The sequence below is a fragment of the Centropristis striata genome, chromosome 20 (genome assembly GCF_030273125.1).
Source record: "Centropristis striata isolate RG_2023a ecotype Rhode Island chromosome 20, C.striata_1.0, whole genome shotgun sequence".
NCBI lineage: Eukaryota > Metazoa > Chordata > Actinopteri > Perciformes > Serranidae > Centropristis > Centropristis striata.
The window spans coordinates 24,506,033-24,996,571 of record NC_081536.1 but is presented as its reverse complement, the minus strand read 5'-3'; the positions used below and the strand labels follow the sequence as shown (position 1 = coordinate 24,996,571).

At 39.6% G+C, this 490,539-nt stretch overlaps 11 protein-coding genes and 3 long non-coding RNA genes across 23 annotated transcripts; 8 read left to right on the top strand and 6 right to left on the bottom strand.

Annotated features, from left to right (window-relative positions):
* Positions 1–9,216: 9,216 nt before the first annotated feature.
* On the bottom strand, positions 9,217–65,052 carry itsn1 (intersectin 1 (SH3 domain protein)). Of its 7 annotated transcripts, none has more exons than XM_059323925.1 (47): positions 64,893–65,052; positions 56,717–56,775; positions 55,381–55,473; positions 54,460–54,523; positions 54,111–54,271; positions 53,289–53,483; positions 52,737–52,815; positions 52,351–52,451; positions 52,088–52,151; positions 51,847–51,984; positions 51,666–51,760; positions 51,203–51,342; positions 50,789–50,911; positions 50,319–50,468; positions 49,913–50,053; positions 49,589–49,676; positions 49,180–49,319; positions 42,180–42,316; positions 41,782–42,062; positions 40,644–40,801; positions 40,320–40,334; positions 38,382–38,623; positions 37,430–37,604; positions 35,622–35,708; positions 35,286–35,434; positions 35,109–35,159; positions 34,771–34,850; positions 34,511–34,683; positions 34,374–34,419; positions 34,053–34,174; positions 33,565–33,688; positions 32,857–33,051; positions 24,874–24,995; positions 23,853–23,959; positions 22,065–22,166; positions 21,889–21,970; positions 21,693–21,791; positions 20,953–21,036; positions 20,305–20,388; positions 19,740–19,871; positions 18,327–18,407; positions 17,033–17,154; positions 16,793–16,875; positions 16,601–16,684; positions 15,542–15,606; positions 14,874–14,982; positions 9,217–13,437 (listed from the first exon to the last, which is right to left on the bottom strand). In XM_059323925.1, the coding sequence occupies exons 2-47, from the start codon at positions 56,742–56,744 to the stop codon at positions 13,289–13,291; spliced, it is 5,340 nt and encodes a 1,779-aa protein (XP_059179908.1). In that variant the 5' UTR covers positions 56,745–56,775; positions 64,893–65,052; the 3' UTR covers positions 9,217–13,288. The 7 variants fall into 7 exon arrangements, with proteins under 7 accessions (XP_059179908.1, XP_059179909.1, XP_059179912.1 ...); XM_059323926.1 differs by having other exon boundaries at positions 32,857–33,048; XM_059323929.1 differs by lacking the exon at positions 35,109–35,159.
* A 1,793-nt stretch (positions 65,053–66,845) lies between these two features.
* On the top strand, positions 66,846–78,333 carry cryzl1 (crystallin, zeta (quinone reductase)-like 1). 3 transcript variants are annotated; one of them, XM_059323791.1, is made up of 14 exons: positions 66,846–67,074; positions 67,438–67,515; positions 69,840–69,912; positions 70,030–70,074; positions 70,604–70,672; positions 74,696–74,829; positions 75,024–75,135; positions 75,418–75,438; positions 75,877–75,975; positions 76,106–76,218; positions 76,387–76,492; positions 77,206–77,251; positions 77,595–77,708; positions 77,789–78,333. In XM_059323791.1, the coding sequence occupies exons 1-13, from the start codon at positions 67,009–67,011 to the stop codon at positions 77,689–77,691; spliced, it is 1,059 nt and encodes a 352-aa protein (XP_059179774.1). In that variant the 5' UTR covers positions 66,846–67,008; the 3' UTR covers positions 77,692–77,708; positions 77,789–78,333. The 3 variants fall into 3 exon arrangements, with proteins under 3 accessions (XP_059179774.1, XP_059179773.1, XP_059179775.1); XM_059323790.1 differs by having other exon boundaries at positions 66,851–67,074; positions 77,819–78,333; XM_059323792.1 differs by lacking the exon at positions 75,418–75,438 and having other exon boundaries at positions 66,851–67,074; positions 77,819–78,333.
* A 4,055-nt stretch (positions 78,334–82,388) lies between these two features.
* On the top strand, positions 82,389–86,505 carry calhm3 (calcium homeostasis modulator 3). The gene is made up of 4 exons (XM_059359697.1): positions 82,389–82,837; positions 83,802–83,929; positions 84,045–84,172; positions 85,973–86,505. The coding sequence occupies exons 1-4, from the start codon at positions 82,551–82,553 to the stop codon at positions 86,420–86,422; spliced, it is 993 nt and encodes a 330-aa protein (XP_059215680.1). The 5' UTR covers positions 82,389–82,550; the 3' UTR covers positions 86,423–86,505.
* Positions 86,506–98,624: 12,119 nt separating this feature from the next.
* On the top strand, positions 98,625–111,788 carry LOC131993699 (uncharacterized). The gene is made up of 3 exons (XR_009396343.1): positions 98,625–98,771; positions 110,782–110,865; positions 111,338–111,788. It is a non-coding gene; the product is annotated as an uncharacterized LOC131993699 (long non-coding RNA).
* Positions 111,789–111,958: 170 nt separating this feature from the next.
* Positions 111,959–127,334, top strand: LOC131993697 (calcium homeostasis modulator protein 2-like). The gene is made up of 5 exons (XM_059359696.1): positions 111,959–112,014; positions 124,567–124,594; positions 124,705–124,790; positions 124,987–125,606; positions 126,465–127,334. Exons 4-5 carry the CDS (start codon positions 125,055–125,057, stop codon positions 126,876–126,878), a joined length of 966 nt encoding a protein of 321 aa, XP_059215679.1. The 5' UTR covers positions 111,959–112,014; positions 124,567–124,594; positions 124,705–124,790; positions 124,987–125,054; the 3' UTR covers positions 126,879–127,334.
* Positions 127,335–128,903: 1,569 nt separating this feature from the next.
* ncapd3 (non-SMC condensin II complex, subunit D3) lies at positions 128,904–164,995 on the top strand. The gene is made up of 35 exons (XM_059359762.1): positions 128,904–129,040; positions 130,529–130,701; positions 133,431–133,593; positions 134,530–134,696; positions 135,553–135,714; positions 136,978–137,039; positions 137,121–137,208; positions 137,837–137,970; positions 139,067–139,139; positions 139,219–139,344; positions 139,462–139,708; positions 139,890–139,928; positions 140,727–140,813; positions 140,925–140,998; positions 141,148–141,282; positions 141,741–141,955; positions 143,570–143,761; positions 143,866–143,963; positions 144,258–144,367; positions 144,878–144,985; positions 146,182–146,293; positions 147,552–147,647; positions 147,783–148,021; positions 149,117–149,196; positions 149,953–150,090; positions 152,260–152,393; positions 152,657–152,859; positions 158,066–158,176; positions 158,475–158,666; positions 159,949–160,040; positions 160,459–160,523; positions 161,119–161,166; positions 163,341–163,403; positions 163,583–163,631; positions 164,781–164,995. Exons 1-35 carry the CDS (start codon positions 128,989–128,991, stop codon positions 164,842–164,844), a joined length of 4,191 nt encoding a protein of 1,396 aa, XP_059215745.1. The 5' UTR covers positions 128,904–128,988; the 3' UTR covers positions 164,845–164,995.
* A 9,108-nt stretch (positions 164,996–174,103) lies between these two features.
* On the top strand, positions 174,104–185,842 carry LOC131958707 (zinc finger protein ZIC 3-like). Its single transcript, XM_059323875.1, has 2 exons — positions 174,104–174,842; positions 184,083–185,842. Exons 1-2 carry the CDS (start codon positions 174,329–174,331, stop codon positions 184,706–184,708), a joined length of 1,140 nt encoding a protein of 379 aa, XP_059179858.1. The 5' UTR covers positions 174,104–174,328; the 3' UTR covers positions 184,709–185,842.
* A 14,378-nt stretch (positions 185,843–200,220) lies between these two features.
* vps8 (VPS8 subunit of CORVET complex) lies at positions 200,221–279,745 on the top strand. Of its 2 annotated transcripts, none has more exons than XM_059358964.1 (45): positions 200,221–200,326; positions 202,948–203,016; positions 207,882–208,012; positions 209,090–209,186; positions 210,448–210,480; positions 211,193–211,247; positions 224,986–225,110; positions 226,613–226,699; positions 228,382–228,449; positions 230,519–230,672; positions 230,785–230,844; positions 232,024–232,131; positions 232,855–232,935; positions 234,536–234,706; positions 236,279–236,353; positions 237,575–237,610; positions 237,881–237,971; positions 254,519–254,565; positions 254,652–254,741; positions 255,219–255,265; positions 255,973–256,195; positions 256,998–257,087; positions 258,302–258,353; positions 258,476–258,518; positions 260,570–260,642; positions 261,586–261,705; positions 262,508–262,579; positions 263,443–263,562; positions 264,308–264,364; positions 264,995–265,077; positions 265,712–265,796; positions 266,061–266,159; positions 267,367–267,456; positions 268,187–268,233; positions 268,351–268,495; positions 269,248–269,337; positions 270,532–270,714; positions 272,059–272,140; positions 272,405–272,487; positions 273,978–274,058; positions 274,244–274,413; positions 275,041–275,209; positions 275,695–275,748; positions 276,141–276,221; positions 279,096–279,745. In XM_059358964.1, exons 1-45 carry the CDS (start codon positions 200,255–200,257, stop codon positions 279,219–279,221), a joined length of 4,215 nt encoding a protein of 1,404 aa, XP_059214947.1. In that variant the 5' UTR covers positions 200,221–200,254; the 3' UTR covers positions 279,222–279,745. The 2 variants fall into 2 exon arrangements, with proteins under 2 accessions (XP_059214947.1, XP_059214948.1); XM_059358965.1 differs by lacking the exon at positions 279,096–279,745 and adding an exon at positions 278,294–279,072.
* LOC131993179 (DELTA-stichotoxin-Hmg2b-like) lies at positions 213,803–215,876 on the bottom strand. Its single transcript, XM_059358966.1, has 2 exons — positions 215,369–215,876; positions 213,803–214,367 (listed from the first exon to the last, which is right to left on the bottom strand). Exons 1-2 carry the CDS (start codon positions 215,434–215,436, stop codon positions 213,941–213,943), a joined length of 495 nt encoding a protein of 164 aa, XP_059214949.1. The 5' UTR covers positions 215,437–215,876; the 3' UTR covers positions 213,803–213,940.
* On the top strand, positions 240,953–241,576 carry LOC131993181 (uncharacterized). Its single transcript, XR_009396288.1, has 3 exons — positions 240,953–241,007; positions 241,130–241,206; positions 241,368–241,576. It is a non-coding gene; the product is annotated as an uncharacterized LOC131993181 (long non-coding RNA).
* Positions 244,347–245,000, bottom strand: LOC131993180 (uncharacterized). Its single transcript, XR_009396287.1, has 3 exons — positions 244,946–245,000; positions 244,747–244,823; positions 244,347–244,555 (listed from the first exon to the last, which is right to left on the bottom strand). It is a non-coding gene; the product is annotated as an uncharacterized LOC131993180 (long non-coding RNA).
* A 3,437-nt stretch (positions 279,746–283,182) lies between the features above and the next one.
* Positions 283,183–393,736, bottom strand: ltbp1 (latent transforming growth factor beta binding protein 1). Its single transcript, XM_059359052.1, has 27 exons — positions 392,903–393,736; positions 385,900–385,970; positions 376,006–376,342; positions 372,176–372,315; positions 369,069–369,233; positions 366,564–366,770; positions 363,052–363,353; positions 354,768–354,867; positions 353,741–353,800; positions 351,495–351,617; positions 345,391–345,558; positions 339,226–339,399; positions 332,200–332,277; positions 329,349–329,474; positions 328,917–329,042; positions 328,305–328,430; positions 328,037–328,165; positions 324,607–324,735; positions 324,069–324,206; positions 321,422–321,583; positions 318,991–319,080; positions 317,748–317,888; positions 314,701–314,841; positions 314,041–314,217; positions 287,091–287,243; positions 285,797–285,946; positions 283,183–285,694 (listed from the first exon to the last, which is right to left on the bottom strand). Exons 1-27 carry the CDS (start codon positions 393,256–393,258, stop codon positions 285,507–285,509), a joined length of 4,257 nt encoding a protein of 1,418 aa, XP_059215035.1. The 5' UTR covers positions 393,259–393,736; the 3' UTR covers positions 283,183–285,506.
* Positions 393,737–399,903: 6,167 nt separating this feature from the next.
* On the bottom strand, positions 399,904–467,233 carry ttc27 (tetratricopeptide repeat domain 27). Its single transcript, XM_059359053.1, has 20 exons — positions 466,944–467,233; positions 464,642–464,825; positions 462,851–462,974; positions 460,240–460,380; positions 456,505–456,607; positions 449,792–449,950; positions 449,488–449,627; positions 446,513–446,625; positions 437,174–437,240; positions 431,038–431,151; positions 427,594–427,689; positions 425,092–425,214; positions 419,315–419,542; positions 414,126–414,224; positions 411,923–411,975; positions 410,354–410,519; positions 407,665–407,862; positions 406,697–406,808; positions 401,612–401,712; positions 399,904–400,235 (listed from the first exon to the last, which is right to left on the bottom strand). The coding sequence occupies exons 1-20, from the start codon at positions 467,032–467,034 to the stop codon at positions 400,110–400,112; spliced, it is 2,538 nt and encodes an 845-aa protein (XP_059215036.1). The 5' UTR covers positions 467,035–467,233; the 3' UTR covers positions 399,904–400,109.
* Positions 467,234–468,032: 799 nt separating this feature from the next.
* On the bottom strand, positions 468,033–472,245 carry LOC131993254 (alpha-2,8-sialyltransferase 8F-like). Its single transcript, XM_059359067.1, has 7 exons — positions 472,163–472,245; positions 471,291–471,326; positions 471,074–471,148; positions 470,543–470,687; positions 468,990–469,102; positions 468,812–468,904; positions 468,033–468,735 (listed from the first exon to the last, which is right to left on the bottom strand). The coding sequence occupies exons 1-7, from the start codon at positions 472,174–472,176 to the stop codon at positions 468,273–468,275; spliced, it is 939 nt and encodes a 312-aa protein (XP_059215050.1). The 5' UTR covers positions 472,177–472,245; the 3' UTR covers positions 468,033–468,272.
* Between the last annotated feature and the right edge of the window lie 18,294 nt (positions 472,246–490,539).

Below are 490,539 nucleotides of genomic sequence, written 5' to 3'. Positions count from 1 at the left end.
GAACTCAGCAGTGGTTCCTACTTTGTAATGAAGCCAAAGTCCAGCATAGAGCGGCTGAGTGAACGTGGTCTGGACTCTGCGGAGGAGGGTCATGGTTTCAGAGACGCTGTAGAAGGACAGAATACCTGCTCTGTGATCCAGGTACACTCCCACTCTGGAGGACCGAGGACCTGAGACGGGAGTTTGGATCTTGTTGTAGCGAAATGTATATTTGTTGTTGTGACATATTAATGCCCAAGACTTGTCATTCTGTCCAAATAAAGAGTCATCCGACCCTCTGCTGATGTTCTTGTATGAAGCTGCTACATCAACTCTAACCCCTCTCCACTCCACCTCCCAGTAACATCGTCCAGTCAGACTCTCTCTACTCAGGACCTGAATATATCTAGTGAATCTGTCTGGGTGATTTGGATAGGACTGTTCATTACTCATGCATGTTGCTTTTCTGTTCCCCTTAGATAATAACAGCTCTGTGTTTGCTGTGTTTGGATCCAGTGTGATCTCACATGTATATTTTAAGAACTCAGCTCTGGTGGTGGGCTCTGCTGGTGAATCTGACAGTAAAACATCCACTTCAGTCAGTGAGACGTCTGTCCATTTGTCTCTCAGGACGTCCTGCAGTTTGTCTCTGACTTGTGACACGGCCGCTGTCACGTGGTCAAAGCGGCGGCGAGGACGGATCTGGATGCTGGATGTAGACGGGCTGAGTGCTGACAGTGAGGGGTAGCTGTGGAGAAACTGGTTGTGGTCCTCTGTGTTTGAGAGCTTCTTCTGTTCAGCGTCTTTCCTCTTCAGCTCTCTGATCTCCTGCTGCAGCTTCTCCTCCACCTCTTTGACTCCACTCACTGCAGTTTCCTGCTAGGATCTGACCTGCCGCTTCACCTCAGAGCTTCTTTTCTGCATGAGACGGATCAGCTCAGTGAACATCTTCTCACTGTCCTCCACTGCTTTATCAGCAGAGAGATTGATGGCCTCCAGCTCCTGTTGAAGCAGCTTCACATCTTTCTCTCTGTCCTGGATTCTCTGCTGGATGTTTTGTCGACTCACCTCCAGCTCTTTCTGCCTCTCGCTCCTTTCTGCTGCAGCTGAGACCGTGTCGTGGCCTTCATGTTGGTCCACAGAGCAGAGATGACAGATAGACTGCCGATCGGTCCGGCAGAACATCTTCATCACCTCATCGTGCTGAGAGCAGATGTTCTCCTGCAGCTTCTCGGAGGGCTCCACCAGCTTGTGTTTCTTTAATGGAGGTGATTCATAATGAGGCTGGAGGTGTTGCTCACAGTAAGAGGCCGAACAGGTGAGACAGGACTTGAAGGCTTCAGTTTTCTCCCAGTGCAGACATCACAGGCCACATCTCCAGGTCCAGCATAGCAGTGGTCAGCAGGAGCAGCTTGGAGTCCAGTCTTCTTCAGCTGCTCCACTAAATCTGCTAACATGGTGTTTTTCTTCAGCTTTGGCCTCTTTCTGAAGGCCTTCCTGCATTGAGGGCAGCTGTAGACCAGTTTCTGATCCTCTCCATCCCAGTGGCTGTTAATACACTTCATGCAGTATTTGTGTCCACAGGAAAGACTCACCGGATCCTTCAGTAGATCCAGACAGATGGAACAAGAGAAACTCTCCCGGTCCAGCTGAACTCCTTTCTTCACCATTTCACCTCTCAGTCACAACGACTGTCTGAAGTTAACTTCCTCATGAGTGAAACCGGTTTGAGCACTGATCTGAACAATGTGTGTGTGTGTGTGTGTGTGTGTGTGTGTGTGTGTGTGTGTGTGCGTATGTGTGTGTGTGTGTGTGTGTGTGTGTGTGTGTGTGTGCGTGCAGTGAGTCACCACCATGTTGGTAACACCCATTTTCTAACTAGTAGATGTGAAGGGGAGGGAACCAGGAAACAGGAGGACAGAGTGGAGCTGGCTGTTTGAGAGCATGAGAAGAGGGAGGGGTTGCTGTAACAAATCATTAGAGGATGATGTCATTGTGTGTGATACCTATCCTGTGTGTTTCACTTTAAGGAAAGTGCTTTTCTGACTCAACAATATTATTTCAGACCAAATGTCATGCATGATTTCTTCAGGGGCAGACAGTGATAGGGAGAGAGAGATCAGGAAGGAAAGGCCTCAAAACACTGAGACATTTTTCATGATAAAGAGAAAAAAAAGTCTGCAGATAACGATGATGAAGGTATCAGTCACTCCATCCTGAATCAGTCACACTCAGACTCACTACTGCCACACAACAATCAAGAACTATTAAATACATTCTGTCTTATTACTTTATGTGTATTTCAATAGTCTTTATTGTTGATGAATGGACGTGTGGTTGTTGTTTATATAATCTTATGGACAGTTATCAAATAGAAAGGAATAGGCGAGTAGTATATATATATATATATATATATATATATATATATATATACAGTTGAAACAAGAAGTTTACATACAGTATATAAAAAGACACATATGCTTTTTTTCTCACTGTCTGACATGAAATCAGAGAATCACTTTTCCTGTTTTAGGTCCGTTAGGATTACCAAAATTATTTCTATTTGCTAAATGCCAGAATAATGAGAGAAGGATTTTTTTAGACATTTTTTTTATTTATTTCTTCAAAGTCAGAAGTTTACATACACTAACATTATTATGCCTTGAAACCATTTGGGAAAGCCCAGATGATGATGTCATGTCTTGGAAGCTTCTGATAGGTTTATTGACAACATTTGAGTTAATTAGAGACACACCTGTGGATTTATTTTAAGGCACACCTGAAACACACTGCTTCTTTGTGTAACAACATGGGAAAGTCAAAAGAAATCAGCCAAGATATCAGGAAGAGAATTGTGGACTTGCACAAGTCTGGTTCATCCTTGGGTGATATTTCCAGATGGCTGAAGGTTCCACATTCATCTGTTCTAATAATTATACCCAAGTATAAACACCATGGGAATGTCCAGCCATCATAGCGCTCAGGAAGGAGACGGGCTCTGTGTCCCAGAGATGAACGTGCTTTGGTCCAAAATGTGCATATCAACCCAAGAACAAAAGCAAAAGACCTTGTGAAGATGCTGGCTGAAGCTGGTAAAAGTGTGTCATTATCCAGTGAAACGAGTCCTGAGACATGGACTGAAAGGCCACTCTACCAGGAAGAAGACATTACTGCAAAAGAAACAGAAAACAGACAGATTTAGTTTAGTTTTTATTAGTTGTAGTTTAGTTTTTATTAGTTATAGTTTAGTTTTCATTAGTTGTAGTTGTTTTGTAATGGGGTATTTGTTGGGTGCCAGATTCAATAATGTCACAATAAATGTTTACTTTATTTCCTTTGTCTGATCCATCTCAGCCCAAATAAGTTTATTAAGTCTTAAAACCAGATAGATGAAAGAGATTTCATATCAACCAAAAAGGTTTACGGATGAAAAAAGTTGACAAAGACGAAAACGAAGGACATTTTCACTATAATTTTAGTTAGTTTAGATAGTTTTGGAACCACAAAATACAGTTTCAGTTAGTTATCGTTTTTAAAAACGCGTTTTTATTTTTATTTCAGTTAACAAAAATGTTCTTTCACTTCTAGTTTTTGTTATTTCCTTCACTGTTGATAGAAGTTTGAGGTAGGCCAGTAAAAAGTATAAAAGTATATAAAAAAATCTAATTCTCAAGTAGCATAAATCAAGATACTGAAATAATCACAGTAGTCTAATTATGAGCCCACAGAGGTTTTAACTCTCCTGGTAATAATAATATTCACTGTACTGCATGTACTAACAACCTTGTTGGACTAGAGGGCAGCAGAGTATCAACACAGAGACGTTTCTCTCATTGATCCTGAATGTTTTAAAAACATTATGTGAGGTTTTCTTTGATTCCAGTGAAAGTATTCTGTTAATACATGAGCAGAAACAGTATTCAGACCTTTTACTACACTGAAAGTAGCCGTGATTTAATGTAAAAACATTCTGTTACAAGTGAAAGTCTGCAATTAAAATCTCACTTCGCTGAAAGTAGAAAAATAAAAGTACTCATTATGTACAATGGCCCCTTTCACAATCCTATATACTGTTATATTATAGTATAAAATACTAGTAATAATGTGAAAGCAATACATTTGGAGCCATATTTAACAGTTCAGACGTGTGCATCACTGTTAAGTGTCTGCTTGTGTTTTGTGTATTTGCATGTGTTTCCTCTAGTTGCAGCGATGTGAGCTTTTTTGTCTTTTTTTGGTAATTTTGTGTCTTTTTAAAATTTTGTCTCTTTTGTCATTTTGTGTCTTTTTTTTAAGTAATTTTGTGTATTTTGTTCGTAATTTTGTGTCTTATTTAAATAATTTTGTTAAAATATGAATCATAGTGATCATTTTATGAAAGGGGGCGTGGATATGATTTATGAAATATTGTTATTTAGAAGTGTTAAGGGCTGGACTCTGATGAAGCATGAGAATTTTGGACCAGATTGGACAAAGTATTGAAAAGTTATAACGATCTTGTGTTTTATGGCGAGATGCCATATTTTGCCGCCATGCCACGCCCACATAGTGTGACCGTCGGTAAAGATTTGGATGACTTTTGATCCCAAAGGCCTTGTGATGGTACTACCCAAGTTTGAAGTAAATCGGGTGCAATCTGTAGGAGGAGTTCGTTAAAGTATGCAACGTGGAAAAGCCGAAAAACGTTGTATTTGATTAAAGATGGCCGACTTCCTGTTGGGTTTGAGGTATGGGTCCAAGAGGCTTTTTGGTGCGTCTCCACATGGTTAATATGTGTAGCAAATTTCGTGTCTCTACGTGTAACCTGCTGCCTGGGCTAGGTGTAAAACATGTTACTTCCTATAGCCAGCGGGGGGCGCTATGACTGTTTGTCAATATTGACATATGGGTGTGTTCAAGACTGGCCCCTCATCACGTGTGTGAAATTTGGGACAGATTGGACAATGTATGGTCAAGTTATCCAGTCTGGTGTTAGATGGCGAGACGCCATATTTTGGCGCCCTGCCACGCCCACATAGTGTGACTGTCGGTAAAGATTTGGATAACTTTTGATCCCAAAGGCCTTGTGATGGTACTGACCAAGTTTGAAGTAAATCGGGTGCAATCTGTAGGAGGAGTTCGTTAAAGTATGCAACGTGGAAAAGCCGAAAAACGCTGTATTTGATTACAGATGGCCGACTTCCTGTTGGGTTTCAGGTATGGGTCCAAGAGGCTTTTTGGTGCGTCGCCACATGGTTAATATGTGTAGCAAATTTCGTGTCTCTACGTGCAACCTGCTGCTTGGGCTAGGTGTAAAACATGTTACTTCCTGTAGCCAGCGGGGGGCGCTATGACTGTTTGTCAATATTGACATGTGGGTGTGTTCAGGGGTGGACCCTCATCACGTGTAAGAAATTAGGGACAGATTGGACAATGTATGGCCAAGTTATCCAGTCTGGTGTTAGATGGCGAGACGCCATATTTTGCGGCCATGCCACGCCCACATAGTGTGACCGTCGGTAAAGATTTATACAACATTTGATCCCAGAGGCCTTGTGATGCTACTGACCAAGTTTGAAGTAAATCGGGTGAAATCTGTAGGAGGAGTTCGTTAAAGTATGCGACATGGAAATGGCCAAAAACAATGAATGCTGCGATTTTCAAACCAAGATGGCGGACTTCCGGTTTGGTTTGAGGTATGGGTCCAAGAGGCTTTTTGGTGCGTCTCCACATGAAGCACGTGTGTACCAAATTTCGTGTCTGTACAAGAAACCTGCTGCTGGGGCTAGGCATAAAAGTTGTTACTTCCTGTTCAGAGGTGGACCCTCATCACGTGTGAGAAATTAGGGACAGATTGGACAATGTATAGTCAAGTTATACAGTCTCGTGTTTTCATATTTTGCCGCCATGCCACGCCCATATAGTGTGACGGTCAGTAAAGATTTTGAGTATGTTTCATCCCAAAGGCCTCATGATGACACTGACCAAGTTAGAAGTGGATAGGGTTTAATGGGTAGGAGTAATGCCTTCACGGTAGAAAAGTTTGTAGGGGGCTCTGGTGAGCCATTGTACCACGCCCATTCCCAGGAACACTAGAATACGTAAATTTCACAAGAGATTTATGTACATTCCAAATATCAGGAGTTTTTGAATATGATAAAGGCCCCAAAAAGGCGATTCATTTGGGAGATGAATAATAATAATAATCCCTTCAATTACAATAGGGTCCTCGCACCGTTAGTGCTCGGTCCCTAATAATAGACGGACCAATTACAATAGGGTCCTTGCACCGTTAGTGCTCGGTCCCTAATAAACGGACCAATTTCAATAGGGTCCTCGCACCGTTAGTGCTCGGTCCCTAACAAGCAGGACTGAATGGGACCGAGCAGAGTGGAGCCGTCAGAGGAGGCCACGTCGGGCGTGGCGCTATGATTGTGTGTCAATAATGACATGTGGGTGTGGTCAGGGCTGGACCCTCATCAGGTGTGGGAAATTTGGGACAGATAGGACAAGGATATGGTCAAGTTACAGAGTCTGATGTATTATGGCGAGATGCCATATTTTGCCGGCATGCCACGCCCACATATTCGAAGGTCAGTAAAGGTGTTGATAAGTTATGTTCCCAAAGGGCTTGTAATGGTATTGACCAACTTAGAAGTCAATGGGATTAAATTTGTAGGCAGAGTTTGGTAAAGTATGCAACGTGGTCATTTTATGACCACGTTGACCTGTTGACCTGTTGACCTGTTGCCAGTCAATCAGTTTAAATCTGTAGGAGGAGTTCATTAAAATATGAATTGTGGTCATTTAATGAAAGGGGGCGTGGATATAGCATAAGGGGCGGGGCTTTATGAAATATTATGATTTAGAAGTGTTAAGGGCTGGACTCTGGTGAAGCATGAGAAGTTTGGAGTAGATCGGACAAAGAATGGAGAAGTTATAACGATCTCGTGTTTTATGGCAAGACGCCATATTTTGGCGCCATGCCACGCCCACATAGTGTGACTGTCGGTAAAGATTTGAATAACTTTTGATCCCAAAGGCCTTGTGATGGTACTGACCAACTTTAAAGTCAATCAGGTTAAATCTGTAGGAGGAGTTCATTAAAATATGAAATGTGGTCATTTAATGAAAGGGGGCGTGGATATAGCATAAGGGGCGGGGCTGTACGAAATATTATGATTTAGAAGTGTTAAGGGCTGGACTCTGATGAAGCATGAGAAGTTTGGAGCAGATCGGACAAAGAATGGAGAAGTTATAACGATCTCGTGTTTTATGGCGAGACGCCATATTTTGGCGCCATGCCACGCCCACATAATGTGACTGTCAGTAAAGATTTGAATAACTTTTGATCCCAAAGGCCTTGTGATGGTACTGACCAACTTTAAAGTCAATCAGGTTAAATCTGTAGGAGGAGTTCATTAAAATATGAAATGTGGTCATTTAATGAAAGGGGGCGTGGATATAGCATAAGGGGCGGGGCTGTATGAAATATTATGATTTAGAAGTGTTAAGGGCTGGACTCTGATGAAGCATGAGAAGTTTGGAGCAGATCGGACAAAGAATGGAGAAGTTATAACGATCTTGTGTTTTATGGCGAGATGCCATATTTTGGTAGCCTGGCTAACACCAGACCAAATCTCATTGGAGATTAGGTCTGGACACCTTCAATGCATTTCTCCGTAGAGGAGGTGTGGTTTACGATCCTCCGGAGCCGTTTATTGGACGCTTAGAATGTCTATCAAAGCGTCTGTAGGTAGCTCTTAGCCAATCAGATCAGTTATACCAGATGACGTAGTAGAGCAACAGAGATGGATGTTTGTTGTGTGTGTGTCTGTGAGAGAGTGTTGCTGCTGCTTTGCTTCTCCAGTTCTCGCTTTCTGCAAGATTATTTATTTTCACGCTTTATTCCCCCTCATGTCATTCAGCCACACACATCCACTGATTTTATGGGCAATAAACAAGCTGCTGCGGGTCTCTGGGGGCTCCGCTGTCCCCCGATTCGGAGCGAGATCACCGGCGGTGACCGGCGGTCTCACCGGCTCGGCGCAACGAGCCGCAGAAACCGCCCGTGCGGCGCTAATAGCCCCGCTACCGGTGATCTCGCTACGAGCCGGGGGACAGCGGAGCTGCCGAGAGACCTTTCGCCTTTCAACTTTCGCTCTAAACTATTTAAAACACCATCTACAGCTAAAGAGAGTTTCGCGTCCGCAGCAGCCATGTTGGATCCGGAAAGCTTCCAAGTGCCGAGTAGTACGCGTCATCGTCTCACCGTCCCTCCCCGCTCTGTGATTGGATCCCTAAAACAGGGCTAAGATAATCGCCTCGTTTCCAGACTGCCTGGAGGTTCGAAATCAAATTCGAGCGCGCAAGGCAGTCTGGGTATACCCAGGCTAATATTTTGGCGCCATAGTGTGACTGTCGGTAAAGATTTGAATAACTTTTGACCCCAAAGGCCTTTTGATGGTACTGACCAACTTTGAAGTCAATCAGGTTAAATCTGTAGGAGGAGTTCATTAAAATATGAAATGTGGTCATTTAATGAAAGGGGGCGTGGATATAGCATAGGTTATTTAGAAGTGTTAAGGCCTGGATGAAGTTTGGAGCAGATGGGACAAAGTCTGTAAAAGTTATAAAGATCTGTTGTTTTATGGCGAGACGCCATATTTTGCCGCCAAAGAACCGCCAAATCTCCAATTATTGTTCTTTTTCGCACATTTTTTGTCGGCCGTCCCATTCATTTCAATGCAAAATTTTGGGCAGTTTTTCGCGAAGTAGAGAAAAGTAATAGCACACCGATCCCGATCAAACCGCACGTTTATATATATAATTTGTCCTGCAATTCTTCAAGTTGTAGGACTAGTAGCGGGACAAAATTGCGTCCGGAAGAGGAAGAAGAAAAAATCCACAGTATAACAGTAGTGATTCGCCCCGAGCACTGGTCCCTACAGCTATTGCTGTATGGGACCAGTGCTAGGTGCAATTGCCTCGAGGCCCTAATAATAAAAAAGTGTTTAAAAAGTGTTGTTTTTCTGTTTGACCCAATAGTTTTATAGTCCAGTCCAGTTTTTATGTCCAAAAAATTAAGACAAAATACAACATAATCATCTTTTGGAGACATAAGTCTAGTTTTCTCTCTTATTCCTGTAATGTATAGCACCACAGATGTGACCTGTTTTTGTGTGTGACTATGCTGTCTAAAACCAAATTTGACCAGATTTGCTCAAAGAAATACACAAAACTCAGACAGCTGCAGTCTTGGTCCAACTGAAGTTTATTCTGAACATTGAAAGACAACAACTTACATCATCTTCTACAGTGATAATTAACAGCAGGCCGTCTCTTTCGCCCCCCATAGCACTCATATATTAACTCTCAGATAGCAGTAGTATTATACACAACCTGGAAGGTAGACAGTAAGAACGGGTTCAAACTGGATTAGTTTCAGTACAGTGTGGAGCGGAGGAGGGGGAGAGGGGTGTGAGACAAATTCATCATCACTCATCATCATCATCTTCTTCTTCTTCAGTCTGAGGAAACAAACATTAGTCCACAGTCGAGCTACTGACTGGCTGAGCCTCGCTGACTTCTGATTGGACAGTGGCTGGTCACGAAGGTAACTATTGGTTGTCTCAGTGGTAATTCAGTAACGTGGCATTGAATCAGAATCACTTACTAAATGTACTAACTGGTCAAGTAGCTAGCTAACTAACATATCTACAATTCAGCCGAACAAACGAACCGGCAGCGGTATCTAATGCAGCGGCCATTTTGAATACTCGTGGTGGGAAAGATTAACGCTGCCTGCAAATGAACTCCTGAGTTTGTGTTTTTAGCAACAAAGGAAATTAAGTGAATGATATGCTTCAAAGTTAGGTGGTTAAATTAGCTTATAACACCTTGTTGCCCTTTAAAAAACAGTGAATAGTTGTTTTTTATGTCAAAGAACAAGAAAATAAAAGGTGGCAATTCTGTAGAAGCCAATTTCCACCAATGAGATAAAAATTTAAAAACGAGTCATTATAATGAGAAACTTGCTCAACACAATGATGAATAATGTCTTGGTATCTTTTTCAGCAAGTTTGTCATTATTTTAAGATATTAAGCCATTATTTTGGTGGTAAAATATGTTATTAAAAAACAATCCATAGTTGTTTTTTAAGTCAAACAACAAGAAAATAACAATTGTATGAAAAAAGAAAATGAAAACGTGTAACTGGTAATGAAAAATAAGATCCTGTAAGTCATTTTAATGTGAAACTTGCTCAAAATAATGACAAAATCTTAAAATACTAAAAAAGTCTTTATTCTGAGATTTATTTTGAGAAATGTTCTTAATGCTTTGCCCTACCAAGCAATAAGTCTTTATTTTTACAGTTCACAAGTGTTATAATGACTCGCAGGATTATATTTTTCATCACAGATATTTTTATTTTACTGGTGGAAATCATCTTCCATACAATTTATTCCCCTCCACTATTAAAAAAAGACGTCAGTGTTCATCGCAACTTGTGCAGCCTTTTCATTTGGCACATTCTCACCAACACAGCCTCATGTGAAGGCACTGGAAGTACTCAGCAGCTAGGAGAACAATAAAAGCACGTTAAATACTCCAGCTTTCCAAACAAATAACCACAGAAACTGAAAACAATAAAGGCTGTAGCCAACTAGCTAGCCATTTGTTCCCCCTGCCAATTTTAAGCAGCCATTATAGCTTTTATTGTCAAAATTGGTAGATAATTGAACATGTCTTTAAACCCATATGACCACAAAAGTCGAGTGTTTCTACTGTCTATACGACCCACAGGAGCATTTCCTAAGTTACTGGTGGCAGCAGATCACGTCCTCATACTCATACATACTGAGTACATTTGCTCAAGTACTTAAATACAATTTTGAGGTACTTGTATTTCCATTTTAAGTAACTTTGTACTTCTACTTTGTTTGATTTCAGGTCAAGTTTTAACATTAAAAACAGGATAAATGTAAATGGATTAACCATTTTTTATTAAATCAAACCACACTACAGTACATTAAGTAGTTAGAATGAGGTGGGGTTTACGTTATGAGGTTGTTATTTGGTTACGTTTTGGCACCAAACCTACTTGGATATTTTTAGGAAAAGATTTGTTTATGTTCAAATAGATGGGCTACTACTACTTAAGTTACTTAAGTAACATACATCAGTTAAAATAACTTAATATTTACTTTTGCTTTCGGGATATAAAAATGTAAAAATGGGAAATAAAAAGCGATTATCTGACACATATCCTGTATTTGTTGACCCATTTATTCACCTTGCCGTTTGTCCCCCGCGGACTTTGTCGCTCTTTATACAACATCAACACCTCCTCTACTCCCGCCATAATCACTACAGCCACTAGAGCTCGCTGCCTGACAATAAACATAAATACGGGTCATAATAAGATAATGACAAAACAACTTATGGGGAGGAAAGATTTATGTGATGAAGCAAAAACTTTAACTTTAATGGCTGACATTTTGTTCGGTTTTCTTCCTCTGTGCCAGAGAGCTCCAAAATACCATTAAAAACACATTAACGAGCCCCCCTGTTGCACTGTGTGACATTTTCCTCCATGTCCTTAAACATACATGTCTTTTATTGTGACTCAATCCCACATACACCATCCTGCTGCACCAAATGCTCACTAGAGCACCGAATGTGGATTAATCCGCCACTGAAAGCAAATGCACTATTAACTCCTGTTTCAGAAAGAATTGCTCTAAATTACAGTACCCATAAACAATTTAAAAAAGATATTCCAGACCCAGTTAAATGTTATGACTATTCAAAATGGCCGCTTTTTTAGTCGAGTCCGCTCTAATATCAGCGACAGTGTGCGTTTTAAAAGTGCTGGGAGTGCCGACGCACAGTAACTTTATTCTTTTTTTACACTGAGCTTCCTCAGGGTTAAGAGTTTTGAAATGGTCTAAAAGGCTGCTCCTATAAAATCTGCATGTGCATGTGTATCTGCTGTAGCATGTGTCGAGGGGCCCTCTATCCAGCTTTGGGGCCCCTCTGATTCTTTCAGGGTTTTTTCCTCCCCTGCATAGTGACGCCCACTGTGACAGCTCCACACAGCAGCAACAGCAGTAGCTTACAGTAACAGAGGTTAGAGATGTGTGACATGAATCACCTAAAACTACGACCCCCGTGTGCGCCCAACATCACAGAAATAAAAAAAATTAAGACATTCTTCTTTACAGTAAATTATCTGTCACACCTGTTCCCTGTAATAGCATTATCAGCATCATTATAAAGGGACATCTTGATATTTATTTTACACTGGACACTTGTCATACACCGGGTGAAAATCTGTCTATATTTTCAGCTTATTAGCATCATTAGTATTTCTCATTAAACCTGTACATATTTAGCTTTTTCTGAGATAACATGGCAAGTGTCCAGTGAAGGTCAAAACAGACCCCAAATTAGAATGTCCCTTTACATGCAGTACCTTTACAGCTGAAGACTCTGAGAGAGATGTAAGACCTGACGTAAAAAAACAAAAAAACAAGATTAAAACCTTTAATTAGCCTGTCCACCTTAACACTTGTACAGTCGCTCTCGCTCTCTCTCTCTCTCTCTCTCTCTCTCTCTCACACACACACACACACACACACACACACACACACACACACACACTGGGGGTTTGGGTTTGTTGGGACTAAGAAGGAGGGCTGGGATTGTCTGATCTCCAAGAGGACTGGATTCAAACTGAAACCAGACCACTAAGTACTGAGCTGGACCAGACTGAAGGAGAACAGATGTAGACTGGACTGGAATAATAACACAATAACTTGGATTCTCATTCCATGGTGGTTCGACAATAGTACAGCCCATTATAAGGGCTTCTTATTCTCCATTTACAGAACAAATCTGCAGACGAGACATTCTTCCAGCCGTTAACCATCCCAGACTGTCTGTATGTCAGTCAGTTTGTGATTATTTGATGAAATTGTATTTTTTTTAAGGAAAATGCATCAAATTGAGAACAAATTAAAGTAAAATAATCAAGGGCTACAACTCAGTTTTGACACAAAACAGAGCTACAACATGGTGTAACAGTGCAGGAACCAGTTTATAATGTGTGATAGTGGTGCAGGTTTCCAAATTAATCAAATTATTAAAAAAACAACTGACATACAGTGAACCCAGTCCTTTTTTTCGTTTAATTTCCCCCCTGCTGAATGTGCTGTATCCAGTCCTCCAGTCCAGTCCAATCTGGCCCTACCGTCTGGTCCAGATCATCAGATCTCTCTCCGATCCGGTCCAGTCCAGTATGATCCTGTTCAGGTATTTTTTGTTTCACGGTTCTTCAAACAGCTGGAGGTCCAGCCTGACAACGATCTCTCCCGTCGGGACCTCGTGGAGCAGCAACCGCTTCGTGATTGGTCCTTTAGAGCCCTGGTCCTTCTTTATCTCAGCCAACCGGATTTCTGTCCTGCCCAGGAAGTCTGCAGGGAGAAAGTGTGAGATGAAAATGTAAAACTAGGCCTGCAAGCAGGACTGAACGGGACCGAGCAGAGTGGAGCCGTCGGGGTAGGGCACGTCGGGCGCGGCGATGTGGGCTCAGTCCCTATGCGTCCCAAATGGCGTGCTGTGGCGACATGGCGTCACGTGATGACCCTAATCACGTGTGTGAAATTTGGGACGGATTGGACAATATATTGTCAAGTTATCCAGTCTGGTGTTAGATGGCGAGACGCCATATTTTGCCGGCATGCCACGCCCACATAGTGTGACCATCGGTAAAGCTTTCAATAACTTTTGATCGCAAAGGTCTTGTGATGCTACTGACCAAGTTTGAAGTCAATGGGGTGAAATCTGTAGGAGGAGTTCGTTAAAGTATGCGACGTGGAAATGGCCCAAAACAGCAGGAAATGGCATTTTCAAATCAAAATGGCCGACTTCCTGTATGTTTTAGGGTATGGGTTCTTGAGACTTTTTGGTGCGTCTCCACATGATTCATATGTGTACCAAATTTCGTGGCTCTGCATCCAACCTATTGCTGGGGCTAGGTGTAAAACATGGTACTTCCTGTTGCCAGCGGGGGGCGCTATGACTGTGTGTCTATATTGACATGTGGGTTCGTTCAGGGCTGCACCCTCATCACATATGAGAAATTTGGGACAGATAGGACAATGTATGGTCGAGTTATACAATCTCGTGTGTTGTGGCGAGATGGTATAATTTGCCGCCATGCCACGCCAACATAGTGTGACAATCAGTAAAGCTTTTGATAACTTTTGATCCCAAAGGCCTTGTGATGGTACTGTCCAACTTTGAAGTCAATCAGGTTAACTCTGTAGGAGGAGTTCGTTAAAATATGAATTGTGTTCATTTAATGACAGGGGGCGTGGATATAGCATAAGGGGCTTTATGAAATATATTGATTTAGAAGTGTTAAGGTCTGGACTCTGATGAAGCATGAGAAATTTGGGCCAGATCAGAATGCGACGTGGAAATGGCGAAAACTTCATATTCAATCCAAGATGGCCGACTTCCTGTACATTTTAGGGTATGGCTTCTTGAGACTTTTTGGTGCGTCTTCCCATGATACACGTATGTACCAAATTTCGTGTCTCTATGACAGACCTGTGTGAGGGGCTGCATTCTAGGGGGCGCTAGTAGGTCATTTTGCCACACCCATTTCTGAAACCAATAAAATACGTAAATTTTCGACACGATTGAATTTTGGTGCGTTTGGTGAGTTTTTGAATATGATAAAGGCGTCAAAAAGGCGATTAATTTGTCGAAATAATAATAATAGACGGACCAATTACAATAGGGTCCTCGCACCTTCAGTGCTCGGTCCCTAATTACAATAATTGATGATGAAGCTTTTTATCTCGGCTGGAGTACATCTGTTTAAAACCAGAGTTTTACTGACCGTCAGGTGAGAACTGATCTCGTTCAAACACAGTGACACAGAGGACGTCCTGTTCCAGGTCCTTTATAAAAAACTGACAATTGGAGTTCCACTTCGGATTCAACGTGTCCTACAGAGAGCAAGAAGGTACACACACTGAAGTCATTTACAAGTTATAACACACACATCTCTTTTTGTGAGAGTCAGCCTATGATGTGGATATTTATTCTTAGTTAATAATAAAACATTTTATACACTTGGACAAAAACTAAACTTGATTAAAGACTAAAAACAATGTTTCAATCCATTCAAAGTTGAATTTGATTGTCAATCAGTATATTTTCTACAGTTTTAATTTTGACATTAGACCTATTGCACTTGTAAGTACATTTTTAAATATCAAACATGTTACTCTCTACGACTTTATATGCATAAAATGTTTATCTAACTCAAGACTTTGTATGAAACATCTTTTTTTTTCTCAAAACTTAAAAAACAAAACTACAAAAAGAGAAAGCCATTCATGTTGAACTTTCACACAGTTTTCCTCTTATTAGTCTCTAAAAGAGGATCACTGAGTAAGTGATGGCGGAGAAACAATAATAAACTCTTGCAAATGTCTCTTATTCTTGCATCAGCAATATAATAATACAAGATAAAAAACATAAATATGTTGTAAACAGTCATACCTGTAATGTTTTTGTGATATGGCACTGTGAACCCATGGTTACCTCACAGTATGGGTTACTTTTTCCTGAAAACACACAAACAGGCATTTTTATTATTTATTTAATTTCAATTGTAAAATCTCTTTTTCTTTCACCTGTAGACCACAAACAGTTACTACTTCAGACACAAGATACATTTAAAGAGAGCTTCAACTCAATAAGAGCTCTTAGTTGGTCATGTAAATGGTAAATGGACCTGCACTTATATAGCGCTTTTCTAGTCGCTTTGCATTCACCCTTTCACACACACATTCATACTGGTGGCAGAGGTTACCCTAAACAGTCCCACCTGCCACCATTGGGAATTCATTCACACACCGATGAACACAGCATCGGGAGCAATTTGGGGTTCAGTATCTTGCTCAAGGATACTTCGACATGTACGCTGCGATTGTCAGGGATCGAACCACCAACCCTTCGGTTGGGGGCCAACCAACTCTCCCAACTGAGCCACAGCCGCCCACAGCCACAGTCTGGTCATGTTGGATTATTATAATCACATATAACATATATAATATTTTTAACCAAATTTACAGTAGCAGAATGTGGATTTGCAGCTTTTTATTTTACGACTACACTTCTATTTTCTCAACAGAATATGTGTTTGCAAAGAGAAGCTTACAGCACTAATAAGAAATCATCTAAACGTGCATCTCAATACATTAGAATATGATGGAAAAGTCCATTTCCAGTAGTTCAAGTCAAATAGTCCCAACCAAGTATTGAGTCATATAGATGGACAGAGACTTTAAAATTGGTCTTTTGTAACATTATACATTTTTGAGACATTAAATTTTAGGTCTTCATTAAATGTAAGCCATAATCATTATAATTAGAAGAAATGTGTTATTAATAATGTGTTATTTCCACTTTTTTAATTGAATTACTGACATAAATACACGTTTCTATGATTTTATAATGTATTGAGATGCGCCTGTAAAACCATGTAAAGAGAGTGACTGTACATAATTACAAACAGTTAAACCTTTTTAAACCTTTTTAAAAGGAGAGTGTACGTACCATGGGAGCGACAGGGTTTGAGCTCGATTCCCTCCACAATGTTGACCATCAGTCGCCCAATTCCTGTCGCCCTCTGAGAGCGAACTGAGAAAGAGAATTACTTATTATTTAGTATTATGAAATCTATTTAAATGTTCTTTCTTTTGCCCTTCAACAAAACCTTCAGGATGCATGAAAGAAAAGGAGGGATACCTAGATACGCCTTCTCTCTCTTCTTCTTCTCCGTCTCAATGAAGAGTTCTGAAGCTGCTTTAATTTTCTGAACCCACGCCGTCCTGCAGAAGCACAAACACACAAACAAACAAAACACACATGATTTTTAGAGTAATTCCAGATATGTTGAGCCCAGAGACAGTACATCAAGCAGCACTAAAAATATTTATATTTTTCACTAAAGAAATGTGGATCATATACTTCATGTGTTCCTGTTACCTCTCATTGATGCTCTCAGCTCTGAGTGTGTAAACTCTGTCTATGTGAGAGATGTGGAACAGAGGTTCGTCTCCTGACGGGTCTGTTGGCAACTTCACTAACACTTCATTCAGGAAGATCGGCTGAAAGACACAAGAAAAACTCTGTTATTAGGAGTTAAAGTATGCCATGTAGAAGGTGTAGATACATTTATTGCAGGTCAGTAAAATACATTCTACTTCACTTTCAATCAAGGTTATTATAGTTAACGAAAACTAACAAAATAAAATACACTAGAATTGAAAAAACATTTTCATTAACTGAAATAAAAATAAAAACAAGAGTTTTTAAAAAAACGATAACTAACTGAAACGGTATTATGTGGTTACAAAACTAACTAAAATTATAGTGAATATGTCCTTCGTTTTCATCTTTGTCAACTTTTTTCATACATAAACTTTTTTGGTTGATATGAAATCTATTTCATCAATCTGGTTTTATGACTTAATAAACTTATTGGGGCTGAGATGAATAAGACAAAGGAAATAAAGGCAACATTTATTGTGACTTTTTTTAAATCTTGCACCCAACAAATACCCCATTACAAAAAAACTAAAACTAACACTAAAACTAATAAAAACCAAACTAAAAATAAGCATTTTCAAAAAAAATTAAAACGAATTAAAACTGGCAAACTCACTCTAAAAAACAATTAAAACTAACTGAATCTGAAAATAAAAAATCACAATGAAATTAAAACTAACACTAATGAAAAATCCAAAACTATCATAACCTTGCTTTCAATACAAACCTTCATCAAGTTACAATATCTGCAGGTTTAAAAAGCATTTACACTTTGCAACTGCTAGCCAAAAAAGAGCAAAAGACTAAAGGCTAAACCGAACAAGAGCACAACAGAATTATGGTAAAATTAAGACAATAAGACAAAGATACACAAACAAAAAATGCAAATAAAAAGGTAGAAATATAGACAATAGCAGTAAAAAGATGATTAGAAAAGAGTCATCACATAAAATCAAGCCTATAAAAGTAATACAATTATGACGGATGAAAGAGCATTTACTGTCAAACGGCATTATGCTTAAATATGTTCAGTAAAAAATAAAGGATGAGAAAAAAAACAAGTTTATATGGTCCAATAACACTCTTTCTCTCATCTCGTGAATATCAAATACATATTAGACCGAAAAAGTTTACTCTGGAAGTTAAGATGCTGTTGATGTGCCTGTCCTCTGCAGCAGAGTGTATGAGTGTGTGAGTGTGTGAGTGTGTGTGTGAGTGTGTGTCGTCTCACCGTCTTGTACATGCGGTACTGCAGGTGTGTTTTCGAGGAGAAGACTTTGTCCGAGCCTGACGAGCCCAGAGGTTTAGTCACCTGTGAGACGCACAAAGACGTATTGAGTAGCAGGAAATATATTTCTGTGATGTTGGGAGCCAGCTAGTGGTGAAAGAAGTATTCTGAAGTAAAACTACAACAATCTCAAGCTACTGAATCCTGAGTAAAAGTTCTGCAGTCAAGATTTCACTTGAGTGGGAGTTCAGAAGTTGTGCTGGAAAAAAATCAAACTAAAAGTGCTTTTTTTTTTTGCAGAAAATTACTCCAATCAGTGATTATGTTATTATATTTGACATTATTAGATTGTTTAATATGATGCTCTTGTAGCTGCTTCAGGTGCTAACAACTTAATATCATAAACAGTAAGGTACTTTAAATGTATTTGTTATTTGTTCACAAATCTGAAACATGACAAGGGACCAAAAAGTCTGGTTTAATTTTTTACAGTGTGTTGTATTTCATGTCTTAATCATCTTAACCCATAAGAACCCATGGTGACACCCGTGTAAAAAACACTTTAAAACTTCTTTAATCTCCCATATTCAGCTTTATGCTTCACCTTAACTCATTAAATCCCTAAGTGAGGTATACTCAACGCCCTGGTGTAGTGGTCATGTGACTTTGACAAGACCTGACTTCTCCAAAATATGTGTGTGGCTGGAAACAGAAATGTGAAAAAGTAGCTAATTTCAAAAAGCGTATTTTTTGTTACTAGGCTAAGTTTAAACCCATTTAACAATTCTAATCTGTTAATGTATTGCATTTGACTTGTTCTGACCATATTCCCTGAACAAATTAAAATAAAACACAAATATTGCTGTGACGTTTGTGACGTTGACATCGTGACGTTGATGTCACATCAGGCTTTTAACCTAAAAATCGTCATGGAAAACCTGATGGTAAAAATGGTAATAGGCCACTCAATTATTTCGCTGTTTAAATTATTTTAAATGAATATATTCTGCTGTTCAATTTAAAATACATTTAACCAAATATAAACCAAAAAAAATCCTATCCTATCCTGTCACAATTTTAATATATGTTGTGAGATGGAAAGAAAAAGGCAAATTTGTGTTTCTGTAAGCAGAAAAGGTGTCTAGTTTATTTAGTTTAAAATAAGAAATATTATAAACATAAATTCCATAAACTCTCAATGTAACGTATATGTCACATCACAGATCTTTGACATTTAGGGGTAGGAATTTTTTTTAAAAACATCATAAATGTGTTCTATGTGGTCCACTTGGTCTGTGGTATATCCCCCATAATTTTCCTTTGAGGATAACCGGGTCTGGGTTCTTATGGGTTAAACTTTAAAGTAACCAGTAGCTATATGTGTCACATAAAAGCAGTAGAGCACCAGTAGATCACCTGTGTCAGCAGCAGGAAGTCGTTGAACAGGAAGCCGTAGAGCTCCTTGCTGCTCTTGGCTTTAAACAGCTTCCCGCTGTGCAGGAACTTCCTGGGACCCAGACAGTTGGTGACGGAGTTAAACACCAGTTGCTGAGGAACAGAGAAGCAAAGGTGGTTGTTGTTTTAAAATGTTCAGTCTATAAAAGGTCAAACATAATAATAAAAAAGTCCAAAGTCATATCTTTAGATTGGTTATTTTGTCTGACCAACATTTTTTTATTCAGTTACATTATGAAAATGATTAAATGTTGTTTTAATAATGAGTAAATTCTTGTTATTATGTTGCTGTATTTCTATTAAACTCGGAGTTAAGGGTATGTATAAGAGCAGGTTTAATTACTCTGTCTACCATTCATAAATTAAAGTTCATATAAATAAAATGAGCTACTCTAGATTTCTCATATGATAATCTGTTGAAGTTGAATTTATTCACTCTGCAGGTGTTTGCATGTTTGTTTGTTTGTTTTTTTGTTTGTCACTGAGCTGTATAACAGCCAGAGACAGGTGTTTGCAGATCAGTTACCTCAGACAGGCCTTCACACTGGACGTGAGCCTGAATCCACTCCAGACGATCTGAGTTCTCCTTCTCTCTGACGCCCTCATTCACCTGAAACACATACGAGGACATTTAGGACATTGTACTGACTTCCATTTATTGTAGAGAGCCTAACTCAAACCCTTAGGCTAACCTTAACTCAAACCACATTCTAAACATTAACCAGGACTTCAGGATGATGATTTTCCACATTAGGAATAGGTTTTGGTCCCCATAAGGACTACTGGTCCCATCAAGTATATCAAAGCTATCGATGATATCTCTATATCATCGATAGCTTCTTTCAGGTTTGCCTGCTTTTTTTGAAAAATCGTGAATTGGATTTTATTTTTTTTAGTTTAGTTTAGTTTAGTTTAGTTAATTGGTCACTTGTTGTATTTTGGATTTGACCCTTATTGATATTTAATATTTTTTATATTTGGAGTTAAGTCAACCAATTCTAGACATGATAACTGAGAAAACAAATAGTAAAGAGAAATAAAATAAATAGCAAAATAAATATAAATAGCGTACATTTAATGTCAGTCAATTGCTTAATATTCAATTGGCTTTATTGTCATGACGTAACACTGTACATATTGCCTAATATTTGTATGTGTGTGTGTATGTGTTCACCTGTGAGCACAGCTCCTCTGCTTTCTCCAGAGCAGCTTTCAGATGACTGTGGTCCGGATGTGACTCTGGAGTGTTTTCTAAAATCTAAAATCAATAGCACCAGACAGGAAAATATTTGTGAATGTGAGCATTGTCACACGTGCGTGTGTGTGCTGTGATCATGCTGTATAAGCATTCTACTGTAAAGCCGAGCATGTTCAGCTGTGTAATAATGTCTCATTGATCTCTAATGGTACAGCTAACACCCCTGATGTTGTTGTTAATGAAAACACAGAGAGGTGTTCATTCATTGGGTTAAGTTCGTGTCCTAATGGACTCGAACTTAACCCACGGCACTTACTCTTGCTATGTTTCTTGACTTCATCCTTGCTTGTGTTGTATTACTCTCATTTGTACGTCGCTTTGGATAAAAGCGTCTGCTAAATGACATTGTAGAATTGTAGAATTCTGGAGGTCGGCTGTACCTTTGATTACAGCCTTGAAGAGGCCTCCCTAACCAAACTTTTTATCTGACCTGTAGCTCATCATATATGTAACTGTATTCAGCCTCCCAGGCACCTTAGAACTCACCGACTCCTATTGTCAACTGCACTGGCAGTATTTATGTCCCTTGTGCAAGAACCCTTGTACATTTTGTCTTATGTGGGCATGAATAAATATTTCAAGTGTGTGTGTGTGTGTGTGTGTGTGTGTGTGTGTGTGTGTGTGTATGTGTGTGTGTGTGTGTGTGTGTCACATACGTTCTTGATAATGAGCGGGTAGCGTGTGACTCTCTGCATGGGTTTGAGCAGGAAGCTGGACAGAGGCATGCCCTTACACCTGGGATCCATGGCTAACCTCTGTGAGAAACAATCAGAATAAAATCATCAGTTTGTAACTTAACTGGACTTTTCATACTCAATTTTACAACATTTACTGATTGTTAAAATAGTTGACCTTCAGGAAGTCTTTGATCTCAGGGTTGTCGTCAGTTTTTTGCTGAATCAGCGTGGCTCCGTTCAGCTGACATGAACAGAATCTGAACATTGATCACAGAATTAGAAAACGTTAAAGCTTGTGGGCTGTTTACAGACAGAATTATGAAGATGAGATTAAAAGATGGAAGACAGAACCTGATGTACGGCTGCATGTGCGGCAGCTGGTTGGTCAGGATGTCCCCGATCATCTTCACCGGCATCCGATCGCCCGACATCTTCTTCCTCACTCTCAGAGCCCTGCACGGGGAGAAAAAAGACTTCATGAGGAGTTTGGTCTGCTGTGTCATAACAGGAAGACCATGACTTTACTTTATTAACTGGTACTCTACGTATATTTAACTGTATGCTGCGTGTGTCTGAGGATCTGGAAACAGCCGTTGAAATCAGTGTTGAAATCTACAAAATTTAACTTTAAACCTATTCAACCAGGCTCTTGCATGGTTTATTTTTCTTTCTTTTTTTATGTCATTTTTTCAGTTACTTTAATGTAGTTTTATTTTATTTAAATTCTTTAATGGTTTAGATTTATACTTTTTCATTGTATATGATTTTATTATTATTTATATTATTATTGTATATTTTTCCTTCTCATTTATTTTATTTGTAACTTTTTTTTTCTTTTTTTGTTCTTTTTATCTTTCATTCTAGCTTTTATTTCATTGAATTATTATTATTACAGGTTTGGATTTTTTTTGGATTGTTTTTTCATTTTTCAATCTATCTTATCTAGTCATTTAATCTAGTATTTTTTTCACTATCACTAATACTACTTCAGACAGCCTGTACATCTTCCGCCGCAGGCTGAAGACCTATCTCTTCCAACAATACCTCGGTTAAGTCATGGTCACCTAACAGATATTTAAAAAAAAAAAAAAAAAAACTCTTATTATTTTCTCTTATTTTCTTCTTTAACATATAGCACTCCTTTAGCAATGACAGTTAGCTCTTAAAGTTATGTACTTACTCGATTCCTATGGTCTATGTCTAGTACCATCAGGTTGAATGCACTTACTGTAAGTCGCTTTGGACAAAAGCGTCTGCTAAATGACATGTAATGTAATGTAATGTACTACTGCATTAAAATCTATGTTATTAGTTTTTCATTTTTTTCATACATTTTTAGGGTCTTGTGTGCAAATTGTATTCTATTGTTTTTACAGTCGGCGCATGTTTTGTCTTATTCTCGGCTTGTCAGTCATCTGTGAAGCACTTTGAACTCCACTAACCTGTAAGCCAGGTCTGGCTTTCTGAGTGAAGCATTCGACTAATCGCGTCAAAAACCTGCAGTGAACTGGTCAGGTGTGTAAAGGTGCAGGCGGTTGTGGTGCAAGGTGCTCATGCAAGAAGGCACACTGGAATTGCAAAGATCTTTATAGTTGTAAATGTAACAAATAATACAAGTGAAGCTAATAAAGTTCAATCGAATTTATGCATGTTATTCATTTTGCAGAATACATGCACAGTATATGACCTATAATAATATACATCCGACCGCTTAGGAACCTTGAAATTATGTAAAAACATGGCGAAAATGAACATATCTATTTGATCAAATAATCATCTAGTGATATTCTAAATAGCTTTAAATTATTCCTTGACCCACCAAATGTATATTTTGACACCAAGATTGACCTTCTAAGTGGCTTGAAAGATATACTGGTTCTTATAGACTTTATACGGCTGCCATTTCCGATCCGCAAACTTGATGAAGTGGCTCTGACCCAAAATTTAAACCTATGGTGATAGAGAGCATGTGGAAATTATTTGGTGCTTTTGTCCGGCGTGTCCCCATTCTTCTCAAATCTGGTCCTAAGCCGCCTGACTAAAATCTTTCTGTAAACTTTTAAGCCAGTGATGCTTTGTCTGTGTACATGAGCGTGTATTACAGGTGTGTATATGTGTGTTTGGTGCATTTCTCTTTACTTGAGCAGTTTGATGTTGCACATGATGAGCTCCTTCCAGTTGACAAAGATCATGGCCACCTCCTTCTCTGTCAACAGCTCGCACTCCAACAGAGGCTTGTGAAAGATCTGAAGACGTACAAAGACACATGCAGAAGAGATACTATCAATTTCACCAACAATAAAGATCCCGTAGGTTGTTATTATGAGAAACGTTATCGAAATAAAGAGGAACTTTATCAAACGAATGTCTTATCTTGGAATAATGACGTAGTGTTTCAAAATAATAAAAAGCTTTACAAAAATAATTACTTAGTATCCCAAAATAATGACTCTCTCAAAAGACACTGATTATTTAGAACATTTCTGATTTTTAGATACAATTACATTACTTTGAGGTAATAAGCCACTGTTTTGAAAGTTTCACTATTTTGAAAAAAAACATTATTTTAAGATTTTAAGCCATTAACTTGAGAAAGTTTCTCATTATTTTGCAATACGAAGTCATTATTTTGCGGCAATATGGACTTATTTTGAGTGTCCCATTATTTATTATTATCATCATTAATAATAATAATAATAATAATAATAATAATAATAGCAATAGCAATAGCAATAATAACAATAATAAAACCCAGGCATTAGTAGATGTACATTTTTCACAGGTTGTATTTTATTTTAAAACAATTAGCTTTATGAAAATGATTAAAATTACAGATTTCTCGGGTTTAAAACTTGTTGGGAACATTTGGAGTAATGTCAGTACACAACTCAACAGAATATATAACATAGGTCTCATTCTGTTAGACCTTTTAATTAGGTAAAGTTACATATTATACTTTTAAAGCATTCTGTGACAGAAAAACATTCAACTATACTTATAAATCTTAATGATGTGTGCAAATTGTGCAAAAAACTCTTTGATACACGAGAAAATAAAAATATTTGCAATCAAAACAGATTCAAAGTTAATTGTCCAGCTGCCTAACTGGTAAATGTTTTTTGTTAAATATTGGACATAATGTATATTTATCTGTATTTACCTCTGTGACGAGCTGCAGGTCGTTGACGTAGTTCTCCTCAGTGACGATCAGCTCGTGGATATATCCCTGCCGCTTCCTCTCCATGGGACTCAGCATGTCCAGCAGGTGGAGGTCAGCACACCCTTAAACACACACACACACACAGAACTGTCAATCACATACCCTGAGAGTGAAAACAGATACACCTTTTTTACCTGCATTACTAACAAAATACATACCTGAGATCAACAAACAGAGTGGAACAGTCTGTAGGAATGTTTGAGTCAAAAGTCTGTCATATTTGTCTGCTTTGTGCTCAGTGAAACTGTAAATCTGTGAATCATCATTCAGATGTCCAGATATGTGTGCAAGTGTATAGATAGTACAGAGGAATGTCTGTTAAAAGTTTATATTTGACTTTTTTTTTTAAAGTTTACCTATTCAAGCTTCCTAATATGGCTTCTGTTTTGACTGCAGACTTTAGAGAAACGTTTTGCATATGGCACAAAATGGCACATATGCACTTAAATCACACTTAACAGTGTAATTTAGTTTTCTGAAGGTCAGAGTGAGTATTTGTGAAGATATTTCTGACTTTTGTTCCCTGAAATAGTTTTAAGCTGAGCAAAAAAAGAAAAAGAAAAAGAGGAAAAAAATGCAATAAAATCAGTTTTATTTTCTCATCACAAACATTAAAAAGATCAGATTTAATTGGGCTCTGCTGCACTTGTGTTATTATTAAGGCTAATTATACAATATACATACATAAATACATGTATATAGTATATATATATATATATATATATATATATATATATATATAATTTTATTGTGATTTTAAACAAGTGGTACAATACTGTATGATATATTTAGCAACATAGTATCTCGCCAAAAAAAACATTATGAAATTATATTTTCTTTTTTCAAATAAATAATACATAAACTATACAATTTTTTTAATTTTAAAATAAAACAAATATGCAAGGTAGATATAGCTGTATGAAGAGAGCATGGATAATTGACTTTTAACGAAACACAGATAATTGTTATTGTTATTTTTCTCTTTAATATATTTTTTTATTGAAATTGAATAAAGGGATTTAATATACAATGAAGTGAACATGTACAGATAACTTGTACATAAGAGGTCAGTGTGTGTGTGTGTGTGTGTGTGTGTGCGTGTGCGTGCGTGCGTGAGTGCGTGAGTGCATGAGAGAGAGTAACGAGGCCAGTCTGCAGTCTGTCTCAGAGCATTTAATCATCAGGACCAGTCAGATTCACCGCTTCATCAAAAGTCTCCACCAATAAAACCTCAGAACATTTTTCACTATCGACGCTAGATAACATTCTGTACATTTCATTCACTCGTTCATTCAAGTATCCTTTTCGTTCCTTTGTTTCCATCTGACCATTAAAGTTGTTCATTCATGCTTTATTTCACTCACACACACACACTCATTCACTCATCTGACACAGAGTGCAGTCAGGTTACATTTGGCTGTTAATCCATTCATCCTTTCACCAGAGTTGCTATTTATAATCCATAAGAAGCATCAACCATTACCATTCATTAGATTAACTATACAGAGCATTTATTTATTCATTTTTCAACAAACCAGACTAGACCAGAGTCACGCTTCAAAGTGTTCTGTTGAAATTAATAAATCTGAGTTTCAATCTTGAATTGAGGGCCGCTTCCACCTGCAGACTTCCCAAAATGATTTTTATTTAATGCTAAAAGGGACAAAACTGGCTGCAGATGGGAGAGTTAACATGTAGTAACAGGCGTTATTATAATGTAGGATATCGGTACAGCTCTGTGGAGCATGGCTCTGGTCTAGGCGGCTCTTTGTTCTAACCTAAAATACTCGATCGGACTGTGAGGAGTATGGAAGACCATTTCCGAAAGAAGAAGATGAAAAAATAAAAATCCCATAGGTTTTTATTATGAGAAACGTTATCAAAATAAAGAGGATCTTGGAATAATGATGTAGTGTTTCAAAATAATAAAAAGCTTTACGAAAATAATGACTTGGTATCCCAAAATAATGACGCTCTCAAAAGACACTGATTATATAGAATTTTTCTGATAATTTAGGAAAATGTTTTTGTATTCTGACAAAAGGTTCTTATATTTTTAGATAAAATGACATTACTTTGAGGAAATAAGCCACTGTTTTGAAAGTTTCACTATTTTGAAAAAAAATCATATTGTTTTAAGGCATGTCATTATTTTAACAAACAAAGTCATTAATTTGAGAGAAAATAATTATTTTTGAATGGCAAGTCATAAATTTGAGATCATAAGCCATTATTTTGGAAAAGTCTCATTATTTAGAATGAGTTTATTATTTTGAAAAGGTTCATCATTATTTTAAGACAAAGTAATTATTTTAAGATTTTAAGCCATTAACTTTCATTCTCATTATTTTGCAATAGGAAGTCATTATTTTGCAACAATACAGACTTATTTTGAGAATTATCAGTTATTTCAAGATACTATGTCATGCACTTGTGATTAAAAAACATAATTTTGGGAAAGTGTCCCATTTTTTAGAACAGGTTTCATTATTACAGGAAGTCATTATTATAAGATTATAAGCCATTATTTTGAAAAAGTTCATCATTTTTAAATAGGAAGTCATTCATGTAAGAAAACATGCGATTATTTTGAAAAGGTATCTCATCATTCTGGATACAAAGTCATTATTTTAAGAATGTTTCTCATAAGTCATTAGTTTGAGATCCCAACTTAACATTTTGAGAATGTTTCTCATTATAATGCCTTAAAAGATTTGTTGTTTTTTTTATCACATTGGCGGAAATCTGCTTCCAAGTCTCGACCATCGGTTGCCAAACTATGACATAAAATAACTTCTGAGCCTGAAAACCAGGATCTGATTAAAACCTGCTCATATTTCTGTCCACTGAGGACCCAAATTCAGTCCTCCAGCCTGAGTTTGTTTAACAGCCGATGGTCTTTGCCCCATCACCCAATCAGAGACCTTCACCTCCAATACTGACACACTGAGGAGCCAATGGGATCCAAGCAGGTTATTAATAATAATAATAATAATAATGATAACAACAATAATAACAACTCTATTGCTTGTTGTATAAAAAGTTGCAATATTCGTTTTCATTTTGTTGTTTTGTGTTTCTGAGGGTAAACATTAAAAATCACAATACTGTCATCTGGATAAACAAAAACAAAAACAATACAAATCTGATATGGCAACCGCTATAACACTAGTCTGCTGCTATGTGAACAAACGGAGGGTTCTGTAAAGGTAGAGTACGGTATATATATATTATTAGAAAGTGAGGTGATGCTGTCAGTTTGTTTCCACTGTCCCTCAACACAGAGCTGTTAATCAGTAATGTGATAAAATAAAATATAAGATATGACAAACTGTGTTAAACGTTTGGAGGAAACTGCAGTAGATGTAAATGTTTTTAGTGCGAGTTTAAAAATTTCACAGGTTTCACTGTCTCTGCCTTAAAGTCTCGTAGGGGTGAAAAGATTGTGCAGAGGGAAAGCAAATTTAAAATCAGCTTTTTTGTGCATGAAGTCTGGTGACAGTGAGCTGAAACACTCTCAAAAAGGTGCATCAGTGTTGAAAATCAAGACGATACAAATTACACGAGTTTGTGAATTTAAAAATTAACAGAGCTATTCAAAGGAATATGTTTGTAATTTTAGGGAATGTGCTTATTTGTTTCTTGTGTGAGAAGAGGAGATCAACAGTTTGTTCAGGGTTCTTACAGCACAATTGTGAAAAATAAAGTTTGCAGAATTCCTTTATACCCACAGCGATTAATAGACATTGTTGTTTTGTTTATTTGACCAGCTGCTCATGTCAACTTTTTTAATTTCCAAAGTAAAGGATCAACAGATGATTTATCTAGCTTTAAATTACGTGTAAACTTTAGAAAAAAACCTTTCTTGAGCAAACAAATATGACAATAGAATCATTTCCTATCAAGTATAAAAACATTTTTGGTTTCTATGAGTTATTGTGCAGATAAGTCACCAGATTTTGTTTAAAAATAAGCATTTTTCATGTATATTCAAGCACATTATTTTAGCAAACAAAGCCGTTAAAATTTAACCTTTTTTCTGACATTCAAGACTTTGTACGAACCGTTTGTTAAATCTATGCAAAAAACAGAAATGTAAAAAGTTTTACAGGGATTTATGTGCTTTGAAATTATTTGACGTGTATTATTTTTTTTAAAGTGATGTCAGTTTTAAGCTAAGTTAAGAAAAGTTAATTAACACCTGGTTGTAGCGTCACACTTCATTTTATCTTTTCAAGAAAGCATATAATTTCATTTTTCCCAAAATTCCCAAAATATTCCTTTAACTGGAATGATTCAAAGATCTGATGACGGCCACGAGCGAGGGTTTTTTCTTTTGATTTTTGCACAACAAATCGTTCCACCCCTACATGTTTAGTACCAAATCTGTCCATTATCCTGTTCTAACCCTCAACAGTGTGACAGCATCTTCGAGTCATCATAGCAACAGACAAAACGATAAAAACATGTAAACAAAAACAACAACAGAAACATAAAACAAATCAGTTAATACATATTCAGAATGTTAAACTACAACGGATAAAACCATTATCAATGTGTGCGCGTGTGTGTGTGTGTGTGTGTGTGTGCAATAGGTTCACACTGTTTCAGGTCATGTGCATAACTCTCTGTACCACTTTGCATTTTGTGTATGTGTTTGCGTGTGTGTGTGTGTGTGTAATTAGGTTAGCTCGTATGCTAAGCAGTTACAGCATGGCTTTCCATTTTAATGCCCTGAGCTGAAGGGCTGAGTCCCATTCCAGCTGCTCGCTCCCTTTTATGCCTCCTTCCCTACCAAAAAAGGAAGCGAGGAGAAAACTAACTGGAAAAACCATAAAAGGGAGCTGCATCCTGGGTTGAAACTTAGCGCTCAGCTGCTGTGGGACGCGTCTCAATACTGCCTCATTTCCTCTCCATCTTCTTTTTGTGTGAGAGGGGAAAAAGCAGAAGCAGAAGAAGAAGCAGAAGCAGAAGAAGAAGAAGAAGAAGAAGAAGAAGAAGAAGAAGAAGAAGAAGAAGGAGGGAAGGCGTCTTTGGTTTTGAGGAACAGAAAGATGAAGAAGAGGAGAGGAGACATTGAGACTTGTCCTCCAGCAGATAGTGGGTCTTTCTGTGAAGCTGTGGGAAGGGAGGAGGGGTTAGTGAGGGGTGGGGGGTGAGGGAGGGGTTGGAGCCAGCCAGCGATTTTAATTGACAGGTGAATGAAGCTGATGAACCAATGGGAGCAAGGTTAAAAATAAAAATAAAAAAATGTAAAAGAACAGGAGGGAGCGGGATGAGCTGAGCTACTGATTCTAATGGGAGAATCTCCCATAAAGCCACAAAATGACCCACTATCCACTGTACCACGCTACGATCGGGCTGTGTATGGATAAATGTTAACGTGTGTGTGTGTGTGTGTGTGTGTGTGTGTGTGTGTGTGTGCGTGTGCGTGTGCGTGTGTGTGTGTGTGTGATCCAGTCAAAAAAATCATCAGTCCAATCTGGGAGAAAGGAGCTCAATAGTCTCATCTCTTCTCCCTCCTCCTTTCCTCTTCTCCCTCCTTATCTAAAACATCTTAAGACTGATAAAACAGAAAGAGAAGAAGAAGAAGAAGAAGAAGAAGAAGAAGAAGAAGAAGAAGAAGAAGAAGATGACGAAGAAGAAGAAGAAGAAGCAGAAGGAGAAGGAAAGATGGAAAAGAGAAGAAGAAAGCTGGAGAGGAGAGGAGTCCTGACTATTGATCTCCCTCGTGTTGAACAATGCTGTTTGGAGCCAGAGATCTTAGATAAACAGAGTTTGGCCAAGTCCAGTCAGAGCCATGCATAGACAGAGTTCTCGCCACCACTGGGCGTTTTAACGTTACAGTCTGTCTGTTTGTCTGTCTGTCTGTCTCTCTCTGGCTTCTATTGGTGGAGAGTCGCCATTTCCAGGGTCATGTGACCTCTTGCTGCTGTCCCATTGGTTGAGTGGCCTAGTGGGCGTGGCCTAGTGGGTCTCTTTGAGGGCTTTGAGGAGAGGGGGGTTCTGGGTAATGATATGATCCTAGAGAGAGGACGACAACAACAACATCAACAAAAACAACTAAACAAAACAACAACAACAACAACATCAACAACAACCAATCGGGTGCTAGGTGGGTGGAGCGTGCAGCAAGACAGAGAAGTGTGGAGGTGTGCGCTAACCTAGCATAGAACTAGAGCATCTAGAGCGAGCAGCGAGCAGCGTGGCAGAGCTTTTTTCTGCAGACATAATAATTTGTAAATGGAAGAATGTCCACATGTCCACAGGTATTTTTGAAAACAAACAAATCAACAGAACACACAAAAAGACAACTGAAGTGCCGTCAAGAGAATATAACCTTTAACCTTAAGCCATGTTGACCAACTGAGCAAAGATGATGCTGGCTAATTAGAAGATTACTCGAAGGACGCAAATGTGCATCAAGAATGGAAGAAATCATACCTTTTATTTATTATGTAATTACATTCCCTAATGTAATGGAAGAGTAACTTTACATGTATGTGTGATGTGTAAAAATGTCCTGTTTGCAACCTCAGGAAAAGCACTAATTTGGCTCCTTCGTACAAAATGCCACCTCATTTGTAACTTTTGACAAAAGAGGTAACAGCACACGCTTGGATTCAAGTTTCAAGCCCTGTCTACACATCAACACTTATACAAGTTTCTGAAAATCTTCACTTTGGAAGGAGACGAGCAAAAGGTCAGTTGTCATCGACCTAAAATGCAGTTTGAGTGTGGATGAGAGGCCAAAATCTCTGAAATGTTTTATACATTTTAAAGGCCCTGAATGCAGTTTTTTATCTAAGCAATTCACTGTGGATGCTTTCCTTCCTTTCCACATTTAAAACTAATCTGCCAGCAGCAAAATGGCATGTGAGGATAAACTCAGACTTTGTAAAATCCACATAGATAAGTATGTTTATATTTGTATATTTATATAATATATATAATTTTTTATTTTTATTTTATTTTATTAAGAACTTTAAAATGTATGACATACCCAAATGACATGGGTTGTAGTCTGTGCTACTTATTTAATCAACACTTTCAATAAGGGGAAATGTGTTTGTATTATACAAGCTTGTAATGATAGATTCACAGCCCGTAAAGGAAAGGAAATACAATTTTTATAATTACATCGTTTCTGAAATATTTATATATATTTTCCACTGAATTGTACCTGTTCTACATTTAGTTATTTCAATCTTTTTTGTCACCTAACCTGGGATGTATTGCAGAGATATATCAATATTTTTATATAATAAGTGTTTTTTATACAACTCTGACATGTGTCTGCATTAGAATCTTGAAATTAAAAATATTTTTGATGATAGTGCAAATTTGCATTAAATTTTAATTAAAAAAATTCAAAAAATACCCACTTAAGCACTTCAGATGTCAGTCCAGGTTTACTGCCACTGTGTCTTTGCTCAGCTCTAGAACCTCTAAGTCTATGGTGGATCATGCTGAAGGGACACATGCAGGAAGAGGGGGAACACCTTTACACTGATGCGCGCACATATACACACACATGCATGCACATACACGCCACACAAACACACACAAACACCACCCAGAGGTGTTGCATGACTGGGAGGTTTTTTCAAAGAGGCCCAAAGGAGTGTCAGAGGTGAAAGGTCAGAGGTCAAACCAATCCGGGGTCAAACACTGAGAGAGGGACAGCATCTCCACACCTGGCTCTGGGGTGTGTGTGTGTGTGTGTGTGTGTGTGTGTGTGTGTGTGTGTGAGCATGTGTGTGTGTGTGTGTGTGTGTGTGTGAGCATGTGTGTGAGCATGTGTGTGTGTGAGGGAGAGAGAGTGTGTAAGTGTGGCTGTTTCCCATTGAGAGTATGTTGATATGTTAATTTTGTGTATGTGTGCAGGTGAGGTTATGCATGTGTGTGTTTGCGTCCACTCACACTGCGTGCTCGGGTCAGTGTCCGTGGTGAGTTTGACGTAGTTGCTTGGAAACAGACCCTCCCGCCCATTGAGCTCCCCCTTCCACCAATCACAGTCGTCCTTGTTGAGCACCGTGATCACCTGACCCTTCAGGAAGGCCAGCTCGTCGTCGTTCTGGGCCACATAGTCGTACATGCCGATCACCTGACACACTGCTTCAGGACCAGAGACACATGGGAAGTCAAACTTTTCAGCTTCATGGTCACATGTTACAGAAAGAGATACTATTCCCCCTTTTAATATGAAATTATAGTTTCCTTTTCTAGCATTTAAAAATATTTTAATCTGCACAGATTCATGTTGGTCTTACAAAGATAGTGCAGATGTGTTCACTAAAGTTGTAAAGGTAAACCAAAGTCACAGTTTGCAGAAAAAAGCAGCAGAAAAAACTGAATTGAAAAAGAGGGCAATTTTTTTTTATCATTTACTTTGAAAAGACAGTAATGAAGTAGTCAAAGAAAGACAAAGTGCTCATTATGAGATCTGAGGTAGTTTTTGCCATTTGGAAACTTTGGTAACTGTTTTTATTATTATAAGAATAATGAACATTTCAATCACTTCTGTATTACACTGTCATATATATATATATATATATATATATATGTAATTGTGTAGCTGCAGGATTTTATACTATACTTTAATTTATTTGAGTGTGTGAGTGTGAGTACCTGTGCTAGCAGGAGCCAGTTTCGGAGGGGTAGGCTCCGTGGGTGTCGTCTTGCTGGTGCTTGGACTGAGTAACTTCACATAATTGGCAGGAAACCAGCCTATCTGGCGCTTCTTCCCCCGAGCCTGAACCAATTAAAACACAGCATGTTAGTTGTAAATTACAACATTATGTAAAAAGCCTCATAATTCACAATTATATAATTATAATTAAATAATAATAATAATACACTAAATATAGGAAGATAATTTATGGCTTTATTGCCATATAGTCCAAAGAAAACTACAATTTAAGTGTTATTTGATAGAATGTAGAAAAAATGATTGTAGAATATTACATATATACATACTGCATGTATGTTGCAACTGATGTTAAGTGTAATTAAACAGGATTAGGGTTACTAGCCTTATGGAGTCTAGCTAGACTTTATCATTTATTTTCATGCTTAAAATGATGAACATTTATTTGCGTATATAGGAGGTTGTGTACCTGGAGTTCACCCTCCCACCAGCCCCCGGGGTTCTTTTTTCTAATGAGGATGAGCTGTCCTGGAGCTAACGTCAGCTGCTCTGCTCCTGTAGCACTGTACGGGGCGATCACCTGAGCGATCTCTGATGGAGACAGACAGAAAAGAAAATGAGATTAAGTAATTTCATCGCTTTCATTTTGAAATGGGTAGATATGTGAATTTGGTGTTGATATCAGGTCTGATGAACAAAAATTATTGATTTTAGCTCCAAATTTATATTGGATCAAAAAGGTGCAGAGAAGGCTACAGCAGCTGTTAATACAAAGTAACTGGGAGCTCACCTGGTTTCTTTCCCAGGCTTCCCGTCTTCCCTGCTGGTCCCAAAGACTGGAGACAAAGTTTAAATAACAACTGTTACTAACATTTCCCTTGTTGTGTATAAAAAAAGACACACTCACAGTTCTAATCCATATCTCACCTCTGAGGCCGAGTCTCGTGGTTTGACGTAGTTTGAAGGGAAGACTCCCGTCTTTCCCGCCACCATGCCTGTCCACCAATCCCCTTCTTTCCTAGTCACCATAACGATATCTCCCTGCTGAAAGCTCAGGTCCCCCTGTTCGCTGCTCTCGTAGGTGTACATAGCCACATACTCTGTAGACACACATATGGACACAAGGCATCAATGACAATTTCTCAGCTGATTTAAAAAACATAGATTTACATGTTTGTGTGTATTACCTTCTCCAGACTCAGAGGATTTTGTTGGGGAAGGGGAGGGGCGTTTCCCATTGGGCGGGCTCTCTGACACTCCAGACTCACTAAAAGGGACAAGGAAGAAGAAAACTGTTTAAACTGTAGATAAGACAAAAGATAGGTACACAGAAGTTTGCTATACAACAAATATAATCAACTACTGTTCTACTAGCACAAGAATCATGCTTGGTATGACACGTCTCTTCATGCACCTTCTTAAAAAGGTGATTTATGATCTGAGCCATTTATGATGATTATGATTTTTTTTGCTCAGATTAGCTCATTTACAAGCCTTACAACCATAATATCATTTGTTTAATCACCTTTGGTTATGTCTAGAAGGTGATGTCTCAGGGTCTGTAGCTGCACTCCCTCTATAAGGATTAAATGATGTGATATGCAGCAAGAGGTGAGAAGAGAACACAAAATCTTAAAAGTGAAGTTGTGTGGTGAGGCTGAAGTAGAAGTTCTGTCTTACTTGATACAACATTTTGACCCACCTTGTGTTTTTACTGCGTGCTGCAGCACCAGGGGGAGGAGGCATGGAGGCTGAGATGAGCTTAACGTAACTTTTAGGGAACCAGCCTCGCTGTCCGGTCTGCAGTTCACCTAACCACCACATGTCCTGCTGCTCCAACACTGTTATGATCTGCAGTAACAACAAAACTGTTAGTTCTATTCTGTTAAACAAAAAAATTAGCCCACTAAGAAAATTCATGAAAAGATTATAAGAAAAAGAAACATGCAACATAATAAAAGCAAAAACACACATATTCTGAATTAAAATAGAAGAGGGATAGTCCAATGTGAAGTTTCTATAAAGGTCAATCATCTACCTCATTTTTATTGAAGTTGAGGTGGTTGTCCTTCTTCGCTCTCCAGGGATACAAAGCCTGAGCCTGAAGACCCTCGACCTTCTCCCCCTGACAAACAGAAAAAGCCAATAGCACCAATCAGATAAGAATAATATGTAATCAGATGTTCATATACAAGCTGATTTTAGCGAAAAGAAGGACTTTACTTTCAAACTGAACCCAATGGGGGACCCAGTTTGACTTAGGGCGCTAGATTATGGCACAAATCTTGACCATGAGTATTTTGTTCAACACTGACATAAAAAATGGGGGGACATTTTTTTTTTAAAGTTAAAAAATCGCATACGAAACAGATTAAACAGGGGAGACACAACTGTTGCCACCGTCCCTAACTGTGCACAACGTCCGCTGCTGATCATAAACAAACCAGCATGGCTAATTATGCACAGCGTCTTTGCTAGATCATAAACATAGTGATCTTGAATTAACCGGCATCGCTAACTGTGCACAAAGTGTCAGGTGCTTGTTGTAAACAAACAGAGATCGCTAAGTGAACACCTCCTGCAGCAGAAGCACATACACACTGTACTGCTACAGAGCTAACTGTTAGCCGATTAGCACTGTGCTACTGCTCACCTCATTCCACGACGCCAGACTGCACCAAGAAAATTACGCCTTTGCGGGATCACCATGAACGCCCTAAAGCCTGATTTCCACCGGGCGCGTTACTGCAGCGTAACGTCAGCGTCGTGTATGACGTTGCAAATAGGTAACACTCTAATCAATGAGAGCATTTCCACCGGGCGCGTAGCGTAACGTTACTGCAGCGTCGCGTCAGCGTCTCTACGCGAGCATTAGGTAGGACTTCTATTTCTCCGCGAGACGCTGCCAAATCGCCTGAATCTCAACAGAGCAGATCGCACCAGACAGGAAGTCCGACTCAGAATCAGCGTAAAACACTTCCGCCCCTTTCAAAATAAAACACAATACGCAGTTCATGCAGCCTAAAACTACTTCACATCAACATTATGTTATGACCGGGGCACCAGATCGGCAATCAATCAATCAAAGGGTCTCAGAGGATCGGCGACACGGAAGACAAGAGACTGATTGTTGAAGTGGAACATCATACAATCATTTATGACATAACGTATTGTTTTTATAAGGATAGATGGTCAGATCAACATATCTTTCACCTCAGAGAAGCAAGGTAAGTTGGTTTTTGTTGTTGTTGTTTACTTTATACACACAGTTTATACATAAACTGTATAAATAGAGTTTAAAGTTTATCACGGGATCTTGCGGTCTCCCGTATGGTCAGGATTATCGCGTGATCTCGTTATCTCGCGTGTATACGGCCGGCTCGCTAAGCTGACGTGCTGCTGCTGTAACGCGCCCGGTGTGAATTGACAGACGCAGCAAAAACGCTGTGGAGACGCGCTGCTGCTGTAACGCGGCCGGTGGAAATCCCCAGTAAGGCGAAGAGCTGGCACAGATCTTTCCAGAAATATAGCGGGGATCTGCGGGACCACACTAAGAAAGGGGCTTGTGTTTATTGTCGCTTGTGACTACTTGCTACTTTGCTGGCTTTTACAAATGGCACGTGTTGTTGTGGCGTCGAGTACTACGTCACATCCTGCTTAGCCTTCTATCCAATCAGCAACCAGGCTTTTTTCAGGGGAGAAAAACGGCCCTTCCACAGGGCCAAAAAAAGTCTGGTCAAAAAACTGCTCAGGGCGGCTCATATTCAAATTAGGGGCGTTTCGGCAAGTGAGACCCGCCTCATTCCGGGTATTGGACTGTAATGGAAACACTGCTATTGTTCCTACCTGTCCCAGCACAGGAGAGGGGGAGGAGCCCGTCGTCATTGTAGCCGGTGTGAAGGCGGATCGCTGCCGTAGCTGCGCTGAGGGAACGCTGAGCGAAGGATTCTGACTGGCTGACGAGGTCGGCCATGCGTCCCATCCCTCGCTGTCTGATTGACTGGCTGGGTTGGAGGGCCAACTGAAAATATAAGCACACAGACAATCCATTTATTAAAAGTACTACACATACAAAGGATGTGTTTAAAAGAACACGTGAAGACTCAAAATTCAAACACTGCAACAATTAATTTTCCAAACCATTTTTTTGTTTTGACTGATATTTAAGTTTTCAAGTCTTTTTTTCATATTAAGATTTATTTGGAGGGAAAAAGTTATAATCAAAGTAATGTTTGTCAAACATGATTTCTATTTACAGCATTAATTTAAGTATCAACCCATGTGCATCACAGTGGACATTTTTTACTTTTTATTTATTGATTTTAAATATAATTTTGGTTAGTAAAATAGTTCCAAGTCAAAAAAATCCACATATATTTAAAAAATATATATTTATATTTCTTTTTTATATAAATCCCCTTAACATTTAGTATAATTTTTATTTATTATTCATATTTATTAATTTAATTCAATATTTATATTTAAACATAAAAATTGAATATTAAAATTTGGAGAAATAAGATAGATTTCATATTTTTATCAGAACAGACGGTTAAAGTGAAATTCAATGTTGTCAGTGAAAGTGAAATTTTATGTTTATTTATAGCATTTATGAAGTGGTTTAAGGAAGAGGACATTTTTGTCATCTATGGTATCACTATCGGGTTTTTTATTTTTAAATCTGATAGTGCAATTTTTTTTTTTTAAAAAGAGCATCAAAATTATTGTCATACCCCAGAATGTAATTTTTTTAAATCCTAGCATTAATTTTAATGGCAGTTTTTTTACGTGGACTTACGTGGTGCTGAAGTCGGCCCAGTTACTGTTGGCGGAGGACGCGGTGGAGGTGTGTCCAGGTGCTGGGGGAGGCGTGTTCATTGGCTGCTGGGCTGCGGTGGGCGTGGCTGTGGCTGTTGCACGCAGGCTGATCGGCGCTTCACTGTCAGGTATCCGTTCAGCATAATTGGCTGGAAACCAACCGGTACGACCCCGGAGCTCTCCACCCAGCCAACCGGGTTCACCCGTTTGGGATTCATCCACCTGTGACAGCAGAGGAGCGGAATTAAAATAAGGTTGATGCACACTAATATAGATGTGTGTGTGTTTAGATTAATGGCAGAATTGAGTGGTGGTGTAAACAACACAATGACCACAGCAGCAGAAGCAGCAGCTGTTGATTTCCAGGATTAATTACCAAATTAGTGGATCATCAAGTGAGACACACACCAGAAAATCTTAATAACTTGACATTTGTAGCTGTTAAACAATGAAGAGGGAACTTTGTCAATTATCTGTCCAACTAAACAATAATGTTGCTGTCCATAATTTGTGTGCGTGTTCTGAATGTAAACCCAGCTGTCTTATCTTGTGTTATTCATGTGGAAGTTTATTTATGAAGACATTGATGGTAGTAAAAACATACATTTTATGTATTTTTTGCAAGGTAGCCTAAAGTAAAGAAGCCTTTATTAGGGCCCTAGCAGGCAACGACCTGCGAGGTCCCTATTGTATTTTGAATGATTATTTATTATTAGGGCCCGAGCAGGCAACGACCTGCGAGGTCCCTATTGTATTTCAAATGATTATTTATTATTAGGGCCTGAGCAGGCAACGACCTGCGAGGTCCCTATTGTATTTCGAAGGCTTATTCTTTTTTTCCTCCTACCCAAATGATCGCATTTTTCACTGCCTGAACATACCCCAAAGCTCATACAAAAATGTTATAATCTATTTTCATCCTGAATTTCCACCACTAGGTGGCGCTATAATAAAGGAAAGTGCGTTTGGCTAATAACTCCCACATACTTCATCGCACATTCAAAAACCTTATATCCACGCGTTCACTGAGTTGTGCTGAATCTCGTGACATAGCCCTTTTTCGCCTACCTTTTGGGGTTTTTTCGCAAAATGTCGCAAACCTACTTTTTCGAACTCCTCCTAGGCAATTTCATCGTTTTGCACCAAACTTTGACCACAGCATCTATGGACCCTCATGACAAAAAGTTATTAAAATAATTTTGATAACCCAAAGAAAACTCAAGTTATTAAAAAACAACTTCCTGCAGGTGGCGCTATTATCAACACAAAACACAAAGTGTTGCATATCTCCACATTGGTGTGCCTGAATGACATGAATCTCAGGTAACTACTTCCCCATGAGCCCCTGAGGTTCTGTGCAAAATTTTGGGTGATGACCACTAGGTGGCACTCTTTACATTGAAGTATTTTATATCTCCAAATCGGTTAGTCGGATTAACACCAAATTTGGTATACTTATCGTCAATGCCCTCCTGAGGATAACCCTTGAAGGTTTTATTGATCGGCCCCTAGGTGGCGCTCTGGTGGCAGTTTAATTTAATAAGTGCCACTGTGCCCAGACCATAAGACTTAAGGCACACACCCCGACAGCAGCATGCCCCAAAACGCGTGTACTGCGACAGCCCGTTCAGTACTGCTTGCAGTCCTAGTTTATATTATATTGCATACTTTACAATCACAGTTAAGCACATTTATAACTTTTTTTTACATTAATTGTGAAAAAATAAATCAAGCATAACAACATTTACAGATCTGATTAGAATGATTTAGTTAAAAACAAAAGGCAAAGACATTCATCCACTGGTAAATGAATGAACATGGAGATGATAATGTGATGAACCAATGACAGCAAGAGTTCAAAATGAAAGCTGGCTCGTGATTGGTGGAGGCACAACACTGGGCGGGGGCAAGAACTTACCCATTCCCCCTTCACCTTCAGTTTGCACAGCAGAGGAGAGAGGAAACCGTTAATACACACACACACACACACACACACACACACCTCACACAAACACAACACAAAGACACTGACACAAACAGAAAAAGACACACACAGGAGGCTTTTATACAGACACACACCCATATAATACAAAATAAAACACATATATTACTATATGTCTGTAAGTCCTTGTGCTTATGTGCTTTGTGTCTTGTCTTCACTGATTGTGCACACATTTCCTTTGCACCATTCTCCTCCTGTGTTCATGTGTTTTTGCACTAAGTTTGAGTGCATACTACATACCATGATTACGTCTCCGGGGGCGATACTGATCTCATCGTGGCTGCGAGCATCAAATGGATAAAGAGCCCTGTAGTAGACCACCTTCACCGACTGCTGCTGGTCGAAGCTGGTAACTTGTCCCTTCTGGTCAAACAGATTAGGAACCGGAGCTTTCTCCACTGAAAACAAAGAGAATCCACCATTACTGTCTGCTGCTGGTTAAACTCTGAGACGACATTTACTTAGTGGTGGAATGTACCTGAAAACATTTACTCAGGTACCGTTCTTACGTAAACTTTAGTCATACTTGCACTGAATGGACTACGGTTCAGGGAGAAATAGTGTACTTTATACTTTTTATATTTAAAAAGGTATAATATGCAACTTTTCTACCCCTAAAATGTGTGTAAAATCTAGTAAAAATGACTAGACATATGCTATGCATTTGATTGACATTATCCCAAAGTTTCCTACAAAAGTCTAGAGAAATTCATCATTTTAATCAAGGTAATTGTCAGTCAAATATTTTTGACTTTTACCAGTTTTAATCATCAGATCAGTGATCGACCCTCCTTCTTTTTGGTGATAATACTTATGCACTTTTACTTTAGTAACATTTTGAATTCAGGACTACTTGTAACAAAGTATTTATAGACTCAGGTATTTCTACCTTTACCTAAGTAAAGGATCTGCGTACTTCTTCCCAAACTGAATAAACTATTTAGTGAAGCAGACTTTGGATCTAAAACCTCAAAGCTCCTCATGGAAAGGATATTGCACAACTTGTTCCTGCTACCATGTTCTTAGCAACTAAATTCTGAAATGAGTTCAGGTTTGGAGGACACTTTGCTTTCTACTATTATGGATTAAATATTTTTTCAACGTGTTGAAGAAGCTAAGTGAAGAAGCAGAAGCTTTACTTATAAAAATGTGCCAATAGCCTGCAGGTCGTTAATTCCTATTTAAAGTCTGCTACAAATGCCAAAAATTTAGTGCAGATACCACCTTAGGTCCGTACATAACTTAGTTCCATGTTATACTTGCTGCTGATGGCCTTGAACACAGATACCACCTCTCAACAATCCCTGCTTTCGATATGGATCTCATTTTTGGAACTTTGACTCCTTGTTATGGATGCACTTTAACAGCTGAAACACACCTGATGGAGCCCAGGGGTCGGTCGGCTGACTGAACAGCTTGCTCAGCTTCTCCTGCATGTCCTTCTTGCCTCGGACCTCATCCTCCTTCTCCTCTGCTGATCCTGCTCCCTTCTGGCCCTCTTTCTCCTCCTCCTCTATCCCTCTCCTTTTCCTCTCCTCCTCTTCCTGAGTCACTCTGTTTAGCCAGGCGTGGGGAGCAGACATGGAGGAGGGGCTGGGGGCGTTGGGGACAGAGGATGCGCCTTCATCCCTCCAGGGCACGCCCTCATCTGATGACAACCTATAGGATGAGAGGCATATGAAATATCATAAAGTATTTAAAAAACTTGCAGGGTTAATGGAATAACTCTGATATAATCCAAGAACTCTGCAGCTGTCAAGAACATTTCGTTCTCACCTGTTCTCCTGCAGTTCAGCAGAGTTCCTCTCAATCGGGGTGTGTATGTGAGGGTGTGTGTGTGTCAGTGTGTGTGTGTCTCCCTCCAGCTCCCTCTGCTTCTGCCTCTGCTGCCGGCTGTGGATCTCCCTCAGCTCCTGCAACGCATCATTGGATACAGGAAGGAACAGCGATGAGGAGGAAGTGGGATCAGAGGGCTGGCTGCTATGGGTTACCATCGACAACAAAGAACAACAACAACAACAGCAGCGGCGGCAGCGGCAGCAGTATGTATTAGTCAGGTGATCAAGGCAAGCTCCGCCCCTTCAACTGTGTCACTGAGGGGATAAAACAATCCTGCACCTGCTTAAGATCCCTGACTCCTACCTGCTGGTGGACAGGTCGGTTTTAAAAGGTTAAATATACTGTCTTTGTACAGGTTTCAAATTAATATCTTATAAAGGATTATGTTTTATTTACAACATCTTTTTTTTAGAATCATGGAATTAAATGCACTTCAGTTACCAACAGCTCAATCAAGAAACTCTTATTTTCACTGCTTGTGGCTATTAGTGATGAACTTTATGATTTTTTTAAATACAGGTATGTTGTGGGTGGTCCGTAGCGTAGTGGGTTACACAGGCGCCCCATGTATAGAGGGTACAGTCCTCGCTGCGGTGGAGCTGGGTTCGAATCCGGCCTGAGCTCCCTTAACCTCATGTCCTCCCCTCTGTCACCCCCTTTCTATCTGTCTCTCGCTTTCAATAAAAAAGCATGTAAAATGCCCAAAAAAAAAATATCTTTAAATACAGGTATGTGCAAGTAGCACAGGAGCACTGAGCTGCTATTTGCTTGGCAGCACTGTTAGGGGTATATTTCACACTTTAAGGGTGCTTTAGAAATCACGCACCTTTCTTGTTTTTTTATTTGTGCAGTTTAGAGGATGCAGGAACTGCACAATACTTTTTTGAATTCACCTGTGAGTCAGAAAACTCTGTACATACGTCTTTTCCGGAGGTTTCTTTCTTTTTGCCTTGTTAAAGGGATATTTATGAAAGTTTTTCTTTATCCAGAACAAGGGTCTAAGGACAGATGGCAATATAAACATATATATTTAAAAATTGAGTGAGTAAAAAGTAAGTACAAAAATAAACAAAAGAGAAAATCTAATTAGAACTTGTCCGGTTTTCCACTATAATTATTTGAATGCAACTTTAGAACACATACCTATTCACTGCCACCTAATACACCAGTTACCTGCAGTTGGTCAACACATTTACCAGCTGTGGGATGCAACTTGCAGCATTCTGGCTGGGTGGGTGTAGCAAAAATGGGTTTTTTTATTGCAAGGCAAATGTTTGAAGAGAAGCACTGTTGACTGCCTAACTTCAACAACTGGCTAAAAACATCTATATCTTCAAACTAGACTGTGGTTTTTTTCCAAGTTAGACTCTTGAGTGACTGAAGCTGGTGTTGACATTAGAAAAACATCCTAATGGCCGCAAAACCTACTTGGCAAACTTGAAAATAGTATGTTGAATGCATGCATGAATTGTATCTCCTATGTAGCAGAACTTGCATTTTTGCATTTAGCAAGTTTGACAGAGAAAAATGAACTCTTAGAAAGAAACTTAAAGTGGGAGGGGATGTTACTGGGTAACTAATGGAGGTTGGATCTGACCCGTCCCAAAACACAGGGCTCATGTGGTCATGGCGGCGGGGGCGGAGCTTGCACGAGGCACAGTACGTTTGTGGGAGGCGTTAGGTGTAAACAAAAAAGGGGGGAGGATGGGAGTCAGGGGATGCAGTGGGGCAGTTCTGTCTAGTCATGACAACCAACTGTGCCATTAGAAAACACTCTGTTACTAAAACAACACAAGGCAGCTGTCGTGTTTCAGCCAAACAACCAACGTGAGGAAACCTTCAAAAACAAGCAAACCAAAGCAAGAAAGAAGAGACTACAACTCTGAAAAGAGAGAGAACACCAAATCAATCTGGAACAGGAAGTGGAGGACAACAGAGCATGCCACGCATACACTCCCACACCCAGACTACACACACATACATTCACAAAGATAAAGACAAGCTTACCATCCTCAGATTCTCTTAAATGTCTACAAACTTCTACTTGTCTGGCTGAAACATCATCTGGTAGCACACAGGCAGTAGCATTACAGTACAGTGAAGTAATCTAGTAAAGTAGCCAAGAGCATAAAGTCACCTAATCTAGTACACCTGCTAACCCAGCAAGACCGCTAGTTTAGCATGACAACTGCAGACAGCATTAACTATGGGAGCATAGTTAGCCAGCTGGCTAAGTAGTGAGCTAACACCAGCCTGGCAATGGAAAGAGAAAGGGAAATAAAGAGAAAGATGATAAGGAGAAGAGAAGAAGGAGATTGTGGAGCCTCATTTCCACCAATAAAAGATGGAAGGTATGAGAGAATCTGGGAGTCATATAACAAGAAAATTTCACAATATAAAGAATTAGTATCTCAAAATAATGAGAAAAGTTCTCAAAAGATACAAACAATTTATTTTTAAGACACTGTAAGTCATTATTATGAGATACTTGCATGATCTTTTCTTTCACAATGGCAGAAATTGGCTTCCATAAGTGAAAAATAATGAGAAAGGGTTTAAGAAAATGAGGGGCACAGTTTGTATTATAAAGAAAATTCAAGCACTTTCAAAGTATGCTAAATATTTTCCAGGCTCTAAAAGCCTTTATTATGACATCTTAATTGTTACAGAGAGAGAATTAATTCATACACACAGCAATCAAATTGTATTGATGCTGTTAATTTTATCAGCTGTTCACATTAACTTTACTTGTGTGTCTTGATTATGATTATTGAACAAATTATTACATGAGTGGTTGTGTAGATGAAAACACCAGATTATGGCATTAGAAGTATATTACAATTCAAGCATATTCCAAACCAGCATTTTCCAGAAGATCAAATCAACTAAAGATGAACCAAAGACAAGGGGATTTGAGAAGGAGATGAAAGGATGAAGAAGAGATGTGAGGAGAAGAACAAGGGAGAAAGATAAAGGAAAGAGAAGGATGAAATGAGAGGAGTGAGCTGGGGAGCTGGTGGGGAGGGAAGGGGGAGGCTGGGTTGTTGTGTGGACCTGTATAATGTAGTCTAGCCGAGCCAGACACACCCTGACGGCTGACACACACTCCTGTAGCTGTCCCTGCTCCTGGCACTGAAACACACATACACATATATACATACACACACAGAGAATCAGCCATTCTGTAGACACGGACACACACTCACAGACAGTTAATGTGTCAGCACAAGTAATTTGGAACTAATAGAAGGAAGACTGGACCACTTTTGGTAATAATTCCATCTCATATATACAGTATATACTGTGTAAAATCACTTCATATATGGCTGTTTAAGTTATAATATTAGACACAGAAGTTAGGTTATGCTGGGTATGTATTTATTTATTATATGTATATTAATTTTAAATTAATTCAATTTACCTGACTAAATGTTTTAATCCCTGACATAAATCTGGTGATTTTCTGTCCGTGGAGATTAAGCAAGAAAGAGCGAGCACAACAAAGCCCTGACTCATGCAAGGAGAGGCTCCTGTGACTCACTGTGATGATTAATGTGCTGTTACTACTGTGAAATGTGGCCAGTGTTACAAAAACAGACTGAAGTTGGCAGCAGCTGTCAGTGTGCAATAAGCTTGAGCAGATTCTTTCACTGACCTGTCTGTGTTTGGTAGTAAACAACAGTTCAGTCAGTGTTTTAGGTGTTTACTGGGTTTTTACATTAGTTATAAGGCTGACATGACTACATTTATTCCACATTAAAACACACAAATCTGGTAAACAAATATCTCTGGCTGTACCGACAAAGGTTATTGTTCATGTTTAACACATATGTTTCCTTCCTTCCCGTTTTTAATGAGTTACAAATTCAGAGTTTTGCTTAAAATGTATTTATTTGCTCTGGATTTGTGTGTAGTGAGGTATTTCTGACTGTGACTTGTGAATAGATTAGAACAGACAACAGCAAACTGGATCAGTTCATAAGTATGGGAGTGCTTTTTAGTAGTGAAACCACCCGCAGCTTGACATTTACAGTCAAGCTTCAATGGGCTGCAATACATCTAGCCGCCTGGTGGGGGCATTGCAGTGCAGACCACATGTTAACCAGGAAACTTCTGCACAAACCGGGAATTGTTAAGTCTGGTTTGTTGGTGTTAAAGCCCTCTAAAGTGACCTGAATTGCTTGTAAGTTAGTAGTCTTTTCAAATAGTTCGTGCGGGTCCAAACCAAATACACAAACTGCTCTTTGCTCCATGTCTCTCATTAGAGGCAGTGTATTCATCATAAGACTTAATATATTTTAAAATTAGGTTCATTCTATACCAACTCATCAAGACCTTCCAGTTTATGTCATGGATGTTCTTTAAAAAAAATCATGTGAAAACCTCTATTTAATGAATGGGACATTACAAAGTCCTGCAGCTCTACTCCAAATACTTATTCAGCTGTGGAGCAATATCATAAACGTTTTTATATATCTGCAATGAATAAAAACACTTTCCCATAAAACTATTTCAAGGAAATTGAAATAATCCTTCTTGAGAAAATATAAAGCGGTTTTCAGCTTTGAAGCTATATTTAGAAAGATCAGTGGTACTTATTTAGATGCAGTAAAACTAATTTATTACAAAATAAAACCAAATTTGGTTGTGAGAAAGTGAAAATGAGCAGATGTAGTAATTTTAGAAACTTGATAATTCAATGATTCGTCTTCATTTGGTTTATTTTTATTAATTTGATTACTGTAAGCTATTCGGCAACAACTATTTACATGAATGCATGTTGCAAATTATCCTTTTGGATGTTCAGTCTAATTTCAACCCCATTCAGTGAAAAACAACCAAAAAATGACATTACTCTAAGGGCCAACCTTTAAAAATGAATTCCTAAAAAAGTTGGAGTAGTGCTACAGGTTCTTTCAAGGTCACATGCAGTTATTCAAAGTTTTATTTCATGATTTTCTCAAGGAAATCCACAACATGAACTGGGAGGTCTGTTGCTTTTGCATTGAATGACCCATTACAGAGTATATCCCAGCTGCAGTACTACCCCAGTCCAGCAGTGGCAGTGTGCTCTACCTGTCTCCCTCTCTGCTCCTCCTGAAGCTGGCGTCGCAGGGCTTCTATCCTGGCACAGTGGTTGCCATAGAACTCACACAGAGACTGCCATGGGCAAGGGAGCAAAAGGCCAGTGTGGGAGATAAATAAAGGAGTAGAAAATATACAAGGAAGGGTTTATTATGTCGATTAAACAAAGAATATGACAGGAAGAAAAAACGAAAGCAAGAGGCCGAAATATACAGGATGGAGAAGCAGGGAGGAAACACAGAGGAGGAGGACAGCAAGAAGATTCAGGGAGAAAAAAGGCAGAAGGACCATTGGGTCCCAGCGGGTACAGAGGAGGCACAGCAGCGCGAGAAGAGAAGATTTTGGGGAGAGGAAGTGGTGTAGAAAGGAAGGTGGACGGCAGTAGAGTCAAAAATTGTTTACATCTCAGTGGCAAAGAATCACACCACTGAGACATGACTACATCTCACTGTGGAGAAAACTGTCCAACTGCTGTTTAAAAGCACTTTCTCTAGTCACTGTGTTATGCTGAATAAGACTGAGGACCAACTTCATTAGATTAGTGATTAGCAAATCTGTTTATTGTGGCCTGTGTTTTCTCTCCTTTCCTGCCTCCCCCCTTTTCCTCCTTGTTGGACAGACGACAGGACTAATTCTTCTCTCTTTGACCTGACTGTGTTCTGGGGAAAAGAACAGGGACAAAAGGTGGCCTAGGAAACATAAACATACTGCTGTGCTCCAGCCCTTAAAGGATTGAAATCCTTCCATCTTCCTAACTCTGATGTAAATTGTTGGTGAAAGCTACCTGAAGCAGCTGTGTACAGCTAGCTCTCTCCAAAAACAAAGCAGCCAACATTAATACACACAGTAACACACACAGATACTGTGGTCAGATATGAATATTAAAAAATGTCAGTAAACACACTAAACATTGTGATTATAACAAACTGATGTGAGGATGGGGTTATGAGGGACGGGACAGGACATTGTTTAAAGCTACAGTCACAACAACAATCCAATGTTTTCAACATGTAAAATGTTTCATCAGGTAAAACATTTACTGGGTTAAAGAGCAAGTTATTTGGCTGATTAGTTAAAAAGATTTATTAGAATTAAGGAATTAGGTATTATTAAACTGATTAGTACATGCCACTACTTTATTTTTATGTTACAGCTGCACTTTAACATAAAAAAAGTCTAAGAGGCAACGTTGTGTGTTGGAAGTGTCATATCGGATTTCTTTGTGCTTTTAGTTTCCATTTGCAAACATTTATAATCAATTCCCTCCAAAAGATTTCAGAGAGAATAAAAAACATGACTTAGTGGAATTAGTTCATTTAAGGGCCTATTTTCACAGGACATAAATAAATTTAAATATTAATAAATACATTTAAAGATACATTTAATTAAAATAAAAACAAATGTGCAAACACATAATATTTGGAATACATTAAAGAGAAAATTAAATTGATAAAAAAAAAAAAAATAAATAAAGAAGCTAATTAAAACAGGAATATCAATGGATTCATGATTACATTAATTTATTTATATATATTATATTTTTATGGCGTAACAATTGATTGATCAAGCCATTTATGTACATATATGTTTGTTTTGGAATCTTCCATCCTACATGTGTCAAAGTTTACTCTTGTACTGCATGAATTAGTATCCATCGTAAAGTTTTTCTCGCACATTTCTTTTGTAAATTTTTATCTGTATCTTGAGTGGCTAATGTTAATCAGCTGTACTCTGTTAAGTTAGTTTGTTGACTATTTAGTTAAATTGGGCAATAATGTAGTCACTTGACTGAATGTAAAATTGATATTCTGAAAGTGTAGACTAACTATGTGCTAATTAATGAGTTGTTTACCTTCAGCTGGGTGTTAAAAGCGTCTATTTCCAGCAGTTTGGCCCTCGTCTCTCTCTCCACAGCATCTAGCTGCTCTCTGAGCTGCTGTCTGCTGGTTTCCTTCTGCTCCACAGCCTTCTGCAGGGACGATAGGCTATCACCTAAATACACACAGATAGTGTAAGATCAGGTAAGGTTGATTAGATAACAGCATACTCAAATGTATTTTCTGAGTTAAAAGACATTGTGTTCACCAGATAGTCAGTTAACCTGCTTGGTCAGGATTTTCATACACAGGTGGAGCTCAACAGTATGAACTTAAAGAGTTTTCAGATATTACAACATGTTAACGTGGGTACATAAAATGCCCCCCCTCCCTTTTTATTATTGTTGCTGAGGAAACAAGGGTCAAACATATAGTAGTACTCACGATGCAGACTGTTCTGTTGAACCTGTTTTAGTTGGTCATTGAGACTCTGTTTATCAGGAATTAGCCTCCCCAACCACTGCTGGGAGTCCTGCAAACAAACATGAGGCCACATAAAAAAAACCTAAACATCACATATTCATACCAAATGCAATTTGTTACTACCAACAACTTTGTTTAAAATCCTTGATCATAATTGTCCTGCATGGACAGTTTCCAAGCATGTGTATGTTGTTTATGAATGTCTTCCAGTGATTAAAGTTGTAACAGAAATTAATGTGATCATTTTGTGTTTATTTGTTGACAGTTTACATTTGTTTTTCCGACCTGCAGCTGCTGTTGTAGCAAGGTGATTTCAGCAATGCGTGTTTCTCTGGTCTGATTGGTCTGTTCCACTTCTCTCCGCTGAGCTGACAGACGGAACCGAACATCCTTCAGTTTGCCCTCCAGCTGAGTCTTCTTATCATTCTAGAAGATGGGAACAAGAGATGGAAAGGGAATGCACTATTGAGTTTCTGCTGATGTGTCTGTCAATCCAAGGAGTAACTCTCTGCAACTGGAGCACACCTGCTGTCCGTCAGGTCCTGGTTTTATTGTACAAGCTGGCAGTGCTGCTGCTTATACCAATAAGACTCTAAGCAATTACCATACAGTTTATTATGCTGTCAGCTTTCCAAAACGTGAATGGCATTTATTCTCTTGTTTACTCCGTGTATACAGTATGTTTTATTACCAGAGCCTCCAGTTCAAACTCCAGGGTCTTCTTCCTGGCTTTGAGCAGCACTATACTCTCCTGCTCTCTGTTTCTTTGAGTCAGAAGCTCCTGGCGACGTTGACGCTCCCACTCCAGCTGACGCTGTCGCTCTAATTCACGCTTAGCAGCCTGAATGGACCAAACACACACACACACAACAAAAAGGTTAAATTGCAGCAATGACAACAAGACTACACAGTATTTGATAGTATATCACATCAAATTATCTTCAAATATTAAACACTTTATTATACACAAATAGCCATCTGCTGTAGAGATTTAAATAAGGCTCTTTACTGTAAGAGTTGAGACTTAAAGACGGCATTGAAGGGCCTCTAAGTTGTTTGCAGCAGCAGATATAATTACAAGTCTGCAGCAGTTAAACGCCAACTCAACCATAACTCTTCATTTAAATGCAGACACCTGGTAATCATTTTTCTCCTTCATACCTCTCTCCTCTCTATCTCTTTACGCCTCTCCTCTTCTCGCTGCCTCTCTATTTCTCTCTGTCTCTCCAGTTGTTTTTCTAGCTCATGTTGTCGTCTCCTCTCCTGCTCCAGACGCTCGCGCTCCTAAAAAACAAACACATGAAAATGAGCTGGCAGAACAAACGCTCCATTATTTGTTACGGGTCACCCCAATACATTTTCATTTCCTCCTAGTTTCAACACTTGTCGTAAAAGGTAAATCACTTATCAACAGAGATATGGGACATTGTGGCAGTTACAGCAAAAGCGAAAGCACTGTGGCTATTATAAATCCAAATGTTTTACAGCCTGATATGCAAGCCCTCAGCCGTGGCCAATTCAAATTTTGCAGGCACACAGTGTGGAAATGAGAAATCAATAGTGAATAGAGTCTACCTTTCTCTCCTGCTCCTCTCTCTCCAGTGCAGCCAGTCTCTCCTGCTCTTTCCTCTGCTGCTCCTGCAGAGCCTGACGTCTCTTCTCCAACTCCAGGTTTCCACGCTCAAAGTTCTCCCTCTTCTTATCCTCAAATGTCACTGTGGCGATACAAAGGGGGTCAATAAAAACAACGTACAGGAGCTATGATTTAACATTTTTAAGTAGGAGACTATGGTATATTATGAATGAAGTAATCTATCTATCTATCCATCTATCCATCCATCCATCCATCCATCGTGTCAAGTTCCTGGCCTTGCTTAGGCACTTGGAAGAGAAGATTGACATGATTCTGCTTTATTTAACTGCCAGCACCTGTCAAATAAACTTCAAGTTGATTAAAATCAAACTGGAGTGCCAGTTAACACAGCCAACATAGCTGAGGGTAGGTCTGATCCTGGTTTGACCAGCAATGTAATTTCACCTGGTAGTTTCTTGTCCTGGTTGCTCTCCAACTCCTCCTCTGCCTCCTCCTGGACGCTCTTCTGGTCCGACTGAACACTGTCACTTCGCACACGCCTGTAGGACACACACAAAACCAAACTATCAAAAGTCTGTATATACACTTTATTAGCTCTATTTCTGTTCACATATCACAACTTTACCTGAATGTGGGTGGGAGGTAATCTGGTGGTAACACAGGGGGCAGCGGTAACCCTGACATAGCCATATCTATGAGGTGCATGGCCAAGATAAACTCCTCAGCTGTTAGCTTTCCATCCTGGTCGATATCTGATAGACTCCTAAATAGAAATATAGATGGAACAAACTAAGTATTTAAACGACTCATGTCTTATAACTGTGCACTCCCATTTTGTGAAAGATTAAATGGTTAAATTAACTGACCATATCGTGGCCAGCTGGCCCTGAGGAAGACTGGACTGCATCAGGATAGTGCGAGCCTGGGGCCCTGAGAGAGAGAGAGAGAGAGAGAGAGAGAGAGAGAGAGAGAGAGAGAGAGAGACAGAGACAGAGACAGAGAGACAGACAGAGAGAGAGAGACAGAGACAGAGAGAGACAGACAGAGAGAGAAAACACATTTAATGCTGCAGCAATATGATGATAATCTAACCACAAATAATGACATGTTAGTGTTTATGTGTGAGTACCTGTGAGGTGTCCACTCATCATCTTGTCATGAGAGTTAAACAGCTGTCTGTACTTCAGCCTGGAGGACTGAGGAACAGCCCAATCAGGAGGAGGCTGACCACTGGTAGGGGTAACAGAAAATCAACAACAGAGTTTAGTGATATGACCTCCCAATAGAGCAAGTCAACAGGAAAAAGAAGCACAAAAAATGTAGGATGTACAGTCAAAACACTCCTTAGCTCCAAAAGTGATTTACAAAGACAAATTAAATGATGTAAAGAAGAAACAACAGGTTAAAAGTGACAGCTTGTCAAGATAAGAGGTGATTTTTTTTAACCACTAACTCATTTTAGTAGATCAATATCAGGATAAATACTATTAAAAAAATTCTACTAATGTGACCTACCTGGTAGCGTCCAAGGATGTTCCCTTTTGCAACTTGGTACTGGAACGATTAAATGAAGAAGACTTGTTGACAGAGGGAGCTGAGATGACAGAGAAGAGAGTTTTAATCTGAGGCTCTTTCAGCTTTTTTTATAGCCTATATCATGTCAACAATCAATTCAAACCTGCTACACCTTGCTTGCAGCAATATTTGTGACAACTGCTAAACATCTTACTTAATCAGTGACCTGCTACTTGATAACATAAATATCAATGAGTATATGATTATACAATTCAAGCACCTTTCAAATTGTTTCAAAAGGTACATATTTATATACAGTACATAAACTCCATAGTCAGTTTATCAGGTACACCTTTACAATCTTTTATTTATTTAGCATTAAGGTCATAATTAGGCAAGTTCAAGTGTTTTGAAGGATTTCCAGCGACCATATGAACCCTGTATTAGTAAATAGAAGCTTAGAATTGAGGCCCTTTGTCCACACCCACGATTGCTACAGAAGCAACATAAACATTTCAACACACCACTTTAACTGTTGTTGCAGTGTGTTACCTGGATGGGAGAAGCCTGAGATGGGCTGCATAATGCCTGTGGGGGGAGCTCCGTTGGCGATGGGTGGGGGGAGGGGAGGCGGGGCAGATGACACGAGTGGGGGAGATACTCCGACAGGGAGAGGCGGCAGGGGGAGTGGAGGCACACCTGACAGAGGGGCTGAGATGGGAGGCATGGGGGGCATTGGGGGCATGCCTGGAGAAAAACAGATGTACAGCACAGACATGATTATTTGAGATTAGAGAAAACAACAATCTATCTCTAGTGTTGAATCAGTCATTACATATTCATTCTACTTTAGTAAATGGGGTGTTAGAGCCACAGTGCAAGCTGTACAGGAACATTATGATTTCATATTGTGTTTGCATTATAACTTTATTGATCAGCCTCAAAAGTGCAACTGAGAGTGAGTGAGCATTTCCTGAATGACCTTTGGCAAAGAAAGGGAGACATCAACCTTATCAAATATATCTGCGGTGTTGTAACAGAAGAGTTTAACCATCGCCTTTTTTTGACCAACAAGACATCAAGAAACCTTGAAGAAAAGCAGTTCACATGAACTGACAGTAAAAGATTGTAATCTGTGTTATTACATTAAACTGTGCAGTGTTTGTTCTCTATAAACTTAACACAGCAGTGCACCACCACAGAAAATTACAGCGAGTGCAGAGGAAGAATTAAATTAAAATGATCACTGTCATTATAGTTACAATCAATCACGCCCTAAAATGTCATGTGAGGCAGATGCACTTCCAGCTGCCGTAAACATAAAACAATTATTAAACAGACACGGTAAATTGTGTGATTTACTCTGTGACTCACCAAAGCCGCTCTGTGGGGGTAAAGACAGCGGGGGTTGTATCATACTGGGAGGAAGCGAAGGGGGCAAAGGATGACCCTGGAGTTTCAGTTTGATGAGTTTCATGGCGATGGAGAACTCGTGGATGTCCATACGACCGTCGCTGTTCATGTCAGCCAGAGCCCTGAAAAGGTAAGAGGAGTAAAAAAACGTTAAAAGAATGATGCACTTCAAATCAGAAAAGGAGAAAGGGTTTGAGTAGTGCACAGAAGCTCATCATTACGTCATCTTTAAAATATGAATTAAATTATCTGGGTACTTAATATCTGTCAGGCTGTGAGCTGACAGAAACTTCCTGGCTAGGTGACTCACCAGATTTGGGCCAGGATGGGAGGGGGTAGGCCTGATTGGAGGAAGAAGTTCCTGGCTTGGTCGCCTTGACAGACAAACAGAAACAGGATGTGAGATCAAAGGACAAATGCAAAAAGAAAGACCACTTTGATCCCTTGGTGCAAAACACATAAACACTGGATCTTGTCTCCAAGTCTCAGGTAACTGGCAGAAAACATAAAATGTTTCTTTATTACACTGAGTCAATATAACAGTTTAAATGATAATGACTAAGCTTTACAACTAAAACAGTTCATTAACGGACAAAATAATTAATTAGTAATGGTTTTAATACACAATTAATCATTTAAGTGAAATGCAAAAACTTCACTAGTTATATACAACAGTTCATATCTATTCTGTCATGAAAGTAAAAAGAATATTGTTAGATTCCTTTTACATGTTTGTTAAACATTCAAGCAATGAAATATCTTAACTTGGGCTTGGGTCATTAGTTGCCATTTTCTCAAACGTCATAGACCAAAGAAGTATTGGATTGATTGAGATTTTAACTGTCAGTTTCAGGCCTACTTATCTTCACTTGTTCATAAACATATACCATAACATGTCAGCAGGGATTGTGTTTTAACACCTTAATGGATTTGTTCAGTGCCTGATCGCAAGCAATTGGATTTATAAGGCACACTGTGACATTTAAATAAATTTAACATTTTGCTGTATTTTAATTATTATTTATTTCAGGTTCTGTACTCTGCGCCTCATATTACAGCACTAAGGACCTTGAATGACACTGCCCTTGTTCATGTCCTCATCTCACCTTACACATACTCTATAAAGAGGTGTGTGTGTGTGTGTGTGTGTGTGTGTGTGTGTGTGTGTGTGTGTGTGTGTGTGTGTGTGTGTGTGTGTGTGTGTGTGTGGTGTGCAGAGAGAGACTGTTACCTGTGATGTAACCCCCGGCAGTGGGAGAGAGGCTGAGAAACTGCTGATCATGTTTGGCTCTCTCATCCACTGAGATCAGAAACACATCTGGACCTAACTCACAAAAAAAGAAAAAACACACACACACACACACACACAAAAGGCCAAGACAAAGCCAGACACAGGCAGAGGGAGAAAAGGGAGGTATGACAAGAATGTCTTAGTCATGAGTTTCAGTTCCTGTTAGAAGATTCCTTATTAGTGACACTTGAAGAAAGACACTTGAAGAAGAGTCAATGGCCATTGTCTTTCCTTGGAAAACTCAGTACATGCTAAGTCAGTGTTTGATCAAGTTTCAGAGTAACATGAGAGTTTAATAGACTCATTACAGGGATAATTCAGTGTGATTACTCAATAATTAGCTGGTATTTTTTGCCTCTCTGCTCCACTTATGACAAAGGTTCCCCATTTTTTTTAACAATTAAATGAGATTTCCACATCTGAGTTAGCCAGTAACGGATCAGAGCAGTGGTTCCCTTTAACTACATCCTGTGCCGTTTACTGGCAATATGCACGTTCAGTGAATCATGCTGACTAATTCTTAAATGCATCAGCTACAGTTTCTCCCTTTGTTAGCCACCTTTAAAAAGGGCGCTTATTCTTTACATATTTAGCGAAGATATTTGGTGTTAGTTCAGGGTTCAATTAATGCATAAAAAACATATAAAACAACTTTTATCAATTAACTTTTTATCGTGATCATATTTTGTGGATATAGTAATTGACTGAATAGAAATTTTGTGTTTACACGTCCAATACTATATACTGTCAGTATCATGATTTTTATATAAAACACAAGCAGTTTTGCTTTCATTCAGCTCAGTTGTTTCGGACTGAATTTCTCCCTTTATGCACCACTTATGCACCACGGTTTGAGTGGCTAGTCCTCATTCAGCACCGAGTCAAGTACGCAACAGTTACAAATGTGTTCATAGTCTGACAAATATCACAGTCTGCCTTTGTTTCTATCTATTTATCGTCCTCCGATGAGGTCTGTCTGTCTGTGTGCCTGAATTGCACTTTTTATGTTGCAATGTTGCAGTTATGACGTTATTCTTCCTCTTCCCTGAAGTAACTCTCTCCCGCTTTACAATCAGATTGATAATTAATCTTGGGGGGATTCTAAGATGTGGATGTAAAACTGGTTATGGAAAATTAAAGTGGGTTCATGAGAAGGTGTGGCTCTTCTGCTAATGCGCCCGTGCTCTTGACTCTTAGCCGTCAACCCTGAGAGGAAAATATAAACACCAAGTTCATTATAGCCATCTTTCATGCCAGTTTTAACACACTTACTGACCTGTGAATGTGGTGGGGAACTGTGCCATGGTTCACTCAGTCTTCTGCACTACACAACACCTGCAACAACACACAGAAAAACAGATTAAGTGTTTATCAATCTCCCTGCATATTTAAGTGTTCAATAAAGTAGCAATATAACAAACAATATAGGGGTATAACCACTTTAATGAACATTTCATTGGTGAGCCACAAGAATGCTTTCAAAGTGAAGAGGGGTAGTTTCTGTCACCAAGGTCAGCAATCTTACAAGATGCTTAACAGCGAATTAAAAAGACCACATAATGTCTGGTCACCTGCCAAAGGTGCTGATACAGTACAACAAACTCAGTCAGAGGAAACAAGTTTCCAGCACAAGTCTGGAGGTAATTTTCCACTCTGCTGTCTTTTGATGCTGAAGTAGTGGGTTTCTAGCTGCCCAGTGAGCCAGCATTGTTCCTGTGTCTTAAATAATTGTTATTTTGCAATATCTGATGTAACACAAGACAAATAAACGAAGAAATTCTCAATATGGGTAATAGCGTTTTTAAATCAATGTTTCAGATTAGTCTAAAATGCTAAAAGAGCTCTGCATCAATCTGCTGTTGTCATCTGGTATCCGGGCTAGTCCCAGTCCACAGGGGACTGGACCACATCAGCCATGCTTGTGAATGTCAACAGGGCAGCAGACCTTTATTTATGCAAGGCAGGCTGCCTGAGCATTCTTGCCTGTTTTCAAAACCACTCTGCTTCACACTCACTTATTTACACACAGTCTCACTGGGGAGCTGACCACAGTTAACACCAGTTTCATACAGTTGGCCTGTAAAAAAAGAAAGTCTTTTGTAAAGTCAGTGTTCCTTTCAGGCGATGCAAACTGGTAAGCTGATAACTTAAAAGATGGCAAACAAAGTCAAGGAATTGGTATTTGTCAAGCAAAAGTTACTCCAAACTCAGCAATGGAGCTGCAATAATAAATAAAGCCTTTTTAAGTTGTGACAGACAAATCTTTAGTTACCTTTCAATCACAAAACATGTGATTTATGGTTAATTTCTGAATTATATTTTTTTAAATCTGTGTCCTACACCCTGACAATAACACACCTATGCTTGTGTGTATGTGTGTTTGACATACTTCTGCCCTATTGAGGTATGTTAATCAGATCCAGACCTGCTTCCCTCCCCTGTATCCTTGTGGCCAGCAGACAAACCATGATACTAATCTGTCACACATTGCAACAGACGAGGACTTAGTGAGGGTGTGTGAGTGTACGCGTGGGCTGCTGCCGACTTTTTCCCCCAGTGTGATATAAATAAAAATCTGGTTTTCTCAATTTGATGAGAAATCCACTTCTTCTATTCCTACGACAATATAATGGAAGTGGATGGAATTTAGTCCATAGTCCTGCAAGGTCTTTTGCCAGAAACAGTTACCTCGGCACGGCTGTGGACATTTTCACTGAGACTATTTCTTCAGTAGAAAACTGTCCCTGGCCTTTTGAGGAGTGTGGTGGTGGTGTGTGTGTTTGTGTGTGTGTGTGTGTGTGTGTGTGTGTATGTGTATGTGTATGTGTATGTGTATGTGTATGTGTGTGTGTGTGTGTGTGTGTGTGTGTGTGTGTGTGTGTGTCCCATTATCATCAGAGTGGGAGGACAAAGTAACCAGCTTAACTAGGTCAGACGAACAAAGCCCACCCTACACAAACACACAGAGACACACACACTCACGGCTGCCACTGAGAAAATACTGAAGCAGTTGAGCAACTACAGTCAATTTAAAGTAGGGAAGTAGGGAGAACTACATTTAAATTTTAAAAAAAAATATTATTTTACTAAATTACCACACACTTCCTTGTTTCGTTTCAATTTCCTCAGATGAGATATTCAAACTCCAGAGGGAACAAAAAGCATCAGTTTAGTAAGAATATTATCTTAACTGAAAAAGTTCAAAAGTTGGAGGAATTGAAAGAACAATCACTTTTATTTCTCATGCTGCCAGAATCTATTAAGATGTCAGATAGCCAAAGCTCTAACAAGTAAGCTGCTAAAATGCATAAGGTATTGGTTAAATTTATTGTTAGGCCAAGTGGCGTTACCCCTTTGGGTTTCGTCTTGTTTGTTGTTTTACTAGTGTTGTGGTGGCCCTGGTCAGAGCATTTGTCTCAGGAGCACATCCATGGTCAAGGGTGGGTCGCCAGTTTCTGGTTGCTTCCCCTCGCCATTGGGCTTCAGTGCGTAAGTACCCACCGCTGGTCACCACATGAAGACTAGGGTTGAGATTAGTTAGACAGTAATGGTCAGGTAGTCAGCTAGAGGGGCACATTGTTTACTGTCTAGGCCATGGTGTTTGGCTGGTGGTGCACCACAGTGGCTGCACTGTTCATTGCATTGATTTTTGCACACACACAAGTATGACAAGTGTTGATGAGTTATTTTTTATTTATTTATTTATTTTTATTTTATTCTTTATTTTTTATTCTCTCTTTAGTGGAGTTTTTTGGCTTTCTGCACAAAAGAGCAGCTGCTAAAAATAGCACAACATTTTGGCCTAGACGTTGGTCAAAAATGTATAAAAGACAGAGTGAAACTTGTCTTAAAGGCCAGTTTAAATAATAATAATAATAATAATAATAATAATAATAAAATTATTTTATTGGGGGGGATTTGTCAGAAATCCCATCAGCTGTTTTCACAGTGTAATGTCTTGTCTGCTTGTTGTGGCAAACAGGTTGAACTTTTAAACAGCAGAGAGGGTTGCTTTAGATGCACACAGCTTCAGATGCATAGAGAGCATGTTTAAATTTAGTCAATTCATTATATTGCAAATATATATATAATGTTTATATAGCAAATTGCAGCCGTTTTAAATGCAGTCTATTTTACCCCATTGGTCAAAGTTATTTTATAATAGATTTTTGAAAAGGCTAAAAGCACTTTTTGAAATGGATATTTGACTCACAATCTGCCTGAATTTATATTCTTGCCCAACATTTCTTGCAATTTATTCTCCAATACTGATTCAGTTATTATCAGTGTACTGAGTGATTAATTTGGTTTCATTTACACTGAGTGTGCTTCACTATTCTACAGTAAATGCTTTGAAGGACCGGCCACTGTGGGTGAAAGGGGGGTGCCCCTGGATTTACCACAGTTGGATCATGTGTCCTTTTACTGTACATTAATTGCACTGGAAGCCTCCTGTCTACACAGGTCCAGGAGAGATGACAGCTCCAGACAGAGAAAGCTCGGGTAAGGGTGCAAGACCCTCCAAGTGGGTGTGGCTGAAGGTCATCAAACGGAAGTGGACGGAACCACGTTGGGCAGGTCCATATCAGGTTGAAACAGCAACAACATATGCTGTGAGAATCATATATTCATGAAAAAATCATATTCATATAATCAATTGTGTTTGACATTATATACTACAAAAAAATTTTTGGGATAAATCTTACAGAAAGATTACTTTGGATACGGCTGTGTTGCTCTGCTAGACATCTCTCGTTATAGTGCTCTCTGTTCGGTGTCACCTGGAGCCGAGGGGGGGAGAGTGGACCACCCACACCATGACACAGAGTACCATATGGTGGTAATATTATTATATTATTACTATATTATATATAGGAATTGACATAGTGACGACACAAGCATAGTGGTGTGTGTGTGTGTGTGTGTGTGTGTGTGTGTGTGTGTGTGTGTGTGTGTGTGTGTGTGTGTGTGTGTCTCTTGTATTTGCTCTGTCTGTGTCTGCCTCATCTCCATGGTCATAGAAGGTAAATCCCCTTCCCCTTATCAAATTACATTAATCCACTCTGAAATGCATGCTTTGCTGCTCACTGATATTGCTACTGTTGATAATTGTGACAATGTGGAAGACGAAAACATGTTTTAGTTAGCTGACCTAACCTGCAGAAAAATGGTGAGGATTTTCAGTTGGTGTCAGATTATTCAATTTTCAAAGTTTCCTCAAGCTATTTTTCTAACACTGCTTATGAATCAAAGTCACTTTTGTTTACGAGCACCAGTTTGCCACAACACAGCAGACCAAAATAAACAACTTACAGCGAGAATTATAATTTTTTAAACATTTAAATATATTTTGATATTATGCTACTAACTTTTTTTAACAATTAATCATTTAATTTTATGAATGTTTTGTTATTTCTTTAAATTTTGCATATACAGGTTTTACATTTTAAACAAACAAATATGTCTTTGGTCAGACAGAAAAGTGGGCAGAAAATATAAATCCAGCTGCAGAATTAATTCAAGTTTCAAGAAAAATCAACTGCCTAACATTTTTAATGGTTTGTTTTTGTGCATGTCATGCATTCATGTCCTTTGTTATGAATGCTTTGTTTTGGCAGCGTACATGTATTGTATTTGGGGGATTAGTCTGTATAATTAGAGCACTGGGGTGTTGGTCTGTTATCAAGGCTTGTGGCAGATGCCTGTTTAAGCCCCACACACATTAAAGGCAGCTTCAGGACAAGGTACAGATTAGGGTTCAGACTCCTCTTTCATTGTCCCTCCCCCTTATTTTCCTACTGAGCCCCTCCAACATTCCCCCTTTCTCTTCTTCTATGAATGAATGTGGGACAAACACACACCAACTGAAGCTTTGCTCCACTGGATGTCAAAATCCTGGATAGTTCAAGAAAATGCATGCCAATTAGTTGTACAGAATGGGATGCAATTTAAGTCAATATTAAATCCTGATGAGGCGTTCAATACAGGAAATTTCTCGTTAGGTAATGGGCAGAATGATTGACTCTCAGATCCATCACAGTTTCTCGTTAAAGATTTAACATCAGTACACACAATCTGCAAATACAGTGCTTTATAAATAACACTTTCCATTGACATAGAGGGAAAGAGAGACATACTGTCTACTGTGGAATTCAAAGATAAAATGTTACAACTATACAACAAGTATGCAAAATCCCAATGCACATGATTTTCAGCTTGAGTTCAAAGGTAAAAACAACTTTTTGATGCCAAACAGATAACCGTTAAGCAGAAGACAATAATAAAAAGTACATTTTCAGTAGGGGTGCACCAATTGCAATTTTCTGGCCAATCACTGATCTTTAAAAAGCCTGACCTGCCGATTCCGATTTTGGCAGATATCGATTTTTTTAATAACTCATAGCATACACCTTTATTGATTGAATCTTATTTTATTGAAAAATAAATAACAGTATTTTTCTTTAACAAATAAAGGAAATCACAAAGTATGAGGTAGTTAATAATAATCAAATACAAATTTGCTCTCCTTCTTTAACAGTGTAAAAGTTCCACACTGACGACATGATTGGTTGAGTGTGCTCAGTCATGCAGAACTACGCGTACGTGCAGACGCACTTTCAGACCTCTGCGGAGGTAGATAAGATCGCAAGACAAGATCGGTTTGACGTAAAAGAATTGGCCGATCGCCAATCCCGCACCCCTAATTTTCAGATGAGATACATCTAAGATTTATCCTGTCATCAATTCATATCACACTGGGTTCAGACTGAATCCAATCACAGAGATTTATTTGGAGATACAGCATACATTTTCAAAATGATACAAGATTACATATTTAAGGCTAAAGTTTCCACTCCTTTATCCACTGCTTTAACAGAGAAGAAAAATATTTCTGCCTCTTCTTACATCAGCCATGTCCTTTGTGGCCTTACATTACATAGCAGCATGACATCATGTCAATTGTGTTGGCCAAGTTGTCTACAGGAATAAGAAAATACCAACACCAACATCACAATCGGCCCAGAAATGCAGGACACATCACAAAATAACTGTGCTGCTGACTAAAACCCTCAATCCTTGGGCACCTTATCCCCCATTGTTTCAGTCTAAAGTAGAGCAGAAATGATCAGTCAGTAAATCAATTGGTTGATTGAGAGAAAATAAATTATCAACTGAATGAGAAAGTAAAATGTGAACTTTTCCATTGTGACAGTGAAACATAACCAGGTGACAAATTAAAGGAAAACACAACAAACTGTGTCAACTGTTAGTCATTAGCAACCTGTTTAACCTACATTTCAGGCTGTTTCAAGCACAAAATCTGAGGAAGCACCTGGATTAAATGGCTTGAACTGATAATTAAATTAAGAATTTGTTGACAGTATCTTTGGTGGATGATGGTTTTAATAACTGCAGCCTCTACAAATCAGCACATAAACACCACACATGCATTTGCATTCAAAACACACACACACACACACACACACAGTCTGCCCCTTTCTCACTCACACACTGACTCTTAACACACCCTCTGACACCGACCCTAAGCTCTGCCTCTCTCCCTCGAAACACATTCTTATCACACTGATGTCAAGTGGTGAGGCATGAGAGGTGGCAGTACACTCAGCCAACTCGACCTGTCCAACTCCATCCTTCCCTCCTTTCCTGGCTAGAGGCAGCTCTATCACAATGTAAAAACTGATAGCAGGACCAAAATGCCTTGGATAGTTACAAGCTAAACTGAAGCACAGCACTGCAAGGGTCACAAAACCATATTCTTGCTCCTTCAATACAATATAAATTCACTCTGTGACCTTTTGTTTTACCCTGTAGTAAAGCTCTATTCATGAATTAAATATAAAAACAAAAGGCACTTAAACCAAACAGTCAAGCAAGTTACAGTACCAAAACCTGCCTGACCACTTGATTATCCAAAAGATTGTTAGTAGTGCTGCAGACCTGCGATTCATCCTGACAATGCAAAATAAAACAGTGGATAATTGCATAATAAAGAATACTGCATCTCCTTTAAATTTGTACTCTTGTTAACAAACAGGTTAAGGAGTTCCTTTGCTGAGGCAAAATAAGAAAATAACATGAGCAAGGCTGTGAAGGTGCTTTAAGGTCATATTAGCCATATGACTCGTATAGTATTCCTTGCCAAACGGTAGGACTGGTTTTATATTAGAGGGATGTTTCTGTGTAATATCAATTAAAAAATATATCAGATGGGTTACGTAATCCATCTGGCGAGTTTATGCCTGTTTATAATGTTTTAACATTTTCTATTGCTGATTGATAATATTATGAATGTTGTCCTATGAAGTTGTGTCCTTGAGTGAAAGGAACCCTATCAACTTCTCAACCTCCTGAACCCGCCTGGTCTTGTTTAACAATGTTTGGAGCTCATGGTTCACATTTCAAAAAGGACTTTAGATCATAATGTTGACAATGTTGCTTTCCTTGAGTTTAAACTTTAAACTACAAATACTACCTCTAACTGAATTATATGGCAAAATGGAGAAAAGGTTTCAGTGGGGACACATCAATTTAACCAAAGTGATCCAAAAGTGAACCCAAGCATCATTAACTACCATCCTGATTAAAATGCAAAGACAAACTCTCTGGACAAGTGTCCCACCTTTAAGAGGAGCTGTCAGCATCTGCGTTACCATGGAAACAAGACCCAATTTATCGTGCTAAGGTAAGCAAAATCAAGGTCAATAAAAACGCTGACGTTTCACATCTGTATAATACAGAATGAGTGAGCCCACTTCTCTAGAAACAGCGTTTACTGTAACAGGAAAGGTTTCAGTTTGTCAATACATCTTGACTTCCTGCCTTATTTCCGAGGAATCGCCTGTGATCAGGCGCTGTTTACTCCAAACAAACCCCAAAGCATGTGCATGTCTGAAGCAGATAATATGATAGTGAAGAGGGTTATTTTGACCTGACAGGTTAGCCTGGTGGGAAGACCCCAACATCAGGTTTAAATTGAGCAAAATGCTAGGCTAAGTGAGAAAACCTCCACCCATATGACAGCCGCTGTCTGCCACCAACACTGTTAGGCAACCTTGTCGGTTCATCACCTCCCTCTCAGCCGACCCGGCTACTAAGCAAAGCTAAGGTTAAACCACAAGAAACACCGGTCACCGTTCACGGTTAAACAGTGCAGATGCAGTGATTTAACATTAGCATCCTGGCTAACTGGTAGTAGCAGCTGGATGGCATCGTCTTCCAATATGTGTCGCCCTGGTCTTATCATTTAACTCGATCTAGACAACTTGTAGACAGGTTAATATCACAATTAAAGGCTGACATTATAAAGCTACGGCGGATAAAATGACCGTACTAGCTGCGCTAACGTCTATATTCCTGCAGCTAGCCAGCAGGCTAACCAGTGAGAGCTAACGTCATTCTTCCACACCACACATACTACTCTCTGCCCTTACCTCATAGTTCAGTTTCCATGGTGAAATACAGGATAAAGTAGCTCGTTGTGTGTTTATGTGTCCATACAATGTGGTATCTCCTCCCAAAATGTGCTGTTTTATCACCAAAACCCTTTCCGGTGATTCTCCTGTGGTTCCAAAATCCCGACCGACTGAGGGACAGCTGGAAAATGGGGTAACGTTTCTGACATATCGCGATATGTCCTGGTGAATGGAATGATATTGCTCAAATCTCGCGAGAGTTTACGAGCCGTAGGTATGCCCCGAATCTCAGGGATTAGTTTCGCTCATTTATATACAGTCTATGGTTTCGCCCCTGCCGGCTGCTGTTTATTAGAGAGAAATCCTGTTTTCTTTTTATAAATTGAAAATATATCCAAAACCAACGTGTATGTAAGAAAAACAATAACATGAATATCTTTCAGAGTGCTTACACTTAAAAGATCAAGGTTTTATCCATGTCTTAATAAAAGTAACACAATTTGCCAAAGGATAGAAAAATTCCGTTTGATATTTAAATTTTGGGAATAATCTCTCTCTGAACCAACGTTATGAGGATCAGAATTGAGACGTTACGTAAAACAGAACTAGCTATAATCCACCATATAGTGAATATTGAGGATCAGGATTGAGACATTACATAAAACAGAACTAGGTATAATCCACCACATACTGAATATGAGTGTGTAGCCGCATAAAACAGCATCAACTCATGAAGTAAAAACATGGGCTACTTTAAAAAATGAATGAATTATTCTTAAATACATGTAAGAGTCTAAAAATTAGAAATTTAAGCAAGAACTTTTAAAACAATGCAGTAATTACAAAAACAGAAGGAAAGCTTTAACTATCTGCTACTAAGACCAAATTCACAAGGCAGTACCATACATGATGGTGTAGATAAAAGGCCTATAGCTGGAAAAAGACAAAGATCAGAATAAAAAGAAATGAAGACATTATTAAACAATGCTTTTGCAGACTATATGTGTGGGGTTTTGCACAGTGGGTATGGCATATAAACTGTGTGAGTGACATATAAACGATTGCCCATGATTGAAAATATAATAGTTCTATACAAAACTAAGTTTATGAAGGCCAAAAGTGTGAATGAAAGAAATTATAGTTAAGTATGTTTTTAAATATTTTCTGAGATGTTGTCATTTAAATCCTCCTCACTTCACATGCTAGTTGTAGACTTTTATTATAAATAAAACATTTTTTTTTAAAGGGTGACTTTTCTTTTCACTAATAGTTGTTTTATTGAACTTAACCCTCTGGAGTCCACGAAAGCGCCGAAGCATGACTTCTTCATGAAGTCATGACCTGCTGTCAGCTTCCCTCTAAAGTTTTGGCTTTTCCAGAATTTTCCATGTCCAATTTAGTGCGTCAACTCCATTTCAGCAAAGGCAAAAATCACCACGACCAAGATATTAATTTTTCAAATTTTGCAGTGTGCGTTTCAACATTTTTAATGCAATCTTTTGTGTTAACTGTTTCTCTGTGTGCTTTTTGGATATTTTTGTGTTTTTATCTGTGTTTTTTTTGTATTTATTTTTTCCTTTTTTGTGTTTTGCTTTGTTTTTTGTGTTTTTTTACTTTTTTATGTGTTTTTTGTATTTTTTTGTGTTTCTTGTGTGTTTCTTATGTATGATTTATATGTCTTTTTTATTTGAGTTTTTTGTAATCTTGTGTGTGTTTTTGTGTGTTTTTTTGTGTTTCAAAATGTTGATCCAGTAAGTCAAAATGACAAAATAATACAGGTGAGGTGAGGTTGAGCTGAAAAAGATGATATCAGCATGGCATGGTAATCATTATTTAAGTTGTATATACAGACAGAATGAAAAAGAGACAAAAACCAACAAAATAGCCCAAAGTCCAAAGGGTTAAAGATGTGTCACTCCATGACATCCAATAGAGGGTGGTGTTGTAGCGATTACTGCCAGCAAAAAATGTAAACAACGAAGAAGAAGAGGTCAGCTGACTGAAGCTAGTTGTCAGTTTAGCTGCAGGTGAGAAATAGAAATATCTCTTGCTGGAAGAAAGAAATAAGTACTGTTTGAAAGGTTTTATTGTCAAGCAGATTGCACATTGCTGCAGACATTAAAGGTATAAGAGCATGAAAGGTTTATACTGCCGAGCTGGAGTGAGTGATGCTGAGCCAAAGTTCGTTATCCAGGAAACGGTGAGCTTGTGTTTCATATTTCGGGGGTCTGAGTGTGCAAGTGGATGCTGTTTCTGTCATTATAAGCAACATTTTATGCATCAAATTAGAAGAAAGCAGAGGAAACTACCCTGAAACTGTATACATCACTATGGAGAAGAGATTAAAATGTGTCCAGCATCTTCATATAACTTCAAAAACCTCATCTTAGAGTACTACACTGGACATAAAATCACTTCTAACTCACTGTTTTAATCGTCATGATGCTTGTGTATTTCAGTGCAACTGATGTTAACCTGTGTGTGTCAAATTATAGTGTATCATTTTTTAAAGCACTGTTATATATGTCAGTTTCTCAGTTTGTATCTATTTGTTTCTCTCCAGAGTCTTCCAGAGGTTTTAGGCAGTCACCTGGTCAGAGTTCAGGTAAAGGCATGTGGACTCAGCCCACTGGATCTCAAGGTATTTAAATCAATGATTATGTAAAATTAATATGAGCAAGGCTTTCCCCTGATCAGATCACATATTGCATGCCATGCCCACACTGTCAGCGATCTGTTGTTACTTACATAAGATAAGATATTCCGTTATAAGTCCCACAATAGGGACATTTTCAGTGTTACAGCAGCGAAAGAGTATAGCACAAAAAGAAAGAAGCATCAATAAAATAACAGTAAATAGTAAACAGGCAATCTTAATAAGACATATATAAAAAAAATAGGAACAATATGGACGGATTCAACAGTTAAAGTTGCACCATTACAGATAGAAACATGTTTTATATTGCCCAGTGGATTGATAAAACACTTGACTAAAGTATTGAAAATACTTATTTTGCACAGTTTGTGTACATTTTAGTACAGTTATTGTGAGTTTTGGTGTGTATTGTCTACTGGGAGCAGTGCTGGCTGTAAAGTCTAACTGCTGCAGGAAGGAAGGACTTCTTATTTGGAATTATAGATATTTTGTGTCAGTCTTCACTCTTATTGTTTATGCCATTAAATAAAATTTAGTTGGCTCAGTAATCAATCCATTTATGGGTAACATTTTACAACTAGAAAATTTCCTCTGGGGAAATTCTGAAAGGGCCACGGGGGCTACTGCCGGTGTGTGTACACTATGATGATATTCTACAGAGATTTCACACTATGCCCTTTAACCTCAAAATGTGTGTGTGTGTGTGTGTAGCGAAAATCGCATAAAGTTACCTGTGTGTGTGTGTGTGTGTGTGTGTGTATGTATGTGTGTGTAATTAAAATCACATAAAGTTACCTGTGTGTGTGTGTGTGTGTGTGTTGTGTGTGTGTATCTGTAACTGTAATCACATCAAAGATCAAAAGCAATCAGATCAAAGCAATCAACAGAATTAACTGGCACCTGTTCCGGTATAGTGACATTAGAGGTAGACAAGCTGGAATTTCTGGCCTCGAACAGAAAGCATTTTTGGCAAAACCATAATACCCATCATTGATCTGACTTCACTTTGAGCTTCCTGAGTTCTTCCTGAACGTCTACACATGTTTTTTTTTTTCAGAAAAATGAAAAAATAACTTTGTTAGAGCGATCTAAAAAAACTGTTCCATATCCCTTTTTCAAATATCTTCCTGCGTTTTTTAATATGGGAGCCAATGAGGCTGTTGGTGTGTGTTGGTGGCGCATCTGTGCGTCCTACACCCAAACTATAATTCTGACAGCTTTACCAGAGGATTGTGAGTGACAAGACAAATTTTCCTACGTTTCTGTGTATAAATTATTTCTGTAGAGTGGAATTTGCGGCCTGGAGCACAGTTTTCAAATTTATTTTTTGACTATTTCTTCTCTCCCTCTACACTCTGGCGATGATGTCACACACTGTGACACGAACATTCCATGCAATACACACCCATTATAATCTCAGAATTTCTCCAAAAATGATCATGGTCATTGAACAGGGATTGATAAAAAACTATATGACCTATCGAAATGTGGATTTATACACCAATACACAAGACTTGTGTCTACTGTTTAAAGTTTAAATGGAGTCTCTAGGTGAAATTATGCCGAATTATTGTTCTTTTTCGCTCATTTTTTGTCGGCCGTCCCATTCATTTCAATGCAAAATTTTGGGCAGAAAAATTCGTATTCTGTAGAGAAAAGTAATAGCACACCGATCCCGATCAAACCGCACGTTTTGATATATAATTTGTCCTGCAACTCTTCAAGTTGTAGGACTAGTAGCGGGACGAAATTGCGTCCGGAAGAGGAAGAAGAAAAAATCCACAGTATAACAGTAGTGATCGGTGCGATTGCCCCGAGGCCCTAATAACCAACTAAGTGATGTTAATAGATGGTTTATAGACCAATTATTAACCATTTACAAAGTGCTATACATATTTAATCTTTAAATGTTTTCAACCAATTTCTTCAAGGTATATGAATCATTTCAAAATCATTAACATACTTAATATGGTGTTAAAAAAGGTTATAATGAGTTATAATGAGTGCTAACCCAACTAAAACTATTAATAAACTATTTATTATAATTTATTGGTTTGTTAATGGTAAAGTAACTATAAACTTACATTAATGTCCCATCTATTTGCCATTTATAAATTATTTAGTTAGTTAAAAATTAATAAAAATATGTATTTACCATTCTAATTGGCCTATTTATATGGTTTATAAATGATGATTAAACATTAATAAACTATCTGTTTACCATTTATAAATGGTGGTTATTGTAAAGTGTTACCCATTTATGAGCCCAGTGATCATATTCTTCTCTGCTCATCTGTCTTTTGCTCCAGCTGCTCGATGACTTGGGGATCCAGAGAGATTTAATTCCTGTTGGCAGAGAGGTGGCCGGGGTCGTCCAGCAAGGTTGCAAACACACTTTTCATTGGTGCTGCATGATCTTTCAAAAGAAATACAGGTGATTAGTAGTGAGCACCTTCAAAGACCTTATATGTTTAACATGTTTGTGTTTTTTTCTTGCAGTGGGCGACAAGGTCTCTTTCTTCCAGCCAGAGGACGAGGTTGTAGGTAGGATGTTATTTTAAATGATCTGACCCAGGAGAAAGGGGTGGCACAATTGTAATTCTTAATTTTTTAAAAATCGATCGAAATGAGCTTCCCTTTTCAAATGTCAAGCTCAAAAGAAAGACCTTTTGAAAATTTTGTTGATCTTTCCTTTTTTTAATTTTTTTTTATTTTGTTACAAATAAAGACTCAATAGTCTAATTTTTCAGCACTGAAGGCTTTGTCATTGTTATAGATTTAGTTGATCAGTTATATTTGTAATATCTAATAACTACTATTTCACAATTATCATGTATCACATCATAAATGTATTAATGCGAAAACATTTTCAAAAATCTACATATGTGATTGCCAGGTCTTACGTCTACAGTTTGTTAAATATATGTTCAACTTTACCAAATTCAGTAACATGAGTTTAAAAATTACATTTTAATTGTTATGTAATAGTTTTAATGGGATTAATTCCCCTTATTCCATAATATTTATTATACACTGTATATCCTTCTGTCTCTCATCCTCCTTCTATTTCCAGGTATTCTGCCTCTGGACTCTCCTTGCTCTGGACTCTGTGATGTCATTGACATAGACGAACACTATTTAGGTACTATTTAGCGTACTATTTGCACACACACATATACACACACAAATCTTCACTCACAGACATGCAGGTCACATAACTTGCACTTTGTTCCTTCAAAGAGCAGCTTCAATTATCTTCTAAACCAGGGGTCGGCAAGCTTTACTAACAAAAGAGCCATTGTTGGAAAAATAAAGAGAATTTTTTTTTGGGATGGAGCCGCAAACCTTATTTTGAGCCTTACAAGAAGGATAAAACATTTAATGTAATAAATTCCCGTTAATGTAATAAAAATCTGCACTTGAGTCCAGTGAAAATGTAATAAAACCTGATAATGTAATAACTTCCCAATAATGTAATAAAGTGCATTTCCCAATAATGTAATACACTTTTAACCAATAATGTAATAAAGTGTTACATTAATGGGAGGTTATTACATTATCAGGTTAGCCTTCATTTCGCAAGTCCTGATAATGTAATAACTACCCGATAATGTAATAAAGTGCAGCAGACCACCCATTACTTGAGTTCAAGTGATGATACTGTGTAGGCAACTCTAGCTCAAGAGCTCTAGCGCCACCAACAGGTCAAAGTTGAATGTTTATTAATTCTTGAAATCTAAAGGTGCTTGGCCATGACAACCAATCACACTTAATGGCTAGGTCGGCAAACAGGAAGTTAGCCAATTTCTCAGCAACCCTTTAACATATCTTAACCAAACTTGGTATATAGAGTCATGACGTCACCCTGGGAACACCTAAACAATTTGGTGACCTTTGACATTTAGGGGGTGGTGCAATATTGTAAATGTGTTTTAACTCCTATATCTTCACATAAATGGATTGCAAACTTATTTTTCAATGTCTGGTGATATTGCCAGACCTCTCCAAATAGCTCCAAAACTATTTTGCACATCAGAATTTGGCTGCCATTCTGATCTTTGAGCACCCTGGTGTTAAACTTTGAGTCTTATTGACATTTAACCGGCTTAGAACCTACGAAAAAAAACCTGGTCTCAACCAGCTTTGGTGCCATCCACTATACATGCCCCTTCATCATTGCTTGCAGCTTTTATACGTTTTTGGAATGGATTATTTTGTATTTCAAACTACACTACCGGTCAAAAGTTTTAGAACACCCCAATTTTTCCATTTTTTTATTGAAATTCAAGCAGTTCAAGTCAAATGAACAGCTTGAAAGGGTACGAAGGTAAGTGGTGAACTGCCAGAGGTAAATAAAAAAAGGTAAGGTTAACCAAAACTGAAAGATAATGTAGGCTACATTTCATATGGAGTCTTGGGCTATTTTGTCCATTTTTAAATTCTTTTCATGTCTTTGTAAGTCATTTTGTGTCTTTTGGTGTCTTTTTTTGTCATTTTGTGTCCTTTTTTTGGTCATTTTGTGTCTTTTTTTAGTCCTTTAGTTCAACATAAAATGTGATTTTGAATCTTTTTTTATTTTCAAAACACTATCATGCTCAATAAAGAATTTTAAATGTTGCAAATGTGCATTAATTTCAGAGTAGACTGAGACATTAAACTGCATCATTTTCAATTAAATTCTGGAAAAGTTGGTGTGTTCTAAAACTTTTGACCAGTAGTGTATATGTAACTACTTGTGCCTAGTGCTTTCAGAACATTTTCACATAATCAACAGCAATATTAGACTACAAAGCACTGCTCAAACAGTGCAGTAACACTTTACTTTTTACTAAGTACATAGGTTGGATACATTGTATTAGGGACCCTGTAAAATAAAGTGTTACCAACTGTGTTCTGAGCTCGTTAAATATCACTGGCAAATTGCAGTGGACTCCAAATGCAACAATTTTGTATTTGTTTATTTATTTAATTTCAACACACAACAAAAGTAACCTATATCCAGAAAAGCCAGTACTATATAGTGTTACCAACAGTGCTCTGAACTTTTTAAATATCACTGGCAAATGGCAGTGGACTCCAAATGCAACAATTTTGTATTTGTTCAGTTAATTTCAACACACAACAAAAGCAACCTATCCAGAAAAGCAACCTCATTTTAGAGCCACCATTTTAGAATTTCTTTATGGTTGATGTCTTCATCATGGCTATTTTGAACATGGATTTGAACTTTCTTTCGGCATCCATATACTGAACTGGTCTATAATCCATAAACCAATAGCAAATAGACAATGTATTATCGTTATTGAATGTGAATATTATATGAAATAACTTCACTAACCAAAGCCTCATTTGCCCTCCATGTTTTAGTAGATAGACTGATTGAAGTAAATATAGAATATAAAATACATTTATAATAAAACAAGCGACTTTATACACTGGACAGCTATCGATGAGCCTTTGGTACCAGCATGTAGTTAGAAAAACTATGTAGGTAATGCAATACTTGTAATGTAATACTATATTTTTGATTATTCATATTAGTAGTAATAATATATTACTGGAGATGATTAAAGACAATAATAGTAGCAATAATAATAACAACTAGAAACAACTAGAGTGGATGCAATATACTGGCTAAAATGTTGCAATGTTGCTGAGCTCACTGAGCTAGCTGCTTAATTTGAAACACGTGCATCAAGGACATATAAGGAGAGACCTTTGACCTTCATCATCAAATCAATTAATCTTTAAGTCCCTACAAACACTCATACCAAATTTGAAGCACTTGCACCAATGCATTCTAGAGATACTGCACTCAAGGTTATCATGGCTGTCAGAGAGCCAAATGGTTTTGAAATTGAAAAAGCTGTTTGACACATTTGTTCAACTTGGTCTGAAGATCATATGCCAAGTTTCATGAAGATTGGACAGAATATGTGGCCCCCTAGAGGTCAAAGGTCACCAGATGTTTTGGGTCATATGATGATGTCATGATGTCATATGTACCAACTTTGGTTAAGATTTGCTAAAGGGTTACTGAGAAATGGGCTTACTTCCTGTTTGGCGACCTCACCATCAAGTTTGATTGGCTGTCACAGCCAAGTGCCTTTGAATATCAAGAAGATGTTGAATGCATTTGTGTGTCATGGTCGGAAGATCATCTGGGCCAAGTTTAGAGAAGGTTAGACAACATTTGTGATAAGAGAGGCCTTTTAAAGGTTTTTGATCAAATCAAAGATGGCGGAAAATCCCCATTGAGGATGCATTGAGCTTGGATTGGCCCAAGGGTTCCAGTGATACATCCTTTGAGAAAAACGGATGAACGGGTCAAAAGTTAATAAACATTCAACTTTGACCTGTTGGTGGCACTAGAGCTCTTGAGCTAGAGTTGCCTACACAGTATCACCACTTGAACTCAAGTAATGGGTGGTCTGCTGCACTTTATTACATTATCGGGAAGTTATTACTTTATCAGGACTTGCGAAATGAAGGCTAACCTGATAATGTAATAACCTCCCATTAATGTAATACTTTATTACATTATTGGTTAAAAGTGTATTACATTATTGGGAAATGCACTTTATTACATTATTGGGAAGTTATTACATTATCAGGTTTTATTACATTTTCACTGGACTCAAGTGCAGATTTTTATTACATTAACGGGGTTATTACATTAACGGGAATTTATTACATTATCAGGTTCTACACAGCCTAAAACTGAGTATTAATTAGCCTACCAACATTACTGCTAGGTCATAATGAGCATTTATTAATATGTTTTTGTCAGAATGCAGCAAAGACTCAAGTGCAAATGAGGCTGTACACCGAAGAAATGTCTCAGATTTGAATTGAAAGCTAGCTAGGGAAACGGAAAACTAGACTTGAAGTTGCATTTTGATGTTGCGCTGGATCTTCTAGTTTCATATGATATGGTATCTCCTGTATATTCCTAAAAGTGAGCCCACTACGGCCTCAGGAACAGCGAAAGCGGTGGGCTGTCAAAACCAAGGTTGTTAAAAACTAAGACTAATAAAAAATCAAAACAATTTTAACCTTGGTCAGTACGCTAAATATCGCAATACTATGCTGTATCGATATTTTCCCCGACCTCAAATGTACAAATGATCCACTAGATGTGTGTGTCTCTGTTTCTGTTTCTCAGTTCAGAAGCCAGAGAAGCTCAGCTCGGTGTGTGTTGCTGGAGCGCTGCGGGACGGCCTCTGTGCCTACACCGCTCTACACACACAAGCTCGCATAGCAGCAGGACACACACTCCTGGTCATGGACGGAGCCAGCGTATGTAATATAATCATGAAGAATCTTCTGCTACTACTTGGTGACATCATGTAAAAACAACATTCACCCAGGACAGTTATGGCCCATCAGAGGATCTGTGTTGCAGCATGTTTCCAATCACTTTCTACTTTAAAAACTATCTAATAAAGACAAATTTAATAAGGAAAATGTTCCCATTTCCTCTCCCTCCTCAGTCTTTTGGCCTTATGTGCATCCAGTTGGCGTGTTATCACGGAGTGAAGGTTTTTACGACATCACACTCGCCACAAGAACACACATTCCTGAAGCAGCTTCGGCCCAGCGTAGGTACGTACAGAGAAACATTGTGATGTCTCAAGTTCACTTTCAAAAAGCTTTCCTAGCTTCTTAAGAGTCCTCTACAGTCATTTAACATTTTAAACCCAATCAATGCGTGTCAAATTATTTAAAATGCATTTTTCTATGAAATCACAACTATTTGGGGAATTAAGCTCCTTTTTTTCTGATCATTTCATGCTCTATTGCTTCTCTTTCACCCTTTAAAAAAATATTTGCTTCTTTTTCCTGTATCCTTCTGTCCTTTTCTCCTCTCCTTCGTATTTCCCTCAGGTGTTCAGGATCCTTTAGTCGGTGAGATCTTTTCTTTCTGTCTTTCTAACTGACTAACATGCTTGCTTCCTTGCTGATCTTCTCATTCTTACACTAAATAACAGTTGGATGAATCAATATGAGCTGTAGGTTTATTAGCTTGTGTGTCATTTGTCTTTTTAAAACCAGGACGATTCCAGTTTGCAGCACATTATACAGATATATTGTTTTGGTATTAACTCTTAACACATCATTTTAATTGGCTAAAATATGTGAAAGTTGAATGTTATGAATCTTGATCTGAAACCTGCTGCCACCGTGTGGAAAACCTCAAGATTGCAACCACTGCAGCCTAAATATGATATTTTGTGCAGATGGGAGGAGAATTGCAAACTGACATTGAGATTTAAAACAAAAATTAAATGTTTTATAAATCAGAATGACTTGTAATATCATCTTGCTCCATCTTTGTGTGTAAAGTTAAGGTTATTCCAGTTTATAATGGCTCATCAGACTTGCTGCCAGTGGTTTTGGAGGAGACAGGAGGACTGGGAGTGGATATCGTCATAGACTCTGGAGGTAAACACATTTTCTGTGTCTTATTCTCAATGTAAAACTGATGAGTGTGTGTAAAAATAGACCTCAGATTGGTCAGCATGCCCTCAGGCTGCTCAAACAACAGGACATTTTTCTGTGTTTGTGTGTGTAGTGCGTCTGCATGAGGAAGAGTCAGAGGAGGCGAAGCTCCTCCCACACAAACATGACATCATCAGTGTGCTGGGAGTGGGGGGACACTGGGTCACATCCCACAAAGACCTGCAGGTGAGCCAGCGCTGCATCACACAGTGATTACTTTATATTGTTTTTTTTAGAATCCCTCTGCTTCCAAGAACTCCAGTTAAAAAGACTAGAATACAAATTTCAATTCATCCTAATTGAATATAAATTCAAATGATGTCTTTTATTATAATGTATTTTGTATTTCTACAGATGGATCCTCCAGATTGCAGATTATTGTTCTTAAAATCGGCCTCTATATCTTTTCTCAACCATGAAGTGTGGACGGCTTCATCAGCTCAGCAAGGAAGATACTTGCGTATCCTCTGATCATGTGCAAACATTTTTAGTATTCCCGGGACTCGATTTAAAAAAAAAAAAATCAAATTAATTAGAGGCTTTGTAATTAATTAAGCGAAATTAATCGCATTTTAATCACATATAAATATTTGACCTGAGAACAGTGAGAAGTAATTTTTTTCACATGGATTGTTAGTATACCATTGAATAATGACTGAATACATAAGCTTAAGCAACAAAAATATTGTTTATTTTTGTTCAAGTCCAACAGACCAGTGCAATTTTTGCCATTAAGTGTAGCAATAGCACATTTAGAAATATAGTATATTTCAGAAATTCAAGTAGCCTATAGGTAGGTAGACCTTCTGTAAACTATAATATTTTGTTTTTTTTAAGTGAAACACAACACTTTGAAGTACGTTTTTTGTAACAAAATTTCCCATCCACGAGGCCAACCAAAGCGGTCTCATCATGTTCACTGTGGTTTGTTGTTGTCTGAACTCATGAACGCTAGTTGGTGCTCCAGTGTAATCAGTCCGCCTGAAACTCATCCAGTGAAAAACGTTCCACGGTGCAAAAAATGCGTGTGATTAAAATGCGTCAATTTTTTTAACACGTTAATTTTTGTGTACTTAATTAATCTTAATTAACACATTAAAGTCCCGGCCCTAGTTTTTAGATTTCACACTGTGAGCAGATACATAAACTCTCTCCTTAACAGACTTGTGTCAGATATTCTGAAGGACATCGTGGAGAAGATGTCAACTGGAGTACTCAGGTAACTCATCACACAAAAAAGTTGTATGGTCAGTCACATTAATGCTCCAGTAGGTAAGATTTTCTGTTTGTCCTTTCGGGCTGCACATTATAGTTTTTCCATCATTAGTGCGATGAAAACAGACATCACACTTTGAGCATTAAGTTAAGTTAGTTAGTGCCCCCAAATCTGATTTCTAAGACCTGACGCAGTTCATAAATAAGTTAAGAGATTTAAGGTTATTTAGACCAAAACAAGCACTAAATATGGAATTACAGCCCACTGTTCTGAAGACAGATACACTGTAGTGTAACTTAAATCAAATGTTCTCAGTTGGTATGTCTGGTTTTAATCTCTCGCCCAGACCTCAGCCTGAGGAGGCGTTCCCGCTCTATGAGGCCACTGTTGCCATGGAGACTGTTCAGCGTCACCAGAAGAAAAAAGCTGTAGTTCAACTCTGATCACATTCGTCTACGACGTAAGACAACACTTACAAATCACAGGAATCACTTTTCTCTGCTTTTTGAATTGTTTAATATAACAAATTAACAATTACAGTCTTTGTTTTTACTTGTGAAATGTTTTTAGGAACCTGAAACCTGCAGAATCATGCATCATGCAGACAGGCAGACATCATGAACCAGTTGCCAGTCTGAGTTAACACTGAGGACAAACACTCATTAACACCTGTGGTCAGAGTCTGCAGGTCATCTGACCTGATTGACTCAAAGCTGCAGGAAGAATCAATTTTCTTCAGGTTCTGAGGAAACACTTCCAACGAACAAGCCGCTGTGTTTCCTTCAAACACGGAAACCTTTGACCAAAATCTGAATATGTATGTGTTTAGGAGATTAGGATTATTTGTTACTACATATTTTCATGAGAATCCATTCACTTGACAAGTGAAAAGACAAGTGCAATTCCTGCTTTCTATGTTTTATGTTTTGCCTATAAATCATCCAAATTACAATATAAACAGGATCATGATTGTGGAACACTTCCATTTTTGTCTTTTTTTATTTGAGTCTCAAGTAAAACTCCTGAACAGAAATGATCAGGAACTGTACTGTAACTTTTAAACAGTAAATAAATAAGAAAGCATGTGTTGTTTTTCTGTCTCTGCTTCCTTAAAATTCTGTCTTCCATGAGTCCAGGGGGCAGATGTATAAAACTCACAAAGACCGAAACATATGCATTCTTTACCCTAGATTATTATATATAGTTTTTACCACACACACACCCATTATTTTTTTTTACAAATGTCAGCCATTGTTGAACTGTGTGCATGTGCTCTTGCCTTATCTCCACATCCACAGGTTGCCATAAATAGTTGTGGAAACACCCTTAAACTATTTGCATATCGGTACTTGTGGCCCGCTCCACTACTCCACTACTCCACTACTAGGACTTTGTTTGCTGCATTTCTCATGTCAATGATAATGCAATTTCACTGTTGCAGCAGTGACATTCTCCAACGTTGCCAGAGCAGCTCTTACACATTGCTGTGGCTAATTGCAGCATCCATACCACTAATGTATCATGTTCAGAACGCTTCAGCCTGCTAAATTAATAACACTAATGAGTGAAATTGTCAGTGAAACACCATCACTCAGCTAAAACTCTGTACGCCTGGTCTGAAGTATGCATGCGTTGTTCACACATTCTCGCACACATCGTTTTCACACCTGGCCCCATAAGGTAAGAAGACTAGATTTACAGTCATTTTAGTGCACTGTATCTTTGACTTTTCCTTCTCTGTTGTTGTTGAGAGCCTCACTGTGTTGCTCAGGGTCATTATAAAAGGTGCAGGCTGTCTTTAGGCATACCTGGAATAAGACCTGTGACCCTCTGGTTACAGGGCACCAGGCGATTCTGCTGCTGCTGTCAGCCGCACTGGTGGACAAGCAGCACAGGAACAGGGAGACTGTCCAGCATCACCAGTTCAGCCAATCACCTTGCTTGTTGTGACTGGCAGGCCAGGGCACCAATCAGCTGTCAGCTCACACAGTCAGCATCAGGCTGGCCTGATACCATAGACATATATAAATACTGATACCAGCTCGTCTCAGCGTGCCTTCCAGTGCCTCGAGACTGCTTCCCGGGATGCACCTCTCCTCCTGTCACAGTGACTTGACCACGTCTAGCTGCTCCCTGACCGACTGGTCACACTGCTGCAGGATATTGGAGATCTGAACACAGAAAAAAAGAACTAGGTCAGGTGTTGCATCACTGGAAAATAGTCTGATGCTTGGCTGTGTGTGCACAAACACACGCTTTATCCAGAGCTGTGTGTGTGTCCTCTAGTAGTCGGTGACAGAGAGTCCTGGCCGTCTGGATCCTCCGCTGCTCTCTCTCTTCACAAACCACCTGGCCCAGCAACACTGCCCTCCAGTGGTGACTTAAAAAAAAAATATCAACACACGTTGGAAAAAATCTGTTAAATCCACGTATACTATGAACTAGGGCAAAAACTGATTAAAAAAAGGCCCTGTGTAATTCCAAAAGTTGCAGCTCTTCTGTCTGAACTGACCAGTTCAAAGGACACAAAGTAGTAAGTGGAGATTCTCTATTACACAGATATTCACATATGACTCTGTGTGTGTGTGTGTGTGTGTCTGTGTGTGTGTGTGTGTGTGTGTGTGTGTGTGTGTTGTCTTACTACACTGTTTGTGGCAGTGACAGCAGTCTGAGAGCTGTCATCAGCCTTGTGGGGTCATATAAAGGAAAATTAAGACATTTGTATTTCCTTGTTACCCTTTTTCAGTTAATTGTCTTTTTTCTTTGGCAACGCAATATTGAAAACAAAAATTGACAGAAGCAAAAAATAAAATAATAGCCACAATGGACAAAAAAAAGACCCCAATCATTTAGACAGACATGCTACATGTTATACATGCATGTATGTCTAATACATGCTACACATAAGAAAAAAAGGAAAGGCATATATCATACAGTTAATAATTTAAATAACTTTATTGTCAACCATTCCCACTTTTTCCCCAGCCTGTCACTTTAAAAACAGCAACACATAATGGATTTTTGCCCAAAAACATTTGTCAGGGTGAGATGTGAACTTTTTCCAGGATGACATTTCTTTTTTATTAAGATTTTTTTTGGCCATTTTTCAGCTTTATATGATAGTGTGAGAGAGAGTGAAAGGGGGAGACAGAGGGGAAGACATGCGGGAAAGGGCTCCGAGTCGGACTCGAACCCAGGCCACCCGCTTGCGAGGTCAAAGCCTCTTTGGTACGCGCTCTACCAGGTGTGCTAACAGGGCGCCCCATCGAGCATGACATTTCATTAAATCTTTTGCCACAGTATTTCTCAGGATGAAACTGGAAGTCTACCATTTGGTCACAGTGTGGCAGCATGTACCTCTTGCACTTCAAAGATGAATTACATATCGTCACCCTGTTAAAATAATTGCCTAACTAATTTTTTCAAGTTTTGCAGGAAACACAAAAAACTTATGACATATGACATTTACTGATCATTTCACTCAAAAAAGATGTAACAAAGGATGACTATTGGCATAGTAATAACACTGTGTGTAAATGATGTAACTTAAGATAAATAAATGACTTAGGCAATTTTTTGAACATGCCTTTGTGACTTAAGCAGGATATGGTAACACTTTATTTTGAAGATGTCTACATAAGAGTCACACAAGCCTGTCAGAAACATGACATGACAAGTATCATGAGCATTAATGTTACTTCAAAGTGTCATTAATTTTCATGACACATCCCATGTCATGTTTATGACATGCTCATGTCACTCTTATGTAGACACCTTCAAAATAAAGTGTTACCATATCTTGCCTAAGTCCTGTTTTATTTTGACTTAGACATAATTAAGCTGCTTAAGTCACTAACTTGACATAGGCCATTATCTTAAAGGGGTAAAATCACACGATCTGATCAACTGAGGATGTAGGCGATGATTTAGGCAAAAAAAACAATTTTGACAAAAAAATTACTTAGGCCATTATTTTAACAGTGTGACGATATCAAGTGAGCAATGTCAGAAAAAATGAGTTGTACTGGCCTACACCTACTGTAGGTATTCCAGTGTGCAGACTCTGATTATTTAAACTTACACCCTTTACATAACAGTGACTTCTGGATGGATTTAGTGAGCATCTCTTGATTCTCCCAAAAACAATGACTAAAACTATTAGTTCAACTCAGTCATATCGCTTGCTACTTATAGATAACGAGTAATTGCTGAATATCCATAGCATGTTAAATATTATAAATCATATTTTGAATGCCAACTCAAAAACTGAAAATTAATTTTGCTGAATTAATTAATATCTTAAGCCAATGCTTTTAATTTTAAGAAGGGCTGGGGGAAAAAGCTTTTATTAACAGTTTAAAATATTTATTCCCACATTGTGGTGTTAATGAAACCTCCTTTTATTGGGAGTTACCCTGAAACAATTTCAAACTAAGCATGTAATATCTTATTCCCTAATGCTCAACCAAACTTGCAACCCACTACTTCTTTAAATAAATATTCCTGTTACTGGTTAAAAACAAATAAATATATGCATATATATATATATATATATATATATATATATATATATATATATATATATATATACTATTATAAGGGTAGATAGTTGAAGTGATTCAATAATAATTCAGAAATTATGGGAGATAAAACTGTGTAATTTATAGATAAACTTCCTGTTTGATCTTTTTCCTACTGTACTTACTGTGGTTTAGTACAAATGTTTCCTGTGCAATGACATATTATTAGTTACATTTCAGGCGATGGACCTCCAAATAAAGGTTTTGGAATGTTTTAATCTAACTGATTGTCTGACCACTCATAATGCTTCACCCACTGGATCAGAACCAAAACAAAAAAGTATGAACATTAGGGATTATTCTTTAATTTAAAAACGAAAGCTTTGTTGGTGAAGCCACAGCAGTGGAAGTTGATCTGCTGGACAGTCCTATCTGCTTTGAAGAGAGAACTACAGCTGCAGCTCCTTTTGTCTTTGTGAGCCTGTGATGTGGGGCAGGGTGTGGCTCACGGCTTTGTCGCCTGCTCAGGAATAATTCTACATTCTCAGACTCACCCTGGATCATTGCAGGACTCACTCCATAACTAATTTCTTTCCACAGAAGCTCACATTGTATACTGAGACTGCTAAATTGTGGATTTAAGACTTTTCTTCAAAAGAATTAGCTCATACTGTGAGGTAGGTGGACTGAAACATAATTTATAAATTTAATAATAAAAAACTATCAGCAGTTCTGGCTGTTTTGACTTCCACCCTGAACATTACCTTTAGTACATTAAAGCTATGGAGCGTCTGAAGTTAGTCTTGCAGTACTTTCAGTCCAACTCGGAGTCCATCTCCAACGGGATCTGCATCATCCTCGCCTTGGTCAGCGTCAAGCTTTACACCAGTTTTGACTTTAACTGCCCGTGCCTTCCTCAGTATAACAAACTGTATTCTCTTGGAGTGATGATTGTCCCGCCCATCATACTTTTCTTCTTGGGGGTCCTGGTCAACCGACACACAGGCGTCATGATGGATGAGTGGTTGAGACCCACCGGGAACAGATCCAAAAATCCTGCCGTAGTAAAGTGAGTCAACAAATTACTTCCTTCATTTAGTAAAACAGTGTTTTCACATGGAATTACTCAATGTAAACTAGTTCTAACATTTGAGTGCACAGTGATTTTAAAGTAATGATTCATTGGAATTGCAGGTAAAATCTGCAATTCATCTCCCTAATTCAATGTTATCCAGGTATTATGAAGATGGATTTAGACAATCTCTGCAGTTACTCTACAGTTTGCTGGTACTAGTTATTACCTCAGACCAGGGATGGGCAACTGGAGGCCCGGGGGCCGCATACGGCCCGCACCTTCACTTGAAGTGGCCCTCAGTACAACTACATGCATTTGAGCATGTCTTAAAAGTGCAGTGTAAAAATGCACAAAATTGCTTATTGCAATTGATGTTGGTCGGCTGTTATTGCACTGAAAAAAAAGAAAGTAATCACAGTAAGTGGTTATTTTTTATTTTCTTCAAACCCTTTTATTCCTATTTATACTGTAATACATGCATTTGAGCATAAAATATGTTAAGTTACTGCACTATAAACATATTTAAAATTGCACTTTCATTATATCTGGTTAAGTGCACAGTCCTATTTGTGGCCCTGTGGTAGTGTCGATGAAAAATTGTGGCCCCCTCCAGCATTTAAGTTGTCCATCCCTGCCTCAGACCATTTACCATATACATATATGCATAACTTCAGTACAGTGATCGATTACATTTTTTGGAACAAATTCTACCTAGGTAAAAGGGTTATTTTTACAGTATTATCAGCTTAATGTAGTGAAAGAGTCAGCAAAAGTATTATCAGCCTCATGCAGTTAATGTATCAGCAATAAAAATACACAAGTATTATCATCCCCATGTAATTAAAGTATCAACAGTAAAAGTACAAAGTAATATCAGAGCTCATAGTTAAAGTTGAGCAGAAAATGTGTTTAAATGTTTTAAATGTCAGTTGGAAATAGTCTTTATGTCCTCATGCAGGTACCTATTCTCAGCTATGGTCCAGAGGGCCCTACTGGCACCGATGGTGTGGATCCTGGTCACTTTGCTGGATGGAAAGATCTTCATCTGTGCCTTCAGTGTTAGTGTAGACCCTGCCATTTTCTCAGGTATCAGCAGATGGAACAATTGACATAGAGAAATATGTATGCAAATAGTATTCTTATCATAATGTATACTGTTAGTGCTGTCACGTGATTGGTGTGCATGAATATGTTTCCTCAGGTCTACCCAATAACACAGGGCTGGATGTGATCAAAATCATGGCCAAAGTACCCTGCAAGGAGGATGTTATCTTCAGGAACAGCTCATTCCGCAAAGCAGTCTCTCGTTACGTTCGCTGTTATTCACAAGTAACCTCTGCATGCATACACAAAAATGCACACAAACACATCTTTTATACTCATGGAGATAATCAATCAGCTGTTGTGTGAGATCAGGGTCAGGGTTCATTTACATTACATACTTGCTCTCATCATTGGTGTAAGCCTGGGGGTGTCCCAGGTCATCATTTTATAAAGACAGAGACGTACTGTATAAAAGGGCACTTCAGCATTCAGTGCAAGAAGAGTGGGGTTTTTCAATTCTACAATTCTACATTGTCATTAAGCATATGCTTTTATCCAAAGGGAGTTAATACAACACAAGCAAGGATGAAGTCAAGAAACAACACAAGAGTAAGTGCCATGGTAAATAGTTGGGTCTTTAGTCTCTTCTTAAAGATTGAGAAGGACTCAGCAGATCGGATGGAGTTTGGAAGTTGGGGCACTAGTTGGAGAAGAATCTGGTTTGAGACGTAAAGAGGCCTTCAGCGGCGGAGGAGCCAGACATCTTTGACTGGAAGAGGATAGTGGGCGGGAGGGTTTGTGGAGCCGAACAGTTAATATTTTATAGGCAAGAGACAGGATTTTGAATTTGATGTGGTCTACGACCTGGAGCCAGTGCAGAGAGATGAGTAGCTGAGTGACATGTGTTCTTTAGAGCTGGTTGAAGATCAGACGCATTGCCGCGTTCATCTGCAGAGGCTTGGAGGTGCATGCAGGGAGACCTGCTAGTAGAGAGTTGCAGTAGTCTAAGCATCTTTCACATTAAGTGCTGTGGAGTTAGCATTTGAGTCTTCATCATTAAATAATTGTTTTCATACTAGTCTGCTGAACTAGCCTGGGTATACCCAGACTGCCTTGCGCGCTCGAATTTAATTTCGAACCTCCAGACGGTCTGGCAACCAAGCCAGTTTCGTAGCCCTGTTTTAGGGATCCAATCACAGAGCGGGGAGGGACGGTGAGACGATGACGCGTACTACTCGGCACTTGGAAGCTTTCCGGATCCAACATGGCTGCTGCACACGCGAAACTCTCTATAGCTGCAGATGGTGTTTTAAATAGTTTAGAGCGAAAGTTGAAAGGCGAAAGGTCTCTTGGCGGCTCTGCTGAGATCACCAGCGTTATGGTAGCGGGGCTATTAGTGTCGCTAGCGGTTATTAGCGCCGCTAGCGGCTAATAGCTATTAGCGTTGCTAGCGGCTAATAGCCCCGCTACCGCGGACAGCGGAGCCGCCGAGAGGCCCGCAGCAGCTTGTTTATTGCCCATAAAATCAGTGGATGTGTGTGGCAGAATGACATGGGGGGGAATAAAGCGTGAAAATAAATAATCTTGCAGAAAGCGAGAACTGGAGAAGCAAAGCAGCAAACAACACTCTCTCACAGACACACACACAACAAACATCCATCTCTGTTGCTCTACTACGTCATCTGGTATAACTGATCTGATTGGCTAAGAGCTACCTACAGACGCTTTAATAGACATTCTAAGCGTCCAATAAACGGCTCTGGAGGATCGTAAACCACACCTCCTCTACGGAGAAATGAACAGCAGGTGTCCAGACCTAATCTCCAATGAGATTTGGTCTGGTGTTAGCCAGGCTACTGCTGAACAGGCTTTTGTTGTGTTTGCTGACACACACATGTCCACTAACACACACACCTACACACACCCTCAAAGAGACAAACACAAATACAAGCTCCAGATATGGGAGTATGATGAATAGTTGATGCCACTGACCGACGTCTCTTTGTGGCCTCATTACAGATACTACAGCTGATGAATAATAGCTTTTGTTGGCATTGTGTGGCTAACTTTCCTTGCCCTTTCTAGGCAGTTGGCTGGTCCATCCTCCTCTTCCTGATTGTACTGGGAGCACTGGGACGCCTCATTAAACCCTGTTTCGATGATCATGCCACCTCCCTGCAGACGCGCTACTGGAGCAACTACCTCGACGTGGAGCAGAAGCTCTTTGATGAAACCTGTGTCCTGCATGCTCGCGACTTCGCACGGAAATGTGTGGTGCAGTTTTTTGAGGACATAAGGGAGGACGCTGTACTCCGTCTTCCACTCCCACACTATAATGCGAACTTTCGAGAGGAGTGGGAGGATGAAGAGGAGGAGAGACTACATGGGGTATCAAAGCAGGAGCAAGTGGACCAGCTGCTTAACAAGTGGTACTACAGTAAACCTGAACTGGACGTCACCAGGATAGCCCACAGACCCAGGATGTGTGTAACCTGGGAGGACCGTGAAGGGAAAACTTTATACTCTGATGTCTAGGACACACTCAATGCTATAGAGCTGCAGCATCAATCAAGTCAGAGGGTCAGTTCACAAACATTAAGCTAGAGCAAAATGTTAGATGTACATTACATCAGTGTAGCAGAAAGCTTTGCTAAAGTCAAACTGATTTTGTCAAAGGTCTACTTACAAATGACTCAGAGCTGTCAACTACATCTCACACTCTTCATTCGGTAGATGGAGCTGACACAGATACACCTGACTTTGTAACTACATTTTGTTTGAAGATATGTTATCCTAGAAATAATTGTGATAAATAATTATTATTATTATTGCGATTTTAAGACCATTAAATGCCACTATATAATGACAATACAATAGTGTGTGTGTGTGTGTGTGTGTGTGTGAGAGAGAGAGAGAGAGAGAGCAATGTTTTCCATAGTCTGACACTATTCCACACAGACATTTATGGGCTTAATTAATGAACCAAATAATTGATTATTAAATTGCTGTTCTTAAAGCAGAGCCATCTCTAAGACGTATAGCAAACTTGGGCTGTCACTTTTCCCAAAAATGATGTTTGAACGTATTCAAAGTGATAACGGCAGCTGCAAGTTGTAAACTGTCGATGCGGTGATTCCTTAACTTCACTTGGGTGATGAGCTAACAGGTGACTCTGTCCATTGTTGGGTAGTTGCTTCTTACAAAGTCTGCCAAAGTAGAATCCAACATGCATCCACGCAATGCTACTCATATCGAATGGCAAGCAATAGTTACAACATGACTTAAAGTTGATTATAGTAGAGTATATTTACATACTTTGAGTCAAGTAATTTACATGTTTTGTTATCTTCCACAGTTTTTACAGTTTTTGGCATTGGTTTATAAATAATAACTTTGTTTATTTTAATTGAATAAGAATGAATTTGTTTCTGTAAAACAATATATTCATAGCATGATAGTGTCTTGATAAGGTAAACCTTACAGTGAATGTGTCAATAAATGAATTAAAAATAATAGATAAGGTCTAATGATTCTTAATTACAAAAGTTTTGATCACTCAGGGTATTATTTAAAACACACAACAAACCTTTACAATAATTCTCTTAATGTTTACACTCATTGAAATACACAGTGATTAGGGTCAGTGTATCCAATGGTTTAGTGGCATTAGAATGTGCGAGAGGCCTCCAAATTTGGGCTTTTAGAGCAACCACTTTCTCCAGGTGGGCATGCCCCCATAGCCCAGCCTGATACTTTTTTCCCCATTCGCTGGCTACTCCATGTCTATGCTGTTTGTTTGTATCACGATTGGGTTAGGGTTAGGGTTAGGGTTAGGGTTCGAGGCCATCCTGAAATACCCTGATCATCCGCTACTCAAAACCTTTATGGACCAAAAAAACAGCAGTGGACGGCTCCTCTCTCTGTTGCAGGATGGAGAGATACAAAAGATCCTTCTCTCCTACAACCATCAGGCTGTCTCAACCTTCAAGAGATTCTACCAGACTAACTGAATTTCCCCTTGGGGATGAATAAAGTAATTTTGATTTTGATTTTGATTTTGATTTGATTTGATTTGATTTGATTTTGATTTGATTGAGGTCTGGTAGTGCCGTGGTTACCGGATATGCCTCACAGTACTTTCGTGTGGAGTTTACATGTTCTCCCTGTGTCAGCGTGGCTTCTCTTCAGGTCCCCCCATGTCCCAAAGACATGCAGCTTAGGTCTAATTGGTGACTCTAAATTGTTTGTAGGTGTCAATGAGTGTGAGTGGTTGTCTCTCTCTATGTGTATTCCCTGTTATAGTCTGACAACCTGTGGTGATTCCTGCCTCTGTGCCAATGCTGTGCTCTGAGGACAATACCATGTTGTGAGGGTAATTTGACTATGTTCGAGTGTGGTCTGGCTGGTTTTGCATGCAGGTTGTTGACATGGAGCTCACACACACAGATTCATGGTAACATGCAAATGGACGTTTGGAACCAAATAACTTGACAGACTTACACAGAGAGGGCAGGCAATCTGGGCCTAGAGGTTAGGAATCGGGCTTGCAACCTGAGGGTCGCCTGTTCAAATTATCATTATCTAGTCAGATAGTTTTCTATTCGTATGTATAATTTCTTCAAATATGGCTAATTGGTCCACTTGGACTCAAGGATAAACTGATTCTTGGAGGTAACATTCAAAGGTTAACGTCACTGTGACATCGCATGTGTCCCATTCATGTCAACACGATATCTCAGAAAAGCTGTGAGAGAATTTCTTGAAATTTGTCTCAAACTGAAGTGGTTAGATTTTGTAGGTCAAAGTTTAAGGTCACTGTACTTTGACCCTGTGTCTTAAGCGTAACAGCTGTGATGTTTAAGTCATGCAACCGTGGTGTAGTTTGCATAAGCATAGCATAACATTAGCTTTTTACTTTCGTCGTCTGCATTAACGCTTTAAACATAATAATGATAGATCTTGAGGACTTCCGGTGAGCGTTTCAAAATGGCACATAGGGAGAAAGCTCTCCCGATCAATTTAATAGAAAAACCCACCAAACTATGAATATTACTATCACAAGAAACTAATATGACTTAGAATGAGAGGGACAAGAATCAAGAAAAAATTGCGGGGAAATAAAAAACAGGAAAACAATATTCAAGACAAGGAGAAGGGGAAAGAAACAACGAACAACACAGCTAGCACGGAGGAGAACCCCTCAACGACCAAAGCCATTCAAAACTTAAGCAAAGACATTCAAAACATTTATAAAGAATTCAAGCGAGATCTAATGGACTTCAAGAACAACATCAAGCAGGAGTTTAATAATTTCAGAGCGGAGACAAATCAAAAGATACAAAATGTTGTCAGCCATGTCCCCAACCACGGTACAAGACTAACTGAAGCGGAGCAGCGAGTAGGAGAAACGGAGACCACTAACACTGAGCAGAGGGATACTTTGCTTGATTCACTGAAACAGCAAAAACTGCTTCAAGATAAGGTAACGGACCTGGAAGGAAGATCAAGCCGTAATAACATTCGTATAAACGGCATTAAAGAGGGCACCGAAGGAAGCTCAATGCTAACGTTTATTGACAACTTTCTGAAGACGGAGCTAGTGCTGGACAGTGCAGCCCACCGGTCTATCGGCCCAAAGCCTCAGGATGAAGCAGTTTCCAGGTCTATCCTAGTCAACTTTCAGAGGTATGAAACAAAATACTGAAGATGGCTTGGTCAAAGAAAATCACTTGTGACGGGAAACCAGTCACATTTGCCCATGATTTCCCCACAGAAATTAACAACAGACTGCGGGAGTACAGGGATATAAAGTAGATACTTAAAGAAAAGCAGATACGTTTTCAGACTCCCTACCCTGCCTGGATGAAAATCCACTGGGATAACGGACTGCACCTCTACAATAACGCAGCAGAAGTATACGAGGACATGAGAAAGACAGGCTTTCAGCTTGACCTGCCGTGAAAAACTATCACCAACTGGAAGCAGAAACTCACCCAGGGCACATGCTGGAGTAGAAAGGACAGAGATCAATCCACATGCGTCTGGGAGAGGCTCAGAGATTTTCATCAGCAGTAACGCTAGAGCTTACATGGTCTTGTAGAACCTGATAATGTAATAAATTCCCGTTAATGTAATAACCCCGTTAATGTAATAAAAATATGCACTTGAGTCCATTGAAAATGTAATAAAACCTGATAATGTAATAACTTCCCGATAATGTAATAAAGTGCATTTCCCAATAATGTAATACACTTTTTACCAATAATGTAATAAAGTATTACATTAATGGGAGGTTATTACATTATCAGGTTAGCCTTCATTTCGCAAGTCCTGATAATATAATAATTCCCCAATATTGTAATAATTTAACAGCAGCCTACCCATTACTTGAGTTCAAGTGGTGATACTGTGTAGGCAACTCTAGCTCAAGAGCTCTAGTGCCACCAACAGGTCAAAGTTGAATGTTTATTAACTTTTGACCCGTTCATCCGTTTTTCTCAAAGGATGTATCACTGGAACCCTTGGGCCAATCCGAGCTCAATGCATCCTCAATGGGGTTTTTCGGCCATATTGGATTTTCCGCCATCTTTGATTTGATCAAAAACCTTTAAAAGGCCTCTCTTATCACAAATTTTGTCTAACTTTCTCTAAACTTGGCCCAGATGATCTTCCGACCATGACACACAAATGCATTTAACATCTTCTTGAAATTCAAAGGCACTTGGCTGTGACAGCCAATCAAACTTGATGGTGAGGTCGCCAAACAGGAAGTAAGCCCATTTCTCAGTAACCCTTTAGCAAATCTTAACCAAACTTGGTACATATGACATCATGACATCATCATATGACCCAAAACATCTGGTGACCTTTGACCTCTGGGGGGCCACATATTCTGTCCAATCTTCATGAAACTTGGCATATGATCTTCAGACCAAGTTGAACAAATGTGTCGAACAGCTTTTTCAAATTCAAAACCATTTGGCTCCCTGACAGCCATGATAATCTTGAGTACAGTATCTCTAGAATGCATTGGTGCAAGTGCTTCAAATTTGGTATGAGTGATGATACTGTGTAGGCAACTCTAGCTCAAGAGCTCTAGCGCCACCAACAGGTCAAAGTTGAATGTTTATTAACTTTTGACCCGTTCATCTGTTTTTCACAAACGAGGTATCCATTACACACGAATGCATTCAACAGCTTCTTGAAATCCAAAGGTGCTTGGCTGTGACAACCAATCACACTTAATGGCTAAGTCGCCAAACAGGAAGTTAGCCTATTTCTCAGAAACCCTTTAACATACACATACACATCTTAACCAAACTTGATATATAGAGTCATGACGTCATCCTGGGAACACCTAAACAATTTGGTGACCTTTGACATCTAGGCGGCGGTGCAATATCGTAAATGTGTTTTAACTCCTATATCTTCACATAAGTGGATTGCAAACTTATTTTTTAATGTCTGGTGATATTGCCAGACCTCTCCAAATAGCTCCAAAACTATTTTGCACATCAGAATTTGGCTGCCATTCTGATCTTTGAGCATCCTGGTGTTAAACTTTAACTCTTATTGACATTAAACCGGCTTAGAACCTAGGAAAAAAACCTGGTCTCAACCAGCCTTGGTGCCATCCACTATACATGCCCCTTCATCATTGCTTGCAGCTTTTATACGTTTTTGGAATGGATTATTTTGGATTTCAAACTATATGTAACTACTTGTGCCTAGTGCTTTCAGAACATTTTCACATAATCAACAGCAATATTAGGCTACAAAGCACTGCTAAAACAGTGCAGTAACACTTTACTTTTTACTAAGTACATAGGTTGGATACATTGTATTAGGGACCCTGTAAAATAAAGTGTTACCAACTGTGTTCTGAGCTCGTTAAATATCACTGGCAAATTGCAGTGGACGCCAAATGCAACAATTTTGTATTTGTTTATTCATTTAATTTCAACACACAACAAAAGCAACCTATATCCAGAAAAGCCATTACTATATAGTGTTATCAACAGTGCTCTGAACTTTTTAAATATCACTGGCAAATGGCAGTGGACTCCAAATGCAACAATTTTGTATTTGTTCAGTTAATAACACACAACAAAAAAGCAACCTATCCAGAAAAGCAACCTCATTTTGGAGCCACCATTTTAGAACTTCTTTATGGTTGATGTCTTCATCATGGCTATTTTGAACATGGATTTGAACTTTCTTTCGGCATCCATATACTGAACTGGTCTATAATCCATAAACCAATAGCAAATAGACAATGTATTATCGTTATTGAATGTGAATATTATATGAAATAACTTCACTAACCAAAGCCTCATTTGCCCTCCATGTTTTAGTAGATAGACTGATTGAAGTAAATATAGAATATAAAATACATTTATAATAAAACAAGGGACTTTATACACTGGACAGCTATCGATAAGCCTTTGGTACCAGCATGTAGTTAGAAAAACTATGTAGGTAATGCAATACTTGTAATGTAATACTATATTTTTGATTATTCATATTAGTAGTAATAATATATTACTGGAGATGATTAAAGACAATAATAGTAGTAATAATAATAACAACTAGAAACAACTAGAGTGGATGCAATATACTGGCTAAAATGTTGCAATGTTGCTGAGCTCACTGAGCTAGCTGCTTAATTTGAAACACGTGCATCAAGGACATATAAGGAGAGACCTTTGACCTTCATCATCAAATCAATTAATCTTTAAGTCCCTACAAACACTCATACCAAATTTGAAGCACTTGCACCAATGCATTCTAGAGGTATTACACTCAAGATTATAAGATTATAGTTACAATTTTAAATGTATTCACATCAAATAGTGACATAATAAGAGAGAAAAAACAATATCTCACCATAACCTCCTGGCTTGTTGAGGTGTCTAGTGCAGTAACTGTCCTGGTTACAAATATACTTCTTATCATTCTGAGTAAGACATAATCACACATAAACACACATTAAAATTGAATAAACAATGACAGTTTTTTCATCAATTGAATTATGGTGTGGAATGAGCCAGGGGAACTTAAAGTAGGAACCCACAGAGCATCATCACCCAACTCTGCAATTCCTTTCAGTCCCATGGAGATTGAAGAATCTTGATTTTAGTTATGGCCACAATTTTACTGTTAATGAGCTGTCCCCTCAACTATAGCATGTGACACAGAAATGCAGTGCCGCCCACCTTCCTACAAGTGCTGACTGCACTTAGATTTTATGAAAAGGCAGCTTTTTAAATAAATCAGACAACAGCATAAGTGTCCCTTACGGAAGCCCTCAATGGCCATGCATTCATATATATTTTTCCCCGAGATAACAAGATAATTATCTCGTTATTATCTCGTTATCTCGAGACAGTTGTTTTCCAGAGATAATGAGATCATTTTCTCGAGATCTGTAGTCCAGACGCGTAGCCAGTAATGGGCCTACTCACTGCTTACTCATGGGCCCACCCAGCCAAGTTTGATAAAAACATATTTCTTACAACGGCTGGCAGCTCAATCTTAAACAGTACAAGTTAACACTGGCGTGAGACAACTGAAAGTCTAAAGGCCGGTGTTGTGTCCTTACTGGTTTCGACACTAACTGGTTGCCGTAGGCTATGATCTGCGCATTTTCTGTTACGCATGAGCTGTACTGAAACCATTTGCCATTTGTTAATGTGAGAATTCTGTCTGATGCAGGCCTATGTTATACTGTGCGTTGACACCTTAACTACCGTTTAATACTGTAAGAAATAAAGCATGAAAATCATAAACATCTAAGTGCAATCAGCACTTGTAGGAAGGTGGGTGGCAATGTATTTCTGTGTCATGTGCTATAGTTGAGCCGCAAATATAACCACCACACAATAAAGGAGTGTAAATAAACATTTCCTTTGTAAAATGTAAAATCAAAAACTGTAATATTAATTAATAAATAAATGCAGGCTATTCAAAATGCACTTCATCTTAAAATGAAGCGTAGAAGAAGTTATCTTCTTCCATTTTTCCAACCTGTGTTATGATGACGGGTTGTTTAGCTCCACGCTCATTTAAACTTGCTGCAATTTTTGTTCAACGCAACTCAAAATATTATAACATTTTCCCCAACTTATGTGCTTTCTGCCTCTGATCCTGAGCCTGTCATCATCCTCTTTGCTCTTAAAAGTGTAAGCTTGCGCATAACTTTGTTGCATTATACTGAAACTGTGTTCAGGTTAATTCAAATGCGAGACCGCATTGTTGTGATGGTGATTATTTAATGATATATGTGTTTTCATTTGAGCATGATTAAACATGCCGCCTTTAATATGGCTATAAAAAAGCTTATTGCGGTTTTTTTTTTTTGAAGGTGTGGGGGATTGGGGGTGCGTCAACACGGTTGGGACATAGAAGGGGGTGCGCGGCTAAAAACGTTTGGGAACCGCTGAGTTAGAGTAAACTGTTTTCAGTTAAAATGTCTGTGTTGGAGGAGGGGGGGCTTTGGTAACTAAGCAACCAGGTGGCCAGGTGGAGTCGACCAATCAGAGCAGAGCAATCAACTGAAATTTACTGACGGTGGAGACAGTTCCGCCACACTGAGCTGCCAGAGGTCGACAAACTGGAAATTCTGGCCTCGAACAGAAAGCATTTTTGGCAAAACCATAATACCTATCATTGATCCGACTTCACTTTGAGTGTCCTGAGTTCTTCCTGAACGTCTACATATGTTGTTGTTTTTTTTAAGAAAAATGAAAAATGTTACATCCCCCCTTTTTCAGAAATTTTCCTACGTTTCTATGTATAAATTATTTCTGTAGAGTGGAATTTGCGGCCTGGAGAGCAGTTTTCAAATGTATATTTTTACAATTCTTTCTCTCCCTCTACACTCTGCGTGATGACCTCATCACTCTAGACTCTCCATAGGGTTACATAGGGGGGCTTTTTTGAACAGTTTTTGCCCAATAATTTGAAAACCGTTTGTCGAAACCCTTTGAAAAGTCATAGCACACTTGTCATGGGCAAGCCGGTCGTTTTCATAACTTTTTTGTGTATGTGCGGCCAAAACTCTGGGAGGAGTAGTCGACCGAATAAAGACCACGGAAGAAACGGAAGAATAACTAGAAAATTTCTAAAGAAATTTTGATTGTGTGCTTGCCTCTGGCCCATCATTCTCGTGGCTCAAATCAACAGTCAAACAGGGACTCTGTCCTGAGTTCACAGACACCTCATACAAGTCTGTAGGACAAACGGTTCACAAGTTAGTAAAAGGGGGCGTGGTCACTCAAAGGGGGCGTGGCTTGAATCAGCAGTTAAATAGGGACTCTGTCCTGAGTTCACAGACACCTCATACAAGTCTCTAGGACAAACGGTTCATTAGTTATGAAAGGGGGCGTGGCTAATCAAAAAGGGCGGGAATTTATGAAACATTATTATGTATAAGTGGTCAGTGATGAACCATCATCATGCTTGGCAAGTTTGAGGAAGATTGGACAATGTATGGTCAAGTTATAAGGTCTGTTTACTTAGAGTAAACTGACAGTTATCAGTTAGAATGTCTGTGTTGGAGGAGGGAGGGGGGAGGGGGGAGGCTTTGGTAGCTAAGCAACCACGTGGCCAGGTGGAGTCGACCAATAAGAGCAGAGCAATCAACTGAAATTAACTGCTGTTGGAGAAAGTTCCGCAGACAGAGGTGGACAAACTGAAAATTCTGGCCTCGAACAGAAAGCATTTTTGGCAAAACCATAATATCTATCATTGATCCGACTTCACTTTGAGCGTCCTGAGTTCTTCCTGAACATCTACATATGTTTTTTTTTAAGAAAAATGAAAAAATAGCTTTGTTAGAGCGATTTCAAAAAACTGTTAAATTTTTTTTTGGGAGAAATCTTCCTGCATTTTTAATATGGGAGCCGATGAGGCAGTTGCTGCGTTTTGTTTGTGCATCTGTGCGTCCTGCGCCCAAACTATAACTCTGACAGCTTTACCAGAGGATTGTGAGTAAGAGGACAAATTTTCCTACGTTTCTATGTATAAATTATTTCTGTAGAGTGAAATTTGCGGCCTGGAGCGCAGTTTTCAAATTTATTTTTTGACAATTCATTCTCTCCCTCTACACTCTGTTTGATGACATCACCACTCTAGACTCTCCATAGGGTTACATTGGGGGGATTTTTTGACGTGTTTTTGCCCAATAATTTGAAACCCGTTTGTCGAAAACCTTATAAAAGTCATAGCACACTTGTCATGGGGAAGCCGGTCGATTTGATACCTTTTTTGTGTATGTGCGACCAAAACTCTGGGAGGAGTAGTCGACCGAAAAATGACACGGAAGAAACGGAAGAATAATAAAAATAGTCCCGGTGAATAGTAGTTAGTGTGCTTTTGCAAGCACACAAAACTAGAAAATTTCTAAAGAAATTTTGATTGTGTGCTTGCCTCTGGACCGTGACTCTTGTGGCTTATCAAAGGGGGCAGGGATCAAACAGGGACTTTCTGCTGAGTACACTGACACCTCATACAAGTCTCTAGGACAAACGGTTCATCAGTTAGAAAACGGTGTGCCGCTAATCAAAGGGGCAGGGTTATCAATCACCAGTTAAACAGGGACTCTATGCCGAGTAATCTGACACCTTATACAAGTTTCTAGGACAAACGGTTCATTAGTTAGTAACAGGGGGCGTAGCCAAGCAACCAGGTGGCCAGGTGGAGTCGACCAATCAGAGCAGAGCAATCAACTGAAATTAACTGACAGTTCCGCCACACTGAGCAGCCAGAGGTCGACAAACTGAAAATTCTGGCCTCCAACAGAAAGCATTCAAAACCATAATACCTATCATTGATCCGACTTCACTTTGAGCGTCCTGAGTTCTTCCTCAACGTCTACATATATTTTTTTTTAAGAAAAATTAAAAAATAGCTTTGTTAGAGCGATCTAAAAAAACTCTTACATCTCCTTCTTTCAAAAATCCTCCTGCGTTTTTAATATGTGAGCCAATGAGGCAGTTTGTGCGTGTTGGTGGTGCATCTCTGCGTCTTACGCCCAAACTATAACTCTGACAGCTTTACCAGAGGATTGTGAGTGAGAGGACAAATTTTCCTACGTTTCTATGTATAAATTATTTCTGTAGAGTGAAATTTGCGGCCTGGAGCGCATTTTTCAAATTTATTTTTTGACAATTCTTTCTCTCCCTCTACACTCTGCTTGATGACATCACCACTCTAGAGTCTCCATAGGGTTACATTGGGGGGATTTTTTGACGTGTTTTTGCCCAATAATTTGAAAACCGTTTGTCGAGCCGGTGAATAGTAGTTAGTGTGCTTTTGCAAGCAAGCACACAAAACTACAAAATTTCTAAAGAAATTTTGATTGTGTGCTTGCCTCTGGACCATCATTCTCGTGGCTTAAATCAGCAGTTAAACAGGGACTCTGTCCTGAGTTCACAGACACCTCAAACAAGTATCTAGGACGAACGGTTCATTAGTTAATGAAGGGGGCGTGGTTAATCAAAAGGGGCGGGGCTTTATGAAATATTGTTATGTAGAACTGGTCAGTGATGAACCATCATCATGCATGACAAGTTTGAGGCAGATAGGACAATGTATGGTCAAGTTATAAGTTCTCATGTTTTATGAAAAAACGCCATGTCTGTTGAGTTAGAGCAGTATGGCGTCATGTTTGAGTCAAAAGTCGCGCCAGCGATAACACATCTGCACGCGCATTTATTTCGTGTCACGCGCGCAGATTTCAACTGCCGCGCGCACTTGTTTGATATTCGCGCACATATTCAGAAACTGAGTGAAGCAGATTCTCCTCCGTGCTCGCTCGCGGTGGAGCTCTGCTCGCGCGGAGCAAGGACTTTTTACACATTGGGGGCGGGGCCAAGGCTGACCCCAGGCCTCTTATGATTGGTCATTTTCCAGCCCTCCACGTGGGTGCCTTTTCAGTTTACTGCTGACAGCTGGTAGCGGCGGCATCATCTACAACAGCGGTTCCCAAACTTTTTTAGCCGTGCACCCCCTTCTACGTCCCAACTGGGTTGACGCACCCCCAATCCCTTATACCTTCAAAAAAACAAAATGCAATAAGATTTTTTATAACCATATTAAAGGTGGAGGATGATGACAGGCTCAGGATCAGAGGCAGACAGCAGATCAGTTGGGAAAATGTTATAATATTTTGAGCTGCGTTGAACAAAAATTGCAGCAAATTTAAATGAGCGTGGAGTGAACACAACCCTGTCATCATAACACAGGTTGGAAAAATGATACAAAAACAAGAAGATAACTTCTTCTACGCTTCATTATAAGATCAAAAACAACCAAAAATAGATGCAAAAATGACCAAAGATGACACAAAATTATCAAAATAGACACAAATTGACCAAAAATACATGTAAAAATGACCAAACAACCAAAAAATAGATGCAAAAATGACCAAAATAGATGCAAAAATGAACAAGAAATGACACAAAATTGAATAGCCTGTATTTATTAATTAATTAATAACACGTCTTTATTGTGTGGGGGGAAAAAATGTAATTGTGTCATTATCAGACCGCCATTATATTTTTCATCTCGTGCACCCCCTAGCAGCGGCTCACGCACCCCCAGGGGTCCACGCACCACACTTTGGGAATCCCTGATCTACAACAACAACGTTTGTTTCATGACGTGGAGCCGGAGCTCGTCTGGGGGGCGGAGCGGGTCGGCAGCACCTGGTGTCGGTGTGTTCTGAGTCTATCTGCTGTCAGGAGGCTGACCTGGACCATACCATGCGTGGTGAAGCATGTGTAACAAATGTTCGCACATTTGGAGTACTGTGCCGGGAAGAGGACGTGCTGTCCCTGAAGGATGTCCGAGCGGAGACACCGGAGCGTCCTGTCAACAGCAGGTAACTAGATCAAGCTAACTAACGTCAGTAATCGCCGGTGGTTTAACGTAAAACAGCGTAAAATAAGCGTACAGAGCACCAGGGACTGTCACCCTATAAATTAACCTTATATTAGCTTGTTGCACAACTACACACAACTATTTTATGAATGTAATCATTTGAGACAGCATGACTAGCAGTTCTGGAGTTGATATGTATGAATACATGTCGTAAAACTAAATCTAACCAATACATATTTTTATCAGTCTCTTTTGATTGACTGCATCCAGGCAGTTAACCCTTTGGGCCAGGGGGCATTTGGGGAAGAAGAACAGGATTCATTCATTCACCTTTATTTAACCAGGCAGGTCATTAAGAACAAATTCTTATTTACAATGGCGGCCTGACAAGTAGTGGAGCGGCTAAGTGATATAATCTTTCAGTTTATGATACAAGCGTGAAAATTGGCATGAACACTCTCCATGGGTCACTTGACAAGAAAATTGTCCGAGACATTTAAAATTTTAAGATGGCGGCCATTTTTCAAGATGGCCGACATCTAAGTGGAGCAGTTAAGTGATGTAATGGTTTATTTGGTGATACAAGCATACAAATTGGCATGAGCAGTCTCTGTTGGTCACTTGACAATAACCCACCCACAGTTACTTGAAATTCCAAGATGGCGGCCATTTTTCAAGATGGCCGACACCTTAGTGGAGCAATTGAATGATATAATCGTTTATTTGGTGCTACAAGCAAAAAAATTGGCATGAGCAGTCTCCATGGGTCACTTAACAAGAAAATTGTCCGAGACATTTGAAATTGTAAGATGGCGGCCATTTTTCAAGATGGCCGACACCATAGTGGCGCAATTAAATTATATAATGGTCTATTGGTGGTACAAGCATAAAAATTGGCATGAGCAGTATCTGTGGGTCACTTCACAATAACCCACCCACAGTTACTTGAAATTCCAAGATTTTGGCCATTTTTCAAGATGGCCGACACCTTAGTGGAGCAATTGAATGATATAATGGTTTATTTGGTGATACAAGTATAAAAATTGGCATGAGCAGTATCTGTAGGTCACTTGACAATAAGCAACGCACAGTTACTTGAAATTCCAAGAGAGCGGCCATTTTTCAAGATGGCCGACACCTTAGTGGAGCAGTTAAGTGATACAATGGTTTATTGGGTGATATACGCATAAAAACTGGCATGAGCAGTATCTGTGGGTCACTTGACAATAAGCCAGCAACAGCTACTTGAAATTTCAAGGCGGCAATTTTTTTTTTCAGGATGACTGCCGCCTGCCATGTGGACCTTTAAATTATGAATTTTCTCATAGAAATGTATTGGGTTCCTCAAGAGAGGTTGTTTGACTGTGCTTTGTCTGACTCCTTGCCCACGACCTGCCCAGTTTGGTAAAACCTGACAGGAGTTCCCTCCCACCGGCGTAGCTCTCCAGGTTCACCGAGGTACACAGGCTCCCTTACAATGAGGGCTTTTTAAAATACTTTTTTAAATGACTTTTTTTATAACTTACCATTACTACTGCTATTAAACATGCCAAATAAATACTAAGGGGTGGGGAAACAAAGTTGTGGTGCTGAACGGACAGTGCTCCAAAATAATAATTGAGCAATGGTTAATACTAAATGGCAATAATGACAGATCCAGAGGCAACAGCAGCTCTGGCTGACAAGGAACCATGACAAACAGTATCTGAAACTATACTAGGGAACTAAACTAAAAATGCAAAGCATGAATGAAAGCATTGTTACAAAGTGAAAACTGAACATGTCACAGTAATAGGCTGGTGACAAAATAGAACATAATGCGCCGATGTGGCGAGGGGAAGCCGAGCCATAGGCCTACACTTGAAAACACAAAGGACAACAAGGAATAACACTGGCAAAAGAAACAAGCAAATAAGTTCTAGCAGGGGCAACTGAGTCCATATCTGTAGCACTTACACTTTCCAGTACAAGCCTTGGTGCATCCACATTTTGTCAACTCCCAACAACTCTCCGCAATAGGTGGAAGTGGAGTCCAGAAGACTTTCTACTCCTTGTCCTGTTTAACCCATCCCCAGTCGGACGGGCTCGGCATTTGTGGATGTCTCTCTTCAATGCCTGTCCCCACACATATCCAGCCTCATAAGAAGTCTGGGATCTTCTTGACCTCTTGACATGGATATCTTTGGTATCTTTAGTGTCTTTAGCAGCAGTAGATGCCTTTTTTGTGCCCTTTCCAGCTGTGTGTTGTTGAACATAAGTTTACAGCTTGAATGATATTTTGCTCTGTTTCTTGTCAATGTGCTTTCTATGCCATCACCTTCATCTAGTCGGGTTGGACTACGTAAGATAGGCAGAGCATTTATTTTATGAAATAATGGAACATTTCTTGCAATGGTATCATAACCAGTATGATCTTGGTGTCCTGCTGTTTGTTTTCTCAACTGTTATGATGGCTTCTGCAATGTCTGCAGCAAATTCAAAGGCAGAGGCCGAGGGTCTAGCCTTTTACCACCTTTTAATAAGCACGTTGATGTATGGGATACAACTAAGTTCATGCCTTAACCCTACACTTAGTCCAATCGTTCATCCAATGCCATTTTTACCCTGTACAATCTGTACACCACCCAGTTAACTAAAACTACTCAGAGAGTTGTCGTCTCTTCTTTGACTAACTTTACAATTGGCTGACATTGAACCCCACTCTGAGTTTAACAGCAGTCATATATCACCAGTGTGCCCTGGTAGTGCAGATACTCACTCGTGTCTAATCTGTCCATGATCAACAAATCAACACAACTGTATTACGATGTGTTAAAACTTGTTTTCCAGAATAATCTAAAACCCAATACATTTCTATGAGAAAATTGATCTTTTGAGGATCCAGGGGGCAGCCATCTTGAAAATAGAAATTTCAAGTGGCTGGGAGTGTTTTTTTGTCAACCCAAGTAACTGTGGGTGACTTATTGTCAAGTGACCCATGGAGACTGCTCATGCCAATTTTTATGCTTGTATCACCAAATAAACCATTATATAATTTAATTGCTCCACTAAGGTGTCGGCCATCTTGAAAAACGGCCGCTATCTTTGAATTTCAAGTAACTGTGAGTGGGTTATGGTCAAGTGACCCACAGATACTGCTCATGCCAATTTGTATGCTTGTATCACCAAATAAACCATTATTTCACTTAACTGCTCCATTAAGGTGTCGGCCATCTTGAAAAATGGCCGCCATCTTGGAAATTCAAATAACTGTGGGTGGGTCATTGTCAAGTGACCAACAGAGACTGCTCATGCCAATTTGTATGCTTGTATCACCAAATAAACTATTATATCACTTAACTGCTCCATTAAGGTGTCGGCCACCTTGAAAAATGGCCGCCATTTTGGAAATTCAAATAACTGTGGGTGGGTCATTGTCAAGTGACCAACGGAGACTGCTCATGCCAATTTTTATGCTTGTATTACCAAATAAACCATTATATCACTTAACTGCTCCACTTAGGTGTCGGCCATCTTGAAAAATGGCTGCCATCTTAAAATTTCAAATGTCTCGGACAATTTTCTTGTTAAGTGACCCATGGAGAATGTTCATGCCAATTTTCACGCTTGTATCATAAACTGAAAGATTCTGGCAAAAATGAGCACTTAGCTGCTCCACTAAAGCGACAAGGGCCACTTGAGGGAAGGGGAGGTGGGCTAGGGAGTAAAACACAGTAAGGATCGCAAAAAAAAAAAAGGATCGTAATTCCAGCCTGTCATCCACTCCATCAGAGCTGTTTCCCCCTGGTATATCATGGATTTGAGTATGCTTATGATGATTTCTAAATGTTGCATGAAATTGATTGGCATTCTGAGGGATGTTGAACATAATGATATTAATGTCACATTTTTTAAGAAGCCAGGGTATTATTCTTCTGTGACTATCAAAAGTATCAATATGCAGTTACTTCTAACATTTATGGACAATCATGCACCTTACTATATGAGCAATAACCACCTGACTTCACTTATGTACAGTGTATAACATATTAACATAATTGTGCACTGTATACAGCACATAGTGTAGCATAGTTATGGTTATATCCCTATATCCAATTTTTTTTTTTCAAAACATTTTCCATTTGCATCAAGTACTGTATAATGTTTTATTAATGGTTTGTATTCTGCTCTTCACTTTGTTTGTTTTTTTACTAAGTGATGTAAAAGTTGCTAGTAATAGTTATAGAAATTGATTATGATAGAATCTCAAATACAAAAGCTGGACTAGGCTCAAATACTGAAAATTCGCCATTTTGATTAATATAATATACTTGGTATACTGGCGCTACTATTGGTTCATGTTGTTGAGCTGTCAGAGTCAGAGCCAATCAGAGGCAGGAGCGGGCGGGTCTTAACGGAACACGGGGTTCAAGGGTCAAAGGAACCCATGTGATCTAAGGTCAGCCTCAAGTGTTTTTTTTTAAGATAGCTACTGTCAATACTTATGTTGAGTAAAATATTGTTCCAAAAGTAAGTGATTGTGCATTGTTTTGGTTCGTGTTCGCGAAGACTTTTTTTTATTTTATTTTTTTTTAATCTGCCACTACACATGGAGACGCATTTGAAGCAGTTAGGCCAAGTAAAGGAATAGCGCATGCTAAACTGCACGCTTCACAAGAATATAGCCTGCAAGATGTGGTGAGGGAGGTCGCGGAATTTAGGATAACCTGACTGACGTGGAGAACGTGGAGTCACGGTAAGAAATAATAAGTAAAAATAATAATTTCTTTAGAGGTTTGCATCAGCTGTGATGAGCTCCTCTGGCCAAGGAATTAAATGATGTTGATGTGGAATTATTTGGGTTTTAAGACAGGTGTTTTTTCTAATATTATTGTGGTTACTTTTTAATTTTTGACAGTCATTTCAGACCAATCCTGAGCTGCAGATATGTTCATGTTTAGGCTCAGAGTGGTGAGGGTATTTATGAGGGCTGCTGTTTGAGGTGAAAGGTGTGTTTAATAAGAGGCTCACAGAGGGACAGAGTCGGACAGCTACGTTTCAATTATTGTGTTTGTGTATACGGTTTGTTTTGGAGTATGGACATAGTTGATGACTTAATACCTGCTGACTTAACTTGACCTGTCTCACTGCCTGTCTGTCACTGCGGTGGATTGATGCCGCTGTACTGTAGTGAGTGTTGTGCTCTCAGTCGAGCTCCGGTTATAACGGCGGTGAAATTAAAAACACTCCAGCGTCTGTACTTAGCATTTTCTGGAGGAAGATTTCATAGAGCAGAAGAGTTTTGAGTTTGGCAAGCTAGTGGCCCTTTGGCTCACCAGTCTCCATCGTTCCCTCTGTTATCCCTGGATACAGGGAGAATCTGATTGGCTCCTTGTGTTTTGGCTTGATGTAAATCCTGTCCGCTGGCGGGACTCTGCCTCTCTGGCTTTTCGTCTGAGGTAAGAAGACGTGTTTTACTAGCATACTACCTTGTAATCGTGCCTTACAATATTAGCATTTAAATATTTGAACTTTTAAACTACCGTCGAAAATTTTGTGATATGTAGTTGCAAGTTATTTGAGTTTCATTTGGACGATGTTTGTCATTTTATTTTGCTAATTTATTCGCGGCTACTGGTCTTAGGTCTGAGCTAGCGCTCTCTAGCGAGCTAGCTTTAGCATCATGTCGAAGCAATTTATAAATGGTCCGTCGAGGCAGAATATCTTTACAATTACTCCATGTTATAGTTACCATGATGCTAACAGTTGTTATAACAGTAGATGTGTCTGGTGTTAGCAAACACTATTGATTCTTAGAATGCATTGCATAGTTTTACTGGTTTGATGCCACTGACAGACAACTGAGGTCAAGTGAGCCGTCATTCGCTTCTCCGTAGTCAAGCCAGCCGTCCCTATATAATGTAGTGCGCCCGTATTGTGACATTTACGGTAAATTCACTGAAACTGCTCCAAGAGAGCTGACATGAAGTATAAACACTTTATTGTCATTCTTTATCACCTTTTTTTCTGTATAAAACTCTTACCAGCAGAGAGGAGATGAAGTATTAACGTTACATCAACAGTTACATGTACAGTAAAATATTACATTATATTTTTAAAAAATCATAAAATTTAAACTGTCTGTTTCCAGTCACTAATTTCACTGCAGGTTCATTCTATGGCACCTAAGGTATATTATCACAAAATTACAGCACTTTTCACTGTGGAAATTCATAATAAAATGCATTTGAATATTTACTGTACATTAAACATTTTACATTGCATTTTTAAAAATTCATAAAAATTAAACTATCTGTTTCCAGTCACTACTTTCACTGCAGGTTCATTCTATGGCACCTAAGGTATATTATCACAAAATTACAGCACTTTTCACTGTGGAAATTCATAATAAAATGCATTTGAATATTTACTGTACATTAAAATATTACATTGTAATTTTTAAAAATTCATAAAAATTAAACCTTCTGTTTCCAGTGACTAATTTCACTGCAGGTCCATTCTACAGGACTGCAGGTATATCCTCACACATTTACAGGATTTTTCACTGTGGAAATTCATAATAAAATGCATTTGAATATTTACTGTACATTAAACATTTTACATTGCATTTTTAAAAATTCATAAAAATTAAACTATCTGTTTCCAGTCACTACTTTCACTGCAGGTTCATTCTACGGCACCTAAGGTATATTATCACAAAATTACAGCACTTTTCACTGTGGAAATTCATGATTAAATGCATTTGAATATTTACTGTACATTAAACATTTTACATTGTAATTTTTAAAAATTCATAAAAATTAAACTATCTGTTTCCAGTCACTACTTTCACTGCAGGTCCATTCTACAGGACTGCAGGTATATCCTCATACATTTACAGGATTTTTCACTGTGGAAATTCATAATAAAATGCATTTGAATATTTACTGTACATTAAACATTTTACATTGCATTTTTTAAAATTCATAAAAATTAAACCTTCTGTTTCCAGTCACTAATTTCACTGCAGATTCATTCTACAGGACTTCAGGTATATCCTCGCACATTAACAGGACTTTTTACTGTGGAAATTCATAATAAAATGCATTTGAATACTTACTGTACATTAAAAATTTTACATTGTATTTTTAAAAATTCATAAAAATTAAACTATCTGTTTCCAGTCACTAATTTCACTGCAGGTTCATTCTATGGCACCTAAGGTATATTATCACACATTTACAGGAATTTCCACTGTAGAAATTCATAATAAAATGCACTTCAATATTTACTGTACATTAAAATTTTTACATAAAAAAAAAAATTAAAATTAAACTGTCTGTTTCCAGTGACTAATTTCACTGCAGGTCCATTCTACAGGACTTCAGGTATATCCTCACACATTTACAGGACTTTTCACTGTGGAAATTCATAATAAAATGCATTTGAATAATTACTGTACATTAAAATATTACATTGTAATTTTTAAAACTTCATAAAAATTAAAACTTCTGTTTCCAGTCACTAATTTCACTGCAGGTCCATTCTACAGGACTGCAGGTATATCCTCACACATTTACAGGATTTTTCACTGTGGAAATTCATAATAAAATGCATTTGAATATTTACTGTACATTAAAATATTACATTGTAATTTTTAAAAATTCATAAAAATTAAACCTTCTGTTTCCAGTCACTAATTTCACTGCAGGTTCATTCTATGGCACCTACGGTATATTATCACAAAATTACAGCACTTTTCACTGTGGAAATTCATAATAAAATCCACTTCAATATTTACTGTACATTAAAATTTTTACATAAAAAAAATAATTAAAATTAAACTGTCTGTTTCCAGTGACTAATTTCACTGCAGGTCCATTCTACAGGACTTCAGGTATATCCTCACACATTTACAGGACTTTTCACTGTGGAAATTCATAATAAAATGCATTTGAATAATTACTGTACATTAAAATATTACATTGTAATTTTTAAAATTTCATAAAAATTAAACCTCCTGTTTCCAGTCACTAATTTCACTGCAGGTTCATTCTATGGCACCTAAGGTATATTATCACAAAATTACAGCACTTTTCACTGTGGAAATTCATAATAAAATCCACTTCAATATTTACTGTACATTAAAAATATTACATTAAAAATTCATAAAAATGATACTATCTGTTTCCAGTCACTAATTTCACTGCAGGTTCATTCTACAGGACTTCAGCTATATACTCACACATTTACAGGACTTTTCACTGTGTAAATTCATAATAAAATGCATTTGAACATTTACTGTACATTGAAAATTTTACATAAAAAAATTAATTAAAATCAAACTGTCTGTTTCCAGTCACTAATTTCACTGCAGGTTCATTCTATAGGACTTCAGGTATATCCTCACACATTTACACGACTTTTCACTGTGGAAATTCAGAATAAAATGCACTTCAATATTACTATATTATTATTATATAATACTGTACAGTAAATATTCAAATGCATTTTATTATGAATTTCCACAGTGAAAATTCCTGTAAATTTGTGAGAATATAACTTAAGTCCTGTAGAATGAACCTGCAGTGGAATTAGTGACTGGAAACAGACAGTTTGATTTTAATTATTTTTTAAATACAATGTAATATATTATTGTACTGTAAATATTCAAATGCATTTTATTATGAATTTCCACAGTGAAAAGTGCTGTAATTTTGTGATAATATACCTTAGGTGCCATAGAATGAACCTGCAGTGAAAGTAGTGACTGGAAACAGATAGTTTAATTTTTATGAATTTTTAAAAATGCAATGTAAAATGTTTAATGTACAGTAAATATTCAAATGCATTTTATTATGAATTTCCACAGTGAAAAATCCTGTAAATGTGTGAGGATATACCTGCAGTCCTGTAGAATGGACCTGCAGTGAAATTAGTGACTGGAAACAGAAGGTTTAATTTTTATGAATTTTTAAAAATTACAATGTAATATTTTAATGTACAGTAAATATTCAAATGCATTTTATTATGAATTTCCACAGTGAAAAGTGCTGTAATTTTGTGATAATATACCTTAGGTGCCATAGAATGAACCTGCAGTGAAAGTAGTGACTGGAAACAGAAGGTTTAATTTTTATGAATTTTTAAAAATGCAATGTAAAATGTTTAATGTACAGTAAATATTCAAATGCATTTTATTATGAATTTCCACAGTGAAAACGGCTGTAATTTTGTGATAATATACCTTAGGTGCCGTAGAATAAACCTGCAGTGAAATTAGTGACTGGAAACAGAAGGTTTAATTTTTATGAATTTTTAAAAATGCAATGTAAAATGTTTAATGTACAGTAAATATTCAAATGCATTTTATTATGAATTTCCACAGTGAAAAGTGCTGTAATTTTGTGATAATATACCTTAGGTGCCATAGAATGAACCTGCAGTGAAAGTAGTGACTGGAAACAGATAGTTTAATTTTTATGAATTTTTAAAAATGCAATGTAAAATGTTTAATGTACAGTAAATATTCAAATGCATTTTATTATGAATTTCCACAGTGAAAAATCCTGTAAATGTGTGAGGATATACCTGCAGTCCTGTAGAATGGACCTGCAGTGAAATTAGTCACTGGAAACAGATAGTTTAATTTTTATGAATTTTTAATGTAAAATTGTTAATGTACAGTAAATATTCAAATGCATTTTATCATGAATTTCCACAGTGAAAAGTGCTGTAATTTTGTGATAATATACCTTAGGTGCCATAGAATGAACCTGCAGTGAAATTAGTGACTGGAAACAGACAGTTAACATTTTATGATTTTTTAAAAATATAATGTAATATTTTACTGTACATGTAACTGTTGATGTAACGTTAATACTTCATCTCCTCTCTGCTGGTAAGAGTTTTATACTGAAAAAAAGGTGATAAAGAATGACAATAAAGTGTTTATACTTCATGTCAGCTCTCTTGGAGCAGTTTCAGTGAATTTACCGTAAATGTCACAATACGGGCGCACTACATTATATAGGGACTGCTGGCTTGACTCCGGAGAAGCGAATGACGGCTCACTTGACCGCAGTGACAGACAGCCTATAATGCATTGTGGGTTGATAATCTAGGCCACAACAGTTTTATGATTGCTGTGTTTTGTCTTGTGTCTATATGGGAAGGTGACATTATCCTCATAATAATATAATAATGCTAAAAATTGCTAGCTTATGCTATTTTCCTTGATTAACGTTGTCTAAATGCCATTTTTAATGTAGGGTTTGTGTACAATGTTGGCCTGACGAATTTATTTTTAACTGTGAGGATGTTTTGGTATTCTTATGTAAGAAGGTGTAATAGTAATACCAATGTCATACTCATCAATGGCTAAATTTGAACATTCGGTGTATTTGGATAATATTAAACTGAAACTCATGTCACTTGGTAATGAGAGGTTAAAAAGAAAAGATAATCATGGGGATATACATTTAACCATGGAGTCAGGAGTCAGTCAAAATTTACTGTAATGATGAACTGGTAGTTTACTTCACCATTTAAGATTTACATTGTGTCAATGTCAATGTTACTCCAAACTATTACCATTTCTTTTTTCCAATTTTTCATGTCAACTGGTACCTGAAGTATGTGCTCCTGTGACTAATATTGATGTACTCTGTGTGTGTGTGTGTGTGTGTGTGTGTGTGTGAGAGAGAGAGAGAGAGAGAGAGAGATTTATTGGAAGTTGAAAATGTAGGCTTAAACAGCTTTGGATTCATTCATGTATGTGTGTGTGTGTGTTTGTGTGTGTGTCCTCAAGTGGTGCTGTGAAGCATTTTCGTTGTAGGCTTTAATCCTTTTTTCTTCTGATATTAATACTGCAGTATTATTTTGATAATAGAGGTTATTATGTAATGAGGTGTATTTGTAATACCAGAGTCATACCCATTAATGGCTTTAATTTAGTATAGGGTGCATTTGGGTACTATTACACTGAAAGCTTTTGAAAGTATTCTCCACTATTATCAGATTATTACCTAACTATTACCATGGTGTTACCGAGCTGTGGTGTCAATAGAATTATCAACTTATCCATTCATATTCATCTTCTTTGCAAGCTTTAATCCTGTTTTTCACCTCACAGATTTACAGCTTGACCATTTATTTACTGATGAGTGTTTGTCAAAGACTGTTATTAACATAAACTACTCTCATAAATGATGTATTATTTTTTTTTAAGCCTTCTGTGGCCTTCTGTGGTCGACTATATACCCATGGTCCTCAGGGGTCAAAAAGGATCCCATGACACAAGACTGTTTTTAGGACATGTAGAAAAAAAATATTGCCAACTTAAAAAAAGTAATAATAATTTTATCATTTAAGGCAACTCATGCCCCAAAAATGTATAGATTGATATATAATTTTCATAATTTTTTCTTTATTATTGGTCAATTTTAGTCAAATATTCAAAATAAGGCCTCATTTCAAGAGAGAAATTGGAGGATTGGAATGCACAGAGAAGGTCATGTCAACTTTTAGTGAAACTTATTTTTTGATATTTGTATATTTATATATAATAATAATAATAATAATATTGACCAAAAATAATGAAAAAAAAAGAAAATTAAATATAATTTTTTTGGTCATGAGTTACCTTAAAAAGTGAAAAAAAAGTTGGTAATATTTTTTTCTACATTTCCTAAAACCAGTCTAATGTCATGAGGTCCTTTTTGACCCCTGAGGACCATGGGTGCTATAAAAATGTATAAAACACGTAAAAATGTATGAAGAAAGTTAAAATTTAAATTATCAGAGGGGACAATCATGGATAATGGAGCATCATCATAATCATTAGAGGGGCATATATGCTGAAAATTTTGCTATGTGTCTAGAGGTGCTATGTGTGTATTTAATTCAAATGATTATATTCAGCTTCATACTGATTTTTATGAATAATAGATACATTAATTCAGTTATTTCAAACATTAATAACACAATATTGTTACATTGCTGCAATGCTCACGGTTGTCATCCTGTTCTAGATAAACACTACTTCACCTAAGAGACTTGAGTATCCAGTTCTTCGTTGACCTTCAGCATTCAGTTGTTTGTCTTCACCTTTTCAGGTAACCAATTTAAAAAAAATGCTTTTGTAATGTTGAGAAACACTGAAATTATTATTCATAAAGAACTTTCAACCACTGTTCTGTGATGTCATGTATAGTGATATACAAAAATTTCTGAAGGAACGGTGTATTTGGGATAATCAATATTATTAGTATTATTCATGTATTTATTTATTTTTAAATCAGAGAATGGGGGGGGGGGGGGGGGGGATAGATTATTACTACAAAAACTAGTAACTAGTAAAAAAAAATTTGTTACAATAATTTTCATTCATTAATTGACGCTTGGTCAAACTCTCATCCAATTAAGTATTGCTGTCTCACTAACATGTTGCATTTATTTATTTTGTAGGCTAAAACCTGAGAAGCCATCACCATGTTGTTGTTTGTTGTATTTCACATTATGCAGATTTTTCAGCATGTGGTCCTCAATATATAGTATAGAAGTCACTGCATTTTCTGACTTTTCCAGGTTTCCTGTGTCCAGCATCTTCAAGACAGACTAAGCTAACTTTTCATATTTTTTGCACATTTATATTTAGGTTAGGTTAGAAGTAGATTAGGTTTATAGCAGAGTCTTTAGTTTGTATAGTTTAGCTTTTTATGCTGGTCTTCGGACAGTTAAGTTAGCAAATTAATTTAGTTCAGATCACTTACAGTTGCATATTATTGTTACAATTGAGTTATTTTGTGAGTTATTGTTGTACAGGCTATTGTATATTGCAGGACCAAGTGAGACGAGGAAGACCACTGCTTCCAAGATGCCGCTCAGAAAGTGCGTTGGACAAGTCTCGACCTTGCAGATCCTGCCCCACTTAGCCCAACCACTTCTGACCATGGGGTACCTCAAAGACCTTCGTCAACCAGCCGGCTGTGGATGATGGATAACGCACCCACAGCTCCTTCTCCAGTCTACAAGGTATGGGTTTGTTTTTTTTTCCCATCACAGTGGACACAGACATGGCCTGATAATACAACATCTGCTGTCTTAACTACTTCCTTTGAATAATAAAATATTAATTCACAATTGAGTATTTATAATGTAGGAATAAATTTGGTATTGTGTGTCATCAGGTTCTGAAAATACAGACACCCCCACAGTCCAAGAACAGCTGGATGACTTCTGGACCCACTTGCCCCCGTTCACCGGTTGAAAAGATAGGCTTTTTAAAAAATTATTCAATTGTTAATCCTGCACAAAGTGATACATAAAACATTGTATGTATTCCATTTCAACAAACACAAACATGAAATGTATATTTAAATACATGACTTAATGCAAATCAATCATACTAAACATCATCTTTTTTTTTTTTAAACCAACCATTGCACACACTTCCATCCAAGGAGAAGTTACATCTTGATGGTAACTTTTTAGATTAACAAAACTTTTGTGAGATTTGTAATTGTTGTCTTTGGGGAGGGAGAAGAGAGGGTAAGTCTAAACATTGCATGCAAGAGACCAACACCGGTGTCTCAGGGGAAAGCTATCTGTATACACAACTACCAATCTACTTGGTTGCTTCAAAATTTTGGTCTCAGTGGCAGTCGCCGGTTCGCATGGTCTTAGTGGCAGAGTTACTGGTTCGCATGGTCTCAGTGACAAAGTTACTGGTTCACATGGTCTCAGCGGCAGAGTTACTGGTTCACATGGTCTCAGCGACAGAGTCACCGGTTCACATGGTCTCTCAGCGACAGAGTCGCCGGTTCGCATGGTCTCGGTGGCAGTCGCCGGTTCGCATGGTCTCAGTGGCAGCCGCAGGTTCGCATTGTCTCAGTGGCAGTCGCCGGTTCGCATGGTCTTAGAGGCAGAGTTACTGGTTTGCATGGTCTCAGAGGCAGAGTTACTGGTTCACATGGTCTCAGCGACAAAGTTACTGGTTCACATGGTCTCAGCGGCAGAGTTACTGGTTCACATGGTCTCAGCGACAGAGTCACCGGTTCACATGGTCTCTCAGCAACCGAGTCGCCGGTTCGCATGGTCTCGGTGGCAGTCACCGGTTCGCATGGTCTGAGTGGCAGTTGCAGGTTCGCATGGTCTCAGTGGCAGTTGCCGGTTCGCATGGTCTTAGCGGCAGAGTTACTGGTTTGCATGGTCTCAGAGGCAGAGTTACTGATTCACATGGTCTCAGCGACAAAGTTACTGGTTCACATGGTCTCAGCGGCAGAGTTACTGGTTCACATGGTCTCAGCGACAGAGTCACCGGTTCACATGGTCTCTCAGCAACCGAGTCGCCGGTTCGCATGGTCTCGGTGGCAGTCGCCGGTTCGCATGGTCTGAGTGGCAGTCGCAGGTTCGCATGGTCTCAGTGGCAGTCGCCGGTTCGCATGGTCTCAGTGGCAGTCGCCGGTTCGCATGGTCTTAGCGGCAGAGTTACTGGTTCACATGGTCTCAGCGACAAAGTTACTGGTTCACATGGTCTCAGCGGCAGAGTTACTGGTTCACATGGTCTCAGCGACAGAGTCACCGGTTCACATGGTCTCTCAGCGACCGAGTCGCCGGTTCGCATGGTCTCGGTGGCAGTCGCCGGCTCGCATGGTCTCAGTGGCAGTCGCAGGTTTGCATGGTCTCAGTGGCAGTCACGGGTTCGCATGGTCTTAGCGGCAGAGTTACTGGTTTGCATGGTCTCAGAGGCAGAGTTACTGGTTCACATGGTCTCAGCGACAAAGTTACTGGTTCACATGGTCTCAGCGGCAGAGTTACTGGTTCACATGGTCTCAGCGACAGAGTCACCGGTTCACATGGTCTCTCAGCGACCGAGTTGCCGGTTCGCATGGTCTCGGTGGCAGTCACCGGTTCGCATGGTCTCAGTGGCAGTCGCAGGTTTACATGGTCTCAGTGGCAGTCGCCGGTTCGCATGGTCTTAGCGGCAGAGTTACTGGTTTGCATGGTCTCAGAGGCAGAGTTACTGGTTCACATGGTCTCAGCGGCAGAGTTACTGGTTCACATGGTCTCAGCGGCAGAGTTACTGGTTCACATGGTCTCAGCGACAGAGTCACCGGTTCACATGGTCTCTCAGCGACCGAGTTGCCGGTTCGCATGGTCTCGGTGGCAGTCACCGGTTCGCATGGTCTCAGTGGCAGTCGCAGGTTTACATGGTCTCAGTGGCAGTCGCCGGTTCGCATGGTCTTAGCGGCAGAGTTACTGGTTTGCATGGTCTCAGAGGCAGAGTTACTGGTTTACATGTTCTCAGCGACAAAGTTACTGGTTCACATGGTCTCAGCGACAAAGTTACTGGTTCACATGGTCTCAGCGGCAGAGTTACTGGTTCACATGGTCTCAGCGACAAAGTTACTGGTTCACATGGTCTCAGCGGCAGAGTTACTGGTTCACATGGTCTCAGCGACAGAGTCACCGGTTCACATGGTCTCTCAGCGACCGAGTCACCGGTTCGCATGGTCTCGGTGGCAGTCGCCGGTTCGCATGGTCTCAGTGGCAGTCGCCGGTTCGCATGGTCTCAGTGGCAGTCGCAGGTTCGCATGGTCTCAGTGGCAGTCGCCGGTTCGCATGGTCTTAGCAGCAGAGTTACTGGTTTGCATGGTCTCAGAGGCAGAGTTACTGGTTCACATGGTCTCAGCGACAAAGTTACTGGTTCACATGGTCTCAGCGGCAGAGTTACTGGTTCACATGGTCTCAGCGACAGAGTCACCGGTTCACATGGTCTCTCAGCGACCGAGTCTCCGGTTCGCATGGTCTCGGTGGCAGTCGCCGGTTCGCATGGTCTCAGTGGCAGTCGCAGGTTCACATGGTCTCAGTGGCAGTCACCGGTTCGCATGGTCTCAGAGGCAGAGTTACTGGTTCACATGGTCTCAGCGGCAGAGTTACTGGTTCACATGGTCTCAGCGACAGAGTCACCGGTTCACATGGTCTCTCAGCGACCGAGTCGCCGGTTCGCATGGTCTCGGTGGCAGTCACCGGTTCGCATGGTCTCAGTGGCAGTTGCAGGTTCGCATGGTCTCAGTGGCAGTCGCCGGTTCGCATGGTCTTAGTGGCAGAGTTACTGGTTTGCATGGTCTCAGCGGCAGAGTTACTGGTTCACATGGTCTCAGCGACAGAGTCACTGGTTCACATGGTCTCTCAGCGACAGAGTCGCCGGTTCGCATGGTCTCGGTGGCAGTCACCGGTTCGCATGGTCTCAGTGGCAGTCGCAGGTTTACATGGTCTCAGTGGCAGTCGCCGGTTCGCATGGTCTTAGCGGCAGAGTTACTGGTTTGCATGGTCTCAGAGGCAGAGTTACTGGTTTACATGTTCTCAGCGACAAAGTTACTGGTTCACATGGTCTCAGCGACAAAGTTACTGGTTCACATGGTCTCAGCGGCAGAGTTACTGGTTCACATGGTCTCAGCGACAAAGTTACTGGTTCACATGGTCTCAGCGGCAGAGTTACTGGTTCACATGGTCTCAGCGACAGAGTCACCGGTTCACATGGTCTCTCAGCGACCGAGTCACCGGTTCGCATGGTCTCGGTGGCAGTCGCCGGTTCGCATGGTCTCAGTGGCAGTCGCCGGTTCGCATGGTCTCAGTGGCAGTCGCAGGTTCGCATGGTCTCAGTGGCAGTCGCCGGTTCGCATGGTCTTAGCAGCAGAGTTACTGGTTTGCATGGTCTCAGAGGCAGAGTTACTGGTTCACATGGTCTCAGCGACAAAGTTACTGGTTCACATGGTCTCAGCGGCAGAGTTACTGGTTCACATGGTCTCAGCGACAGAGTCACCGGTTCACATGGTCTCTCAGCGACCGAGTCTCCGGTTCGCATGGTCTCGGTGGCAGTCGCCGGTTCGCATGGTCTCAGTGGCAGTCGCAGGTTCACATGGTCTCAGTGGCAGTCACCGGTTCGCATGGTCTCAGAGGCAGAGTTACTGGTTCACATGGTCTCAGCGGCAGAGTTACTGGTTCACATGGTCTCAGCGACAGAGTCACCGGTTCACATGGTCTCTCAGCGACCGAGTCGCCGGTTCGCATGGTCTCGGTGGCAGTCACCGGTTCGCATGGTCTCAGTGGCAGTTGCAGGTTCGCATGGTCTCAGTGGCAGTCGCCGGTTCGCATGGTCTTAGTGGCAGAGTTACTGGTTTGCATGGTCTCAGCGGCAGAGTTACTGGTTCACATGGTCTCAGCGACAGAGTCACTGGTTCACATGGTCTCTCAGCGACAGAGTCGCCGGTTCGCATGGTCTCGGTGGCAGTCGCCGGTTCGCATGGTCTCGGTGGCAGTCGCCGGTTCGCATGGTCTCAGTGGCAGTCGCAGGTTCGCATGGTCTCAGTGGCAGTCACAGGTTCGCATTGTCTTAGCGGCAGAGTTACTGGTTTGCATGGTCTCAGAGGCAGAGTTACTGTTTCACATGGTTTCAGCGACAAAGTTACTGGTTCACACGGTCTCAGCGGCAGAGTTACTGGCTACATGGTCTCAGCGACAGAATCACCGGTTCACATGGTCTCTCAGCAACAGAGTCGCCGGTTCGCATGGTCTCGGTGGCAGTCGCCGGTTCGCATGGTCTCAGTGGCAGTCGCAGGTTCGCATGGTCTCAGTGGCAGTCGCCGGTTCGCATGGTCTTAGCGGCAGAGTTACTGGTTTGCATGGTCTCAGAGGCAGAGTTACTGGTTCACATGGTCTCAGCGACAAAGTTACTGGTTCAAATGGTCTCAGCGGCAGAGTTATTGGCTCACATGGTCTCAGCGACAGAGTCACCGGTTCACATGGTCTCTCAGCGACCGAGTCGCCGGTTCGCATGGTCTCGGTGGCAGTCGCCGGTTCGCATGGTCTCAGTGGCAGTCGCAGGTTCGCATGGTCTCAGTGGCAGTCGCCGGTTCGCATGGTCTTAGCGGCAGAGTTACTGGTTTGCATGGTCTCAGAGGCAGAGTTACTGGTTCACATGGTCTCAGCGACAAAGTTACTGGTTCACATGGTCTCAGCAGCAGAGTTACTGGTTCACATGGTCTCAGCGACAGAGTCACCGGTTCACATGGTCTCTCAGCGACCGAGTCGCCGGTTCGCATGGTCTTGGTGGCAGTCGCCGGTTCGCATGGTCTCAGTGGCAGTCGCAGGTTCGCATGGTCTCAGTGGCAGTCGCCGGTTCACATGGTCTTAGCGGCAGAGTTACTGGTTTGCATGGTCTCAGAGTAGGGCTGAACGATATATCGTTATCGTATCTTTATCGAGATATGAACATTCAAGATATTAATATCGGAAAAGCAGCGATATAAACGATATATTTCCCCCGCGCTCGCCCTGCATGTAAAGCTCTGGCAGTCACCATAAACATTACTTTTAAGATTGCCCTTGAACGCACCACTACGGCCAGCCAACCACAAAGCTTATTTCATGCTTGCTGTGGATCGACAGCTGAAGCCAACCAATGACAAACATAGGAGGGTGGGAGTGAGGGAGACGTAGACTGAGACGCACACAGCCACACACACAGGACATTCACAGCGGGGAAATCAAAACGAAAGAAACAAAAGAAAAGTGACATGAGTGCGGAAGATAATGCGGCCGGTGGCAGTGCAGAATCTAATTTTGTGCCAAAACATAAATCATCCTCCATTATTTGGAGGTATTTTGGATTTAGAAAGGATGATGTCGACCAGAGCGAGGTGTTGTGCAGGTCGTGCTTGGCGAAAAATGCGACGAAGCAAGGGAACACAACCAACTTGTTTCACCACTTGAAACAACACCACCGTGTGCTGCACTATGCACCGTATGTTGCACTTCAATGCACTTTCAATGTTTCACCTTCCACCAGCTGCTGCATTGGTTATTTATTGTCAAAGCGGAGCTGCAGTAAAATGTTAATTTTTTTAAATTTATTTATTATTGAGTGACTTTATGTTAATGTTGATGACTGGCAGTGAGTTCTAATCAATAAAACTGCACTCTTTTGTATTATGATGTTTTTATTTTTCTGAAAAATGCTTGGTTTTCACCGAAAGCCGTAGTCATATTGTATCATATCTATATCGAGATATCTGGCATGAATATCGAGATATGAAATTTTGTCCATATCGTTCAGCCCTATCTCAGAGGCAGAGTTACTGGTTCACATGGTCTCAGCGACAAAGTTACTGGTTCACATGGTCTCTCAGCGACAGAGTCACCGGTTCACATGGTCTCTCAGCGACCGAGTCGCCGGTTCACCTGGTCTCGGTGGCAGTCGCCGGTTCACATGGTCTCAGTGGCAGTCGCAGGTTCGCATGGTCTCAGTGGCAGTCGCCGGTTCGCATGGTCTTAGCGGCAGAGTTACTGGTTTGCATGGTCTCAGAGGCAGAGTTACTGGTTCACATGGTCTCAGAGGCAGAGTTACTGGTTCACATGGTCTCAGCGACAAAGTTACTGGTTCACATGGTCTCAGCGACAGAGTCACCGGTTCACATGGTCTCTCAGCGACAGAGTCACCGGTTCGCATGGTCTCGGTGGCAGTCGCCGGGTCGCATGGTCTCAGTAGCAGTCGCAGGTTCGCATGGTCTCAGTGGCAGTCGCAGGTTCGCATGGTCTCAGTGGCAGTCGCCGGTTCGCATGGTCTTAGCGGCAGAGTTACTGGTTTGCATGGTCTCAGAGGCAGAGTTACTGGTTCACATGGTCTCAGAGGCAGAGTTACTGGTTCACATGGTCTCAGCGACAAAGTTACTGGTTCACATGGTCTCAGCGACAGAGTCACCGGTTCACATGGTCTCTCAGCGACAGAGTCACCGGTTCGCATGGTCTCGGTGGCAGTCGCCGGGTCGCATGGTCTCAGTAGCAGTCGCAGGTTCGCATGGTCTCAGTGGCAGTCGCAGGTTCGCATGGTCTCAGTGGCAGTCGCAGGTTCGCATGGTCTCAGTGGCAGTCGCCGGTTCGCATGGTCTTAGCGGCAGAGTTACTGGTTCACATGGACTCAGCGACAAAGTTACTGGTTCACATGGTCTCAGCGGCAGAGTCACCGGTTCACATGGTCTCTCAGCGACAGAGTCGCCGGTTCGCATGGTCTCGGTGGCAGTCGCCGGTTCGCATGGTCTCAGTAGCAGTCGCAGGTTCGCATGGTCTCAGTGGCAGTCGCAGGTTCGCATGGCCTCAGTGGCAGTCGCAGGTTAGCATGGTCTTAGAGGCAGAGTTACTGGTTTGCATGGTCTCAGAGGCAGAGTTACTGGTTCACATGGTCTCAGCGACAAAGTTACTGGTTCACATGCAGGGTTTTCCCTGGGTTTTTAGAGGTCTGAAGCAGCGGGGTTAGCGTGCCTCGGCCATTTTTTCAAAAAGCTTTTTTTTTTACCAAAAACTGCAATTTCACATAATTTTGACCACTATCATTACTATGGGTAACTAAAAAACAGATTCAATTTGCTTTAGTTGTAATTTACACTTTATTTGCACAATTCACAGCCCCCTTTTGAACATTTAATTCTTCTGGCTGAATTGGTCCCGTAGAACCGCCGAACAAACTTCTCCATGGCAGGAGTTCCTGGCTGGGGGGGATTGAAAAGTCTTAGTACCTGCCAGGCCTCGAATTTCGTCATTTTAGAGGCAAGGCCACTTGGTCTTTTGTGTTGTCAATTTTTTGAGGGCACAAAGGCCAAAAGCCAGGGTATCAAGGCCATAAAATAAAACAATGATTTTAAGTCCACGTCCATATTGAATTTAATTTAAGGACTAGTAATGACGCTTCTGAGGAAGATTGGAGTCGAAACAGTCAAGCAGGTAAAGAACCATCTCCTTGTAAAGTAAAATGCATCAATCTTGTGCACTTTGAGAGCTAAATGAGAGCAAACACCTCACATAACATTTTTCACAGTCGGGAGATCCCGTATTATGAAATCTTTGTTATCCAATACTGTGTCATTTTTAATTGCTGTCAACATTCTTTCCACTAGGACATGGAGCAGCCAGCCAGTGTTTTTTTCCATAAAAGCCCAAATTTGGTGGCCCCCCACAGATCTAATTCCACTATTCCATCATATACACTGAACGTAATCATTGCCTATTTTAAGATTTATTTTTAAAGGAGAATAAGTGTTCTTGTATATTTTATTTAAGGCATCTTATTTTTACAGTCTTTTTGTAAATTCTGTGGTTAATTCTGTTAACACACTGCACTCTTATTTTGAAAGCGGCATGCGTTTAGCAACAGGAAGTTATTCAAAACAGTTAGTCACAGTTTAGTGTGTTTCAAATAACTTTAACTTTAACTAACTTTAGCTAATGTTAGCTCGCGGCTAACGAATGGCATATGCAACAGAGTATTCTGACCTCTGACCGCCTGGTAGGGTGGCCATCTCCTTTACATCAAAAAGGAGGACACTTTGCGGACAAGCAAGCAGATATTTGTTTGGTATGATCCGGTTTTAAGCAGAGCTATACTCCGATTAGCTCGATGCTTGTCAGTGCTAGCATGTCTCTCAATAGCTGCTTTGCCTTTGCTGCTTTTGTAGCAACTTTGTGTGAGCCGGTTGTGGCGAATCAACACATGGCTCATTTGAATATTCAAATGAGCCATGTGTTGATAGGTCAGGACACGAAAATGGTCGGCTGCGCCTGCAGCCGAACAGGGCATTTAAAAGCCAGACTGTCCGGCCTAAAGCCGGACGGATGGCCCCCCTACCCGTAGATATATACAAGAAAGGTGTTTATATATATATATATATATACCGTAATTTTCGGACTATAAGCCGCGCCTTTTTCCCCATTTTTCGATTCTGCGGCTTATATAACGGTGCGGCTAATCTATGGATTTTTACAGCTAACGGCCATTAGGTTACCTCCTAAATCTATGGATTTTACAGGTTACAGTCCACCAACTTTAACTCTATGGGCTCTATGACCGGTCTGCGAGGAGCGGCGGGCTCCAGCAGGAAAAGCTGGAGGCAGGTGTACGTACCAGATCGGCTCGGCTGCCAGATCGGCTCGGGGTCCTTCATATACTTTTAAGCTATTTTTCACTTCTCTGTGTGTATTTGTGTCGAAAGCTACTTAGTTTGTCGGAGTCGCCGTGCCGTAGCGTTTTGTGTTACGTAATCAGCGGCAGATGAAGGACCCCGGGCCAACCTGGCAGGGCGCTGGAAAAGAGTGAAACAGGTAGCGCGGAAAAGTAAAAGTGAAACCGAGAGTGGTACGAGAGACAGAACGAGAGCAAGACCGACATTACGAGAGCGAGATAGTTTGTGCAAAGGAAGTTTTCATGCACAAACCCTCATTATGGATCTGGCTGTAAAAGAAGCTTCCTCAAGCAGCCATCTCTTTCCCGACAATCCCCTCTGTGCACGAACCCTTACATATGGTAATTAAACATTAAAATACCTGCGGCTTATAGTCCAGTGCGGCTTATATATGTACACATCATTCAATTTAGCTGCTGCGGCTTATACTCCGGTGCGCCTTTATAGTGCGGAAAATACTGTATATATATATATATTTTTATATGACCCTACCGCCCGGACAGGTTGATTGGATTTAGTTCGGCGCGCGCACACACGCAGACGGTGAGACAAGGAGCGAGGCCGTGGCCTTTGTGGCCCTCGTGAAATTCCTGCTCTGGTACCTGCGCTACTCGCTTTAGAGTTCGGGAACAAGCTTGAACGCTCCCTTTTACGTTGATGTCCTAAGAGGGTCAGACAGGATTTGATGCGCTCGTTGATGACTCAAAACAAGTCTAAAATAACGTTGTGTGTTGTTGTGCTCACACAGTGCGAGAAGAAATCATTAGTGGTGCATTGATATTAATGATCATGTGAAATTTCACAGCGGTGCACGTAATTAATGCATTCAGCAGCGGCGGTGCGCCACTGCTGAATGAATGTAGGGGAAACACGTTTTTTTTTAAACAGAGAAGGTGAAATGTCCGTTTATGGAAATAGCCGGCAACGTATAAAGATCAATGGGACGCAATTCGGCTCTTATTTATTTTTGCTAACCTGCTCTATTTTTTCTCTTAGACGGGAGGCAAAAATGCTTGGGCGCCGCGCCTAAGCCGTATAATGGCAGGGAAAACCCTGACATGGTCTCAGCGGCAGAGTTACTGGTTCACATGGTCTCAGCGACAGAGTCACCGGTTCACATCATCAAATCAAACTTTATTTATATAGCGCTTTTCATACATAAAAATGCAACACAAAGTGCTTTACAAAAAAAAAAAAGAATAAAAACAAACAATAAAAATGACAAAACCCACCCCTCCCTCCCCCACATACACATCTGTAAGTATACATACACAAACATGCACACACGCATTTAGTCACGCACGCACACAAACACACTCAGACTCACACACAGCACATATTGATTGGTCTCAGCGACAAAGTTACCGGTTCACATGGTCTCTCAGCGGCAGAGTCGCCGGTTTGCATGGTCTCAGCGGCAAAGTTACTGGTTCACATGGTCTCAGCGTCAGTGTTACTGGTTCACATGGTCTAAGTGGCAGAGTTACTGGTTCACATGGTCTCAGCGACAGTCATCAGTTCAGAGCAACAAGGAGAGCGACTTCCAGTTCCCTCAGATATGTCAGACAAAGATGGGGAGGAGGATGGCACTAGGGGTGCAGAACCTTGGGAAAGAAAGGAGGAAACAGGCGAAATGGAAGAAAAGGATGGAACAGTCCAAATGGATACAGAGGAAAATACAGATACAAATGACTCTGTCCGGAGATCTGAGAGAAACCGTCAGCCGCCACGACAGCTTGATTATACTGTGTGGGAAATCCTCTGATCACAGTTGTGAAATCACTTTTTCAAGGGCTGTCCACAGCTTGGGCGGATGTCATAAGTGATGGTGAGGAGGCTGTTCAGCCCCCTGCTTTGACCCCTCGAGTAATTATCATTTAACTGTCTACCATGCACAGGGACGTGCATGAGTTCAGGAGGGGAGGGTGTAACCCAGGTGAAGAAACGCACTTGGGATTAGTAAAAGAAGAAAGTATTAAATTGTTATTGTGTTTGTTGTATCGGCAAAGTTTCAGAACTCCGATTGTATTCGAATGCACCATCCAGCTCTCAACCCTTAACTGGCTACTCAAACTCTAATTTTCTTGTCTGAATCATTATTGGTTGCTCAACATTGGCTCCTAGCGAATTTAGTTTACTTCTGATACTGGTCTCATTATTGGTTTAATCTATACTGTAATTCTATTTTAAATTCCTAAAATTGGTTACATAAGACTCCCCTTTATTCTATTGATTTCCCTTAACTGATGGCATTTGGTTAACTATTTGAAATGTTCATCCTATCTGTATGTTCTAATTTTTTATTACTAAGTCTTGTTTTGATTCTAAAGCACTTTGTAATCTTGTTTTTGAAAGGTGCTTGTTGGAGCTATTTATTTCTTGTTAGTATTTAGTTGTTTATCTAGTTTATTAATAACAATGAGTATCGTTTGATTAATCAAGACGTTTGTTTATTTTGATAGAAACATATATTATATTAATCATTATTGTTTCGCATATTTAGTTTACATAGTATTTTTGTGTTTTTTGGAATTTCGGTTGGCACCATGGGCGCCTGATGTTATAAAGGTAGGAGGGTAGGCAGAGGGCCAGCATGCACCTGGGTGGGCCTATGGTTTTTTACCAGCGTGAAGAGAGGTAGCAGGAGACATGATTTCTTTGTTCTCTTTGTTTGCTTGCTCGTAATGGATTAAATAAACCTTTGGAACTCACATCTGTGCATGGACTTCAGCTTCTTTGCCTGCATACACCACACGCCCATGGTGCATCAGTGGCATTTTGATTAAGTTTAATTTTGCTTTTTTTCGGACAAAATTGCCACGACAGTGCTATATAACAACCTGATTAGAAGAGCGAGCTCTGTCCTGAACTGTCCACTGGACTCCATAGAGGAGGTGGATGAGAGGAAGATGTTAGCCAAGCTGGCATCCATCATGGACAACCCCTCTCAGGCCCTGCAGGACACTGTGGGGCCTTTGAGCAGCTCCTTCAGCAGCAAACTGTTACATCCACCGTGTAAGAAGGAATGCTTCCACAGGTCATTCATTCCAGCTGCCATAAGACTGTACAACACCAGCACAACCTGAACGTGTTGTAGTTTTCTTTCTTTCTTTTCTGCACATTTTGCATATAATTTGCACTTTGCACATTCTTCACTTAATTTGCACTAAGTTGTATATAGTATATTTTATATTGTTAAATGTATTTTTCTATTTGATTGTTTATTTTTTATCTTTATCTAAAAGGGAAATAATTTTGTGTGCAATTTTTGTGGTCGGCTGTAGCAAAGAAATTTCCCCGCTGTGGGTCAAATCTAATCTAATCTATAAACTATTATAAATAGTATTAGTATTTTTTTACTGCAATGACATTGACATGTATTCAATCATCTTTTTATCTTCTGAACAGTCAGAGGAAAACCATTATATAATCTGAGAGAAAATCCTATAACAAGGAAGCCTAGTACGGAACCTTAAGATAAAAAAAGCTAGCAAGGCTTACAAATATGCCCATTAATGCACACAGGCATTGGTCTTACAAGTCACAATGTTAGGCGTCTCCCTTTTTATGTTTCTCCACTCATTTCACATGTCTCTCAATATTTAAATATAATTTAATATGATACAGCTTAGTCTGCATCAATCATTATCACCACACTCAGGCCAGTTTGTCTGTAACTATGATTTAATATGTGAATTATCCAGGCTCTCAATTCCTGGGATGTCCCACTTTTTTGCGCCATTTTGCTCTGTGATCAGCAACATGTGTTTCCATTTACAGACCACATTTTTTTTCCACTAGGGAGGAAACCGGGGGGCAGTTCCTGACTGTGAGTCATCACTGGTGCCCAGGCTGCTTACAGACTCAAAGTGGACTTCTCTTTTCAGTCCTACATGTATAAAGTTGATTTCATGTTTTAACGTCAACATACTTTTCCAGTTCTTCCTGAGATATCAGTCCACTGGATGTTGAAAATGGATTACTAAGGCTGAGTCACATGTCCCGCCTCAGGACACTGCCAGAGCGTGAGTTTGCTTGACTGCATTACATTGTGACTCTTTGTTTTCAATCCAGTTGCAGGATTTATATGTGGCTCTTATTTTCTGCAACTGAACTAATCCATTTATTACAAAACTTCCAACAACAGAAATCACTAAAACAGAAAATTATCTTAAACTTCTAGTTCTATTTGTATTTTGATTTGTCTTTCTGTCTCTCCAGCTTGACATTGCTGTAAACCAACTTACAGCTCTCCTGTGTTATTCTCAGTGAAGAGCCTACCTCCGATCATGGCTGCTGCTGCACTCGTCACAGAGAACTTTAAGTTTGTGTCTCTCTTCTTCAAAAGCAAAGATGTGATGATATTCAACGGTCTGATCGCTCTGGGCACTGTGGCAGGCCAAACTGCATATAATGTTTTTGCCTTTGAATGTCCATGTTCCTCTGGGAGGAACTACCGCTATGGCCTGGCTGTCATTGGTGTACCAGCACTGGCATTTTTCCTCATAGGAATAATGATGAACAAGAGCACCTGGGACCTGGTATCTGAGTGTCGGCTCAGAAAGTGCCGGAAGCTGTCAGGAGCAGCAGCCTTTGCTCTTCTGGGAACTGTCATTGGTCGAGCTGTGGTGGCTCCGCTGACGTGGGCAGTTATATCTCTGCTGCAGGGCCAGGCTTACATGTGTGCCCTCAGTGAGTTTGTTGATCCGAGCACTGTGGAGGGCTTCCCTGCAGATCAGGGGTCAGAGGTTATAGCCAAATTCCCTTGTCAACAAAGTGTTCCAACAGAGCTGCAAGGCTTCTGGTCTGAGATTGAGAGACGACTAAAATATGAATCACAGGTAGTGGACTACTTTATTTTGTTTTTGCAGTACCGTTTGAGTTTTATCCGTTATGTGTTTAATAGAAATGTAGCATGCGTAGTTAATGTGATCCCATTCACATCCTACCCCCCAGTACTTCTTGGTGCTTGTGCTCATGAGCACAAGCACCAGAAGCACTGAGTTTAAAGAGAACCTCAGCTTTCATTTTGTTTGCAAAACCAAGCACACTTGTAACGTTTCCTGGCTGGATCCTGCACAGTTGTGACACTATTACCGAAACAAAATCTGAACCCCATTTTGCCTCAATCACACACCAAGGTTATTAAATATATATATAAAGTTAACGAAAACTAGAATTGAAAAAACATTTTTGTTAACTGAAATAAAAGAGTTTTTGAAAAAAACGATAACTGAAGCTGTATTGTGTGGTTACAAAAGTAACTAAAACTAACTAAAATTATAGTGAAAATATTCTTAGTTTCCGTCTTTGTCAACTTTTTTTCATACATAAGCCAGTGTTTCTATTAGAAAGGATTCTGTTATTGAACATGCAGGAACACATGGTAAATATGTTTACTGAGACTGGGATGTCTATACTCGAACCAAAATTCAAATCACCTGGAACTGTAAGAGTTAATAACCTTATTGGGGCTGAGCTGGATAAACCAAAGGAAATAAAGGCAAAATTTATTATGACCTCTTTGAATCTTGCACCCAACACATAGCCCATTACAAAAAAACTAAAACTAAGCATTTTCAAAAAATAAAAACTAAATTAAAAACTAGCAAACTCACTCTAAAAATGAATTAAAACTAACTGAACCTTGTCACACACACACACACACACACCATTTAACTCTGTCTTTTCTTTCTCAGCTGTTCGGCTGGCTGCTGGTGGCAGGAATGTCTCTGACAGTGTTCCTGATGTTGTGTTTAAAGCGCTGCTGCTCTCCACTTGGCTACCAGCAGGAGAACTACTGGTCCCAGTATCGCTCCAATGAAAAAACCCTCTTTCAACGCACGGCAGCTGTCCATGCCCGCCTCCTGGCTGCAGAGAACGTTAAGAGCTTCTTTGGCTTTGTGGCACTGGAGAAGGACGAGAAGGAGGAGCTGGCTGAACACCAGAGTGTTAGTCCTGTCTGTAGCACTAACTGGAACAGAGTGACTGGTGTCTACCTCTACAGGGAGAAAAATGGACTGCCTCTGTACAGCAGGCTCAACAAATGGGCCATGTACAGCTTGGAGAATAATGTAGAGGCCATGGAGAAAGAGATGGACATGCTCAGCTGACAGTATTCTTCTGGAAGATCGTTCAATGACTGCAACCATAAAGACATCAGAATGCTTCAAGCAGAACGCTTGTTGGATCATTGAATAGCATCAACAGTACAACTCCATCCCCCACTCCTGTTTCTCTAAAGTAGTTATTTTCTGAAACAGATAATCTAACAATCACGCACAATTTTCTTTAACAAATATATTCTCAACCGGTTTGTAGAATCTCAGCATCTGCAGAAGAAGATGCAGAATCAATATTGTTATGTTGTCATGCATGCTGTATTTTCCTATTTTTCATGTGGTAAAAATAAAGTTTTGGAGGGAAATATTGACTTCAACAGGTGACAAGCATCAAAATATGATTTGTAGTATGTCATAGAAATATCTCACTTTCCTATGTTGTTTCGGCATTCATATTCTCTGAAGAAATAATTACCACATTTACCATTGACAATAAAATATATATACTTTTTTTAAATTCAAATGTATGGGGCAATAAGGTGGCAGGTCCATTCATGTAGAACTGTAACTAAGATGGACACATTAACCTGTAATATGTGTCTGCATATGTTGACCATGTTTGTTGACAAGCCTACCTGCTTTGCCCGTGTGACAAAGGGTACTAAGTGTTGGCATATGACAAACAATAATAATCTAACTGACCAAACAGTGCCACCATCAATGTGACAGCTCAGCTGTGAAAAAGTTCCTTTGAGGCTGAATTTCTCAAAAGTGATACAGTAAATAATATGCTTGATAGTGAGTGAACAGTCAGGATGATCCTGAGGACAACTGCATCAACCTTATTCAGAAATTATGGATCAAAGGGATTTTACAGTAGAGTAAATATAGAGCATAATGCCTTTTTTTCAATGCAGAAGAAGGAACTTTGAGGCTGAATTTCTCAAAAGTGATACAGTAAATATGCTTGATACTGAGTGAGTGAACAGTCAGGATGGTCCTGAGATCAAGTGTACAACCCTTTGTCACAAATTATGGATCAAAGTGATTTTACAGTATATAGGGCATAATGCCGTTTTTTAATTCAAAAGAAAGAATTTTGAGGCTGAATTTCTCTCAAATGATACATGCAAAATTAGTAGAGAGCATCAAGCATTTTCCTAAGAAAATATTTGCATTCTATATATGTATATGCCCCCCGGGAGAAAACATTTAAGAAGACATTTTTTGTCATGATTAATGCACTGGTCATCTCAAGCACATTTACTGCTCTCAGCTTGTGTTAAATGCATAAATGGCTGTTTGTACATTATTTATTAGGATTTACAGCTGATACCGCCGATAGTAGTGATCATACACGGAACAATCATCGTCATGTATAGACGATCTTTGGCTGAGAAATTCACCGCACAAAGCTCTCCTATTGGCTGTTAGCCCATCATATGACGGCGCACGGGTCTCCTATTGGACACACCGATGGGCTCAATGGAAAGCTTCAAGTGTCCCGGTTTTATTGAAAAAAAGAATTACTGCTAGATGGCGACGACCTCTTAATTAAATGGTTAATATGATGACAGAGTCGCATGTTAAATGAATAGTGAATCTGGCTAACTAGCTAAGACACAGCAGAGCAGAAAGTAGACTAACTTTTGTTCAGTTAACATTATTTGACTGGTGAGTGGAGGCACTGGAGCCCTAGCAGTAGCTACATCCTGTTGGGAAGAGATTTTCATCATTTTAACTAACCAACAACTTTTTATTGTTGTTTGGGCTTTGTTTTTCTCTCTTGCTGTCTTCATATCACCATGGATACAGACATGGGGAGACACTGGAGGCGAGATGCACGCTGAGGTCTGACGTGGGCGAAACCAAATCTCAGAGCGGGAGGGGGTGCAAACATGCCACATTTTTTTTTACTGCTAAACTGAGAAAAACACATTGTCGTATTTATAAAACAGTCATTACCAATAATTATGGTATCATATTGGGTGGGTTGTGGTGGCTCGTTTGGATTATTGGGTGGGTTGCAACCCCCCCATAAATTACGCCTATGCGCCTATGATAGTATAAATAAGCTCCTCGCTTAAAAAAAAATAAGCTCGCCGCTCGTCATCATTTGTCGCCGGATGTTGTCAGTTTAGTTCCGAGCGGCAAATTCAAGATGGATTTAATGAGGAGCCTCCAATTCCTAAAATTAAATCACATTCCACAAGGTAAAGTTTGAGTTTTGTGTCTGTTCTGAACGTCCTCTTCTATGGTGGGCTGACGGGCTGTAAATAAATGGAGATATTTTATGCCGCACTGGCTGTTTGCAAACAGATGAAGTTGACAGCGAACGTTAACTTTTCCCGGGTGATATGGCTTGTAAATATTTGATAACAAAGATAGCTGTACATAACATGTTGTTAGGTTAAGCTTACCTTGAGAGTGAGTTCATGTCAGAAAGGTACAAGCAATTTGTTAGTTAGCTGTTGATATATTCTATTTTAGTTAGCTAACTTCTTGGCTAAGTAGTTAGCTTAGCAAGCTACTTAGCCAAGAAGTTAACCCTTTGATGCACAACATGGGTCTAAAGTAACCCAACTAAGTTTTAATTTTCTACATTTTTGCAATCAATCAATCTCGTCATTCAGTATTCCAGGTTTTCCTCAGTCAACTTGTTTTTGATCATCATACATCCTAATTATATGTTTTCATTTCTTATTTTTTTTAATAAAAACTTTTTGTATCACTGTGTGTAAACTTGATGTAATAATACAAAAACTATTTTTCATCATAAAATATGAAAGGAAAAATGGATATAATCTTTTGTAATAAAAATGAAGATATTCAAACACACAAATGGCATGAAGTAGCATGGGAAATGAATGCGGGTGACCCATGTTGTGCATTAGAAGGTGTTTATATGTTGTGCATCGAAGGGTTAACACAAAACACAGCTACCACCACCCAGCCACAGAATGACACCAGACAGGAGGGCCAAGGGAAGAGGAAGAGGTGCACAATCTGCCCAGTTTCCAAAGACAGAAAATCCAGCAGCTGTTGTTCCCAGTGTACCAGGCCTGTGTGCAAGGAGCAAAAACATGTAGTGGTCATTTGTGAGGCATGTAAAAATTGAGATGGCAATTCGTGCTCCAGTGTTGTGATCAGTTGTATTTTATTTAGTTACATTTCACCAGTTTACAGTAGTTCCAGTTCAGCTGCAGTTCAGTTCAATAGCAGTGTTATCTGTTATCAGAGGTATGTGTGACAAAATGATAAATAAACATGTTGCAAATAGTAAAATGTATTCATGAGTAAGTGTTTGGCCCCCCTCACTGCTAAAGTAATTGTTTGAAATAAATAATTATTTTCATAGTATGAGGTCATTTCATTTTAAATCAAACTTGGATGAATGGGTCGTTTTTGACACGTGTAAACTCTATGTAATAATACTAAAATTTATTTTCTTAAAGTATAGTAGGAGAGGCAAAACGGAAATAATGATCAGTTGTTATCAAAAACAAGATATTTAAAGAATATTTGGGATGTTCAATCATAAAATAAGTTGATATCAAAAGATAAGAGAGAGCACAGAAACACATTAAATAACATGGGAAATGAATGCGGGTCATTTTTGACCAATGTTGTGCATTAGAAGGGGTGTCAATATGTTGTGCATCAAAGGATTAAGTTAATGTGATAACTGTTGTGATTTGCAGACTGGGTGGAGGACGTGTGGGACGCAGAGTTCACAGAGGGAAAACCACTGGACGACAGTATACAGGACGAGCTGACAGTCGGTGCAGACAAGGCTTTCAGAAGCTTGTTCCAGTGTTTATGGGTCCATGCTTCAGACCAGCAGCAGTCTGCAACCACAGATGATGTTTCACAGGTCAGACCATGTCCTCTGCTCCAGGGAACAGACAGAGACATAAAAATGAAGAAGACCATATAGGCAACAGTTTTTACTCCATTAACTTCATTTATATTTAATATTTTTGTTGCTCATTTCCATTGTAAATTCTGCTTTAAAGGCTTTACTTGGTTTCAGACTCAGCAGTGCATTTTAGATGTGTTGTGCTGATTGTGGCACACAGTTTAATCTTCACTAAATTTGTTCTTATTCTTCATCTTCCGCCACATTTGATGAAGTACTCATAGCTAGTACCTAGAGATTTGCCTTGCTATTTTCGTAAAAATGATCAGATTTACCATTGAAAATAATGGGAAATGGACATGAAAAGAACCCAGACACGCCTCATTTTGGGGCTGTGCCAATTCACTATACTTGAGTTTATGGCAGATATTCTACTTTGGAATCAATGGGACTTTCATATTTGTCTCAGTGAGACCGAATGTGACAGCAACTCCAACCAACTGTTAAAAAGAGACTAATGTTAACTGGGACCAGACATTTCTAGAAGAAACAGAAAAAGACTTACCTTATCTGCGATCTTGCTCACATTAAAATAAAAAAAAAATCACAAACATGAAACCTACAACGGCACGTTCAGCAGAGACTTTTCTTAAACAAGATTACAGTAGTCAAAGTTTTATTTGATGACCTTTCTCAACTGTCAATATTGTGTGCCACTCCCCTCTCCACCCTCTAATGCTGCCCTAATCACCATAGCAACTAGCATAGTCAGGATGAGCCAGGCTTTAAAAATAAAAGTTATGTTAACAGGTATCTTTGGATGGACCTAGTTGTTGTTTTTTCAGAAATGTGGATTTTATTGCACTTGTTTCAAAGCAATGTGTAGTTGTACTGGAAGCAAGGAGTACTGATTTAATGAGTATAGATTAGTAGAATAAAAGCCTGAGAGGTAACTGAAAAAAGCCTCGTCCTGGGTTTCATTTCATGTTAAGACAAAGTAAAAGCCCCACAAAGTAAGTCCATCTAAGTAGGAAATTAAGGATGGGGCTGTATTTCAAAACTCCAGCATTTTCTCTGCAGTCCTGTTGTTGTCTGTGCGTCTTCGGTTTGGTGGCTAATTCAAACCACTAGACTAGAGCAGACATTAGCCAGATGGATTGGTGGGAGTGTAGTTCCAAATGCCCGCTGTTGCAGTTTACCTGTCACTCCAGCTTGTTTTTTCCATTTGTGTCGTGATCCCATACTGGTGATCCAACTTGAACCTTTGCAAAACTTTCCAATTAGGGTAAAAAGTGATTCAATCAACCAATGCACTTGTGAAATCTTTAGAGTTCGTCTGTGGTGAATGTAAGTAAAGAAGGAGAAAAAATTCCATTTTGGAAATTCAACAAAACTCGAAAATTTCCTCTGGGGAAATTCTGAAAGGGCCACGGGGGCTACTTCCGGTGTTATGTTATGTGTGTGTGTATTTAAAATCACATAAAGTTACCTGTGTGTGTGTGTGTGTGTGTGTGTGTGTGTGTGTGTGTGCGCGCGCATGTGTGTTTGAAGCATATGTATGCATGTCTGAGGAGTGTGCGGGCTTACGCGCATGTGTGTGTGTATCTGTAACTGTAATCACATCAAAGATCAAAGGCAATCAGATCAAAGAAATCAACAGAATTTTTTCAGAAATCTTCCTGCGTTTTTAATATGGGAGCCAATGAGGCTGTTGGTGCGTGTTGGTGGTGCATCTGTGCGTCCTACACCCAAACTATAACTCTGACAGCTTTACCAGACGATTGTGAGTGAGAAGACAAATTTTCCTATGTTTCTATGTATAAATTATTTCTGTAGAGTGGAATTTGCGACCTGGAGCGCAGTTTTCAAATGTATTTTTTGACAATTTTTTTCTCTCCCTCTACACTCTGGCGATGATGTCACACACTGTGACACGAACATTCTGTGCAATAAACACCCATTATAATCTCAGAATTTCTCCAAAAATGATCATGGTAATTGAACAGGGATTGATAAAAAAAACGATATGACCTATCGAAATGTGGATTAATACACCGATACACAAGACTTGTGTCTACTGTTTAAAGTTTAAATGGAGTCTCTAGGTGAAATGATGCCGGAGAAGTAGACGTTTAAAAATCTCCAATTATTGTTCCTTTTCGCTCATTTTTTTTCCGGCCGTGCCATTTATTTCAATGCAAAATTTTGGGCAGTTTTTCGCGACTTATGTCGCAAAAAATTCGTATTCTGTAGAGAAAAGTAATGGCACACCGATCCCGATCAAACCGCACGTTTTGATATATAATTTGTCCGGCAACTCTTCAAGTTGTAGGACTAGTAGCGGGACGAAATTGCGTCCGGAAGAGGAAGAAGAAAAAATACACAGTATAACAGTAGTGTAGGGACACTGGTCCCTACAGCTATTGCTGTATGGATTGGTATTGCTCGGTGCGATTGCCCCGTGGCCCTAATGACACAAGAGCATAACACAAAGGCTGCCATCTTTAGCTTCTTACCTCTCCCACACATTTTTTGTTTCATTCAAATTAATGTAGATGTAAGTGTCTCTGACTATATCTTTTTGTAACCATTGCATTTTAATATGATAACAAGTCAATATTTTCTTTAAGAGTCGTACTGAAATGTTGGTAATTGATCTAAAAACTTGTTGATGCAAAATGTGAAGTTTTTCCCCTGTCTGGTACCATAACTAAGCACTGCCTATCTCCCATGTTGCATTGCAGAGTATCTGGATTATTCTTGGGAAGAATGAGGTGTCGATCAAGTCTCTGGTGGCCACGCTGTCCTTTTTTGTTCTGGCAGGAAAAGCCAAAACGGCCACCGTCCAGCAGAGGGTACTTGGTCTGAACGCCGCCTCAGTCTACCTGCTGCTTTTGGGAATCCCAGGTGAGGAAATCTCAGAAATATATACCTGAGGAGAAGGTTTGTGAATAAGTACCCATTGTATCATATGTTAACTGAGTAATGAAAATAGTGTCAGTGTATCATTTTTGCATGCGGTGCATTTCCAACATAGCTCTTTTTTTGGTAGTTGGGTATTATCGCTGTTAGTTCTGACAGTGTACTCATCAGGTGTATGGCAGATATCGGGGAACATGGTCGCATCACTTCGACAATGTTTGACAGGTTGACAGAAATAGCAGTTAGATGAGCACAATGGCATTTCAGTTGAGTTCTCTCTCAGTTTCACCTTCAGATAAAGTGGTTTCAATAATCTGGCTCAAGTGTTTTGTTTCAAACTTTCTGATCAAGTCAAGTAAGTAGAGTTAAGGTTAAAAAGCAGGAGGTGGTTCTGTAAATTCATTGTTTCCAATGGATAACTTGGATCAACATTGTGAACAGTGGACAGTCCGTGGCCTACTGGTACAGGTACTACTGTGTCGGCTTGGAACCAGAGGATCACTTGTTCCAACGGGTCACGGCCTGAAGTGCCATTGAGCAAGGCATCTAACCCCGCATGCATGTATGTCTTATCATACTGTTTAAATGCCCTCCAGGCATACATGTGCATGTTTGTGTGAGTGCATGAGAGGAACAAAATAAGGACCAACTCATTAATTCCGCTCCACTGGAGGTCAAAACTCCACAGCTTACCTTTAGATTCACAAGCTGTTTCTGTCACAAATCACTTCAAGACTTTCTACCCACACAGCAGTACCTCCCCACAGAGTCAGTCATATGATGATGATCATTTAGCTGTACTTTAATCATCTACATTTTCATATCAAACAACATCTTTCGTGTTGGTCTTGTCTTATTGTCTTCTTGCTTTTCTCTTGTGCCATAAGGTGAAATGGACACTAACATTTTTATTGCTTCCAGGGAGCATCGCCCACAAGGTTTTCCATGAGGTTTTGTTGGACACGTGTTTAGACTTGACCTGTCACTGCTGGCCTCAGGACTCAGGAAAGAAGCGTAAGAAGGGTGGTCTGAAGGCCTCTCAGGCAGGAGGCAAACGTGCCAAACCAAAGCGGAAAGATGCTCCAGAGGTAAAGTCGGGATCAGAAACCACATGGCCATCGTTAGTCATGATTGCACATTACTGAAGACGCACTTACTTTCATACTATGACTTCACTTCTACTGCCAATGGTGGAATTTTTGGTGCTTGTCTTAACCCGCTGGAGTCCATCTACTTATTGAAAATATGCATGTTTTATTTACAGTAATAACTTTATTTATATATGATGTGTAGACAAGCTGAGAAAGCCAGTTAGAGGTCAATCATAGGAGCTTTCAGAGTGTGACATTTATGTTTCTAGACCATTTTTAAAATGCAAATTTTCTTTCTACAATGAAAACGATTACTATTTTTAATTAACATGCAAATAGACTGTTTTGTAGTTTTATTATTTATTATTTTTTCTGCTGTTTTTTTGGTGTATAAATGGTTAAAAAAAGGTACATTTCCATAGAAACCTGTGTCTTTTGTTTGTATTTTGGGTTCCTGGCAGCTTTATACTTTGTTATTTAAAATAAAATGAAAAATCTGACTGATAGCCAAGTTTGTGTGCAGGAAAAGGAACCATGCATGTGATGTAAGGACGGACTGAAAGATGCTAAACAGAGACAGAAATTAATGCATAGGAAGTTGACAAATTTGAAGTCTCCTGGAGTTCAGAGGTTTAAAATCCTTTGAGAAGCTTTTGGTTGAAACTTGCAATGATAATGCATGATGATGGAATGGCTAGTATCAGCAGGTTTCTAGTCTGTAGCAGTTGATCATAAAAAGATCACTCCAATGTTTGACATTTACATGCTGTAACACAGACGGAGAAGTTTTAAAAATGGCCTAAGGAGGAAGGAGGTGTGTGGAAATTAAAGTGTCTTTCTCTTTCATTTTCAGATGGAAGTCGATGAGGATGAGGAGGAAGATGAGCTGAATTTCTCCGGACAGGACTTGATGAAGATCAGAGATGCGGTGGTTCTCCTGGTTCAAAGCCTGCTTAGACTCCTGCAAACATTTCCACTCAAACACAGACCAGAGACTGCCAGCAACTGCACGCAGGTCACTGATTCATTATGCACACACACACACACACACACACTCAGTGTAGAACAGCAGGTTGGTTATAACACCTGTGTTATTATGGCGGTCAGCATATACAGTCTCTGGATATTCCCTTAGGATCTTATGTTTGAACTGAATTCTTCCATTTTCTGATTTGATCTCCTCAGGGTACTCAAAAAACTGTTTGAGCAGCGTGTCCCTTACTACTGCTGTAGCTGCTGCTGTAGCTTCAGTGGCCATGTTGCTATAGCAACCAAGCAGCTTCCAAGGTAGTAGAGATTCTACTGTAGCTAGCTAGCAAAAACGATTTTTTAAAACAAAAATAAACATAAGAAAAATTAAAAAATACCTATAAAAATATAATTTCTTAGCTGGCAAGTAATAAACAAGTAAACTTCTCTGCCTTTCTTGTTGTTTAGTGATATTTTCCCACCTGGTTCCTTGTGGGAAGCTGAGGCTCACAGAGCAGTTGGCAGTTGACAGTTGGTAGTTTGTTAGGTAGCTGCTAGGTAGCTACGCTTGTCAGTTGGAAGGAATAAAATGAAAATAGACCTTCATTGAGGTTTCAAAGTCAAAAATTTGATAGAAAAATTTGTAGAAAAGTATATCGAAGGTATTCCTCTTGTTTTTGATGTTTGTATCTCTCTTGACAATCCAAAAGTCCAACATCAAATCAGGAGCTCCTCCTCAGCATGTCATCTCTCTCTCTCTCTCTCTCTCTCTCTCTCTCTCTCTCTCTCTCTCTCTCTCTCTCTCTCTCTCTCTCTCTCTCTCTCTCTCTCTCTCTCTCTCTCTCTCTCTCTCTCTCTCTCTCTCTCTCTCTGCGCAATGTTTTCATGTGTCTACAGTTGCACCCATGCTTCATAGAGCACAGTACTTGTACAGACTGTTAGAGGGGCGACTGCTGCACTTCTGCTGTTATTGATGAAAATGCCTGCACCAGAGTAGTGTGTATTGCAGACTAAAACTAAACAAATCATAGGCCTCAGTAACTGTATCACTTCCATAGCCTTATGTAATCTATATATATTAACTTAGCCATATTCCACACAATGTGAAACAGTTTGTATCACAGCTCTATACTGGGTCCCAAGAGGAAAAGCTCACCATCTGGTTTTGCCTGTGAATCACACACAGTGTGCTGCAGATGTGGCCAGTATAAGGATACTTGCCTTGGCTCATCTGCTTTATGAATGGTCTGCATGCGTTCTATGTTCAGTGCATCCTGGGTGTTGACCTGTCTTGATTTTTTTTCTGCAGATCTTCATTAAGCTGCTTTACACTGAGCCTGTCATTGGAGAGATCCGGTTTGCTGTTGAACAGTGAGTTTTCTTACTTCTCTCTGTCTTGTTGAGTGTATGCAGTTCTCAAAGAGCTGAGACTGTTGGATTCTTTCTGCACAGAGATATCACCGCGCTTAAGAGTGTTCCTGAGATGGCTTTCTACGGCATGCAGCTGCTGCTTTCACCAAAACATGGAGACCAGAAAGAAGTAAGATCCATTAATCCTGGTCCACAGTGATCCAACATGTCTCACTAAAACTTACCAGAGATTCTAAACATTTACTTTGCTTGTACGAGCGTGTCAAACGTAGAGACTACTTGTCCTTCCAAAAGACTTGAAGATAAATAGGCCTGTCACCATAACACATTTTTTAAGACTATATATTGTCCCAGAAACTATCAAGATGGTGTTGGTGATGGTGGCAACGATGGTGTTGTTGTCGTTTTAGGACCATTCTATTTCATCAATACAATATTGGAGCATAATTATTCAACTGAACTGAGAGGCAGGAGAAATTTCATACGTGGATATCCAAAACCCAAGTATCTGCCTGGCTACATGGCAGTAGTGCAGGACTTCCAAAGCACAGGACAAATGTACATGATTAACAAGACAGGAAATAAAAACACATTTCTACAGCATTTTTCCTGATGTTTGTTTAGTTTTTAAGTTTTATTGTCAAATACTGGAGAAGAGTTTAACCTCTTCAGGTCCTTAAAACTCTTCAAATGAAACCGTGTGAGAAGGGTTGAACTCCTTTCAACTCATGAGACGGGTTAAGCAGAAAAGTCTGACAGTGTTCTGTTTCTAATCTTAAGTAACGTGTGCTTTCCAGGCCCTGCGGAGCATTTTCCACCGGCTTCTCTATGTTATCCTGATGATGAATGAAGGCGATGGAAGCAATCCGTCCCTACTCGTACCCAGCCAAACCATCCTCTCCACCCGCAACCAGGCCATCCAATTTGTTTGGTAAACAGCTGTGTTTAAGATACTGCACAATCACGTTACAGCAGTTATGTAGAGATTTAAACCATTTTGAAGTGTAGAAGGTGACAATTCCAGTGACCTGGACTGTTGGGCCAACACATTTTCTGCATGAAACACTTGGTTTTATTGGAATTCAAATTCAGCAGTTTTTTTTTTATGTAATGCCTGCCCAGGGACTACAGATGGGTTTAGCGAGCAAAGAAATCTGGTACAATGCATCTCTTCTCCTCTATGTGAGATTAATGTTGTATATGGGCTTCGACAAATGCATGTCATAAACTAAACTGATATGTATATGGCATTAAAATAACAGCTATTTAATCTGACACTTTTTTTACTTTTTTATTTTTTTTACAAACTTCTTGATTGAAAAAAAATGAGGAGCCTGGTTAAAAGTGATTAAGTTCATAAGCTTTAATTATTGATGTCCGATGATATGAAAGATTAACAGAAGAATTGAGGTGGTGCGATCAGAGAAGACTTATCACCTTGCTAAAGGCCAATACTGATCCAATAAATCTGCCTGGATCTCTGCAACATATTTGGATCCCACCAGCATGTGTAGTGGTCATAGTGGGAAAACTGACTCAGGATCAGAAGTTAAAGGAAAACTTCAACAAAAGTCACAATCTCAAGAGACGGGACTGAAATATGTGTCACCGGTCAAGATGAGAATGAAAAGGCATTACTGATTAACAGTGTGAAAATGAAGCAAAATAGAATTGATTATTTATATATTTGATGGCAGTTGTACAGTTTGTTGCACTGGCTGGAGAATCCTGACTACCATCTGCTGGACATAAAGACAAAGTGTCGCTCACACATCAAAATCTATAGAAATGTATCATTGCTTGTATTATAAAAGCCACCAACTTTCTTAATTAATAATTGGGACAACTACATCTTCATTGAAACTGTTGAATTATGTGAAAATGGTGGCAACTAGCAACTTCATCTCCTTATTGTTCATTTATTTGTGTGGAGGAAAGGCTTCACATCACAATCACTTGTTTGTTAGGGGACATGTCTAGCCTATGAAGCATGACTTTGTACATAATTTATGTGTTTGTGATTTCAGTCATATTGTGGATGAGCTGAAAGAGCTTGGGCTGCCTTTTCTGCAAATCCTCCTTCAGCATATCTGTATCAAGGTGACTCCTCCAGACAACACTTATGAAAGTTCCTTCATCATTAACTGATGCTTTACCTAAGCTCTGCTCTAATGTTTAGATGGTGGAGAATAGTGAGTTTCGAAGCCATGGAGCCCAGGCTGTGGCCATGTTGACATCTCACATGGCCAGTCCAGACTATGCCTGCTTCATCAAGTGGCTGTATGACTACTCCAGACACAAAAAGGTAACACTAAAAAAAAACACTACATGTTGTTGTATCTTTCTCTTTTTTATGTTTGAGCTTTGTATATATATATATATCCCTGTGTCGTTTCACATCATTACTCATTGGCTCCTGTAGATGGTGTGTCGGTTGTTTTCTGTGGACGTTGTGATGGTTCTGCTGGAGCAGACAGAGAGGAGTTCAGATGAGTGTCAGGACCCGGAGCTCTCCTGCTTCCTGCCACACAAGTTCCTCATCCAGAACCTGCTGTTTGCTCGGCGGAAGGACATCTCACCCACTGTCCAAGGCCATGCCTTCAATTGCCTAGCCCAGTGTCTGGAGCTGCCTTCCCTCAACGTCACCAGAGCTGTCCACACCCTCTTCTGTAAGCACAATGAGTCAAATCCTGTTATGTCTTGTTTTTGCTCTGTAACATTAGTTAATGCAGATCTGAAAGTAAAAATGCACTTTGTAGAGTTGAAGTATGAAAACATGCAACACAAATGATTAGACAATGTAAGTGGAAACTGGGAAAAAAAAGTCTCTTGTCTGTCCTCTGTGTTTAGCTGGAACCCAGACAGTGCTGGAAGCTGAAATCACAGAAGGTATACTCTTCTTTTCTTTTTATTCCAGAGTTTATGGTTTGACTGCTATTATTATTATTATTATTATTATTATAATTATTAATAATTAATAGTCATCATCATCACCCTGTAGGGTGGGGTTGAATTCAACAAATGTCTTGGCTTAACTCATGCACAGCTTGAGAAGAATAAACTTCTACTGGCTCAGCTTTAAAAAGGATAAAAAACAATGTATATTTTCTTCCACTCTTACAGGATTATTTAAAGTGAAGTTGTCCAGTAAACTGTTTGACATTAAGAGACAATGCGGCCTCACTTTTACTTGAGCCGCAACTGAATAAAACAGGTTTTCATGATTTCACCTCAGTGGGCATGAGCCATTTCTTAAAGCGACAGTAACCTATATCACCTTTCTAACAAAAAGCTTGCACAGTTACCTTTTGCCAAATATTATTATTAACTATTATATATAACAATATTATTAACTATTGAGCACAAAATGTAATTCTTAAGTTAATTATCTGATTAGTTGCACTTTTACACACATTTTTTTTAATTAAGTAACTTGTCTCCCACACCTTGTATTCCGTTAAAAGGCCTTCAAACATGAGATTGCTTAAACTTGACAAAATCAACTATCTATACTATCTGTGAATGTATAGCACCAACTGATGAAATGTTTTGTAAACAAGGTTTATTATCTAAATGGAATATTCAGCACGTGACAGTATTTTTCCTTCTAAATGTAGTAAAGTTTAATTGCCAGGCCTGGTTCACTATGGTGCATGTGCAGGTGTTTGAAGTCACATTTTGTTTCAGGATGTTCCCAGCAGACTGGGACAACCTACCATGCTCTGCCATTCAGGACTGTGGAGATCAGCACCACTGATGGCTCAAACTGTGAGGGTGAGGGAAACCAACCTGTGCTACCATTCAAATGATTTTATTATGTGCATTGGGTGTTGGGTGGCATTTTGTAAATGGATATGCAAGATGTGTTTTGTATTTTCTATGCAGCAAAGGAGAACCTGGCTCTTCTTCTGCAGCGTGTATCAGACTCCAGTATTAACGTGAGAAAGGCTGCACTGCAGGTATCACAGTCTACTTGAGTTTGACAGCTTCATGTTGAGTATAATAACTGATCAGTTCATAGTACATGTGCTTCACTTCAGATCTCTGTGCACAATGATCTTGTTTAACAATGATGTATTCTACAGTATTCTTTGCTGTCCTTCCACAGGCCATGGTGGGTCTCCTTAAACACAACGTTATCCCAATGAGCTGGGAAATCCTGGATAAGGTGTCAGAGCGCAGCAGAGACCCAGCTCTGTCTGTGAAGAAGAAGGCCCTGCAGTGTGTAGGAGAGCTGCTCACTGTGAGTGTCATCAACAGGACAACATTTTACATGTTCATGACTTGTCCAAACAATCTAGTAGTAAAAAACCTTCTATCCTGATACAAGTCATTAATATCTAGATACTATATTTTACCAAATAGCTTGTTTTCTGATCATTAAATCAGTAAATAGTCTATATGGAATAGCCCAATGGTATCCTCCATACTCCATGTGAGCAGAACACAGCCTCTATGGTTGCTTTGGCTTCGGCCCTAAGTGAGAATCAGGTCGTACAGCGTTGTACAAATGACTAGTTGCTGTTATGCAGTTCAGCCGCTGGTATTTTGACATCACCATAGAAATTATACAGGCAAAAAACAATCTGATAGACATATTTGTGTGTTGGAAATCTACATTGTCATACGGCCAAGCTCTACAATCTAGTGAGGAGAGAAAAGGGAGAATCTGTTTGTTCAGTTCTTTCCTCTGTGCTCCAGGCTGCACCAGAGTGCAGTGTGGTGCAGAAGGCATGGCTGCATGGTGTGTTGCCTGCTGTGATGGACTCTGACGTGCAGGAGAAAGCCCTAGAAGCTCTGGACCTGGTGCTGCTCAGCCAGGTCAAACATTACTCTGCCAGCCGCCACCTGGATGCTAGTCAGAGGCTGACCTGGGACCTAGTAGGACAGCTGTGTCACGACTGCAAGAACCTCAGGTTGGTCCACTTTGTGTTTCATACAGCAGAAATGTTTGCATTTAGCAAATCAAGTCAAATTTATTTATATAGCATATTTTAAAAAAAACACAGTTGGCCAAAGTACGAGTAGATTGTCTAACATAAGTACGATAAAATGTGGCATACTCTAAACCTGACTGAAATGTTTCCATTATGCTGTTGCTATTTAAAAAGAGAGCTGAGAATTCACACCTTTTTTCAAGACTTTGGACAAAAATAGCACTTTTAGAGGCCAGAAATGATTTCTACTGCATGTTTAAAAGGAGAAGGAACAGAAGCATTAGTTAGACTGCTGTTTAGGATAAGTGAAATTGTAGGACCATGTATTGAACACTTCCTTCAACAGGCACGTGGAAACAATGGTAGTAGTAGTAGTAGTAGTCAACTTAGGCTATGAGACAATGTCCTTAATATAAGCAAGGGACACAGGCTCACAGCTACTGAGGACAGCAGAGGAAGGAAGGAGGACGTAGGGCTTGTAGGCAGGAGGAGAAATGCCACGTGGGATCTTATCTGTGATCAATTTCTAAACTTTTTCACAAGCTAAATTGATGAGTGGTTTGTACATGACAGGCAGTGGCAGCACAGTTTTGAACTTACTGTATTGATTGTGTCAAACTGTACTTGAGGAGAATGGTCATTTCTAGAAATATTAGCAAAGTAACTTGTCCTTGTTACTGTCCTTGATTTCTGATGATAAGCCAACTTCTCATCAATACATGTAAAACTGTCTTTTCCAATTTTTCTCTGCTCTCTTACATAATTGCCTAATAGCATAAGTGTCATTTTTGAGCAAGGGTTGAGGTTTGCTTCTATCTTTTCTGACTTTGAGCGGGCAGGGTCTGAGATGTCTACACAAGTTGAGGTGAACTGGTTAATTTAGTACTCTGCTCAGACAGGAGGTATTGGCTTCAATGTAGCAAGGTAGGGAGGAAGCCATATAAGCAGTAGAGAATTTGCTAGCTGTGGGAGGGTTTCAGACCTTTATTGAAGCATAAATCAAGAAATCTAACAAGCTGCACAAAGTTAAGAGTCCAAGAAACCATACCAAGAAATCCAGTGACTTCGACATTTGATGAAAGGTCAACATAAACATTTGAATAACCAGGAATATATATATAGTGTTTGTGTTATTCATAAGAATTAAAGATAAAAACTCTGAACTCTGTTGTTGTGTGTGGCTCCAGCCAGGCTGGATGCCACTTTCCTCAGAGAGAGCTAGAAAAATCATTGGCAGAAATAGGAGTGCATTTCTGCCTGTTAAGCCACTACCACGTCACAAGGCCAAGGAGAGCTCTAGTAGTTCTAGTAGGAGCTTCACTGTATTCACCAGATTTGTCATAAATAGATAAGATAATTTAAAATGAAATGCTTATTAGAGAGAGAGAGCTCACAATCAGAAGAGCTAAATTCTAGCTAGTGGCAGGTGAAGAGGAAGCATGGAGACTATTTTATGGTTGTTTTTGTTTACAGGATGTTTAAGGTTGTGCTAATATTCAGCATTATTATTCAGTGTCTGGACTATTTTCAAACATAAAGTATGAGCAGTGTAGTGATTCAGTCATTATTAAGTGTTGTGTTCTGGCTCTCCAGCCGATATTTCAGCATGGCTTTCACCATCTGGTCAAGACGGAACAAGCTCACACAGGAGCTCATGACCAACCTGATCTCACACACTGAAGCTGATCATAGTGCTGGGGCATGGCTGATGCTCTCCAAGGTTGTCGCTTCATCCCCTGGACTACCCTACGGGAAGATCCTAGACGCCTGGGAAGGCATGTTCAGGTGAGAGGGACACGGAGTATTGACATGAAGCTCATGTTTTTTTTTCAGCAGAGGATCCAGTGTTACTCAGATCATATTTTGATTAATTGTGTTTTTGCTTTTAGTTCAAAGGATGTATCTGTTTCAACCCGCTGTCACATCCTGTCTGTGATGGGAGACATTGCAGCACATTTGAATGAATTTACCAAAGACAGGATAGTTGGTAAGTGAATGTGATGTGCATTGATGGGGACATTTACAGGAAGAGTGGAAACTGCTGTAATCCCTTTGTCTCTGTGTCTTTCTGTGTGTCTATTTCTCTTTCTCTCTGTGTCTCTCTGTCTCTGCGTCTTTATCCACCTTTGTGACTTTCTGTGTCTCTCTGTCTCTGTGTGTCTCTCTCTATCCCTGTCTGTCTCGTCCATGAATTGATATGAAATATTCCCACACTATGCTGTACGGACTTTTTCCCCCCACCTCTAATATGTATCCCTGGCTGTCTTTCTCTTGTCTCTAGATGACCTGATGTCTCGATTGAAGACATTTACTTTGTCTCTGGAGGAGATCTCTGCAGCTCTTCAGGCTCTTTATCAATATGGCTGCAGTGAAAATGTCAAACAGACTCAGGTTGGACATCTTGCCTTTTCACTTTACAACTGCTGATCTAGAGGATCCAGTTAGCCTGTATATGGTTTCATGATGAGAAATGTTAGAAAGCTAAATACAAGCAGATGAGAAATGAAAAAAATGGGGTTCCAACTCAATCTGGATAACCCTGTGTATGTATAGACTTATCAAAAGCACAAGAAATGAATCCTACCCTTTGCCTTAAAAGAAACCAATGAATATTGTGGCATTGTGGTCTGGCTCATTACTATTGTCAATCTGATATTGGTGAGTTTTTTCTTTTCCTTTTTAATGATGGCTCAGTGTTTGTTGGGATTAAACAGATAATGTTTTCATTCCTCACCAAAATGTTGTTTTTTGGTCTACTTTCTATAAAATCTCCACTTGTAAAAATGTAGCACAGAGCAGTTACAGCTCATCAACCGATATGTGTTAAACATATTCTCCTCATATGATGTCATCAGGGTTATATCCAAATAAAAATGGCCTCTGATTCCCACCTCCTTTCAGGGTTTTCTGAACCGGCACTGTGGCGAGCTGGTGTCTGTGTGCGAGGCGTATTTAGCCGGCATCCTCCTGAAAGAACAGGGAACCCAGAACCTCAATGTGGAGCTGATGGTGAGATCCAAGCCTTCACTTGCTTTTCATTCTGAGCCCAACATCTTCTTTGGCGTGCAGGTTCAAAGTCAGCCCCAGTCCCAACCTGTTGCATGAAAGATGTTGCGTGGTTTATTTGAGATCGGCACATACTATGTCCTCAGATAGGAGAAGGGGAACAGATCTCCTTGCCAGTCTCAAAGGCAGATTTTTGGAATACAGCCCGAGCCACACAGTTAACTGGGTTTTTTAAAAACTGGAATTTAACTATTCTTTTTTCAAATAATACAGGGGCTGGGTCAGAACCGCTCGTATGCTTATTTTACAGTTCACTTCATACAGTTTATGGAACCTGTACAATAATGTAGTGCAGTTTGGTTTCTTTTATTTAATGTATGAAATGATAATTATCTAGCTATCATTTTTCATTCACTGTTCTGTAGCTGTAACAAGGAAACCAACTGAAATCACACGGGGTTCAACATATGTCAGGGCAGTAACACAATCAGCCTGTTATCTGGTTGGACCAGTGCTCAAAAAAGAGAATACCAAGATGATAATAATAATAATAATGGCATGTATTCAAATAATTAGAGACATTGCTTCACATTGAGTTCCATTACTACGTCTGCTGGAACTGCTGAAACTTTGCTCTGCTGTGTCTGTCTCAGTGGTCCAGAGATGTGAGGAGACACATCACTTTTTCACTTCATTGATCAAAGTGTAAAGATAAACAAAAAAGGGTTGTTGTCTTTCAGTGCATCTTGAAGAAAGCTCTAGTTGAGAATGATGACTGGTGTTAGAAGCTCATAGCTCAGTGTGTAGGCCAGTGTGTGCTTGACTCACTTAATGATTCCTTTTTAAACTGGTTTCAAATTATAAGCGCTTCAAAAATTCCAAAGCTCAACAATAGTAGATGCATGCACATATTGTGGAACCACAGTTTGAGTCAGTTGCAGTATGGTGAGTGCAAATGAGAACAGCTGTTTTAATAGAACTCCGTTCACTATTTCATTGTTCTCAGCTACAGATTTGTCTGTTTCTGTTGGCAGACACTTGGACAAGTAGGAAATAGTTATTATAACACGACATGTTAAGCAGTCATGCATCAAACTAGGAGGTGTTCAGTTTTTTATTTGTCAAAATCACAGAGCCAGCGTGCTGCACCATCAACAGGTCTGTACTTTGGATGTAAGTGAAAATCCTCTCTTTTGCAGGTCAAACACATCCACACTCTGGGAGTGGCTTCTCTCCATTGTCCTGCCAAGGTTGGCAAAAGGACAGTGTTGCTGGTGGAATCTCTCCTCACGGATTCTGTCAAACTGGCAGGTAGGAAGGATGGACATCATAGAAACAGACATACTGCTAGGCCTGGGACGATAACAAATTTTGCTGGACGATATATTGTCCCACAAATTATTGCCGATAAACGATATTATTGTCAACATGATAATATATCATAATAATGCACACCCTTTCAAATACAATACACTTTTATTTCTCAGTGTTTTTTACCATTATAATTGTAATTTTAAGAACGTTTAAATATCCTAAATAAATAAAACAAACATTTTTTTCTTTTAAAAGGGCAGCATTTATTTTGCGATGTAGCAAACTCCACTTTCTGTGAGCGCACACCGTTTATATTTACTTTGTCGACCAGTGTTGACTGTCGGGACGAAGGCTCTGCATCTCCAGGTGCAGTTTTTTTCCCCAGCTGGGAAAACTGGGTCGGGTGGTTCTGCTCTAGATGGGCATGCAAGTTTGTTGTGGTGGCTTTTTTTGTTGCCACCACTTTTGAACAAATTCGGCATACAGGCTCGTCCATGTGTTGATGGGCTCACCTTTTTCATTCGGTTTGAAACCGACATATTCCCACACCGGGGCTGTGGCATTTGGCTTTGCAATCATCTTTTTTCCTCGCGTTGCTCCGCACGAGGCTCACCTGCTGCACTCTGTGTGTAGCCAATGCTAGCGGCCCAGCCTTCCCCACAGAGACAAAGAGACTGGATGACTGACAGGAGGGTTCACTCCGCTCATTCTGCTATGGAACAAAAGCGCCCAGGTGCTGAGATCGAGCACAGAGTGAACCCTCTTGTCATCCAGCCTGCTTGGAGGCAACAGACGAGGAAAACAAACACGCATGCGCATGGCGATATATCGAGGCCGGCAAAATTATTGAGTTCATTTAATTTATCGTGCGATTAATTGATTTATTGATTATCGGCCCAGGCCAACATACTGCATTTTTCAAAAAGGGATTTTATGATGATGCTGATTAGTGATGGTATCCAATATATATAATGTATAGTTTCACAGCACAAGAGATACTTTCCCAAAAGGGAAAAGGTCTCAACAGGCTGTAAAGCTGAGAAGTGTTTGTCCAGTGTTCCAAGCATGTATGGTAGCTGTCAACCTGCCTTAACCCCCAATCTTCCTCAAACCCACCTACTGTATTTGCTACCTCTCCTTCAATTTAAACCAATGCTGAAAACAACTAGTATGAAGTGCTCAAACTGCTCCATATATATTTAGCATAGCTGATTTGTGAAGGAGCTACTTGTTTTTCTATGTTGGTTACTGACAGAGAACCAGGAGGAGCTACCAGCATCACTGCCTCTGTCCCAGTTCAAAGCAAACTGTCTACCCACCAAAGTCAGAGCCCACGGAGTCCTTGCTTTAGGTGAACTGTCCTTTTCTTAGTTTCCATCTGTCACCTTTGCTTGTCTTTCCTTAATGTCTGAGACATATTCTTCGTAGGCTTAACCGCCATACAGTTCTGCCATCTCATCCTACATTTATCTTCTGTCTGGCTCAGGTAAACTTTGTCTGCAGCATGAGGATCTGGCCCACAAGTACCTGCCAGTGTTTGCCAGGGAGCTGGAGGTTGGCACGGAGGTTGCCGTGCGCAACAACGTGATTGTGATTATGACTGATCTTTGTGTTCGATACACCAACCTGGCGGAACACTACATCCCCAACATGTCCAGTTGTCTGCGAGATAATGAAGCCATCGTCAGGGAGCAGACTCTCATCATGCTGACAAAGCTGCTGCAGGTGGGAGCTGTTCTACACACTTTCAAAGACATCTATTTAATTATTCAATGTAGTTTTTTTTTTTTTAAAAAGAGGCTAATTAAACCTGGCGATTTTGCTCCCTCAAATAACAGCTGATTTTTATTCTTCAGTTGACATGATATAACAACAAATGTTTAAATAGCTGTTTGACAAATATGGAATTGAACAGCATATTAGGGTAAGCATTAAAAAAAAACCCACAAATTATGGAAAAATGATTAAAATTTACAAGATGGGTTCACTTTCAAGGTTGATTGACCTCATCACACCATTAATGCCACACACGCATATTTAGGAATTGCAACAGTATAGATCATTACTGCATCTGGGAAGTTTAGAATGAAATTAATAAAATTAGTGGTGTTAGATAAGGTGAGAGATCTTTATTGTCCATGCACAAGTACAATGAAACGTCGTAGAAGTTCAATTATAGATGCATAGAAATATTTCTAATAAAGTGTATGGAAAAAATTCAAATGGAGCAGATTGACAAAATGTCACTCAGAGCAAGGGATGAGAAAGATGCACACTGTAAACAGCTGATTCTATGCGCTTCACTCCTTGGTTTTGAGCTATTCTTGTGAATGACCTGGTGTGCCTGAGCCACTGTGCATTTATGATGCATTCTGTGACTTTTTTTGTCCTCCCTGATCTGCTGCAACAGAATTCTCTGTGCTCCAGGAGCTCAGGATTTACAAATGAAGCACTGCCTTTGATGTGCTTTGAGATTAAGCAAAGAACGACTATCTAGTTATTTTGGGACCTGTGAGCTGGTTGTTGTTATAACGCGTGTTGTTTGATAAATTCTAACCTACTAACTTCATTTCATTTTTTTTTCTCTTCGAAATATATCACTTTATCTTGAACATTCAAGTTTTATCTGGTAAATTTTCAAGTTTAAAAAAAAAAAGAATATTGCCCGTCTAAGATTTAGCGGCCACTTCTCTGTAATTTTAAGCAAATCTTGGTTAACTGGGTGAAAGATTCTGCACTAATTTGCCCTTCATGCTGCTAGACTTTTCCCCTGGAGTAGCACTGTTTTTCTGTCATGATCTCTTGCCTTTTGTTTTCTAGGAGGATTTTGTGAAATGGAGGGGCTCCCTCTTCTTTCGCTTCATGATAGCACTGGTTGACCCAGTCCCTGCCATCGCCAGGTAAATCACACTGTGTATAGCTAGAAAGATTAATAATTAGATGGTGGATTATTTTCTATCCACTATCTTCTATCCAGATATCTGCGGGCACCAACGTTCTGGCAGAAGTGATGTACTGTTCTGCTCAAACAACCCAAAAAAAAATCAACTGCGTGTCAGATTGAAGTCCTGATTTCCTAAATGCACTTAAGTTGAATCATATAAACCTAATGCATAATCAGATAATGTTACAGGCAAAAATACAAATAACAACAGCATCTTCTAGTGATATATAGCCACATATTCAGACCCAAACACAGCAGACAGAAGCAACAGCATCAGAACAACCTGTTGCACCAATAATTCAAGACTTTCTCAAAATGTCATTAGAGTTTTATATATATTTATATCTGTTGATAATACCTACATGTTTAATGCAGTAAAATGTTTGTTCAATTATTTTTTTATTTATATAGTGCAGAAACACAAATAAGCCTTGAAGCGCTTTACAGACTGTACAGGGTAAGACACCCCCTGACCTCTGACCCTCACAGTGGACATGGAAAAAATTCTTAGAAACTCTTAAATGGGGGGTCTAGGTAGCATGTGTAACAAGCATACAGCGGAAAAAAAGATGATGGTATAAAATGTCACTATTATACAGCAGTTAATATGGTATGACTGAAAGCATAGACTGTTATCTTTGTCACTATAAGAGCATTGCAGGTAAACAAATGGCTCAGATGTAAATAAATACCCACTCGTTTTCTGTCCCAGTGTGTGCGAATACTGCCTGTTCCACCGGCTGCTGAAGAGCAACCCAGAAATGTTCAGCAAGCACTTCATTGAGTGTATCTTCCACTTCAACTCCTACGACAAACACAAGTCTTACAACCAGTTCCCTCAAAGTGACAGGTAGGAAACTCTATTATTTATGTCCAGTTCACATCCTCCTTTATTTTGCTTTGATTTGTTTCTAACTCCTTATCATTCTGCCCCCTTTTTTTGAGACTTGGGGTTGTGGGCAGTGGATTTTTAGGGGTACCTGAAAATTACTTTGTGAGATGCAGCTTAGCGCTGTTAGTTGTTATGGTGAAATCTCTAATGCACTTTAATAGGTTGATCGACTCAGTCATTTCTATAATAGGTCAGAACGTTAATGTTTGGCTTTCTGAAGTCCATTTCTGTTACTATGTCCTATAGGTTGTTGCAATTTTTGGCTTGCTACCATTAGTTACATCATTCTACCAAGACCTTTGGAACACCATAGAATCCATCCTATGATTTGATTTCAACAGATTTATTTATGAAGATTTCTGTTTTTTGGGCAAGCGTTCTGTAAACTGCTGAAAAACCCCCTTTTAAATATACCTAGGGAAGCTATACATCTTCTGAATGCTCTAGGTCTCTAGTTTGTAGTAAAGTTTCATGAGGCTGATTATCCTAGAGGTCACAACAGCTCATTTTATACAGTGAGGTCAACTTTCAAAAAATGCTCATTACAATGACTACTGAGGGGGCTAACATCCTCATACATGAAAAAGATTGGAATTATTAAATCCAAAAGACTATCAGCTTTCCAGTGAAACCCAATTTATGCAATTCAGAGGTGGTTTAGTGACCCCAGTATGTATAATGCATTAGAAAACTGTTTTTTTTGTCTTAAACTGCATTTTATCATAAAGCAGGCATGTATGTAAAGATCAGACTTGTGGCTACAGAGCACATTTTCATTCAAATATCTTGAATCCGCGCCAGCCTCTGAAAGGGGAAAAATTGCTATTCCTACCTGACAGGACGCTCATTCAGTATATCCTGGTGTGGACAGTTGTCAACTTTGCATCGCCTCAGCACAGGGGTCCCCCAGGGCTCAGTGCTGGGGCCCCTGCTATTCGCTATCTACACCATCTCACTGATCTACTCACATGGCTTTTCCTATCACTGCTATGCAGATGACAGCTCTATCTGTCATTTCCTTCTGAGGACCCATCGGTCTCTGCAAGGGTCTCTGACTGCCACTCAGACATCGCCACATGGATGAAGGCACATCACCTGTTCGTCCAAGGCAATCCCAACTCTTTGCATTTCTTGTTTTCCGTTGGTGGAACGCGCTACCAGTTCCTTCCAGAGCAGGAACATCCCCTTCTACCTTTTAAAAAAAAAAATAATAATAAAATTAAAATTAAATTAAAAATACTCCTGAAGACCCAGCTCTTCAGAGAGGACCTTCTCTCCTAGCACCACACCACAACTCTACTCCTTAAAGAATCCTCACTTGACCTCATTGCTGCACTAACAGCTCTTATTGGACTATATCTTGATTGTTTCCCCTTTTTTTTTTTCTTTAAGTCTAAGTAAGCATAACAGTAGTGACTTTCAAGTCATGCAACCGTGGTGTATTTCGCTAAAGGATAATGTCAGCATTTCACTTCTATCGGCTGCATTAACGCTTCAAACTTCATTAAAGTGGTGTTCATTTATGGAGATTATCTTGTTAAGCATCAGAAATGTGTGTTTGCCACATAGCTTATTTTCTGCAATGAACCAAAATCCAATGCAAAAATCCCATAGGCGAATTCTCAATAGACCCCATTGGGATGCTACTTCCTGGTTGGCCTACAATAATACATTGTTTCGTTTGCTCTCTGTAGTCTAAGTGCTGGGCTCAAAAGTGTGGTCCAGTGTTCTAGAAATCCTCTGCACGTGATGAAGGAATGCATAGTGCATGTAGGGGCGTGGCCTCAGTAGCCCTGCAGTTAGCAGTCTATGTTCATGTGATCGAAGAATAGCAGATATTCAAGTGTACTTGCATGAAATCTGGTGGTCAGTCAAGATTATGCTAAAATATATTTTCTCCAACTATATTTAAGTTCCTGTTAAGGGCCAACTTTACCATTTTGTAAATTCCCTGTTTATTTCTGTTAATTCCCATGGAAAGTTTCCAACTGTGAAACTTCCTGGAATTTTGCAACCCTAATTACAATACATACAATGATTATATGTTTAAGGTTATTTAAGTTAGTAAAATTGTTTTTTTTTTGGTCATTGCCTTTTTTTTTCTTTCTTTTTTTAAAATCTTTGCAGAGATAAGGTTCGCTTCTCCCTGAAAGGAGCTCAGCACCGTGAGAATCGCTTTCGGATCTACCGCCTCATGTTGGAGCACTTCACAGATGCCCATCGCTTCAACATCACGATCAAGATCAACCAGAACATTTTAGGTGAACACACGTCTGGATTAAGACATTAAACTAAAGCTAGAAAGTTTTTGTGCATAGAACTGCCAGGTTCTTTACAGCTCTGAGTGTTTTTTCTTGCTCTGGTGGTGAGTTGAATGACAAAATGACATGAATAGGCTACCTTCATTAAATCTTCTTTGTTTGCTTAAGAGTAAACAAACATGTGTGTTTTGTCAATTACTGTTATCAAGCACCATTTTTTTGCCTATAGCAGTATTAACCTGAAATATCTTTTCCTATCCCAGAATGCTTTGCAGATAAGGAGCTGCCTCTGGATGCAGATGGTGCTGAAATTCTGTCAGAGACCTTCAGCATCTTGAGTCTGAAAGAGATGAAGCTGCAGGCTATATCTGCTCCAACAGGAGGTGCTGCAGGGGAGGAACTAGAGAACAGGGCCACCATGGCTCAGGCTGTCATGCAGGCTACACAGAAGAAGCTGGCGTCACAGGTGAGCAGTGTTGGCCAAGTTACTTGTAATCAATTACACATAAAATCAAATAAAAAATACTCTACTGCAATTACTCATTAGCAGAAGTAGTGTTTTGTAGTAGTGCTTTTTACTTGACCTTCATTTGTCAGCTCAGCTTTATCAAAGGACCTCCTCCACAGCCACATCTCACATCTTATTTCTTTTATTTAAAGGTGCCATTTGTAAACTGCTGTAAAAAAAAATAGGGGACATTATTTCACTTTGTGCATCATTCATTAAACAGCAATGACACTGTTCAAGATTGTGCATAGTTAGGCATACAATACACCTGTAATGTCCAGAAAAATATATGGCGAACTTTCCAAACTAAAATGAAGATCTACACCTGAAATGACATTCTGCCTTGAAGAGACTGTTTCAATGAACGGGTCCAAGGAGCCTACCTCCATCAGTTAGAGATTACTCTCTCAGCAGAGGCACAGAGAGTCACAGGTCTGGAGCTGAACTCTCAGGGGACCCACCCATTGTAACAATCTCTTAAATGCACAGTGTGTAATCTTAATTTGAGTTGAAGGTGTTAACTTAAGCTTCTACCTGCTGTCCTGCTGACAGTGTCTCCTTCTTGGTCCTCTCTGACCGCAGACTGGATGCTACAGTGACTCACTACCCCCTTTCAAGGTAGTAATAGGCGGAAATGGTATTGCAAGACTGGAGCTAGTGCTGTGCTGGAGCTAGCTGGTTAGCAGGCTAATTTTTAGTAGATATCTGCAACACAGTATATAGATGTCAGTGTTTCCCACAGACCAGGTAGCAATGTGTGGTGCTCCAATGACACCGGTGGGTGAATCGAGTGTCACAGTGTGGTGCAGTCGGTCATCGGGTGGATGCAGCGGGCGGTGTTCAACACTTTCTGAAGCTGCCACATGAAAAAACCTGTTTCTATTGTTCTTCAGAGTCACCTGCTGAGACACTATAAAGCTACAGCATTTCAGCTCAATCTTACTTCTTGTAAGTTATTTAAGAGAAGACAACTAAAAACATTTTTACCAGAACCCTGCCTGGTTTCATTCCTCACCCCAACTAGTTCAATCTTTAGATTCTGTGACAGGAATGATTTGCACAAAACAACTTCAATTGGAGGTTTTTATTTCAAATAATTAACTTAAGACCTACCTCAACCAATAACCTGTTCTAACTGTTTTGGTAAAATAATGTAAAAAATAAAATATATTAACACAAATAAAATAAAGAAAATAAAGAAACTACCTAAGGAACAAAGCCTGATTCAGATTCTGTAGCCCTATTTAGTGCATAGCTTCATGTCCTATCAGAACACCTAATTTTTCTTGGCTTCCTGAAAAACAACTCAAGTGCTCTTCATAAGGGACCTCCTTGGGTTCAGGCCCATAGTCTTGCTTGAGAAACAGCAAAAAAACAGCCACAGACAAATCATTAATTAAATCATCAATTAAAATAGGCTACTTTCCCCACTCGTTTTTTTTTTTTTAATTTAAAGTCTAAACTTCTCTGTTTCCACCTCACCTGTTGTTTCAGCAGCTGCCTGTCTTATGCTGGGCTTACACCAAACGATTTTCCCAGTCCCAGACTAAAAACTAAAAGTCTTTAGTAAATCTAGGAGTCTTACTGGAGTCACAGCGCGCTCCCGTCATCCCGATCGTTAAGTGTAAGGTAGTAATCTGCGCTGTTTCATATCAGTCTTTTCCTAGTCTTTGGTTTGCGATCATATCAAACGTGTTTGATATTATCGCAAGTCGCAGTGACGGAACACAATCAACAACCAATAGATGAGCAGACCGGCCAGTAAAACCACTTCGACAGGAAAAAGTTACATCACAATAATGTTAGTAAGCTCAAGCCTAAATACAAATATAGAGATGTAATATATTTACGGCCACAAGCGGGATTTTGGGGGCGCTGTTTAGTAGTAGTAATAGTAAGCAGACCCAGTTAAAATGTATAAATAAATGTATACATAAATAAGTAATAAATAATTGATGATGAATGTGTGATTAACTAAATGAAAGTTGATAGAGCTGATAAGTATAATTATTCAATTAAACAAATAATTAAATAGGACATAAATGTATATCATGAATTCTTTTCTACAGTTTCCTTTCCTTTATTCTTCCTTATATCTATTTTACTGTAAAATAGTCACTTTTCATGTCAGAAAAACAGAAACCCCTTTTCAGCTTTGTGAGGGGGCATTTTGTGGCGTCTTCTCCTCTTCTTTTTGTTGTTTTTTTTTCCAACACAAACCACTGCACACACAAAAATTGCATGGTAGGTAAAAAATGCTAAAGGAAATCTAGTTGTAGTCTTGTAAATAGTGATCCTGCAAGATTCACAGTCTTTGTAGAATCTCAGTCTGAGACTAGGCTGGGACTAAAAACTCTCAACAGTTGTCTTTAGATGTGAGCAGGTGTGAGCTGATAGTTTTGCAGGAGTCTTTCCAAATCTTTTCAAAGTCTTCTGGTGTATAGGTAGCATTACAGGAGCATTTTGTCTGCTGTCCTCCTCTATTTCTCCCTGAGCACCACTGTTTTATGCCTATAGAACATTCAGATAAATTAACGATTACGAGCCATTTGACTGTTCAACTTTGTTTCAGACTGATACCTCCTCATGCTGCTCCTTGTCCTCTTGACGAGTCCGTTTTTGCCGTGAAAAAAAAACTACTGATAAATACAACAATAATAATATTCATAATAACTTAAAAAATGTAGTCTATTCTTTTTGATTTGACTGTGGGCATAGTAGTCTACTCTATCCCCTCAAATATTAGGGCTGTAAGTCCTAAATTCTTTAAATATATCACTTTATTATCATTTTAAACCCTTTTAGGTGAGAAAGTAGCCGTTTAGATCCCCAGTGCGTCGTTAATTTGTCTAAATACCAGCTGTTTACAATTTTGGTTGGACGAATTCGGCGCTACTCAAGGTAGCCGTCGTGAGCAACGCACTTCCGGTTACATTCACAAAAAATAAAACGCCGTTGCCCTTTATAACGTTAGAATTTGTGCTTTTACTTTGAAAACAGGAAGCGAACCTACCCTTGATGTAGCTAGCTTGAAGCAGCCGCTTTGACTGCTCTCGTCCCGTTAACGGCATTTAAGGAAACCATTAAATATGCCTTAACGTTACCGGAGAGTGTTGACAGCTCTGAGACCAGCCCGGTTCATTGTAAAACATTTATTTATTGATGTGAATGTGGTGTTTTCTGTGTGTTGGCTAACGTTACAGACGTTACAGGTTTTTTTTAATCCCCTAGAGAGGAAAAAAAAAACAGAATCATTTTGTGGCGGTCGGTCTCTATTCTGTGGCGGTGCGCCACAGAATGGTCTATGTGTGGGAAACACTGGATGTCTTGATTACATGATATCAACACCGTCACTTCTTAACACTTTATTTTTATTTTTTTCAACATTGTAAGAATTAACTAGAAAATTTCCTCTGGGGAAATTTTGAAAGGGCCACGGGGGCTACTGCCGGTGTGTGTACACTATGATGAGACTCTTCAGAGATTTCAAACTATGCCCTTTAACCTCAAAATGTGTGTGTGTGTGTGTGTGTGTGTGTGTGTAGGTGTAGGTGTAAGTAAAATCACATAAAGTTACCTGTGTGTGTGTATGTGTGTGTATGAAGCATGTGTATGCATGTGTGAGGAGTGTGCGCAATTTAGTGCATGTGTGTTGTGTGTGTGTATCTGTAACTGTAATCACATCAAAGATCAAAGGCAATCAGATCAAAGCAATCAACAGAATTAACTGCAGCTGTTGATGTTCCGAAAGAGTGACAGCAGAGGTGGACAGACTTGAATTTCTGGCCTCGAACAGAAAGCATTTTTGGCAAAACCATAATACCTATCATTGTTCCAACTTCACTTTGAGCGTCCCGAGTTCTTCCTAAACGTCTACATATGATTTTTTAAAAAGAAAAATTAAAAAATAGCTTTGTTAGAGCGATCTAAAAAAACTGTTCCATCTTCCTTTTTTTCGAAATCTTCCTGCGTTTTTAATATGGGACCCAATGAGGCTTTTGGTGGTGTTGGTGGATCATCTTTGCGTCGTACGCCCAAACTATAACTCTGACAGCTTTACCAGAGGATTGTGAGTGAGAAGACAAATTTTCCTACATTTCTATGTATAAATTATTTCTGTAGAGTGGAATTTGCGGCCTGGAGTGCAGTTTTCAAATTTATTTTTTGACAATTTTTTCCTCTCCCTCTACACTCTGAGCGATGACATCACACACTCTGACACGAACATTCCGTGCAATACACACCCATTATAATCTCAGAATTTCTACAAAAATGATCATGGTCATTGAACAGGGATTGATAACAAACTATATGGCCTATCGAAATGTGGAGTAATACACCAATACACAAGACTTGTGTCTATTGTTTAAAGTTTAAATGGAGTCTCTAGCTGAAATTATGCTGGAGAAGCAGACGTTTGAAAATCTTCAATTATTGTTCTTTTTCGCTCAGTGCTCGGGGCAAAGCCCCGAGGCCCTAACTAACATTATATCAACAGAATCTGGACATGTCTCATAGAGGAAATTTGTTCATATATCAATCCATTTTACTTTTATCAACGATATGTTCTTTTTTGTTGCTTGTTTCAGACTCGGAACAATAATATAGAAGTAAATGACAATAAACAATGTAAAGAGAGAGTGGAGTAATGGCGTCCTGACCAATGAATGAATGAATGACTCCCTCCATGCGTTTTAATCCCATCTTCACTTTACCGAACCGCACAGGTTCCATCTCAGGTTGGACTGTAGCAGCCCTGTCCCCCGTTTCCACTCTTAAGACTGCTTATGGTGCTAACACTGTCACTGTTGACCTTGTTGCCCGCTCAGCCACTACCATGTTAAAAGCCATGCACAGGCAATCAATTTGCTCTGAATTCAGTTTACAGCCACTTAAACATCATCAAATTCCACAGCGATCTGTCCAAGCCCAATATCTAACAAGCCAACAAACAAGCCCCAAACCTCCACATTTTAATAAGTATCTGTAATATATCTACTGAATATAGAATTGTAGCACCTTGTACTATTGACGACTAAAAAATGTAATCACGTTATTATAAGACGTTCCCAAGTAGTGCAGCACTACCTAACGCTGCAGGTGAGTGGGTGCAGGTACCAGAAGAGAAGGCAACATCACCTCTCATTCTTGTTTTGATCCACAGGTCCGGAAGAAGGCCTTCATAGAGAACACAGTTCCTATCATCATCAGCCTGAAGAACCTGCTGGAGCAGAAACGCTCCCCTGTCCTGAGAGACCTCATGACCTACCTTCAGGTCAGACCACTTGCTCTCTGCATATTCATTAAATTAATGAATCAGAGGGAATTGGTGTGCAGCATGATGACATGCATCATAAGAAAAAAAGATCTCCTAAGATCGAACCCTATGATCTCTATGTTTTACATAGGTAGTACTTATTACAGGACAACTGTATTGAATAGAATTAGATGTTACTGCCTGGAGAGCAAAATGCAATGGAGCAACAAGATAGGCTGAGTTACATTTGTACTTCCTTTAAGGATGCACCCATCCTTTGTATGACACTACTCCATGATGCTATTGTTCCCATTAGTTGACAATGCAGGACTACCGTGATGAGGTGAAGGACTTCTTCTCCAAAGATGAGCAGCTGGCGCTTGAGGTGGAATATCTTCTGAAGACGGCTGAAAGGGAAAAACAGATGGAAGAAGAGATGGAAAGAGAGATGGAAGAGCGGATGAAGACGTTCAGCTTGACAGGAGACACCAGGACTCCCACTGCACAGGTCAGAACTCACCACATACACAACCAACACTGAAGAATGCAACTGAAGCAATATGTAACGCGACTGCATCAGTAATCACTTTCCACCAGGTCCCTTTCTTTCACACGGGACACAATCAGTACGTTTACATGACACTTGAAAAAACAAATTATTGCCTTAACCTGACTATAACTGGACAACTGAAGGGCATGTAAACTTCTTAGTCCGACTAATGTCGGAGTTCTCCAACTCTGATAAAGACGCCCAGATAATGCGATTGGAATTGGATTTTTGCTGGCATGTATGACAAGACAACGCATGCTCCACCCCCCAGACCCCGCACTGCCGTATGACCCCGGAACAAAAACATTCAAGGAAACTGGTCGCAGTAGCCAGTCACATTAGCGACGTCACAAAGTGTCAAACTGAGGTCAACCAGAAAGGGGGCCTTATTAACCCAGTGTTGAGGAGGAGGACAGTTATTTGATTTTCTGTTTCATGTAAACGCACTGAAAATGAATCCACTAATGTAGACCGTTTCTTAGCGGGTGTTTGTGACCTGTATGTCTCGCAGAGAGCAACATTTCTCCCACTCGCCTCCAAGCCTCTCCTTGAGGTGCTGGAATAAGTTTGTCGCAACAGCTTTCTAACAAACTTTGCAATGGGTCGTGCTTTGTTCTCTGTTGGACGCTCATCCTGGCATGCTGCCATGTTTCCTTATCTGTGGAGAGGCAGGGGGGGAGGGGTCAGCGCACTCTGACCCACAGGAGCCCAAAGGGAGCGCCGGTGTTGTGGAAGTTCAAGAAAAAAACTATTTTAACTAAATATAAATCCTTTTTAACTACAAATTTGAATTAATCGATAGTCGATTTATCGCCCAGGCCTATGTTTAATATAAAGTTGGTTGTAAAATGTCTGTTCCACCAGGAAAGATAGACCTTGTGGTGCGTCTTGCATGTTATCACCAAAAACAACACTGCAACTATGCACAATTTAAGATTAGCATCGTAAAATCACCCAATCATACAGCCTGTCTTCTGACAGGTCTGCAGCTGCTCTTTTGTCTTTTGAAAATATGTTTGAAAAATTCTTTCAAGTTTAAATACAATTTTAGAAGAAATGTATTATAATACCATATGACAATTACTATTTTGATGTCACTTTTTTCCCGAAGCATAACTTTGTAATGTTCTGGAGTGCTTGATTCCTTGAAGTTCTTGTCATTAAAAGTGTTATTTTAGTCCATTAACAACTAGTGCTGGCCCATCAGTTAAGGTGTCATGTTATTGTGATCTGTCCTCAGCGTTCAGTCCAGGGCACTCCCGCCAGGTCGCCGGTTGGACATCAACTGCCACATCCAAACGTCTCGTCTAACAGACTGTCACACACTGACAGGTAGGCTTCTGTTGTCCCTAGAGTCTTGACTTGTTCATGAGACTGTCCCAGAGCTCAGCAGCTCTATGTGGCCGATGATCAGTACACATGAAGAAATGTAAATGCTTGAGTTTACCATAAGGTGGAGTAGCAAAGAAGTTATTCAAATGACTACACCAGGTTTTTATTATTATTTTTTTAAATTAAATGTGTTGAATAGTTCTTAGTGCAGCAACAGACAGAGGGGTAATGAGAACAGGGTGATACTGAATCATGACACTGAAGTTGTCTCCACTAGGTCACCAGGTTGCCCATTGTTTGATTTATTTATTGATTGATTGATTGATTTCCACTTTGTCCTAAAAACAAAAAAACAATCCTACAGTCTGCATGTACATGGAATCAGTGAGAAAATGTGTGTGTGTTTGTTTTGTATCAGGAGTGTGCACAGATCCAGGCAGGAGGAACATGTCCCCTCTCAGCCACTCGCTCTGGAAGAATCAGGTATGGCTATGCTTGAAGGAAAAACTACAATTTCCATGTTTAGGGTAAAGCAGCTGACCTACCACAGGATGCAGCAGATGGGGGGGTTCTCCAGGGTCAGGGGTCACAGCAGCCAGAAAAATGGAAAAGGAAAAAAACAATAATTGGAAATGAAAAATGAACGGAGAGCTTCCAGACTAATATGCATTTGCAAATGAGTCTGTAGAAGCGAAGACAATTAAACCGATCTTATTGTTATCCAGCTGAGATTTTCCATGAGGGTATTTCAGATTTAGAAACCACAGAATCTGAAATGTGTAATTTGTCATCTGGTTTGGAAGGTTGAATTTCTATTCAAAGTCTACAGACTGCTTCCACTTCCATCATTTTCTAAATTCATGTTTTTTCTGTCTTTCCAATTCATCAATTGAACTCTAACATACTCTCTAAGAAACAATTATATATATTTGACTAAAGATATAATTCGGTTGTTTAATAGAATTCCTAATCACATTATCATTATCATACAGCTTTTATATTTAATCCAATCAGACTGTTTTTGCAACATGAGTTTTTTATGAAGTACAGCATCCTGATTGGTTGTTTGTCTTTCCAGTGGCACCACGAAGAGCCGTGGGTAACAGAGTCATCAGCACACCGAAAGGTAAAAGCCCACACATCACACACATTAATCTTCCAGCACCAGTGTGTATTACTGCTATATATGCTGCCAGTTGGAATTGAACAGAAATCCATTGGCAGTGTTGGGTGCCATGGAGCTCAATGATCAGCTGGTTCCTAACTCCAACCCAAATCTATCCAAGTCCTTTTTCCAGATGCCAGACAGTGGCCCTCATTTATCAAACAAGCTTAGAAACCAGCACAGATCTGATCGTATATTTGGTCTTACGACAGGGTTCACGTGTGATTTATCAAACGGTCATATCTCTCCAATCACAGCGTGAGAATGATTGGCTGTTGATAAATGTGGCGGCTCGAAACAATTGTCATTTAAATGTCACGCCCTAATATATATATAATATGTACACGATTCTAATGGCTCGCCCCGAGAGATTACCCCATCGAAGGACACAATACGGCCAAAAAGAGTATTTTTTCCCTTTTAAGTCAGCTTTATTAGCAAAGTGCACCGTTACAAATAACAACAGGAGGAAATAGTCGCTGTGTATTTCTGTAAAATGTCTGAGGTTTATGAAATAAAAGTACTTATAGTTATAAACTAGAACAAATTCAGTGAATATTTTATATTTGAAGTACAGACTTAAAAGTTTTCACAGCTTTTTGGTTGCAGCCAGGAGGTAAACAATGTTTTAAAGTAAGTTTTAATTCCAAAAGAAGAAGAATCTCTGAGGCAGAAAGTGAAACACTGACGTCCAACAGCTGCAACAGAACAAACTGGTTTTGTTTGGCAGCATAAAAAGTGAAAAGGAAGGAAATCAGTGGTGCTGTCAGCAGAGTAGCAGTGGACCATTCAACTCCTGGTGAGGTTGGAATATTTCATTCATACATCGTGATATATATTATTCACTTCTTTACACTCCTGGTTCACCTGTGGTTCGTTCACAACAGCAACAGATGGAGAGTTGTGTGTAATATGAGGATGGTGTGACAGCAATTCTCCACTATTGTAGAGATATATTACAAGAATGGAAACACATTCAACAGTATCTTCCAGATATGTCAATCACCAGGGTGAGTAAAAAAACCGAGTCTGCCATTAAAGCTGAGCTGGGAAACAAAGTGTTTTGTGCTCATACAATAAAGACATACAGCTGAAACCAAAGACAAAACAGCTACGGGCCATTTAGCGTCACCAAGCTGGAAGAGCTCTCTTCCTGTGAGGCCAGAGTGCTAACCACTAGGGTTAAGTCTTCCATATTGGCATATGATGATGTCCATAGTGAAACGTCCTACTACAGGGGTTTTATACCATAAGGATAAAATTAAGTCTTTAATGAAATCATTCCCAGTGAATTAGAATGAAAATTTTTCTTCTGACAGATTTGTTGATGTGACAGTGTGTGGATTGGTGGTGGTTAAACTATGAAGTATATAATTCGCTGGTAAAGTGGATGTTTGATGTCAAATTATTCTTTGTTTGATGTTAGCTGTTGTCATAGTGACGGCCGGCATGAATAGACCTTTTGTGTCTGCTAGTAGTTTTGGTGTACAAACCAGAGGGGAGAAACTGTAGTAGCAGATTTGGATGCAAAAGTCAGTAAAGTGACTCAAAGTACGGACGGACAAAAGATATGACATTTGAGGAGCAAAGTTTAACAAACAGTCATATAAGTATAAAGTCTCCTCTGCCCCTATACAACTTGTAGCGGTAAGATTGCATGCATTCTGTGGTGAGTTTTTCCTCTTATTCTCATGCTAATATCGTGTTGTAAATATCAGCCTAAAAATGTGGATATACAAACCTCTTCCCAGGGGAACATGCCCCTTCAGAGTTGGGGTCATATCTTTGTCACTTTTTTCTCTCCTGAGGAATTTGCCAGCCTGAATTGCACATACCAACATTTACATTTACATTTACTTTAAAACTCACTGGTTGTCACGCTGTCTCTCATTTTGTTAATCTGTTCACAACACTAATGTACAAATGGAGACCTTATGGCTTCAGGAGGAGTTATGTGCTGGAGCTTGTTCTTTGATTTCAGGCTTAGGGTTCATTTAAGATCATTTTAGATTATATTTAGTGAATTAAACATTTTGGTCCAATCTTTGTGTTGTAGATTTAGTTATGTTTGTGTTGTGAACATTGTTGAGAGGAACTTGTATCTAACCCCATCTTTCCTCCTTCCTGTGATCCAGATGTCAGCATCTTCATGAGTTTTCATGAAGATATCAGCAGAATCGTCGGTGACCAAGACTCAAGTAAGCAATAGTGACTGTGTCTGTGTCACTAATGAGGAGTTCAGTTAATTAGCAGGAGAACCTCCTTTCTCTTCTGAACTTAACAACAAACCTGTCTAACTGTGAGCTTCACAGCTTGTACGTTTTTTGCTTTAGGTTCTTAAGGCTTTGATGAATCTCTGTCTGCTTTGTTCTCGCAGGTGTTGATGGAGAGTCCTCTCTCCTTCACATGCGTCCAGTTGAGCAGCAGTGAGTGCGCTACTTCTGTCATTACACCCACACAGTCTGTGTTTACACACAGGAACTCTGACATTATACATTGTTGGTTAGGGTCTTTTAATGTGATTCCACTAGTCTGTCCAGAGATAAATCTCAACGTGCAGATAGTTTTGGTTGCATTTGTCCAGGTTTGGAGATATCTTTCTAGGAGATTTCTGCCTCCCCACAGTACTGGGGACGACCATCGAATTTAATTTGTGGTGCTCACAACAATTTTCTATTTTTATTAGGGCCGGGACTCTATTTAAAAAAATTAATTTAATGAATTAGAGGCTTTTTAATTAATTAATCTAAATTAATCGCATTTTAATCGCATATAAATATCTGACCTGAGAACAGTGAGAAGTAATTTTTTTCACATGGATTTTTAGTATACCATTGAATAATGACTGAATGCATAAGCTTAAGCAACAAAAATATTCTTTATTTTTGTTCAAGTCCAACAGACCAGTGCAATTTTTGCCATTTAGTGTAGCAATAGCATATTTAGAAATATAGTACATCTCAGAAATTCAGGTAGCCTATAGGTAGGTAGACCTTCTGTAAACTATAATACTTTGGTTTTTTAAGTAAAACACAATCCAGACAAGCTACCACACTAGCCACTAGCTGCTATATGTTTTGCATTGAGGTGATACTTGAGGCTTGATGTGCTGTAGTGATATGTGAATTCCTTGTTGCATAGCTTGCACACAACCATGCTCTTATCGACGCTTCCATCCGTTCGTTTTTTGTAACAAAATGTCCCATCATCCACGGGGCCAACCAAGGCGCTCTCATTAGCTTCTTTGTTCATGTTCACTGTGGTTTGTTGTTGTCTGAACTCATGAACGCTAGTTGGTGCTGCAGTATAATCGGTCCGCTTGAAACTCATCCAGTGAGAAACGTTCCGCGATGCAAAAATAAGTGTGATTAAAATGCGTCAATTTTTTTAACGCGTTAATTTTTAATAATAAGTAATTAATTAATCTTAATTAACGCATTAAAGTCCCGGCCCTAATTTTTATTTCTTATTGTTTGGTCCCTTCTTGGAGAAGTGCCTCTGTTTCTAGTTGGGTGTGTCGAGGAGACATTTCTGCAGAGAAAATGTTTAAGACTGGGCTTTCTTGTGTGTTTCAGAACTCCTGGACGCCAGTGGAACGTGGAGTCTCCTCTCCGTCAAAAGAAAAGATCAAAACAGTAGTTAACATTGAGCTTCACTGATATGTTTGTGGCTGATAAATCTTCACCTTTTGTGGCAATATCTGTGGTGTCTTTTTTTCTATGTTCTGCTTTTTAACCAAGTTATTATTACTGTTGTATGGAAATAAAATGAAATGTATTCATATTTTAAATAGTGAGACATCACATCCTTATATCAGTTTATTTTTCAGAAATGATCTCTGTGTGGAGTACTGTGGAAATTGAAAATCACAAAATAGACTTAATAGTCCTGAGATCTAAGAGTACAGGTACACCTCAAAAAAATTAGAATATTGTGAAAAGGTTCAATATTTTATGTCAATTATTTCAGAAAGTGAAACTTGTACATTATATAGATTCATTACACATAGAGTGAAATATTTCAAGTGTTTTTCTTGTCATTTTGATGCTTATGGCTTAGAGATCATGAAAACCCAAAACTCAGTGTCTCAGAATTAGAATATTTATCAGAAGTTGAATATGATGGTCCTGGGTCAGTGGTGATTTGGGGCCATGTCCTCTGCTGGTGTTGGTCCACTGTGTTTTCTGACGTCCACAGTGATAGTGATGGCTAGTGAAATGTCATTTGGAACGGCTCCTAAAAGAAATCAACACAGATATGCAAAGGTGGTCACTGCTTTATCTTTGCTGGGCAAGGTTAATGCCATTAAGCTGAACTGTGCTCCCTAAATAAATGTTATTTTCTAGTCTCTTCCTCTGGATAGCCCTACCAAGTACTTTAAACAATTTAATGTACTTTTGGAACATTTTGGAACGACAGAAAGCCTAGAATCCATCTGAGAAAACTACAAAAAAAAAAAAAAAAAAAGAAAGAAGAGGGTGGTATGGGTTTTCCAAACATGTTTTATTACTATGTCTTTAGCCTGAGACACATGGCTCATTGGGTGCTTCACCCAGAAAGAGCTCCATGCTACTCATTAGAACAGTCCATCTGCACATCGTTTCCCCCATTGTCCTTGTCTGCCACAATGCTCTATATCACCCCATCATATCACAGCTACAGGAAATCTGGAGGAAACCAGCCCGTATTACTAAAATAAACCCGTATTTAACTATGTCGTCTGGGATTTGGGACAATCCTAAACTCTTAATCGGCTTTTGGCAACCTGGTTGAGCAGTTTGATCTGGCTAATAAACAATTCTGGAGATACTTTCAATCTAGACACCTTTTGGTTAGTATTTTTGGCTCACCACAAGCCTGCAGGGCCTGGACCTTTTGAATTCATTACAGAGGCAGGACATGAGGCTTCCCAATATCATTCAATGCTTGTAAACACTTTTGGCCAAAATATGACCACAGCTCTTAAAGCAACATGGGAAAAAGATCTGGCCATTTCTATTGAAGAACAGGACTGGGATAAAATGACTGGCATTACTAAACATGTCTCCAGAGACTTCAGAATAAGATGAATACTGTGAAGGAAATTTGGTGTTTCCTGCATGGTGGGACAGTTCCCACATGGTTGGAAGTAGGCGTCGACCTACTTGGTATTCAAGACACAAGGCATTGTGGGAACTGACTCTGTGAACTTAACAATTGTAACACCATGACTGAGAGGAATGTGTTGACCAGCGGGCTCTGTCCTGATGTGATGTTTAGGGCAGGAAGATAGGGCCGCATTGAGTCTTGTTGAAAAGCCAATGCTGAAAAGTGCAACAGTCATAAGTCGAGCGGTGTATGGGACTTTGTTGTATTGTAAAATAGCCATTCGGAATTGTGCGATGTATGGAATACGAATGTGCTAATAAATTGTGCTGAACAGAGTATTGAGTGCTTTGTTCTTGGCCAGCTCACCCACTAACTTAGTGCAATTGACCAGAATTGCCACGACAGTTTGGGGGCTCGTCCGGGATCACCACTTGAGTTGGACCAGGATAAATCTGCAGGTGAGGAACTGACCCTGAAACTCATTTACCTCCCCCCGGGGAAAAGCTTTTGGACGCCGAAGGGGGCGAGATGCATGAGTGCCTGCTGGATGACCTGGAACTACTCAATGCGTGATCGGACCGAAGGGTGAGCCAATACTCTATTCAACTAAAGCAATTTGATATATATATAGTTGGGAATTATGCATAGAAGAAGCTGTTGTTTCTATCAAGCCGCCGCAAATGACTCATAAAATATTGTAGTTGTGCTGACTTAGTGCATGGGAAAAACACCAGGGCGTTTATTTGGCTTTCATAGTTTATCTATTTATTTTTTTCATAATTCATGGTAGAGGGCTGGAGTGGAACTCATGATTAAGTTAAATACTCATGATTAAGTTAAAGTTAGCCACAATTGAATAAACTGTGACTCAATCATTGTCACCTTATACAATAGAACGAGGTGAAGCAGACTGGAAGGGAGGTGTCAACAGTTCACAATTGTTCTCAATCTTAGGTGTGAAAGCTGTTGCCATTGATCCTGTGTTCTCATCATTCCTTTTATTAGTGATACTTTGTTATTTCCTTTCCTTTAAGTTAACATTTATCCTTTTTAGTGAGTTTTAACTTAATACTTTATAAACATGGGTTGTGCATTGGCAAAAAAGACAACCCCATCACTTCCACTCACAAGACCGGTACAAATCATGATTGAAAAAAATGGTGAGCGGTCTTGTAAACAGCTAAACCTGTGGGAATATTTAGGATTTCCAACTGAAGGTAGTTTCAGCACCAATCAGCTGGCAATTCTAAAATTCCGACTACAAAAATATGAAAGGAAACATAAAAGGGCTAGAATTGACTGGGAGGCTTTTGAGTTGTGGGAAAATGAAGCAGAGATGAGGGATGAACAGAAAAAGAAAGAGAGAACATCTAATGTTGTCCAAGCTGTTACAGCTGTTCCAGTGACGACGAGCCTGGAGACAGACCTAGACCGTCTCCCAAGCAGTCATACAGCTGCAACCCCTGACCCAGAATGCCCGCCACCATACAACAGCCAGGCTGACCAGAAGGATGCGACCTCACCAAAATCTGTCCTACTGCGTGACCTCAACACACCTCCACCGACTGTACCAGCCCACAGCACCCGCAGCCACACACAAAAGGATTTATTTGCAACTCCCCCCACACCTACTCTTTGCTGTGAACCACTGTTGCCACAGGTACAAAACACACCCCTTGATGGATGCACTTCATGCGAGCAGCCTAATGACGACATGGGAATTACAGTACAAGCACCCATGGTACAGGTGCTGAACCATGAAGGCCAACCGGCATATGTATTCAGACCATGGAGTCCGGAAGAACGGCATGGAATTATTGCAGACCTCCCTGATCCAGCCAGAGAGGGGGGGCAAAAATTTTCAAAAGCCCTGCTCCAACTGGTTGAACAATACCGGCCCAATACCCAAGAATTAGAAACCATAATTCGAGGGAAACTGCACCTGAAATGGGGAATGATCAGGGGTGACTGGAGAGGTAACAAAGTGGAATACAACTGGACTGTTGGTCACCCCTACAGGATTGCCATCACTGAGCTGACAGATCGCATCTCTACCCATTTCCAAAAGAAAATGGATTGGGGAATAATCCACAGTACACGACAGCAACCAGATGAGAGTGTCAATGATTTTTCCATGAGGATGACTGAAATCTTCAGAGATCATAGTGGCCAAGAGGAACCGGATAACCAGAACGACTCTCCATACTGGCAACAGTTAAAAAATGCAATTGTGCAAGGACTAAGACTTGATGTAAAAACCAGAGTGAAAACACTGTGCATTGCTCTGGCCACAAACACCTTACAGGACATGATGATATATGCCAGACATGCTGAAAAATTGGCATGTGAGGACCAGGAGAATGAACGAAATAAAAACCAAAAACTTCAGGAACGCTTACAGATGGCTCAGCTACAGGCCTATTCAAGGAATAATTTCCACGAGAGAACAGCAAACAACTATAAAAGAAGAGTTTTTCGAGGTCGAGGTCAGACTTCAAACAGTAGAGGACATACAATAGACACATGTTTTGTCTGTGGACAACAAGGCCACTGGGCAAGAGACTGTCGCGATCCTGTTGGTGGCTGCCACACTTGTGAGACACCTGACCACTGGGCAGTCGACTGCCCAAATGAACAGCACCATGGACAATGGCAGGCCAGCTCGCACACTGCAGGATGGTCAAACAGCCCTCCTACTGGAGTAACTGTCAGGAACCCAAGAGGGAGGATCCAGGGGTCACAACAGCCTCATGAATTTTGACTCACGGAGGAGACAGGAACACCAGCCAGACCAGTCTCCTTTTTCAGAATTCAATGAAAACCAGCAATAAGCAAGGCCACAAGAGCGAGAACGCTGGCAACAGGACAAGTGTTCATAAAAGGAGGGGTTTGATATGGCCTGAATGTAAATATTTTACTGTGCTAAGTTAGCACATGGTATTGACCATGTGTCTAAAGGAGGGATGGTCAGTATGCTTCACAAACATTGGCATGATGCACTGTACACATTACATTCAGTATTCCCATACCTTATTGATAAATTTCATTGTGTTATTTAGAAGTGGTTTTTTTTTTCTTTAATGCATTTTTGAGATTTTCTTATGTACACTGTTTTTTGAATTTTATATTCTATGTTTTTGTCGCACAGTTTCCACTCAGTCATGTTGTAACCAGGTTAACAATCAGTGATATAGTTCTCCCTTGGCCTGCAACCAAATTTTTAGCTTTTGAAATTGACTATGTTAGTCAAAAGGAGGGAAGTGTGAAGGAAATTTGGTGTTTCCTGCATGGTGGGACAGTTCCCACATGGTTGGAAGTAGGCGTCGACCTACTTGGTATTCAAGACACAAGGCATTGTGGGAACTGACTCTGTGAACTTAACAATTGTAACACCATGACTGAGAGGAATGTGTTGACCAGTGGGCTCTGTCCTGATGTGATGTTTAGGGCAGGAAGATAGGGCCGCATTGAGTCTTGTTGAAAAGCCAATGCTGAAAAGTGCAACAGTCATAAGTCGAGCGGTGTATGGGACTTTGTTGTATTGTAAAATAGCCATTCGGAATTGTGTGATGTATGGAATACGAATGTGCTAATAAATTGTGCTGAACAGAGTATTGAGTGCTTTGTTCTTGGCCAGCTCACCCACTAACTTAGTGCAATTGACCAGAATTGCCACGACAATACACTTCAGCATCCTCCACCGATATTACTGGCACCCTAGCAGGTTATTTAGACGAGGGCTGAAAGACTTTTCAGAGTGCTGGAGATGTAACAGGCTGTTAGGGGGCCTGGTTCTACACTGGTAATGCCCAAAGGTACAGGCTTTTTGGACAAGCATTCTTAAATACTGTATATCTCAGAAATAGTGGGGGCAGACTACAAATTCTGTCCTGAACTCTGCATACTAGGAACCCTAGAAAATATACAGTCTGAAGAATGAGGTAGAATGAAAAATGGGGAAAGTTTTTGGTATTTCACTCAGTACATGCGACTAAATGGACTAGTTAGGAGACTATTAGGTTTTGGTTTTCCTACCTTACTGTTGTTTGTGTGTATATGTATATATATATATATATATATATAAAATTGTATTTATTTTAAATCATATTTTTTTAATGGACTCTAGAGGTTGGATGAAGGTGTTGAGGGCGCTTCAGAAGTAATCTCACCAACATAATATGGACACCACTCTATTATTTCAGGATTGTGATTCCTCGTGTGACAGTGAACATTGGACAAACTTCTATGCTGAAGTCTTGCCATTTGGCCTACTGTCTCTTTAATATGACTTCTGTTTGGAAGTTGTTTTTATTTGTATTGTAAATCAAAATAATAAAAATACAAGTCTCAAAAAAAAAAAGGGTTGGAGGAGTAGCTGCCTGCTCCACCTACTGGCAGATTAAGAAGATGATTAGCCCATTCAATGGCCAGGTTGTACAACCCATCACACACCAAAGGTGTGTCAGGCCAAGACCCCATGAAAACTTGAGCGGAAACGGACCTTTTATTTCTGGCACCATCAGCTGTAACCCTAAAACATCGCAGCTTTGTTGTACCCCCAAAATATGACATAATTTGACCCCATGTCTTCAACCCCTACACTCCTTGGGTTTCCTTTAAAACTACACCACAAAACTACTTCTCAAAGCTGTAGTTGCAAAAAAAAGTCCTGGTCACGCATTATAAAAGATAGTTTAAAAATGTTAAGTTAAGGGTTACAAGGATGTGGCGAGCACCAGAAGTGACATAGTTACGTAGGTCATGTAAAAGCATGACATAGTTTACTGATGTTGTTTAATCTAATAACATCATCTGCTTTTGTACTGACATGGGACACATGTTGTGCCCATTCAATGGGCTGATGTCTATCGACCTGGCCATCAGGTGGAGCATTCAGGCCTTAATCACCCATACCTAGGGGCCTAGAACCATGTCTAGTAATGTCTAATAACATTCAAATCGGCAAGGGACAATTTTAGTGGTATAGAGCTGTGGTGGAAATTGGTTATTTCCTTGTGGAGAAGTTAACAAATAGGTGATGATACAGCAAGCAGTTGTTTTTCTGTATATTTAATAAAGTGATAAAACATAATGATGGAATCAAATCTATTTCAGCTGAAAGGGCAGAGCTCATACACAAACTGCAGTGTATTGGATGGAGTTCAGATACAGTCTCATATTTGTGGTAACAACATATAGATACAAAAGAATGCTAGGTAAGCATCCAGCACATACACCAGCTTTGAGCTGACAAATTTAACGAGAAGGATCTTTTCCTCATCACCCACTGCAGCAAAGCAAGTTTTTCAAACACAAATGAAACCTTCGGAGGGCTTTGCTGAGCACAACCAAAGCATTGCACCAAACATCTCATATCAAATCCTCAAGCCTCGACCCACTCAGACCTCTGTGGAGCCATCTTCTCTCAGGAGTTTCAACAAGGTTATCTTAGTAACCTAGAGATAATTTATAATTCATTTTATTGGTCTTTTTTTCAAAACTGACATTTGGAAAATCTTTTAATTTGGTATCATACATTCAAAATTCCATGAGCACCAAAAAAAAGTTCCCATTTTGTATGGTGCCATATGGTAAACTTTCTGCCCTAACGGGTTTTCCAAAATTTGAGAAACAAATGTTGATGCAGGAAACACGTGAAGGTGGATTCATATGATGGCCAACATGGTTCTATTTGGTTTTCCTGTAAGTGTCTGAATTGAACTTCTTTCGCTGAGAGATATGAGAGATCTGCAATTTTGGCACTTCTATGTGTCATTTTTTCCAACAAACTCGGAGAAAACAACTTTCTGTATAGAAAACATGTAAAAGTGGATACATTTGAATGACAACATGGTTTTATTTGATTTTCTTCAGTACTTTGTTAATGGTATTGTGTGAATTTGAGCTTCTTTTGCTGAGGAGACTTAATTATGATACTTTTTTTTTTTTCACAAAAAGATGTATGGGTAAAAAAATCTTAGCAGGACACTTGTAAAAGTGTATAAATATAAAGGTCAACATAGTTTTATTTTGGTTTTCATTAAGAATTTGTGTATTTGTGGTAGTGTGTGAATTTCTCCTTCTTTCCCTGAGAGAAACTCAATTTTGACACTTCTATGGCTTATGTGTCATTTTTGCCCAGAAGCTTCTTTGTATAACTACTGGGCTGAGCTTTTTAATGCTCTGTTTGAGATAACTGTGACATCGATTGAACCTAATGCCATTACTGCTCTGTTAGGAGTTACACAGTTGCCATTGCCTTGGCACCAAGCAGATTTGATAGCTTTTGCATCTTTGTCGTCTAAGACGTCTAATTCTTCTGAAATGGAAAGCACCATCAGCACCAACTCACACCCTGTGTATCAAAGAAATGTTTTGATAATCTAAAGCTAGACAAAATATGTCACACATTGAAAGGCTCTTCCAACAAGTTTAAAAATATGTTGGGAACTTTCTTAACTTTTGCAAAGAGTCTTTCGTTCCCAGTTATCCCTAAATAAGATACATTTTGTATCAGTCAGTTCTTATTGTGATTATTAATGTTGTTGTTTTTTACTTTTATTTCTGAAGAGCATGGCTAATATTCCTGCTGTAATTTGTGAGGTATGACCAAGCTGACTATTTGTGTTGTGTTTTCCTTGCGGATGTTCTGTATGTTGTTTATTTTGTAACACTACTATAACACTGTCATTTACAAGGGCATTTACATTGTGCTCTATTTGTGCATGAAAAACCAATAAACACATTTCCTAAAAAAAAAAAAAAAGTTTGCCAAGAGGCTGTGGGGAACAAAATTTTATGTAGAAAACATGTAAAAGTGGATAAATATGGAGGCCAACATTCAGAACATTCCTTGCACTCTCCATGCCTGGGACTCCTCCACGAGCCCTTAATCTCCACTAAATCAATAGTTTACTCACTCTTTCAGTGCCAGAGACCATTTTGGTACTTGGCACTTTCATGCTCGGACCCTTAAAAAACCCTCACTGTCACTCAAATACAAGCGAATGGTCCTCAAATGTGTTTTTGGTCATTTTAAGACAATACTGGTGGGGTAATTTTATAGCAGGAAGGTTTATGCTACATCATCAAATGCTAATATCACTTGGCATTAAGCTGTGTATATCTGTTATAATATGTGTTATAATATGTCTGTTATAACATATCTCTATTTACTTCATATTTCTTATATATTTCATATTTCTATTTGTACATATCTTTATTTACTTAAGACTTGCATTGGTATTTAAATTGCTGTATATTTAGTGTTGGATGCCCCCCCCCCCCCCCGCCCCCTTAAAAACATAAACTAAAATCTTGGCGAATACCAATATCACTTTGCAAGTAAACTGTGTATATCTGTTGTAACATATATACATATTTGTACATATCTCTATTTACTTCATATTTATTACATATTTCTATTTGTACATATCTTTATTTACTTAAGACTTGCATTTGTATTTAATATTGTTGTATATTTAATGTAGGATGCCCCCCCCCATCTATATTTTAACGTTATTTACAGACTTACTTATTTCTATTTCTATTCTTATACAGCAACTGTAACAAAATAACAAATAAATATGCCTTGACTGACTTGACATATAGCCTTTTCATATTTTTGTCATTTCACACAAACTTAACTGTTATGTTAGTAAATAGTAGTAGACTCCCTTAACTTTTTGGATCTGTTAGTCAAGTTAAAAAAAAACAAGTAAGAAATCAAAAAAGGAAGCAAGGAAGGGAAGGAGTCGAGGACGCACCCAGGCAGTGTTGGGTCGTGGCCTGTTGTATATCTTCGACTCCATTCACCTCCATTCACACAGTAAATAAAAGCATGGAGGCTGTGACTCTCGGGATCTAATACCGAGCAGCAGGGGGTAAAGACGCTGCCCTTTCATCTGAACACACAGGGATCAAGCAGGACAGCGGGGAACGCTTTATCGGTTGGATTTTTACTCATTTGACGTGGAAGACAGGATTTTAGTTGGAGACAGGAGCGGGGCAGCCCGCCGTGCTGTGCAAGAAACGGATGGCTGTAGTGGCCAGGCACAATGGCCTCGTCTCTCCGCTGGGGAACAACAACTCCGGAGCTTCGAGCATCGTCTCACCACTACAGCCGAGAGCCGCTGGGAAATACGCCTCTGCTGACAGCGGTGCCGGCGGTGGGATGGACGGCCTGCTGGATTTCTCCAAAGGCCCCACTGTCAAAACAGAGCTGGTGTGTAAATGGACTGACCGAACTTCATCGAGACAGAGGCTTGGGCGGACGGCGACATCCGTCTGCGACCAAACTTTCAGCTCAATGCACGAACTGGTGGACCACGTCACCACCGAGCATGTAGCAGCTGGACTGGAGAGCCTCAGTCATGTCTGCATGTGGGACGAGTGTATGCGCGGCGGGAAGGCGTTCAAAGCCAAATATAAACTCATCAACCACATTCGTGTGCACACCGGGGAGAAGCCTTTTTTATGCGCATTTCCCAACTGCGGCAAGATGTTCGCACGCTCCGAGAACCTCAAGATCCACACACGCACGCATACTGGTATGGTTTTATGATTGTGTGAGTTGACACGGAGCTGTGATTCAGTCATTACAGGCTGTGGGTTCGGGTCAGCCATCCAGACAGCAGCCTCCTAACACAGACGGGAACACAGCAGCTAATCGAGGTTGTTCCGAGTCTGCTAGGAATCCCTCCATGTTTACGTAGCTCCAGTTCAGTAGCCTGCCCCTCTCACATCCGGCCTTCATGCACCCTTGCAGCTCAGGAGCTGAGGAATCATGAAGGTGACAGGAAGCAGGACAACACAGCTGAATTATGAGAGATGGAAAATAATGATTGATTCGCTATTCACAACAAAAATATGCGTTGCTATAGTTATAATTTAATTCCCAATTTGTAACATACTCAGTTACCCATAATCAGACAGTCACGTAGGCATTTTTATTTATTTATTTGTTTTAATGCTCTTTTTATTGGTGTTTCAATATTATAAGCACAAACAAAAACAATTCAGACAGCTAACCACAAAACAAAAGAAGTCCCATCCCAAACTAACTATATTTCTATTTTTGCATAAAATAAGTAAATAAATAAAAAGACAACAGGAGATAGGTAAGTGAAGAGCACATACATAAAATAAATGATAGGGCAGACCTCATCTTCCAGGGACAGATTAAGAGTTATAGCTTCTGTAAAAAGGAATGCAATGGTTCCCAGGTCCTCCTGAACTTGTCTGATTTGTGATTAGGGTCATGAGTCAACTTCTCCAGAGGAATAAGAGCAGAGATCTGTGATATCCACATGTTGACCGTAGGTATCTGGGAACTTGACCACCACAGCAAGATACATTTTTTAGCCAAAAACAAAAGATTTATCAACAGAGATTTGGTGTCCGTGCCTGAGAAATTGTCTGAAGCATGATTAAGTAGATAGAAAGAAGGAATCAACAAAAACGGTTTACCAGTGACCTCCTGGATTACAGAGTGAACCTTTTTTTGTTTTGTAATATTTTTATTGCATTTTCCAAGATAGACAAAATCAACAGACAACAACACACTGTGGCCACACAAAAAATATCAAACTACTTATTATTTAGTTCAGATAATACAATAAAAATGCTCTTTCCCATTACAATCGACAGTGATGTAGCAAATACACATGAGGAAAGAAGTGAAGAGTAGTAAAAAAAAAAAAAAATTTAAATAATCTAAATTTCCATTTTGAGAGAAAATGCTATTTTTTTTACAAAAAGGAAAATTAAAAATAATAATTATAAATTAATGAATGTCCTGCCTTATAACCCATCAGTTAGCCAGTTTCCCTCATTGCCATCTATCATCCCTTTTAATACAATAGTTGTGAGTCTTTTCCCAGCATATTTAAAGAAGGGTGCCAAGATCTTTAAAATCATTCATCTTACATTTAAATCTGTGTGTGTTAGATATTCCATTGGTATTAAATCAAATATCACTTTGTGCTGGCCCCAAATTGTTGGAGGTGCATTATCAATCCATCTGAGTAACATATTCTTTCGAGCAGCAAATATGAGAATACTGTGCAGCCTTTTTTGATGAGTCCCTTTAATATGTATACGTAGGCCTTTTTTATGATTGTGTGCAGTTTGGGGTGTAATTTTTTAAACAACTGACAGATGCGCTTAATCAATTTATGTCAATGACACCCTGCACTCATATGCACCCTTTAATTATAAGGTTTATAAGCTGTAATCAATAAGTAATCAGCTTATGATGCTTTATAGATCAATTATAAGCAATAAATAGGTTGTGAACAGTAATTAATGGTGGTGGGTTATTAGACAGTGTAAGAGGAGGAGCGATGATCTTCAATATAGGTCCAAAAATCGATTCCAACAATGTTGACATAGTGATGAAATGCACACTACTCTCAAGTAACTACACCGAAATAAAAAATGTACAACTATGGACGTTATGATATTAAGAACCCTACTAACTAACAGTTCAAATTGTAGATGACTTACTCACTTGAGATGATATTTTTTATTAGAAATTGAGATATCCAAAGTAACCAATAAAACAAAACAAAGTAAGGGCAAATTTAGAGGAGTGCAAATGGCACGGTGGTATTTTTGTTCCTGGCTTAAATCAAATCTCTGAAATAATACTTGATTTAATTAAGCAGGTAGTTTGTATAAACCAACTGAATGCGGCACCATTTTCCCTCATGTAAATGAAAAAAGATTAGAAACACTTTTCAGTAGAATGCAGTACCTTTCACATGACCACCAAACTACAGCCTCCAAAATGTCCATTTGCTTAAATCAAGTAGGCATGCATGATTTTGGATATTTTTGCTAGTATCCGATAAACCAATATTTTCAACTTATTTTGGTCGATTACTGATGCAGATATCAATATATGCACATATTTTCCCACTTATTTGCAGAGAACATCAAGTCTCTCCTGGTGGAATTTAATTATAAAACTCTGAGGTGTAAGCCTTTTTATTTATTTATTTATTTATTTTTACCATTTTTTGGTTTCCCTGTTGTCATTTTGTATTATAGCATGTATAACCTCAGCATAGTTATGAACAAGCATGTCGTTTATATATTTTTGTTTTCATCACAAATATTCTTATTACTTTACAACATTCACAATATCTATTCATAATTTTGATTGCGCACAGTTATGACACATACTGTATGCACAGTCAGAAACATGATCTCTGGTTTGTCGAGGGACACTTCAATGCATTATGGGAAACATCTTAGCCCCTGTATGCTACAGCTAATGGCAAAATCAGGTCCTTTACAACACAGATTTATAGATTATTTTTCACAGAAGATGATCCAGTCAGCCTTTAATAAGACACTGGGGTTGCATTATTGACTACAAAGCTTCTGACATGATCCCACTGAAGCACTTATTGGAAAGTTACAGCTGAGACGAAACAGACTCAATTTTAAATTAAGTTGTTTTTCAAATTGCACACTTTTGTTTTTTTCTTAGTATGAAGTCTTGTCCTTACAGAGTATGTATATTTGCATGCAGTAGGCATGGACCAAAAGTCATATCCCGATATATTTAGGCTGAATATCAATATACGACATATATCCTGATATTTTTATCTCAAAGTGAGAGCAAATGTTCAGTCAAAGTCAAATATGACATGTCACAAGTATTTTATTGATTATTTAAGTGAACATAAATACTGTATAACAACAGGAGAACCTTTTTTAAAAAAATCAAAGCTCCATAAAGTGCACATTTAAATAAAAAAAATATCTTAAATAAAAACAGCCTTTGAAATAGAATAGGCCAATGGTGGTACAGTTTGTCCAAAAGTAGCTGAAAAATACAATTATATATGGGTGGTCTGTGGCCTAGAGGTTAGGAAATTAGCTTGTTACCACAGGGGTCGCTGATTCGAATCCCAGGACTAATCGGTCAAGAACTATTTGTCATAAATAGCAACAAATTACCACATTATGGGATGTCCAAAAAGGACTCCAGCGTAAAAAAACCCCCTCATACTATATTATGTCTATTTTTGTCAAAAATTGTCAAATTTTAAAATGCCTATAAATGCTAAAAATGTGTCAGTTATAGTCTGTTGAAACATATTGCTGAGCATAATATGGCCAGAAATATTTATATTTATATGAGAAAAGAATAACGAACATTACAAAAGAACTAAATATAACAAACCCTAGTAAGGGCAGCATTTATATAAAAATATATATTTTTTTAACTATATCGATATATGGTCAAATTCCATATCACATTTAAAAAATATATATCAATATATTTTTTATATTGATACATCGCCCAGCCCTACAACTGGCACATACTACTTTAACATGGCACCTTTGACCCTCCGGCTCATATATATGCTGTTCAGAGGATTGTGCGTAAGAATAACAAGAAAAGCATGCTGGCTTGCATACTGCAAATTACAGCTGGATGTAGTAAGACATCCAGTTTCTTTTGGAATACCTCAATTGACATACTATGTATTGGGACATACTTAATGTTTTTCTGCCTTACTTAATAGTATGGTAGTATGGACATTGTAACACACTGTATTTCTCCACTGCCATGTTCCAGAGATGTTTTAAAATAGTAATAAGAATACATTGATGTCATGTTATTATGTAATCATGATGACACAGGCAGTTGCAGACATATATAACAATACTCAAAATGTAAACATTCACTGTATTGTTGCTACATCAGATTGGTCTGTTCGCTATCCAAAAATGTTAATTTCTCACCAGTGCTGATAATTAATTTAATGCCCTTATTTTTCTACACCAATGACATGCCAATATCATTGTGCATCCTCAGAATCAACACAATGCAAACACAACACAAAAAAATTGGACATAAGAACACTCTTGCAGGTTTAACTGCACCTGAATGCATCGTTTCCTGCCAGTGCCCAACTCAATCTTCATTAGACACTGTACAAAGTGATACATATGGACAAATTGAGATGGTGTGACGGCAGTAATAAAAACAGTGGACAGAAATACAATCCTCTAAACAAAAAACAGTAACCAGAACATAGAGACACAAAGCCTAACAGCACAACCCTTGTTAGCTGGTGGCTGCTTAAGGTGAAAGCAAGCACAGTACCGCAGATAACCTAGAATGTGTATGCTCTCTTCATCTTCTAATTCAAATGCAAAGCCAGTCGGCTGTCCATCATTTAGTGGATAGTAACACAAACAATCAAACAAAAGGAATGTAAATTAGGGGTGTGCCATATTGTATCGTTCACAATAATATCGGTATATTTTTTTATGGTTAAAAAAAATGCATATCATGATATTGGCTACGTTCTTACTTCTTGATGTAGTGGTTAAAGTTGTTTTAATCACAAAAAACTACTTACTCCCTGTCGCTAAACACATGCAGCTTTCAAAATAAGAGCACAGTTTGTTAAGAGAATCTACCACAGAATTTAATTTTTTTTAGACTGTTAAAATAAGATGCCTTAAATAAAACATACAAGAACCTTTATTCTCCTTTTACAAAATTTCATTAAAATATGCCCCCGGAACCCCTAAATGGTTATTTTTATTATTTGCTCATAATCAAGACTCAAGAATAATTTTTTTGTTGAGATTTGAACTTCAAACTACATTTTTGATTTTTAATTATTTATACAGACTAAAAAAAATCATATTTTCTATATCTTTTTAAGTATTTCCTAATATCGTCAAGAATTCGTTATTGCAAAATATCATCATGATATCATGATATTCTTTTAGGGCCATATCGCCCACCCCTAATGTAAATGCATTATTACCCAGCAGCACAATTGTGTCCTGGTGGCTGTACTGTGAAGTAGGGACACATGAAGGCAAATAAAAAACATAGCATGCATGCTTACTTTTGTGTCCTTCACTTTTTTCAAAAAAAAAAAAATTGCTGTACTTGTGCTGTTGTTTATTTGGTTTGTTGTGTGTTTGTCGCTATTTTAATGCTGCAGCTGCTCATCCGCAAAGTGGAGGGAGAGCAGATGACTGTTTTTTTATTTGAGAGGTTAAGTTTAAGGCATGTTATTGTGACTACATGACATTACATAAAGTTCTGAAGAAGCCGTGGCAGTTAACTTGTGGCTGCAGGCAGCCACCACAAAATGTATGTAGCCCAAAACACAGCTGTTATGTTGCATCATCATATCGGCGGAAATCATTTCTCGCCAATGCAGATGATGTACCAATATTATCATGCATCCCAACATACAACTAATTAACACCTATAGAGGAAAAACTAAACAAAGGATTTAACAAAGTATAATTAAAACAAAAAAGAAATGATTAAAAAGATATAGACTAGAGATCTCAGACTCAAACCCACAATTTGACCTGTAATTAATACTTCCTTACAAAAATGTCCCATTTTACATTCAAAGTTGTGGATGATATATTCCGTTATATTAGATTTCCCATCCCATAACAGTATCTGTTGAATTATCTGTCAGTTATAGCTCCTCTAGGCCCGAAGCACACACCATGGTTGAGATAAAGATCCTTTAATGTTCACAAATATTGGTGCTATCGCTGGATCTCTTGACTGAATATTTACTTTTTTTGTTCTCACAGAAATTTAGAAAAAAATAAGAAAATTCTACGTGGAATCCATGAAATATGTAGAATAGCCAAGTGTGTTCTTACCTATGAGAGAATGTTGATGAATTGCAGTTAATGCATGTATAAGGGAACACCCCAGTAAATCCATATAAGGTCAGCAGATTTAAGTGACGTATGCAAACCAACCATCCACTAAAATCTGACAGGTAACATTAACTCAAGACAGGAAAGTGTCAATGTAAAAATGTCACCAAACAGCAAGAAAAACCCTCAAAACACACAGAACATATCAGAGACTCTTTAGGATATGTAATGTAATTTGTCATAAATGAATGACACCCTAAGAAAATGATTTGAATATAAAAACAAAAAAGAAGAATGATAAAAACCCTATTATTAAAATCCCTTATATAGTATAGGATCAGGCAATTCAACAATGTAACAAATGTGATAATTTTTAAAAAGTAAAGTGAGTTGCTGCCTGGTTTCAATGTGGGTAGGGTGGGGGCACACTATGGCACAATGAAGTATTGTGCAGAACAAGGATTATAGTTAACAAAAACTAACGAAATAAAAAAAACTATAATTGAAAAAACATTTCCGTTAACTAAAAAACGATAACTAACTGAAACTGTATTTTTTGGTTACAAAACTAACTAAAATTATAGTGAAAATGTCCTTCGTTTTCGTCGTTGTCAACTTTTTTCATACATAAACCTTTTTGGTTGATGTGAAATCTATTTCATCTATCTGGTTTTATGACTTTATATACTTATTGGAGCTGAGATGGATCAGACAAAAGAAATAAAGGCAACATTTATTGTGACCTTATTGAATCTGGCACCCAACAAATACCCCATTACAAAAAAAAAAACTAAAACTAATAAAAAAAAAAACTAAAACGAAGTATTTCCAAAAAATTAAAACTAGCAAACTCACTCTAAAAACGAATTAAAACTAACTGAATTTGAAAACAAAAAATGACAATGAAATTAAAACTAATGAAAAGTCCAAAACTATTATAACCTTGGTGCAGAACACATTTTTCAGATCTTTATAACCTTGCCTGATCGCCATAATTGGAGCATTTTTCTTGAAAATGTCTTAAAATAAATTGCTTTTCATCATCATTATTAACATTTCACAGCACGAAATGTGAGTCTGCTTGTGTTCGTATAGGCCTATGGTCCTTTGCAATGCATTTTTATCTCACCTAAGAATAAACAGGAAGTAAGATTTTTGAATGAATGATACAGGAGTTCTAAAATTGCTCCTACACGCAGATTAAGATCGTACGAATGATTCATGCATGAGGCCCACTTGTAAAGTTTTCTGTTTGATGGTGGCCATGACCATGGACCAGACTTGCTAAATTATAATGCACTGGTGTATCGGCTGTAGAAATTTGGTAATGACACAGTCAAAATCCTAAATTAAGATGAACTTTTCTATGAAGTTATGCAAATAAGCCCAAAAAAATACATCACCGTACACTTTACTGTACAACGTGCTTTCTGATTTTTAAATTGAGTTGAAAATGTGTGTCACATTTCATTAAAATATGGATTTGCTGACCTTCCACACTTTGGCTGTCAATTATAACACCGCTCTAGGGCCAAGTGAGGAGATATTTTTTTTTATTTCTTTCTCTCATAGTTTATGTCTCTATTATCTTTCTACTTAACTAGCAGCATAAGACAACAAATAAAAAAAAAAAAAATCTTGCGTGTGAATGATGACAGCTGAAATGAAATGGCACGTGCATTGCTCTGCACTTCCCAAAAAAAATTCTTGAAGCTGAAATGTAAACTGGCAGAAGTAATATTTTTTTTTAGGTCATTCAGTTCAGCTAAGAGCTAAAAAAAACCTGATAGATTTGGACCTTAGTTATTATTAATATACTAATGTTTATACTACATCAAACATCTTTTGGCTGCAGGAATATGAGTTCCAAATAATAATATAGCGAGGCTTTTTTATGTACTATTCAGAGCTGCACTCATGTCACTGGTTGACAGTATTGGTATTGTTGTTTTTCTAGTAATACATCCAACTATTCCATATCTCCATAAGTATATGAATAGCAATAGACTGTGGCAGCCCCCTTTTAATTTTAATTTTGTCCCTACTTTACATTATGAATACACTTACTGCTCACCTTTTGTTTACTATTGGATTCATATGTGGGTGAGGCCCAGTTCTTCATGTGTATTCCAATATGAGTGATAGTAATAGTCATAATAATACAACAATAATATTTAATAATAATGTGAAGTTTTGGCTCTTGAAGCCAATAGTATTTTCTTGTATTCCCATACAGTACATCATATTGTTAAGAAGACAACAGTGTTATCACATTTTATTCCAGTTTTACATTTACGTTTACATTTAGTCATGCATTTGAGCATGAAATCTTAAAAGTGCAGTGTAAAAATGCACTTGCAATTAATGTTGGTCTGCTGTTATTGCACTGAAAAAAAAGAAATCACAGTAAGTGGTTATTTTTTATTTGCTTCAAACCTTTTGTATTCCTATTTATACTGTTATACATGCATTTGAGCATGTGGTAGTGTCGATGAAAAATTGTGGCCCCATCCAGCATTTAAGTTGCCCATCCCTGATCCAAAGCGACCTACAAAAAAAGGGAAGCAATCAAGGTATAGTGCAATAAGAGCCGTTAGTGCAGCAGTAACTGCTAGTGATGATTCTTTAAGGAGTGGAGTTGTGGTGTGGTAATATGTCTAAGGCAGTAAGGGTTAGGGTTATATACCAATACCCATCTGCACTCAGGGGCATTGAAGAAATAATTCATTCATTCATTCTCCTTAACCGCCTATTTGCACTCGTGTCTCGGGGGTCTGGAGCCGATCAGCTGACATTGGACGAGAGGCGGGGTACACCCTGGACAGAGCTGACACATAGAGACAGATAATCACGCTCCCATTCACTCCTACAGGCAATTTAGAGTCACCAGTTAAACCTAAGTGCATGTCTCAGGAAGAACATGCAAACTCCACACAGAAGAGCTGCAGGCTTGAGTCGAACCGGCGACACTCTTGCTGTGAGGCAACAGTGTTAACCACTTCTATATGTCTAAATATGTATGGAGGGTGAAGGATAGTAGCTGTCCCTTCAAGTGTACGAATAAATCAGGGGCCATTACAGAGTATGATAATGATGTTTAAATGCTTGTGTTGCAGGTGAGAAGCCATTCCAGTGTGAGTTTTGTGAGCGACGATTCGCCAACAGCAGCGATCGAAAGAAGCACTCACAGGTACACACAGCCTCAAAGCCCTACGACTGCAAGGCCCTGGGCTGCACCAAGTCCTACACCCATCCCAGCTCCCTGCGCAAACACATGAAGGTTCACGTCAAGTCATCACCTACCTCTGAACCCCAGGACATGTATGACTCCGTCCCTCATCAACTTCAACAACCTCATCAGGCTCTCCTCGAGCCCCTTGACCTTAAAATGAACTGCCTCTCATCACTTGCCAATAAAAACACTCATTTTCCTCTTCTGTCCAATCATGAATTCAATATCAGCTCAGCCGGCGAAGTTGACCATAAGCTACTACGAAGTTCGTCTCCCATGGCAATGCCACTGGATCTGTCTCTTTCAGGCCTAAAGAGTCAGCTGGCCCAGAAGCATCAGAGTGGTAGGACCCCGCGGAGGAGCCAACGTTCAGTCAACCCAGCCTTACCTCAGTTGTCTAACATTAAGGAGTGGTATGTCTGTACCAGGAGTACAGCACCAAACTTTCCTCTATTTCACCCAAACAACATTAAATCAGAACCTAGTGATGATGAGGAGTATGTCACATAGGATGGAGAGCCGGCAGCTTTTGGACTTGAAGAACATATATTGTCAGGCCAGAAGATGCTCTGTGGAATCCTAGTTGCTGTAAATTTACAGAACCAGCAGTTGTATGGTTAGACATCAGTGACCCTTCTAAAATGAAGAAGACTGTGATCAGATGGAGACTTTTTTAACATGTCTCTAAAACAAAACTCAATGGCTCAAATGTTGCAAGAATGGACAAGATAAAATCACATCATTACAGTTATCAAACTAAATGTTTCACAGAAAACTGTAAGTTATCCAATCAGTGTTAGGGAGCTAAACTGAATTAACAAAGGGTATGACATTGTATAAATGGACCAGGGGATGTTGGGTACTGCTCTGCTTGCTGTATATGAATTTCAAGGGCTACATTGACACTGACAGAAAGCAGTTATAGCTATCCTGAGCTTACATAGCATTGTACACATGGTAGTACAGCAGGTCCAAAGCAGCAGGCACACAGGCTGGTGGAGAGTGTGTGCTTTTTATGGCCCCAGTATGTTTTAAACAAACTAGTTTGTACATCAGATAGTTACAAAAATAGTTGTAAGCAGCTGATTGTGCTTTCCGAAAGGGAATCTGAGGTAGTGTTGAGGTGATCCCACAGGCAGTTTGTTTGAACCAAACTGAGGCCTTTACTTACAAATCATTGGTACTAACTTGTTCCAAAGTGTTTTCTGTGATCAGTCAGTCAATCAGTCGAATCCAACACAGTGGCAGGCGGTGAAGCTGCAGTTTGAAGACAGTTGGACTGAGCCTTCTTTGAACTGGTCAAGTGTCTCCTTAACCTCTTCAACTCCTTGAAGTTGGATGGACCTTTCATTGGGTAAACCCCTGCATCTGTTTACACTCCATGTACAATTTAATCAAGACTCCCAAGATTTCCAAAATGACCATAAAAGTCATACAAGTATTCCATTATCATGAAAGTTTGCATTAAATGATGCACAAGACATCTTGAATTTTCTATTTGATCAAGGTGCAGTCATAAAAAGTGGCAAGTGGAAACAAACAGAATGTATTGTATGAGATTGTGGTATAGCTTGGAAAAATGTGTCTTCTATGTTTGATATTACTATGTTGAGAATATTTTAAATCTTTAAATGGTTAGCCTAGCCTTTACCAATTCACAACCATACAGTATATATATATATGTATATTTATATGTGTGTATATACATATATATGTGTGTGTGTGTGTGTATATATATATATATATACATATATATATATATATATATATACACACATACATATATGTATATATATACATACATATATGTGTATATATATATACGCATATATGTATATATATACATATATGTATATATATATATATATACATATGTATATATATATATGCATATATGTATATATATACATATATGAATATATATATACACATATGTATATATATATATATATACATATGTATATATATATGTATATGTATATATATGTATATGTGTATATATATGTATGTATATATATATGTATATATATATATATATATATATATATATATATATATACATATATATATGTGTGTGTATGTAAAGTGCTGTGAAAAACTGTTGGCCCCCTTCCTGATTTCTTAATTTGTGACAATTAAATTACATTTCAGATCATCAAACAGATTTTAATATTAAACAAAGATAACACAATTAAACACAAAATGCAGTCTTGTGGAAAATAATTGCCCCCTAAACCTAATAACTGGTTGGGCCACACTTAGCAGCAACTACCGTAATCAAGCGATTGCGATAACTGGCAATGAGTCTTTTACAGCGCTGTGGAGGAATTTTGGCCCACTCATCTTTGAAGAATTGTTGTAATTTAGCCACATTGAAGGGTTTGAGCATGAACCGCCTTTTTAAGGTCATGCCACAGCATCTCAATCAGATTTAAGTACGGACTTTGACTAGGCCACTAGACTTGTTGGTGGGTTTTGGATCATTGTCCTTCTGCAGAACCCAAGTTTGCTATAGCTTGAGGCCACGAACAGATGGCCCCACATTTCTGGATTTTTTGGTAGACAGCAGAATACATGGTTCCATTTATCACAGCAAGTCTTCCAGGTCCTGAAGCAGCAAAACAGCCCCAGACCATCACTACTTGTTTTTATTAAATGCAGTGTTACTTTTTGCACCAGATGTACAAGATGCACACCTTCCAAAAAGTTTAACTTTTGTCTGTTTATCCACAGAATATTTTCCCAAAAGTCTTGGGATGTTTTTCGGCAAATGTTAGACAAACCTTCATGTTCTTTTTGGTCAGCAGTAGTTCTTTACCTTGGAACTCTGCCATGCAGGCCATTTTTGGCCAGTCTCTTTCGTACGGTGGAGTCATGAACACTGACCTTAACTGAGGCTAGTGAGGCCTGCAGGCTTTTGGATGTTGTGGGGTCATTTTTTGACCCCTTGGGTGAGTTGTCGCTGCGCTCTTGGGGTAATTTTGGTCAGCCTTTGGAAATGGCTGTATAACCTTTTCCAGACTTTCTTTGGATCTCAGCATGATGTCTAGCTTTTGAGGATCTTTTAGCCTACTTCATTTGGTCAGATGGGTTATATTTAAGTGATTTCTTGATGAGCAGTAATTAGCCTGGGTGTGGCTAGTAAAATTGAACTAAAAACGGTGGTTTATCACAGGTAATTCATGATTTTACAAGGAGGGACAATTAGTTTTTCACATATGGCCAGGTAGGTTTGGATAACTTTTTTCACTTGAAATCATCATTTTAAAACTGAATTTTGTCTTTGTTACTCTGGTTATCTTTGTCTAATAATAAAATGTGTTTGATGATCTGAAACATTTAAGTGTGACAACTTAGCCAAGAAATCAGGAAGGCAAAATACTTTTTCACAGCACTGTTTAAAACCTTTTTAACCACCTTGTTCCTAAGGTATTGACTTGATGCAAATTACAACCGCTTTTTGTGAAATTGGAAATGTTCCAACACAGAAGTGATTTGAGAATTGCAAGTCTCAGTTTTATTCAGGCTTACTAACAACAAAGCTATTATTGAGTGACTACTCACTCTGGAAATCAGAAGTGGAGAGGGTACATGGACCATTTTAAATGCAGAACAAAATTGGACAGACATAATTATGTTGAAGTTTTCATTCTCTAGTAATCTATATATGAGCAAGTAACTACTCGCACCCAGTTTCAGAGGTTTGTATTATTTACATGACCGTCAGCATGCAGTCGACTTTTACTGTTGGAGTGTACATCTTCTCTCCACGTCTTTGTGGGTTTTCCCACAATCCAAACACAGGTCTGAATGAATGAAAACAGAGTTACCTAGAGGTATAAATGTGAGTGTGGATGGTTGTTAGTCCATGTATGTTATTCTTTCATTATTGCTCAGTATCTCCACTATCCAGCTAATTAAACTACACAGTAGCCCATAAAGTTGGAATCATTTTGTTTTTCAGACACAATCCTCTGTTAATTGTGGATTCATTTTCATTGTGATATGTTTGGAAGAGATTAATAAAGTTTTGAGAAGATACACACTTTATCTGTCAATAACAAATCACATCACAGTCATTTCATGGAAAGAGGTAAAAAAATATTTTACTCCAACTTTATGAGGAACTGTGTAGTAACAACAGATTTTAAACTTGTGGATGCATGAAATCAGGTTGTTGCTTTCTTTTTTTATTTCTTTTTTTTTTTTACGACAAATCTGTCCCTGGGTCGCCTTGAATCTTGACACACAGATTGATTAAATTTCTCCTTTACACTATATTTTAGGGCAGACATCTCAGAATTCATAAATAGCACATCTTTGCGTTCATTTTCTGCAGTTGTATTGAGAAAGGCTGCTTTATGCAATATCACACCAGATCTCAAGTCATTGAAGGGTCCTGTTTAAACCAAGATACAGTCAGCTAAAATGAACCCCATTATGATCACCCTTTTCTTCTCTTCCCAGCCTGTGATTTCACAAAATGAGCTGATCCCAGTTGGCACTGGGCAAGAGGTGGGGTACATCCTGGACAGGTCACCAGTTAATTTATTAATTCAATATCCTTAACTGCTTATCCAAACTGGAGCCAATTCCAGCTTATAGTGGGTGAGAAGCAGGTACACCATGGACAAGTTACTAGACTATCACAGGGCTGACACACAGAGACAGACTGACAATCATTCATGCTCACATTCACACCTACAGGCAAGTTGGAGTCACAAACTAATCTCACCTAACTAAAACTACCTAAAACCCTAGGATATAGTAGTTTGAATAAAAAATTAAAATAAAAAAAGGAACCTCAGAGTCCACTTATTGGCTGCTCTTGGAGCTTTCAGTTGCATTCGTGCTGATTGATTTCATGCCATGAAAATGTCTGAAAGAAGCTATTAAGTGAGTGATGAAATAAAATGTATTTTATTATACTACTTTACCACTAGCTTACCGTTAACTTGTATAGCGCTTTTCTAATCTTTGCAACCATTCACTACTGTCATTCACCCATGCTGGTAGCCAAGACAACCCTAAATTGTGCCACCTGCCACCATCTGGAATTCATTCACAGCCCGATGAACGCAGCATCAGGAGCAATAGGGTTCAGTATATTGCCCAAGGTAATTGTACTTCAACATTTAGGTTGCCATGGTCAGGGATCGAACCACCGACCTTCTGATCAGTGGGCGACCGATCTACCAACTGAGCCACAGCTTGCTGACAATTGGACAGCTGATAATTGCCACATAATTTAGGCCAACCAATTCATTGTTATCCCAGTGCTAGGTTTAATTAGCCTGGAAAACAGATGAATCTTCCAGGGTCATTTTTTAATTGCTCTGGCAGTCTGTCTGGCTCCGATTCAGTCTGGCACTTACCAGGCCAAACAGTCAGAGGACTGATGACCGACATACAGGACAACTCATGAAACTCGGATCAAACTTGTTATAAGAATATTTTAGAGTGACCCTTCAAAAAAGACGATTGGATTCAGAGTGTCAAAGTTAAGTTGAATTTAATATCCTTGTACAAGAAGGAGCGCTTAACAGTGCAACACAGCAAGTGAGGTTACAGAGAAAAAGGCTCAATCTAAAGAGCCTGGACAGTCGGTTTATGTGCATCCTACAATGGGCGGTTTCTGACGTGACTCTAGATAATTTGATTAATCATAGATGCTGTCTTTCCCAATTTTCTAAGCTGTGTCATGGGGAAATACATTTGACCCATCTCTGACCCTTATTCTGGTATGTATGCTTCCCCTTTCTGTACATAAAGTTGACCCTTATCTGAACCATATCTGACCCCGCCAGCTTCAGGGGAGGCACTGGAGAATTTATCTCGAACATATGGCTACCAGGCACACATCTGATTAGTATCATCGAAAACTTCAGGATAATACAATATTTGTAACATTGAAAAACCTCCAGGTTAATATAATTTTTATAACAAAACTGTCAAATCAGGAAGCGCTGATCAAATATGAATCAAGATTATGTTACTGCATTGTTTATTTCTCTGAGCAAATGTTCTCAGAAACACATTTAATTGATTGTTTCCTTGTAATTTGAGAAAGTTCGTCTTGTTTGTCCTGCTTGAAAATGAACCAAACACCGCCCCAACCTACATGTCTCAGTCATCACTACGTCACATGCTTCATTGCTCTGATTGGTTGTAGGTCTATTCAGAAGCATTTTTGTCTGCACACATTAACCACAATAAGAAAATTTAAAAAATAAACAGACATTTCAAATTCATACAGATTTGCAGATTAGTTTGACAATGGCAGGCAAAGGTTGAGTATGATTTATGTCGAAGATATTTACCTCCTGCTTAGACTGCTACCAACTAAGTCGTCTGTAAAGTTAGCATATGCTGACACCCATTTTTCACAAAGGACCGATCTTCAATCTTCATATCATAGTGCAGGACATAAATCCTAGGTGTAAGATCCTTTTTAATTTTTTTGTTTACCAAATTTGATGACCTGTGTCCAAATGTTTGAATAGGTAAAAGCCATGGGAGACAATTCAGGCAATATGTTACATAAACTAGCAGTAAATGTCTATATGTGGTCAACAGTTTGAAAAGTAGCAGCCATTTTTGTCAGACGGACAGAAGGACATGGAACTTATATAGAAAGACAGACTCACAAACAAACAAAGAAACAAACTGAAAGAGGAGTAGAAATTAACAACTCTTTATTTATTTGTTGTTGAAGTTTTTTTTAGTTTTTTTTAATTATTGTTCTAAAAAATAATAATCTTGTAACTTTGTAGCCCAAATTCCTGGTTGAAGGCACTAGCAAGTTTGCTTACTAATGTTGAGAAAGAGCATGAGTCACATGGCAGTCTTCACAGAGCAATAGAAAATAATCTAATACTTTTTTATTGAATTGTTTTTCCAACAGACAAAATTTTAATTTGTTGAATAAATAATTCAAATCTTTATCACCTATTATACCGTAAGTCTTGTATTAAACACATACACTCACTGGCCACTACATTAGGAACTCTTGTTCAACTGCTTGTTAACAATATCTAATCAGCCAATCACATGGCAGCAACTCAATGCATTTGAGTGTTGGTGTAGTGCTTATTTACACACACACATATATATATTATTCAAATTTAAATTCCATAAAAATGTTTAATATAATTGAAGAAAATAAGAAAATTCAAATACCACTTATTCTTCACAAACCTTGTCAAGTTTGCTCTCTTTTCAGATTACTTTCTTGGCTAAGAACAAATGCCAAATAAGACAACAGTTATTTCTGACTAGAATTATTGATATTGTGACCTATTGTTTTTGTAGAAGTAATAATTATTAGGGCTGGCACTGATAGTGTGAGGAACCACTTGTTTTTGTAAAGATTATTGTCCCTATTAGGGCTTCAGCACCAACCAGGGGTCTCCATGAATATATTGAAATCAAAATGGTTATTATTGTTATTATAATTAGGGCCTGAACAACGGCAATGGGTGTGAGAGGACCCTGTTATGACACATACCTACACATACCGTTACAAAAACAGGCAGATGCATCCTAACAACGAATCACAATTTCATAACAACAAATAATAGTCACAAACAGACTGCTGGTAAACATAACATCATATAATAACACAGTCAGGAGGACGCTGCTCTGGCTGCTTCCTGTGTCCTCTGCTTGACGGTTGAGTTAGTGATGAAAGAGAATTCAAAGTATGCAGGAGCAGGGTGGTTAATTTACTTTTATTTACTGTTTAAATTTCAGTGGTTTTTATTTCATGAAGGTTGAAATACTGTTTCAGAAATGGTTTTTGCACTCCAGTAAAAAGAAAAAACAACCCAGTTATTTCCTTTTAAGAATTTGATGTGATGTAGAGAAAAAGGTGCAATACTTTAAGTTAATTTCACCTCAGCAGAAGTCTTGTTTAACTCACAGGTACACGTGGTGCAGGATCAGGTGGCTGGTGATGCAATGGACCAATCACAGGGAGGATGTGGTGACACCTGCTGGTCGTCTTGTGGTACAACAGTGCACGAAACCGGTTAAAGACAGTTAGTGGACACATCAATCCAGGGTGACTTGCAGTTATATACTCCTGGATATTTTACATTACAACCAGGTCCTTATAATGAGGTCACAAAGTTAAACCTCCAGTGACCAAACACAGCTGATTATAAAAGTTTTCAGCCTTGTTAAGAAATGTAGAGAATCGTTCTGAAAACTTGTAATGATGTCATACCTTGAGCTTGTAAGTTTCCTCAGTGGATAAAACTGTCTGCTTATTTTATTGCTCCATTCTCTAAAAAGGGTACATTTTCAGTTAAGCAGCAACTAATGAGTCCTTTCACACTAAATGGGCTGAAAATATTAAAATCATATTGAACTCCAGAGACATTTTGCAGTTATTTAGATGTCTTCCTTACGTCCGATCAGCAGCCATAAAAGCATTATTAATAATAATAACTAATAATTTTACAAAGCTCACAAAAGTAACCAATTAACCAAATTAGCAAATATTTGTTAAAAGACTAACAACAGACAAAATTGCTAGGTCGAGTAAATTTGAAGGCAGAGATTTCTGTTCAGATGAAAAAATGCAAAAGTTTCAACACAAACGAAACATCCCAGACACATTATTACACAATTAATTTTCCAAACATTCAACTTTTAAATAATAAAACAATGTTTGTCATGAATCTTCAGGCTGATACAACACTTTAACACATGAAGCTGCTGCTCTAGTAATGATTTTCAAACATGAATTGTTTGAAAATCGTTACTTGTATAAGTCTAGTACTCTAGGCTCTGAAATATGAGATATCATGCTTTGGATTTGATGTATTGTTAATGGCCAGACAACCAAATAACATATAAAATCATGGATCTTATAGTTCTGTCCATCATTTGTGCAGCTAAGGTCAGTCTTTTGAAAAAAACCCAACTTATTTTATTCTTTGTAGGACCGGGACAATGCCCTGTCTTCTCCTCCCAGCCCTTACTGAGAAGGGGGAGGATTTCAGAGCTGGAGGTCATGAAGGCCCTGATGGTGTTTCTGCCCCGAGTTTCTTTGTGGGCTCTAGAACGGTCCCTTCATACATGACCTTGTTCTTGATGCTGTCCTGGATCGTCCTCTGCTGCACACGAAGTTTGGCATTGTTCATCCTGCAGTAAAACCTGGAGGAGACACGGCAGGGTTTCTCTTTTATATTGATATCTGGCTTTGTAAAGGATAAAACTATTCGTAATGGTAGATATGTAAGCAAGAGTTTGTTCTGATCAGAAGGTGAAAAGCAGACAAGAAAGAGATGAAATGTCAGTCAACACAAAGGGCATAAAGCCTGCAAATCCCACATCAAAAGACCTCCTCACACGACCTGTGGACAACAGGACAGACTGCTGCTAAGACTTCAAAGACTACATTGATAAAATGTTCCCCTTTTGCCGCAACATACCACTTCTGGTGTCATTGTTAGAGAAGAGAGAGAGATCGGACACTTGTATGTGGTTCTAATGCAAACTCAACCTCTTTGTTATTAAAGTTTAAGTAAACTTGTAAGAATCAATACAATATCTCAAGACACACTACTGTGATACTTGAGTGTATTACATTTTGTTTAACACCCCTATAGTTCAGACTTCAATAGGACTTACTAGTGGCCAGAAAGTGTAGCAGACCAGCAGCTACTGAGCCTCCAGCTCCATGCAAGGCAGCGTCTCTGGCACATGGAGTGTTCTGGACATCGAGAATTCCCAAAAGCCTGAAACCCTGAAGGACAGACAGACAGGAAATAATATGAGACAGATTTAGAGCTTCTTTTCTAAACATTTATACAACAACAATTATATTAGAACCTACTTTAAATGCATCCTTAAACTTGTGTAACTGTTACAAACACTTGCATCATCTGTATCCACTGTTATTTTACAGATACTCTGATGTGACTGTTACTGTAAAATAAGTGCCTATGTCCATCTTATCTGTGTCCTGTGTATGTGTTAGTAGCAATGTGTAGTGTTTTATGAAACTATTTTATTTCTTTGAAATGGAATTGCATTGATAGCATTTTAATACACATGCAATTTAATATATCCCCATAGTTGAAGACTGGCTCAAAATGTGAGTCCATTCAGTAGAACAGTAACCTGTCTACACAGGCTTTGGTTTCAATTACACCTAGCAAAAAAACACCAATTCAGTGTAAATGTTTGCAAATGTACGGAGCCCCTAAAGGGACATGGTGAAAATAAATAAAAAACTTTGGTATCTCGTGAGCACGAGAAACATTTCTCGTGCTCACGAGATACTTTTCTCGTGAGCACGAGATGCATATTGCATGCGCGCATGGTGTCTGTAAGAACACCCTCTGCAGTTCAGCTTGTTTCTGTATGAAAATGACATTACAGGAGTTAGTTTGGCTATATTTTGACCTGGGGCTTCATTATAAGGACATTGCTGCTTAACTTGAAAAAGAACGACAGTTGTTTTCCCAAGATAACGATATAATTAATTCGAGATCTTGAGAAAACAAAACAATAGTGTAGTCCAGACGCGTAGCCAGTAATGTAATGTATTTGTAACCCGGCCCGTGTGGGATGAGCCTCTCCACACCCTGGGACTCTGCGTTGTGTTGTTTATGATGATGAAGGGCGGAGGAGGGACCAGTCGGACACGGGTGGTCGTTATATTGCGGCTCTGACCGCGTCGTGCTTTATTTCTCACAACGGCTGGCAGGTCAACCTTAAACAGTACAAGTAAACACTGGAGTGAGACAACAGAAAGATTAAAGGCTTGTGTTGTGTCCTTACTGGTTTCCACACTAACTGTGCCGTAGGCTACGATCTGCGCAGTTTCTGTTACGCGTGAGCTGTCCGTGGTACTGAAACAACAATCGCCGTTAATATGATAATTTTCTGTCTGATGCAGGTCTATGTTATGCTGTACGTTAACACTTTATCGAGCCTACTGATTGGGTACATCTGTAGTCGGCACTTGCAATAAAATGATTTATTGTGCCGTGCGATAGAGCCGATACGCATGTTTTGTCTTTACTGTTGTATTGTGTAGGCCTACAGCCTTTATAAAGCTCTGGTGGGAGAGCTTGTGTGAAATATTATTTCTGCCTTCGCCACTGGTAGTATACCCTCTGGGTCCAAAACGGATTGCACTACATACACAAAGTTTCTAGTGACCCGCAATCCTGCTGATCTGCATCTCTCAGTCATCATCTGGTATCCATGGAGACACCCGGTGGCGAAGGCAGAAATAATATTTCGGGTGGGCCAGCACAGAAGTGGATGGGCCATCTTTTCCCAGAAAAATGACTCGTAAAAATGTAGAACTATAAAAATGACAAATATAGACAAACTGGAAAAATAGTGACTATTTTACTTTGCAACATTATGCATTACAAAGGAAATGACAGCAAAACACTGCCTATAACACAAGCTCTCCCAACAGAGCTTTATAAAGGCTGTACACAATACAACAGGAAAGACAAAACATGCGTATCGGCTCTATCGCACGGCACAATGAATCATTTTATTGCACAAAGTGCCGACTACAGATGTACCCAATCAGTAGGCTCGATAAAGTGTTAACGTACAGCATAACATAGACCTGCATCAGACAGAAAATTATCACATTAAGGGCGATTGTTGTTTCAGTACCACGGACAGCTCATGCGTAACAGAAACTGCGCAGATCTACCGCAACCAGTTAGTGTGGAAACCAGTAAGGACACAAGTTGTGTCTAAAGGCTTGTGTTGTGTCACACAACACAAGCCTTTAGACTTTCTGTTGTCTCACTCCAGTGTTTACTTGTACTGTTTAAGGTTGAGCTGCCAGCCGTTGTGAGAAATAAAGCATGACGCGGTCCGAGCCGCAATATAACGACCACCCGTGTCCGACTGGTCCCTCCTCCGCCCTTCATCATCATAAACAACACAACGCAGAGTCCCAGGGTGTGGAGAGGCTCATCCCACACGGGCCGGGTTACAAATACATCACATTACTGGCTACGCGTCTGGACTACACTATTGTTTTGTTTTCTCAAGATCTCGAATTAATTATATCGTTATCTTGGGAAAACAACTGTCTTTTTTTTTTTTCCAAGTAAAGCAGCAATGTCCTTATAATGAAGCCCCAGGTCAAAATATAGCCGAACTAACTCCTGTAATGTCATTTTCATACAGAAACAAGCTGAAATGCAGAGGGTGTTCTTACAGACACCATGCGCGCATGCAACATGCATCTCGCGCTCACGAGAAAAGTGTCTCGTGCTCACGGGAAAATATCTCGTGCTCACGAGAAAAGTATCTCGTGCTCACGAGAAAATATCTCGTGCTCACGAGAAAGTATCTCTTTGATATCTCGTGCTCACGAGAAAATATCTCGTGCTCACGAGAAAGTATCTCTTTGATATCTCGTGAGCACGAGAAACATGTTTCTCGTGCTCACGAGATATCAAAGTTTTTTTTTATTTTCACCATGTCCCTTTAGGGGCTCCGTACAAATGGATAAGCAGTGGAGGCAGATTCATGTTTTCTTGCAAACCAGTGCTTTTTGGTGAATAATCTTCAAACGGAAAAGTTATACGGCAGCGTTTTATTATAGTGTTCACTAACTAATGCTGGGCTTACACCAAAAGATTTTCCCAGTCCCAGACTAAAAGCTGAAAGTCTTTAGTAAATCTAGGAGTTTTACTGGAGTCACAGCGCTCCCGTCATCTCCATCGTTAAGTTTAAGGTATTAATCTGCTCTGTTTCATATCAGTCTTTTCCTAGTCTTGGGTTTGGATCATATTAAACGTGTTTGATATTATCTCAAGTCTCAGTGACGTAACACAATCACCAACCAATAGATGAGCACAGGAAAAAGTAACATCACAATAATGCCAGTAAGCTCAGTCCTAAATAGAAAGAAAAAAGAGAACAATAAGGAGACCAAGTTAAAATGTATAAATAAATGTACACATAAATAAGTAATAAATAATCGATAATTAATGTATGATTAACTAAATGAAAGTTGATAGAGCTGATGCATATAATTATTCAATTAAACACATTATAATTAAACAGGACATAAATGTATATCATGAATTCATTTCTAAATGCTCCTTTCCTTTATTCTTCGTTATATCTATTTTTACTGTAAAATAGTCAACTTTTCATGTCAGAAAAACAGAAACCCTTTTTCAGCTTTGTGAGGGGGCACTTCATCTACTTCTCTTCTTTTTGTTTTTTGTTTTTCAACACAAACCACTGCACACACTTGAGCAACTAGAGCCAAAAGCTGCTTCTCCTCCAGTTTGTAAGTTTTTACTAAGAGCATGATGGGGAAAAATTGCATGGTTGGAAAAAAATGCTAAATGAATCTAGTTGTAGTCTTGTAAATAGTGAATCTGAAAGATCCACAGTCTGTCTAAAATCTCAGTGTTAGACTAGGCTGGGACTAAAAACTCTAAACACTTCTCTTTAGATGTGAGCTGATAGTTTTCCAGGAGTCTTTTCCAAATCTTTTTCAAAGTCTTCTGGTGTATAAGTAGCATTATTTATGCAACTTTTATAATGTTTCATCTCACCTCACAAAAGTCCATCACACTTTTCTAATTCTAAGTTCTTAAAAAAAGTGCAAAATCTAACCTTCAAATGTTAGAAGTGGAAAATGTCTTTAAACGTATAAAATTCAACAAAAAATGGTGGGTTAAAAATAATCAAGCACAGGATGTACAAAGGAAACCTCTCAGTGCAGTATCAGATGATGGTCTATTCTTGCCAAATAACAAAGCAGCTGCATGGATGTGGTCTCTATATTGGTATTTTGGTAGTGGCTTCAATATTCTCCTGTGGCCAGCCTAATAAAAGGAATATAGATAAAATTAGCTATACACCCATGCAGCCTTGCAATAGCCTCTATGTCATATGAAAACCAACTATACATTCAGTGATGACAGGCCATGTAGTATGCTGACATGACTGACCTTGTACTCATCTACTTGTCTGTCAGTAATGATAAATTAATGATAAAAACATTTAATTAATTGCAGAAATAAGTAATATGGGAACTTACATTCAATGGATGTTTAGGATTACCGAACAGTAAATGTGGGATTACTTTAAATTGTATTTAATTTGATAGATAAAAATAGATAAAACAGCCACACTCAGTTAATGAAGGGCAATAAATGTGAATATAACATTGTCCAGAACTGCTTCACACTCAGTAATGCACTTTAATTTACAGCCATTGACACTTTCAGTATGAGGGCCATATGACGTACTGTCACACATTTGTTCACATAATTTGTTATATTAATCAAAAAGAGAACAATATTGTTGATTCAATAATAATAACACCATTTCCCTATGAGTCTTTCCCTTCATGACAAAGAAGCCTATATATTTCTAGCTGTTTACCTTTGAAAACACTTATTGGATACATTTGACCTGCCTATTTTTATTGTTCACATGTGTCATCCTCACTGCCACTAAACAATTAATTTGATTTTTCATAATTCTTAGAGGATAGTTGTAATAATGGGAAGATGCAATCGATGAAGCATTTGAGCGGAAGAGACCTAGCAGCCAACCTAGCAGCGGAAGCAGAGGGACGGGGATGGAAAGTGAGCGTTTGTCCAGTGGAGGTGGGCTGCAGAGGCTTCGTAGCCAGCTCCACCACAAGGCTCCTGAAAGAAGTTGGGATCAGAGGGCAGGCCCAGCAGAGGACAATCAAAGAACTTGGCAATGTCGCAGAAAGGAGCAGTCACTGGCTGTGGCTGAAACGTAGGGATGCAACATGGGCTGCTAGATAAATGGTCACGAGGTGCCACCATGCGACACACACCCAGGTTTTGATCAGCCTGTGGTGGGCAAACCTTGGCAGAAGGTGTCTTGAGATAAGTGGCCGAAACACCTAATGAAGCTGGGGCACACAACTGACGATGTGTTGCACTGGGGGCACCCCGCGATCTTGGCCAAGTTCCTACCCACCCATGAGTACTCCAACCTAATTTGCTGTGCTGATAGTTAGGGACAGGTAACATCTAGTCCTAATAAGAATCCTTTCACCACCAGGTAGCCCGTACTCTGCTATCTGTATTAGATCTAAATATACAACACATACTGAGAACTTTACAGACTTTGTTAAGTCATTTTTTTGTTTCTGTGGCTTATCTAATTTTCTTTAAAATGTGATGCTTGCTGTGGTTTTCCTGAGAGCAGGTTCTACAAAAGGAGACGTGTGTCTGTCAGAGTCAGACAGGTTTAGTCTTTGAAGGGTTTCTGGACAGTCTCAGTATTCAGTGTCATCATGGCTGGACACCTGCTGCTGCTCATCCTCATGTGGGGGTAAAACCTCTTATCTTATTGATTCTTGTGTTAAATTATTTTTAAATGTTAGTCCTTAAATGTTAATAAAGACTGTATATTGTCATCTGAATGTTGTGGCATATTTGACACACTTTCCAATTTCATTCGAGTTATTGATAACAAATTGTTTTTATTTCTCTCATTTACACATTGTTTTTCCTGATACCTTTTATGAGATGAAAGCATACAGGCTTGAAATATTTCACTCTATGTGTAATGAATCTATATAAGAGTTTCACTTTCTGAAATAACTGACAAAAAATATTGAACTTTTTCCCGATATTCTAATTTTTTTTAGATGTACCTGTATATGACCCAATACAATACATCTTTATTATCCACCATGGTGGAAATTTGCCTTCGGCTCCACGTAAAGATACAGAATTTCATTAAAAACATACAGCAGTTGAGAATGCAGTTAAAACATAGAATAAGAAAAGAAAAAGACAAGTAAGAGCAGTTCAAAGTTAGTGCATCACTTGTATTGAGGAGGCGAGTAGCGTTGGGTTGGGGCTATTTGACTTGAACTACTGGAAATGGGCTTTTCACCATATTCTAATGTATTGAGATGAACCTGTATAGGCAGTTTTGCAAAAAAGAAAAAAAATGCTGTAGGTTTATGTGTTTAAGTACTTTATTTTGAAAATATTAAACCGGAAAATGTAATTTCTGAGTTCCTGCCAGAAGCGACGGGACGCAGAGATGTCGGAGTCTCCGGACGCCAGCAGCCTGCTCTCTGCCTCCTCACAGCTCAACCTGGTGGAGATGGACGCGGTGAGACACTGTCATTTATAATGTTATGACGACGGAAGACTTAAGAGAGAAATAACTGTTGCACCAGTCTGTTGTTCTCCCGTCGTCGACACAACATGAACGTCTTCCACAGCGGTTTCCTCTGTTATTGTTGACACTAGCAGCTGTTGACAGGTCCAGAAGAGCTCAGACACAAGTCCTGCATCTCTCTCAGAGATGGCCACTGTAAGGAAGGCTGCCTTACAGAGTTTTATACTCAAATGTCTGCAGTCACATAAAGAGAGAGAGAGAGAGAGCCGCGGCAACGGATGTTCAAAACGCTTCCTCGTCATGTGATTCACGTCCCCCGGTGCCTGTCTCAAACTATGCCCAACCATCTCTCCCCCCTTCACTGGAGGGTCCGCCATGTTGAGCACCATCCCAAACCAGTTAATCAAAGGGAAGTGAAAGTAGCATATACATTTAAATCCGCCCAACAGCGAGCTTGGACTACGTGCAACGCTCGTTGTGTTCGTCATGAAACACGCTACGCACAAATGTTCCGCGCGACTACCCGTCTTAATAATGCTGGGCTTCCACCAAAAGATGTCCCCAGTCCCGGGTGCTTCCCATGTCGTCTATTTCGCATTCCTGCGTCCCTCACTTGCGCCGTTCACTTGCGTCTTAGTCCCGCCCACCGGGGATGCATGGAGAGATATACAGAAATATACATCATAGACTGTATATTTTATACAGTCTATGATGGAGAGACGCAAGTGAGGGAAGCGAGGAGAGAGGAAACGATTCCCTCCGAAGCGTCACGTGAAGCGACGTCCGTTTCTAATGAAGGCGGCAGCAGATCACAGCTGGATCAGCTGTCAGTCACTTTAACAGCTGGAGACATGCACTAATAATAATAATAATAATAACAATAATAAGTGTTTTCTCTGTTTAACAAACACCTGCACATGAATAACAAGCTGCAATGTGTATTTATGCTGTGGACTGTGTCCAGCTCAGGGGCACAGGAATGCCTTTATATTATTTATTTATTATTATTTACTTCTGTATATATTAGGACGGCGTATTAGGGCCAAGTATGAAAAAAAAACGGACCCAGGGGAGGGGGGTAATACTGGTCCATGCCTCACTGGGTCCGTCCGGTGACACAAATGCAAGCACACACACACACACACACACTCACTCACTCACTCACTCACTCACACACACACACACACACACACACACACACACACACACACACACACACACACACACACACACACACACACACTTCTCACCCTGGCACGCGTAAAGACGCATCACATGAGAATGCCTGTGAGGAATGAAGGCTGGGAAAAATAAACCTGCTGCTGTGAAAAAAGTTTAGACGAACGTTACACACTGTAACTGTCAACAAGGAGCAGAGGATGTCTGAAAGACAGCGCTCTGTGTGAATGCGAGGAGGAGGGGAGCATCAGTCGGATCACTCATAAACAATCACTCTGATAAAACACCCAAAACAGAGCGAGTGATGGAGAAGCGGAGACATCCCGCGGGTAGAAATGAATGAAATGTGGTGATGTAGAACCATCACTTCTTGTTATGTGTTTTTAATCATGCCATGATGGCTGGGTCCCTCTCCCCTGGGTCCCTTATTATTTTTTCATACATGGCCCTAATACATCGTCATAGTAGACGATCCTGGTGATAAATTAATTATTTAATATCCCAGAACATGATTGTGTCCGCTGAACACCGGCCAATATTCTATTAGGTTAGATGATTAAGGTAAAATGTAAATTATGCCTCTCAGCAATGATCAGCCTCGCGTGGGACTGATGAAAATGACAAACAATGTAAAAGTGTTTCTTGCTGACGGACAGACTCTCATACTCTCTACTGTTTTTTTTTAAACTTTAATAATATCCATAATCTGTATGGTGGAAAAAACAGATCAGGAAAAGGAAAAAAAACTTCTTGAGAGATCTTTCTCTTCATTTATTATAAATGCAGAAATATGTTTGTGGTGTTTTTGTTGTTCAGAGTCACAATAAAACCGATTTTAACTACATGGTGAATCATATAAATAAAATATAAAACTTGTGGTGACACACATCCGTGATCTGTCTTCACTCCGGTATCAAACTACAGCGATGTTGCGATGTATAATATCATTCCGATCAGCTGCTGCGTCTATTCAATAAGTCAGGGGGCGGGGCCACCGCTAAAAGACTTCCACATAGGTTGCTCTCGTGTATCCTCGCTTGTGCCTCCTCCGATATGCCTCCTCTATCCTCTATCCTCCGAGCACAAATAAGAGCTTTGGGACGGTCGTAAAGAGGGTGCCCGCAAAAGAACTTCCGGTTCAAGCGAGGATAGAGGACGCGAAAATTAAAAGCTTTGGCATGTACCCCTAAGTCTTTAGTAAATCTAGGAGTTTTACTGGAGTCACGCCGCTCCCGTCATCTCCATCGTTAAGTCCAACCCTCTATCGTATCGTAGCCTCAGCCACCAGTATGAATGTGTGTGTGAACAGGTGAATGGGCGTAGTGTGTAGTGTAAAGCGCTTTGGATAAAAGCGCTATATGTGCTCTCCATTTTCCATTTAGATACTGCTCTCTAAACCTTTTGTGTTTTTTTTTCCATACTTCTGTTTCCAGATCGATGATAAGGAGTTTGACATTCCCCAAGTGGACACACCTCCCACACTGGAGAGCATCCTCAATGAGGTGAATACGTGTTCTTTGATTGCTAACACTGTGCTATACATGGTACACACACGGTCAACGTGTAACAACAAATTTTTCAAAGGAATCCACTTTTAGATGCTGCCCCACTTCTCTAAATCTCTCTCTCTCTTTCTAACTTCGATGCAATGGCTAAAAATGTATTGACATTCAATCCTATTTCAATACCACATTGAAAATTAAAAGAAAGATTACTTTAAAAGACAAATATAAGAAGGTTATAATGTGACAACAATGACTTTCCTTTTCTTGGCTAGTGGCATAGAACAGGAGAATCATGGTGGTAAACAATAACAATACTTCACCTTATGTACATTAATGAAAACAAGGATTCTCAAGGTACTGTACATGTTTCAAAGCCTCTGAGATTGTCACACATCCAAAAGGCATTAGTTGTAGATCTCTGCACTAGCTATCTGTTGTGTAAATCCACACTGGTAGTAGATGTTGTGCAGGAAGCATGGCAATGTAACCACAGTCTGTCATATGGAAAGTTGTTATGGAAAAGTCAGGAGACAAGTCGAAGTTGTTATGTGCAGTGGATGATGAAGACAAGCTAGGTCAAACAACAGAAATAATTGTAAAAATTACAAAATTTCCTCAGGGGAAATTCTGAAAGGGCCACGGGGGCTACTGCCGGTGTGTGTCCACTATGATGAGATGCCGAATGTTCCGGAACGGAGGTGGACAGATTGGAATTTCTGGCCTCAAACAGAAAGCATTTTTGGCAAAACCATAATACCTATCATTGATCCGACTTCACTCTGAGTGTCCTGGGTTTTTCCTGAACGTCTACATATGTTTGTTTTTTTAAGAAAAATGAAAAAATAGCTTTGTTAGAGCGATCTAAAAAAAACTGTTACATCTCCCTTTTTCAGAAATCTTCCTGCATTTTTAATATGGGAGCTGTTGATGTGTGTTGGTGGCGCAACTGTGCGTCCTACACCCAAACTATAACTCTGACAGCTTTACAAGAGGATTGTGAGTGAGAAGACAAATTTTCCTCCGTTTCTATGTATAAATTATTTCTGTAGAGTGGAATTTGCACCCTTGAGCGCAGTTTTCAAATGTATTTTTTGACAATTTTTTCTCTCCCTCTACACTCTTGCGATGATGTCACACACTGTGACACAAACATACTAGGAAAAACTAGGAAACAAATTGAGAAAAAAGTCTAGAAACATCTAGAAAAGCTTTAGAAAAATTTAGAGAAGGATCTAGAACAACCTAGAAGGTGATATTAAAAAAAATCTAGAGATCTAGAGCTTTTCTCGATTTTTCTTGATTATTTTCTCGATTTTTCTTAATCCTCTAGATTTTTCGAAAGCATTTCTAGATATGTCTAGATCTTTTTCTGGATTTTCTAGATATTTGTTTTCTAGATCATATTCTAGATTTAAAAAAAATCTTTTTCCTAGTTTTTACAAGAGCATTTATCTAGAAAAATCTAGAAAAGATTTTGAAAAATTAAAAGGATCTTGAAAAATCTAGAAAATGATCTAGAAATGCTCTTGTAAAAACTAGGAGAAAAATCTAGAAAATCTAGAAAATGATCTAGAAATGCTCTCATCATTTTCTAGATTTTTCTAGATTTTCGAGATTTTCTTCCTAGTTTTTACAAGAGCATTTCTAGATCATTTTCTAGATTTTTCAAGATCCTTTTAATTTTTCAAAATCTTTTCTAGATTTTTCTAGATTGTTCTTAATCTTTACTCTAGATTTTTCTAAAGCATTTCTAGATTCTAGAAAAAAAATCTAGAAAATCCAGAAAAAGATCTAGAAATATCTAGAAATGCTTTCAAAAATCTAGAGAAGGATCAAGAAAAATCGAGAAAATAATCAAGAAAAATCTAGAAAAGCTCTAGGAAAACTAGGAAACAAATTGAAAAAAAGTCTAGAAATAAATAGAAAAGCTTTAGAAAAATTTAGAGAAGGATCTAGAAAAGTCTAGAAAGTGATATTGAAAAAAACCCTAGATCTAGAGCTTTTCTAGATTTTTCTTGATTATTTTCTAGATTTTTCTTAATTCTCTAGATTTTTCAAAAGCATTTCTAGATATGTCTAGATCTTTTCCGGATTTTCTAGATATTTGATATAGACCATATTCTAGATTTTTTAAAATCTTTTTCTGGATTTTTTCCTAGTTTTTACAAGAGCATTTCTAGACCATTTTCTAGATTTTTCTAGATCCTTTTAATTTTTCGAAATCTTTTCTAGATGTTTCTAGATTTTTCTTGATCCTTCTCTAGATTTTTCTAAAGCATTTCTAGATTCTAGAAAAATAATCTATAAAATCTAGAGAAGGATCAAGAAAAATCTAAAAAAATAATCAATCTAGATTCTAGAAAAGCTCTCAGAAGAACTAGGGAAAAAAATCTAGAAACATTTTTTTTTTAGAAAAATTAAAAGGATCTCACAAAATCTAGAAGATGACCTATAAAAAATCTAGAAAATCCAGGAAAAGATCTAGAAATATCTAGAAATGCTTCAGAAAAAAATGAGAAGGGTATTAGATATTTTTTGTTTATTCTGGAAAGTCTTGACAAGCCAAATTTTAAATTAATTTAAACAAAACACAACATAAATCACCAATTGACAAACACAGTTAAAAAAAAAAGAAAAGAAAAAGAACAACAACAATAAAATCACAAAACCAACCTAAATAAGTAAATAAATAAATAAATAAAAACTTTAACGCATTAAACAACATTAAAACTAAACTAGTCACAAACAAACATCAAACATAACTAGAAAATTTCCTCTGGGGAAATTCTGAAAGGGCCACGGGGGCTACTGCCGGTGTGTATACAATATGATGAGATTCTTCAGAGAACTATGCCCTTTAAACTCAAAAAGTGTGTTTGTGTGTGTGTGTGTGTGTGTGTGTGTGTAATTAAAATCACATAAAGTTATGTGTGTGTGTGTGTGTGTGTGTGTGTGTGTGTGTAAGTGTGTAATTAAAATCACATAAAGTTACCTGTGTGTGTGTGTGTGTGTGGGTGCGCACGCACGTGTGCGTGTGCGTGTGTGTGAAGTATGTGTATGCATATGTGAGGAGTGTGCTCGCTTACACGCATGTGTGTATCTGTAACTGTAATCACATCAAAGATCAAAGGCAATCAGATCAAAGCAATCAACAGAATTAACTGACACCTGCCAATGTCCCGGAAGAGTGACAGCAGCCAGAGGTGGACAGAAAGCATTTTTGGCAAAACCATAATACCTATCATTGATCTGACTCCACTTTGAGCGCCCTGAGTTCTTCCTGAACGTCTACATATGTTTGTTTTTTTACGAAAAATGAAAAAATAGCTTTGTAAGAGCGATCTAAAAAAACTGTTACATCTCCCTTCTTCAGAAATCTTCCTGCGTTTTTAATATGGGAGCCAATGAGGCTGTTGGTGCATGTTGGTGGCGCATTTGTGCGTCGTACGCCCAAACTATAACTCTGACAGCTTTATCAGAGGATTGTGAGTGAGAAGACAAATTTTCCTACGTTTCTATGTATAAATTATTTCTGTAGAGTGGAATTTGCGGCCTGGAGCGCAGTTTTCGAATTTATTTTTTGACAATTTTTTCTCTCCCTCTATACTCTGAGCGATGACAACACATTCTGTGACACGAACATTCCATCAATGCACACCCATTATAATCTCAGAATTTCTCCAAAAATTATCATAGTCATTGAACAGGGATTGATAAAAACTATATGACCTATCGAAACGTGGATTAATACACTGATACACAAGACTTGTGTCTACTGTTTAAAGTTTAAATGGAGTCTCTAGGTGAAATTATGCCAGAGAAGTAGACGTTTAAAAATCTCCAATTATTGTTCTTTTTCGCTCATTTTTTTCGGCCATCCCATTCATTTCAATGCAAAATTTTGGGCAGTTTTCGTATTCTGTAGAGAAAAGTAATAGCACACCGATCCCGATCAAACCGCACGTTTTGATATATGATTTGTCCTGCAACTCTTCAAGTTGTAGGACTAGTAGCGGGACGAAATTGCGTCCGGAAGAGGAAGAAGAAAAAATCCACAGCTATTGCTGAATGGGACCAGTGCTCGGTGCGATTGCCCCGTGGCCCTTATAAAAAAACAGTTGTTAACATTGATTTCTGATAGTTAATAGGTAGGAGGAGGGTTATTGTGTGGCCATACATATATGCTGATAAGCAAATCAGCAGACAGACAGACAGACAGACAGACAGACAGTAAATGCTATAGATGGTTGTGTGTGTGTGAAAGTGTGTGTACTTTATATTTTTAAGTGCTTGTATATATGTGTGGATATTTCAGGGGGATAAAAGAGGTGTGTTGCAAAGTTCTGTGGAATTGGGATCAGGCATTTGTAGAGGTGAATGTTTTAATAAATGTAGACCAAGTTTTGTTGAATCGGGGTATATTGTGATTAATTGATGCTGACATTTTGAGAGATTTGGTCTATTAACAAATTCTTCCAGTGTGTGATGATCAGTTTTCTTCTTGTTTTCCAGTTTAAATAACATCATTTTTATTGAGCTGACACCATCACAAAACCTGCAAAATTTTCAACCTGAGCAAATGACAAGTGTCAAGGCAACTATGTGGGCATTGCAACAGTGGTCGTGTCCACTGCTGTTAGAGAGAATAAAGAGCAGAAAGTGCAGCTGGTACCTGTGTATTGATACTATTTTTGACACTTATACTGACAGTGGTTTGATATCTGGTTAACATAATTGTTCGTTGACTCCTCCAGTGTGGATGAAGGATAGCTTTCTAGCTGAGGTATATTTGCTTTATTTTTTGAGTGTCTTGCTAAGGTGTGTTTTTTTTTTGTTGTTGTTTTTTTGTGTGGTGACTACAGTTGGAGGATGAGGACGAACCATTTGTGTTGGAGGATACCTGTGTGTTAAACACAGACAACATGGACGCTCACTCCTGTGACACCTCGTCTCTGGCCAGCTCTGACAGTGGAGACCCAGCACACCTCAAACGGCAAGAACACACCCAACACACACACACACACACACACACACACACACACACACACACACACACTTATTGAAAATTTCAATTACAATACTTTAATGAAATACACACCAAAATACATGCCATACACACAAATATTTTAAATTTAAAATAGATTGGCATTTGTCATTTTAATGTTGAAGATGTAAGCTTAAGTTAGAAATATATTGTATTTAAAACCTTTGTGTATGAACAAAGACTAACTGCTTTAGTCTGTAACAATTGTGCTACTTGCTCAGTTCCGCCATTTTCTGTTTGCACACACGTCACTTTGGTCATGTCTGTACGGAGAGTTTAGATTTAGTTTTTTTAATCTTACAGTCTGGTTTAGAACTTTTTTCTCACAATGTGACGAGACATGAATTTACACATCTATTTCACTCAGTCTGTTGTTTAATTCATGCAACTTTTGTTTTGGAGGGAACCCTTTTATTGAAAGCTAAACATGTATAATTTAAGAAAAGTGTGCAAAAGTTTATCATACCTTTGTTCATTCATTTGTTCTACCTGTTAAGACAAAAAAAAAACACATTAAATGCAGTCTAAACCTTCTGCTGTGGTAAAATATATACTTGCATCATTATCTAGTTACTTTATCTCCAATTTAATTTTTAAAATTTTAGCTTTTTGTCTCCATATGGAGTTTTTGGTTTTCAGTTCCCATAAGCATATGACGCTTGTAGATGGAGACAACATCCTGTAAAAGAAAACGTGTCAAAGAGTAGCTGATTATGTAGTTGCCAGTTATTATTTAATTTCTCAGTTTCATCATTGCTTGCTGCAGTAGTTGTTCCAGCTGTGTCCTGGCTCTGTTAATGGAGCAGTATTGTCTGTTATTGTGACGTCACTTTATATTCTCCATAAAGCTCCAACAGCATCGTTTGCTCGGCCGGCGAGGAAATCCCACCCCTGATCTATATACACTCTTGCCTTTGCATGTACAAGGTCATTAAAATGGAAATTGGCTTCTTGTGTGTCTGTCTGATCCGGGTCCACGTTTACCTCTGTTTGTGTTTCTTTGTGTGCACATGTACATGTGTGAAGAAAGAGGAAGGCAGTGGATCTGAATGAGACGGTTCATGGGTCTGTTCTTCGACACAGCCTGCTGAAGGGCATCTCTGCACAGATTGTTTCTGCTGCGGTAAGAGAGAGAGACACACACACACACACACACACACACACACACACACACACACACACTGGACTATACCCATCTTGATGTTTTTGGCCACTAGTAAAAAAAAAAAACCCCACTAAAAACAAGGCAGTTGCAGCTGTACTGCAGTGTTGAGTACAAACTGGTTTACTAAAGCTTATGGTAACCTCTTGGCTAGAATAATTACAGTTGTGAGAAGAAGTATGTGAACCCTTTGAAATGGCCTAGTTTTCTGCATTAATTTGTGATCTGATCTGCATCTTAGTCCCAAGTATAGACAAGCACACTGCTTAACCTAATACCACACAAACAATTATAATACCAAATTTAGGATTGATCAAGTTAAATCCAGCATGTTGGGGATACTGGCGATACCTCGACTCTAATCCAGCATGTGAAAATTTGGGACAGATTGTATTATGTAAGTCAAGTTACAACAGCTTCCTGTGTAATAGCGAAACTTGCAAGTTGCCTGCCTCGCCACGTCAACATATTGAGATTCTGATGACCAAAGTTAAAATGAATTTGCTGAGTCCTCTACAAGGATTTTTAAAAAGTTCCAGACCTGTAAAGTGCCTACAATGACATGTTTACACATTAACTTTGACATCAGGTCTTTTTAGGTGTTGCTGCTAAAAAGGATTTTATTGTTAATGAAGTCTTTACTACAGTCCTTCTGGGGTCTCATGTATCAAAGTGTGTAGCTTTCATAATGAAAGATGGCGAACTCCCAAAACTAGAAAAGGACCTACACAAATTAACTTCTACATGTATCAGGCTGTGCAAAAATTGTGGAGATAGCAAATTATATAGACTTAAGAAAATGTACAATCTTAAAAAATATACAGATGTCAACATACTATTATTGCACAAGTTAGCAGCAGTACGCAGGTGAAATGTAAAATATAATAATAGATGATAAAAATCATCTATCCCCTTATATTTAAAACGGGTTATTGAGGGTGGGAAAAACAGCATTTTCCTCTAAAGAGCTATAGATTGTTAAAACAATGTAAGTTGGGCTTACTTTTAGTTTAGATATAAAACACATTTTAAATGGAGCATAAAGACACTAGTTTCTGCCAGGTTCACGTTTCATACATGTGGCGTGTGGGATAACAGCGTAAGCAAAGTTTTTGTACGTACGCAGCGTTGATACATGAGGCCCCTGATGTGTACATATGTTGCAGTAGAGTAATGCTTTATGTATGCAAGTATGATTAATGCATTTATATATTTTCCTTAGGACAAAGTGGATGCTGGACTGCCAACTGCTATAGTGAGTATGAGCTTATTGATGAATTCAACTGAATACAGATTGTGGTATTGTGTAAAGGAAAATCTGGTAATAAACTCTATCAATGTGACTCATGATGACAATCCCGATGCACCGCTCAAACGGGGAAGTTTAGCCGACAGCCTTGAAGCCAGTGGCTGTTGTTTGCGGAAGCCAGATAAGATTGGAATTTGGACTGCAGGCGAAAGTGGCAGCGATGTCCCTGCTGGTCTCTGGGTCGATCCAATCGCTTCTCCAGGGTCGTCACACGCTCCAAGATTTTATCCACGGTGCGGTTTGTGACCACAGTCTGAGTTATATTAGCAACCACTATTGTTATAAAGTACAACCACAGGCTCTTGGTTGTTATCGTAATCGCCTTGGAGCAGCTGTGGCTGAGTTGGTAGAGGGGTCGTCCACTGATCAAAAGGTTGCCATGTAGGCTGCCATGACCATGGCAGCCTACATGGCGATGCTGAACCCCAAATTTCTCCTGATGGTGAGTTCATGAATTCCCAATGGTGGCGTTTAGGGTTTCCTTGGCCACTGGTATGAATGGGTGAATGAGCGCAGTCTTTGAGTGGTTGCAAAGACTAGACAACGCCTTCACCAGCCGAGAATGTTTGATATTGTTTCATGGTGTTCGTCATGTACTGTACTGCTTTTCCTGACTTCCCCTGATCAATGCTAAGCTGTACATTTCTTCTGTGTTCAGACAGTGTCGGGTGTGATTGCTGTAGGCACGTCTCATGGTCTGGCTCTGGTTTTTGGTAAGTCTAAACTTGATAACGCTCCTTATATATACTGGTGTAAATTATATTTTCCCATTTTTTTTACATTTACATGGAATGCAAATATAACAGAGGCAGAGCATATAAAAGCTAATTAGGTGAAATTACTATCTATCCATTTCCATCCATCACTTTTCTTCTGCTTATTTGGGGCTGGGTGGTGGGGGCATCATGCTGAGCTAGGTACTTGATGTCCCTCTCCCCAGCATTGTTTTCCAGCTCTTCCTGGGTAACCCTGAGGTGTTCCCTGAACAGACAAGATTAATATTCTCTCCCGCGTGTTCTGGCCATAGACTGTATATAAATAATGGACGTCGTCACCGTGACGTCACCCATTGGTTTGTGGACTACCCGTTGGAAGCCTCGAGTTCAGCGTTACACTCATCGACATCTTGCGTCGCCATCTTGCATCGCCATCTTGTTTTTGATACGCGGAGCAAACCATATTTGGACTGTGGAGAAGCGCGAGGGATCTGACGACACTGACTACATGCCTCTCTACACCGGCAAGCCGACTGAGAGAAGCAATTGCTAATTCATGTTAGCATTAATTGGAGCATTAACTGGGATGTTAGTTTTGGCTAGCAAAAAAACAAAACAAAATGTATGTTACTTACCTCAGAAAACTGAGCAGCGACTCCTTGGAGTGTCTGTTAGTCCAACCAAACACTGAACAAGACATTTTACTTTTGTCATTAAGTGAAAATACAGTGTGAAAGGGTCAAAGTTATGGGACCAAACCGGTAAACGTCCTCTTTTCTATCTATATAACATTATATATAACTTTATTGACACGTTGCCATGGATACGCATTGCTTTGCTTCTCTCCTGATGACGGCTCGCCTTGTCAGTGACCTTTCAATCAAAGCTAGCCACGCCTCAAATCATACGATTCTTTATCTTCTATTTTCTTTTAAATGGGGCCATTATTAGAACTATTAACATCAAATTGTCTTGAAGATGATTTTTTACTAGCGATTGAGACCATAATGTTGTCCTGAAAAAAAATTCTGAGGTAATAAATCAAGTGTGAAGTTTTCAAATTTTGCACTGAAATGAATGGGCCCCTGCTGGAATTTTCGGTGGATTGCAGGCTTAAGACACTTCCTGGTTGGCCTCCCTGCTCAGACACGGAGATTGCCGCCTGGTTCTGGCTCTACCTCCTTGTTGGATGAGCCTAGAACACCTCTGGCAGGAAGCAACCAGGAGGCATTCTCATTAGATGCCTGAACCATCTCAGATGTATCCAGCCATTCTACAGAGGAAATTCATTTTCCAATTCTATCCCTGAAGTCATTCTCTTGGTCACTTCCTAAAGCTCATGACCATAGATGACGATCAGAATGTCGATGAATGTCTAAATCGGAAGCTTTGCCTTCCAGCCCAGCTTCCCCTTCATTACAACCATCTGGTACAATGCCCACATCATTGCTGATGGGACACCAAAACACCTTCCATCGAAAGCTTGGGGTTGGGTTCTGTTCACATTTAAACTGGTACCTTTACTCTATTTGTCATAACAAGATTGTAATTTGTAAAAATATGTACCTCTAGTCTGTCTGTCACCAGGTAAAAGCACCAGGTACTGCGTAAGAATGCGACGTGTGTATCAAAAAAGTGTACATATTACTACTTCTAGTTCGCTATCATATTATATTATTTTGTCCGAATTGTCTGCGAGTTTAAAGAAGTGCAACCAGACTTTGCCCTGACTCTCTGTGATTAGATCAAAACAAGCAGGAGCAAGGAGTCCCACACTATGTCATAGTGCTATCTCAATTTTTATCTTCTATTTTTAATAACTTTGATCATGATGGCCTACAGATTTCAGATTTTTTGCTTTGTGCCGAATGGTCTTGGAAAGGATGTTTTGTAATTTTGCATTAAGCACCACCTAGTGGATGATTTTAATGGAGCATTGGAAACAACTAATCCAAAAGATGTGAACCACTTTCTGTCACCTCTTGGGCATTTTTCATATGAGCACCTTCTCTCCTGTGTGTAGCGTGTAGGGGAGCGGGTGAGTGGATTGCTGTATTTTCTGTCTGGTTACACGTTATAATGAGTTGGATGAACTTTAATTAGAAAATAAAAGTTCATCTACTGTATTCATTTTTATCTCAGGGAATCTCTTTTGTTAGCGTATCAGATAAAGCAATCAGACCTGAAGTGACTTGTTGAGAAATGGCTGTGTATCAACTAGATCTTTATGTATCAATGAGAACACAGTACATTGTTTTTTTCATTTTATAACATTCATTTTATGATAGTCATTAGCTTTTTTTCTATCACACTTTTAGATCACACTTTTAGATCACACTTTAATTAACCAATATTGAATCATGTACTCATATTTTAAGTATATTAATTTATGAGAAAGACTTCAGCTCGTGACCCACTATTTCGTTTATTTATTCACATAAATGAGATCATTTTATTATAGTTAAAACTAGATGATTTAATGAACAACTTATTTTTTATTTGTATTTGGTCATCAACATTTTAAGATCACACTTGAAATAGCCAATATTTAGTCATGTCTACTCCTATTTGAAATATATTGGTTAATCAAAACCATTTTAGCTAGTTACCAACTTTGTTACTTGATTGAGGTTCACACATATTAGATTTTTTTTAATTACAATGACCAGTAGACTCTTTCTTGTTTTGACTTAATACATGCCAGTATCACTGATGTCCACCCTCAGGACGGCTTCACCTGAGTCTGACATGGAAGCACTGACAATAACATAATCACCTTCATAAGATATGCAGGAGCCATCAGCTTTTGCTCTTACAAAATTATCTTCATTTCCATTATACATAATATCATAAAGATTGTAGTCACAATTGTTTCCTCTTTCAAAGATGCCAACAGCAAACCAGTTGGAGTAGAGGTTCCGATCGTAGGGCACAGAGAACATGACAGCCATGACGTGGCTGTAGTCACCTATGCTGCCATTGAAAAGGTCATAGGTGAAGACGCCCACAGCGCCAGTGGCACTGCCAGTGATTTTGTTGAACAATGCGCTGCCAGCAGAGCAGGGTCCCACCATGGGGGGCAGAGGGACCTCACTGCAGCCGCTCTCAGTGAACACCCTGAACACAAAGAGACACAACATGTTAGACAAAGATCAGAAATCTTCTTTTCCAAAGACTTTACAGTCATGAGTAGGTTTTAGTGCTATTAACAATTCATGTTAATGCACCCACTTGGAGACAAGCTGTCTGTTGTCTCAACTGCCTAAAGAGGCAGTTGACGTATGCAATAATATCACATGATCATTATAAAATCACTGCATAGCCAAAAGTATGTGGACAGCTGCACTGCAAAAAAGAGGTGTCTAAAAACAAAACACTTAAAATAAGAAATTAACTCTTAAAACAAGATAAATTACTTTTAAATCAAAATTTTTTTTTTATCTTGGTAAGAATCATAATTTGCAGTGCACTCTGCTTGGGCCAGTTCATCGCTGCTTGCAGTTTTAATTTATCTTGTTTTAAGAGTTAATTTCTTATTTTTAGTGTACAACATGCTTATTTACAGATTTGTGTCCATGCAGCAATACTATTTCCCTCAGATTTAGTGTTTTTATCCTGTTTTAAGACACACCTTTTTTGCAGTGTACTTAATAGTTTTCATGTATGCTTCATGGGAAAAAATCATACATGTTTGTATAGATAAATTGATTCATTGATTTTATATGCCCACCCACTGGAGTGAGAAAGGGGAATCTGCATGTAGTGCAACAGGAACACAAACGGTCTTGATCAGTGAGTGTTGATGCAGTTCATAACTTCAAAATGCCTAAAAAAAAAAGACTTGACCCTTAAAAAACGCAGGATGTTTCCTTGAGATGTGCATCTTATGCCCTCAGTGAGGACTGACACATTTAATAGAATGGAATTCTATGTGATTCTGAAACACCAGAGTGACGGACGCCAAAAACGCTTCTGAACATGTCCAGTGGTGATTGGACTTTAGGGTGCAGTGAGTGTGTGGCAACAGTGTTTTTGTGTTTACAACCCATGGAACTTCTTGAGTTTAAATGTACTCGTAGTACCTACAGAAAAAGACAAGTACAAAAGAATTGCTTAACCTTGGGTTGGTGAGAGTGTAGCAGCCTGAGTTGTTGCTAATCTCAACAGAGCAGATGCGATGAGGCATTTTGATGAAGTGTGGAGTGGTGGGGAGAGCCTGGCTGTGAACAAGAGACAAGAAAGCATCATTCAAGATTATTTCAGAATCTATGAAGCAGAGTGTCAGTTTCCCAGACTCAGTTTCAGTATATGATTTGGTGATAAATGAAAGTAAAAAAATAAACTGCAGACATTGGATCTGCCTAAGTGCAGCTGAAAACTAAAGGCGATGGATCTTTTGCAGTGGCTGCCCCTAAGCTATGGAACAGTTTACCGCTGGATATCTGGTCCTCAGAGACTTTGGACATTTTTAAATCTTCTCTTAAAACTCACTTTTTCTCCCAGGCTTTCCTGTGTGAGAAGAAAGTTGTTTTGTGCGCTGTATTATATATCTGATGTCATATATTACTTGATGTAATTGTCTTTTTTAATTTTATCTTTGATTTTTTTGTCATTCATTTATGTATCTTTTGGATTTTTCTGTTGTTATTAATTTATGTAAAGCACTTTGGTCGACCCTGGTTGTGTATAAGGTGCTCTAGAAATAAACATGACCTTGATCTTGATTATTGTTAAAGCCCGGATGAATGAAAAACAAGTCAATTGCTTTTATTATTGATCAGCCAGATATTTAGACTCTCGGGACTTCACATGCAGAATATACTTTTATGATCTGTTAAATATGAATGAATTTAGTCTCTGACTACTAAACATCTCCATCTGGCACACAGATAACAGAGTAAACATTCAATTCAGACATATTAAATTAAATATTTTTTAAAAGTAAACCAATCAGCTGTTGGATCAGGTGAGAGTCAGGTGCTTCACATCATGCCGTTGATGTTACAGTCTGTGAGAGCAACTGCAGAGCCTGGCTCTATGAACTGGGCCGCCTCATTCTTGTGAGGTCGTCATTGTCCACGTATGTAACATCAGATCATTTCAGAGTCAAATACAGGTCAAGTTCAGGGTGGTAAGAACCAAGATTATAATAGTTTTGGATTTTTCATTAGTTTTAATTTCATTGCGATCTTTTGTTTTCAAATTCAGCTAGTTTTAATTTGTTTTTAGAGAGAGTTTACTAGTTTTAATTAGTTTTTAATTTTTGCAAAATGCTTAGTTTTAGTTTAGTTTTTATTAATTTAAGTGTTAGTTTTAGTTTTTTTTGTAATGGGGTATTTGTTGGGTATGAGATTCAAAAAAGTCCATCTCAGCCCCAATAAGTTTACTCAGTCATAAAACCAGATAGATTAAATAGATTTCATGTCAACCAAAAAGGTTTATGTATGAAAAAAGTTGACAAAAACTAAAACTAAGGACATTTTCACTATAATTATAGTTAGTTTTAGTTACTTTGTAACCACAAAATACAGTTTCAGTTAGTTATCGTTTTTTTTTTTTAACTCTTGTTTTTATTTTTATTTCAGTTAACGAAAATGTTTTTTCAATTCTAGTTTTCATTATTTTGTTAGTTTTCGTTAACTATAATAACCTTGATAAGAACTAACTAACTTCTGAAGCCCAGGCTCGTGTTATTCCTTGCCTGTGAGGATGTTTGATAATGTTTTGTCTATTTGCAGTACTCTCAGGGCGACTGTATACACAGTAAGCAGACATGCCCTTATGTACCAAGGTTACTCATAGAAACCAAATTACACATGAAACTGGAGAAGATGTTTTCATGCACAGCACTACAAATCTGCATACAGGAAGTAGATCGGTAATCAGATTTCTCCCTTACCCACAAACCTATTTTGGAACCATGGCTTTTTTATTTTTACTTTAGTAGTGTTGTGTTTGACCTGATTTTTTTTTTTTTTACCTTACTTTTGTTCCCCTTTTGGCTGTGTGTGTCTGTTAGAGCAGGACAGACAAACATACAGGCAGATAAGAGCTGAACTTTTCCTAACAGCGTGAAATTGTCTGAAATAATAAATGTCCATGGTGGAAGCCTTCGAGAACATGGTTTGTCTTATTTTGTAATTCAGTTGGACTTTGAACTTACAGCCTCTATATATTAGGGATTTCTAGCAAAAAAAACAAAACTTGGAACATACTGTACTTAAATCTAATTCAGTGATAATTAGACACACCAGCTGTAATTCTTTACAATACAAACTGGATAAAGTTAATCAGATAACATTATTAATATTTGCACTTTTTATATATTTATTTTTAGCTATTTGGTAGGTGCTGCTTCTGATAAAATGTATCTCAATAAACTTCAGCTAGCCCCAAATCAGGCTGCTCGACTTGTTCCCTACTGTAATAGTATTAATATCCATCAAACATTAATACATTCCTAGCTTATAACCACTGGTTTGCACATAGACAGCAATTAGTTCTCACTAGTGCCAGGACTAACTTCTTTAAACTTTGTGTGGAAACTTACATGTGTACTTTAATGAAGCTGTATTGTTATCATTTGTTGTCATCTTCCTATGCTTTGCACACTCTGCTTTATTTTGTGCATATTATATATGGCAATCAACCATTTATTGATGGTTTTGATCATTTTTTGTTGATATTAATGTGGTTGTATTAGGATCAGCTTTTTATTTTTCTGTTTTTAATCATTTAATTTGAACCATGTTGTCATGGTTGTATAAATGTTTTATATGGAAAAGGACATTTTTGGGACATCAGTCGAATTGGCAACTGGCAAAGCTAATGGGAAGCCACTGAAATAAACAAAAGTAAATGACTGGATTACTTAAACTACACTATAATGGGTTTAAAATATGTTACTAAAATATTAAGGACTATGATTAAATCTAAAAATAGATGACAAAATTGCCTATACTTTTGAGAAGTAGTGTCAAAGAATTGCATACAACTAATAATGAAAAAAATAGTATTTAAACAATACATGTCCATGTGAAAATAAGTCTCATGACACTTTAAACAATATTTGCAACATCAGACCACACACTGAGCTTGAATCCCTAATGTCTACTATTGAAACATCACATATGATGTGAATATAGGAGAACTTACCTTTTAAAAAGAAGGAGAAAAAAGTCAAAACCAGCTTTGTAGCTGACAGATGGTTTGTCAGGATGTCAGGCAGAATGTGGTGGTGGAGTCACATTGTACATGAGCGGATCACACAGCTGCTTTTATTAACTTGGGTAATCAGGACCTTAAAGCACCAGTTGACTCCCTCCTTATCTCCTGTCCAGTATCAGCTCCCTCCTCTGTTCCCGGACCTCACCACAACCTTATCACAATGAAAGGATTGGATCATAGTGATTACAGCAAGGTGTGCTTTTATTTGGACCTGCGTTTGTTTGAACCTTTTAAAAGCAGTATCATTATTTGTACAGGACATGCCCAGGAGGGTAAGGACTGCCATGTTCACAGGGTAACACAGCAAAACAGGGGAGAAATTTATCTGACCATGACTATGAATCATAACCACTATTAAGTTAACAGTATAATAATATTATAACATTCTATATATAATATAATATAACATTCTTTTTCTGAGCAATAATCAGGACAATTTTCAGTTGCTTTGTTTATAACTTAAGAAACTGAAAATATCATTACATGAAGGAAAGATACAACTTCAAAGCTATTTAGTAATAACAGTAGCAGTGAGTCATAGCAGGGACGAATAGTTTAGGTAGAAATAATAATGCAGATGTATGTTGATAATTTCAGCAAATCATTAGCTGTATTAGCAGTGTTCTTGTATACAGTATCGTTGTAGTCATGATAAAGTTTGCGGCAGTAGTACAAATTTAAATCACACACACACACACACACACACACACACATATATATATATATATATATATATATATATATATATGCATAGTTAAGCAAGTAAGTGAGTGAGTAAGAACTCACGGACAACCACTTGTATGAGTCTTCAAATAAAAAATGAAGGACAAAGGCTTATTTTTACTTGCATCTAAGCCATTTTTACTGGCCTTATTTTACATGAGATTAAGCAGCTGACTGTTTAGGTGGTGGGTGGGTAGCAAGGCACTGATTTCTATGGTGCCACCTCACCTTGAGAAAGGCAGATAAAGTATTCAGCTACTTGCTTCCGATGAGAATAAATGATTTCTGAAGATCTCAGTGTATGCTTAATTTTTTTCCACTTTAAGCAGAAAGATCCTGTAACCAGGCTTTAAATGAAACCAAGGGTTTTCCTATGTGCAGTTCAGAGACGAAACAGTTTAGACTGGGTCGCCGGGATTTCTAAGTGATTTCATATAGGGGCTGTACCAAAGATTGCCATTTTAGGGGATGGACACAGTTCGAGATCCTTGAAATTGTTTTAAAAATGAATGTCAGAAGCCAGATAGTTTAGGGCATGCCCAAAACATATGAGGGGGCTTGAGGGCTGTAGTTCTTTTGCCAGTAGGCCATATTTTTTATCACCGACTGACTCAATCTATGCCACTAGGAGGGGGTAGTTGAGGAAAGAGAGGGGAATGGGTCTTGGCAAAGTTGTGTAGCTGTAAGCGTCTGAAAAAATTGACTGAAAAAAGAGGCCTGCGTGAGAGTGGGCAGTTATCTCACAGAGTTTTAAAGGGGTGTCTAGTATCTGCTGATCACTAGATGAGATCTTGGTCAAGGTTTCTGTAAAAATGATTTGATCAAAAAGATCATGGTTGAATGGTCTGAAACTGTTATCAGGATGTAATGAGTGGGAACAATAGATGGGATTAGTAATTTGTTTACTGTCTTGATAGGTGTAGGAGAGAGTTTGGGCCATTCTGGAAGGCATTGTTGGTCTCATAAGCCCTTTCAAGCCGCAATATTTTCGCCTCTGTGACGCTTCGCAATCATAATGTCCCAGAGGATATAATGGGGGTACCAATTGATCCTGGCTCTGTACCGCCTTTGGAGGTACTAACAGAGGCGTTAAAGTGGTGATACTGTTCGAACCAGGATCAGTGTGTACTGTTGGAGCCGGAAAGGCGGAAAATATGTGATGTATGTTATTTGTGGAACCAACACCCGGGTAATAAGTAAAGGAAGTGGACCGTATCATCAGAAGTACACCTCCACCTCAGTCTAAAAGTAATCAAATCATGTTAAGCTAAATGCAGATCAAGTTTGCTTGAGTATGTAGAATCTCCACAGTGAGGAACAGCACAACACTCACTTCTTCTGCCATCATTGTTTTGAATGTATATTCGCCACTGCCATCGCTTATTGTAAACATACTGCCATTGCTTACTGTACACAAACTGCTGCTGCATACTGCACAGATACGATGCTACTTATTGTACACATACTGCAGCAGCACATACATACTGTATTGAGCAACTGTGCAGCCCATTAGCACTGTGCTTATGGGGTGCTGGATTGCAGTGTGAATGGACGCCAATATTATGCCGTTCAGAATCAGTATAAATGTCCGAAGGTGAAATGCCTCCAGAGCTTGTTACAGTACTTCCGTGGGACTTTTGTGTAAAGCAGTCTAAAGGGGTCATATCAGTCTGTCAGTATGTCCCCAGTCCCCTTGCAATAATAATAATAATAAATTATTATTATTATTATTATTATTATTATTATTATTGTTATTATATATACATACACGCATAAGACGAGACATACATGTACCAGGGCAGAAAACGGAATTGTTGGAATGCAATCACAGAGAGGTATGAGATGCTAGGGATGTGGGATCATTTAGATACTTCAAAACCCATCATCAAGGCTAACAAAGAAACAACTGTTAGCTCAGTGTGACTACTATCACAAATAGAGATCAATGAAATACAACAAAAATGGTCTGAACAAGGATGACAGGTCATTGGGGGAATGTCATCATCACCCCCACAATTCGAGATTGGGAACCAAGCCACAGAAGACACAGAGGGACTTAACACAAGGGCTGCTCACCTGAGAAGGAAGAAACCTGGAACCTCTAAAGATTACTGAAGCTATGTTGGCAACAGTAATCCTAGAGATGCTTGGGTACAAAATAGAAGCTCCGAAGATGCAGTACCCTCCATAGAAGAGACAGCTGGAGGCTAAGGGCAGCACGGAGAGAGGTTATTCCGTTAGCTGAGTTACAGAAAGGCAACATGGTGAAGAAAGGGGGAACCCAGCAAATACAACAAGCTGACCATACCTAAGGTACTCGAGACTGCCAAACAAAGGTTAGCAGCTTTGGCCACCCGACTGAAGAGATACAATAAAGAGTTAGAAGCCAGGAGAATAAACAGAATGTTCTGTTGAAGAGTGTACTCTCGGTGGCAGGGAAGTAACATCACCAGGTTAGATCCACCAAGAGCTGAGTTGGAAAAATACTGGAAGATCATATGGGAGAAAAGAGCATCACTTAACAGCAATGCTCAATGACAAGTGGACCTAATAGCTAACCACAAGACTATCTCAGAACAGGAACCAGTAACCATCTCAATGGCAGACATCCAAGAAAGAGTAAAAAAGATGAAGAGCTGAAGGAGCTAACCACACTTCATAAATGCCTAGCAGCACAGATGAACCAGCTACTAAGAGATGGGACTCACCTAGAATGGTTCAACCAGGGCAGGACAGTCCTAATCAGAAGGGAACCATCTCATTTGCCAATAACCTGTCTGTACACAACATGGAAGCTCATATCAGGCATCATAGTGGCAAAGATGTGCAGGCACATGTGTCAATACATGTGGGGTCACAGAAAGGAACTGGCAGTAACACCAGAGGAGCCAGGCACCAGATACTGGTTGACAGAGCAGTCAGTGCAAGAACAGAAAGACCAAACTGTGCACCGCCTGGATGGACTACAAGAGAGCCTATGGCTCAAAGCCACACACATGGATACTGGAATGCCTAGAACTGTATAACATCAACAGGACACTAAGGACTTTCATCAAGAACTTGATGGCACTGTGGAAGATGACCCTGGAGGCTAAGTCAAAGCCAATTGCACAAGTAAAAGTGTGGCATATACCAGGGAAAGGCTCTGTCCACACTGCTGTTCTGCATAGGCCTGAACCTCTCAGCCAGGTCATCACAAAGAGTGGCTACGGATACCGATTTCAAAATGGGACAACAATATGCTACCTGCTCTACATGGATGACATCAAACTGGATGCCGGTAACGAGATCACTGATCCACATCACCAGGATCTACAGCAACGAAAATGGGTTGCGATTTTATCCAAAGCGCTTTACACTACACACTACGCTCATTCACATTCACATTCATACTAGTGGCCGAGGCTACCAGGGCACACTGGTGCCACCTGCCACCATTGGGAATTCATTCACACACTGATGAACGCAGCATCGGGAGCAGTTCAGTATCTTGCTCAAGGATACTTCGGCCTGGTCGGGTATCGGACCACCAACCTTCCGGTTACTGGACAAAAGCTCTACCAACTGAGCCACAGCCTCCCCAGTAGAGGGTTTAGGGCAGCTATAGATATCTTGGGATCCCACAGACATCATGGGGAGGCTGCAAGGAAGTCAACCACAGCAAAATACCTCCAGAAGGTCTGGCAAGTACTGAAAAGTCAGCTGAATGGCAAGAACAAGATCTGTGCCATCGTCACTCCTCCTCCTCCTCACCATGCATGGAGGGTTTCAGCCCATGTCCATCACCCTGATACTATACATTAAGTGGAAAGACGGAGACCAAGGACTAGTGAGTGTCAGAGCCACTATCCAGGATGAGACATCAACGATCCTTGAATACATTGATGAAATGGCAAAAAGTCATGGCCGCACAGGAACAGGAGCCATAGAGGCCAGAGTCTACCAGAGTCTAGACCCAATGCTGTGCAAAGGCGCCCTGAGACAGTCCAGCACATAATAGCAGGGGGTAAGATACAAGCTGGAACAGCATACATGGAGAGGGATAACCAAGTAGCTGTGATAGTGTACAGGAACATCTGTATCCAGTATGGATTAGAAGTACCCAAATCCCAATGGGACAAACCCCCAAAGGTGGTTGAGAACAACAGGGCTATCCTGTGGGACTTCAGATTCCAGACTGACAAACAGTTGCTGGTTAACCAAGTGGACATTGTGTTGGTGGACAAACAACAGAAGAGGGCAGTAATAGTAGATGAGACAGCTGACAGCAACATCAGCGAGAAGGAACACAACAAGATGGAGAAGAAAACTGAAGTGATCCCCGTGGTGATAGGAGCGCTGGGGGCAGTGACCCCCAAACTGGGGGAGAGGCTCCAACAGATTCCAGGATCAACATCTGAAGCCTCAGTCCAGAAACGTACAGTCTTAGAAACACCTAAGATTCTGCACAGAACCCTCAAACTCCCAGGCCTTTATTAGAGGACCAGAGCTTGAGGTAGACAACACCACCCAGCCTAATGCATGACCAGATTCCATCACCACATCATCAGTTAAGATAATGTCCATCTGATAAATGATGAATTAGCTCTCCACTAATAGCAGGGGTGTCAAACTGATCCAAAGGACAGGTTTGGCTGCAGATTTTTATTTCAATCAAGCAGGAATAACAACTGACTCAACTCATTCAATCACCTGAAATGTCTTCACTTAATTGACTTGTTGTATCAGATGAGTTCTTCCTTGGTTGGAACAAAACCTGCAGCCACACGACCCTTTCATGGATCAGTTTCACACCCCTGCTTTAGAGAATGTTTTCACAATGTAGGCTGGGTCACAAACGTTCTTATATTACAAATATACAGTACACTAAAATAATATCTGAGAACATTTGAGGCAAGAAAAAGATAATTCATAATCAGAACCTTCATTAATGTTTGATCAGCGCTGCCTATATTTTAAAGTTTGAAAACAGGTATGATTGGTTACACTACGTGGTGACATGTTCAATAAATACGGTTTATAAATTATTTCCATAAATGTTATTTATTATATGCATATTGAAGCTGTTGTTCATTTTATATATATATATATATATATATATATATATATATATATATAAAATGGAGGCTCTGCCTTTTTTTACATGTTGCCATGGTGAATGGTAGTATCAGGTTCAACCGATTCAGCTCAACTCTGATTAGGTTCCAGAAGTTCTTGAACACAAACCTTTTGTGCCATCTCAGAGAATCAAGAGAATTGTTGACATAAAATATTTATGGCATATTTTTATGTCTTAAAGGATTATTTTTCTGGGGAAATTGTCTAATTCTGCCAAGAGCAGATACAGAGCAGACAGTTGTTTGGGTTTTTACTAGGGTTTAATTGGTATTGAGGTTTTAGCCGGGCTGACCAATATCTCTTTATATTGCTGACATAATGATGCCTGGGCAGGAAAAGGTATGAATGTCCCTGTTGGATGGGTCACTTATGCTTTATGTTGTTCATTTTGTATTCAATTTGACTGGCCCAAGACATCACTGCTCATGCCCATTTTGGTTTGGCTGAGCTACTTTAGTGCATGCTTTGTTCTTTGATTTGGTTATTTGCAATTGGCATTTTTGATTACATTTCCAGCTCTTCATTCAGTGTCAGTGTGTTGTATCTTGTATCAATGTGTGAAAACCTTGAATTTGTCTTTTCATATTAAATTTTCCATCCAAACCTTTTTTTATAAATCCACAACCCTGCTTCACCAGTTATATGTCATTCTCTTCTTCCTCTCCAGATACCAATCAGGCTCTCCGCCTCTGTCTGGGTACCAAAGCAACTGGGGCAGAGTTTGGAGCCGTGTCTGCCCTCAGCATCAACCATGATTGCTCAAGACTTCTCTGCGGGTTCGCCAAAGGACAGGTATATTATACACAGACACACATACATAGTTTCTATGTGAGTTCTGCATCGATTTGACTGCATAAAGGTTCTTGGAGGGCTGCATTCTTCAACAAACAACTTAAAGAAAACAGCAGAACGTTATCATATACTCTATATTACATTGCCAACAACATAACCTTTAGAAAAGTAGTCCCACACCTTATTGACCATTCTCTGTTTTTTCTGCCATCTTTGGCTGATAAATGAAGGAACATTTTAACTGTCCAGTGCTCTGCTGGACAAACTAGGTGATGATGTCACCATTATATTTAAAAATAAATGTTTTACTTCAATGCATATCGTAAAACATATTTACACCAATATTGATAGATACTGATATATATCCATGATAGGCCAATATTCAGGGTACCTGCAGATTCTTTAAAGTATTAAAGGCCTTACCAATATCACATTTCAGTTACAAAATATTTAATTTAGCTTCAAAGGTCTTCTTTTTGTCTTAAAAAAAAATACCATAAATGTTTTGTCTGTGTGCAAACTTACAATGTAGCTTACTCTGTTGCAACATGGACGATTTTGACTTTTTTTTCCAGCATTGAATGTAATGCCACTGTTGGTGTAATGCCACCATTTTTAAGAGATAAAGAGATTATTAGTTTTATACTCGGAATGACAACTGCCATTAAATTTTATGCCTTAAAAAGAGTACATGAAGGGGCGGCTGTGGCTCAGTTGGGAGAGTTGGTTGGCCCCCAACCGAAGGGTTGGTGGTTCGATCCCTGACCATCGCAGCCTACATGTCGAAGTATCCTTGAGCAAGATACTGAACCCCAAATTGCTCCCGATGTGCTGTGTTCATCGGTGTGTGAATGAATTCCCAATGGTGGCAGGTGGCACCGTTTAGGGTAGCCTCTGCCACCAGTATGAATGTGTGTGTGAATCATAGACTGTATAAATAAGGTGTGAATGAGCGCAGTCTGTAGTGTAAAGCGCTTTGAGTGGTCGCAAAGCGACTAGAAAATCGCTATACAAGTGCAGGTCCATCCATTACCATGATAAAAGGTGTGATATCACCTGCATATTTTGATGGAATGTACTAAGGTATATAAGTTTAAATAATTAATTGAAAAGGTCATTAAAATTAAAGCTGCAAGCAGTATTAAAGGGCCCTCACAGCTATCCACGTCAGGTTAGTAGTGGGATGCTGGTGGATGCAACTCTGCATTTCTGTGACTGTCGAACATTCCCTGCTTGCACTGCATGGTCCTGGAAACAACAGGAATGACACTCCTCAACACAAAAACCATCCCGACAGCGTCCAGTGTATCTCACCTGGAAAAGAAAGGGAGCCATGGGAGATTGCTGTTCAATGAGATCCTTGACTTCAACAGTATCATTTTAGTGACTAAAAATGGATTATTATTGATAGTAGAAAGACAGTACAAATAATTGTTTACCTCTTGTGCTTTAATCCTGTACGATCTTTCTTACTCAAGCTGTCTGTGTGTCTGTATGATTAGATCACAATGTGGGATCTAGCCAGTGGGAAGCTCCTGAGAACAGTCACTGATGCCCACCCTCCAGGGACAGCAATACTGCATGTGAAGGTACACGCACACAAACCCTACGGGGGTGGAAAAGGACGTGGAGGACAAGATGCATATGCTCGTGATTATTTACTTAGAGTCCAATGTGTGGATGTATGTGTGTCTGTGTGATTAGTTTAACTCAGGCATGCAAATGCATGTGTGACTCCTAACACACAGGCGTGCATGTGTACATGCGCCTGTGTGCACATCCTGCGACTGCATGTGACTCCCATGCTGCTGAAATTGCATACTATGAACTATATACTCAGTATGTGTACTATTGTTTAACATATTTCTGTGTTAAAAAAACATTGTGTGTATGAAGTGCAAAGTGTTCGACTGCACAGGACCTTGTGCCAATCTTTCATTCATTCATTATCCTTAACCGCTTATCCTCACTCTGGTCTCGGGGGCTGGAGCCGATCCCAGCTGGCATTGGGCAAGAGGCGGGTACACCCTGGACAGGTCTCAGACTATCACAGGGTTGACACATAGAGACAGTCATTCACGCTCTCATTCACTCGTATGGGCACATTAGAGACACCAACTAAACCTAGGTGCATGTCTCTGGACTGTGGGAGGAATACCGAGTACCTGGTGAGAACCCACGCTGACACGGGGAGAACATGTAAACTCCACACAGAAGAGCCGCAGGCTGGAGTCGAACCAGCGACCCTCTTGCCCTTGTGCCAATCAGTCAGACTTTATTTATTTAGCACTTTTCATACAAATAAATTGTATATTTAATAAATAAATAATAAGACACCTTCATGGTCATTTGACCCTCACAGTGGACAAGAAAAAACTCCTAAAATACTTGTCATTACACTGTCAAATGCTTTAAAATACCTTAACAAAAGCAATGAAAAAGTAACGTGTAAAAACATTTATATTTTTTTGTTATCTTACTGATTTAATCTTAATATTTTAGTATAAGAAATATTAATAATAAGTTTGGCAAATCTTAAACAGAGTGCTTTACACCTATGGTGCACATCAGCACAAGATTTGCCATACTTATTATTATTATTGTTTCTTTATCCTATGCCATAGGTTAATGTTACATGAAAATGTGCAGAATGATCCAGAACGGTGTGCGATGTCTTGTCTGAGATTTGCCTCGTCACTTGCCTCGAGATTGCAAAAAACTGCAAATACTCAACAACCTGAGTATTGAAGTAGTCATTGCAAAGCAATGAGCAGTTTAGTAGAATAAACTAAGAGAGCATCTTCTCTCCTAGCACACTACCACACCAACTCTACTCCTTAAAGAATCCTGACTAGACCTTATTGCTGCACTAACGGCTGTTATCACACTATACCTTGATTGTTTCCCTTTTTCTGTATGTCACTTTGGATAAAAGCGTCTGCTAAATGTAAATGTAAAAGCCTGATAGTGTTTTAAGGGAACCCAGGACAAGGCTTTTTTTTCAAAGTAAAAGCCCAACAAAGTAACAACATCTTAATAAGAAGTTGAGGATGTGGCTGTATTTTAAAACTCCGGCACACCGTCAAAATTTCTGCAAAGATGTTCTTAGTTGTAATTATTCTTCTGTCTGGCCCCCTCATGTTTCAAATATTCTGGGGATGAACCCAAGCTACAGGTGCTAGTTCTCTGTGTCATTAATCAAATCCTTTAAAAACATTAACATGAAACATTGCCAATTTGAGAATAAACTATCCTGCTTTTGTTTCACTAGTTCACAGATGACCCGACTCTTGCAGTGTGCAATGACAGTGGAGGATCCGTTTTTGAGCTGGCTTTCAGGTAAATTTCTTTATTTCTAAATTTAATTAGAATAACATTGTTGTTTTTACTAAATTATTTTATTAAAATGTATTTTGTAAAAGTGTAAAAATGTCAGAACATTATGGTAGGACTAAATGAAAACCATTCTCATGCTCAATTATCTCATAAGTTGTTGCTGCAACTTTTGGGATGATAACATTGGGTTAACACAGTGGGTGCACAGGGACCGAGCACTGAAGGTGCGAGGACCCTATTGTAATTGGTCCGTTTATTAGGGACCGAGCACTGAAGGTGCGATGACCCTATTGTAATTGGTCCGTTTCTTATTAGGGACCGAGCACTAACGGTGCGAGGACCCTATTGTTATTGTCCGTTTCTTATTAGGGACCGAGCACTGAAGGTGCGAGGACCCTATTGTAATTGGTCCGTTTATTATTTTTATTCATCCCAAAAACTAAGCTCTAATTTGGAACATTTATCATATTCAAAAACTCCTCATTTTTGGAATATACATACATCTTCGCTTAAATTTACATATTCTAGTGGTCCCGGGAATGGGCTTGGCAAAATGACTCAACAGCGCCCCCTTGAAAGTCAAGAAAATGAAGCTCCTCGCACAGGAATGTCGTAGAAACACGAAATTTGGTACATACATGTATCATGGAAAGACGCACCAAAAAGTCTCAAGAACCCATACCCTGGGCGTCCCGGTGGCTCACACCGGTAGAGCGCTTACCATGTAGGCTGAGTCCTTGCTGCGGCGGAGCCGGGTTCGAATCCGGCCTCAGCTCCCTTTGCCGCATGTCTTCCCCTCTATCACCCCCTTTCTATCTATCACTATCAATAAAGCTAAAAAATGCCAAAAAAAATAATCTTTAAAAAAAAAAAAAAGAACCCATACCCTCAAACGTACAGGAAGTCAATCATTTTGCATCAAAAATGCCGTTTCCTGCTGTTTTTGTCCATTTCCACCCCGCATACTTTAACAAACTCTTACAGATTTTACCCGATCACCAGTACCATCACAAGGCCTTTGGGATCAAAAGTTATCCAAAGCTTTACTGACGGTCACACTATGTGGGCGTGGCATGCCGCCAAAATATGGCGTCTCACCATAACACACGAGACTGTATAACTTGACCATACATTGTCCAATCTGTCCCAAATTTCACACACATGATTAGGGTCCAGCCCGCAACACACCCACGTGTCAATAGTGACACACAGTCATAGCACCCCCTGCTGGCAACAGCAGGTAACAATTTTTACACATACCCCGAGCACAGTGGTAGGAGACAGGCCGTTTGGTACGCATAGGGACTGAGCCCAGCGCCGCGCCCGTCGTGGCCTCCCCCGACGGCTCCACTCTGCTCGGTCCCGTTCAGTCATGCTTGCACAGGAATGTCGTAGAGACACGAAATTTGGTACATACATGTATCATGGGAAGACGCACCAAAAAGTCTCAAGAACCCATACCCGAAAATGTACAGGAAGTCGGCCATTTTGCATCGAAAATGCCATTTCCTGCTGTTTTTGCCCATTACAGTACCATCACAAGGCCTTTGGGATCAAAAGTTATCGAAATCTTTACCGACGGTCACACAATGTGGGCGTGGCATGGCTGCAAAATATGGCATCTCGCCATAAAACACAAGATCGTTATAACTTTTCAATACTTTGTCCCATCTGGTCCAAAATTCTCATGCTTCATCAGAGTCCAGCCCTTAACACTTCTAAATAACAATATTTCATAAAGCCCCGCCCCTTATGCTTTACCCCGCCCCCTTTCATAAAATGACCACGTTGCATACTTTACATAACTCCTCCTACAGATTCAATCCCATTGACTTCAAACTTGGTCAGTACCATCGCAAGGCCTTGGGGATCAAAAGTTATCATAACTCATGAATCAGTTGTATCAGACATGAGAAAGTGCTAAGAAATTTGCCGGTCATGCCGCAACCCCCGACACGCAGGAATGTGCGAGAGCCTGTTCATCTCTGCGAGCAGCTTTAGTTTTCATTTGATACTCCTTTCTCTTTTCTTCCTCGCTGTGTGTTTCTGTTAATGTTTCTCTTTATTTCCAGAAGGGTGATGGGGATGCGATCCTGTGACTCTCGGTGTCTCTTCAGTGGTTCTAAAGGGGAGGTCTGCTGTATTGAACCCTTGCGTGCTCCTCCAGACTTTAGAGACCATCCTATCACACACTACTCTCTGCTGGCTATGGCCTCCCTCACTAAGGTACACACACACACACACACACACACACACACACACAGACACACTGTTCCGTTCATTCTTATTTTTGGTTTATGATGTTTTTGGCTTTTGGTTTTTGGTTTTCTTTCACCAGATTCTAGTCATTGGGCTTAAACCCTCGCTGAAAGTCTGGATGACTTTTCCCTACAGCAAGGTCTGTAAATTTAATCTGCATGTTTATTCAGCTGTTAATGAGTGCATGTGTGCCCAGATTAATTCATAGAATATATATTTATATATATATATGTGTGTGTGTGTGTGTGTGTGTGATTCCAACACTGTCCCTAATATTTCCACATTCCACATTGGGGAATGTGGCTCAGTTGGTAGTACAGTTGCCCACTGATCAGAGGGTTGGTGGTTTGATCCCTGACCATGGCAGCCTACATGTTGAAGTATCCTTGAGCAAGTTACTGAACCCTAAATTGCCCCCGATGCTGTGTTCATCGGTGTGTGTGAATGAATTCCCACTGGTGGCAGTTGGCACCGTTTACGGTAGCCTCTGCCACCAATATGAATGTGTGTGTGAACGAGTGACGAAATACCATAAACACACCATCCTGCTGCAGGTTTGATATAGGTGTCAAAATCTGTTGTTCAGCACATTTGTAACTAAGCAAACTTCACAGTTAAATTAAGAATGTAGAATTTTCATTATCATTAACAATATGATCAACCCTACCTTTAAATCATAAATTAACTCTTAAAACAAGATACATTTCTTATTTTAAGCATTCAACATGCTTATTTCTAGATTTAACAATCTTAATTCAAGAAATCTTGTCAAGTGAAATTATCTGTCCATGCAGCAAGATCATTTCCCTCAGATTTAGTGTTTTTATCTTGTTTGAGACACCCCTTTTTTGCAGTGTGAAAGTTTTTAACCATCCCCCTGAGCACATCCACAGATGTCTGCAGTGGCTTGACTGAATGTTGAGTTAGAGTAGACAAGCTCCTTGTTTCTTCAGTTCAAGCTCCACCTGACTCTCTGAGGCATCTCTGTCAAGCTTCAGGGTTTTAGCTTCGTCAAGCAGCTCTACCATGAGTGACTGGGGTACCTTGTGCGTAGGTTGATTTTGGCTTAGAAAGACTCATATCACCACCAATGTAAAACTCAAGCTGTCTGTTATTCATAGCAGTACCAAGAAGAAAAAAGCTGGTTGAAAGGCTAAATTAGTAAATACGCATCATACTATATCGTCACAATGGGAAGTCTGTCACCTTATGACACCACAAATTTGGATTTGCTGTTTTCAGCCTGATTTATAACATTATGCATTTGGAACGTTACTTTAAGAGGTCAGTAACTGATGGGATGGTTCTCTTTCACCAGTCTGATCCGTCCAGTGTTCCTCAGCTGGCTTGGCAGTTTGTTCCTGTTCAGAAGATGGTCAACCCAATCCTGGCCTTCTGTAAAGGAGATACAATCCACTTCCTCCTGGTATCTGTTCTACTCTTTCTATACTTCAAAATAGAACATATTTTTTTTCCTTCTCGGGTCAAAATATTTTATTTTATTATAATACTGCTCTAAACATGGACATGTTTCAAGGGAATAGATGACTATTCTTTTGTACATTTAAACTAAGGGCTATAATCTGCTTCTACCACTTACAACCATGCTCAAAACACCTGTTTTTAGGTTTTATTTAAGACCTACAAAAACAGGTTTAATTGCTGTTTGTCTATTAGAATGAGACAACAGGTGATCCACTGTACATTCATTGTCATGTAGTGTGTTTGTTGGTCCCGGTATGGGTTTCAGCAACTCTGTATGGCTGTCTTTTTGGAAAGATTATAACTTTTGCAATACAGTTGCATGAAATAGAATAATATAATTTTGATTAAGATTTGTTTAGAAGAGAAGGGACACAGTGACTTCCTCAGCCAAGTGTAAAAATATAATATATCCTCCTTCACTGTTGTGTGTTATTGTTTAAATTAAAGTATTGCCCTGTCCTACATTCACCTCAGAATACTGACACATTGTCACAGAAATCCAGAAATGTACATAACATCTGAGTGTTTTCTCAATAATATATACACTCATACACTACCTCAATTTTACTGTTTTTTTAATGTAAAACTTCCCAGATGTCTTTATGCTAAAATACTTCCAACAATGTTTTCTGACATGTTCTTGCCTGCGCTACTGTTTGTTCAGGTAAAGAAGGAGGAGACAGGAACCATCCATGTCATCAAACAAAGACAACTCCACCTCACTTGTGACATCATTAGTCTGAGTGTAAGTACCTAAAGACACTGGGCCACTATGTGCAGGCAGGGCAGCCAGGTCTACGGCGTGGGAGGTTGGGAGGGCAACAGGTGGCATGCAGCACAGTACCTTCAAACATTGCCACTTTGGATGTTTTTATGTTTGGTCCTGATTGGCTCAAGATTTTGCTAAAGATAATATCTAATCAATAAAAATAATTTCACTTAGATTTGGCCAAAAACGAAAGTTATTTCCATGTAACAATGCAATATTTGATTATAACGTCTGCTGCAAGTGTAAAAGTTATATACTGTATGTGCAGCTGTCACATTTGAGATCTACGTTACGAGCACATTGGGTGGATATACTATATGACATTGTAAATTTACACTAGTCATTTTCCTAGTGTAGTTCCAACCTTCCTATCTTGCCTTATTTATAGCATTATATTTATTGAGTGTGCTTGAAAAAGCACACTATATACTATCCACCGGGCTTAATTTTATTATTCTTTCGTTTCTTCTGTGTTTTTTTTTTGGTCAACTACTCCTCCCAGAGTTTTGCTAGCACATACACTAAAAAAGGTATTAAATTGACCGGCTCGGCCATGACAAGTGTGCTATGACTTTTCTAAGGGCAAACGGTTTTCAAATTATGCGGCAAAAACACACCAAAAAATCCCCCCAATGTAACCCTATGGAGAGGCTAGAGTGAATGACATCATGCATCGAGTTTAGAGGGGAGAGAAATTTGGTAGGAAAAGTCATCTTCTAACTCACAATCCTCTGGTAAAGCTGTCAGAGTAATAGTTTGGGTGTAGGACGCACAGATGATCCGCCAACACCACCCACAGCCTCATAGACTGCCATGGTAAAAACGCAGGAACATTTCTGGAGGAAAGCAGGGGTACCAGTTTCTTCTGGTCGCTCGAAAAAACAATTTCTTCGTTTTTCATCACAAAACATGACTTCCTCCTCTTTTCCATTTTGAGAACAGTCGTAATCTAATTATGTGTGGGTGAGAGTCACGGGCCACAGTCAAGCTCACTCAAAATTTCTTTAGAAATTTTCTAGTTTATATTATTTGTTGCTTTTTTGTTGTAATAGTTTCATAGTCTGCGTAGTAGTCCTGGAACACTAAGAGCTTGAATAGTCTTACTGGCATGCCACTATGTGCCACTTCATTTAAAAAATCCTGTAATGGCCCTGGGGTTGCAAAAAGGAAGATAAAACATATCAGGAAACACAACAGAAAAAAAGGAAAAAAAAGTTCATCATTTCAACACAATGACAATTATTCCTCGTTTCTGACTGGATTCTCTGTCTGTCAGACTAGATGCTATTCAGCACATGCAGGTTGGGATGATAAGACAAAATACTACAATAAAACTTTATCCTGAGGAAATTGTTTTGTCAGCTACTGCTGAGAAACTCCCAAACAAACGTCTGATTATCATTTGCTTTTTATTTATTTATTAATGTCCTCAGAATCAGCAGCTTTGCAGAGAGGATATATTCAGCATATATGTCTATATATATGAAATGTTTAAGTATATTGACCTTCAGGGCCACCGTATTTGTGTCAATGACAAATAACATTTTTGTCCTCCTCCGTCTCTGTGTCTCTGCAGTGGATTAACAGTCGTACGCTGGTCCTGGTGGACAGCCACGAAAAGCTGCAGGTGGTGGATCGGCCAAGTCAGGAGGTTTTGGAGACTCTGGACTTGGAGCAGGTGCAACTGGTCTATAACAGCCGGCATTTCAAATCGCTGGCAACTGGAGGGAACGTCTCCCAGGCTCTGGTGAGGGATTAGCTGGGGAACATGATCAGAGGTTAAAGTGCACATCTGTTGGATCAAGTGTAGAGGTGAAATGTAACATAAATTGATGATTAGTGGTAATGAAGTGGACTTTAATGGAAAGAAGATATTAATCATGAATAAACTTACATTCAAAACTAATGCTAATATGTGACAGTAATGTGACAGGGCAGCTTAGAGGTTGTATTCAACCCTTTAGGCTTCAGTCCAATCTCCAAGTTTTTGCGCGCATCACTCACCTGTCTCACAGATAAAACAGGATTCATTCTAATCAATGTGTCAATCCCCGCTGAGACACGAGTCTCAGGGAGACCACCGCATTTTTTACACGTCAAGGCACTTTTTGTTGCGTTTAGTGATGCTTTTTTTTTGCATATACAGCTGTTTAAATCACACAAATATCCAGCTGTCTATATGTTTTGAACTTATTAACTACGTTCATTGATCAGCGCTGCGATCCTGTTGTGTGGGCTGAAATATGTGCCACCAGAAACTGAATTTGAATCACATAATTAGACTATTTTCATGATATTCATTTATGTCCTATTTAATTATAATGTGTTTAATTGAATAATTATATTTATCAGCTCTATCAACTTTCATTTAGTTAATCATACATTAATCATTGATTATCATTTATGTATACATTTACTTATACATTTTAACTGGGTCTCCTTACTGTTCTCTTTACTAAGAAACAGCGCCCCCAAAAATCTGAATACATGACATCACTATATTTTTTATTTAGGACTGAGGTCTTTGAAAAGCAAGAGGTTAAAAATACATTCCAAAGTTCAACTGATGCTAATAGGAGTCTTTGTTAGTGTGAGTTAGCCAATGATAACTTAAGAGAACTCTTGACTGGACCTGTGCACTGTAAAAAAAAAAACCCAAAAAAACTGTTGTTTTTACAGTAAAAAAAACGCAGCTGTGGTTGCCAGAACTTTACTGTAATAAATACGGTAGAACTTTTTTAAAATTACGGTAAAATTATATTAGTACTGTTGATTTTATGTTTAAGATTGCCATTTTACTCCATATTTTACTGTAAAAAAAAAAAAAAAATTACATCAAAAGAAATGCTGTTCTGCCATATGATTGACAAGAAAATACTTTATAAATGCTGCATAAATTAAAGATTTTACCATTAAATATTACAGTATATTTCTGTTAGAGATATGGTGTTTAGTACATTTAACAGTGAGAAAAAGTATTTTTACAAAACATAAATGCAAAAATGTTGGCTTGTATATATATTGCAGTATATTTTTGCTACAAACACGGTGCCAGTGTATTTTACGGTAATGTATTTTTAAATATTTTTTTTAAAGTAAAAATTACTGTTTTGGCTGATATATACATTTACGGTGTTAGATAGATAGATTACTTTATTCATCCCCGAAGGGAAATTCGGTGTTTCATTGTTACTGAAACTGAATTAACCCATTTATCATTTTACGGTCTTTTACTGTCATGGTTTAGCAGTTTTTCACCGTAAAATCTGCAGACATTTTTTACAGTGTGTATAAGTAACTGTGTGTGTGTGTGTTCTAGGCTTTGGTTGGAGAAAAGGCCTGCTACCAGTCAGTCTCAAGCTATGCAGGACAGATTGTCTATTTGGGTACCAAGGTACTGTGTTGCATGTGTGTACATTTGTTCTATTTGTTGTGTTTGTAGAATAGCCGTGCGCTGCAGATTCTGTTCACACTGGTTTACTGTAATTGCTGACAAACATTTTGAAAAAAAAAAAAAAGATTATTGAGTATTGCTGCAGTGGCAAAAGCAGGTAAAACCCTCAAAGTATATAGTAAAAAGTCATTACACAGAGTCAGATACGAGTTTAGCTCAATACTTAAAGTGGGGGAAATTGCTAGTCTAGCTCCAATTTAAAAAAAAATGCCTTGATTTAATTAATTAATTAATTAATTAATTATATTTTTTAAATATTTTTATACGGTATTTAAACTGTGTGCATAAGTTAGATGTTTTTTCTTCTGTGAAGTGTCGGAACTGGAAACGGCTCATGTAACATAACAAGTTTACAGTATGTAGTGCTTCCATATATCTGAGTATTCTGTCATGCTTTGCATTTTTGAATGTCCTCTTTAAAAATACATATTTTGTATGAAGTGGTTGTATTTACAAAAACATTGTTACTACATACAGTTAACAAAACAAGTAGAGTGAATTTTTGGAAGATCATTAAAAAAGATAGAGAAAAGTAATGGCCACTGATGGTAGAGATACAAATTGAACCAGAATATTGTCAGGTGAGAATCACCAATAGCAGTTCCTTAAGATGGAAATAATGGTCACTTATGTGGAAAGCCTTGGTTAATCTGTGATAATTATACTTTTAATTTGAATTTTGTCTAAGGAAAAGAATGGATCTCTAATTCCAAACTAGTTGTGGTGGTGTGAAAACCGATACTTACAACAGAATACAATTATTTGTGAGTCCTTTGTAACCTACATTCATTCATTGTTTTTTTAAAATATTGACGCTCTTTTTTAATTTGATGCATTTTATTAAGACTTTTATACAACTTTTCTGGAATGGTGGTTGTACATCAACGACAGTACATGGAGGAAAATACTTTGAGCTTTTCACAACGGTGGCAGTAGTAGTAGGAAACTGAATGATATTAATTTTCTTTTAACTGAAGTTAAAGCATCTCTACAAATTAAGTGATGTTACATCAGTTAATTATACTCGATGAAAAAGGTAAGCCTTACAGGCTTTCTGTACCTTTTATTTTGTTAAGATAAAACTCAAAATCCAAGTTTTGTCTAATGTTTTTGCTTTGTTTATTTATTGTTTATACAGTGTGATATTCTCTTGTCTTTCAGTCTGCTCACATTATGGCTCTAAGAAATTGGAGAGAGGTATGTATGATTTTGTTGTGTTATGGGCAGTGGGATTCTAAAATCTAGGGGCCTCATGTATCAACGCTGCGTACGCACAAAAACTTTGCTTACGCTGTTTTTCCCACACGCCACATGTATGAAAAGTGAACTTTCCAAGCTTTTAGTAAACTAGATTAAGGCTGTAATAAGGATACAATGGGATAATACTGCTTATTTGCTGAAAACTTAGTTTAAATCACTTGATTTACAACTGCTTGATTCATTGTCCTGCTTGTCCTGTGTGTCCAGCGTATAGACTGCCTGCTGAAGCAGGAGCATTTTGTTGAGGCTCTCTCTCTGGCCTGGTCCTTTCATGAGGGAACTGCTAAGGCTGTCGTTGGTGGGTATAACACATATCACACATATCACGTAGTAGGTTGTTATTTTTTCGTTTTTCGTGTTTGCTCCACTTCTATTTTCTGACTTTTTGCCTTGTCTAACTGAGTTTGTGGTGTTTTGATCAAGAAATGTGGTAATATGATTTGTTTTGGATTATACACCATCACACACGCTGAAATCAAGATTTTAAAATGATTTTGACACATGTTCTACAATAGAGCCACGTGATTGAGAGGGTTTCAGCACCTGTTATTGATTCAGTTGGTATTGTGCTTTAGTGGAACTTATGCTCAAATAAATGTGCAATTGACCATAAATGTTTATTTCTCGTAAAGGTAGTCAGTAGTTTGATTAAAAAAATACTGACTCAAGGTGAGAGGTTACCATCTCCTCCTGTAGTAACCATATGTGGCCCATCCCTTTTTACAGCTGTGGCCAGGGGGATTATATTTTCATCTTGTCCGTCCATTCTTCCACTCAGAAATACCTAAATTCCACAGTCATGTGATGCCACGTGTAGAGCTCGTTATCTTAAATCTTTCCCCCCTCCGTTTTATTGTCTGTCTTGTGCTGGGCTTACACCAAAAGATTTCCCCAGTCCCAGACTAAAAGCTGAAAGTCTTTAGTAAATCTAGGAGTTTTACTGGAATCACGGCGCTCCCGTCATCTCCATCGTTAAGTTTAAGGTAGTAATCCGCTCTGTTTCATATCAGTCTTTTCCTAGTCTTGGGTTTGGATCATATCAAACGTGTTTGATATTATCTCAAGTCTGAGTGATGTAACACAATCACCAACCAATAGATGAGCGGGGGAAAGGTCCCCGGTTCCAGACCGGCCAGTAAAACCACTTCCACAGGAAAAAGTAACATCACAATAATGCTGAGAGCTCAGTCCTTAATAAAAAATATAGTGATGTCATATATTTAGATTTTTGGGGGCGCTGTTTCTTAGTAAAGAGAACAGTAAGGAGACCCTGTTAAAATGTATAAATAAATGTATACATACATAACACTGGCGTAGCCAGAAAAAAGACATTGGGTGTGCACCAGCAATACTGGGTGTGCCAAATTTATTTTCAACAGAGTATTACACCTCCACAAGCATTCAAAAGAATGTGTCTCTGGAATACAACATTATTAACACAACAACAACATATCCACACATTCTCTTCAGTAATAGTCAACAGTTAGTTCACAGCAGGTCTAAACATTCACTTGTGACGTGCTCTCAAATAAATCGATAATGCTACCTATACAACAGAAAACTTTGAAAAGATTTGGAAAAGACTCCTGGAAGACTATCAGCTCACACCTGCTCACATCTAAAGACAAGTGTTTAGAGTTTTTAGTCACAGCTTAGTCTCACACTGAGATTCTACAAAGACTGTCAATCTTTCAGGGTCACTATTTTCAAGACTACAACTAGATTCTTTTAGCATTTTTTACCTACCATGCATTTTTTTTCCTCATCATGCTCTAAGTAAAAATTGACTAAATGGAGGAGAAGCAGCTTTTGGCTCCAGCTGCTCTAGTGTGTGCAGTGGTTTGTGTTGAAAAAAACAAAAACAATAAAAAGAAGAATAGACACCACAAAATGCCCCTCACAAAGCTGAAAAAGGGTTTCTGTTTTTCATGATATACATTTATGCCCTATTTAATTATGTGTTTAATTGAATATTTATATTTATCAACTCTTATTTAGTTAATCATACATTAATTATTTATTACTTATTTATGTATAGGCCTTATTCATACATTTTTACTGGGTCTCCTTACTGTTCTCTTTACTAAGAAACAGCGCCCCCAAAATCCCGCTTGTGGCCGTAAATATATGACATCACTATATTTGTATTTAGGACTGAGCTTACTATCATTATTGTGATGTTCCTTTTTCCTGTGGAAGTGGTTTTAATGGCCGGTCTGGAACCGGGGACCTTGTAACGCCCGCCAATGTAATAATGTCCGCAAACGTAATAAACCACAAACGTAATAAAAATCTGCAGCTTTTAATGTAATAATCCCACAAACGTAATACATTTTCCACAAACGTAATAACCGCTGCCTACTACAAACGTAACACGCGATTTCCCACAAATGTAATAACTATTACGTTTGCAGGGATTTATTACGTTTGTGGGGAAGTGAAAATCTTCAACTTTCAAGATTGTAATAACTTTCCACAAATGTAATAACGCAATGAATAATGGTCGTTGTGGTTGTTATGGGGTTTATTTTGATGCAACACACGTATTACCCAGGGGGCAAAGTAAAAAAACCGACACGGAATGTTGTAAAAGGTTTCACACCAGAAATGATATCTAGGACCTTCAAGGATCACAACCTGGGTGGACAACCCGGTCAACTAGCTACTGGAAAGCTACAGGGGGCCAAAAATCCCCCTTTTGGGGACATTTTCCTGGCGAAATTTTGTAAATGCAAATATTTAGGTACTACAAAGGCATAAATAGTCCTACAACTTTAAAATTTGGCAGAGAGTATCCTGACACATAGGGGAAAGCAGGAAAAAAAGATGCTGGGGTTTACTGCAACTCTAGTTTAAGATATCACCCTCAACATGCCAAAAAAGACAAAAAAAAGTACTGTTCGCCTGACAAATGCTCATGAAAATTCATATTTTTCAACACTTTATGTTGAGTATCTATACCTAACATATATATAGAAAACTTCCCTAATTCATAAGCTTCCATTTGAGTCCAAGATGGCCTTTCTACTAGCTACTGGAAAGCCATAGGGTGGGTCCAAACAATGCAACCCCTATTGTGAATAAAGAGTCAATTATGCGGATCAGACTCCATTCTATTTCTGAGTGGTTATTTGGAGATAGATTTGGAGAGATCATTCTATAAAAAACTGAGCCAACCTATCGAAAGAGCACAAAATACACTTTCAGATGATGCCTTGGTTAAGCAGCTTGGTTCCCACTAAAGCTACATGAGGGAACTGTGCATTTTGTGGTCTCCCCAAAATGAAAAAGCAGTGCACTTGTGGTCTTCTGGATTGCTTGCTGTTCAAAATAGGTAAATATGCTTAAAAAATTATTTCTTTATAAAATACTGAAGGATTTAAATTAATATTATATACAGAAGGACAGTATGTATGTTTGCCACCTATGCTAATTTTAGATTTTTTGATGTTTCAGAAACTGAGAACTGTTTCAGCTTGCTAGCAAGCTATTAAGCTAGCAGCTAACATTCAGCTAACATTCTGAAAGAAACTGTAAGTCCCTTGTACTGTATTTTTCATTTTATCAATATATATTATATATATATATATATATATATATATATATATATATATATATGTATATATATATATATATATATATGTTTATCACTGATTGAGAGTATTCCATGTGATGTACCAACCATTTGTTGCAGTGCTGTATGGGATTGATGCCACACCATGATGTACACGATGAAACATCTATACTGTATTTAGCACAAGTAAAGAATAGAGTGAGTATATTGAGACAGGCTGCACTACATATGCTTCAATATATTTTTATAGAACATTATATTCAGTGGTGGCTAGTGGTGAAATTGATTGGGTGGGTTAACAAATAAATTATAAAGTAAAAGTAACTCTCTCTCTCTCTCCCTCTCTCTCTCACACACACACACGCGCGCGCCGTGATCCACCTCATTCATGTTAGCGCCTGCCATTTTTCTTCTTCTTCTTCTTCTTTTTCTCTCCATTCTTGTCATTGGTCTGAAAACAGCAGTATTGGGCTAAATGAAATCAGCCCAAATGACAAGTAAATCACGGGGGAGTGAAACGACACCTGTCAATAAGTTACTGGCCACCAGCCTGCTTCTAATTGGTCAGAACCGATCGGCCTGTGGGCTGAATGAAAGTAGCCCAAATGGACAGCAAATGGAGAGGGCGGGACATGGACGGGCCTGTCAATCATTTACACCCGGAAAATAAATTAGAGCACCCATTTAGAGATATCCATGTTTTCCTTTTAACTATTTGGTGCTTTTGCCACTTTAGATTTGACTAAAACTACATTACATTACATTACATTACATTACATGTCATTTAGCAGACGCTTTTGTCCAAAGCGACTTACAATAAGTGCATTCAACCTGATGGTACTAGACATAGACCACAGGAATCAAGTAAGTACATAACTTTAAGAGCTAACTGTCATTGCTACAGGAGTGCTATATGTTAAAGAAGAAAAGAATAGAAAAGAAGAAGAAGAAGAGCAATTTTTTTTTTTTTTTTTTTAAATATATATATGTGTTAGGTGACCATGGCTTAACCGAGGTATTGTTGGAAGAGATAGGTCTTCAGCCTGCGGCGGAAGATGTCCAGGCTGTCTGAGGTCCTGATGTCGGTGGGGAGCTCGTTCCACCATTTGGGAGCCAAGATAGAGAAAAGTCTGGAAGTGGTTTTGAGGCGAGTTGACCCACGGAGGGTGGGAGTCGCCAGCTGTTTGGCTGATGCAGAGCGGAGAGGACGGGCAGGGGTGTAGAGTTTGACAAGGTCCTGGATGTAAGTAGGACCTGAACCGTTAGCAGCAGAGTACGCCAGAGCTAGAGTCTTGAAGCGTATCCGAGCAGCCACAGGTAGCCAGTGCAGGGAGCGGAGGAGGGGTGTTGTGTATGAAAATTTGGGAAGATTGAAGACCAATCGAGCAGCTGCATTCTGGATGAGTTGCAGAGGTCGAATGGCTTTGGCAGGCAGACCTGCCATGAGGGAGTTGCAGTAGTCCAGGCGTGAGATGACCAGTGCCTGGACCAGGGCCTGAGCTGCCTTCTGAGTGAGAAACGGACGGATTCTCCTGATGTTATGCAGCAAGAATCTGCAAGATCTGGTGGTGGCGGTGATGTTTGTGGAGAGGGACAGTTGGTTGTCAAGAGTCACGCCAAGGTTTTTGGCGGTTTCTGTGGAGACAACCACTGTGTTCTGGACAGTGATGTGGAGGTCAGAGGTCAGAGCCCTTCCCTGGGAGGTAGAGTAGCTCAGTCTTGCCCAGGTTGAGTTTGAGGTGGTGCGAGGACATCCACTGGGAGATGTCGGCCAGACATGCAGAGATACGTGCTGCTGCCTGTGTTTCAGACAAACTAAAACTAAACTTTAAACAACAATCTTTTGTATGTTATTTAGACAACTATAACTTTCTCATCTTTATTGCATAATATAGGGAGGGCTTAGCCCTGCTAGCCCATTTATACCAGCCATCACTGATTATATTGTAATTTTTCACAATTTAATCCACTACTTTAAATTTACAATTATATAATTTGAGTAATTTCTTTGTATGTTCCTTCTTGTAGCAAGATGACAAGCCAGCCAAAGAAACGTGGGAGATATTGCCATGCGGCTGAAACATGGTCTGGTGGCAAGGGTTGTGAAGACAAAAGCACTGACTACACAAAGTGTATCATATGTCAAGGACAGTCTGATACATACCTACACTTTATTACTCCCATAACGAAATCCAAGTTTAAAAAAGCCATTAATGCGCGTCAAGATGAAGTCTTCCAAAGACTGCACCATGATTCTGTGTCAGAAAAATGGTGGGAAGACAGTGCACCAAAGTGGCACCCAAAATGTCGGAATTGGTACATAAATGAGAGGAGCTACCAATACGCTGAGAAGAGACGTTCAGCTGATGTGAGTGCACAAGCATCAGATTTAGCTGATCCAGGATTCAGCTCCTCACACCATGATGTCAGGTTCACCAGGCGAAACACTGAAAAATTTAAATCCAAGAAGAGGTGTATAATTTGCAATAAGCAGTGGCTGCGAGGAAAGGAGCCAACCTCTTTGGTATCCTGTAGCAATGACAGTTAGCTCTTAAAGTTATGTACTTACTTGATTCCTGTGGTCTATGTCTAGTACCATCAGGTTGAATGCACTTATTGTAAGTCGCTTTGGACAAAAGCGTCTGCTAAATGACATGTAATGTAATGTAATGTAATGTAGTTTTAGTCAAATCTAAAGTGGCAAAAGCACCAAATAGTTAAAAGGAAAACATGGATATCTCTAAATGGGTGCTCTAATTTATTTTCCGGGTGTAAATGATTGACAGGCCCGTCCATGTCCCGCCCTCTCCATTTGCTGTCCATTTGGGCTACTTTCATTCAGCCCACAGGCCGATCGGTTCTGACCAATTAGAAGCAGGCTGGTGGCCGGTAACTTATTGACAGGTGTCGTTTCACTCCCCCGTGATTTACTTGTCATTTGGGCTGATTTCATTTAGCCCAATACTGCTGTTTTCAGACCAATGACAAGAATGGAGAGAAAAAGAAGAAGAAGAAGAAGAAAAATGGCAGGCGCTAACATGAATGAGGTGGATCACGGCGCGCGCGTGTGTGTGTGTGAGAGAGAGAGGGAGAGAGAGAGAGAGTTACTTTTACTTTATAATTTATTTGTTAACCCACCCAATCAATTTCACCACTAGCCACCACTGAATATAATGTTCTATAAAAATATATTGAAGCATATGTAGTGCAGCCTGTCTCAATATACTCACTCTATTCTTTACTTGTGCTAAATACAGTATAGATGTTTCATCGTGTACATCATGGTGTGGCATCAATCCCATACAGCACTGCAACAAATGGTTGGTACATCACATGGAATACTCTCAATCAGTGATAAACATATATATATATATATATATATATACATATATATATATATATATATATATATATATATATATATATATATATATATATATATATATATATATATATAATATATATTGATAAAATGAAAAATACAGTACAAGGGACTTACAGTTTCTTTCAGAATGTTAGCTGAATGTTAGCTGCTAGCTTAATAGCTTGCTAGCAAGCTGAAACAGTTCTCAGTTTCTGAAACATCAAAAAATCTAAAATTAGCATAGGTGGCAAACATACATACTGTCCTTCTGTATATAATATTAATTTAAATCCTTCAGTATTTTATAAAGAAATAATTTTTTAAGCATATTTACCTATTTTGAACAGCAAGCAATCCAGAAGACCACAAGTGCACTGCTTTTTCATTTTGGGGAGACCACAAAATGCACAGTTCCCTCATGTAGCTTTAGTGGGAACCAAGCTGCTTAACCAAGGCATCATCTGAAAGTGTATTTTGTGCTCTTTCGATAGGTTGGCTCAGTTTTTTATCGAATGATCTCTCCAAATCTATCTCCAAATAACCACTCAGAAATAGAATGGAGTCTGATCCGCATAATTGACTCTTTATTCACAATAGGGGTTGCATTGTTTGGACCCACCCTATGGCTTTCCAGTAGCTAGTAGAAAGGCCATCTTGGACTCAAATGGAAGCTTATGAATTAGGGAAGTTTTCTATATATATGTTAGGTATAGATACTCAACATAAAGTGTTGAAAAATATGAATTTTCATGAGCATTTGTCAGGCGAACAGTACTTTTTTTTGTCTTTTTTGGCATGTTGAGGGTGATATCTTAAACTAGAGTTGCAGTAAACCCCAGCATCTTTTTTTCCTGCTTTCCCCTATGTGTCAGGATACTCTCTGCCAAATTTTAAAGTTGTAGGACTATTTATGCCTTTGTAGTACCTAAATATTTGCATTTACAAAATTTCGCCAGGAAAATGTCCCCAAAAGGGGGATTTTGGCCCCCTGTAGCTTTCCAGTAGCTAGTTGACCGGGTTGTCCACCCAGGTTGTGATCCTTGAAGGTCCTAGATATCATTTCTGGTGTGAAACCTTTTACAACATTCCGTGTCAGTTTTCCAAAAAATATGGGTTTTGCCCCCTGGGTATATCTGGAAACACACTAGTAAAGCTGTAACAAGTGTCCTGTTAAACTGTAGCGACCGGACTTCCTCTGGACTACATTGGTCGCCATGACAACGGGACAAACCAGCAACTGTCACGCTATCAGGTTGCTACTGCCATCCGTGCGTAAAGAAGCAACTACTCTAGTCTGGTCTGAAATCAGGTGTGTCTACACAAGCAACACGAATAATCAGAAAAAATAAGGGGGGGTGGGGGGTGGTCCAGTTAATAACATAACACACACGCACGCACGCACGCACACACACACGGAACCGTATTGTGCTTTGGGAATATTGTTGTTGTGGCATTCATACCAATAAATTTGAATTGAACTGATTGTCAGATTATTGTCTATTTAGACTAAGTGTTGTGTATACAAACAAGCAATTAATCCAGATTTATTAATAATTTTATTACAAAACCAAGTGCAAAAAATGCAAATTTGAAAAGCAAAACAAGACACTGATTGTATCCCCTGTCAAACTCACTGAACTGAACCGTATGGGGGGAACTGTTTATAGCACCACTGTGTGTAGAACCACAGACAAACCCAACTGAGCTTCTACAGTAAAACAGTTTCTCAAGAGGTTGATGGTAATATATCAAATGAACTTGGTGAACTAAAACAATGCACAGTACAACAGGCCAGTAACAACTGGATATTTTTTATCCTCACTAAACACTATGGCCGCGTTTCCCAGATTCGCTCGTTCTTAAGGACTTAAGAAGGCTCTTAAGAAGGGTTCGGCTAAGAAGGAGCGCTAAGATAGGGGTGTTTCCCAGATGCGTTCTTTACTGCCTTCTTAAGATCCCGCCAAAGAAGCTTCTTAAGAAGCTCTTAGTGGGAGCTGTCCACCGCCGTGGTGCTGAAATATAAATCAATCGATGCCAGGCAAATCGATCACCCACCACTTTATCAGCGCTTAAGTCACCCCACACACCTGTGCAATAAGGCTACGTGTGTGTGTGTGTGTGTGTGTGTGTGTGTGTGTGTGTGTGTGTGTGTGTGTGTGTGTGATCACAGCTAACAGGTGTATCCGAGTAGTAATCAAGCCATTAACGCATATATACCCCACTGGCGGACCTCGTCCCGCGTGGTGGGCATCCTGATGTGTCTCCGGGCATGGCGCAGGAGGATCGGTGTCACGGCTGCCACACTCCGTGAAACCGGTGCCTTGCTGAGGCCGGTGCCGTCCCCCACCACCTCCAGGAAGCTCCCCACTGCGTAAAAACGCAGCGCGGCCAAGAGTTGCACCTCCGGGCTGAGGGCAAAATTGCAGCGGGTTGCCCTCTGGATGTGTGGTGACACGAGCGTGACGAGGCGGTGGATCTCCTCCAACGACTGGACAGCCCGGTCCGACAGCACGTCGAGTGGGGAGAAGTGCTGACGCACATAAGCGTTTATATAAACCGTCTGGCTTCGCGCACGGCGACTCTGTTGGTTCGCAGCGAGAATATGCTGTATTGCAGCCATGGTGTCTCACACGCGTGGACTTCGGCAACGCCTTTATATAGACTTGCAGGTGGAGACCCTCTTGATGAGCTGAGTTCAATTACACCTGTCAGTTTCCCTCATATCTGTGAAATACCACAGGGTTGTTGATGTTTTTATAGCTACTGTAAACTCATATGCAGATGCCGAATGTGTGTGAAAACGTAAAGAGTGATAGTAATGATGATTTATTTTATTTATGTAGCTACAGGAACACATGGGCAATTCTTTATTTTTATATCGTTATTTTTCTTCTTATGCTATTATTTTTCTTGCGTCAATGTTCTGCAGCTATGAGCGCACATTCATCATTACGCAGGGTTTTAGTATTCTTTTGTGTCCGATATAACTTTCCCTGATGCGGCGGCACTGAGCGTTTGGTCGCTAAGAAGGCTGTTAAGAGTGGGTCAGGGCGATCTTACACTTCCTTCTTAGTGAAAGATCTTCTTAAGCTAAGAACGACTCTGGGAAACACTTCCTTCTTTCACAGCGCTCTTAAGAGCGTCCCTAAGACGCTCTTAGCGCTTAAGAGCTTCTTAAGCGCTAAGAGCGAATCTGGGAAACGCGGCCAATAACGTTAGGCCGGACGGTTTTCCCCTACCTGTTTATTGACATGGCTGAAAAGAATTTATTGACAGAGACAGATTGTGGTTGACAGAGGGAGATAGCTTGATAAAAAATTATTTCCTTGAGAAAAGAGAGAGAGATTTAATTTCAAATTCCCGTTGGCAAAAAAATATGAAGAAATCTGGATTTATTGCTCGTTTGTAAACACAACACTCATCAGTCTAAATACGAACCTAAAGGTTTATTAATTCAATTCAATTCAAATTTGCTTTTAAATCGATAGATTTGACAGGTACCTACTGATGCGTGGGTCAGGGCTTCTTTGGTTCAGCACCGCAGACAGCGGTGTGTGTGTGTGTGTGTGTGTGTGTGTGTGTGAGAGAGAGAGAGAGAGAGAGAGAGAGAGATTGCATATGCAAAGAAAGAATTCTGTTTAAACATAAAATAATTTTGTGAACTGAAAAGGAGCGTGCTTGCGGGGGGTGGGGGGTGTTGTGTGATAGCGGAGCGGAGAGCCATCAACTGGATTTTGCACCCATGCTCAGTATTAGTATAGTGTGTATAGGCAAACAAACAAACAACAACAACCACGACCATTATTCATTGCGTTATTACATTTGTGGGAAGTTATTACAATCTTGAAAGTTGAAGATTTTCACTTCCCCACAAACGTAATAAATCCCTGCAAACGTAATAGTTATTACATTTGTGGGAAATCGCGTGTTACGTTTGTAGTAGGCAGCGGTTATTACGTTTGTGGAAAATGTATTACGTTTGTGGGATTATTACATTAAAAGCTGCAGATTTTTATTACGTTTGTGGTTTATTACGTTTGCGGACATTATTACATTGGCGGGCGTTACAGACCTTTTCCCCGCTCATATATTGGTTGTTGATTGTGTTACATCACTGAGAATTGCGATCGTATCTAGCACGTTTGATATGATCCGAACCCAAGACTAGGAAAAGACTGATATGAAACAGCAGATTACTACCCTAAATTTAACGATGGAGATGACGGGAGTGCCGTGACTCCAGTAAAACTCCTAGATTTACTAAAGACTTTCAGTTTTTAGTCTGGGACTGCGGAAATCGTTTGGTGTAAGCCCAGCATAACAAAATAATAGAAAAAGCACATCGCAAAAACACAACACACACAGACATTGCGTGCCCAATGAGATGGACATCGTGAAATATAACATTCATGCACATACTCATGCACGGAGCCAAAACGTATCCACATTACGTGTGATCAAAAACACTATTTAATCATCTGAACACATTGGGCTTAGCAGCAGAGTAAAGGACACAACGATATTGCGCTCACCTGTGCGCATTGCGCAGCTCTGAATTTACAGGGCGAGACGGCGTGGCTTGGCCTTGAACGCATTTATTATTTCATTAGAGTCCAGTTTCTCCGCGAGCTCTTTTTCAAACATGAGCAAAGAAATGCTGTTAAGTCTCTGCTGGTTGATTTAATCCTGTTCACAACTGAAAACAGGTGCTCCACAGAGCAACTTGTGACAGGCAGTGACAACAGAATACGTTCATGTTGGGAAAAACATCTTTGTTACATGAATCCAAGACTTCAATAAGGGACGAGAACTGATGTCCCCCGTCAACTTTACTCTTGATGAGTTGCCCAAACACAGTGGCCCTCATTTATCAAGCGAGCGTAGAAACCAGCGCAGATCTGAGTGTATATTTGGTCTTATGATAGGGTTCACGTGGGATTTATCAAAGGATCGTATCTCGCCAATCAAAAAAAAAAGATCGGCTGTTGATAAATGTGGCGGCTCGAAACGAGCATCATTTAAATGTCACGCCCTGATATATACCCGATTCAGAAGACTCGCCTTCAGAGTTTACGACAGCGAAGGACGCAATATGGCCAAAAAGAGGATGACAATTGACAATTTTTTCTCTCCCTCTACACTCTTGCGATGATGTCACACACTGTGACACGAACATACCAGGAAAAAACTAGGAAATAAATTGAGAAAAAAGTCTAGAAATATCTAGAAAAGCTTTAGAAAAATTTAGAGAAGGATCTAGAACAACCTAGGTGATATTGAAAAAAAATCTAGAGATCTAGAGCTTTTCTAGATTTTTCTTGATTATTTTCTAGATTTTTCTTAATCTTTCACTAGATTTTTCAAAAAGCATTTCTAGATATTTCTTGATCTTTTTCTGGATTTTCTAGATCATATTCTAGATTTAAAAAAAATCTTTTTCTGGATTTTTTCCCTAGTTTTTACAAGAGCATTTCTAGATCATTTTCTAGATTTTTCTAGATCCTTTTAATTTTTTGAAATCTTTTCTAGATTTTTCTTAATCCTTCTCTAGAGTTTTCGAAAGCATTTCTAGATATTTCTAGATCTTTTTCTGGATTTTCTGGATTTTTTTTTCTAGAATCTAGAAATGCTTTAGAAAAATCTAGAGAAAGATCAAGAAAAATCTAGAAAATTATCTAGAAATGCTCTTGTAAATTATGGATTTTCTAGATATTTGTTTTCTAGATCATATTCTAGATTTAAAAAGAAATCATTTTCTGGATTTTTTCCAAGTTTTACAAGAGCATTTCTAGATAATTTTCTAGATTTTTCTTGATCTTTCTCTAGATTTTTCTAAAGCATTTCTAGATTCTAGAAAAAAAAATCCAGAAAATCCAGAAAAAGATCTAGAAATATCTAGAAATGCTTTCAAAAAATCTAGAGAAGGATCAAGAAAAATCTAGAAAATAATCAAGAAAAATCTAGAAAAGCTTTAGAAAAACTTAGAGAAGGATCTAGAAAACTCTAGAAAGTGAGATTGAAAAAAACCTAGAGATCTAGAGCTTTTCTAGATTTTTCGTGATTATTTTCTAGATTTTTATTAATCCTTCTTGAGAAAGCATTTCTAGATATTTCTAGATCTTTTTCTGGATTTTCCCGATATTTGTTTTCTAGATCATATTCTAGATTTTTTAAAATCATTTTCTGATTTTTTCTTTTTCTAGGTTTTACAAGAGCATTTCTAGATCGTTTTCTAGATTTTTCTAGATCCTTTTAATTTTTCTAAATCTTTTCTAGATTTTTCTTGATCCTTCTCTAGATTCTTCTAAAGCATTTCTAGATTCTAGAAAAAATATCTAAAAAATCTAGAAAAAGATCTAGAAATATCTAGAAATACTTTAGAAAAATCTAGAGAAGGATCAAGAAAAATCTAATAAAATAATCAATCTAGAATCTAGAAAAGCTCTCAGAAGAACTAGGAATATCAATATCAATATCAATTTTTTTTTTTTAGAAAAATTAAAAGGATCTAGCAAAATCTAGAAGCTGACCTAGAAAAAATCTAGAAAATCCAGGAAAAGATCTAGAAATGCTTTAGAAAAAAATGAGAAGGATATTAGATATTTTTTACTTGTTTTGGAAAGTCTTGACAAGCCAAATTTTCTTGTTCCATTGGCAGATAATTTTGCTATTTTAAGCAAAATACACCTAATTTTTTTTTATTAATTTCAACAAAACACAACATAAATCATAAATTGACAAACACAGTAAAAAAAAGAAAAGAAAAAGAACAACAACAATAAAATCACAAAACCAACCTAAATAACTAAATAAATAAATAAAACAATAATAAATAAGAACTTTAACACATTAAATAACATTTAAACTAAAATAGTCACAAACAAACATCAAACATAACTAGAAAATTTCCTCTGGGGAAATTCTGAAAGGGCCTATTACCGGTGTGTGTACACTATGATGAGATTCTTGAGAGAACTATGCCCTTTAACCTCAAAAAGTGTGTGTGTGTCTGTGTGTGTGTAATTAAAATCACATAAAGTTACGTGTGTGTGTGTGTGTGTGTGTGTGTGCGTGTGTGTGTGCGTGTGTGTGCGTGCGTGCGTGCGTGCGTTTGAAGCATGTGTATACATATGTGAGGAGTGTGCGCGCTTACGTGCATGTGTGTGTGTGTGTGTGTGCGTGTATCTGTAACTGTAATCACATCAAAGATCAAAGCAATCAACAGAATTGACTGACATCTGCCAATGTCCCGGAAGAGTGACAGCAGCCTGAGGTGGAACAGAAAGCATTTTTGGCAAAACCATAATACATATCATTGATCCGACTTCACTTTGAGCGTCCTGAGTTCTTCCTGAATGTCTACATATGGTTTTTTTTTCAGAAAAATGAAAAAATAGCTTTGTTAGAGCGATCTAAAAAAAACTATTACATCTCCCTTCTTCAGAAATCTTCCTGCGTTTTTAATATGGGAGCCAATGAGGCTGTTGGTGCGTGTTGGTGGCGCATCTGTGCGTCCTACGCCCAAACTATAACTCTGACAGCTTTATCAGAGGATTGTGAGTGAGAAGACAAATTTTCCTACGTTTCTATGTATAAATAATTAATAAAGAATAAAGAGTGGAATTTGCTGCCTGGAGCGCAGTTTTCAAATTTATTTTTTGACAATTTTTTCTCTCCCTCTACACTCTGAGCGATGACATCACACACTGTGACACGAACATTCCGTGCAATACACACCCATTATAATCTCAGAATTTCTCCAAAAATGATCATAGTCATTGAACAGGGATTGATAAAAAACTATATGACCTATCGAAACGTGGATTAATACACAGATACGCAAGACTTGTGTCTACTGTTTAAAGTTTAAATGGAGTCTCTGGGTGAAATTATGCCGGAGAAGTAGACGTTTAAAAATATCCAATTATTGTTCTTTTTTGCTCATTTTTTTTCGGCCATCCCATTCATTTCAATGCAAAATTGCACACCGATCCCAATCAAACCGCACGTTTTGATATATAATTTGTCCTGCAACTCTTCAAGTTGTAGGACTAGTAGCGGGACGAAATTGCGTCCGGAAGAGGAAGAAGAAAAAATCCACAGTATAACAATAGTGCTCGGTGCGATTGCCCCGTGGCCCTAATTACAGAAATACGCAGCGACAGAGGTTTATGAAATAAAAGTACTTGTAGTTATAAACTCAAACAAGTTCAGTGAATATTTTACATTTGGAGCACGGACTTAGACGTTTTCACAGCTTTTTGGTTGAAGGAGGTAAACAATGTTAAAACATTGTAAGTTTGTTTTAATTCCAAAAGAAGAGTAATTTCTCAGAGTCAGAAAGTGAAACGCTGACGTCCAACAGCTGCAACATAACAAACTGGTTTTGTTTGGCAGCAAAAAAAGTGAAAAAGAAGGAAATCAGTGCTGCTGTCAGCAAAGTAGCGGACCATTAAACTCCCGGCAAAGTTTGAGTAATTACATCTTGATATATAAAGCCTAATAATCTATATAATATCCGAATATTGCTATTATTATGATGGAGATATATTATTCACCTCTTTACATTTACTAATAATGATGTCCTAGTCAGAGGAGTGTGTGGCAGCGCTGATTGGAAATGTTTCTATTCGGGCAGAACCGCTGGTGGAGGAGACGCTGGCGCTCCGGTGTCGGAGCTGGATAACAGTAAACAGCAGAAGACAACAAGATTAAATATCCTCGGCTGGTATTCTGTTTAAAGAATTTCACGATTGCAGGATGTATTTATTTTTGGAGCAATGCGTGGAGCAATACGCGCGCAATGCGTCCAGCTGGCAAATTGCGTCAGGCGCAGGCAGCAGTGAGGCAGCAGCCTTCATTATTCCATAAGAGTCACTCTGAAAGCGGTTGTTCAGTTTGACCAACTGTGTGTCAAGGATCATAATCCACAAGGAGCGCAAATCAGAATCACTCCTGATGGGTGCACACCTGCCCAGGTGTCGCAACGCATCATCTGACGGCAATTTTTTTGGATGTGCCAGCTGCCTCTGTGGGTGGCACCAGCACACCCTGACACACCCGTGGTTACGCCATTGATACATAAGTAATAAATAATGGATAATTAATGTATAATTAACGAAATGAAAGAAATGAAAACTATAACCATAGGAGCAAGAGAAGGAAAACACAACCAGATAAGAATGAAGAGTGTAATTAGTTCATAATCATTACTATGTGTAAGTACAAAGAAAGTGATGTAATCCTGTTTGGTGGATGCAAGTGGCAAGCAAAGCTAAATAAAGCTCAGAAATGTAAAAGGGAAGCAATATATAGTATTGTATAATGTATTATGTTTAATATTATCTTTATTTTCTCTTCATACAAACAGTTGATTTAATAACTAGTCCTTAAAACTTACCTGTTGGTCTTTTTACTTACTTTGGCTAATTCATGTTTAGGCTTACTGCTCATTTCTCCTGTGAGAAAACTTAGATTCTCTGGTGCATTGGTCCATATCATTAGTGATGTATAGGCCTAGATATAGAGATATGATTCTCTACCACAAAGTCTCTACTGTGGTAAGCGCGGGAGCATTTGTAATTAAAATTTGGGAACAGATCTGAAGGGGGTGGTTAAATTCTAGTTTTGTTAAATCATTATTCAAAAGTATTATAAAATGCAATAATAATAATTTTTCACAAACAATTCAGCATGTTGATATGCGTAAGTATGCTTTTGAGTATGTGTAGATTCTTACTGAAGAACAAATCCTCACCAGATCAGAAACTTGAACCTGGCTTTTAAGAAGAAATATCTTATTAGGAATGGCTGGTGAATGGCACAATGTCAATATGTATGCTTCAGCATGCAATCAAATTATTTTTTTAAATTCTTCATCAGAATAATATGGATATTTTTATTTTAGGCCTGTTCGGAGATCCGTTGAAAAGGAAGGGAGTGGTAGCTGACAAGGTAAGAACAGAAAACCACTGCCTGTTTTATTAAATCTACCTGCTGACCAGTCATTGTTTAACTTTTAACTCTCCCTGTGTGTGCAGATGGTGGAGATCCTTTTCCAGTTTGCAGAGCATGCTTTGAAGAAGTGTCCAGAACAAGGCAAGATCCAAGTAATGGAGCAACATTTCCAAGTAAGCCTACATGCCTTACAGTGTCCAGTCTGCCACAGAATCAGAGTTATGGAATCTAGGAGCTTGGCCAATGCAGTGAGAGTCTAGACAAAAAAAGGGGCTCCAGTGTCAGCACTAAACTATCATTGCCCATCTTGTCCGACAATTATAAAAACAAGCCAGAATTGTTAAAAGAATACTTGAAAATTTTTGGAAATATACGTATTCTGAAAGTGAGAAATAAATAGATTTTACATCTACATGATTTTTAGTTTTTTCAGGAAGAGCAGCATATCAAGATTGTCAGTCAGAAGCTGAGATCTCAGCATTCACAATGACCCCTGTTGGCTGTTAGCAAGCTAATGTTAGCTATACGTTAGCGAGCTAATGTTATCTGTGTTAGCGAGCTAATCTCTCTCTCTCTCTCTCTCTCTCTCTCTCTCTCTCTCTCTCTCTCTCTCTCCCTGGCCTCTATCTCCGTCTCTGTGGTGTGTTCAGGATGTGGTTCCAGTCCTGGTGGATTACTGCCTGCTGCTAAAGAGGGCGTAAGTGTATATCCATTCATTGGTGAAGTAAGACCATCATACCATAAGGGACTAATGGAATGATGGGAAGTAGTGTATTGTGACTTGTAAAAACAAGTAAAGGTTGACAAAATGGATGACAGGATCACACAATGGATAACCATAAACTCCTTTTTTTAAATTTCTGAAAAATCAATATTTATGTCGGTGAATATGTCAGTACCATCCAAATGACAAGTCTATAGGTTATTGTTTACAAATAAGTCAGCAATGCAGATTTTTTTGTGTGTCAGCACTTGGATGGACAAAAGGTGGAAATAAGCAAAACCAGTATTGTCTTGAGCTCTGTACTCATTTGAGTAGTTCCTCTATAAAAACTAAATGAAACTTAGCAAATAGACTGTTAAAGAGCCTTTGTGTTTTTGAACTAACTGTGTGTTACCTCAGTGTGGGCAGTGTGTATGGATGACCGGTTTAGCTTATCTCTGTGTCACCAATGTGTGAAGCCCCGTCATCATTGTCTGCTTGGTCACCATCCAGAAGATTTCAGGCCCTCTTATGACAGGGAGGGAAGCTCCATCTGTGCACACTGCCTGGTAACACACATTTGGTTCAAAAACAGAAAAGTTATTATTATCATAATCTGTTATTTCTTTGTGAGCCATTTTGTCCTGTTTTTTTATTTCTTATTTGTGTGTGTGTGTGCGTGTGTGCGTGCGTGCATGCAGCGACCTGATGTTCAACCAGCTGTATGCTCGGCTGGTTGAGAACATGGTTGCCAAAGGTGTCTTTCTGGAATCACTGGAGTCTTACATTGTTGCGGACCGCCTTGGCCACCTCACCACGCCCATCATGAGGGACCTCCTGGCCCATTACCACGGCAATGGTATGATGGACAGCTTGGAAAGGTGCATTGTCCATCTGGATGTGACCAGCCTAGACATACAGCAGGTACGTGTGTTAGAGGTGTGAATCACCCCTCAGTCCCAACGATCAATTTTATCCTGATACTTGAGTCACAATACAATATTACTGCGATTTTAAGCATTTGTGATATGGTGATTATTGCGATACAATATATTGCAATTTAACTGTTTAGCTGCATTTTGTGTCCACAAAATTAAATTCAATCAAGAATTGTTTTGTCCAAAAAGAGAAAACTTTCAGTCTATTCATTCACTTCAGTCTTTTTACTTCTCCACAATGAGAGTCAAACCCACAGACTGATCAACAAAGTATTCAGTGTGGACGACAACAACTGCAGCATTTTATCAAACTTTCAAAAACTTTAAGCTTCACTGCTCTGATTTTTAAAGGCATTTAAAAAAAAGCCTGGACAACTTCCCAACATGATAGCCTGACACACATGGTGCCTATAGATTCCTGAGATCTCCTAGTTTCATATGATACCAGTATATCCAGTATATTCCTAAAGTGAACCAGCTACAGCCCCCAGAAAAAACAAAAACAGCGAAAATACTGACGGCACCGGACCACTACAATATCGATACTTGGTTGCCATGAATCAATATAATATTGCCACGCAAAGTATTGTGACACTATGCTGTATTTTCTCCCACCTCTAGTGTGTGTGTGTGTGTGTGTGTGTGTGTGTGTGCGTGTGCGTGTGTCTGTCTGTGAGAGAGATAGTAAGTGTCTGCCTGTCTGTATCATGACCGTGTCGAGAGTAAATATTGCATTCATACATTTCACCTGGTATGATTTTTACAAGGGTTTGTGTTTGTATTTGAAGGTGGTTCAAGTGTGTTGGGAGAACCAACTCTATGATGCAATGATCTACGTTTTCAACAGCGGTATGAATGACTACATTACACCTATGGAGGTAAGTCCTCCGACAAAGGTTCTTATATCATGTTAGAGTTTTTATCAGTGGAATGTGTTTCATTTCAGTGGGACTTAACTTAAATAGCAAGATGTGAAAAAAAAGTACAAATCCATTTGAACAATGTTTTTGAACAATAGTCGAATATAAATCAAATAGTATAAAAATTAATTCTAATTGAATGTTAAAATAACTATTCAATTGTTCAGTTGCCACTCTGATATGAACTTACCATCCGCTCTTGACTCACTTACACCTTGTGTTCTCCTGCTTTCTACCTGCTCCTCTTTCTGAAATTGCAGCTGTGTTTAGTAAGTTTACTAGCGAGTTAGCTGGCTAGCATATGTTACAGCAAAACTTTTCTACATTATTATCAATCAACAAAGCAGGCTGACACTACACTGCAAAAAAGGTGTGTCTAAAAACAAGATAAAAACAATAAATCTGAGGGAAATGATCTTGCTACATGATAATTTCACCTGACAAGATTTATTAAATTAAGATTATTAAATCTAGAAATAAGCGCGTTGAACACTTAAAATAAGAAATTTTAAAACAAGCTAAATTATTTAACACTTCTAAATCTAAAGTTTTTTTTTATCTTGGTAGGAAACAAATAATTTGCAGTGCACTCTGCTCGGGCCAGTTCATCGCTGCTTGCAGTGTAGCTAGCTCAATTAATGAAATATGCACGTTAAGACACTTATGGTAAAAGCCATGCCAAACTATGACTCTTCTCAGACCACAGTCCTTGCTGGCACTAAAAATAATTGAATTAAGTCACACTAGGTTTATGAGAGTCATTTATAACTGGAGCTGCCTCAGTGGAGTGGAGAAAAATGTGATCAACAATTACACACATTTGTCAGAATTTGTTATTCTGACGAATTTTGACCATAGAGATTAAATTGACTGTTTTCTGAATGTTCACATTGTGCAATTAACATTTACTTCATAATGATAAGTTAACAGGTTATAGCCTATAGTGAATTGAACTACAACCACAGCCTCCCATTTCCTTTTTGATTGCTGACATAAAGTATTTAAATATTCTGTTAATTCATTCCTAAAAGAAGAATTGTTTTTTTGTTTTTTTTATGTTTACAGTTTTTTTGTCAACTAATACATCTTTTTAATAGGAACCTTACATCAGATTCCAAACAGTAATTGATAACATTCCCCTCCATGTTGTAAACTTGATGTCTATATTTCAGAAACTTTTTGCTGTGATTAGTCCACCACTACGAGCAGGGAGGAGCCTAACAGGTAAGGCTGGATACCACATTCTCCAGAGTTCACACCATCTGTTTTATGGCTCTCAGGAGTATTTTAAGTTTGAAAAAGCACATTTAAATATTTAACTCTGCTTTTTTTTCCTTCTTGAACAGATGAGGAAGTAGTGATGGGAAACAAACTCCTGGTCTACATAAGGTAAGTTCACACAGATATTATTTAATACCTCAATTTATTACTTCATGGCTTACATTATGTCATGTGGGTAACTGATGGACTATACTTCCAGGAGCGCTGCTTTTTTGACCCATCCTTCGCTGTCAGTCAGCATTGTACTTGTGTTTTTATGTTTCACAGGATTTGGTGTATCATGTTATATTTTGGAGCTGACTCTGTGTCATAGAAATTATGACTTTATCACCTTTTTTCTTGGATTGAGCTATCTGATTGCCTAAATTAATCTCCATAAGTGTGCCGTGCTACTGCTTTCTTCGTCCCTGTCACTACTGGCACTCTGCTCTGATGGTAGGCTAGTGCTGGTGAAAACATTTCACCTGTTTAATATGAAGCCATGCCAAGCTGGATTGGACCAGTATACCAAACTTTACCACTAGGTGTTTGACTTGACTCAGCAGCTGTTTGACTTAGAGTGTCGATTCCAATTGATGGTGGTGCAACTCAAAGCTGTTTTGCCAACCACCAATAAACAGACGAAGAAGAATGAGACTGACCTCTTGGCTGTATCCCAAACTCCTTCCTTCAGAGTGGGGTCCTCCAGACGTGAGGCCAGAGTCCTTCCTGTCACTGGTAGAACCACTAATGGAGCCTTCAGTGTGTAGCTGTGTGTCATTGTGTAATTGGACCTCCTGATTAAATTCAGAGCCGCAACTTCAGAACCAGTTGAGACATGATTTGGCTTTGGCATCAGCACTCTGACACATATTAGTGGAAATGGAAGAAGATTATTTGAAGTTGAATCTCCACGATTTATCAAGTAAAAGGCACAAAGTGGATTAAACCTGAATATTTGACTGATCCTGGCTGAATTTGGCTGCTACTCAGTTCATAAAAGCAGCGGCGCTTAACTCACCACGGAAATGTATTCTGTAATGTGTTTTTAATTTTACAGTACAAAACAATAATAGTTATTTATAAATAACAATAGTGCACTGCCTGTCCCTGTTAATAACACAATAAACAAATGTATAACTTTCTGAATGACATAGCTACATATACTTTGCACATAGTACATCATCATCTGACGTATATATATGAATCAACTATTAATAACTTTAGCAACTGAGAAGGCATCAATTAACTTAACTGGCAATCTATCAAGATGATGTTTATTTTCTTTAGCTAAATATTCAGGCATTTGTACTATATACTAAATACTTAAATATTTAAATTCATATTGCACCGCCGGTGTCGATGTTTCTTCGCTCGCCATTTTTAAACCTCCCGGTAGACCGGTGACCGCAAGGAGGGTACACACATGCATCCTTGGAATTTGGTCAACAGAAGGACTCTGTACTCCAGAGGATCCTGGACACTGGGACAGTCCTTCAGCTGTCGTTGACGTAGAATCCTTCATATACAGACGTTGGGGAATCCTTCCTTGACTTTAGGATACAGCCCTTGTGTCCAAATTGTTCCATATTGGACAAGTTTTAGTTATCTCAGACCAACACCCAAATGGGTCATTGACAAATACCAGTTTAGCCAGAGAAACAAAATTAAACTGGTTTAAGGTCATTCACTGGACTGATCTGCAAAACTGGAAATCGAATCAAAATAACAAATTATCGAGAATATAAATTGCTTTGGCTCTACACCAATGATGAATAAAAATTAAAACATAAACAAATAACCGTTTCATTTTGTATGAATGTTTTGGTCCCAGTCACAGGGACCCTGAACTGGAGTGAATGAGTGTGTGGTCTACAATGAGACATATACAAGAACCACAAAAAACAATCCTGCATACACTGAAAACACTGAAAACAAATTGTCAGTGATGGTAAAACTGAATGGTATGCCAACAGAGGATAGCACATTCACATCAATCATAAACTGTATAATCTGTGTTATAAGTGCTCAATGTGACAAGATCCATGAAAGATTAATAAGCTACTGTGTGTGTGTGTGTGTGTGTGTGTGTGTGTGTGTGTGTGTGTGTGTGTGTGTGTGTGTGTGTGTGTGTGTGTGTGTGTGTGTGTGTGTATGTGTGTGTGTGTGTGTGTGTGTAGCTGCTGTCTCGCAGGAAGGGCATATCCACTTGGAGACATCCCTGAAGACCTTGTGGTTCAAGTCAAGAACCAGGTATGTAGACACTATTTGTTGGCCCTCATTTATCAAACGAGCGTACGACAGAAAATGAGCGTAAAGTGGGTGTACGATCATTTCTACAAGCCATTTATCAGTCTGGATGTGAGCGGAGGATCAGATCTCAGTCTGCTCTCAGCTTGTGGTTGTAGGTTTGAGTCAGTTTGAAGTCCACACGTCTGAGAATTGATCTTGGACTATTGTATCGATGCCTGGAGCTGATAAAACTCTGGTTTATCACCATTAATAAAACCATGACAAAGCATGTTTAGACTACATCATTTATCACTAAATGTTGTTTATTAGCATGCAAATAAGTAACATGTTGGCTCTTAATTAGTCATTATTAAGTAGTCATTAATGCCTTATTCTGCATGGCCTTATTATATAACCAGTAAGCCATTAACTAAGAGTTTCCCTCAATAACATCAGAATTATTGCTTATTAAGTAGTAAGTAAGGAAGTTGTTGTATATGAGTTACGATCTTAATATGCTTTACTTTGAATGGATGCCAATGCCAATGTCTACCAGTGACCCACTTTGTAGAGTAATGATTGACATTACAATCTACCAATCCTCATCCAATCATCCAAAAGGAGCCACCAGTATGTAGAGACTTATAAAGTCCATAAAAAGTAAAAAAAGTTTTAACAAAACTAAAAAAGTCGCTCCATACAGTAACCCTGTTCAGGATTTAATGTGATAGACTGGGGGACCAACTGTCTATCTGCAGTCTTTAGCCACTGACATCACACAAGCCTTTCTGCATTATTACCATATGGGTTACACATGTACGTTTCAAAATAAGAGCACACTAGAATATTTACTGACCACAATGTGTAGTTCGTGTTTTCTTCCATGAGAGGAGTAATCCATCATTATAAGTAAGCTTTTGTTATATTCTAGTGGGCTAATGCTACATCTGTTTTTTTATGCCAGGTGTTTGAGTTCCTTATCCGTCTCCATTCAGCCGATTTGATAGAGGAGGAGGAGGTTTTCCCGTTCATTCGTACACTCCTTCACTTTGATACCCGGGAGTTCCTCAATGTCCTCGCCATGGTGAGATTTTTTTAATTTTGAATTTTGCACTGAGCGTTTTGAAAGTCTGTACAACTGTATCTTAAATATTTCAAAGTATGCCATGAATCCAAATCCATTCCATCTTAACACCACCCTTACCCTCAGTAGCAGCTTTAGTTAGCTTTTAATTTAATTGGACATGGAAAAAAGTGCTATTGAAATAAAAAAAATATTTGTCAAGCACAGCTTTCATCTTGATGCACTGGCCTGAATATTTCTATATTATTACCCACAATCCAGTTATTTGTCCATTGCATCACAGGGATGCTTATGTCTTACTAAAATAATATCATGAGCTCCCTAGTCCAGTAAGGGATAACAAAAGAGTGGAACATTTAGAAAATACTGCCTTACACCAAAAAGAGTGCCAAAGTGATGATCATCACAATAATTAAAATTTTCTCCTGCCAGAACAAAGGTTTAGTTTTATAAAAAAACAATATGTGCCAATGTGAAAGGGATATTATTACTCATGTAGTCAGCACAATGCTAGATTTACCCAGCCTGGTAAACATGGCTAATTTGTGCTGCTGTAACGGCTTGAGTCTTAAGGGAAAGTTGACATTAATCCAATTTTGGCCTTTTCATTAAGTGCAGATTTCACTAGCAACTTGTTATACTTACCACTCCACTTTCAGGTTGTGTTTTTGTTTTCCTTCTTCATTCAATTTAGTTGTCACCTTTGAATTATGAGATTGCCTCTGAGCAATTGCCTTTGAGCAATCTCACGAAAGGTCTGTTTTTTTCTGTCATTTAAGATTTGGTTCTTTCTGCATTCTAGAAATTTGAAGACTTCAAACATGATAAGCAGGCCCTTGAGTACCAGCAGAGGATAGTGGATATCTTACTTCAGGTAAAATCACAAAATCATTGTGTGTGCTGTTGTGTTTGTTTCACTTATTTTTTGATAGTGAAGAAAGCAAGAAACATAAAGAAATGCTCCATAATCTTGTCCTTTATGGAGCCGATCCTAGCTGACATTGGGCCAGAGGCGGGGTGCCTTACACATGGAGTGAGACCACAATCGATGCTCTGAATCTTAAAACCTAAGCTGCATGTCTTTGGACTGTGGGAGGAAGCCTGACACAGGGAGAACATACAAACTGGCAACCCTCTTGCTGTGGGTCAGAGTGGGCAAGAGTGCTAACCACTACACCACCATGCAGCCCCACATCCCTGTTTTGATTTTTCAAAATTTATCAGCACACCACAGGGTTTTTCCTGCCATTATCAGCCTTAGGTGTGGCCCCCAAGCCGTTTTGAGCACCACCTAAGCTGCTCCTGCCAAACGTGCAGCTAGGGGCGCCCCGGTGGCTCACCCCAGTGGCTCACCTGGTAGAGCGCATACCATAGAGGCACAGTCCTCGTGAGCGGGCGGCCTGGGTTCGAATCCGACTCGGAGCCCTTTCCCACCTGTCTTCCCCTCTGTCTCCCCCTTTCACTCTATTTCTCACTATCAATAAAGCCTTGAAAATGGCCAAAAAAATATCTTTAAAAAAAAACAAAAAAAAAACCATGTGCAGCTAGGTCTTTCAGAAACCTAGAAGAAACACTGCACCAGAATAGAACTTAAAACTCTTTAACATCTCTTAGCATAACAGAAGTAAAATATTTGCTATTAATATCATGAACTACTATAACAGTTTTGATTTGCTCTATTCTTTCTCTCAATCTTTTGTTTGCTTTGATCATAAATGTGGTTTTCTGGTTACCTAGGTGATGGTGGACAACCCAGACTTTACTCCATCCCAGGTGGGAGGGCTCTTCACATTTTTGGCTCGTCAGTTGGCCAAACCAGACAACACGCTTTTTGTGAACAGGAAGCTCTTTGATCAGGTAACCAATCAATCTTCAAATGTGTATATTGTCAGTGTGCATGTGGCAGCCACCGTGGTGTCTCCATTGTGCGCTGTGCGCCAAACTGCACAGTGTTCACTGCCATGATTTTACATACAAAAACTATATAAAAGTGTACTTGGTGATATATAAACAATAATCAAAGATATTTTTGAAAACTATTGATGCTCTGTTCTGCAGTTTTTAATGATGTTTGATGTGATTTCTGCAACTGATGATGATAAGTTTGTCTGTTAGCCTAGTTAATGTGATTGAAGTGAAAAGGGCTCAGTATATTTTAACATAATATTGGGGAAAGGCAAACAAGATGTTCTTGATCCTGCTGCATGCTGGCATCTTCACAGCATTTAATCAGCTGAATGCCCTCAACAGCTAACCACCAGTGTCAGTAGCATGCAGTCTGACTCTCCTCTGGAAAATTGGGAAAATGTTTAATTATAGACTCCTGATTTTAACATCCCTTAATCCATAGTACGTAAAACTAAAAAGATTTCCATTAATATTGTTGATTTTAGTCATTTCTTATATTTGTATCATGTCTATTTAATTAATTCTTATAGCTCACTTAATTTAACTGTCAGTTAAACTTTCTGAAGACAAAATGTGCGGTCCCCTGTACCTCCACTTGTTTTGTTACATCAGCAGGTCCCGTTACAAAGTATTTAAAGTAACAATCAACTTCCATTATTATTCATCTGCATTTTTTTTGTTACTGTCTTTCCAGGTTCTGGAATTTCTTTGTTGCCCAGACGATGACTCCCGACACACAGAGAGGCAGCAGGTTGGTGAAGAAACACAAAGCAGTGTCTGTCTGTCTCTCTCTCACACTGTCAATTAGGCCCAAATTTACTGTGTTGACCTGCTTGAATTATGTTTGGTAATCCTTGGGGAAAAAAAAAAAAAGCTGGTGATGCCTGTGCCTGTTCCTTACTAGGTAAAAGAAGACACCGTCGCTAACTGTGCACAGCGTCCACCACTTATTGTAAACAAACCTGCATCACTAACTGTGCACAGAGTGTCCTGTGCTTGTTGTAAACAAACGGAGGTCGCTAAGTGAACACATGCTGCTGCAGCACATAAACACTGTACTGCTACAGTGCTAACTGTGTAGCCTATTAGCACTGTGCTACTGTGCAGCACTGCTGCCGCTCTTCCTCCCACTATCTTCCACCTCGCTCCGCGACGCCAGACTGCGCTATGAAAGGTTAAGAATATCACGCCTTTGTGAACTATGAACGCCCTAAGGCAAAAAGCCGGCACAGATCTTTCAGGCAATATAGCGATACATTGGTGGGACCGCAGTATGAAAGGGTGATTACTACTCCTACTGAAATTCCTACTGAAAAAACACACAGACACACCTTAAAAATACAGGCATATATCACTGGTTTTTATTGTCTCTGGTTTGTAGGTTCTGCTGGAGCTGCTGCAGGTCGGCGGTGTGGTCCAGTTTAATGAAGAAAGGCTGTTGGCTTTGGCGGAGAAGGCCAAGTTGTGAGTAGCTGGCCAAAGACTTGAATTAAAACCACTTGCATTGAATATATATATATATATATATATATATATATATATAGATATAGATATAGATATAGATATATATAGATATATATAGATGATGTATAGATATCCATGCATTTTTTTGGAAAAGTTAATTGTTTTGTAATAGGATAATGAGTTTACACCTTGGTCCAGGTCAGATCATCAAGTGAGCAGGGTTGAGTGGACCAGGATGGTCTCCCAATATTGCTCCTTGCTTAACTCAGACTTAACTCAAGTGCTCAACAAACAGAAAAACCCTTTGTGATTCCACTGTAGAGTTTGCAACAAACAATGTATTGTGGCTAGGGTTAGGGTATGCTTTCAACTTTTTGCTCACATACTCGGGACCAGATTAGGCAACATAGAACATAGTTCACATATATCCCTGGATATTGCTTAAAAAAATTAAAAACAACTCGTCCTAGTTCTTTGATTGCAGTTTGGTTCTGTTTATTTTGAAAGTCACTTTCTGTCATGGTACTTGTGTCTGATTCTGAAGCTTTTCGAGGCTGCTTAAAGTTTTAATAGCTGTTGTTACTTTTCGTGATAACAATTACATGTCTTTGTGTGTCCCTGCCTTGCCGTACAGTTACCAAATCTGTGAATGTCTTTATGAAAAGAAACATCTGTATGACAGGATCATTGACTGCTATCTAAGAAACCCCCTCAGAAAGGTACATACATTTCAGATTGATCAAACTTTACATGTTTTTGTTTTATATGTGGTGAATATGTATGTGTATGTGTATGTGTATGTATGTTGCATGTTCCATGTCAGCTGGAACAGATAACCCTGCTGTGTGGTGCACGCTTTGCTTTCTTTACCTTTGAATATTGAAGAATGTAAATATTTGAGTCATGTTGACAATTGTAATTTTGCCACATATACAAATAAGGCATTTACAGTGTGTGTGTGTGTGTGTGTGTGTGTGTGTTAGGGGGAGATCTACAACTACATCCACAATCTGCTTTCCATGCCTGGCTATAGCCCTGAAGAGAAACAAACAGTCAAGGACAAAGTACTGCAACACATACAGGTCAGACATATGATTACCTCCTTCATTTCTGGCCAGTTCACATGTAGCTAATGTGTATTAGTGTGGCTCCTTTTTGAGTTTGAGTTTGTTGGATTTTTTTTATTTTCAAGGGGTGTTATTAATCAGTACAGTCAAATTGCCTCTTAATAGTACAATCAATCAGAGCAACAAAACGTGACCCCCAAGAAATTGAACTACGAAGCATGGGATGTAGTGTTGAATGGTACATGTAATTTGGGGCACTTCTGCATCCCTTGGAAAAAATGGCGTCAGGGTCAAAAATGTTCTAAATTTACAGGTGAAAAGTGCACTCAAATGTCTTTCTGAAACATTTGAGGTGTGACACAGGCAACACAGCAGCACACGCAGCCTGATTAATATTGTATCAGCCATTCTTAGTTTGACAGTTGTGCCCGAAGACATCCTACCAAACCCTCCTAACCAGTTGTGACTGGTCCGCTCAGATCCAGGCTGGATGGAAATCTTCCTCAGTGGAAGACCAGTTTCTTCTGCGCAGAGTAAATAAAAATTTGCTTAGCAGATTCATCTGGTTTCCAGGCTAGGTCACATGTATAGCAGGTAGGATAAGAGGAGACATGACCTCCAGGTATCCCCGGGCCTCCCGAGGTACCCCTAGGCTAGCTGGGACATGTAGCCTGTAGGCATCCAGGTCAGATACCTGAACCTAGATACTACTACACTGAGTTTTGTGTTTTCATTATCTCTAAGCCAGAATCATCAAAATTAAAATAAATACAGGCTTGAAATATTTCACTCTATGTGTAATGAATCTATATAATGTACAAGTTTCACTTTCTGAAATAATTGACAAAAAATATTGAACTTTTTCACAATATTCAGTTTTTTTTAGATGTACCTGTACATGTGGGCAGTCTGGCCAGTAATTATCACTAAAGGCTACTGCTTGAAATCAGCCTTTGTTCCTTGTCTTTTTGCATTTAATGAGTACAGTATTTCATTCACATAGCTGTGTAGCACATCACAGCCACTGAATCTTGAGCTGGTTAAAGGAGAATGTGGCACGGCTGGTTGGTCACAAAGTGAATAAACGAATTGATTGTTTTGTAAACTCTTTTTCAGTCCATTTTTACATTTAGATTAAGAAAACTTAAAAATGCACTACACAGATAAAGGGAGAGTGATATGTCTGTAGGTGATTGTATTTGCATCTGACATCTGTTCACAGGAGCTGGTGACCTTTGACCCCAGCAGATCGGCTGACCTAGTGATGTTTCACTTCACTAATGAGGTGCAGCAAATTATTTCTGAGCTTCAGGTAAGCTGCAGGTGTAATGTGGTCAACTAAAGGTATCAATACATGGGGCATGGAAGCGACATGTAAATGATGTGTGTAAACGGGTTAATGAGTGCTGTAGTGTTAGTGTAGTGTTAAGGCTCTTTGAGTGGTTGCAAAGACTAGAAAAGCACTATACCATTTGCAGGCCATTTATTGATGAATTTGTCAATATTAAAAAGCTCGATCAGCTTTCTCATTCATCTTATGTTCATTCATTTTATCTTATTCAGTTGTGTGGTGTTTTTTTAATCCTTCAGTTGGCCCACATTTTCATTTAAAATATATTTTAAAACATAATTGCAAAATGATTACAATAGTGAGTTTTAATACTATTATATATCATCCGCAGAAATTGTTAGTTTTAGATTTTGAAGAAATTGAACACATTTTTAAATTGTTTAATGTTATGAATTATTGTCTGGGACATGGGTGTTTTTTTACAGTGCATGTTAAAAAAAATTATTTATAGTTTAGTTTGTTATAGTTTATATTTTATTTTATTTTATATTAAATTGTTGTGTTTTTGTGTAAGAATTGCTATTTTTTGGTGGCGTGATTTGCCCCAATTCACAAAAGTGAGTCCCTCTCTCTTTCTCTCTTTCTCTCTCTCTCTCTTTCCCTCTCTCTCTCTCTCTCTCTCTCTCTCTCTCTCTCTCTCTCTCTCTCTCTCTTTTTCTCTCTCTCTCTTTTTCTCTCTCACTCTCTCCAGGATGACCAGCTACTTTTCCAGTTCCTCAGCTGTCTCCTGGAGCCACGGTATAGTGTGCATCCTGTTCTAGTGATTACTCTGCTACCTCACTTGTGCATTTCTTTAAAAGTTCTTCTCCTTTCTCTTTATCTTCCTTCTCGTGTTTCTTCTGCTCTGGTTTTCAGGGAGGGCCGTCCTTCAGAGAGCATGCTGCCTCTGGAACGTGACCTACATGAGCTTCTGCTGGACTTATTGTGCCGCTTTGCCCCCCAGCAGCTCCTGAGCTTCCTCCAGACTTCCCAGCACTACAGACTGGAAGAGGCCATACAAGTACATCTTATTATACTCTCATTATGTTCATTGCATGTGGTGAGTTAAATACCTGCACTGAGTTCATTTTTAAGTGTTTATAAGTTCATTACACAGGTCCCATTTGGTCAATCCCAATACCAAGGTACATGTAATCTTGAACAGAGTGTATGGGCCCACCATTGATAAAAGTAGGGTTGGATGATTGGAGCTTCCTAATTCAATGGACATTACCTTTGTTTTATTTTAGAAGTGTTAAGGATAAGGTTTGACCTCACACTAATTAAAGGAAATATTCAAGAGCTGGCCCATGCTTCTCCTCCCCATCAAGTAGGCGGCTCACCAAGTGCCGGTTAGGGATAATGCTAGTGCAGAAGTTGGTGTTGAAGATAAACAATAAATATGGTGAAACACATTCTTGGGGGGATCAAGTGGTCATTTTGTCAGTCCAGAGCAAATAAAAAAGCTTAGCATGAGGCTGTAGTTTGAGTGAGTCTTAATTGCATCTTACTTAAGAGAAGGTAAACACTCATATTCTAGTAAGATGTCTGACAGATTAAAGCAAACAACCACAATAACATCTGAATATTTATATAATTAAGGATTTCATGATAAAATTTAAATGTACCTGTTATTTGCCAACCGCCTCATACTACATGGTAATTATTTTATTATCTACTGTGGTACAGTTCCACAGATGGGACCAGCTTATTTAATTCCACGTCAAATTTTTTTTGTTTTTTTTGTCTTTCTGTTCATGTGTTTGTCTTTAGATAACAGAGAAGTACCACCACAATGAGGCTACAGCCTACCTGCTGGAGAAGAAGGGAGATGTTCATGGAGCCTTCGCTCTCTTGTTGGAGGTAGCCACAAAAAAACATTTAAAAAATGCTCACTTATTAGGTAAATGATTGAACCAATTATTTAGAATTTACCAATTGGGCACACATACAGGGGCTGTAACGCAGTCTTGACTCATACAATGACACAATGCAAGAAATAGCAAGTGTACCCCTTCTATTTCCCTTTATTTAAATATTTAATTTGGTCTGATATTCTTCACACTAACAGACAAGCATGTTTTCGTGTTTTTATTAAATAATTAGCATAAACTTTTAGAGTCGGGTTGGAAAAGAAAGTTTTTTTAGGGACTGGGTAAAAAAAGTATTCGCATTTTGCATTGGTAAAGCATTACCAGGATGTAAGAAGAGCTTTGAAATGCAAAAAGAATAAACAGGAGCAAGAGACAAAAAAATAGAGTTTTATAGAAGTTATTGAAAACTGCATTTAAACTCAAACTGTTTTGTTTAAGTTTAAGACCAAAACAGAACTTAAAGTGTCAAAAAAGGACTCAGTGTTCTTGTTTATTACTTCAAACATTCGTTTAGGCATCATGATGTGAGTGTTTCCAGGAGGCTGGTGGGAACGTTGCTCATTGTGGTGAAGATGGCTTCACAAAGAGCATCCACAGTCTGGAACTGAAATCTGTTTTTCCCTTCCCTTGCCATCCATCCCCAAACGTTCTCGATAGGATTATATCAGGGGAACATGCAAGATTTTGTTCAGGAGTGTATAGAGAAAGTACTCACAAAGTACCAGTAGCACTACAGTTCTCCACATTCAGGATGGCTGCCCAGAGGCAGTGCCTGACATTGAATATCTAATATAATATCTAATGCATGCAGAGGTCGAGTTGTGATATCAAAGTCATAACCTTGGGTCATCCGGCCAGGGTGTACCTTCCAGTGTCATCTACAAGATCATTCCCAAAGAACTTCTTGCAGGTTTGCAGTCAGATTTTGAATGACTGAGAATCCAGTCTTCCAGGATTAAATAGAACCATGTGTGTAACTTGTAGTGTTAAAGCACTTTGAGTGTATGTACTGTATATACACACACATTTCATTAACCATGTGACTTAATATATTGACCTTCACATGGGTGTCAGGCAAGCTAAAATAGGACTGTGTTTAAACACAGCAAGTGCATGTACTTACTACTTTCCACCAGTTTTATGCAGCTGTTTTCACAAAAGTGCTTTATTGCTCTCTCTGAAGATATTGAAAGAAAAACTGAATCTCCTTACTGCTGAGAGTGATCGAGTTGAAGAAGGAGATGGAACAATGGAGGAAGAGGAGAGAGACAGTGAATCAACACTGACAAAAGTAAAGGAATCACTGAATGACCTCATTGTCTTCTGTCATCGGAGCTCTGACAACCTTTACCAGCAACAAAGAGAGGTAGGTGTATGAGGGGTATTTTATGCCAGCACACCAGTGCTTTAAGTGGGCCGGTACTCTCCGGTACGGAGTACCGGGACTTCTCGATTTTAGCCTCTTGCGTACTGGGACTTCTTACGGCGTACCGGGACTTCTCATGAGCTCATAGTACCCTGTCCTGTTCTATTTCTCTTTGCGCCTGTCATCTATACTACATTACCCAGTGTGCACCGGGACGCGCTGCACGCCTCCCCAAGGTCTCGCGAGTCGAGTGTGTGGGAAACATAGGGCCGGAAAGGGTGTGACGAAGAGATCTCGCGGACGTTGAATGTCAACAGCGCGAGTCGAAACGGTCGAAACCCTCGGTAGTCAAAGCCAGTTCTGTGAGCCTACAGCTACAAGCCAACAAAACTGTCCTCTTTGCGTAAAAATGTTCTTTAGAACACAGAGATTCTAAGGCACACAAAAAAGCAGAAGAGATAGAAAAAATGTCATCACGCAACGAAATTCAAAAACACATGCCTGCAGAAGCCATAATCGCTGTCATCACTGAATATTAAGTAGCCATGCGGACCTATCCAATGAATATTCAGTAGCCATGTGGACAGCAGTCTCTTCACAATATGATTCCATCTGATTTTATCTACACTGTTTAACCCAATTCGGCACTTATGCACAGTCCCATTATGTTTTACAGACATTTGTAGTTACCTAATAAGGTAAACATTTTGTTTAAGCTGCATTTTGCTGACTTTCACTCCTAAAACAGGCTAATTAAGCCTCGGGTCTTGGCTGGAAAAAACGTTAAGTTTATCTGGTATGTACGAGATAGTCTTTCTCTTCATCTATAAGTTCTGCTTTCTTATAAACAATACCATATGAAGCTGAGACTCTGTGTAACAGCTGATCTGTGTATATATGCTGCAGAACATAGAAAATGAATAACTGCCAGGTCCTGATGATCCAGTGGACCTCGTGCGTAAATGCGCACAGCCTCTTCCTCAGTTTGTTCCTTATAGGCATACAAGCGTTATTGGCGTTAACACCATGCTTTAGACGCCTTAACGTGTGCATGTGTAGACTTGAAATAGCATAAACTGTCTCATCGGTCTCTCTTGGTAATATATGAACTGCTTTAATTATGAAGCGAAGCAGCTGTTAAACTTTAGACTAACAGACTTTATACACAGGCGACGCGTTTAAGGCGTTTAAGTATAGTGTGCTGGCATAAAATACCCGTCATGGTAGGTGTACTGTAGGTGTGTGTGTGTGTGTGTGTGTGTGTGTGTGTGTGTGTGTGTGAATGTTTGTGTGTGCTGGGGGCTGGGTGACACTGTCTCCTCATACATTACTTTTTCCTCACAGGTCCTGTGGTTTCCACTTCTGGAGACCATGATGGCTTCTCAAAAACTAGTGAAGGGACTCAATGCTGAACACACATTTGAGGGTATACATTAACACACAAACAGTCATTCATGTCCCAAGTTCTTTGGTGCTGATCTGGACCTCAGTTCCTCATGTTTTTTCAGTCAGCGCTGTCCATTTAAAAAAAAACAACAGGTCTGTGTTGGTCTCTCCTGGACAACATGGTGTTTAATAATGACATTAAATACCTGCACAAAACCATATAATGTATATTGTATTTCAAGTGATTTTTATATTGTATTCAGTGCTGTTGTTTAAGTTAAAATTAAGTTTTTCAATGTCTTAGTGCTGAAGGAACTCACAATGAAGGTTCTCAACTGTATGAGCAGCTTTATTTCTCTGCCTGCCATCATCCAACGAATACTGCAGGTGTGTATGTGTGTTTTGTGTGGCTTTTCTTAGTCTTCTTTATTCGAAAGGGAACTTTGTGAGCATCTAAAAAGGCTGTCTGTGGACCTGCAAGAACTGCAACTTGTGTCCACTTAATCTGCTGTTGATAACAGTGGTGTCCAGTGGTGTGAAGATTTAAAAAAATATTCATAAAAAACTTCTCAAACATCTATCAGCATGTTTCAACAAGACAAGGCTAAATACACTTGTTGAAGTTTGGAAGTTTATTAAATACAGCAAAAATGATTGCCAGAACTAACAGATCTACCATGAATTTCATTACAATCCATTATCCATCAGCTGCATGTCTTTGGACTGTGTGAAGAAGCTGGAGAACCTGAAGAGAACCCAAATAACCCAAGTTGGCAGATTTAAAAACCCTTTTGCTGTGAGGCAACAGTGCTAACCACTGCTTCCCAATGCAGTCCACTGACTGCGTAGACACAGTGGCGGACTCGGGAGGGGGGTGTGTGGGGCAAGAGTGATGACCCCCCTCCCTCTCCCTCATGCCTCCATGGTTGAAAAAGCGTGCTAAAGTGCCCTCTAGAGTGGTGAAAACGAGAGGAAGTGCCTTATTGGCTGCCCTTTACATGTGCAAAAAATTATTGGGTGCTCTAGGGTGCCCCTTCATATAATAAATTATGATGATGTGCCCTCTAGTGCAAAAAAATTGATAATGTGCCCTTCTGGTGCCCTTCTAGTGCTCTTCTGTTGCCATGGTGCCTCTCTTTGGTAGTCGACAAACAGGGAATGCGAAAGAGGCGTTGCTTTCATGTGGCATCGCTATGACGAACAGCTACATCGAGTGGTACTAAAATCCGTAATGGATAACGAAGCAAAAAGTGGATTAATAGTATGCCTATACTCGTAGTGGAAAAGCACAATTAGATGCCAAGTTAGACTTACAGTTAGTTTTCAGGTTTAAATGTGTTTGTCCATCTTCTTGGACAATTTGTAAATTCAGTTCTTTTTTTTTTTTTTACATAGTGCAATATCACAAATCTGCCTGACATGCTTTACTATCTGTACAGCATATGAGTCCTGGTCTTTTTACCATAACTTTAGACAACCCCATTATCAGGGGAAAAAATTAAGAGGTTGTATCATTCGAGCATTTTGAAGGTTTAAAACTGAATGCTTGTTGCGATAACGTTTTGCTTTAGTATCCAAATTTAGATGTCCCTATTTGACGCTTTTCAAATTTCTCTTTTTGTTTTTTGGACTTATACCATATATACATTATACCACCACCATCAGGCGATTATGATATTTTGTGAAGTATTTGCATCTACTTTCCAATTTGATAGTTCTTTAATATTTGATCTCCTTTGATCCACTTTGAAGAGAGAGCATTAATGGTGGATAGAAGGGCTATAATTTGTGAATTTAGAAATGAATGATGTGCCCTTCTATGTTATATATTGTGTACTCATGATATGGGATGCTGTTTGTATGCTTGTGTGTGTTAGGACCCAGTGTATGGGAAAGGAAAGCTTGCAGAGATCCAAGGCCTCATTCTGGGTATGCTGGACACTTTCAGCTATGAACAGGTAAAGCACTGTGTGTCTATTATATGTAAACAACCGAGCAACACCTGAATTTCCATTCAAATAATAGGGTTGTAATCTGTGTTGTTCCCTCATTGATTGTATTTTCTATTGCATTATGTGAATATATTTATAATTGACAAAATAATACTGACTGGCCTTTAATTATGCTGACTTTTCTGTTTTAGACTTTACTTGAAACAACGACTAGTCTGTTGAACCATGACCTCCACTGGTCCCTGGCTCACCTGCATGCTGCTGTCACAAAGGGACTCCACCCACGACAAGACTATTGTAACATCTGCCTCCAGCAGTACAAGAGGAGGCAGGACTCAGCTGATGGGATCATTGTGTTCAGGTAACACACACTGGAGGTGTTCAAATCATGGGGAACAGTCATGTGACAAATTATTGAGTACGAAAGGTTTGGCCAATATGTAGCTCACAAGTTTCACATGATTCTTGCTTCCATGTGGCTTGGATCCTAACAGTTAACTAACTAACTAGTGAATTAACCTCCCACCTGACCAGATTGCCTAACCCTACGGGTGGTGGCTCGTACGGTATTGGCTACATGTTGTTCTCACAGTCTGTGCCCAGCCAAGCACTATGGGTCAAGGCCCAGTCACCTTCTCCTTTAGGTGTTGCTCCAGATAGGGGCCACAGTTTTGCTCCTTTGTTGGGAATTCATATGGGGTTTGAGAATTGCTCTTAGTCTGGCCCCTCCCCCGGGACAACTTTGGGAGACCCTGCCAGGAGCTATGCCCCCAACAACAGTTTTTTTTTTTTTTGTCATGGGGACACGCAAACTCCTCCACCACTTAAGGCTTCAACGTCTCTGTGGCCCCCAGGAAGAGCATTTTTTTCCTCATTTATTATCATATTCAAGCGTGTGTGTGTGTGTGTGTGTGTGTGTGTGTGTGTGTGTGTGTGTGTGTGTGTGTGTGTGTGTGTGTGTGTGTGTGTGTGTGTGTGTGTGTGTCAGCTGTGGCCACCTGTACCACTTCCAGTGCCTGCAGCAGAAGGACTCTGGGTGGGGCTTAACTTCAGAGCTGCAGCAGCGGTGGAGCTGCTACAAGTGTTCTTCTAGCCAAGGAGGAAGGGCTGGGCACTCCACTGAACAAAAAAGAGGCCGAAGCACATCCCTGGCACAGGTATGTGTATTTGCTTGCACAAAAATGAAAAAGTTCTTTAAAGACATGAGTCAATAAATACATATTTAAATTGCTGTCAGCAAATCCCATGAAAAGATCCAAAGCAAAAGTTCTTTCTGACTTCCTACCATGTTTGTGACCGACTGCAGGAAGCACTATCAGCCAATACCAGTCATCGAGCATAGGTTCTATTTAAAGCCTTCTTTCTTTTTAGCATACAGCATTATGTTAATATTGCAGCATGAAGTTTATACATTTAACCTATCCACCTCCTTCTTTCAGAGGCTTTAGGTTATTTGATAGCAGTAGAGATATAGAGTGAAAGGGGGAGAAAGAGAAGACATGCAGGTAAGGTCTCCGAGCAGGATTCAGACCCGGCCCTCTGCATTGCAAGGACTAAGCCTTAATTGTTTGCAATCTACTAGGGCTGTGAACGATAAACCTTACAATCCTGACACAGCCCTGTTCTTCTCTCTCGCTCTCAGACACGTGTTACGTCAGTGCACCTTGACAAAGGAGCAGAGGCTCATGGGAAGAAGGTAAGCTTCTATTATTTCCCTAAATATTTTATGTACATATATTAGGACGTGGTATTTAAATGAAGCTTGTTTCCAGCCGCCACATTTATCAACAGCCGATCATTCTCATGCTGTGATTTGACAGATACGAACGTTTGATAAATCACTCGTGAACCCTGTCATAAGACCAAATATACACTCTGCACTGGTTTCTACGCTGGTTTGATAAATGAGGGCCACTGTCTGCTGGCAGGCAGTTTGGTTTTAAGAGATTAAATATATTGTATCTGTATAGTCCAAGCTTTTTGGGAATCGGGGTTGTATCAAAACTGCTTTCATAATGAGTTAGTTTTTAATATGTCTGGTTTGATTATACCTTGACTATATTCTTCTGGTTCTTTGTTGTGGCCCAGGTGTTTGTTGACGCAACGTTGGACCTTCAGCAGGAACAGTCCTGGGATCAGCTACGCTGTTTATACCGAGGACCCTCCAGGGTAGGGAGGCTGTTGATCTGTTGAACAGTTGAAGAGCCTCCCCTTTTACATAACTTGATACACAAATAAGCAAACACATGACAAAAGTGAAGGGGCAGAGTGGTGAGACTAGCAAAGTGTAGCAAAAGTAATGTGATACTTCATCTACATGATTACTTCCAACAGGGTGTGTTGGGAAAATCGTTTTTTTTTTTTTTTATGAATACAGTCAAAGACTATGTATAGTATTTCTATATTATAATAGAAATAAAATGTAGTACCTGAACAAAACAGTATAATATAACATAATAAAGTTAATATAGTATTCAATATTAAATATGATGAAATTAAGTAAATATAGTATAATATACTAGCCTCGCTAACACCAGACAAATCTCAAATGAGATGTGGTCTGGGAACCAGCCGTTTATTTCTCTGTAGAGGAGGTGTTGTTTACGATCCTCCAGAGCTGTTTATTGGGCACTTAGAATGTCAATCAAAAGCGTCTGTAGGTAGCTCTTAGCCAATCAGATCAGTTATACCAGATGACGTAGTAGAGCAACAGAACTGGATGGTTGTTGTGTGTGTGTATGTGAGAGAGTGTTGCTTGCTGCTTTGCTTCTCCAGTTCTCGCTTTCTGCAAGATTTATTTTCACGCTTTATTCCCCCTCATGTCATTCAGCCACACCATCCACTGATTTTATGGGCAGTAAACAAGCTGCTGCGGGTCTCTTGGCGGCTCCGCTCTCCCCCGGCTCGTACCCAGGTCACCGGCGAGACCGCCGGCTAATCACCGGTGAGACCACCGGCGCTACTGGTGATCTCGCTACGAGCCGGGGGACAGTGAAGCCGCCGAGAGACCTTTCGCCTTTCAACTTTCGCTCTAAACTATTTAAAACACCATCTACAGCTAAAGAGAGTTTCGCGCCTGCAGCAGCCATGTTGGATCCATAAGAAAACTACAAGCTTCTAAGTGCCGAGTAGTACGCGTCATCGTCTTGCCATCCCTCCCCGCTCTGTGATTGGATCCCTAAAACAGGGCTAAGAAAGCTTCCTGGTTGCCAGACTGGATGGAGGTTCGAAATTAAATTCAAGCGCGCAAGGCAGTATGGGTATACCCAGGCTAATAATATACTATACTACATATAAATATAATATAAATAATAATATAGAATTGTATTATATGGTATTTAGTAATAACTGTATTTATTAGGCACGCATTAGTGGCAAAGCACTCCAAGGAGAGTACTGTTAGTGTGGACTGTGGAAGGGGACAGAGCTGGGGGTCAGGTTTCATTTTTGTCTGCACCCATTGATAATGCCCCTCGGAAATAAAAAAAATAACTGAGAGGTTCCAAACTAATCTGCATTACCAAATTAGTCTGGTGATTGTAGGCTCCCATCAAGTCAATCAAGTCACACCAGATAACTTTTCCCTTATTGATAATTTGTGCTATAACAATTAAACATTTAATCTTAATTTTGAAAACACTACTAATATGAAACCATATACATTTAACAATGTCCAACAACAGCAAAGTAAGACAAACTAATTATAACAACTAATTATAACTAACTATACACTGTGTCATCGATGGTATTTAATATCAACATTTTAGGGGCTTATGGGGCAACGGCTTCCTTTTAACCTATGGGGGTTATATTGGCTTTCCCGAGGGATCTAGTGAAGGGACCATTTTCAAATGACTTTTTACTACTAAGGCCGTCAGTTGTATTCATTGAGTATGAATACATATAATGATTAAAGTAATATGGGATCAGTGAATTAATGTAAATTGAACTTTCATGCGACAGTAAAACACTGTTAAAAAAATACTAGGCTGTGATCAGAATTAAATAACACAGACATAGCAGACGGCATTATATTAATGATGAAAGAATAGTCTAGTCTAGCTTATTAGTCTCCTGCCATTTATGGCTGCACCACTGGTAGAAGTCGATAGACGTTTGTGGAACGTATTGTTATGTCTGAGCCTTTACACTGGGTTTAACCATCTAGGTTCGGGCATGCCCCCCCAGAAGGATTTTTTTGTACATTTTAAGTAAAATGCATAAATCTCCCCCTTTGACAGCTTTCCCCAAGGATATGGAGCTGAAAAACAGTGTTGAAAAACAGCTGGCTAGAGGGGCAAGAGGGGCACACCCCCCTGGAGACTTTTTTTCATAAAAGCCCAAATTTGGTACCTCCCACACATTCTAATGGCACTATTCCATCATGTACACTGATCTTATTGTTGCATATTTTAAGAATTATTTTAAAGGAGAATAAAGGTTCTTGTATGTTTTATTTAAGGCATCTCATTTTGACAGTCTTCTTGTAAATTATGTGGTGGATTCTGTTAACACTGTACTCTTATTTTGAAAGCTGCACGTGTTTAGCGACAGGAAGTAATAGTAGCTTTTTGTGATAAAAACAACTTTAATTGTTTGCTAATGTTAGCTCACGGCTAACGTACAGCTAATGCAATGTGTTTGGACCTCTGACGGCCCGGACAGGTTGATAGTATTTAGTTTGGCGCACGCAGACGGTGAGACACGGAGAGATGATGTGGGGACGGGACTGATATATCATCATGATATCATGAATAGTGTAGATATACTTTCAGTAGCTTGGAATGTGACATTAGTGCAGCACATGAGACTCTGGAGTATACATAATTAATGGGAAACCCTTACGTCACTACGTCAATAAGTAGCAATGTTGCCAATATCATGATATGCATTTTTTTTTCTGTCAGGAGAAAAAGTCAGTAATCCGATGGTCCTTATAGTTAACTAGCAATCTAGGATTCAGTTTGATCCAGGGAAAGCATGTGTGCCTGAATGATTGCAGTTTAATGTTTTCTAATTCTTCTCCATCTCTCTTTCTTCCAGTTGTCCATCCTTTCAGAACTCTCCCACTGCCATAGCAATGAAAAGACCGGGCTTCTATTCCCAGCTCAACCAGGAACAGAAAACTTTCAACTTAAACTCTCTCCTCCACCTTTACTGGAAGAGTAGCACCATGAAGGGGTTGATGTTTACTTTGTTTGTGAAGACTTGAGTCAAGTGGTTAAACACACAGGAAGTACTGCTTCTCATTGACTTAAAGACTACAAGATTACATCAGTGTAGGCTGTTTCCACTGATGGTTAGTTGTCCGACATTTGATATTGTGTAATGTACAAATGGTTTGATATTGAAAGTATTTAGTCTCTGATAATTCAACTAAGTGTGTCAATAATTGTATTCAATGTTTTCGTTCTACAACTGGCTTGATCATATTGATGGTTTTCATGTTGGTGCTGGGATGCCAAAAGGTTTATCGTCACAACTGCAAATAATGTTGTGGCATTTATTTTGGTGAGGGACATGGTACTGGATGTTTGGTTACAAGCAGCCAAAAGATGCAAGATACTTTTGCCTTTTTACTTTAATGATGTTAATATGAAACACACCTCTGTAATGTGAAAAGTTAATAGCATGATGGTTACACGATTAGTCATTTTCTTATTGATAAATGGCCTTTGTTGAATAAATCCTTGAGTAATCAATTTTTTTCACACCTTGTGTATTATTTTTTATATTTATGAAAAAAATAATGTGTATACAAAATTACAGGAATTACAGGAAAACGTTTTTTCCCCCAAGAAAACAAAATAAAGTTCTAAAGGGTTAACTACTTATCCACATTCGGGTCTTGGGGGGCTGGAGCTGATCCTCCTACATTGGGCGAGAGGCGGGGTACACCCCAGTCTCCAGACTATCACAGGGCTGACACATACAGACAGACAATCATGCTCTCATTCACTCCTACGGGCAATTTAGAGTCACCAGTTAAACCTAGCTGCATGTTTTTGGACTGTGGAAGGAAGCCGGAGAACCCAGAGAGAACCCACGCTGATATGAAACATGCAAACGCCAAACAGAAGAGCCACAGGTGAACCGGTGACCCTAATGCTGCTAATCACTACACCACATGTAGCCCTGAGAAAACATCCGTTCCATCCCTTACCATTCTGCCCCCTTGTATAGAGAATTGTGGGTGGGGGGACAGTGGATTTTTATGGGGAGATAGTAGGTCAATGGTAGTTAGAAGTTGTACCTCATTGAAAGATGGGAACCTGAAGATTAATTTGAGTGTCTAGGGAGACTAACATCACCACTCTAATAAAAAAAAAAAATCGATTAATTAAACCCACAAGTGTCTCCGCTTTCCAGTCTTACCCAGTTTATGCAATTCCACAACTGTTTAGAGGCCCTAGTGTGCAGAAATATTCTAATACAGTAAGCAAAAATTACATATTTGTGCTGAATAAGAATAACTTTCTTTTTTGGCCAAACGTGACTCATGGGAACCCATAGAACCCATTTTCATTTAGATATTCTAAGGTTCAAGGTCAAGGAACACCTTTGGAAATGGCCATGTCATTTTTTAAAGTTATAGCTTCAAACTGAACCCACTACCGCGGCTCAGCTACTTCTTCATCTGATGAAGCATGAGAAGTTTGGAGCAGATGGGACAAAGAATGGAAAAGTTATAACAATCTTGTGTTTTATGGCGAGACGCCATATTTTGGCGCCATGCCACACCCACATATTGTGAAGGTCAGTAAAGGTGTTGATAAGTTGTGTTCCCCAAAGCCTTGTGATGGTACTGACCAAGTTTGAAGTCAATGGGATTAAATCTGTTGGAGAAGTTATGTAAAGTATGCAACGTGGTCATTTTATGAAAGGGGCCGTGGATAAAGCATAAGGGGCGGGGCTTTATGAAAAAATTGTGATGTAGAAGTGTTAAGGGCTCTACTCTGATGAAGCATGAAAAATTTGGAGCAGATGGGACAAAGAATGGAAAAGTTATAATGATCTCGTGTTTTATGGCGAGACGCCATATTTTGGCGCCATGCCACGCCCACATAGTGTGACTATCGGTAAAGATTTAAATAACTTTTGATCCCAAAGGCCTTGTGATGGTACTGACCAACTTTGAAGTCAATCAGGTTAATTCTGTAGGAGGAGTTCATTAAAGTATGAAATGTGGTCATTTAATGAAAGGGGGCGTGGATATTGCATAAGGGGCGGGGCTGTATGAAATATTATGATTTAAAAGTGTTAAGGGCTGGACTCTGATGAAGCATGAGAAGTTTGGAGCAGATCGGACAAAGAATGGAGAAGTTATAACGATCTCGTGTTTTATGGCGAGATGCCATATTTTGGCGCCATAGTGTGACTATCGGTAAAGATTTGAATAACTTTTGATCCCAAAGGCCTTGTGATGGTACTGACCAACTTTGAAGTCAATCAGGTTAAATGTGTAGGAGGAGTTCATTAAAATATGAAATGTGGTCATTTAATGAAAGGGGCCGTGGATATAGCATAAGGGGCGGGGCTTTATGAAATATTATGATTCAGAAGTGTTAAGGGCTGGACTCTGATGAAGCATGAGAAGTTTGGAGCTGATCGGACAAAGAATGGAGAAGTTATAACGATCTCGTGTTTTATGGCGAGACGCCATATATTGGCGCCATGCCACGCCCACATAGTGTGACTATCGGTAAAGATTTGAATAAATTTTGATCCCATAGGCCTTGTGATGGTACTGACCAAGTTTGAAGTAAACTAACCTAGGGTTAGGGTTACGGTTGTGGCTAACCCTAACCCTAACCCTATGTGGGCGTGGCATGGCGGCAAAATATGGCGTCTTGCCACAAAACTACACATCCTTATAACTTTTACATACTTTGTCCCATCTGGTCCAAACTTCTCATGCTTCATCAGAGTCCAGCCCTTAACACTTCTAAATAACAATATTTAATAAAGCCACGCCCCTTATGCTTAATCCACACCCCCTTTCATAAAATGACCACGTTACATACTTAACCAAACTCTGCCTACAAATTTAATCCCATTGACTTCTAAGTTGGTCAATACCATTACAAGCCCTTTGGGAACATAACTTATCAACACCTTCGAATATGTGGGCGTGGCATGCCGGCAAAATATGGCATACACCAGACTCTATAACTTAACTCCAATACATTGTCCAATCTGTCCTGATCCTCATCAGGTGTGGGAAATTTGGGACAGACTGACCACACCCACATGTCATTATTGACACACAGTCATATCGCCCCCCGCTGGCTACAGGAAGTAACATGTTTTACACAGACACGCCATTTGGGACGCATAGGGACTGAGCCCACAGCGTGGGCCCGACGTGGCCTCCTCCAACAGCTCCACTCTGCTCGGTCCCATTCAGTCCTGCTTGCAGGCCTAGTTGAATATGAATTTATAACCACAGATCCGATGAGTCATCAGACAATGTTAGTAGAAAGGGGATTTTAACAAGATGGCAACCCAAAATTTATACTTATTGATGATTTACTCTAAATGAAGTCACTGATTAATAATCATAAATTCCTTATTCCATATTCAATAAAGGATTATATATAAATAAATATATTTATGTAATATTCTGAAGGTTATTTCGGACCACTTTTATCCATTGTCGATATGAATAAATTTGCATTATTGAGCACCAAATGTGTGTAGCAAATGGTATCAACCCAAAAATTGCTGCAACAATTTATGGGATATTTGAACATGGACTGGACTTTAGAAAGCGTACCCTTATGTTATGACCCTTTATACACCATATGTTTCAATATATCTATTGATCCATGAAGTCATTTTAATTAGATATTTTTGACCAGAACAACTTGACACACAGTGCTGAGCTACATCTCAAATTAATCTTCAGGTTCACAGCTTTCAGATGATGTTCACCAATTCCATGTGGCATTTATTGTTGACCCGCTCCCCTAAACATCCACAACCCAGCCCACAACCACCAAAAAGGTCTTAAAATGTATACTTACAACAGTAAGTTTGGACAAGTATCAATGAAGATTAAAAAGTTAGCATACAGTAAAACAGAGAGGTCAGCTAATACAAAAAACAAACAAACAGGTATTTGTGGTTCATCACCAAGTGGTTTAATGTACACTGTAATATGAATTGGTCAAGACAGCTATTTATTCATGTACATATTACAAATACATAAGCAGTTTTCTCCACTCTTTTGTTTAAATGTACACAAGTTTCTTCTCTCTCATCCCTGTCTCATAGCAGCTTTACAACCTGGTGAGACTTTGCAGTAAAACGCATATAAGAGAATTCCGAAAATTAAAAATACATTTCAGTGATGTCAACATACCCTCCATATGTGTATAATGAGTACCAGGAAACAAAAGTCTTTTAGGTTCTTTCAAGACACATGAAACCTATGTCCCAGAAAACAGTTAGGTTTATGGTTGCATTAAACCACTCTTACAAAACAAAGACAAAATCCCACATGAAGCCTATTACAAATTACATGACTTGGTGTAGTGTATAAACAAGCTTTGTAGCAGCCAGAGGGATTGCAATGGTGGACAAGAGGAAGCAGACAGTTGGCCTCTTTACAGAATTAAATATCCACAAACAGTTTGACGGGGTTAAAAATAATAACTGGATCCCCCAGCACAAGTCCAAAGGGTTTGTCGATTTGTTAAATGAGCAAAGACGCCTCTTATAACACACATAAAACATCATGTAAAAACAAAATAAGAAACGCACTTAGAAAAGCAACACACAAAACATACATTTTATACAATTTGTTTATCCCCCACATAGGCACCACATATAATCTCATCTCAAGTAAATGACTGTTTCATGTAATCTCATACAGTGCAGAATATATAAGCTTTGATTAAGTAAAGTGTGTGTTTTCGTATCCATGTGATTGTTGTATTTCTATACTTTTAAGGACCAAATGTCCACTCGTGAAATAATAAAGCTTTTGGAGACATGCTAGTTGATCCACACCTTATTGAGGTTGCCATCATCAAATGTATTAATACAATGTGGATGAGGTTGTTGTTTGGCTTCAGTTTAGCATTTACCATCCTCTTAATGTTTGCAACAGTGTAATAAAGACAAAGATATTTTTACCAAACACCATAGTTAAACATAACTTAAAATGACGCATCAGCGACTTCATCAAATATTAAGCTAAGTAAGAGAAAAAATACTGATGATAATTTATCCTCACAATAACATATCATTGGCCCATGCATACGATGTAGTTACTCAGGGAGAACAATAAACTTGTTGCTATACATTTCAAAAGGATTCTTTAAAGCAAAATTCATAGGTCAAGCTAGCAATGTAGGGTGCTCATTACTCTGGAACATTCTCAGCTATTAGATGGATTTCCTTGATTTTTGGTACAGACATTCATCATCCCCGGATGGTGAATTCTAATGACTTTGGTGATCCTCTGACTTTTCCTAAAGTGCAACCAACAGAATATTTGTCATTTTTAGTCAAATAATTTTGATGATTTTGTTTATCATTTGGACAAAATAGTCAAAACTTTGGTTTATGGCTAAATATCTCCAGAACTAGTGATGGTCGGTCAGCGCCAGCTGGATTTTGCATTTTGTGCCAATTAACAAATGGTGGTATGCAAACATAGATAGTTAACATTGCAAACATTGTACCTGCATGTGGCTGTATACTCTCACTATCCACAATCACTCGCTAATTAGTACCGCCACATTACATTTTCAATTCTCCATTTGTATTCGAGGGTGTGAATATAATGCATATTGCCTTCAAACCTTCCTATTGGAATGAAAATCTCTTCATGGCATGGCTTTCTGCTAAATATATTTGATGGATGAAATAACAGATCTAAGGAGGCGCTGCTGCGAATATTCTGGTAGTTTCTTCCAGTCTTTAGGGTAAGATATGCTTATTACCCCCTGGCTCTAGCTCCGTACATACAGCACAGACAATGTTTCCTCTCACTCTTGGAAAGAATGCAAGAAAGCACATCTTAAAATATCAAACTATTCATTTAACAAAATAAACCAGAGTAAGTTGTAATGTTAAGAATGCAGTCTGTAAAAGTGTAACATTTAAAAAAATTAAATTAAATAAAGTCTCAGCATTGGGATTACTTTATAGTATTTCAGAATGGTTTATTTAAAAATGTTCATATTGGAAAATATAAATATAAAAAGCAAGTAAACAAGTTCTGTAAAATGCAAAATGAGTGAAATACTTGACACTGATAAAATAAAACTCACTTTTGATGATCAGTTGTAAAATGTTTTGGGATTTGGGAGAGGTGTACTAGACCAGGCAGTACAATTGTAATGTAAGTTTTGATGATTTTGCAGTGGCTTAATGTCAGTGGACATCCTCACAAGTATAGCAATACAAGCTTATGTGTGTGGTTTTAGTGTCTCTTGTTGCCCCTTAGTGTTTGTCCATGCTTACTGTGTGTGTTGATGTTTGCTGTGTTGCTGTCTGCACACAATAGTTTGGTTTGTCAGAGGCAGTGAAGCCCGGCAGACACACACACTGATAGGAGCCCACTGTGTTGATGCACTTCGCATTTTTACACAACAACATCCGATTGTTTAGCTCTGAACACTCGTTCACATCTGTGGACAGAGGAGGACAGAAATAAATGAATAAAAAATGACAGATATTTAAAAGTTATGTTGACGTGTCTTCATTTTAGATGCGTGTGATTGCCCTCTTACCAACGCAGGCCATACGGGACAGGTCCAGGGTGTATCCATCAAAGCAGTCGCAGGTGTAACCCTCCTGAACCCGGACACACCGACCATTTTCACAACCATTCAGTATCCCACATTCCTCTGCTTGCAAACCCTCAAATGCATTGAATGGATCTGTAGCAAAAAAAAAAAAAAAAAAAAAAAAAAAAGAAACCAACTCCTAATCTCAGAATCATCACATTTTTAATTCTTCTTCAGTATCAGAGTGAACCAGTGATCCAGGTATTGATGTAACAGATGTATAAATTAGATGGTTTATGTTTCACAAAAAGTCAATTTTTTAAAATTTTCTGTTCACGTTTAGCTGTTAGTTTTCAGGAAAAAAAAATCCTGTTTCTGTATTTCTTTTGGGGAGCTTATATTTTGTTAGTTTTATTTTTTTATTGTATTGTGTTTCTGTTTTTCTGACATGAAAAGTTGACTATTTTACAGTAAAAATAGATATAAGGAAGAATAAAGGAAAGGAACATTTAGGAATGAATTCATGATATACATTTATGTCCTATTTAATAATAATGTGTTTAATTGAATAATTATATTTATCAGCTCTATCAACTTTAATTGAGTTAGTCATCGATTATTTAATACTTATTTATGTATACATTTATTTATACATTTTAACTGGGTTCCCTTACTGTTTCTCTTTACGATTTTTGGGGGCACTGTTTCTTAAGTAATTAAGAAACAGCGCCCCCAAAAATCTGAATATATTACATCACTATATTTGTATTAAGGATTGAGTTTACTAGCATTATTGTGATGTTCCTTTTTCCTGTGGAAGTGGTTTTACTGGCCCGTCTGGAACCGGGGACCTTTCCCCCGCTCATCTATTGGTTGGTGATTGTGTTACGTCACTGAGACTTGAGATAATATCAAACACGTTTAATATGATCCAAACCCAAGACTAGGAAAAGACTGATATGAAACAGAGCAGATTACTACCTTAAACTTATCGATGGAGATGACGGGAGCGCTGTGACTCCAGTAAAACTCCTAGATTTACTAAAGAATTTCAGTTTTTAGTCTGGGACTGGGAACATATTTTGGTGTAAGCCCAGCATTAGTTCCTACGGTTAAGATCTCTGCAGTGATTTCTAATGTCTATTAGAGACTCTCAACTGTAGTTCTGTGTTAAAGTTCTGTGTTGCACTGTTTTTTTTCCTGCCAGTGTAGGTTGCTGCAAGCATCAGTCATGCTGCCATGTAATTGTTGTTCTTTTCAAACCAATCAAATGCAGGATACAAATACAAATACTCACACTCCTCATTCTCATAAAAGGGCAGGACAGCCTGCTGCTCAGGTGATGGTGAATAGTCTGGGCTCACTTCATATTCATCGACTGGGCCGGCAACAAGGGCGTCACGACCATACGACCGCCGCCCACCCAGGTTACACATGGACGCAAAATCCTCTGAGGGAGAGAGACAGAGAAAGAGACAAGACAAAAATCATTCAAACGAGAAATACATACACACATACACATGCAACGGGGGTTGGTAGCAATCTGTTGAGTCCTAACTTCGCTGAAAATTAATGTTAAACATTATTATAGTGTACAGATGACAAGTGAAGGATAAGTGGCACTTCTTGCCAGCAAGACACGTGCCACTGGAAACGATACTAAAATTCAGAAGTAATTGTAACCTGGTCTGATATTATTCACAAGGAAATATCAGCAGCCTTTGTTGCAAACTTACAAACACTGGCTGATTTGATGGGAATGAGTCATTAGTCATTTGCTTCATGTACAAGGGACCGGCTCACACAGCTGCATATAAATACGAATGCAAATGAAGGTGGACCAGCTCGAGAATAGAGTGAAAAGAAAGAAGAGTTCTTGGTCTTGAGAACAACATGAAATCTGGTAATCCGACCATGTTAATTAACAATTGCCTGCATGCCAGACAAAGTGTCCTGGTGTATGACTGTGAAGATCAGAAGCTCAGAAGTGAAAAACACTGGTCGTCTGGACAACTGTGAGAGAAGCACCATTGACTCATAAAGGGAAAAATATCTATGCCATTATGAGCACCAAGCTGAGGACACAACGAGAGGATCCAATCTATGCAAATGGTCATTAGAAGTGGATTTATAGATCAGACAAAACTGATCTTGACTTTCCAAAGTGTTACCCACATATTAATTTCATGTTTATCTTCACCCACTTAATTTCTTTTAAACATACGCATCACATAATTCGGGTTATATTGTAGCCATTTCGGTTACACTCAAGTATAACATTAATTTTGTGTGCTTGCTTGCAAAAGCACACTAATTGTTATTCCGTGGGCTTATGTCTCTTTATTTTGTGTGCTTGCAAAAGCACACTAACTATTATTCACCGGGCTTATTTTGTGTGCTTGCTTGCAAAAGCACACTAACTACTATTCACCAGGCTTATTTTGTGTGCTTGCTTGCAAAAGCACACTAACTACTATTCACCGGGACTATTTTTATTATTATTTTGTGTGCTTGCTTGCAAAAGCACACTAACTACTATTCACCGGGTCTATTCTTATTTTTATTCTTCCGTTTCTTCCGTGTTTTTTTCGGTCGACTACTCCTCCCAGAGTTTTGCTCGCACATACACAAAAAAGGTATCAAATCGACCGGCTCGCCCATGACAGGTGTGCTATGACTTTTATAAGGGTTTCGACAAACGGTTTTCAAATTATTGGGCAAAAACACGTCAAAAAATCCCCCCAATGTAACCCTATGGAGAGTCTAGAGCGGTGATGTCATCAAACAGAGTGTAGAGGGAGAGAAGGAATTGTCAAAAAAATAATTTGAAAACTGTGCTCCAGGCCGCAAATTTCACTCTACAGAAATAATTTATACATAGAAACATAGGAAAATTTGTCCTCTCACTCACAATCCTCTGGTAAAGCTGTCAGAGTTATAGTTTAGGCGTGAGATGCAGAGATGCACCACCAAAACCCAAAAACAGCCTCATTGGCTCCCATATTAAAAACGCAGGATGATATCTCAAAAAAGGAGATGTAAGAGTTTTTTGAATTCGCTCTAACAAAGCTATTTTTTCATTTTTCTTAAAAAAAAAAAGATGTAGACGTTGAGGAAGAACTCAGGACGCTCAAAGTGAAGTCAGATCAATGATAGGTATTATGGTTTTGCCAAAAATGCTTTCTGTTCGAGGCCAGAATTTTCAGTTTGTCCACCTCTGTCTGTGGAATCTCTCCAACAGCAGTTAATTTCAGTTGATTGCTCTGCTCTTATTGGTCGACTCCACCTGGCCACGTGGTTGCTTAGCTACCAAAGCCCCCCCCCCTCCCTCCTCCAACACAGACATTCTAACTGATAACTGTCAGTTTACTCTAAGTAAACAGACCTTATAACTTGACCATACATTGTCCAATCTTCCTCAATCTTGCCAAGCATGATGATGGTTCATCACTGACCACTTATACATAACAATGTTTCATAAATTCCCGCCCTTTTTGATTAGCCACGCCCCTTTCATAACTAATGAACCGTTTCTCCTAGATACTTGTATGAGGTGTCTGTGAACTCAGGACAGAGTCCCTGTTTAACTGCTGATTCAAGCCACGCCCCCTTTGAGTGACCACGCCCCCTTTTACTAACTTGTGAACCGTTTGTCCTACAGACTTGTATGAGGTGTCTGTGAACTCAGGACAGAGTCCCAGTTTGACTGTTGATTTAAGCCACGAGAATGACGGTCCAGAGGCAAGCACACAATCAAAATTTCTTTAGAAATTTTCTAGTTAGTGCCACGGCTGAGCAGCGAGGCACTCATCTTCACTGCAAGCAGTGAGGATGAGTGCCTCGTGCGAAGCACGAGGCATCTCTTATTATTGCTCATGTTTATTATTAGTGCCACGGCTGAGCAGCGAGGCACTCATCTTCACTGCAAGCAGTGAGGATGAGTGCCTCGTGCGAAGCACGAGGCATCTCTTATTATTGCTCATGTTTATTATTTATTTATTTATTATAGATTATTCTTCCGTAAAAACTTTGGCGCGTAACTAGTCTCGCAGCTTTGAGAAATCGCGAAAAGTAAAAACGTCAAAAGTTGTGCCCTAATCGGGAATCGTGTGGAATGACTTTTATTAGCGATCGGAGCGCACGTTTTCGCACAACGTGCACAAACGTGCACTTTTTGGCCCATCCGGAACGCATTGCGCCAACTTTGGGGCCTCACCATTCGCAAACCGTTGCTCGTAAAATTCCGAACCGATTTAGAAAGTTGTAGGGCCTGAATTTAACTCTAGTCCTGTGAAATTTCAAAGCGATTGCACGTATAGTTTTCGCACGAAGTGCGAAAACATTTCCATTTTTCCAAACTAATGGGGAGGGCGATTTTCCCATGTGTGTGTATTGCGCGGAATGTTCAGACTCTAGAGCGGTGATGTCATCAAGCAGAGTGGAGAGGGAGAGAAGGAATTGTCAAAAAATAAATTTGAAAACTGCGCTCCAGGCCGCAAATTCCACTCTACAGAAATAATTTATACATAGAAACGGAGGAAAATTTGTCTTCTCACTCACAATCCTCTGGTAAAGCTGTCAGAGTTATAGTTTGGGCGCAGGACACAGAGAAGTGCCACCAAAACGCATCAACTGCCCCATTGAGTCCCATATTAAAAACACGTGAGGATTTTTGAAAAAATCAGATGTAAGAGTTTTTTTAAATCGCTCTAACAAAGCTATTTTTTCATTTTTCTTAAAAAAAAATATATGTAGACGTTCAGGAAGAACTCAGGACGCTCAAAGTGAAGTCAGATTAGTGATAGGTGTTATGGTTTTGCCAAAAATGCTTTCTGTTCGAGGCCAGAATTTTCAGTTTGTCCACCTCTGGCTGCTCACTTTAGCAAAGCATTGTAAGTGACAGTTAGTTTCTGTTGATTGCTCTGCTCTGATTGGTCGACTCCACCTGGCCACGTGGTTGCTTAGCTACCAAAGCTCCCCCCCCTCCCTCTCCCCTCCTCCAACACAGACATTTTAACTGAAAACAGTTAACTCTTTTAACTTGACCATACATTGTCCAATCTGCCTCAAACTTGTCATACATGATGATGGCTCATCACTGATTGTCTACATAACAATATTTCATAAATTCCCGCCCTTTTTGATTAGCCACGCCCCCTTTCTTAACTAATGAACCGTTTGTCCTAGAAATTTGTATGAGGTGTCAGATTACTCAGCATGGCGTCCCTGTCTAACTGTTGATTGATAACCCCGCCCCTTTTGATAAGCCACGCCCCTTTTACTAACTAGTGAACCGTTTGTCCTACAGACTTGTATGAGGTGTCTGTGAACTCAGGACAGAGTCCCAGTTTGACTGGTGATTGAAGCCACGCCCTCTTTGAGTAGCCACGCCCCTTTTTACTAACTAGTGAACCGTTTGTCCTACAGACTTGTATGAGGTGTCTGTGAACTCAGGACAGAGTCCCTGTTTGACTGGTGATTGAAGCCACGCCCCCTTTGAGTAGCCACGCCCCTTTTTACTAACTAGTGAACCGTTTGTCCTACAGACTTGTATGAGGTGTCTGTGAACTCAGGACAGAGTCCCGGTTTAACTGCTGATTTAATCCACGAGAATCATCCGGCAGTAGTCCCGTGGCACTCCAAAATTTCCCTGGAATTTTGTTTCTAGTTATTAGTGCCACGGCTGAGCAGCGAGGCACTCATCTTCACTGCAAGCAGTGAGGATGAGTGCCTCGTGCGAAGCACGAGGCATCTCTTATTATTGCTCATGTTTATTAGTGCCACGGCTGAGCAGCGAGGCACTCATCTTCACTGCAAGCAGTGAGGATGAGTGCCTCGTGCGAAGCACGAGGCATCTCTTATTATTGCTCATGTTTATTATTATATATTATAGATTATTCTTCCGTAAAAACTTTGGCGCGTAACTAGTCTCACAGCTTTGAGAAATCGCGAAAAGTAAAAACGTCAAAAGTTGCGCCCTAATCGGGAATCGTGTGGAATGACTTTTATTAGTGATCGGCGCGCACGTTTTCGCACAACGTGCACAAACGTGCACTTTTTGGCCCATCCGGAACGCATTGCGCCAACTTTGGGGCCTCGCCATTCGCAAACCATTGCTCGTAAAATCCCGAACCGATTTAGAAAGTTGTAGGGCCTGAATTTAACTCTAGCCCTCTGAAATTTCAGAGAGATTGCACGTATAGTTTTCGCACGAAGTGCGAAAACATTTCCATTTTCCCAAACTAATGGGGAGGCCGATTTTCCCATGTGTGTGTATTGCGCGGAATGTTCAGACTCTAGACTGGTGATGTCATCAAGCAGAGTGTAGAGGGAGAGAAGGAGTTGTCAAAAAACAAATTTGAAAACTGCGCTCCAGGCCGCAAATTTCAATCTACAGTAATAATTTGTACATAGAAACGTAGGAAAATTTGTAGTCTCACTCACAATCCTCTGGTAAAGCTGTCAGAGTTTTAGTTTGGGCGCAGGACACAGAGAAGTGCCACCAAAACGCAACAACTGCCCCATTGAGTCCCATATTAAAAACACACGAGGATTTTTGAAATAATCAGATTTTACCGTTTTTTTAGATCGCTCTAACAAAGCTATTTTTTCATTTTTCTTAAAAGAAAATATATGTAGACGTTCAGGAAGAACTCAGGACGCTCAAAGTGAAGTCGGATCAGTGATAGGTATTATGGTTTTGCCGAAAATGCTTTCTGTTCGAGGCCAGAATTTTCAGTTTGTCCACCTCTGGCTGCTCAGTGTGGCAGGACTGTCTCCACCTTCAGTTAATTTCAGTTGATTGCTCTGCTCTGATTGGTCGACTCCACCTGGCCACGTGGTTGCTTAGCTACCAAAGCCTCCCCCAACCTCCTACCCCCCCCCCCCTCCTCCAACACAGACATTCTCACTGAACAGACATGGCGTTCTTTCATTAAACACGAGACCTTATAACTTGACCATACATTGTCCAATCTGCTTCAAACTTGTCATGCATGATGATGGCTCATCACTGACCAGTTGTACATAACAATATTTCATAAATTCCCGCCCTTTTTGATTAGCCACGCCCCCTTTCTTAACTAATGAACCGTTTGTCCTAGAAACTTGTATGAGGTGTCTGATTACTCAGCATGGCGTCCCTGTCTAACTGTTGATTGATAACCCCGCCCCTTTTGATAAGCCACGCCCCTTTTACTAACTAGTGAACCGTTTGTCCTACAGACTTGTATGAGGTGTCTGTGAACTCAGGACAGAGTCCCTGTTTGACTGGTGATTGAAACCACGCCCCCTTTGAGTAGCCACGCCCCTTTTTACTAACTAGTGAACCGTTTGTCCTACAGACTTGTATGAGGTGTCTGTGAACTCAAGACAGGGTCCCTGTTTAACTGGTGATTGAAGCCACGCCCCTTTTTACTAACTAGTGAACCGTTTGTCCTACAGACTTGTATGAGGTGTCTGTGTACTCAGGACAGAGTCCCTGTTTAACTGGTGGTTGATCACACCGCCCCTTTTGAGTAGACACGCCCCTTTTGAGTAGCCACGCCCCTTTTGGTAAATAAAGAACCGTTTGCTCTACAGACTTGTATGAGGTGTCTGTGAACTCAGGACAGAGTCCCTGTTTAACTGCTGATTTAAACCACGAGAATCATCCGGCAATAGTCCCGTGGCACTCCAAAATTTCCCTGGAATTTTGTTTCTAGTTATTATTATTATTATAGATTATTCTTCCGTAAAAACTTTGGCGCGTAACTAGTCTCGCAGCTTTGAGAAATCGCGAAAAGTAAAAACGTCAAAAGTTGCGCCCTAATCGGGAATCGTGTGGAATGACTTTTATTAGCGATCGGAGCGCACGTTTTCGCACAACGTGCACAAACGTGCACTTTTTGGCCCATCCGGAACGCATTGCGCCAACTTTGGGGCCTCACCATTCGCAAACCGTTGCTCGTAAAATTCCGAACCGATTTAGAAAGTTGTAGGGCCTGAATTTAACTCTAGTCCTGTGAAATTTCAAAGTGATTGCACGTATAGTTTTCGCACGAAGTGCGAAAACATTTCCATTTTTCCAAACTAATGGGGAGGGCGATTTTCCCATGTGTGTGTATTGCGCGGAATGTTCAGACTCTAGAGCGGTGATGTCATCAAGCAGAGTGGAGAGGGAGAGAAGGAATTGTCAAAAAATAAATTTGAAAACTGCGCTCCAGGCCGCAAATTCCACTCTACAGAAATAATTTATACATAGAAACGGAGGAAAATTTGTCTTCTCACTCACAATCCTCTGGTAAAGCTGTCAGAGTTATAGTTTGGGCGCAGGACACAGAGAAGTGCCACCAAAACGCATCAACTGCCCCATTGAGTCCCATATTAAAAACACGTGAGGATTTTTGAAAAAATCAGATGTAAGAGTTTTTTTAAATCGCTCTAACAAAGCTATTTTTTCATTTTTCTTAAAAAAAAATATATGTAGACGTTCAGGAAGAACTCAGGACGCTCAAAGTGAAGTCAGATTAGTGATAGTTGTTATGGTTTTGCCAAAAATGCTTTCTGTTCGAGGCCAGAATTTTCAGTTTGGCCACCTCTGGCTGCTCACTTTAGCAAAGCATTGTCAGTGACAGTTAGTTTCTGTTGATTGCTTTGCTCTGATTGGTCGACTCCACCTGGCCACGTGGTTGCTTAGCTACCAAAGCTCCCCCCCCCTCCCTCTCCCCTCCTCCAACACAGACATTTTAACTGAAAACAGTTAACTCTTTTAACTTGACCATACATTGTCCAATCTGCCTCAAACTTGTCATACATGATGATGGCTCATCACTGATTGTCTACATAACAATATTTCATAAATTCCCGCCCTTTTTGATTAGCCACGCCCCCTTTCTTAACTAATGAACCGTTTGTCCTAGAAATTTGTGTGAGGTGTCAGATTACTCAGCATGGCGTCCCTGTCTAACTGTTGATTGATAACCCCGCCCCTTTTGATAAGCCACGCCCCTTTTACTAACTAGTGAACCGTTTGTCCTACAGACTTGTATGAGGTGTCTGTGGACTCAGGACAGAGTCCCTGTTTGACTGGTGATTGAAGCCACGCCCCCTTTGAGTAGCCACGCCCCTTTTTACTAACTAGTGAACCGTTTGTCCTACAGACTTGTATGAGGTGTCTGTGGACTCAGGACAGAGTCCCTGTTTGACTGGTGATTGAAGCCACGCCCCCTTTGAGTAGCCACGCCCCTTTTTACTAACTAGTGAACCGTTTGTCCTACAGACTTGTATGAGGTGTCTGTGAACTCAGGACAGAGTCCCTGTTTAACTGCTGATTTAAACCACGAGAATCATCCGGCAGTAGTCCCGTGGCACTCCAAAATTTCCCTGGAATTTTGTTTCTAGTTATTATTATTATTATATATAGATTATTCTTCCGTAAAAACTTTGGCGCGTAACTAGTCTCGCAGCTTTGAGAAATCGCGAAAAGTAAAAACGCCAAAAGTTGCGCCTTATTCGGGAATCGTGTGGAATGACTTTTTTTAGCGATCGGCGCGCACGTTTCCGCACAACGTGCACAAACGTGCACTTTTCGGCCCATCCGGAACGCATTGCGCAAACTTTGGGGCCTCACCATTCGCAAACCGTTGCTCGTAAAATTCTGAACCGATTTAGAAAGTTGTAGGGCCTGAATTTAACTCTAGTCCTGTGAAATTTCAAAGCGATTGCACGTATAGTTTTCGCACGAAGTGCGAAAACATTTCCATTTTTCCAAACTAATGGGGAGGGCGATTTTCCCATGTGTGTGTATTGCGCGGAATGTTCAGACTCTAGACTGGTGATGTCATCAAGCAGAGTGGAGAGGGAGAGAAGGAATTGTCAAAAAATAAATTTGTAAACTGCGCTCCAGGCCGCAAATTTCACTCTATAGAAATAATTTATACATAGAAACGGAGGAAAATTTGTGGTCTCACTCACAATCCTCTGGTAAAGCTGTCAGAGTTATAGTTTGGGCGCAGGACACAGAGAAGCGCCACCAAAACGCATCAACTGCCCCATTGAGTCCCATATTAAAAACACACGAGGAATTTAAAAAAAATCTGATTTAACAGTTTTTTTAGATCGCTCTAACAAAGCTATTTTTTCATTTTTCTTAAAAAAAAATATATGTAGACGTTCAGGAAGAACTCAGGACACTCAAAGTGAAGTCAGATTAGTGATAGGTGTTATGGTTTTGCCAAAAATGCTTTCTGTTCGAGGCCAGAATTTTCAGTTTGTCCACCTCTGGCTGCTCACTTTAGCAAAGCATTGTCAGTGACAGTTAGTTTCTGTTGATTGCTCTGCTCTGATTGGTCGACTCCACCTGGCCACGTGGTTGCTTAGCTACCAAAGCCTCCCCCAACCTCCTACTCCCCCCCCTCCAACACAGACATTCTCACTGAACAGACATGGCGTTCTTTCATTAAACACGAGACCTTATAACTTGACCATACATTGTCCAGTCTGCTTCAAACTTGTCATGCATGATGATGGCTCATCACTGACCAGTTGTACATAACAATATTTCATAAATTCCCGCCCTTTTTGATTAGCCACGCCCCCTTTCTTAACTAATGAACCGTTTGTCCTAGAAACTTGTATGAGGTGTCAGATTACTCAGCATAGTGTCCCTGTCTAACTGTTGATTGATAACCCCGCCCCTTTTGATTAGCCACGCCCCTTTTACTAACTAATGAACCGTTTGTCCTAGAGACTTGTATGAGGTGTCTGTGAACTCAGGACAGAGTCCCTGTTTGACTGGTTGTTGAAACCACGCCCCCTTTGAGTAGCCACGCCCCTTTTTACTAACTAGTGAACCGTTTGTCCTACAGACTTGTATGAGGTGTCTGTGAACTCAGGACAGAGTCCCTGTTTAACTGCTGATTTAAACCACGAGAATCATCCGGCAGTAGTCCCGTGGCACTCCAAAATTTCCCTGGAATTTTGTTTCTAGTTAGTGCCACGGCTGAGCAGCGAGGCACTCATCTTCACTGCAAGCAGTGAGGATGAGTGCCTCGAGCGAAGCTCGAGGCATCTCTTATTATTGCTCATGTTTATTATTATTAGTGCCACGGCTGAGCAGCGAGGCACTCATCTTCACTGCAAGCAGTGAGGATGAGTGCCTCGTGCGAAGCACGAGGCATCTCTTATTATTGCTCATGTTTATTATTATTCTTTATTATAGATTATTCTTCCGTAAAAACTTTGGCGCGTAACTAGTCTCACAGCTTTGAGAAATCGCGAAAAGTAAAAACGTCAAAAGTTGCGCCCTCATTGGGAATCGTGTGGAATGACTTTTATTAGCGATCGGCGCGCACGTTTTCGCACAACGTGCACAAACGTGCACTTTTTGGCCCATCCGGAACGCATTGCGCAAACTTTGGGGGCTCACCATTCGCAAACCGTTGCCCGTAAAATTCCGAACCGATTTAGAAAGTTGTAGGGCCTGAATTTAACTCTAGTCCTCTGAAATTTCAGAGCGATTGCACGTATAGTTTTCGCACGAAGTGCGAAAACATTTCCATTTTTCCAAACTAATGGGGACGGCGATTTTCCCATGTGTGTGTATTGCGCGGAATGTTCAGAATCTAGACTGGTGATGTCATCAAGCAGAGTGTAGAGGGAGAGAAGGAATTGTCAAAAAATAAATTTGAAAACTGCGCTCCAGGCCGCAAATTTCACTCTACAGAAATAATTTGTACATAGAAACGTAGGAAAATTTGTGGTCTCACTCACAATCCTCTGGTAAAGCTGTCAGAGTTTTAGTTTGGGCGCAGGACACAGAGAAGTGCCACCAAAACGCAACAACTGCCCCATTGAGTCCCATATTAAAAACACACGAGGATTTTTGAAATAATCAGATTTTACCGTTTTTTTAGATCGCTCTAACAAAGCTATTTTTTCATTTTTCTTAAAAAAAAATATATGTAGACGTTCAGGAAGAACTCAGGACGCTCAAAGTGAAGTCGGATCAGTGATAGGTATTATGGTTTTGCCGAAAATGCTTTCTGTTCGAGGCCAGAATTTTCAGTTTGTCCACCTCTGGCTGCTCACTTTAGCAAAGCATTGTCAGTGACAGTTAGTTTCTGTTGATTGCTCTGCTCTGATTGGTCCACTCCACCTGGCCACGTGGTTGCTTAGCTACCAAAGCCCCCCCCCCCTCCCTCTCCCCTCCTCCAACACAGACATTTTAACTGAAAACAGTTAACTCTTTTAACTTGACCATACATTGTCCAATCTGCCTCAAACTTGTAATACATGATGATGGCTCATCACTGATTGTCTACATAACAATATTTCATAAATTCCCGCCCCTTTTGATTAGCCACGCCCCCTTTCTTAACTAATGAACCGTTTGTCCTACAGACTTGTATGAGGTGTCTGTGAACTCAGGACAGAGTCCCTGTTTAACTGGTGATTGAAGCCACGCCCCCTTTGAGTAGCCACGCCCCTTTTTACTAACTAGTGAACCGTTTGTCCTACAGACTCGTATGAGGTGTCTGTGAACTCAGGACAGAGTCCCTGTTTAACTGGTGATTGAAGCCACGCCCCCTTTGAGTAGCCACGCCCCTTTTTACTAACTAGTGAACCGTTTGTCCTACAGACTTGTATGAGGTGTCTGTGAACTCAGGACAGAGCCCCTGTTTTACTGGTGATTGAAGCCACGCCCCCTTTGAGTAGCCACGCCCCTTTTTACTAACTAGTGAACCGTTTGTGCTACAGACTTGTATGAGGTGTCTGTGAACTCAGGACGGAGCCCCTGTTTTACTGGTGATTGAAGGCACGCCCCCTTGAGTAGCCACGCCCCTTTTTACTAACTTGTGAACCGTTTGTCGTACAGACTCGTATGAGGTGTCTGTGAACTCAGGACAGAGTCCCTGTGTGAATGGTGATTAAAGCCACGCCCCCTTTGAGTAGCCACGCCCCTTTTTACTAACTACTGAACCGTTTGTCCTACAGACTTGTATGAGGTGTCTGTGAACTCAGGACAGAGTCCCTGTTTAACTGCTGATTTAAACCACGAGAATCATCCGGCAGTAGTCCCGTGGCACTCCAAAATTTCCCTGGAATTTTGTTTCTAGTGTCTTATTATTATTCTTCCGTTTCTTCCGTGGTGTTTTTTCGGTCGACTACTCCTCCCAGAGTTTTGCTCGCACATACACAAAAAAGGTATCAAATCGACCGGCTCGCCCATGACAAGTGTGCTATGACTTTTATAAGGGTTCCGACAAACGGTTTTCAAATTATTGGGCAAAAACACGTCAAAAAATCCCCCCAATGTAACCCTATGGAGAGTCTAGAGTGGTGATGTCATCAAACAGAGTGTAGAGGGAGAGAACGAATTGTCAAAAAATAAATTTGAAAACTGCGCTCAAGGCCGCAAATTTCACTCTACAGAAATAATTTATACATAGAAACGTAGGAAAATTTGTCCTCTCACTCACAATCCTCTGGTAAAGCTGTCAGAGTTATAGTTTGGGCGCAGGACGTACAGATGCACAAACAAAACACATCAACTGCCTCATTGGCTCCCATATTAAAAATGCAGGAAGATTTCTCCCCAAATTTTTTTTTACAGTTTTTTAAAATCGCTCTAACAAAGCTATTTTTTCATCTTTCTTTAAAAAAAATATATGTAGACGTTCAGGAAGAACTCAGGACGCTCAAAGTGCAGTCGGATCAATGATGGTATTATGGTTTTGTCAAAAATGCTTTCTGTCCGAGGCCAGAAATTTCAGTTTTTCCACCTCTGGCCACTCTTCCGGAACATTCCGTTGATTGCTCTGCTCTGATTGGTCGACCCCACCTGGCCATCGGGTTGCTTAGCTACCAAAGCCTCCCCCAGCCCCCCCCCCCCTCCTCCAACACAGACATTTTAACTGAAAACAGTTAACTCTAACTGTCACAGACATGGCATTTTTGAGACCTTATAACTTGACCATACATTGTCCAATCTGCCTCAAACTTGTTATGCATGATGATGGTTCATCACTGACCATTTCTACATAACAATATTTCATAAAGTCCCGCCCTTTTGATTAGCCACGCCCCCTTTCATAACCAATGAACCGTTTGTCCTAGAGACTTGTATGAGGTGTCTGTGAACTCAGGACAGAGTCCCTGTTCAACTGCTGATTGAAGCCACGCCCCCTTGAGTAGCCACGCCCCCTTTTACTAACTTTTGAACCGTTTGGCCTACAGACTTGGATGAGGTGTCTGTGAACTCAGGACAGAGCCCCTGTTTTACTGGTGATTTAAGCAATGAGAGTCACGGTGCAGAGGCAAGCACACAATCAAAATTTCTTTAGAAATTTTCTAGTTTTGTGTGCTTGCAAAAGCACACTAACTACTCTTCACCGGGCTTATTTTGTGTGCTTTTCTTGCAAAAGCACACTAATTGTTATTCCGTGGGCTTATTAGTGCCACGGCTGAGCAGCGAGGCACTCATCTTCACTGCAAGCAGTGAGGATGAGTGCCTCGAGCGAAGCTCGAGGCATCTCTTATTATTGCTCATGTTTATTATTATATATTTATTTATTATAGATTATTCTTCCGTAAAAACTTTGGCGCGTAACTAGTCCCGCAGCTTTGAGAAATCGCGAAAAGTAAAAACGCCAAAAGTTGCGCCCTAATCGGGAATCGTGTGGAATGACTTTTATTAGCGATCGGCGCGCACGTTTTCGCACAACGTGCACAAACGTGCACTTTTCGGCCCATCCGGAACGCATTGCGCCAAATTTGGGGCCTCACCATTCGCAAACCGTTGCTCGTAAAATTCCGAACCGATTTAGAAAGTTGTAGGGCCTGAATTTAACTCTAGTCCTGTGAAATTTCAGAGCGATTGCACGTATAGTTTTCGCACGAAGTGCGAAAACATTTCCATTTTTCCAAACTAATGGGGACGGCGATTTTCCCATGTGTGTGTATTGCGCGGAATGTTCAGAAACTAGAGCGGTGATGTCATCACGCAGAGTGTAGAGGGAGAGAAGGAATTGTCAGAAAATAAATTTGAAAACTGCGCTCCAGGCCGCAAAATCCACCCTACAGAAATAATTTATACATAGAAACGTAGGAAAATTTGTCTTCTCATTCACAATCCTCTGGTAAAGCTGTCAGAGTTATAGTTTGGGCGCAGGACACAGAGAAGTGCCACCAAAATGCAACAACTGCCCCATTGAGTCCCATATTAAAAACACACAAGGATTTTTGAAATAATCAGATTTTACCGTTTTTTTAGATCGCTCTAACTAAGCTATTTTTTCATTTTTCTTAAAAAAAATATATGTAGACGTTCAAGAAGAACTCAGGACGCTCAAAGTGAAGTCGGATAAGTGATAGGTATTATGGTTTTGCCGAAAATGCTTTCTGTTCGAGGCCAGAATTTTCAGTTTGTCCACCTCTGGCTGCTCACTTTAGCAAAGCATTGTCAGTGACAGTTAGTTTCTGTTGATTGCTCTGCTCTGATTGGTCGACTCCACCTGGCCACGTGGTTGCTTAGCTACCAAAGCTCCCCCCCCTCCCTCCCTCTCCCCTCCTCCAACACAGACATTTTAACTGAAAACAGTTAACTCTTTTAACTTGACCATACATTGTCCAATCTGCCTCAAACTTGTCATACATGATGATGGCTCATCACTGATTGTCTTCATAACAATATTTCATAAATTCCCGCCCCTTTTGATTAGCCACGCCCCCTTTTACTAACTAATGAACCGTTTGTCCTACAGACTTGTATGAAGTGTCTGTGAACTCAGGACAGAGTCCCTGTTTAATTGCTGATTGAAGCCACGCCCCCATTGAGTAACCACGCCCCCTTTTACTAACTTGTGAACCGTTTGTCCTACAGACTTGTATGAGATGTCTGTGAACTCAGGACAGAGCCCCTGTTTTACTGGTGATTGAAGCCACGCCCCTTTTAGTAGCCACGCCCCTTTTTACTAACTAGTGAACCGTTTGTGCTACAGACTTGTATGAGGTGTCTGTGAACTCAGGACGGAGCCCCTGTTTTACTGGTGATTGAAGGCACGCCCCCTTGAGTAGCCACGCCCCTTTTTACTAACTTGTGAACCGTTTGTCGTACAGACTCGTATGAGGTGTCTGTGAACTCAGGACAGAGTCCCTGTGTGAATGGTGATTAAAGCCACGCCCCCTTTGAGTAGCCACGCCCCTTTTTACTAACTACTGAACCGTTTGTCCTACAAACTTGTATGAGGTGTCTGTGAACTCAGGACAGAGTTCCTGTTTAACTGCTGATTTAAACCACGAGAATCATCCGGCAGTAGTCCCGTGGCACTCCAAAATTTCCCTGGAATTTTGTTTCTAGTATATTTATTTATTATAGATTATTCTTCCGTAAAAACTTTGGCGCGTAACTAGTCTCACAGCTTTGAGAAATCACAAAAAGTAAAAACGTCAAAAGTTGCGCCCTAATCGGGAATCGTGTGGAATGACTTTTTTTAGCGATCGGCGCGCACGTTTTCGCACAACGTGCACAAACGTGCACTTTTCGGCCCATCCGGAACGCATTGCGCAAACTTTGGGGCCTCACCATTCGCAAACCGTTGCTCGTAAAATTCCGAACCGATTTAGAAAGTTGTAGGGCCTGAATTTAACTCTAGTCCTGTGAAATTTCAAAGCGATTGCACGTATAGTTTTCGCACGAAGTGCGAAAACATTTCCATTTTTCCAAACTAATGGGGAGGGCGATTTCCCCATGTGTGTGTATTGCGCGGAATGTTCAGACTCTAGACTGGTGATGTCATCAAGCAGAGTGGAGAGGGAGAGAAGGAATTGTCAAAAAATAAATTTGAAAACTGCGCTCCAGGCCGCAAATTTCACTCTACAGTAATAATTTGTACATAGAAATGTAGGAAAATTTGTGGTCTCACTCACAATCCTCTGGTCAAGCTGTCAGAGTTATAGTTTGGGCGCAGGACACAGAGAAGTGCCACCAAAACGCATCAACTGCCCCATTGAGTCCCATATTAAAAACACACGAGGATTTTTGAAATAATCAGATTTGACCGTTTTTTTAGATCGCTCTAACAAAGCTATTTTTTAATTTTTCTTAAAAAAAAATATATGTAGACGTTCAGGAAGAACTCAGGACGCTCAAAGTGAAGTCGGATCAGTGATAGGTATTATGGTTTTGCCGAAAATGCTTTCTGTTCGAGGCCAGAATTTTCAGTTGGTCCACCTCTGGCTGCTCAGTGTGGCAGAACTGTCTCCACCTTCAGTTAATTTCAGTTGATTGCTCTGCTCTGATTGGTCTACTCCACCTGGCCACGTGGTTGCTTAGCTACCAAAGCCTCCCCCAACCTCCTACTCCCCCCCCCCCCCCTCCTCCAACACAGACATTCTCACTGAACAGATATGGCGTTCTTTCATTAAACACGAGACCTTATAACTTGACCATACATTGTCCAATCTGCTTCAAACTTGTCATGCATGATGATGGCTCATCACTGACCAGTTGTACATAACAATATTTAATAAATTCCCGCCCTTTTTGATTAGCCACGCCCCCTTTCTTAACTAATGAACCGTTTGTCCTAGAAACTTGTATGAGGTGTCAGATTACTCAGCATAGCGTCCCTGTATAACTGTTGATTGATAACCCCGCCCCTTTTGATTAGCCACGCCCCTTTTACTAACTAATGAACCGTTTGTCCTAGAAACTTGTATGAGGTGTCTGTGGACTCAGGACAGAGTCCCTGTTTGACTGGTGATTGAAGCCACGCCCCCTTTGAGTAGCCACGCCCCTTTTACTAACTAGTGAACCGTTTGTCCTACAGACTTGTATGAGGTGTCTGTGAACTCAAGACAGAGTCCCGGTTTAACTGCTGATTTAATCCACGAGAATCAACCGGCAGTAGTCCCGTGGCACTCCAAAATTTCCCTGGAATTTTGTTTCTAGTTATTATATATTATAGATTATTCTTCCGTAAAAACTTTGGCGCGTAACTAGTCCCACAGCTTTGAGAAATCGCAAAAAGTAAAAACGTCAAAAGTTGCGCCCTAATCGGGAATCGTGTGGAATGACTTTTATTAGCGATCGGCGTGCACGTTTTCGCACAACGTGCACAAACGTGCACTTTTTGGCCCATCCGGAACGCATTGCGCAAACTTTGGGGCCTCACCATTCGCAAACCGTTGCTCGTAAAATTCCGAACCGATTTAGAAAGTTGTAGGGCCTGAATTTAACTCTAGTCCTGTGAAATTTCAGAGCGATTGCACGTATAGTTTTCGCACGAAGTGCGAAAACATTTCCATTTTTCCAAACTAATGGGGACGGTGATTTTCCCATGTGTGTGTATTGCGCGGAATGTTCAGAATCTAGACTGGTGATGTCATCAAGCAGAGTGTAGAGGCAGAGAAGGAGTTGTCACAAAATAAATTTGAAAACTGCGCTCCAGGCCGCAAATTTCACTCTACAGTAATAATTTATACATAGAAACGTAGGAAAATTTGTGGTCTCACTCACAATCCTCTGGTAAAGCTGTCAGAGTTTTAGTTTGGGCGCAGGACACAGAGAAGTGCCACCAAAACGCAACAACTGCCCCATTGAGTCCCATATTAAAAACACAGGAGGATTTTTGAAATAATCAGATTTTACCGTTTTTTTAGATCGCTCTAACAAAGCTATTTTTTCATTTTTCTTAAAAAAAAAAAATATGTAGACGTTCAGGAAGAACTCAGGACGCTCAAAGTGAAGTCGGATCAATGATAGGTATTATGGTTTTGCCGAAAATGCTTTCTGTTCGAGGCCAGAATTTTCAGTTTGTCCACCTCTGGCTGCTCACTTTAGCAAAGCATTGTCAGTGACAGTTAGTTTCTGTTGATTGCTCTGCTCTGATTGGTCGACTCCACCTGGCCACGTGGTTGCTTAGCTACCAAAGCTCCCCCCCCTCCCTCTCCCCTCCTCCAACACAGACATTTTAACTGAAAACAGTTAACTCTTTTAACTTGACCATACATTGTCCAATCTGCCTCAAACTTGTCATACATGATGATGGCTCATCACTGATTGTCTACATGACAATATTTCATAAATTCCCGCCCCTTTTGATTAGCCACGCCCCCTTTTACTAACTTGTGAACCGTTTGTCCTACAGACTTGTATGAGATGTCTGTGAACTCAGGACAGAGTCCCTGTGTGAATGGTGATTAAAGCCACGCCCACTTTGAGTAGCCACGCCCCTTTTTACTAACTACTGAACCGTTTGTCCTACAAACTTGTATGAGGTGTCTGTGAACTCAGGACAGAGTCCCTGTTTAACTGCTGATTTAAACCATGAGAATCATCCGGCAGTAGTCCCGTGGCACTCCAAAATTTCCCTGGAATTTTGTTTCTAGTTTTTAATCTTCCGTTTCTTCCGTGTCATTTTTCGGTCGACTACTCCTCCCAGAGTTTTGGCCGCACATACACAAAAAAGGTATCAAATCGACCGGCTCGCCCATGACAAGTGTGCTATGACTTTTCTAAGGGTTTCGACATACGGTTTTCAAATTATTGGGCAAAAACACGTCAAAAAATCCCCCCAATGTAACCCTATGGAGAGTCTAGAGTGGGGAAGTCATCAAACAGAGTGTAGAGGGAGAGAAAGAATTGTCAAAAAATAAATTTGAAAACTGCGCTCCAGGCCCCAAATTTCACTCTACAGAAATAATTTATACATAGAAACGTAGGAAAATTTGTCCTCTCACTCACAATCCTCTGGTAAAGCTGTCAGAATTATAGTTTGGGCGCAGGACGCACAGATGCTCAAACAAAATGCACCAACTGCCGCATCGGCTCCCATATTAAAAATGAAGGAAGATTTCTCAAAAAAAAAATTAAACAGTTTTTTAAAATCGCTCTAACAAAGCTATTTTTTCATTTTTCTTAAAAAAAAACATATGTAGATGTTCAGGAAGAACTCAGGACGCTCAAAGTGAAGTCGGATCAATGATAGGTATTATGGTTTTGCCGAAAATGCTTTCTGTTCGAGGCCAGAATTTCAAGTTTGTCGACCTCTGTCTGCTCACTTTGATGGAACTGTCTCCATCGTCAGTTAATTTCAGTTGATTGCCCTGCTCTGATTGGTCGACTCCACCTGGCCACGTGGTTGCTTGGCTACCAAAGCCCCTCCCCCCTCCCTCCTCCAACACAGACATTCTAACTGATAACTGTCAGTTTACTCTAAGTAAACAGACATGGCTTTCTTCATAAAACACGAGACCTTATAACTTGACCATACATTGTCCAATCTGCCTCAAACTTGTCATGCATGATGATGGTTCATCACTTTTCAGTTCTACATAACAATAATTCATAAATTCCCGCCCTTTTTATTAGCCACGCCCCCTTTTACTTACTATTGAACCGTTTGTCCTAGAAACTTGTATAAGATGTCAGATTACTCAGCATAGAGTCCCTGTTTAACTGGTGATTGATAACCCCGCCCCTTTTGATAAGCCACGCCCATTTTACTAACTAGTGAACCATTTGTCCTAGAGACTTGTATGAGGTGTCAGTGCACTCAGCAGAAAGTCCCTGTTTAATCCCTGCCCCTTTTGATAAGCCACGAGAGTCACGGTCCAGAGGCAAGCACACAATCAAAATTTCTTTAGGAATTTTCTAGTTCTTATTCTTACGTTTCTTCCGTGTCATTTTTCGGTCGACTACTCCTCCCAGAGTTTTGGCCGCACATACACAAAAAAGGTATCAAACCGACCGGCTCGCCCATGACAAGTGTGCTATGACTTTTCTAAGGGTTTCGACATACGGTTTTCAAATTATTGGGCAAAAACACGTCAAAAAATCCCCCCAATGTAACCCTATGGAGAGTCTAGAGTGGGGAAGTCATCAAACAGAGTGTAGAGGGAGAGAAAGAATTGTCAAAAAATAAATTTGAAAACTGCGCTCCAGGCCACAAATTTCACTCTACAGAAATAATTTATACATAGAAACGTAGGAAAATTTGTCCTCTCACTCACAATCCTCTGGTAAAGCTGTCAGAGTTATAGTTTAGGCGCAGGACGCACAGATGCTCAAACAAAATGCACCAACTGCCGCATCGGCTCCCATATTAAAAATGAAGGAAGATTTCTCAAAAAAAAAAAATTAACAGTTTTTTTAAATCGCTCTAACAAAGCTATTTTTTCATCTTTCTTAAAAAAAAACATATGTAGATGTTGAGGAAGAACTCAGGACGCTCAAAGTGAAGTCGGATCAATGATAGGTATTATGGTTTTGCCAAAAATGCTTTCTGTTCGAGGCCAGAATTTTCAGTTTGTCCACCTCTGTCTGCGGAACCTTCTCCAACAGCAGTTAATTTCAGTTGATTGCTCTGCTCTTATTGGTCGACTCCACCTGGCCACGTGGTTGCTTAGCTACCAAAGCCCCCCCCCCCCCTCCCTCCCCTCCTTCAACACAGACATTCTAACTAATAACTGTCAGTTTACTCTAAGTAAACAGACTTCATAAAACATGAGACCTTATAACTTGACCATACATTGTCCAATCTTCCTCAAACTTGCCAAGCATGATGATGGTTCATCACTGACCACTTATACATAACAATATTTCATAAATTCCCGCCCTTTTTGATTAGCCACGCCCCCTTTCATAACTAATGAACCATTTGTCCTAGAAACTTGTATAAGGTGTCAGATTACTCGGCATGAAGTCCCTGTTTAACTGGTGGTTGATAACCCCGCCCCTTTTGATTAGCCACGTCCCCTTTCATAACTAATGAACCGTTTCTCCTAGAAACTTGTATGAGGTGTCTGTGAACTCAGGACAGAGTCCCTTTTTAACTGCTGATTCAAGCCACGCCCCCTTTGAGTGACCACGCCCCCTTTTACTAACTTGTGAACCGTTTGTCCTACAGACTTGTATGAGGTGTCTGTGAACTCAGGACAGAGTCCCAGTTTGACTGTTGATTTGAGCCACGAGAATGACGGTTCAGAGGCAAGCACACAATCAAAATTTCTTTAGAAATTTTCTAGTTTTGTGTGCTTGCAAAAGCACACTAATTGTTATTCCGTGGGCTTATTTTGTGTGCTTGCTTGCAAAAGCACACTAACTACTCTTCACCGGGCTTATTTTGTGTGCTTGCTTGCAAAAGCACACTAACTACTATTCACCGGGCTTATTCTACTTCTTTTTATTTTGTGTGCTTGCTTGCAAAAGCACACTAACTACTATTCACCGGGACTATTTTTATTATTTTGTGTGCTTGCTTGCAAAAGCACACTAACTACTATTCACCGGGACTATTTTTATTATTCTTCCGTTTCTTCCGTGTCATTTTTCGGTCGACTACTCCTCCCAGAGTTTTGGCCGCACATACACAAAAAAGGTATCAAATCGACCGGCTCGCCTATGACAAGTGTGCTATGACTTTTATAAGGGTTTCGACAAACGGTTTTCAAATTATTGTGCAAAAACACGTAAAAAAATCCCCCCAATGTAACCCTATGGAGAGTCTAGAGTGGGGAAGTCATCAAACAGAGTGTAGAGGGAGAGAACGAATTGTCAAAAAATACATTTGAAAACTGTGCTCCAGGCCGCAAATTTCACTCTACAGAAATAATTTATACATAGAAACGTAGGAAAATTTGTCCTCTCACTCACAATCCTCTGGTAAAGCTGTCAGAGTTATAGTTTTGGCGCAGGACGCACAGATGCACAAACAAAACACATCAACTGCCTCATTGGCTCCCATATTAAAAATGCAGGAAGATTTCTCCCCAAAATTTTTTTTACAGTTTTTTAAAATCGCTCTAACAAAGCTATTTTTTCCTCTTTCTTTAAAAAAAATATATGTAGACGTTCAGGAAGAACTCAGGACGCTCAAAGTGAAGTCGGATCAATGATAGGTATTATGGTTTTAACAAAAATGCTTTCTGTTCGAGGCCAGAATTTTCAGTTTGTCGACCTCTGTCTGCTCACTGTGATGGAACTGTCAGTTAATTTCAGTTGATTGCTCTGCTCTTATTGGTCGACTCCACCTGGCCACCTGGTTGCTTAGCTACCAAAGCCTCCCCCCTCCCCCCTCCCACACAGACATTTTAACTGATAACTGTCAGTTTACTCTAAGTGAACAGACCTAATAACTTGACCATACATTGTCCAATCTTCCTCAAACTTGCCAAGCATGATGATGGTTCATCACTGACCACTTATACATAATAATGTTTCATAAATTCCCGCCCTTTTTGATTAGCCACGCCCCCTTTCATAACTAATGAACCGTTTGTCCTAGAAACTTGTATGAGGTGTCAGATTACTCGGCATGAAGTCTCTGTTTAACTGGTGATTGATAACCCCGCCCCTTTTTGATTAGCCACGCCCCCTTTCGTAACTAATGAACCGTTTGTCCTAGAGACTTGTATGAGGTGTCTGTGAACTCAGGACAGAGTCCCTGTTTAACTGCTGATTCAAGCAACGCCCCCTTTGAGGGACCACGCCCCCTTTTACTAACTTGTGAACCGTTTGTCCTACAGACTTGTATGAGGTGTCTGTGAACTCAGGACAGAGTCCCAGTTTGACTGTTGATTTGAGCCACAAGAATGATGGTCCAGAGGCAAGCACACAATCAAAATTTCTTTAGAAATTTTCTAGTTATTTTTAATCTTCCGTTTCTTCCGTGTCATTTTTCGGTCGACTACTCCTCCCAGAGTTTTGGTCGCACATTCACAAAAAAGGTATCAAATCGACCGGCTCGGCCATGACAAGTGTGCTATGACTTTTCTAAGGGTTTCGACAAACGGTTTTCAAATTATTGGGCAAAAACACGTCAAAAAATCCCCCCAATGTAACCCTATGGAGAGTCTAGAGCGGTGATGTCATCAAACAGAGTGTAGAGGGAGAGAACGAATTGTCAAAAAATTAATTTGAAAACTGCACTCCAGGCCGCAAATTTCACTCTACAGAAATAATTTATACATAGAAACGTAGGAAAATTTGTCCTCTCACTCACAATCCTCTGGTGAAGCTGTCAGAGTTATAGTTTGGGCGCAGGATGCACAGATGCACAAACAAAACGCACCAACTGCCTCATTGGCTCCAATATTAAAAATGCAGGAAGATTTCTCCCCAAAAAAAATGTAACCGTTTTTTTAAATCGCTCTAACAAAGCTATTTTTTCATCTTTCTTAGAAAAAAACATATGTAGATGTTCAGGAAGAACTCAGGACGCTCAAAGTGAAGTCGGATCAATGATAGGTATTATGGTTTTGCCAAAAATGCTTTCTGTTCGAGGCCAGAATTTTCAGTTTGTCCACCTCTGTCTGCGGAACTTTCTCCAACAGCAGTTAATTTCAGTTGATTGCTCTGCTCTTATTGGTCGACTCCACCTGGCCACGTGGTTGCTTAGCTACCAAAGCCTCCCCCCTCCCCCCTCCCCTCCTCCAACACAGACATTCTAACTGATAACTGTCAGTTTACTCTAAGTAAACAGACATGTTGTTCTTCATAAAACATGAGACCTTATAACTTGACCATACATTGTCCAATCTTCCTCAAACTTGTCAAGCATGATGATGGTTCATCACTGACCACTTATACATAACAATATTTCATAAATTCCCGCCCTTTTTGATTAGCCACGCCCCCTTTCATAACCAATGAACCGTTTGTCCTAGAGACTTGTATGAGGTGTGAGTGTACTCAGCAGAAAGTCCCTGTTTAATCCCTGCCCCTTTTGATAAGCCACGAGAGTCACGGTCCAGAGGCAAGCACACAATCAAAATTTCTTTAGAAATTTTCTAGTTAGTGCCACGGCTGAGCAGCGAGGCACTCATCTTCACTGCAAGCAGTGAGGATGAGTGCCTCGAGCAAAGCTCGAGGCATCTCTTATTATTGCTCATGTTTATTATTATAGATTATTCTTCCGTAAAAACTTTGGCGCGTAACTAGTCTCACAGCTTTGAGAAATCGCGAAAAGTAAAAACGTCAAAAGTTGCGCCCTAATCGGGAATCGTGTGGAATGACTTTTATTAGCGATCGGCGCGCACGTTTTCGCACAACGTGCACAAACGTGCACTTTTTGGCCCATCCGGAACGCATTGCGCCAACTTTGGGGCCTCACCATTTGCAAACCGTTGCTCGTAAAATTCCGAAGCGATTTAGAAAGTTGTAGGGCCTGAATTTAACTCTAGTCCTGTGAAATTTCAAAGCGATTGCACGTATAGTTTTCGCACGAAGTGCGAAAACATTTCCATTTTTCCAAACTAATGGGGAGGGCGATTTTCCCATGTGTGTGTATTGCGCGGAATGTTCAGACTCTAGAGCGGTGATGTCATCAAGCAGAGTGGAGAGGGAGAGAAGGAATTGTCAAAAAATAAATTTGAAAACTGCGCTCCAGGCCGCAAATTCCACTTTACAGAAATAATTTATACATAGAAACGGAGGAAAATTTGTCTTCTCACTCACAATCCTCTGGTAAAGCTGTCAGAGTTTTAGTTTGGGCGCAGGACACAGAGAAGTGCCACCAAAACGCAACAACTGCCCCATTGAGTCCCATATTAAAAACACACGAGGATTTTTGAAATAATCAGATTTTACCGTTTTTTTAGATCGCTCTAACAAAGCTATTTTTTCATTTTTCTTAAAAAAAAATATATGTAGACGTTCAGGAAGAACTCAGGACGCTCAAAGTGAAGTCGGATCAATGATAGGTATTATGGTTTTGCCGAAAATGCTTTCTGTTCGAGGCCAGAATTTTTAGTTTGTCCACCTCTGGCTGCTCAGTGTGGCAGAACTGTCTCCACCTTCAGTTAATTTCAGTTGATTGCTCTGCTCTGATTGGTCGACTCCACCTGGCCACCTGGTTGCTTCAAACTTGTCATGCATGATGATGGCTCATCACTGACCAGTTGTACATAACAATATTTCATAAATTCCCGCCCTTTTTGATTAGCCACGCCCCCTTTCTTAACTAATGAACCGTTTGTCCTAGAAACTTGTATGAGGTGTCAGATTACTCAGCATAGCGTCCCTGTCTAACTGTTGATTGATAACCCCGCCCCTTTTGATTAGCCACGCCCCTTTTACTAACTAATGAACCGTTTGTCCTAGAAACTTGTATGAGGTGTCCGCTAACTCAGGACAGAACCCCTGTTTTACTGGTGATTGAAGCCACGCCCCCTTTGAGTAGCCACGCCCCTTTTTACTAACTAGTGAACCGTTTGTCCTACAGACTTGTATGAGGTGTCTGTGGACTCAGGACAGAGTCCCTGTTTGACTGGTGATTGAAGCCACGCCCCCTTTGCGTGGCCACGCCCCTTTATACGAACTAGTGAACCGTTTGTCCTACAGACTTGTATGAGGTGTCTGTGAACTCAGGACACGGTCCCTGTTTAACTGCTGATTTAAACCACGAGAATCATCCGGCAGTAGTCCCGTGGCACTCCAAAATTTCCCTGGAATTTTGTTTCTAGTTATTCTTCCGTTTCTTCCGTGGTGTTTTTTCGGTCGACTACTCCTCCCAGAGTTTTGGTCACACATATACAAAAAAGGTATCAAATCGACCGGCTCGCCCATGACAAGTGTGCTATGACTTTTATAAGGGTTTCGACAAACGGTTTTCAAATTATTGGGCAAAAACACGTCAAAAAATCCCCCCAATGTAACCCTATGGAGACTCTAGAGTGGTGATGTAATCAAACAGAGTGGAGAGGGAGAGAACGAATTGTCAAAAAATAAATTTGAAAACTGCGCTCCAGGCCGCAAATTTCACTCTACAGAAATAATTTATACATAGAAATGTAGGAAAATTTGTCCTCTCACTCACAATCCTCTGGTAAAGCTGTCAGAGTTATAGTTTTGGCGCAGGACACACAGATGCACAAACAAAACGCACCAACTGCCTCATTGGCTCCCATATTAAAAACGCAGGAAAATTTCATGAAAAAGTAGATGTAAGTGTTTTTTTAAATCGCTCTAACAAAGCTATTTTTTCATTTTTCTTAAAAAAAAATATATGTAGACGTTGAGGAAGAACTCAGGACGCTCAAAGTGAAGTCAGATCAATGATAGGTATTATGGTTTTGCCAAAAATGCTTTCTGTTCGAGGCCAGAATTTTCAGTTTGTCCACCTCTGACTGCCCCGGTGGCGGAACTGTCAGTTAATTTCAGTTGATTGCTCTGCTCTTATTGGTCGACTCCACCGGGCACCTGGTTGCTTAGCTACCAAAGCCCCCCCCCCCTCCTCCTCCAACACAGACATTCTAACTGATAACTGTCAGTTTACTCTAAGTGAACAAACATGGCGTTTTCTTCATAAAACATGAGACCTTATAACTTGACCATACATTGTCCAATCTGCCTCAAACTTGTCATGCATGATGATGGTTCATCACTTATCAGTTCTACGTAACAATAATTAATAAATTCCCGCCCTTTTTGATTAGCCACGCCCCCTTTCATAACCAATGAACCGTTTGTCCTAGAAACTTGTATAAGGTGTCAGATTACTCGGCATAGAGTTCCTGTTTAACTGGTGATTGATTACCCCGCCCCTTTTTATTAGCCACGCCCCATTTTACTAACTAGTGAACCGTTTGTCCTAGAGACTTGTATGAGGTGTCAGTGCACTCAGCAGAAAGTCCCTGTTTAATCCCTGCCCCTTTTGATAAGCCACGAGAGTCACGGTCCAGAGGCAAGCACACAATCAAAATTTCTTTAGAAATTTTCTAGTTATTTGTGAAGTTTTCATTTCAATGTTCACAGTAATAATGTAATGTAATAAAGTGAGATTTTAAAATCTAAACTATAAATTTGTCTTAAATTATATGCAGTCAAATGGCACTTTAAAATAATTGTTTTAACAAATTTTTAATTTGTTTGTTTTTGATAGGTATTGAACTTCCATAAAAACACTATTTTGTAGTTCTCTAGCTTAGCCTCTGAATTATTTGGACAGCATATGAGTGCAGCACAGATGTCCTATATCCCAATGTTAACAAAAAATTAAAAATATTTTGTATATCTGAAAGGGTTCTTCCATGGCCTATGCTACTCCCTTCAACAGAGATTCATAAAAATCAGGCCAGTAGATTTGCTGTAATCCTGTTGACAGAAAACTTCTGCTCTAACGCTAAACAGTCGGATTACAGAGTTTGCTTGTGTCAGTGCTGGAAAACAGTTGATACAACAGAATGTGTAAGACACAGAAACATTATGGTGTATCTGAGCTTGCCCTAACACTAGAAAAGTAAGTGTTTTGTTGTGTAGTGTGTACCTGTGTTTCTGTGTGGACACAGAGCACATTCCATGCCCCAGGCCTCTCCATAGAGACAGCAGCACTCCGTGTACGTGGTCTTCCTGTTGGGACCTAGTGGCCGCGTGCACGTCATGGTCTCTGTAACTTTCTGCCAGCAGATACCCTGGTAGTCTATCTGCTCCGCCTCATGTTGGTCTGCAAACATACATACAGCATTACTACATGACACAGTGTTGTGTGTTGGGACTGAAACATTACAGACAGGTAGGTGCTTGTTTTGAAGCACAGTGGGAGGGCAGCTCGGTATATTCAGTGCGTGTGGGTATTCACCCACACGCACTGAATATACCGAGCTGCCCTCCGAGCTGCCCTCGGAGGAGGACGGTGGGTCTGGGTTTTGACTGACTGACAGGTGACAGACAATCTGAGCAGACACAACACAAAACAACTTTATATTATGAATAGAGTAGATATACTTTCAGTAGCTTGAAATGTGACATTAGCGCAGCACATGAGACTCTGGCAGGCCGCCACAGTCCAGATAATTAATAGGAAATCCTTACAGCACTACCTCAATAAGTAGGAATGTTACCAATATCACGATATGCATTTTTTTTCCCATAAAAAAAATATACCGTTAGAATCTTGAACGACACGATATGGCACACCCCTACTTACCAGCCACCTCCGGAATTAAGACACAGCGGTTACTGCTGGGGTCCAAAACCATGGGAGGTCTACAGTAACACATGTATGAGCCATCTGTGTTCAAACATTGTCCATTAATACACAGCGACTCATCCAGACACTCGTTGATGTCTGCGGGAGAGGGGAAAAAGACGGAAACATTTAGAGGACTAATTTTAAGTCAAAATTTCTTCATGGCAGCTGAACTTTAATGCCCCATATTGCCATGGATTAACACTTGTATTATCTTCACTTTTGGGACCCTCGGTCCCAGATCAAATTGGCCCAAGACTTTTTGGGTTTTTTAAAACATTTCTGAAATGAAATTTTACTTCATAAACCATTAAAATATATTGACTTTATCTCAATTTCAAACAATTGAGATAACATATATGCAGGCGGACACATGACAGACGGTGAAGAGTGCAGGAAAGTAGGAGCAAACAGCTTATCTGTGCTTAGATTATAATAATGTAACATTATCTGTGTGTGTGTGTGTGCGTGCGTGCATTTGCATGCGGGCGCGGTCCCACGAAGGATGTGGGGTATAGCATGTATACATTTTTTTTTTATTGTCACAGAAAAATAGGTAAGGCCATTGAGTTTCAGATAGAAAAAATGTATACCATTTTTCAATTACACCCGAATACCCTAATCACAAACACACAACCTACTCAGCTACAAATAACGCTTATGCCCAAACCCACTTTTGCCCCTCAACTCCGCTCCTAGAAAAGCTTGTTATAGAATAAACAACCATGATTAGGATTAAGATTCAGTTTTGCGCACACACACACACACACACACACACACACACACACACACACACACACACACACACACACACTATGAGGGGTATTTTATGCCAGCACACTATACTTAAACGCCTAGAATGCGTCGCCTGTGCCAGCATAAAGTCTGATTAATAGGCGTGCTTACAGACACGCGTATTGCGAGTACACCAGATGACATGGGTGACGGGTGAAAAGTGCCACGAGCGAACGTAGTGGACGCCTGTGTGTGTGTGTAATGCGTGTACGTTAACAGTGTGTTACTCTGTGTAACAGTTCAGCTGTTACACAGAGTCTCAGCTTCATATGGTATTGTTTATAAGAAAGCACAACTTACAGATGAACTCCAAGCCCCCACAGAGCTGTCAGGATATTTCTATTATTTTCAGGCCAGTTTTTATTTTCTTGTTAACGAAATCTCTCTCTCTCTCTCTCTCTCTCTCTCTCTCTCTCTAGGTTTGAATGATATCGAATTGATATTTAATGATAGCAAGGGTGAAAGGGATAATTAAAATAATTTCAGCTACTTAAAAATAGTAGGCTAATAGTAAAGTGCAACGCTCACAGCCAGTTCCCAGCTTCGCGCGCGGACACACAGTTCATTACGCACCAGCTGTAATTAGGTAGGTTTACCTGCCTGCAGAAGCCGTAATCGCTGTCACCCCTGAATATTAAGTAGCCATGCGGACCTATCTAATGAATATTCAGTAGCCATGTGGACAGCAGTCCGTTCACAATATGATTCCATCGGACCTTATATCTACACTGTTTAACCCAATTCGGCACTTATGCACAGTCCCATTATGTTTTACAGACATTCCTAGTTAACTAATGAGGTAAAACATTTTGTTTAAGCTGCATTTTGCTGACTTTCACTCCTAAAACAGGCTAATTAAGCCTCCGGTTTTGGCCGGAAAAACGTTAAGTTTATCTGGTACATACGAGATAGTCTTTCTCTTCATCTATAAGTTATGCTTTCTTATAAACAATACCATATGAAGCTGAGACTCTGTGTAACAGCTGAACTGTTATAGGCTTACACGCCTTACACACACACACAGGCGTCCACTACGTTCGCTAGTGGCACTTTTCACCCGTCACCCATGTTATCTGGTGTACTCGCAATACGCGTGTCTGTATGCCTATGTAGAATTGTACTTAACAGTCACGCGGGTCTTCATGTCACGTATTTGAGGCGTAGTTCACCCGTCACGCAGCCGTCACGTAGGCGTATGTGCAACAACGCGTGTACAGCGTCTGCGTGACGCCTACGTGACGCCTGTCTGTCCATTGAAAGTGAATGGAATTTACACGCGCACGTTAGACGTTTGATGTCATCGCATAGGCGCTGTACACGCGTTTTAGTATAGTGTGCTGGCATAAAATGCCCCTCATACACACACACACACACACACACACACACACACACACACACACACACACACACACACACACACACACACACACACACACACACACTGAAGCACAAAGGCTATATCTGGGATTGTGTTTAAAAAAAAAAAAAAAAAGTAAAACCTTCTCACCATTTTCATTTTTCAAGTTGAGGATTACAAAAAGATACATCTGTTCGACTATTGCTGCTATCTGTGAATGGTAACAGCAATGAAATTACTGTTGAATCAGTTTTTAACATGAAGTTAAAAACTGATTCAACCCCCCCAACTCCTGCAGAGCCCTGACCCTAGTTGAAGTGTATGCTATTTTAAGAATATACTCACTGCCTCATCAAAGCCATTATACTCCTTTGACAAAAACAGTAATTTTACCTTGCAGAACACGGGAGATGCTGGTCTACCACTGCCTCAATCGTGTTACTTTGGTGTTGAAAAGGCTTAGCAACGTCACACAATAGCACAACTAAAGGATTGAGGCAGTGGTAAACCAGCAGCTGGGTCTTTGATAGTGGAAGTACAAGCAATGAATATAATAGCTTCTAAATACCAGCAGTAATATGAGTTATAGTAGCAGCAATAATAAAGAAGCATGACTAATATTTAACATTATTGATAACTTTAAGTCGTGCATTGTAAAAAAGTATTCCTAAAGTGTTTCTGTCACCAAATTTCTGGGTCAGATTAAAGCCCGATTTTGATCGATTTGCAGCAAAAATGTGAACCTGTAATTCAAACTTGTTACTAAAAGTGGATGTACAGTAATGAACATATGATTATGCACATATGCATACACAGACAAATACACACAACTTTTCTGATTGCTGTGTGTCACCTCTGCATTCCAGTTTGGCAGAGTCATAGTCCTGTCCAGTCTTGCAGTAACACTCGTAGCTGCCCACGGTGTCCAAACAGAAGCCTCCTTTGCACACCTCCTGACCAAACAGTGTACATTCATCTGCATTTGCATCTGCATCTGCAAACAGGTAGAGGGTAATATGTTTAATGTTCATAGAATTCATGTTGACTAGAACCGTACTGTGTGGAAGTACAAAAGTGCAAATGGACAAGCCCTATAAGTCACCATCATTTTCTATCATTAGATGTAGGGTTGCGTAACTGTATTTTTCAAATTCATCCAGCTGCAGCTGTAGTAAAGGAAGCTGAAGGAAAATTAACTTCCAAATATGGTTGGTTGGCTGGTGGTTAAGACACCAACGCCCAAAACACTATGTAATCAGAGATGAAGTGACCAAGGAACTGAAGAATGGACACCAGGACAGAGCCATAGGGGTATATGGAAGGATGACCAGCTTTTTGTCTGTTTGCAGCTGGAGCGGCTGGGTCAGCCAATATCAAAAGCTGCCAAGCCTATGTGGGTATATTGTGGGTATATTACAATCACACCTCATCGGATCTTTGGTTTATGTTTTGATAACTGATAACTTTGTTAAATAAATAATTTGTTGATCTGTTAATTTGCCCTTTGCCTGCATCTCCCAGTCTTTTGTCATGGCTTTAGAGCCAGGTCCTCCGTGGCTCACAGAACAGCACACACATCATTATACATAAACGTGCAGTCTGCAGTAAAAAGGCTGCAGCTTTGGTGAACTTAAGCTACAAAACCAATGACCTAGTTTTAGGGCATAAAAACTTCCTAGTTAGGCGTTATAAAATGCAGTAGTTACAAGGTTGACGTTAGCCACTAAAATTACATAAAAGTATGTAATAGTTAAGTTAAAAAAAACATGGTTCACAAACTATTTGTTTGACCCAACCCTCCCTGAGTGTGGCATCTACCATTTAAACTCAATAACTACTAATACATCAGCAAGATGGAGGCGGGGGACAGTCTACAACGTAAATATGAGTTGTATTTCGCTGCCTGTACAAACCCTAAAAAGTTGTTTTTGATGGGGAGACGAATCTTGAATTATGACAGTACTGTTTGACAACAACTATAATCATACATCAAACATGTAAAAAAAACGTTTGGAGGTAATTAAAATGTTCTATAAAACACTGGATTCAGCTGTGTGACTTGTGTGTTAGGTTCTGTAGAGGTATCTTATTCTTACCTTTATAGGTGTCAGCTGTGGGTACTCCATATAGCAAGTCTCCATTGGGAATAAAACCTCTTCCAGATGGACACATCTGATTGAACTGGTCTGAAAGGATACCGACATGGAGGTTTGGAGTTAAGAGTTCATCAGGCACTGGTTATGTGTAAACCTTACAGTGTGTCCTGTAAGGACACTTTATTAAGTAAAAATGTCTGTATAGGCTGTAATATGCTGATTTTAGGCCACTCTATGTTGTGCCATGGTAGGCACGTTGTTACTTGAATGCCTGTTCACCAATAATGAGAGAAAATTACCAGTCCGACAAAATGTTGCATTTACTAAAGTTCAGATTAAATGGGAAGATGAGTGGTGTGCAAGTCTCTGAAAACCAACCAAGGACAGCAACAGTTGGTGTGATATGCTCAAGCATTCATGCAGCTGAAGCCAATAAAGGAAACCTAACTGAGGCTGGTGAATGATAAACTGCAATAGTCTAGTCCAGATGACACAAAGGGTGTTACTGTTTGAGCCATTTTATTATTAGTATCAATATATATGTATGTATATATGTGTATACCGTGTATATTGGCACGGTTCACCACTGGTGCCTTCGCTGTCATCAGCAAAGGCACCAGTGGTGAACCATGCCAATTGGAGCTGGGCCTTCAGCTTAGTGACCAGCACCAAAAAAGCATCAACAGGCAGAACATTTTGCAAGGTAAAAAAATAGTCAATTTTGACTATATTTTAACATTACTGTTAATCTTCTTCTTACTCTCATCTTGTGTTAAAACTTCCCATTCCTGTTTAATCGCCTTAAGTGCAATTACATTAAGTATTCTATCTATGGAATTTCTAGAGGATGTAGGCATCTATGGTATATTGTATGTGAATGACCATAGCTTTTGAAAACTCAACAGCAGGGGTCCATGGTGTGAACAAGTAAATTGCCATTTACTCTGTGAATGTTACCATCAGTTTGGATAATGCTATGTTCTGGGCCTTAAGCCTCAGTTTCCAAATGTTCTCTGGCGTTTTCCCTAACCCTCATGTCTCTGTCTTCCCATGTCTGTGTGTGTGGCAGGATCCTCCAACGGCTGAATTTGAAGGATACTATGTCATCGACAGCTGAAGGACTGTCCCAGTGTCCAGGATCCTCCAGAGGACAGAGTCCTTCTGTTGACCAAATTCCAAGGATGATTGTGTGTATCCTACGTGTGCCTCCATAAAGCCTTGCACACACCGGTCTACTGGGAGATTTAAAAATGGCGAGCAAAGAAACGGCGACTCCGGCGGCACAATATGAATTTAAATATTTAAGTATTTTCAGTTTACACTGAATATTTGTAATATAACTTACAGAGCTTGTGTTCAAAATCAAGCAAATCATGCATAAACAAATGCCAGAATATTTATCTAAAAGATAATAAACATCATCTTGATACATTGCCAGTTAAGTTAATTGATGCCGTCTAAGTCGCTAATAAGTTATTAATTGTTAATTCAGATGTATGCGTCAGATGATGATGTACTATGTGCAAAGTATATGTAGCTATGCCATTCAGAATTTGTTTATTGTGTTAACAGGGACCGACAGTCTGCTATTATCCGTTATTGTTATTTATAAATAACTGTTATTGTTCTGTACTGTAAAATTAAAAACAGGACACATCTCTATGGTGAGTTATGCGCCGCTGCTTTTATGAAACTAAGTAGCGGGTAAATTCAGCCAGGACCAGTGAAATATTCAGGTTTAATTCACTTTGTGTCTTTTACTTGCTAAATCGTGGAGATTCGACTTGAAAGCATATTCTTCCATTTCCACTAATATGTGTCAGAGTGCTGATGCCAAAGCCAAATCATGTCTCAACTGGAAGGACTCGCTTCTGGAGGACCCCACTCTGAAGGAAGGATCCTACCAAGGAAGGACCTCACCCTACTGTCCTATGGTCGCAAGGACATTGGGACTGTGTGTGTGTGTGTGTGTGTGTGTATGATGCAGGCGTGGCCTCCTTTCTCCTACTCTTCACTGTGTGTCACAAATGAGGGCAAACTCATTGGCATAACCAACACTGTTGGACTTTCAACAACCAACCCTGCAGATTGTTGTTTTAAGGCCATTATACACATTGCAACTTAAAAAGCACAGGACATCACACACCCAATCAATCAATCACAACCTCACCCTACTGTCCTATGGTCGCAGGTACAGGGCACTGTGGTGCAGTGGGGCTGTCATGCGCTGCTATCTAATATGTATGGTGCTATGGGAAATAATTTCCCCTCTGAGTCAATAAAGTCTAAAATCAAAAGGTACCAAAATTATGCTTTTAAAATAATTTTCTTTACTGTGTTAATGAAATATAGCCAAATGTATGTATGGTAAAGATCCTGGGTGGTATTGTCCAGCTACTTTTCTGCTCTTCCTATACCTCCCCTAACTCACCTGTGCCATTGACAGGACAGGGATGCACCTCACAGTTATCACCCCATCCAGCTCCCAGTGTGCAGCAGCACTCCTGCAGGGTAACATGGCTGGTCAGCACACTCTCACACAGATTCTCATCATTCAGATTGTAGTAGCACTCCTTACGCTCCACCGATGACACTGAAAGACGAATAAAGGAAGAGAGTAATGTTCAGACAGCAGGTGGCAGGGTGTGCAAACAGCATCTGGTAGACCTGACCTCATGAATAAATAAAGGACACAATACTTGGCTCAAGTCCAGCCAATCCTGTCGGATAAATTCTACAGTAGGAGTTGAAAAGTTATCCAACCATTCTATACTGTACATGTTTACTTGTTTGTTCCTTATGTGTAATACTGCCACAGAGAACTTTCTACAGCTGCAAGAGTTTTGAATGCACCAGTCAGTCAATACATTTCTCTGTAGCATCAGAGATTGCACTTAATTGCAAGTAAAATCACGGGCACCCAGTCAAAACAGGAAATAAATCAAATCAAATCAAATCAAAATAGATAAATCAAATGAAACAAGAATGATTAGCCTTTGATATATTGACCTCTGTCCTCTGCTCATAAGAAGCATACAGACAATTGCTTGAGGATAAATGAAGACATTTTTAGGGTTTAGAGACATACAAAACACTGTTGATTCTGGAAAAGGAGAACAAAGTGACTTTTCATTGCAAAATTAAATGTCTTTTCACTTGCTTTTCTGTTCAGCTAAAATCATGCTAATTTGAAAACACAATCCATATGTGCTGATTTGCAAAATGAGAAATAGGAAATCCATATTTTGTATTTTTAGTTTCGTAGTATAGTATTGTATATTCCATAGTTTCTTCAAGAATTGAGACTAAATTAATAAATGAACTATCCTGTTTCCTGTTATGGGTGGTGCCCAAGGTGGATTAAACTCAAGTTATATTTGAAAAAATACATTTATAATATATATACATATAACTCTCTCTCTCTCTCTCTCTATTTATATATACATATATACATATATATATATACATATATATATATACATATATATTAGAGGTGGGAATCACCAGAGGCCCCACGATACGATTTTATCGCGATACTTGAGTCACGATACGATATTATTGCGATTTTAAGCATTTCACGATATGGTGAGTATTGCGATACAATATATTGCGATTTTAAGCATTTCACGATATGGTGAGTATTGCGATACAATATATTGCGATTTTACTGTTTAAAATTACTTATTTAACGGCATTTTGTGTCCACAAAATTAAATTAAATCAATAATTGTTTTGTCAAATAAGACAGTCTTTTTATTTCTCCACAATGAGAGTCAAACCCACAGACTGACCAACAAAGTATTCAGTCAAACTGAACTGAACTGATATCAAACATGCAGTGCAACGTTTGATCCGGTGTGACTTTCATGTTCTGCTCGAGTCTTAAGAACGTGAGACAGACGCTTCCAGTCATCTGTCACACAATGAGCCGTTATAGTCACATATGAATCTACTGCCCGCGACGTCCACGCAACACAAGTTATCGCAAGTATATCTGCTGTTCCCAAACTTTCCTCAACTTCAAGCTTTACTGCTGTGTATAGCTTTGATACGGCTGTGTCCGTGAAATAACGTTGCGACGGAGTCACATACCTGGTTCCAGTGTCTTTACCATTTAGCTAAAACCATCGTTTCCACAACGTTGTATGGCCTCAAGTCTTTGCACATGAAGAAAGCAATGGATTGTGTTATTTCCTTTGCGCGTTCTGAATTGAGAGGCAGTTTTGTCGGCTGGTTTCTCGGTAGCGCTGATGTAGCGTTAGCTTTGGCGTCATCAGTTAATGCGATCTCAGGATGGTGGAGTGAGATGAGCCCGCAAGTCCGTTGTATTCCCCGAGTATTTTATTTTCAAGCGGCACTCCTTGCAAACTCCATGTGTCATTTCTATCTCATTCGTCCCTTCCTTGTTAAAAAAAATCCAAAATAAATCCACACGCTTAACATTAACTCGGACGGGGCTCTCCTTATTTATTATCGCCGGTGCCGCCATCTTTGTTGTACCAACTTCTTCTGTCACGCTGACCATCACCTCTACTGACCTCACCAGAATAATACTCAACAGCACCATCTAGTGGATCAAAAAAGCAATTGATTTCATTTTAAGTACCAAAGAATTCACTTCATTTTTTCCATTAATTATGACAAAAAGTATCGATACTTGGCGGCCATGAATCGATATTATATCGCCATGCAAAATATCGCGATACTACGCTGTATCGATTTCTCCCCCCACCTCTAATATATATATATATATACATATATATATATATAAAAATAGAGAGAGAGAGAGAGAGAGAGAGAGAGAGAGAGTTATATGTATATATATTATACATTTATTTTTTGTGATATCCAAAGTTATGGGCTATTTAATCTCTGCTAACAGTGCATATCCTTGTGGCATTAATTCTCACAAAATATTAAGGGACCATTTAATACTTTTATGCTGACTAGTCTACTATATGAAGTTTGTGTACCTCAATTTATTAACTGTGAATTAATCAGAGTGTCATGAAAGCAGTTATACACCCTGATGTCTTCAGAGTCCTTGCTAATTTGTACAAAAGCTGTAGGCTGGTCACCTGTAGGAACTGGCTCACACTTGGCAGTCATAAAATTATAGTCCATGCTGCTGGGACACACACAACGGAAGGAACCATCAGTGTTCACACACGTTGCTTCTCCACACACACTGCTCAGCAGGTCACACTCATTTACATCTGTAGAGTAAGAACAGAAGAACATGTTGATAAATTATATTCTGAATTCGTCTGGTCATTAGCCTGACTATCGAACAATCGAGACATGATACGGTAGTGAGCCTGCATTAGCCATTAATCCATTATAGCCTGTTATCTTTATATTCACTTTGCACATCTAGAATTTTCTAGTGACACATAGGCAGAGCTGTCTCTAGAGAGATGTTTCACTGATAAAGAAATGTCTGGATCAACACATCATTCCGGTATAGTGAAAAAAACCTGCTCTTTCTTGTTTGTATATCTTTAAACCAATCACAATTGCTTTGTGTAGTTTCTGTGAGGTTTCTGTAAGCTGTGTGGGCTGTGTGTATGCGTGACTGGGCATGTGTTAGCCTCTCTGTTCGCATACCAAACTTACCCAAACAGCCTTGGCCATCCTGGGATTCCTGGTAGCCCTCTTCACAGAGGCATCGGAAGGAACCCATTCTGTTTTCACAAAAGCCATGAGGGCCACAGAGTGTCTCATTGAGCCCACACTCATCAATATCTGCAGAACAAACAAAGCCAAAAAATGTCAAATGCTTTTTTTCTTTGATAGATTTTTTGTTTCATCCTAACACTCATTACAGCCCTCTGCATTATCTCTTGCTCTAACATTGTTTTCATTCTGGTTATTTTGCACTATGCAAAATAATTGCACTATGGTGTATGAACACACACACACACACACACACACACACACTTAAAGGCACGCACAGAAGCACGCTATGAGGGGCATTTAATGTCAGCGAAACATGTGTACAGCGCCTATGCGATGACATCAAACCTCTAACTTGCGCATGTAAATTCTTTCAATGGACAGACAAGCGTCATGCAGACACTGCACACGCGTTGTTGCTAATATGCCTATGTGACGGGTAAACAACGCCTTAAATATGTGACATGAAGACCAGCATGACTGTTAAGTACAAGTCTACATGAGCGTACAGACACGCTATGTGATGTTTGTGGAAATCAAATAGTGAGGGGTGATTCGTGCCTTGCCGATCTGTGTAGATCTGCTGCAGAACATAGAAAATGAATAACTGTCAGGTCCTGATGATCCAGTGGACCTCACAGCCTCTTCCTCAGTTTGGCGCCTGAGCAATGGTCCAGTCCTGATATACTGTTACAGGCGTACACGCATTACAGGCATTAACGCGCGTGTTATTGTCCTAAAGCCAACGCTTCAGACGCCTTAACGTGTGCACGTGTAGACTGAAATAGCCTAAACTGTCTAATCGGTCTCTCTTAGTAATACAGGGACTGCTTGAATTGTGAAGCAGCTGTTAAACTCAAAATTCATCATCATAAAGTAAATAATTATTTGTACATTGAGACGAGCGTGCGCACAAGCGTCCGCTATGTTCGCTCGTGGCACGACACTTTTCACCCGTCACTCCTTTATTATCTAGTGTACTGGCTTGTACGCACGCCTATTATAAGTCTCTATGCAGGTGCAGGTGACACGGTTAAGGTGTTTTAGTATAGTTCGCTGGCATAAAATGCCCCTCACACAATCAGCCAAACACTATGTGCTGGAGATATACTTGCTTGTTCACTTACTTGCCTGTGTACAACGTGTGTTACTGGAGGATTTCAACAGAGAGAACACAAGAGAAATCAGACTGTATAGAACTACCAGAGCTGCAGGATGTAAATAACAAACATGGCAACACTCCAGGAGTACTGTATAATTTGTAGATCACGGCAAAAAAAAAGTGACAGCAGGACCAGTCGTGGATGATATGTAAGGCCCTTACATCAAGCATGTCGTGAAGATTGTGCGTTCTACTTCGACACAGCCCAGCCAATGTGTGTATCGCATCTTGCAAACACGTTAATTTCTGGCAACATGCACAACTGACGCCCCAAACAGAACACAGTTATGCGCAGCAGCAATCATGTGCACACTAGAGACCTATCTTCGGTCTCACTGTCCCCTGTGTTTTACTTTATTTCTTCCATAAAGATTAGATAAATTACATGAAAGGTGAAAATTGAATGCAGTGGATTAAAGTCAAGTCAAGTCAAAGTTTATTTATAGAGCACATTTAAAAACAACCTCAGTTGACCAAAGTGCTGTACAGTTATTAAAATAGAATAAATCACACACAAAAGGTGTGTAGGTATAAATAAAAACAATGAAACAATAAAATACTAAAAACAGTAAAACAATAAAATAATAAAATAGTACTAAAAACTCAATCCAAAACAGAGTTAGGGATAAAAAAAAGACAAATAAAAGGGTAAAAAAGTAAAAAGAAAGCGAAGGACTCTTGCCTAGCTGGGACTGAACGCCAAGGAGAATAAATAGGTTTTTAATAATGTTTTAAAGTGCTCAACAGACTATGCAGCTCTGACCTGGAGAGTTAGGCTGTTCCACAGCTTTGGGGCCGCCATAGAGAAGGCTCTGTCCCCACGAGTACAGAGTCTGGACCGCGGTACAAAATAATACTTGTGCAATTGAAACAGCTGGTGTGAAAAGTTGTGAAAAAGACATGGATTAAATGTGTTCCTTATCACAGACACATAGTAACACTTGAGTAACACTCTCAGTCCCTGTATACATCAGGTGGAGAACAACAAATAATGTCCACATATTAAATACAAGACTGAAAGGCTGAGGATGTTTAAGCTAAATTTTAACAAAGCATTCCAACATGATCACAATGATAAAACAAATAGCTCTTTCAGACACAAACTGTTTTGAGGTGCAACAGGCACTGGGTTCAGCACACGTCTGACATTAAAGCAAGTTGTGACTGTAACCTTGTTTGTGTTTTATTTCTATTTGATTAGTTATTAATTAATTATTTAAATCAAAGCAGTAAGTAGTTAAGTAGTATATCACATATCACCCAGATATAATAAAACTACTAAATACTTTAAAAATAACACTGGAGAAATAAAAATTAAATATTATTTCATATAAGAGTGTAATTTTAAGAACTAAATTTGGAGTAAAATGTGTAAATTTTTACACATTTCATTGTTAAATTTGACACTGAATTGAGTAGATTTAACTCTATAAGAGTTAAATTGACACTTTGTTTTTTAATGTGTACTGTAGCAATGGCAACACAAGCAGCATACTTCACAAGCCATTGGCAGTAATGGGTTTCAGAGTGCTGTGGTGCCATTGTAGAGTTGTGTCTGTAAGGGCCTGAACATGCTGATGTTTAGCAGTTACATTTTTTTTCATGTTCACCATCTTCGTTAAGTATGGTAACTTTAAGCACTAAACACAAAATAGAGAAGAGGCAGATTGGAATGGCATTATTTTTCATGCATTTGCTTATAAACTCAACTATATGATAAAATGCAATTTTGATAAGATGATGGCACTGCAAAAAAAGTGTGTGTGCCTGAGTGTGATTGTGTGTGTACCAAACTGTATAGCAATCCATCCAACACACACTAGACATTCACACATTGCCAGCATGCTGATAATTTCACAATGCTAAAGGGGCTTTATCCAAAATATGCTTCCACAAAATAAAAAAAAGTCATATCAGTCACGTACACGGTCTCCCATGAAGTTGGATTAATTTTATTTTCAGAATCAATCCTCTGTTAATTGTGGTTTAATTTTCATTGTGATATGTTTGGAAGAGATTGAGCAATAAAGTTTTGAGGAGATATAAAATGTATCTGTCAAGAATAAATTACATTGTCACAATCTTTTCATGGAAATAAGTTAAAAAAATGTATTTCAACTTTTTAGGCAACCGTGTATACAAACATAACAGAAGTAAATTCTAATAAAAATAAATCTGGACCATGTGTGTGTGTTTCTTTTCTTTTACCATCACAGGAGGGCGTGCTAAGGTTGGCGGTGAATCCACTCTCACACAAACAGAGATAGGATCCCTCTGTGTTGATACATGCAGCATGGGAGGGACAGAGCTCTTGTTCATCCACACACTCATCAACATCTGGGAGGAAAGAGACATAAATCCACTGAGAGCTGTGTTTTTTTTATCCATTCAAGCAGTAGTACATACTGTAACATCTAAATCCCAGATCAGAAACTCATGTGGTGGTGAGAGGATGTATCCCAGCTCCAGAGCTCACCTCTGCAGCTGGTGCTGTTGATCTGTCGGTATCCCTGGGGGCAGGTACAGGTGTAAGAACCTATGTTGTTAACACACTCCCCCACATTCTCACAGGGCCTGGGTTCTTCTAAACACTCGTCCACATCTGAAACATACCAGTCTTATGACACTTTTTTGGATGGAAAGAGGAATATAAAGAAACAAAAGAAAATGGGCGTATTGACAAACGACCTATTCTGTCCTGTAGGTTGAAGATCTTGTTGTTCTTTTTACTTTTTACAGTTGTGACAAGTTGGCCGTCATTACTCACTTTGATCAATGCCGTTACTCATTCAGTAACTCAGTGACTCAGTGATAGACTTTTCAAATCATAAAGCTGGCTCTGGCATTCACTGGCTCCTGCCAAAATTATAATGAAACTTTTGTTTTCTCAAGAATATTTAGCAATCATTCTTAGAAGGGAAGAGATAGATAGATAGATAGATGAGTATCACCTTCCCAAGGACTAATTATATCAGTTCCTACTGCAACTGTTGGGTGTGTATGAAATACACTACAGCATGTTAAGAGTGTTTTTGTCTGCAAATTAATATGCTTTAGCGGTGAGTTGGCATGAGTTGTGGGTACGTACCAACACAACTGGTTCCCTCTCCATCGATAAGGAATCCCTGTGAACACACGCACAGAAAACTGCCTTCTGTGTTCGTGCAGCGACCACCAAAGCATAAAGATGGACTTTCCAAACACTCATCTGCATCTGGACACACACATCAGAGCAAACATAAGTATACAATGGATTGTAAACTCTGCTCATGTTGTACACATGAATGGTATATAAACAAGTCAGAAAAAAATGAATTCATCATTTAAAAGACATTGGTTTTGTACTTATTTTGATAATGGAAATTTCTTTCAGGACTAGTGGGCTTTATGTGATCTTGAAATTCTCCTTGTGCACTGCATACAAAGCTTGTTATTATTTAGGCCAAACTACGAACATGAACATTCACAAGATGGCATTGAGTTCAAAAACTGTCTTTGACCGCTGGACTGGAATCCTCACCTACACAGGTGGTTTGGGCGACATCCAGGTGGTATCCCTCATCACAGTGGCAGGTGTAACCCATGGCTGTGTTGTAACAAATCCCTTGACCACAAATATACGGGTTGATCTGGCACTCATCCACCACTGGCACAGGAGAGAGTGAGAAGAGTATTAATAATGCAGTAGTTTTAAAACTAATAACTGGTCTCCAAAAAACTATAAAGAGCCTTGACAAAGCTCAACATACTATTATTGTACAATAAGACACGTGTTTGATAGAGATAGCGGTCTTTTTCTCACTGCCAAAGCACAGCTTAGTTAACCTGGCAACTCATACAGAGAATCTGGAAAACCGAATAACTTGTATTTAATTATTTTTTTTATCTGTTTTTGATATTATTCAAGCTTTCCATACTTAAAGATCAGCTGGTCACATTTAACTATCCTTATATTCTTCCCTACCCAGAGTCTAAAGGACTGCTTACATCACATTTAAAGGCTATGTATTCTTAATTTAGCTTATTGTCTTGTTAGCAATCAAGCTACTTAGCTTACTAGATAACAAGTTAGCGAGCCAGCCAGGAAGAATGGCAACTTTGACTATTGCTTGTATGCTTACTTGATCCCAGAGCTCAATGAAGTATTTCTGATTCTGATTCTGAACAAAGTTTTCTTATGAAGAGCACAAATGGTTATTGTTAAGTATGGAAAACTGGTTCACTAGGGTTTTTATGCTGTTTAATGGCAAATTCAGAGGTGTTCACATTTTCACAGTTGAAAGGGAAGCAGACTCCTATTAGTCTATCGGTTGTGTAAAGTAGTAGTTCCTGCATGCTCATCGGGGGTTAAAGATGAGGTTAGGACAAATATTTAAGTTTCTTTTGAACGTGAAGGTGTCACTAAGGACATCTGCTGTTGTTTTGCTTGGGACTTTTTCTTTTTTTTTGTATATCTTTGGTAGAGGAGTGCTCTTTTTTTCTTTTGACTCTTACGATGGCACTGTATATGTTGTTGCTTGTTTGCATTCTATTACTAAACTGACCTGGCTAAGGCACCATCCCATCAGAGCAACACAAAACTTTATATCTTGGCGCTGATTCTATGACAGAAATGAGCCAGAGAGACATGCTACGAACCATCAGGCTCACGAGCTGGAATGTCAGGGGACTTGGTGGACCTATTAAATGGACAAAAGTAAACATTGCGTTTCTACAAGAAACTCATCTTCATCTGTGTGATCATACCAGACTACGCAAACCCTGGGTTGGTCAAGTTTTTCACTTGAACTTCAATAGTCGATCAAGAGGCACAGCTATTTTACTGCACAAGCGAGTACAGTTTTCACCAGAACAGGTTATATCCGATCCCGATGGTCGTTATATTATTGTTGTTGGTGTGTTGTTCCACAATCTCATTTATTTCGATTTTTTCAAGCCAGAGATTTTGTCCGTTGTAATTTTCCCAATTTTCCCCACAAACCACCTCATGCTCTTATTGATGTGATACTTTCTCTTCCTGCGGTCCGTGGATTCATTTCAATTGTGGTAAAATGAATCATGTCATCACTATCATCCCCACTGGCAACTAGGAATTCATGGGAAAAGGAGCTAGGTTATACCTTGTCAGACGAATGGTGGCAAAGGGCCCTTGACAGGGTTAACTTCACCTCATCTTGTGCCAGTCTGACATTAATTCAATTCAAGGTCCTACACAGGATACATTTTTCTAAAGCTAAACTTAAACTTTTTAATACAAGCGATACATGTGACAGATGTTCTCTGTCACCAGCTAGCCATACACACGTTTTTTTCCTGTCCGAGACTAAGCTCATTCTGGTCGTCTTTCTACAATACTTTTTCAAAAGCTTTAAACAAACCGATACCTTCCAGCCCTTTAACCTCCATCTTTGGAGTGCCTAAAGAATTCACACACTTCACCAACAGGGAAAACAACTCAATTGCTTTTGCATCTCTGGTAACCCGCAGACGTATCTTACTTCATTGGAAGGATAAGAATCCTCCCTCCCCTAACTCTTGGCTAAAGGATCTAATGTCATTTCTACACTTAGAAAAAATCAAGTACAGTATTAGGGGGTGCTCGGACAACTTTTGTAAAACTTGGAATCCCATTCTTTCCCTAATTGAGTCCATTTCATCGTTAGATGATTAACATAGATGGTTCTAATTAAGATAAATTGATATAACTTTTAAATGGCCAGTAATTGTTTTTAGTATACTGATTTGGTGGTCAAACTCAAGGCACAACATATACAAATTGTTATAGCTATTTTTTTGTTTGTTTTTCCAAGCATTCTGTATATCTCCTCTAAATTTCCCTTTTTATTTTATTTATTTATTAAGTATTATTATTATTTGTTTGGTTTTATGTGTATGTATATGTATGTATGTATGTATGTATGTATGTATGTATATATACATGTATATGTATGTGTGTGAGTATGTATGTATGTGTGTGAGTATGTATATATGTGTGTGTGTATATATATATATATATATGTATGTATATTTTATTTTTTTATTATTGTTTATTTGGCTACTGTTCACCCCTCCTGTTTTTCTTTGAGGGGGAGAGAGTTGTATTTTCTCATTATTATTACTATTTATTGTTTTTTTGCTTATTTTATGTGAATGTGACTCTCTGGTTCGGGGGGCGGGGGGTTGTTCTAAAAGGAGGAAAAATGGGTGAATTGTACCTTTTCTGATTGAATATGTATTATGTCCTGACAACACAATAAAGATATATATGGAAAAAAAAACCAAAAAAAAAACAGACGAATAATAATAACAGAAGAATATATTACAACAGAAGAGAAAATACAAGTAAAAAGAAAAGAATGTCTTTGTCATACCAGCTGACTGGGTGGGAGCGATGTCTTGGCCTGCATTAGATGGGAGGATCTCCACTGGTGCAGGCTTCACAATAACCTCTACCAAACAAAACAAGAAAACACAGTCATATACATTAATTCCATACAATATATGTTTAATTAAGTAAATGGTGAATGGACTGCACTAATATAGCACTTTTTTAGTCTCTAGACACACCAGACAGCACTCGCTCACAAATCACCTTAAATGCCACCTGCCACCATCAGGAATTCATTCATACACAGATGAACACAGTATCTGGAGTAATTTGGGGTTCAATATCTTGCCCAAAGATACTTCAGCATTTAGGTTGCCATGCTCAGGGATCCAACCACTGATCTTCCGATCAGTTGGTGGCCAATCTATCAAATGAGCTCTAGTTCAAATGTGTTTCCAGCTTTTAATTTTTTACTTTATAAAATCATTATTATGTATTATTTTTATTATCATGGTTATTTTATAGGTCAAGTGAAAGTCTCAACAGAAGATGTATAAAGTGTCCGCTGCTTAAAAAAAAAAAAGTATTTTCAACATCACTTTTGCACACCTTATAGTCTCAACAACCATGAAAAGGCAGATACCTGGTTATTATGTATAAATGCATTACTTTATTTTCCTTTGTCTGTTAATGTATTTTTTTGTATTGATTATTCTCGCTGTGACATTTTCAATCTCAACACATTGATCAGATCTCACAACTCTAAAAAGCATGTAAGATGTGGCTTTTTTGGACAGATGAATGATGCCATTGCCCAACTATTTCTGACTGAATGTGATGAACCAAAGGTCAGGCAGGGGCATCACCAAGTTATTCTGTATACGCTGAGCCCTGTATAAAAATCTTGAGCAGACAGAAACATGGCAGAAAAATTATATAATTAGCAGCAGTTTTGTGAAGGAAATTGCACAGTTAATAACATCAGTCAAAGGAGAAGGGCCCAGACCCCTACACAGGAAGACTACATGTATGTAAACAACAGTACTGGTAATGTGCAGAAGAATGTGCACCTTGTTGAACCTCAAAGTAGTGAAGAAGACCTCTGTACCGCCCCTAGCAGATATCAAGACCAAGGTAAGGCTTCAGTGGGCAGAAAATCACCCAAACTAAAACTTTGAAAACAGTGAAAGAGTAAAAACATAACCTGGTCCAGCATAACTGGAGTTATGCTAATAAGAGGGCTAGTATTTGGCATAAAAACCATGAATGCAAGATTAGGGTTAGGATCAAATTGGTTTGTGTAAAGGGAGTTATTTTTGTTGTTTGTTATACAGAGGTCTTTAATATCAGCTAATAATTATTTTATTGGCACAGCATACCTAAGCATTGTTGCTGACCAGGTGCATACTTCCAGAAGGATAACATGCCATTTCACAACCAAGCATTCATTACCTCAACATGGTTCTACATCCGGTCCAATGACCTTATCTAACTCCACATGCTAATCTGCCAAGGGAGCAACTGGATGTTCTGAGACAAACAGGGATTGTGTTTGGTAGCAGGCAGCCTAATGAGTGTTTAACACATTATAATATCTGATGTAACTACTTGCAAAAAACTAAAACAAAATCATAACCATTGTCTGTTCTGAGATGTTGCTGAATGCCACCTTTAGGTTTTTATTTTTTAATTTGTTTGACGTTTTATTTTGAAAGTTTCTTTTCTCATTTGTGTCAATATGTCATATCTGACTTCTTTTCACCCTCATCTGTCCCTCTTATGTTCCTTTCTCGATGTGATTTTGTGTATATGCACCCTGTGTGTTCTTTGTCAGTTCGTCTTTTTGGTTTTCGTGCTGTTTGGACTTTAGTTTCCCCGCCTGCCTACAGCAGTAGCCAAGTACAGTACAGTAGTTACATATTTGAGAGCAATAAAGAATTTCTGAGCGCTTTACTGGGTTAGTCTGTATTTTATTCAATATCTAGACCTTGAATTATATATTTATTATAGCACAAGGGGTCTCAACCAACGCCAAGCCAGTTTCTTCCCCAGGAGGCCCAGCTGACACCAAGCTAGTTCCTGTAGAGCAGAAGGTCCCAGTAGGTGCCAAGATCCATCCAGATCCATCCTAAGAGCGTCCCAGCAGATCCCAAGCCTGTTCCAGCACCAAGTTCAAGTTCCTTGAGTGGGGATCCATCTCCATGGCTTTGCTTTAGTGGGCTCTTGCCTCCGTGGTCATCCTCCCCTGGGGTCCCATCTCTGTGGCTGTCCTCTACAGGGGCCCCATCAGCAAATTTGTCCTTCTTTTACCATCTCCACAAAGTTTAAAGGGTAGGGATGCAGACCATAGTAGGCTGCCTCAGTCTTAACACTGGATGCCCCCTTAGATAGCTGGGGCAGACCTGCTACCTGCTGACCTGTTACTAACTATAGGATCTACCAGCTTCTTCAATGGCAAGACACAAACAATAAAAAATGGACATGGTCAACAGATTACCGTTTGCATTTATTTCAGTCCAGTATTTCAGCTTTGCACACGGCTTCTATCATGCAAAACAGACGTTGTGCTATGAAGCAGAGTAGCATTGAGCTTGCATGGCAACTGACTGCAGTTTAAAAACGAGGCAAAAGTAACAGATCTTCGAGCAAGCCAGAGAACAATACCTGCCATTTCCACATAGATGTTTTGCTAGATCTATTTTTGGTACTTACAATGTACATGTAAACACATTTAAGGTTTACCATTGCTCAGTGTTGACCAGCTCAAGGTCATGCAGCAACTTTGCAGACTCCATGCAAAGGTAATTCTGCAACTCCTCAGTGGCTGAGAGGAGTGTCTTTGTGCATGCAAATATCTACATTTAACTCTTTAAGGCACAAAACCTACCTGATCTGGTGTTGTTGCTGGTACTGACACAGAAAAAAAGAAACAACATTTTTTTTAATGTGAGTGTGTGGTATAATGTAATGTATGTAACTTTCTTGCGTAGTTGGGTTTCAAATTTAATGACAGATGTTTATATTATTTGTCCACCCCATCTAAATCAATGATTTTTGAATGACAGAAGCACCTCTCTGTATACAACACAAATCAGTTCAACAGCATAACAAATGACACCTCTCAATAACATCTTCAACAACAACTGAACATTAAAACCTTCATTAAGGAGGGATTTATTGTTTATTGTTGTTTATTGTTAATAGACTTTTGTAATACACTGTATTGGTTTTATCTTAAGTGAACATTTTGTTTGCTTCTTAAGACTCATTTGAAACCATTGCATATGCAAAAAAGGGTCTTGAAATGTGCATGAATTATTTTCAAATCTGAAAATAGTGGCACCCTGGTAGCTTACCTGGTAATGTGCGCCCCATGTACAAAGAGTCCTTGCCACAGTGGTTACAGGTTCATCTCCGACCTGCAGCCTTTGTTGCATGTTTTTCCCTATCTCTCCACCTCCATTCCTGTTTATCTTCAGCTGTCCAAAAAATAAAATTTGGAACCATTGCATTCTGCTGGCTCACTTGGAGAGTGAGTCCTATTTCTAAAGGAAATGTTCCCACAACAACTGAAACTAGTGCATGTGGCACATGACCATGTTTGTAATTGAACATTTGTGCTTCTGCTTCAGCTTCCAAACATTGCTCAGGAAGTACAAAGAAGACTTTGTTTTACATTTAGGGCGGACACTGATGCTCACATCAGTGCTAATTCCCTTCAGTTTACCCAGGAGGTGGGAAGCAAGAAACGGGAACTACTGGGTTCCTCTCGGTGCCCATGCTAAGTAACTGGGCTGTTCAGACAAGTTTACAATCTGCACTGTCTATATTCTCTGCAAATGCATCTGACAAGAAAACACAGGAACAATCTTTTAGGATTAAAACAAATGATTTGACAATATGCATCATGCTTGCCAACCTTTTTGATTTCTCCTGCACTTTTCCCTGCTGTTCTCTTTACCCCTGAAATAAAGAAATTTCAAAATCTGCACATCCACTATATTTATTAGGAAAAGCCTTTTACGTTTGTGTGTTTGTGATTGTGTGTTCATTACGCTTCTTTGTCAATTGTGTAGGTCCACCATTATGCCTGCTTTGCTTTTGTACACTGAATCAAACAATATTATGCCAGCATCCCGGAAGCAAACGAGAGGTGATGTGTAACACAACAGCCTTAGCGTCTTATGTGTGTGAGCCAATCTGCACAAACTAACCTGCAAAAATATGTGTTAGTCATCCATCTGCTACTAGCAGACTCCCAAATTTAAGCATTAGAGTAGCACACCCACAGGAGGGGAGAGAAGGAATGAGAGGACTGAGCACCACTGGACTGTTCAAGGGGTCTGTGAGTGTAGCCTATGTGTGTGTGAGAGAGACAGACAGAGGAGAAAATAAAGTGATATTGCATGCAATATTAATTATAAATAACTTAACTAACTAACTAACTAACTAACCTGCCTGTTGGTCAACCTACACATCATTAGACTGAGTGTAGTAGAGTGTAGGGATGGGTACCTTTCACATTTGAACCGATACCAGGTACCGATACCCAGGTACCGATACCCGGTACCTGGGAATCGTTAGTGGCCGCGGTGAGCAGACAGGACCAGACGAGGAGGTAAATAAAAAAATAAAAAATAGTGCGATCGGCAGCACGCTTGTTAATCAAAGACGTCAAATGAAAACAGGTTGAACTCAGTGATCAGTTTAAAGTTAACGCCGTTTAGGTACCGAAACATGGTACCGTTTGATTTTACATTAATCGGTACTCGGTAGTACCGGCGGAATTCGGTCGGTACCTATAAAAGTACCGAATTCGGTACCCATCCCTAGTAGTGTAGTTTGCCATGCTGAGAGTCCCTTTTACACAGGCAAAGGCCAGCTGCTGTTGTGCCTCTGTTACTACCTCTGCTGCCTATTCAGAGACTGGACAAATCTGTCCCAAAGGGGAGGCGGAATAAAGGGGCACTATTCGCACCATGAACAGGCTGTGAAAAAAGTGTCTAGAGACAGACAGAGAGAGGGAGGAGTTGGTTGAGTGACAGAGGAGAGAACAAAGTAGACAGGAAGAATCACTTGTTGACCAGCGTGGGAAAAATATGCTTCTGCTGTAAACAGCCAGGGTATTGCTTGTGCAAAACCTGACACAAAGTGCCAGTTCCAAAAATTAGTGAAAAAAAAACTGAAGGGAAGGTCTTTCACAAAACTATATTGTTACATGCCCATACACATTTTAGTGGATATACAGCGGGTGGATATGGATACCAGAGCCCCCAACAGTTTTGTTAATTTAAAGTAAATTAAGTCATATCATTTAATATAATTAATAATTATTTGAGATAAATATTAATAATTCTGATTAACACACTTTTGAACCGGAACACTCGGGGATGAATTCACAAAGAATGTATTGTGGCCACCATGAACTGCAACAGCCACTATTATTTGCAACTGCTTCCTGCCCCATCTGGTCTTTTGACATAAAAACATAAAAATCACACATTGGGGAGGTGAGAGGAGAATCCTGTCACTGAATCACAACAAAAAGGAGTTTGAGTGGACATCCCTTATAAATTTGCTTAGTTACCATGAGCTCTCTGAAGAAGCTAATGATTTCTAACAGCTTGGTAAATAGCCCTGGTCTTTGTGAATCTGATGTTTCTGTAATGAGGCTTATTACAAAGAAAAGGGGCCAACTTAGCTCCAAACGTATGCACATCATTCAATTTAAATATGTCCAAATAGCACAGGAGAACCAAGACACTGTTTGCTTGGCAGCACAGTTAGAGGTGCATTTCAACCTTTGAGGGTACTTTTAGAATAAAACAATTATTTTTCGTCTTATTTACTCATGTTTCACCACATGACCCTTTTATTAATTTCGCCCTCAGTCTTTCTATTGGCAGCTTACTGCTAATAGTATTGATGGTAAAATTTTGATTGTAAAATTATCTCTGATGACAGCAATTGCAGTTTGGTCCTATAATTCAGGCCTATATGAAATAATTTACAAGACAATGTCTGACAATTTGAGCAGTTCAGGTATTTTGTGATCTTATTCACAAGTCATAAAATAGTCTGTGAGATTGACTGCCAGTTTGCAGTTTCAGCTGCCGTGATACAAGTTATATATTGGACCATGAGGTTGATAACACAAGATATTTCGGTAACACTTTACTTGAAGGTATCGTCAAAAAGTGACATGATACTGTCATAACTGTGAAATGACACAGTCATGAACGTGTCAAACATTATGTCAATGTCATAAACGTTTATGACTGCTGTCATTAAGTGTCATTCGGTTTTTGTCATGACCAGTTGACATTGTTTGGGTTATCTTGATTATGACAACTGGACATTAATCTAAGTGACATTACCAAAAAATGTCTTTGTCATGAAAACTTGACATTAAATTTGTTTGGAATGTCCTTATTATGACAACTTGAAATTAATCAAAGGGACATTACCAGAAAATGTCTTTGCCATGGCAACTTGACATAAACAAAATATGCATCTATTTTTGTGTTTATGGCAAGATGACATAATGATTATTATAATTAGATGTGGAAGGTTACAGACGATTCCTTCAAGTAAAGTGTTACTGATATTTCTTTGCAGGATGGGCTGGTGTTGCCCAACATGATTACAAATGAGGACTTCAATAATTTGGTTCTTCTTCCTGGCCACCTCCTTTGTGTGTTTTGGGCATGGCAGACTTATGGCAGAGACCATGGTGCACACTGAAAGTTTCCCAGCTGTACTACGAATATGGAGGAAGTTGAACATGAAGACGTTTGGACTGCTTGTCTCACTCTGTTGTCAGTGCAACCCTTACTTGGACAGGTGTCAAAAATGGATATACAGATTCTGCCATTATTTTAATATTATTAAACGCCACCAAAGTTATTATTTGTCATATGAATTTGATGTCATTAACCTGTATTTTAAACAACAAACAAAAGACACACAAGCATCTGGTCCGTTCTAATCTTATTATGTGGGCTAAACATATCAAATTAAACTAAAACTAATAACCATGCATTGATAACATTACATAGTAGAGACTCACCTGGAATAATCTCTTCTGGTGTTCCAAAGGCCTCTACTGGTCTCTCTGGTGTTGGGAGGGGTTGGGGGGGTAGCAGGTCAATGGGCTCCTGGTGAACGGTGACTGGCTTGTTTAAAGGTGGATTTGGTAGAACAGTGTAGCCCATTCCACCGGGACAGATGTCTTTGAACTTAGCTACACAATAAAAAGTACAAGTCAAAATAAGAAATGCAAAATAAAATCAGCTTTTTCCAGTTGACAGCAGACTTTATGATCTCTGAGATAAGTTAGCACTTAACACTATACACTGCAGGGGTTTTGACAATGCTAAAATTAACTGGTAAATAATCAAATTAGTTCATAACATACTCTAAAAGTAAAGCAAGAGTAATAATTTGCTAATCATTTTCAAAATATAGTCAATTTAAAACTGTACAATGCAATATGTTCTAACTGATAAATTAAATATACACACTTCTGAATTGTATGCCTGCAACATTGTCCAAAAAAGCAAGGACACTGATTGTTTTTAACCCCAAATTCTCCCCCATTCTTGCTTGATGTCAAGTTCAGTTGGTTAACAGTCTTATGCATTTTGCTTCATAATGCAAGAAATATGAAAAATGAACAATGAAATGAACAATATGTACCTGTTTGGTAAGTGAGATTCAACTGTTCACCTAGGGTCACAGTGTTGCCAGCCTAAGGAGACTGAGGACTGGTATTAAGTGTCATTAAAAGTCATGACTTAACACCTGATTCAAGAACAACTATTTGGTGTTGAAAACCATACTTTAAACGCTACAGGGAAAAAAACGTAAAGATGCCAGCTTATAAATTCCACTATTCTGTCTCCTAGTACAAGTTTAGGCACAAAAAAACACTTGGTTAGGTTTAGACAAAAATCCTTTTTTGGATTATTGGGCCACCTGACCAATGAGATGTTAAAGGGCATGACACTGCTCAGAAAAGTCATTTTATACATGTTTAACAGGGAGGGCAACCAGAAGCTTTCCATGACATCTTCCTTTTGTACTTTGGAGGGAAAAGGATGAGGTCGGAAATGTCAGTCAAGAACAAAATCCACAAACTAAAACTCATAAAGACCATAGCAGGTCAGATGGGAAGCATTCCATCTCTTATTATCACTTAGCATGAAAGTTCTTTGCCCAATCTTTTTCTGAACAGGCAAGGCTGATGTGAACTTTGGTGTGCCTTTGTAGGTATGGTCAGGCAATTTTACGCTTGCAGTCCCCTAGGTTAGAATGCAGCAGTTGCACCCTGATTTTTTTTTTTTATCACTGTGACACTAAGTTTTGTTTCTTTCCTACTGTATCTCTCACAGGACCACACTTGTCAGGTAATGTCCAGCTTGGTTTTCGTTCTACTGTTGTGTAACAGTTCAGATGGTGAGACACCAGTCACTGCATGAGGTGTTGCACGGTAGTTTTATAAGAGGATTACCCTTTTGCAAACTTTGGAAAATGCAACCTCTTGCGAAAACTGCAAACCTACAGCGCTTAGAATGTCCAATCCCACACAAAGACAATGGGCTGAAGTACGGTAGAGGTTGTTTTAGCAGACTTGCGTTTCGGCTGGCAGGTGAGGCAAAAACTGATTTTACCAATCTGAGGCCACCAGTACAATTCTACAATTCTACAATGTCTTTAGCAGACGCTTTTATCCAAAGCAACGTATGTGACAACGCAAACCTGAGACAACGTACAAGAGTCAATACAACACAAGCAAAGATAAGGTCAAGAAACACAGCAAGAGTAAGTGCTGTGGGTTAAGTTTAAGTCCATTCGGACGTAAGTGCTTTTAGGTCGCGCGATCAAGTGTGAAGGTGTTCAATAAAGAGTTGGGTCTTCATTCTTTTCTTAAAGATTGATAAGGACTCAGCAGATCTGATGGAGTTTGGAAGTTTGTTCCACCACCGGGGCACTACAGAGGAGAAGAGTCTATTTTGTAGGCAAGAGACAACGCTTTGAATTTGATACAGGCTGTGACTAGGAGCCAGTGCAGAGAGTTGAGTTGAGTGGCATGTGCTCTCCTGGGCTGGTTGAAGACCAGACACGCGGCCACGTTTTGGATCATCTGCAGAGGTGGTGCATGCAGGAAGACCTGCCAGTAGAGAGTTGCAGTAGTATAAACATGATATCACAAGGGCCTGTACCAGAAGATGTGTCAACTGCTCGGTCAGGTAGGGTCTGATTTCCCTGATGTTGTACAGGGCGAATTGAAGTCACATGATCCTTGAAGGTCAGTTGTTCATCAGCACAAGTTGCATGGATCCAAGCTGAAGATTGATAGGTTGATAGTAGGTGGGACGGGGTGGGATGACGAGAAGCTCTGTCTTTGAGAGGTTGAGCTGAAGGTGGTGTTCTGTTTGCCATGTGGAGATGTCCACAAGGCAAGCAGAGATGCAGACTGAGATTGTAGGATCATTTGGTGTGAAAGAAAGGAACAGATGGGTATCGTCGGATTAACAATGGTATGAGAAGCCATGATTGCGCCAAGTAAATTGGTGTAAATTGAGAAGATAATGGGGCCTAGCACGGATACTTGAGGCACCCCAGTGGAAAGGTTGTGTAGTTTGGACACTTCTCCTTGGAGGAGGATTTGGTTGTTAACAGTGTCGAAGGCTGCAGAGAGGTCCAGCAGCAGGATTCATAACCAACTGACCTTCAAGACTCATGTGTCTTCAACTGCCAGATCGTGTCGATTCGCCCTGTACAACATCAGGAAGATCAGACCCTACCTGACCAAACAACCCACTCAACTCCTGGCACAGGCCCTCGTAACATCTTGCTTAGACTACTGCAACTCTCTACTGGCAGGTCTCCTTGCATGCAACATCAACCCTCTGCAGATGATCCAGAACGCGGCGGCGCGTCTAGTCTTCAACCAGCCTTTATCTACCCTGACTGCAGGGTTAGTGCCAATACTGTTGTCATTGTTCATCTGATCTTCTCTGTCTCTCTCTCAACCCTCCCCGCTATCCTCCCTCCCTCTCCCCTCCAACACACTCTATTTAACCTATTCTAGTATGTTGATCTGTTCCGTACAATGACATCTATTTTACAGCTGTCTGTCCTGGGAGGGGGATCCCTCCTCTCCAAGAGGTTATTCCTTTTTTTCCCTCTGTTAAAAGGGTTTTTGGAGGAGTTTATCCTTGGCCGCTGTTACGGTCAAAGGACAGAGGGTGTACTCTGTACAGTCTATAAAGCCCTTTGAGGCTTTATTTTGTCTGTGATTTGTGATTCTAGGCTATATAAATAAAATTGAAATTTAAAATGAAGTTGAATACTGTCCCTCTGTGCCAGGGACATGGTTGAGCAGTTCATCTTTTCTAGCATCTGGCCAGGAGTTCCCAGTAGCATGTAACATTTTACACCAAAGAGTAGGGCAGGGACGGTACAGGTATGTGTACAGACATTGTCACCAATTGTTATGTGTACTAGTAGCAGCATTTTTTAATCAGCAAGCACAAGTAACATACAAGTAAAATGTGTCAATATCTCTTGAAGTAACAAGCTCTCAAAATTACATCACAGCCTACAGACCATCCGTCAGGAGTTCGATAAGTCTTCCAACATTCATTACATCGCAACCCCTAAACAACTCAACAAATGTGAAAACAACCTCCAAGAAATCTATAAGTGTGTCTCAGAGCCACCAGTAGCCACTGTAGCCGATAAACCTAGTCTCTGGATGAAATATAGCATGTCTTACGTTACAAACATGCTATATTTCGCAGTTGGTGATTCTCCACTACAGGAGTAGCAAAGCTCTGGAATTGCATGTCTTGGCAAATCATCTTTCAAACCTGATAATAAATAAATACTTTTACTGAAGTGTGATTGGAATACAGGCACTGTTGTTTCTTTTCTAATGTAAGCTGACGAGTAGGGATGCAACGGTTTATGGTCAAACAATTCATTTTTCAGTGATGCTTTACAAGCCAATCTGTGTGTGTGTGTGTGCGTGCCTGTCCAGGCAGGTGAAAAGCCCTCCCTGCAAGGTAATGTATGTTGTTGTGCCTCCACTCACGCTGTCACACTGTTATCTAACCAACAAGACCAACTCAGTGCTGTAAAGAGAGACCAACTAAAATGTGTATCATTTATTCATTTTATTTCATTTCATTTATTTTATTTTCATTTGCAGTTTCACTGCGCTTGCAGGCTAACGTAAGTGGGCTATCGCTAGCGTTAGCTTACAACAAAGTCCAACATTAACACCTTACGTTCAGTGTTAATAAGAACATAATCTCTGTCCATAACAATTAAGGTGAGCAGCACAGATGTGTTGTAAATGTGGTGTTTGGACACGAATGTAGGCTTACAAAGCCAGGAGCAACATTAACAAAGAGACGATGTAGTCTGCCATTGGTGATACTATACTTGCTGAGAGGCCGGAGACATATACAGACGTAAACAGTGTAATGACGTGGCTCCCTAGCCTGTGGAAAGTTCTATTATTCAGTACACCAGTGATACTGGAATGTGTTTACTGCGATATGCAGTTTTTGCTGAAAAGCAAAATAAAGAGAGCATTTTGAGAGAAAAAAAGTTTAACACGTACTGAAACCATACTGAAAAATCGTGGCCCGAAAACCAAGGTAAGGGCCTTACCATGGGTTACCTGTACCGTTGCACCCCTATTAACTAGCTAGCCACCCATTAAATTGGGGTAAATTGTAACACTTCATACTTCTCTTGTCCTAGTGTAAGAGACCACATTAATAACGCCTGATGATTGACAACCTTGTCCAGTTCATTTCCTTTAACCAGTGTAGTATTAAAGCATGGTAGAATCAGGAAACAAGCTAACTAGCCAGTAATGAATTGTAATTCATTGTAATGAATTCATCCAAAGTGTTTCATATATCAATAAGTGTCTTAAGAAGCATTTTGGTAGATGAGCAAATCATTGAATAGTTTTGTGTACAGCACACACTGTGTTTGCTTGCTAGAAAGTTAGGATAATAATACATGACAGAAACAGTCCTAAAGACACTAAAACTGTGCCAATATGGCCACATTTTGGATTTGAAGCCAATGGAAGATGTAAGCTCTCTCAGCCACATTATGCCACATTATTATTATTAGCTGAGTCTAATGTGACATCTAGTGGTAAAAGTTGGTATAACAGTCCAGTCAATATCAGGCTTGAGCAATGTTACACAAACCCCCACTTTACTTCAAAGAGTCTAGCACTGCCCCATTTTGCAAGGCCAAACTAGGGTTGAGTACCTTCTCTGGAGACACACACACACACACACACACACACACACACACACACACACACACACACACACACACACAAACACAATTTATTCCTCAATGCTTCAGCTTTGTTAATATGATCCTGATGTTTTCTTTTGATACCAACTTTGTTGACAGTTTGAAATAAAGATAATTTTTTTAAGTCAGTGCATGAGCATAGAAGCCCTGTTATGTGATACACAAGGATCTTGCCTGCAGATCACATTTTTTAACAGCCAAAGAACTCCTACGTGGTGAAAACAAAATATCAGGTTCATCATTCTTGCTGTCAGAGACAATGGAGCTGATAGAGCTAAAGTCAGCACAGGTTATGGGTCTCCAACTGGCAAGGCGACTCTCAGAAATGACATGGCCATTTCAATTTAGTATGCACGAAAAGATACAAACTACTGTTTATTCACACAAAAGTATATGCACTATGCATGTTGAATACATGAATGTGATTTCAGATGCAGTGACAGATGGTTTAGAGTCTATTTATTTACTTACTGGCTTTTATGTTACCAACACACATTCACACACTTTGTTCTTTGTTGACCTTCACAGGCTTACATAAAAAAAAAATATTAGGGGCTACTCTTGAAACATTTAAACCAACTTAAACCATGGCAATATCACGTGATAATGCCAATGGTTGGTCACCTGAGCATAGTATGATAATGCTGTTGTCTCAGTGGAAGCAAATTTGATATCCTATTGCATTGAAAAATGTAACCACACTGATGACCACTTTTGGTGGTGGCCCTGACTCACTGTGTCTTACTCCCTCTCTTTAATGTGAATCACTACTTGGTAAAACTGACTAAATATGTTTGGTAGTTTGGCACTAGTTGGGCAAATGTTTTGGGCCTTTAGTTTTCATAGAGGACAAATGTGACATGGCTGGAGGCCTTACCTGTTCCTGGAGGGGGGCATTTGTCACAGTGAGGGCCCCAGGCTTTGCCCACACTGCAGCAGCAAAGCTGTTTGCTCAGTTGGGTAGACACTGGGTGCAAACACTGCCTCCCTGAGCTGACCAAACGGAAGCAAGCCCCCTTCTCCTCTGGGATGGCAGGCGTGTTGGCTAAAGACGAGCGCAGAGGTAAAGGGTGGGGGATGTAGAAGTGGTGCACCAGAGTGTAGGAGACATGTACATGGGGGAAAGAGAAAACAGAGTGGAGAAATAAAGAGTTCCCTTTACCAAAGCAACCTTTACTCCTCACCTGAGCCAACTTCTGCGAAAAACTTAAACGTATTTCTAAAACTACATCAGTGCACTGAGAAAAATACATAATTTACAGTGGAGATCAGGGATCGAAAGTTTGAAGTGGTGCAAACAACTAAATTTAAACAATAAAAGCCCAAAACAGAAACACATTCAGACAGCAAGACATATGGTCAGAAAGAAACAGTTTTCATGCCAATGCTTCATGCACTATCAAAGTCAAGTGTTGGCTTAGATGAAGGCATGCAGGAGAGTTTAATCCAACATCTTCACAAAATACCAACTGATAAAAAATGGTATTAAAGTAGAATGGTAACACTATTTTAAACAGTGTGCATAAGTCTGAAAGGACACAATCACAACTATGACTTAACACCTGTTATTAACATGAATGAGTCATGAAGTTTTAGGATTAGTGTCATTAAGTGTAATTTGGTAAACACTTTAAAAGAGAGTTGACATTGTTTGAGATGTATATATCGATATATAATAAGACAACATCACTGTCATCAACATGTCACAGCAGGCTTAATTATTAAACTTAAAGAAAATGTTAGTTTTATGTATTATTGTTGCATTAAGCTGTCATAAGTGGTTGGTTTTGATGTTGGCTGTCATGACATAATTGTGTCAAACATTTTTCTTGAGCTCAAGTCAAGTGGAATCATTTGGACTTGGGATAAGCACCATTATCTGTATCTGTATACCTGCACTCACAATTGGCGTGCTTAAACCAGAACTGGTTGTGGTTTTAACTGGAGATCGATGGGACATAACCGCAAGTTTATATTTTAAGCCTGAACTTGATCGGTTGTTGCTACATTTATTATTTAACGGAAAACTATTTACAAAACAGAATTGAAATTTCGGATCAAAGTTTTCATCACAACAATATGAAAAAAAATATTTAGAGATCACAGCTACTCCAATGAGTATTTCCTTCGGCACGAGTATGGTGAAGCGGCTTTGACACTTTTTTGAATGTAGAGGGATGCGGTTGATAAATGATAAATAGAAAATAGAAAGACAATAAAGCAGGCAGCAAGAACTAATAACATATATACAAATTGAAAATCCAGCACTGCCAATACCAACAGACCACAATATATTAAATCAAGCAGACAAACAATATCTGTGTGTGTGTGTGTGTGTGTGTGTGTGTGTGTGTGTGCGCGTGTGTGTGTGTGTGTGTGTGGAAACACTTGATTTAGAGTGTCAAGGTTCACTCCACACATCAAGAAGTCTGCTTTGTTTTCATCACAACCCCAAAGCAGCTCAGTCCCGATCCATGTCAAAACTACAAAATGTAAGCCAAAGTTCGAAAGTTCACTCTGGGTTTTCACTTAGATCCCCTCAAATCCACACAAATAGGATTCATTCAGGAATCTTCTGACATACTACAGAGACCAGGCTCGCAGGCTAAGATGGCAGTGTGACAGCGTGTTCTAATAGTGATAAAATTTCTTTCCTTCACTGACTAAACACTGGTGGCTCTGGCTCAAAACAGATTTATGGAGGTTGGTTTGTTCAGGGGTTGTGATTGGATTATGAGTTGGATTATGATTATTGAAGTGAAGTGGGAGCATTTTGACTTGTAGTAAGATGTCATTAAATGTTAGAAGGTCAGTTTGACCAGCGAATACAGTACCATGGTGATTTATCCTGTTATTTTGCCATTTTCCCCTCAGTTTTAAGGGTATACCGAAGATCCAAGTATCATATGAAACTACAAGAAATCCATTGGTACCAAGCCTGTCTATCATGTAGGTAAGTGGTATTTTTTTGCTAGGTTATTTGGCATGGCAAATTTCAAAAAGTTCATGTGACCCTGACATCATGATATCTAAATAGAAATGGGCTCTGTGGGTTCCCACAAGTCTCCTCTTTACATACATAATTTATGCTGTTAACATGCAGTTTAAAGAAAACCACATTGTTCATTTTTCTCATGCATTAAAATGTTATTTTCATTAGTCCATTTCTTGAATCTTGACTTCACTGTATAAATTGAGCTGCTGTGACCTCTAGGATAATTACAGCCTCATGAAACTTTACTTTAGCACTAAATGTTTGTAACAAATGGTCAACCCAAATATTGCTGCAACAACTTATGGGACATAGTTGAACATAGAAATGGACTTCAGGTAGCATAATATTAATGTAATGAACCTTCATATTAATGTTTTGAACCTATACATCTTAGTAGGTTTGAAATAAATAATTAACTATATGATTAAGTCATTTTAATTAGATATTTTTGACCAGATAAATTTGACACACAGTGCTGAGCTGCATCTGAAATTAATCCTCATCCTCATTCACAGCTTTCAGATGATGTTCACCATTTCTTTGTGGCATTTATTGTTGACCTGCTATCTCCTCCTAAACATCCACTGCCCACAACCACCAATTCTCTATAAAAAGGACCTGAATACTAAAAAATATTTATATATATCCTAAGGGATAAAGGATAATTACCAAGCACGAGATATTTTCTGGTTTAACAGTTTGTCAAAGCAGAAAGAAGTAAATATTTTTCTGATATCATCATCAGTCACACATTCAAATGTACCAACTCTAGATAGCTGTAAACACTAAGGTTTTTCATTAGGGGAATCAACACTACACCTAATCAGATTTCACTGCCTTCCTATGATCCATCAGTATTAAGCTCATGCTCCCTCAGTTCTTACCAACTGAACCAACCATGGTAAATGCTAAATGGACTGCACTTGACCGTTTTTCTAGTCATAGCAACCACTTAAAGCATGTTAACACTACAGATCATCATTCACCCATTCACACACACATACACTGGTGGCTGAGGCTATCCTACACGGTGCCACCTGCCACTATGGAGTTCACATGCACACAGCCTAAGGATACTTCATGCAGCAATGTGACGTCACTTCTTTTGAGCTTCTAGGTAGGCGGAGGAGCAAAAATGTCAGCTGTTTGGAAATGTTTTCCGATAAACAACGATGACAAAAGTAAAGCAAACTGCAAACTATGTTCTGTGTCAAGAGGAGGTAAGAAAAGTTGCTCATTTAACACTAACTAATTTGATAAAACATCTAAAGAATCAACTAAGTGTGGAGTTCAAGGTGGTTGGTAATGCTAGCAGCAGAAATAGCAACAGCCAACTTGGCAGCAGATGCTAGCAAAACGAGAGAAAATGTCCAGGGACAACCACCAGGGGATAAAAATAACAGAAGCACTACTCAGTACATTGCTCTTGATAACCAGCTGCTGTCAGTTGTGGATACTTTGGAATTTTGTCGTCTTCTCGACGTACTGGAGGAAAAGTATGACATTTCCAACTGTAACCATATCACAGACACTGTATTATTGAAGCTACATGACTTTGTGAAAAAGCATGTCAGCATCGCCAGCCCAATGCTGCTCATCAGTTTAACTGCACATTGAATTGATAGAGATTTTTTTCCACAGGAAGTTGTTCTACAAGCAAAGCAGTTTCGGAGATAGTACAGAAGCCAAGCCATCACAGGTGCGTTTGACGATATGTTTCAGACATGTGGCATCCTGAAAGCTTCTGATCTCACTGTACTCCCAGACAACGCGAAAAACGTGAAAATGAGTCAAAATATCAGCTCCCCCACAATCCCAATGCTCACCAGTTCTGTTATGGCTCTGTTCGAGGGTTTAAGTTGAAAAGTGAGCTTTTCTGATGCTTTTGCATTAGACGTGATTCCTGCTGTGACCATGCTTCAGAGACTATTAACCAAAGAAAGTGACGAGGACCAAGGCATTAAAACAATGAAGACTGAAATTGTTAAGAAGCGCTTCACCAACACTGAAAAAAACCCTCTCTACAGCAGCAAAGGCAATAAACTGGCATTCATTTCGACAATGTCAGCCTAGAATGTCTGTTCACAGATAAAATAATATTTTCTCAGTTTTGGGTATGAAGGTTGCTTTCTCTCAAACATCAGCGCTGCTACAGAGGCCAAAGAGATGGTGATGCTGAGCTGCAGAAGTTGTCTGGAGGAGAGGGAGACAAGCTGGAGGACATGGGGTGTCCACCTGCCAGAAATCTACGAAAGGTCCAGGCCAGCAGCTGTTTGGAGTGCAGTGTATATGATGAGATAGCAGATGAGCAAGCATTGCATGCTACCATTCAGTTAGCGGCATACCTTGGAGAGCCCTCAATTTCTCAAGAAGACAAACCACTGCAGTACTTGGGGGTTAACAAAGTGACATTTCCCACACTGGCAAAAATGTCACTCAGATACCTCTCAGATCCAAGCAGTATCATGGAAAGTGAAAGGCTCTTGATCTCAGTGTCACATATTTTAGATGAAAACAGAAACAGGCTTACAGCTGGCAGTGCAGAAAAGCTTGTCTTCATCAATAAGAACCTGCCTCTTACTTTTAAGAAAAAGGCTTAGTCAATTACAGTACCTTGTACTAAAATCCACTAATTGTGTTATAGGTTAAATTTAAATGAAATGTGTGGCAGTGCAAGGAAAACACAGTTTAATGTTAAAATGTTTCTGCATAATGTGAGAAGTAAGCTTTTCATTAAAAATAACTTGCCTCTCTCTTTTCAAAAAAGGGCAAATGGTGAATGTACTGCACTTGTATAGTCTTTGGGACAAACACTACAGACAGAGCTTATTCCCCCCTTTAAACACTGATTCATACTGGTGGCCGAGGCTACCCTACATGGTTCCACCTGCCACCATCAGGAATTCATTCACAGCAGTTTGTGGTTCAGTATCTTGCCCAAGAACACTTGACATGTAAGCTGCCATGGTCCGTTTTTTATTTGTTTTGCTAGAGCTAGAAGTATCTACTGTGATACTGATATCCACTGATGGTTTAACATTTTACATTGAAGGAAAACGTGTGGCACTGTCATGTTTGTTCATGAAAACATAAAGCTGAATGTTAAAATGTCAGCAATAGTATCATGTTGCGTATTAAATCTGGAACAGTCAAAAAGTAAGACATGGTGAAAACGCTTTCAAAGCTATTGTTGGACTGTAATGGTGACTGACGTAATAATGTAATTAAGCACTTGTGTCGGTACTCTGTATCAGCAAGTACACAGTTGTGAGTAGTTGTACTCGTATTCTGTCTGTAGTGATATTGGTGCATCCCTAGTTTCTTGTATGTATGTTTCTATGGGCTATTTTGTTAGCCATGAGATAAAAGACAACCAGGACACAACTCCATTCCTCAACCCCTTAAGACTTGATCTCACACACAAACAGACACACTTTGAAACTAACAGCGCTGCAAAAGTAGGTGGACAGTCTTGCATGCTAATCAAGACTGCTAATCAATCATGTTCAAGATTGATCACTTTGGCATTTTTGCATTAGCTGTTGTTTTTTTTATCTACAGCTTTTCTCTGTTCCTCTAATTATCTACTTTGTCCCTTCCTCTCTACCTTTATCCTCTCCATGCATTGTTGGGTTTGGCTATATGTTTAGCCTTGCGATACATGTTTAAAAGGGAATCTGATTATAAAATGAACACCATGCTATTATCCATGCATTGTTTTCATATGCATACCATCAGACACACATTACAGCTTTAGCAGCATTCCTTGCAGCCCTTGTTATGTACTTCGGAGCAGGTGTCAGTTGGAAATAATCAACAAACCTGCCCATCAGAGACTAGCATACACGTGTAGTGCATTCATTTCTGTTAATACAAAATTTTAGCTGAGTTTGGCAATGTACTGTTGGGGCTTCTAGGTTTGGAAGTTCATCAATGGGAAAGTGGTGAGAAAGTAATCTGTGACAATATAAGAGTGTAGGACTTACATATGCAAGTGGTTAGCGTGGAGTCAGGTACAAAACCGGGTTTACACATGCACCTGTAGCTGCCCATGGTGTTCAGACAGTTTCCATTAGGACACACACCGTGTAGCTGACACTCATCTAAATCTGTAAATAAACAAAAAATGGAAAACATTGCAGATTACTACTTTTAAAAAATGGTATCAGAATGGAAATCTGCGTTATGCGCATTTCGTTTTTATGATTTGTATCAAATTGGTTGAACAACACATTATCACGTCTTTATGCTCTGAATCATAACTGTCCAGCACGTAGGAGGAAAATCATCATCATCTAATGTGAAACGTTCTGTCCAATAATCCGAGAAATCTGAGAAGGTAATGTTTATTAAGTGTAAACGTTTTTATTATGATATGACAGTTTATTTAGACCCATAATGTGTGAGAGATGTAATATATTTTAAAAAGTCTTAGTGTCTAAGTGTCTAAGTGTGTAGTCTAAGTGTAATAGCACACATGTCCTGATTGAACTTAACATTCTTTAAACGTCTTCAGGGAGTTAAATGACAAGCAATGTAGCAGAAGAATAATAATGAATTGAAGTATAACATAGGCCAGGCGTGTCCACACTATACCACAAAGGGCCGTGTGGCTGCAGGTTTTCGTTTCAACCAGGCAAAAGCTCACAGTTTGACCAATCAGCTGTCTGAAGACTGAGATCAGTTGATTAAGTGAGTCAAGTCTGGTGTGCTTCTGCTTGGTTGGAACGAAAACCTGCAGCCACACGGCCCTTTGTGGAATAGTTTGGACACGCCTGACATAGGCTGTGAATGTTTCTAGTATCCACACCACTGAAGAAAAAAAGAAAAGGATGTGGTGGATTATTATTATTACTGAAGTCTTTGACTACACACACACACACACACACACACACACACACACACACACATCCAAACACTCTGGTCTGGCAGCAGTTTCATCCACAGCAGGCCCTCTCTCTCTCTAAAATGGTAATGTGTCATATGAACACTAAAAACAGGTTTTGCTTGCTCTAATCAATCCTGCTGTGTATATTAACTATGCTGTAAAAAGTAATGGGGTATATAATATACAGTCTGTTGTGTTTAGAATTAAGTTTTAAGTTCAACTATAGTTATTTTGAGCCTTTGGTAGTCTGAGTTAACGAAAGATTAATTTTAAGGTTAATTTTAAAACAGAAATCTTTTGTGCAACCCTGCTCTGAACAAATAGGCAGAGCAACAAGATCCATCACTAGGGGAGATTGTATCCTCCCACATCCGAACACTGCATTTGCGCAATCAGCTTTCTCTTTTAGAGCTATTAAAGCATGGAACACTCTCCACAGTAATCTAAAAAGTGTTACAGATTTCCATACTTTCTCACGTGAAGTGAAAAAATGGATTTTAAGCAATCAGTCTTGTCAGCACTAATCATTATTCTGTACTCTTTGCATATGTCTATTTTTGATATTTTTAACTGATGTGTTGTTGTTGTTGTGTGTGTGTGTGTGTGTGTGTGCATGCTTGTTCTTCTTATTTTATTTTATCCTATTTTATTCTTCTTACCTGCCCATGGACTGCAGATGGAAATTAGCTTTTAGCTAGAATCTGGTACAAGCCATCTTTTTACTCCACATAATTAATGAACCATGTAAATGGTCCCTGTTTTAAATAAACCAATGAACTAAACTAAACTAAATCACAGCTTTTGCACATGACTATGTTTACAATTTACCATAGACCAATCTAAGACATTGCAGTATTTCTTTGTGAATAATCTAAGTCATACAATGAAATGCTGAGGTTTGGTGGTTTCTTTGGCCACCTCCTCAAATTGAATGGCTGTTCAGGTAGGCTATTTGTTGCACTGCATGTTAGCTATAGATTCTATACAGATTCTGACCATGTCAGCACTTTGGCCTTTGAATGTGTAACTGATTAATAAATATTGTGTTGTATGTTTGCTTTGTGCTTTGTACACGCATCAGATGCTGCTAAATGACACCTCAAGTCCATAAATGGTTAAACAGATAGGACCACACTTTTGCCATGTCTTCTTAAGACTGTCATCACTCAAGAAGTGTCCCAAACTAGTAACAAGTACTAAAAGTAATTTTGACCTAATGGTGGCGCTAGATGAAAAGTCAGAGGACTGCTCAAGTCATGACAAATCATTTTACAATGGACACTGATGAGTGCATTAAATCTTGATGGCATGTTGAGATATTTCAAGAAAAGCAAGCCCTCTTACCTTGGCAATGAGAGCTGTTAACTCTCTTGTAACCACGAGGACAATCTATCAGAGGAATAGCTGGTTAGAAGAGAATGAAAGAAAAAATAAACACACTTGTTAACCATTACCATTCCACATTTCTACTTTTGGAGCTAAAATAACAAACTGATTGTTTATGTTTATGTTTTTAATGATAAAACATTTTTTAATTTAGATAGATAGATAGTTTCAGTGCTTGTGCACATACATTTGGTCACCTAACAGCCTTCTAAGACACAAACTGTGAAAACAGCTCTGCCTTTTGTTGGCTGCCTTGAACAGAAAACCTGGGATTCAATAAGCCATTCTAATGTAGTCCCTTTTCTATGTCACATGCAGGCATATTAGAATAAATCTCCCGTAGCTTGAAAACTAAATTTGCACATTAACGTGACAAAACAACACATATTCCAAGCAGCAAATGTTTAGAGGTTTGCAGTGGAAGAAATATGTACCCATGATTTAAAAAAAGCAAGACAGACTGTTGGAGCTATTTAGTTCTTGTTAGTATTTAGTTGTCTGTTTAGTTTATTATTAACAATGAGTATTGTTTGATTATTTTAGACGTTTGTTTATTTTGATAATATTTTGTTTTGCTAGTTAATTGTTTAGTTTAATCATCATTATTGTTTAGCATATTTAGTTTACATATTATATTTTGTGTTTTATGGAATTTGGGTTGGCACCGTGGGCACCTGATGTTATATAGGTAGGTGAGTAGGCAGAGGGCCGTCATGCACCTGGGTGGGCCTATGGTTTTTTACCAGCGCGAAGATAGGCAGCAGGAGCCATGTTTCTTTGTTCTTTTGTTTGCTTGATCGCAATGGACAAAATAAACCTTTGGAACTATCAATCATGCATGGACATCACCTTCTTTGCCTGCGTACACCACACGCTCATGGTGCATCAGTGGCATTTTGATTAAGTTTGTTTTAAGTTTAATTTTGTTATTTTTTCTGACAAAATTGCCACTACACAGACATCAGAGAAAAACAGCTGTACTTACATTTCTTTGGACACTTCTGGCATTTGTGGAAACCCCAGGATGTCCCAATGGTGCCACAGCAATGCTCCTGCTTAGTGAGACCTGGCAGGGCCTTGCCACACTGAAACATACAGATGTACACAGAGTAGGAGAGAAAGAAAGGAAGAGAATATTTATTATTATTTTTATTTAAACAAAACAGATGTGTTTGTATTGTTACTTCCTCTTTATGTCAGATCCCCAGGTGTCAAACACAAATGCATCTAATCCACCTTCAATTAAATGTCTGACATGCAGATAACAACACAATGACTGTCCCTTATCATCCTTATCATAGATGGTAAATGGTAAATGGACTGCACTTATATAGCGCTTGAAACTATATACACTGCCAAAAAAAGTATGTGAACCCTTTGAAATTACTTTTGTGCATTAATTTGTCATAAAATGTGATCTTAACAGCATCTAAATCACAAATATAGAAAAACACAATGGCCCTCATTTATCAAACGAGCGTACGTCAGAAAGTGAGCGTAAAGTGGGCGTAAGATGATTTCTACGCAAGCCTCGGCATTTATCAATATGGACGTGAGCGGACGGTACGATCAGATCTCACGTCTGCTCTCAGCTCGTGTACGCAAATTTGAGTCAGCGTGAAGTCCACACGTCTGAGTCGGAGAATTGATCTTAGACTATTGCATCGATGCCTGGAGCTGATAAAACTCTGTGGTGTTTTGATTTTTAACAGTGACAAAGCAAAACATGTTTAGACTACATAGTTTATCATTAAAACATAATCCAAAAATAAATACACCCTGCGATCGTGAAATTCTTTAAACAGAACACCAGCCGAGGCAGGGCCGGTTCTAGCCCATTGGCTGCCCTAGGCGATATTGAGATTTTGCGCAAAATACGAATAAATAAATAAGAAAACACAGATCTTCATCAAATTAAGAATGGCAAAGACTGAAAATAAATAAAATGTAGACATACAAATGCAATAAAAATAAACATAAAAATGAAATTTAAATGTACATTTATATTTGATACATGAACTACATACAGGCAATATAATGGTCTCAACATTTTAATTTTTAGAAACTTTGGAACTTTACCAACAACAACTGAATTGAAAATAAGAATAAATAAATGAGAAAACACAGATCTGTTGATTGTAAAGACTGAAAATAAATAAAATGTACAAATGCGCCAATTTGGCGCCCCCTGCCAATTTGGCGCCCTAGGCAGCCGCCTTGGTGGCCTGTAGGAATAACCGGCCCTGAGCCGAGGATATTAAATGTTGTTGTCTTCTGCTGTTTACTGTTATCCAGCTCCGATACGGAGCGTCAGCGTCTCTTTTACCATCGGTGCTGCCAGAATAGAAACATTTCCAATCAGCGCCGTCACACGCTCCTCTGAATAGGACATCATTATTAGTAAATGTAAAGAGGTGAATAATATATCTCCATCATAATAATAGCAATATTCGGATATTATATAGATTATTAGGCTTTATATATCACGATGTAATCACTCAAACCTCGCCGGGAGTTTAATAGTCCGCTACTCTGCTGACGGCACCACTGATTTCCTTCTTTTTCACTTTTTATTTTTTATTTTTTTGTTGTGTTGCAGCTGTTGGACGTCAGCGTTTCACTTTCTGACTGAGAAATTCCTCTTCTTTTAGAATTAAAACTTACTTTAAAACATTGTTTACCTCCTTCAACCAAAAAGCTGAAAACTTTTAAGTCCGTGCTCCAAATGTAAAATATTTAGTGAACTTGTTTGAGTTTATAACTATAAGTAGACTACTTTTATTTCATAAACCTCCGTCGCTGCGTATTTCTTTAATATGTCTATATTGCCCCTATTGTTAATTGTAACGGTGCACTTTGCTAATAAAGCTGAGTTTAGAGGGTGAAAAAATCCTCTTTTTGGCCGTATTGCGCCCTTCGGTGTCGTAAACTCTGAAGACGAGTCTTCTGAATCGGGTATATATTAGGGCGTGGTATTTAAATTATAGTGGGGCGGATTAGCTGAACAATCGTTCACTTTGTGATAAAAGCATGAAATTTGGTAGATGTGTTGGTGAATATGTTTCAAACAAATCTGGATATTGGGCCACCTCAAAAGCGCCCCCTAGTGGCCGTGGCAGGCATTTGTTATACAAATAAATCAATGATGAATAAAAACTGCCCTTTTAATAATACCAACTGGTGATGAATTGTATATTGCTGGAAAGCCTGATTAGTCACCTTTACAATGAGGTACAGCTTGTAAGGATCGTGCATTCATGGAATGAGCAACGGGGCTAAACGTGTGGGTAGCACCCCCCAAAAATGTGCATCCCCTGTGGGGCGGATTAGCTCAATAAATCACAAGAATTGTTTATTTTGCGATAGAAGCACACAATTTGGTGGATGTGTTGGTGGATATGTTTCAAACAAATCTGTATATTAGGCCATCGCAAATTCGCCCCCTAGTGGCCATAGCAGTCATTTTCTTCGTTAAAATTACAAAAAATATTTAAATTATTTCTTAAAATATTTAAAAAATGTAAACTAAATATACGAACGTAAATTAAAAAATGTAAATACACATATTAAATTAACAAAAATCCAGTTAGACACTCTTTCAGTTATTTTTCCTGCCCCACCACAATCGGGCTAGCCATCGAGCTAGCTAGCAAATGAGCTAGCTAGCATTTGCTTCCTGGGACAAGCAGTGCAGTGCACTGTCCATCAAGGTATGTCTAAATATTTTATTTCACCTGTTATAATTATGAATAAAATATGCTATGAACATCATAAAGGCTAAAGAGAAAAACAATCATCATGGGCCTTGGCGGAAAAGCAAATTAGCAAGATAGCAAAAATAGGTACTTAAGCTAGCTAGTTAGCTTGGAACATGTATCAGTGGCTGTTGGGTGTGAAAGCTTAATAAGACACTGTTAAATTATGTCCTGTGGAATGTGGACATCCCTCTCTGCACACACACACACACACACACACACACACACACACTATATGTAATGTCTCCTTTGCCCATGTGGTTCTTTTTTTCTTTTTTTTCAATGTATTTTATAACTCCATCACAGTTAGTCAGGCGGCTTAGGACCAGATTTGAGAAGAAAGGGGACACGCCGGACAAAAGCACTAAAATTTTTCCACATGCTCTCTATCACCAAAGGTTTCAACTCCTACCAGTTTCAACTGGTAGGAGCCACTTCATCAAGATTGCAGATCGGAGATGGCAGCCATATAAGCCATAAGCCATAAGTCTATGAGAACCAATATATCTTCCAAGCCACTTAGAAGGTCAATCTTGGTGTCAAAATATACATTTTCTGGGTCAAAGAATCATTTAAAGCTATTGTGAATATCACTGGATGACTCACTGTAAATAATTTGTTGATCAAGAACTGACATGAGATGAAAGCGTACCCTTGATTTTTTTGAGCAGTGTACATGGCAGCTAATCCACACTCTCCCGTGAACATTGATTCCAAACAGTTTCAACTCAGGATACCCTGCTGCAACTTGAAGCGAGTTGCCCAGTCTGAGTGAAAATGAACATATCTATTTGATCAAATAATCTTCTAGTGATATTCTCAATAGCTTTAAATGATTCCTGGACCCAGAAAATGTATATTTTGACACCAAGATAGACCTTGTAAGTGGCTTGGAAGATATAGCATTTCTCATAGACTTTATATGGCTGCCATCACCGCAATCTTGATGAAGGGGCTCCTACTAAAAATTGAAACCTATAATGATAGAGTATGTGGAAAAAATGTGGTGCTCTTGTCCGGCGTGTCCCCTTTATTTGGCTAAGCCGCCTGACTAAGTCACACACCTCAGTACAAGGATTTTGCCAGTAAGAGTAACCTGCTACAAGTAACCCTAGTAGAATTTTTAAAATGTATGATTTTTTTCTCTGTCTAAATGTGTTTTGTTTTTATTGTTGCAGGTCATACAATATTGAAAATTATTTTTTCTTTTTAAGGAGCAACAGAAGAATACAAGCCAAAGAGGAGGCCGTAGCCTGTGAATGGGAATATCAAGACCTAATAAAATGTTATACAAAGTTAATGTTCTTTTCTATTAGACTGTAATAAAGCTTTTGTCACTTTAACATGTCTCTAAATTATATTTGTGGTGCTGAAAACATGAAACAGCAGCTGAAGGGTAGGCAAAGCATTCCACGCCAATAACCACCGGTGGCCATTTTTAAAAATGGCCGCTTTTAAATGGCCATTTTTAAAAATGGCCGCCACAGACATCAGAATTTTTTTTGCGATGGCCCAATATCCAGATTCATTAAACATGTATTCAGCAATGAGTGTACCAAATTTGATGCTTTTATCACAAAATGAACGATTGTTCAACTAATCTGCCCCACTACACAGGGGATGCACATTTTTGGGGGGTGCTACCCACACGTTTAGCCCCGTTGCTCATTCCATGAATGCACGATCCTTACAAGCTGTACCTCGTTGTAAAGGTGACTAATCAGGCTTTCCAACAATATACAATTCATCACCAGTTGGTATTATTAAAAGCGCAGTTTTTATTCATCATTGATTTATTCGTATAACAAATGCCTGCCACGGCCACTAGGGGGTGCTTTTGAGGTGGCCCAATATCCAGATTTGTTCGAAACATATTCACCAACACATCTACCAAATTTCATGCTTTTATCACAAAGTGAACGATTGTTGTAAAATATTGAGCTAATCCGCCCCACTATTATGCATTTTTTGAGCCGCCACATTTATCAACAGCCGATCATTCTTACGCTGTGATTGGAGAGATACGATCGTTTGATAAATCACACGTGGACCCTGTCGTAAGACCAAATATACACTCGGATCTGCGCTCGTTTCTACGCTCGCTTGATAAATGAGGGCCAATGAGCTCAAACTAATACCAAACTGTACAAAACCACAAACTGTTATAATAGTTTATGTCTTTATAGAACACACCAATCAAACATTCATAGTGCTGGTGGAAAAAGTAAGTGAACCCTTAGCCTAATGACTCCATTAAGAGCTGATAGGAGTCAGGAGTTAGCAAACATGGAGTCAGATCAATTAAATGAGATTTGAGTGAGGTGTAGAGAGTAATCTCAAAGGCTGTAGTTATTCACCAGCCACAGTTAGAGAAATTGTCCACAATTGGAAATGTTTTAGTACTGTGGCTACTCTTCCAAGAAGTGGGCACCTAGCCAAGTTGACACCAAAAGCATAATGCAGAATGCTCAGTTAGGATAAAAACTAAAAAATTGGAGTAACAGCTTGTAGCAAGACTTGAGAAGTCATTGGAATTTGTTAACATCTCTGTTCATGAGTCTTCCATATGCTGATGGAACTACGGTTTAAATGTTTGGGAAGAACATGCAGCACTACGTTTGGCAAAAAAAGGGCATCGCATACCACCAGAAGAACATCATCCCAACAGTGAAGTACGGTGGAGAAAGTATCATGATTTTGGGCTATTTGCTGTCTCGGTCTGGAACACTTGCCATTTACTAATTTTAATATCAATTGTACCCATTGTAACTTGTTAGTGCACCGGTTTGCTGGTGTCAAATGCGTATACATTTATTTTTGTATTGTGATTTTGCTTGTGTGTAAGTTGGATGAGTGATGAATTCATATTTCATAGTGGTCAGAAGAGGCTATTTTGGTTGGCTTTAAACCTGACAGTATTATGTTGTTACTGTAGGCTTCAATAGCAATATATAGTTCTGACGTCATTTATTAATGTCTGCCTTCCACAGAGCAAAAGTCTAACTACACTGTGCTCTTGCCCAGCGAGGAACGGTTCCAGCCCCCTGCCACCTGAGTTTGGATAAACAGTTAAGGATAATGAATGAATGAATAGATATCTATCATGTTCACCACTTTTTTTCTAGCATGTTAGCAAGCTCACATTGCTAATTAGCAAGAAACACAAAGTAAAACTGAGGCAAAGGGAAATGCCATTAGTTTTGCATGTATTACTCCATGTCATTATGTTTCTCACTCACTTAAGTCCAATCTGTTGTTTTCTGTTTTCTGAAAGAAAACCCATTGTATTTATTCATATTCCTTTAAACGTCACATATGTAGGAATCTTAGCCCTAAAAGAGCAGAGGTGGAGGAGAAAACTAACAAAGAAGGGACAGTAGTTATAGTTAGACTTGGCAGGCATGTTATAGATATGGAGTCTCATACTTTTAATAGCTAACTGAAGACATTGTTTTAGAAATGGTATGTAGACGTGTTAAAGCTGTAACATTACTGCCATGACTAAGGAAATGTACGCCACTGGAAGTTATTGAAGAAAACTTTAGATTGTATATAGATATATTGTATGTAGAGTGTGTTATATTCATTTGTATTTTTCATACACCTATCCTTATCAAGGTGCAATTACATCTATGCTTGTATTATATATTACGTTTTACTCTGTCCTCTGCTTTGATTCATGTACTGTGGTGCCAGCTAATGAACTTCTATATGTAGGTCTGTTGCACACAGGAAACATGAAGTGGGTAGTAGTCTCCTATTTATGATTTCAAAACTACGCAAATTAATACCATATAATATTTGCTGATGTGGTCAGATGTTTTCAGTGAGCTGCTGTATTTAACCTGTTTGATAGATGGATTCACAGGATGTTTTAGAAGAGGAGAAAGAGGCAGAGCAACAGCTATTGGCTTTGACTTGAAATAACACTCATGTAAATAGACCCGTACTGTACTGTACTGACAGTGGTCAGTACATCCAACTTTAAACTAACTTCATATCAGTGCACACCGTGCTGGGTCACAATAACTGGTTATTGTTAAACTAACACCAGCCTGCCATTTTGCTAGCACCTCTGCCTGTTCTCCTGTGCTTCTTTGATGACCTTTTCCTCACCCATTCCCTCCTAACTCTCACTGACTACACCGCTAGTCTCTACTCTTCCCTAATTGTACATCTTTTTTCATACTGTTGTGATGTGCTGCTCGAATTCATTGCTGCAATTTGGTGACACAAAGTCATGATCAATCATTCATCATCACCCAATCTGATCAGGTCCAGATGGAACTACACACTGCAAAAAGGTGTGTCTAAAAACAAGATAAAAAGACTAAATCTGAGGGAAATTATCTTGCTGCATGTACAGATAATTTCACTTGACAAGATTTCTTAAATTAAGATTATTAAATATAGAAAAAAGCATTTTGTACGCTGGGGCGGCTGTGGCTCAGTTGGTAGAGTTGGTTGGTCCCCAACCGAAGGGTTGGTGGTTCGATCCCTGACCGTCGCAGCGTACATGTCGAAGTATCCTTGAGCAAGATACTGAACCCCAAATTGCTCCCGATGCTGTGTTCATCGGTGTGTGAATGATTCCCCAATGGTGGCAGGTGGGACTGTTTAGGGTAACCTCTGCCACCAGTATGAATGTGTGTGTGAAAGGGTGAATGAGCGCAGTCTGTAGTGTAAAGAGCTTTGAGTGGTCGCAAAGCGACTAGAAAAGCGCTATATAAGTGCAGGTCCATTTTACCATAAAATAAGAAAATTAACTCTTAAGCAAAGAAATCTTTAAAATGTATAACGTGGCATTAAACAGCAATAAATGATAACTTTTTACTGTTTATTTTGTTTCACCCTGTTAGGTATTACAACATGAACTCTTCATCATGTAGTAACTACATTGGCTGCACTGCAAAAAAGGTGTGTCTAAAACAAGATAAAAACACTAAATCTGAGGGAAATGATCTTGCTGCATGGACAGATAATTTCACTTGACAAGATTTCTTCGCCTAAGAGTTAATTTCTTATTTTAAGCGTACAAAATGCTTCTTTCTATATTTAATAATCTTTATTTAAGAAATCTCGTCAAGTGAAATTACACTGATTTAACACTGATTTTCAGACTACATGTGGACTTGAAGTCTACTGCTGTTGAGAGCTTGTCATGACCTCAGTCTTTTCTAGGAGTGATACATTTGCACCAATGTCAGGGCCTCATGGAGAGGGTTTACATAGTCTATGTTGAAACCGTGCCATGGCCTTATGAAGAGGTCATGTAATGTTATATGATTACTGTACAAGGTGTATGGTACTTTTTATTTGGTTTGCAGTTGCTGATGCTACATTAAGACACCAATCAGCAGAGGGTATATTATCTGTTGGCGCTTCTCTCTTTTCATCTTCATCAGTACAGTACTTTCTTTGATTTTCATCAACAGAAAGGCCAGTATCGAGGTAAGTTGGTAAGGTTCATTTAAGTTGTATTAAACCATTATACAGACATTTCTGGCAGTGTACCTGACCCCCTGCTGTTTCCTGGAAGCAGCGACCCAGTGTGTTCTTAGAGGTGACAGGCTGGTTCTGGGGGACTTGGTAGCCATGCTGGCTGGGATAAACTATGTTGTAGCCATGGTGTTGGATCTTCTGGCTGCTCTCTGTGTGGTGATAGGTGTAGCTGGTGGATGAAGAGGAGCCTGACTGGGAACCTTTCTGCTGGTGCCCGTTGTTGTGGTAGTTATCCAGCTGAGACACCTGGTGGACCTGAACAGAGGCCTCAGGAGGATGTTTGATGTGGATGTTGACAATGCTGGGGCTGAATACTGGAGGCACATGGACAATGATCGATACAAAAAAAGCAAAATAAAAACATGAGCAATACAGTCATTACAGTGCATTTTCATTATAAAAAGGAAACGTGGGTATAACTGGACAGTAGGGGTGCAACGGATCACAAAACACACGGTTTGGATCAGTGCCATGGTTTTGATTCACAGATCAGATAATTTTTTGGATCAGCAAAGAACGTAGAATATATCTTCGCTTTAATTTATTTGGTCAAATTAAATTAAAAAACCCTCAAACAAACACAAGTATATTTATATATATATATATATATATATATATATATATATAGTTGTATATAAAAACAAATATAGTAATAAATTGACAGTAAATTAAAAAATAACCTGTGTAAATAACAGACATGCCAGGCAGTAACGCAGCATCTGGCCATCACGGCAATGTAACGTAATGCTATTTACACTCGTTGCTTTTCCACCAGTGCCCACACACTGTAACACTTCCATCTTCGTTGTAGCTATCTCTAAGCCTAGATGCTCCTATACATGCATCAAGATTTAGAGAATTAGGTAACACTTTAGATTATATTAATGAGTTGCTTATAAGCATGCAAATAAGTAACATATTGGCTCCTAATTAGTCGTTATTAAGTAGTTATAAATGCCTTATTCTGCATGGCCTAAAAAGGAGCCACCAGTCATGTCAAAGGTCTGGAGAAGGTGGCTATTTGCCGTTTCCATGGTTTCGTTCACCGCTATGTAGACACTTATAAAGTCCATACAAAGTAAAGCATATTAAGATCATAACTCATATACAACAACTTCCTTACTTACTACTAATAAGGAATAATTCTGAGGTTATTGGGGGAAAAGCAGGTGTGCTTGTTTATTATCAAGCAGGGAGGATCTTACACTGCTTACTGTCAACATCCAGCAATTTGACCCATAATGTCAGGTCTAGAGTCTCCCCTCTCCCTTTTATTCCCCTCCCCCTTTTGTGTTTGTATGTTCCTGCCTGTGTCCTCTGTGTGTTGGTGTTGGAGCTTCAAGACCTGGCTCACTCAGCCTGCTGCTACTCCTTCTGCTCATCTGCATGGATTGGATAAATTGGATAAAAGCCTGGTTCAGCCCAAGGTTATAATAGTTTTAGATTTTTCATTAGTTTTAGTTTTAATTTCATTGTGAATTTTTGTTTTCAAATTCAATTAGTTTTAATTCGTTTTTAGAGGGAGTTTGCGAGTTTTGATTAGTTTTTATCTTTTGGAAAAAGCTTAGTTTTACATTAGTTTTAGTGTTACTTTTAGTTTTTTTGTAATGGGGTATTTGTTGGGTGTGAGATTCAATAAGGTCACAACAAATGTTGCCTTTATTTCCTTTGTCTGATCCATCTCAGCTCCAATAAGTTTATTAGGTCATAAAACCAGAAAGATTAAATAGATTTCATATCAATTAAAAGGTTTACGTATGAAAAAAGTTGAAAAAGACGAAAACTAAGGACATTTTCACTATAATTATAATTAGTTTTAGTTAGTTTTGTAACCACAAAATACAGTTTCAGTTAGTTATCGGTTGTTGTTTTTTTAAATCTCATTTTTATTTTTATTTCAGTTAACGAAAATGTTTTTTCCATTCTGGTTTTCGTTATTTAGTTAGTTTTCTTTAACTATAATAACCTTGATCTGCAATCAAGCCACCTACGCTCTCGCTGGATAAAAGCCTGGTTCAGTCTTCCACTCATCACCAGACCGTCCGTTTACCTCATGTGGTATGCAGCTCAGGCCATTTTAGTACTTGTTGAGATTTGGGAGATTCCTACCTCCTGTCACCTTGCTGTGGACCTGCCAGTCAGACCCAGACATAAAGCTCACCTAGAAGCCTCAGTCTGCCTTAGGGGTGCACCGATTGCAATTTTCTGGCCGATCACCGATCACCGTTTTTTAAAAAGCCTGACCTGCCGATTCCGATTTTGGCTGATACCAATTTTTTTATAACTCACAGCTGAACCGTCAATGTTTGAATCTTATTACATGAAAAACAATAACACAGCAGTATTTTTCTTTAACAAATAAAGGAAATCACAATGTCTGAGGTAGTTAATAAAATATTGAACTTCAAATAAATAGCAACAATTTACAGGACAAACAAAAGAACTGCAACCATAGAGTGGTTTTTGTTGTGTACAACATACAGACAACTAGGGAGGGCATCGATTTTCTAATATTCAAATAGCCGGCCTCCGGCTCGTTAGTGGCTCGTTAAGAAGAGTAAGAAGGAGTCGCTGGATTTGTCTCTAGTCGCTTTCTTGAAAAATAGTTGCAAAGGGGGGGGGGGTTATTATCTAGGTAGATAAGATCGCTAGATAAGATCGGTTTGACGTAAAGGAATCGGCTAATCGCCGATCCCCCAAAATTAAGGAAATCGGCGCCGATCGGCCGGACGGACGATCGATCGGTGCACCCCTAGTCTGCCTCAGTCCCACCACTCCTTGGAAATCAGTTCTGCTCTGCACTACCAGCTTGTCCCCCTGACCAACCCTCAAACTATAGGGAATCCTCTGCTAGATAAGACTCCCTGACTGACCCAAATAAATTAAATCCCTGTTTTCAATTGAACTCTGCCTCCTTGTCTATACTGTGGATCCTAATATCATCCGTTATAACACGGCTTTGGAGTAAAAGTCGGGTTTTCTTACTCAATTTTGACCATCAGCAATTACTTGTAGTCATGCTGACTGTGAGTAATCTATAAGTAATTTCCCCAAATTGTGTTTTACATTTAGAAAATGAAAATAATATAAAACAACCTGAGTCCTGCTCAGCTGCTGTTTCCTTGTATACCAATACCTTTCAAACATTTGACCCTCCAGCAGAATATTTCATTTTTTTGTCTGCTTGCTACTGTAACTAGGCTGACAAACAGAGAAATGAATGGGTCGTTCATAAGGGAAAAACTGTGACATTGGAGAAGTTGGACCCAGATAATGCTTGGCATTTCTGCTTTAAAAGGTTATAGGTTATAATGCATTTTTTTTTCTTGTTTCCAATCTACTGTGAGTGAAGTTCACATGACAGAACTCTTCAAATTCTAAGGACAAACATCTACTGTAGATCAACAATATGTTGTGGACTTCACTTACCTACTTTTTCCACCCACATTTTCCATCTAGATCATGAAACTTTTAGTTTAGCCTTTAATTGCCCCATGAGCACCACAGTTGTGCCTTTCACTTACCAGGATTCTGGCCAATGCTGTAGGTCAGAGGCAGTGTATGTGTGGAGTGGACCTGAGTTTGGCTGTAGCTGCCAGATGTTTGCTGGTGCTGCTGGATTCCATTTTGAACAGTCATCTGGCAGAACTTTCCAGTAAAGTTGGGAGGGCAGTGACACTTGTCCCTACTACTGCACCTCCCGCCATTTATACATGGCAGGTGACACACCACTGAAAAGAAAACAGTAGATGATGTTGATGCATGAATGGTCCCACACACAAATGCAAGAAAAACTAGAATTATGCCAACCAGCCAAGTTGCAGTGACCATCTTTGTTGGCCAGACTTAGCATGTAGCCCTGACAGTAAGACGATGCTTCAAATTTGGATGTTGCTTCAACAAAGCTTCAAAGTCTAAAAAAATCGGATGATTCACACATACAATTCAACCCAGCATTTCAGAAAACCTATTCAATCAACACAGTTTCAAGACCCAAGATTATTGTCAACAATTAATTTGGTATCCGACCAAATGTGTGCCTTCTGTTCCAAAGATATAGCATGGAACAATGGCCAGAAAAGTATGTTATATAAAATAAATAAATATTGTTATATGAACAAAATATTATGTCCCAGTGAAGCTGACCTCTGATCTTTTTGTTTATAAAATGTCATAACTTCTTAACTTAATCGTATTTGATGTTTTATGTTAAATTTGTTTTGATTTTCAAATAAATTCTTAAGATAGGACCAAGAGCTTATTTAGTGAGATCAAAGCAACCTTGGCCTTTGACATCAAAAATTGTAACATGTTCATTATTGAGTCCAAGTGAATGTTTGTGCCAAAGTGAAGAAATTCCCTCAGGGCAGTGCTGACTTTTAAACAAAATAGGCTTAAGTATGTCATAGTTGGACTGGAAACTAAGCAAATTCAGTGCTGATGAACAGATTAGTGGTCCTGAGAGTTCACACACTGCAAATTATGTAAGAGAAAAAAGTAGGGGTGCACCGATTGCAATTTTCTGGCCGATCACCGATCACTGATTTTTAAAAAGCCTGACCTGCCGATTCCGATTTTGGCCGATACCGATTTTTTTATAACTCACAGCATACACCTTCAATGTTTGAATCTTATTATACTGAAAAACAATAACACAGCAGTATTTTTCTTTAACAAATAAAGGAAATCACAATGTCTGAGGTAGTTAATAAAATATTGAACTTAAAATAAAGCAACAAGCAAGGACAAACTAACAAAAGAACTGCAACCATAAATAAAGTGTTTTTTGTTCTGTACAACATACAGAAAACTAGGGAGGGCATCGATTTTCGAATATTTGAATAGTCATTAAATCATAAAAAACCGAATAGTTCATCATATCTGGAAGAAAAAAAAGTTGTATTACTGGTGCCTTCCACACGGGGGCAGCGTAACATTTGATGATACAGTGTGGCGGCTAGATGCCAAACTGTAGAAGAAGAAACAAACCGAGGAGAGGGTTTTCCATGGCAGTCGGGACAAGTTACACATACACACTGCCGCTAACTGCCGCTAACAGCGGCTCTTCTTAACGAGCCGGCCTCCGGCTCGTTAGCGGCTCGTTAAGAAGTGTAAGAAGCAGTCGCTGGATTTGTCTCTAGTCGCTTTCTTGAAAAAATTGTTGCTAAGGGGGGAGGGGGTCTGAAAAGTTGCTGAATTTAGCAACAAAGTTGGGAGCACTGCTTCGCTGGTGGGGGGGTTATTATCTAGGTAGATAAGATCGCTAGATAAGATCTGTTTGACGTAAAGGAATCGGCCGATCGCCGATCCCGCAAAATCAAGGAAATTCGGCGACGATCGATCGGCCGGCCGATCGATCGGTGCACCCCTAGAAAAAAGTGCTGCATGGAGGGCATTACATCTATACCTACATCATATTAGAAATAATATTGTGCCTCCGCAAGCCAGTAGGCCTGACCACTTCCTCTCCAATGCTGCTATTAAAGTTTATCTCCTTTGTAGGAGATGGTCTCTCTCTCTCTCTCTCTCTCTCTCTCGCTCTTTCGCTTGAGCAATGGTCTAGTCCTGATATACTGTTACAGGCGTACACGCGTTATAGGCATTAACGCGTGTGTGTTATTGTCCTAAAGCCAACGATTCAGACGCCTTAACGTGTAGACTGAAACAGCCTAAACTGTTTCATCGTCTCTCTTGATGATACATGGACTGCTTGAATTGTGAAGCAGCTGTTAAACTCAAAATTCATCATCATAAAGTAAGTAATTATTTGTACATTGAGACGAGCGTGCGCACAGGCGTCCGCTACGTTCGCGAGTAGCATGACACTTTTCACCCATCACTCCATCATTATCTGGTATACTAGCAACACGCCTATTTATCAGTCTTTATGCAGGGGCAATGCAATTAAGGCGTTTTAGTATAGTTCACTGGCATAAAATGCCCCTCATACAGTGTGTGTGTGTGTGTGTGTGTGTGTGAGTGAATATACAAGATCTTAATGAGAATAAACAGAACTCAGGATCACTTACCAACTCTGAAGTTGGGTGCTGTCAGGGTGTCTGTAGCGTGGCCGTTCTCACTGATGATGGTGGTGGTGTTTCCCAGTTCACAGTTGTTGTGACATTTGCCTCCTGTGCAGGTTAATTTGCAAATGGTTGGTGTGAAGACCACCTTAATCCTTCCTGTATGGTTACCTGCTGACATCAAAAACGTGAGAGTAAACCAAAAGGAGAGGGAAGGAGAGCAGATGAACTCTGGTTGTTCTTTGATCCATTGGAAACTGTTAAATCATTTTCAAGTTCAAGCTCGTCACAATCAGCTGGTTAGGCTCCAGTCAAAACAACAACAAAAATGTACTGTGTAATTTTTGATCTTGAAATGCCTGATCTCTCTTCTCCCTGCACTTATATACTTGTAACTACCCCTCTCTACCCGTTCCTATTTCACTGCTCTCAAATCCAGTGGCGCCTCTGAATTGTGAGCAGGAATTATGAAAAATGATTCAAACGAGAAAAAAGTCAGCAAACAAAACTCTGGGCTGTATTCCAATTCTTCATTATAAGTCTCTGAGAGATGGATATTGGCATAAGATCAAACCAAGCTTTATTCCAAAACAGACAAGCAGCAGGCATGCCACCTTCCGCTTCTGAACCTGCTTTCCTCTCTCTCTCTAGTTTCCTTCTCACTCTATCTTCCTGCTTCCTTTTTACTTTCGAGGTTGAGCAAAGTATGCTAAGTAACTAATGGGATCTCAGATAAAGAAAAAGAACTCCAATATCCTTTGCTACGAGTTTGGATCCACATCAGGAAGAAGTTGCAGTAGCCTCTAAAAGTACTGTTTATCTACCTATCTCCCTATCTACTCAGGACAGACTGACAGGAATAAGAAATGAGTGAAGAGTACACACTGTGACAAAGATACTGGATCCCATCTCAGGAATCTGACACATTAAATCTTGCTACCTTCTGTACAACAACATCTTACATGCATTTCCTCAGGTGCATTTAGCATTTTCCTCTAATTCTTTCAACCTGATTATTTTTTAACACGCCTTCCAGTTCTTAGCATCCCTGTAAATATATCCTGATTTGAAAATGGAAATAAGAAACTGCAGAGTGAAATTGACAGACTGGGGAACCCAGAAAATGATCAATCAACACAATTACTAGAGCATATGTTATGCAAACAAGTGTAAAATAATATTCATAAAATCAAGCCAAAAACCAAAATAGTCGAACATAAAACTGAACAAAAATCAAGAACCTTATGAGGAGCACAACAAAACTGACAAAACTGACTGTACTCCCAACAAGGTTGGGAGTACAGTCAGTTTTGTCAGTTTTGTTGTTCAACTATGTAAAGAATAAAGTATTTAATAAGAATATTTCATTCATCCAGATCTAGGATGTGTTATTTTTAGTGTTCCCTTTATTTTTTTGAGCAGTTATATTGCAAAGCATGGTTCACATCAGCAGATGCTTCTTGTGAATAGTGTTTTTTATAGGTTAGAGAAGCTTAATGCCACGCTCATACAGTCATGGAAAACATTATTAGACCTAGAGATGTTCAGATACCATTTTATTCCCTCCCGATACCGATTCCGATACTTGTGCTGTGGGTATCGGCCGATACCGAGTACTGATCCGGTACCAGTATGTTATAAAAAAATATCATACTACACCTGCATGACTGTGATATGGTTATCATTGGCCATTTGTTTTTCAATAAAACAGTAGTGCAACAGCAACTTAAACAAATAAATCTGGGGGTCCAGGGAAGAATATTTTTCCCCTAAAAGCCTAAATTTGGTGTCTCTTGCACATTGTTATGCCACTATTCCATCTTAATCATTGCATATTTTAGAGAATTATTGTAAAGGATAATAAGGGTTCTTCTATGTTTTATTTAAGGCATCTTATTTTGACAGTGTTCTTGTAAATTCTGTGGTGGATTCTGCTAACACATCCATGTGCTATTTAGAAAGCTACATGTGTTTGCTTTTATTTTGAAGGCGGGTCTAACACGTTCTTACCGTAACGCCGTATGGTGTGTTTGATTTACACTCAAAGTCAGAACTTGAAAGTCGGATCTTGGAGCTCGGAACAACGTAGATCACCGATCAAAATCACTTTGAATCTGGGGTGGCCATATCCCCCCCGTCCCTAGTGCCATCTGCGCGCATGCTGGTGGGAGATTCCAGTGTGAAATATTGCCACACCGCCGACATGATAGTGCTACTTAGCTCTGCTACTTAGGTCAGCTACTTAGCTCAGCTCCAAGCTACGCGTCAACCTGCTCTGACACGTGTGTGTCTGTTGTGTCTGTGTTACGTAATCAAATCCTACTCCTCCTCTGAAACAGCAGGCTGCAGGTTGCAGCACAGCGCCACCGTTTTAAGAGCGGAGAAGAAGAACTCTGCCAGAGCTTAACGGAGCGAACCAGTAAATAAATAACTAATTTAATAAATTACGTGGTATCGGATCGGTGCCTGGACTCCGGTACTCGCTGATACCGATGCCAGCATTTTCGGCAGTATCGGAGCAATTTCCGATACTGGTATCGGAATCGGAACAACTCTAATTAGAACACAGTTTTCTTCATTTTTTTGTTAATGTTAATACCTGGTACAACTAAAAGTATATTTGTTTGAACAAATATAATAACAAAAAATATCTCATAAGAGTTTAATTTAAGAGCTGATATCTAGACATTTTCCATTGTTTTCTTGATAATAACCAAAATCATTATCAAGAACGCACACAGACAGATAAAAATACCTTCACCTACATACCTTCATCCCAAATGATATACTGCTCACCACATGCTGTAGGGCTTTAGTTTTATCATTTTTTTTCCTTTCTTGAAGGCAACCATTGGTTTTCAGATGATACTCATACTCAGAAACAGCATCAAAAAATAAAAAGTTTGGGATCTTTTGGCAATAATAATAGCACTAATGATGTTCACTGTGTGTAAACATCGTTAGCAAGTGGAATCAGGTCTCTAAAGGTTGATTGTCAGACCATAGTGACGTGGGAATCTTTTTCAAAGCACAATTTTCCACTTCAAGAACATCATAGACAACAAACAGTCCCAAAAATAAAGCAAAGGTGATCTGAAGGGTGATTTACTCACCATTGTTGAGGTTTTGTCCCACTGTTAGGGGAATAGGCCTCTCAGGTTGGGAAAGGATATGCGTCTGTGTGCGGTGATAGTATTTGGGCTTCATAACGTACTGTTGGCTCTGACCTGGGTGCATGGGCATTTGCCGGATCCTGTAGGGAAGGAGAGCATATGAAGTTAAGTTGTCAAAAAGTATGTGCATGAAACTTTTATTTTATAAAACCTAAACTTCTTTAACCAAAGGGAAAAATGATTAAGACCATTAACATCAAAATAGTTCCTCCTGGAAAAACAGGCCTTGAATATTGCTCAGTACGTATGCAGAACTCCCAGAACTTTTTGGCTTTTTTTTCTCTCATCTCTCCTTGCTCATGGCTCCTCCGATATCCCTCCTCGATCCTTGATTCTCGCTCCTCTATCTATACTCCGAACACACATAAGAGCTTTGGGACAGTCGTAAAGATGGCACACCAGTTGAAAAAAACAAAAACAACAAAAAACATTTGAAAAGACCACCCAGAGCTAGACTGAAAGCTAGTATCAATGAATCCAAAGGGACTGGAGAGAGACTTCAACACCAAAATCCCCAAAGACATATGGCAGGTGGTCCAGACCATCCCAAGCTTCAAAAGCAGGAGCATTGCCATCAGGTGTGAAGCCATGTTACCAGATGCTCACTTTGATGTCCTCAACAAAGTCACAGGCAAGTCATCCCACCTGCTCAAAAAAAAGCCGCCATCCTCCCTGTAACTGTTAACCCACTCTTTCTCGTTTAGAAACTAGTTGTCCAGCTCATCAAGGACAACACCACAACCAGGTTGGAACCTACATAGAATTACATTGTTTTTATTTCAGCTCAGCATTCACCACAATCACCGTCATAAAACTTAGTGGCAAACTTATTACTCTGGACGTAAGTACCACACACACTGAAAATGGATATTAAACCTCATCATAAATAGATACAGACAGTATTGATTGACAGACACATACCTGCTGCTTTAGTGTTGATGAATTTAACTTATGTGCCAGATATGATGAACTATTCGATTTTTTTGATTTGATGACTATTCGAATATTCGAAAATCGATGCCCATCCCTAGTTATATGTATGTTGTACTATAACGAAACTAAAAACTCAGGACACTTTATTTATGGTTGCAGTTCTTTTGTTAGTATATCCCGTAAATTTATCTTAAGTTCAGTATTTTATTAACTACATCAGGCATTGTGATTTCCTTTATTTGTTAAAGAAAAATACTGCTGTGTTATTGTTTTCAATAAAATAAGATTCAAACATTGAAGGTTCAGTTAGTTCAGAGTTATAAAAAAATCGGTATCGGCCAAAATCGGAATCTGCAGGTCAGGCTTTTTAAAAATCGGTGATCGGCCAGAAAATTGCAATATATATATATATATATATATATATATATATATATAAAATCTCTATTATATTCACAAGAAGCATCTGCGTGAACCATACCTTGCAAAAAGAGATTTCCAAAGACCAAAAATCAAGAAATGTTGCATGAGACTGGGAGGGGTTACAAAGTTACCACAAAGACTTCAGGTATTCACCAGTCAACAGTTAGACAAATTCTCCTGTGGCTACTCTACCAAGAAGTGGGCACCCAGCCAATTTCACTCCAAGTTCAGGCACAAAAGACTTGAAGGAATCATTGGAACTGGTTAACATCTTAATTCATGGGTCTTCCATACGCAAAAGATTGAACAGGTGTGGTGTCCATGGCAGGACACCAGAGAAGCCACATCATCCCAACAGTGAAGTATGATGGCACGAGCATCATGATTTGGGGCAGCTTCGCTGCCTCAGGACAAAACAAATTCCAAAGTTTAGAAATGTGTTCTACAGGTTAATGTCAGGGCGGCTGCCACCATCTGAAGCTCAATGGAGGTTAGGTGGTGCAGCAGGACAATGACCCTAAACATCTAAGTAAATCTAATACAGAATGGCTTCAAAAAATGAAAATCTGTCTTTTGCAGTGTCCCAGTCAGAGCCCAGACCTCAGTCCAATAGAGATACTCTGGAATGACCTCACCAGAGACCTGTTCACACCAGACATCCTGAGAATATGGCTGAGCTTAAAAAAACAGTTCTGAATGGAGGGTATAGAATTCCTCCTGAATGTTGTAAAGGTCTGATCAGCAGCTACCAGAAGTGTTTGGTTGAGGTTATTGCTGCCAAAGGAGTTTCGACCAGTTACTAAATCCAAGAGTTCACTTACTTCTTCCACCAGCACTACAAATGCTTTATGGGTGTGTTCCATATAAACATGAAATATTATATTTGTTTGTGTGGTATTAGGTTAAGCACATTGTTCTTGTCTATACTTGGGACTTAGATGCAGCAGAAAAGATCACATTTTATGAAAAATTAATGCAGGAAACAAAGGCTTCACATACTTTTTTGCCACTTGAGATAGTAACCTGTGTAACGTGTTTGTTAATTAATATAGAAATGGAATGCTCCATTTCTCTGAACAGACCGACAGAGTGCAGTTAAATCATTCATTGCATTCTGTCTCCCTAGACAGATTACGCTTTGCCATTCCATGAGTACGGAGCTCTGAATAATCAAATGGTGCATTCCAAAAGGGCTCAGGATTTACAAACGGCCCATCTTGTGCCAGACTGCACTCTGGAACTTGGGTTGACCTTAGCGACCAGAGTGACCTGAGTTATCAGAGTTTGCTGGAGGTTATTGACCTGTATTCTACCCATCAGATGACAAAACAAAAAAGGGATTTTTAAGAAAAAAAGAATATACCATATACTTGTATAAGGAATTGTGTTGAATTTGCTTGCAGGGTTGCTTCCCATCACACTTCTCCGCTTCAAAACAATTCCAGCATGATAGAGCAACGTGCCTACCTGTCTGTATCAGTCCTATCTCATCTCTCCGTATCCCTATCCTATCATCTCTCCGTGTGTGTCTGCGTGTGCGCGTGCTGAACTAAATACTATCAACCTGTACCGGCCGGTCAGGTCCAAACACACTGCTGCATACGCTGTTGGGTAGCCGCAAGCTAACATTAGCTAACAATTAAAGTTGTTTTAAACTCACTAAACTGTGACTTACTGTTTTTAATAAATTCCTGTTGCTAAACACATGCAGCTTTCAAAATAAGAGTACAGTGTCTTAATAGAATCGACCACAGAATTTAAAAGAAGACTGTCAAAATAAGATGCCTTAAATAAAATATACAAGAACCTATATTCTCCTTTAAAATAATTCTTATAATATGCAATCATTAAGATCAGTGTATATGATGGAATAGTGGCATTAGAATGTGTGAGAGGCCACCAAATTTGGGCTTTTGTGGAAAAAAATTCTCCTGGGGGCCTGCCCCCAGACCCCATTACACAGCTATTTTTCCACACTGGCTGGCTATTACATGTCCTAGTGGAAAGCCCTGTTAACAGCAATTACAAATGACACAGTAAGATGACAAAGATTGCAAGATGCATTTTACTTTAAAAAATTACAAAATTTTCTCAAGGGGGGCATGCCCGGGGACCCCCCTTGATGGTTCGGTGGATTTTCTTGTTTTTTCTCTCTCACCATCAATTTTTTCTGTTTATAGGACATGAGAGATCCAACCATGCCATGCCCTTAAGCAAGCCTTTAACTGCTCAAGTGGGGTTGGTCAAGGGTTATCAGTAGCAGACTGTATCGGCAGCTTGGCAGTGGAAGACAGAGAGTGTTTTTTGTGACCTTCTTCCAGAGTCAGTTAGTGGAACTAAATTAATTTGAAGTGAAGGATGGAACTCGGCTGATTTGTCTTGAACAAATATAGGTGTTATAAAAGCATAGTACTTACTGTTGTTGAATGTGATGTTGGATGTAATGTGGTCGTACAAGCTGGGAGGGCGGCTTGACACTTAGTTTCATCTGGGCCATGTTGTTAGCTGGACGGGCGTTCGAGCCATAACCATTGGGATGAACTTGCTGAGGTATGGGCCACTGAGGTACCACACCTTGTCCATTTGAGGTACCAGGTATGTGCCCGTTGGTTGGCTGATTCCCAGCCGGTGCTGGAAAAGAGTGTGTGGACACCGTCTTCTGTTCGCATGCCTTCCCCTTTGAGCCAGGCTTGCAGACACAGAGCTGAGGCCTGAGGCACATTCCGCCGTTCTGGCATTGAGGGATGCAGTTGGCTACAACAGAAAACCCAGGCACAGCAGAGAAGAGAGGAGGAAGAAACAGATGGAGAAAGAAAATGAGTTATTGACACTGAGACAGTGAAATGGTTGCAAGCATATGAATAAATTGTTACTTGGCATTTCATGATTTTAAATGCACACTTATGTGCAATTTAGAGATCATTTTACTTCTTAATGATAAGAACAAGTTGTCAAAATCTAGAAATTCCATGAATATTGCATACATTTCCCCACTTCTGTGTAGTAATGCTGGCATCACCAAACCTCAACAACTGAAGTGGAGGCTATTAGCAGGTACATTAATTCAAGTTTGAACAAGTTTCAACAGTGCCTTAACAATCAAAGTCTGAATGGTATGGTAAAGTATTCATAGTTTTTATCCGATAACTCGCTCCTGCATGAACAGTTGCCTACATTTTACAGTGTTGTGTCACGTAGCCTTTATGTAAGCACTTGTGATCCCTTATATTGTATCCAGCATAGGGTCTGCTTTACTTGCTATACTACTAAATTGTAGGACCGCACAGCTCCCAGTGGAGGCAAGGCAAGGCAAGGCAAGGCAAGTTTATTTGTATAGCACAACAAGGTAATTCAAAGTGCTTTACATACACATTAAAACAGCAAGACACAATTGAAAACAGTAAAAACAGTCAATTAAAACAGGGAAATAGAAATAAAAATACAAATAGGATAAAATAAGATACAGCAGGATAAGAAAAGAGATAAAATAATAAAAAGCACAAGTCAAACATTGCGTAGTTAAAAAGTAAGGGCAGTAGAGTACAGCAGATAAGTGTTAAAGTTAGGAGTCCGCTGCAGTAAACAAGTGTTTTTAGTCCTGATTTAAAGGAGCTGACCCTTGGGGCAGATCTCAGATCTACAGGCAGTTTGTTCCACAGGTAAGGAGCATAATAATTGAAAGCTGCCTCACCCCGCTTAGTTCTTGTTCTTGGGACACGCAACAAGCCAGTTCCAGATGACCTAAGGGGTCTGGATGCTTCGTAGAGAGGTAACAGATCAAGCATGTAATTTGGTTCGAGACCATTCAGTGCTTTGTAGACCAGCAGTAAGATTTTAAAATCTATCCTCGGACTCACAGGAAGCCAGTGTAGTGTTTTAAGGACCGGTGTAATATGGTCCGGCAGCGTTGTGGATCAGCTGCAGCTGCCTGATTGATTTTCTGTTAAGACCTGTGAAGATGCCATAGCAATAATCCAACCTACTAAAAATAAATGCATAAATAAATATCGAAGACTTCTCTGGATTTTTCACACTTTGCAAAGTCATATTGGACCCTTTGGCAGGATGGTTTGGGTTAGAAGATAAAAGTATAAAAGCAAAGTTTCAATCAAACTCTTCCAACAGCAATTTACAATCATACATAACAATTGTTTAAAAAATATTTGGGCCTTTCGGCTTCATTTGCAAATGAGAGAGACAGAAAGGAAAGATAGGAGAGAGAGAGGGGACCCACATCCCAGGAGACATTTTAGGCCAAAAGTGCAAGAGTTGGCAGCTTTATGATACTGAAGGAGATGGAGCTTGGCTTCAACAAGGTGCAATTTAAATGTCAGGAGGTGAAGCCCAGCTGCGCAGAACTCAACTCCTATTCATGGAACCCAACCCCGACAGTGTACAGTTTGCAATAAATTATCCAGCTATTGGTCTCACTAACAATTTTAGACAAGTTAAAGGTTAGTATATCTGTGTAAATGAGACATCTGGTGAAGAGAATTAATTTCCCATTAAACTTCTAAATATCACACCTTTCCCGCATGTCCTCCCCTCTGTCTCCCCCTTCACTCTGTCCTATCAATAAAGCCCAAAAATGGCCAAAAAAATATCTTAAAAAAAAAAAGAAAAAAGAATGATAAAATGCTCTTAGAAACATTAATAGAATTCAGCTTCTGCAGTAATGTAAGGGATACATTGTTGGCCCCGTCCAACAATAGACTGTGTTTTGTCAAAGTTGAGTCCGGAGTCAAACATTGTACCTAAATACTTGTTTGTCTCCACAATGTCCACATTTTCTCCATAAATAGTGCATGCAACAGGATCAGGGCGGTTCCTCCTGAAGTCAATGATTAACTCCTTGGTCTTTGTCACGTTTCAGTCCAGGTAGTTATCATCACACCATTCCACAAATGAAAGTAATGCACAGCCATGATCTGATTGGGCTCCCTGGAGGAGTGACAGTAGTAGGGCCATGTCACCAGAGGTGATCCACAGAAAGAACATCAAGTGTCAAATCTTACCGACACGGCTCCAACAAGTGGACCCGCTGCAGTGATTCAGCTTCAGAAACGCAGAATGCCATTGTAGTTTTGAATACAATACAATACAGAACAGGTTGGGTTACAATTCTTTGGCAGTGGTGCTGTAAGATTAAAAAAAAATCACTCGTCCCCTCTGGTAAAGTAATCCATTAATGCACCTCTGATGCCAGCCCCTTCTTGATTACCATGCTCAGGTAATGCCTGAACAGGAGGCTGAATGTAGACATGTCTGTCTAGGTGCTCCTCTGTGAAATTGTCAACATGTTCCTAACAAATGTAATCCAGCAGGCCAGCATTGTGTCTTTGCTCAGCTCCAGCTAGCGGTCAGTTCTTTTTAGGAGGCACCTCCATGGTTCTTTTAATCCCTCCATCCGTCTGCTTTATTCTTTTATCTTCTACATGCAGTATAAGTGAATGTAGTAGCTTGTAGAAAGCAATAAACAGCGAACTTTCTGCATTGATTTATAATCTTTCAAGAGATGCATCTAATAATGAATTTTCAACAGCAGTATTAACTACATTGTTAATTAATAAAGAGTTTAAGGCAGACAATGTGATAACAGGACTATGGCAGATGATATGTTAGCCCAAAGTTTCCTCAGAAGCATGAAGCAACTTTTGGATGGAGAAGAGGGAGTAGGTGTGTTCATAGATGATGTGGTAGTCTATGGCAGGACAAAAGAGGCCCATGATGAAAGATTGTGGAAGGTCATCAATCAAGTGCAAAATTAGGTCTGAAAATAATTAAGCATGAATGCCTATTCAAGGTGAGAGACATTCCTGAAAATTTCCCAAGAAAATGTGGGCAAGTAAACTTAAAGCTGTTGTAACCATTAATATAGTAATATGCTGCCATTTAATTCTCCCAGGGTCCCAGCTGATGTGTCACCTCATCACTAAAATAGTTTAATTAGTGGCCTTAGATTTTAAATGATTAATGAAGGGCTACATGGCTGATGACATCTGCTGGCAGAAGGACAAGTAGCCTCCCCTGTGGTTGCCCACATTTCTCAAGACTTTCACAATGTACAATCAGTACATCGAGACTGTGATTACAAATAAGATCTGGTCCAGTCTTTAATCATTGAACCCTCATATGATAGACATTAAGCCAAGTGATTAATTATTATAAATATTAAGATCTCAGCATGCTTTAAACTAATTGTTTATTAATGATGATGGCTTGGATGTGCAACTATAACAGCATGGTAATGCTAATATTACAGGACATCAACAGCACAATATATATTCCAATAGCATTCGCAGTCCAAAAATACATGTCCCTACTTTCTACATCTAGTACAGTACAGTTACAGCCCTCTGTGAGTAAATTATCCTCAAAGATTATCTCATTACCCCCACCCCTCATTGGGTTATGTTACAGTTCTGTAATAACCACTCATTTTCTTTTCTACTTTGGGCATATCTTTTTGCTGTCTTTTATGACAAGTGTAGCATCATCTTAATTTCCCCCAACCCTCTCAGGTTTGGAGCTGAGGCTGGCAACTGTTCTGTGAATAGTTTTATCACTCTTCTCGCTCTCTCTTTCTCTGAGGTCATCTACATAAAAGCTCCATTCTGTGACAAGGGTGAAAGACTAATTGATGGTGATTTACTTGTTAGCTGAGAACAAGAAATAGATCAGTTGATGTCGCTGCCATTTTGATGCTCTTTTTTAAAAATGACAACTAACTGAAACTGCATTTGTGGTTACAAAACTAACTAAAATTATAGTGAAAATGTCCTTTGTTTTCGTCTTTGTCAACTTTTTAAATAAGTAAACCTTTTTGATTGATATGAAATCTATTTAATCTATCTGGTCTTATGACTTAGTAAACTTATTGGGTTGAGATGGATCAGTCAAAGGAAATAAAGGCAACATTTATTGTGACTTTTATGAATCTGGCACCCAACAAATACCCCATTACAAAAAAAATTGAAACTAACACTAAAAATAATAAAAACTAAACTAAAACTAAGCATTTTCCAAAAAATAAAAACAAATTCAAACTAACACACTCACTCTAAAAACAAACTAAAACTAACTGAATTTGAAAACAGAAAATCACAACGAAATTAAAACTAAAACTAATGAAAAATCCAAAACTATTATAACCTTGCTGTACACTCACACTGAGATCTGCAAGAGTTAAACAAATCTTGGGTGTGTATGAGTGAGTGTGAGGCTGTGTTCAGATGGCTGGGATCCAAGATGAGAGGCAGAAACTGGGAGGCATAATGATTTTCTTTGTGTCACTGCCTTGACGCAAGACCTTAAAATTACAAAAGGAAAGACAACTGCAACAGCCTGTTTAACCTTACATGTGGCTGTGACACATTTTCACTCAATTCAGATGTAAGTAGCAGGAAGGATATAACATCAATATATGAGGTATTGAATTCCACATTATCTGAGTCACTGCTGGCTTTCAGAGTTCAGATTAGCTGTGGTAAGAATGTCTGTTGAGAATCTATGGGCCTCACTAAGGCTCTGGGGGAGAGATACACTTCTCTCTCTACTGGCCAGCAATGACACAAAGGAATACTTATCATATTAAACATCCTAGCTATTCACTTTGCCCACTTTGACTTGACTTCGCTGATGTATTCATCACATGACAACACTTACATTTACAACAAAAAATATAAATTAAAACAAAATGTTATAATTTGCTTATCCCTTGTGACATTTATTACATTGAAAGCTGTACAAAGACAGTGTATCATATGCTCAATTCTGAAAATTCTTAACCAAGGTTATAATAGTTTGGGATTTTTCATTAGTTTTAGTTTTAATTTCATTGTCAATTTTTGTTTTCAAATTCAGTTAGTTTTAATTAGTTTTTAGAGTGAGTTTGCTAGTTTTAATTCGTTTTTATTTTTTGGAAAATGCTTAGTTTTTATTAGTTTTAGTGTTAGTTTTAGTTTTTTTGTAATGGGGTATTTGTTGGGTGCCAAATTCAATAAGGTCACAATAAATGTTGCCTTTATTTCCTTTGTCTGATCCATCTCAGACCCAATCATTTTACTAAGTCATAAAACCAGATAGATTAAATAGATTTCATGTCAACCAAAAAGGTTTACATATGAAAAAAGTTGACAAAGACGAAAACTAAGGAGATTTTCACTATAATTTTAGTTAGTTTTAGTTAGTGTAACCACAAAATACAGTTTCAGTTAGTTATCTTTTTTTTTTATTATTATTTCAGTTAACGAAAATGTTTTTTCAATTCTTGTTTTTGTTATGACTGTCATGGCTTATATTAAAAATTTTTCAATTTAATAATATATTTTTCTACATATATGACTGACGCTATTGATTGGCCCAAAATCTTATCATCATTAAACATTTAACTGTTAATTATCAACATCCCTAGCTGATACGTTTCCCATTAAAGTATGGCCAGATTTGCCCCAAATGTGGTGTGTATAATCATGCAAATTTACCAAATAATTAAAGTTTACATATACCCAAATATAGAGGAAGCTGCAGCCCATCATCGGTATTTTGCCTCATGTTTTGGCTGCTTTCCTTTACTAAAGCACTAAGCAACAGTTGACACAAAGGTGTTTTGTCTACTAGACAATTGCCCTGCAATTGAATAATCTGCCAACATCTGACTTCCTTCAGTCTGGAGGAAGAACTGGAATGTGTCCTGATCATTTCTCCTGACTCAGATGAGTTTGGTACAGCTGAATCACATGTTGTCAAATACTGCTGCCAAGAAAAAGGCAAATGAAATCTGTGCAGCAGCAATAAGTAAACAACTTTATCCATTTCTATTTCATTTATGGCAGTTAGGGAAGAACACAAAGAATATTCCTGGCTGGCAGACTTTAATAACCTGAGGTTAACAGTTTGACTTCTGCTGTAATAACAAGTTGGACTGTGTTTGATCTTTCTTTTTAAGTTCACACATCTTATGTGCCATAACACTGCATTATGAACTACAAAACCACTATATGGCTGCTGTGGCCAAGTGTGAACCTGAACAAAGTGATTGATATTTAGTTCACATTGTTACCATATTGTTAAAGTCTGACAACATTGGAGGAGGGATCTGTTTGAGGTTCACAAGTCAGAAATTTTTTTTTGTCGTGAATGCCTAAATGTGGTGCCTCTTGCACATTCTGATGCCACTATTTCATCATATACACGGATCCAAACCATTGCATATTTTTGTTTAGTTTGCTGAGCTAATCTAAACATGTAGGGAAATATAAGGCTTCTTGTATGTTTTTATTTAAGGCATCATATTTTTACAGTCTTAAATTCTGTGGTGGATTCTGTTCGCACTTCAATGTGCTCTTATTTCGAAAGTTATGTGTTTCGCGACAGTCACATCAAGTATGCTTCTTGTTTACAGTGATGTTCATTAACTTGTCTCTGGCACTTGTCAGATATAAAGACGATAATCTCTTGCTACTGATATCTGTTGCATGAATCCACAACCCACAACATGATAAATCCAACATTAATTTACCTTATTGACCTTGTTTAAAGGATAAGTGTCTTAAAAAAAGTTAAGGTCACCCTATGAAGTAACCTCATTTCGTCCTCTTGTATCTACAATGTCATTCTTTTGAACCAAAGCTTATAACTATAGGTGCGGGTTGACACATAGATAAACTGGTAAATTGAGAACATTGCCTTTCAGCTCAGCTCCTTCTTTACCACAATGGCCTGGTGCATTGCAAAAAATGCTACTTTTTGAAATTAAAAAATTCAACATCAGAACAATGAATGATTTCAACATATGTAGAAAAGCATATTTCAGGACAGCATAGATTGTATTTCGACACGGTTCTGGGAGGATAGTTAAAGAGAAACCATTTCTGCATATCCCTGTGAAAAATGTTTAATATTTATTTAAGTGAAATTTTTGAGCAAAATAGTTCATTTTATTTATTGTTTTGGTTATGTGGTTTTATCTTATTTATATTTAGGATATTTTACTATTTGTATTTCTTACAATCTAGTTCCGGTGTCTGAATATTAGTGGATCGGCTAAATGATATAATCTTTCAGTTTATGATACAAGCGTAAAGTTTGGCATGAACACTCTCCATGGGTCACTTGACAAGAAAATTGTCCGAGACATTTAAAATTTTAAGATGGCGGCCATTTTTCAAGATGGCCGACACCTAAGTGGAGCAGTTAAGTGATATAATGGTTTATTTGGTGATACAAGCATACAAATTGGCATGAGCAGTCTCTGTTGGTCACTTGACAATAACCCACCCACAGTTACTTGAAATTCCAAGATGGTGGCCATTTTTCAAGATGGCCGACACCTTAGTGGAGCAATTGAATGATATAATGGTTTATTTGGTGGTTTATTTTCACGCTTGTATCATAAACTGAAAGATTCTGGCAAAAATGAGCACTTAGCCGCTCCACTATACTTGGATTTAAAGTAAAGTGTGCCGGCAGCTCACAGACAGACAGATCACTATTTAGCTGGCTTGCACTGCCGTTCTCTCTCCTGGTGAAGTAGTCTCCTTGCTGGGGGGAGTTAGGCGGAGGCATTTAAATAAAGTCTACCTGGGGGCAAGGTTCCAAAGGCTGGGAACAGACATGGGGAAAAAAAGAGCTTGGCTGTCTAATCCTTACTGCTGTCAGGTTTGGTCTTTTGTTTCACCTCACAATACCATATTTATTCGTTTCCAAAGCAAGGTGGTGACTGAGAGGAGCCAATAATGAGTTTCTGTATTTATAGGGGAGAGACTCCCCATCAGTTGCAGCAGTACGTGTGATAGCACTGAGGAAAGTATTGCTGGAGATCATTTACAGGGACGTCCTTGACTGCTTAATTTCAGTATGTTTAATCCCAGATGAGTATTGTTGTGAAATGTAAATTGAACCAACAGACTGATCTGTGATATTAGGGCTGTTTCCATTACCGGGCAATACCCGGAATGAGGCAGGTCTCACTTGCCGAAATGCCCCTAATTTGAATATGAGCAGTCCGGAGCCGGCTTTTGTTGACTTTTTTCGGCCCTCTCGAAGAGCAGGGTCTTTTTTCTCCCCTGAAAAAAGCCGGTTACTGATTGGATAGATCGCTAAGCCGTATATGACGTAGTACTCGAAGCCACAACAAAATGCGCCATTTGTAAAAGCCGCCGAAGCAGTGTTGCCAACTTAGCAACTTAGTTGCTATAATAGGCAACTTTTTGTCTCTTCTTAACAAGCTGTGGGGGCGGCGGCTTGTTAAGAAGAGTAAGAACGAGTCGAAGCGGCACATTCCTTCTGCAGCAGTCTCTCCCAGCTGCAGGCACAGAGCCGGCTAACAGTTAGCTCTGTGGCAGTACAGTGTGTATGTGCTGCTGCTGCAGGAGGTGTTCACTTAGCGATCTCTGTTTGTTTACAACAAGCACCGGACACTCTGTGCACAGTTAGCCATGCCAGTTAATTCACAATCATGATGTTTATGATCAGCGGAGAAGCTGTGCATAATTAGCCATGCTGCTTTGTTTATGATCAGCTGCTGACTTTGTGCACAGTTAGTGACGGCAGCCACAGTTGCGTCTCCCGTGTTTAATCCATCGCGACAATCAAAAACCATACGTCACCTCCAGACTCTCTAAATCCCTCTGGGGGCTAACTTGTAATGGAGACACGCAGAGTGAGCGGACTTTTGAGAGGGCGTGGCCTGAGACTTTCCCTGTGTCCACTTTTCCTCCTAAAGGAAACGCGGCTCTTCCTTTACTTTATATGGTGTATTCTTATACTGTAATCACACTGTTTATTATTATTGTGAACATAATAATAAAACAATACCTACAATATGATTTGTAAACTGTTGCATTCTCTTTGATTCATTTATTTCACAGCATCCAAACCTTTTCCTGGGCCTCAGGTATTTCAAATCTGTTTATCTGTGACACATGCACTGTGTATAAAAAAATGTCCATAGGGTCCACTAGGCCTCCTTAATAAAATGCATGTTTGCACAGGTTTGATCTTATATTGCATATTCACACACTAACAACTGTTTAATAATTGATCAATGTTTATAATTTTGAAATATTTGCATGTTGAACAAAATAGCTTAAAAACTGATATGCCCAAAATATTTCTGTGTTCTGTGGAAAATAAGCCATGACATAATATAGAACAGGTGACACTATGAAATGCAACATATCAAATAAGGACAAACCCTGAAAGAAGTACTGAACAAAAACAGACTTACCAATTACACATAATATATTTTGAAGTAGAAGTAAAACTGGCCACAATGCTGTTGTGTAGACTTGAGTTTACTGTACACTTACGCTTTGTACACTGCTGCGATCCCTGAGCCTTACTCCATCCATGACAGCACTGCCCTCCACAGACGTTCACACTGCAAATAGATAAAAATAGTTCAGCTATCTTTTAAACATCCCAACAATATTGCAATTCCAACCCAGGACTTTGCTCTCACTATCTTTTTTTTCTTTTTCCCTCCTAAATTAGATTTAAATTTCACTGTCAACCACGTCTGACACTCATGGGCTCATCACAAAGACCAATAGAATGGGGACTTGTTTCAAGAAATAATAGCAAATACAAGAAGATGTGCATATTAAAAAAGATCCTGTATGACGGATGTATTGCAATGTAGAGCTTATGGCTGCAGACTTCTGAGAATTACCATTCGTGGGGTACTTACCAAGGGAGGAACATAATCTAATCAATTTACATTAATTTTTTTCATTTTTTTTAAATTGTAGAGGTGACAGCGAGCATGAATATACATTTTCCATTTATTATATTTTCTTTTGACTGTGTAGGTCTTCATTATATCTTTTTTTTTTTTTTTTTTTACAGTTTTACTTGTTATTGAACCAATGACTCAGGGAGGGGTCAGGGTTACGTCAACACTGGCTGCACCCTATGCTAACATTTTTCCCCAAGGAGCATTTATGCTGCTAAATTTAAAAACGTAGGAGCACAGTGAAAAGTTTTCAAGTAACACAGTTTATAAAAAAACAACACCAAACACTGCACTGTACATGTGACTTCTTAGTCATTGACTAAGTTTGCCTATTTTTATATTTTTTGCAAGTAATAGAAATGTAAGATTCTTCATCTGCAATATGTTAAAATATTTGTTCATAGAGATGGTTAAAACAGTTGGATATGTCAAGAATAACTATACACACCACAACTCTTTACAAACATATATTTCAATTTAAGGGTGTTCATGTTAAATAAAAATGACATTCATGTCACTGCTTTGGAGTCATTTCTTAATGAAAACATTAATATTTTATATAGAGCCCAAAAGGTACATTGGTTGACAGATAAGATTGGCCGATATTGTAAAGGCATAGAAATGCTGTTAGCTATTCATGTCTTTCTTTCTTTTTTTAAATAGTCAGCAATTGACTGAATCATTTATCATTTATTTTCTCAGTTATCATTTATAGAATTGGCTGACAATGTATAACGATTTTAAATATTATTTAATAACGTTTTATGTTTGAGAAAGTAGCTCTGCAGGGTGGTAAAAATCAGTGCACAATCCACACAAATGAAGGTCTAATTTCATTACTATATCAGCTGCCATATTGGTAATGGATGAATTTTACCCCCCTAAAATCAGTCTTAAAAATCCCATATCGGTCTCGCTCTAATTTTATACAATGCACCAGGTTAGAGGTTAGAGTTCTCAGAGAATCTCTTTCCTTTCCAAGCAAACAATAGTATTGTGACTGAAATACCCTAAAGGTATCAACATTGAAACTATTTGAATATTAATTTGGAATCTCATCAATATGTGAAAACAGTGGTGATTCCCAGCTCTACATCGTTACTAAGGTTGGAATATACATTTTAAAAAATGAATAAAAAGTGAAGTGAAATGGTTTTCATATTGAGAATGGTTATTCATCCTCACCCTCTCGTCCACGCATATGAATTGTCATCAATCCTAATTAGTATGATTTTAAGAAAATTAAAAATAATTAATTTTCTATGCAAGATAGACATAACACGTTTAGGCTGACAAATCTACTACTGTACATAGAGTATCATTATGTTTCCAACATGTTAAACTAAAATATCATCAAACTAAAACTGCTCATTTCTAATATGATTATTATTAATGACTGAATGGTCTGTCACTTTAAATGGTACTGTCGCAAGGTCTTGCTGGACAGCATTATCTCTTCTTCTTTCCTGAAGGATTGTAAAGTGTTTCCTATTCTTAAGGAAATAATAAAGGAAGCACTGAAAGTCCTGGCCGTAGCATTTAGAGTGTTCCAGTAGCTCTATCATGGCTGCTATTCAGATACTTCTGGGTCATTTTAGTAATGAAGGAATCTTCTTCAGCACACAGGACTATCTGACCACAGCCCTTGACATGACTAAATGTCCTCACTGTAGGATAAATAAAGTCTTATTTTATCTTATCTCATCTTAAACATGCCAAAATATTTCTATATGTCTCAAAAGTCTAAGGCATACTTTACAGGATTTTGGAATTCTGTGTCCATCCATCCTTTTTCTCTAGTTCAGGGATGGGCAACTTAAATGCTGGAGGGGGCCACAATTTTTCATCGACACTACCACAAGGCCACATATTGGACCGTGCACTTAACCAGATATGATGAAACTGCAACTTTAAATATGTTTACCCTGCAGTAATTTAACATATTTCATGCCCAAAAGCATGTTTTCCAGCATAAATAGGAATACAAAAGGTTTGAAGCAAATAAAAAATACTTACTGTGATTTATTTTGTTATAATGCAAGAACAGAAGACCAACATTAATTGCAAGAAGTAATTTTGTGCATTTTTACACTGCACTTTTAAGATTTCATGCTCAAATGAATAGTTGTACTGAGGGCCACTTCAAGTGAGGATGCGGGCCGTATGCGCCCCCGGGCCTCCAGTTGCCCATCCCTGGTCTAGTTTATATGCCAGCATGGGGTTATGTATATTTATTCTGATTATTGTGATTATGAATTTTTTATTATTAATTATGCAAAAATGATTTCGAATATTACCGAAAATAATGAGAAAAATATACCAGCAAACATTTATCAGGGATATACGTATAGTATACTGCTTCAGCTCAGCATTAAACACCATCCATCCCAGAAATACTCCAAACTCAGACAGCTCATCATCACAAATCACATCACACATTTCCTGACAGACGTAGGCAGCAGGTGAGGCCATTTAAAAGCCTTTAGTTGCTCAGCTTTGTTTGCCATGTTCTAGGCTGTTTCTGTGTATGTCAGTGGCGGGCGGTGCATTTCACACTTAGGCCTTCAGTGATGTCCAACTTAGTCAATAAATACCTTTCATTATGCCAGCATTTATAACACCAGGACTGGACAGTAGTTAGAAACACACTTAAGCACTACTAGGCATTGCATCACCTCAGTTGTGTACAAAATGGGCTATTATCCGGCGCATTTTAAAAATCAACAATACCGCATTAGCAATTAAAACATATCTGATATGCTACTGTCAAAACTTAAAAATAAAAGGGTCTTTAAAATTATCTTTCCAAAAAGTTTTATTAAATGAGTCCACAAAGAATATACAAGCTTTAAGAAGATTGTACAATAAATTGCAAAATCGCAGTTTAATATCAGATAGACATTAACAAGACGGTCATCCTTTGGCGACAGCGACACAATAAACAAGTCTCTTTGTGAAAAAACTTTTTCATGTCAAAACGTGACATATCACGACTTTCTGTGACTTGTTGCTTTGAGTACAACCTCACAGCTGCGCCAATGCGCCAGATTATTTACATACCGTTAACAGTCCCGGGTGTGACTCTGTTGATCTGCATAGCACTGCCGTGGCTCAAACTAGTAAGTATCCATATCCAATCACAGGACGCGTAAATGTCACATTCAACGTGAGGCCAGCTAGTCTATGAGCTAGAGGGCCTTACTGACACAACTCGTGATCTGATTGGCTATCGCAACTATCTATCAACTGTATTTGCCCGTTCACTTACAGTGTACAGACGCACGCATTGTTGATTCTGAAGGCCCGGGCAGATTTCATACAGCCTGGCAACATGAGATAGCTGAATTCTGATTGGATAAAAACTCTAACCTAAAAACAACAGCACTGGAAGGAGCATAATATGACATGAGGAGAATATGAATACTTTTAGATATTTAGGGAAAGTAAATGAAAAATTGAATTAACCTTTATCATAATCATGATCATGATTTCTGGTTATGTTAGGCCAGCAGAGAAGGCCTTGCTGGCCCTGACGGCCCACCACTGGTGTATGTACATGGAGAGCAGGGCAAGACAGGTATATTGGTCTGCTGATATTATCGGCCAGTATTTGTCTATCAGGTCAAATGTTCAATTTGCTTAAATTTAACCCAAGTTGACCTTTTTAGGCATAGCCAATCACTTGAGGTTAGAGAAACAGGCTTGTAACATGTTGTTAGAATCCCAGGACTGACTGGTCAAGGACTGAAGTGCCCTTGAGCAAGGCACCTAACCTCCCACTGCTCCCCGGGCGCAGAAATGTGCTACCTAGCATGCTCCTAGCATGGTGTTCTCACTGGTTTTTAAAGGATGGGTTAAATGCAGAGGACAATTACACTGCTCGCTGTTTAAGTGTGCGTGTGTGTGTTTGTGTGTGTGTGTGTGTGTGTGTGTGTGTGTGTGTGTGCAAAACTGAATCTAAATCTTAATCTAGTTTGAACTGAAAGATGGATGACAAGTGTACTACTTGTGCTTCTGAATTTCAAGAGCTGTACAGTAATAATTTGGCCTTGTTTCAGGGCCAGACAAAAAAAACAATGGCAAAATATTAGCATGCATTACATGCAGATGCACCAGGTTTGTTACAAAAACACTGTTTAGTACAGGCCTGCCTTAATGGGGATTTATAAAAACAAGGTTGATTAGAGAATGTGCACAGTTGTACGGAAACTTTGACCCATATGCACAAGCATTTTGGAGTTCCTGACATCACCGCCGTGGCGGACTATAAATCACTGTCTGTCACTTTGTAAGTCATTCAAAGATGAGAAGAAAAAAGTTTTTGTCATAAAAACCCCACTCAGTTTGCAAAACTATTTTGCTTTGTTTAGTGATAATTTTTTGGATTCAACCCTAACCCTAACCCCCCACCCACCTAACTGTGGTGTGCCGTTCCTTTACGACAGTTAACTAACTGCTTTATTTGTTGTGTGCAATACCCCTCTGTTGTACTGCCTTGCATTTTGCAACCATTTTTGCAGACAATTGGAGCTAGAGGTGTTCATTTTATTATAGGTATTATTTTGACTGACAGCCGGCAATCGTTAACCGATCATTAACCGTTAACCGACAAGATGAATATGAAACATAGAATATTTTGGTTGCATTTTTCAGACCTCAAAATACAGTAAACAAGCAAGTAGTCAGGTGGCTTACGACCAGATTTGAGAAGAATGGGGACAAGCCAGACAAAAGCATCAAAACTTTTTCACATGCTCTCTATCACTATAGGTTTCAATTTTTGGTTGGAGCCACTTCATCAAGATTGCAAATCAGAGATGGCAGCCATATAAAATCTATGAGGACCAATATATCTTCCAAGCCACTTAGAAGTTCAGTCTTGGTGTCAAAATCTACATTTGGTGGGTCAAGGAATCATTTAAAGCTATTCAGAATATCACTGGATGACTCAATGTAAATAATTTGTTGATCAAGATCTGACATGAGATGAAAGCGTACCCTTGATTTTTTTGAGCAGTGTACATGGCAGCTATTCCGCACTCTCCCGTGAACATAGATTCCAAACATTTTCAGCTCAGGATTCCCTGCTGCAGCACTTGAAGACCTACCAGTCTGAGTGAAAATGAACATATCTATTTGATCAAATAATCATCTAGTGATATTCTCAATAGCTTTAAATGATTCCTTGACCCAGAAAATTTTGATTTTGACACCAAGATTGACCTTCTAAGTGGCTTGGAAGATATAGCATTTCTCATAGACTTTATATGGCTGCCATCTCTGAACCGCAATCTTGATGAAGTGGCTCCTACCAAAAATTGAAACCTATGGTGATAGAGAGCATGTGGAAAAAATCTGGTGCTTTTGTCCAGCCAGTCCCCTTTATTTGGCTAAGCTGCCTGACTAAAGTAATCAGTACAGTGAACAGCCTGTCTACTGTTTTTTCAGTACGTTTTATTCAGAAATAGCAACAGGTCAACATGACCCCTATGCAGACCCTCAACTTGCTAGAGTGATCAGCCTCCAGGTCTGCCTCTGGGTGATCTTGTTGAGGGAATTGCCCTGGTTGTGTCATACAACTCCAGCCTGGCTAGCAGCCACTGTCTCATCATCTCTGCCCCGTAGAGCCAGCTGTGTCTCACGAAGTGGCTCAAGTCGCCCTCATGAGTTGTATTTAATAAATATAACATATCCAGCCTGGCTTGCAATGAATGATGGTGAACAACAACTTCAGGACATCATCCTTAGCCTACCAGATCAGTAACAATAATGTTAATGTTACTGCTTCACTTACTGACTTTCCTTTAAAATAAAACAGCTGTTGATATTTCTTTAAATCGTCAAATTATTTACAGAGCATTTATCTGTAATTCAGTTACGGTAGAAAAATATGTATGTGTTGCGTTCCATGTTAATTTAAGTGATGCTCCTTTTCAGTAGATAGCAACAGTGCTCCTAGTGGAAAGGTTGGTCTGGAACCCTGGGTGTACTTAAACTACACTTATGGCACTTATGGCAACATGCTGTCTGGCAATGATTTACAGTTTCAATTACATTCCACTTTTAAATACTTTAGATGGAAATGGGGGATTCAGAGAAGTTACTAGTTTACAAGGCTGGTATGTATGTGTTTTTGAGGATGGAATAGCTGAACCGTAGTGCAATTAACTAGAAAATAAAGTCAACATTAATGTAACTCACTACCAAACATTTTATTTTACAGGTCAGTTTGATTCGCCCAGTTAATGTGCAAACACTCAAATCTGTTATTTCCAATTAGTGCCACTGAATAGTCAGCACCTGATTTGACCTGAACTATAGTACATTTCATGTTCTTGAGTATACTGAGAATAAAATGATGTCCGTGTCATTAAGCTGTAAAAGTATAGCATATATCACACCAGTGCCCAACTGGTGAAATGTAGCCTACTTTTGAGATACTTACCTAAAAGTGTCTTCCTTGCTTGGTTTACGATAAAAGTGATAAAGTCAAGACATGACAGGAAGTCATTAAATTCGATCTCATTCTCCCACAAGCCTACATTCCTACCTCCTGACACTAATCCAAAGTATCTTACCCAGACAACTTCAGGAGCTGCTTCTGCGCCTGTCCGCGCTGCCGGACGCTCGGCTGCTGCTGCTGGCTGAACTGCGGGGCTGAAGCCGCTTGGTTGCCCATTCTGCGGGTCCGGACCTGAGCGTCGAGGTTGGCTGTGAGCTCCACGTTGTACGTGTGCGGCTGCCCTGCCGCGCCATGACGCGTCGATATGGAGCTAACTCGCACTTGGCCGTCTGCTCCGGCCGACCCCGGCCCGGGCTGGAGCACGTACAGCCTCCTGAAGCCGCTCTGGCTCTGGGGCTCCTTCGCTGACACACATACCGGGGGAAAAAACAAACCGAACGAAAATAAGAGGCCCAAACTGATCGAAGCCATATCCAAACCAAACAGCAACTTAAAAAACACTTAGGGCAAAAAGGGGTCCAGCTATTTTCGGCTCCTTGAAACACTCCTTTCACCTCTTATGAGTAAGGAAAACGATTGTTTCCTGACCGTATTCCTGTACGCACCTCCAGCCCGGTATGGGAGTACACCAAACAAGCTATCGGTACCCAAGAAAACCGCTGGCTTCCCTTCGTGGAATAATAATGTAAATAAAGGGCATTTAGTGTAAAACGTCCTTCGGGTGTGGAAGTGAATGTAGCTCCGGATTCTGTCTCCCTGCACCATGGAGGGCCTCTGCGCTGCTGCGTCTTCCTCTAAACAGGATTTTACTTGGTCCGCCGTCAGAAGAGCCTGAGCCTCCAGTAAAGTTTCTCTGTTGGAGGTGAACACAGTGAGCAGCCAGCCTCCAGACGTGACGTCGCGAGGGGGGAGAGTTTCTTGGGGCCCAAGGGTGTCAGGGGGAACCCAAACCAAAGCCCCCGCCCACACACACGCTTACTGACTGACCCACCCCAACACCAACTCACCACCACACACGTTTCTATGAATTGACTTTTAATTTAAATGTGAAAACTGTATGATATATAAACAGACTGTGTTTAGTAGCACTGATCCCTGAGCAGGTTGGAGTGATCACACAGCTATGGAAGCTGAGATCAGCAAATATTTACTAATGTTATTATGGAGCTAAAACAGTGAGAATAATAATAATAATAATAATAATAATAATAATAATAATAATAATAATAATGCATTTTATTTATATTATATTTATTATTTAAATACTCTCAAGGTCACCTTACAATAAACAATTAAAAATAAAACAATAATAATAAAAACAGCAATGGCAGTAAATATAAACAACAGTAAAACAATTATACATAAGAACAATAATGACAGTAATAATAAACAACACTAAAACAGCACAGACAAAAATTGGCAACATTAATAAAATGATGAATATATTAGGGTTAGGCTAGTCTAAACATGTGCGTTTTGAGATGTGACTTGAAGGTTGACAGTGTTGTTAGAGAGAGGATGTACTGAGGGAGTTTGTTCCAGAGTTGAGGGGCAGAGCAGCTAAAATATCTTAGTCCCATTGTGGCTGAATGGGCAGAAGGCGTGAAGAGGAGTGAAGCAGAGGAGGTCCTGAGTCTACGGCAGGGTGTGTAGGTTTGAAGGAGCTCAGTGAGTTATGAGGGTGCAAGGTTGGGGATGGCTTTGAATGTGAGGAGCAGGATCTTGAAGTCAATATGGAGGTGCTGTGTGGATGGACTTCTGGAAATTACACGTGCGGCTGAATTTTGGCACGAGTCGGGATGTGACAAGGGCGTTGACCGGTATGGAGGTGCAATTATGGGAGATAGGTGGGCGAAGGCGATTGATATTGTAAAGATGAAAGTATGCATAACGGGTGATTGATATTGGCAGTGAAGAGAGGGTGTTGTCTAGGATGACGCCCAGACTTTTGACCTGACGGGAGGGATGGACAGGGGTGTTATTATCAATGTGACCTGTATGCACCATGTGTTGAGGAAGAGGATGAGGAGTTGGTTGCAGTCAATTTGAAGAGTTTACAACACACACCAATGTAAACTGAGCTATTGCCTGTGACCATTCCAGTTTTTCCTCTGTACAATATTTTTGGTGTTCAAATATTTTTTGTAAAAGTAGCAAATCCACTTATTAAGTCACATTTTTGCCATTACAGGGAGGACGTGAACATTACACTACCTGATATTATTTCCAGCCTGTCACATCCCACTGATCATGAAAGAGTCAGCAGGTTCAACATCTCAAGGGCTAATATTTGGGATGGAGCAGTCAGAGGTATCAGGCATAGAACATAATCTGAAACCTGTGACATGCTGGTCAAATTTACTGATGCTGGTGTTTTCGAAGAAGGAATTGACACAGGTGGTCCAAGGCGAGAGTTTTTGACTCTACTAATGAAACTGAAAAGACTGGCCCATTTTTGATGGACCAGAAGGACATCGGTTCTTGGTCTACAATGCAAATGGTATGCCATCTATATCACATGACATATACTTTGTTCCTTGAACTATTTTTCAAAAACTTGAGTTTCATCTTAAAACATTACAGTGTATATAATACATTATATGTTTTGATTTTGCAATATGACTTTGTTCACAGCTGTTAGGGAGGATGATTACTAACTGGCAGGAAAGATAATTGCAGTGTCAATTGTGCATGGAGGTCCAGGACCCCATTTCCTGTTTTGTGATAGTGCAAGATTACACTATGCTATGTACAGAAACAATCAAAAGTTTGGACACACTTTACCATATACTTCAATGAGAGTAAGTCCAAACTTTTGACTGTAATTGAAATAATAAAAACAGACAAGGAGCTACAGTACATAGTTATTGACTTGAGTGTTTATATTCCTTTTTATGTTTTTCAGATTGAGAATGCTGCTCTGCAAGAATGTACCATGATACACAGCACAATGTTACAGACAGCAGGTTGTCTGAGACATGTGGCCACTGTTGAAGCAAAGAAAGAAATTGTGTCAGACTACCTCCACTGGCATATTATCAACTACCACTCATATCAACTATTACTCATCTGTAATTGACAGGTAAGATCATATTTGTAATGATGGGATTTTTGGGGGGACTTATGTAAGAATGCCTCATCGTCTTCCTCTTTGGTTTATACAAGCATGTATATCTGAAGTATAGCTGATATTTGATATCTATCTCTCCTTTCCCTGTCTTGTGGCAGTCTAAAAGTGCTCAAGCCACCCTGCCCTCTGTGTCTGTGCAAAGCAAGACATGGGATTCTTTAGATCAGTTATGTTCAACACACAACCAATTTTCAAATGTATATTTGTTTAGGTGGATGGTAATTTTAGAGAATATAAATGTGATTGTCACTACACAAAAATGAAACAATGTTTGTGTTTACTCTTTAGATTCAAAGTTGGTCTTTCAGCCCTTCAGTTTTTCCACTGCACTACAGCAACACCCTGCTTTGTTGTCCCCTGTCCTGACCCACTCTGAAAAGGGGCTAACTGCTCTTGAACTTAACTTACCTCTGAAGTTTTTCCTGCTGAGTATTTTTGTGCAATAGCAGAGTCCGGGAACATGTCACCTACACACTTGTTGAAGTCATCGTGGAAGGATGTTGTTTTTGGCACACAGCATTGCCATTTTACCTCTGCATTTGTGACCTGGTCTGTGGCATTTCTCGTCACAAATGCTAACATCACCTAGGCATGTGTGCCTCAAGCCCGCGCTTGTGCTTGGTGGATTTCTCAAGCTGACTTACATCGTTCCTTCCCCCGTGTGAGATGCTAAAGTCGCAGTTAAAACGCATGACTGTCGACCCCTTCAGAAAAGTAAATTTGCTGTCCAATTGATTACGGTATTTACATGAGGTTATTTTGGCAGGAGTGCCTTCTTTGTCGTGGCGTCCATCATCCATCTCTTTTTTTCCTCTCTCATTTGCACTTCTTGACATTACACACTAACCTCGCGACAACTGCCACCTACAGTACCTGTAGTAGGCTACTGCAGATGGCAGTTATTGCAAGGCTAGTGACAGAGCTCAGATTGGGAATGATTTGTTTTGTTTTTTTACTACGCCCGGTTAAAATGCGGGAGATTTACAAGAACATACTAACACGGGAGGACGGCGGGAAAGAAGGGTAAAATACGGGACTTTTCCGGCCTAAACAGGATACTTGACAGGTATGATACCATGTAAACTTGACATCATGTCCACGATTACATTGTACGAGTGTCCCTCATTCAAATATTGTGTGCCATATTGCAGCATATATGGTCTTTCCGTCTGATCCGTGTCCTTTAAAAATTCCAGAGACCGTCCACACGAAATGCAAAAGTAACAGAATCAAATGGTTTCTACATAATGGGCAAAACATCATTAACCTCCACACAAACCACACAACACTACTCGCTCCGTACAGTATTTTCAAAACAAACCACTCACTCAATCACTTCCGGGTCAGATCCGGCTTTTGGTACATTCCCTGTCCGGTGGATTTTGTCTTTGTAAATTTATTTCAGAGCTTGTAAATTTGTTTCAGAGTTTATAAAAGTGTTTCAGAGTTTGTAAATTAGTTTCAGAGTTTGTAAAAGTGTTTTGAATTTTGTAAATTTGTTTTTCTAAAATGTAAATTTGTTTGAGCATTTGTAAAAGTGTTTCAGTTTTTGTAATTTTGTTTTGCACTTACCAGCCACTGTAGCATGTAGCCTAGCTTGTTAGCCTCAGTAGCCTCAGGTTAGGTGGGCGTGTTTCGGCCGCCTCAGCTGCAGCTCTCTGCCCATTTTTGGATTATCCGGGGAGTTGGGTGGAGTCAGCTTTTCAAAAATGGCGACTGTGGGAACGCCCACAAAGCTTAATTTGCGCTCTTCAGAACCAGGCGGCAACCTCCGTGTCTGAGCAGGGAAGCAAACCAGGAAGTGCCTTAAGCTGCATTATACCGAAAATTCCAGCAGGGAGCACTAAGTTTGGCTGCAAAAAAATTCTGTCCATTCATTTCAATGCAAAATGAGAAAATTTCTCACTTGATTTATTACCTCAGAAGTTTTTTAGGAAACACTATAGTCTCAATCACTAGTAAAAAATTTCTTCAAGACAATTTGATGTTGATAGTTCTAATAATGGCCCCATTTAGAAAAAAAATAGAAGATAAAGAATCGTATGATTTGGGGCGTGGCTACCTTTGATTGACAGGTCACTAACAAGGCGAGCCGTCATCAAAAGAGAAGCAGAACAATGCGTATCCATGGTAATATATCTATATAAAGTTATATATAACATTATATAGATATAAAAAAGGATGTTTAGCATTTTGGTCTCATAACTTTGACCCCTTCACTGTATATTCACTTGACAATGACAGTTTATTTGAATGTTTTGTTCAGTAAAAATGTCTTGTTCAGCATTTGGTTGGGCCATAGACTGTATATAAATACTAACAGACACTACAAGGAGTCACTGCTCAGTTTTCTGAGGTAAGTAACGTACATTTTGTAACATCCTAGTTAATGCTCCAGTTAATGCTAACATGAATTAGCAGCGGCTTCTCTCAGTCAGGTTGAGGTGTAGAGAGGCGTGTAGTCTGTGATCAGATCCCTCTCGCTCCTCAACAGTCCAAATATGGTCCGCTCCCCGTATTGGAAACAAGATGGCGATGCAATATGGTGACGAGTGTAACGCTGAACTCGACAGTCCACAAACCAATGGGTGACGTCACGGTGACTACATCTATTATTTATAGTCTATGGTTTTAACCTACCAATGGAAGACTGTCAAACCAAGCCACGATGCAAAATGTGAGGACAGATTTGATAAAACACTGTTAAAACAAAGTCATTAAAACATTGCACACACTGACTTCATTTTTCTTAAAAAGAAAAGCCTCTACTGGACCTTTTTTCAAACGGTATCAGTGTTTGGTTCAAAACATTATGTACCATCAATCATGGTTCCCAAGTATTTATAATGAGAAACAATCTCAACATCCTTCTCCTGAAGGACAGTATGTGAAATGTTGGGCCAAAGCCTACAAAAAAATCAATAATCATATATTTAGTCACCGACACATAAATTGATAAATAAAACTCTTTGCACCAAGCAATGAAGTCATCAACTACAGCACCAAGCCCAACCTCATCCTTAATTAAAAGACTCACAATGAACAAACAGTTGCTGACTACTGGCTTTTGTAACAAGTTAAATACAGCCTCCACACACACATTTTTTTCACACATTCACTAACCATTTAGAACAGCTCTGGGCACCTGATTAATTGCATACTTCTGGGTAATTTAAAAGGAAATTAACTAAGTGTATTTTTTTTTTCCTTCATTTTTTTGGTGCACATAAACACCACAGAAACTAAAAATCCATTGTGCACAGACACTTACTATTTGGTGCTTATTAGAAACAGCACTTGTTTTGCCACATGTACCAGTTCCTCTTTGTTCAGTTCATACAAGTACAACAGTAAAGACAATGGCAACAACTTTTTCTTTTAAATTTTGTTGGCCTGCTTACTTTTCTGCTGCCTCCACTATGTGTGCACTGATGACAGTAAGTTTGTCACATCTGGACTTTTAATGGAGTTTAACAGAAATGGACACACTGAATACTTAGTTGGTTGAAGTTCATTGACTGGCTTGCTCTTTACTGTTCACTCATTTTACCAGTTTAAAACACATTCTAGTATACCTTCTCATAATTACATGTTGGTCAGTCCTGTTATTGTTGTGAAGCTGATTTGCTGTTATGTACAGGTGTATGTTAGTGGGAGAGGAGAAGAAGAATAAAACCTGAAGAGCAGCACAGTGCATGATTCTTCAGCTTCTGATTGTTCCTTTTTGTTGAGTAGGATACCACACACAGAGGCAACTATAAAAATGATAAAAACACATTACATTAAACGAACGGTAAATACTATATGTATAAAGTTACCTGGGAAAAGTGAAGTAACTAACTAAAGGATAAAAAGATGTAATGTGCTCACTGGAGGATAAGATTACTGTACAGGAAGTGACATAATGGATGGTAAAATGGATAAGTATATATATATATGTCCCTGAATTCATGCATCACATGCAACAGAAAAAATAAATGCAAGCATTCAACATTTGAAATGTTTTATTATTTAATGTCACCGTTTATATTCCAATGTGGATATCGAGATATAAAAACATCACAATTTCAAAGTGAGACCTTTGCTAATTTTATTCAATGTTGTGTTGCCACATGTAAAACTCTTGATTTAAAGGCATTCAACAATACACAAGCCTTTTGACTGCAGCGGGGTCAGTTTCCTTGGAGGACGGTCACTGTGATCTCTCACGCAGCTTACCACTCAGCTCCTCCAGCTGTGTGAGGAGTTGTTCCAGGGCAGTGACAACATCCTGCAGTTCAGTGTGGATCTGACCTGTGGGTGCATCTGTGTGAATTTGCTGGAAGAGAGTAACGCAGAGGTAAAAGATTAAAAAGGGTGCAATGCACTGAAGGGTCTCATTGTTAACCTTATGAGTATTTCACTAATAAACAATGAAAGATTTAAATACAATATGGTGCTAGTGATTTATTGCAAGGGCAGCAGCCGATAGGTCAACAGTAGTCACAAAGTGGTTACACCGTCTAAAAGCTGGGAACATGAAGATTAATTTTATTTCCTATTTAATTATAATTTGTTTAATTGAATAATTATATGTATCAGCTCTATCAACTTTCATTTAGTTAATCATACAATAATCATGGATTATTAATGTTTACATTTATTTGTACATTTTAACTGGGTCTCCTTACTGTTCTCTTTACTAAGAAACAGCGCCCCCAAAAATCTAAATATATGACATCACTATATTTTTATTTAGGACTGAGTTTACTAGCATTATTGTGATGTTACTTTTTTCCTGTGGAAGTGGTTTTACTGGCCGGTCTGGAACCGGGGACCTTTCCCCCGCTCATCTACTGCTTGGTGATTGTGTTACGTCACTGAGACTTGAGATAATATCAAACATGTTTGATATGATCCAAACCCAAGACTAGGAAAAGACTGATCTGAAACAGAGCAAATTACTACCTTAAACTTAACGATGGAGATGACGGGAGCAAAGAAGACTTTCAGTATTTAGTCGGGGACTGGGGAAATCGTTTGGTGTAAGCCCATCATTACATTACATTACATTACATGTCATTTAGCAGACGCTTTTGTCCAAAGCGACTTACAATAAGTGCATTCAGCCTGAAGGTACTAGACATAGACCACAGGAATCAAGTAAGTACATAACTTTAAGAGCTAACTGTCACCGCTAAAGGAGTGCTATATGTTAAAGAATCATAAAATGGTGGCTCTCCCATGGGCTCCCTGGCTCTGTTGGCCAATTTTTCCCACGCACATCATAATCCTTATATGTTGTAGTTGAATAGTAAATAATAGGCTAAATCCCTTAATTATACTTTTAAGCACATCACATATCTACATATATCACACCTACCTTATTCTACTTTGTTAATCTGTTCTGTACAACGACATCTATTTTACACCTGTCCGTCCTGGGAGGGGGTCCCCCACCCCTGTTGCCCTCCCTAAATAAAATTGAATTGAATTGAATTCTTTGCCCTGTGATTTTGTAACACGCTAGTGTTGATTCAAAGTACTCTGCGTTGGGCTCTTAACTTGAGCTTAACCCACCCATAGAAAAATTACTATGAATCATCAAGCAAGATTTCATCCTTGGATGAGCTGGGTGACGCGTGCTTGTAAATCTCCAACATTTGTGTTTGTTAAATGGTCGATTTGAAACCTGCTCAGACTGACGTACTGTACCTTGGCTTTACTGACTAGGCTCTTGAGGCTTAGGCGGGTGGAGGAGAGAGTCCGAAGAGCTTCAGTTGGATTACTCTTCTTCTGAGAGCAACTGATACTCACTGAGGAATAGAAAGAGAGATTCAGAGTCTGCTGCACTATTTTGTTTCTGTTGTGTTTTTCCTGGATTTGAAGTCAATATATTTCACTTCCTGGTATGTTTATACTGTATGACCTACCTGGTCATACAGCCATTAAATAACAACATTTTCCTACAAATCTGAGCTATTTGTACATTCCACTTCAACTCCACCACATTTTTGAACGCTCCAATCGTGCTCTGTTGCAGACCGAAACAACCGATCACAGGAAATGAACCAGAACACAGCGGATTGTGGGCTACCTGCGCAGGGATTTTGTGAGATGTACACAGAGCGACAGATGCAACATGACTGGGAGAGGACTGATCTGGATTTCCACTGCAGTCTGATGTTTTATTGACATCTAGGCCGAAGAACACATACAGGTGCATTCGGACTCAATGTTGCTTTGTTTATTTCCGTGTTACATATCCCACCGACAACTTTCCAACCAGTAACAAACAATACTTCTGCACCGCACCATTTCCTCATTTTTGCAAAATAGTTTCAGACATTAATGACAACCCACATCTAAACTAAATAAGGAATTCAACTCTACTTTATCAGGCAAAGAACCATATTTGGTAAGTTCAGCGGACATCCAAATGGGGTCCCCCGGCCTCTTAGCTGGGAGAAATCCATGTGGTTCTACAAGCACACGGATTTCTCCGAGCTAATCAGTGAAGGTCAGGCTACGTCCCAGATAGTGACTTCATGGCATCTGACCAATCAGCATAATAATAATAACAACTCAATTGACCTTGATTTGCCAGATAAAAATGAAATCTTTTGAAAAAAGTCACAAAAGCAAAAGCCATGTAATATCCTCCAAAAACACTTGGGTGGGTTGAAATTTTCAATTTCTAAGTGATTTAATGAGTGCCCTATAAAGGGCTACAGGTTTTTTTTTTGCATTCCTCTTTTCCATTCCTCTTCCATAAAAACTGAGGATTAGGGAAATTTGTACGATGATGGGTTGAAATGTGAAGGCTTTGTTTGAGACTCAATTCTTCATTCTTCTTCAAGACTTCATTTCACTTCATAAACAAGTATGTAAGAAAGGAAATACATGTATAATTGCATTTGTAACTCTGCCCTTGTGACCACCCTGGAACTCTTCGAACCATGCACGGTTCACATTTATTAACATAATTATTATTGATTATTAATTATAATCATATATCATATCATTTCATGTATATATCATATATCAATCATATCATGCTTGATACTAATGCCGGCGGGTGAGCCTGACGTTTTGGAAGCCTATCTGACCACATGTTATACACAGTGCCGGGTATTGCCGGTGCTGCCGGTCGCTTCTGAAGTACTTTTATGTTGTCATCACCTTGGCAACGCAGCAGCTGCATCATAATAAACATCTTCTTCATGTAATAACTGCGCCACCCTGTGGCTTAACATCAGCACTGAAGCCATAACTTCACAAATCCTCATTTCCAATGATTATTATGTTTATGATGTGTGTGAGGTTGTCGTTGCAGCTGCTGCCCGTTCATCACTATGCTGACAAGTTGCCAGTGACAACGCGTTGCCATGGTGATAAGATAAACAATGTAAAAGTACTTCAGAAGCGATCAGCAGCACCGGTGACCAGGCTCCGCCGGTCAACTTCTGCCCGGCGCTGTGTATAATATGTGGCTTTCCCAAACATCAGGCTCACCCGCCGGCATTAGTTCTGATTATGATTAATAATCAATAATAATTATGTTAATAAATGTGAACCGTGCATGGTTCAGAGAACAGTAGCCTATACTAGTGTATGATGATACTTTCCCCCTCTTTTTTATGCTTGATAATAAGTATTTATTAATACAGGACTTTTATTTTGTCACGCAGTGTTGACATACTAATATTAATACCATCCTCATTTTTATTTCCCAGTGTCTCAAACCGAGAAGGTAGTAGTAGCAGATTAACTGCGATAGCGCCATCATTGCCACTGAGAGAGTATTTACAGACGTTTCCTTTTTCTTTGTCTTACGAGGATCTCATAATTACGAGATCAGGATCTCGTAATTATGAGATCAGGATCTCGTAATTACGAGAAAAGGTGTCTATTTTTTTTTTTATCCAGTGAATGCAATGCGCTTCCGTACACAAGCTCTCCCATCAGAGCTCTATAAAGGCTGTACACAATACAACAGTAAAGACAAAACATGCGTATCAGCTCTATCGCACGGCACAATAAATCATTTTATTGCACAAAGTGCAGACTACAGATGAACCCAAACAGTAGATAAGATGTTAAGGAACAGCACAACATCAGACAGAATCCTCACATTAACGGCGATTGGTGTTTCAGTACCACGGACAGCTCATGCGTAACAGCACATGCGCATAGCCTACGGCAACAAGTTAGTGTGGAAACCATTAAGGACACAACACTGGCCTTTAATCTTTCTGTTGTCTCACGCCAGTGTTTACTTGTACTGTTTAAGGTTGAGCCGCCAGCCGTTGTGAGAAATAAAGCACGACGCGGTGCGAGCCGCAAATATAACGACCACCCGTCAAGCAATCCATGTTTTACCAAGAGAGACCTATTACACAGTTTAGGCTGTTTCAGTCTACCTAAATGCAATTTAAGTACACGCCTCGGCTGATGCTTAATGAACTGTATGTCCAAGCGCATAAAATTACTCAAGAAGCATCCTTATTCATTGGACAGGTCCGCATGGCTACTTAATATTCAATTTGTACATTACAGCTGATGCATAATGAACTGTATGTCCAAGAGCGAACTGGGAACTGGCTGTGAGCGTCGCACTTTACTATTACTATTTTTAAGTAGCTGAAAGTATTTTAATTATCCCTTTCACCCTTGCTATCATTAAATATCAATTCGATATCATTCAGAGAGAGAGAGAGAGAGAGAGAGAGAGAGAGAGAGAGAGAGAGAGAGAGAGAGAGAGAGAGAGAGAGAGAGAGAGAGAGAGAGAGAGAGAGAGAGAGAGATTTCGTGAACAAGAAAATAAAAACGGGCCTGAAAATAATAGAAATATCCTGACAGCTCTGTTGGGGCTTGGAGTTCATCTATAAGTTCTGCTTTCACAATCCCGTGTGAAGACTCTGTGTAACAGCTGAACTGTTATAGGCGTACACGCGTTACACATACACACAGGTGTCCGCTACGTTCGCTCGTGGCAGTTTTCACCGGTCACCCATGTTATCTGGTGTACTCGCAATACGCGTGTCTGTACGCCTATGTAGAATTGTACAGTCACTGTCTTCATGTCATGTATTTGAGGCGTAGTTCACCCGTCACACAGCCGTCACGCAGGCGTATGCGCAACAACGCGTGTACAGCGTCTGCGTGACGCCTACGTGATGCCTGTCTGTCCACTGAAAGTGAATGGAATTTACACGCGCACGTTAGACGTTTGATGTCAGCGCATAGGCGCTGTACACGCGTTTTAGTATAGTGTGCTGGCATAAAATGCCGCACGCACGCACGCACCCTTCTCTTTTGTAATGTAGTTCTTATGTTATAGATGTGTGCTTTTATTTGCTTTATTTGTTTAGAATAAATACCTTTTGATTACGAATGCTGTCTATTTAATGTGTACATTATGAACGATATGCTGGCCTCTGCTGTGTCAAGAATTCATGATTCCTTCAACCACTATTAAATATTAATATGGTAATTTGATTATAATTATATTCATAATTAATAATCAGTGTTCCAAATTGATAGTTTATGAGACTGATTTAGGTGAATTGGCTATATTTTTCTGTTGTTACAGATGGTGCCCCAACGAGCTGACTTAGAGTAAATCAAGTCATATCATTTCTTATAATTAATAATTGTTTATGATAATTATTAATAATTCTTATAGCCATCCAACCACACTTTTGAACCGTGAGATCCACACAAGTGTTGCTCAGGTTCATTCCGGCATATTTGGTATCCTTATGGAAGGGATAGCATTTATGATAACGCCCTTTTATTAATATATTTGACGCCCTGTGCAAGGTCATCATTTATTCATAAAAGAGCTATCCTTAATCCCCAACATTTTTGGTGATCCTTGATGAAGGCAATTGGTATCTTTAAACAGATACCCCAACATAGTTGACGCCCCGGTGCGTAATTACAACAAGAACAATATCCACTGGTCTTATAAAACATAAACTGCAAAAAAAGGGTTACATTTCAATTTTAAAGATGAAAGTCATGTAACGTTATTCATAACTTAACTCACAACAACAACAGCTTACTTCGGAATTATTTGGGCTCTCTTCTGTTGTATATCCTGATGATCAGCTGTAGCCTATGGCTAATCAGCAGTTTTCTCCGGTGGAGTCCCAGGTTTGTGTCGCTGTGGAAACACCTGTCAGCAGCGCGTCATGTGTAAGTTACTTGATGCTTTCGTAAAATTGTTCAGCTTCCCGCGGTGTTGAGAAAAGGTGAATCTTGCCGCCGTGTAACACTCTAAGCCTGCAGGGGTTGTGTTGAAATCCACGGAAGGCGTTGATGTCAACAAATAGCTTCGTAACTGGGTTAAATCTGCATCGGATTCGAACAGTCTCTGCCGACAGAACCTGGACGAATGATATCTTGTCCCCCTCATGTATGATGTTTCGCTGCTTTGATTCGCGAAAGACAAGCTCCTTCTCCTTCTTAAGCTGTCTGTCGGGGTTTAGCCCCAGCCATCGTGTCATTTCATACAGTTAAAAAAAAACAACAACTATGTTCTTCTTTGTACTTTATTGATTCACATTTTTGTTAAAGTAACTGAATTTAGGCCTTGGTTTCTCCACTGGAAACACAGATGACGTCCTAAATTTCCTAAAAAGGTCTCGGTAACTGAAAAAAGGTGTTTAAGTATGTTCAATGAACTGCTAAATTAATGTTTATTATGATGGCGAAGAACCCCTCCAATTCTAGCTTTAATCCTGTCGAATCTGCACTGCAGTTATTGTGTCGACAGCTGAACAGTGCTCTCACCTTCACCCATATTGATGGCTCTGCTGATAACATCCTTGAAGAGGCCAGGGTCTTTCTCCCAGCCACCAGTCTGAACCCTGCAGTGATGGGCCTTGGACAAGAATTGCAGAGCCTGAAAAAACATACAATAATAACACCATTGAAATACGTGTTTACTAAGCGCGAGTGACGTCACTGATGACGTTTGAAGCCTCGCTGGTTCGGGGAATGGTTTGAGTGTTGGTGTCAGGTTGGTGTGATATATGAACATTTATAAAGCGCAATGGATCCCCGCAAAATTGAGTCCAGTACAGCACAGTGGCAAAAATATTCTTTCTTAATTAAAATGAATAAAGTCATCATCATCAGCCCAGTATTCATCAGCACAATCACAGTCTAATCTTTGGAAAACACTGCAATTGTTTTAACATAAACATCTCATGTCCTGTTGGATTTATTCAAACATTGATTGAAATCATACTGACACGTTTTTTACATTAATAGACTCTTACCATTACCCACACATTACTCAAAAAAAGATTATATGAATGAATGAATGAATTAATTAATTAATGAATGAACCACACAAAATCAATTTAAACTGTTCTTGGCAGTGATTATTCCCCTGCTGACACTGTGGCAGACAGACAAGAGGCCAATCACAAATAATTGAAATGACAGTGAAGGTTTTGACCAGCAGGGGGGTTGTGAGCACATGAAGGCTCGAGAGATTAACCTATTTTGAACCAATTGGATGAAAAGCTTCAAGGCTTCATGGGGCTTCATCTGGCCATCACTACTTATGTGCAACAGTGCCTTAGTCTGTCTTTTGGCCCTGGAGTTTAGATTATTGTTTGGTTCACCTGACTATGGTAAAAGCAGCATGGGGACACAACATGGTCTTGACATTTCATCTAATCATCAAATGAATTCAATCAGGTCAGAGACCTATGAAAGATAATTTACATATTAATATTATTGGGACCAACCTTTTCATTGTCCTCTGGATTGGAGCTTTGACCGCCTCCATATAGCAGGGCGTACTGCTGCCATATCTTACTGTCACTACTGTGGCGGGAACTGACTCGCCCCAGGAGCTCCTTCAGTTTGGACTGGAGAGTTACTGACTGCTCATCCCGTCTGTCCGGCAGGTTATCAACAACTGCTCTAACCAGGATCTCCAGAATCTGCCATAGAGAAGAATATATATGATGCATACATTGATTTTAAAATGTGACTCATGTAATGCAAAATTGTAGGGGTGTGATGAGATCTCGTGCCATGAGATCTCGCGAGATTAAAGTCGACGATATTTCTCGTTGCGTTAAAAATCAGTCTCGCAAGATTTGTGAGTTATCAAACTATTTGTGACCTGTGGGGGCAGTAAAATGAAAAGAAGAAGAGGAGGAGAAGGAGGGGAAGCAGCAAGCAGCCAGAATGACGTCGCAGTGGCTCGTAAAGAAGAGTAAGAACTAACGGAAGTGGCACAGTCCTCCTGCAGCAGTCTCTCCCAGCTGCAGAGCCGGAGTCTGCAAATTGCTAACAGGCTAACAGTTAGCTCTGTAGCAGTACAGTGTGTATGTGCTGCTGCTGCAGGAGGTGTTCACTTAGCGATTTGTTTGTTTACAAGTTAGCGATGCCGGTTAATTAAAGATTGCTATGTTTATGATAATTAGCCATGCTGGTTTGTTTTGATCAGCTGCTGATGTTGTGCAGTTAGCGACGGCAACCACAGTTGCATCTCCCGTGTTTAATCCGTCATGTTTGTGATCACGGATCACGGTCGAAACTGTTGCTAAGCGATTACCAAACGTCACCTTCCGGGTCTCATTAATCCCTCTGGGGGATTTTATTTTTTTATTTATCTTATTTTAACTTTTAGAAATTTCAGTTTTAGTTTCAATTTGTGGAAGAAGAAGTTTATTAAAAGCTCATGCTTACATCATGCATGTAAAGAGTTATAATAAAACATTTCAAAATGCATGTGCAACTCGGTTAAAAAAAGTCTGTTGTTCCAGTCATATATTTTGCCATTGTAGTTTTCTTAAAATCTCGTCTTGTCTCGTTCTCGTGAACCCAATATCACGTCTCGTCTCGTGAGCTTAGAGTATCGCCACACCCCTACTAAACTGCAAAATCATTTTTTGGATACCTTAAACGGTGACAAGCTATTTTGGGCACTTTAAAGGAACTGTTTAAAACTCCTCTTAGGGGATTCAACAAATCCATTTCAAATTTGGTAAGCAGGATCTCAAGACGCATAGCTAAATTGTAAAGCATTTGTGTTTTCATGGAACAGCGTTGCTTTGGAGAGTTGGGCAATTTGCATAGTGCGCCATGACACAGGAAGCTGTTGTAACTTGATTTTACATTGTCCAAACTGCTTTTTATTTCACATAAGTAGATAAGTTCCAGGCCTGAAGTCTTGTACACCCATATTGAATCATAGTCTTAATGCCACCTACAGGAAGTCAGTCTTTACAAAGATCATCCATTTTACATGAAATTGACATGATGTGGTCTACATATGATATACAGCAGCATGACATATAATTAGTATTAGTATTAGTAGTGTTCTCTAGTGCCACAAAGTGGACATAGGAAGTGCTATAAACCTTTTAAGTGATTTTAAGTTTTAAGTGATGCGGCAGCTCCTTGCTCCTCCACTTGACCACAGCTTAATAGTTACACTAGACTGTGCATTGTCTTTGATGGACAGGGTTGTAAAAAAATCCATCTTTATTTATTATTACTTGTCATTTTAATAGATCAAACTGTTTTTGACCGCAGTGAAAATGTTCATTTATAACCTATACTGCTACACTGCTGACTGGAGCAGTGATTTTCTTCCACACTGTATTTGTTTGGCTCCCTTTGATGCCACTTTTTAGGCTACCAAAAAAAACCATTTGGCTCTGTTGCAACTGGGACGTGAACCCTTTAATCTCTGGGAAATTCCTCTTCTTTTGGAATTAAAACTGCTCCAAATTTTTAATATTCACTGAAATTGTTTGAGTTTATAACAATAAATACATATATATACTTCTAATACTTTTTTACTGGATGTTTTACATTCTGTGTCAATTTTGCTGAACCAACATAAACCCCTGGTGCTGTGGATTTCTGTATCTGCTTAAAATATCTATTTTGTTCCCTATGTGTTATTTGTAAATGTGCACTTTACTAATAAAAGTGACTTAAAAAATAAGAAAGAAAATAGATTCCTCTTCTTGTCTGTATTGCATCTTTCAATGTCAAAAACTCTAGGGACGAGGTCTCTAAACCAAGTATATATTAGGGCCTGAAACTTCCCCGTTGTTTCCAGCCGCGACATTTATCAATGTCCGATCATTCTTACACTGCGATTGGTGAGATACAAACGTTTCATGAATCACACGTGAACCGTGTCAAAAGACGATTTCTGTGATTGGATCTGTGCTGGTTTCATTGTCATTTTTTACCATCTACATAAGCCACCATTAGAAAGAACCACATATTTACACCTGTAACCTGTGGCTGGGCGATACATCAATATAAAAAAATATATCAATATATTTTTAAATGTGATATGGAATTACACCATATCGCATATATCGATATAGTTCAGTTCAACATTAAATATATTAAAACTGTCAGAGAGTAGAGTGTAATGTCAGCCAAGATAAAAAAGTCCTTTACCTCAATGTCTTTGTAGTTTTCTCTGAGGTCCATCAGGCGATGATAGGCCTTGATGGCTTCAGCAAACTCCCCAATGTCAGTGCTCACAGCAATAAAGTTCTCCCAGATCTGCCAGTGTTCGTAGTTACATTTAAGGGCTTCCTGCAGGGTACGAAAGGCTTTATCTCTGCAGGTGAGGGTGACAGAAAGAAAAAAGTTAGCAATGATTTTACGTACTAAAACATCAATTTGCACTTTAAGTGATATTTCAACATTTGAGAAAAATTGAAGAATTTAGACTTTTTCTAATAAAACCAATATCCTCTCTAACACAACCAACAACCTGCAGCATGTTATTTTTGCCCTTTTTTTCTTTTGCCATATGGTTTCCAGTGTAGTGAAAGACTTGGGATTGTGTTTATGTCTGTTCTGAGCACATGGACAATCCAGGCCCATCCACATCCCTTGAGTATGGAGTGTATATCATCTTGTTGGGTGATTTCGAGAATGCTATTATTTGAAATAGTCTTTGGCCAGAATATACACAAGATCCTATGTACGCATTATGTTTGTCATGCGGATAGTTTCCTGTTAGTAGTGTAGATAGTCTACAGCCTTTGTAGATCTTGTAGAGTTTGGTTTTGGTGCATGAGTTGTTTCATTCTTACAAAGGAAGTACATGCTTAATTGAACAGATTTTGAATATCTTGGCTTGTACCTCAACACCATGAATATATTTTATTGGAACAGGTGTTTAATAAAAATTAAGTTACTCATACAAATGGTCTTTTGTTCTGTACACTTTGAGGTGTTTCTTTATTTGCTTGTTTTCTATCCATGAAGCCTTTTTTTTTCACCTACTTAATGTGTTCAAATTAGTGGATCTGCATGCATCCATCTATAAAAGCAAGATCTGTCTGTCTGTCTGTCTGTCTGTCTGTCTGTCTGTCTGTCTGTCTGTCTGTCTGTCTGTCTGTCTGTCTGTCTGTCTGTCTGTCTGTCTGTCTGTCTGTCTGTCTGTCTGTCTGTCTGTCTGTCTGTCTGTCTGTCTGTCTGTCTGTCTGTCTGTCTGTCTGTCTGTCTGTCTGTCTGTCTGTCTGTCTGTCTGTCTGTCTGTCTGTCTGTCTTCCTTCACACACAACCTCATTTGGCCATAAATGAAAAATCTACTTAATCTCCCCCTATACCAATACATACTCCCTACGGGCACTGTATTAGTTTAATTGAATTACAGCGGGGGGTTTCTTTAAAAAAAAAAAAAAAAACCTGCATTTTGCATTGAAGACATTTTCTTCATGTAATTCTTTTGGCATGTTCTGCAGTTTCTATAAAAAGTTTTTAGCTAAGCTCACATTTTCTCCATCGATGATGTTAGGATGTCATCATGTCACCAAAAGAAAAAAGAAGAAGTGCATAATCCATAGAAATGCAGCAGCCTCACTTCAGGCCTACTAGTAAATTCCAGAGCTTAACCAACACGGTCCAACCTTTCTTTCAACAAAAGGAGTCCAGGATAGACTTGAACACACCTTGGATCCAGAGACCCTTGTGCAAACAAGCAATACACACCACATTCATTCTTCTACTCACTTCTTTTGAAGGCGAATATAGGCTGTAGAGAGGTTATTCCACGCTTCTGAATTCTGGAGGGGGGGGGGGGTAAAGGAGATAGTGAGAAGGAGTTGTCATTGATAAACAGATTGACACAGCAGCCACTGCTGAGACACTTTTTGTAGTGTTCATTGTATGGTATTTGGGACATGCCCTTCCTTGTACAGGAATTGACTCCTGCTGAAGCTCCGCCCATCCAAAAATTCTGCCTCCTCTTCTGCTGAGCAAGAATCTTGATTTGAGTTGCACCCAGTCCAAGGGTGTCGAGAGCCTATTAAAGGATGCTGCAGCTAGAAAATCAGCGGCTGACAGTTTAGTTCAACATGTGCCCTTTGACAATTAGTTGATTCCGTAATACTCTACAATTTGCAATTGCACTGGTTAAGCTTTCTTGAGACTGGGTGAAGATTCAGTTTTTAAAACTCTCTCTAGGTCGTCCTCAGACGAGCCTTCCATCTTTGCTTCCAGTCATCCCGATTCTCCATACATCTGGCCAGTTCATCGGTACTTTGTGCTCCTGCATCGTCCTTGAGTACGTCCACATATGTTGGTGTGGGACGTCCCACAGACCGGCGCCCGTGTGTTGGTTCCCACAGCACAAGTTTGCTGGCCGACAGTTCTTGGTGCCTTTGGCAGTGTCCTGCTAGTCTCATTCTCCTGGCTGTTATTTTCTGGCTCAACCTTGGAATGCCCTCATACAGAGTCTTGTTGGTAACATGTGTACCCTTACTGATGTTTAATACTGCACGCAGCATTCTGGTGTAGCACCCGTCTAGAGACTTCTGCAAGGCTGGCTTCAGGGTCCAGCATTCACTGCCATATAGGAGAACAGACTCCACAGTTGCATAGAAGAAGCTAAGTTTGATTTTACGGGGGAGGTTGGAGTTCCATACACTGGTCATGCCATTCAGGGCCCTCCGTGCAAGTGCCTTCCTCACTTTCAGGTCTTGCTCAGTTGAATTGACCCATGAGCCCAGGTACTTGAAGTCTTTGACTTCCTTCAGCACAGTGCCTCCTGTAGTTGTGAGAGGTGGATGTTTTGGTGAGATGTTATACTTGATCACCTCCGTTTTCTTGGCATTTAGCCTAAGGCCAACCTTGGCACACTCCAACTCCACTCTGTTCATGAGTTCCTGAGCTTGTTCCACATTGTCGGAGAGCAGGCTGATGTCATCTGCATAGTCCATAAAACTGATCAGATTATAATGGGCGTGTATTGCATGGAATGTTCGTGTCACAGTGTGTGACATCATCGCCAGAGTGTAGAGGGAGAGAAAAAATTGTCAGTTTTTTTTTTTTAAAACTGCGCTCCAGGCTGCAAATTCTACTCTAAAGAAATAATTTATACATAGAAACGTAGGAAAATGTGTCTTCTCACTCACAATCCTCTGGTAAAGCTGTCAGAGTTATAGTTTGGGCGTAGGACGCACAGATGCGCCACCAACACGCACCAACAGCCTCATTGGCTCCCATATTAAAAATGCAGGAAGATTTCTGAAAAAGGGAGATGTAACAGTTTTATTTCGATCGCTCTAAAAAAGCTACTTTTTCATTTTTCTTAAAAAAAAAAAACCACATGTAGGCGTTCAGGAAGAACTCAAAGACGCTCAAAGTGAAGTCGGATCCATGAAAGGTATTATGGTTTTGCCAAAAATGCTTTCTGTTCGAGGCTAGAAATTCCAGTCTGTCCACCTCTGGCTGCTGTCACTGTTCCGAGACTTGGCAGGTGGTGGCAGTTAATTCTGTTGATTGCTCTGCTCTGAATGCCTTTGATCTTGATGTGATTACAGTTACACATACACACGCATACACTCCTCCAGACAGACAGACAGACAGACAGACAGACAGACAGACAGACAGACACACAGACACACAGACTTTACTAGTATTAATTGTTTGAAATCTCGGAAGAATCTCATCATAGTGTACACACTACGGCAGTAGCCCCCGTGGCCCTTTCAGAATTTCCCCAGAGGAAATTTTCTAGTTGTCCATTGCTACACTGCTGACCATAGCACTGATTTCCTTCCACTCCAATCAAGATCCATGCTCAGCAGAATAGGAGGCATGACATGTAGTGTTAGAGTGAGATATTGATGGTATTGTTATTTTCTCCACACACAAATTTGTATTTTTCCATGTTATGATGTAGTTACTGAAATTATGTGTTGTCAGGACTTACATCTGGCTCTAGTCCCACACACCTCTGGAAAGCCCTGGCAGCTCCCTCATAGCCCTCCAGGGCAAAGTAGGCACAACCGAGGGAAAACCACACACCAAGCTGTCCAAATACAGGCAAACACACAACAGATATACAATTGAAACAATACAAGTCAATGCTCGTATGACATCTTTGCAGCAATAGTATGAAAAGCATTCCAAAAGCAATGTAACATAATCTGTAAAACATTTAAGTGCATCCAACCAAGGTTATAATAGTTTTGGATTTTTCATTAGTTTTAGTTTTAATTTCGCTGTGAATTTTTCAGTTAGTTTTAATTCGTTTTTAGAGTGAGTTTGCTAGTTTTAGTTTACGTTTTATTTTTTGAAAATTCTTAATTTTAGTTTAGTTTTTATTATTTTTAGGTTTTTTGTAATGGGCTATGTGTTGGTGCCAGATTCAAAGAGGTTGTTGTATGTGTGTTGGTCTTGGGGCTAGTGAATCCTCCACTGCTCCGCTCTTATATGGGGTCCCAAAGGGTTCAATTTTAGGACCTTTGCTTTTCTCCCTCTACTTGCTGCCCCTAGGGCCCATCCTTAGAAAACATGGCGTCTCTTTCCATTGTTATGCTGACGACAGCCAGATTTATGTCCCCCTGAGGAAAAGTGAAACATTTTCTATTAAACCCCTGCTGGCCTGTCTTGATGATGTAAAAGCCTGGATGGCCATTAACTTCCTCAATTTCAACACGGAGAAAACAGAGGTGATTGTGTTTGGCCCTAGTGGCTCCTGCGAATCCTGCCCTGTCGACTTGGGTCCTTTGGCAGCTTATACAAAGTCGACTGTCACAAACCTGGGTTTTAAAATGGACAGTGATTTTAAAATGGACCGCCAAATTAGTGCAATAGTGAAATCTTGTTTCTTTCACATCCGGCACACAAACACTTTGAGACAGTGATCCATCCTTTTATAACCTCTCGGCTGGATTTCTGCAATGCACTTTATTTTGGAGTTAGCCAGGCCTCCCTTGCACGTCTCCAGTTAGTCCAGAATGCTGCCGCCCATCTGCTAACTGGAGTACGAAAGAGGGAGCACATCACACCGATTCTGGCCTCCCTCCACTGGCTGCCTGTGCACTTCAGGGTTCATTTTAAGATTCTTTTATTTGTTTTTAAGTCTTTAAATGGCCTCGCCCCGCCCTACCTCTCTGAGCTCCTCCACCCCTACGCCCCTGCACGTTGCCTCCGGTCGGCCGATCAGCTGCTCCTTAGGGAACCGAGGTCCAAGCGTAAGCTTAGAGGGGACCGGGCTTTCTCTGTTGCTGCTCGCAGCCTTTGGAACAATTTACCTTTGTACATCAGGCAGGCCTCCTCACTGTCCGCTTTTAAAAGGAATCTTAAAACCCATTTTTATTCACTGGCTTTTAACTCAACATGAGCCTTTGTTCTGTTTTATTTGTTTTTATTTGTTGTTTGTGGTTTTTTAAAATCAAGATTAATTTTAAAATTAAGACTAATTAATTAATTATTGTTGGTCTGTCCTGCCATGTACAGCACTTTGTATCAGCTAATGCTGTCTTAAAGGGCTCTATAAATAAAGTTGATTTGAGTTGATTTGATAATAATTTTTGCCTTTATTTGCTTTGGTTTATCCATCTCAGCCCCAATAAGGTTTTAACTCTTACAGTTCTTACAGTTCCTATTAGGGATGCACCGATACCGATACTGGTATCGGGTATCGGGCCGATACCGTCCTAATATACTCGTACTCGTACTCGTTAAAATTAATCGATACCATGAACCGATACCAATTTATTGCATGCAATTGCTTTGCATGAAGAACGCGATCAGAGGGTGGCTTGTCATTTTTGTTGTATTTTTTTAGACAGGCGGCTAGGGGAGCCGCGTCGAGCCGCTGTCGAGCTAATTAGGGTGGTTAGGCGAGTGAGACCGGCGCCCTACACTAGGCTAAACAGCATGTCAGCGGTGTGGACTCACTTCAAAATATGCGACGATGACAGAAGTAAGGCAGAGTGCAAACTATGTACTACTAAGGTGTCCAGGGGAGGGAAGGAGAGTACGTCGTTCAATACGAGCAATTTGATAAAACACTTGAGGACACATCATAACCCTGAGTACACCGAGTTTGCTAAGGCTAATGCAAAACCACAGCAGCCAACTTTAACTCAGGTTTTGGAAAAGCGAGAAAAAATGTCAAGAGAAAATCCACGGGCAGTTAAAATAACAGAGGCTTTGACTCATTTTATTGCTCTGGATGACCAGCCACTGTCGGTTGTGGAAAACGTGGGATTTCGCCAACTTCTCAGCACACTGGAGCCGCGATACGAGATTCCCAGCCGCCCCTACATCACGGACGTTATGGTGCCAAAAGTTTTTGACGAGGTAAAAAAACACGTGCGCAACCTGGTGAATGAAGTTTCAGCCTTAAGTTTCACTACGGACATTTGGACAAGCAGTGTGTGCCCGATGTCACTGCTCAGTTTAACGGCGCAGTGGATTGATGAGGAGTTTGTCCGTCACCAAGTCACACTACATGCAAAGTCGTTCCGGGGCTCGCACACCAGCCAAACCATCGCAGGTGCTTTCGATAGCATGCTCCAGACCTGGGACATACCGAAGACGTCTGTCCACGTAGTGCTCCGAGACAACGCACGAAATATGATAAAGGCCATGAGTGATGCTGAGCTGCCCAGCCTACCGTGTACTGCTCACACCCTACAGCTGGTGGTTCACGAGGGCATTCTGTCACAGAGGAGTGTTGCTGATGCGGTGGCAGTCGGCCGCAAAATAGTTGGGCATTTTAAACATTCTGCTCTGGCCTACTCCCGCCTCGAGGACATTCAGTTAGAGATCAACCAGCCTGCGAAGCGGCTCCAGCAAGACGTACAGACCCGCTGGAATAGCACCTTTTATATGATACAGTCATTGATTGAGCAGAAACGGCCTCTGGGAATATTCGTATCTGAACATGGACTCCCTGATACTCTCACGGCTCACCAGTGGATACTGCTGGAGAAGGTGCTATCTGTTTTGGGTCCGTTCGAGGAGTTAACTCGAAAAGTTAGCTCTTCAGATGCCATGGCCGCAGATGTCATTCCAGCAGTCACTGTGCTGCACAGATTTCTAACAAGGGAGACTAATGAGGACCATGGGATCAAAGCAATGAAGGGAACCTTGGCTGCAGCTGTCAGGAAGCGATTCGCTGATGTGGAGGAAAAAACCCACTCTACAGCATCGCAACGCTACTCGATCCCAGGTGAGTGTGTGCCGGTGTGTGTGACTGTGTGTGACTCTGACTGTAACTGTGTGACTGTGTGTGTGACTGTGTGTGACTCTGACTGTGTGTAACTCTGACTGTGTAACTCTGACTGTGTGTAGATGTGACTGTGTGTGACTGTGACTGTAACTGTGTGACTGTGTGTGACTGTGTGTGACTGTGTAACTGTGTGACTGTGTGACTGTGTGTGACTGTGTGACTGTGTGTAACTGTGTAACTGTTTGACTGTGTGTAACTGTGTGACTGTGTAACTGTGTGTCTGTGTAACTGTGTGACTGCGATCAAATGGCAAGCATGCCTATTGTCAGCTACATTTTTTCTTTCTCTGTTTTAGGTATAAAAATCTGTTTTTCTCCAACACCACCATTGCTGCAAATGCCAAAGAGATGCTGAAACTTGAGCTGCTAAGGTTGCCTGGAGAAGCGGACAAGCAGGAGGATGATGACCTGAATGAACCACCTTCAAGAAAACCACGCAGTGACCAACCAAGTAGTAGTCTAGACAGCATATTTGATGAAATTGCATCAGCATCAGTGGGCAGAGCTGCAGTAGGTTCTAATGTACAGTTAGACACATATCTTGGAGAGGCCGCAATTTCACGAGAAGACAAACCACTACAATACTGGATGGTTAATAAAGTGCGGTTCCCAACTCTGGCTAAACTGGCGGCCAGATACCTTTCAGCACCTTGCACTAGTGTTGACAGTGAAAGGCTGTTCAGCTCAGTGTCACACATTGTGAGTGAAAGCAGAAACAGGCTCACAGCTGATCATGCAGAGATGATTCTTTTCATCAAAAAGAACCTGCCTCTCACTTTCCCAAAAAAAGCTTAGAGAGACCTCAGAGACCACACCATTGCATGCTGACTGAAGTTTGATATTTTGTTTAATTCAAATGTGGACACTCTGCAATAGGTTCATTAATGTTCTGTCAATCTGAAAGGTGGAGACAGTGCCAAATAGTTAAGTGATATTTTGTTTGATTAAAATGTGGAAACTCTGCAATATATTCACAGAATATGTTTATTTTTCACTTGAAATTTTAGTTTTATAGTCATTTTTAATTTATTGATATTTTATTTTTATCTTATTCATCATCATTTGTTGTAACAAGCAGAGAAGAAAATAAAACCTGTCTTCCAATTCATTGCATTTTTTTTGTGGTAGAAGTATCAGCATCGGTACTCAGTATCGGCAAGTACTCAGATCCAAGTATCGGTATCGTATCGGTTTGAAAAAAATGGTATCGCTTCATCCCTAGTTCCTATAGTTCAGAATGTTGGCTGGCGATGACGACACTTTTACCATAATAACTAAACGCTTTGCGCTATCAGGAAAATTCCAATGTTTTCTGAAAGCTGAGAAGTTGCTCTTTACAGCCAATATGGTGCCATTACGGTAATTTCCCTCGCCCTTCTCCTGGAAGCCCACAAAACAGCAATACACACACTCAGTGGTGGAGAAATAGAAACACTAGATGATGTATGAAAAAAGTTGACAAAGACAGAAGAAACGAAGGACATTTTCACTATCATTTTAGTTAGTTTTAGTTAGTTTTGTAACCACACAATAGTTTCAGTTAGTTATTTTTTTTCAAAAACTCTCGTTTTTATTTTTATTTCAGTTAACTAAAAATGTTTTTTCAATTCTAGTTTTCGTTATTTCGTTAGTTTTCGTTAACTATAATAACCTTGCATCCAACAAGAATTCGAGACAGACTGAAATTCAATTGCTCAAACCATCTTAATGGGTGGTAAGCAGTCCGTGTGAAAATAGCAGCTAAACAGAATTTATAGCTAAGACTGACAGGAATGTTAGTATTGTTTAATTTTAGGGATCTGTGATTTCAAAATAATTTTCTACTAACGTACAATGTAGTGTAGTCTTAACTATAGGGAATATCTTTGCTTGTACCTGCAGAGTGTTGATTTTGAGGGACTTCTCAAAGCAGTCCACACACTCCTGAAACTCTTTGCTGCGGAGGTGCAGCAGGGCTTTGGAACGCATGGCTCTAGCGCTGCGTTTGCCTGACAGCTCCCACGCCCGGTCGTAGTACTGATGGTCCCTCAATATGTCTCCCAGAAGACAGTAAAGACTGGGTGTCTCCTTCTTCTCCAACTCACGGCGAACAATCTCTTCAGCCTGAGAAAATGGACAAGAAAGGACAGGGAGAAGCAGAGTGAAAGAGAAAACAGCAAAGAAAGACATAAGTGAAGGGAAAGAAATTGTGAAGTGGTGTTGGTGATGCAGTATTAATGGAATAAATAAACAAAGTAAAGTTAAACAGGAAATAAGTATGAAAAGAAGTAATGGGATGTAAATAAGGTGTAAAAACATGATTGCAATTTTTTTCTTTGACAATTTTGGGATCAATATTTTAATGCCTATTTAACAGGCCACGCCTTGTGCTCCTGCAGGTATCATTCTGTTTCTTTGCCTCCCTGTTTCCCTTTCAGTAAACACAACATTTTTTTTTTTAACTTCTTTTTATTTCCTTTTTTTCCAGGTGCAGTCATACATTCACAAATTCAAAGAAACAGCACAGGTGTACATGGGGTAGAGGTAGTCCATGGAGTTTGGCATCCCAACAATATCCAGACAGAGTCCGTATTTGAAAGTGGGCAGTGGTGCTCGTTAAGTGAGAAGATTAATATACAGTGTACAAACATTCATTATTCATATTTGAATGGCGAGGGAGGAAAAAATAAAATAGTTAAAGTACAAATGTGGGATGGAACCCCATAGCAGCCAGTGTTTTATATAAAAATTGCCAATTCACTGTGTCAAAAGCTTTCTGGGCATCAAAACTAATAAGCATAGAATTTTGTGGGTTTTTTTTCTTGGCACATGTTATGATGTTTAATGTTCTTCTTATGTTATTAGCTCCTTGTCGACCAGGGATGAAGCCTGTTTGGTCTGGATTAATCAATTTTGCTATAATTTTTTGCATTCTTTTCGCCAGGATATAAGTTTGCAGCTTTTGGTCGTTACATATCAGGCTGATGGGTCTATACCCTTCACAAAATGACGGGTCTTTACCCTCTTGAATCACTGATATAATAGCTTCTGACCATGTATTTGGTGGGTCCCCTTTAGTAAGAACATAGTTAAAAACTTTAGTTAGCACAGGTACTAAGTCATCTATGAAGCATTTATAAAACTCTCCAGGCAGTCCGTCTGTCCCTGGGGATTTGTTATTTTTCAGTTTTTTTATGGCTTCTCGTATTTCAATTTCGGTAATATCTGATATAATTTGTAATGCTTCATCTTCTGACAATGAAGGAAGATGCAGTCTAGAGAGAAAGGCCTCAGGATTGCCATTTTTAGTTTTTGATCTAGTGCCCTCATACACTTTCTCGTAGAATGTTGCAAAAGCATCTGCTATTTCTTTTGGATGTGAGACTGTTGTTTTATGTGTGGGGTGTACAACCTTAGGAACCACACGACTAGCCTGGGCTTTAAGAAGTTGAAAAGCTAGCAAGCGACTGGCTCTGTTTCCCATCTCATAATATCGTTGTTTGGAGAATCTTAAGGCTCCTTCTGCTTTGTATGTGAGGAGCTTGTCCAAAGCCTTCCTAGTTTCTTTTAATTCTAACAAAGTGTTATATGCTCCTGTAGATTTGTGTTCTAATTCTAACTGCTTTATCTTATTTTCTAATTTAGTTTGTTCTTTCAGTCGTATTTTCTTTAATCTGGACGCGGTTTGAATCATCTTTCCCCTTATAACTGCTTTAGCTCCCTCCCATAGGATTGACGGAGTTAACTCCCCATTATCATTTATCTCAAAATATTCCTTTAAGTTTTGCTTTAAATCCTGTATAATTACAGTATCGGTCAGTAACGAGACATTCAGTCTCCAGTATCTGAAGAAATTTTCTTTGCCTAAATCTATATTTAAAATTACAGGAGCATGATCACTCAGAGTTATTGGTTCAATATGGCAATGTGTTACTTTATATGTATGCTGTTGAGATAAACAAAAGAAGTCAATTCTAGAGTAACTGCTGTGTACATTAGAGAAAAAACTCTTCCCGAAGGGTTTCTAGATCTCCAAGGGTCGACAAGTCCTAATTCTGAAATCATACTGTTAAGTGTTTTATTTTTATAGTTTGCTGCTGGCATCCTATCTAGCCTTCCATCCTATACAGCATTGAAATCTCCCCCAACTATAATGATGCCCTTAGCATTATCAGCAATAACATTTGCAATTTCCTTAAAGAAATTCTGGTCCGGTTCGTTTGGAGCATACAGGTTCAATATAGACATCTCCACTTCTCCTATTGTACCAACAACCATAATAAACCTCCCCAGTTTATCCTGAATAACTTTTTCAGAGGAGAAGGCCAATGTCCTGTTAATTAGGGCCTCGGGGCAATCGCACCGAGCACTGGTCCCATACAGCAATAGCTGTAGGGACCAGTGCTCGGGGCACAATAAATTTTAAAACTGCGCTCCAGGCCGCAAATTCCACTCTACAGAAATAATTTATACATAGAAACGTAGGAAAATTTGTCTTCTCACTCACAATCCTCTGGTAAAGCTGTCAGAGTTATAGTTTGGGCGTAAGATGCAGAGATGATCCACCAACACGCACCAACAGCCTCAGTGGCTCCCATATTAAAAACGCAGGAAGATTTCGCAAAAAAGGAAGATGGAACAGTTTTTTTAGATCGCTCTAACAAAGCTATTTTTTAATTTTTCTTAAAAAAAATCATATGTAGATGTTCAGGAAGAACTCGGGACGCTCAAAGTGAAGTCGGATCAATGATAGGTATTATGGTTTTGCCAAAAATGCTTTCTGTTTGAGGCCAGAAATTCGAGTCTGTCCACCTCTGCTGTCACTCTTTCGGAACATTAACAGCTGCAGTTAATTCTGTTGATTGCTCTGATCTGATTGCCTTTGATCTTTGATGTGATTACAGTTACAGATACACACACACATGCACTAAAGTGTGCACACTCCTCACACATGCATACACATGCTTCATACACGCACACACAGGTAACTTTATGTGATTTTAATCACACACACACACACACACACACACACACACACACACATAACTTTATGCGAATTTCGCGACACACACACACACACACACACACACACACAGGTAACTTTAAGTGATTTTAATTACACCTACACACACACACACACACACACACACACACACACACACACACATACATACACATACATACACACACACACATATTTTGAAGTTAAAGGGCATAGTTTGAAATCTCTGAAGAATCTCATCATAGTGTACACACACCAGCAGTAGCCCTTGTGGCCCTTTCAAAATTTCCCCAGAGGAAATTTTCTAGTTAAGATTGCAACTCCCCTTTTTTTACCAAACGATGCATTAAATACTTGAACCACCCATTCCCTGTTTAATTTTTTATGTTCTCCTTCTGGTAAATGGGTTTCTGGTAATAGGGCAATTGAAGAGTGCAGTTTCTTCAACTGACTTTATATATTTTTTCTTTTAATGGGATGATTCAGTCCATGGACGTTATACGTAATTATGGTCAAATTATTCATGCATGTATAGCAAAAGTTTCATCTTGTCCTCAAACCCAGACCTCAGTTTCAACATAGTGCACCTGTTAAGTACCTGGAAGACAACACATGACTGCACGACTGTCAGGATGATATGAACAAGCATTGAACGTGATGAGAAGAAAAAACTTCTACATAGAAACAAAGAACTAACTTCCAAAATTCAGCTGGATGGGCAAACATCCTACTAACCAGCTGAACAGACGGAGAGTTGTGACAAAAATCTCTCCAGGGGGACACTTGGTGCAACAGCGACTATCTAGAGTCGCCTGTGAATGAAATAAAAATACAATAAAATAGAAAATAAATTAAAAATTAGATAAATAAAAAAATTAGATTAAACAAAAACCCTTCATCCAGTTATTTTGTGTTTTTTATTTTATTTATATATATATATAACCCAGCCAAGTAAGACTAAGTACAAAGCAAGGAAACATATAAGCCTGGTCTCTTGGCAATGCTATTTAGCAGTTTATTATCTATTTACCTCTCAAAGTTGTAGTTCATTCATCACCTCGAACGAAAGTCTGCAAGTCCGCGTTGGTCATCGTTAAAAGTCCCGCTCTGTTTGATGCCGTGACCAGGGGATTGTGTAACAGCTCCTTCTGGAGGTCCTCCCGCTCATCCACCTTGACATCAATTCCCATCTTCTTGAGTGTGGGGGCCGCCTCCGAAAGGGTCGTAAAAGTCTTCACGCCAGATTCCATGTGGAATTTCAGCTGGGCAGGGAATGGTGACTGGGCTTTCACTTTCTTCTCTTTGAGTTGTTTTATCACCTCCCGTACATGTTTGCGTTTCTTCTGTAAATCCGATGTGTAGTCCTGGTCGAAAAAGATCTTCTGTCCATGATGCGTCACCCCCCGTTTTTTCCAGGCTTGCTGGAGTATTCTTTCCTTTACTCTGTAGTCGGAGAACCGGACTATGATGGATCTGGGGGGGCGGGTTCCTTCGGTTTCATAGTCAGTGACCGGTGGGCTCTCTCCACGCACAGGTCCAAGTCGTCCGGCAGTTCAAGCGAAGTGTGCATCAAGTTGGATATGAACTTAATCATATCGTTCATTTCCTCTCCCTCTTTTACCCCGTATATGCGCAAATTATTCGGTCATGCCCTGGACTCGAGGTCTTCACACAACGAGCACCGCCGCCATTTCTTCCACATCACTAGCTTCAGCGTCTGCTCGTTTCTCTCGCTCGTCTTTTTTAGCCGCTTTTCCTTTCTTATCTGTCTCCTTTCTTAGAGTAGACATTCTGGCCTTAGTACGAAGTGACAGATTAAAGTTAAACACTAATTTGGCTAGTTTTCAAGGGTTTCTTCCCGCAGCCGGAGAATCAGGCTGTTGCTCCTACCATGACGTCACCGGAAGCCCGTAAACACAAAATTAATGTATAACTAGCAAGTCATGCTGAGTTGAAAATTACATTGAAGTATTTTATTTAGGTTTTTTTAGTTTTTTCTTCCTTTGTATTTGCATAGTTGATTAATAATGAACTAGAAGCAATGGTAAAAAGTATTTCGGTATCGATAATTAGCTGATGTTAGCTCTGCAGCACAAAGGGCTCCGACAACACTACCGAGATTTCCCTGGGAAATAACTGTACCAAGCTAAATCCATCCAGCAAGATGCTGCGTTTAAATCAAATATATGCTTGTTAGGGTTAGGGTTAACCTGAATGCTGTTTAACTGGTGACTGTCATGACAAAAGACAAAATACCATAGTTGGCCTTATGATAATTCACCAGAATTGTCAAATGTTGTCTATGAGTAACAAAACATTATGCAGATATTTACCCCTGATAAACTCTGAAAGCACCAACTGTTACTCCAACTAGATTTTCGTGGTTTGAATTTCTTGTTTCAAACTTGTTTCATTCGGACATGTGACAAATCTGTCAAAAAGTGTTATTACAATATCAAAATTTTTTGCAATGGTGTCAAGACTACTTCACTTAAGTGGTAGCATTCTGACTATTGAATTAAGCAATCAAAATACTAATTCAGTTCATCTACTGACAAATGTGATTTTGAACACAAGTTGATGAAGGTACATGTAGTAGCCTACTTTTGCTAGATCTGTACATCTTCCTCTGTCCGTCTGTGAGTGTGTGTGTGCATGGTTGTGTGTATACCTTGCCATGGTTGCCCAGCCTCTCATAGCAGATAACTACATCCTCCCAGAGCTCGAGCTTTTCATACATAAGCAGAGCTGAACTGATGCAGCCGAGGTCTGTCAGCAGGCTGGCCAGCTGTTTCTGTAGAAGAGGAGAGAACAAGACTAAAAACCAACGACCATGGTAGTGGCGTAGCAATGTTGGCAGCACACTGGGTGCACAATAAAAATGCTACTATAATGGTGTTTAGCTGGTATGTTGTTGACCATGTTTGCCATCTTAGTTTAGTGTGCTAGCATGCTGAATGATATCGATATTGATAACCGAGGCAGTCCCAGGCCAGGTGAGACACAATAGCCCTCATTTATCAAACCAGTGTAGAAACCAGCGCAGATCTGAGTGTATATTTGGTCTTACGACAGGATTCACGTGTGATTTATCAAACGATCGTATCTCTCCAATCACAGCGTAAGAATGATCGGCTGTTGATAAATGTGGCGGCTGGAAACAAGCCTCATTTAAATATGACGCCCCATATATATATATATATGTAAAAATATATACCTGATTCAGATGGCTCGCCTCGAGAGTTTACCACACCGAAGGACGCAATACGGCCAAAAAGAGGATTTTCCCTCCCTAAAGTCAGCTACAATTAGCAAAGTGCACCGTTACAAATAACAACAGAAGCGAATGATTCAGCGAAGACATATTACAGAAATATGCAGCGACGGAGGTTTATGAAATAAAAGTACTTATAGTTATAAACTCAAACAAGTTCACTGAATATTTTACATTTGAAGCACAGACTTAAAAGTTTTCACAGCTTTTTGGTTAAAGGAGGTAAACAATGTTTTAAAGAAAGTTTTTATTCCAAAAGAAGAGGAATCTCTCTGAGGCAGAAAGTGAAACGCTGATGTCCAACAGCTGCAACACAACAAACTGGTTTTGTTTGGCAGCACAAAAACTGAAAATAAAGTAAAACAGCGGTGATGTCAGCAGAGTAGCAGTGGATCATCCAACTGCCGGCAAGTTGGAATATTTCATTTATACATTGTGATATGTAAAGCTTAATAGTCTATATAATATCCAAATATTGTTATTGTTATGATGGAGAGATATTATTTACTTATTTACATTTAGTAGAATTCTGTCCCAGTCAGAGGAGTGTGTGGCTGATTGGAAATGTTTCTATTCGGGCACCACCGGTGGTAAAGGAGACGATGACGCTCCGTTGTCCAGCAGGATAACAGTAAACAGCAGAAGACAACAACATTTAATAACCTCTGCTAATATTCTGGTTAAAGGATTTCACGGTCGCAGGGTGTATTTATTTTAATGAGGTTTTACTGATAAATAATGTAGCCTAAACATGTTTTGCTTTGTCACCATTAAAAACAAAACACTGCAAAGTTTTATCAGCTCCAGGCATCGATACAATAGTCTAAGATCAATTCTCAGACTCAGACGTGTGGATTTCACACTGACTCAAACCTGTGACCACGAGCTGATAGCAGACTGAGATCTGATCTTCCTCTCACGTCCAAATTCATAAATGCCTTGCGTAGAAATGATCGCACGATCATTTTTACGCAAGGCTCGGCATTTATGAATTTGGACGTGACACCCACTTAACGCTTAATTTCTGTCATACACTGGTTTGATAAATGAGGGTCATGATCTCTCCGGGGTGTTCTTACCAGTTGGACTTGCCCAGAATGCCTCAAATGGGGGAAGCCCCGGAGGCATCCATACCAGATGTCTGAACCACCTCAGCTGACTCATTTGGGGTGAAGGAAAAGCAACTCCACTCAGAGCTCCCTCTGAATGTCAGAGCTCCTCACCCTCACTCTAAGGCTGAGCCTGAGACCTTGAAGAAACCTAATTTCGGCCTCTTGTATCTGCAATCTCATTCTTGTGATCACTACCCAAAGCTCATGACCACAGTTGTTATTCTTAATTGTTGGCTATAGTGTAACCCTTCTAACATGTCATCATCCCTGCTAGTACATTTAGCAACAAACTGTACACTGTCACAGTACACTGCTGAGTCAAGCCCACTACTTTGGTCCAGATCAGAGCCATATAAAGAGAGTGTCACGTGGACAGGAGTTTAAATACTTTCTCATGACGTGATTAGTGTGGGTTCAGATGCCGGGCAATTTGACCATGTTATACAGAGACAAAACTGCATCTCAGTGATGTTGCACTTCTGGAATATATTCATGCAATGGCTCGTCTCATCTAATGACTTGGTTGGATATAACTGTTAATTACCATAAACACTGACTGGACTAACACATAAAAGGTGGCAAAATTCTCTTTTTTAATTGTCATTACGAGCATTTTAGCATGCTGGCATTTAGCTTAGCTGCAGTCCCTCTTTAAAAGATCCTTACACCATATTTGTTGACTACAGATTCACAGATAAACAGTCATTGTGTATATTTCCTCTTGATTTATTTAAATTAAAATCATTCAAATTTAGAATTGTCCGTTTTTGTAAAGAAAGTTTGTTACCTGGACAACCCATCTGGGGGGAGCTTGGCAGAAGTAGAACCCCTTGAGCCTCTCAGTCATGGGACAGTTTTTGTCTTCAAAGTGGTCTACGATTGCCTGGAAAAAGAAAAGAAAACGTAACGTTTTGCAGCTGGGTCTGTTATTTGTTTTTTAATAAGCCCACACTGATATGCCACAGTAATGGAGGGTTGTGTAGCAACAGGAAACACACGTTGTTGGTAAAATAAACTCTAAAAATGCACACAAAAAAATGAAAGCAAAAACAGTTTTAATATGGGTTACATAAGTAAAATAAGCCATGAATGATTTTCAAAATTTCAAAATAATCAGTTTCCAGCTTTTCAACAGAACCAAACAAAAAGTAAATCATGTCAGTCATTGAATGAGTAAGTGAAAGTAATGATCTTCTTGCAATAAAAGACAATGTAAAATTAAATGGATATGACAATAATTTTATATTTGGGTATTGCTGTCAGAGAATTTTTCCATTGGGATACCGACTGAAGTTGGTAAGGTCAGAGTAACTAAATTTGAGACAACTGACAAACTGCATAAAACAGAAACTCATGAATTAACACTTGAATTTAGCTCAGAAAAGGTTTAAACCTTAAAAGTTTAAGAACGTACTGTATAACTTTTAACCCCACATTATGAAAAAAAATTGACAAAATGTAGACCTGATGTAGTGCTTTCAATAGCTAGCCAGGTAGTATGGTCAGAGGTATATAAATAAAACATGGCAGTGGACAACTATGCTGCCCAGTAGTGTAGTTGTACCTTAGATACTTGTAGGCCCCTCTATCATTAAGGCAGATGCAGAGAACTTTTGAGAACTTTGCAAAAAGAAGTTTGCAAAAAATAATAATTGTGAAAGTGGGATGGGAATAGAGAAGAATCGATAAAGCAATTTGGGCAGAATCAACATTTTAAGAATATTAGTGCAAACGAACATGGAGATTGTCATTGGGATCCATCTATTCAGAGATCAAGTTATAGACTGTACTATGGGCTCAACATTGAGGGAGACAATGGCCCTCATTTATCAAACGAGCGTACGTCAGAAAGTGAGCAGAAAGTGGGCGTAAGATAATTTCTATGCAAGCCTCGGCATTTATCAATTTGGACGTGAGCAGAGGGTACGATCAGATCTCACGGCTGCTCTCAGCTCGTGTACGCAAATTTGAAGTCCACACATCTGAGTCGGAGAATTGATCTTAGACTATTGTATCAATGCCTGGAGCTGATAAAACTCTGTGGTGTTTTGATTTTTAATGGTGACAAAGCAAAACATGTTTAGGCTACATCATTTATCATTAAAACATCATCCAAAAATAAATACACCCTGTGATTGTGAAATTCTTTAAACAGAATACTAGCCGAGGCTATAAAATGTTGTTGTCTTCTGCTGTTTACCGTTATCCAACTCCGACACGGATCGTCAGCGTCTCCTTTACTCCTTTACCCCGAATAGAAACATTTCCAATCACCGTCTGCCAGACGCTCCTCTAAGTAGGACATAATTCTTAGTAAATGTAAAGAGGTGAATAATATATCTCCATCATAATAATAGCAATATTCGGATATTATATAGATTATAAGGCTTTATATATCACGATGTAATTACTCAAACCTCGCCGGGAGTTTAATGGTCCACTGCTACTCTGCTGACAGCAGCACTGATTTCCTTCTTTTTCACTTTTTATGCTGCCAAACAAAACCAGTTTGTTGTGTTGCAGCTGTTGGACGTCAACGTTTCACTTTCTGCCTCAGAGAAATTCCTCTTCTTTTGGAATTAAAACTTACTTTAAAACATTGTTTACCTCCTTCAACCAAAAAGCTGTGAAAACTTCTAAGTCCGTGCTCCAAATGTAAAATATTCAGTGAACTTGTTTGAGTTTATAACTATAAGTAGGCTACTTTTATTTCATAAACCTCCGTCGCTGCATATTTCTGTAATATGTCTATATTGCCCCTATTGTCATTTGTAACGGCGCACTTTGCTAATAAAGCTGACTTTAGGGGGTGAAAAAATCCTCTTTTTGGCCGTATTGTGCCCTTCGGTGTCGTAAACTCTAAAGGCGAGTCATCTGAATTGGGTATATATTAGGGCGTGGTATTTAAATTATGCTTGTTTCGAGCCGCCGCATTTATCAACAGCCGATCATTCTTGATATACGATCGTTTGATAAATCACACGTGGACCCTGTCGTAAGATCTGCGCTCGTTTCTACGCTCGCTTGATAAATGAGGGCCAATAGCTTCAATTTTTGGGACAATTTTGTCTCCTAACCATTTAAAACCTTCCTGAGTAGCTGTATTTAAAACAGGCGGCAATCTCCGTGCCTGAGCATGGAGGCCACCAGGAAGTACATTAAGCCTGCAATTCACCGAAAATTCCAGTAGGGGGTGCTAAGTTTGGCTGCAAAAGAAATCTGCCCATTCATTTCAGTGCTAAATTTGAAAACTTCTCACTTGATTTATTACCTCAGAAAAAATGTTCAGGGACAACATTATGGTCTCAATCGCTAGTAAAAAATCTTCTTCAGGACAATTTGATGTCAATAGTTCTAATAATGGCCCCATTTAGAAGAAAATAGAAGATCAAGAATCATATGATTTGGGGCGTTTCTAGCTTTGATTGACAGGTCATTGACAAGGCGAGCCGTCACCAGGAGAGAAGCAGAGCAATGCGTATCCATGGAAACGTGTCAATAAAGTTATATATAACGTTACATAGATAGAAAAGAGGACGTTTACCGATTTGGTCTCATAACTTTGACCCTTTCACACTGTATTTTCACTTAATGACAGTTTATCTGAACGTTTCGTTCAGTAAAAATGTCTTGTTCAGTGTTTGGTTGGACTAACAGACACTCCAAGGAGTCGCTGCTCAGTTTTCTGAGGTAAGAAAGATACATTTTGTTTTTGTTTTTTTGCTAGCCAAAACTAACATCCCAGTTAATGCTCCAATTAATGCTAACATGAATAAGCAGCGGCTTCTCTCAGTCAGGTTGCCGGTGTAGAGAGGCTGTAGTCAGTGTCGTCAGATCCCTCGCGCTCCGCCACAGTCCAATTATGGTCTGCTCCGCGTATCGGAAACAAGATGGCGACGAGTATAACGCTGAACTCAAGGCTTCCAACAGGCAGTCCAAAAACCAATGGGTGACGTCACGGTGACTACGTCCATTATTTATATACAGTCTATGATTTAAAAAGGTATGTTAGATCTTGGATATGGAATTGTTAATGTTCCACAGAATACTCAAAAGATTTGAGTAGACTAACAAGTGCTGGGATAGATGTTGTAAAGTTGGACAGATAAATAACTTTCACAAAGAGTGAAAAAAAACTTTAATTCATAAGCAAGGAAAAAATGTTTTAAGTAATCTTAATAGTTGGACTCTTAATGAATAAATAAATACAATTCCCCTCACATCTTCTTACCTGGGTTTGTGTCATGGCTCGCTCAACACAACGGGTCCTCCCTTTTTCCAGTTTGGTCCTGAGGCAAAGTGCTGTGACTTCTATAGCCCAGAACTTAGGCTGAGACAGAATACACTGCAGACAGACATGGGAGGGATGAGGGGTAATATGAACTTTAAGACAACATGAAGTTTCAGATACATAACAAATCCTAATCTGGCACTGTAGTGGACTCTAAGGACATAATTCATCAAATGTTGTGGTTAAACACAAGGAGTTATTGTATGTTCCAATTTTATGTTGTTTTCTTTCCACACTGACACAGTAACAGATAACATTCTCTGTCAAGTGTCAGTGTGTGAGTAAGTGAAATGCAGTGTGCTTGGAATAACGTCTTTTCAACAGTTTATTCTTAGTGTTATCAAGCATGGGGAAGAGCACCACATCGCCACCAGCCGCGGGTCTAAGCCAAGCTCAATGCCTTGACCAGGTGCCCATCCACCTGCTTAACATCCCTAGAATGGCAGTCATCATCAGCTGATTATTGAGGTCTTCTGCATGTTGTATGGCCTTAAGAAAGCAGCACAAACCTTACAGCATCTCATGGACTCTGCCTTTATTCTTTGTCTGCCTGGATGACATCCTCACAACGCGCTCAACTTACAAGGAGATGGCATTCATCAATTTAAGAACATGGCTGCGAACAATTCAGCGGCTTAAGAGCACGTTGATGAATCTGACATAGGGTCTTCTTAGAAATCTTCTTAAGAAGGTCTTAAGAAAGAATCTAAGAAGATTCTTAAGAAGATATTGGTGAATGAGGCCTCATTCACCATTGTCCGCAGCCGAGTTCTTAAATTGATGAATGCCATCTCCTCGTAAGTTGAGCGCGTGTGCCAGGTGAGTCTAATTTACATAGGATTAGCATAGGTAACCGCCCATTAATGCCCATAAAAAGGACTGCAGGGCCGTGTGTAGACGCCACACAGAGGAAACAGCAACAGAATGCCTAAAGCAAAGCGTAAATCCGTTGGAGGACAGGTAAAAAGAAAAAAGAAAAAAATTAGCAGCCTTAGTGCAGGTTGCAACAACACAAACAATTTATTTTCTGGAATAATACCTTGAAACCACAATATGTAACTGGCCGTAGAGGCCAAACTGGTCAGAGAGTTGGACTGTGATTACTTTATCAAGGACTTTTCCTCGAAGAAGGCCAGTAAAAAGCCGGTGGTTTAGGTGAGTAGTTTCCAGGACTGTAGCCGGTATCTGAGTACTCGGCATCTGAGTGCCGTGTCGCCCCCCCGGTCGGACGGTCGGTCTGAACACATTAGCATGATTTAGTGCATTTTTTTATTACCATTACAACATGACTCCTCCATGGCATGTGCCTGTATTTGTGTGTGTGCGCCAGCCAGCGCAAGGGAGAGAGAGAGTATTAATGGGACACTCTGCGCTGATTGAAAGTTTTTTTTTTTTCTCAAAATAGGTGGTTACCTATATTTTAATTAATACTACAAGGGCTGGCTATTTGAGCATTTTGTCTCTCCCATAATATATGTATCGTCCTGTGCATGGCAGGTGCCAAACAAAATAGACCTAAACTGACAGTAATGTTGTGTGGTTGTGTGTGCCGGTGTTATGTGCGTAATGGAAAGAGCGCCGTTGCACGCGCACATAATGTGTGTGTAGACAGGGGCTCGTGGTCATGATAATCCATCTTTGTGTATATCGTCCTGTACGTGGCAGGTGCCAAACAAAACAGACCTAAAATGACAGTTATTTTGTGTGGTTGTGTGTTGGCCGGTGTTGTTATGTGCGTAATGGTAAGAGCGGTTTTGCGCGCACACTTTGCGTGTGTAGGCAGGGGCCCGTGGCGAGTTTGTGTCCAGAGGTTGTGGACTGAGGGGTTGCAACCTTGGCTTGATTTTATTTTTTATTTTTTTTTAATCACAGATGAAGTCCCGCAGAGCCAACTTGCAACAGAACCAGAACGGACAGAGCCCTCCTGCAGCAGCAATATATATGCCATTGTTTTGTAGGTCGTGGAAAAATGCCACCTATAAATAGGGTGGTATCACTAATGGACGGCATGATTTCAAATTTACTTGATTCATGTTAAAGCTTTGACACATTTTATTTAATTAAAATGAAAAATGAAAAAAAATGAAATGAATAAATAAATACATAAATATGACGGAAATTTCACTGTAATAGAGAAAAGTAATAGCACACCGATCCCGATCAAACCGCACGTTTTGATATATAATTTGTCCTGCAACTCTTCAAGTTGTAGGACTAGTAGCGGGAAGAAATTGCATCCGGAAGAGGAAGAAGAAAAAATCCACAGTATAACAGTAGTGCTCGGGGCAAAGCCGAGCACTGGTCCCTACAGCTATTGCTGTATGGGACCAGTGCTCGGTGCGATTGCCCCGTGGCCCTAATTATACAGCCTTTTTAAACACAATCTATGACTGGTGCACTAAGTGAGTAAAAAGCCTTCAAGAAAAGCTCAGGTAATAAGTGACACATCAGCACTAGCTGCACATGGTCCTCCAGGAAAGCAACAGAAGTCATGTATCGATGAAGACAGCTAGACATGTGACAACCATCTAACCAGCCTGCAGATTCCTGGATCTACATGTAGGCTAGGAAGATGCCTGCTCACAGAGCCAGCAGCTGCCTGCAGTTTTTCCATCGCATGCAGTGACAATACAATAATCACTGCCAGCTCATTGTTCAAACTGAGCCTCCAGCTTCATGGATGGATGATAAATACAGTCAAACTTTAAAGATTTGATGAGTACAAAATAGGAAAAATACCACATGTCAAACTGCCCTTTTTTCATAGATATGGAAAGTGAATAGTACTAGCAGCTTAGCCTCTGCCACCAGTATGAATGTGTGCGTGAAAGGCTGAATGAGTGCAGTCTGTAGTGTAAAGCAATTTGGATGAAATCGCAGTGCAGTTAATTTACTATTTACCATTTAAAACTAAAATTAACCCTATTAAAATTGCTCAGATATTTATTTATTAATTTGTGGGAATGCTGGAGGCAGGTAATTCAAAAGTAATTGATTCTTTTTTCGGTGTGACGATGTGCACCATAGGTGCAGGGCACACCGATTAATCTACGTCATACTTATTTATTCTTCTTCCTCTTCCGCCGGACTTTTCAGTCCATCTATGTTCTAACCCTCACCTTTAGTAATGAACTTTGGGTAGTGACCGTAAGAACGAGATCACAGATACAAGCAGCTATTGAGTTTCCTCTGTAGGGCGTTGAAAGGAGCCAGCTGAGGTGGTTTGGGCATCTGGTAAGGATGCATCCCATGCTTTTTTTCCACTTAGAGGTGTTCCAGGCACGTCCAACTGGTAGGAGGCCCTGGGGAAGACCCAGAACACGGTGGAGGGATTATATCTCTCTCCTGGCCTGGAAACGCCTCGGGGTCCCCCAGGAGGAACTGGAAATTGTGGCTGGGCAGAGGTACGTCCGGAATACCCTGCCTAACCTGCTGCCCCTGCGACCCGGCCCCAGGTAAGCGGATGAAAATGGATGGATGGAAATTATTTTTTAAACCCAGCCTGTAGATTTTAGGAGGGAAAATTGGAAAATAATTTCCATTCCCTTTCTTTGCTTAGACTTGTACAATATTGTGCAAGTGCAGGCCATACTGATATTCATTTTTACACATAGAGATGAGAGCAAAAGTCATGTTAAAAGAAACAAAGGTGACCAACAGACACATCATTACAATTGATACATACAATAACCTTGTCTGCCTTCACATTAAAAGCATTTTAACTTAGCAGCTTTTCATTTTCTATTAATAGTTTATACAGGCAAAACCTTGAACTGCAAATACATGGAAAACCATTTGTTCAAGTAATTTGTAGTGGTCATCGCCCAAAATTTTGCAGAGAGCCTCAGGGGCTCATGGGGAAGTAGTAACCTTAGAGTAGAGTTTCATGTAGGGGTGTGCCATATCGTATCGTTCACGATAATACCGGTATATTTTTTTTATGGGTAAAAAAAATGCATATCACGATATTGGCAACATGCCCTACTTCTTGACAAAGTGGCGTAAGGATTTCCTATTAATTACCTAGACCTTGGCGGCCCGCCAGAGTCTCTTGTGCTGCTCTAACGTCACATTTCAAGCTACTGAAAGTATATCTACACTATTCATAACATAAAGTTATTTTGCGTTGTGTCTCTGCTCAGCAGTGTCTGTCACCCGTCAGTCAGTCTAAACCCCGACCCACCTCTCTGTCCTCCTCCGAGACATGCGCACGCATTCACACACACGCACTGAATATACCGAGCTGCCCTCCCACTGCGCTTCAAAACAAGCACCTACCTGTCTGTAATGTATCAGTCCCCTCTCTCTCTCTCTCTCTCTCTCTCTGTGCGTCTGCGGGTGCGTGAGCCGATCTAAATACTATCAACCTGTCCTGTCAGAGGTCCAAACGGTCCAAACACACTGTTGCATTGTGCCGTTCGTTAGCCGCGAGCTAACATTAGCTAACAATTAAAGTTGTTTTAATCACAAAAAGCTACTATTAGTTCCTGTCGCTTCACAAATGCAGCTTTCAAAATAAGAGCACAGAATCCACCACAGAAATTACAAGAAGACTGTCAAAATAAGATGCCTTAAATAAAACATAGAAGAACCTTTATTCTCCTTTACAATAATTAATTAAAATAGGCAATGATGTGTTTGTGAGGTGTTTGCTCACATTTAGCTCTCACAGTGGACGAGATTGATCACATTGTACTATAAAATGTACAAAATTTTCTCCCAGGGGGCCCCCAGACCCACTAGAAGGTTATTTTTTATTATTATTCGCTAATACTCAAGTAAGTAATTTTTTTGTATTTGGCAACTGTTGAGATTTGCAATTTACACTACATTTAGATTTATGATTGATTTTTATTTTGTTGTACAATTTTTATTTATTTATATGGACTACAAAATAATTTTCTATATATTTTTCAGTATTTTTGATATCGTCAAGAATATTGTTATCGCGATAATACTCTGAAATATCATGATAATCTTTTAGGGCCATATCGCCCACCCCTAGTTTCATGTCATTCAGACACACCAATGTGGAGATATGCAACACTTCATGTTTTGTGTTGGAAGTTGTTATTTAATAACTCGAGTATTCTTTGGGGTCATGAGGGTCCATAGATGCTGTGTGCAAAGTTTGGTGCAAAACGATGAAATTGCCTAGGGGTTCAAAAAAGTAAGTTTGTGACATTTTGCGCAAAAAACAAAACGGTAGGCGAAAATGGGCGTAGCTTATATCACAAGATTTAGCACAACTCAGTGAACGCGTGGATATACGTTTTTTGAATGTGCAATAAAGTATGTGGGAGTTATTAGCCAAAACGCACTTTCCTTTATTATAGCGCCACCTAGTGGTGGAAATTCAAGATGACAATAGATTCTAAACATTTTCGCCAGGTGTGACTTATATTTAAAGTTTCATGAGTTTTGGGATATGTTCAGGCAGTGAAAAATTCGATCATTTCGTCACGAGAATAAAAATAAATAAATAATCATTCGAAATACAATAGGGACCTCGCAGGTTGTTGCCTGCTCGGGCCCTAATAATCATTCGAAATACAATAGGGACCTCGCAGGTCGTTGCCTGCTCGGGCCCTAATAATAATAAATAATCATTCGAAATACAATAGGGACCCACATATTGTGGCCGCCGGTAAAGCTTTCAATAACTTTTAATCCCAAAGGCCTTGTGATGGTACTGACCAAGTTTGAAGACAATTGGGTGAAATCTGTAGGGGGAGTTCGTTAAAGTATGCGGCGTGGAAATGGCCAAAAACAGCAGGAAACACTGTGTTCGACTCAAAATAGGCAACTTCCTGTACGTTTTACGGTATGGGTTCTTGTTACATTTCGGTGCGTCTTGCCATGATAAACGTACCTAGAAAATTTCGTGTCTCTACGATATTCCTGTGCGGGGGGCTTAATTTTCTTGACTTTCAAGGGGGTGCTGTTGAGTCATTTTGCCACGCCCATTCCCGCACTTTCAGTGCTCGGTCCCCAATAATAAAAAAATAAATAATCATTCGAAATACAATAAGGACCTCGCAGGTCGTTGCCTGCTCGGGCCCTAACTATTACTTACACATGTGAAGGCCAGGAGTTCCTCTTCAGTCAGTTTGTGGACAGGGTTATTCTTCTGAAAATCAGTACTGCAAGACAACACACTCTGTCAACATTGCATACATTATGAAACAAGGCTACAGCTATATTAGCAGCTCTGTAAAGCTATGCTTTAAGCTAAAACCTAACATCCGGGTTGGTGAGCAACTTAAGTTTATATTTGTTATGTATTCCTGCTGTAAAGTTGGACATTTTAACATGGGTGTCAATCAGATTTGCTCCTTTCTGCAAAGAATCTATGTAATACCTTATAATGATTACTGTATTTTAAACCCCCATGTAACAGTGTTAAACAAATCAAATTGAGAATGAGTGTATATTTACAACAAAGATTATCAGCTTCTTTTGAAAAGTTTACCTGGTTCTTCTGAAGCATATCACACACAAAATCCCACTATATCCGTGAATTTCAAAGACCACTAGACAGCCTGCTATTTTGGGTTGCCATACAGTTGGACTTTTTATATAGGCTAACAATATGAACATGTGCTAACTTGAGGATATACACTACCAGTCAAAAGTTTGGACACATCTTCTCATTCAATAGTTCTTATTTATTTTTTATTATTTTCAACATTGAAAGTTTTTTTTTTTTTTTTTTTTTTTAAATCAGAGCTATAATGGAACTCCTATGGAATTATGTAGTAAACAAAAACGTGTCAAATCAACCAGAATATGTTTTATGTTTTTAGATTCTTTAGAGTAGCCACCTTTCGCCTCAAACACATTAAGAAGGCAAGAAATTCCACAAATTTACTCAAGGCAAATCTGTTAACTGAAAACCATCCAGGTGAGCAGCTACTGAATCTGATTGAGAGAATACGGAAAGTGTGTAAAACTGCCATCAAAGCAAAAGGTGACAATATAAACAAGCAGTACTGAACGGGCCCTCGCAGTCCACGCGTGTCGGGGCATGCTGCCGTCGGGGTGTGTGCGTTACAGGGGCCAGTCTTTACCACCCCTATGAATTTCACGACCTTAAGTGTTATGGTCTGGGCACAGTGGCACTTATTAAATTAAACTGCCGCCAGAGCGCCATCTGGGGGCTGATCAATAAAACCTTCAAGGGTTATCCTCAGGAGGGCATTGGCAATAAGTATTACAAGTTTGGTGTTAATCCGACCAACCGATTTGGAGATATAAAATACTTCAATTAAAAGAGCGCCACCCAGTGGTCATCGCCCAAAATTTTGCACAGAGCCTCAGGGGCTCATGGGGAAGTAGTAATCTGAGTTTCATGTCATTCAGAGACAACAATGTGGAGATATGCAACACTTCGTGTTTTGTGTTGATAATAGCGCCACCTGCAGGAAGTTATTTAATAACTTGAGTATTCTTTGGGTTATCAAAATTCTTTTAATAACTTTTTGTCATGAGGGTCCATGGATGCTGTGTGCAAAGTTTGGTGCGAAAACTCAAAAAAAAAAAACTCGGAAAATGTGCGTGGCCTATATCACGAGATTCGGCACAACTCAGTGAACGCGTGGATATAAGGTTTTTGAATGTGCGCTGAAGTATGTGGGAGTTATTAGCCCTTGAAATGTCCAAAAACGATGACAAGTGTGATATTCAAACCAAGATGGCGGACTTTCTGTTGGGTTTGAGGTATGGGTCCAAGAGGCTTTTTGGTGCGTCTCCACATGATTCATGTGTGTAGGGGGCGCTATGACTGTGTGTCAATATTGACACGTGGGTGTGTTCTTGACTGGACCCTAATCATGTGTGTGAAATTTGGGACGGATTGGACAATGTATGGTCAAGTTATACAGTCTCGTGTGTTATGGCGAGACGCCATATTTTGCCGCCATGGCACACCCACATAGTGTGACCATCGGTAAAGCTTTATAGAACTTTTGACCCCCAAGGCTTTGTGATGGTGCTGACCAAGTTTGAAGTCAATCGGGTGAAATCTGTAGGAGGAGTTCTTCAAAATATGCAACGTGGTCATTTTGTAAAAGGGGGCGTGGATAAAGCATAAGGGGCGGGGCTTTGTGAAATATTGTTATTTAGAAGTGTTAAGGGCTGGACTCTGATCAAGCATGAGAAGTTTGGATGAGATCGGACAAAGAATGGAGAAGTTATAACAATCTCGTGTTTGATGGCGAGACGCCATATTTTGCCGCCATGCCACGCCCACATAGTGTGACCGTCGGTAAAGATTTATACAACTTTTGATCCCAAAGGCCTTGTGATGCTACTGACCAAGTTTGAAGATAATTGGATGAAATCTGTAGGATAACACACGAGACAATATAACTTGACCATACATTGTCCAATCTGTCCCAAATTTCACACACGTGATTAGGGTCCAGCCCGGAACACACCTACGTGTCAATATTGACACACAATCATAGCGCCCCCTGCTGGCAACGGCAAGTAACATCTTTTACGCCTAGCCCCAGCAGCAGGTTTCACGTAGAGACACAAAATTTGGTACACACGTGTTTCATGTGGAGACGCACCAAAAAGCCTCTTGGACCCATACCTCAAACCCAACAGGAAGTCCGCCATCTTGGTTTGAATATCGCACTTGTCATCGTTTTTACCCATTTCAACGCCGCATACTTTAACGAACTCCTCCTACAGATTTCACCCAATTGACTTCAAACTTGGTCAGTACCATCACAAGGCCTTTGGGATCAAAAGTTATTGAAAGCTTTACCGCCGCTAACACTATGTGGCCGTGGCATGGCAGCAAAATATGGCGTCTCGCCAAAAAACAACAGATCTTTATAACTTTTACATACTTTGTCCCATCTGCTTCAAACTTCTCATGCTTCATCAGAGTCCAGCCCTCGACACTTCTAAATAACCATCTTTCATCAAGCCCCGCCCCTTATGCTTTATCCACACCCCCTTTCATAAAATGACTACCTTGCATACTTTACATAACTCCTCCAACAGATTTAATCCCATTGACGTCAAACTTGGTCAGTACCATCACAAGGCCTTGGGGAACACAACTTATCAACACCTTTACTGACCTTCACAATATGTGGCCGTGACATGGCGGCAAAATATGGCATCTCGCCATCTAACACCAGACTGGATAACTTGACCATACATTGTCCAATCTGTCCCAGATTTCTCACACGTGATGAGGGTCCAGCCCTGAACACACCCACATGTCAATATTGACACACAGTCATAGCGCCCCCCGCTGGCTACAGGAAGTCACAGGTTTTATACTTAGCCCTACCAGTAGGCTTCACGTACAGACACGAAAATTGGTACACACATGGATCATGTGGAGACGCACCAAAAAGCCTCTTGGACCCATACCTCAAACCAACAGGAACTCCGCCATCTTGGTTTGAATATCGCACAATTCATATATTTCACCCATTTCCACACTGCATACTTTAACGAACTCCTCCTACAGATTTCACCCCATTTACTGCAAAATTCAGCCCCTCGCACAGGAATGTCGTAGAGACACGAAATTTGGTACATGAATGTAACATGGGAAGACGCACCAAAAAGTCTCAAGAACCCATACCCTAAAACGTACAGGAAGTCAGCCATCTTGGATCGAAAATGGCGTTTCCTGCTGTTTTTGCCCATTTCCATGCTGCATACTTTAACAAACTCCTCCTACAGATTTCATCCAATTTTCTTCAGACTTGGTCAGTAGCCTCACAAGGCCTTTGAGATCAAAAGTTGTACAAATCTTTACCGCCGCTCACACTATGTGGGCGTGGCATGGCGGCAAAATATGGCGTCTCGCCATAAAACACGAGATTGTTATAACTTCTCCATTCTTTGTCCCATCGGGTCCAAACTTCTCATGCTTCATCAGAGTCCAGCCCTTAACACTTCCACATAACAATATTTCATAAAGCCCCGCCCCTTGTGCTTTATCCACGCCCCCTTTCACAAAATGACCACGTTGCGTACTTTACATAACTCTTCCGACAGATTTAATCCCATTGACTTCAAACTTGGTCAGTACCATCACAAGGGCTTTGGGATCAAAAGTTGTATAAATCTTTACCGACAGTCACACTATGTGGGTGTGGCATGGCGGCAAAATATGGCGTCCCGTACATTGTCCCATCTGTCCCAATTTTCTCACAGGTGATGAGGGTCCAGCCCTGAACACACCCACATGTAAATATTGACACACAGTCATAGCGCCCCCCGATGGCAACAGGAAGTAACAACTTTAACGCCTAGCCCCAGCAGTAGGTTTCACGTAGAGATACGAAATTTGGTACACACGTGCTTCATGTGGAGACGCACCAAAAAGCCCCTTGGACCAAGACCTCAAACACAACAGGAAGTCCGCCATCTTGGTTTGAATATCGCACAATTCATTGTTTTTACCCATTTCCACCTTGCATACTTTAACGAACTCCTCCTACAGATTTTACCCAATTGACTTCAAACTTGGTCAGTACCATCACAAGGCCTTTGGGATCAAAAGTTGTATAAATCTTTACCGACGGTCACACTATGTGGGCGTGGCATGGCGGCAAAATATGGCGTCTCGCCATAACACACGAGACTGTATAACTTGACCATACATTTTCCAATCTGTCCCAAATTTCACACACATGATTAGGGTCCAGCCCAGGACACACCCACGGGCCAATAGTGACACACAGTCATAGCGCCCCCTGCTGGCTACAGGAAGTATCATGTTTTACACCTACCACAAGCACAGTGGTAGGAGACACGCAATTTGGTACGCATAGGGACTGAGCCAACAGCGCTGCGTCCGATGTGCCCTCCCCTGACGGCGCCTCCCCCGACGGCTCCACTCTGCGAGGGCCCGTTCAGTACTGCGCGCAGTCCTAGTTATACTTTTTTTTTCCGAAAAATGAATCGCCTTTTTGAGTGCTTTATCATATTCAAAAACTCGCAATTTTTGGAATATACATAGATCTCCACTGAAATTTACGTATTCTAGTGGTGCAGGGAATGGGCGTGGCAAAATGACTCAACAGCGCCCCCTTGAAAGTCAAGAAAATTCAGCCACTCGCACAGGAATGTCGTACAGACACGAAATTTGGTACATACATGTATCCTGGCAAGACGCACCAAAAAGTCTCAAGAACCCACACCCAAAAATTTACAGGAAGTCGGCCATCTTGGATCGAAAATGGCGTTTCCTACTGTTTTTGTCCATTTCCAGGTTGCATACTTTAACAAACTCCTCCTACAGATTTTACCCAATTGACTTCAAACTTGGTCAGTACCATCACAAGGCCTTTGGGAACAAAAGTTGTATAAATCTTTACCGACAGTCACACTATGTGGGCGTGGCATGGCGGCAAAATATGGCGTCTCCCCATAAAACACGAGATCGTTAAAACTTCCACATACTTTGTCCCATCTGGTCCAAACTTGTCATGCTTCATCAGAGTCCAGCCCTTAACACTTCCACATAACAATATTTCATAAAGCCCCGCCCTTTATGCTTTATCCACGCCCCCTTTCACAAAATGACCACGTTGCGTACTTTACATAACTCTTCCGACAGATTTAATCCCATTGACTTCAAACTTGGTCAGTACCATCACAAGGGCTTTGGGATCAAAAGTTGTATAAATCTTTACCGACAGTCACACTATGTGGGTGTGGCATGGCGGCAAAATATGGCGTCTCGCCATAACACACGAGATTTGATAACTTGACCATACATTGTCCAATCTGTCCCAAATTTCACACACGTGATTAGGGTCTAGTTAGGGCCCGAGCAGGCAACGACCTGCGAGGTCCCTATTGTATTTCGAATGATTCTTTATTTTTATTTTTTTTATTTTATTTCTTCTTCCCAAATGATCGCATATTTCACTGCCTGAACATACCCCAAAACTCATGAAACTTTAAATATAAGTCACACCTGGTGAAAAATGTTATAATCTATTGTCATCCTGAATTTTCACCACTAGGTGGCGCTATAATAAAGGAAAGTGCGTTTGGGCTAATAACTCCCACATACTTCATCGTACATTCAAAAAACTTATATCCACGCGTTCACTGAGTAGTGCTGAATCTCTTGATATAAGCCACTCCCATTTTCGCCTAGAGTTTTTTTTCGAAAATTCGCGAAATGTCGTAAACCTACTTTTTCGAACTCCTCCTAGGCAATTTCATCGTTTTGCACCAAACTTTGCACACAGCATCTATGGACCCTCATGACAAAAAGTTATTAAAATAATTTTGATTACCCAAAGAATACTCAAGTTATTAAATAACAACTTCCTGCAGGTGGCGCTATTATCAACACAAAAAACAAAGTGTTGCATATCTCCACATGGGTGTGTCTGAATGACATGAACCTCAGGTTACTACTTCCCCATGAGCCCCTGAGGCTATCTACAAAATTTTGGGCGATGAACACTAGGTGGCGCTCTTTAAATTGAAGTATTTTATATCTCCAAATCGGTTGGTCAGATTAACACCACCTTGGTATACTTATTTTCAATGCCCTCCTGAGGATAACCCTTGAAGATTTTATTTATCGGCCCCTAGGTGGCGCTCTGGTGGCAGTTTAATTTAATGAGTGCCACTGTGCCCAGACCATAAGACTTAAGGCAATGAAATTCATAGGGGTGGTATAGACTGGCCCCTGTAACGCACGCACCCTGACGGCAGCATGCCCCGACACGCGTGTATTGCGAGGGCCTTTTCAGTACTGCGCGCAGTCCTAGTTAGGTTCGAGCAGGCAACGACCTGCGAGGTCCCTATTGTATTTCGAATGATTCTTTATTATTTTTATTCTTAGCCCCAAATGATCGCATATTTCACTGCCTGAACATACCCCAAAACTCATGAAACTTTAAATATAAGTCACACCTGGCGAAAAATTTTATAATCTATTGTCATCCTGAATTTTCACCACTAGATGGCGCTATAATAAAGGAAAGTGCGTTTTGGCTAATAACTCCCACATACTTTATCGCACATTCAAAAAACCTATATCCACGCGTTCACTGAGTTGTGCTGAATTTTGTGATATAAGCCACTCCCATTTTCGCCTACCGTTTTTTTTTCGCAAATTTTTCTTCGCAAATTCGCGAAATGTCGCAAACCTACTTTTTCTAACTCCTCCTAGGCAATTTCATTGTTTTGCACCAAACTTTGCCCACAGCATCTATGGACCCTCATGACATAAAGTTATTAAAAGAATTTTGATTACCCAAACAATACTCAAGTTATTAAATAACAACTTCCTGCAGGTGGCGCTATTATCAACACAAAACACAAAGTGTTGCATATCTCCACATTGGTGTGTCTGAATGACATGAAACTCAGGTTACTAGGTTACTACTCAGGTTGATCGGTCCCTAGGTGGCGCTCTGGCGGCAGTTTAATTTAATGAGTGCCACTGTGCCCACACCACAAGACTTAAGGCAATGAAATTCATAGGGGTGGTATAGACTGGCCCCTGTAACGCACAAACCCCGACTGCAGCATGCCCCGACACGCGTGTACTGCGAGGGCCCGTTCAGTACTGCGCCCAGTCCTAGTAATATAACTCAGATTACACATTTTTCAGTTTTACTGAAATAAGGGCGATGCAAAAATGAGTAAACCCCACTGAAAGTCTCTGGAGCAAAGCTACATTTTAGACTACAAATGTCTAATTTAACAATAATCGACCCCAGGTGAGTCTAATTATTCATTACACAGGTGTCCAGCAGACAGTTGACTATAAAAGGGTGTTACTTTAATAAAACCCCTTTCCATTTCATGTTGTTAGCAATGGCACCACATGGAAGAGAAATGTCTCAAGATCTGAGAAGGAAAATAATTTATTTTCACCGCAAAGGTGAAGGCTACAAGAAGATAAGCAAAGCTTTACTTATCAGTCAGAATACTACAGCAAAAGTGGTACAAACATGTAAAAAAGATGGAACTGCAACCATCTCACAGAGACGTCCAGGCCGTCCACAGAAGTTAACACCTCGACAGCAGCGTCTTCTGATGAGAAGGGTCGAAGAAAATCGGCATGCAAGTTCATTGCAGTTATCTAAGGAAGTAGAAAGCCAAACTGGGGTGACTGTTTCTTGTTACACAATACGCCGTACACTGCAGAGGAATGGCATGCATGGGTGCTGTCCACGAAAGAAGCCTCTCTTAAAGCCCAGCCACAAAAAAGCCTGCGTAGAGTTTGCCAGGGCCATGCTGACAAAGATGAAGACTACTGGGACTCTGTACTCTGGAGTGATGAGACCAAGATAAATGTTTTTGGAACTGATGGCTTCAAAACTGTATGGTGTCGCAAAGGTGAGGATTACAAAGAAAAATGCATGGTGCCTACAGTGAAACATGGTGGTGGCAGTGTCCTTATGTGGAGTTGCATGAGTGCTGTTGGTGTCGGGGAGCTGCATTTCATTGATGGCATCATGAATTCACTGATATATTGCTCTATACTGAAAGAGAAGATGCTACCATCACTCCGTGCCCTTGGTCGTCGTGCACTTTTCCAACATGACAATGATCCTAAACACACATCTAAGGCCACTGTTGGATTTCCGAAGAAGAACAGGGTGAAAGTGATTCAGTGGCCAAGTATGTCTCCTGATCTGAACCCAGTTGAACACCTATGGGGAATTCTGAAGAGACAAGTTGAGCATCACTCTCCATCCAGCATCCAGTCTCTAAAAGAGGCCATTCTTGAGGAATGGAAAAAGATTGATGGAGCAAAATGTTGGCAACTTGTTCATTCCATGCCTAGAAGACTTGGTGCTGTCATTAAAAATCATGGAGGGCATACAAAGTACTAGATGTAATAGTTTTTGTTGTGGGGTGTACTCATTTTTGTATCGCCCTTATTTCAGTAAAACTGAAAAATGTGTAATAAGTTATATAAGTTATATTATTAACCTTACTTTCATGTTATGAGTTAAACAGATGTTATATTAAACTTGGTCTTGTCAACATTTTGGAAATTGTACTTGTGTTCATTGAGATATTGTTTAAAATGTTACTTTTCAAAGGGGGTGTACTCATTTATGCTGAGCACTGTAAAACCAATTTTTTTTTTAACACTTTTTCTTTTATTCTGCATAAATCCATGTGTCGTCTTTCATAGTATGTCTTCAGTATTAATGTTCAATATTGAAAATAATAAAAATAAAATAAAAACATTGAATGAGAAGGTGTGTCCAAACTTTCGACTGGTAGTGTAAGTTACTTATATCCTCAAGTTGTTGTAAGATCACTTAAAGCTTTTCTAGAAGTTCAGGTTACTGAACTGGTAGATCATCATGATATACAAGCACTCTCCTAAAACTTGGATCAACTTCAGCACTGCAGAAAGAGTGCTGAACTTCAGCAGATGACTTACCAGATGCCCAAGATGACGGCCTGCTCCTCAGCACTAAGGTCAGGCAGCTCATACTGATCGGGCTCTTCTAAGTTGATTTTATTCAGCACGGTGTCGTCACTCAGACTGCAGTCCTGTAAAGACATGGAAACACTTGCATGCTGCAGCCATAAATCATGGCACATGAAAACACCTAAGAGCAGCAAGTATGTACAATTCAGCTTCTTAAGTGCAATTTTTTTAACGTAAGAATCCTTGGCTTTTTTACTTTTAAACTTTTTTTTATTCTTTTATTTTCTTTTTTAACCCCAACTCTGTTTTTAGATTGAGTTTGTATTACCATTTTATTGTTTTCATTGTTTTTATTTATAACTAAATTTGTGTATGATTTTTATGTATTTTAATAACTGTACAGCACTTTGCTCAACTGAGGTTGTTTTTTAATGTGCTCTATAAATAAACTTTGAAAGCTTCTGAAGTCTTACCTTTTCTTATGTTTGGCATTTCATTAAGTATTAAGTCCTTTTTATTAGTTCACATTTGAATTCTGCTTAGCAGAAAATAGGCCATAAATGACGTCCTTGACAAATCTTCATTAATCTTGATGGATACATCCAGCACATGCTCTGGGGGCAGTATTAACCAAAAGATTATGTGCCATATTGATTGGTGCATGTGGGCATGGAGTGTTGAGCATTATATGCTATGTAATGCCTTTCCTCAAATTGATGTGGGGGCGAACAAGCTAGTTACACAAAACTTGGTGCCATAAGTGCAAATTATGTTTTTATGCTTCCTATTCCATGTGATCAGAATCAGCTTGCAGATAGCATTCCAACTCCTGATAACTGGGAGAGCAGCGTGTCAATTTGTTCAAGTTATCAATATGTTATACAAAATAGAGTGTTACAATTTACTTAAATTGACGCTTTTATCAATCATTCTTTTTTTCTATTATTGTCAACATATGCCAGTATAACTTTGAGTTTTCTATCTTCAATCTCCTGAGTTTACTGTTAAATTTATTTCTATTAGCACTTCACGCTTTCATCAATGCTCTATCCCTTAAAAAGCAATTTTTTAAACTTTACTGAACAAAAAGGGGGCAACTATCATCTAGTCAAGCACAGTGTTGTCAGTTGAAGTAATTTATATTTATTTATTTTCTATACACCTGCCATTTAAAATACAGAAAGCAAGGTTTTAGCACACATTTAAAAGAGCAGTTCCATAGCTGCCACAGTCTTTAAATGGACACATCGACACTCTCCATAATGGTATTTGATCCAGTTCAAGTTTTTTTGGCAATACACATTTTCCAATATGTTCATCCATGTCCCTTTCATCTGTTATAACAGATTCCTCTCTTTCTTTGGTAAGCACATTCAGGTAGCTAATATCAATAAAGAGGTCAAGGTTAGCTTGTGTTAGATCGTTAAACATACCAAGATTAGAGTACATGGATGAAAGTAAAATTTTTATTTGTGCTACAGCCAAGTCACATGCAGTGTGTGAAACATGTTCCAGGTTACTTGACACCTGCTTAAGAAAAACTAATGCATAAGAATTCAGCACCAAATGTCGATAATGTTTTACAGGAGGAGGATTTTTTTAAACAGCTCTTCTATTGCATCTATTGCATTTTTTTTTGTCTTTTCAATGTATTTATTTTTTTGCAAAGCTTGTCATTACTCTCTAAAATAATCAAGCATCTACGTAACTTTGCATTACATGTTCTTATTATTTCTAGTAAACCTTTTATATATGAGAAAATATAAATAAAAAATACATCAACAAACAGCCCCAGGATTAAATAACAATGGGTGCAAATCTCTATAGTGCTTTGTCTTATTAAAACAATTAACAACAAACAGAACAAGCATCAAACAAACAACACCAACTTAGCGATCTCTGTTTGTTTACAACAAGCACCGGACACTCTGCACAATTAGTGATGCCGGTTAATTTACTATCACAATGTTTATGATCAGCGGAGACGCTGTGCATAATTAGCCATGCTGCTTTTTTTTTGCAACAGTTGCTCCCGTGTTTAATCAGTCACGTATGTGATCACGGTCGAAACCTTCCGGAGTCTCTTAAATCCCTCTCGAGCCATTTTTGTAATGGAGACATGCAGAGTGAGTGGCCATTTAATAGGGCGTTGCCTGAGACTTTCCCAGCTGCCACTCTTCCCCCTAAAGGAAACACAGCTATTGATCTCATCAGTGGCCTCTGTGAACTCCAAATGACAGAAATCCATTGTAGCGAAGGAGAATTTTAATCAATTAGAGTACCTACTCCTGTACGATGTGATGTTATGTGCGCCAAGTCTTTGTCATAGTTAAGTATTTCTTTGTATGAATACACAAGCATCAGAACAGACCATTTTTGTGCACACTTATCCCCAATTATGCCTACCACTGAGCGGTTTAAGATCATCCATGGAGGAGTCTAGTTGTTTTTGTACAGCCTTGGTGCTACTGCTTTAATGGAGATCAGCACTATTTGAGTTAAGTCCTCAGTACCAAAGTCGGCCAGAATTTAATTATGATAATTTCATCCTTATCACTTGTCTTGTAGCGATTCTGCCCCAGCCAGAGGGTTGTTGTCTGAACGCAGAAGAAGAATTCCAAGACACAAATGAATACAATAAAACCCTATAACAAAAAGCACCAATTAATCCATGATGCCCTTCCCTCTTCAAAATCTGTTTCAGTTTCACTCTAAAATTATCCCAGTCATGATCAAGTTGGAGTTTCCCTTCCCCAGAAGGGAAAAGGTTCTTAGTTTTACATAAAGACCCCTTACAGTTGCCATTGGTTGCTCCACAGGTTACTAAGCCTGAAACTCTGAGTGGAACCACAGGGTCACTGAGTGAAGGTTTGTTAAAGCAGAGCTCAGTGGTGAATCATTTATACGGTAAAATGTTTTCAGTGGTAAATGAGGTATCAAAAAACACCAAGTTAGAAGGAAAACAACAGAATAATAGTTAATACCTTGGGCAGGATGTCCTGAGGTGTGGGGGTGGGACTTGCCTCATCACACATCTGGCCAGGTTGGTCCTGCTTTCTCTTGACTTCAAGGACAAGCTGAGCCAAGTACTTTTGCTGAAAATGGGTCCGTTTGCCAAGAGCACCTTCATTGACCAGATACAATCACCTGTTATCGTCAATCGAGGTATCACTTGGGCTCAATCAATATGTGCTGAGGATCATGACCAGGTATGGCAGCATCCTCTTATGTATTTTCAATAAGTCCCTCAATTATACTTCAAGAGCAGATAATGCTTTACTTACGTACCAGTCAGATTGATAATCAGCCCTGAGAGCTCCTGGGCCTTCTTGATGTGTTCCTTGGCTGGCTGATAATCATAGTAGGTCAGACTAGTGTAGACACACTCCAAGTGGAAATGGATAGCCAGGTTTCTATGCTCTGACAGCAGAGCCTGGCATTTCAGCACTGTGAAAGAGAAAAGAAAATATAGTTTTTCTTTTCATCAGTAACCACAATCAAAACAGAAGAAAAATTCAGTTTTTATAATTGAGATAAGGAAACAGAGCATCATGTGCAGAGGGTGAACATTGCTATCAGTATGAAACAGCCAGTGAGTGATTCTCATGAACATGGTACAGCTTACAGCAAAAATCCTTATTGTATTTCGAATGATTATTAGGGACCGAGCACTAACGGTGCGAGGACTCTATTGTAATTAGTCCGTCTATTATTATTATTTTTCCGGGTAATCAATCACCTTTTTGGGGCCTCTCATATTCAAAAACTCACCATTTTTGGAATATACGTCAATCTCCTGTGAAATTTACGTATTCTGGTATTCGCGGGAATGGACCTTGCAAAATGACTCACTAGCGCCCCCTTGAAATTTTCAAAAGAGCCTCACAATATAGGATTTTTTCACCTAGACACACGAAATTTGGTACATATGTGTAACAAGGGAAGACGCACCAAAAAGTCTGAAGAACCCATACCCGAAAACGAACAGGAAGTCGGCCAGCTTGGATTGAATTAACATTAAAATTTACACATATTTTAATTCAAACAATTCTATCATTACTGCAACATCCATCCATCCATCCATTTTCCTACGCTTATCCAGGGCCGGGTCGCGGGGGCAGCAAGCTAAGCAGGGCATTCCAGACGTCCCTCTCCCCAGCCACAACGTCCAGCTCCTCCTGGGGGACCCCGAGGCGTTCCCAGGCCAAGAGAGAAATGTAATCCCTCCACCATGTTCTGGGTCTTCCCCGGGGCCTCCTACCAGTTGGACGTGCCCTGAACACCTCCTTACCAGATGCCCAAACCACCTCAGCTGACTCCTTTCGACATGAAGGAGCAGCGTCTCTACTACGAGCTCCCTCCGAATGTCTGAGCTCCTCACCCTATCTCTAAGGCTGAGCCCAGCCACCCTACGGAGGAAACTCATTTCAGCGCTTGTATCTGCGATCTTGCTCTTTCGGTCACTACCCAAAGTTCATGACCATAGGTGAGGGTTGGAACATAGATGGACCGGTAAATCGAGAGCTTTGCCTTCCGGCTCAGCTCCTTCTTCACCACGACGGTCCAGTACAACAGCCGCATCACTGCCGACGCCGCACCAAACCGCCTGTCCATCTCACGCTCCGCTCTACCCTCACTCGTGAACAAGACCCCGAGATTCTTGAACTCCTTAGCTTGAGGCAGTACCTCTCTCCCCACCCAGAGGGGGCAGTCCGCCGTTTTCTGGCAGAGAACCATGGCCTCAGACTTGGAGGTGCTGACTCTCATCCCAACCGCTTCGCACTCGGATGCAAACCGCCCCAACGAGTGCTGGAGGTTTGACGTTGTGCCGAGTATGCGGACACAGCTCTCACTTTGGTTATATAGGGGCCGGATAGCTTGTAGCAACAAGCCCGGTACCCCATACTCCCGCAGTACCCCCCACAAGACTCCCCGGAGGACACGGTCATAGGCCTTCTCCAAGTCCACAAAACACATGTAGACTGGATAAGCAAACTCCCTTGACCCCTCCAGAAGTCTCGCAAGGGTAAAGAGCTGGTCCGTTGTTCCACGGCCAGGAGCCTCCTTTCCAGCACCCTGGAGTAGACTTTTCCGGGGAGGCTGAGAAGTGGGATTCCACGGTAATTGGAACACACCCTCCGGTCCCCCTTTTTAAAAATGGGAACCACCACCCCGGTCTGCCACTCCACTGGCACTGTCCCAGACCTCCACGCGACACTGAAGAGGCGTGTCAACCATGACAGCCCAACAGTGTCCAGAGCCTTCAGCATCTCAGGGCGAATCTCATCCAACCCTGGCGCCTTGTCGCTGGGTAGCTTTTTGACTACCTCAGCGACCTCTGCCAGGGATATTGATGAGTCTTCCCCTGTGTCTTCAGACTCTGCGTCCTCCACAGAGGACGTGTTGGCTGGATTAAGGAGTTCCTCAAAGTGCTCTATCCATCGCCTGACGACATCCACAGGTCGGGTCAGCAGGTCTCCGCCCCCGTGAGCACAGCTTGGGCCAAGCCCTGTTTTCCCTTCCTGAGTCGCCCAATGGTTTTCCAGAACCTCTTTGAGGCCGACCGAAAGTCCTCCTCCATGTCCTCCCCGAATTCCTCCCATGCCCGAGTTTTTGCTTCAGCGACTGCCGCAGCTGCAGCCCTTCTGGCCGAACGGTACCTGTCTGCTGCTTCCGGAGACCCCCCAGCCAGCCAAGACTGAAAGGCCTCCTTCTTCAGCTTGACGGCCTCCCTCACCGCTGGTGTCCACCAGCGGGTTCTTGGGTTGCCGCCACGACAAGCACCGACGGCCTTCAGGCCACAGCTCCTACCAGCCACAATTGAGGCTTTGAACATGGCCCATTCGGACTCCATGTCCCCAGCCTCGCCCTGGATGTTGGAGAAATTCTTTCTGTGAGTTGAAGACCCTGCAGACAGGGGCCTCCACTAGACGTTCCCAGTTCACCCTCACTACACGTTTGGGTTTGCCAGGTCTGTCCAGCAGCCTCCCCCGCCACCTGATCCAACTCACCACCAGGTGGTGATCAGTTGACAGCTCTGCTCCTCTCTTCACCCGAGTGTCCAGAACATCCGGCCGCAGATCTGATGATACGATAATGAAATCAATCATCGATCTTTGGCCTAGAGTGCTCTGGTACCAGGTATACTTATGAGCAACTCTATGTTCGAACATGGTGTTCGTTATGGACAATCCGTGACCAGCACAGAAGTCCAATAACAAAACACCACTCGGGTTCAGATCGGGCAGGCCGTTCCTCCCAATCACCCCCCTCCAGGTACGATCATCGTTACCCTCGTGAGCGTTGAAGTCTCCCAGAAGAACTATAGAGTCTTCCAGGACACCACCCAGAGACTCCAAGAAGGCCGGGTACTCCGAACTGCTATTCGGTGCATAGGCACAGACAACAGTCAGAGACCTTCTCCTCGCGACTTGCAGCCGCAAGGAGGTGACCCTCTCGTTCCTCAGGGAGAACTCCAACACAGCGGCGCTCAGCCGGGGGCTTGTGAGTATCCCCACACCCGCCCGGCGCCTCTCACCCTGGGCAACTCCGGAAAAGGAGAGAGTCCAGCCTCTCTCCAGGAGTTTGGTTCCAGAGCCCCGCTATGTGTGGAGGTGAGCCCAACTATTTCTAGTTGGTAACGCTCCACCACCCGCACAAGCTCGGGCTCCTTCCCCGCCAGCGCGGTGACGTTCCACGTCCCCAGAGCTAGCTGCTGGAGCCGAGGGTCAGCACGCCCACGTACCCACCTTCGCCTGCTGCCCGACTCACACTGCACCCGACCCCTATGCCCTACTCTGCGGGGGGTGGGCCCACAGGTCGGTGGATCATGTAGCTTCTTCCGGCTGAGCCCGGTGGGGCCCCATGGACAAAAGCCCGGCCACCAGACGCTCGCCTGCGTGCTCCCCTCCCGGTTCTGGCTCCAGGAGGGGGCCCCGGTTTACCCGTGCCGGGCGAGGTACGCTGATCTTCTTACCGTAACATCTAACCATTATTTCTCATCAATTTTCATTCAGATTTAGTTTTTTATACATTGTTAAAAAACATTGTATGTGATTATATTCTGTTAATTTATCCATTTTTAAACAAATGTAGAATTATTTTTATAAAGTTTATTAAATATGTATTGTATACAAGTGTGGGGAAACCATGACATTTTTATCTGGATGCATTACAGCAATGAATTTGTGAATCAAAAATATGTCAAAAAATATAGAAAAAATTATTTTAGCTCAAAACAATGAATTGTGCCTTATTGTGGCTATATTGTTCATTCATATAAAAGTTAAATATATTTAGTTTAATAAAGTGTGTCTTTATAATCTTCACAGACATAACTTAGACTTGCTTCATGAGAATTACCCCAGTAAAATAAAGACGCATTCTCTAATTTTATTTTAGTACTTTCCAAAACATTTGGAATTTAAATCATATATCAATTAATTAAAAATATATAGCTAAAACTAAGAAAAACAAGTATATTCTGTTTAGAATATTTGTCATCATTTGTCTGCCAATTTACTGAAAGTTTTTTTTTAATTTAATTTGTCGATTGTCATACAGGCAGGGTCAGGGTCAATATGCAGGTTGCTGTCCAGCATCATTCTCTGTAGTACCAACTGTCTGCTACTATATTCTCTCATCCCAATTTCATTTCCCCTTTACTAATGTGTTTTTTTGGCATATCATGTCAAACAACTATCTCTTCGTCTAGCACAGTCACTACTCACACTACTGACACATTATTGGCAGCTAGGGATGGGTACCTTTCACATTTGAACCGATATGGTACCGATACCCGGTACCTGGGAATTGGTATCGGTACTCAACGGTACCAATTTTCGGTACTTTTGCGTTTGTTTATGTGGTAATAAATGTTAATTTGTTTAATAATAAAATCTAAATTTTTCAATTCAACATATTTATTTCTCAAAATATAAACTTATATCAAAACAACTTATAACTTATTTATATCAAAACAATATAACATCCAGGACGAGCAGTGCTTTATTGTTGAGTGAACGTGCATTTTGTAACATGAAGGTTGCAGTGTTATCAAAGGATGCCGGAACAGAGGTTGGGAGGTGGATGATGCTGTCAACACAGAGGAGCACTCTCAGGTGGCAAGTGCACGGACAAAAAAAAAAAAAAGTTGCAAGTGCACGTGTGATTTGTTGTGATGACGTGGTAGCTGTGCAGCGGAGCACCGGTCAGACAGTATTGTGGGCATGGCATGGTTGGAATAAACAAAGTTGAGTCGGACTGCTCTGTGCACATATCGAGGATGACGCAGGAGTCCGAGGGATTTAATTTCAGTGAGGCAGTTTGGAGTAAAGTGGCAGGTAATATTCCTGAGTTGAAGAGCGGAGTATTAGCGGAGGACCAGAGATGCAGCAGCTAGCTGCTAGCTGTTAATGACTGGTCTACAGAAGAATGGAGAGAGCAAACTGTAGTAAGGAAGGTCCAATCTGGAGGCAGACGAAGGCCAAGCCCGGGTAGAGACATTGGAGAGATAGCAGCTGGCGGCTAGCAGGCCTAGACCGGGCTGTTCGTCTCTGCGCCGGGGTGGAAGAGGGCAACAGCTAGTGGCCGCGGTGAGCAGAGAGGACCAGACGAGTAGGTAAATAAAAAAATAAAAAATAGTGCGATCGTCAGCACACTTGTTAATCAAAGACGTCAAATGAAAACAGGTTGAAATCAATTATCAGTTTAAAGTTAACTCTGTTTAGGTACCGAAACATGGTACCGTTTGATTTTACATGAATCGGTACTCGACGGAATTCCGTCGGTACTACCGAGGACCGATTCGGTCGGTACCTATAAAAGTACCGAATTCGGTACCCATCCCTATTGGCAGCTGTGGCCCGAATTAATATTTTTGAACAATGTCGAGTGTTCTAACAAGGAATCTTTTCCTACTTTCATCTGCTGATTTCTAAAAGGAGATTTTGATTTTTTTGCAAGATGAATGTCCTCTTTTTAGTCTTTGTTAAAAAAAAACAATATAACATTTGGTAACTCTCACCACATTTACATATTAAGCATGACATTTGGTGAAAATTGGAAAATGTACAGTTGATTTAAAAAACAACTTCCTGTTTTATGCAAAAAGTTAATCTAAAGATATTTTCTAGTTTATTTAACTATGTTGTGGGAGTGCTTCAACCCAGGAATGGAAGGACCACCTTAATCAGTGGATCAGATAACGTACACAAGAATATTTAGGTAATAACTGACTAACATTACAATATTGGAAAACTTATTTTGGCCACCTAAATAAAGGCTTGTTTGAAAAAATCTAAATCAGTTTAAGTGTAAGAAAGGTTTAAATAAAATCAGGTGGATAGCACTGCCAAGTTCTGTAAGAGAAGTTTGTTAAAGCATACTGCAATTGATGACTTTTTGGTCTGTCTCCACGTTGTATGCCTACCAAAATTCATCAATTTACATGACATTTAAGACATTTATGACATTTAAGAGTGGGAGCCTTGACTTTGAAAATTGTTAGGGGAAGCTATTCAGTCAATTTGTCACCCTCAAGACCTAGCCCCTCCAACAGGCTGGCCATTAGGCATATGCCTAGCAAATTTCATTAATCTAGGTCAGGGGTCAGCAACCTTTTCCATGAAAAGAGACATTTTTGGCCAAAAAACAGAAAGAAAAATCCCTCTGGAGCCGCCTCTTTGAGCCTTAAAATGAAAGTAATTTGCTAATTTCTCGCTGCAAATCAAGCAAATCACTCATCGTGAAGCACTGGTAGTGAATGTAAACGAATATGTCTTTTCTTTTGTAGCTATTTTGGGAAAAAGTTCTTGTTTCTTGTCTATAGGATATAAGTTTGTCAAAGCAACAGGGAGCCACTGCAGATGGCCTGAAGAGCCACATGTGGCTCTGGAGCCTCAGGTTGCCTAGCCCTGATCTATGTGAAACGTTGCGAACTGTGGCTTCTGTATACAGTACACTGGTAGTACAGGGATGTCCACATTATAATGTTTATATACCTTTGTCAATGCTGCTGTGGGCCAAGTTTTGGAGCTGCTGAGAACAGGCCTCCAGGATTTGCTGGTGTAGGCAGATGTAGCGCAGAGTCCAGCAGGGCAGCAGCTAAAAGAGTAAAGAGAAAGAAGAGGAAAAAAATAATTTAAATGAGAATTCATTATGAACATAATGGGAAAAGCAAGCAAAAACTGGGATATTAAATTCCAACATTTTCATCAGTCAGTCTGATGCCTCGATATCTATCAGCTAATGTTTGATACAATGTTATTTTCACCTATTGTATTTGGATATTTATGCATACTGTGGTCCCTATATTGTATTGGAATTGCATAAATTGGGTATCAGTTTTGTTTTTGGTGTTTTTCATATGTGATGGTGTTATCCCCATAGTAGCCATTTCACTGCAGTGTGAGCAATTCTTAAAACTCACTGTATAGACTGACCGGTTATGACCTCTAGGAAAATCCATTTTTGGGTTTCCTATGCCTCAAACTGGAGCACTATTTAGTGGTCTCATAGTTAAAATGTGTGTTAAGATGGCTAATTATCAAAAATAATTAAGCTGCAAGCAGTGATGAATGGGCCCAGGAACCAGGTTCGTCTGACAATGTGTGCATTCATGTGTTTGCCTTGCAGTTGAGCTTAAATAAACATGGTGAACCTGAGAGAAGTTGTTAAGTGGTCTCTTCAGTCTCCTGAGACTTTTTACCAGGTAAATTCTAAACTTAATGCTCTTTTGTAAATATTCAGTCTTATCTAAATGTATGTGGTGACTAATATGCATTTATAGATGATACAAAGGAGTTCTCAGTCAGACATGAAATATTGTCGGGTCATTTCAGTTTTATTCTCTAAAAAAATACACTTACATAACATTATACATCACACTCCAAATCGGCATTCAACATGCAAACGATGTTGCGGTTATCAATAAATGCAGCTTTTGAAGGTTCACAGTAAATTGGAATAACATTGTGTAATGCTGCGGCATTACATCATTTTTTACAGTACATTATATTTGGTTTTCATATTAAATAGGTATATCATAAAATGGAAATGTGTTAACACATAAAAACATCCAGAGTTGCCGACTAGAGCTAAGTGATGACCATGCATTGAAAACAGCCAACTCCATTTTGGGTCTGACCACAACACAAAGTGACAGGGAGAAAAAGAAATGTCTTGCAGCTATGCAAGTGCTATTGTTCCTCTGACATCAACACCCACGACCCCTTATTCCCTCCTGTTCAGCACCGAGACAATAAACCATGTTAAAACCTTATTTGTGTGTCAGGGAGGATATCTCCTCCTGCCTCATTTCCACTGCAAGATGCTCCCATCCCCTAGACTAGCTAACACCAGACTAATCTCAAATGAGATCTAGTCTGGGAACCAGCCGTTCATTTCTCCGTGGAGGAGGTGTGGTTTACGATCCTCTGGAGCCGTTTATTGGGCGCTTAGAATGTCGATCAAAAGCGTCTGTAGGTAGCTTTTAGCCAATCGTATCAGTTATACCAGATGACGTATGTAGAGCAACAGAAATGGATGTTTGTTGTGTGTGTGTCTGTGAGAGAGTGTTGCTTGCTGCTTTGCTTCTCCATTCCTCGCTTTCTGCAAGATTATTCATTTTCACGCTTTATTCCCCCTCATGTCATTCAGCCACACACATCCACTGATTTTATGGGCAATAAACAAGCTGCTGCGGGTCTCTCGGCGGCTCCGCTGTCCCGTTACGGTAGCGGGGCTATTAGCGCCGCTACCGTTACGCCGGTGATTAGCGCCGCTAGCGGCTAAAGTCCCGCTACCGTAACGCCGGTGATCTCGCTACGAGCCGGGGGACAGTGGAGCCGCCGAGAGACCCGCAGCAGCTTGTTTATTGCCAGACTGTCTGGAGGTTCGAAATGAAATTCGAGCGCGCAAGGCAGTATGGGTATACCCAGGCTACCCATCCCCTACTGCACGGCTACATGGAGGTTAAATTGTTTGTCTCGCTGAATCAATAACCTCCAAGACACACACATTCACTAACTAAGCACGTTCACATATATATTCATCATTTCAGGGTACACATATACACCTCTCTTCTGGCTGGTAGAGCTTGTCCTTCTCTTTTCGTGCTTATCATTGTGCAATGGGCAAACTGCCAGAGGGCAGGTCTAGTTGGGAGAAATAAGGTTGGTCAGATTAGATGAGTCTGGCAATTGTGTATCAATGGCTGCTCCAAGACTGTGCTGTTTGTCTCATTGGGTCTTCCCCTTTTAAGACGCTCTTTCCGATCTGATCAGAGGTCCCATGGATATGTAGCATGAGATATGGGAGAAGTCTGGCAAGACACAGGACATGAAAATCATCTCCTATGTCCTGAAATGTGAGTAGCTAATGAAAACCACAGCTATGACGTCACATGCTTCCAACAGTCCAATCAATTTTCCAGCTCTATGACTACCTCTGGACGAGGAACATTGGTGGGATCATTTGATCCCGGCATCCCACTTCGAGTGCGTTCATAGTGCAGGAGAGACGTTCCAGAGCCGTGAATTTCCCGGCATGAAACGGTACTATAGCCCCTTTCATAGTGTGGTCCCACAAATGTTCCGCTATTTTGCTGGAAAGATCTGTGCTGGCTTTTCGCCCTAGGGCGTTCAAAGTGATCCCGCGAAGGCGTGATATTCTTACCCTTTCATAGTGCAATCCGGCGTAGCGGAACGAGGTGGAAGATAGTGGGAGGAGAGGATAGTGATGCAGAGCAGCAGCAGTGCTAATAGGCTACACAGTTAGCACTGTAGCGATACAGTATGAATGTACTGCAGCTGCATGTGTTCACTTAGCGACCCCTGTTTGTTTACAACAAGCACCAGATGATGTGCTGGTTTGTTTACGATCAGCGGCGGACGCTGTGCCAAATTAGCGTTAGTGCAGCCAAGACGTTTCAGAGCCGTAAATGTCCCGGCATGAAACGGCACTATGAAAGCGACTTCTGACTATCTCTGGAGGCGGAAAATTGATCACTTGATCCCGGCATCCTGATTCGAGCGCGTTCATAGTGCAGGCGAGACGTTATAGAGCCGTAAATATCTCGGCATGAAACAGCACTATGACAGGGGCTAATGATTTACAGCCAAAGCCAAGTTCTGGGTAATCGTGCATTCATTGTCAATAAAACTCGCCGGACTCTATATGACCCCTCTCTCAGACCGTCCTCCATCGTCATAGATGTGCGTGTGCATGTTTTAGCTGACCTTGTCACTGTTCAACTTTATTTTCTATCAATTCTTCTGTGTGAAGGCACGAGAGACATTTTTTTCTTTTGTTTTTTTCCCCCTTCCGCCATCCAAATGTGTATTTCAGCGAATCACGTTGCAATTTATCGATTATTATGCAGCCGACAAATCCGCAGAAACTGCATGATGCTGTCATGTCAATATGGACCAAAATTTCTGAGGAATGTTTCTAGCAGTTTGCTGAATCTACGCCAAGAAGAATTAAGGCAAAAGGTGGTGCAACCCTGTACTAGCAAGGAGTACCTGTTGAAGTGGCTGGGAAGTGTATAGATATCAATATGGTAATATAAATGCTTAAATGTTCTTTTAGGGGCTGAGTTACAATATAATAAAAAATCTTTAAAAAATATTTGCCAGAAGATACTTCTATTCTTCTGTATTCAGATACTATGTGAATAAGGCTTTACAATAACGATATTTGGAACAGAAGAGATGGTTATAATAGAAAAGACTTACCTGGAGGCTGTGCATCTTGGTGGAGCACTTGGTGAATATAACCCTGGCCAGCAGGAGGAGAAAGGGGTTGGCCACCAGGCTATACACAGACTCCCCATCCAGGAGCAGGCTGGACTGGATAACCTCAACCAAGGTCTTGGGCTGCCAGCCAAAGATATGCAAACTTTGGTTAAGTCATCTCAACTGCAACAGATCAGTTCTGTAACTACAACGGTCTGACATGGGCATCTTCTATATAGGATAGCAGGTTAACATTCTATGTGGGAGCTGTAGTTACTGATGAACCAACTAGAACACTGTTGTGAAACACGCTTTGAGAATAGACTGACATCAATAAATTGATTGAGAGAATTGTTATCAAATGTATACAAATGTACTGATTGACCAACACAAAAAACTAATACCAATATAGCTGCAATAAGCTAACAGCAATAAGCCAATGTTTTTGTCTTGCTAATGTATCAGTTAAGCTCTCATTTTGAGTTAGTTTGGATGAGGACCAGAAAGCTATACAACGAAGAGAGATTAGTGGGTTAGCAATTTACAAATATTTACAATCACAAAACTTTGAGGTCAGTTTTTGCCAACATTAAAACCCTTAAAAATGTTTTGCATTTCAGTAAAATATTATTGTTTAACCCATTAACGCCTAAAGCGCCTGGAAAAAAATGCCTTGAAAACCTATGGGCGATTTTCAAATGACCCCCTAAAACCTGAAGTTTTTCTGGAAATTCAACACCTACTAAATAATAGATTTTTCAGCCTCTGTAGCAGATAAAAATGAAATTCAAAAAGTATTTGAGAGCTTATACCCGTGGCTTTCATACGAAGTTGAGTTTATTTGTCCAAACCTTCAGTACATTTTTTTTAAAAATCAACAAACTCAGCAAATGTTACATTTGACTGAATAAAGAATCCTATGCATAATACTAATACATGCCCATTAGCAAGATGCAAACATGATATGACCACTGGAAACACAAGACATAGTTCTCATTAGCCTACTCTAATAAAAAAATAAAAAAATAAATAATAATAATAATAATAATAATAATACATTTTATATATTGCATTTTTCAGGGTACTCAACGACGCATAAAGTAATATAAGACATAAACAGTCATGATTTCTTATATCATCATCACAATCAATTAGCCTATTATTATTTTTAATATTCATATATTATTAATAATATTATCTCCAGATGGCCACAAATCTGTCTGTTCTTTGGTGAAAATATGTCGTCTAAAAACATATTCCTCATCCATAAATCCCGGTCGATTGGTTCCGAGGGTTCAAAGTCCGGATGAGCAATTAAATGATCGGCGCTGTTTCAATCAGATCTCTTCCGTCACTTACTGCTGAGCTCCTCCGCTATAGTCGTCTTCCGTCATGATTTGGAAAAGTCCGATGTTGCATTGTGACACTCCCGCATGTATTCTGATCATGTTCTGATGCATTACATTGGCCAAGAGACCGAAAATAGGTGGAAAAAAATACAAATACTGCAAAATGACATATCCGCTGTCCCGGCCTTAATGGTAGAGTGACGCAACAGCGATCCCGGCTTTAATGGTAGAAATTAATTAATTTTAATCGCATATAAATATTTGACCTGAGAAGAGTGAGAAGTAATTTTTTTCACATGTATTTTTAGTTTACCATTGAATAATGACTAAATGCAAGCTTGAGCAACAAAAATATTGTTTATTTTTCTTCAAGTCCAACAGACCAGTGTAATTTTTGCCATTAAGTGTAGCAATAGCATATTTAGAAATATAGTACATTTCAGAAATTCAGGTAGCTTATAGGTAGGTAGACCTTCTGTAAACTATAATACTTTGTTTTTTTAAGTAAAACAATACTTTCAAGTACATTCAGAACATTGGAAACCCTGACTATTAGAAAACATCTCTCTGTTGCTTCAGAGGCCATAACAGACTTTGTTGATTTACCAACATATAGCAGCTAGCATCCACGCTAGCTGCTATATGTGTTGGGGGTGATACTTGAGGCTTGATGTGCTGCAGTGATATGTGAATTCCTTGTTGCATAGCTTGCACACAACCATGCTCTTATCAATGCTTACATACGTTTGTTTTTTGTAACAAAATGTCCCACCATCCACAGGGCCAACCAAAGCGGTCTCATCAGCCTCTTCGTTCAGGTTCACTGTGGTTTGTTGTTGTCTGAACTCATGAACACTAGTTGGTGCTCCAGTATAATCGGTCCGACTGAAACTCATCCAGTGAGAAACGTTCCGCGGTGCAAAAATAAGTGCATCAGGAGCATTAAAATGCATACATTTTTTTAACACGTTAATTTTTGTGTAATTAATTAATCTTAATTAACGAGTTAAAGTCCCGGCCCTAGTTTAAACTCTTTATTATATAATAACAATGTCTTGTTGCCTTTCAGTTTGCCTCCAAATTACCACAAAAATGGTTTAAACATTTTAGCTAATCATCATGATGATCATCATAAACTGATAACTTTATTTTTAATGTATTTGTAAATTTGGCCTTGACACAAACTTAAGACTTCTCAAGAGTTGGTTTAACTTTTGAGTAAAGTGGCTTATATAAAATCAGATGTTGAGATGGTATGATACCTGAGAAGAGAGCAGGGACTTAGGCAGCAGGGCAGAGACATCGATGGAGACAGGAGGACCAGTCCAGTTACTTTGGGCAAACATCTGAAGGCAAGAGACAGCCAGGGCCATCAATGCAAGCTCCCTGTAGCAGGACAGAGAAAACACACGCTGGACTTAGGGGACAGAACCACTGAAGAGAAAGCATGACGTTTGAATTGATTGTTTCCAAAATTCAGACTACACATGAATTTCAGAAAAAGTACTTGGCTCAGCTTGTCCTTGAAGTCAAGAGAAAGCAGGACCAACCTGGCCAGATGTGTGATGAGGCAAGTCCCACCCCCACACCTCAGGACATCCTGCCCAAGGTATTAACTATTATTCTGTTGTTTTCCTTCTAAATTGGTGTTTTTGATACCTCATTTACCACTGAAAACATTTTACCGTATAAATGATTCACCACTGAGCTCTGCTTTAACAAACTCTGACCCTGTGGTTCCACTCAGAGTTTCAGGCTTAGTAACCCGTGGAGCAACCAATGGCAACTGTAAGGGGTCTTTATGTAAAACTAAGAACCTTTTCCCTTCTGGGGAAGGGAAACTCCGACTTGATCATGACTGGGATAATTTTAGAGTGAAACTGAAACTGATTTTGAAGAGGGAACAGTATCATGGATGAATTGGTGCTTCTTCAAAGATGCTCACAGAAGTTTATAGACAGGCGCAGTGAGCAGTATTTCACCTACTCATCCTCCAGGAAACAACAACTAACAACATGCTTTGCTGTCTTACCATTATGCTGAAAACGTGTCGAAAGGTGATCAAAGACAGCATGTGAAACAACATGTACGACATTAAACATTTACTAAGATCTATCCTGAGAGTGAGACGGGAGATGTTAAAGAAAGCCCAACTTCACTCGTAGCTTTGACAACAACATATCAATATGATCTTTAGAAGTTCAAAAGTTTTTCATCAACCCACATGCCTAGATATTTACTCTTGCTTATCTTGTCATCATAGAGATAATTCTGACGACCCGTGGAGGCGATCCAAGTCGGACTTGCAGGCACACATGTGAGACACAGGACACAGGTTCAGAGCAGTGATTTTTAATCATTTGGGGTCTAAAATGTGAGATGCATCAGTGTAAGCCGATTAGACTGATGGCAAATTTATCAATTTGTAAGTGTTGTAGCCCGTATGCATCAACATTTTTACAGGTTGCCAGTGTGGCATGGCTAACTACTTGCAGTTTCATGCAATTCCGACAGAACTTTGTGGAGACATGGCATCGATTCTTTTGTATTAGCATAATTTTTTTCCTTTATAAGTTTTATATTTTTTGGACTATAAATTTTATTTAGTGTCCTTGGCCCCAGAAAGAGCCTCAGTAGGGCAACAGAAAACACTGGGCAAAGTTTCATACGATAAAATCTTTTTAAATACAGATATGAACTGCAGAATGCATACTGACAGAAATTCTCTAGCTCTACTAGCTGCAAAGCCAGTTAAAAAACATTTCAGAAATCTGTTATATTATATATTTGATGGCTGGTGTCCTTCCCTGCTGCATTAAGTTCAAATAAGTTTATTGTCAAATGCACATTAAGGAAACATGTTTCCTTGTACAGTGAATTTTTTTCACTGCTGTCCAAGAGATCTAAGTATAGAATAGATAAAATAACAAAGCAAAAGCAATTCTAAAGGCAGCCTGTGCAAAGATACAATAGAAATATGAACTATACATACATAAATTTAATGCAAAGTAGTGTGTGCAACGTATTGTGCAACTGTGGGGAAGACCTATTACCTGTTGGTCTGATCTTCACTGGTGCCACAAGTAAGGTACAGCAGGACCCGTTTCTCCAGGTAGGCCTCGATGTCCTCTCCTTCGCTGCAGCTGCCATCTCCAGAGAGTAGATCCAACACCTGGGGGCTCAGCAGAACTGCCTCAAAGTCCCCCTCAATCAAGGATGCCAGCAAAGGGCCTGCCTCTAGAAGAAGACATCTTAGAATGAGTTGCTGATCTGCCAATGTATATTTGACGACCTAGTTTAGCATTTTTTTATATATATATCAAACCTCCACGATGGAGTTATAAGCAGCACACATAAATCCACTTAGAGCCTCCTTTTTCAATTCTTGGTCACACAAATACATTGACAATGGACTTTTGAGCCATCTGCCATTTTGCTGAATGCCAATAACAAAAATATTGAATGGTATTTTGAAAGAAAAAATACTCAGGAAATTGTGATTTTTCTGTCGAGGAACCACATAGTTTCACTTTGCGTAGTTGGATCAACCTCATCACATATCACACTCTTTTACAAACACTATTCAAACACAACACAAGATTGTTACAGAACTACATCTGTGTTTATTACCATTTGCAAACTAGCATTTTTGGGAATTTTGTTGTGGCCTCATGTACCCTGATAGTTTCCTAATGGAACGTTACCGTTTTTCCTCATAAGCCATTATTTATCTCAACATTCTCCAGCCTTACATATGCAACATAAAACATGTGGACGTGCTCTCGTGTCAGAGCAAATTTTTGAGTTGCAGTTTTTCTTTAGAGTTGTTTTTTTAAATATAATATCAGCAATGCAGAGCAAATCAGGAAAGCTCTAGTTTGCAGAGTGAAAAGGAAATGACTCTGGCACTGAAACATCTACTGCACATTGAAATAACCCCTGAATTATATTTACTTAAATTAGTAAATTATGAATCAAATTAAATAAGCCATGAGCCTATTACACACACACACACACACACACACACACACACACACACACACACACGGGAGATATATATGAAATATATATATATTGATTCTTTCTAAGTGATTTTATTTGTTGTGGCACTTAATTGTTATTATTGCACTACAACTTATGTTTACACATTGCTGTTGTAGTTTTTTTAAGCCAAAAAAATAAACCAGATGATACTTTTACAGTAAATTTACAGATTGTTGTGCAAAACAACCCCAGGTCACTCTTGTAGCTGAATGTGCTACATTTTGAGATTAAAAACCATATGTGACACCCTGGACATCATTCATTCATTCATTCATTGGTATTATTTGTATTATTATTGCATTGGTATTATTTATGTTATTAACTGGGCCACCCCCTTAAATGTGTAAAGAGATATCAGGCTGATAATAGGATAATGTAAACAACACTACCAGAGCCACAATGAGTTTATAGTAGGTGTGTGAATGATCAACAATGAATATTATTGGCAGAAATAGAGGGCCCCAAAATTGAATTTTGCTTAGGGCCCCATGGAGGCTTGGGCCGGCTCTGGTGCGGGCCGAGCTGGACAGCAAGCTGTGGCTCAGTGTTGGGCTCCAGTCTAGCTACTGAAAAATGATGTGAGTGCAACAGCAGCTCGACATAATGAAGTGACGGTATGAAGCCATGACGCTTCAGTCCAGCAGTAACGTTACTCTGTCAGAAAAAGAATAAACTTGCTAGCTGCTTTGCAAGTAGCCACACAAAATGGAATAATAGCATCCCCATGCAGTTGCCTCTGAAGCTAAATCTCAATCAGCTTATTAAACTCAATCTTAGTGCCACTCTAAACTCTCCACCCTGCTGTTATATTCAGAGAAAACCCAGAAAATAGGAAGACCTAAAGCTAACGTTAGCTAATGTTTCCTAGATGAGTTGACATTTTATTACAATTAACATCGATGTTTTGGTGTATATGATGAATGGCAGTGTTGCCCATGAGTAGGTGAATTAATGCGGCCATAAACATTGATTAGAGTCTCACATTAAGTTCACACACGGCTCTTAATGTTAGTGGTGCCAGCTGGCACAGTAGCTAGTTAAAAGCTTCTGTACTGTAGCTATAGCGACACTGTGGCCTTATCTTTGATATGATATTTAAACTATGTTATTAGCAGAATTTGATACAAAAAACCCTGCAGTTGCCATGAGTTTAATCACCGAGCACCCCGCTGCTGTTAACGGAATGTTAACGGCACTTTTCTTTACCGACCTCAACATACAAGCATAGATGTTTCTAATCACAGAGCATTAATCCGCTCGCGGTGGTGTAATAGCTCCGTAGTTAGATAATACTAGACAACGGTGTCTTACCTGCAGTACTGAGAATATTCTGCTTCCATTGCGTTGCCTCGCTGGGTGTCAGGAAGCCTCGGAGGACGGGGATCTCCACGTCCAGGGCCATAACTACCGCTGCTGGGTCCGGCTGTAGTTCAGTGGGAGCCGCTGACTTCGGTCTGACCGGTCCTTAATAACAGCGGCTGATCGGTTGTCTTTAAGAGCCCAGTCGGTGTTTCTTAGTGCGTTTATTTTCACCCATGTGGTTCAAGTGGCATCAGTGAGCAGCCATGACAGATGCGCATTGCATTGTGGGAGAACGTGTCAAATGATGCTGTGTTCGGATTTTTTTTTTGATACTCTAAACCATAGCTCTAAACTTTTATTGCGCCGTTACCCAAAATCTAGACTTTTTTTTTCAAAACTTTATTGAGAAGATCCAATTACAATCAGAACATTCATCTTGGGTAGAACCGGTAGAACAAAACAAAGTCCGGCATCACAAATTGAGAAAATAAATAAATATGAGACAAAGTGAATGAAGTGCATAAGTCAGTACAGGTGTAAATTAAACAGAATAATAAAAAATAATTAAAAAGGAAGGAGGAAAAAAAAGAAAAAGGCATGACATATTTCATTTCTCCAAATATTTCTTGTATTATGTTAACAGTATGTATAAATTTGCTATTATCAATTATTTTTGATACATTCAAGGTAGTTGTTGAATTCAATTTCAAAAACAGGAAAGAAAGGTCGACTTTTGGAAAATATGGCTTTACGAATGTGGAATTTCGCCATTAGAATAATCAAATTGTTGACAATAGAAACATTTTGGAAAAAAAAAAGAATAATCAAATTGTTGAATTTTCCTATCTTTATTGCTATAATATAAAAGTATATCTATGGCTTTAAAATAAATTTGTAGGTTGGAATGTGAGGTGATGTAAACTTCAATTTTTTTCCAAAAAATCTGGGGAAAATGACATTCAACAAAAAGGTGCCTGATTGTTTCCACTTCAGCATTACAAAATACACAATTAACACAATTTTTTAAATTTCATGGAATGGGTTACTACCAGGCTGAGCATTGAGGCAAACCAGGAAGTGCCTTAAGCTGCATTCTACCGAAAATTCCAGCAGGGGGCGATGACGGCTGCGGAAGAGTGACTCCTATTGAATTCCAAAAAACATATTTTATTCTAAAGTCAAACTTCTTTACCTCCTTGTCGATGTATTGACTCATTTTATCCGTGTCATCAACCGAGATAAATCTGTCCATTCAAAAGTATATGAAAGACTGGACTACAAAAACAGATTTCCTGTCCCGTCAGCTTCCATTAGTTCCTGGAACTACAATTTACCTGGCTAACAATCTTCCAGGTGAAGCCTGAGCACCCCCTGACTGTGCAGCTGCAACAAGAGGTTAAACTCAGCCGACATGGCATGAACTCCTGCCTTAGCTTTTGCATCATTGTAGTAGTGGTTAGTCAGGGCATAGAGTCCTTGTGGGTGATTACTGAAGGGCCAGAACCCGTACAGGTGCACGTTAGCACAGAGTTCCAGTGCCAGGCTAGTCATCATTAAGCCGGTGCTGAGCCTCAATGCTTTTACGCCTTTGGAGCGCCAGAAGACAGCCAATTTCTGGAGGTAGTCAGGGTTTAAGAAAACAGGTCGGATGGGGTTTTCAAAGTCCTCTATACTGTCGACAGCCCGCTGGCACACAGAGGTGACATGGCCATATGAGAAGGTGGGAAGGAGAAGCAGGGAGTCGCCATAGATTCTCAGGCTCTCCACAAATGTACGGCTATTCCCCTGTAGTGCCCCGTACCTGAAAATAAATAGCAAATATGAAACAACACCAAAAGAACATTTTAAGATGCAGTGAGAATCGTGATCCCGCTCACTTATCCGTGAGGATGCTTGGGTTTGCTGTCACGAGGTCAGTCTTGTTGCCCACATCTTTCTCATAGCCATTTTCCACAGGGGGAAGGTTGCACCTGAACAAAGAGAAAATAAGATAAAGACAATGTTATATGGAATTGCAACACCCTGTCAAGCCACTACATTGGATAACTTTCTCACCTGATAACAAACTGAGCTGAATCGATCATCTTTCCACAGCCGCTGTGGGTCAGGATCCCTCCGTTCCCAACAACAGCACATGTGTCCCATGTTTTATTTGGGAGTGGATGCTCCTGGAATCAACAGCAACAGAAAACATTTATGATAATATGCTTTCTTAAAGAGCCTAATTAGGAAAGATAAATGTATAATATCGTTATATAATCTCATATCCAAATCCATTGCATGTGTTTATGTGATTATTCTTACGACAATTAGTTACTGTAGGTGAAGCCTCAGTTTAACGCTCGTACCACTCTTCCCGTGTCCACATCCAATAAATCTACAGAGACCAGCCGGTAAACTTGAATGTTTACTCAGAAAAATGCAGGAAAAATACAAAATATAAAATGTCACAAATTAAATAAAAATCGCGTCCTATACATGAAATTAGAAAGTAGTGGGGAGAGATAGAGAGGAGAGAGAGAGGTCAAAAAACTATCGGCCTACACTCCCCGCTTGTCCTGACTGACTACAAATCACATTACCTACCAAATTACCATTACAAAACACTCGCGAGAGTGACACAAGATACAGTCTTCACAAAACAAAAATATATCTATCCACATATATTGTAAATATCATAACATGTACATATTGTGATTATTACTATTATTATTATTATTATTATTATTAATAATAATAATAATAATATTTCTTATGAACTTCAATTATTCTCTTAACAACAAAAAACTACATTTAGGCTCCTACAGTTACTGTAACCCATATTTAATCATTAGTCATTTTATTCATTGACTTTAAAAGTCTGCTCTTATTATTAAACAAGCTGTTGAAGCAATAATCATTTTTGAAAAGTTATACTGATGCTGATTTGGCAAAGGATCATCAGCACATGTACTTTTATCAAAAGCTCAGAATTTTTAAATTGACATCATCTTCATGAGAATGTTATTTCTTGATTGAATCTCTTCTTATCATCTCTTTTATTGGTATGGGTGAAAAACAGTAAAAGTTGAGGAGGGATTGTTAGAATATACTAGCCTACATACAGTAAAATTGAGGAAATTAATTAAATTGACCTCTCCCAAGAGAATAAAGTCATAAAGAATGTCCCATTAAACCCTGTCCACCTGAGCCACCCTTTGTTCAGTGGGTTCAGTGTGCTGCCATCTGGTTACAGATAAACATACACCAATAAATAAACACCTGACCAATAAATTTAAGAAATTAATGGTTCCTGCTCTTTTTGGTCTGTTGAATAACAGGAATTGACTTGCTCTGTGTGTGTACAGATTGGTGCACCGCCATAGTATACCTTACCTCACTTTTATGAGTTGTCAGAGTCTTACGATTCTGCTTTTACAAATGTAAATAATTATGTAATTGAAAGTAGATCTCCAAATTGAAGTCACATTATAGTGGATTAAAGAAACACAACCTGCATGACTTGTGGCATAATAGCGTCTGTGGTAAAACATCTGAGGAACAATCATGATATCAAACAAGTGATAGATGTGAATGATGGAAATATCAATGAATGAGACACAACAGACCTTTGGAAAATTGCTGAAAATCTCCGGGGTCACCTCGAGGCTCCTCGTCTTTTCTCCGTCGTACACAATCTTGGATCCCACTGGAGTGTTGGCCTGGGTAATGATGGCCTTCTCAAAACCATTACACTTGCTGCTCAGCTCAGATCTGCAGAACCACAAGGACAACACTTCTTACAGTATGTTAAACAACATACTGTAAGAAGTGTTTCTTCAAGTTTCTTGTTTTAATTAAGTATTTTAAATCCATAACCAGCCCCAGGTAAGTGAACACAGACCCTCTGTTTTCCCATAACTAACATTACCTTTAGACATGTTATATTTAGACCATGTGGTTATGTTCTCTATTTTATTGTATCAGAAAGCAAGGCTTCATGTGCAGTATATTTGAACTTTCTTTTAAATCACACTGACAGAGCAGATTCCTGCCTGCATGGAGATCCAACATTTCTGTGCATACAGGGACAATTATTTGCCATTGTGGCAAATTTTTGTTTTATTGTCTGTTCACAAAATTCCAAATAAAATAATCACCTGAACTTTGTGTAATTGTCCTCCTGCTTGTTCCAGTTTTGAGAGTAACACTCTTTTACTTTGTCGATGATCTCCCTGTGACACACACACACACACACACACACACACATTCAAATACACAGTCAGGTGAATAATCTCTGTCATACCGCTTGACTTTATCTGATGAAGGCAAAAAAATCCAGACAGTTGAGGAAAAGCAGGGAGTGTTTGCGCTTACTTGCAGCCTTTACAGATCTCAGGAGGTTTGTCATTGCTGTGGAGGAAACCAAAACAGGACAGGTGGATAACCTTCCCATGCCAGAGATAACAGATAATCTCATGTGCTTTTCATTTTTTTTAACAGGAGCATCTGCAACAATATTATCCTTCCTTAATATGCCTCATATCTAGGCTATCAGCCTGAAGAATAACATACACCACATTAAGTGATAGTTGGGACACTGCAGTGAACAGAGAAAGGCTGAGGGGTTGTGGTCAGTTTACACCACCAACGAGGCATTTCCAGAACCTACATATACCTCGAAATGTTGAAGCGCTTAGATAGGAGCAAGTACTTCCTTCTCCATAGTGTAATTAAGTGTAACAGACCGGTTAATCAACTCCTTCCCCGTAACAAAACCACACCTGCACCTACATGTATTGTTTGTTTCTATGCAGATTAATTACACAAAGCTATCTTAATTATATCATCATCTAACCACTAGATCTTTTTTATTCAATCAACTATGTGGTTCAAGAAGAACAAAATTTTAGCAAAAACATGTTGGTTGTTCCATATTGAAGTGATGTTTTTCAAGTGAAAGTTTCACTGCTAGTATCGTATTGTGAGACTAATTATAACACTGTAGCAAAGATAAACATGGTGGCTTATGAGATAAATTGGGAAAGGTAATGACATGAGCGGAAGTGAAGAAAGACTGTCAGTGTGCAAAGGAAAAAGTCTCAAAAATCTCCTCTCATAATGTCTTTTCAAACTTTAAGACAACGTCTTTTTATCTTTTGTCCCTGTTGACACATTTCAAACACACAAAATACAAAAACCTTCCTGACTGCTCTAAAGGTGTTTTAGAATAATAGTTAGACACTTACTTGGAGAGGAACATGTGCCGGTTGAGAGTGATCAGCAGGCTCCCCAGACAAAAGAAAGTGAACACCAAAGAGTAGAGTGGCCTCATATTTCTCTCCAGCTGTTAGCTTCACCAGCAAGTCCTTTTACTTTATGTTCAAAGACACTCTCTCTCTCTCTCAAAGTCTTTGTCTTGTCTTTCCAACTTCCTCCTCCTCCTCCTCCTCCTCCTCCCTTATCCTCTACCTGTGTGTCTGGTTGGACTCTGTCAAGCTCAAAGACATATTTAGGATCAAGAAGACGGCCAGTATAAATATACATTATTATTATTTACATTATTATTTTCATTTGGCAATGCCTTGGTCTTTAAAAGGTAAAACAGCCTAAAAATGATCACTCAATCTTTGACAGTTACAAATATAGAGGCAACTATTCATTTTTTTCTAGATTACACAGCCTTAACCCTGTAAGACCCAGTGTTGCAGAATTACAACAATTTTGATTATCCCCCCCCAATTTTTTTTTTTTTTTTGGTTCAACCACATTAACATGATCATTGGGTCCTATTGTTTGTTCTCACAATGCGATTGGATCCAACATTTGTATATAAGGCCCGCCCTAGGGTCAAGAAGTCACACAACTTCCAATTTTTTGATCGAGCAACATCCCTTCGATTTACTGGACTGGATTAATCTGATTCAAGTAAGTAAATTGCTTTGAATATTTTTTTTGTGTTTATTACAGTGTCTAGAACATGAACATATGTAGTGTTTGTGGAAAATGTGCCCTACATTTTATTTAGAGCTTGTTTTATAAGTGTTGCAATATTACAACATTGGGTCAGAGTGGTAGTCAAAACAGCCCTGTTTTTGAGAGGAATGTCTTGAGAGGAACTTCAATTAAAAATTTTCCAATATAACTTTAAACTACACATGATTTACACATTCTAGCCTGAGCCTTGTATTGAATTACATATTTATTGTATTAGAAACTAAAGTGCAAAGATATATTGCTGTATCTAAACATTTTTTGGTGATTTTTAACCACCTTCAACACTCTCAGTATTTTCTCCTTATCACAGAATGCAGGACTTTTTACCAAAGAAATTCTGTTTGTGCATGTCTGCCCTTTGTCTTAGTCTCTATTGATAAGAAAATGCTCCTATCAATTCATAGTCAAAGCAGTTGTGGGGGATGCTCCTGGTGCACTTGTTGCATTGTTCTGGAACAGGTGCTAATGTTCAGGAATGTAAGGTGTGGTTGTAAGGTGGAGGCTACATGCATTCCTATTAGGATGATAATCACAGTCTACGATAGGTCAATCATACAGTATTGTATGGCCTGTGAAATGTGTGAATTGGATACTTCAGTGCAATGTGTAAACACTTCAAAATGAAATCAGTCTCCCCACCACCCCATCTTTCCTGCTCGTCATCCGGAATCTAGTAAGCATGTGTGCTATTTGTATATACAGTGTACATTTGTTTCAATTTTATGTTTTCCATTTCAGAATGCCACCAGCAAAGAGAGATCCTCGATACAGTGTGCAGCTTGCATCCTCTCTCATTCTGGTAATAATCTATTTACCTATTTACCTTGTTTGTGATATATTTGACTGGTATCTTCATGCATTTTTGAGATGTATATAAATTGATATATTTATTCTTTTTTTCCTAATCAGGTAGGCACAGCACCCAAAACTCCAAAGAGAGGACGGCCATCGGCAGGCAACAGGAGCCCAGACGCAGCAGGGAGCCCTTCGGATGCTGTAAAGAGACCATCCTTGGGTGATGGGAGTCCAAACGTTCCCTCCTCCAAAAAAACATGTGCACACCCCCCTCTGGATGTGCGCAGAGACCTCACTGGACACATTCCATACAAGACGACAAGAGGACGCTGCAGACATTGCAGTAAAGGGTATACAAATACCCAATGCAGCAAGTGTGATGTCCGCCTCTGCTTTTCAGAGGACAAGAACTGCTTCTGGGACTATCACTGCAACTGACTGCAACTTAAAATGTAAATAATGTAAATAAATGTCAAAGTGCTTGTTTGAATAAATCACACTTCATAACAAAATGACTAAGATTATTATTCATGCTATATACTGGTTTGGGAAAAGCAAAACCCTGCAAATGAATCCTTAGTTCTGTACTGTTGTTCAGACAATGAGTGGAAATACAGGAGATTCTGCTACCCATTAAGCCCAACGTTGCAATATTACAACGTTTCCGTAAAAACTTACTAAAACATAACATTTTTGAAGGCCTCCTACAACAACATCTGGGTTTTTGTCACACCGTGGTGAGGTCTTGGGTTTTTTATGTTTGGTCTTGTCACTGCTTTTATTTTGAAAAGTAACTCTCCTCTCGTTTCAGATCACCTGCCCCTCCCTGTGTGTGTCACCTGCCTGAGTGTCTCCCCTAATTACCAATTGTGTTCACCTGGTGCTCCTTCCCTCATGTGTTAAATAGTCTGTGTCTCCCTTGTCCTGTGCCAGTGTGTCGTTTTTCGTCTCGCCAGCATTTCCACAGTTCTTGTCATCGCCACAGTCATCTGCCTTGCTTCGTTTTCAAGTTTGGTTCTCCTCGTAAGAGTGATTTTCTTTTGTAATTTTTCACAGCTTAGCTGCTCCCTTAGTTTGTTAGTTGTTTAGATTGCCTTTTGTATTTCCTCCTTAAGAGTGATTTTGTGTTATTTAGTTTTTGCCCTTAGATTGTTTCCTCCATTTTACGGAGTGATTTTTAGTTTAGTCTTTCTCCCTGTTTAGGTTTTCCTCCCTTTTGGAGCGCCCTTTGTTTATTAGTATTTTAGTTTGTCCCTTTTATCTCCCTTTCCCTTGTCTAGTTATTTGTTCATTTTCCCATAGGATAGTTTGCCCTGAGATCAGGATAGTCAGGAGTTTTGTGTTTTTCCCTCTTTGTAGGGATTATTATTGTTAGGTCTTTTAGACCGTTAATGTTTATAGCCTTTTTGTTTCCTCTGTTCGGGGAGTTCCTCTTGCTGACCAAGTACCTAAATAAAGTGCTTTTGACATACTCTGAAATATCTCTGCGTCTGAGTCCTGCTTCGAGCCCGGCCTGACAGTTTTACAGGGTTAAATCTCCGAAACTACTCTACAACTCAGTTTTTAAAAAAGTTGGGCCAATGTGGGATACGTAAATAAAATGCATCAAATTCAGTGAAAACTACTTTATATGTTTACAAAAAAACAAAGTTTATCATTTTTCAGCATTACATAGCTTGACTTTGTACTGTATTCAAGCAAATGTGGCTAAGACAAAAGTTTTACTTGGTGTTAACTTGAATTTGGTGTGTGGGTTCGACACTGTAAGACTGAAGAAACATCTGTCTCATCTCATCAAAGTGACGGAGTGATTTATTTAATATTAACAGTGGAATTTGCTAAGTAGTCAATTCAATCAATACGCTTCATAAGAAAAAGACTTTCAAGTTAGGTCACACTCAAGAGTTTCTGCTCAATAGCAAACAAAACTAACTACATCTTCCACAGCTTTGTAGTTTTGACATTTTGATATGGATAATCTGCCAAAATGTGCAGAAAAAAAAATGAAAGGAAAAACAAAATATATATTTCCTCCACTGTTATATCATTGTATTGCAGTTTTGTCAAACCACTTTAATTTTTGCCACTATTAACAAACCTAGCCGACAAAATTCAAAATCCTCCCTTTCTGTCAGGACCGGTGACCAGAACTCAAACGCAGACCAGAGATCAGAGAGATATGGGTGGTTTATTTAAATGGTTCACAGAGAAAAACAGGTTGAGGTGGAGGTGCTGGGAATTCAGGAGCGGGTTCGGATCCAGAGCTCTCGGCTGGCTGGTGGGCTGGACTGGGTGCAGGCTGAGGCAAGATGGTCTGAGGCGAGGCAGAGAAAACAAGGTTTAGAAAACAGGCACAAAAACAGAGTTACTTCTAGGTTGCTGGTGAGTCTCATACAAACTGATTCGACGATCCGGCGGGGACTGGAAGGCTGGTCTGGTCTTTTATAGGAGTGTTGATTGTGGAATGAGGAACCGGAGTGCAGGACTGATGAGATGCGTTGCAGGTGTGAAGGCTGGAGCTACCGAGACCACGCCCCCCAGCAGTAATGCATGCCACAGACAGGTCACAACCGGGGGTTGTGACACTTTCTGTTTAAGTAAAATAATTACAAACTTGCTAATTATCGACATTGTGCCAGATGAGAATGGTCAGCAGGCTCAATTGATAGAGTTGGAAACTAATTTTTAAGCAGGAAACATGCAATTGGACTCATATTCAATCCCTGTAGTGATTTATTGATTTATCATCATTAGTATCAATGATTGGGTTAAAGGATGCTTGTCTCGCCCAGTAAACGCTTTTTTTTTTTACATAAGCAGTTATGTTTTAAATGGATACAGTTGGAAACTAATTTCTTTTTTTGTAATGAACTTTTTATTGAAATTTATCAAACAAACATTACAGACAGGGAGGATTACCTTCATTCAATCAGGAAGCCATCAAGGCTAGGAATTCACTCCCTAAGTTATTTTCTTTCCTTTTTTACAGTAAATGAGTTGAAAAAACAAAAACAAACAAACAAAAAACAACAACAAACAAACACAACCACATACCACCACACTGACACCTCTCAAAGGATAAGCACACCAAATCAATGACAACACTGCATTGTCACGGCAACCATTAACCCACAGACAACCAGTCAGTAAAAGGGCTCCAAGTGAGCATATATTGATCCAGTTTATCCAGTAGGGAGTACGTCACCCTCTCGTAGGCAGCTAACTGTGCCATTGTTGTAGACCATTCTTCATAAGGAGGTGGCTGTTTTTTTCTCCAGTGTCTTAGTAGTATCCATTTTGCTGTAGTGAGAGCTAAAATAATCCATCTTTTTTCAAAACATGTAAAGTCATTGTCCTTAAGCTCAGTGGTCGATCCCAAGACACACAGTTTTGCAGAGATTTGAAACCTTTTGCGCAGCACTTCAAATATAACCTGGTGAATGTTGTTCCACCAGTCCTTAAGCGCTGGACATGTCCAAAGTATATGTAGTATAGAGGCACCATTCCCGTCACATCTCCAGCAAGAGTCTACAGGTATTAAGTTCCATTTATAAAGTTGTTGTGGTGTCCGATGCCATCTATGTAGTATTTTCAATTGAATAAATCTATTACCCATTTCTTTATACATTGTATTGATGTTATTTAAGCATGAATCCCAATCTTCAGGAGATATGTCTATAGCCAAGTCGCCTGCCCAGTGTTTCTTAACCTTGAGCAAAGGGTCACATAATTGTTCCTGTAATAAACTAACAATCTTAAGAGTAATGCCCCTACCTGAACTTGATTTATTTACCAGTTCCTCAATTGGGCTGCCTGTAGGGCAGGTAAGCGGGCCTCCTATCCATTTAGACAAGGTGCTTTGCATTTGGACATATCTCCAATATTGATTACGAGGTAATTTGTATCTATCCACTATATGGTTAAAGCTTAAAAATAACTTGGTGTTACTATCAAATAAATGCAACATGTAGTTTATCCCCGCTTTTTGCCAAACAGTCCAGTTAACTGTTTTATTCCCGATTAGAATTCGCTTGTTATTCCATAGAGGTGCATGGGGGGATTTGAAAAAGTCCCAACGCCCTGCTCTATGTAGTTTATGCCACATTAATTTAGTATTAGCAATAATAGGATTATCATGTGATGACATTTGTGTTCTAAATAACTCGGACCAAGGGGATAACCCTCCACTCACTTCAGCTTCTATTTGGAACCAACTTGGTCTATCTCCTGCCTCATCATTAGGTAACCACGTTCTTATATGTTTTATATTGAAGGCCCAGCAGTACCATCTGAAGTTGGGAAGAGAAAATCCCCCTCTTTTTGCATGGGCCTGTAATTTCTTTATTCCCAAACGATGATGTGAATTACCCCAGAGGAAATCTAGAATAAGGGTGTCAAAATCTCTAAAGTAGGACTCGGGAATGTTCAGAGGAAGGTGGGAGAGTATATAATAGATCACAGGTGCAGACATCATTTTAACAGAGTGTATTTTACCCCAAAGTGAAAGGTGGATTTTAGTCCATCTGTCAAAATCTGATTTCATTTTCTGAAGCAGTGGGTTAATGTTCTCTCGGACCATATCTTTATAATCAGGAGTTATTCGAATGCCTAGATATTTGATGCCTTTCGAAGCCCATCGAAATTTCCATCGATGTAAGAGGGTAGATGGACAATAGCCTGATAGAGGCATGGCCTCAGATTTGTCCCAATTAATGCGATATCCAGATAACAATGTGAACTCTTCAATACAATTTAATAAAGTGGGTATGGATTTTTCTGGTTGCGTCAACATTACTAACATATCATCTGCGTACAGTAAAAGCTTGTGATGGATATTGCCCACTGTGATCCCATGAATATCTGAATTATTCCTTAGTTTCTGCGCCAAAGGCTCCAAGGCAAGCACAAACAAGCCCGGACTTAATGGGCAGCCTTGCCTTGTGGACCTATGTAGTTGGAACGGATTAGATATAAGACCGTTTGTCAAAACACAAGCATAGGGGGTATCATATAAAGTTTTGATCCATGTGATAAAATTTTTCCCAAAGCCGAATCGTTCAAGTGTTTCAAAAAGGTAAGCCCATTCGACACAATCGAAAGCTTTAGCGGCATCCAGTGAAAAAGCGATTGTTGGATGGGTGGAGTCATATACTGAATACTGAAGATTAACAAGCCGTCTAATATTATCGGAGCTATAGCGATTTGGGATGAAGCCTGATTGGTCCATGTGAATAATACTTCCAATGACTTTTGACAAGCGACTTGCTAATATCTTTGCTAAAATCTTTTGATCACAGTTGAGTAAGGAAATAGGTCGGTAGCCACTAGGGTCCAAGTCATCTTTCCCCTTTTTGTGAATGAAAGACATAACTGCAGTGTGCATAGACTGTGGTAAGGTGCCAGCTGTAAATGCATCAGAGTAGACCTCAAGTAATATAGGGCTAACAATATCTATAAATGTTCTATAAAAATCAGCAGGCAGTCCATCTAGCCCAGGAGATTTATTTGGTGGCATACTTCTGATTGCTTGAGAGATCTCCTCTAGTTTTACTGGCGCCTCCAAAAAGTCTCTGTCACTGTCAGATAATTGTGGGAGGTTAAGATCAGCAAAAAAACTGTCAAACTTCTGCTTATCTAAATCACCTTGTGATGAGTAAAGAGTTTCATAAAAGGATCTAAAACTGTCGTTTATCTGCTTGGAGGCGGTAGAGATATGGCCATCTTGTTGTCGCGCGCCAGCTATATAGTTCATACTATTCTGTTGCTTTAAACGGTAGGCCAGTAGGCGACCAGGTCTTTCACCCATTTCCCAGTATCTCTGTTTGGTTCGAAACAAAGCATATTCGGCTTTCTTGTGGTATAGTTTGTTTAATTGAAATTTAGTAGCAATAATTTTGTTTAGAGTGGATCTATCTTTGGTCTGAGAATATGAGACCTCAAGTGTTTGAAGTTCGCTCTCTAATTTGTTAGATTCCTCATTAGCTAATCTTTTTCTGTAAGAGGCATAAGAAATAATTCTCCCCCTCCAATAAGCTTTTAAAGTATCCCACCATATTGAAATGGTACTGTCTTGTTTACTATTTGTTTCCTTAAAGAGTGATGTTTCACTCCGAATCATCTCGAGGAATGAGTTATCTCTCAATAAAGATACATTCAGGCGCCATCTCCGGCTTTTAGGTGTCTGTGAAAATTTTGTTAGGCAGAGAAAAACTGGGGCATGATCTGAAATTATTATATTACCTATATCTGAGCTGAGGGAGGAATTAACTAATGATTGAGAAATTAAAAAATAATCAATCCTTGTGTAGACATTGTGAGGAGAAGAAAAAAATGAATAATCTCTTCCATCTGGGTGCATTAGCCTCCAAATGTCTTTTAGACCCAGGTCAATGGCAAGCTGTCTAATGGCAGCCGCTGATCTGCTTTCCGTATTGCGTCTGGGCAATGATCTGTCAAGATCCTGATCTAATATTTGGTTAAAATCTCCACCGAGTATTATCTGAACATCCCCGAGGTCCAAGAGAAGTTGTGATAGGTTATGAAAAAACTCTGGCCTATCAAAATTGGGTGCGTAAATATTACAAAGAGCAATTGGTGTATCCAGAAGTTGACCATACACTATCACATAGCGGCCATCCGAGTCTATCAACACATTTGTTTCAATAAAATGAATTGCCTTATTTATCAAAATGGAAACGCCTCTGCTTTTGCCAGTTCCTGGACTTGAGAAAACCTTCCCTACCCAGGAGGACCTCAATTTCAAGGATTCTTTAATGTTTAGATGTGTTTCCTGGACAAAGGCTATATCAACTTTAGATTAGGGGTGTGCCATATCGTATCGTTCACGATAATACCGGTATATTTTTTTTATGGGTAAAAAAAATGCATATCACGATATTGGCAACATGCCCTACTTCTTGACAAAGTGGCGTAAGGATTTCCTATTAATTACCTAGACCTTGGCGGCCCGCCAGAGTCTCTTGTGCTGCTCTAACGTCACATTTCAAGCTACTGAAAGTATATCTACACTATTCATAACATAAAGTTATTTTGCGTTGTGTCTCTGCTCAGCAGTGTCTGTCACCCGTCAGTCAGTCTAAACCCCGACCCACCTCTCTGTCCTCCTCCGAGACATGCGCACGCATTCACACACACGCACTGAATATACCGAGCTGCCCTCCCACTGCGCTTCAAAACAAGCACCTACCTGTCTGTAATGTATCAGTCCCCTCTCTCTCTCTCTCTCTCTCTCTCTCTCTGTGCGTCTGCGGGTGCGTGAGCCGATCTAAATACTATCAACCTGTCCTGTCAGAGGTCCAAACGGTCCAAACACACTGTTGCATTGTGCCGTTCGTTAGCCGCGAGCTAACATTAGCTAACAATTAAAGTTGTTTTAATCACAAAAAGCTACTATTAGTTCCTGTCGCTTCACAAATGCAGCTTTCAAAATAAGAGCACAGAATCCACCACAGAAATTACAAGACTGTCAAAATAAGATGCCTTAAATAAAACATAGAAGAACCTTTATTCTCCTTTACAATAATTAATTAAAATAGGCAATGATGTGTTTGTGAGGTGTTTGCTCACATTTAGCTCTCACAGTGGACGAGATTGATCACATTGTACTATAAAATGTACAAAATTTTCTCCCAGGGGGCCCCCAGACCCACTAGAAGGTTATTAGGGACCGAGCACCGAAGGTGCGAGGACCCTATTGAAATTGGTCCGTTTATTAGGGACCGAGCACTAACGGTGCGAGGACCCTATTGAAATTGGTCCGTTTCTTATTATTAGGTACCGAGCACTAACGGTGCGAGGACCCTATTGTAATTGGTCCGTCTATTATTAGGGACCGAGCACTAACGGTGCGAGGACCCTATTGTTATTGGTCCGTTTCTTATTAGGGACCGAGCACCGAAGGTGCGAGGACCCTATTGTAATTGGTCCGTTTATTAGGGCCCGAGCAGGCAACGACCTGCGAGGTCCCTATTGTATTTCGAATGATTATTAGGGCCCGAGCAGGCAACGACCTGCGAGGTCCCTATTGTATTTCGAATGTTTATTTATTTTTAGGGCCCGAGCAGGCAACGACCTGCGAGGTCCCTATTGTATTTCGAATGATTATTAGGGCCCGAGCAGGCAACGACCTGCGAGGTCCCTATTGTATTTCGAATGATTATTAGGGCCCGAGCAGGCAACGACCTGCGAGGTCCCTATTGTATTTCGAATGTTTATTTATTATTAGGGCCCGAGCAGGCAACGACCTGCGAGGTCCCTATTGTATTTCTAATGATTATTAGGGACCGAGCACTAACGGTGCAAGGACCCTATTGTAATTGATCCGTTTTTTAGGGACCGAGCACTAACGGTGCGAGGACCCTATTGTAATTGGTCCGTCTATTATTAGGGACCGAGCACTAACGGTGCAAGGACCCTATTGAAATTGGTCCGTTTATTAGGGACCGAGCACTAACGGTGCAAGGACCCTATTGTAATTGGTCCGTTTTTTATTATTATTATTATTAGGGACCGAGCACTAACGGTGCAAGGACCCTATTGAAATTGGTCCGTTTTTTATTAGGGACCGAGCACTAACAGTGCAAGGACCCTATTGAAATTGGTCCGTCTATTATTCTTCTTTTTCCCAAAAGTAAATCGCCTTTTTGGGGGCTTTATCATATTCAAAAACTCACCATTTTTGGAATGAACATAAATCTTCGCTGAAATTTACGTATTCTAATGGTCCCAGGAATGGGCGTGGCAAAATGACTCAACAGTGCCCCCTTGAAAGTCAAGAAAATTCAGCCCCTCGCACAGGAATGTCGTAGAGACACGAAATTTGGTACATACATGTAACATGGGAAGCGGCACCAAAAAGTCTCTTGGACCCATACCTCAAACCCAACAGGAAGTCCGCCATCTTGGTTTGAATATCGCACTTGTCATCGTTTTTGGCCATTTCCAGGTTGCATACTTTAACGAACTCCTCCTACAGATTTCACCCGATTTACTTCAAACTTGGTCAGTAGCATCACAAGGCCTTTGGGATCAAAAGTTGTATAAATCTTTACCGACGGTCACACTATGTGGGCGTGGCATGGCGGCAAAATATGGCGTCTCGCCACAAAACACGAGATTGTTATAACTTCTCAATTCTTTGTCCCATCTGGTCCAAACTTCTCATGCTTCATCAGAGTCCAGCCCTTAACACTTCCCAATAACAATATTTATAAAGCCCCGCCCCTTATGCTTTATCCACGCCCCCTTTCATAAAATGACCACATTGCATACTTTACATAACTCCTCCGACAGATTTCACCCCATGGACTTCAAACTTGGTCAGTACCATCACAAGGCCTTTGGGATCAAAAGTTGTATAAATCTTTACCGCCTGTCACACTATGTGGGCGTGGCATGGCGGCAAAATATGGCGTCTCGCCATAACACACGAGACTGTATAACTTGACCATACATTGTCTAATCTGTCCCAAATGTCACACACGTGATTAGGGTCCAGCCCGGAACACACCCACGTGTCAATATTGACACACAGTCATAGCGCCCCCTGCTGGCAACAGCAAGTAACTAGTTTTATACTTAGCCCTTCCACTAGGTTTCACGTAGAGACACGAAATTTGGTACACACGAGTCATGTGGAGACGCACCAAAAAGCCTCTTGGACCCATACCTCAAACCCAACAGGAAGTCCGCCATCTTGGTTTGAATATCGCACTTTTCATCGTTTTTACCCATTTCCACCTCGCATACTTTAACGAACTCCTCCTACAGATTTTATCCAATTGACTTCAAACTTGATCAGTAGCATCACAAGGCCTTTGGGATCAAAAGTTGTATAAATCTTTACCGAGGGTCACACTATGTGGGCGTGGCATGGCGGCAAAATATGGCGTCTCGCCATAAAACACGAGATTGTTATAACTTCTCCATTCTTTGTCCCATCTGGTCCAAACTTCTCATGCTTCATCAGAGTCCAGCCCTTAACACTTCTACATAACAATATTTCATAAAGCCCCGCCCCTTATGCTTAATCCACGCCCCCTTTCATAAAATGACCATGTTGCATACTTTAACGAACTCCTCCGACAGATTTCATCCAATTTACTCCAAACTTGGTCAGTACCATCACAAGGGCTTTGGGATCAAAAGTTGTATAAATCTTTACCGCCTGTCACACAATGTGGGCGTGGCATGGCGGCAAAATATGGCGTCTCGCCATAACACACCAGACAGTATAACTTGCCCGTACATTGTCCCATCTGTCCCAATTTTCTCACAGGTGATGAGGGTCCAGCCCTGAACACACCCACATGTAAATATTGACACACAGTCATAGCGCCCCCCGATGGCAACAGGAAGTAACAACTTTAACGCCTAGCCCCAGCAGTAGGTTTCACGTAGAGATACGAAATTTGGTACACACGTGCTTCATGTGGAGACGCACCAAAAAGCCTCTTGGACCCATACCTCAAACCCAACAGGAAGTCCGCCATCTTGGATTGACTATCGCACTTGTCATCGTTTTTGGCCATTTCCAGGTCGCATACTTTAACGAACTCCTCCTACAGATTTCATCCAATTCTCTTCAAACTTGGTCAGTGGCATCACAAGGCCTTTGGGATCAAAAGTTGTATAAATCTTTACCATCGGTCACACTATGTGGGCGTGGCATGGCGGCAAAATATGGCGTCTCGCCATAAAACACTAGATTGTTATAACTTTTCCATTCTTTGTCCCATCTGGTCCAAACTTCTCATGCTTCATCAGAGTCCAGCCCTTAACACTTGTAAATAACAATATTTCATAAAGCCCCGCCCCTTATGCTTTATCCACGCCCCCTTTCATAAAATGACCACGTTGCATACTTTACATAACTCCTCTAACAGATTTCACCCCATGGACTCCAAACTTGGTCACCACCATCACAAGGCCTTTGGGATCAAAAGTTATATAAATCTTACCCGACGGTTACACTATGTGGGCGTGGCATGGCGGCAAAATATGGCGTCTCGCCATCTAACACGAGACTGTATAACTTGACCATATATTGTCCAATTTGTCCCAAATTTCACACGCGTGATTAGGGTCCAGCCCAGAACACACCCACGTGTCAATATTGACACACAGTCATAGCGCCCCCTGCTGGCAACAGCAAATTACTTGTTTAACACCTACCACGAGCACAGTGGTAGGAGACACGCAATTTGGTACGCATAGGGACTGAATCAACAGCGCCGCGTCCGATGTGCCCTCCCCTGACGGCGCCTCCCCCGACGGCTCCACTCTGCGAGGGCCCGTTCAGTACTGCGCGCAGTCCTAGTTATTATTATTAGGGACCGAGCACTAACGGTGCCAGGACCCTATTGAAATTGGTCCGTTTATTATTATTAGGGACCGAGCACTACCAGTGCGAGGCCCCTATTGTTATTGGTCTGTCCTTCCCAAAAATGAATCACTAATTTGGAAGCTTTATCATATTCAAAAACTCACCATATTTGGAATATACGTCAATCTCACGTGAAATTTACGTATTCTAGTGTTCGCGGGAATGGGCGTGGCAAAATGACTCACTAGCGCCCCCTAAATGTCATTATTTCACACTGCTTTGTCGTAGACACACGAAATTTGGTACATACGTGTATCATGGGAAGACGCACCAAAAAGTCTGGGGTAGCTATTCTCTAAAACGTACAGGAAGTCGGCCATCTTGGATCGAATGTGGCATTTTCCCCATTTCCACCACGCATACTTTAACGAACTCCTCATACAGATTTCACCCAATTGACTTCAAACTTGGTCAGTAGCATCATAAGGCCTTTGGGATCAAAAGTTATTCAAATCTTTACCGCCGCTCACACTATGTGGCCGTGGCATGGCGGCAAAATATGGCGTCTCGCCAAAAAAAACCAGATCTTAATAACTTTTACATACTTTGTCCCATCTGGTCCAAACTTCTCATGCTTCATCACAGTCCTGCCCTTAACACTTCTAAATAACCATCTTTCATCACGCCCCGCCCCTTATGCTTTATCCACGCCCCCTTTCATAAAATGACCACGTTGCATACTTTACATCACTCCTCCAACAGATTTAATCCCATTGACTTCAAACTTGGTCATTACCATCACAAGGCCTTGGGGAACACAACTTATCAACACCTTTACTGACCTTCACAATATGTGGCCGTGACATGGCGGCAAAATATGCCGTCTCGTCATCTAACACCAGACTGGATAAATTGACCATACATTGACCAATCTGTCCCAAATTTCTCACACGTGATGAGGTGCCAGCCCTGACCACACCCACATGTCAATATTGAAACACAGTCATAGCGCCCCCCGCTGGCTACAGAAACTAACATGTTTTACACCTAGCCTGAGCAGTAGGTTTCACGTAGAGACACGACATTTGGTACACATATGAATCATGTGGAGACGCACCAAAAACCCTCTTGGACCCATACCTCAAACCCAACAGGAAGTCCGCCATCTGGGTTGGAATATCGCAATATTCAGCGTTTTGGGCCATTTCCAGGTCGCATACTTTAACGAACTCCTCCTACAGATTTTACCCAATCAACTTCAAACTTGGTCAGTACCATCACAAGGCCTTTGGGATCAAAAGTTATTCAAATCTTTCCCGAAGGTCACACTATGTGGGCGTGGCATGGTGACAAATATGGCGTCTCGCCATTTAACACCAGACTGGATAACTTGACTATACATTCTCCAATCTGTCCCAAATTTCACACACTTGAAGAGGGTCCAGTCCTGAACACACCCACATGTCAATATTGACCCACAGACATAGCGCCCCCCGCTGGCTAAAGGAACTAACATGTTTTACACCTAGCCCCAGCAGTAGGTTTCACGTAGAGACACGAAATTTGGTACACACATAAAGCATGTAAAGACGCACCAAAAAGCCTCTTGGACCCATACCTCAAACCCAACAGGAAGTCCGCCATCTTGGTTTGAATATCGCACAATTCACCGTTTTTACCCATTTCCACGCTGCATACTTTAACGAACTCCTCCTACAGATTTCACCCCATTCACTTCAAACTTGGTCAGTAGCATCACAAGGCCTTTTGGAGCAAAAGTTATTGAAAGCTTTACCCACGGTCACACTATGTGGGCGTGGCATGGCGGCAAAATATGGCGTCTCGCCATCTAACACCAGAATGCATTTGGAAGCATTATCATATTCAAAAACTCACCACATTTTGAATAAACATCAATCTCACGTGAACTTTACATATTCTAGTGTTCGCGGGAATGGGCGTGGCAAAATGACTCACTAGCGCCCCCTAAATGTCATTATTTCACACTGGTTTGTCGTAGACACACGCAATCACAAGGCCTTTGGGATCAAATGTTATTGGAAGCTTTACCGACAGTCACACTATGTGGGCGTGGCATGGCAGCAAAATATGCCGTCTCGCCATAAAACACAAGATCGTTATAACTTCTCCATACTTTCTTCGATCTGGTCCAAACTTCTCATGCTTCATCAGAGTCCAGCCCTTGACACTTCTAAATAACAATATTTCATAACGCCCCGCCCCTTATGCTTTATCCACGCCACTTTTCATAAATTTACCACGTTGCATACTTTACACACTCCTCCAACAGATTTCATCCATTTCACTTAAAACTTGGTCAGTACCACCACAAGGCCTTTGGGAACAAAAGCTCTTAAAACCTTTATTGACCGTCACACTACGTGGGCGTGGCATGGCGGCTACATATGGCGTCTCGCCATCTAACACCAGACTGGATAACTTGACAATATATTGTCCAATCTGTCCCGAATTTCACACGTGATTAAGGTCCAGCCCGGAACACACCCATGTGTCAATAGTCACACACAGTCATAGCGCCCCCTGCTGGCTACAGCAAGTCATATGTTTTACACCTACCCCAAGCAGAGTAGTAGGAGACACGCCATATGGGATGCATAGGGACTGAGACCACAGCGCCTTGCCCGACGTGGCCTCCGCCAACCTTGGCCTCCCTCGTCGGCTCCATTCGGCTCGGTCCCGTTCAGTCCTGTTTACAGGCCTAGTTTTTTATTATTATTCGCTAATACTCAAGTAAGTAATTTTTTTTGTATTTGGCAACTGTTGAGATTTGCAATTTACACTACATTTAGATTTATGATTGATTTTTATTTTGTTGTACAATTTTTATTTATTTATATGGACTACAAAATAATTTTCTATATATTTTTCAGTATTTTTGATATCGTCAAGAATATCGTTATCGCGATAATATATCGTGATAATCTTTTAGGGCCATATCGCCCACCCCTACTTTAGATGATTTCAAATATGTCAGGATTTTCTTTTTCTTAATTACATTATTAAGGCCCTTTAAATTCCAACTGGCGAATTTCAAATCTATTGTGTTAGCCATGGAGTAATAAAGCTTACATAGATATTGCGTGCATTACCAAAATACAGTGTGGTGGTGGTAAACAAATATTACAGACATAACAAAACAGACTACCTACAGACCCAGCCAGATTCAAAGGACTGGGACAAAACCAAGTGAACACAACAAAACTAGGAAACCTGGAAATGTCACCTGAACTCGACTTCCCGCAAAACCCAACACTTGCATATACTCAAATCCCATATAAACTGTATGGGGAGTAGCAAAACTTAAATAAAGCTCCTCATTAATTGTATAAAGTATAGGGAATTTAAAAGGAAAAAGCAACCAAAAAATAAATAAATAAATAAAATAAAAAAGCCTTAAGTGGCCTTGAGATCCTATCAAATAGGGTGGGAGCTAAAGTTAACCAATACAGTTTAACTTACTACTGCCTAAGTTACACATAAATAGGTGGAGTAATAGAGCAGCAGAGCAAGAAGAAGAAAAAAAGAAAAAGTCAATGAAAATTGACCGGCTCTATTGACATAGTATTATCAGAATAATCATTACATTATAATTAGGAGCCTATCATAGTTTATTATTTACCCCCTATTTTATCTTTAGCTCAGCTTTCCTTTATAATCTTCCTCTTAACGAACTCCGATGCTTCCTCGGCCGAGGTGAAGCGGTGACGCGCCCCGTTATGTTTAATCTCCAGGGTTGTGGGGAAGCGGAGCATGTATTCGACTCCTCTATTCCTCAGATCGGTTTTAACTTGCTTGAAGGACGCCCTCCGCTCCATGGTCTGCTTAGAGTAGTCTGGAAAAAACATGATCCTGGCTCCTTGCCACATGATCTGACCTTTTTCCCTGGCTGCTCTTAGTATCTCCTCTTTCACCTGGTAGCGGAGCATGTTGATCATCACGGGCCGCGGTCTGCCCCCCTCTCTCTGCTCTCGTCTCGGCGGGCCAGTGGGAACTCGATGTGCGCGCTGTATCTCCAGTGTCGGGAACCGATGCTCCAGCATGACTGGAATTTCTTGTTGTAAAAACTGAATCATGTCATTCCCTTCTTTCAACTCCGGTATGCCAAGGATTTTGATATTGCAGCGCCGTCCTCTATTATCCAAATCCTCAATGCGCTCCTGAAGTTGTTGTATTTTCTCCTGGAAAGTTTTGGCGTGCTGCTCGGACGTGTCCGCGGCGCTTTCCAGTGCGGCGACCCGTTCTTCCGCCTCGTCCATGCGGGAGCTAATCTTCCCTTCAATGTCCTCCACAGTAGACTTGATTTCTTTTGTATCTTTCTCGATGTTCTGTGTTGACATACGGATTGCTCTTATCTCGGTAGCAAGGAAGCTCAACGAGGGCTCCTCAGCAGCTGTACTTGACATAGCGGCTGCACGCGGTGCAGCTGTAGTATCGTCAGAAGCCCGGCTAACATAGTCATCCATTTTCTTGCTAGCTCTCGTTGACCATGCTAGTGGTGAATCTTTGAGGCGCTGCAGCATCCGGAGTTCTCGATTAGACATCTGTATTTTGCGCTCGAAAAGAAGAAAATATATCCCCGTTACTGAGACACTATAATTCGTATAGAATAATAGGACTAATTATCCATAGTATCGATTTTTTGTGTCGGGTTTTACAGAGCAACTCTCTACGCCGCCATCTCCGTCGAGAGCCCACGTGATCCCTGGAAACTAATTTCTATGCAGGAAACATTAAATATTAAATATTCAATTCCTGGAGTCATTTTTTGATTTATCATTTTAGTTATTGTCGTTTAGATACAGCAATATATCTTTGCACTTTAGTTTCCAATACAATAAAAATATGTATTCCTATCGGAGGCTAAGGCTAGAATGTGTAAATCATGTGTAATTTAAAGTTATATTGTGAACATTTTCATTGAAGTTCCTCTTCCATGATTAGTTTCTATGATTAGGTCAAATTGTTGTTTTCGTGACGAGACAAGCATGTTTTGGACATAAAAAATTGTAACTTTTGTGGAGATATAGAGAGAAAATAATTTTTAAGCGGTAAACATGCAATTGCACTCCTATGCAATCCCTTGTTGATCATTGATACTAATGGTGATGAATCAATATATCACTACAGGGATTGAATATGAGTCAAAATGCATGTTTCCTGCTCAAAATGAGTTGAAATCACAAGAAAAAAGTCAAAATGATATTTAGGTTTTACAGTGTTAAAACATGACTGCTTGTGTCCAAAACAGTGTTATTTTGGCGAGAGAAGAACAATTTAAGCCAATCATTGATACTGATGATGATGAATCAATAAATAACTGTAGGGATTGAATATGAGTCAAAATGCATGTTTCCTGCTTAAAATGAGTTGAAATCACAAGAAACTGCCAAAATGAAAAGAAAAACAGTTGAAATCACATGAAAAGAGTCAAAATGATATTTGGGATTT

Excerpts from the sequence above, each read along its gene's own strand:
- LOC131993697 (XM_059359696.1), top strand. The coding sequence starts at position 125,055 with ATGGCTGCTGCTGCACTCGTCACAGAGAACTTTAAGTTTGTGTCTCTC. Across the intron at positions 125,607-126,464 it reads GACTAAAATATGAATCACAG|CTGTTCGGCTGGCTGCTGGT; the intron begins GTAGTGGACTAC and ends TTTCTTTCTCAG.
- ncapd3 (XM_059359762.1), top strand. The coding sequence starts at position 128,989 with ATGGATTTAATGAGGAGCCTCCAATTCCTAAAATTAAATCACATTCCA. Across the intron at positions 135,715-136,977 it reads CTGCCAGCAACTGCACGCAG|ATCTTCATTAAGCTGCTTTA; the intron begins GTCACTGATTCA and ends TTTTTTCTGCAG. Across the intron at positions 143,964-144,257 it reads TACCAAAGACAGGATAGTTG|ATGACCTGATGTCTCGATTG; the intron begins GTAAGTGAATGT and ends TCTTGTCTCTAG.
- LOC131958707 (XM_059323875.1), top strand. The coding sequence starts at position 174,329 with ATGGCTGTAGTGGCCAGGCACAATGGCCTCGTCTCTCCGCTGGGGAAC. Across the intron at positions 174,843-184,082 it reads CCACACACGCACGCATACTG|GTGAGAAGCCATTCCAGTGT; the intron begins GTATGGTTTTAT and ends CTTGTGTTGCAG.
- LOC131993254 (XM_059359067.1), bottom strand. Across the intron at positions 471,149-471,290 it reads GAGATCTGTAAAGGCTGCAA|GGAGATCATCGACAAAGTAA; the intron begins GTAAGCGCAAAC and ends TGTGTGTCACAG. Across the intron at positions 470,688-471,073 it reads GACAATTACACAAAGTTCAG|ATCTGAGCTGAGCAGCAAGT; the intron begins GTGATTATTTTA and ends GTGGTTCTGCAG.
- cryzl1 (XM_059323791.1), top strand. The coding sequence starts at position 67,009 with ATGAAAGGTTTATACTGCCGAGCTGGAGTGAGTGATGCTGAGCCAAAG. Across the intron at positions 67,075-67,437 it reads AGTTCGTTATCCAGGAAACG|AGTCTTCCAGAGGTTTTAGG; the intron begins GTGAGCTTGTGT and ends GTTTCTCTCCAG. Across the intron at positions 75,136-75,417 it reads GCAGCTTCGGCCCAGCGTAG|GTGTTCAGGATCCTTTAGTC; the intron begins GTACGTACAGAG and ends TATTTCCCTCAG.
- ltbp1 (XM_059359052.1), bottom strand. The coding sequence starts at position 393,258 with ATGGCTTCGATCAGTTTGGGCCTCTTATTTTCGTTCGGTTTGTTTTTT. Across the intron at positions 376,343-385,899 it reads ATCGCAGCAGTGTACAAAGC|CCAACTGCATCCCTCAATGC; the intron begins GTAAGTGTACAG and ends TTTCTGTTGTAG. Across the intron at positions 369,234-372,175 it reads GGGACAAAACCTCAACAATG|GTAACCATACAGGAAGGATT; the intron begins GTGAGTAAATCA and ends TGATGTCAGCAG.
- LOC131993179 (XM_059358966.1), bottom strand. The coding sequence starts at position 215,436 with ATGCCTCATCGCATCTGCTCTGTTGAGATTAGCAACAACTCAGGCTGC. Across the intron at positions 214,368-215,368 it reads TACACTCTCACCAACCCAAG|GGTGTTCACTGAGAGCGGCT; the intron begins GTTAAGCAATTC and ends CTTTGTGTTCAG.
- vps8 (XM_059358964.1), top strand. The coding sequence starts at position 200,255 with ATGTCGGAGTCTCCGGACGCCAGCAGCCTGCTCTCTGCCTCCTCACAG. Across the intron at positions 258,519-260,569 it reads AAACTCCTGGTCTACATAAG|CTGCTGTCTCGCAGGAAGGG; the intron begins GTAAGTTCACAC and ends GTGTGTGTGTAG. Across the intron at positions 265,078-265,711 it reads TTGGCGGAGAAGGCCAAGTT|TTACCAAATCTGTGAATGTC; the intron begins GTGAGTAGCTGG and ends CTTGCCGTACAG.
- ttc27 (XM_059359053.1), bottom strand. The coding sequence starts at position 467,034 with ATGGCCCTGGACGTGGAGATCCCCGTCCTCCGAGGCTTCCTGACACCC. Across the intron at positions 462,975-464,641 it reads AGTGAAGATCAGACCAACAG|GGAGCTTGCATTGATGGCCC; the intron begins GTAATAGGTCTT and ends GTCCTGCTACAG. Across the intron at positions 419,543-425,091 it reads GGCTGGGCAACCATGGCAAG|GCTGAAGAGATTGTTCGCCG; the intron begins GTATACACACAA and ends CCATTTTCTCAG.
- itsn1 (XM_059323925.1), bottom strand. The coding sequence starts at position 56,744 with ATGGCACAGTTCCCCACCACATTCACAG. Across the intron at positions 34,420-34,510 it reads CACGAGACTCGGCCTCAGAG|TCTTTGGGACCAGCAGGGAA; the intron begins GTGAGATATGGA and ends CTTTGTCTCCAG. Across the intron at positions 16,876-17,032 it reads GCTGAGAGCATCAATGAGAG|GACGGCGTGGGTTCAGAAAA; the intron begins GTAACAGGAACA and ends GTGCTTCTGCAG.
- calhm3 (XM_059359697.1), top strand. The coding sequence starts at position 82,551 with ATGGAGCGTCTGAAGTTAGTCTTGCAGTACTTTCAGTCCAACTCGGAG. Across the intron at positions 82,838-83,801 it reads AAAAATCCTGCCGTAGTAAA|GTACCTATTCTCAGCTATGG; the intron begins GTGAGTCAACAA and ends GTCCTCATGCAG. Across the intron at positions 84,173-85,972 it reads ACGTTCGCTGTTATTCACAA|GCAGTTGGCTGGTCCATCCT; the intron begins GTAACCTCTGCA and ends TGCCCTTTCTAG.